Here is a 576,716-nt window from a genome sequence, read left to right on the forward strand (position 1 = left end):
TTTGAGATGCACGCTGACGGGTTCGAGTTTGGCGTTCATCTTAGTTGAGACTAAATATAACTAAATGAGGCACCGGAGTGCAAGACTCAGGGGGGAAATGGAGCACGCTATTTTACGGCAATGCTGAGATGTGAATACAACGCCACATCCTTGCATTTAAATTCAGCAGGGCTGCTAGTGAACTCACGCAGGAGCATGGAGAGAGCGCTTGTGCGCGGGGGAGACAGGAGAGTGCTGTGTTCATGTGAACTGATGGGTGAATCATTACGAAGATAGCACACAAGCTGTTGGCTTTTAACTGGCGATGGTCAGGGCAGAGAGAGAAAGCACTGTGACAAGTGGCTTGTAATTACCACGGCTCGCTGCCCGACTCGGCCCCCAGGAGCTGGGCACCTCTCATGCAGTCTTTCCCCATAAACAAGTGAAACAACAAAAAAAAGCAACAACAACACTAAAACGTCCTTGAGTTTGTCACTTGGGCTGCGAGCGGTCCTCTATCAGGAGCTTCCAGACTCTCGGTCCACTCGATGCCTGAGTGACTAATCGCTTAGTGGACAGGGAACCAGCTAAGCCCAGGGGCAGGGAGGAAAACTACTGCTTTTTTTCCATGTGTGTGGAGGGGAAAACTGCAGGAAAGTGTGGAGCATGAGTGACACAGAGGAGTGGTGGGAGGATGGTGGAGGATGAGTAGGATATGAAAGGAGGGACTGCCAGCAGCATATCAACACCCTTCAGTCTGCACAAAGTGATATCTGCCCATCTAGGTGCTCACATCCTCCATGTTTTTTTCCCCTAACAGTATTCAGGTGCCTTAGTTTTAGAGTGGTAAATTCTTTTAAGGAAAAAAGAGTATGTGCATTCAATAAATCATGCAGGATGAACGCTATGCAGTATTGATGCAGCTGCCTGCAAACGCCACAATTATATAAGCTTGCCTGCATGTATGAATCTGTCTGCGGTGCTTTGTTTACAGCTCTATGTGCATGCGTGGATGTCTCACAGCCCTGCACAGCTGGTGTTTTGAGAGATGAAGAGGAGTCTGCCCCCCCTTTATCTGATATAGGAGATGATTGGAATATTAATGGAGTACGCAGAGCAAAGCACAAGCAATGCCCAGGCTGATTTATTCAGCAATCAGGAGAATGAATGCAAAATAAGACAAACACTGTCAAACATTCACCGTCACGTGGATGTTTTCTTCAGTGTCAAAACATTAGAAGTAAAGGACAAAATGAGAAATCCTACCTATGTTTTTGTTAGAGTGCTACCTTTTTTTTCCTCTTTGGCCTCAACACAAAAAAACGAAAAGTAAATAATGAAACACTGAGGTAAGAAACTGTTTCTCTTCAAAGGCCTCGTTTCATCACCCATTCGTTTATCATTCGCCACCTCTATCATCTCGCGGCGCCTCACGCTCGCTGTACCAGAGCCTCGAGCCCGCCGGCATCAATCAATCCACCCTCCCACACTCCGCTCATCCCTGTGAACCCACCCTGCACGGAAACTCGGGGACGGGAGCGCTGCTGTCATAACGGGCGAGATTAAAATAAAGGGGGTGGGGAATAAAACCTTCAAAGGAAGCGATGCGGACGAGCCGGGCAAATAACGCTCCCGACACAAATGGCAGCTGCATTGACAGTATTTCATTTGTTACCTCGAAACAGCACGGCGTGATGCTGCTGATGACTAAACACACAGCATATTGTTAAAATGTCACCTGCTATTTTTACCCCTGGGTTCACCATGACAGCGATCTCCTCAGCCCCCAGATGCATCGGCACATTTAGGTGGCCACAAATGACAAGAGCCAAAAAAAAACAAACCCCAGAATGTATTCGGGTCAATTTCTCCGGGGATTTTTTGGGGGGGCGAAAATATTTTTCATGCCATGTCAGCCAGTTCCATATTCACAGTCCAGACTTTATCAAGTTAGCATTTGAAGTGTACTTGTCCAATTTCATAGCACCAATCTATGCAGCAATCAGCTCATATTACTTGACAAGTTCAGCTTCGCATTTGACACCAATTAGTGAGCTCTTGTCAGGGATATTTTTAGCAGTGACAGACAGTGACCGCTTTGGAACATTAACAGCTGTGAAATGATCCTGAATGGCAGCATTTAACCATAACGCAGCATTAAGCTGCAGACAGACTGCAGAGCGTTGCTCTTTGAGAGCAAGTGTGTGTATGCAAGTGGTGCAGAGGGAGCCGGCTTCGGAGATGGTAGCCACTGCTCTTTGCTGGAGCCAGGCCAATGTCATTTCACAGCGCTAAGCCTTGTAAGATAAGATGGGGGACATCAGACCCTGACCAGCTCAAATGAATGGGATGTCACTTCTGTTTAGGAGCACGAGCCTTGTCCTCTACACCGGTGAATGCGTGTGTGTGTAGACTCTAAACAGAGAGGACACATCCAATCCCAAGGAAAGGGTTCCACTGTCCCTACCCCGCGTGGTCAGGTGTAATAAGATTTCCCCACCGTGCTGGGAGAAAGAGGCAGGACATCTGCTCAATGATAGTTGATTTTTAATCTGGCCCGGGTAATTGCCCCGAAACGATGGTACTGCCTGAGTCCTGGAGGATTTTCACTGAAGCCTCAGGCAGGTTTGAACAGGTGGGTCTGCTCCTTTGCCTTCAGAAGCTGAACACTTCTAATTTTAATTTTACACAAACAGATATTTGCACATAAAAACAGGTACAACGTGAATCTGGCAGAGGTCTAATTAGTCATGTCGGTGGTGCCAGCGCAATCTCAGACTGGCCACAGATCATCTAAAGGTTACCCTCCTCAGATGAGGTTGAAAGGTTGTTTATTTCAGACTGTGGGCTGGGGGTGTTGCTGTGGCAACCCTTTTCATGGGTCTGGCACCAGCGAGCACCAGGGCGGAGCTTGGCGTCGGCCTGGGAGGCAGCAGGCACACAGGTGCCCCGGTCCGAGCAGCTGCCTCCCCTGTCAGATAAAGAGCGGCTTGTTGTTTTCTCCATTTTCCCCCCAACGTACACATCAATCTCCCTCGCCCTTTTCACTTCTCCGTCTCTTCTCTCTTCTCTTCCCCTTTTTTCTTCTTGGCCTTTGATCAGGGATTGGATTTGCTGGTAGAATGACAGAGGCAGGAAGTGCTCGGAGGCACAGGAGGGGCTGGGGGGGCCCCAGGGCCGGGGCCAGTGCTGTCCACAGTGCTCTCTGTTTCCCAGGCCTGCGTCATTCCTGGCCTGGCCTGGCCTGGCCCTGTAGTCACAGAGCCTGGCTTTCAGCCTTGACTCTCATCACAGTCTATCTGTCAGAGTGGCCCAGTCACAACAGCTCAGGCCCACGGATCACAAAGAAAGGGGGGTAGGGGGGTGGATACTAAGGATAAAGCCAAAAGCACAAGAGCATCATGTATAAATCCACAAATAACAAAGGTAGCTCCTCTGTGTCCCCAGGCTGGATTATGGCCTCTGACCCACCCATTCTGTACAGCGTTTGGCTTTTCAAATACTCGGGTAACTTACAATTTAGCAGCTGCCACCTCAAAAGCAACAATAAAAAGGAGATGCCAAAAAAAAAGTCACAGCACCAGCAATTAAAATCTGTTACTAAAGCTTAGGGCAAAAAATTATCTTGAAATGAGTTCAACTGGAGCCCAGTGCCCTCGGTCCCCTTATCATTTCAGCTGAACTGTGAACAAGAATCTGAAAGTGGGCACATGATCATCACATGTTGCTGTTTTAAGCTATCTAAAGTGCACTGTATGTACAAGCAACAGTGAAAAGGAAAAATATAGTTACAGCATAACTCAAAGTGTGCAGTAGAGTGCTGTTAAAACAGCAAGAGACACTCAAGCTTTTGGTTTATCAGTAAAAAACTTCACCCGTTATGTATTTTACCAAGGATAATAAACTTTCTTATCTGGAGTTAGCATGCCTAGCTTAGCATAAAGACTGTAAACAACGAGCGACTGCTAGCCTGTAGCTCTCTCTAAAGTAAACGTAAAAAATAAAATGCCTACCAGCAAATTTTAAGCTAATGACTCAACGTGTTAGAATTAATTTGGTTAAACAAAAAATGAACTCTGATGTACACCAAGTAGAAAAAAGCCTTTTTCCACACACATGTGATATCTACAGGAACCTTCATTATGTCAGTGCACTGTAAATTGCCCCCCACCCCTTTGCAGCTGTAACAGTGTGTGTGGATGTTTTTTTCACTCATTCATCCAGAAGTGCATTTGCAAGCTCAGACACTGTCATTAGACGCTTGCAATCCCTGCTCTAGTTCATCCCAGAGGTGTTTGATGGGGTTGAGGTCAGGGCTCTGTGCGGACCGCTCAGATTCTTCTACACCAAACTCATCCAACCACGTCTTTATGGATATACTTTCTCTTCCAGAACAGTCATGCTGGAACAGAAAAAAGGCCTTCCCAAAACTGTTCCCACAAAGTTGGAAACATAAAATTGTCCAGAATGTCTCGGTGAGTTGAAGCAATATGATTTCTCTTCACAGGCCAAAGCTGAGAAAAACAATAATTAAGAAGGTGCGGTCAAATACTTTTGTCTATATAGTGTATTTGTCAGTAGAGCTGGGCTGGAGGCTTTTCTCTTTTGTAGTTATTGGTTATAAGTTATGATAACTGCCCTCTGACTGCATGATATCATTATGATGTACCAATTAAACCAATGTACAAGTGACTTAAAGTTGCATTTTTTTCAAATGGCCAGCAGGAAGGACGACTCCCCTGATGGCGAAACGGCATTTGGTCATATGAGAAGACGACCCTCTGCTCCCGTGTCGCTGACCTCAGTAAACACTTTCCTGATGCGTTTATGGGCTCAATTGTGAGGCTAAAGTCTCATTTTAAGTAAAAAACAAACAAACAAAAAAACCCAATATATACAGGTATGCTTTATGGGGCCAAGCTTGCAGCATTCTTTGTTTTTGGGTTGTTGTTTTTTAGTTGGGTCCAAACCTCATTAACACCCAGTTTCAAATATAGAGCAACAAAAGGATGAGGGTTAACTAACACGTGAAACTTCCTGAAAGCCTTCTACCGTCCTCAGCCTTATTCATGCAACACAGTTTTAAGCAACATAATGTGATATAATGTGTGGTTTTGTCCATTTTGCGGGGGGATCATGCGTAAGTGCGTGTGAAAGGCTAGCACCGTGCATCTTCTTGACCTTGTGTACATTACAGTACATGTGCTGGAGCACTTGCTGACAGCAGGGCGGCAGACCTGCACAAACACTGCCGTCCACGAGAGATCTGCCCTCCCTCCACTGTTTACTGTCCGGCTTATCCCGTTTATTTTTTTCAGCTGCAAAACACTACTCTGTGAGCGATCTGTTTAACATGGCCCGCAGCCAGGAAAAAAAAGGAGGAAAAAAAAGTGTTCCCAGTGATTTCAAGAAACCTGCCATAGCGGTCATGGAGGCCATGATGATGACATGTCAGCGCAAGGCTAACACAGCACAGACCCTACAGTCACAACTCAGCACAAACCGTAGCCTTGACAGTTTGCACAAGCTGTACCCGCGTGTGCTTTCATTGATTCAAGTCAATAAGAGATAAGTGGCAGAGCAGAGCTGCTGGATTAGGATGAAACACTTAAATAAATGAGTGACCCGCAGGATTGTAATGTATGACTGCATAGCTGCACTTTGTCTAATTCCAAATTTATTTGAGCCTCACAGATTTTGGCAGGAACAGAGTCTTTTTCTTTTTTTTTCCTTGCCTTCCTCTGAGAGAGGGTAAAGTTCAGTTGATCTCCCTTCAAATCGCTCCAAATATCTTTTGGAGCCACTTCAAAATAAGCACGAAGCATTCCTGCTCCAACATTGTAAAAATCCAAGGCAGCTGTTTTTTGCTTTTAAAGCTTATCTTCCCCATGTAAAGACATCTCAGGGCTCCTAGCAAGCACAATAGCCAGCGGTGGCCAAGTTGAGATAAACAAAAAAAAAGAGAGAGAGAAAAAAAGCCCCATTTTAAACTCACGAAATTATTTCCCTGTCCCCCTGAAAAAATTCTCTCAGACAGAGCGAGGAGTGAACACTTTAGTTTATACAAATGTAACACTATAACTGTGCAGTAATTTCTTTGGCAGCCGCCCGAGCTGGCGTGTTTTTGAGAGTCATCTAGCTGCTGAGGGATTACAAGCTGTTCAAAGGCTCCGAAGGTATGTGGGTTTGGACGGCTGATGTTTTTCCACAGCAGTAAATGGTATTGCAGTTAATTCTGTATTTTGGCACCGATCTGCAGCTGGGAAACAACCTCTCAGTGCCAGAAGCTGTTTATTATTGCAGAGAGCTTTTACCCAAAATGGCCATTCAGCTACTGTGGTGTCCGTGTTGTTCTGACCTGGTTGCATAGTAACCAAGCAAGAACGTGGCAGACTGGAAGATAAACATGAGCATGAGCGCAAGCTCACATATGCGCCCACATATGCACGCAGTGTTGTTTGCACAGTGTACAAACACAGCAGGCCCTATGTATTTAAGAGAGTGTGAAAGTTCACAATAGAAATAAAGGAGGGAGAGTCTGGCTTTATCGTCAGCAAGACACTGATGCAGCACTTTTTCCAGAATAGTCACACATGCATGAATATCCCAAGCTGCACATTAAGTAGTTATCATACTCAACCGTGGTGAAATCCCCCCCCCCACCCCACCCGTCGTTCCCATATTGTATTTGGAGCAGCTGAGATTTGTCTGTATTTTTAGCTGAATCCTTTACGCAGGCTATTTTCCCCCCCACCCCGTGCTAGAACGGAACAAATGTATATCCGGATATAGTTACAAGCCATCATCAGAGCAGGAAAACGACACGGAGAGAAAAATAGCAGGAATTGCATGCGGCAAGCAGAGCAGGCATGGGTTAACAGCGGACTCTGAGCTTTCATTTCCTCTTCTGTTCCATCTGAACAAACAAGGCGGGTGACCTGACAGAGCGCGCAGGGGTGGGGCAGGGTGGGGTGGAGGGGGGGTGGTGGGCGGAGGTTGGGGTGGGGTGAGGGGTAGCGGGTGAGGGGGGGTGCACCGTGACTGGAATATAACCAAAGAGAGAGGAGAAGAAGAAGGGGAGGGAGAGGACAAGCGCACCACGTGACGGTGAAAAGCCTGCAGGCTGCTGTGCTGGGAAAGGCAGAGACATCCCCCCATATTGACGCTGCCGTTTCACCACAACAACAGTTCTGGGAAATGGCCGCCGTCTGTACTGTAGCTGCTATTTACATGGGACTGATTCAGCCCGGCTTATCGCTTTCATCACCAGCTACAGCGGCTGGCTGGTCTGACCTTTCCCTCCTCCCGCTTTTTTTTCTTAATGCCCTCTGTAAAGGTTTATGTTGCATGAATGAAAAATAGAAAAACAGGAAAAAAAATAACAATGAAAATAAGAAAAACAAGACAAATATAAAACAAGTTAGAGTTAGGGATGGTCAGAGATTAGATTGGGGTAGGGGAGGGGGAGGAGGAAGAGGACGGGGGGGTGGAGTGCTCAGTCTGAAACAGAAGCACTGGAGACATGAGTCATGGCAAGCAGTCTCCCAGGGGGCTTGTTGGTGCAGTCTATAAATGGAAATAGCAGAAAAACAGCGGCTTCCCTCGCCCACCCAGGACCAGGTTATGCCTTATTAGAATTTGATGGCTTATGACAGCAGCTGCTTAGTTTAGCCGCAGCTTGAACTTCACTTCTTTTTTCTTTTTTTAAACCAAGAAAAATGTATGTAAATAAACATATACGCATTAAGCTGCTTACTGTCAGAAACATCATCCTGAGATGTGAGAATTTGTTACCGAATTCAGCTCTGAAAAGCTTGTTGTTGTTTTTTCCTTTGCCACAGTAAGTGCAATCTATGTCTGTTAAAATAAGTTGATGAGTGACGTGAACTACTTAACTTGGCTCCTTGGTTTCCCCTTGGCTTACCAGGCTGTGGAGCTGGCCTACATCAAACATCGCAGGATATCTGGGACAACCTCTAAAAATTTTTTAAAAAGGCTGTCTCGTAAAAGTGACCGATGGGGAAGGACAGCCTTAGCAAAGGCTTCTAAATAAAAAACAAAATCATGTGACGTGATGACTATAGTGCTATATTTACATCCAGTTTTCAGCTGCTTTACTTAAACTTCTCTTCTGCTTTAATGCAAACATAACAGATAAGCTAATGAATGCAATACATTAACAACTGAATCAATTCCAACACTATGACTTGTGTCTGTTGGGCCCTCGTAGCTGTATTTTCCTATTCTTTAGATTTATCTTATGACCTTCGGAAACTACCAGTATAAATAACTTACAGATGTATTATATATATATATATATATATATATATATATATATATATATATAGTAAAAGTAGCTTCAGGTTGGACAATAGTATGTCTAGGATAAGTAATCTTACTTAAGTACATCTTGCTGATTTACCTCTATACCTTCCCAGACGCAAGACTACTGATGAAAATTTAAAAATGAGGTATATATGCTCTGCCTTTGTCTCTCCTGGCCACACTACCTGCCAGCATGATGCTATCAGAGGCAGCGTCACGTCATGTCGTTGCTCGTGGCTGCTGGGCTGCCGCCAGTAGCGCCGCACCACCTGCTCCCACCCCTCCCTCTCCTTCCTTCCTACCTCTGGGTGCAATCTGCCCACCTGCTTCCATGGTAAGCAGACACACCCTGCCCTACAGTTCCTCCCTCCTAGCCTGCGGCTAAAGGGGAGCTAGTCTGCACAGGAGCGCAGATGCAAACAGAGCTCCAGCATGCCTGGCCACCATACCAGAGGAGGGAGGGATCACCGTAGCTGTGGGCCTTTTGTTTAGCTTTTAAAAAAGAAAAACTCCCTGCCAGGTCGTGTTTGCTCTTGTTTTGTTTTTTTCTTTTTTCACCTGTCGTCACACTGCTCTCTTTCATCTGCAGGGTTCATCCTCGAGATCATCCCCTCGAGGCAGTGAAGACATTATCTCAGTGGAGTAAAAAGCTAGAGGTAAAGTGACAGAGCTAGTTTTAAGTGCCTCTCTGAAAACACCACAGAAGCCCTTTGGCTGTTTCTGTCTCTGTCTCTTTTTAAAAAAAATTTAAGCACAGCAAAGCTTTCAGATTGGATTAAAATGAACAGAAGGGGTTTGCAAGTGAGGAGTCGTGGCTCCCTGCTGAAGGCTAGCCCCGTGTTTGTTGTTGGCGTTGTTGTTATAGTCATAATATTGTGCGTTTATCTGGAGATGATGCTGACGTTCCCGTGGTGACTGATACTAGACAGCTCTGCTGTTTCATCAGATGCCGGTGTAATCTTTTGGGCAGAAAATGAATAAATGTCTGGAACAATTTGCCAATTCAGTGTGTGGTTGTGTGCTTTTTTTTTTTATCCCATTTTATTTCAGAGCATTTATAAGTGAAAGCATCTTCTCTCATGCATATATTCACATTTGCAATGGTGCTCTATGATTGGCCTTAAAGCTAACATATTACAGGATGTTATTATTAACAGCAAATGGTAATTTCATCTGAGAAACAACAAAACAGCTCCCTTGATTTCCATAAAAGCTTAAACAACAACGATTTCCAATACATGGCCTCATTCTCAATAGAAAGCTTCCACTTCACGGCCTATTTTGTCCTGTCAGACTGCAAACACCCTTGATGCAAAAAAGATCTGTAGTTTGTTTAGTATATGATGCAACCCAACAGCAACTCCGTAATAATACAGCAGAGCAGCAGTAATAATGTGTTTTTAGTTTCAGTTTATAGGCTTTATTTGTTTTTCCTCCAGCTAGATGAGAGCAATGCTGCTTCAGCATGGTGTAAACAGCCCACAGGGGCTCATTCTTAAACATAGTCCTCCTCCATAAACTGATTCCACCGCAGGGCTTTGGCTCTCCGTCCCAGCAGCCCTCTGGCCCACATGACAACAGGCGGCCTGTTTTTCACTGCAACATAGCAACACTGCCCTGAGCTAACGTTGACCCTTGACAGTCAAAACATATTATTGGGCCAGGTGACTGTCGCATTTCACTAAGCAACAGAAAATACTCAGGGGGGGGGGAGGATTCTGTAGGTGTTCACACCGGGTGTTGAACTTCAAAGGTGAGATTTGAATAAACAAGGTGAGCAGACGCCACATATTTGCTTTATTAAACAGCAATTTTCCAAAGAGGAATTGTAAACAAAATAGCTCAGAGTGTGAGCTCAGGGTCATGGGAAGAGCTGGAGAAGCCAGAATCGAGTCTGGAAGTTCAAAGCCGTTGAGGCAGCCTAGGCCTCTACTGTAAGTCTGATTCATCTTTGCAAGGTTAAAGACTCGGGAAGACAAATGCACGGCCCCTCACGGCCGAGCCTTATCCAGCCAATCTCTACCCGCAGGAAGACAGAGTTGTTCTTTTCCATTATCACCACAGGGGCTTGAGTCATTGCAGAAGACTCGTCGCCCGCTGCGGCGCTGCAGCACCAGCATAAGTCTCAAAGAGACAGAAAGAAAGCAGGAGAGATAATTCACCAGCGCGTCCTTACGCCCCCTTCAACAGTCTGTTGTTTGTCCTCAAAGACGATGTGTGTGTGTTTATATGCCCTCATACATATCAATTACTTACAACTTGGACAGTGTCATTCTCAAGGTGCCTGAAAATTAGGTTTCAATGTCAGCTGGGAGCCGCGTTCCTGACAAAAATAAGGGAGCTTTCACCTCCAGGCTGTTGAGCCTCCCTGCCGGGACGCAGCGAGTGAGCCCAAAACCCTCCCACCTAAACAGCAGTGAAATCCAGGCTTACACAAGCAACGTATTCCTCTTGCATCAGCAAATGAGCGTCTTTCGACATAACCGTTGAGCTGTCAGCAACTATGTTGAGAGTTTTAAGGGGAAGTGAAACCTCTGTGTGCCTTGTTGTTGCTAGAGCACATGGAGGATTGGATTCCTGAACACTCGGACAGCAAATATGGCGTCACCCTCTCTCTGAGTCAGAGACACAGTGTGCCCTGGATGAACTTCCTGTTTCAGACTGCCACAGATATAGGGTTTCTCCAGCCCAGCCACACACAGGAAGTGAGTCATACTTATTCACCAGTTGTCTACTGGCTGCAGACTCTTCAAGCCCCAGAGTGACAGGCCGTGGAGGGGACCAAATTAGCTTCTGAAACTTTAATCTCCTACAACTCAATTATTTAATATCTGAGCCACCCACTTCAAAGGAATACCTCGGCTCCCTCCTCTCCAGCTGCCTTGATGGAGGCTTTCAATCCCGTCTCCTGGAGGACTCACCCATTTTATATCTCTACCCTGCGGTTTGAATGACGCTCGGCTGAAATCTTACAGTGCTCCCTGAAATCCGAGATATACTGCGCTAATAAACCACAGTGCATTAAGAGCTGTGGGAGCTGGAGGTGAAATTATAGTATAAAAGTTCACTTCTGTCACTATGTATTTACCCCATTCTAATTTTGGATTACCGGCCAATTGTAAAACAAAATCATTTGCAGCTGCCAAGCGTAATCTCTTCACACTCAAAACAGCAAGAGGAGGAAGCAATTACCGTGATTTGGAATGGAGCACAAATACAAAAGCCTAATGGAAATATGAAAAAAATCTTATGTAATAAATAGGAGATTTAATGCCAGCAGCAGTGAGAAACTTAGAAATACACTGGATGACTGAATTTGTGAGTCAAAGTAAGAGTTTCCGTACAACTAAAAACATTTCCAAAGTGCAAACGAGGTCCCTGCTTATGTTAATATTCATAATGGGGATGAGGTCAGTGAAATGAGTGGGCAGCAAAGGTAAAGATCAAAAATAACCTTGAGACCAGGGTCATAAATTATTTGGAAACTGACCTTGATTTTTGTCTCACGCAGCCACACAACACATTTCCAGACCTGCATAGCTATTGGCTCTGTGGAAAAGTGGATCAGAGAAGTGGAAAGTTAATCCCCAAGACCCTGAGACAAGAAGAGGAGGAGGGGAGAAGGGGGGGGGGCTGGCAACTGCCAAAAAGGCATGGGGGCTTTCTGTCTCTGTGGATTCACATGCAGACACGCATGTCCTGCTGCAGTGACTACGAAAAATAGCCACACAACTGAGATTAAAATGACCACGCTCGGTTGGACGTTTGAAACCCACTTTGTATTTTTATGAAAATATAAAATCTTTATCATGCATAAATGGCGCGCTCAAATAAACTGCCACATGTAGTTTGAATTTTACTTCATAATTTCATGATTTGCATGCTTTCGGCCATGTATCTGATATTCCGTGATCCAGTGGTGGTGGTGTTCCTGTCGCAACATAATAATGTTGGTCCGGGATCAACATTGCAACAACATTGTTGTTGTGATGTCATAGCCTTGCAATGTGGAGGAAAAGGGAAGAAAACTGTCTTTGTTTATATAAAACTGTCTCCTGAAACAAATGGTAAGCATTTCAAGTGTTTTCTTTATCAACTTATGCAATATTACAAATCTATTATTACGTTAGGTTTGCTGTTAGCCAAATTTAGGTCACTCATGTTGGTTGGCTTGTGATAGCTTTTAAGTAACATTAGCTAATTTCTTGGCTAATGCTAATGTAATCGGTTAGTTGTAAAGTTTATCCTGGACCAACATTGTCCTGATGCTGTAGGAACACCAATATTGGGATATTAGATTGTTACAGACTTTTTAAATAACATTACAGTAAAGTTAGTAGAAAGAGAGAACCCACTTACCTCTTGGTCTTTCTCAGATGACGTCATGGATACACTGCTTAACAGTTTTCTGCAATATCGGACTTGATGCAGTACCATTCAATCAATTTCCAGTTTGTGGCGCACTTTTACAGTTTCACGAGAAACCACAGAGTGACTGGTGAGTGTTGGGAGACAAGTCACATGCAACTGAAGCAATCACAAGGAGTTTAGCGCCAACCAGCTCGGGATTACCCCCTTTATTACCCAGTGACCAGTGGTCTCCTGGCCTGTCTGACTGTGGCCTTATGAACTTGTTCCTACATTGTCATTCATCCAAAATGGTGGCCAAAACAAGGTCATGTGGTGACATGTGTGGTTGTTACAGTCATGTGACTGTAAAACTTCAAAAGGCTAACTTTCGCTAGCATCATAGACTGCATGTTCCCTTTTTTTACATTTCCAAAACAGCTGAAAATTAATTTAGTGATAAAGAAGAAAACTAACAACAAAGCCTACCATATGCTCCTTAGCTAACATATTGCTAAGCTTTAAACATTCAGTTAGCAGTTTGAGTTTATTTTTTTGACTAGCTAAGTGCTATCCTTAACCTAATTAACTTTATATACCTACTATGCCATGTTAGCCAGCAAGTTGAAGAAATATTTATCATTTCTCAAATTCTTTGCTATTTGTTGTGTTTGTTATGAAATTGTTTGAATTTTCTTAGTGAAAACACAAACAAACTTGAAGCAAGTAAACAGCTAATAAGTATTTCTTGTCTTGAATATTCATTGAGAACCAGTATGTCAATGCTAATAATTAGCCCAACATAAATCCCATTAAAAAAAAAAGCAATATTTAGACTTTTGTTTTCTATATGCATTTAATAAAGTACTATTTATTGATTGATGAGATTTGACAGGTTATGTTAAGTGGGATTTTTATTTTTTTTTTTTGGTCCCTTGGCAGAATAGCTGTTTCCAGTCTTTACCCTAAGCTAGCTAGCTAACAGGTATTTTGGGGGGGGAAATTGTCTTTGAAAATGCTAAACTATTCTAATGTAAAAGTTGCCTTTTCTGCATAAATATAATATTAAATCTTCATGTGGCAAAAAAAAAAGAAGAAGCTTTTTTTCAGAATAGGCATGAACCTTTTAAAGACTGGATTTTTAAGTCTATTGTCTAGCCTGACTACGCAGCCATCTTTCATAATAGTAAACAGGAACAACCAAGTCTGCCAGCATCGCATCATATCTGGCACCATCCGCCTGGAACAGATGGTTTTTCAGGCAGACTATATTAAATGTACCTAATGAGCCAGAGCACGCATGATCTCATGCTAGCCTACTTCCATTCTTAATCTCCCTATATTGTGTGCATGAGAATGGTCCCGCCAATATCTGTGCACTAATTCAGAGGGTGCGTGCATACAAATGCAGATGTGTCTGTATGGGTGCAGGATGCTAGATATTCTCCACTCTCTTAAAAGCCTTTTCAAAGTGGAATGACTCTATCAGGGGAACAATGAGCCCTGCAATGTGACAAAGGTTCACACTGACACGCTTTCCTAAATTAGGCTGTTCATGCGCAGGAGGGAAGTGAGCCCTGCTCCTATTCTTCTCCTCTTCTCGAGGGTCATTGTGTAGACAGGAAAGGCCACAGAGACATATGACTTGACATGCTCTCTAAAGTAGGTTGAGGGCACTCTAATTGCATATACGGGAAATGCAGAGGGACACTTTTTAAGCCGTGCATCATAGGAGAAATGACTTATAATAATAGTAATAGTAATAGCTAATAGTTTCTTTATTATCATAGGTGACATCATTCCCAAAGGGGTGTAGATGAAGCCCTTAATTACTGATGCACTAATGATTCTTCAGTTATCAACAACACAGTCACCTTAAAGTACACATCTCTCAGAGACTCAACGGATCAATCTCTAACAGCTGGAAAAGCAAACAGCCCCACCTCCACTTCACCTTTCGCCCCCAAACAACCCAGGGACCTTTAGCATGTGAAAATTATGACCTTAACTGATTGGTGTCATCATGAGATAACCGGCATTACATCAAATCCTGTTGCTCTGCACCGTGTGTTCTGCATTCACGCAAACACAGGCCGGTCGCAAAATGTTGCAACACTGTGGCAGGGAGCTCCAGATGTGAGCGGAGAGGCCTTTGAAGGATCACAGCCGGGCCCTTCTTGATTGCAGCGTCTTGCCCTCCCCCCCTCCAAAGCGCAAACTCACACCGCACAAGCCTGCTTCCAGGAAACCAGCTGTTGGACTGGGGAGAAGGGAGGAGGTGATATTCTATATCAGGGCTGTGAATCACAGTTCCATGCTCTGTGTTTTTCCTATGGCGGTTTGGCTGACTGGCTGGCTAAGTGGCTGGCAGGGCGTTTGAGGAGGAATGTGTTGTGGACCGGGGCCCCAGCACTGAGGGACAGACTAGGAGACTAGAACAGGGGGTAGCTGGGTTATTACATGGCCTCGGGGGTGCTTATTTAAACCAAAGTCCTGTCTGGACTATTGGAGTCAAACACTGTTATTGTACTGCAGCTGCATGAGACACAAAGACAGAGAGCTAGAAATACAGAGGAAAAATAAGAGAGAGAGACAGAAAGAGAGAGTTATTACAAGAGGGAGGGGGGCAGAAAGGAAAGAGGAGGCCTGGACAATGTCCTCCATCCTTCGCAGGAAATGGCACAAACAATATGGGAAAAAAAAGAAATGAGAGAGCTCAGCGGAGCAGAAAAGGGAACAGCGCAGGGACAAGCCATAATTAGACACCGGATAACACAGGGCCCAGTGTTGTGTAGAGTTAAAACTGGAACAAGAAGGCTATCTTCAAACTGTAGGTAAATGATGTATGGAAAATTAAACGCTCCACGTTTGAATATACACATTTAGGCGCAGATACTGATCTCGAGTGGAGCATTTATCGTTCAGATGCAGTGCAAAGATCAGCAGCTCGGCACAAATTTTCAAGGAAGCAGATGAATCTGTTTCAGGGAAATTTGCACATCGTGCAAGACCGGGAGCTGCGAGCCTCAGAGGATATCTGATCCAGGAGGGTTCGTGAGAAGTGAGAGGAAAAGTCGAAGAGCCGGGCCTGTGATGTGGAATGGCGGAAATCCTGGTCTGATTGCGCAGCAGCGGTGTTTGCTTGTGCTCAGACAGCTCCTAGGAAAGGAATGTGTGGCCTACATTTTCTCCCCCCTCCCCTCCTTTCACACACACACACACCTCCTCGTCTCCCAACACCAACTCCAGCATACCAAAAAAAATAATAAAGGACGGAAGTATTCAAAGCGCAGTGCTCTGATTTACTGCCATTTTTCAGAAGGTGACAGTGATTCAGAGGATTTTAAAAAAATCCAACAACAATAACACATGACACGGCTTCCTCTGAGGGTTTAAAAGCGCTCTCGTGCTACCATTTAAGTCAGACACAGGAGGCAGGAATGGGTTAAGTCTGGTGCGAAGGAGAGAGAAAGAAGAGTGGAGGTATGGGGAGACAGAAGGGGTAGGGATGGGGTTGGGGGGGTCGGCGCTGCATTCAGATGAAATTAAATAGAGGCTAAAGTGCTGACTCATTGTGTTCAGGCCCTTTATTACCTGCTCCGTCACACAGGCTTTACAGGGTGGACTGCCAGAGTAAAGCAGGCGGGCGGGTGGGCAGACAGCCCTCATTTACAGGAACCCTTCTGGAGGCAATAATGCTGCAGTCACCCAGCCAGCCAGCCAGCCCTGCAGCTCACCTGCACTCTGCAAAAGCACCCTTCAGGGCACTCCCACCCCCTACCCCAACAAAGAACACACACAACCCCCTACCCCTCACATTTTTTATTTATTTTTTGGGCCTGAACAGGAGGAAACCTGCTTGTGCTGCTAATGAGACATCAAGGGAAGTTGGGGACTCTGGGCCTGGTAGGCCGGCCTGTCGTGCTGTTTGTGTGCGAGTAAACAGCATGTGCTCTTGTTCCTCTTGTGACGGAGTATATTTATGGTTTTTTTACCCCAAAGCGCCACACGTTCATACATTCATCTGGCCTATCTAGAAAAACATGTTTCGAACAAGGAAAGTTGGCAGTGAGTGAAACTTGCTCTTGCCCCGAGCGTTCGAGAGGTGTCACGGCGAGGCTTGCGATGCAGCTGGCATTGACGTAGCGAGGTGACAGAGTTGGTAGCAGTGTGAAACCAGAAGTGAAGTGGGTGGGTGTGTGTTTTTGGGGGGGTTGGGACAAGCAGGCAACAATTACTTGTTTTGTGGTCTAAAAGGCCGTAACATTGACGTTTCAATATTAATATATCGCATTCGACTGTCAGCTTGTGTGTGTCTGCGTGCGATGGTTGCAGTCACAGTGGATCCCTGATGTTGATGCTAGACAAACAAACATAATTTGAGTGGTTACCCAATGCGTTTGATGAACGGGCTGCACCCAGCCCGGAGCGCTCGCTGGCTGTGGAAAGCGCTTATTGCTGCTGATCAGACGAAATGGACTCCGGCACTGTGTCAGGCTCCAGTTTGTCTCAAATGGTCTGGGCAATCAGAGCATACAGCCAATAAATGGATGCATTCTCTCTGTCCTGGCGCTGCTTCTCCATCTCCCTCATTACTCTCATTACTCTGCAGCTTGTGGGTTATCTAATGCTCTCCCCATGGCTTATGGTTTGGCTGGGGATTAGACTCATTTTTCCAAGGGCATTTTATAAACAACCCTGTGTGCCTCCCTTTCTCATGGCCTGAGCTGATGTAGCAGCAGAATTTATGACCTCGGAGGCCTTGTGGCCTCACTCCCGTTGCAATACATTATTCAAATTCATTCTCTCTAACACACAGCGCAGAGGGCAATTATTTGAATATCCACAGGAGTGCAGCTGGAGTACCGCAGCTCATCTTCAGCAGCAAAGATGGTGAAATTGCCTCACTCCGGCAGATCAAGGTTGGAGGCAATGAAACACTATAATTTATGACACAGTTTGATATTTCGGTGAAGTCATTGATTCCCTTGTGTCAGACCTTGGCAAGGGCGGCTCCAGAATTCACAGAGTGTAATTCCAGTTCTGCCTCGGTGAGGTTTTCCCCCCCTTCTTTTTAACAGCACTAATTGGACACTTGGCTGGGTGCATATGTTGTAAAACGGATTTTCCCCTGAATCAACAGAAACATCGTGCCACTGCCCCGCAAATTACTCGCGAGGCTTCTTGCACCGAGCTCGCCGAAGAGGAGGTTAGCTCAAAAACAAAATTTGTGTTCGCGGACCGACACCACATATGCATTAAGTTACTGAAGCTGTCCCACTTTCAGCAGTGAACAGATGCAGTGTCCTCATTTCTAAGTGTAGAGAGGCTCCTCTCTGTCACACACCTACGTCATGATGCAAGTGTTGTTCACGCCACAACAACACATGCGTTTGTGTCATTCACAGATTCCTTTACAGTGTCTCACCAAGACAGACTAGATGTCACACTGGATTACGCACACCCCTCTCCTGAATGACTGTACTGTACTCTGAATGCAAGCAAAGTGAAAGGAAGTGCTGCAGCACTTTTCTGTGGAAAAACAGGGCTGGCCTTCCCAAACCTAGTTTCCTCCCAGAGGTTCTGTTGAGAGGCCATACTATAACCCTTTGCCCCCCACAATATTTATTCATCCTTATTCAGCATTTTCTCTTTATATCCATGTGTGAAGGGCGCAAAAAAAGAAAGCTGCAACAATACATGCTATTGCAGAGATATGTCAAAAAGTCTCTAGTTGTGACATTAAAAGCGGCATCCACATTAATTATGGTCCAATCATTTCATGCATATGATCCCAAAAAGGTCTGTTTTGCTCTTACTTATATAGAATTGTGAGTTTTTACATAAAAACTTGTTTCGCCACATTGCAAAAAAAAAAAAAAAACAGTTTTCAGGCTCCTGCATAGTGCCAGCCTTGACATAAATTCAGGGTTGCATCAGCATGGAAAGTTGTTATCAGCTGTTTGTTTATGCCTCTAGTATCCATGGAAAAGTCCAATGTATAGTTCTGCTTTAGCATCCGGTATCTTCTAATGGGGAAATTATTTGGCTCTGTATATTTGCTGATACCAACCTACCAGAAGTGAAGTGAAGCCAGGGAGGAGCTGCCATGAACCAGCTTTCTTTTGCAAAAACAGTTGTGGTTGCAAAAACACTTCCAGTGCTGTAGGATTCTATGGAAAAACAGCCTTTGGCCCTGACCTAAGAAAATACTTTCCTGATGAGCTTATGGACACAGTCACTCCTTTTGGGTTGTACTAAATAAAACTTTAAGTTCATTGTGTAAATTCTGGTCAATCCTATTGTCAACACGGAGAATTATTCTCTTTGGTTTCATCACTACAAGCAGTTGCTTTTAGCTGAAGTAAATAACACCTATTATCTCTTCACCTGTGGGGGGGGGGTATATTAGGGAGCAAGTAAACATTTTGTCTGTAAGGATTTTAGCTAGTTTGACAAAGGCCAAATTGTAATGGCCAAGCCTCATAGATGCACGTGTGATTGAATCCAACAGCCCTGTATCTCAATTTATCGAAAAATCTATGCTGGTTCTGATGTCAAAAAGATGTCAGAATACACAGTTCAGTTTTATGCAATAATAAATAATAATAAAATTAGGCAGGCGGTCTTAATGTTATGCCTGATCCATGTATATATTTGAGCTATTATTTTTGCAAATACACCAGTAAAGCTCAGTAGTTTCCTGAAGTAAAGGAAGGACCTTCTGATCCCATAAAAGTCCAGAAAAGGAATTAATGTTGATAGAAATAAAACTGAGGTGACTCTTGCTTCTTATCTTACCAGTGCAAAGAAATGGTTTCATGAGAAATCTTTTATAACCTCAAGCCCTTACGCAGTATCTAATCTGCATTTGGCCTTTTTCCTTCCTCACCTGTCAGCGGTATCAAAACACATTAGGTTCAAAGGTCAAGTTTAACACAGGAAGTGATATACTGTCTCGCAGTTGAGTCTTTGTTCATTGAGCTCTGACATTCCTTTTCTTTGTTAGCCATGTGTGTGTGTGTGTGTGTGTGTGTGTGTGTGTGTGTGTGTGTGTGTGTGTGTCTTTGTATGAGTTAGGGAAGAGGGATAACGTTTCCAGTAGCACATCTGCCTCAGAAAAGCTCCTGTCGCTGTATCCATTTCCTGTCACTGATACCATGAAAGCAATCGCAGAGATAACAAAAACCTCATTCAAACACTAAAAGAGGGACAAGGACAGGTAAGGACCTGTTCGCTGTCTTTCCCACAAGTGCAGGTTTTTATAGCCCTTTGGGTGTGTCTTTGGTGTTAACTGATGAAAAACCACTGTGATGCAACTGGGGCTTTATCCATGACAGTACACACAGTGGGAGGGTTTAGCTGTGAGCGCCTCCGGCTTCGTAAATAAATCATCCAAAGTCACTGAAGAGAAAAAGCTCCAACAATAAAAGATTTTTCTTCTCCGACGGGTGAGTCACCGTTTAAAGGGAAAAGAGGCCCAGATTCTCGGCTGTCGAGCATTCAGGCATCAATTTCACTAGTGTGAAAAGCCAGCTGACAATGGAGCTAATTGATGAGGATTATCCAGCAGAAAAGGAGGAAGCCTTGTGACGTGACTCATCGTGGCCATCTGTGCGAGTATACTGTATTTTCACAACCCATGCTTTGAGAGCAGAATAACTTCCTCTTTGGCACAAAGCCCCAGCAAACATCATCCTACCCTGACTGGTTCTGCTACTGCCTGGATAATACTTTCACTTGCACCTGTGTTTTAAACCGCCCTCACTGTCTGACTAGCTGTTGCTGAGGGAAGGCAAGTACACCCACTGAGCGCAATATACTGAGGGAAATGTGAGTCATACTGAGCATCAAAACACTTACCACAAAATGCTGAGACCTGAAATCACACATTCACACACACAGACGCACACATACACACTCTGTGAAATTCCCAGTGAGTCGACTGGCTAATGACATTTCTCCATTACCAGCTAATCCAGACACAAAGGCATAAAAGAGGGCTCACAGGAAGCTTCCTTTTTTTTTTAATCATTAGAAAGTGTCTCAGCCTCACTATTAAAACTTCACAACTTTATAATCATTTCAGCGCCGGAGAAGCCAGACATCTTAAATATCAGTGACATATCAGTGGAGAGGGCAGAGCCGTGTGCAGCCTTCCACCAGACGCCCTTAATGAAAGCCGGACTGAATAACGAGTGTGCGGTCAAGATCCGCAGCTGAGCTTTAATCACATCTTTTGCCTCAGCGGCTCGATGTCCTCGTTCTTACATCGTCGGCTTTGTTTTCGTGCATTTTCCCTTTCTTTTTTTTGCCTTCATTCTCTCTCCGGGCTGTACACACGATCCTCATCATGACACGTCACCACAAACTGGTAGTGTCTGTGTCACTGCGGTTAAATCATTTGCCTTGTGAGAGTGATGCATCTCAGTTTCACAAACATAAGGCCACTGGCGCTATTAGATATGCGTCTGAAGGGTGTATGTAGTTGCTGAATGTGCCACAGCTGGCTTTCCTCACAAGGGGAAATTACAGTCTTCAGTAGGTTATTTTCTGAGACAGTCAAAATGAAACTACCCTTTAACATCAAAGTCACCTTACAGGAAGCTCAAATTGAAACACTGGAGGCGGACCTTGTGCGTTTGAGCACATAGACGCGATGGGTATATGCATGTTTGTGTTTATCTGTGTGAATAAGGGAGAGTGATGAAATAAAATGCAGAAAAAGCTGCCCTGGCCTTCCCCGTGCACACGCATATACACCGCCCTTCCCCCCTCAGCTGCTTCCCTTCTGACTCATGGGGGATTACTCGTCTGATCACTTTGATCTGCTTGTCGTTGCCAAAGCTATTTTCTCCATCCAGCCCACAGACAGGCGAGGCACATTCAGGTTAAATGTGCCTACCGACACCCAGACTGCACCTACTAAAACCCATGCTGCACAGCTAACAGGAGGCAGAGCCAATTTCAGTTAGGACTGGCAAGAACGGTATCTGGTTATTGGAGGATGTTGCACAACGCAGATGAATAACAGTTGCTTCTAACCACAAGACAGTTTGCTCCTGACGCAACAGGATCTTACACATGATACGGGCTCCGATATGAAAGGAGGGTCAAGAAGCTGACACACACAGGGCTTAAACTAAAACTAAAACTACAGGTCATGTCGCTGGCGCCACATGATTGCAGTGCATGAGTCCTGAATGCAAAGCAAAGGAGGGAAGTGTTCTGACACTTTGACACTTATCTGTTTGAAGAAGTAGATAAAAGAGTGCAGCAGATAGGGGTGCATGAAGCTCTCTCTCACTTTAACATTTCTCTCAGGCTACTTGTGCAGTCAAGGCACACAAAAAAATTCGATGACACTTTTTTCATGACACATGAATCAACACAAGAGATGTGAAGCATGCCAGCCAGGCCGATGTGGCTGTGAGCCGTTTCTGCTACGCCTCATCTGGTTCACGATGTTCCTGTCACTGCCTGCTTTTGGCGCCAGGTAAACCACTCCAGCCGGGAAAAAAGATGCAGTTACATGATTCAGTTTCTGTGGGAAATGGCTGTCTTTCTCTTTGTCCGTAATATTTTTCTCTGCAACCTCCACCACCACCCGTCCACCCACCCACCCATCCATCCTCCATCTCGGAGACTCGGAGGAGCCGGCGCTATCAGCGGGTGTCATTTCATGAGAGCCATCATCAAAGGCGGCTGCCTGGTTTCCATGGAAACAGCCCACTTCAGGGGAGAAGATCGGAGGAGGCATGTGTTATAATGCTGCGGGTTACCATGGAGACTGGAGCGACAGCTTACATAAGTATTCATTGTGCGTCTGTTGCGCCGAGCCACATTCCTCCATATAATTAATGCTCAGAGTGTTTGCTCGCTGCTGTCAAAAATTACAACAATGTCATTTCAAGTGGCAGGCAGCGGCAGCTCATCGGCCGCCGCCGCCACAGTCAAGGTCAGGCTAATTTCCCCGCCAATTAAGCCCAGCTTGTGCATGGAACAGCTGTCAACTGCCATCTCCAAGGTGACACATCAAATTGTATTTTTTCCCTTCCAAAAAGCCTTTCAACGCTTTGCTCACAGTCCCAAATGCTCACTTTAAAGACCAAAAGCCTCACAGAAGACACCCGCGCTCGTGCAGAAATAGGAAGTGTTCCCCGAAATGTAATGGGGTGGTGGAGGCAAGAAAGCATGGTGTAAAGGTGGACGTCAGTGTGTTTTATCGGTCCTCAGTTATTCTGCCAATAACTAATGGAGCTCTTTTGAAGAGGAAAAACACTGCAGTCAAATTGCCTCGAGTGCCCAGACTCCAAATGAAAGCAGACAAATGACGTCCATTTTATCTGAACTATGCATAATGCATTTTCTCTATCTCTGATTTATGCACTCATCACATCATATATTCCGCCATCTCCTCCGAGCTGCAGCCTTTTAAGTCCTGATTGCAATTAGGTGCTGTATATATGCTTCACTTTCATCTCGGCTGTATGGAGCTAACCAATATTCTGCTGCAGCAGTTGTAACACACCCAACAAAAAAAATTTATTTGCACGGTGAGGGATTGCACCATAAATAAAAATAACTCCATGCCATTACAAGTGAAATGAAGTGAAGCCTACACTGGCCTCATGCAAACTGCAGTGCAGTTCCTTGGTAGTCTGCATGGCATAAAATGAACACTTGTCTATATCGGTTTCATTTTCATTTATCTATTATCATCAGAGCATGCTATATTCAGAAAATAATGATAGTGTGGTAATTGAATCTCACCTTTACCCACTTCCTGTGAGTCACATAACAGTAAACACATGAGCTTGCAAGCATCTGAAGATGCACGAGAACCACATTTGTGTGACCGCATTTTAAAACCCAGCGTAAAAATTTGCAGGATTTTCGTACTTTTCACCCTGTTTGTGCTCGTGATTTGGCCTTGAAGGAGCTGTGCAAACAGGCTCGGGGGTGGGGGAACTAGGATACAGCCTGTTGTAACCAAAACCATGTGCTGTGTGCAGCATACCATGTGGTGCCTTCTCGACATCTTCAGACTGTTGGAAGGCAGGAGGGTGGGGGTTGGGGAGGGGAGCTGGTTAGGAAACCACAACATGACAAATGTTGTACTAATAACGCTGTCACACCGACCAGTGCCAGTTTGGGGAAGACTGTTGGGTAGTCGTTTGACACATGAACGACTATATAAGGAGTTCCTCTTTGTGCATTCTAGTACTTTAACTTGGGCAAGGAGGGCTGCAGCTTGTTACTGTCGCCTCAGTGTCAACAAGACCCATTAACCGTTTGAGAGTTGCAGAAGTGAACTCATGTGACCTGTGATGCGTTTTAAATGCGGAAGATTCCAGGTTACTTGCATTTTCCTGTGCAAATATTTAGTGCAGTAATGAAGCATGTTTTGGCCACACGAATTTGCCCTTAATTAGTCCCATACATCCAGCATTCAGACTTCAGCGTGACATAGTTAAGCACATAGCAGCACGTCTTATAAAAGCAAGGCAATCTGAATAACTACTGCATGCTACTATAATACCAGAGACAGATGGCAGGAGAGGAATGCCGTCTGACTACCGCAACCCGGAGTGTGACAGGGACATGCTCTACTAAGTGAGAAGAATGCGTTGTGACACTCCTCCGGGGCACCTTGTGAACAGCGTGACAGTGGCATGAAAGCGTCAACATGCCAGTTTTCACAGCACACCCCTCTCTCTTTGCAGGACTGCCAAGACTACCGACACTTCAGTTCAACTTCCACACCAAAGGAGAGACTTGCAGCCGACTGATCCCGCTGCTCTACCGTTTTGCCATCAGGAAGTTGATCCGTTTCGCCCAGCTTTGGAACAAAAAAATAAAAAAATATGACTCTGTGCGCAGCAGGATGGTAGATGAGCTCAACCGTTGCCCGAGGCTGCTATTGTCACTGATGGCTGCAAATAGATTTTATATAACTCAATCAACACCACCTTGGCTGCACAGTGAGCTCACTCTCCGCCTTTCATAAACAGCTGTTGCACCGGATCATATTCTGGCGTTACACAAAGACCTCGGCAACGCTGTGACTACCGTACAATGGTATTTTTATGTTGCGCACCAACAAAACAAAGATGACTCTGTTGGGTTTGCCCAAAAGCACAGATACACAGTAACTGGTGTCTTTCCAAGCCCAGCCCTCGGGAGTTTTGTGCTGCTTGTTTTGGCAGACAGAGAGTATTTTGGCAGACAATGACAAACCTCCTCAACTGTAATCAAACCAAAAGAAGCCAACACCCTCTTTCAAGTATCAGTATCTGTGTCCCTTTTTGTCTATCACTGTATGTTTGTCTGTTCTTTACAGTAAGTGCACAAACCAGATCCAGCTTCACCCAGTAATCAGTCCAGCACCGTCTAATTTAAGTAGGGAAACAAAATTACCATTAATGTCTTTACCAAATAGGGAGACTAGTAATTTCCTTGTCTTTACGTCAAGGGAAATGGCTCAAAAAATAGGTTGCATTCTCTCAGGATGAATTATTACCATTCATTCTGATGCCCTGCGGGCAGCTAACGCATCATACGGACCCATATTTCTTGGCAGCGAACATATTAGAGTTTGAACCCCTGTCATGACTACTCTGCAACCTTGCTGATACCCTGTAACCACCTCCAGTCGTAATCAGAATGTCAGACTGGAGGAGGGAGGGTGAATAATTGATGCTGTGTCTTTTGGGTTTGCTCATTTCACCAAGCAAAAAAAAAAGAAGTTTCTTGCCTTCATGGCCTGCAGCAAAACACTTAGCTTGCCTGGCACAGCGTTCAGCTTCTAAAGGGATGATGCATTGCTCAGAGAGCGCTTTTTTTTTTTTTTTTTTGCCAAACCATCACATAAGATTCGACACAGGAAAAACAAACTTGTAGAGGAATAAAACTCCGGATGAACTCCTATAGCGCTGAAAACGAGAGGGAGACATCAAAGCAATTTTTACGACACGCACAAACGCTCATATCCACGAGGCTAAATCATGTCATTAGTGCATGAGATGACATCTTCCTGTAAGTAGAACACATAGTTTAGTAGGTGGAGGTGGCTGTGAGGCTGAAGGGTGTTGGCAGAGTCTTCCACTTCTGCCGTGACAGCCAGACATCAGACAAACAGAGAGCCGACAGAGACTTAGAGCTGAGAATAGCAGAGGTGCCCTTTTGTTTCCGTGCAGCCAGGAAACATTGAACTGTCCTGCAGTCTATCACATCCCACTTTGGGGGGAAAAAAGCAGGATTTGCACACAAACTAACTCTAACAACATTAAAACAGGACCTGAGTCAAGACCATGTTGTCCCTGATAATGGCTGTCTTTCAACTGGTCATTTGCTAAATCCTGGATTCTGTTGTTTGGTGTGCTTTCTGTTCACACGTGGTACCAATACAGTTTCAATTACTGCTACCTATTACACAATTACAGTATGATAAAAAAAAAAACACTGCTGGGTTTGAAAGATAAAACATAACACATTACAGTGAGGTGTAGAAGTCCACCCATAAAAATCAAAGATTTAAACTTCAGGGTAGTCTCCTTGGGCGGCGCTGCATTTCTTTTAGTGCACTTTTTGGAAGTCCTGTGCCATTGTGCCGCGGTAAACAGCACAGTGAAAACGGAGAAATAGAGTTTCTGGTGATCCCAAGAAAGTCTTTGCTAACAACCCACCCAAAGATTTGGCTCCTAACAACTTCGCCCTCTTCATTAAAATGAATATTATCTGCAGGTAATAAAATTCCATAATGAAACATGTATGTCATTTGCATTGCACGTGTTCTTCAAATAAATGCACAGTTAAAATCGGGTTTTAGAAAGGTATCAACTACCTAACAAAAAATACCATGCATACAACTTCAACAAGTACAGTAATCCAAAGCTCAGCAGACCTCCTGACCCTAGTTACTAAGCCAGGATAAGCTATTACAATCGCTGTTTGGGGAGGACTTGAGCAAATTGCCAAATATAAGTGTTTTTCCAGCATTTTACCTCCAGTCTAAAGCTGACATATATCCAGAAAGGATTTGTTTTAGAAATCACTCCCATCTCCACGGCCAATGTGCCAAAGCCACCTGCAATCACAGCTTTTCTCATCTCATGTCAGATGCTAAAGTTAGCTTCTATGGCCTTATCTACAAACAGCACTAAACCCAACTGTCTTTAGCTAGTGTTATCTCCCCGTCTAAGTGATATACAGCACCTGCTGCCTGTCACAGATAGACTTAGCCCACACTAAATCCAGCCAGGATGTCCACATTAACGCAAACACGCCACAAAGTTCACCTGCATTACATGTTTTGGCAGAGAAATCAATGATAAATCTCAGTCTTCATAATGAAAAATGTTCAGGGAAGTACTTATTGCCAAGCAATAATCCCAAGGATGGGTTATTGTATTTTCTCTATTGATCCTTCAGATTTATGCACCCACACTTGGATTTGTTGCCTGTTGCTGTAAAGAAATAAAATGTATCTAGCATAGTGAGAGACACATTTCCACACAAAAAATCCCTCTTTAGTTCTTGGCAGGCTCGATATTAGCTCTTAAAATCAACCATTAATCCAGAGACATCTTGTCACTGTCAATCAGACAGGCGGATCCATGTGTTTGTCTGTGTTTGTCTCACAGTCGCTAGTCAACATAAAAACACAACCTTGGCAACAATTTGTCAGCTTGTCTGGATGGGTCTTAAAATCAGGTCATTATCGCAGCAGGCACAAATCCGCTCTTAGATTGCCTGAGGTAGCGATTCTTACATAAGGCCACCCAACAACTTCCAAAACCATAAACTTATGAGAAACATCCAACAGGTTCAGACTGCATATCGTTCGGGGTGAGCTCTTGCTTGTACTGACCAGTAATCTGAACCTTTTCCATGTCGAGGTTAACAAGTTGCTTCTAAATTGGCAGATGAAGCTCATGAACCCACTGGGTTTCTGATGCAACATGTTAAATAATGAGAATCGGAGTGGTACTGCTTTCTGCAGCCAACAAATAACTGAAGGGAAGTCAGGTTTGAACCCCAGTGGGATTTTTAAAGCTGCAACTTAGCACAGACGGGAAAAAAATTACAAAAGTGATATGTTTTATGGGCTTTCTCTTGATTGGCTGTCACCGAGCTAAGAAAATACTGCTCGGCTGTATCCTCCAGAGTGTCACTGCTCCAGTAGCAACAGGAAATTTATGGCAGTCCAAGCTCTCATAAGGTCTCTGGAAAAAAAAAGAAATAAGATGGAGTCACTGGAAACAGCACACACTGTACTTTATTCTGTAATTCCTCCTTTTACACAACTAGTTACGATTCAGTCAGCTTGGTGTCACAGGACTTGTCATCTGTTTGGAGATGACGCCAGCTGCAAGTTGTTCAAAACACAAACTGAGTCATGAGCCCAAAGCATCCAAAATCAGAGTTTGGTTTTGATCCTTGACAGAGAGTTTCCTTTAAAAAATGTTCTGGCAAAATCAAACATTTTATTTACAGTCAACAAAGGATTTTCACTCTCATTTTCAAAGTGAAAGTTCACCTTTCTGAACCGCTCACCACAACGTATACCATTCATTAAGCGTATTTTTGACTCATCCTCACCAGAGCGCGCCTGCTTTTCTGGAGGGCACTGCATGGTTCAAGACGAGGGTAGGGCGTGTACCTTCGAGTTTATGTGTGTGTGGGTGGCTGGTTTAGTGTCTGAATGAAACAGCATGGGAGAAGAGGGAGAGGAAGAGGGGGGGAATGAATAACGTGTCAGGCTTTTTAGTTGAGAGACTTCTTGTGTTGATGAATAATTGAGCTGTAGTCAGGCAGAGAGCTATTTCATGAGCTCCTCTGTCTCCTAGATAAAATTAGACCCTTCTCTCTGTGTAGACAGTCTCTTTGAACTGCTACTGTCTCAGAGCATCACTCGGCTCTCTCTACAGCCCGCTTGTGCCTTTTTGAGCAATAAGTCTCAGTAGATATGAGGAGTGAGACAAACATGCTCGGTGGACGAGGGGAAATCTGTGTTATACAAGCCAGGAAGCAGAAAAATTGTACTTTACCGGGCTCTGTTGTAGGTGCATTTCGTGTGTGTGTGTGTTAAACGTATTAGAATAAAAGCACTAATATTATTCTTGTGTTGATTTGGGGCCCTAATTTGATATTCAGAGCTCCCCTCTGCAGAAGCTGTAATGAAGTTCTGTCTCTCCTCTGTCTACCTGTCATACCAAGATCCCCCAGGCTTTCCTGTCTTTGCCCGGCCTCTGAATACCCACAGCCCATCTCAATCTGTCACTCCTGTCAGACCCACAACGCCACCAAAGAACCCAGAAAGTAGGACACTGAGAACTCATAGCACACACACACACACACACACACTGAGAGAAATGTTTCATAAATTGTAGTGAAAAATACACATTTTGCGACAGAGGCCTCAGAGTCCGTCAACGTAATATCTGGTGTTATCTGTGGACAGCCAGCTCTAAATGGGGCATTCAGTGACTCTTCAAAGCCCCCGTTTCTGCGGGGCAACTCGGGCTGCATTGTTACTGTTTTAATTAGAACTGCTTCTCGCCTGCTCCCTGAGATCCACCCAGCCTCAACATCAAAGCGCGGCTCTGAATAATGATGTACCCCTCCATGCCTCAGGTACAGCCTGAATCCCCACCACCCCAACCCACCTCTTCTCCTTATATCCCTACACCCCTCCCTCCACACCTCTTTGTACCTCTCTGCTTCCCAATTTACTGCTATTTCTCTGCGTGCTGACATAACACTATTTTGTCATGTTCGGGGCAGCGAGTTGACGGCGGGCTTTCCGTGCGTTCGTGTTCAATGAGGCTATGGTAGTCTGGCGCTTACAGTCTCGAGAGTCAAGTTCTTTCCATCTGTCCTCTACGTACTGGGTTTAAATCTAACTTCGGTTCTTTCTATGTGGAATTTGCATGTTTTCTACAGGTACTCTAACCTCTTCCCACAATCCTCAGCCTATGCAAGTGAGCTTAACAGGAGATTCTAAATTGGCCGAAGCAGTAAATGTGAGTTTGCTTATCTGTCTCCATGTGTAACCCGTAGAGTGACTGATGACCTGATAAAGGTGTAAACCTCCCATCGCTCTAGATCCACCACCCAACCCCTGACCGTGCACTGGATAATCCAAAGAAAATTGATATAGATTTAATTTAGTCACATATCAAATTTTTCTGAACAAAAATCATTACAGTCCTTTATCAAAAGTCCAGAAAGCACAACATACAGTAAATGTATGACCTAATTTTACAGATCACATTTACAGAGAGAGATGAAGTTGATTTCATGGCGGCGGTCCCTTTATATCACAACAGAAGAAGAGAAAAAGGAAGTTTGATGTGTTACTTTCGCTCAGCAAACTAAAAGCATCACAGTTCAGTCTTTGCAATGGAAATGCCAGCTGAACTCAAGGTCAAGCTTTTTGTTTTTTTCCAGCAGCTTTTGACTGTTCGAAATGATCTTCACCTGCATCAGTTACGAGCTGCCTCATCGAACACAGATTAAATTAATGTTGCGTAGCTCAAGATTAGCATTATAAGGGACAAACTCATTTATGGCTGCGTAATGAAATTCATCAGACTGCTAGTGAGGGCATTAACAGGCTCTTTAAATGCTTATTTGTACAAAAGCAATTATTTGTCACTGATTTACAATACATAAGAAGTAGACACACTTAAATGTTGCAAATAAAGAAAGCTACCCTCTTAACAATCAAACAAAGCTATAATAACAAGAGAAAGTAATCCATTGAGAATCTTTCTGCCCATGCTGGGCTCAAGCTTAGCTCTTTCCTTTAAAAACATCACCTCATATAATCCATCCTCTGTCTCATATTGGCTTTCACTGGCGTTCCTCTGTGCTGACTCAGAGCTGCATTCCTCATACACTCCTGTAAATACACACAAGAATGAGGCAACACCAACAAAGTCTCATGAAATATAAAGGTTATGCAATCTCTTGAATCACTGTGCACTCAGCTGATTATTCACTAGGCAAGACACCCATTAAGGCAGATCATATTTTAATGAGTTTAAAACATAGTAGCATCTAGGAATCTAGGAAGCAATGCACAATTATGTAACTCTTAACCTTCTCTTGAATTGCATTGTGTATTGTATTCAAAGCAGGTCACGGATCATCCTCCAGTCAGATGGCGGCTCATTGTGGGGGCTTAATTTAATAATCTGATTTACATAAAACTGGAAGGGGTGTTTAAAATTGCAAGGAAATCTTCACCATGTGTGACTTTTCAAAGTCGTACAATGTTTCGGCTGAAGTATCAAAACTTTGCTAAAGTAAAGGTTATTTTAGCTCATCTATTCCCCTTTCCTGTAAACGGAAACAAAACATTTTCATTATAAATATAAAATCACCAGAACTTCTTTCAGGAGTTTGTCATATAATATTGCAATATTTAGCAATAATGTAACACAACAAATATATACACTCTAGTGTTCTCTAGTACAAAGTTCATGTAATATGACCTTGTGAGAATAGTGCAACTAATTATTTCCTAAATTCACAGCTAGTTGGTGTCATTTTTAAACCAAACATATTTCCAGTATTTCCACTAGTGCTACATGCTAGGCTAATTATAGCTAAACATAATTCTTACAAGTAAAACTGCCTTAATATAGCAAATTTGTCTTAAGAGGCATAAATGAAAGAATAGTTTGACATTTTTAGAAAAGACATTTGAAAAAATAGTTATTCAATAATGAAATAAACAGAACTACTGGTAAACATGGCGCAGTAGCCAGGAGACAGCTAACTCAGCTTAGCATAGCAAATGAAAACAGAAGGTATGGTTAGCTTTCTATGTCCAAAATAGAGATATACTTACAAAAGTCACAAGAAAGTCCCTCACAAGACATGCAGATAGCCCCCACTACAACTTTTTCCATTCCCTATTTGTGAAATGTTGTCAATGACTAAGGATTTTTCTGAATAACTGTTGCTATTCTTAGTCTTGAAGCTAATCTAAACACTTCCTGACCTGCCTCTTTCAATGTATTCTTCAATGCATTAGCCAAATGTTTAACTAATCCTTTAAGAGCAGCAGTGCTAGTTTCAGGCTGTACATGTGATGTACAAACCATGTTTCAGCCCAGAAATGATGTAAATTAAGACTCCCTGCTACAGTAATAAGGTCAACTGAAGAAAAACACATGTTCTTGTATAAATCACATTAGCAAGCATTGCAGAAGGGATTGAAAATACATAATTTTTCCAACCTTTATATTCCACCCCTTCTTTTGTTACAGCAAGCTTAGCACAGTAATCCTACTTTGAGTGTGCTGCATTTGAATTTTTAATCTTAGGTAAAGGCGGCGTGCCGCTTTGCTTGTTAGGACGAGAATAGCAGTGCTACAGCAAAATTACCATGTGGCCTCCGACATCTTCATCAGGCAACAAAGTGCCTATTTTTGTTTGTTGTCTGGATAAAGGCCTGTCAGCTGGCTACAAGGCCGGGATTAATTGCCGTGGTTGAGGTGATGTAGTGTTTTCTTTGGTCATATATTGATGGGGGTTGCTTTGGCCCGTTTAACCTGTGAGGCCTTTAGGGAGTAGAACATTGAGAGCAACCTAAGGCCAAAGTCTGACGCATCTATCATGAGGATTACATCACTTACACCATCAAAGGTCAGTCACATTAGGTGTTCACAGTTTCCTCTGTGAAAGAGTTGCAGCAGTTTAAAGTGTTGCAGTGAGTTAGCTGTAAAATGTCAACATGTTTCTTTGCAATTTAATCATTTTGTGTGGCGTCGGCTTCTCTTCTGCCTCAGTTAATGATGGTACTCAGACAAATAGATGGAGTTTTCTAGAGTAAGTCTTTCTACTGCAGCTTCCCGCTGGGAAAACGACCGTACTGAGAGAACAGTGAACTCACTGTACTCTATTTTTGTGTTATTGGATGAATACATGCATGTTTGTGTTTGTGCGATGGGGCGGGGTGGGAGCAGGGGGGTTGTGTTAGCGTGGGCGAGCCAGTGAAACAAAAATCAATGCTGTAATTGGCGCGCACCTCCTGATGAAGCTATTTGAGAATCGCAGCCCCAGAGGTCACGGAGAGGATGACCCATGACGATGACATCAGAGCCCAGAGCACAACAACAAACGCGGTCTTGTTGCAGCAAAAACAAAGGATGTTTGTTTGCCGGGTCCTTTTTTCTCTTTCAAGATCCATCCTGTGAGTTGAGAATGTGACGACGCAGTACACTGACCTTTGTTTCTCTGGTAACAGACTCTCTCTGTCGGTCTTCAAAGTACTGAAGGGGGCGAGGGGGTGGGGCTCAGAGTAGCCTTTGGTGTTGAGTGCTGATCACATGAGAAGCTGAAATAACAAAGCAGCCTGATCTACACACAGTCATGTGAGTCAGATCTCTAAATACTTGAACTAACACTGATTCCTGATCAAGTAAATAAGCATAAAGGAGAAAATGAGCCTAAGAAATGCATATTAAAATGGATCTATAAATCCTATACAGCCCTACTGTGGAAGTACATTGAAATAGTATCATGACTTTCATTTCCCAGCCTCCTCAATGTCCCAGACACTGAAGATAACAACACCAGTGCAATGAGTCAGCACAGTCATCCATCCTTCTAAGGTTATTGGCAAGCCCCTCTGAGGATAACATGACATGACAGTGGAGCTGCTAAAGTCTTCTGTCTCCTGCCTCTTCACAGAGGTGTACGCAGTTATGAGGGGAACAAGATGCAAATTGCAAATGTTAGACCAAGCATGAAAATGCGAGGGAAAGTGATTTATGGTGCAATCTGTGAGTATCCCTCTTAATTAATATCGTGTCATATTGTCCATGGACGAGGTTTCTCTGATGAAGCACGGAAACGAGAAGACACTGGAAATCCTGGACGGCTTTCAGTAAAGGGGCACCGAGATAAATCAAAGATAGTTTTTGAAGTACGAGCCATAAGGGACGTGTGATTAAGTAAATGACACGGCGTCTTTCTCGCACACGGCAGGCCAAACGTGGCTGTAATATTACTGCCACGTGTGAGATGAATGGAAATGGGAACGTTGTGTCTGTGGAAAAAGATCCACGATAACATTTACAGCCAGCAGAGAGTGTTAATGGCAGTGTGATGGCTGACATTAACATTTCAGGCATGTAACAAGCTGCCGGCATGGAGCAGCCAGAGCAGCTACCTGCGATTCGTGCACATTACCACCAACGTGATAAGCCAAAGTCTGTGTTACAGATTGCTGCACAATTGTGTTATGTGTTTATATACCACCTTGCATTTAATCGTGAAATATTATTACGCTTTATTAATCCTCAGGTTTCTTCCTGTTAAAAGGGGTTTTTTCTTTCCCGCTGTCACCAAGTGCTTGCTCAAAGAGGGTCATCTGATTGTTGGGCATTTCTCTCTATTTATGTAGGGTCTTTACTTTATTATATAAAGTGCCTTGAGGTAACTGCTGTTGTGATTTGGCGCTATATAAATAAAACTGACTTGAAATTGGTTCTCACATATTTGTATACCACTGAAAAATGCAAAGCACGGGATAATAATGAGAACTACTGTAAGGATGTTTTTAATTAAATGAAAGGAGTCTGCACAAGTGTAATAAAATAGCAGCTTCAATACTTACCCGATGAAAGAAATACAAATCACTTTTTTTCTTTAATTAAATTATAATTAAACTTAGCAGTTGTAGTTATTGAATGAATGATAAATGATGCGTCTGGTATTTCTATATCATTTATGTTATGCAACAGGAATGCAATGTTTTTATGTGAGATGACAATAAAGCTCTTACAAAACTCTTGAATATGATAATCGTAACGATTGTGAAAGTAAAATCAGATATCATAGTATAAAATTATGCAAGGTTACATCAGGGTTTCTCTGATTCTGTTGCTCTTTCTATTCTGATGCCATATAGGGAAATATATAACAGATATACTGAATTGTTGGATTTTTCATTACAAATGACATTACTTACATGGGACAAGTTGAATCATTTCATGTAAGTCTCACAGGTAAAAAGTGCTTGATAAAATAATTTAACCTTAATTTCCATTTGGTAGCTGTTTAGAAGCGACCTGGATTTTTGGAGTTCAAACTCCATCTGCTGATGACAATTGTGTTGCTAATGGACAACCAAATGGGCTTTTACATTTGTTTTGGATGTCAGGAGTGAGCTCTGAAACTCTAGATGAAATGTAGTTTGGATCAAACGCTGCATAAAACTTTGATTGTGACAGGCTATCAGCAGCCCCTCCCTTCATGTATGAAAGGCAGCCAGAAATACTGCCAATCATCGGAGATAGAGAGCGCATCCAGTCTTTGTGCTCACGTCTGTGCCCGTCGCTCAGCCTGGTACTGTCAGCAGTTCCGCACACCCCCAAGAATTCCCGCAGCGCCATGTGGCAACGAGGGTCACATTGCATTCTGGGAGAAACTCTCCTATGATCCCCCTCTGGGCACAAACCCCCACCTCTCCGCTAACAATCTTGCCCGGTCTCCTCCAAAAATTCCTCTGCCCCCCCAGGGCACTGCACAGCCCAAAATAACAGGACACATCAGCACTTTCATCTGCACCCCTGAGCAAGCTCAGACACTGCAGCAGCAGCTGTTAGACCACTCGCAGGCACGGATAGTTCTGAAAAGTACTAAGGCACTATAGTTGGCACACCCCTTTCCCCCTCTAGTGATACGAGCACAGACTGAGCCAGACTTGGATAAGAGTGCCAAGCTAGGTGGGGCTGACAGAGTTGTCCTTTAGCCGTCCTTCAGAGAAAGACACTGTAAGATGAACACACTGCATAAACACCAGTTTGCCGCTATGGTATCCTATTAAGGCTAAGTCGGGGTATTAGATGGTAAGGTAATCAGTGACATGTAAGGGCTTATTGTCAAAATTTATACTACGTATGGCCACAAGATACATTCTTAAACTCCTCTGGCCTTCCTAAATTTCCCTGGCTATTTGATGAAAGCCACAATACAGACAGAGCAGAGAGAGTACTGAGATAAAGGAGGATTTCTTCCTGGGATACAAACTATACACTTCAAACAAAGCACAATACAGGCTGTTCCACAGATAAATATATTTATCGCTGTAAAATAAAAAAATAATGGTATCAGCAGAGTAGCAGAAAAAGTTACTTAGATAAAGGTCACAGAGGCCGGTTAGGTTACTGTGTCACTTTGTAGATCAACACAATAAAACACATGACCTCTGTTGAAAGTTGCGACTTTGCAACAGAGAAGCCTGATGTATCTGAAGAGATTGTTTCGCAACACCTGATGGAGGAGTATAGACCTGCCAGTAATAACTCACAGTCAAGCTGTTTGCTGCAGGGTACAAACATCAACCTTATGTGCAAAGGAGGAAACAGAAATATGTACTGTAGTGTAGGAAGGATACAAAAAACTCAGTACTTTGAAGATAAAATGATTTAGATTTTAAAATGTTTATTTTCAAAAGCATTATATTTTGTTGTAAAGGATTTCTTTATTTTTAAAGGAATGTGACACTCTAATTATCCATGAACATTAAGATTAACGTTGAGCTAACCAAGCTGCAAAACATGAAGACATGAAGCTGGCTCTCATAGACAGTATAAAACATTTTTCTGGGTTGGAAAAATAAAGACAGCATCGATCTGCATTCCGGTGGCTACCAGATGGCGATACCTGTGGTTGCTAAAAGACTTCCAATCCCATAGATGTCTTTTGGCTTCTGTCTCTACCTCTGTTAACGCATTCCTGATGGACTTATAGCCTCATTCACTCATTTTGGGTCATATTAAATTAAAAAAGGTTGTGTTTTGTAAAGCTTGTTCATACCATGTTTCAAAATGAAGAATCTGTGATATCAAACCTCAAAAGACAGTCAGCTGTCAATAACAGGAAATTACCCAGTGAGCATGTAGTCTAATATTAAAACCCGCCCTTCTACTTTTGTGACATCAAGATGACAGAAAGGCTCAGCTCAACACTTCAAAACAAGATTTCACAAACCAACAAATTACGTAAAAGTAGGTCACAGTCATTATAGCTAAGTTGTCTTTTTTGATGTGTTATGGCTCCAAGAGGGACTCAGTCCTTATACACTTTTCATAAAGTTAAATAATAGATAGAAATACTTTTTTATACAACCTGCTAATTTAGCACTGACTGGAAAATGTTAATATCTAAACATTTCTTTACCAAAACTATTGCAACTTTGTGTGACTGGCTGCTTTCAATACACGTAGCGTTAGCTGCTAGCTTTTAACTTCACTTTAGCTCTGCTAATTGGCATCAGAGAGCTCGACTCAAATTGACTGTGGTTAACATACAAACCATCGAAGAAGGCTATACTCCAGCGCTGGTGAGTGATGCTCTCTTATTTTATAGGTATGCTACTTAATTAGCAGCTAGCTGTACGTTAGCCAAGCTAGCTAGTCGCTTTTGTCATGTAATGCTAAAATCCAGGTGAAGGTAGCTTCACTTCTCATGTTTTATTCCCAGATGCCACATTTTATTAAAAAAAAAAAACAAAAAAAACTTTCTTTTTTTGAGTTTTTCTAATTTAAGTTAAATTTAATTACAAATCCCATGAACTGTTTCTTCAAGGCACTTTATATACGTTTAATGGTGTGTTGCTAAATAAGTCACAAGCCTGCATTTCCAAGTTCCTAGTTGGAATTTGATTCTGGAACTCCCCCTCAACTCACATTTACCACTCAGAAAGTTGAAGCAAAGTTGAACCAACCCAAACGTAACATTGCAAGATGGCAACACATAACGTAAACAGCAGTAAAACTGTAAACTTTTAATCCCTTGCACTGATCAGGCTCTACCCATGAATGTGTTTTTAAGGGCACAAACTAGTATTATGCTGTACTACTAGTGAAACCAACCAAAACGAATCCTGTTTTTCCTCACATTTTCTGGGACATGCTAACTCAGAAGTGACATCACTCCCAAGTTACAACATCTGAGTTCTGAGGTATCTGGAGCGAAGCAAAAGATTAACCATGAGAAAACCCCAACAGCCATTTGCTGAGACTGGTTGGGGGTAAAGGTTGAATGACCCAAATGAAGTGCTGACACTTTTTAAACCAGACCAGCAAATTTTACTGCAGCAAAGATATTTGGTCCCTGATCACATTTACTTAATAAACACAACTGACCATGTTCAAGGGTGGGAAGCCAGTTAGGGATGATGCCCTTCCAGCAGCTCTTGGTGGTTGGCTAAGTCCATGGGGGTTCATCATAACCCCCCTTTAGTAATGCTCTTCCCTAGCCTGGAGAGTAATACAGCTTCATTGAGCATTTTTGAGCTGGAGTTTAAAAAGAGGAAGAAGAGTGTAAAGTGTAGCAATAAGGTTTTCTATGGACTGTGTGTGCTCTCGCTGTTTCCCTGGCAACGGACATATTGACATGCTGCAGTGCTGCTGCTGGAAGTTGGCGGGCAGCCAGGAAGTACCCTGCCTGCACACAATCTCACATTCAGTTCTTTGCCAGCACTATCACTCCAGCTTCACGCAATTCCCATCTCACTTTTGTTCCCCATGTTGGTGGGTTTCTGAGACCAGCTGAACGCCAGTCTGAAGACTAATGACTTGGGTGGATTGTGCAGCGTGTGTTTGTTGGGTGTTGTTAGGCAGAGAGAGGAAAAAGAAAGACAGCACGATGGGGGGAGGGAGAGCGAGTAAGAGCCAGAGAAAAACATGGAGGTAGGAGGGAGGGGTGAAGTCTGTGCCATGCGGTGCTTGCATGTTAAGATGAATAGAGGGAAAGGAGAGGCTCGTGTTATGTTACAGGAACATAGTAGAGGCTCGGGGGGTTGGGCTCTACATCAACAGATGGATAAACCCGAGAGAAGAATGCGTGCCAAGCGCCAAATGTATCAGCGGCTTGCTGGGGCATGAAAATGTCAGGTGTCAGCGGCGAGCCACGCGGTCGCTGCTATTTATACAATCCACCATGTGCTGAATGTACACATAAGGCCTTGTGAACGAGGATGACGGGGGCTAAGGGTAGGAGTATTGCCATGCAGAGGAGGAGGAGAACTGGATAGATGAGTGGCTGACTCACCTCTTTATCTGCCATGGATACAGACAGCCTGAGAGGAGCCTCTGTGGCCCTATGTGTTCACTTGGGTTGGGCACGGAAATGTCAACACTACAGAGGGTTGCACATATCTAACAACCTCATAGAGGGATAAGGGCTAGCATTATCTCATCACTGCTGGGAAAGCTGTACTTAGATCTGGGGCAAGTGTTGACTGGTCATGTTAGGAACACACAAAACACACACTAGCTACCACATTTCATGCTTTCTTTTTCTGCCGCCGTCTTCGAAGGGCAACAAAATGACACATGCAGCTCGGAAAGGAAATTCGCCACAGCTCCATGCTGACTGAAAGCAATTTAGTGGGTTCTTACTCTCCAATTAATGACCGGCTGGTGAACGAGTAACCCCATCAAAACACATCAGTTGGCATTTTGTTGCACGGCCTTTTTGCAAAGCCCTCGGGCTCTATGTCAACTGCGTCCTTGTCCGGACAAAGCCTCCTAAACCCGGGATTTCATTTCCACATTGTGCCCCGGTGTCCCCTTCATTGTTGATTTTTCCACTATGTGCAAGGCCAGGGCATTTGTACCAGTCTGTTAGGCCCACGTCAAAAGGAAAAGTATCTGCTGTTGATGGCTGGGCCATTCTTGTTATTCATGTCATGCCTGGTGGTTTAGTAGGGCAGGGTGCAGAATTTTCCAGAAGCAGCTGTGTGCTAGTGAAACTGACAGCGTGCCAGCCCGAAAGGGTTTCTATCTCTCTCCTCTCTCTCTCTCTCCAAAAGCCTCCCGCCCCTCCCTTCCCCTCCATCGGCATGCTTGGCTCGACGCCCGGACTTACTCAAACTCACACTCAACCAGAAATATCCGCTCTCTCCCCCCTCCTCCCTCCCTTGAACATATCCCTCTGGCTGAACAGAGAAGCTTCCATCACTGCGGATGACATTGGATCATTTTTCTCCCCCTGCACATTCCAGCCAAAGAGGAGGACAAGGGAGGGGAGCGGCTGCTGTTCCTGCTCTGTGATTATATCATTACAGAGCAGCAGACATGTATACAGTATATCAAGCGCAACCTGTCATTAGCATACTTTATTTCGTGATGGCTAAATACAAGTGCGCTTTTGTTGGATCCAAATAGATGGATGGATCGCCTTTGTGCCCGCACGGCAGAGTTAAATCTGCAAATGCTTTCCTCCGAGCACTCTGAATTTCACTCCATCAACCTTGAGCTATAAAAACCCTTCTGTTATTTACTGTACCATTATCCGCCACCCCCAACCCCAGACACCTGTTGTGACATAGCTCTGCCCGAGCTATCAGATACTCCAAAACGGCTCTGCTTGCGATCTAAATAAACCTGCCCGAGCGACGCAGGTTGTGTAACGCACTCGAAGTCACCGGCTCTAATAATAGACCACACCTGTCAAGCACAGGCCCTGCTTGTTCTCTGTGCTGACCTGACCTCCTCTCGCTCCTTAACGCCAACTCAAACGTTCCGCTGCTGGGAAGATAACCTAAACAGTTCCAGAGAAAATTAGTTCAAACAAACACAGAAAACAATAGGAGCGGAGGGGGAACGAGAGGTGGAGGTGAAATCAAGAGAATAGAGCACTTGATTGGCAAGGGAGACCAAACAAAGGCGATAAAAGCTTTATTCTGCCTCTGTAGAGATTGTGCTATGGCTGCCACTATAAGCCTTGATTGACAACAACATTAGCACTCGGTGAAGAAATGGCTCCCACTCACTGTTATGTAACATAAAAAAAATACAGCGAATTTGTGGACGGGTGTTCGTACGTGTGTGTGTTTGTGTGTGTGGGCATGTACGCATGACGTATTCCCTGATAAAAACAAAAGTGACAGGATATCTAAGAGTGTTGTTCTTATCTTCTGACAACTGTATGCCTTTAAGGAGATGAAAGGCGATGTACAACACACTGAAGATCTCTCAGGAATCCTGGATTTATGCAGCACATAAAAGTTGTCTCAGACATTTTTTGTGTGTGTGTGTGGTGCTTTGTTGTTTGGCAACACGACAGTGAAAGTTTAATTGCGTGTTTGCGGCGGAGGCAGCTGATCTCGTTGCACGCAGACACGGAGTGCTGTGTCCCGGCTTGAACTGGCCATAATTGCCCCCCTCCCTCTCTCGTCCCCTGGCCATAACCCTAGAGAGGAGCAGGCAAGGAGCAGAAAGGGACGGCAGGAAATGAGCAACCCGTAATACATCACCACAGATCTGCTGACACACCCCAGGGACCAAGCGATTCATCAGACCACCAGCCCGCCCTCTCATCAGGACATTCAGATACAGACCAGCAGTGCAAAGAAGGCTGCAATCAGATGGACGGCTAAAGCATTATTTTTTTGCTGCATCATATCACTGCAGTGTTTCCTTTTTTTTGTCTCAACATGAATCATGATTATTAGAAATGATCTGTTTAACCTCTGTACTGTGACCGGGGCACACTCGACTCTCCGTACATAGGCTTGGCATCATTATTCAAGCTTTAAAGGCAGATGGCCCTCAGAAGCCATCGCATCCATGAAATCCAGGCTCTCAGCTGACTAAACAAGCATCTTGGGGGTGCAGAGAGACAGACAGTCACCTGAACACCCCCCCCCCCCCACACACACACACACAGACACGCAAACACAAGCTTGCACACTGTAACCACCACAAGCTGACAGCTCAACCAAAGCCTCATTCACCAAACACACAGGGGAAAAGACAGCACTTTTTTGAGCAACACTCCACCAGACAGTCAATCACTATGATTGCATCTGAGTTTCTGAAAAGGTCTGGCTCCCAGTCCTTCTGTATATATAGTGCATTTTCATGAACTCTAGTTCATTTTGGATCTTTCCCAAAAAAACCTCAAAGCACTGAAAATCCACAGCAGGGCGGCAGGCTGAGGATCCTTCTAGATCAAAGTGGTGCTCGCTGCTCCCGTATTTACTTTTAGCATGGCTCTTATTGCCAGCTAAATCTAACTTTAGTTTGGCATGTCAAAGGCAGCAGCAAGCATCTTACTACCCTGACTGGCACGCACCTCCCAAAGGCCCAAAATACTGTGTCCGGAAGGTAAAGAAGTCGTGGCTTCTATTAAACACGACTGCATTTCTGTCATTATTAAAACTCTGCAGGGGTGTGTTTATGTTACAAATGTCTCCAGTGGAGCAAATTTAGACCTCCTTGTGGCCTATTTTCTCCAGCCATGTTGTTATGTACCAAAAATTCTCGATTGCACGCGATAACAGTCCCCTCACACGCCTCCTGTTTTTCATTTGGCATAGTAGCACCACGCCATCTTATCAGCTGATCCTGAGCCAGAAGCTAGGAGTAGTTGCTCAGCAGAAAGAGGAGGGATTGTGCTGGGCTCGGCTATAATATGAGAGAAAGCCCAAATGCTCTTGGATCAGTCCCATGCTTTGTCCTCATCCCTCATGTTGCCTCTCTCCCTCGTTCATTTTTCATCCTCTCTCCTTTCATCTTTTTCTCCTACGCTTCTCTCCTTCCTCTGCATCCTGCTCACTCTCTTCTTCCACCTCTCTCTCTCTGCTCCACTTATAAGATTTGGCAGCACTCCAAGATCTGAGAAAAACATTGGAGGCATAGCCTCGTTCTGATGTCTGGAAAGAGGGGGAGACTGAGAGAGTGAGAGAGCGCCAGAGTCCTCATTTCCATTTCACAGACTCCATTCACTGCAACACCAGAGCAAAAAGGGAGAATACAGGAATACGGAGAGATTGAGTCAGAGAGAAACGGATGGATGGAAAGATAAGGCAGGAAGCGATCGCAAGGAAGAAAAATGGAAAATTAGGTTCCCAAACCGCAGTGATAAAGCTAATAAAGAAATCTAGAGACAAGCATGAAGCATGAAGTGAGGGAAAGGTGTCCCCATACTATCTCTTAAACAAAAAAACAAACAAAAAAGCTGTGTGTGCCCTCTTAAAGACACTGTTTTTGTGTATGTTCAGTTCCACTGCCATCCAAATACATTTAAACACATGTAATTACAGCAGAGAAAACACTGAACAATTCATGGTGCTCTTGCAGTAAACAAGCCTCATACCAGTTTGAGGGGAAAAACACACATACACACACATTTGGCACTCAGCATTGTAATCATCTTAACTTTGCTGGCCTTCATGGTAAACAGGCCAGTCAGATGTAACACCCCCCCCCCCCCCCCTCGGCCCCTCTCCCCACTCTGCGGACCAAGCCAAGAATCAGAAGGGAAATTTTACACATCCTGCGGATCCTCCTAATTGCTGGTTGAAGCCCCAGCTTCTCCCCCGGTGCTGAGAAGAGAAACCGTCATTACCAGTCTCGCAGGAGCCCGAGCCCAGCACCAAAGGGAAACTTTGATTGATGAAGAGAAAAAGAAGCAGATCTGAGCGTGTCCTCGATACAACATTTGCTGTGACCTTGTTTTCCCTGACAGGTCTAAAATTAACCAAGCGGCTCAGTTATACTGGGAGTGGAGAAATGTAGACCAGATTCTCCTTTTGGCGCGTCCCCGTCTCTGCTTCGCTTTCAGGGGATTACAGCAGCACGAGCACGCCTTTTGATTTATTGTGCTAAACATGGATTCATTAGTGAAACAGCTGGCTACATTGAGTGCTTTAGTGTCTCCCACACAGGCCTTCCCTCCCTCCACCCACCCACTGGACCATATTCAACATTTTTTGATGTAAAATAAATGCCTAAGGATTAGAATTTGTAGTTGTGTTTTTCAATGAACACGCTGTCAGCATTGGCGTCACGCTTGGCTGATGTTTCGAACAAAACGAACGTCAACAAATACGATTATCTTTTTTAAAAACGGTGTCATTTTCTGAGTATTTTTCCATACGTGAAGGAGAAACGCTTATCTGTGCGGTCAAGTGCTAGAATAAACTCATCTAGTGCTGTAAAGACAACAAATATGAACTCTGAGTTTTACTATCGCGCCGACATCTTTGCGTAATGCCCGAGTTAATCATTACCAGGAGAGGCAGCCAAGCAGCACACACTGGCTGCGTCACCTATCTGTTATTGCCTTTCACTTAGCTTGATTAACTGGATTGTGTCGAGTCAATATCGATCAAACAGTCAATGAAGGATTTTATGACCATTGATTGGACCCGCGGCCGCCTGATGAAAGATCGCCGGATTTCAGGGATATTTCAAACACTTGACTGTAGCCCAGCAAAAGCCCCAAGTTGCTATCCGGAAGCAGTGGGAAGAGAAGGAATCGAATTAAACTTTACCCAAGGTTGGACTTGGATTTCACCCGGTCAGGTTTTCTATAAATCATTTGAGGGTAAAAACACATCAAAGTCAGGAGCGTTCGCCTCACAAGCAGGGCTTAGACATTAAAAATCCCTGGAGGTTCGTGTAAGTAAACATAATAAAAACGTGAGTCATTAACCACAAATGGTTCCTGCGTGATCGTACCGAAAGCAGGAGAGATGATTCACTTTTTTTTTTTCTAAAAAAGAAAAGATGTATAATCAGAAAAATTAAAGCCGAACTTCATGCTATCAGCTCTGTGCGGCCCTGATCCTCACATGCAGGCTGTTTACAGAAAAGCTCCCTCCCTGCATATTAACCAACAGCCTGCACCAGAGCATCTGCCGTGCACCGATTTCACCGGTAACCACGCAACACCAGAGTGCTGTGTTATGACAGAGCCACTTCCAGGGACACAGTATCACTGTATTAGATATGGCGCAAGCTATTTCAGTCACCACTGGACAAACAGGTACTGCGTCTGCTGTCATATATCTTTACGAGCACAGAGGAAAGCGAGAGAAGGAGACGTGTTCATTTACGTCTCATTGCATCATCTTTCCAGGTTATAAAAACCTGGCTCTCAACTCTGATATTCTCAGATGTGGCAATTTTAATTTGGTTGGCAGTATAGTGTGATAAGGAACAAGTAGGTCAACGAGTCAACTGATTAACAAAAAAAATTAAATAAAATCTCTGAGAACACCACGTAAGGTGGAATAAGGGCGTGTTGTTGATGAGCACAGTAAAGTGCTGTCCTTTATCAATGTGGGCTGCATTTCTCGTTTTAAAGTCCAACTGATAAGATAGCTTTCCAAAGAACGGGAAAAGGGTGTATAAACAAACAGCTGCCTGGAAAACGCGCACTCATGAAAAACACGTTTCAAGCTTTAAATCATACTGTAAAAGCTGACGCGTGCTCTGAAGTTACCTTTAGAGTTTCCTTTATCCTTTGCAGCCCTTCCAGTCTTCTCGGTTAGGGGACAATAATTATACCTGCTATTCTTAGTCGGCTAAATGGGCGAGTGCAAAGGCTGTGTTTTCATTCAACATCATGAATCAATCAGTTAATCGGGGACACCATGCAGCCTGTTAAAGAAGCGGGTAATCACAGCTTTCAGGTGCCTTCCAAAAATACCATCTTAAACATGTCTGCCAGAGCAAGAAGGTCAGTAAATCCCCGGCTGAATAGCAGATTCATGGGCACCACGGTGAACAGTAAAGCAACAATGTCAGAGCAGTTTGTGGGCCTTTAATTAAGAAGAAGAAGAAAAACAATCTGCTTTTGGATTGTGTGCTCTGTTTGAAAAATCAGGGAGCTAGCAAGAAGCAGATTACGTCTGAAAATAATTACGCAACTGCCTGCTAACACCAAGCCCTCCTTTCTGCTAGATATCATCCTCCATGTCTGGGTCTGTGTGGTCAGCTACTCGGGAGCTCTTTGTCTGAGAGAGAGCAAAAATAGTCTCAGGATTGCTTTTCATCTAGACATACAGTAGCTGCAGTTTGTCACTTAATGGCCCACTGTAAGCTCCTCAATGCTTGTAGAGACCAGTAAGGGCTGCCATTAGCGATACAAGAGTTTGTAGGGGGTTTTGTGCACGTTTGTGTGTGACTCCACTGTCAAAGAAATTGCAGCAGCAGTTGCATTTACATTTGAAGGCATACAGAGCGAGGCTGGCATGTAAGGCAGCGTGGATGTTTACTCCGTTCTCAGCGTGGGGAAGGGTGCTGCATTATGAGTGCATGTTCAGTGTGACACAAAAGGCTAAAACCGAAAGCAAACAGTGTGTTGCTGCAGTGCTAATTGTACCTAACGTATGCTTGGAGTTGGTTTGTGAAGCTGATTTTATTCGTTATCTGGAGTTTGTCATCTGCAGACTAAACCAAAAGTATGTTTTTTAATAAAAAAAATTCTCTCTCCTTACATATATATATATATAGGGAGAGAGAGAGAGATAAGTTATATGTGTAATAAAACAAAAAAAGCCAAACACCTTTGTGACGTCAGACACAATCTGCATACAAGCTTGGAAAATACACGTCACCAGAAAAAAAACCCAAGGGTGGTTATTTTCAGGAAAAGTCCAAATTTGCGGTCACACGGCGTGGTTTGTACTATTGTATCATGTTGACATTCATGCACGTTTTCATTACTGACTCGACAGATTCCAGCTGACTGAACATGACTTGGCACCTAGTTCTGCAATCAGTTAAAGCGATGCACAAAAGTCGAGGACAGTGTGTCTTGTATTTTTTTTCTTTTTTCTTGTTTTTTTCCCAGCCAAGCTTCTCCATGAATCACATAAGACATGTGTGCATAAAGAGAGACAGAAAAAAAAAGGCTCTTCCGTCCTGCAGCTTGAAACAGTAGCCTGCTCATGTTGTGTTGTGTTGTGTTGTGTGCAGCGTAAATCAAGTCTCCTGAGCCGTCACAACAACAAGCCTGCATGTCAGAGCCGAGAGCGCTATCTCGTCATCTGTCCACAGCCCCTTGTGTCACTTATTCACTCAAAATGAAGCAAGCTCAGACAATATGTTCATACAAGATCAGAAATTGTATTTGGCAATTTTTAAACAAGTGCATACAAGTACAGCTAAAAGCATTTTTAGTTTTGCCAAGTGCTCGTAGAGTAGCATTAGTCACATTCTACGTTAAACAGGAACTGCCACCAGACCTAGAAGTACATCAAGAATTTTTTGTTAAACATCAACAAAGAGGAACGTAGTTCATTATAATGAGTACATACCTTTATCTTCAAAAATATAGAAACACAATGTATTCAAAAATCAAAAATTATACAACCATGTTTTACGAAGTATACTCTTCCCTTGGGTCCAATATGTACAAGTCCGTTAGTTTGTTTGAATGGTATGTATGTGATATTTATATATTTATACTCATATTTTTTTGCTTCCCCTCCCCAAAGAAGTGTTCAGACAAAAAAAAAAGAAAAAAATCAAGGGTCCCTCTCCTTTTTTACTTTGACATCTCCTGCAAGGATGGTGGCGATTTCTCCTTGCATGAAAGCCCATGGTACGTTCGAGCCAACCAGGGGGCATTTCTCTCCACTTGGACAGTACACTTCACCCGTGGCGCCTTGCTGCTTTATGCTTTCCCTTGAGCATGGGAAGCAGAACTTGTGAGAGGGCACAGACGGGCACTGAACAAAGTGTGTGTCCTCCAAACGCTCGTGGCACAGCGTGCAGCACAGAGGTATGCTGCTGGGTACAGAGGAGTCCGGAATGCTTTGTGGGGGGTGCACTTGGTCCATGCCTGGCACATGGGGGGTGCCTGCACTCGGCGCCTCTCTCTGCGCCAGCCTCCTCTGATTAATGGAGGACGGCGACAGGGGGCTGCTGCTGTTCCTCCGGGTGGTGGAGTGGACTTGGTTGGCGTCCTTGGGAGAGCTGTTCCCACCTGCGTTGTCTGCAGCCATGATGAGCGCCGCCATGGGGGACTGACCATTCTGAGCTGCCTCCGGTGGGGTGGTGCGGGAGTGAGGGGATATTGTGGAAGGGGGAGAGGCGAAGCTTGGCGGGGGAACTGGAGGCATTTTCAGTCCGTCAGTAGGTGGTGGTAACCACTGCTGTCCCTCTCCGTTGAGCTTGGCAGCTGTCGCCTCTCCCTCCGGTTCAGGTGATGCTTTTCTCTTGTTGCTCCCCCGGGGATGTTTTCCTCTGTCTGGAGGTAGGAAAGGGTTAAACAGAGCAGTTGAGTTGCACAACTCATACAAGGATCAACAATTAGCCTGAAAGGGAGATGTGAATTTTGCCAATTCGTGCTGCACCACAGGCTACAAAACAATAACAAACACAGCAAAGGATTCAAAAAATTTATTTATAGCCCTTATAATATTAGGGCATGGCTTTATAAATACCATTTTTACCATCTTGACACATTCCTGGGCGGAAAATTAATAAATCAGTAATAAAAATTACAATTTTAAAAATGCACAGTATAGATAAAATATTCCTGCCTTTTAATGCTCACCTGACTTGGAAAGAGTGGGGCCGGGCTCATAGACCATAGCTCTTTGTGGCATGGGCACATGGTCCTTCTTGTACCTGGTCTCGAACGTGGTGTGCAGAGCCATCAGGTCCCTCACCGTTTTGCCTTTGCCCATCCAGTCCGGGTCTGCCCTGTTTTTGTGGCTGTCCGAGATCTCCGGCGTGAGACTGTCGGGTCTGTGCTTCTCCTTCAGCTCTCTGTCGTGCTCGGTGCTGGAGACCGAGGCGGGTCTCTTGCCCATGTCGGCGGGACTACCGCCCGCCAGAGTGGAGGAAAGCCCGATCGGGTTCCTGCCGTTGACGGCATGCCCCGGGGTCAAGCCCCCGTTAGGCAAAGGCACTAAATTCGGGGGCACCGTGTTATTCCTGCGCGGGTTGGGGCTCTGGCGGTTCAGCTCTGGTGGCTCGTCAGGCTTAGGAAATCCATTAGGGAGCTGGATGCCGTTTGTCTGCCCTCTAGGCTGATACTCTGGACCCAGCCTGGGCGGGCGGTCGGACAGAGGGTAGCGGTCCAGAGGCTGCGGCGGCCGGGAGCCCGGATCTCCCCCCGCAGCGTGGTTGATCGCCTGGATCTCCTTCCCGGAGAGCTGCGACTTCCCCGGCCCGGGAGACCTGCCCTCCTGAAAACCGTGAGCCCTTTTAAGCTGTCGGGCCGTCTCGATGACAAACTCAATGCGGTCTGCTCCTTCGTAGTTGACACATCCCCTGCAGACGGGCTCGGTAAAATCCCAGATCATGGCCCAAGGCATGCGGGGCAAGTCGCATAAATAACACGACTGCCTCCTGGAAGAAGCAGCGACCGCCGCGGACGACATAGCGCTCGTCGTCGACCCCCCGAAAAGAAACCCAAAATGTTGCCTTCTTCCCCCGCTCTCTCTTGTTTTTTTTCCTTCCTCCCGAACTCCCCCGCAAAAAGAAAGCGAATAAAGAGCAATTTCCGTTAGTCGAACAACAACAAAAAAATGTAATCTCGTCCTCTCTCCGACTTCTAGAGCAACAAGGTTGAAGTTTTAGAGGGAGAAGTTCATGACGGTGTGTACTTTACTACGGCGCTCCTCTATCTATCTCCACTGACTCTCCTCTACTACTGGCTCAATGTAGAAAGTGACGTCACAGCACTAAGCGCCTACATCCACTTCAGTTTCTATTGACTTGATTTCTTCGACAGACCCCTCCACCCCCCCTCCACCACCATCACTACCACCACCACCACCTCTCCCCCCACTTTACTGCAGCCTCTTGTCACTCACCACTTTTCTCTCTCTCTCTCTTTTTTAATATTTTAACTTAATCACCTGAGCTTCTGCCAACAAAAAAGGCACCCAGTTCAGCTTCACCTCCGACTCCGGAATAACCCACGCTACTGTTATTATTATCATCAAACCTGCAAAAAAAATAGGTCCACCGGTACCAGCCTGCACGCTGCTAAAAGAAATATGGCTGTAGGTTAGCAACAGACCGCCAGGGGATAATAAAAAAAAAAAGCGACTTTCAAGCTCCTCCGGTTGCTGCTTTGTCCTAAATTCAGAGCATTATCCGGTTCAGGCTGCAGCTTGTTTTTCTCAATGCACCGCGCCTCGACGCAGTGAGCTGCTGCTACTACTACTGTGCACTGAATGAGGTGGGTCGACCCTGAGAAAAACAGCGATTGTATTCCAATGGCAGATCTTATATTTATACAGAGGATCTCAAAAATGTGTTATTGTAGCACATGGGCACAATTTACAGGCTTATTGGAGCGACTTTACAGCCCGCATTTTCTCTCTTTTATTTGTGCCAGCTCACCAGGGTGAATTCAGGATGTACACTGTTAGCCTTTTAGTTATGATTAGATAATATTTTCCTGGCTTGTTAATGTTTAAAGAAAAGAATGAGAGAGGGAGAGGAGAAGAAGAAGAAAAAAAGGCGCCTCCACCAGCCAGTAACCAGGAAGCTCAGTCATGAGGTGGGGATTTCCAGCCAGTGTGTTGTGAACTTGAATGGATTGGGGTTACAGCATGAATATAGCCTGCTGTAGCTGTGCCCACACACATATATATATATATATATATATATATATATATATATATATATATATATATATATATATATATATATATTAATATTCTTGTGCACGGAGCAGTCCAAATCTGCCACTGCTGAAATGAAATGAAATGGCACTGGAGTGAATTAGCGATTCAGACTCATTTCAAGCGACTTTAGCAGTCAAAGCAGCTCAACAGATATTAGTATGAAAGATTTAACAAGATTAATGACTCCACTCTAGTGTGGCATGTTTTACAGAAAGGCAAAAAGAAAGAAATGTTATTAGAAACAGGTCATGTGGCATAACCTCAGCCAAAATCCCCTGAAGTAAAAGTGGAGAGGCTTTTTGAAGTGGAGGAGTTGTCCCAGTAGTTCATTCCTCCCTCTCATCTGGTCTCATTCCAACTCATTGCAGCTTAGCCTCAGGCTTTGGGTGAGGCAATGCGTCTGAAACCTGCAGACACAAAGCAGGATATGTTTGTGCAAGTCCATGTGACGTTGGAAAAGAGGAAGCAAGATGTTTAGTCACGTACCCTCATCCGCCTCACCCTTCGACAGAACATCAGGCTATTCTGGCTCCCTGCCTGCCACCGTGATCCTGCGCTGTGGCGTTTTCTTCAAAGGATTACCAGAAACAAAACAAGACACGTATGCTCATGTGTTACCGCCAAGTATGTTGCCATATTGTTTTGTTATTCCCGTAAAGCTGCCGCTATGTGAATGGGGACACTTTGCAGTGAAAGAGGATATTTAAAGAAAGTTTAACCCCCCCCCTCCACCCCACCTTCTCTGTTAACACTGCATTGTCCCACTGCTTCCCATCGCCGCTTTCTCTCAAAACTCAGTCCCGTTTTGGATGGACAACACTAGGAAGTGTTGTTCGGCTTTATGACATAGTTAGGAAACGGCTGTTGTGAGGGACAAACTAAACAAATTCTTTCCTTTCTTCAGATTGGTGGGAAAATTGTTGCCTAATGCTTTGATCCTTTGGTTTCCACTCAGTCGATGTTTGTGCAAGCAAATAGCTGCACGGCCAAATAGCTATTATGCAAGACAGAGGCATGCTGTGATTCAATTAAATCCTAAATAACCTGATTCTATAATAAGTAGATCTACTGATTTGAAAAATAAAATGCTGCAGTGTGCTATGAAGCAAAGGCAGAGCTGTACTGAACAGAGGCAGCAAAGGTCTGAGAGGAAGCCAGACATGCACAGATTGTTCTGACTGGCCAATATGAATCGTGTACATACAGTGAAAATCACCACAGTGTCACCTGGGCAGTGGCAGGGTGTATAAAGCTGTATAAAGCAGTTTTGAACTTCTTTTTTTTTTTCAGCAGTATGTAAATTGAGACGTGAGGAGGCTAAATAAAGAGTGCGAGGTAGGTGACGGCCAGGGGAATACCCAGCATGTGACAGCATCGCGGGGCTGGTGAGATGATGATATTTGCGTCTCATCGCTCTCCGAGACTGTTAAATTTTATATTGGAGATCTTTTATTTATGCCAGCGAAACATTACAGATTCTCTGTGAAGTCTTCTGCCTAAGCAGAGCGCAAGCACTGGATTTTTTTTTCCTCTTGTGTCGTCCTCACTGCCAACATTTTATGTTATATAACCTTTTTAGAAGAACTGCTGAGGCGAGCATCAAACAAAACTGTAACATGTTGCACCGACACAAAGGGAGGTTACAACAGGATAGTGCGAGTTAAGCAGCTGTGGTCGTGACCCTGTCTTGAAGATTTAACTGGCAAAAGTATAAAGAGTCAATGTAAGGACTTTAACGTGCAGAGCTCCTGGAGCTTGGAAGAGGAAGAGGTAACCATAGAGATTATCACAGTAGGCTACCCCCAGCTACCATATATATCCTGTTTACGGTGCTATTTTTAGCCACACTTTTGCACAGCAAGGATTAAAGGGCTGATTATTAAAAAAAAAAAAAGGAAAAAGATCTGCAGAGCTCTGAAAGCTAATGAGCATCCATCTGCCGCCTCACCTCCCTTATTAGCGTTAGTTTGAGTATGTTTTGATTTTTTTTTTTTCCGTGCAGATTCGTTCCTCATCGTGTTCGCTTGTGTTTAGAGCGGAGAAGCCGTGTGTGCGGCACATGGCAATTACAAACAAACAAATTATGGGATTTTTAAAGTCAGGTATAAAATGGTGGAATTCAAATAAAATGGAGGGTCGAAAGGGGGGAAAAAATGTGCTGGGCGGCTGGAATCTGGGGGCTGGAGGCTGCAGAGGTGATGTCATTGGGCCGGAGCAAGAAGCGAGTGAAAAACAAGTCTCTCTCTTTATTCTGATCCTCTTTGCAGTCCTAGCAAGGGGAGGGGAGGAGAGGGGAGGGGGGGCTGGCAGTCAGCCAAGGCAAGGGCTGCTGGGAAATGGCAGAGGATGCCAAGCAGGCCCCACCGCCAACATTAGAAGCTCACATCTTTGTTCTCAGAAACCTGGTGTGCTGCCAAAGGCCTCATTTCAGCTCCATGGCATGATTACACTGGATGTAGGCCAACTACTGAGAGCTACTCTCCCTCTCTCGCTCTATCTCTAGCTCTCCCTTTATGCTCCCTCTCTCTCTTTTTCCACTGCCTTCAAAAGCTTTCTGCCAAACATGCAGCAGTTGCCATGGCTGCAGAGAATGGGACATAAAAAAAGTGAGTAATGAGTCAGGCTTGGACCCAGATGTGCCACATGTGTATCCATTTAGAAAAAAAACTCAAGATGGTAACATATCCTCTTAATCTGCCGGGCTTTTTGGGACTCAGACAGCTTGGTTAAAACAAAACACAAAAAAAAAAACCCCACTGTGCTGAGATGGGAAAGTGGAAGAATAAAAAAAAACAACAAAACAAGAAAAAATCCCCACAGAAAAATGTAAATGAACAGCATTGTTTTCACATCCATTTTTTTCAACAGAAGGTAGTTTCAGTGGCCTGCAGTACAGATTCGGTTTGGGCAACCAGGAACAGAAAGAGCTGAACTTTGCTTCTGTAATGCCGCGCTTAAGCGAGCTTGCATGCATGGCTGGCTGACGACATCATTTCCTGTCCAGTGGAAACCCCCAGTGTATTTTCAGTCATAACCAGACGTTAATGTAAACAACCTTTCTCTTATTTTTTGTTTTGTTTTGTTTTGTTTTTGTAGCTAAATCAGCACATGGCGTGACCTCAATGAATCACAATGCAGCTTCAGCCTCTTTTCATTATCTGAGGTTCAATTCAAAAGCCACTATTAGCCGCATTCCTTGCACATGTCAATGCTGTCTTATTTATTGGCCTTAAAAGGCAGTTTCAAACCTGACTCACGGTTGTTATGTTTAGCATACTGAAGTGATCTGCGGAGTCATTTCAGCTCTCTGTGGCTTACTCAGACAAAATGTTAAAAATGTCAACACAGACACATTTATAATTTCCAGAAGGACAACATCGCCCACGGCCACTCCTACAGCAGCAATGCAGTGGTTTCTGTGCACCTGGTTTGTTCTTGACAGATCACCCTGCAAACTCCAAAGACATCACTCTGTAGAGCTCTGTAGTGTGTCTGAGCACATGTGCCTGTGTTAGATGGAAGTATAAATTTGGACACATAGCTTCTTTTTTTTTTAAATAGAGAAGCATGAAGAGTATTTCATGTGTTATGTAACCTCTTTCTCTGAGCATGAGTCAAAATATAACTTTTCCAAAGTAGGCTTATTTATTACTGCAGCTCCTGTCCATTTATTTGCTAGAAATGGACTCTGATGTTCCCGGAGAAAGCAGTTGGCACGGCACAGCTCAGGCTTGCAGATTCTTGCTGTCCTTTCCAGTTATTAGTTCGAAAACACAACTGATTTGTTTCATTCTTTCAACTGAAGTTGTGTAAATCCTTGGCAAATAATCCCTAAAAGAACGTATGCACATGCATATTTATAACTCCTTTATTTAGAAGCTGTTTCAGCGTGTCTATTGGAAGAAGATCAAAGCTGCTCCTTTTCTAGTAACGCTTGCCTTGAAAGCAAATGGATGTATTATCCCTCTGATGTACAGAATACAAATAACACGACTGTGAGAGTCACCAAGAATAGCAATCTGACCTAATTGGAAAACCTCAAGTCTTCTCATTTTGGAGGAAGTTCTTCATAAATAGCATGTGGCTTGTTCAGCTCAGGAAAGCAAGGAAGATCATGGATAATGCGACTGTGGTTTATCATTTACAGATGCCGTGGTTGCATTGGGAAAGTTGTATTTCTTCTTTGGTTACCTCTAAACACGTTCACTTGGAAACAAACCTTTTCCAGTAGTGCCCATAAATCAGCGGAGGTTCCCGTCACAGATTCCACAGATGCTTATCTGCCCTCGCTTTGATTGTCTGGTTTATGGAGGACGTCCCATCATACGCTGTGAGCACAAGTGTCCTTCCTCCCCTTTCCATAAAAGTGCAAGTTGTCACGATGGTGTGGCATTCATTATCCGCCTGTGGTTTCGCAGGCCTGGCCCCTGCGCAGCTGGGGAGCGCTGGTTGTCAAAATCACTCTTCTGCCGCGGTGAAAGATAGAAGGGCAAGAGCTGAGTGCTGTCCCCCTTGTCTGTGTGATAAAGACCCCTTAACCACAGCGGCTGGGCATCTGGGCGCACGGTGTCTCACCTCCCTCATCCACTTCAAAGCCTTGTCTCAGGAAACGGCTCACTGTGAAGAGCTGAAATAGAAAATAGAGTCCTGATGACAAGGACAAGCGTGTGAATGTGTACTGAAGGACAGTTTTTATAGTCTGGGACATTGTAGTCACAAATGTAATTGCATGTTATGATAATACCATAGATAGATAGATAGATAGATAGATAGATAGATAGATAGATAGATAGATAGATAGATAGATAGCTTATTGATCCCAAAAGATAAATTGTTGTGTTACAGGAGCATGATAAAGACTGAAAAGTAGTACAAATGAAAAACAGACAGTGCCACAGATGCCTGGTAAGGGCCGTATACTATGAGCAGAAATCTGTAAACACAACAGTGATTAAAAAAAAGAAAGAAAGAAAAGTAAAAATGAGGTTAGGTAGAAAAAAAACCCAGTATGTGCATATATATGCTCCCAGGAGGCACCTTTTAAGGCTTCCTGCAATTGTTTCACCAACTGCAAGCCGCTTTGTAACCCACCTCCACCAAAATCCTCCTCTTTTTTCTGTAAGCTAACATAATTAATGTAACAGTTGTTGTCACTGACTTTCCTGCTACACACTGTGGAGTCTTTGCTGCACCCCCTGCCTTAGATGGAGACAATTTGTTATTACAAAGGAAAACCCAGATAAATAGATGTTGTCCAGACTTGGCTGTCTGACCTGCTTTGTGCCCTTTTGCCCTAAAAAATAAAGAAGGCTGTTGTTGGCTTTCCTGAGGCAAAATGGGGAAAACTAGTAAGCGTCGCAAAATCTGTAATTCTGAAGACAAACCATCTGAGCAAAAGTGTAATGAATGAGCTTATTTTCAACACCATAGATTTTCTGACTGTTTAAATAAAACTACTTGCACAGCAAATTATATTACTTATATACTCAAAACTAAATTAGTCCTTGCTGTTATTTTTCCCCAGAAAAGTGAAAACTCCAGTGAATAAATTGCTAAAGATACTGGTAGGAATTAAGCCCAACAGTGAAAATGTATTTGAGGCTTTATTGTTATTATTTAAACTGAAACAAAAGTGCTGATGGTCTTGGGAACTTATGATCACATTTCCCAGCATTGTAATTATCTATGACAAACTAGTTTTGCAACACAGCCACTGGCAGACGCTGGCTTACATACAGTCAGTCCTTACTAAGACATAGTGGATGGTTTAGTCACCACAACGAGCTCAGCTGAAGAGGTACAGTAAGAGTGTGGGAAGCACATGGAATGACTGTTAAACTCTTATAGCAACAGTTGAGGTCCCAGAGGAACGCAGGCGGGACAGAGCAGAGCACTGTGGGAAAGTTTGGTGCCCTTGAAGGAGCCTGATAAGGCAAAGGTGATATTAACCCGCATGTTTGTGTTGTGCAAATTCGTAACGACTACAAGCACGCCGCTGATACTGAGCCGTCTTACGCCATGTGTTTGCAAAAACCTGCCTGCCTGTCCAAAGGGCATGTGGAGCTGGGTGTGGTGAATGCAATCTTTGTGATATCAGTGTGTGTGATGTAGGCTAACCCTTGTTTTGAGTGTGTGCGTGGAGGGCGGGCTTGGAGTCGTCCTACAGGTTTGGGCAGAGGCCGTTTTCCGTATAAAAGGTTGTGATTACATCTCCCTGTTTTTCTGTTAAGTGCTGGGATTCTCATTGTGCAGTAGGTGCACAGTGTGCAACCTGATCCTGCTCCATGCAAATGACTTGAAAGCTGTGTCTCTCACCAAACAGGGATAAAGTTCACCCACCCTGCATTGCCACACAATAGGGAGGGGGGAGGAGGAGCCAGACAGCCTTGAAGAGGAAACGCTCTCACACCGACTGACAAGTCTAGCTGCACCCAGGGTTGCCCTGAAGGACAACGCACCAACCACCTCCTCCCCCTCCCTCCTTTCTCCACTTTTATTTTCACATGCGCGTATCTGCTTTGTTCATCGAGAAAACATCTTTGCAGACAGCTCAATTCTGTCTTCCTTCCTGAGGCAGTGTGACGTGCTCCGCTCTCTCGCTTTCTCTCCTCACGATAAAATCGCTCTGATCAGAAATGCCATTGCCTAACAGCAAGGCGAGTAAAGTTCAACCCCCCACCCCTCCCCCATGCAATAAAAAAAAAAGCTTACTAGCGCTCACATGATTCTTGCCAAGTTAACCATTTACAGCCAGGAGGAAGTGAGAGAAAGAGGCTTTTGCTGGGTAAACAGGGTGCTGTGTTTGCTGTCTTGAACTAGTTAACCCAGCTATTCACAGCCTCACCTCTGCGCTCATTAACGCCCAACGTGCAGGAACACGAAACTCGTCATGCCACACGAGTCACTCTGCACCGGCACACAAAGCTTCTTCCAAAAGCCGCAAAACAATGAATGCGGGCGATCAGAGCACAGCGCCTGTTATGAAACCGCTCTGTCACAAGACAAGCGCCTCACAGGAATGCTGTTGTGACACATGTGTGGTGTTGACACAAGGGTTAAATATTTACCCGCTTGCTCACTCACTCACACACTCACACACACGCACACTTTGACTGCCAAAAAAGGGCGGGAGGTTTAACCGCTGCACCACCAGTTTGTATTTATCTTTCCCCTTGGCTGGCTGCGTCCTCCGCCACCTCCCAACAGACGTCAAGTTTATCAAAATCCTCTCTGCTCTCTAAATGCAGCCAGGTGCAGCACAGCGTAATGATTCACCCAGCAGACGCAGCACTCCACAGCAGACTGCCTCGTATGTTTGGAGCTCTGCAGAGGTCACAGGGTGCGCATGTGTGTGTTGGATGTCATGTGGTGCAGCTCTCTGGCTTGGTGCTGGTGCAGAGAGTTCAGCAGGAGTTCAGCACTGATTCATAATTCGTGTGTTTCTGTGCACCAAACGATGGCACAGCGAAGAGGTTTCTCTCTGACAACGCTCAAATGCTGTTCCCCCTGTTTTCACTCAGTTAGTTGTTTTTTTTTTCTTTCTTTTTTTCCCTTTTGCGTCAGCTTTCTCGTGTTTAGACGTGACCACGTGCCAAGCGCGGGGAGCCAGTCGATGCCCTCGGTTTAATGTGTGTTGGCTTTTCTTTGAAAAATCCCTGCTTAACAATTCGAGGAAAGCCGAGCCACCTGGAAATCTCATGACTTCCTGAATCTAATTCCAGGCTGAGCGATCAGACTTGTCTGACTAGCAGCTTTCATTGAGGGGTGTAAACACTGAATGTCAGGCATGTTTCCCAGAGCCAGAGTTGAATCAGGCATTAGTGCTCATGTACTGCCTGTAGTGAACTCAAATGCCCCAGCAAAGCCCTGATTATATTTTCTCCCTGCCTAACAGATTTATTGTACACTGTGAACTCCCAAGAGAAAGCTGCGACTGGCTGGACTCGTGAACAGGTCCTTGCACACTCTTGCAAAAGTCTATTCTTGCTGTCTTCAAATGCAGTCTGCACTTTACTCCAACCATATAATAACAGAGGAGGCTGGCAGTTTTGATAACCGGCAATTGCAGTCTGAAACTGCAGCACTGAGGAAAAACAAGGCAGTAGAAGAAGACAAAGGGCAAAGGTATGACACCACCGAGGGAGAATCCAGGATAAAATCCCCTCTCATATCACGCCGTCCTGTGTTGGCGGACTGTGACCTCATGCGCAGTTAGCATGCAGCCGCCTCGGGCTGCTTTGTTATCTACAAACCAGCACATTCCAGCCCTCAACGGCAACAAAGAAAAAAAAATGTCATCACGTCGCTGTTCCTGCTGCTCTGTGACAAACTCAAGCAAATGTAGTGGAGCACATTTGATAAGGTAAAACTGTGCCGGCCCACGCATGCACAGTTTAAAGCAGAGGGGTTTACATGTATGTAGGTCAGCTGTGGAGTGATTTGAAGCTTTGCATGTGTGCTTACTCAGCAGCCTGCACCCAAGCTCAGCTCGCTTTCAGTCTTTCTTTTTTTTTTTTTTACGCAGACCACAGGGTAGTAAATAGCTACGAGGAGGATCAGAGCCTTCACAGCTGATTGGCTTGATGCTCGCCTGACATAAACAGGAACCCGGTCGTGCAACTCAGAGAGAGGAACGAGCAAAGACGGAAGGACAAGAGACAAGCAGAATGTGGTGGCAAAACAAAGAGGGAATGTGTGGAAGCCTGAGGGATTTAGTTTTGAGTGAGAGAGAGAGAGTGGAAAAAAAAGTAACACGCTATGTGACTCATGGAGGAATTCAAGCCTGAGATTCTCTGCATTGTCAGCAGGCGGTTTGCAGCAATAATGATGATGTGTAAAGTATGGTTTGATTGTGTTGGCAACAGCAGAGAAGGAAACCAAAAAAAAAGATGATACTGTCGCTCTATAAGTGCACCATGTGATTCATGAGGTCATTCTGGGCCTGCAGTATATTTAAATATAGAAGTGTGAATGAGATATGCGAGCAGTGCTGCAAATATGAGACTGCGTGCATTTACACCTTTTTTTTTTCTTTCGAAAGGAATTACACCTCCAGTACTGCACTTTGCATTTTGGAGCACATGTGTGAGTCTTCACCAAAAGTGATTTCAATTAATACCAGCTTGTATTTTTGTCAGGTTGCACAACTTGTGGGTTACGTAAGCGAGCCACACAGTGACTAAAATGATTTCACTTCCTTGTTATTAACCCTTCTGAGCAAGTTCCCTTTCGACATCAGCTCACAATCAAGGAAACTGACATTTGAGGGAATCATCATCAGCTGTTAGTTTCTTGTACTGATAAGAAACAGGAGGTAATAGTAGCTAATGTTGGTGACAGATCACGTTAAGATAGGTTATCTCTGTTGTTTAGCTATTGTGTTCCAGCCTCTGCTGGCTCTGCGTGCAAGGCGCCGGTTTGTTCCACGTCCCTCCGAGGGCTATGACGGAGCAAAAGCACTGAGTGGAAATAATGAGTGACATATCAGCCCTGCTACCCAGAGAGCTTTTAGAAAAACAGCCCTCCTCCCTTCCCTGTCAACCTACTGTCCTCGTGCATGGCTTTTGAAGGTCAGATGAGAAACAGGAGAAAGGACTGCCGCCGCCACCTCCAACTGACTGGTTCAAACAGGCCCCGAGAGCAGAAGGAGGAGGAGGAGGAGGGGTGTGTGTGGTGGTGTTGCGTGAGACGTGAGGCGTGGCCCCTCTGAGCATGCCCAGTGGAGGAGGAATGCTGTGTGATGGCAACACAGCGGGCTCTCCCATCTGCTGATGCACTGTGCACTTCTTGCCCCGGGCCCTTTTCCATCCAGTCTAGTGAGCAGCCAGATCAATTTACTGTGGAATGAACACAAAGTCAGCGGCTGATGCACGCACACACATATTCACACATTCTTAATGTGCGACGCAGAGATCTGCACTGCGCCGCGCTGCACTGCAGCAGGCCGTGAACAGATAAGCACGCACAGGAATTTACTCATGCATACAAAAAGAAAAAAAAATGGTAGGGATCGAGCCGAACGGCTGATATATTATTCAAGAAAAGTCCTCCTGCTTCATTTTCTAACCTTGCTGCACACAACCCCCGAATAACAAGATGTTCTACTACTTTCCTCCTCTCCGAACTCAGGCAGATAGTGCTGACTCATCATCATGGCTGTCATGAGCGTTTTTAAGGATTCGGTGGCACTGACTGACATTGCCATCACCCTGTTTGGCTAAAAATACCAGAACAAGAAGAAGAATTTCTGCAAAGTGCTATCATTGTTCTCCAGACACACACAAACACATGCAAAGTGAGCCCATATGTGTGTGCGCGTTCTTTTCTGTGAATAATTGAGGAGCCCTGCCTAGCGCAGCTGAGCAGCTGCTGACTAAGGCATCCAGGGTGATACGCTTAACTACTGTGACAAAAATGATGTGGCTTGAAAAGTGACGTTTAAGGCGGACTGATGCTGAGGCGTATTGTCAGCCTACTTTACCTGCCCGTGTGCTGCAGAGCAGGCAAACACCAGCGACTCAAGTGCTTCCAAAGTGGAAGCCCGGACGAGAGCTCGATAAATGTTAATTACCTTGGCTGAATGCAAATAGGGCTGTGACTCGGTTCTCTCCACTCACCCTCGTATTGTATGAATAATTGAAACATATTGCGGGGGGGATCTAATGTGTTCTTTTATTTGCAGAGTCACGCCTGTGCTTTCAGATATGCTAATGAGTGTATCCTTAAGTAATTGAGCCGTGCTTTAGAAAATCAGCCCGGGCCTAATGGGGTATTGTCTGGAGGATGATCAAAGGAGCAGCAGAGATGGGGAAGAGATGTTCTGCAATGATCCACAGATGACACTGGTAATGAGCCACTTGTAGAGGTGTGACGGACACTGCGGCCGTTTGAGTCACGAGCACGCCAAAAAAGGCAATCGAAATTCATTTTCAGAGTCGCCTCAAAAGGCGAGACGTCCTTCGGAGCTTCATCCTTCGTCTCCCTCCCCCTCCCCCGTCTCTTTGACCCTCAACCCCAAACCATTAAAGCCCACTCCAGACTAAGCACCGCAGTCTCTTTTCGCCACCCCACCTCTCTCCTCATCTCTGCTTCTTGCTTGAGGGTTTCTAAATTGGGAACATCTGACATGGCCGCCACCTACTCATGTGTCTCTCTGCAGCTCTATCTGACCTTGATCCACCCTCTCCACATGCGAATACTGTACGCACTAATCTTCCTATGATGTTTTATATCTGCCTCACATTCAAAACACAACCAGCGACCACATTTCCACACAAATAATGCCAAGAGCAGACAGACAGCTGCAGTTCAAAGCTTAGCAGCAGCTGTGTTCCATTGTCTAACCGGGAATTCGGTGACATTTGAAGCCAGCGATGGCTGCCTTTAAATGCTTCTATTCTTTCCCTCTCCTCTCTGATTTGCTCCCTCCATCCGTCTCTGCCAGAAACAATTCTCATTCCTGTGATGTTTTGGGGATCGCTGTGGTCTGCCTAGATACCGCAGCAACTCGGATTGTCACATAGTAACCGGGGGAAGAACAGAATATGCTTCTCATTTGCTTCCTGCAGAAGGCAGACAGTCAATCCAACCTCTTCACTGTCAAAAAGGCGACGCAGATATACTTGGCGAGCGGTGTTCTGCACCCCTCCCTCGGTTTTTGCTTTCCCAGTTTGTGTGTAAATGTACGTATCTTTTGAGCCCTTCATTTCCCAGAAAGGAGCCCGGGATTTGTGAGTGCATGAGCTGCCGCGAGCGACATCTCCAGAGAAGGGATGAGTGTTTCCTGCAAACAGTTGGGAGGGGAGGCGAGGGAGGTACTGCTGCGTGCGTGTGTGTGTGTGGGGGGGGGTGGACAGCTCCCATAGAAACACTATCCAGTAACACTTGAAGAAAGTCATTAAGAGGAGGTGTGTGCGTGTGTGTGTTTGTAGGCAAGGAGGCGTCTTTCTGAGAAAAAGCCCATGAGGTTGGGGGATCTGTGATTGACAGTTAACTCTGCTGATTACTGCCCCTTGAGGACAGACTCCTGACAACAGCTGCTGCCGCTGCTTCAAACCTGAACCCTGAACTATTGCTTCAGGTTCAACTTCAAGTTCACCAAATATGTCCAAACCTGAGGTGTCAGCTTAAACGTAGTATCTAAATCCATCTCTTTGTTTCCAGGAACGCTCTGCAGAAACCCGAGACGATTGGAGAGGATTGCACATTGCCCAACAATCCCGCTGAAGTGGCATGTATTTGCAAAGTAACCGAGCCCGTCATCATCACTCTCTCTTTATCCTCCGCCATTGGGTGCGGACGTGAGGAGTAACAGTGACTTCATGGTGAGTTGTGTAAGAGCGTGGGGCGAGGCTTGAAAGCCGAGCCATGTGAGACAAATGAAAGTGCTGATGTGCTGAAAAGAGAGCCAGTGTTTCTGGAGGCATGCAGATACAGAAACCCCCGGCAGAAGTCAGATGTCAGAGAGGACAGATCGAGGGGGGAGGGTCATCTATTCCAATGGAAAGAGAAAGGTCGCAGTGTAAACTGATAAAGGTAGGAGGCAGAGCTTGGGGCTGCTTCCAGGCCAGCTAGTCAGCTGACGCTTGCAGCTGTGTTTGGAACATCAATATGAGCCTTGTTCAGCCTCCCCCCTCCGCAACACCTCCCCTCCTTTCCTCTAAAACTCTTTTCCCTCCCTCCCCTCGCTAGCTCACTCGGCATCCCCTCTCACCACTCGCCCCTCCTCCTCCTCCACTCCCCATCACGCTGTTTCCTTTTTTTCCAGCTCTGATTTATGAAAGTAGGGCATGTGCCCATAACTGCTGCATCAAGGCACATGGCTGAGCCTCCAGAGGCACTGAGGCTCTGTTTACATCAGCCCAGACAACTGCACCGCATTGCACAATCGCCACAGGCGAGCTCTGTTATATAAAGTGCTGGACCACGTTGGCTCCATTGTTTTTGTTGTTCTGGCTTACCCTTTTTTCCACCTGCAATTTCTCCACCGCACAAATCTGCCTTCTGATCTCTAAGCGGCGAACTTAATGAACCCCTCAGCCAAGGACTAAATGTGTCAGTCAACCACACTTCAGCGTCAAATGTGGAAAATTAGTCAAGCATATTTTGATCAGTTGGCCAGGGAGCAGCTCCGGGAACCTGAATAGCTGCTTTGCTTTGCAGAGTTCGTTGTTTTTAGCTGTTTAACTCGCTCTTCCACAGGATTTTGCAGGGCTTGTTTCAGAGGTTTATTGTTGAGAAGTACTGGAGCACAAGGATATTACAACAAAGAGAGCGAGAAATGCTGTGATTTCAGTTGCTAATGTGAGTCTGAGAGCGTGTATGTTTGTTTGGGGAGGACAATTAGTCTCAAATGAAGCACAGAGGCATTTCAGGATCAGTTTCCATGACAACAAATCAGACTGCTCAGCCAGTTTCTTCTTAATGACCATGAAGGGAAGCATTTGAGCCAGAAGCCTGCAACAAATACTGATATGACAGTGGAACTGCATAATCATGCCCTGAGCATGAGGACAGACTCTGAGTCTTTGAGGTCGGATGATTCATGTGTGTGAACGAGCAGGTCAGAGGAGTGGATGGAGAGTAAAAACATACCGTCATCCTTTGCTATTAATCATCTGACACACAGATGGAGTTTAATGGGTGTAACCCGTCTTTGAAACAATTTAATGGAAGTTGAAAAACACGACCGGCTGTTGCTATCACAAACCATTACACATTCATGTAATTTGCTGAAGTGCAGACCACATTTGTGTTGTTGTTGGTGTTCACTAAACCAGTGCTGACCACACTGTATATTGAAAATGGACTTAGCCACAATGATGTCAGCCATTGGTTTGTGAAGTCCCATTTTTAAGCTTTAGTTTGAGTAATCAGCTAAAGCAAACTACTGAATCCATAGATAGTATTGAGGTTTTGCAGTTATGTGACAGCTAACCACGTGAGGTTAACCTGTCTGTCATTTTGGAAGTGTGACAACGTAAAGACTGGTTCGCAAACATCTGGCAACGACCAGTCGCTAATGAAAAATGTGTTTTCCCCCAACCAGTTGGTGAAAACCTCCACGCAACTGCTTTGGATGCTAGGAGATGCCATGATTTGCCCGTAATTTTTTGGAACGTGCTGAAGTGTCTGCAGACACTTGCTAACTACTAGCCAAGCGGTACTGAAAGTGATAAAATTGCAACACAAACCAGAAACAGAGACCAAATGTCTTCAAGGTTGTGCCTTTTGAAACTTGATGATTTCAGCGGTGAGGCACAACTCTTACTTTGAAGAAGATGGATCTTTGTTTCCATTTTTAGCCAAGTTTTAGTACTACTTGGCTACTAGTTAGCGAGTGTTTACAGAAAGGTCGGCATCTTCTATTCAAACTGCAATCTGCTAGCAACAAAAGCAATCATGGCGAGGTTTTTGCTGCACCTAGCAACAACCAGCAACCACTTATGAACTAGTCAGGGAATAGACATTTTTTCCTAGCAACAGCTGTCAAGGGGTGTAGATGCTAATAAGTGCTACATAATAGACACATAAAATGCTAAGATTTACTAGCCTAAATTGAGCACAGCTCTTCTGGACAGTTAGTTAGAGCAGCTAAATACACAGGAAGCTATGTTGTTTGTTAGGTAATTATATAAAAAAGGTCTGGACAGCACCAACACTACAAACACAATGAAATAGTCCAGTTTAGTGACTAAAACTAGCAGCAACGTTCCTAATAATAAAAATCTTTAAGACTTCATTTGAAGTTGTAAGATGCTAAAAAAGTTTTTTAAAAAGGTTGTGTATAGCAGCGGTCCCCAACCTTTTTATGCGCCACGGACCAGTTTATGTCCAACAATATTTTCATGGACCAGCCTTTAAGGTTTTGCGGATAAATACAAGAAAATAAAACCAGTACCGGTACCAAAATAAGAAGATTTATTCATAACACAGGAAAAGACCCTAGGAAGCAGAGTTAACAGTAAAAAAAATAATGCTAAAAACCAATAAAAACCCTGAATACCATAAATTTCACACCCAAGCCTCAACTCTCGTGACCAGTGTTGGTCAAGTTACTTGAAAAAAGTAACTTGACCAACACTTTAAAAACACGATTTACAACTTGAATAGATAATAAAGCGATAGATCTTTCAGCCCAATTCTACTTTTTCTGCATAATCCATCACACAAAATGTAATCAAATGGAAAAGTCTCTTTTTTTTTAACTTGTTTTATCAGTTTTAATCTTTTAACTTTATGTATCAAGTAAAAATTTAATTATATGCAACATTCTCTGACTTGAAGAAATTAGTTTAATATTTAAACCTATTTTCTACACATTCCAGCACATAAAATAAAATATTTTTTGTGTTTACACTCACTCTTTCAAATAGATGCAAGTAAAACACAGCAGAAAATAAATAACATCAAAGACTCAGCGGTCCTGTTGCTCTATTTTCACCTGTAAAGCAGGAGTAGGGTAGGCGGAGGTTTACCCTGGTGCAGGTGTGCCGCAGCGGTCAGTTGAAGAATCCACGAGTTTCTCTGTGAGTTTCCCATTACGTCGTTGCGCACTCGGTGCTTGATTAGGGGTTTTTTTCGCTGTAAAAAGAAGTTTTCTTCCCACGCACAACGGACGCTAATGTTCTTGTAACTTTTTATGGAATCAAACTCAAAGTAAGGTCAGTACTTCCACACTTTAAACGCTGCACGCTCATACTCTCTCCCACAATCGATATATGATCCATTGTTGATCTGCACACAGCTGTTGTCACGAACGTCGCACTCGCTTACGTCACTGTCATGAGACATTCTCGCAAAAAAAATCACGGTTTTAGTAACGCAGCGTTCCTACAGGAAAGTAACAGTAATCTAATTACCGTTTTTGCGATAGTAATCCCTTACTTTACTCGTTACTTTAAAAAGTAATCAGATTACAGTAACGCGTTACAAGTAATGCGTTACTGCCCATCTCTGCTCGTGACCCAGTACCAAACGACTCACAGACCGGTACCGTTAGTGACTCTTTTAGAGAGCCAGCCTTGAATGGCCACTGGAGAAACTGCAGTTTTGGCTCTTGAGTGGGTTCATTTTCCTAAAAGCTGCCATTCAGTGCTGACTCAACAACAGGCCTTGTACTGCAGCTCCGCACCTGAGCCTCCTGGACTACAAAGATGCACAGTCATCACCATTTGTAGCTAAAGGCTTGTGTCGGCCTACCTGGAAGTCATTGGAGGCTGGAGGCCATTTGTATTGTCATATTAGAGGCAGGGTCGCACACAGGATTATAGTAATTACTTCAACTTTACGTACATCAAAGAAATTCTAAAAGTTGCTTTGCTGCTATTTAGCATGGGGCACAACACTTTATGTTGCCAGCGATGAGATGTGCTCAAGTATTAATATTCTCTGGCAGAAAGCCGCAGCGAGAGAGAGCGAGAGCGAGCGAGCGAGAGATGAAAACCATGTTATTTTTCAATCCATAGCACTACACTAAATAAATGCAAAAAGTTTTTTTTAACCCTCAGAGATATTTTTTCCCTTCATGCTTCCAGTCTTTGTTACTCGCTGCTGTCTTTATAGAAGTCCTCGTATCCTCTGCTCTACCTCCACCCTCTTCCCCCACCACCCCTCCCAACGCCCACGCTCCTCTCCTCCGCTCTCATAACTCAGCTGTTACTTGGCAACGTGGTCCCAGCTGGACCCGGCATCAGCCGCGTTGCCACGGCAACACAACGCACACACGCAGACACGGTAAACATGTTGGTTTTTCAAGAAGCCAGAGCTACACGCACAATAAAACCCACATGTGTATTCAGCTCTGGGTGCTACAGCATCCATCAAAGAGGAACGACGCCTCGATTAATCAAAGTGGAGGTGACCGCCAGTGTAATCTCTTATGCACCTGCAACATCTTTACATCTGTTTTTCACGGTAGAAATCGAGGGAAAAAAGGAAAGATCTGGAGTGATGTGATGGATTGCTGATTCTGTGCGGTAATTCCTCTTCGGAGAATCTGGCTGCATTAATTTACTGCTTAATATTTTCTGCTTTCGTCTTCTTTATGAATCGCATCCAGCGTCACCATATATTTAAAGCCAAGACACACTCGCAGCCTGGAGTTTATGGTTCTGGGAAACCAGCTTCTCTCCTCCACGCTCTGGGTAACACTGCATCTGTCGTCATAGCAACCTGATCCATCATCTGCAGGAGGATCAATTGATTCATTATTGAGTGAGGCGCAGCCCCCTTCTCTGCTTCCAGTTCACGTCTACTCACTCTGCCTCCGAGCATCCATTATTGACGTGTAAGCCTGCCCACTCGCTGGGCTGAAGAACAGAGAGCTGTCAAGTCTCCCTCGTAGAAATATAATTCAGAGTCCACATTTTCAACAGCGTGACTGTTGACCGATGTGAAACAGCGCAGGGTCGCGACGTGAGGCAGGTAGCAAAATGCGGTCTGTACAAAATGTTCTCCTGGTTCTGTCACGCAAAACAAAACCAGGTCAGATCACACTTTGCAAAACAGGATAAACTCGGGTAGCTAACCTAAAATCACGCAGAGGTCATTTCCACAGGAGGGCGGGAATTAACAAGTAGTAAAAAAAAGAGGTGGAGGTGAGAGAATTGTAGGGCGTGTGGTGTCTTTGTTGTGCAGACAAGATGAATTAGCATCTGCTGAAGCTTGGAAAAAGAAAAAAAAGAAGAAGAGCTAAATGTAACGTGACACACATACCCTGTTCAAAAATACTGCTTTCTGGAGCAGGGCATTTATAGCTGCAGGGGAAGACATGCTTTGATTCCAGCCTGTCCTCCACTGTGTGGCTGCACACCTAAGTGGAGCCTGGAGGTACTGGGATGGGTGGGGAGCTCTGTTCCTAGGAAGAAAAAGCTGAGGGATGGGAGGGTGGAAATGGAAGACAAATGTATGCTATAGGAAAATCTGTGCTAAATGGATGATGTCAGCTGCGGCACTTTGACATTTTAATGTCATCTCTCAGGGAATTACATCATTAGCTCTCTTTCCTGGCCTGGCTCGGTGCTGGGAAACCTCCTAATGGATGTCAACAAGCCATCCCTCTGGAAGAATGGAGCGGCAGGGGTCGGGAGGGGAGACGGGGGTGTGGATGGTGAGGTGGCGGTGCCGGTGGGAGGGGGCTTTCACTAAGCTTTTCACTAGAGCTACATCCACACTAACATGTTTTCAGGACAGAGGCCTCTCACTGAGCGTCATCTGGACTAAAAGCCTTCCGTGCATTTCTCGCTACAAGATTAACTCAATCCGCGTTACCGTCCTTATCAGACAAAGTGCAATCATCGGCGAGCTCCACTTTCCACCAACCCTTCCAGCTGACCCCGAATGACCCGGCGTGTAAGTGGAGTTGTTTGTTAATTATTTCATGCATTTATAATTAAAGGAGCGCATTGAGCTGGCAGCTGGCAAGACTCCACAACGACTTTGCTCCTTTCAATTTGAAAAGCTGTCAGCTTTGCCTCTGCAGCCACCCAGAGATCAGATGCTGTATCCGGTAATTGATTCATTAATCATCTACAAGTCCATTAAATTCAAATCAAGTCCAGGAATGTGGGCTTTCTGCGTGAAACAAAATAGTAAAGAGCTTATCTGGCTGATGGGCAGCCTCGTTTGTGGAATAATTTATGGGGAGAAGCACCTCAAATGAGATAAGGATATTTCCCCCCAAAAAACAAGCCTTTTATATGTTAATGAAACCAGGTTTGGAAACTAACAAGTTGCTAGGCAGCAATATCAAATCCTCACAGTAGCTGCCAAACAAACAAGAGGGGAAAACGAGGTTTTAGCTAAAATGGGTCAAATGGGGATATTCATGTGCTCTACGTGACATCATGCAAAAATAAATGAACCTTGTTTGCTGGAGAGGAACTAAATCTGAGAATCAGTCAAAAGGTGGAAAAGTAAGTGAACCGTCCAGTCATTTACGTGCCATGTGATGATTTGCAGGGTTGAAAGATGGGAAGGAGCGGTGTGGCTCTGCGGCTCGGGTTCACCAAATAATTCTGAGGCTGACCGGGAAATAAGTCTTATTTCCAGATGGGTGAGAGAGCGAGCTTCGGTGGCACCGTGGGAATGAAATGTTACGTGTCTGTATTCTCCACAGCATCCTCTTGAGGACTTTCATTTGAGAGTCAAAGCCGTCATTATCTCACCGACTATGAGCCTGTAATCTCCCTCCCCAGTCCATTGAGAAAAGAAGATTCGATGTGACAAATCCGAGGCCCCAGATGACAAATAAGTCAGGAATTTGCTGTGATAAGTACCACTCACTTTACGGTGCGGCTCCGTTGACTGGAATTGGGCGGAAATCTGTTTTACTTTGCTTCCCTTTCCCTTGGGTTTAAATGTGAGTTGACTTGAAAGTGTGCCCTAAAAGGACCCACGACTGGGTCCTCTGTGAAAGCTTTCACGCTAAACTAAGTGGCATCCTTTTGGGCTAAAATCAAACTGCAGTTCCCCGAATGGCCACTGGAGCCTTCTTAAAAAAGTGAGTCAATGCCCATAAACTCCCATGTAAACAGCCAACCTGATAAATAACATGGTTTTTCATAATTCATATGTTAATTATTCCATACCTAGCTTGGTAGCATTAGCTGATAACTCCAACCTCTCATCTGAAGGTGGTTATTTCTGGTGCTGGAAAACAATATGACCGCCGCTAAGATGCTAACACCGAGACTTCAAAACAAGGCTTTACAAACCAACGCGTCAACTCGTGTCGACTCTTTTGCATAAACTCTGTGAGCAAAACATTAGGAATTACACCTTTAATGTATGAAGTGCTCCTTTGTTTGATGTATTCAACAAAATGAAACCAGTTGTTTACCTCATGCAAAGTTAATAAGTTGCCGTACCGCCACGTCTAAGCATTGGCCCTTACACACACACGATGCTTACATAAATGACGAAAAAATGTAAACTAGTTGCGCATGCGAAGCATGTCATAAATATAGTGCGCATGAATGAATAATATTAAATGAGTGGGGCAGATAAGCTACCCCCTTATGCGCTTGCCTCAGATTCAGATTTAGCTTTGCGTAGGGAATTGATAAGACACAGAGCTCAAAGCCAAAGTCTTCAAAGACCGCGGTTACACAAGATGCAAGGCGTCAAACCCACTTTGTAGTTCTCGGGTGAACGAGTGGGTTGTATCTGCCGAGCTGCACAGGGTGATACAGCAACAGAGCTGTGTGAGCCCAAGAAAAGATAATAAAATACAAAAGTTACACCAAGGTTACATCGTGTGTAAAGGAGAGCAGAAGTGACTTGTAGTTTTTTTCTTCTTCTTTTGTTATTGTAGTCGGAGTTGCTCTATCATCTTTCAAGGTTGAGGTCCCTTTTATTGTTGCCACCGAACATGGCAGGTGTGAGAGAGATACAGGGGAGAGGGAACGCCGAGGGAGAGTGAGGGAAGAATGAGAAGGAGAGAAATAAAGAGGCGCTGGTAGTGGAACAGAGGGTTTTTTGTAAAATACATTCGATTGTGTTCATGCAAAGACCAACACTGCTCTCATGTACGCCATTTAAGCTGCTATAGCCTCCGGCTTATGCCAAAGTCCAACTAGGGTAAACAGTGGTTTGAGACTGCGGCACGACCAAAAGTAATGCCACTGTGTGCAATGAACTTGCAATCTCTTTGTCTTTGAAATGATAGCTTTGAAGAGAGTTTGCGACTGCGCAGTCGGCTGTCATCTTCAAAGTAACGCTGCCGCATCAAGATGGCGACAAAACGGCAATGAATGGCATCAGTCTGCAATCCATTTGTGACTGAATGGGGTCAAGTTGGCAATTACATGCAACGATTTAATTATGGTTGCCTGCTAACACGGAAAGATAGAGATAGATAGATCTGAAAAAAAAAGCTGAAATTTCTCCACAAATAGGAATGTGGGCAATTGAAGTGCGAAATAACACAGGCCCTCAGCAGCGTTTTTATATATAAATATAACCGGAAAACTGGAAAGACACACATCGCAATGCAGTCACCGTGCAACGTGTGATTTTTCGTAATCACAGGTAGGTTAGCTTAGCTTAGCACACGTTAGACCAAGGTGGAAAACACACAATACTAGAGACAGTCCAGCACACATCCCCCATAATAATGGTTATTCGTCATTTTTACACTTCTTTAAATAAGGTATGATGAGGCTAGCTAGCATGCAGGCTTTAAAAAATAAAAATGTATGTATGTAAACAATCACTCAGTGCCTGCATGAGTAGTTTAAAGCTAATGCCTGTGAAGTTGGTGTTATTTGGACGTAAACATGAATGATAAAAGGTTAGGGGAAAAAAACAGCAACTGCCTGTAAGTCACTTTGCAGGTTTAGCTTATTTTTGGCTCTTGACGTGTTTGTGTATCTATTTTTGAAAAATGACACCACAGCTCAGTGCTCTGCAAAAATGTGTCAGACCATTTAATGCAGTTTCTTGGAAGTGTAAAAGAAAACCTGCAAACTTGTCTGTTTTAACAGTTTAGAGATACTTGTGCATGCTTTGTACAGTTAGGCTGCATGATTCTGTGTTTTCTGTCTTTGTGGCGAGCTTGTAAGCATGAAATGCAAAATGTGTCCCTTGCCTCACCTTTCAAATCTTTTTTTAAATTTTAATTTTAGCATGCGTGCTTTGTAGAAGGTCGGCCGGTGTCATTTTGCAATCGTTGCTCTTAGTGAGAAAGTCCTACCAGCTGTAAGATTACGCCTACATTATTCTTAACTTTGCATCATTAGCGGCAGTCTGCAGCAGCAAACTGTTTGTCTTGCTAAAAGTGAGAAAGCAGAGCGGAAGTAGAGGATTGCCACATTCTTGCGGAGGCCCCATATTCCCCAGAGCACCACCACAGCAACATTGTTGTTGTAGCTCGTACAGTTCCTCCTCTGCTCCCCCCTCCACCTCCACCTCCCCTTCTTCCAACCCCCTTGCTTCCTGTGCAGCAGAATGGCCGCTCAACCCTTCCTTCCCTCCCCCTCCACCCGCTCTGAGCTCGGTCAAGCTCCATCTCCCTCTACCCCGCCGCTCCAAATACATTATTTACACTGTCCTCCCCTCCCTACAGCTCAGCTCCAAAAATCAGGGCAGAGGGAAATAACACCACTGTATAACCCCCCTCCCCCCTCCTTCTCACACACACAAGCTGCACACACCCCACCACCACCACCTCCCCACCTGCTCACTCTTTTCTCACTCTGCGGGATGAAAATACAGTGCGGGCACAGCCACGACAATGGGAAACTCTGTGAGGCCCCGGCCCTCCCATTAATCCCCTCTGACGTGCCTCCCAAGGGCAAGGATTTGCTACAAGTCAATGCAGGAGACTTACAGTATGCAAAACAAGCCTGTCTGACTCTCATGATGTTCAAAGCCTCTGCATTGCACTGCTTGTGAGACAGGAAGGCAGATCACAGGGAGGAGGGGGGGAGAAGAGAAAAAACTGTGCACACAGTCTGCTTAGTTAACCCTTTCTTCACCCTCCAGTTCAGCTTGTGTGTGTGTATGTGCGTCTTTCCCCCCCTTGCAGCTTAACTGCATGCCTAGATTGTGCAGATAACGCCAATGACAGGGTGAGAACTGATGCTGAGTGACACGTTCTTTTGATATTCTCCCCTTTTGTTCCACTTCATCACAAAATTTCAGCCCTCGCGTTATCAGACCAGAAATATGAAAACCGCTCAGTGTAAACAGGAATTCACAGGTCATGTGACGCACTCACTTCTCTCAGGCAACAGCCGCGCTATTGAATTTCAGCCTTATCAGAGATTTAGTGATCGGGAGATAGGTTGGAGGCTGGAGGCAGGGTGGGGGCTGACATTAGCAAAGAGAGAGAGAGGGAGAGAGGCAGTCAGTATGGTTGAGTGGTTGGTAGTGGGGGAGAGAAAAGGGGGGCACCCACACCCTTTGGCTCCCACTCACGGGGAATGTAAACAACAGAGCTCAATAGGCAGGCCTACACATGGAGGACAAAACCTGCCTGGCAGCAGCTAGCAGCGACAGCAGCAGCACAAGTTCAGTTACTAGCAGCAGAGTAATGGAAAAACAGATGACAGCAAGGCATTACCCCACAGAGAAAGAGAAATCTGCCAGGATTTGTAGCCTCCTTTAGATTCACGTGATTGGCTCCACTCTTGCCTCCCCAGCCCACCCTCCTTTTTTTCCTTTCCAACCATCCTCAGACCCTTTGAGATGGAAAAATGGGTCATCTGTGTGGAAGTTAATACTCTGAGCACAGACAGTGCTGCTTTATTTTTAGGACGTGCCTTGGAAATTTTTTTCTCCGTCTTCTTTTCCCCTCGCTGGTGACTGACAAAGAGAAGAAAAAAAGGCGGCGGGTATTTAATATACCGTGTTGGTGCTGCGTGCACAAAGTGAGGGCACTGGGCTTTGTAATAGCTGGGACATTTCTTATCCCCCCCCTCAGCACCACAGCCATGGCTTCAGCAGCAGCAGGACACAGACAGCGGGACTGCGAGCATCATCACGCGGCAGGACTCCGGGCCTCTGCTGACCAAACAGACACCGATCAGCAAGCTACAGGCAGCAAATACCCCCCTCGCTGCTCAGAAGCCAACACTCAGAGGATCTCAAATGCAGACCGGTTCAACCGAGAGTCTACGTGAAGCTGCCATAGCAACCACACACAACCAAGTTATTTCTGGCTGCCTTAAAATCCCAAACACAGCTGCTCCTACATAACCAGACATCTCCACCGGTCAGATAGCACTTGGTACACAGAAGCAGTAATCAGGCTTTGACATTCAAACTCACACACTCCAATAACACACAGCAAAGGTCATTAGCGATGCGGATAATTTGTTGACAGGATTTCCACTAATGAGTTGCAGAGTTCAGATTATTGTACTGATTATAATATTCCCAGTTCAACACTTCCAGCAAATTACAATGGCAGTCAGGCTGCTTTGAGCATTCCCTGTGCCATGATCGTGGGGTTATTTTCTCTACCTGTGGTGGAGCGATGTTTATGTGTCACCGTGCACACATTAGTAAAGCAAAACAACAACAACAAAAGGATTTTTAAAAATCACAGGGTATCTGTGCTGCAGGCACAGACATTGTTATTGCTGTCAACTGGAACTGTTGTGCTCTCAGCTTCTGTCCATTCAGTCGTCCTCAAACTGTGAATCTGTCTGCGGCTCAGTGTAACGCCACAGAGGTGTCCAAATACAGCCTGGAGCAACAGTGCCCCCTACTGCAAAACAACAGGGAGTTTCTTCATTTTTCTTCTTCCCGCTGCCAGCTTCATCAGATACAAAGAGCTGACTCATAACCCATTCATACAGACTGAAAATAGAGCAGCAAGGCAATTAAAAGAATGATGTTATATTAAAAGTATTACAGTGAGCACTCCATTCATTAGATTATTATCCCACTCTTCACTCGGGTGTGGTTTCTGCCCCGAAACTGGATTTGCTGTGTCATCCTTAAATCAAACAGCGTCTGTCCTCGTGTCAGGGCCTGTTTCAATGGGTTTATTTTGTGCTGGTACGCTTTCAGAGAAGGAAGGGCCTATCTGGCATCCTTCAGTGACCCCTGAGCTCCTTCCAGTCTGCAGGGGACAGAGCACGAGGCCAGCAGCAGTGTTTATTTACAGGAGAGGCAGGCCAGTGTTACGCTCCGTGGAGAAGTCTGAACCTGCTTCTAGCCTCGATCTGCCAGCAGCAGACCACAGATTTCAGCTTGACCTCCAACACAGTCTGTTATTTTTCTTCTCCGCCTCCCCGAAGGATAGATTAACAACGAGTCACTTCTTCTGCACGCACACACCTAGCGCCAGTGGACTCTGCAGGCCCCTGACAGGCTTCTCCATTTCCACCAAGTGGCTAAACACCAGGAGTGGTGGAGAAAAGACTGAAGAGTGATCACATGAGTTCATGGAAAATGGAACACTGTCTACCATTTAGTCTGCACTCGACATTTCTGGGCCGCTGTTCATTTTTTCATTCCTAATGTTGAAAAACTATTTTTCCCCCCTACTCTTGTTTCCTGGCAAAACTTGAGGCCTGGGCTGCTCTGGCCAGAGCCCTTAAAAAGAAAGAAAAAAACAGCTGCAGAGAGGGATAAAAATAATTACAGCTCTATTTGTCTTCCAAGAGACACACATCCAAGCAGACCCACTCCCTTCCCCTACAAGCTGCTCCAGTTTTATATTCCTGCACACACAATAAAGACATTGTGGTTCATTGGACTCGTACAAGATGAGGTTTCAGCATTCTGGCTGGAAACAAATACTCTCACGATAGCAATTTAACCCCATTTCAGCAGCATCTGTTTTATTACTAATATCAGCAATTCACAGATCTTTTGTTTTGCACCTACATGGATGGGATAAGTACAATAGGTTGGCTCACTCCCCTCCATGTTCATTAATATTTATTGATACAAACATACTTGTCCCCAATTCCTGCACACCCTTTATTTGAGGGGGAAAGTGAAAGTGCCCTTGCTCCATATTTCAGAACTAAATGCTTCAGGTTTTCCTGTGCATTGCTACTGCCATCTACTGGCAAGTGGACAATCAAAAAGTCAACACATGTTATCATGTTTTATTGTAGTATTACACAGACACAAAAAACAAAAACCCAGGTGAAAGACTGGAATGCTTTTGTTTTGTTTTTTAAAAAGTACATTTTAATTAACCTGCAAAACCATTTATATAAACATTACACCACAAGCAAGTGTTCTGTAGACAGACTCACTTCAGTCCAAGTCACAAACAGAACAAACCGTCTACATACTTAGGTTGCACTTTAAATACAAACAAATGGCTACATAATAACCGATATGTTGGAAAGGAGGAATGCATTTCGATAAATGTAACCTGGCAGACGTTCATCCACCTCAAAGTGCTGTGATGGAGGGAAATTCATCTCAACCGATGGCCAGTGAAGCTCAGAATTCGCAAGCAACTGAACCGTGCAGCAGTGATAGTGTCTAAAACCCCCCTTCCCTCATAGATTTCCATCTCATTCACACACATACGTTCATTCGACGTCATCTTCTGCTAAAGACTGAGTGCCGATGAGTCGCTGAAAGAGAGGAAGAAAATATCTTTCAGAGATTACCCATTACAGAAAGGCAAATCAGTTACACGGGCCGTTAAGTATTTTTGTCTTAGAGGTGAAATAACCGAGAGCTACTGACACACAGCTCTCAGCTTTGGATGATTCTAAGGTTTATTCTTGCACCCTTTCTTGTCCCAGAAATCACAAATGGCAACTGGGGGGTTTTCAAGGATGCTAAACAAAAAAACAAGGAGATGCAGGTAACTCTCACCTGGCTGATGCTGGGTAGTCTGGTGAGCAACATTTGGAAGACTGGAGCAGGCAGCGTCTGCTGAAGCACCTGAAGTAGCTGCTGAGGTTGACCACATACTGCAATGGCATTGGTCAGGTGGTCTACACCTTTGTCAAATTCACCTGGGTTAGGGAAGAAACGGGTTTACAGACCACATAAAAAACAAGCATTAAAAATTTATCAGGGCTTAAAACTTTGTAGAGAGTCACTACACCAGTGTAGCCACAGTTACAGTGATATGAGTGGTGTGCGTCTTGCGCATGCTGCAAGCTTCCATGTGTTTTCTGTGAATGAACATGTGGCTGACCTTGTGCTAGGAGCTCCTCTGCCAGCTGGATTTCCTCCAAGAAGAATTTCTGGACAGCTTCTTCGTCCTTCAAGTTCGGCAGCTTCAAAGTCAAGTTAATAAACAAAAAACAAATGTAAGCTTCAACTAAACAAAATGAGACAAGAATCGATTATTTTCTACATGTCCTACCTTTGTAAGCCCAGTCTTCTCACTGGAAACCTTTTGCTTTCGTCGACCTGTGAGAGAGAAGTGGGTTTTTAAGACCATGCTGCATGTTTAGTTTGCTGTTGTACAACACGGAAAACACGAGGGAATACGTTTGCTAGCTGTTGCTTGTAGCATGCTTTTTCTTCTTCTGCAGCTGAGGGACATAATATTAGAGTAAATGTTACCATAGTCGGAGCTTTGAAGACTACAGAAAATACGCAGTCTCGATTAGTTTCCAGAAGCTTTGAGTGTTTTTCTTAACGTCCTCGCGGTCACATGGAGGCTAACGTGCTACGATGCTAAGTTTACGCCGTTGACCTGCACACTTACGCTCACGTAACTTTTCCTTGAAACGGGGGTCACTCCGCCGCTTCCTGTCAAAGTAAACACAGTATGCGATGAAAAGAGCACCACACACCCCGGCGACCAGCGCGCTCGTCCTGCCGCTCAACATTTCTCAAACTACTTATGAACAGCCACGCTCGCCGCTGACTAGCAGCTAGCACGCTGCTGAGGAAGTGTGCCAGGAAGTACGTAGTGATGACGTAGACGAAGGCGGGAAATGTGACCCAAATTACCCCAAAATATCTGAGTTAGCAACAAACAAGCTCAAACTAAGGAAATAAAACATCCACTAATAACCATAGACTGTATAATATTTTATATACTGCCTGTGATAATTAGCAAAGGCAAATATAAATAACGCACAAAGATTAGTTGCTTTTAACCATCATTAATCTGGTTAATAATCTGTACTTTACCAAAATTAATGTATAATGTAGTTAAATTACCAATAATAATCTGTCGAATAATTTGTTTGGCCACATTTCGCCCCTTAGCACTTTTACCCAGCCATGCTTTAAATTAAAATCAAAATGATGAAGAATAATATTTAAGATATAAATATTATAAATACATAATATAATAATAATATTAATATAAATTGATAAAAAGTTAAAATGCTGCATTTAAAAAAAATAATTATGTACAAACTAACAAAAACAAGTATTTAAATTTATGGTTAAAAATGTAGTCTTTCAGTTCTAAGGTTTTACGTCTTAGATAATAATAAAAAAAAGTTTTTATTTCTTATTTATTTAACAAAAATTAGACCAAGAGGAAAAACTAAGCACACCCCTATAACAGAACCACCTCGGTGTGACCTTATCAGTTTCTCACATCTTTGTGGAGGAATTTCCACTTACTCTTTTTTATGAAGTTGCTTCAGATGGTTGAGGTTTGCCGGCATTGATTTATGCACAAATCTCTTATCATCTCACCGCAGCATTCCACTGCAGCACCTTCATCATTTTGTTTTTTTAAGCTATTCTGTTGTAGATTTGCTTCTGTGTTTGGGATCATTGTCCTGTTGCATGAACAAATTTTGGCCAAGCTTTAGCTGTCGGACAGATGGCCTCACATTTGGCTCTAGAATACTTTGGTATACAGAGGTCTTTGTGGTCGACTAACTGCAACATGCCCACGTCCTGTAGCTGCAAAACAAGCCCTAATCATCACCCCTCCACCAGCCACCATGCTTGACAATTAGTATGAGGGGGTTTGTGCTGATGTGTAGTTTGGTTTATAACAAACATGGTGCTGGGTATTATGGTCTGATGTATCTACTTTGGTCTTGTCTGCTCTGAGGGCATTGTTCCAGAAGTCTTGTGGTTTGTTCAGATGCACATTTTTAAACCAACACTGCTGCCATGTTCTTTTTGGGGAGGAAAGACTTTCTCTGGAGACAAAACACATGATACTTGTCCAGTCTTTTTCTAATTGTGCTGTCATAAACCTCGGGTGAATTTCCTGGGATGCCCACTCTAGTAGTTTTTATCTTTCTCGCTGTAGAGCGATTGGCTTCATATTGTTTGGACGCTGCCTTAAAAGCCTTTCCAAATTGACGGGCAGGTTCCCCAAGATGATTGCTGGTGTCTTTCCTCGTTGCCGTTATGCTAACACACCGCTGAATGCTGCAGACTGGCAAACTGCCAAAACCTCTGCTTTGATAGAAGTGATTACAGTTGCTGGTCATCACTGAATTATATAATAACAGAGACGTGTCTGAGTAAAGTGCTTCAAAGACTTGACTAAAGTTACTTTCCACCACTGATGCAAGAGACACACCGAGTACTTCACAAACTATGGCATTTATTTCAAACAGAGGCTTCTGCTTTGCTTACATTTTTACAATAAATTACACAATGACCATCCTCAGATGAGCCTAATAAATACTATTGAGCATTTTTCAATAAGCTCCGTTACTTTCTGTTGATCTATGACACAGACTTTTTCCTGTATACAAGTTCATACAGTTTTAGCTTTAGGCCATGTACAGGTTGGAAAATAGTTCAGCCGCATCCAAAAACCACCATTCTTCTCTCACAAGCACAAGCTATAGAAAAACAAAAGACACAAAGAAAAACTGGATAAAAACTAAAGCAAACATGAAATTAGATAAAGACTCAAAACTGATGAGAAAGGGAGAACAGAACAACATTAAATGAGCTCAAATAAACAGAACAAGAAAGAGGACAAAAAAACAAAAACGGAACATGCTGCAACCCTCAGTTATTTACACTCAAACTACAGTTAAAACCATAAAACTGTCTGTACAGAAAAGTACATGTTATTAACAGTGCAAGATATTAAATAGCTCGACTCAAAACACTTCTCAATATACAAATTTATAACAAAAGCATACAGTTACATACAAGTGCCGAACAAAATGTAACTTCCGGTTATCATACAGTAGGGGGGTCTATACAAAGGAAACACTGGAGATGTCTTCAGAAATGTATACATGTACGTCACCTTATCATATAAATGCACATTTACAATATCTCTACCTTTATTCTGGTCATAGTACAAGAAACAGAGTCAAACTTTTTTTTTCTTTTCTTTTGGTAGGGATGAGTGTGAGAAGCAGGCATGTCATGCCAATAAAGTATGCGTCATTTCGATGAAGTGAAAATGTACTTAATTAAATAAATTCATGTAGATGGAAACACTGAAAACGTGGAGTTCGGCTTTGATTGTGTGTGTTCTGACTTTTGACTCGATCCGGTTGCAGATATGCAACATCAACATCAGTGAAGCTGATGCAACTGAAGTGGGGGGATTGAAAACAAAATGGAGGATGGAAACATAATGAAAAAAAGCAGATGGGCTTTTAAAAAGGCTGATGAACTGATTTAATGCATCCGTTGCATTCGCCAACCTCCATCATTGCACATTTTAGACTGTTATCTCAACAGTAATCTGTGGATGAGTATTCAGTAGTAGATTTGCAGGTGATCCAACACAGGAGCTCTGCTTTTACAATTACCGTAATAATCCTAATACACTGATAACATCCCGTCGTTACCTGCCAAGACTTAGCCCTTCACTGCCCGCTCACTCGCTCACTCACAGCGTTCTGCAGTCTTTTATATGGGACACGTTGTTCCAGCTAACGCTCTGATCTAAGAGGAGGATCAGGAAAAGAAAGTACTGTCCTTTTCTCAAAGTGCCCCCGCGGAGAACAACAATAAACAAGAAAAAAAAAAAAAAAAGGCACTACAGTATCATTCCTTATGATCCACTGAGGCCATCAGCGGACATACGATGGTGCTGAAACCTTATCCATCACCACCTACTTGATTCAGACCATGTACAGGAGCGATTGCCTGAACATGGGGAGGGCAACCCCATCCACATGAAGGTCCTTTTTATTTTTCTTTGTGTTTTTTTTAATGAAACAGAGAGAAACATAGCAAAGTTACCTTTCCTATGCCCTTAATGCCAATGTGGCAGCGTCTCTCCTCCAGATTTCCAGAAATAACATGGCGAGCGCCATGTTGGGCTACGAGGACAGATGACAGATGGTCTTCACTGGAAATCATCCCTTTGCAATACAACTTTATCAAATGGAAACAATTATTGCTTGCAAAAACAATTATTTTAAATGTTCAATTAAGTAAAGCACAAAAGTCAAATCTGTATATATGTTGGGTTTGGTTTTTTTGGACAAATTTCACCCGCCCCACCCCTACACAATCGTCATAAAAGTGCACTTAAGTGCCATTAGCTTGCCGAGAAAACAGTTGTCAGTAAAAAATAGTGCTTGTTTCTTCTCTTTTGTTTTGTTTTTTCGTGGTTTTTTTTGTCTCTGGTCTGGTTTTTGTGCCCCGTAGTTACAGTATGTGGGTCGACTTTTTCATCCTGTTGAAAGGGAATCGGGGCGCTGACCCCAGGGTGCTGGTTAAGTGCTTCGTGCGGTGTGGCTCCTTGCTGGGTCGTCCTGTCACCTGCACTCCACTGAAACCCCGGAGTTCTGAGATGAGGACGATGAGGATGATACCGGAGGGTCTGCCAGCGTCAGCATGACTGCCGCTGTGAGCGAGCTGGAGGACGGTGAGGAGGAGGAGGATGATGAGGAGGAAGCGGCCACTGTGCCTGCAGAGCAGAAGCAGTGATTGGTTAAGCTGATTAAAAAAAAAAAAAGATGCGACAGTGACTTCCTGTTTTACTCCTCTTGCTTTAATGGTGAACCAAATTTAGTAAATAACATGCTAGTTATTATTCCAGGCAATAAAGAGCTGACTCACTTTCTCGTTCCTTCTTCTTCATGCGTTTTCGTCGTCTGTCGATAGAGGCGACCTCAGACTTGAGGGAGAGGTAGTGATTCCTGATGTCCTGAAGTTTCTCCTGAAGAAACGAGATCCTCTCCAGGCTGGTCATCTTCTCCAGATCAGCTGAGAGGACCCAAAATGAAAGGATAGGTTCACAAGAAGCACTAAAGAGCTGACAAGCATAAACCAAATGGGTTGGATACTCACACATCTGGAAACTCCACTTGTACACCCGCGGCGATCTTCCGTGGTTATCCCGGTGCTGTGCATGGTCTGCATCACCCTGCTTGTGGTATTTATGGCTCGAAGGGGGAGATCGCCCGTGACATTTGGGCGAAGTGGCAGCCTTCAGCTCCGATGGGTTGTTTTTAGAGGCAGTTGATTTGGCAGTGCCCTCAACAACAGACTGGTCCTCGCTGTCACTGCTGTTGGCTGAAGAAAAAGAGGAAAAAGAAAGAAAATGCAGTGAACAGGAAACGCCTCATATCCTCTCCTACCTGGCATCTGTTACATGATGCCTGCAAACAGGTTAATAAATGAAACGGAGACACATGAAAGCAGTGCTGGCGCTGAAAATGAGAACGTTAGCGGGTGTCATCATTTCCACCCACAGCGCTTCTTACCTGTTTTCCTATTCTTTTTGGGAGGCACACCGAGGCTCTTGCGGTTTGGCTTGTGTTTCTTTGTTGCGCCGCCAGTCTGTGATTCTTTCTGCCGCTTCTGACTCGCAGATGCTACAAAAGAAAACAGCGAGAAGATGGTGAGGGAATAGGCGGACTGTGAAATGAGTAGTCAGCCTCTGTTTCTTTAGTATTCCATCCTGAAGAAAAATAATGAGTTGTGTCACTGAAAAATAAACCTGTTAAAATAGATTTTTGCTGCCACTCGTACCTTTGGACTTCTGTTCGCTCTCCTGCTGGCTGCTGTTGCTCAGCTCGAGGCTGCAGCTGCTGCTGCTGTTGCACGAGAGGCTGACGTCGAACACCTTCGAGGGGGAACTCGCCCCTTCGTCCTGCAGCTCTCCTCCTAGACTCTCCACCTCCACTGTGCTGCTATCTGTCTCGCTGCGCCCGCCCGTCACCTCCTCCTGTACTGGCCCTGTGGGAAGAGCGTCCGAAACCGGCTCTGAAGGCAAGGCAGCGGGTATGGATGGGGGCGGGGAGGAAGGCTGCGCTTGACCAGACTCTTCCACGGCGCTGCCTCCTCCTCCCGATGGGGACTCCGGCGTCGTCGGTGGCGTGTTGAGTACAGAGTTGCTCCCGCTGCTCGGGAACTCCCGGAGCTTCTCGGTCTCCATCTGCTCCTGCGAGGTGTCGTCCTCGCCTCTCGCTTCCTGCTCGACGCTCGGCTCTTCCATACATGAGGACACCGGTGGGGGAGGAGAGTTTGCGGCCTCCGTGTCCGAGTCAGAGAATAACTCCTTGAGAGTCTTCTTTGGCCACTGGGCCTGGATGCTGGACCACACGTCTTTTTGTCCTTTTGGGCGAACGGCGGGCCTTTCCTCTACATTCCCAGAAACTTTGGCTCTCTTTTCGGGAATCTCCCAGAAGCCTCCTTGTCGGCTGGTTTTGCTTTTCTCCTTCATTCCGTTGTACTTCTTGGTCGGTGACCCCTTGGTTTTGGGGCGGGTTCGCTCACTTTCCTCAGGCTGAGCCTCGGCCACAGCTGCACCCTCATCATCTGAACTGCTGCTAGATGAGGCCCCCCTCTCCTCTCCAGGAGCGGCTGCTCTCTCCTCCCCTCTCATCGGAGAACCCGCAGGTAGCCAGTCAGCACTCCTGGTGTTCCTGGTCTTAGCTTTGGATTGACCTTTTGGAGTCCTCTCTGCTGCGCTGTCAGCTTTCCTCTTCCTCGTGCTCGCCTCTCCCTCCGACTCTGGTTGGCTTCTGCGCTTTCCGGCATCTGGGCTCTCCACACTGACGGTGTCCTGGGCCTTTCCCGTGACAGGACAGGGTTTGGACCCTTCGGACGGGGCTCCGCCCTCCCAGCGCTCTGGAATTTGCGGTGGCTCTGGTTGGCCTTTTCTGAGACGGCTCCCTGGCTGATCCTCTTCGTTATGCTCTCCCTCCTCAGCTTCATGCTCGCTTTCATCCGTGGACACCTCGGAGGCTGAAGCAAACAGAACAAAGCTATATTAGGTTGTTAAAAAAAACAAAAAACAACACACATCAGAGTGACGCGGTCCTAATCTGCTGCAAGTGTGCATGACCACTACAGGCTAATGAGTGTTGCTACCTTGCAGGCCATTGAGGATAGAAGTAATTTCTATAGCCTTGACTGGAGACTGCTGAGGCCCTTTGTCCTCACCCTCGTCCATCTTGGAAAAGACGTCCTGGCTCAGGCCACACTTGGAGCGCGGGACACGGTTAGCGTTGGACGAAGGGCCGAGGACCTCCCTGTCATCGAGCCTCTCCAAATTGTCTTGCATTTTCTGCCAGAAGTCAACATAAGTCAGTCAGCCTTTCACTTCACGACACCAAACCGGGATTTTAAGACTTAATAAAAGTCACCGGCTCTCCAAAGTCATACCTTTATTTTTTTACGGTGCTTTATTTTTGGTACATTCTTATTGGCGGGTCGCACAATCTTGTCTGCTTTGATCCACTCATCATATCTATAAAAAAAAAAAAAAGAAAAGAAAAAGAAAGAAAGAAGAAAAAAAAAAGGAAAAAAAATCAAGTACAAAGACGAGAAAGAGTTTCATCATTTAGGACTTTGAAGAAGGAGCTGTGAAATATTCTCTCACACCACCCACCACCACACAGACGCTTCTACTGTCTGACCCCGACATATTGCTGTGACACAGTAAGCCTCAACAGCAAGAGAAGAAATCCCATGGTGTTATGTGGAAAAAAAGACACAACCTTTTTACGATGAAGAAAGAAACAAGATAGAACACCGACCACCACACAAATCATATTCAGTAGAATTCACACAATACCGAGGAAGTGGGTCGTATGAGGAGGAGGGGAGGGGGGGATGGAAGAAAAAAGTTTCACAACATCACACACAACAGACACAATGCAGAGAACATCCCACTGTCTTTTATAGAGTGCTAGAGGACCACACAACAACATTGAGACGATGAAATGCCGATTGCACTAGTTAACCTCTGTGTCATGGTACCCTAACACTCTACTCAACACTGCGTTTAACCCTGACCCGCTGGGGAGGGGGGAGAGGGTTGAGAGGTAGAGGTGAGTGTAGCAGCACTTAGGTTGGCCATTCAGTGTTAGCTCACATTCAAATATCACATTGAAGGATTGGAAGTTTTGTTTGATTGTTAAAAGACTTCAAATTGGTTAAAAAAAAGAAATAAATAAAAAAATCAGGCTGTCTGTAGATCTGTTTGAGAGACAGACAGCTGGGGGACAGACAGACAGGGGATTTTGGTCAAAACTGAGAGAGAGGAAGCTGAGGAGTGAATCCGCATCAACCCGATACTCAGTTGTGTTTCTGCCACTAGATGGCCCAGTGCTCTCCATAATCAGAGTGCTGACCATGGCACTGGTTCACACGAAGCAGAATTGTGAGGAAGGGTTACTGCTGCGGGGACACCCACGTAGGCGGTGATCCCATGAGTTAAGAGATGGATTTTTAAAAATTTGTTTTTTTGGTCTGTTTTCTTTTGAATTAGGGTGAAAATAGACGTTTAGGTGATTTCTCCCCAGGTCCTGTCTTACCTGACGTTCCAGCCACAGTAGTGCACCAGGTAGAGCACCTCTCCCCCCTCCACGTCTGCCTCTTTCACAGTGGCCTCGTACGTCTTCAGATTGCGGCCTCGCCCATACCTCACCTGCACCTTCATCCCCGGGGGGTAACACTCAAACTCCTCCCCTTCCTCCCCCTCCTGACTGCTGTCATCCCTGCAAGAAAAACAGTTCAGCACTTCCTGGCCCTAGGCTATAACACCACAAAAACCACCACCCTCACCCATCCACCCCCAACTCGCTGCCTGCTGCTATAACAAGCCTGTTTTCTAGTCTATTTGCTCCACCCTTGCCTTTCCCTGTCCCATTACAACACTACACCTTCACCTGCACAGAAACATAAGCTGCCTTAGCTCTAGTCCAGCTGCATCATTAATAGAAAAGCCAGTCAAAGAACAGTACATGAAGTGTTTCAGCAAAAAAACAAACAAAACACATCATTCTTTATTCTTTCATAGTAAAAATTAATGATAAGAAATCACACTACTGTTATGCTGTCTAACCCCCCCCACACACACACAGGGGATTCTCATTCACCCTCGTACGCACGCTGTAAAGAAACAAAGCAGCCACAAGAAGGAGCTAGAGGGAAACAATCAGGAGATATAGGGGTGGTGCAGGGGTGTCAGTAAGTGTTTTAGGCGCCAGGGGGCCTCGTGGGGTGGGTTAAGCATGGCAAAGCGCAACGGGACAGGCAACGCAGCAACTTAAAGCGAGGCTACAGCACTGAGAGGAAGCACGGCTGCGAGGTCCTAGTCGGCCCGCTGCGACAAACAACATCTACAGCACAGCACGCCTCACAGTCCCTCCCAAACTTAGCTCCTCAGAACGTGCAGACGGGCTTATTTCCAGGAGCCGACTGATTTTTAAAAACATTTCCACCCCTGATTGAAAAATAAATAAAACACACAAATATCACGTAGATTAAGACTCGGCTTGCTCAAAATGAGCACAATTCAACTGCAGTGCTCATCATTATGAGTAAAAGCCAAAAGGTCAACAGTCCAAGTGAACTTTTCAGCAAAGCCGTTGAGAAGGCTTCATCGTAAAAATAAGCACCTGTCCAGCAAGAACTCAACAATAACTCATCGATGTCTCCTACTAATGCATCGCCTTCTCGTTTAAGCTCACAGTAAGCTAGTTTCAGTGGCTACACGCCGTCTGTGCTGATGCTGGAATGAAAACATGACCCTGACACAACACCGGTCTGTTCCAGTTTACAGCCTGTAAACATCAAACAGGTTTGATATGATCAGAAAAGCTCAGATCAGATCAGCCTGCGGCTTGTCCACTGAGTGCATCTGTAAACTCGTAATCTGCAAGGACGTTGATCCCGACAAAGCCGAAGGATCAAGGAGACTTCTGACTGTCATAGAGGTCACAAGTGGTCTTCTATCAGCAGGTATCTGTGGCCACGGTTGGTATAAACTACAGATAACCTCCTCATAACGTGCAGGAATTTTGCAGTCCTTCAGTCAGACACAGAGACTCAGTAAACCAAGAGCCTGTTTTCTAGCTTTCAGCAGTCCAAACAACACAACTGTACATCTGTCACTGTGGACGTTGAACAAACAGGTCTGAGCTGGACAGACGGCGCTAATCACAGGAAGCAACAGGGAAAATGCGACTGCTGAGGCCAAACTGTACAACAATCCATTTACCAACACTCAGAGTTTTCCTCTAAAAGCATCTCAAGCACTGTATATATAAAGATATATACATATCTCACAACTGGAGGGTTAATGCATCTATGACAACATTCACACACATGGAACATTTAAATAAAGCTGAACACTGAAAGCCAAAAAGATGAGAGAAAAGACAGGAAGAGGGTGGCAGAGAGAGAGATCAGGAAAGGGCAGGAATCAAGAAGAGCACAGCCATGTTGTGCACTGAGTGAGAGAGGCTCGGCATGGTCAAACAATCCCAGCGAGCGAGAGACAGCGAGAAAGCACAGCATGACATGCCAGGTGAAAGGTAGCAGTCAGGCTTTGGTGCTCTAAGATGTCTCTGCCAGCCGATGTCGACTAAGCAACAAGGAATAATAATAGCACAAAGGGCAGTGGATAAGAGCTTAGTTAGAGGAGAGAGAGGAGAGCGCGCCTCTCTCTGGTTAGCAGGTAAGAGTATACGGCGTATTAGTACTTTTAAGGTCAGAAGGATCACTGCTCCTCATCTGCTAATGGTGTTCTAGCATCGTGCTGCCACCAAGGAAAGCAAATACCTCGAGTCCTTTTGCATTCTTATTTTGCTTTCACATGGAATAGTTTTACCATGCAGGAGCTCATGTTTGTGCCCTGACCATACGTTTTGTTTTTTAAGCAACTGTGGAGGAGGGAGCATCCCCTTCAGTGAACCTACCCAGAGTTGTCCTTGCTCTCCTGCTCCTCATCGTGCTCCTCCTTCATGTCGTCGGCTCCGAGGCGAGCCGTCGACGAGCCCTCGTCGGCGTCGGCTTTGTGCGGACCGTCCTCTTCTTCGTCATCGCCATCGTTTCCGCCCTCTTTCCCCTCGCTTTTCGATGTTTCGGATTCCGTTTTACTCGGGGTCGAATCAGGTTTCTCGTCCTGTGAGAGAAGGACGCTTTATTATTGTGAAGGTTATAGACTGAGAACCTTCACAGACATGACGCTTTATTATGAGAAACATGGGAGGTGTGCAGAAATTCATCTAAAATAACAGACAGCACTCAGGATAATGCACCTTGCAGATAACGGGCTGTGTGCTACAAGGTTCTCCGTCCACTTGGGCTTTCGGCTCTTCGGCGACTGATGACGTAGGAGCCGTTTTCCCTGCCTCCCCCTCAGGTTTCGCCTCCCCCTTGGTCCCCTGCTTCAAAGGGAGGTCCATTTTGAATGTGATGGCAGTGGAGGTGCAGTATTCCTCAAATCCGTATAAGTACCTGCGTGATGAGACATTCAACACATCCAATAAGATTTTCCAAAGTTTAATCTTACTGCTCCAAAGCGCGCGCACGCCGACACACCTGCGCCGCTCAGAGTTAATCACACAAAGATGAAAAGCAAGTCGATTGGAGGATTTTGCATTTTGAAAGCTTTCGAGCTGTGGAGTGTCTGTACGTACTTGCGGTAAGCACATTTGACGTTGTAGCCAGCAGCTGAGTTGAGCACGGGGATTCCCAAATCCTGATAGACTTGCTTCCAAACAGAACCGCTCTCAATCTGCTCAACGAGGGAGACAAAATTCAGAGAGAGTCGACACCAAACGAAACGAGAGCGACATCAAACTGCTCTCAGGGGCGGGCAGTAGCACTCACATTGTCAAAACCTCCCAGTTTGTGCACCAGCCTGTAGAGCTTGAACAGGTTGAGGTTCCTGTAGCCCAGAACTGGCCGCTTGTTAATGGGAGTCCCTGAAGAGGAGAAGCAGAAGGCATAGGTGGATGTGGTAAGAAAAGCAGCACAACATGTTTGTCTGCTGGAGAAAATTATGATTTTTCTTTTTAATAGGGAAAAAAAAAAGAAGACAAAATTCACAACCCGTCTCACAAATGAAAATAAACCTCAAACATCACACTGGTCCCTGCCCTGCTCTCACCTCTGTCTTCCATGAACTTGTAGAGTTGCTGCAGAAAGTTCTCCCTCTCCTCGGGGAACGGCTCCACCTCCTCCTGCAGACAGGAAACAAGACAGTTTGACATCTCTCTTTTTTTCTTTTTTTTTTAAATCTGGGAGGTTGTAGGATAAGAGGATAAGTGCGCTCTGCTGTCTCTACCTCCTCCTCTTCACCACTCGCATCCTCCTCCTGCTCCTCCTCTTCGTCGTCATCATCCTCTTCGCTGCTGGAACTTTCCTCTTTCACTTCTGTCTTCCAGATGCTGGGCACGACCAGCTGCCTCTGGAACTCCAGGGCTGCGTCCAGCGCTGAAAGAGCGGATTAATCGAACCTCGTAAACACTTCTTGGAGCTGTGCGTGCATCACTGCATGCTCAAAAGACACACTTATACCTTTAAAAATGTGTTCTACACTATATACAACAATAACAATAATACGCCCACATAAAAGCTACAGTATAAAAAAGACCAGGAACTCTGGAAGCATGAAAACCTGCCAGTGTTTGCACAGTGACGCACAGCAGTTGAAGCATCCAGCCACAGTGTCACAGGTGGGTTTTAGCAGTATCTAACCACCTCGGCAGATGCTTGTTTTACGCTTTTGTAACGCGGAAAATATCACAGTTGTGAGTCAACCACCTGTGAATATCAAGACGGGGACAATACAAAGCTGTATGCTAAGTGCAATTACGAGAGTACGAGCTCAGCGGTGGAAAAAAATTTGAATAAAATGAAAAATAATGTAGCACTTTTATAAAAAAAAGTTTAGTGAGGACTTTAAAAATAGACTGCAGAGTGACAGGAGCTCTCCACCGCTGCGTTCTCTCCAGAACATAAACAAAACTTCTCTGGTCTTCCACTCTGCGAGTGTTTTCTGCCAAGTGTGTCAGCGTACAGAGCTGCCCGCAGACGGCTGATAAAAGGTATGCTCTGCTGCGCACCACTTCTGTAGCACCGACTTCAAACTCACCGGGTTTGAGGCTCGCGTCAGCTTTTGGAGGGCAGCTGCTGTCGAACTCACGGACGTCCTTCTGTAGCACCATGTAACTGCAAAAAATAAATAAAAATATAGCAACTCTGATTAGAAAGTGTGGAGTAGAAAAAAAAAAAGTTTTCTTAAAACAACAAAGTCTAAACAGCTCAGAGCTCTACTGTATAGTCTTATTCATTAAAACAACCTTACAGCTGTGCGCCAATCAAAGCCTCCAAAAACCTGAGCGGTCACAGACTACTTTCTTACAGCATCCCTAAAGCGGCTGGGCACAGTCAGCTGCTGGCCATTTGGCAGACACACGGATCAGTGAAGCTTGTAAGCTGAAAGCAGTCAGAGGTTTGGCTGGTGAGCAATGTGAGGCGATTTGCTGTGGTATCTGTAGGCAGCTGAGCAGATCCAATGACTAGATTTGTCATGGAGTGAAATTTTAAAGAAACAAGTGTATAAAAGCTAAACGACCTCACACTGAGAGAACGGCTCGGTTTCCTGGCATTTCCTTAGATAATCACTACAAACACGGCACTGACAACGACACCTGTCTGTAACTCGGAGAAACCACGTGCAGGTTTGTTTAGCTGAGGTTTAAAACCCACTCACGCTCATTACACTGTCTTTTTCTGTTGCAGGTTAAAAAACACAGACAAGTTTGCAAGCTGGCTAAATGGGGAAAAAAAGTGGAAACAGGAAAGACTTGTCAGATCTGGTTACTGTAGTAACAGTGGAAACAGTAAAACCACTTCCTGACAACTCCCGCCTCACCCCTGGATCTGACTTTCCTTTCCCTCAAAATGTTTTCCAAGCCATTGTTTTTTTTTTTTGAAAGACATGTTCAATGGTTATTAGTAACAATATACAACTCTCCTGAGGAAAGCGAACACACTGACCCCGGGTGCTGTGCGGGAGAGGTCACGTGGCCTATGGATGTAAACCTTTTGTTCAAAAAACAAACCACACCAGCCTGATAATAGCTGAGAAGAGCTTGTCAGAAAAGATAAAAAGTGGAATAATAAACAGTGACAAGTGTGTGCAGAAGAATGGAAAGGCACTTGAAAGCAGTAAAAGGGCTAAAGGAAATCACGCAGCACTGCAGCGACCGAGAGGATGCACACTCAGCAATCAAATGTGCTTAAAATGTGTTTTCTTATGTCTCGCTACTACACTCTAAAAATGCTATGCGTAACAATAATGATACACATGTTGGAAATTTTGCTTCATGCATATGAGAGCAAACCGATTGGAGACGGAAACAAACTGAAAAATCTCATTACAATCATATAGATTTTCCTCCTTTCATTTGCTGTTTTTTGCAATCTCACCTGGATGCACAGTAGTGCTTTCAGCGACTTAAATCAAATAGCTGCAGAGCAGAAAGAAAAAGTACTCCAATGCGATTCCACTTGCAAACAAGACAAAAAAACCCACCACCACACAGGTTTTTCACAGGGTGCCCTCGGTCAGAGAGGAAATACTTCACAGCCGTACAACTTCCAGCTGGTCTCCGATTTATCATTCTTTATCTTATCCCTTTCATCAGCTCTACCTTTAGCCGAGTGATAAGACTTCCTGTGCTGCATATTTGTCTTCAGCCGCAGATTAAGGAGGTCACGCCGGCGACTCGCTCAGGATTCCTTTTGAAGCAAGTGTATTTAGTCATTGCGGGAATTCAAACAGACAGGAAAGTAGTCTTTGGAGCGGGCGAACAAGCGCCAGATTAATTTATGCTGAGTGTGGGCTATGTTTCTACCCACATGAAGAAAGGCTGCAGTAACACAACCGCCAGCTGAGCGCACACTCTTGACAGGACTTATTTCTTTCTTTACCACAGACAAAACAATCTGGCTGTGTGGTTCTATGCCGAGGGCAGGCTGCAGGGAAGCTACACTACCTCTCCACACCAGTAACTCACAGCCTCAGGACAAATAAAATAACAATAGGCGATGCTGCTGAGGAAAGCTGTGTGCTTGAGGCCTATATGAGCCTATATTCCTCTAATCAATGGAGATTTGAATTCATTCACCAAACACACGCACAATTACTTAGTCAAGAAATACAAATGTTATCTGACAGAGCCACAATGGCCGTACTTTACATTAGTATTAAATGGTTAGTGTGCAAATTGACTTACAAACAAAAATGAATCAAGAACAACTTATATAAATGATCAAGGGCCAGCGCAAAGCATCTGCACGCCACAGCTTTACTACCTCTTAGCGTTGTAGCCGACGAGCGGCCCAAGTTCCCTCTGTCTCACTTTTCATTGATTGCATCATAAATTATGCTGGATAAGCTACGAATAATGATTAGCGCAGAAGCAGCTTAACACAACAGAATGTAAATGTGGCTTTGGGCGAATTATTAATGACTCACAATTTTCCATCCTTGAATGAGCGCACAAAGACGTTGTCCTTCTTCACGGTCATGTCTTCGTGGCAGTCGGGGGAGATGACCTTGTTGCACAGAAACAAGAGAAAGTCAGAAAAAGGTCACGTGAGGTGGTGCTGAGGCAATAAAAAGAAGAAGAATAGGGGAGGGGTGGGGGTGTATCAGAGAATGACTTAATGACTAAAGTGGTTTCAGCAAAAGGGCACACTGATTGATTACAAAATGTGCTGCCTATGATACAAAATCAAACTAGCAGGAGAGATGAAGAGCGAGAGATGACGAAGGGTGGGCACCCGCCAGCATCATTAGCAGCTGGAGCTGAGGAGGAGGAGGACTAACGTGAGGGCTGCTACTCCTGCCGGGGTCTAACCCAAAAGAAGCAGCGCATTTCCAGCAGGCCTGCGTACACTCGGGCTCACGGGATTGGATGCTTTCACTTCAGGTCCATGACTCACGCCTGCTGTGTGATTTCGAGCTCTGTCACATACGCTCACACGTGCACGCTCGTGTCTTAGAACTTTTACATAACAAGGCCACCCAAAAGAGCCCCTGTCTATCACAGCCGCGCATCATCTGTTGCACGAGACAGCTGCCAGTGTACCTACTCCACCCCTCTGCCATATGGTTGCAGTGTAAACAATGACAGGCTACTGTGCAGTGCACTTCTCTCAACTGTCACAAGGAGGCAGCATGGAGCTCAGTCAGTAGCAAGCCAAGAACAACAAATCCTGGAGGCGGGGCCCCTGCTGACTACACAGTAAAAGGGACAGCTTTCCCCACCCTCTCCTATTCTCCCAGTTCTACTTGTAACACTTACACAAACAAACAAGGCCTGTCACTATTTCATTGTGCGCTAACGGTGACTGAGAGTTACAGCTGGGTGGATGGAAATGGATAGGCAAAGACTGAAGACATCAAACTGATGTCTGTCTGACATTTCGCACACATCATGGAAAACAAGTCGGGCGTTTTTTCTTCTGCAAAATAAGACTCGAGCTCTTTTTCGTCCTTCAAGTCGGAACATGAAGTCTGTCTGGATATGAAATGTTATTACATGCATATTACAGCATTTGATGGAAGGCAAATTCTAACACAATAACATAATCCTGCTGAGTGCTGAGGTTACATAAGCAGGCATTTTGATGAAACTGCATAATGCCGTGACTTCACTGGAAGCCCGGCAGCAGCAGCAGCCCCCGTTCCTCCACAGCGATGCTGCAGAGAGCAGCAAAGGAAGGAAAGCTTATCAGCTCACCAGAGCAGGATACCACGTAGTCTTCTTTTTGTCCCCGGTGGGAACCCCTTCCACGCAGACCACCTTGCCGAACAGGTCTTCATTCTGCCGCTGATCGCTCTCCTCCTCTTCACTGGAGGATGAGGACAACTCCTCCTCTTGACTGTGGGAGGAAGGGAGACTTTGCTCAATGGACTTCGCTACAGAACGGCACAGCGAGCATTCATATATTACACCATTTACACCATTTTACCTTCATTACACGAATTCAAGTATACCACGTGAGAGCTGCTGTTGATTTTAAAAGCCACTTAGCAAAAATGCCAAACATTCCTAAGTAATGAATCTGATTCTGAGTATTTGCTGCTTTTCTCTGTGTTATGCAATATAATATAATAAAGAGGCGCCGTGAAAAGGGAAAAAAGGGGGAGGCAGATGATTTCTGATAACCAAGGCATCATTTAACTGCTCCTCAGATTAAAAACAACACCTCCACCAGTCTCCACCTAACAATCCATCATTGTCTTATCATGTAGCACAGTGAGACATAAGGTTGCCTCTACTGATGAGCTCACTCATTAGGATCGGTGGGTAAAAAGGAGCCGGCTCGCTGTGTGCCGTCTGACAGTCTTCCTGATGCTCGGGCAGAGCCCTGACAGATAGCCTCGTCTCTGAGTGATCATGCAGGAAGCACCGAGAGGCAAACAGACCCTGCTTTTCTCTTTTTATGGCTCACGGGGCTCTGAGCACAGCTCTATGTACATATACACACACGCAGCATTTGGCACCACTCAAGAGCTGTAAATCAGCCAGGCTGCTACTATTACAACAACAACAACAACAACTAAGCTGTGAATCAAAGTCACAAAGAAAACACTAACTCTTCAATGAGGCACAGACTATTATTCATTTAGGGGGAAAAAAAGAAACGTTTTCTCCACTTGTAAAGACTGATGTTGCAGGGATTGCTTTACAGTTGTCGCTGCTTTTAAAGGCAGCAATTTAAATAAACACATTCTGAGATACACTCGCTTTTTCCTGTTGGAGGAGACGATTGATGGCACTCTTACCACCAAACAACACGGGTAACAGCTCTCCTTATGCTCCTTAAAAAACAAAGTAAAATAAGCCTTAAAGCAACCTAAAAATATCATTAATTAACAGCTCGTCTATTTCTTGGCATGGTCAGTGACTCCTTCTCTGTCGTCTGGCAAACTCACAGCTACATAAACTTATTTCCTCTGTTTCCTGTGTTTATGTTAATGCATATTTCTCCTCTCATTTAACTCAGGAGGGCAAATTAGCATGTTTTCCAACAAGTCAAACTATACACCCCCCACCCCCACCCCTTTTTTTAAACAACAACTTAAAAGCAGGCCTTGTGGCTGCTATCTTTACAGAGCAGCCAATCCCTGCAGTTCAAAAGCTGAAACACTATTAGTGCACGCTAAAGAAACAAAAGGTCCGAGGTGCTAATGTGCAGCTGGGACCGCTCCGAGTCAATATTGCATCAATGCTTAGAGTAATATTGACTGCTCTGGGCGCCATTAGCAAGAGAATAAGATTATCTAGCCAAGTGTCCTCTTTATACCAGAGAGGAGCTACGAATATACCCAGCACCAAAAAAAAAAAAAAAAAAAAAAGAAGACCCTCAGCAGTTCTTATTCCCCCGATGAAAACTGTGTCGTCTCCCAGGAGCAGGGACATCAGAGCATAAAACACTCACTGCAACATTAGACTCAAAGCAGGGAAAATTAAATAAATAATTTTTAAAAAAGAGATAACGTTCAGCAGGACTGTGCCACGCTCATTCTGCCTCTCCAGCATGCATGCGCACACACTCAGGGAGCCCGCTATGATTAAGGAGCTGGAGGAGGCGAGCAGGCTCTCTCTCCTTCCAGGCCTCGGGGGCTCTTTATGAGGGGATGGAGATGAGAGTAAATCTTTCATTTCAACTGCTGTCAGCACACTTAGAGCAGGGCGAGCCTGTTTCTGATGGCGGAGGATCGGAACAGAAAATACCTTCCCACTGGCATCACAGGCCTCTGATAAAATGAAGCTAAATATGAGCGCTGCGGGATTGAGCACAGAGACCCGTGGACGATACTCACATCGGGTTTGATCGCCGACCGCGGTTCCCCTTCTTGCCGATGACGGGTGTGCCGAAGTGCTCGGGGTTGGTGAGAGGGAGTCGGTCAAGTGTCTGCGGTGGAGAGAACACAACCAGAAAAAAAGGTTTACCCTCTATTCGCACACTTATAAATGGATTTATACACAAAATGAGCTTCATTTCCCCAGAAAGCAGAGATGAGGCTGTTATGGGACTGAGGGGCAGTGCGATACTTGCCTCGCTCTCCGCAAAGTGACGCGCTCCTTTCAGGCAGAGGGAGGAACGCCTCAGGGTCTTCTCATCGCCGTCATCAAACACTGCGGAGATAAAAGACCAACTATCAGACTGCGAGCCCACCGGTACCCCCGCGCCCACACAAAAACAAACTCAAGCACAGACAGACTCCTGCCTCAGTTACAAAATGCCATCGCGCCTCAGATATACTGCAAACAAATGATGCTTGTCTTTTAAGGCTCATACGTTCTCCAGCAGGCAGCCACGGTTACTTTCAGCTCACAGATTTACTCGAGCTTCAAGGACCCTCTGCTACACAGAGCTGAGTAAACAGCAAAATAAAGACGTGAGGAGAAGCGTCTCAATTTAATTCATATCTCTCTGATATTTTATCCATAAATGAGCAGCCATTTGTAAAATGCGCTCACACGTGAAACAGCACTAAATCTAACATTAAATGTAATAATAATGACCTCAAGGACTCTTAAAACAGTCTCTTGGATCGCAAAGACAAACCCTGGGTTGTTCATTGTTCAAACGTACTTGTAGACAACAATGAGGGGAACACTTGAGGTAACTTCAACAGTGAGTTATGTTTTTGTTTTCCCCACCAGCGAATGAAAAGAATGAAAATGTGCCGAGATGAGTGTTTTCAAGGCGCAGAAAACCCCCACGGGTGCTCTTAAGTGATGAGCAGCTGCCGAGAGACTGGAAAGCTTTGCAGCAAGTCTATATGCTGTGTACTCTGGATTATCCAACAATGTAACTGTGTGCTCTTGACAGACTCGCAATTACAAACTGTGGGCACAAAAAAACAAAAACAAACCCCAACACCAAATCTGTTCAATTAGAAGCTAAAATGTGGGATTTTTGAGGTTCTCACCACCCTGTCATATTTATTTTGAACTTTTTATAGAGCAAATGATTGATATCACACTTCATCCCCCTACATGTAGCATCACCAGCATTTCTCACTTGCTATCTTGTGTTATATTACAGTGATTCCCGTCTTTTTGGCACACAGTGTTCTTCTGGTTGAGCTCCAAAACCCTCAGCATGACACCACTGGACATCCAGATGTGTTCATTTGACTGTATTTGAAATCACTGGTGTTAAGATTAGTTTAAACTTCATGCATTCACACATGGATACTCTAAATTATCCATTGTTTTAGCTAACTATATACTAATTGCTAATAAGACACTTTTGGTTTCCGCTATTTAGCCAAATACACCCACTGGCCACTTCATCATCTGTTAAAGTGCTCATTAATGCTAGTACGTAATAGGGCTGCCACGATTAGTCGACTAGTCACGATTACGTCGACTATCAAAATCGTCGATGACTGATTTAATAGACGCGTCGTTTGAAGCTTTGTAAGATCACAAAAGACGCAGAAGTAGCAGGATTTAAGAGTGTAATAACGGACTGAAACAGAAGATGGCAGCACTGCATGTCCAAGGATGCCAGCTGCCGTTAAACCCCGAAGAAGAAGAAGCTGTGTCCCAGAATTCATAGCGCGGCCCAGCTCAGTTTCCAACAATGGCGACAGCTAGTTAGTTTTAATATTACTCTTATTATTCTTTCTGGGTCACAAAATAAACGTTTAACATATTTTCAGGCGAGAATGTAGCTGTGTAAACCTCAAATATCTGCTCAGTTTATCAAGACATCACATATTTTCAAAAGCGCTCCGACGTTTTCGGAGACGTCTGTTACCCACTAGCTCGATAGCTAGCCCGGGGCAAGGCTCACTAGAGCCCGTGAGAACACCGGACTCCCGGCAAATCGTTTTCAAACCCCCCGCGGTCTTTCGCTACTCAGGTTAAACATATTTAAGTCACTTAGATAACTTCAAAATGTTATTGTTTGGCTTTTTGTAGTATTTTATTTGTTCCTGAGTAAATCGGTTTGGCTGAGATTAAAGTTCAAGTTTTACACAGCTGAATAAATGTCAAGCAGACAGCTGATTATCAGAAGTGTGAGATGCTCGAGAATTTACTCCGGTGTCCTGTTATATTTTAGATAGCAAGGAGTTTATTAAACTTCACCGAAACAATCTGCAAATTTCATTAAAATGTAATAAACTAGCATGTCTTTATTTTTAGTTAGCACATACCTTAAACACTTAAAGCTGTAAAGTAATGATAGTTATATAAGAGCAGATGCTGCTGGTGCAATAAGCTGTACGTTTTACATCCAATGGATGATGATCTGATTAGTCGACTAATCGCAAAAATAATCGGTGACTAGTCGACTATCAAAATAATCGTTTGTGGCAGCCCTAGTACATAATCAGGCAATAACATGACAGCAGCTCGACATGGTCAAGATGACCTGCCGTTCAAACTGAGCATCAGAACGAAAAGGTGACTGGGATTTTCCCATATAACCATCTCTAAGGTTTACAGAGAACGATCTGAAAAAGAGAAAAGATCCCAGGAGGCACAGTTCTCTGGGGGAAAGTGTCTTGTTGATGTCAGAGGTCAGAGGAGAATGGTCAGACTGCTTCAAGCTGATAGCAAGGCAACCAAGGGACATCAAACCCTGAAGCAGATTTGCTACAGCAGCAGAAGACCACACCGGGTGTCACTCCTGCCAACTAAGAACAGGAAACTAAGCCTACAGTTCACACAGGGTCACCAACCAGTGTAAACAACATGAAAGCATGGGGAAATGGAGAATCCCATCATGGATGTGCAGCTGACGCCATCATGTAAATATGGACCAAAATCTCTAAGCGATGTTTCCAAAAACTTGTTGAATTAAGGCAGTTCAGAAAGCAAAAGTAGGTCCAGCCCAGTATTTGTCCTGTGGTTTCTTAGTGTAGTGGTTTACACACTGGCCTAATGGTCCCAGCAGGAGACTCAAATCCCACTGGGGATGCGTCAGGAAGGGCATAAGGTGTAAAATAAATAATTCGTTTTCAAATGAAATATGTGGAGCTACCTGCTGAGGTGAATAAGAGAGCAGCCAAAAGTATCAGCACAGTTAATCTTTCCATGCACACATTCAAAACTGCAGAGGCACCACTGGTTGACGATCCCCTTATTTAATATGTTGACTAAAATTCTCAAAGTTGTAGCAACTTCGCAGTCCAAGAAACACAAATCAGCATGCAGGATTTTCTGTCAGTGCAAACATGTTTTTTAGGAAGAGTGTGAGAGGAAGGAGGCAAGGCAGACAGCTTGTTATTGACTTACCAACTGTATATATACTAGCATCGGTCAGCTTATTGATTGTGGCTTCTTGGTAAACTCCATCCTGATTCTTCACCTCCACAACAGCACCCACCTGTGGGACGGATACACTGCTGTTATTCTGCCAGTCAGTGCACTAATTATTATTATATTGTGGTGATAAATCTAAATGATGTCTTTTCAAGTAATGAGAAGATGATACTGCTGCTACATAAACCCTTAATTTAGTGAAATTAAATTGCAAAGCTAATGCTTTGCTGCCCCGTGCGCTTTTATGCAAAGGGAGGGTGAAGTGTAGCTTAGATACAAACAGGAGTGAAGCTAAAAATAAATAAATAAAATAAAATAAGGAGTCTTAAATTCAGACAGGAGGGATTCATGACTAATACTGAATAATAATAATAATAATAGGTCTCCATCTTTCCTGCCTTACCTTTAGAGGTCCTTTGATGTTTTCATCGTGAACCTCAGCTGTGGTCAGATCTGTTTTAAAGGTCACCTGGGGAAGGTGGGAGGCAACAGTAGAGTAGAATCAGTAACAGCATAAACAAAACAATTACCTAAAGATCTGACCGGATCACACCAATCATCCTCCTTACACAGGCAGCAAGTCTCTCCTAATACTGCAGGACTTTTACACAATGACTGAACCCTCAGTTGATGCCGAACAACTGACCATCCCCCGCTCTCTACATCTGCAACGTCCACCCCCTAAGTGAGCCACGGCAGATCATAATCTGATCACGCTGTGGTAATCTTGTATCTGCATGGCAACCTGGCATTACTGTGAGACAGAAAAGGCCACAAGGCAGGCACACACGCACTTAAGAGCCATCTACTGCCACGTCTTTTCCAGAGAGCATGTGCAAAAGTTTGAAAGCAGCCAGAAGTGCAGGATCTTTTTAGTAGATGTGGGCAGATGGATCCAAATATCAACAGTATCGATACCAACACTAGTATTGGTATCAGATCGATATTAATGTGATAGCATCAATACTTGAAAGTGATCTATTTAACAATGAATAGATCACTATTGATCACTATGGATCACTTTTTTTGGAAATGGAAAAATGGATGAAATGCACACTGCTCTCCCCAATATAAGCTGCCTTTACAGGTTAGGAAGTATCAGGATTGATATTGGCATTGGCAATACTGGCCCTGTGTTTACTTGGTATTGGATCAATACCAAAATTTGCAGAATTGCACAGCGTTACTGTTTATTACCGCAAACCTCCTCCCTGCTTTGTACATCCAAATGCTCATGTGCTTCCTTCTGTTTCCGGAGGGAAATTAAAGCAATTTGTTGAGAGCATATGCACAAAAAAAATTGTAACATAATTATAATGGAAAACTGGCATCACTTTTATTGACTGTGATTCAGTTTAGAATAAGTTGCCGTACAGAGGAGAGAACGGGGGCTAAAAAAAAAAAAAAAAAAAGTTAAGCACCTCATCCCAGAAAACAAGCCTGCGGGTAACAAATTCAGACAATGCTCGAGTCAGTTTCAAATATAACAACAGCAGAAGCAGCAATCAAGGTCTCGCTGTGAATGCACAATCAAGACAATGAATGAAAGAAATGCATACTGTAAGATTGTCAGGTAATAAAATAGGGGGGCAAATAAAAAGCTTCCTCGGGTAGCATTTCATCAGTTATGGAGATAATAACATTCCCGACTGGGGGAATAAAGGAATCCCTTTCTTCTCTGGGGATGGCAAGAAGCTCGACTCCCCCCAGACTTTAGGTAGGGTGACTCCCGCTGTCCGAGGCCTCGGCTTCAATAACGGCAGAGCGCTCTGACGACTTCCTAACTGCGAGCCGTACACACGGCGCAGCCACTTAGGCTTGATAACAAATATTGGAATAAGATATGAAACCATATTTCTGATACAACAGAGCCTCGGCGCAGCAATTTTATGCTGTGAACAGATTTATGAGGAGCCAGTAGTCCTTCATGCTCCGTTTTCTCCCAGCAGGAAACGAGAGCTGTGAGAAGTGACTGCTTTATTCAAGCAAAGGTGGATTCTGTGGCCATAAACAGCTAAAAGGATGTGACACAGTAATAAAGCCCTCCACTGTTCTGATTTTTACATGTTGTTTATTTCAACATTTATTATTTATGCTGAAAAAGATATGTTTCGAGAGTACACACCTTCACCATTTGTGCCTTTATAAATCTGCTTTTCTTCACCTCACATGTTCGCATCTATTTAATCGACTTTCCCTCCATTACAACTGCCTCGAAGTATTGCTTCGTGCCACACAGCAGGAGCACAGATTAACAGGACAATGACATCAATATTTACCTCCAAAAGTCAAACACCTGGCTGTTTAAATAAGGAAAACCCACATAAATATTTAATCTACAGTAACCTAATCTGAAGCCTAGAAATAGTGTCATTTAAAAAAAAAAGGGGGGGGGGGGGGGGGGATAAATAGATAAAAGAGCAATGGTGAAGCTTTCTGGTGCCTTTTTTGCTAAAGCGACATAACCACAAGGATAAAACTGCAGACTTTGTGAGGCACCTCAAATGCACAGAAGTGGAATTTTAATCAGTTTTAGGAAGGTTAGGTTACATCATGAGTGGCATTCACACGACTGAGTTAGTCAGCACTTGTTTGAGCGTGACATTTCTGAAACAGCGCCATCCTAAAGAGGAGTGGGCTTTCTCTCAGTGTGGTCTGCAAGTGCTCAAAGAACCGGGAAATGTGTTTAAGAGAAGGAGCTGGTGTTCATCTGTTCTCCACGAGTACTTCGAAGCTGTTAGTACGTGCAGCTTCATCCATTTACTCTTTAAATGAGTCAGAAGAACCTCACAACGAGATTTCACAATTGCTTCATTTGAGACACTCTTTTGTTTGCATGCATATAAAAATACGACAAAGACTTATATATAAATACTCAGCATTAGTCCTAACTGAACGCGTGTGCTTCGCTTCTGCAGTGATTGATACTAACATGGTGTTAATCGGTGTCTTACGTGTTCTCTAGCGCAGCTCAATCTTAACCACATGTTTGTTTTTTTCCTCCACTAAGCCTTAAAAATCACTCAAAAGACACCGGCGCTGTACGCTGCAAACATCGACTTTGATAAACAAGCAGACAGAGATTAATGAACCAAAGAGCTACGAAGAAATTCATTACAGCGGAATATTCAGACTCACAACAACCACGGAATAATTGCCATGTTTCAACATTTGTGTAACCGAGCTCCACATTCACATCGCAGCTACCCGGGAAAAAACAACAAACCCTACTCTCATCTAATTAGTATGGTAATTAATTTATGAGCTGAGACTGTCCTATTAGATTCATTTCAGCCGGCATCATTTAAACTAAGAACATTGCGTGGTCTACTTTGTCATGGTGTTTGTCCCCCGTCTATGAGACAAAAAGAGGACGTTATTTGATGAGTTCAGCTGGTGTGCTGGAATAGCAGAGCATCTCTGCTCTTTTGTCTCTACAGGGGGAACTACAGTGCACTGACACAGTGAAAAAGCCAGCATCCAGTCTTTGTTCCTCCCACACACTCCAGCAGAATGAGAGACAAGCGATCTGTCTCTATTGTATTATCCAGATGCTCCAGCCCCACTGGGAAATGAGATACCGTATTACGTGTATCATGCAAAACCTTCATCAGGAGGGCTGAAAACCAATGGGGAGGCGGCAATCGCTCCCGTGGCCGTGACAAAGCAGGGAAGCTCCGGGTGAGAGGTGCGCTCGAGGATGCAACGGGTACCGGGTGATCTCGCATCTGCCGCAGCTGGGCGCCTGATCGGCCTCTGACTGATGGCGTAAACCAGGTGGCGGGCCTCCAGCGTGTGAGCAGCACAGCTGGATTTCTGGCAACACTGGAAATAAGAAACTAATCCTGGTTTGACTGTGGCAGACTCTATGATCTAATAGAAGGATCTTTATCCAATTATCCCAGGCTAACCCGGGCTCTGAAGGAACGTTTTGGATAATGTGTCTGTGTCCAAACCAACGGCTCTGGATGCACAATAAAGCAGTGCTGTGTGATCTTGATTGTAGCCGCTTCACACAAAGACAAGAGCACCCCCCCGGCCCGGCTGCTATCCACTTCATACACAACACAGACAGATAATTAAATATTAATGTTGGATCATAAGCACTTTGAAATATGACTTACCTTGGCCTTGACTAGCCTCTTGGCAGTCTTAATCTTGGCTTCGCAGAAAGCCCCTCGGTACTTGGCGCTCACATCCGTCCCTACTGTCAGGTAGGGGGGCTCCTCCAGAGTCTGAAGAAATAAAAAAAAAAATGACACAGAGTTTAAACCCTTTTTAATACAATACAACTTAATGACACAGGTGTAATCACAAAGCTAAAGCAGGAGGACGCACACATACAGGCATAACAGAGTCCAGGGCAACGACGCAAAAAACCCACCCGGCTCAGTGATTCATCCATGGAATACACATACCATCTGCTCTGGGTTTTGGAAAACAAGCCTCTGAGGGAGCAAACAAAAAGGCCACTTCACTACAGCTTTGATGACTACAAAGAAGAAGATATCCGAAACACATAGCACCATCTTGTGTCATCAATGGTTCAACACCCCCCTCCCCAGCTTCCTCCAAAAACAGATTTGCAGAGGGTAGAGTACACAGAGAAAGCAGACCTTCTGTCTATAGATGGGGGCAGATGATGTTTGTGCTTCATACAGTGTGAAGATGAATTTACTGAGGTTGTTTCAGTTAGACTGGAGGAAAAAAGCCCAGCCTAACAGCAGTATATTTAGACATCTTTCTAGAATAAGAACCAAAGTGGGCCACACTTCCTGCTACTCCTGAAAGCAAGGAAAGCAGCTCAAACACATGTAGCACTTCTGCAGTACACTGAAAAAGAAGAAGACCTCTCATCTTGTCTGAATGAAATCAGTGAATGAGCGCCAGATGGAATGGAGATGCTCAAAAAGTAACAAGAACAATCAATTTCAAATGAAGTTATTCACAGCAGGAAGTTGGTTCTGCTCATTACTCATTACCATATAAAACCATTTTCCCTTGCAAATTGTACCTGTTCAATTTCACACGACAAGATGATAACTTGTAAGACTTGGTGAGATGCACACCTCTCCTTTTTTTTTTTTTTTCCTTTTATTGCGACATTTTCATTTTCTACGCTTTAAGAGATTCAAACCACATAATTTGTGGGGGCTGTTCATAACAGTTGTTCATTGTTCCCACGAGGAGAGCAAAGAGTGCACAGGTTGTCATTCCAGCTAAAAACTACACCAGCGGTTAGCTGTACTTGAAGCAGTGAAGAGGAACTAATTGCTAACGCCAGCTGCATGCAGTCCACCATGGCACATACTTGTGTCATGACCGAACCACCTTTTCAGGCCTGATATGCTCCAAAGTCCTAATCCTGTCAGGATGCTTGGTAATTTGTGAGCTTTACAAATCTCAATCCTAATTAGAACCTTAGCTTATTGCAACCTATCGAGCTCAGAAATGCCTAAAAGGACCTGCTTCCATGGAGTGACATGGAAATGGGGAAAAAAAACTAAACTCAGAGGACTTCCGCATTGATGGAGTGCACAGAAGAAGCGAGCACAGCGGCTTTGGGAGAAGCAGCTGCTACTTCAACATTCTGCAGGTGCACGGCGCCTTGTGCTGTTGGCTGCATCTCGCCTTTGAAACGTGTGTGATTTGTTTAAGCAAAAACAAGTGACAGACTGACAACTTCCTGCTACCATATCACACAAACTAGGCAGAACAGTGAAGACATTATAAACACAGAAAACACTCATACTGCTCTAACTATCAGTAATTAGTGGTCAAACATGTAACTGCCTGCACTTTAATGGGTTTTTATTGCTATTAGATGTAGGTCTGCATTAGAATTGCCTGTAGAGCTGTCTTCAGGACATGGTGTTAATTAGTTTGTGCCGTAGAGTTAAAATCCTCCTTCTTCTTCTTTCGGCTGCTGCCTTTAGGGGTCGTCACAGCGGATCATCTGCCCCCATCCCACACTAACCCTCTGCATGTCCTCATTCACTACATCTACTACGTATTTTTCTCGTGCCTGGGAGCTCCATCTTCCACATCTTTTGTCCAAAATATCCACTATCCTCCTCTGCACATTTCCAAAGCATCTCAACCTTGCCTGCCTAACTTTGTCTTCAAACCACTCAAACTGAGTTAAACACTGAAAAGATTATTTTCACTTCAGTTTACAAATGGTTGGATATATGGCCCCCAAAATCCCTCCAGAATTCTCTAACCCAATCTACCATGAGGGGGTAGAAACAGTATATGTGAGCGGTGTCAAACATGCAGCCCGCAGGCCAGTGTGGGCCTGTCACAGGGTCTAATCTGGTCCACTTGTAGTGTAAAATTTACAGTCATAGCTTTAATATCTTAACTTTACTACACAGGCTCGCATTACAAATTATTTCTTGATTTCAGCCTGACAGATATGATTTTTTTTTTTTTTAAAATCCAATACCGATATTTGGAAATTTAAAAATCTGATATTCCAAGTGGATTGTATTTATTTATTTTTCCTTTCAGAAACACAAAACATTAAACAGATTTCCCCGTTTATACTCTTGATTGTCGTGTCTGTGGCGTTCAAACCCCATGTGCTGCCTACAGGAAATCTGCAGGCTGCCCTCTAGTGGACAAACTATGCAACATCAGTACTTGTAACATCGTAGTGTTTCTTCAGTCTCTTTAAAAAAAAAAAAAAAAAAAAAAGATTTACCAACCGCTATAAATGCAGAACGATCAACAAATAGCTAAATAATAAAGCTGATAATATCGGCCTGCCGATAAATCGGTCCTAATAAGACGTGTTGTTGAAACCGCACTTATTCTACTTATTCTAATTCTGAACGTTTACATCTTTACTTGAAAAGAAAGACAGGTTATTATACAATCGTTTCACTCTTGCAGCTCATTTTAGCCATATGTGGCCTATTAGCTAAAGCGAGTCCGCCATCCCTTGTATACCGTATATAAATAGTATGCTAATATGTAACAACAGAAGGTGATATTTCAAATAATCATCAGAAATAATCACTCTCCTGGAAACTTTACAAAAATAACTGAAGCTTGCAGCTTAGCAAATTTGCATCTTTTATGTGAAATGCTGGTAAGCTTTTCTAGTCAAACCAGAACAGGCGGCCTCGTCTCCACACTCTCTGGGATTCTGACAGATGGGATTCGGGGGCAGAGTCCAGCGCCCTCCAGCCTCTCTACCTCTCCGATAAACACCTCATAAGTCTGTAGCAGTCTGGCCTGAGCACCAGCGGCCCTAGCCAACTATGGGTTTACATGACGCAGCAGCCATTTCCACTGTCTCACCAACTCTCTTGTCAGTCACGGCTGTGCCACAAAGCTGTACCACTACAGTCTTCAGACCAGTGTTCAGCCTCCTCTTTCATACTATTACAGGTCTCCTTTTGTCCTCTACGCACTAACCCATTTCCTTTCTTTTTTTTTTTTTTTTTTTTTTTAAAAAGGAGAAGTCATACTAGGAGACTCAGAAAGGGCAGTTTGGGTTATCTCAACAGCTGCGCTAGCCAAATATGCACAACCTAACCAGACAGGGCTAACAACACACTACTGAGGCCTGAATTACATTTGTCATGCTCACATTCCAACACAAACAGAGGAGAGTTTGTTGTTTCCACCGATAATGCCCTGCCGCCCTGCACTGAACCACAACTATGAAAAGAAAACTCCATTCCTCGGATTAGATTGCTATTTGGCCTACAGCTGTCTGGAGAAAAAACACTGACTACTTTTATTTATTTTATTTTCATTGCTTCTGCCAGTGCTGAATGATCTTGTGTTGTTTCCCCCGCTCAGAAGATCAACCAGTCAAGATGACTAAACTCAAAGAAGTGGAATTCCTATGCCTTTGGGATGTGAAACATCCTCTCGTCAACTCATAACAACATCATGCACCTAATGAGAGCGGCTCTTTCCCAAGATTCTGTCATAAAAAAGGGACAAAAAAAAAGGACTGAACAGTATTTATGATAAGCCTTAAGCGCCACTTCAGCCACTACATGCAGAAAGTCAGCATGATGATAGCAGCAGCACTACAATCAAGACCAGCTCTCTGGCTTTTCACCTAGCGCTACTGATGTGGAAAATACTCTCCAGGCACATGTGCTTGATTAAACACATACAAATGTGAGTTGGCATGGGGTGACAAAACGCACCTGCGGCTACCTTTCATAGAAATACGCACCAACTCCTCCAAAAGCTGCGCTCTGGTTTCGAGAGGGAAAATAATGATGTCCAAGTTGTAATTATTAGTATGCTCTACTTGGCTATCAGTCAAACATGCACACCCAGGATAATAGCCTTATGTGTAATCATGCCTTAAAAGCTTTTTTTCCCTCCACAATGAGCCATCTAAAAGAAATACCAGAGGTGAAGGTGCACCACTGTTATTGGTCATAAAGTACTTCTGTCTCCGATAGAGTACGAGTGCTTCACTGATTACTGATCATCCAAAAACCTATTCGACGTTTAAGCTGTTCTGGTCGGAAAAGAAAAGATATCGATACATTAAGACAGAGCTTTGAAATCATCGCCGCTTTAACCAAAAATAAAGCAGACTGGAGTGACACTGACAGCAGCAGAATGAGATCAGTTTCTACTCAATAAAGACTCGGGTCATGAAAAATTTAACCGCCGGCTCCATGGTTGAAAATAAGCTGCTGCTTATGGCGCATTTCTTAGACAGCCTTAGTGACTATAGCATTTTCGTTCTACAACTCAGTAAAAATAAAATAAAATAAAAATCCTGGCAGCTATCAAAAGGTTAAAGCTCCATGGTGGGGAGGTAATGCATACATAGGGCCTCACTTTATAGGGACACTGGTAAGTCTCCAGGGATTTCTTAAAAGCCCACAGACTCTGGACACACGCAGTCTTCTGTATATCACTCTCTACCATTAAAGCCAGTCCAGCCATCCTATTCAAGAATATGCTTCCACTTTCTGTCATATTCTCAAGTTCATTTATGCTGAATTAAAAAAAGTTAGCAACAATGATGTGCTTAGAGGAAAAACTTTGTAATCTAGCTCTATTCTACATGCTGTCATAGATTTCTACAGCCCATCATTGCTTGCATTTCCAGAAAATCTACATCAGGGCAAATAATGAACTTTTTTAAAAAAGAAAACCAACTCCAAATTTGATTCTTCTCATGGAAAAGCAACCCAGAGATACGGAAAGGTGGGTCAGTGTAGCACTATACCAACCACACTGCATACTGTGCAGCACAGACTGAACAGCAGACCTGTGTAGGTACGTTTAGTTCATCAGTGCAGACACTGCAGCAGATGAAAAAGAGGAAGAGGACCCAGGAAGTTTCCTTTCCGCTTCCAACATGGAGAGCGTAAGGTAGCCTATAACAGCAGAAGCATGGTTAATCTTGCTCTCACAAAGCCATGAATGATTTATTTGTTTAAAAAAAAAATAATGCCCAAATACTGCCAGACAATAAAAGGTTATCTAGTATTTAGTTTAATAAGATATTATTCATCTACCAAGGGTGCACCAATGACTCCGTGTCATTTATTCTTCTTGACCACAAATTCAGTCACACAAATTCAAAATACAACAAGACACATCGCATGACAGATTATTTCTGCACCAAAAAAAGACTTTTTCAAAAAAAAAAAAAAAAAAAAAAAAAAAAAAATCAACAACTGTGAAATTCTGGGCTGATATTAATGTTTAAAAAAGCAATTTGGCCAAAATATGATACCAGTGTTTTTGTTATGTAATTCCCTTTTGTGCCAAGACAACAGAGAAATTTAAAAAAATAAAAATAAAAAATTGACAAATAACAATCCTTTTTAAAGTCTTTCAGCTCTTTGTCTCACTGTCTTTGAACATTTAACTAGCCACAAATTGCAACAAAAGAAATAAAGACGATGACAAAAAAAAGTTGCAAATGAAACACTACTACACACAGATATTTGCAATTATTTGAGCTGATTCAACTTGCAGTCGAATATATATATGTGATTAACTTATAATTGACGATGCAATATATTGCATTATCTTATTATGTGTAATCTAATTAAAAAAGATATACGAGTTAAATTTACATTTTTAATGCTACTTTAACTCAAGGAGCATTCTCCTGAACAATCATTGACATACAGGACACTTTCCTGACATGACTTCATTTCCAAGAGTCACATGATTTGTCTCTTGTCTTTCCTGTAGCTAACAAGGCCTTCTCCTCATCATCGCCACCTTTAGGTCAAAGCATCGGGGCTTTTGTCATTTGAATACTTTTTTATTCCCTTTTAGGGTTGACCTGCAACTGTTAACTTAGCTAACGTAACAGCTTACTGTTACCAGTAACCATTCTAAACACATATAAAAATAACAGGTTGTTTTTTAAGGCATGGCCTGAACAATGCAGCTACACTGTGTGGTTGAGCGAACAGAAGAGCAGATACTGTCTGATGAAAATCTCACAGTGATGAGACTAAAAATCATTTAGGTCCCATCCAAAAAGAATTTAAGACAATTCATACCATTTTTAAAGGTCTTGAAAAATATAATAGATAGAGTGTATTGTCAATCAAACAGTTTATAGATGCCCACACTGTCCTCTAAGAAGAAGAGCTCTAATTAGGCACTTTAAGTGAAAACACCTGTGCCGGCTGTGCATGCGTGTGGGCGACACTTTAAGACTTCAAATCCACAACAAATTCAAACTATGAAACAGTAATACTGATTAACCTGGCAAAGATATTGTGAATACTTTCTAATTTACTTACATACTTTTATATATTTAAAACATGACTTATGTAGAGCTGTTCTCATTGAAATACAGTATCAGAATATTAAAAACCACTGTTAATTAGCCGAACTCTGATGATGTGAACCCAGATCAGATTTAAAATTGAAACGACAGGAAGCTGCTTGCTGTTCAGATCTCAGAGTCTCTTTCTTTTTTCCACTTCACACCATCACAGAAACTCACACACTTTGTATTTGTGAGATATAAAAAATTAATAAATAAAGAAACTGTTGCCATTTCCCAGAGTACTGTGAATCAATACTGCGCATGTGTGAAATGTAAAATGACACACATGCTAGTCTGAATGTGGTTTGATTTAGTTTAGGTTTATTTTATTTTAGGCTGTATAGGATGACATAAAACACAAATGTCTCAGTCTATTAAGATTACTGGCACATCTAAAATCTATTATATTTATCCAAGAGAATTACAATGCTTTAATGACTGTAGCATCTCTGAAATATTACAAACAATAGTTTTACACCCATTATACTGTACTGTGGTGCTCACAGGCCAAACAAAGGAACATGCAAGAGGCACGCAGGAAAGAATTAAGCACCCTCCCAGCCTAGCTCACACGTACAATAATCCTGCTGTGAATCACCTCTTTGTCCAAACCAGAGTCGCCACAATTCCAGTGACTGGTGCTTCAGCAGGAGTTGCCTTGGCAATGCCATGGCAGCTCTGAACTAGAAAAAAAATTGCAATCTTAATACTTTTTGTTTACGCACTCACTCCCCCACATTTAGGGCATTCACCATATTCACGCTTCCTGTGCGATCAGCAGCAGTTTAATCTACTTCGAGAATTTCAGTGCTTCTGAATTTAGTTTTTTTTTTTTTAAATATTTAAAAAAAATTAAATAAGTCTTTATCAGACACCCTTTTTCTAATAAAGCATATGGACAGACCCTCGATGATAAAACACTGATCAACAGGTACAATTCAACATCAGATTAACAGACTGGAAAACTTTTCTTCTCAACTAAAACTGTACAGTTTACAGCTCTATGGGTAAACTTATCTACATACTAGCAAAAGTATTCCTAACAAAGTATTAACTGAAAATCTCTCAGCAATGTTGAATGAAAGGTACACTGAAACTGAGTTACAAATCAAGCTAAGTGAGTGTAAATGAAAAAAGTATAATCAGTATAATTGGTTACATTCACAGCTACTTGCGCTATTATTTTTTAAGTGTCGCTACCGAGACCAGGACCCAAGTGAAGTAATATAAACAGTTGAGCGAATGTCACTTAAAGATACAACGTTGAAATTTAAGTACAGCTAAAAATCATGAATGAACAGGCTGACTTTACTTTTACTTTATGCATTTTTTAAACATATAAAAATGTAAGTACTGTATTTTTACAAAGAATGATTATATTGTTTGTATCCAGATCTACGTAATACTAACCAAAAGTGAACCATAGCTTTTAAATGTGATCATGAGGTGTACTTTTCAAAGCACATTAGACAGCCTACTGTACCTGACCTCCTGAGTCCATCTTCTCAAATGCAAAAATAGGAACCAAATGACTGCACTGCATACAGTTTACGGCCACAGAAATAACTAATTTCACTGTAACAGCAAAGTCTGCATACTCACTGCTTTGACACAACAGAGCAACAGACTAGAACTGCAGTTCAAGTTTATAAATGACAGATTTAAAAGGGGATGGTCAAACTTAAAAGCCGAGCTCTCCTGATATTCCTAAAATGTAACTCAAAAACATCTTTCATCAGACCTCCCCTGCCTCATTCTTACACACCCAGCACCTCCAGTTTGCAAGCCATGCTTTTTTTTATTATTGATTTTCCAGTTTTATGACCATGTAATAAAAACACTGACAAAGTTGTTTTGAAAAATATGGAAAACTTCCTCTTTATAAGATCAAACTGTGATGAAAATAAAGTCGGAAAAGTACTTTTCCTGTAGTGTTGTTTTGTCATATAGAATATATAGAAAATCAACGTTTTCACTGTTGTGTGAGTTTAAGCTTTACACATTTACACTCACACGCAATCAAACCCTTTTGTTGTTATTAACAAAAGCGACGAATGTCCTTAATATTACTGACTGTGGTTGAATTTAGAGTGGTCCGCTGCTATTGATACTACATAAAAGCGGAAGCTTAATGTATTCCACTTCTTTTATAACAAATTTATTAAGGATTTAAACAAACATCCAACACTTCTAACTTCTTATAATGGGTCTAATGTTTACAGCATTTCATCTTACACACTGTATTACAGCAGTGTGTGTGTGTGTGTGTGTGCGCGCAGCTGGTGAAGAAAGCCTGCAGACCATGAGCCTAAGTGACATATAACGCTAAGTGAACATAATGAAAAGTTGTCCTACTTACAGAGCAATTTACAGTTTAGGCATTGAGCAGATGCTCATACACACAGCGGTAAAATGAGTGAGCACTCCTCTAGCATCAATAGAGCCACACAAACTCAGAGAGCTGTGAAAACAACAAATGCTACAACATTAAACAGAAAATGTCAGTGTGGGAACATCACTGCTTTCAGCTGACGCGTGGATGTGAACATTTAAGCATAATAATCATCTACTAGAGGCCTACTGCAACCCATGTGGAAACAACAATAACTGCAAAATGGTCACAGTTACTAATAGCACCATGTTTCATGAGTTTTTATATGTTTAGCTTTATTCAAAGAGACGTCGGGGAAATTAAGCAGCAAAAGGCCAACATAACATGCGAGTCAGGCGGTATCTGCTAAAGCCACGTTTTTCCTCAGTGTGCATCTCGGCTTATTGAAGTGCATTTCCAGTATTGGCAATCAAAACTCCTCTCGCCACACAAATAGGTCATTATATAATCGCAGACCACCCAGTAGCTTAAGTTAGCGTTACCACTAGGACAACCAACAGAAAGAGTTTGGATTAGGGCTGCTCGATTATGGCAAAAATGATAATCACGATTATTTTCACTGAAATTGAGATCTCGATTATTTGACGATATTTATTTAACCCTTACGACCTACTATAGAACCAAGTCGGCCAGAGCTTATATTATTTTTTTACATGTTGTAGTGCCATTTGTGGGAGCATTTCAAGTTGCTATACAACTATTATAGCCCATATTTTAATAATATGTATGCATTAAGTCCATAGTAACTACATTAATTGCAAAAAAAGTGCAATAAACTACAAAAAAAATTGAAAATCATTTTTGTTTTTTTTTACATATATTTCTACTTGGAGAAATTTAAGAGGTTTATCCCTCAAAACTTTAAATACAAAAAAGTTGCAAAAAATAGTTTACAACAACAGGAAATTTATTTTGAGTGTCTTCATAGTTTTATTTTGGAGATACAGCAATTTTTATATACTGCAGGAAAAACAAAAAAAACAATCCTATGATGCAAATTTGCAAAGAAAACAGCAGGTGCATCAAAACAAACTATTTCCAGCAGTGCAATTCGAGTTCTAAGCATCACAGAAACTATTCAGAAAAGTCAAACATGACTTATAAAAACACCAGTATAGGCTTTTAAGGCCTACAAGTAAAAAACTACATTTTCCGCGAAAATGACGTCATTTCCGGTTTCGGGCAGGAAATGGCGGACATGCGATAGTTCGCGCTGACGTCTGTTTCACTGTGGGAAGTGTTATGAACAGCTGATCCGATCGGCAAAGCGTGTTTCTGGAATATTATGTTTTTGTTCCTGCAAGCGCTTTTTATGCAATTTTTGCAAAGCTATATGTGGAAGGAAACTGTGACCGAGGACAAGCTGATGTCATAAGATGTAAGTACAACTCCTCCGGTTTCATATGCAAAAAAAAATTATTGCGCTAGCTTACACGGCTCAGGGTTCTTCACGGATTTAAAAATAGTTACACAAAACGGAGCATGCAGCTCTGACCGGCTTTAAAGGGTTGACAATAACAACGTATTGAATAATGACTTTAAAAAATAATATAAAATAGTGTGCAACACCACTGAAGTTTTTTTTAACCTCTCTTTTCAACCAATGCATCTCCTCTCCAAATAACTTCTGCTTAGCTTTCCGAGCTTCCCTCGGGTCCTCTTAATCAGCGGTCTCCAACCTTTTTTGCGCCACGGACCGGTTTATGCCTGACAATATTTTCACGGACCGGCCTTTAAGGTGTGGCAGATAAATGAGGGAGGGGCTAATAATCGGCTCAGTCATTTTTAATGATCGTTGAAAGCCCAGATCGTAATCGTGATTAAAATTCGATTAATTGAGCAGCCCTAGTTTGGATGTAGACAAACATATCAAAGTGGCATCTATCTTTGTATCCCCCTGCTCTTTCTGCTTGCACTTTAATAACTGGATAATTTGGCTGAAGGTGACATGTTTATTAGTGGGTGGCGGTTTAGTCCAATTAACCACAATAAGCATAACAAAGTAGCTAATCATTACCAGAGCTGCTTGTAATGTGGCCACTATCAACTCTCCGATCACAAAGCCTGGCAACTTCTTGTTCTACTTGGTTTATGTTCCTCACACATCACTATTACCTTACATGAGTCAGGAAACAAAAACAAACAAACACAAAAAACTCATGTGCGTTATACTAATTGCTCTGCAGGTTACGAGGCAGCATAATGACTCACGTGGCAACAAATGATAAGTTAGGACACTGCCTGCAGTCATAACTGCAGCTATAACACGAGAATAAATAGCTCAAATCACTGACAGAGACAGCTGTGTTTTTTCAGGCTAAATAAGGCTGAAGAAAACAATGTCATGACCAAGTTTTTCTTAAATCTCATCATGAAGTTCACAAGCCACACCTTTGGTATAAATTTAGAGCCACATACACATACATCACTTCACATCCACGCCCTCTCGTCTTATAATTCAATGCCAACACATAACAAAGCACAACATTAATATTACAATTTTCAATTTGCATTTGCAAAGCAAGCTGAAGACACTAGAAACTCAACATCGGGGACATCAAACAATTGTATTAGTCTGGCCTTTATCCAGGACACTGTGTTTACATTTACATTTAATAGGAAGATCCAACCGTTTAATTCCTCTGGTTAAGTCGTGTTTACATAAGAGCTGAATGAAACTGAGCTGCAGAAGTAGTAGAGCTAATGGGAGCTTCCCCGTGCTGCTGAGCACATGCAAGATAAAAAAAAAATGAATGAACATACCTTCATCTCTCTATGAGTCCTCTAGGTGACCAGTTTAACGGATCCCAAGCTGGAAAAACAAAAAGGTAGGAGAAGCTGTTAGAAATTTCAGAGAGTGCCAACTTATGTCTGCCACAACAAGACACGATTATGTTATGATGACATCACTTCTTCTGCTAGACTGCTGGATGCAATGAAGAAAAAGCTGGGCGGTAGATGCTCACTTTAAACGGCTTGGGAAAAAAACATCGACGACTGCACACGAGACATCTTTCTTTTCTTTACATCCTGCAACACATCTGCTCGAGAAAGAGACAGACAAGGGTGTGTGTATGTGTGTGTACGGGAGCTTTCCAGTCCAATAATATGTGTTGCAAAGTACACCGTGGCAGGCTGATCGCTCATTCGCAGAGCCTTTAAAGCCGTTTATGTAATGCCCAGCGCACACTGTTGTAAGTCAGTCAGTCAGCGCTAGTCAGCCAGACTTGGCTTGTGACTAAGAACGGCGAGCACAAACAAAGTAACTAGTCGCTACTCGAAGCAAAGGCTTCCTCTGTGTGTGTGTCTGTTTGTGTGCACAGATGGATAATATTGTAGCTGTTTAATGGAGTGATGGACAGTATTAACAGCCGCACGGCGCTCGTTTCTCCGAGTACACGGCAGCGTGGTGTGCCTGCTGTCTGCACTGCACTGACTATACCAACGCTACAGCAGAGGATGACGCCATTTCTGTAGCTGACAGTAAGCTAGAAAAGGAGAACAGTTGAGCAGGCAAACACTGGGAAAATCCAGGAAACCGCGGTCGCAAGTCACCTGCCCGTACCACGGCCATTTCTCTCATCGGAGACTGGGATAACGCTGTGTTTTTTGTTACAGGAAAACTGCACCGAGACCATCCATTTTCGTTTTCGCTTCTCTCTCTCCCTCGGTGTCGGTGCACTGCTCTCTGCGGAGAGTGCGCTCGACAGCAATAAATAAATAAATAAATAATATATATATAAATGTAGAGCGAGGGAGCGAGATAATAACACAGTAGCTAGACCCCAAAAACCTTTACACATATGTCATATCACCGCCCTGGTAGTACAAAACACGTCAAGTTGAGCCCCCCCGAAAAAAGAAAAAAAGTGAAGCTCGGCCGTGCAGACCGATTGGAAGTCACTTTCTGAACGGAATGCTCTACTGTGGCATTTCGCTGAGCGTTCACGGAGCAGCGATGAGTGGAGATTTGCTCCCGACAAAGAAACAAGTCGACGAAACGGTTCGCAACAAGGTCAAGCTCGAAGACTTGCAACGCAGTAACATCGCGTTAATCCCCCCCCCCCCCCCCAAGCACCACCACCACCACCAACACCAACAACACACAATTTTATTGTTGTAACACAAGCCAAGGTCGCAGTCCTCCTTTGGTTTAGTTCACGGAGGATACAATGTCATCCGCCCCAGACAATTTGCTAGACCGAGCCGATGCGAGTGAGTGGACTGACCACCACTGCTAGCACCATTCCCAACAACGTTAACACACTCGTACAAGCTTCGAGACTCGGTAGTCTTTTCTCCTGTTCTAAAAGCTGCTACAGTGATTAACTAGAGCGTCGAGCTCATTTAAACCTCTCCACTAGTGATTCACGTCCAAGCAGTTTGTTACTTAACATACGTAACATAATAATAATCACAAAAAAATACTGGTCAAGCACCCACAACACCGAGAATAACAAGTCATCACTAGCAGTAGGTGGGGAAATATGGATAACCTTTGAGCTGATTTTTATCCCCACAACTGATCAAATGGGCGAGTTCCTTGATACACGGTAGCTCCAACCTACATTGGACAAGTCAGTCGTGAGGAGCCAGACGTTACTGGTGGCACAAAAGGAAAGCCTGACAATGCATTTTACCTCCGTTTAACTATATCGTCCGCCCGCTGCTCGACAGATCTCGTCACGCTAATAAGAACTCACCGATTGTTTCGGGTAATATCACTTGTTTTTGTTTAAATGGCTATTCGCGAGCACCGTGGCAGGCGCTACTCGACGACAGCCTCCCCGAGGATTCCTCCGCTCAACAACACAACACTCCGGAGCCTGTCCAGCACACTTGAAACTATTCAGCCACGGAGTAGCATAACCTTTCACTGCGCTCATCCGCCTAATTTGGCTGGCTACGGCTTAACTTTGTTATCGAACTGAACAAGTTTTTTTCCCTTTCTTTTTTTAATCTGCAGGTTTCTACTGCCCTGTCGCCAAATTCATTCATTCCTCTAAACCACCCTCCCTAAACACAACACAGCATTAGTTAACAAGTTAGCTAACGTCAAGGTTGGCTTGATAGCAGCAGGGAAGCAAGCTAGTAAAATGTTCTAAATAGCGACGGCTCTGCCGAACAAAAGCAGGCTTACCTATGCTGTCAAGTTGAAAAACACCTCTGGTTTTCGTCGAAAGTGGATTAGTAATCCATAGGAACATTTATGAGAAAAATACGACAGATTTAAACGTCGTCCGTTGGCCACCGATTGATGTTGGATGCGGATGGGTAAAAGTCGTTTTCGCAGAGCTGCTGTTTGCCTTGTTGAGTAGCTCCTCTAGCCTAGCTCTTTCTGTGATCCTTCCCCTCCTCCTGAGAATGATTGATGGGTATACTAATCCCGCCTTTTCAAAAATAAACCCCTCCAATTGGATGGCAGCGACAAAGAAAACGCCTTAGTAACACATGATTGGTCAACCGTGGAGAAAAAATATCCATGGTAAAGTGTCCGATGTACCCTACTGGGTGGTTGTTGACACAATACCGGAGAATACCAAGACAAAAAATGTTGAAAAACTACAACACCCAGTCTTAGAGTACTGGTGTGTTAGGTATGCATGACAGAGTAGCCCGACAGTCGAAGTAAGGTTTTTCTTGGTAACTTACATGTAAGGGATATTGTACCGGGCAATGTAGAGATATAAATGCAACGGAGATTAATGCGCTGCACCTATCTGACGTTGCCTAGCTACTTCGCGCCTGCTCTGTAACGCAGACGAAACATATATATGTAGCTCATCAACACTAGCTGGAGAAGTGCAAGGCTTGTAGCGTGCTCTACTGTAACGGCGCTAGCTTAGCATAGCACCAGATGAAGTAGCCGACAGCACACCGGTTTAAAATGATATGAAGGTCTGGATATAACAGTTATATTTTGTGCCTTACTCGACCAGCGTGGAAGTGGATGATTTTATCTTGAGAAAGAAAGACATACTGAATGGTGATACACCATTGTGTTAGCCTGCTAACGCTAGCCCAGTAGCAGTGTGGCTAACCGGAATTCAGCACCGGCTAGTTAGCGGACTGAGTCTGCCAAGGTGGGTGGAGTTAAAGTTTCGGTATGTGTTAAGATTCCATGGTAGCATTGTATCTTAAAAGTGGTGTTTTCTGCTCTGCCGAGCATGTTTCATTTCAAATTAATCACTACTGTATGTTCTTAATTTAAAGGGAGCCACCAAGACGCGAAAACATGGTGCAGAAATGTTTCGTAGTTTTTCAGTGTGAGCGTGAAGAAAAATGCAGCTGTACACTGGTTAAAAATGTGGCTGAAAGTGGCGTAAACGAGGCGATGAATTCAGTTAACCTTTCGGTGCATAAAGTTCAAAACGACAAAAAAATACTGCAAAACTAGTGATACATGCAGTTACAATGTACACACATCAAACATCTGATCAAATATAGTTCCATAGTTTTATTTTTGGTCTCTTTATCACAGACTTTTCTGATCTAGTAGTCACAAATCCAAAACAGCCGCACCTTTTTTTTTTTTCTTTTTTTTTTTTTTTAATTAAGCCAATCTTTGGGAGTTTTGAGTGCCTCACGGGTGAAGTAGTTTTAAGTTATCCAGTGGCTCATGTGACAGTTTTGTCACCACTACAAGGGAATTTATAGTTCTGTTGCCCAGTTCTGCGTAAACAGCTCAAAGTGTAACCCATAGTTACACTTTGTTCGTATGAGTAAAATGTGCTATGTGTCTGATTTCAGCTACACTTAAATGGCCTTGAGTCTCACATTCTTCTTGTCATGTCAGCACTCTATTTCCTGTAAAAAGATTCTGTCTTCAGAAAACTTGTTGCCCAATCTGTTATTTAAGAGCTTGGTCGAAGTTTGACGGTGACAAATGACAGATACAAGTAACCTCACTAATAGTATACTTATTTTTACTCTAGTGTTAGGTGTGTCAAATCTTCGTTTTCCAGAGCTCAGTAGTGTCAACATTAATTCCACCATATTACTTTAGGGTCATTCATCGATCAAATTTAACTGTTTTCTGTTGTGATGTGAGGTGATGTGCTTTTAGTTAATGTCTGCATTTAAAATGTTCATTTTTAGCATTTGTTAGATTTAAAACTAAATCTGAAGAGCAACTTTTGGTATTTTCTTCTGGTGAGTAAAATTTTAAAGCAAGAGCAAGTGTTACCAGATCACCCTGGGAGTGAGTTGCTGCCCCAAGTGGAGTAGTTAAAGCATGTAGTACAGGGGTGGGGACCTCCAGGCCTCAAGGGCCAGTGTCCTGCAGGTTTTAGATATCACCCTGGGTCAACACATCTGAATCAAGCGATTAGTTCATTACCAGGCCTCTGGAGAATGTCAAGACATGTTGAGGAGGTAAATTAGCCATTTGAATCAGCTGTGTTGGATCAAGGACACATCTGAAACCCGGAGGACACCTGCCCTTGAGTCCTGGAGATCCCCCACCCCTGATATAGTAGTGAGGGATGAAGGGAGCAGAAGATCATATTTGAGCATCATCTACAGTGTGGTGCTTGTGGTACCAGTTGGTGACAAGAGTCCTGAGCATTAAAGTTAAACTGTCAGTTTAACAGTCTCTGTTCCTGTCCCCAGCTATGGTCATGCAAACAGCTTAAATGAGCTTTTCAGGCAATTCCAGTGTTTTGGGCACTTGACTAGGATTCTTCCTTGACACACCTTAGGTGTAGTGTTTCAGGCAGGTTTCACCAGGAGGACACCCAGAGTAGACCAGGATACACTGGAGAGATTTCTACTAGTTTGATAATGTCTTGGTGTACCCCTGGAAGGGCTGATGCGGATGGCTAGTTATTCCACATTCCAGATATTTTGTAACTTGGATGTCAGAACTTGGGAGTGACGTTACTCTTATAATATTTTTTTTCCCCTTAAAAACCTGCTGCAAAACATTCATGGATGGAGCCATGAATGTCTTAGACTTTACTAGTGTTTATGCTCAGTGCAGACATCTTGGATTGTTAGCTCTGGGATTGTGGGGCTGCGCTGATGTTCCAAGTAGAAAATCCAAGTTGAGGGGGCATTCCAGATTCAAATTTCAACTGGGAACTTGGAAATTCTGACTTATTTACGAATACACTGTGTGTCTCTACTAGAATGCTGCCCCTGTAACCTGGACCAGGAGAAGCAGCAGAAAATGAGTCGACATTTAGAGTATATAAGTCTGTCATTGTACATTAGATGTATTTAACTATTCTGTTTAATGCAAAACGGTTCTAGCACTTAAAAATAAATAAATAAGGCTTTGAAAATAATGAAAACCCTGAAAGAAGATGCAGACATTCACACTTTTAGGACATGACTGGGCTTGAAGGCATAATGTTCATTAATGAATTCAAAATTCACATTCCACACGCTGAGATCTTAAACGCTTAAAAATGGGAAGACTGTCATTTCCATTATACCAAACGCCCTTGAAAAATGCCAAAATACATTTTTTCTTCCCCCCCCCCCCCCCCCCACATGTCAAGCCATAAAAATAACAAATCCAAACAGGAATTTTTTTTGTATATAATAGTTAAAATGGCGTTTTGAATTCATCAGAACTTCAGTGTTCTAAACAAAGTTGCACCCATAGTGGGGTTTTATTTTTTATGGTTTGTTCTTTGTTCTAGTGACATTGTTATGAGGCCAAATGACACAGTGCATGCATTCGCTCAAAAACCAAATTTTTCTTTTAATAAATTGCTTTTTGTGTTCTTTATTTTCCATTATAGCTATATTGTATAAAGTTGAAGCGATGGACCATGGCACGGAGGCTGCTGCTGACCGAATCTTGCTGGAACCATACAAATACTTGTTGCAACTGCCAGGTGAGTCTCTTTGTCTCTCAGTGACCACAGGGGCAGGAAAGAGATAAACAAGCAGCTGTAATGTCTTAAGTTCTTAAGTTAGTGCCTACTCAAATCGACTTGGCATGGTTCTCCATGGTTTTCAGGGTTTTCCATTAGGTCATAGTACCTGGTACCAGGTACTTTTTTAGTACCTACTTGCCCCGGGTTCAAAGCGATCCAAGCAGGTACTAAAATGCCATCAATTGGCTGGTCAGTAGTGTCACTCGATGAGTCATGAGAGCGTCTCATTCGGGAAAATTAAACCGCCATTTTCGAAACTGAGCAACAAGGGAGATGACTACAAAAATCAACGCTGTGATCCCCGAGTCTGACAAAAAGCCACAGACTCGGCAGCAGGTTTATTCATGTGGCGACGTCCACCTTTTTTGTAGCATTCGCATCATATATTAATTACGTCGCGGGACGCTTGGATGCGTTGCTATGATGACAACCATGCACATTATGTAGTACTGGATTGTAATTGAAAACCAGTCGAGTCGTGGTGATCCGTGGCGAGTCGATCCAAGTAGGTACTAATGGAAAAGGGGCTTTACATATAGCTGATGAGTACTTTAGTTACACTGACCTGAGCTGCTTGCTTCCTTTTAGTATTTGTGGAACAGAGCATGAGGACAATATCTTGGATACTGAACATGATAAAAGGCTCCAGTTCAGACACAGTCGGCACAATAAAGATCGGCAGATGTTGGTCTTTTTATAAACACCGTATGATGCTGCAGTACTGGCATATTAGGTGTTAAACTAAAGAATGTCATATTACCATCACACAAGCAGTATTTGTTTCTAGTAATCAGGTTTAAAAACGTGGGGGTTGTCTAATTTATGATAACTGGAATTGTCTCCTGATGTCCTCACTGCAGGAGTAAACATCTGTCAGACAGTCAAGAACTGTGGGTTTCACAGATGATGAGCTCAAAAACACTCAAATGCTAACTGTGAGAGCAAATGATTCTGACTTCTTCGGGAGTCTGATAAGGGAGTGTGTGCGCAAGTCTGTGACTAATAGACGAGATACACAGATATGGGTTTGGATGTTACCATATTTCATATTTTATGAGGGGAAAAGGTTCATTGAGGATTCCAGTCTTCTTAAATTATTGGTGTCTGAGGGGAAACTTTGACAAAAGGATGAGTGTAAAAGAATTATGGTTCTCAAATACATTGGAAAAGGGATTGTCTTATAATCAGTTGAGCATAATCATAAGTTATAGCTTACAGATTTCAGCTTTTAACAAAGTATTTCAAGTAATTTTGGTGTTTGGCGCATTCGCTCTAATGTCTTTGAAATAAAACCACACTAACTTACTGATATTTGCTATTACATCATAATATGTAGTTTTGCAGCAGTATATTGCTTTCTTTTTGTTGAGGGTATTATATTTTTTTTTCTAAGCTCTAAAGTTACATGGTTTTTATTTCAATGTTCACCACAGACTGGCTTGACAATAATTTGAGCATAAACCAATTTGCTGTATTTGTAATCTCTTTGATTCGAGTATGAGGCTGTAATTCACAGAATAATGACTTCTAATATTAATAAAATGGAACAGCTGTAGAAATGAGACAATGAAACCCTGAAATGAGCAAGCTGTGCACATCTCTGTGCATGTTTAACTGTTTTCTTTAGTGTGGATTCTCATTCCTAGCAGCTGTTTTTGAGATTTAATTATTGCTTCAGTTTTGATTGGTCACTTCTCGTCAGTAGAGAAAAGCCTGACCTAACACCAGACGTTAATTTGGATAAATGGGACATGTGCCTGGTATTTGTTAGTAGGGTTGTTTCTCTGCTAGAAGTTGCACCGTTTTCCCTTCCTGGCTCTGTGTTTCACAAATTACATTTTAAATAGAACAAAGGATGGCACCAGGTCTCTATTTTAAGTTGAGGCGATGTTGGTTAATATTGAAAGAACTGCATTTGGAATATACTCGAGCCCTTTTAAGGCATAGTGTCTCAATTGTAAGATAGACTATATCATTATACTCCTAATGGTTTAGACTATGGCTTTGAGCACTCGGTGAAAACTGCTTTACAGCAGAGTTCAATAGGATGAAGGAGGAAAAAATGCCTTAAATGTTGTCTTTGAAGATAAAAATATCTGTTAATCCTGCCTGTGTTTCCAGCTTTTTAGTGTTTTAGTCAGGTAGCAGCTCAGCGGGAGCTGATCAACTAATGGTTTAAATGTTCACCCTCACTTAATCTTCAACTGTGTTTTGTATAAGTGGAGTTAAAAATGTGTTTTATCTGTGTGAGACTGGTGTTTATTTAGCCTCATTTCACACTAAATGCGAAAGCCATTTCTTTGAGAACACTCTGTACCTGCAACTCTCTATAATTAAAGCTTGGGTCCATACATTTTCGTAAAGTGACAAAATTTTTGTGATTTTTGCCCCTGTGCAGCACAACAGTGGATTTTTCACTCCAACAATTAAGATGTGAACAGACTTCATGCTTCAATTCAAAGGGTTTAACAAAAGTATTGAATTAACTGTTTAGGAATTATAGCCATTTTTATACACAGTCCCCAATTTACAGAGGCTCAAAAGTAAATGGCCAAGTCAGTTACAAGCAGTCCGATCTGTTTTCCTTCATTATTTCATGACATATCAGAACTCTTAGTTGGTGGAGTAGTCATTTACTACGACTACTGGGGCCTCCACCAGAGCCCAGCATGTGATAAATGAAGATTATTTTAAATTGGTAATCAAGGAAATTTACTGTAATAGAGTGAAGGAAGGTTTAAATGACCGTAATGGGTCCATTTGGGGGTGGGACAACCCCAAAATTGTCCACATGAAGTCTTTGTGTGAAGTAATACCACTGTAGATGCCACGTCCTTTTAGGATAAAACAATTGATCTTTTTTTTCTTTTCTTTTTTTTTTTTTTTTTTGTTCTGCTCTTTCGGTAGGAAAACAAGTGAGAACAAAACTCGCCCAAGCATTTAACCACTGGCTCAATGTTCCCGAGGACAAACTGCAGGTGAGAAAAATCATCCGTTTTGCTGCCAGAGCTGTCTGGTGTTAATTGTTGCTGACAGATTTAGGAAGGTGAAATGAAACTGTGCTCGTTCAGAACAGGTAGTTTATTTTTGCAATGCGACCATTTTGCATTTTATCAGCAGAGTTGTTCCTAAGTGTAAAGCTTGTGAGAAGAGCTTAGAGCGCACATGATTTATTAAAGGAGATTGTTAATGCAGCTGAGGATTAAGTGGAACGAGATGGTGGGGAAAAAAACGATGCAAAGCTTTTAAAAACTGTTCAGTTTCTCTGCATTTTAAACCCTTGTTTCTCCAGTTTTAATGAATTCCTAAGATTGAATGCATTGTGTTTACCTTTGGTGTGTTATATTTGTTCATGTTGCTGGAGCATTAGAGATGCACACTTGGGTAACACAGTGACTTGCATATACTGTGTATGTCGCCATTGTGATTCAAACACTGGTTTTCAACTCTGCGGTGCAGGTTTTGTCCATGGCTGTGCTAGTTTGTGGTGCCAGAAGTTGCCTTATTTGGACTAGAGTGTAGTGCCAAGTTATCAGCTAAAGCTAGATATTTTGGTTAACAAAATTAATTCATGGTTCAACAGCGACACATCTGCTAAGTATTACAAAGTAACATACTAATAAACTACAGTTACACTCGCCAAGACTGAAGCACAAACATCTGTGATGAACCGTACCACACATGTACAGTCAATCGGCTTAAAACATGCACGCAGAATGAAGAGGTCCAGTTTAATAAGGTAAAGCCTAGTAGACTATGAAGTTGGGCATCTTTAACGAGTGTCTATGGGGATTGGCTCTGTTTTTGAAGCTGGTCTCAAGTGGCCACCACAGGAATTTCCAGTTTTATCACTTCCTCGTTGGCTTCCTTTTTCAGCCTGCTGCTGGTTAAAGGTACACTGTGTAAAATGTCACTGCTAGATGTCGGTGGATTGCAGATTTCATTCAGCTGAACTTTGTTTTCTTACCCCTCCCAATTCAAGTGATGGTGGCTGCTGTAAGACAAACAACTCTGGCCAGCTGTAGTGAGTCAGTTTAGCTCAGCTGTCAATGCCTCCACATCGGTTTATTCTCGAGAAGGCTTTATAACTTTGTAAAAGGAGTTCAATATGAATTGATGAGTCAGTGAAGCTCATTTCTGTCCGATGACAGTGATACTGAAATTAGTTGTTGAGGACTTTTCTTTCTGTAAGTGCTGCCGTTTTTGCTGCTGTTAGCGGTTTTAGTGTGACTGATCTAACATTGTTGAACCTTTATTTTTATTTATAAAGGACAGCCAAGCTTAACATTAACTGGCATAATGTTAGCTTTTAATCAGCTGTGGTTGATTAGCTGGCTCGTTGTCAGCAGTTTGGAGGCTAATTTCCTGATGATATGTAATTGTAACAATATTGGGAATAAATAAGTTTGTTTATGCATGTTTTTTGTGTGTTAGAGCCCTGACTTCAGCTTAGGAGATGGAATTGGGTCGGCAACTGTATTCAAGATGGGAGGGCAACATGGTAGCTTCCAAAAACCAGTGCCCGTCTGTCTTTGTAATGGATTAATTCTAACTTGATAGGAATGCATCTCTGTGTGTTGGCGATGCCGTAATTGTTGCATTACGTAATTGCATACCAATCGATGTGCGCTTAGAAGTAAATTCTCTTTTTTATAAAATAACCTCAAAATGACTGACTGTACCTTTTTTTTTTTTTTTTTTTTTTTTTTTTTTTTTTTTAATGAATTGTCATTTTATACAGTGAGACAAAGAAGTATTTAGTCAGCCACCGATTGTGCAAGTTCCCCCACTTAAAATGATGACAGAGGTCAGTAATTTGCACCAGAGGTACACTTCAACTGTGAGAGACAGAATGTGGAAAAAAAAATCCATGAATCCACATGGTAGGATTTGTAAAGAATTTATTTGTAAATTAGGGTGGAAAATAAGTATTTGGTCACCTCAAACAAGGAAAATCTCTGGCTCTCACAGACCTGTAACATCTTCTGTAAGAAGCTTTTCTGTCCCCCACTCGTTACCTGTATGAATGGCACCTGTTTGAACTCATCATCTGTATAAAAGACACCTGTCCACAGCCTCAAACAGTCAGACTCCAAACGCCGCCATGGCCAAGACCAAAGAGCTTTCGAAGGACACCAGGAAAAGTATTGTAGACCTGCACCAGACTGGGAAGAGTGAATCTACAATAGGCAAGCAGCTTGGTGTGAAAAAATCAACTGTGGGAGCAATCATCAGAAAATGGAAGACATACAAGACCACTGATAATCTCCCTCGATCTGGGGCTCCACGCAAGATCTCATCCCGTGGGGTCAAAATGATCATGAGAACGGTGAGCAAAGATCCCAGAACCACACGGGGGGACCTGGTGAATGACCTGCAGAGAGCTGGGACCAAAGTAACAAAGGTCACCATCAGTAACACACTACAACGGCAGGGAATCAAATCCCGCAGTGCCAGACGTGTTCCGCTGCTGAAGCCAGTGCATGTCCAGGCCCGTCTGAAGTTTGCCAGAGAGCACATGGATGATACAGCAGAGGATTGGGAGAATGTCATGTGGTCAGATGAAACCAAAGTAGAACTTTTTGGTATAAACTCAACTCGTCGTGTTTGGAGGAAGAAGAATACTGAGTTGCATCCCAAGAACACCATACCTACTGTGAAGCATGGGGGTGGAAACATCATGCTATGGGGCTGTTTTTTCTGCCAAGGGGACAGGACGACTGATCCGTGTTAAGGACAGAATGAATGGGGCCATGTATCGTGAGATTTTGAGCCAAAACCTCCTTCCATCAGTGAGAACTTTGAAGATGAAACGAGGCTGGGTCTTCCAACATGACAATGATCCAAAACACACCGCCCGGGCAACAAAGGAGTGGCTCCGTAAGAAGCATTTGAAAGTCCTGGAGTGGCCTAGCCAGTCTCCAGACCTCAACCCCATAGAAAATCTGTGGCGGGAGTTGAAAGTCCGTGTTGCTCGGCGACAGCCCCAAAACATCACTGCTCTCGAGAAGATCTGCATGGAGGAATGAGCCAAAATACCAGCTACTGTGTGTGCAAACCTGGTAAAGACCTATAGTAAACGTTTGACCTCTGTTATTGCCAACAAAGGTTATGTTACAAAGTATTGAGTTGTATTTTTGTTATTGACCAAATACTTATTTTCCACCCTGATTTACGAATAAATTCTTTACAAATCCTACCATGTGGATTCATGGATTTTTTTTTTTCACATTCTGTCTCACAGTTGAAGTGTACCTCTGGTGCAAATTACTGACCTCTGTCATCATTTTAAGTGGGGGAACTTGCACAATCGGTGGCTGACTAAATACTTCTTTGCCCCACTGTAACTGCTAGTGACCTTGTTTACATTACATGTAGCCAGCTGACTGCTTTAAGAGAGGAGTGTGAGGTGTGACAGCTACAAGGCATGATTCCTTATCTCATCTGTACATCTCTAAATTGACGGCCACATTATTACACGTTTAGAGGGCTGATTCAAAAAGACCTCATGTTGCTCTGATGACTGGTCATTGAGCTAGTTAAAGGCACAAGGTTCATTCATCATCCAGCTTTGTGGCTTGAAGCTAAATTTGATGCAACTAACAATACCAAGCTGTGTCAGATCAGGGCATGTTGTATAGACATTTTTTTTATTTTTTTATTTATTTATTTATTTTTTTAAATCTATTTTTATGACACAGATTTCCATCCCCTGAATGCCACAGAAGCTCCCAGTAAACTCCACTAAGGAATGGTCTACATAGAAATGCAGAGGAGAACAAATGAAATATGTCAAACAATCCCTTTTATTGGCTACATTATATAAAGACATTAAATGCAATACAACAGAAAAACAAGATAACTCCATGCCTAGAGGTATGCTAAACACTGCAAAAATGTATGTGGTGATACATGTTTTACTTCCAATAGTACGTGTTTGTGGCTTTACTCACTGAATTCAGTTAGTGTATATTTGTTCATACAAGTTTCACTGCTTACACTCCTTTTTATGAGTTTGTGTGCATGCTGGGCATCACATCACCCTTTCACTAGAAGACTGTGATGAAAATTTTATAATGATTGCAGAACTTCTCAATTGTCTTCTTTTGTTTCATTTTCTCTGAAGCTGGATGGACAAATAAAAGCAAATGTGGATTAACAGCAGTTTCAGTATGATGTGGCAGCTGCTGTTTATATTGGGATATTTCAAGATGAAAAGCATTTAAAACTTGGTTGATCTTTTAAAGAAAGTTATGCTTAGTTGTAGGTTTTTTTTGTTTAGTTTTTTATAAAAGTGGGTAGGCCATAGTCGCTATAGATTACAATTTACTAACATCTGGAATATGTTGTATAAAATAAAGTAGGGCTGGGCCATATCATACCATTCACGGTAATACCGGTATAATGTTGGGCAACGATATGGGTAAAACGCGCATGCGCAGTGCCGTCGTTATTACCGTGTTGTTTGTGTTTTGTTTTTTTGGGGGGGGATACGGCAAAATCGACAGTGCCCCTTATAATCCCATGGGCCTTATGTATGAATTCTGGTTGTGTTTACTGACCTTTATGTCGTACACGGCGCTCGAAAATCTGTCAAATGTTTTAGTACGACTTTGCTAAGCTACGAAGCCGCACTGCTTGATGGATTGTCGGAGCATTACGGCTATCGTAGGCAGGAGCCTCTTGGAGTGATACGTACTGTGCTTCAACATAATATTACCGTAGTGTGTGTGTGTGTGTGTGTGTGTGTGTGTGTGTGTGTATAACCTCTTAAGTTTTGTGGATATTATACATGGTTATGCTGAGGATATGTCGGCCAATTTCCACTGGAAATGCCTTTTGGTTAAACTGTCAGCAAGGAATTTGCATTTGCACTATTACATTTTTATATAACTTTAATGCACATAAAAATAAAAAAAAAAAAAAAAAACAGCTGCTCGTTTAAGTGAAAATACATTGATGGTTTTTTTATTTTTTTGCACTAATAAAGTTGTGGAGTTGAAAAGTATTTGGTGTATTTGGTATTTGAAAAGTATCTAGTGTCAATTATATCGTCAGTTTTATCGTTATCGCAAATTTTCAAATGTCTATTGTGATAAATATTTTTGGTCCTATCGCCTCCCGCTCTAGTGTAAAGCATGTATTAGACAGCATCTGGTGAATGTTTATGTATTTAAGATGTACTGTACTTGCGTTAATCTCCAGTGAAAGGCTACTTCTTTTTCAGCTTCTTGTGCTCTGATCACCTTTGTGAGACGGGGATTAGTGGATTCAAGTCACGGACTGCTTCCAGAGTAAAAACCTACAGTTCCACTCATCCATTAGATTGTTGTAACATGTTCTTGGCTGCCTGATTAGAGTGCTACAGACACATTGAAATACAGACCGCAGGCAGATTGAAATTTCTTGAATTCCTCCCTTTTTCTCTGTTAAATGAATTTCAGATTAGCCATTCTGGATTTATTGGTTTTATTGAGCAGGGCCCTTGCCTTTGTCTCCTTAGGGCGATCAGGCTATTGATCCTATTATACTGATAGCATTAGCATTGTACTGACTCAATACTGTTCTTGTTTGCATTGACAAAGCTACCTAATCTGTGTTTTCTGAATCTGCATGCCTTTCTATGGTGGAAAATGCAGAAGTGCTGAGCCTGTCGGGTCTCATTACAGTTGCTGTTCAACAGGTCTGTTTGTCCTGAATGTTTTATAAACCCCTCACAAATAGAGGAATCTTAGCTCTGCAGTAAAGCCCGGAGGTCTCACACGGTTGTCTCCTGTGTAGTCTCCCGTAGTTTCCAAAGAGGAGTCCGGTCTTATTTTTGATGACCATTTTCAGGCATCTATTTAACAAAAAAGAAGTACACGGATACAGTTTGTGGGGGAAAAGTAATAAAGTTGTCATCAGTGCGGTCATGTCAGCGGTTCCCATGAGACACTGTTTACCTCACTCTTTAATCACATTCTGCAGCTTTTACAGCAGATTGAAATAAACTCGGATTGCAAAAAGAATAACCTAAACAGTTTAGCCTGCAGTGTCATGTTTGATTATTTTCACACTGTATGTAGGTCAAATTTATTAAAGCTGAGAAAACACTTTATGAATCCTTAGTTTTGAGTTTGGTTGAGTCTGCGATGTTGTTGACAGGGTGTATGACGTGCATTCATAAGCAAGCTGTGTGAACATCTACTCGCGTTCTCCTGATAATTCCACTTTAGTGGATACTTCCCTGTTACGGTGCAGCAGTTGGTTTAAATCTACTTCAGATATAACAGCCCTGTCTCTTCCACGCGTCTCCCTCCGTCTCTGTAGAAGCGCCATAAACTCCTGCTGAACCCACAATGCAGATTGAGCGCGCTCCTCGTCATCATTAGTGTACTGCCAAGAAGTCATCGTTGCCGCCGCCATGGAAACAACCATGGCTTCAGATAGATGGAGGCAGTGACAGCAGTACTCTCTCTCGTTCACTTGGCAGTGCATTTTTTATCAAGCCCCATATGTGCTTCTGTACTGCATATGACAGCACAGGTGGTGGAGGCTTGGGGAAATTCCCCGTGTTCATCATTTTCCTTGTGACCTTTAGCTGATGGCTTTCCTTTTGTTTTCTCTGACACTGTTGATGCTATATATTTTTTTTTTATATACAGTCTTTTACTTTAGAAACACATGTTCATGAGTGCTCGCAACCTCAGGCCAAGAGCTTCTCATGTTTTTGTGACAGTGGGACAACGGGAGGAAAAAAAAAAGACTAGGAATCAATGTCAGGTTCTCATGAAATATAATGTGGATAAAAATGTAACTACTGGAATAATGAAGGCATGCTTAAAGTATTTCCGATGCACAGGCTGGCATTTGAACTTGTAATATCTGACGAGGTTATTATTACATGCAGCGGATGACCTGCAGACGATCACATCACAGTAAAAGCTGGACCAGGTTAGATAGTCAGCAGCATCAGTATCATACGTTATAACAGGAAATTTTCAAAACCATGCATTTTGGTAAAATAAGGTTAAAATACCGATACTTCTCTGTTTTGAAAACTGATATGAAGATGTCAAGCTCAGTAAGTTGTGCAGAATAGTGAAGAAAAGTCTTTGCCGTGTATGGGAGTATTTTAGCTTTAATCAAGGTGAATTAGTTTGTACGACTTTGTCTCAAAATGGCTTAAAATGGTAATTCTTTAAACCGCCTCTCTGTTCAGTCCATTAATGTGACGTTATCAGCCAAGACAACAAATGTCAACTGGTTCTTCAGCAATAATCTATGGAAGACGTTAGGTGAGTGTCTATTAACTAATTTGCTATGCATTTAAATGGAAATTTGGACAAACTAGTCTGAGATTTGGAAAGTTTTACTCTTAAAACATGGGCAGCGCTGTGGTTCGCATTGCTACTGGTTTTGTTTGTGTGGGTTCTCGCCAGGTACTCTGGCTTCTTCCCACAATCCACAGGTCCCTGCAACCCTGAATTGGATACGTGGAAAAGAATGGATTGATATTCCCAAACGTTTCTAACCTTTTTTTTTTTTTAAAAACAAAAAACAAAAAAAAGAATCATTTAGGAGATGCGAAACACATCTGAGCCCATAGTGACCGTTACTAATGAGTATGAAATAATATAAATTATTTTATGCCACATGTCTGCTCTGCAGTAGGTTATTATGGATTTATTTATTTAACTAACAGAGCGGTTGTGAAACGGGGGGGGGGGATTTTAGCATGTTGAGGCCTGCTTTGAAACAGTAGCTATAAAGCCTATGCAGGTCGCTTTGACTCAATCCTCAGATCCAGAATACCAGCAAGCCAGCAGCATTGGCAGTGAAAGCAAACAAATCTGTTCACACACTGTTAAATCCTGTTTACCTCTGACTTTTTGTTTTGACTTGGATTCCATAGCTGAGGACTAGTCATTCATGTGTATGTGTTCATGCAAGCACCACTATTGATGTTCAGCAAAAGGGGGATGCGGTGCCAGGGGACAGATGTAGGACATGACCCACATAACAGCTAAAAATACAACATTAAAACTTAATTTTTTTTCTGTGTATAGGGTTCACATTTTCTAACGTCATAACTCTGATCTAGTTATTACCAGAGACACTGGTTGTAGTACAAACCATTTCTACCATCTTCACTTCACGTATTGACCCCAACCAGTTAACCAGCGTTGGTTTAAGCAGCTATTTATGGGCTCACTATTTGTTACCTAGTCCTCACATTTATTGCTACGGTGACTAACATCACTATCGCTGTGTGCCCGGAAGAGGTGTCAGGTTAGAAATGTGGATAACTATTTGTAATAAACCTGTATTACAGGATTTCTCTCACAGTAGTCAGTTATTAGTTCAGAGCTCACTTATCCACATAGTTGAAATTTCTCTGGCTTCACTGCACTGCTTAAAAATGATACGCTTCTGTTTGCTCTTATTAAAACAAGAGCGTGTGAAGGCAAAATATGGGAACTCGGCATAAATACTAACATGATTATTTATTTTTAAATGAATCCCAGATAACAGCTGTGGATTTTTCAACATTGGCAGAATATCTATAAATCCATAAATCATTTGGACACTAAAACACTAAAATGGATGAATGAAGCTATTTTTTTTTTGTGAATGACACAATCCAGTAGGCATGGTGTGAGTGACCAGTGCTGCAGCCTGCTTCAGGTATAAATGTGATCACCTGCTGTAATCTCGCCAAGTGTGACGGTTTTATGGCAGAACATAACTGGCTTGTTGTTTTCATTTACCTCCTGTCATCATGTCAGACTCGGTATGCTTGTTTTTTGTGAATGTGTCTCTGCATTTTTAATAGATCACTGATTATAGCTTTAGCAAACTGAGTTTCTGCGTCACTAACCTCTTGTGACAATCAATATAGACTTGCGGAGTAGTGGCACTCGGGGCTCAAACAGCATTATGCAGTGACAGCCTGACTCATTAAATTCCTTGGAGAATGGAGACACTTAAAAGTCCAAAACCTGAAAATTGTTTGTGCTTGTGTTCGGGTTTGATTGCTGCTGCTGTTATCTGAAGCGCTCTAGCTGAATTTCAAGTTGATTGAGCCATTGTTTCTTTTTTGTTTTTTCCCCTGATGGTGCATTGTAATTTGCAGTGAACCTTTTTAAATACTTCAGAATGTGTTTTGTTTTGTTTTTGTTTTGTTTTTTCCATCTAAATAATACATTTTCATGCATGCATTTATTGTAGCTTTACCCACGTCCCCTGCTTTGTAAGTGGCTCACTGAGGTTTCAGGGTGAGCAAGTGTTTGGGACCCTGCCGAAGGAAAGGTTGTGTTTGGCTGATAAACTGCTCAACTGGCCTAGCCTTGGCCATCTGCCTGACCCACTGAGTCACTCTTTGTGCTCTCAGGCCTCATACAAACAGCTTTCATTACCAGGCCACCCCACTTGTCTTTTAAATCAGCAGGGCACTCGAGCAGGCTGTAAGGCCAGCTCAGGACAGCAGACACCTGATGGCCACTGTGACTGTTGTGAGTCGACGTGGGCCGTTTTTGGGTTAACGGGGTGTGTGTGTGTGTGTGTGTGTGTGGGGCTCGGTTTTCCACTGATAAATGAATACTATTATTTGGCATTGGTTCGTGAAGCACAGCATAAACAGTATGTGGTACATGTGTGCTGCCACATAGTGGTGAAGATCAGGATAGAATATATCTACAGTGCCCTTGACTCACCACAGCAGTGCTCTGGACGTTGAGGCTGGTAGGTCATATTGTATTAAAAAGCTTGTCAGTATACTCATCGTAGTGACTAAGGTTAAGCATTCAGCCTTCCTCATCGTCTCTGTGGAGGAGGTTAAAGTGCACCAAGCCCAGCAGTGACACCTCTAATTGCTCAACCATGCATTTCCTATAACCTCGTCAAAGCTCTGTGTCTCTCCTGACAGCTGCTCCGTCACAGTGTGAGTCTGCTCCGGGCCAGAGTGCATCTTTGCTGAGCTCTTCATGCTCAGACTGACTGCTTAGCTTGTTTCAGCAACAACTGTTTTGTTTACTGATGAAGACTTTGACTTGTGGAGCAGTGCAGACAAGAGTGTAGACATGGCACCCTCTGCTGTATACAAGTTGTAATGCATAATTTACACAGAGCCTCTGACAACCTGTTGGAGTCTGTTTGAGCTGGAGGAGAGACTGTTTGTTTCTTTAAAAATATTTCCTCTGCACTGGACGCTCTCGTAAAGATGAAACATTAACAACTGTACAAGAAGATATTTTACTTCCGGATACATTTTTATATGAATTAACACAAACACACTTGTTCTTATGTCCAGGTGATCATTGAGGTGACTGAGATGCTACACAATGCCAGCCTGCTGATAGATGACATTGAGGATAGCTCCAAGCTGCGTCGAGGCTTCCCTGTGGCACACAGCATCTATGGCGTTCCTTCTGTTATCAACTCGGCCAACTACGTGTACTTCCTGGGGTTGGAGAAGGTGCTGATCCTGGAGCACCCTGAGGCGGTGCGAGTGTTTACCCGTCAGCTTCTTGAGTTGCATCGCGGTCAGGGCCTCGACATCCACTGGAGAGACACCTACACCTGTCCCACCGAGCAGGAGTACCGCAAAATGGTGCTGCAGAAGACAGGAGGGCTGTTCGGCCTCGCTGTAGGCCTGATGCAGCTCTTCTCAGACTGGAAGCAGGACCTGAAACCCCTCTTGGACACACTGGGCCTTTTTTTCCAGATCCGTGACGATTACGCCAACTTGAGTTCCCGCGAGTACAGCGAGAACAAGAGTTTCTGCGAGGACCTGACCGAGGGCAAGTTCTCCTTCCCCACCATTCATGCCATATGGTCACGTCCGGAGAGCACTCAGGTGCAGAACATCCTGAGGCAGCGCACGGAGAACATGGACATCAAACGATACTGCGTGGACTACCTGGAAAAGGTGGGCTCATTTGCTTACACCCGCCAGACTCTGCGGGAACTGGAGATTGAGGCCTACCGGCTCATTAGGGAGTTTGGGGGAAACCCTCAGCTGGAAAGCCTGGTCAAACATCTTAGCCAGATGCATCACGAGGCCGAGGCCACAGCCGAGTCTAGCTGTGAGCCGCCCTCCAGCCAAAACCACTGACCGCATATTTACCTTAAATGCTGCGTGACTCCCATGCACTCCAGCACACAGATCCTTAGCTGATGCACTGATACAGACACGCACATTCCTGCAAACCTCAGTACATACCAGAACATCTCCTTCACACACTATGCTGAGTCTTCATGACTGAATTCAGATAGCAGACCAGTCCCAAATGTTGCCTTTTGGTTTTGTGTTCATGAAGGCATCCTGCAAGAGTTGCTTTATTGTACACATAACTAACTTTTGTATCAAAGTGTAACAGTTCAATCAGCGGAAGACATGAATTGAAATTAACTTCAGGGTTTGTTTGGTTTTTTTTTCCATTTTTTTCTGAAAATGAAAACTACCAAGATGGCAAAAAAAGCTTTTACGCCTTTTGATGTGCACAACAGTGCATAAATGTATTTCTCCCCTCCTTGTAAGCAAATGTAAATTGTTTATCTAAGAGCAAGTCTCTTTTCCCCCCCCCTCTCATGTTTAAAAATAGGATATGGATGTCTTGGGCTTATGTGGTTTGGGGCTCCTTAATCATCAAACCACCAGAGTGCCAAGCTTATAGGAAAGACCTCCACCACTGTACTGTCTCCTTGTTACATAACACACTGGTTTTACATGCAAAGTAGTGTTCCTGTTGCTCATGCTCTCAGTATTTGAATACTGTGTTTGTTTTTGTTTCAACAGGTCTTTACACCTCGAACACTTCATTAGTGTCATACTGGTATTTATTAGGAAACAACTCTGTGCAGTAACACCTTGTTTGTACTTATTTAATAAAAAAGGTTCTTTAAAGATCACCTGTGGAAAGCAGTTTTTGGCATTAGTGCCAGTTTGATCTTTTGAATCTATTACAGTAACTAATCTGAGGACAGATGTGCAAATGACCGAAGCTGTTCATGGAGATTCTTCAGCACTGGAGTAGTGCTAGTAATAAAAATTACAATTGCAAAAATATATTATATAATGAATTGAGTCACTATAACAGCAGGGGTTGTTATAATCTGGATGTATAAATTTAAGTGACTAATTTTAATGAATTGCACTGGTAATTGATAACAATTTTTCTTTTTTTTTCTTTTTTTTTTAAATAAGCTTAATAAATGGAAAGCTGAAGTGAAACTGGAAAGTCTAAGTTATAAAAATGTGTTTTTTAAATTGACATAACATTCATGGATTTTATTTAATTTTAAAAAAAATGAAATACTGATAACATTTTAAAATTTATGTAAGTCACACTTCACAAAGAATCTGTTCTTTTTGAAACTGAAATAGCTTTTTGCCACAAAACACACCTTTAAGATATGTTGTATATATTTACAACATATCTTAAAGTTTTAAATATTTCAGATATTCTGATTCTTTTCATACAATGACATTTCTGCCCTTTAGTGTGACCTAATGTCCTCTGTGTGTGGTTAACCCCCCGAAACAGCTGGGTATTATGTCAGGAGATGCAGTTAATAATTTCCAACAATTTTTAAGGACAAAGTTTTGCTCACATATACAGTAGCAGTCCAACATAAGAAATGAATTACAACTTTTTACAGGTCAACCTGACATGTAGCTACATTTCTCCAGAGCTACACATCAGGTTACGTATGTTTCCCGGTGAAGAAAAAGTTTAATGTTGCTAATTCAATCTGTTTGCTGCTGCTCGCTTGGCCATGTCTCCTTTGTTTTTAAAGGAAAAAAAAGATCTTGGCTCCTGGTGGGAGTAACCTGGTTAAATAAAGGTTAAAGAAATAAAGTTTGAGCTTTTTGACGTGACTTCCTGGCGACAGTCATCAACAATACTCAGACTGTGCTGTTTAAACAATGTTCAGTTGGTACTAAGGGGTCTGAATAGGAAACTGAAAGCGTTCGACCCCTTACATTGATCACGCTATATTTGTCACACAGCAAATTTTAACATTAGACAAAGATAACCTGAGTAAATACTAAATGCAGCTTTCAAATGATAATTTCGGTGATTAAGGGAGAAAAGTTGTCCAAACCTACCAGTGTGTGTCTCTCATTTATCCTGCACACACACAACCACAACACATGGGCCCATCATTACAGAACACAGAGGCATCATTATCTGTAGTGTATGTAATCATAAGCTGTCTCCTGTTACAGCAGATGTGTGTATTTATTTTTCAAGGTTATCGGTGCTTTTACATCTGCATGCTGAACAGTACGGCCTCTGAGATTATTACAGAATTGCCTGCTTTGATTTGAGGAAGCTTGACTGAATACATGCATACAGAGCCTGGCTCCTCTGGATGCGGTTGGTGTTTGGTCTGAAAAAACAAGACAACAAAACCAAACTGGGCGCCGCTCATCTAAATCCTGCGTTAGCTTCTGTTAATACTGTTGTGAGTTTTTCCTGAGCTGCTGAAAGACCGGCAGAGCTGCGGAGGGCGGCTATCTGTCCTCGACAGCTCTGTTCACTCAGTGAAGCCCCAGATCTTGACAGCTGCAATTCAATTAATTACGTGTCCTTTAGATTGAATTGTGGTTTCACTAAAAAAAAAAAAAGAAAAAAAAAAAGCATCTATTAATCAAAATGTCCATTTTTTATAAATCTGTGGGACCGGCACCTCTGCTAATTTGCCTTCCAAGCAGCCGCAAGTGCAGGAAAATGTGATGCAAATGCATTTCTGATTTGATAAATAGTGGAGATGTATGAAGTGGCTTTCGCAGAGCTGACTTAAGTCCATCACAATAATCAAAGCCTCTCACGGTTCTCATTTCTTCTCCCCCTCGCTCTCTCGCGCTCTCTAGGTTGACTAGATTGATTTTCCTCACCCACGGTGTCTGAATTCTGTTTGAGAGCAAAACAGAATAGCTTTTGTGCTCGCTCACTGTCTCCCTCATCCTCTGCAAGCTTTGGATTATTTATCACTGGGCCGTGCTTTACACATCTGTGTTGCTTGGTAGCACTCTGATGGATATTTCATAAATATTCTTGTGACAACAAGAGGAAAAAAAAAATTGAAAACCTTGTTTCTGAAAATGTAAATATCGGGCACCGTGTGTACTCCTTCGCTGCCTTTCTGGTGATTCTGCTGAATTGAATCATACCATTACCTTCTATATTCTTCTTGTTGCTCAACTATGTGGGTAAGTTTTCATGCGATCGCTGGAGGTTTCACCTTGCACACATTTGCACCTCTGAGCTGGCAGAACCACTGCAGTCCTTCACTGAAGCACCTGGCAGGATATTAAAATTTTCCACAGTAGACTCCGAAGAAAACCACCCACATGACCGCTCAGTGGCTTCTGTGACATAAAACAGTCGACATGGTGAACACAGTCATAAAATCCCCTGAAATGACCAAAAATCTACAATGTTCACCCTCCCGAAACTACTACCACTGTGTTCAGCGTTTTTGTTTTGTTTTTGCTTTAACTTCTCACTGTGTGATAAATGTTCACGGCCCAGTGGCTACAGAATAATCAACCATCAGCATTTACCGTAGATTGGTTCTCTGTAAGCCTCTCTTTCATGCAGCTGTGTCTGCCACTTGTAGAAAACTTCCCAGAAAAATGAAGCCTTGATTCTGCAACTACAAGTAGCTTTCCTCAGGTGCCTGAACTAGTGGTTACTAGAAGCTCTGTGATGGAATAAAAAAAAAACAAAAGAAGACGAGAGCCATCCTGGCAGAGGAGGTTAAAAACATGGAAAAGAAACCAAACATTAAACAGCAGTTAACCTCAGACAGGCGTTCATATGATTGTAGAGAGCTGAGACTTGGGAGGATCCAAATGAGATATTCGGTTTAATCAGTAAGTGGGCAAACCTGCTTACTGTTAACAGTAAGCAGGTTTGCCCAAGAGAAAATGATCCAATCTTTGCAAAGCGAGCAGAGGGAGGGAAAAGTTGTCCGTTGACACTTTGAAAAACTGGTCTTTCATTCTCTGAAAAGCCTGAAAAACTATTAAAACTCCTGGCCAATTGTTGGGGACCACCATCGACTGCAAATTTGGTGTGCAGTCAATAGCTCCAGGCTGGGCTGACACAAAAGAAACCACAGTCTCAGACTTCATAGTAATGAAAAGAAAACATGTCATCCTGGTGGCACGCTGATATTTTGGCAATAACCTTTGGACAACAGTGGAAGAATAACCCACACTTGGTTTTGGATTTACAGACACTTCCTGTTAGCAGGGTCAATTTGATGTGGATGCAAAGTTGGGCTTTCTTTGTAGATGTTTTTAAAACCACTTGATTCATGGATTTCATAAAAAGCTTCCTTCATTTTATAATATTCATGTCACCGATCCCAGAACAACATGTTCTCATGCATAATTCTGCCAGCACTCAGTTGCTTGCAAAAAAAAAAACCAAAAAAAAAAAAAAACCTCACTGCGTCTTGATGTCTTATCGGGGATAAAGAGGAGCAACAAAGTGCTCACTTGTTTCCGCATGCAATCACTGTAGCTTATATAAATCTGTCTTCTGAGCTCGACATGGCCATGTGCAGATACGGCGCTGTCTGAAGGGAACAGAGACACCGGGGTCATTTCTGCTTTGATTTGAAGATTACACATAACGACAGATATCCAGTCTTACAAACTGGGGCAAGAGGTGGGGTTTAAAAATAAATGTAGCGTTCATCAGGTAGGTGAAGTCTACAAACATGCTTTTGAGCTACATTACATGACTCGCAGGGAGCAAAAGTCATCCTCTAAAGCGCAGAGTTTCTTTTAGAAATCCATCAAGTGCAATCCTAAACAGAAGGAGAGCCCATTTAATGCTGAACTGAGGGGGAGAAACTATTCACTGAGCTGACATCGTGGCATTTCTTGCACACATGGTGTCACATCAGGTTACATTAAATGACTGAGTGGTTTCCAAGAATCTCATCATCATCATACCAATGAGCTAATTCATGATCCTCTTAAGACAGAATGACTGTCAGTAATGGTTCAGTAATGGCTCTACTAATTATCTCTCACAAACACTATCACAGTAAATCTGCCGCGTTACTGCAGCAGGGGTCAAGTGGGCTTATGAAACTCGCGATTCACTCGGCATTTCCACGGCTTTATCAATGTAATGGATTAGCTGGACGACGCCCTCCACCTGATGTGTCACACACGTCTCACAGCTGCGCTCTGCAAATGTTTGGAAAAAGAAGAGGGAAAAAAAAGGGGGGGGGGGGGGGGGGGGGGGGCAGTCATAACCTCGCCAGGCTGAGACGCTGTAGAAGCCATGGAAATCAGAGAGAGACGTGAGCGCGGTTTCAAATTGGGAATGAAACCGTTGCCCCATTAGGACATAGTTGTGCATCTAATAATATCTCCTCATTCCTGCGAATCAGAGTCGGGCAGAAATGCTGGTTTTGGAATGCCGGGTGTCATGAATAAATGATTTCCCCCTCGTTTTAGTGCACAGAGAGGAGGAAGAGGAGGAGGGGGGGAAGAGAAGAGGAGGCTGATTGACAGAAATGTGTAATGCTTTGCGAGGAAAGTCTAAGAATCTGGAGATGTTTGAATAAGTATGCAGATGCATGGCTCTCAGCACACTGTAAGCTCCTGAGATCTGAGACAGCTGTGCCTCATCTGAATCCAGGCGAGTTCAGTTTAAAACAACAGGTAGGTTTTAATATAGTCTCTAATGTAGGTAAAATCAGACACACTGCTACATGATTCCAAATCTGTCTGCTTAAAGGGTCATTTTGTTATTTTGGATGTGACAAAGTGTAATTAGCTGTACTTGCAGGTTCTCAGTCATCCAGGTCAAGGTGGTCTAAAGAGCTTTAAAAAAAAAAAAAAAAAAATGAGACAAGTGGACTTCTTGAAGTTTGTTTTATCCAACGGGCTCCTTTAACTCCAATAGCAAATGTTGAAGAGTCATGAATATTGAACCCACAGACCCAGTACTGATCATGTGATGTGAGTAATCACACGAGCCAAGGTGTGAAAAACAAAAGGCACAGGTTATTACTGTCACCGGGGATTAATGTTGAAATGAATTGTAATTACTTACCATTTCAAATTCCATATCAACATCTTTTATTTTTGCCTTTTGTTCGTGTCCTCACAGTTTGGAGTAAAATCTTTTTTCATATTAAAACACATTTGCTGATAATGAGATCAACCCAGATACCCACTGCACTCATGGTGTCACCAAATGTAGCATTTAAATGCTAATGTTACACCTCAATATTTCTGCTTTTGCAGGTGATACTCCACAAACTACTGCTGTTGATGACCATGCCCAACCCTTTATGAGCACAGTGCACCCATCTTCTGATGGCTGCTTTCAGCATGGATCACTCCATGTCACAAATATTCTCAGACTGGTTTCAGATGGCGTCCAGAGTAATATGATCTCAATCCAATAGAGCACCTCTGGGATGTGGTGGAACAGGACAGGTGAAGCTGTCAAATATGCAGCAAATGGGTGATTTTATAAAGTCGATATGGACCAACATTTATTAGAATGTTTCCAGAACCTAGCTGGATCTGCCATGAAGAATTAAAGCAATTCTGAAAGCAGGGTGCAGCTTTGTACTCGTAAAGCTGCAGTGATGTGCATGGAGACTGTAGATAATAGAAACATGTATAGCTGAAATAAATTAAAATAGGCAGATACATTAAAAGGAAAATAATCAGCAGTTAGTTTGGCTAAAAGTAATCAATGAAATGGCTGAAAGTAGCAGGTCAAGAGTTGAAATAGCCAAAAATAATGAACTAACATTAAAATTCTGACCTGCTGAAGCATCAGTATCAAGAGTCCAAATATACCCAAAGCAACATAAAAACTTCGGCTGCAAGGAAAAATATTGTAACAATTCTGTAACTGTGTGAAATTGTAGGTATAAACTCAGACTGGCCTGTGTGGGTTTCCTCAGAGGGGAAAAAAAAGAAATCTTTAAATTGCTCAAGCAAAAATTAAGTGTCTGCCAAACCCATCCCGAAAATGAGACTCAGATTTGTAATGTCAACACATTCTCGTATTCACTCTGCACCACGAGAAGATGAGTTTTTGGAAGAGGTGAGACTAACGATGAAAAGGATTTTATAAATACAATTAACTCCAGCGCCCAACTTCCTTCTATTTTCTCTGAGCAGCGCTTGTCACAGTCTAAACGGATGATTGCACTTTCATGGCAAAATATTAATAGAGTGAAAGAAGTCAGTAGTTCAGGGAATTGTACTCTTGTCGTCACTTAGAAAAGATTACATACACGCTTGAGGGCATAGAACAATTCAGAACGTGTGGGGTCTATTAATATCAAACGTATGAATGAATCACAGATTCTGGGTCAGTTAGATGAGCTGAGATCTTTTCGTTCCGCTCGTTTTACTGCTGTGGCACTTTTACACTTTGGCTTCTTTAGCCTTTAAGCGTCCAGCTTTGAGAGTGTATATGTTCACAAGTATTGATCGCTCGGAAAAACAAGGAATTCATAAGTAGTGTTCCCCCTAGACGACATCACTTTGTACCTTCTATCTCTTGCTTAAGCCCAAATAGGAGCTCATCTTCCCTCCAAATATGAGGAAGTTCATAATTACACGTTATTCTGAAAATGAACAGTGGCAAACGTAACGGAAGAAAACACTCAGGAAATACGGCCGAGCTGTTAAATTATTATAATAATAGAAAAGCCTGAGGAGATTTAAAGTGTAATACATAACTGCAATCTGACAGTAAACACGGAACAATTTGTTTCACACGATGACAGATTCTGGTGAGGACAGGACTCGAATAAAAGGATTCAGAGGAGATGAAGAATATCTCTAGAGCTAATAATTTAAACATTTTGCATGAGTATCCCTCCAGCGCTCATCAAAGTTTAGAAAAATTTAATAACTTCTTCCCCTAAAGAATCATCGGCACGGAAAGCAGAAGTGACCTTTTTTTCCCCTCCCGTCAGTGTGTCATTTCCACGCTTCTCCCAGTTCACAATGAAGGGCTTCGATGTGAATCAGCGAGAAAGGCTGATGGGGCGGAAAACGCCGCGCTTATCTATGCTGGAGAGTGGAACAGATGCGGATATGACTTTGTTATCATGCTGCTCAGTGAAAGAGAGGAGGCGAAAGGATACGATGGGAGGGAGGAGGAGGAGGGTGGTTAGGAGAAGAAGAGGAATGCCTGCTCGAATGTCAAGTTAAGTGCAGGAACAGATTTCTTGGCAGGTGGGACGGGCCTAAATAAAACAAACGACTCAAACTGTCCTCCATTAGTAAAACATTCAGCATCATCTTTCATTATTTACCCCAAAAAATAAATTAATTAAAAAAGAAAGAAAAGAAAATATACAGGGAGGAAATCTAATTGTGGGGACTCAGCATCAATCACATGGCTAAACAAACAGATCCCCCTAAAAGAAGCATGTGTCCAAAGAAGCCTTGGTCTTATCGATTACATGAAAACACTGATCAGTTTGGTGCCAACACATCCTCTGCTTCAAAACTCCAGCGCTGTTACTCTCTTAGGAGAAGAATAGGATTCCTGTTCCTTTTTAAGTGGGGAAAAAAAGGACCTGTGTGGTCCGTATCCAGTGTGGACTGAGCACAGCAGCGCCCCCAAGTTTACTGCGTTCATCGTTCCCAAAATAAACAACGAGTGAGCCATTAATCTCTCTCAAGTGTTCTTTATTACCTTTGAGGAGGCTTTCATAAAACCGTGTTAAACGAGTGAGTCTATTCCACAGTCGCTCCGACTGCTTTGTCAAGTTCCCCCAAAAAATCTGTCAATATCACAAGTGTTAACATAGGTACAGTATGACGCCTAACAAATACAGTAAGGCCACATCACTATCTGCACAATAACAATTACAGTACAAACTGTGTGTGTGTCTGTGAGAAAGCCCATCATAAACCTACAAACTGTAAAGAAGATGAAAAGCTTCAGACAATAAATTTACAAAACATAGCAATGCAGAGGAATCATCGTTAAAACGCCATCAAATATCTGCATTAAACCAAAAAAAGGTTCAGCTCTGTCTCCAGAGTACCAACAATTAGAATAAAGTACTCAGTCTCACAGCAATCACCCTGAACATGATGACCTTCACACGCTGGTATTGCACATGGTTCTTGTACCATCCCTGACAGTTACATTAATAAAGCATCTTTTCATCTGCAGTCTTCCCACATTTTGACATTTTCAAATTTAATAACCGACTTCATGATACAAATACCGGCAGGATGCTACAGCTAAAGGTGAGGTCTTTTTTTCTTTAAGCTGCAAATGGTTTATGTTGTTAATATTACGAACCTGCAAAGTTTGACATTATTTTCCCTACAGAGTGTCCCACATTTCCAAATCTAAGTGTTTTTTTAATAATATAATAATCATAATTCTAGTAACTGACAATGGCTCAGTTTAGTGTTTTAAGAAAATAATATTACAGAAAATGACCTGACAGCTAGTGTCGAGTGCATTTTACCCACAGTGTCACGTAGTGAGTGTAGTGTGAACCACATTCAGTGGTCCCAGGGGCATCCACAGGGGTCTCCACAGGCTCTTTTCCTATCCCACAGAACGTGCAGCTCCTTGGCCGTGTGCTGGGGGGACGACAGCATGTCCAGGTAGCACTCCTTCTCGCACAGCCAGCCGGGATCCTGGCAACAGGAAGGGGAATAAAATTTATTTAATTATGAGGCGGACGCTGGGTCACATTTCTCTCGGGTTAAATTGGCAGTATTTTATTTTGATATGCTCCAGGTTACAAACATTAAACCAGTTAACACAATTACGCCTTTAAACTGCGACTCCACTAGCAAAGCTTTTTTGCCGCATGCTCGTAATAAAAATGTTAAGCTGTAAAGCAAACCGCATATTGAATTACTGGTAAGAGAAAAACAATCATAAATGTTCATGCCTCTTTGTTGCACTTTTTTTCTCCACAGAAATCAAATTGTACGTGCTTAGCAGACTAAGAAACTCAAGGGTGAGAGGGGGTTTTATCATTTCAGTTCACATTTTTATTTCACGTTGTGTCTTTTGCTTGCAGAGCCTATTAGTGAGATGCTAAAGTTTGGCTAATGAAGCTCAGAGGACCAATAGTGAGTACAAATGAGTGCAGTTTTCTTTTTGTTTCGCAGTATTTGTTTTTCTCTTTGTCTTACATTGTTTAACAGCTCTAAGTCATATAAAAAAAAACAATGTGTTAATACACAGTATCTTATCAATATTGCTGTAAATTTAAGTATCATTTATATTTACAGCTTGAATTCAGCTGCCATTTATATTCTGAGAAAAATGTACACATTAAACACATTCATATCTGTACCTTTCTAACATTTCTTAATGCCAGACGCTGACCTTTATCAGTCTGACGTTGATAAGGGAAAGTGAAAGCACTGGGCTAAGTTGTATTTTATGCCAGTGTTAGACTGATAATAAAGCAAAACAAATCATTTATGTTTTACTAAAGCTGGCAGTTCATACCATTCAGCTTCTCACCTGATATTTCTGAGGCCCAACAGCTGCCATCCATATCCCCATGCTCACATCTTCTCCCTGCAACGAGACATCCAGGATGGGCTGCTCACGTTATGATCATGAACGTCGGACGCTCTTATTTACCATTCGTACTCTACCTGGTAGGCCTTCAGTTTCTCTGCATTGTTGGCAAGCCACTGGACCAGGTCACGAGAGACCACATAGCCAGAGCCGCAGGCAAATGCCGGGTAGGCTGGACTCGCGTACTCCAGCTCCTGCCACTTCCCAATGCGATCCACTGCCCAGCTCTGCCTGAAACTGGGTCAGGATGGCAGAGACATCATCATCAAATACAGTCTCCATTTCAGGTGACCTATCAGCTTTTTAACCGTGCACAGCGTTCCCGTTTCTTTGCTCCAAAACTCAGCTGACAGCGCACTGAAGTTAAACTGTAAGCACAAGTGGACACAAAGTATACGCTGTCAACAGGACCGGACGCCGAACTGTACTTACTTCCCCCACCAGAAATTGCTGCGTTTGAGACCCTTGTGGTCAATCTTCATTAATACAGAGTCCACGTCGATGTAACAATCATCATCCGTCTTCAGCAGTAGATTAAAGTCAGCGTTTCCCACAGACCTGCCGGAGAGGGAATATGCAGCCTTAATTAAAGCCCACCCTCTGATTTTATACAATATCCCAGAGTGGATTTACTTTCAAATACCAGCGAGCATGAAGGGCAGGAGGTCTGCACATAAGTATAACACTTATCACATCACAGCTTAAGACCACTCTGTGTATTTTGCTTTATCTGATGACTCAGAACTCTACTTCTTGACTGAGCGACTGCAGTCGTGATTTTAACAGTGAGACATTTTGAGGCGTCGGCACACTTTCATTTCAGGTTGCTGATTTCCTCAGAGGGCCCAGGCAATTTGGAGACAGAGAATCGAGTCATTAGCACTTGGCATACCATTTATAGAACTGAAGCAGTTTGGAAGGCACGTTCCTGTAGGTGTCTACCACATCTACGAACACCATGTCGCCATGCCTGAGGCTCTCCTCCTGCAAAGTGGCATCCTCCTCCCTCAGCCTGGAGGCATGGCGCTCCATCCTGGCTGGGCGGCCCCGCAGGAGCTCTGACAGACCATCTCCATCTGACGCAGAGTGAGGAAAACATTCGGGGTAATCAGAGAAAAAGTTGTAATAGTTTTTGTGCAAATATTATATTTATTCAGCCCAAATTTTTTAATAACCTAAGGCGCTTGAGGTATAATAACTTTAATTACCATCGAGTAAAACGATATGAAAAAATGATAACGTTTGGCACAATGGGCCATTAGTTCGGTTCTTCAGAGATGCTGAATGATGGATTTAATTTTGTTTTGCACAGATTTACACCAAATCTGCTCTTATGATTCAAAATGCAAACACATGTAGGTAAAATCAATACTGGAACAGCCGGGTGTTGAGGCTATGAAAATGCTATTTTCTATTTGGAACATATACAAAAAGCCTGCAGCGCGGTGAGCGGCGTTTTTCGAGCTCTTACATCTGGTCTGTTTTTAAAAATGTGGCTTTGATCACACAATTACCATATAAAAAAAGCGCAAAGTTTATTCTGCTGCAGGACTAACCATAGATAGTAAATGTGAAGCCTCCAGCCAAACCAGGAAATCCAAGAGCACTTCTATGAGGCAATATCCCCTCTGCAATCTGCAACTCCAAGAAAAAGAGCAAAAAAAAAAAAGTTTTAAGTTATTGGAAACTTGAAAGAGGAATGAGAGTGCGTTATTCATATATCTCCTTCTAGATACTGTGTGCGAACACATACAGAAGAGATCTTTAGGACGCCTCCTCCATCACTGAGCTGCACGGAGGAGGAGTTGACTGTGGTCAGTGCGGCAGAGTCGAGACTCTCCCAGACGAGCGTCCCCTCAAACCCCTGGAATAAAGACAGATGTTATGGGTGTGCTGTCCAACGCCATCTCATCTAAATGATGTAATTAGCTACCATCAAGGACACTGCAGACTTGGAAACTTTAGAGTGGATTACATTATGCTTCGCTACAATGTTAATGAAAGATTAATTTAACATCCCCTGAACCTAGCCTCTGCTGCAGCGATGTACCGGTGTACTCTTGTACCCCTGACATCACCGTCAGGCGTACGTGCAGACACGGGGACGGCTTTCGCTTGGCGGTGCGTGTTAAAGCCAGGACATCGTGAGCATCAAACACTTTTTTATGCACTGATGTGTTGCTTTTCTGCATCAGTTCAGGTTGGGGATGTTTACTTATGCAAAGGTAAACATCAAATTCAGCGCGAGGTCACCGTTATATAAATATAAGAGGACAAAATGAAGCGAGGCTCTCCAAAATTTGGCTCTCCAAACAGATACTTATTCTATTTAACATCAACCTCAGTCAGTGAGCTCATACACATGAATGCCTTCATGTGTCCTCCTCTGATTTGGGGGGTTAACCTCTTTAAATCTGCATGTGGCACCCATTCACATTAATGATAAATCCCTTCTGTTAAATAAATTTATAAACTCCTGAACTTCCATAAGTCTCGTGTGTTTTTCTCTTTTAGTCTCCTCCACAGTTATCAACCCGAGCAGAGCTAATGAAAACAACCCAAAGATCCCTAGTTTGATTCCAGGAGGAGACACAAATCCCTTTGTGGCTGCATCAAGAAAATCCAGGTTAAAAAATAAATTAAAACAAATCTGTCAAATCAAATATGCAGAGCTACCTGCTGTAGTGACCCGTTGTGAATAAGAGCAGCTGAAAGTAGCTTTCTAGTACTTAAAAAAAATAGAATAAACTAAAACAGCTTCTGCAGACTTATATTCCCGACTGGAGGACTTTTACTCCATTTTTCTTTAGTCGTGGCTACAGCTCAGAGGATCAGCGACAAACTGACCTTCGGCAGGATGAACTGCTCCACTGGTTTGTACCACATCCAGTTCACCAAGGTCCCCGTGCTAATGGAGCTGAAGCGAGCAGTAACCACAGCCTCCTGAAGAGGAAAGTGCAAAAAAAGAAATATTCAAACTTTTTATCCATAAAGAATTCACAAAGATGCCGTCCTCCATACTGAACACAGCCACACACTGCTCTGTCAACAGCAGGAGTCTAAAATGAGCTGAAGTTTGTTCAACAAACAGCAGCAGCACAGAGTCCTCCAGCTGCCCTCGGGCTGCGTTTCTACCGAGCTCCACAGAAACGCAGCATACGCGATGCATTATGCTCACAGGCCAAAGCCGCGTTACCTCCTGGTCCAGCTGGAGAAGCTTCACCGTCACGTTGCTCTGAAGCTCGGCTCGGGTCCCGCTGGGAAACACCCCTAGCCGGGTTATCACCACCGGGTGGAGCACCTTGAAGTCCAGGGCGATGGCAGACACGTCGGAGGGGGCGAGCAGCGAGGGATCAGACACCGTCACAATCTCCATCTCTCCGTCCCGGCCTGCCGCTGGGACACAGAGAGGGCAGCGAGTCACTGCACAAGCACACATGAAATTTATTACAATCCCAACACGCTGACTATCTTTCTTTTTTTTTTTTCTCATAGTGATGAAGGGAAGAGAGAAAGCATTCGGAGAAGGTGGCGGACTCTGGGAAAGCTACACCATCAGCACTTTGAGGAGCGGCTTCTTCAGGACGGCTGTCTTCAAAGCGAGCCCCTGCTTGTGAGCGTGCTCTCTTAATTACAAAAGAGCAGTTTATTACCCGAGAGATCAATGAAAAGATCGAGGCTGTTAAAGCGAAGCTGCAAAGCCCCCCCACCCCGCCCCGCTTTCACTTTATGTGCAGTCTACACAACTTCTACAGCTCCTTCCAAAATAAAGACAATTAGAGGCAAAGAGGAGCAGACGTTTTATCACGGCAAACGCTTTTCACGTTAGCTGAATGGGACTGAGCCGCAGGATTGTGCTACCACTAAGAGACAATAGACAAATCATTTTGATCGATGCTTTATTCCCTGGAAACATGACAAAAATGTGATTATCAAACTATCATACATTTTTATCATTACATTTCTGTCGCTTAGGGTGTTTATGGGCAATTACTTCAATATCAAGCACCAACTATAGGCTGCATTGGGCATGGCTCATTAAATAGATCATAAATCAAACCATTATTTTTATTACTGGCTAGTGGATGAACATTCAGTCTAAAAAAAAGAATAAGTACATAAATAAATAACACACAAAAAAAGAACTCAGTGTGACGTCTTTAAAGTGCTTGTTTTCTGTAATAGTTCAGAATTCAAAGGCAAAGACAAAAATCTTTAATTACATGTCAATCAGTCCATTCATCTCGTGCTGTAGTGTGTTTATATCAGCTCTGAAATCTCAAAACCTTCAAACATCATTAAATATCTCACTATTTCTCCTCGATTCAAAGCGCACACACACACACACACACACAGCCGGCAGCAGGATTACTGCTCTGAGAAGCTAATTAGCATTCACCTTATTGTAGTCCAAAAAATAAATAAATAAATACAAAAAATCCCTGTGATGAACGCGGAGCAAACAAACACATTTCAGCGCCACAATTAATTGTCCACTTAACGCGCGCTTTGACCTGAATCCTGCGTCAGGTACCCCGACTGTGCTTAAAAAGCTGCCACTGCCTCTTTCTCTTCCAATCACACGGAGCATCACGCGCACCCAAAGCCTGCCTGCCATTCTGAAGCAAATCACGTCAACAACCAACAGCCATTAACGCAGTGGAGGGCAAGAGAAAGGGCTGGGGAACAAAAAAAGAAATAAATAAATATATAAGTAACGCATTGCCATGACCCCAAAGGCCACTGTGTGAAAAGCCCATTCTGATGAGCTGTAATTATGTTTCCATGAAGGCAGCTTAACGCCAGTAAAAGTGGAGAAAGCCGGCTCAAGTGGACGGGATCGGCGAAGGCGACAGACGTTAACAATTACTGCCGATGTTCAAAACTGACTGCGAGGGAGTTAAATTATTTCATATAGTGTCTGCTCTGCTCTTGTGCAGCTCTACTTTTCTAAGTGTTAAGCAGTTCTAGTTACCCCACCTCCTCTTCCCTCAGCCCTGCAGCAGCAGTGAGCATTTCTGCTTTGGCCTTAGATATACAAAAGGAAGAGAAAGTTGTCCTTGAGCTGTGGGAACACATGAATAAAAAGGTGTTTCACTCTTTTTCTCAACAGCCATTCTTCTCATTCTCTCGACTCCTCTGCTGTTATCCTGCCTCCGCTCCCCTTTGACGACCGTGCACGCAAGCAACAGATTGCCGAGAGAATTAGAGCTGCAGTCAGATGCCTCTCCCCTCTTTTGCTTTTCTATTTTCCCCCTCTTTTACCTGGCTCGGTGAAGTTCAGGAGGGAGCAGGAGTAAGGATCTTCTCGGTCATCCTCTGGTATAGGACACCCATGTTCCCCCACGATAAACTTCACCCCCACTCTGGATGAGAGAAAACAACAAAAAAATATGTAACAACACCACAAACACTGTGACATATCCCCCCGTTTGTGCAATATTCGGCTACAAGATTTCTAAAGCTTGTCCATCTATCCAACCTGCGTTGCCATGGTTACCGGGGGGTTGCTTAAAGGCCATCACACCTTATCTGTGCTCGGATCGCTCAATGAGAAGGAAATGGACAAAGAGGAAGAATGAAAGTGAACAATATTGGCCGCTGGTCAGGTAAAGATAAAAGGCTTGATGGGGCTGTCAGTTATTTGCTGCCAGCTGCTGCTGGCTTCATCCCCCTCCACTATATGAATTTGACATGGTGAGAAAAAGAAAGGCAAGACAAATCAAAACAAACAGAAAAGCTGTGAAGTTGAAGGTCCAGCCTGCTGACCTGTGCTGGAAGTGGGGGTGGTGTCTGAGGTATCCCAGCCAGGTCTCTCTTATCGCCTGTCGCAGTCCATAATGATGTCTTGCTGACAGCACCCCCACCAAAACTTCATAGAAAGGTAATGGCTCATCTGCATTGGAGACAGACACATTTCACTGAAGATGACCTCACACAATAGCAGAGTACTCAAAATGTAAGGGCAGATGTAACATATGGATAAAAAAAAAAAAAAAAAAGAAATCTAACCAGACCGGTTTTCCTCTCATACTCAGTTTGCGGTGACTTACTGCGATGCACCCCGTGAAGATTAATGTCCTCGTGCATTAAAAGGTAGTTAGTCTACACTGATCTGATGGTGAAGCCGCTTCACACAGCCAGCGTGAGGGCTGATAATGAGTGATAACCCGCTTCAAGCAGCCACGGAGCACAGTAGTTGCACTGTAACACGACGAGAGACTATCCCAGCAACGCCCCGCACTATTCAAATGTTACATTCACCTCTTTTTCCTCCGTAAAACACACATTAGAAAACACTCATTACAGTCACTGCCGTTAACTACCTGTCCACACAAACACACTAACTAGCAAACTACCACACCGGGGCGGTAAAGGCAAAGTTAACCAGCCGCTCGAAAGGAAAAAAAGTTGCGAAGCTGAGGAGGTAAAAGCCCGGGGTAGTGGCTAAAAAAGTACCCGAGTATGTGTTGTTGTCCAGCGGGGCGGAGGAGGGTCGTTGTGCCAACCACAAGTGCACCAGGACGGCGACAGCACAGGGAAGCAGAATGAGCGCTAGCCTCCGCATGGACGGAGCCCTTCATTCAGCCGGAGCAGCCTTCAGCTTTAGCGGCGCGGAGCCTACCTTCCTCGAGCCGCACGGTGCTGCGCGGTGTGAGCTGCTCCGTGTGTGCGCTTCATTTCAGCTCCGCAGCTCTCCGCCGGGCTCTCACCACTGCCTCATGTCTGCCTCCGCTGCTCGATGAGCGAGACCAATGGGAGACGAGGAGCCCTACCGCGGTGCACTCTGGGAGGTGAAGTTCAACCCTGTAGCCAATCGAACGAGCCTTAAACTTGACATAGTAGTTCTCTAGGTTAATAATAAAAATAATAAATCATACAAATGTATGTTCTGGTCCTTTCTCAGCTTAATAAAATTACTTTTATTCTTTTTACATAGCTTCATTATTATCAATATTATTATTTGTAGGATTAATAGTAATAGTATTTAAAAAATATTAAGTATTACATTACTTTTTTAAAACTCTAGCTAGTGAAATAAAACTATAAAGTACATGCATCTAGTACATTTACTTAGCTAGACTAGCATGGAAAAAAAGACGCAAATTAGAGTGACAAATACTGGATATTTAGGGCCAAAAAAAAAAGTTTTTATGTGATACAGTGGTCCAGTTCCCTTTCCTCCATCATACTGTGTACAAAGATAAATGTGTTGACAACAGCAGGCAACACTTTCTAGCATTTAATGTGTCTCCATTAAAAATAAATCAGCCTCGTGCTGTTTTATTTTCCACTCAAATCATATTAAAGTCAAGAGTATGTTAATTTAAGTATGTTCACTAAATATTTTATCCCATGTCCCTAAAACAAATGAAACACTAAAACACTAAAGGTGCGTCCTATCCCATGATTATCACATAAAGACATGTCAGTTTGGTAGGTTTGTTTTCCTTTACTCCACACAGTAAAGTGAGGAAAACACTGTAAGCAAAGACAAAAATTAACATATGAATCATTTCATCCTCTCTAAACCCAGGTGATGTGTTCTAGCATTAAGAGCGCAACTTTATCAAAAGCTGTTCCCCTGTGCTGCACATAAATCATTTAAATGGAATCTTTTGTGCATGGAGACGAACGCTTGAGGAGGATTTCTTTTGACTCGGAGAGCACCAGTGTTTTCCCGGAGGAGGAGGAATGGATCACCCCACTGAAGAAAAAAAACAATCCCTCTACAGTGCTTGTAAACATTTTATTTGTATTGATTTAATGGAATTCCAGCGTTTCACAAATGCCATTTCAGAGACCTTACCGCCCCTCGGAGTGAAAAAATAATGTGACGGGGAAACACTGCAATGTGCTGCATGTCAGTGCTCTGAGCAGAATTCATTGAGAAGCTGCTGCAGAACACCATGCTGTGCCTGTAGATGAATAATCTTATCAGGAATTATTACTATTCTGGTAGACTTTGGGGGCCTCACTGCTCAATTTGGAAAATTGCTCCAGTGCAGATACCCAATATTAGATAACCCACTGCCCCAGGGATAATTACTTTCCTGTGCATTTTATAATTCTTTTTGGACTCGTATTCATAGATCTACTCATTAGGATGATTTAGTTCTCTCCCCGCAACACATTATTCATTTGAAAGGAAAAGGCTATTCATAGCATGTTCAGGGGTTCTTGAAACCCATCCAAACATCCCGCAATGCTGTGGCTTCTCCAGCCCTCGTCTATCAGAGTCTGCTGTTTGTCTCTCACATTTCACTTTTTATTTATATGTGGAGTTCATACTCTATTTATACTATTCCAACTTGTGTTTTTCATCTTTTCCCACTCAGGAATCACTGTACTTTTCCTCCACATCTATAAAGGTTTCTTTTTATCCAGTCAGGTCCCACATGGGAACAATGTGCCTGCAACGATGCAGGGACCTAATTTTAGGGGGTTTTTTTGGGTACACCATTTGTCTTCTCAATAGCGCATATCGTTTCCACAAGCAAAAGGATTTTTCTTAACTTTGATGTAGCCATGAACCAACAACTAAATGTAAGCAATATAACTGCCAAGAGATTTAAGGTGTAGATTGACAGAGATCAAGATTATTCAGATTGTGGAAAAACAAAAGCGTTTCAACTTTAGAAACCAGAAACATATTCATGGAGGAGCCCATCATTCACTGTAAGATGCTGACTGAGAAACTTTGCCTCTCACTGGGGTTTAAATGTGAAATAAATGTAGATAATCCACAGCACAGCTGGTCCCAAGCCTTAAAAAAAAAAAAAAAAAAAAAAAAGAAAGAAAAGAAAAACTATAACACTGACTACTTCTTAATTACATCCTAGCCCTTTGGGATCAACCAGGCGAAGAAAAGAAAAAAAATCAATAAGAGATACCAGTATTCACCTTCTCAGTGTCATTCATCAAAACTGTCAGTGCTGTGCATTAAATCATAACTGCTGTCTCTCATAATATCAACACGCAAGAGTTGATTTCCTTGTTTGTCCAAAAAAAGACCAATTCTGCCTCTGACCCGATCATCAGACCATGAAGTGCAGTGAAAAGTGGCTAAAAATAAAATAACCACTATCAACCAAATTAGGTGGAAAGTTGTAATTTTGGCCTATTCCCCCGGTGAGGATGTAAATGGATGCATGGATGGAGACATGAAGGAGCAACAGCAGACAACGTGAATGCTGATGTCAGCCGCTGATACCTCGAATCATAAAAATCGAGGCCGTTCTTCGTGCAAACTGTGCTGTCACCCAGCACATGTAATGCCCTCCCGCTTTAGATTTGCAGAATAGAAGGCAAACTGGCCAAGGCTGAACTGAATCGTAATCCTTTTCTTTTTTTTTCTTTTTTTTTAAAAAAAAAAAACGCAAGAGTGCATCCAGATGGCCCATGGTTCAGCTCAGCCACAGGAGGTCTCCAATACACACCGAAACACGATGTTCCTCTGCGAGACCCAGAACGATGTGCAGCATGTTGTCGGTGTGATCAGACAGATGCCAGAAAGAGAGAGAAAAATACTGAAGACACAGCACACTGTGGGTTGCCGTTTTCTTTTAATTCATTTGATCCGTCAAAGGATTTTTACAAAGTCTGCTATGTAAATGCTATTTATCCCCCCCCCCCAAAACAATACCATTCATGAATACAGCTGCACGTTGTTGACATATCCGGACTCCAGGGAGATTATTATGTGCAGAGTAGCACCCAGAAAAGTCAATGAACAGGCAATATTTCATATCATAATAGTTCTCTCTGTTATAAATAGAAATAAATCCATGCAATATTCATCTCTAGCCGTCGTATTTCTATTCAGATTTTGGCACCATCCTTGAGATGAGGTCAGCGAGAGTGTCCTGAGGTCAGCTCAGGTTTTCAGATAGGAAATAAAGACGATAATTATCCTGAAGACAATTTGAGTCTGCGTTTGTTACGGTCCAGTATCAGAGACTGATTCCTAATGCAATGGCTATTCAAGTACCAAAAAGGAAGTCCCCACTCACCCTCCCCTTCGATGATAGAAACCTTGACGCAAAAAGCCTGAACCTCCAAATAAAAGAAAGAAAAGAAGAAAAAAGGGACCCTATTATGTAAACGACCCTCAGCGCTGTTTTTAAAAAATACTCACGATAGTATCAATAATTGCATGATTTATAAACGTTCTTTTTCCTCTACGTATCATACAGGCTTAGGAGCACTGCACGTCATGTAGCTGTCAGTGCTGTGCAACAGATATTCGTTAATACTACTGATAACAATATTAATAACGATCAGAACAAGTCATCATAAAAATCAGCAAATGCTATTCAACTACCATGTAAAGGAAATGTTTCGACAGTGTGCTTTTTTTCTTCCAAAAGAGAAAAAACCCAGAACAGAAAAAGAAAAGGCTCTGGGAAGCACAGTGTGAAGATCACACCGCTCCCACAGAAGTTGGCACCGTAACATACTGTACACTCGAAGAGACTGACGGTCCCTCGGAAACAGAGGAGGCTGTCAAAAAGGAGCAGAGAAACATGCAGGCCTCCAGTTTGGTATTAATGTCAAAGGCCTCGCCATTCACTCTAGGACAGGCAAAAAGGAAGAAGAAAAGAAGGAAAAGAATCAGGCTCAGGAAACATGCCCAGAAATTAAGAGAGACTGCTGAAGGGAACAAGATGTCCTGCAAAAAAATAAAATAATGATATTTTATATCTATTCCTGCAGAGAGCTGCAGGATTAACTGATGCCTTTTCAGATTCGAAAGAAAAGAGCAAATCAAACCGAGAAGCAAAGTTAGAATGCATTAGAGTGGGCAGAAGGTGGCAGATTCATAAATAATTCTTGACTTAAGGGTTTGTTTGCACAGTGATAACCCCGAAGAACTCATCTGGCTGTTGAAACATTAGCTCTGCACCTTTCAAAAAAAACAGTCCACTCATTTCTTTGCAGCAGAACGCGACGTGCGGCCGCCTCATTCTTACTGAGAGTGCAGCGGAAATTATTCACTGTGAGATACGGTTTCCGTTTCTGGGCTTTAATCTGAATCAGATTGTGCTAAAGCGAGTGGGTTAATTGTCGATGCTGAAACTGAAACCACTGCTGAGGGAAGTCGTCGAATTTTTAGTGGTGCTTTAAGTGTTGCTACTAATAGTTACATCTGTGCATTGAGAGCCATTTAAAAAAGAAAAGAAAAAAACCACTAACACAAGTCATGATTGAGTTTATACAAAGACCTACACATTTTTATTCAGAAAGAAAAAGGGGAAATAAATGTTTTTTAAAAAAAGTCAAACACTGGGCAAAGTTGTTTCCTGAGGCAAGTTCAAATCTAGCACAGAAAAAGAAAAAAACCAAAACATCTCTCATCTCTTTGAGCACTAAGCAAGGCTGTTTCTCTAATAACAAAGCAATAACAAACCTATTTAACAAGACATTATACGCCCACTGGGTTGCCAGTTTGGTAGCTGACTCCCCCAAAACCTTCAGCCACCAGGGGCAGAGCTGACCAACAACAGAGTGTCCTCGCCTTGGCAAAACTCAGCTCAATGCCTATGGCCAGTAGCTTCAGGTGTGGTGAAGACAGAGAAGCCAGGCAACGCCATGCCTGCACAGCTCTACCAGCAGCTCATCAGAGGATGGTGCAGAAGAACTTCTTCTCCCGGAAGGGGTTCTCGGAGGCGGGCACGGGCACGATGAGGGGGTCCTCGCGTATGTGCGCCTCGCAGTATGCCATCAGGTCTGCGGCAGCTTTGGATACCTGAAATATTTAGAAATTTTTGATCAGACATTTCAGATTTATTCTTTAAACTGTGTGATGATGTTTCAAGGCCGTTTTTTGGGGTGCTACCAGAAACACGCAGTCCTGCATTTCAGATTTTCAATCAATGTTCATGTTGTTAAAGTTGCTTCCAGTGTTCTCTTACTAAAGTTCAGTAGTCATGGCTTCAAAGTTCAAACTCATCCTGGGGCCATAGCTGCATCTCATTTCTGATCTCTGCACTTTAGCTGTCTAAAAAGCAGCATAAAGGACCCCCAGAAAATAGCGAATAACATCGTATTACACAATTTAAACCAGATGATTAGTTTTTCCCCAGAATCAATTAAATGCTGGCTCTCTTTGTATCTTTGTTAAGAGATACGACAAAGATCGGTTGTGAGAAGCTTCCCTAGTTGGTGCTTAAAAGCTAAAGAGGTTGAAACGGTCACTGCAGCTCATGAAATTCATGCAGTCACATGAAATCCAGTGTGAAGGAGCTCAGTGTTCGGAAGTTGCAGGGTAACCCTTCTCTGGGCATGAAGTGAAAAAACAGTCCTGTTATGAAATATCTTGGAAATCAACGACTCCTGAGCTGAAGAGGACTGAGACCTTTCACCTTGCTGTCAGCGCAGAGTGTGGCGACACCATCAGTGCTCAAGTTCAGCTCAAGTACAGGTTTGAGTAACTCGCAGACATCGGACCGTACGCACACATCAAAGTATTCATGGTAAAGTTTTCAAACTAGTGACCCATCAATATTTCAGTAACCGAATTAATTCGTATTGTACAATCAAATTCAGACTATGGGCACCAACTGATGAACTGTGTAAACATTTACCAATATTCCTCTCATCTATCAGTCCCGGGCATCATCGCTTGGAGATGATTTTTTTGGGACTATAATAGTAATGCTGGAGAATTTTTATGTTTTTATTGATTTTTAATGGGAAACACTGGTTTGCTCTTCAGACCCCACTGTGTTTGTGTCTTCTGTCAGACTCCTCTTTCTCATCCCCCACACAGAAACATGTTCCCTTACATAGGAAAATAAAGTTGTGGCAGTATGCAGATAGCACGTTTCATGTTGCCAACAGTAATGCTTCGCACAAACTTTTTTGCGCAGGGTAAAAACATTTTAGTGCAAATATTAGTGGATGAGGCCCAAACGTCTTTTCTTGAGAGCAAGGTGAATAAGCTCACACACCTCTGCAGCTCACCATTTATTCATTCTCAGAGCAGATGTTTCTGAAGTTAAACTCACACCAGATGAGACCTGGGCAAATTGCTGTAAGGCTCTTTCAACTTGCATATTGCCGATGTTCCCGATTTGTCAGCGCCTGTAGCGACTGCACCGATGCCCGTTACCCGAGCCTCAGGAACCAGGGCGAGAAAGCTCGTCGAGGTAACTCACGGGTCTTAAGGTGGGACTTCAACAAGCATAGCACGAAGCATGTGACATCTTCCAAGGCAAATGAAAAGAAAAGAAAAAAAGTCGAACGGTGACCATAAATTTTATAGTACAGTCAGACTGTATGTGAATGCAGGTTTTCAACTGGGAATTGAGTGGGAGGTTACGGGAGGGGAGGCGGCAAATGGAGAGCAGAGGAGCAGCTGCATCAGGGGGCTGGCGAGGGCTCAGGGATCTATGTGGAGGACAGAGCCATCTGATCTCCTGCCTGCCACTTCACCTCACCCACTGCTGCTCTCACAAGAGAATAGCACAGCTTTGGTCCTCAGCATGGATTGTTACATTACCGTTTCGACCATCTTGCAGCCTGAAATGGAGCCGTTTCAACTCAAAATCCCACAAAAAGAGAAGAAATGGCAGAAAACCAGGATGTGTTATTCAGTTTCTTAATTTCAACATCCCTACCAAGCACTTAGCCACAAGGACACCCATATCTATTTAAAAAAAAAAAAAAAAAGAAAAAAAAAATCTATTAAACATGTTCTCTTCCCTCTCTCCCCACAAACAGCCTTTACTGCCTGCTTTGCTTTCACATCAGGCAACCACAACAATTTAACAATACGCTCACAGGTCACACAGTCTGGCAAACACTGAGGTACATCATGCTGTGCCAGTAAATCGGAAAACAAGAATAAAAGTCTGTAGCCATCTCAACAACTCAGTTTTGAGCCAAACGCTAATGTCAGCGAGCCGACTTTAAGCTTTATCGTGTTTACAGTATCAACCATATTTACCATATTAGCATTATGCTGTTTGCTAAATGCCACAAAAACAAACAGTCCAGGCGATATTATCCATTAAATGAAATATTGGCCACATTAAAAAAAAAAAAAAGTGACATTATTAAAAGGTCAGGGATCACCAGTGTCCCCACAAACCATCCTGAAAGGAGCAGTGAAGCCTTTGATTTTGTTCCACATGGTTGGACTGCTGAGAGGAATGGCAGACTCTCTGCCATTCCTCTCGTAATCATAATTCATTCTCACTGGAAAGTTAGCTTTTGCCCAAATTTTTTAAAATCAAGAACAGTTTAGATATACTCACGGCCACTTTATTAGGTACATCTGCTCATTAATGCAAAAATTATTTCTAATCAGCCAAATGCATGATGGTAGCTCGGTGTAGTTTGACACGTCATCATGCTCAAACTGAGCAGAGTGAGGGAGAAAGGTGATTTAAATGATTTTCAAGGTTGAGCATTTCAGAAACTGGTGATTTACTGAGATTGTCACCATTTGGGGTTTACAGAGAATGGTCTAAAGGACAAAATACTGAGTGAGCAGCAGTTCTGAGTGAAAATGCCTTGTTGATGTCAGAGGGGAATAACCAAACTTGATTTGAGATTATAGGAAGGCAACAGGAAGTCAAATCACCACTTGTTGCAACCAAGCTGTGCAGAAGAGCATCTCTGAATGCACAACCCGTCACAACTTTGAGCAGATGGGCTACAGCAGCAGAAGACCACACCGAGGACAACAGAAGACTGGATGTTGTTTGGTCTCATGAGTCGATTTTTGCTGCAACACTCACATGGAAGGGCAGCATATGGTTTAAACACGAGAGCACAGACAAATCCTACCTTGTATCAATGCTTCAGGGGGTGCTGGCAGTGTAATGGTGCAGGGAATATTTTCTTGACACACTTAGTATCAACTGTGTATCATTTAAAGACCCCATCAGATCGTATTTTTACTGAATGTCCATCCTTTTATGACCACGGTGCACCGGTCTCTTGACGACCGCTTACAGTACGGTATTCCTGCACGTGAAAGAGCTCAAATCTGTCTCAGACTGATTTCTTAAACATGACAGTGACTTCACTGTACTCAAATGGCCTCCAGTGTCACCAAACCCGTTTTTGCATGCAACTGAACAGGAGATTGTTAGCAACTGTACTGCATTCATGTCAGCATCGACCAAAACATGAGGAATGTTTAAAGCACCTTCTTGATGCCATTAAAAAGGCAAAACTGTGCTCTAACCCAGTACAAGCAAAGTGTAACTATAGAAGATGGACAGCGAGTGTCTCTCTCATATTCACCGCTTTTGAACTACTTTTAAAAACGACCCCATGAAAGTACGACATCCTGTTCAAACTACAAATGCACAGCGGAGTCATTTTCCCCCACTGGTGCTTTCATTTCCATCGAGCACCTCTTTCAGCAAAATCCAACCCAAAGTTAAGTTTAGTTATAAGCTGTGCAATGCATGAAACTTAAAAAGGAAAGCCAAGCATACTGACACAGCAGTGTTACCACGCATGGCTACCTCTCTGCATCATTCTGTCAGCTTTCTGCTCCAGCCACGGTACTGTCGCCACCTTCTTCCAGCTAATGCGTTTCTATTATTTATGTCTGCACCTACATCATGGATCCCCTTTTGCAGTTCCTCTGTTGCTGATAAAAGCTGTTAAGTCACCTAATACTCAATACACCACACGGTGATATTTCAGAACAGAGGTGTCTGTGCTGAAACTAAAAAAGACTCAACGCCACACTTTAGTTGGCAGAATTGTAACACTGCATTCATGAGAGGATCAATCGTCATCAGTGACTGTACGCTTACAGACCCACCAGTGATCTGAATATTTGGAATAATGTGACTAATGCGTTGATTAACAGAGAACTTTAATTAGCTGAAATAAAAATTAGTCGCTCAGACACAATGTACCCCAAATGGCTACCTAAAAACTAAAAAAAAAAAAAAAAAAAAAAAAAAAAAGACCAAACTCAGGCACTAATTACAGAATCCAAGCTTGCATGAAGTGTGAACACTAACAAAGCAAACAGTTTAATTATTTTCATAATCAAAGTAAATGCAGTCATTTTATTATGCAACTGCAGCCAAATGCTCCTGCTCTGAACAGGAGGCTCACAGGACAGAGTGGTGCTGCTCAGTGTGTGTCGTCAGGCCCAGACTGATTGTAATTACACCGCAGCCCCATGATGGAAGGAGAGTCCTCCTAATTAGCACAGATCACATTCCTTTGGCTGATTGAGCAATTAATGAGAGTGTGGTGATCCCTCAATCAGCAGCACAGAGACCGCTCTTGTCACACTCTCCCTCGTCAGATCCCTTAATTAAATTTAAGGGATCGCCAGGCGTGGCCAAGTCTCCTTTTCCCTCTGCTTTTATATCCATGCACATTCGAGTTCTTTTATGAAGTATTATTTGGATCGCCACATCTGATGCACTATGCGGTTATTAAATACTAGCAGCTGTCTCGCTTTCGTTGAGCAACCGCCGAGAAAATGATACAGATGTGAATCATGCTGCAACTGAAGCTGCTGTTTTGCAGAGCAACAAGATCCCCCCCCCTTAATTTGGAAATTTAAACAAAGCTTAAAATATTATGTTGCCTGAAAATGTCTGAACACCATTACAGCTAAGCTAACGCTTCATATAAAAGGAAAAAAGCAGATGATCCTCAATACTTAACATCAGTGTAACAACACTTGCATGAAAACCAAAGTTAGGAGGATTTGGCTAAAGAAGTTGTTATTAAAACAGTTTCTTTCTATAAAATCCTAGATTGACAGTAAAACTTTAATTCTCATCTTAAGACAAGAGGCTCATATATTGCAATAAACCATTTATAACTCCATGCTGCTGAAATGCGTGTAGAGACGTGGGTCACAAGACAATAATTTATGAATCAAACAATATTTTTTCAGCTGCCTTGCTGTCGTTCTGGCACCATCCTGTGAATCCACTCGAGAACTGGCTGCAGGCCTGAACATAATGTGCAAAAAACAACAAGGAAACTGTCCATTTTTCTGATGCTGGGTTTTCTTTCTGCATAGACAGTCTGATAAGACTGCCATCCAAAACCTTGAAAGTTCTTCTACGCGGTTGCATACGGGGGAGGAAACCTCGTGTTTTGATTCGGGAACACTGATGCTCTACGTCAGAATGGCTACCTACAGTCATGTGAGGGGACACACCTACCTACACTCATGATTCAGTAGCTTTAAAAACCACCTTTGGCAGCAACAAATTGGACTAGCAATCTCTCACACCTTGTGAAGAAATTTTGGACCACTCTCTTTCTAAATTTGTAAAGTTTGAACAAATTTAGAATGGTTTTAGAGCCTAAATCTCCCAAAAAACATTGATTTCTTGGCATTATCCTATAGATGCTGGAGAATTTGGATTTTTATTTTCCTATCCACTGCAGTGAGTTTCCCCCATCTCAGGTTGGCAGATCACGTGCCGTTTTGTCCTTCCTCATTTCCTTCTAGTCTGTTAGTTTTTCCAATCATCTCTGCTTCACTCTAAGGTAAAGACGTCTCCTTACATAGAGTACTGACTAGTCAGTGCGCCATTATTCTTACAAGTTTGCAAACTTAAGTTGTGCTGCATGAAGTCAGACTTGTTCAGTCATTTTCTAAATGTACGCATGAACTTTAACATGCTAACTGATGCCTGCAGAGAGGAAGCTCTTGGCTGTCAGAGCACTGCACCGCCTGACCTTGGGGGTGAAACTGCTGGGACGTCTGCTCCCGGGACAGATTGCGTTAACACACCCGAATGCTCCAGACATGCAAACTGCCAAAACGGCTGCGTTCATAGAGGTGCTCACACCTGCTGATGATCAGTTAATGAAGTGCATTTGATTGTCAGCACCTGGCTGAGCGGCTCTGTGCCTGTGGAAGCAGTACGAGGATACTGCATGGAGTCCTGTTAAAAAACACTTTTCACAGACTCCACAATGATCTCACAAAAAGTAGCCAAAGTGCATCAGATTTATTAATATAATAAAGTTATTGCTATTAACAGGCTTCAAAACCAGAGGAAGAATTGCTCTTTAATAATGGTTTGAACTCAATCTGCTGGTTTGTGTTGAAAAATTAAAAAAAAAAAATTCAACATTTTCAGCAATTTTCCAATGAACATTTGGCATTTTAGAGTTTGTGTTGTCTACAAAAATGCTGCAGTCCCATTGCACACATGCTGTGTTAAAAAAACAAGTAATGGTTTTGCTGTTCGGTACACTTAATATCTTTAAAACGCATGAGGTCTTATTTTGATGAGCTACCTGAAAGAAGCCCAAATTGATACCTAATCTTCTTAAAACTGATTGCAGTTTCGGGCGGATCACTTTACTTTTTAAGACGATGAGGTTTGCTTGTAAGCAGCCTTTGTGCTGTGCTGAGTAGGAATGAAGGTGTTTGGCCGGCTTCCATGCTTAGCTATATTGCTGAGTGAACAGCCTCTGATCTGCAGGGCAATCATTCCCCAAACACACGAGGAGCCTACTGAATGAGATGACATTAAGTTGCACAAGAAGTCATTCATAAAAGAAAATGTTCAGAATTGTCCCAACATGCCAGAAACATGAACAGAAAACAGGAAGTAAACATACCGAGAAAATGATGCCTGGAATGGACGGAAGCACCAAACTGATGTCTAATTGCAGCAACAGCCTCGTGGTGATCGACCACAAAGAGTGCACAGGGAGCAAAAGTCAATATTTAACCAGGTGTTGTTTAATGAGGAAACAATACTGCTTCACAATAATGTGTGTGGTGGAGAAGTAATCCTGCAGCCACACTGACCTAAATTGGTGGAAAGTTACTGTCAGAGCTGGTTAGCAGCCACCAAAGCCCACCTTTCCTACGGGTTCATCCCTCACATTTAACACACTGGTCTGCTTGGAATTCCAAGCTGTGCACAGCAGAGGCGATGATAAGGTGAACCGAGACTTCGTGCAATGCCTGTCAGAAGACATCGGACTAAAGTTTAAAAAAAAAAAAAAAAAAAAAAAAAAAAAAAAAAAGACCCACATGCATTTTATTGGCATGTCACAGTCTGCTGTGGAAGTCAGTGGTGGGAAATGCAACGGTTGTAGTTTGAGGGTTTATGTGACAGGGAACTAGGCCAAATCTGATAATGTTGACTCAAGCGATATCACTAAGGCTCAGAAAAATGTGAGGATGCAGATTGGGGGAGTTAAAAAGAAGTGATCCCACTTAGCGGATCAGACAGCAGTGGTCGGAGACTACAGCACAACCAGAATTATTGTGCAATGAACTTGCAGTCTCTTTGCCTTTGAAATGGCCGCTTCAAAGATGGAGACCTGATTTTGAGAACTCATGTGATCAACTTTGGTCCTCGATTTGGCATTGAAACACCAATAAGGCAGAGTCCATCTGCCATCAGTTTACAGCTTAATGTAATCATGCTGGCTATTCAATCTAATTTAAATAGTACCATATCACAGCTGTCACTTCAAGGTGCTTTTAAGTAGATCCCCTAAAATAATACAGAGAAATCCCAACAGTCAGAGGACCCCTAATGAGCAAGTTCTTGGCGACAGTGAGAAGGAAAAACTCCCTTTTAACAGGAAGAAACCTCGAGCAGAACCAGGCTCAGGGAGGTGCAGCCATCTGCTGTGACCGGCTGGGGGTGAAATTACAATAAGTTTGAAATTCTTCCACATAGTGTGACATAGTTGCTGCAGGAATGCAATTTAACTACAAAATGACAAAGTGGCTTGGCAACTTTGCTTTTCATGTGAGAGAAACAAGAATAGAACCAGTTGGCAACCAGTTGAGTCGAGTCTCCTGCTGCAAGAAGTCATCACAGATGAGTTGAGCCCATCAGTGTAAATCTCAGAGTGATTACGATGTGCTGGAAATCTGACCGCGCTTTTAAATTAGAGGGCAGTTACTTGTAGAACGTCACTAATTTGAGTGATTGCAGTCAGAGCCATAAATCAAGAACTCAAACCTCACTAACAAACACCAAACATCATCAAACGTCAATTACTTGCTAACTAGCTAGCGCTGACGAACGTTCCCTCCCTTCTAATTGCTATAAATTTGTTGTTGATCCCTTCCACTACATAACCAAGATGGTGTTTAAAATGCATTTAACAGGTTAAAATAAAGAGGTAGTTTAGGGTCATTTATTCCCCCCCCCACATATGCAACTGACACCTGCAATCCACAACCATGTCCATGAACGTCAGAGGTACTCCTTCAGAACATCAAGAGGCCCTGCTGATGTCATAGTGACCACAGTTACCTTTTATATACAATCTATAGAAGTGCCCAACATTCCTCATTCAACTTTACACAATCCAGGGACTCAAAATAACAAATATGCAAGTTTGTAATTACACTGAACTGTCACCGAGTCGAGTTGCAAGGTGGGAAAAAGTGCGCCAAGCATCCATCACGAGTCTGGCAAAAATGACGGCACTGCAATACTCAAAACTGTGGCGCGCTTCTCTAAAGAAAAGAAATCCAAGAAAGACGAGGGAAGATAATAGCAGTGATTTACTCCAACTGGACCAGGCCATCTAATAAATGGGTTAAAGCTTTTATAATGGACTGAGACAAAGAGTGCACAATAATAGCGGACTCAGGATTCAACACATGGATGTTATCTTGAATGTTTTATGAGTGCAGAGTTATTACACTGTGCGTCTAAATCAAGAAAACATAATAGGCTGGAGTAACAGAAAGAAAAGTGGACCATGTCACAGGGATGAAGGTTTAAACAGGACTAGTGATACATTGTTTCCACGCCCATGTACAGCAGTGCGTCTTGGTCTCTAAATATACCTAAAGCCTGCCTAAAGAAATTTGTGGAAACACAGTCACACTGGCACCGCCTCCTCATGCTGGTCACATGATACTATGAGGATGTGTCCCATTCTTCAACCAGCATTTGTCATAAGTCAGTATAATTGAACAGCACGCTCAAGTTGATCAAACAAGTATTCAGTGGGGTTGATGTCATTACTGCAGGCATGCCACACCATCCACTCCACTCCCAAATTCTGGATGGAGTCTCTGATTTGCAGGGGCGAGCACAAGCAGAATCTGGACTCATGGTTGAACATAGAATAGAATAGAATAGAATTCAACTTTATTGTCATTGCACATGCACAGGTACAGGGCAACGAAATGCAGTTTGCATCCATCCAGAAGTGCTTTAGTGATATAGATATATTACAATATATATTAGCAATAATATAGATATGTGAGTATATTACAGAAATGGGTCTAACATGGTGTTCCTCCACATGTTCAGGTTCCAGTGCACATATTGGTGACACCAGTGCAAACATGCCTGATGGTGAAGGGCTCGGGACAGGCCGCCACAAAACCGGAGATTGCATGGAGTCTGTTCTACATCATCTGGGTAGAGAGCCGCTGTCGTATCATCCTGCAAATCTGTAGAAGACTGCTAACAGTTCTTAAGCGCCAACTTCACCGCCTTTCTCTGACATCCTCCATTATCGGAATCTTCGTCTTCAATTTGGAGATTGTACTAGAGCTCACTCCAAATAATGCTGCATCTTGGTTCTGCAGCTTGAAGTTGTCCTACAGCGCAAGCACCAAATCAGTCAAACGTGGCATGTTTGGATTAGACACCAACTGACTGCTGCAGCAGGGTCCATTAGCTTGCCAAGTTGGCAAGTTTTTCATGGGCGGAACAAATGCACTTTCCTTACAAGTGGTACCATTTAAGGAAAAATAAACAAGATTTCCAACTGTATAATATTTATTCCCAAGAGGCTTTTTGTTACAACAAAAACAAATTGACCAAAGACAAATTTCCTTACTTTTTGTGCCAGGTTTATTTTGATCTACCTCAATACGTCTGACAGCAAGCCAATTCAACCCCACTGTGGAAATGAGGATTCATTTAAAAATTAAATAAATAACGTTCAAACAGCTGGGCACTGTAGTGTTTACCAACGGTGATTCAAACAGGAGTAATTAGTGCATTAATAAAGGATGCAGATTTAGTGCACGAGTGAGTATTTTAAACACGAGGAAAAGCCAATGCAGTGTGGCTAATTGATGCATTTTTCCCAGTTTTTGGACGACGGCACCATCATCCCGGCCATTTCTTCTTTTAAACAGTGCTACTGTGTGCAAATATGAAGCCATGAGAGCCAAGCGTGATAATGTTGCCAATTGTAAGCCAGCAAAGTTAATTTTGTGCTTTATTCAGACAAAAATGAGCAAAAATGAAATGCTTGCTGAGAACTGTCACTCATCGAGACGCGCCTATTGAACTGCTCCAAAATCCCAGCCGATGTTAGAGGCACACAAAGCTTTCAGTTCCACGATAAGTGGAGGTACGGTTTTTGAGTAATTGCATACTTGGTAACAGAAGCGATGTGAAAATATTTGTTCACGTGCGCAGACAATAACAACAATAAAGCTTTGTACCTTTATCCTATCCATGCAGGCCTCCATCTTCAGTTGCTCCACAGCTTTCCTGGCTTGGGAGATGCTGGCCGTGCTGTTGTTGGCGATGCCGTCCTTCATGGTGCTCCTGTGACGCCAAACAGGTGCAAGGGAGGGGGGGGGGAGAGACTCAGTGAACTTCACATTAAATCAGCACCCCCCTGGCGACAGCTCTACCCTGATGGAGCAGCTACTCTACTACAACCTCACCCCCACCCGTTCCTTTTTACACAGTAAAACTTGGAAGGACCCATTTTGTTTGTCCATTTGTTATCTGAAGAAGCTGCTCTGTGGGCATCAGCTGGACAGCAGTTTGTCATTTTTCAGCCAGCGCTCATGCATGATTGCTTTTCTTCCTTTGTCACGTTATTATTTAGACCAACTGGCTGGGGGGGGGAGGTTAGCAAGGAGTGGAGGGCTGGGAGGGATTAAGACACACACACACACACACCCCCCTAGTATTTTGCTCAAGTGCACTTCAGCAGGAGTTTATGCTGGTACACCTAGAAAAGCAAAGCACCTGCAGCTTCTCCCCAGTTCCTCCCAGGATCTGCAGATCTTTCCACTGCTGGCCTTCCTCCTCTCAACTTTCACCTCAAGAGTACATCAGCTGCAGCTCTGCAGATCAATTCTCGCAATCACTACATCTTACTCCCATTTTAGCCTCCTTGAGCCACCCCCACCCACCCACCACTGAAATGTCCCAGTTTGGCAGCCACGGCAAAAATGTGCCCACAGATGTGTTTTCTAATAATTTGCTTTAAGAAATGAAGCATTTCACTGGAGGTGAGGGGTTGCTGAATCAATCCCCCTTTCTATGATAATATGCATTATTATTATTGCGCATCTATTCTTTGTTAAAAATCACACAAAAAATGTATTTATCTTAAAGCAGACGGTCGAAGACGACAAATTCATCTGCCATCCCTCCAGCCTCCACAGCTCTACGGCCAATTTATAGCTTTTAAATCACACCCTCGTAGGAAGCCATCGGGCCTTCTCCGTTTAGGTTCGCTTTGGATGCATCCATCCTGAGGGTTGCTCGGCTGTATTCGCCCCTGTGCAGTTTTATCCAAATGCAACGATGCTGCTAATTGCTGATGCAGATCTGTGAAAACGCGTGCGACTATTTATTTCTAAGAGGAGATTAATCTGTGGACACACAGCGAGCTGCGGCCCTGGTTAGAGCAGAAAACAGCAAACCATGCATCATGTGGGGGAAAAAAAAAAAGGAGCAGCAATGATTTTTGCACTGATGATAAACATTTTGAAATAAATCCCTGCATTGGTCGGATACGCGCTCATTAATGTAGCCTGCAGCCGCCGACCTACCTGAAATGTGCCAGTGGTTTTCCAATTTGGGAGAATTCCGGGTTGACTCCACCCAACACACACAGACACACACACGCGCGCACACACAAAGATCTGTCAAATATGAAACGATAAGAGGAAATCCCAGCCTCGCTTCGGTCTGGACTGAACCCGAGGAGCCAAAAATCTCGGCGTCTTTAAATGTCGCCTCGGCGGCTCGCTCAGTGCGTATTCCGTGTAGGAAGATGAGCTCCAAGCGGTGAGGTCTTGGTGAGCACCACGGCTGGACTTGGAGAGATGTTACGCAGCAGCAGCAGGGGGGGAAACCTCTGTATGACGATCAGATACAGGCTGTGGGGCGGGGAGCACTCGATCAGTGGACCAGGAGCAGCAGCAGCAGCAGGGAGCCGGGATGAGCTTCAGCTGTCCAGAGTGGCCGTAAACGCACCGACGCTGCCTGTTAGTCAAATTAGGAGCGGCTGATTCTAATTAGCTTGATTGCTGCAAAAGGCAGCGCAGGTCTGCAGGCTTTCCCCGTATCGTTTATTATTTTATTTTCTATCAGCTTTGACATCACCGTGTCCCCCTGATGGCCTCACCCTTAACGACTGCACGCGCTCTTAAGCGTGGCTTGCATCCTGATAACTTTTAAAATTTTAATTTGTTTTTCCTGTTCGTGCTTCCGATCTGATTTGTGCAGTACGACACGAGTTTCTGCTTACTTTATGTCCCTGAACGCAACCCCTCCCCCAACACACGCACACAAAGAAATGGACACAATCAACACGACGATAATATTTCTTCAAATATTTATAGATTTTTATATATTTATAATATGCTTATCACTTGGTTCATTCAAACACGTACACGCATACAAACAAAACTAAACATTAGGAACCTTCAAGATGCCAAAAATGCAAAGGAAAAAAACCGAAAACTAGCAGGAGGGGCCAAAATACAACTTAAGCAACCTAAAACGATGATCTTAAATTATGCATAGCTTTAAGTCATTAACAGAAAAATAATATTTCCTTCCGTCAGAAAATCTGCTGTCACATTTTCTACCTTTTGCATTAAAAAAAACAAACAAAAAAAAATACATACAAACACACATTTGGGTTGAGAGGTTGTGGTTCACATAAAGTTTTTCATACATTTCATAGAGAAAATCAGTAAACAAACACAGTAACATCATGTCCACGTAGGATCAGGAAGAAAAATAAATCAGGTCGAAGCGAAAAGGAATGAGTTAACAAGAAATAATCCCTTTCTCAAGTAAGTGTAAGACATTAGTCGTCACCGGGTGCTGCAGTCACCACAAAAGGGAATAAAAACTAATTGTTTCACAGCTGTCTTAGAAAAAGAAACGAAATGAACCCTGGTTTCTTCCCACATGAAACAAGGTACCAAAAACATGACCTATTGCATGTCTGTGTCTGATATTGCTTTCTGGATTTGATTTATTAGTGGAATTAAATCAAGCTCAGTTTGTGTTAAGGCCACAGATCATTGGCTCTACTTAAACTGAAGTAGCTGAGGGGGAAAAAAAAAAGTGCTTCTGATTCTCGTTTAAGAAACCGTGAAGTGCAGTAACGTAAGTGGGAATGTAAAGAAAGGCTACATGGATCCTGGAGTGGGTTAAGAAAAAGAAACAGCTGCTCGGCCGTTTCCCAGACCGATGTGTGTAGTGTATATGATATCAGCCGACGCGACGCTCTTTACTAAACCCTCCCACACCAACTGCACCCTTTTAGTAATGCTGCACAGGTGCTAAGTAAGTGTGGGAGATCAGTGAGGATCACGGAGCATTCAGGAAATCACTCTCTCCTCCGCCTTCTTCCTCCTCCGACTGAAAGCATCTAACAGTTTGTTAATTGCTTTCTCAAAAAAATAAATAAATCAGCCCTGTAAAGTAGTGAAAAGTGGTTCTTGTGCATTTAAGCGACGGGCAAGAGAGATGAGCCTCCGTGGTGTTTTTAAAGAGCAAATGGGCTGGTTTAACTAAGGGAAGCCTTAAAACAAGGAGCATTGCAGCAAATGTTACATCCACATTCACACAGTCAAGGGCAGCATCGTCCTAGCATGCAAAAGCAGGACAGAACAACAGGCACCCACAAGGTCCCCTCGGTCCGTCAACTGAGGTCAGACACAAAGTAAAGCAGGTCTGTGACTCTAGCGTTCAGATCTGAGTGGAGCAGACAGCGCGGCGGAGGGACGTCTCACTCCCGCAGAGCGGGACCTCTCCTGGCGACAGACGCGAGGAGGGGGCTCCCCTCCCTTGCAGCCACTGCAGCGTCAGCAAGACGCGTTCACTGAGCTGGGGCGGCGATCTGTCAGACCGCACGCTGCAGGAGACGTGAGCGATGTCGAGGTGAAACACGAGGGTCTTCACACTTTGAGTCTGGCTTTGTCCAGACCATAGCAGCTTACCAGGAAACGGCTAAATCAACACCAGCCAACAAAAACACATCAGCAGGAATTAAAGACTCGACAAATGAAACACTCTCAGAAATACATCCTGTATAAAGTGTCTGATGCAGCCTCAGCCAAATACTCAACCATTCCTGCAAGAGTCCATTTTAATGTATTTATAAATATATACTTATCTACATATAATACTATTTTCATAATCATTTCTTGATGCTGGGAGTGGCGGCGGTACAGTTTGCTCTGCTGGGGATGGCTTTATTTAAAAGTCAGGGAGGGTTCAGAGAGTTTGAGGACATGCTGACATGTCCTCCTCTCTGTCAGTGCAGACAAGAGGAGGAGGAGGAGGAGGGGAGGTCCTCTTGCTGAGAAGTGGACAGGCGCAAACATCACACAAACACTCATCCTGCAGCATAGCTGCTCAGGAAGGAGTAGAACATGGGCAGCTTCATGCGCTGCTGGTCCCGTCGACACCACGCCATCACCGTGCCCTCGCTGTTGGCCGTGTAGAGGTGGTGGCCATCACACGAGTACGTCAGGCTGAAGCAGACACGAGAGGAGACTGTTAGATTTAAAATGCTGACGAGCATACAGGCGTGGCATAAAAGTACAAAGAGAACAGCGCGCTGTAAACAAACCTGATGATGGGCTTGCTAGACTTGGGAAATGTGATCTCTCTCACTGGTTTCAAATCCCAGGTGCTCCATAACCTGAAAACATATCAGAGATTAAAAAAAATAAAAAATAAACAGTGCAGGGAGCGGGATGTCAAACTCATTTTACATCGTGGGCCACATGCAAGCCCAGTGGGCCGGACAAGTGAAGCTCCTGTCAATCCAAAGACATTTAACTACACATTTAATTCTTGGGATCTCTTAATATGAGAAAACCAGCAGTGCAGTTTCAACAGGACATCTGGGATTTTCTACATGACAGAAATTCTGCTGCAGTAAAAGAAATCTGTCAGCACGACTCCTTGGGCTTAAATTATAAGAAATAAATGTGTAAAATTACAATGTTCTGGTAGCTCTTTGCTCAGACTGCACTCCAAGTATAAAAGTTTTTGGTAATTCACAGACAATTTCCTATTTTATTCTCCTTTTTTAAAAAACTTCTGAGCTATTGTAAAATAAATAAATTCTATAGCAGAGAGTGAAAAACAGGAACTTTCTGTCATGTAATATTTACTTATTTACAGTTAGATCCATAAATACTTGGACAGGCAACTTTATTCTAATTTTGGTTTGTAACATCACCACAATGATTTTTAAATGAAACAACTCAGATGAAGTTGAAGTGCAGACTTTCAGCTTTAATTCAGCGGGTTGAACAAAAAAATTGCATAAAAATGTGAAGAACTAAAGTATTTTGAACACAATCCCTTCATTTCAGGATCTCAAAAGTAATTGGACAAATTAAATAACTGAAAATACAATGTTCGTTCTTATAACTATATAAACTTCTATGACTATATTTAAAATATGTTTGAGTAAACATGTAAAAAACCAAGCTTGTGTCAGTGTCCATATTTATATGGACCTAACTGTATTAATTACTTTGGTGAGTGGCCATGGAGTGGATCTATATGAGAAGGAAAAGCTGAAGTCGAAAAAGTATTCCCTCCTCCAAAATTTCCAAAGCCGTCTAGTGGAACAGGACACAAACGTAACGGCAAAAGAAAAGTTTTGCCTACCTGACGACGCCATTCTCCAGCCCACCAGCGATGACGTTGACAGACACGCCCTCCGGCTGGTTGGAGAAAGCCAGAGAACAGATGATCTCTCTGCAGTGGACATGCCCAATCAGGTCCCCGTTCACCGTCCACAGGCGAAGGTCGCTGCCTCCTCCCTCTGGAAACAAAAGAAGAGGAGCCATAACTCACACCAAGGACCAGAAGACACTTCAATAACCAGAAGATGAGACGCGATAAACACTCTGGTTATAAAAGAAGACGCCCGCCCCCTCATACCTGAGTCACACACTGTTGCGATGTCCCCTGTGGTCTCGCTGGCAGACACAGCCATCACCGGGCTTTTGTGGCCTGTGAGACTCTGTACATAACAGAGTCTGGAAAACACAGAAGTACTCAGAAACCACACAAACACTGCATAATGCAGTTTCTTCTTCTTTAAAAAAACCAAAACATAAAAACCTTTCACACACACTGACCTGTTCAGGTCCCAGAGGATGCAGGTGCCATCATTGCTCACACTGATGAGGATGCTGTAAGGTTTGCAGACAAACAGGCTGGTGACTTCGCCCGTGTGCCCGTACAGGTGAACCTGAGATTCCACCTCCATCTCTGATGGCTGTGGAGGGAAATACATGTTAGAGACCACACACAGAAGAAATACAGATCTAAATGTATCTGTGACTCTTATATATTGTGTCTTGCTTTTTCCTAAAAATCTCCATTAATTAAAGTCAAATTGCCTCTCGGTAGTTGCTGGAAGTCCAGAAAAATGGCAAATCCACATGTCTACTGGTGGGGACTGACGAGGTCTGAAAGCTTCTCTGATGACTGAACTCTGAGACCTCTAATCCCACTTATGGGCTCGGTGGAAATGTGTTTCAAGGGCAGCTGTGATGTGACTAATGAAGCTGAGCGTTTGAGCATGGTGAGGCTGCCTAAAGAAGAGGACGGGGTGGGGGGGGTGTAATCGGCGGTGGGTGGGCGGTTTGGGTGTTCGTGTGCAGGCGGAAGGTTAGAGGGGGACGTTGCCATGGAAACGCACCGTGGTGCTGGTGAAGCGGTTGCTGTAGGCGGTGATGACTCCACACTTGCTACCCGTAAATAGCTGGCAGCCATCGGGCACCCAGGCGCAGCTGGTCACCTGGAGGAGAGGGAGACGGACGGTTGGATGGAGGAGCGCACACCAAAAGCCAGATAACTCTTATATAACAGGTGGTCAGGATTTGTCGAAGCATAAACTGATGCGTACCTGGTGAAGCTGTGAACACTGAATGAAGTTGATAGGTGGCTCGCTCTGCTTGCTCTTCAGCCTCAATATGTTGTCCGCGTAGCCCCAGCTTAAGATGGCTGACCACTGGATGTCTGTGCTGTGCATGCTCCGCACACCTGCAGAGCAGAGAAGAAAAATTTAATGCGAGTCAGCGGGGCACTTGTACAATACTTTCTGGAATGAGTCTTTGGGCTTCCTACCCTGCTCCTTGCTGTAAATCATCATGAGGCAGAACTTGCTGGAGAGGCCGCAGATGGCTCGCGTCGGCAGAGCCAGCAGGGATCCGAACCTCTCCCCGTGCGGCTGACTGAAACACACCACTGGGTCCGGAGCGGAAGGTGAGCCCACATACTCGCCCCACTTCAGACCTTTGATCCACGGCAGCGGACTCTGGGGAGAGGAAGAGAAAATTGCTAGGTGAGGAGCAGATCATTTCACGGGTGGTGAATTAAGTCATGTCTTGCTCAGCGCACAGCAGGCTGCCAGAGTCACAAACACCACAGAGTTGATTACCGGGCAGACTATTTCCTTGGCTGGTTCTCTGCTTTCTCTGAAGGCCAGCTGGACCAGGAGGCCCATGGCTGCTGGCAGCTCCCCCTCCATGAGTTTGGTGCTTGTCCTGCTGATGTGAGAGGTGTTAAAGAGCTGCCTGGGCGTCTGTCCGTATGTCTTGATCATCGTCTCCAGGGCTCGTCGCTGAACAGGGTCTTCTACAGCCGAAACATCCATGCCAAAATAGGTCTGTAAAGAGTGACATGAAACTGGTGTCTGAGCGACAAAGGTTTATTATTTATTTTTTTACACTAACGTCGAGGAAATGCGAGTCAGCAGCTACGTACAGCTGGGTGGAAGACATTGATGGCCTGGACCGCTGCTTTGCCTTTCTGCTTGAGCCCGAACACCAGATCGATCCACTGACACAGCGTCTGGGAGACCTGATCAGACTCTAGTGCTTGTCGGTGGATGAGGATGAACAGACGTGGGTCGTTGCGAGCCCACGGCGGTAAATTCACATGATTCACCCTCTCGCCATTCTGACGAACCCCGAAATCAAAACCTATCCAGGCAAAGAAAAAAAAAAAAAAAAAAAAGAGGAAATTCTGAGAAGATGAAAGATGAACGCACAAAAGCTAAAAATAGGAAAGGAAAACTAATTACCTTCTCTGTTAACCAGGAATTCTGGGAGGTAGAAAAACTCTGGGATGAGCTCTTTGACGTCAGTCATTGACTCGTAAGAGGACAGACGCCACGTAGTGTTCATTGAGTGAAACGTCCGGTCCGGGATATCAAAGCTCTGGTCTGATTAAGGCCGGAGACAGTCTAATTACAAATTCGACTCACTGATTGAAAACATCTTTCATGACCTTAAACACCACGCTCGCTGAATACATTTACAAATCACATAAAAAGATGCCTCGGAGGATCAGATGAATGCAAAATAAATTAACACCAAAGAAAGAGAAAGAAGCGAGGAAGGGGAAGGGTGAGGAGCTGATCAGAGAAGAGTGTAAAGATGAAGCAGGCTTTCATGAAGCAATAACACAGACACTGCAATCCTATGTTAGATCTGAGAGCACCGTGCCAGATTCAGGCTTCACATAAAAAAAACAAAACATACAGTTTGGTCAGTATAAGTATAGCATCATTCATGCATTAGAGGCCCAAAACAATTAACCATAACCATAAGATTTTCTTCTTGTATTCTGAAGGAGGCTTAATGTTGCGACTTACCCTGATAGGCGAGAAACATCTTTGTGAAAGGAGGCATTCGAACCAGGAAGTGCAGCACAGTGCCGCTGTTGGAGTAGTGGGAGCCGTAGTGGTAAGGCTGGACGGGAGGCATGGGGTCGTCCTCACGGATGCCCTTCTTGTACTCCTCCTCCAGGTACTGCACGAGGAACACGTCAGTGTGCTTTTATTTATGGAATATGCAAAATGCTCGAGTAGCACGTGTTGAAACAGACACGAGGACTTACCCTGTAATTATCCACGTAGCGATCCTCTTTCTCTTTGGACTGGACGGCGATGGGTTTGCTCAAGTTCCTGCGTTAAAATACGAAAGCAAACAATTGTTGAGCGATGACATCATCAGCGACAGAAGCGTTGACTTCAAAGAGACGCCAGTTCCCTTTCAGTTTTTCTCAAAAAATATAACAACAGTTCAATGTTTGTCTGGATTCATAATACTTTAATAGAAAAGCTTTAAACGGGAGGCTTTAAATTAGCTTTTGTGTCAATGTCAACTCGGGAAAAGATTCGTCATCCAGCACGGACCTGTAGATGTTTGGGTCCTGCAGGTCGAGAGTCTCGTTGGTGTAATCTCGCAGGATAAAGGGGAACACCGGGTACTGCATGAGGTCGTTGAAGGAGCGGCCGGCGTGCTTGTTGAGATGCGTGAGGTACTCGAAGTTGGAGATCTGACCCGAGCCCCAAAGCTGCGTGAGCGCCGTGATGTTTCCGTGCTCCAGCAGGTTGGGAAGATCGGAGGTCAGTATGTTGTGGTAGACGTCATCTCGGAACTGAGGCCAGAGCAGAGACACCATGAGGTAGTTTAGAGACTTGACTGAAACATGGTGCTAACTTGCAAATGTAACATGAAAGATGAACTTTAATTTAAAAATATTTAATGGCTAATCCACATAAAACAATTAAATTACTCTTTAGTTTTAGTTTCATTCATTCTAAAGCTTCTCCAGCAAACCGAGCCTCAGATTCTGCAACCACTATGATAGAACATAACGATCTTTACAATTAAAAAGATTAATTTGACTATTAAGAAGCTTATTTTAAATGTAAACGAAATATATTTATTTTTTAAAAAGTACATATATCAGCCATCAATAATTATTAGCCATATATAAGGTTTAGTTGAACATGAATGCTTCAAACCATTAGTGGCTCTGTGAGGCTTATATTATGGTAATGATGTTGAATTACGATGATCTCCTGACTATAATCCCGATCCACCGACATCACATTAGGTCAAGCATGCAAACATTTACACTTTCAAAATTCCATATCCTTCTGAACTTGAAATAAATACAAAGGAGAAATGGAAAACTTTTCTTCCTGCCTTATTGACAGAAAGGTTTTCAGAAGTCTGCAAACATTATCTGTTTGGCTTTCGTGTGCTCAGTAGGTCGGCACGCCCTTTGATTTTTCTGAATTAAAAGCATGAGCAATAAGCCATCTGTCTGACCATATTGTAACTTTCTCTCAGTGTATCACTTTAAGCCACTGCAAAATAACGATATATTTTCACAGCAGAGTGCGATGCTACTGAATCTTATTATCATGGCTTATTGTCAAGATCGATTTCTCGCACGGAGCACTACAGAGCCAGAGGTTTCAAGAGCAGAATACCAAAAAGGCAATTCAACAATTAACTCCCACAGCATTTATTTTTTCTTCTTCTGAAACTGTGATTTTGTCCAATCTTTCTCTTTGACCATCACTATGCTTCTTTGTTTTATCATTTTTAATCACAGTCCATCCTGTGTGGTTACATTTTATACTCAGATGAAACACAGACTGGAATATTTCCTCCTGTAATCTGCTGGGTAGTCTAGTCCAGTCAGCGCTCTGCAATAGTTATGTTGAACAGCTAAAGTAAACAACTTACAAGATCTACTGTTTATTAATCATGAGCATTAACCAAACCTTCCACAACCGATCCGGTGTCTTTTATTTAAAAGCCCCTCTGACTCCACTCACCTTGGAGTTGTCAAAGGCCAACAGCAGCGTCCTGCCGTTGGTGAGGAATATCTCCACAGCGTTGTCTCTTAGCTGCCACCATCGCTTGTGCACCTCCTTGATCTCCTCGTACGTCCAGGAGAAAGAAGGTGCCTCGGTCTCCCCGTGCAGGCTCTGCTCAGACACACAAACGTGTTCGGTGTTGAGTAGCCAGGCGGAAATTATTGCAGAAATTATTGTCATTCCTCTGGCAGGGAACACGCCTGAACGGTGCTCTGGCTTTACCTGGTTGTCATGAGCGTCAGCAGCGTTGTCCTCCACAAAGTACATCCCACACTTTCCTGTGAGACAGCACAGGTGAGAGTGAGATTTGAATGCAAGACAAACAAACGCTTCCTTTACTGAATAAATAGCAAATGCTTGTGTGTGATGGAGGAGCAATACTCCGCGGTGCCTCAGAGAGAGCAGATTATGGAGCTCTGTGTAAACAGTGGCCGGTGTCTTACCCAGAAGAAGCTCCCCTGCTGTTTCTCTGGAAGGGGCAACGCTGATGCAACGTCTGGTGAACCTAAGGACAAAAGAATGATGTTTTTCTTACAACCTGACATGACATGTTCACTTAAAGGGTTACAGGAAGAAAGAAGCAGGATGTTATACCTGATGGATTCACTGGTGGCTTTGTCTTTAACAGTGGAGGAGAAGGAGGAGTGAGTCTTATCCTCAAACAGGAAGGACAGCGGTGGCTTCACAGTTTCTATAAAAAAAAAATAAAAAAAAAAGAAGAAGAAAGAAATATGAGATTTGGGAGACACCAGTGCGACACAAAATTTAGCCAAAGAGCATTTTTCCCCCCACCTTCAGGCTTGCGTCTGTCTTTGAGCAGGTATTTGTTGGGGATGGTGAGGTAGCATCTCTGTAGCCGCCGTCGCTCACGGTTCGGCCCTTCGGTGGGGTCCAGCTGCCAGGAAGTTGGGTAGGATGTGGGATCGTACCAAACCGCACTGGAGGAAAAAAATAAATAAAGAAAAAGAAACTAAAACAGCACACTCAAAACCTTACATCAGTACAAAAGAAAGCTTTGCAGGTCTGAAAGGGAAGTATTTGATTTGTTTTATTCGCACTTTAACCAAAACCAACAAACAAGCAGCCACAGCGAGGATGACATGAGCAGTAATGTAGATCATGAACAACTCCTACCGGTCGTGTGTGAGCTGCTGCACCAGCTCCTGCCAGTGGCGGCTGGCACTCAGGTCGGTCTTGTAGAGGCCCCTGATGTGCTGGATGACTTTCTTTCTCTCCATGCCTTGCCGGAGGGACACAGTCTGAGTGATATCGGCTGCAATCTTGGATATATCCTTTGACTTTCCATCCAGCCTCTGGATAAGACTGCAGAGGAAAATTAAAAAGAGTGAGCGAACAAAATAAAACAAACTAACATATGATTCTTTCTGTTAACAATAGAAAAAAGAAAGAAAAGAATTATACTCACTTCCTCTGAGCATTTGCCATTTTCTTTTCCCATGCCACTTTACTTGTTTTCTCTTCTGCTTCATACTTGAATTTTTCCTGTTGCAGGTAAACAAATTTATCTGAATAATAAGAAAACCTGACAGGCTGTGCTTAGCATTTATCAAAGACAGACTTTTGCTTGCACTAAAGTTAATATATTTCATACAGCTGAAGGGAACAGGTGAATTAGGTCAGACTAAAGCAGCCTGGAAGCTGCTGCCCTTTCCTTTAACAATGACTCTTTGACAATGACCGTGTAGGACGTACCTCTTTTATGGCCTTGAGCAAGTCTTGTTTGTGCGGAGCATTGGGTGGGATGCAGCGATGACCGCAAAGCTTGAGAGAGGTCATGAATACACCCACGGCGCTCTGCTCTTCTTTGGTGAGGTTATCCTTGTGATCGTGCAGCATCTCGTACAGGTACAGCGACAACTTTGGTCCGTGCTGAGAGCGGGCGAGAGAAAAGAAAGTGCGGATTTTAGTTTATTTGTGTCTGAAGTAAGTCACAGACACTGGCTATTGGAGCCGAGCTTTATCTAGCTTTCAGTAAAGTCTGGCAGGGGGATGAACAGGGAAAGACACCAATTTTTGAACTTTTAAAGCTAAAGAGAGTTTTTTTCTGTACCTAATCCACAATTTCTCTCATTATATAGATTAAAATGAACAGAAATATCTCACTTTAGGGTCTAATTCATGGGAGTTAAGATGAGAAATCACATTCACCTCTAGTCCAGGGCTGAGACTCTCCTTGAGGATATCCAAATGTTTGGGATCAAACACAAACTGAAGTGCCTCCTTCCTGTCTGATAGAGGAAGTGCAGGGCTGAGTGTGTGCACCAGCAAACGGCCAATTTGGACCCGAAAAGTGTCCCGACAGGACCACAGGATCCTTCGCCACTGCTGATGCGGGGCTCCGCCACGACCTGTGCTCCCCTACGGATACACAGTAGCAACACTAGGTTAGCCATCAAACGCTACAACGCTCAGAGTAGAGGTTTACAAATAAGAGCTTCTAAAGCATGAAAAAGCTTCAACTGGACTGCTGTCGTACCAGGCTGACTTTGATCCCGTCCATCATGAGCTGGAGGATGTCCTTCTGGAAGCTCTTCTTGCTCGCAGGTGGTAGAGTGAAGGGAGTTGGAGAGTGCGGGACAGAAGCGGAGCCACCATCTTCGTGCGGTTGATCAGCTGGATCTGGTGTGAAAAGCTGTTGGTCTGTGCACTCTGGGATATTCAGCAGATCAAATAAATCTTGACTCACATCTGAAATAAGGAAAACAAACAAACAAAAAAAAACAGAAGCAGGATTAGCGTGCAGTGTTCATAAAGGGTTTAGACCAGATCATTCAAAGAAACACCAGGCTGTGTACCGTGGTAAATGAGTCTGTTGACGGCAAGAACCACAAGCCTCTGCAGCCGCTGGACAAACTCAGTCTCACTGGCACGGATGGGGTTTTCCTGGCTCATCCTCCTCTGCATCATTTGGTTGAGCTCGTCGCTGGCTACAGAGCGCATTCGCATCAGCAGAGAGTCAGTCTGGGCCAGAGAGAACCGGCGCCGACCTACAAGAACAATCTTGATAAGTGCTTAAATGTGGTTATAAAATTGGTAGTCTGGGATAATTAGCCAGTTTTCAGAAAGGATAAGCACACGTGTTTTTGGTAAAGAGAAAATTATTAGGATTCACTAATCAAATAGTCATCTGTGCCGGAATGCTTAACACTGACGAAGTTAAGCATTTGATCTCTCACACACTCACATGCACACAGAGAAGGCACCAGTAACACACTGGGGTACTGGGCAAATTAACCCCCAAGGTGAGGTCCTGGGGACAGGGTGAGTTCACTGCATGAGAGGAAAACATGCCCCTTGACAGGGAGGATGTTTTCCGCTGTGGACCGCAGTCCCAGCTACCTGCGTCACAGTGGAGCATGTACGATGGAGCTCCAGTGGGGGAAGGGAGGGGGGAGTCCTGGGACAGGAAGCTGAATGGAGGGGACAAGGGGATCTGGCCATAGGAGCAGTAGTGCTGCCTGGGGATGCGGGGGATAATGGAGTCTTTGATGGCAATGGAACCTTCAGATCGGGATGAAGAGACGATCAATAAACAGACACATTTCTACCTCCAGCAGCACAGAAGCAGACTGCAGCTTTCTACAGTGCCAGAGCCAGTTTGAGACACTCACCGGCGATGCTCTTGCGTTTCTGATAGATGGCGTGATGCGGAGAGCTTGGAGCGTTAACAGAAGTGCTCAGTTTCTGAGGTTCCTGGTTGGCGGTCGTTTTTATAAACTCAATCGCCGACTGAAGGACACGGAACTGCAAAGCCACAGCCATCTCTGGGAAAAGAAAGATTTGTGTCATGTTAGAGCCAACCTGCTTCTGATGAGTGACTCGAGGTCACGCTCTTCATGCTACAGACAACTGAGTCAGTCTGTCAACTGACAGGTTAGTCAATTTTACAATTAATTACTGCTCTTTGATACTGACAACACTAAAATTAATGGCAACAGGACTTGCAGACAGAGCAGCACAGGTAGCCTCATGCGGCATTTAATGGTGTTGATTACACTAGTGATGAACACACACGCTTCACTAACAAGGACACAGTCATTAAGTTGAAATAAGAAAACTGCAAAGTGCTGTACAATTAAGACTTGGAATAATTATGAGAAGTTGAGAACAACAATACAAAATGTTTTTTTGCACAGAGCCCCATAATGTTAATAATACATCTGAACATAATATCTGAAATGAAAAACAACCAAAAATAAAAAGATACACACTCATAATGCCATTCTAATGCTTCTGTGATCACAGAATGATAATATCAGATCATAAATATAGCGAGGAAATAAGTGCTAATGGGGAAGAGGAGGGAGAGATATTTTTCAGAGAGCAAATAAAAAGGGAAAAATGAGAGAAAACCATTTGGTGGGAAGATGAAAATGGGAGATATTTCTCAAATGAGTTTCCACTCTGCAGATGGAGATAATAAAGTGACAGCCCTATTTGTTTCTGTAGCCAAGCTTGACAGCTTGATATCATCCACGATTGCAGAGCATGGGAGGTGACAAGACTGATGTGTTTTGCATGTGTATCGAAATACGGTTCTCACCTTGTGTGCGACGCATCTTGCTGGTCTGCATGAAACCCAGTAAGGTAATGAGGTCTTCGATGATGCGGAAGTACTGGGACCCAGAGGAGCTGCAGGAGTGAATAGTCACAGCTACAAGCATCTGCTGGATGTCACACACCAGGAGTTTGTAGTCATTCAGGGGAATACTACAGAGGGAGGACAAGGAAAACAAGAAAATATGAAGCACAGGAAGTCAGTCTACCACTCACATGTGCCAGATCAACCAACAATAAGAGGATTAATGATTTAATTCTTGGCTCAAAGGTTCAACACAAACGTGCTATGAACCCGTGGAGATGTCTGAATGAATCATTCCCTGTTCTGGCAGTCGTACCCGTTCTCCATGCCATTGAGGGTAGACAGGGTGTTAAAGAGCACGTAGAGCAGTCCGTGGTCTAGCAGGATGTCTGCCAGCTTGGGGCAGGCATTGATGAGCTGCAGGAGCATACACAGGATGTTGTGCACCAAAGAGTTCTCATACAGAGAGTTCTCAATAAGACCCAACACTGGGATGATACAGCGCTTTCTGAAGGGTGAGAGATTTTCCATTTCCTCCAGGTCCAGACTAAAGAGAAACACGAGAAAGAACAATGTGGCACAACATGAAGAATATGTTTGCATCCAACATTAATCATACGGCAGACAATTCTATACATATTAATGTGCAATCATGCGCCTGTGGTGCAGTGGATGTTATGCACTCACTCTTCCTCCAGGCCCACCGGCCGTCCAAACAGCATCTCCAAGAAGCATTCAAGGAGCCCCTGGCTGCCTTGGTGGATGTATAGTTGGTTGGCCAGCAGTGAGAAACCGTGATTCTTCAGAAACTTCTCCTTTTGCTCCTTAAGAGCTCTGGTGAAATAGGCGTCCAGCAGCTGGGTGGGAGAAGCAGAATAAATTACGCCTGTCAGTACAGAGGAGTACAGCGCCAGTGTTATCCCTCAGCCTCATACAGACATCCGTGGTATTACGACAATCCTCCTGTTTGTTTTATTAACAGCTGTTGCACCCTTTCACCTCTGACGATTGGGTTGTAGCACTGCCCCTATGCTCCACAGGAACCACATGTGTGTTGGCATTTAGGAGGGATATGCACAAAAAAATTTGGATTAATTGTTGGAAAATATAGTGGGCTGAATGCAAGGTTTTTCCAAAGAGCCACTATTTACAAGTAATTTATGATTAACAAAAGAAAATGTGTAGTGAAGTTTCAGTGTGCAAACCTTTTAGCTGCAATAACCACCTAGTTTATAAAATTCTTAAAAATACACAAAAGTAAAACAAAAGGCTATTCAGTGACACATTTGTGATTTGGAGTTTTGATGGGATTTGTAAGCATTAAGGAAAAAAGTAGTGTTCAGCCTGTCCAAGCTGTTCCCAGCTTTCTAAAAGCTCAGTGTGAGGTATCTCGGGGGGAAAAGTGCTTGCTGCAAAGCATAAAATACAAAACTAATGTGTAACTACAGCTTGTTGGAATGGCAATGAGCTCACACATCCTACAGCCCGTAACAGTATTTTGCAGAAGATACTGGGATGAAAATGAACTCCTGGTGCAGAATCAGACCCCCCTCTGCTTTACAGTACATCAGACTCTCTAAGGAGAAACCAACCTTCATGACTCCTTGCTGGATGAGCGGTGATGAGTGATTGACCAGGACGATGAGGGCCTCTGTCTGGATGAGTTTGTCCATCACCTCCTCAAGCATGAGGTCAGGCAACAGCAGCAAGATGCCCCTCAGAAGATCATAGAGCCCACAGCAGATCAGCACCAGGCAATCCTCTGTGCTGGACCTAAGAAACACACCAAGACGAATGTTACTGCACATGAACGGCTACACCAACCAAATAACAAAAAAAAAGTCAAGTACAGACAGAGTGTTGAATTTAATATATGTTACATCCATAAACCGAAATTAGCATCATAGTAGCATTTCAGCATTGCTCGCAACCCACGCTGTGCCTGCACTGACACTCAGTGACAGAAAAATCCCAAAGATCCTTCAATTTAAAAAAACAAAACAACATATAAGCTTAAGTTAGCAGCTGACAAGGAGGAATAAGCTGAATCTATCACGGAAGTACAAATCGTTGTCATAGTTGGCTGGGGATTATTACTCTGAGCACATGCTTTATGAAGATTATGCAAATCCCGACTCTGGTCATTATCAGATGCGAGACGTTTCTGGTGATACATTCAGGGCTAAACCCACATGCACGTGGATTTAGATAAACTGTTGCTCACTGCAGCTTGGCCACAGTTTGTTATGGGCTGCATAAACATAATTACTTATGATAATGAGCGCTTAAAACATCCCGAGTGTTTTTTATTTATTTATTCATTCACAGTATATCAAGCTGCCATGTTAAAGAGAACTACATACCTGTCATTGGACTCAGTCTTGCTGTGAGCCCTCTCATAGCCAGGAGAGTAGGTGTAACTTTCCCAGTCTTCAGGCATGGAGCTCCGGTCAGCAGCTGTGGGCCACCGGCTGATTGTCAGCGAGCCATTTGTAGCTGGGAAGGCCAGACCCAGACTAGCAAGATTGCTGTGGCTCCTCTGGAAGGATGGGATGCCTTTCAGGCTGTCAGGTCGGCGTGGCGCCTCGTCCATGACCCACTCGAACCTGTCCTCGGACTCTGCCACCCCAACGCTCCCGTCTGCCAGGCTGTCGACCTCTGCTGCCTCATCCCGCTCCTCCTCCACACTGATGGATGGTGTGCGCGGGGTTGCTCCCTCGCCCGCGTCTTTGTCCTCACATATCGTCTTGGCAGACTCACAGCTGCTGAGGAGCTGCTCATCACCTCCGCCCTTTTTGAGCGTCTCTGTGCTTCCGAGAGCCTGATGAGTGGCGAGGGACGCCCCGTCACCTTCGGCTGCCTCGTTTGAGCTACTGCGTCCGAGCCGAGGCGTCAGCAGAGGCGAAGAGTACGGAGACGGCCCCAGACTAGGGGCACGTAATGACTGATCATCACCTCCATGATCAAGGGAAGAAGCATGGAGATGGCCTGGAAAACACAAGAGACTCATTGAGTATTTGCAAATGCTTCAATTAAAGGCTGCAGAGCACCTTATCTGTATGCACGCATAGTATACAACACTTAAAGTGCAAATACAAATACTCAGAGACCAGCGGGCTGCGGCGAACAACATAATGCGTCCTTGTTTAAACAGGACTAGGAAATTAAATCTATCCCCTTATAGCTGAGTCGATCACAAAGTATTATAGGAATTACTCATGTGCTTGCTAAAGTTTAACTAAAATAAAATATAAATCAAAAAGAAACACCGTGATTGAAAAATGGGGCTCTTAAAGTAAAACCAGGAATAATAAATGCTCAGTCAAAAGAGGTAAAACGATATGGTAATTAGATATGTTGTATTTATACCACAAAGTATTACAAAGAGAGGCTCTAATAGACTTACATCAAGCTGAGGTTATTTCAAGTCTTTTTAAAAGCTAAAAGCAGAGGAGGATGCGAGGGAGAGTTATAATGACCTAATGCTCATGCATCAGCTTTTTCCCACAAGTAATGATGTTTACATTAAGTTCTTAAAATAAAACTTTTGAGACCAATTCATCACAGAGTGAGGGGGAAAAACCCAACGTAATCAGGCTGATACAGCACTAAACATGTTAAACAAATTTCCTTTGTTAGAGGCACATACTCTCATAAAAGCACTGCTGAGCTTTCGATTTATAATATCATTCAAAGCAACAACCTGAGGTCTGTATTTAATTATCTGCTGTGTTAGGGTACTGGGAGTGCATTAAGGTTGGTGTTTAGTTGGAGCAGCTGTACCGTCATGAGGAGCATCGGCGAAAGCAGTCGGGGAGAGCGACACCACAGAGCTGCTGGCAGACTTTCCTCCGCTGTTGGAGTGTCTTAGGTACATAATGGACTGCACCTTCTCCTGGTACAGCTTCCCATCTGACAGAGAAACATCAAAGGAACATGGCACATTAGCTTAATGGATCTTTGATATGGAGCCGGTGCGCTCAGCTGTAACCGCTTCCTCACCTATATGCAGTGAGAAGTAGAAGGTGGATGGAGTGTGGCAGACGTAGGTGTTGGTAGGTGGGTGCACTGCCATCAGGAAGTTATAGATCAGTTTTAGCAGATCCATGTCCGGAGGAGACCCGAGTACTTCCTGGATGATTTTGATGAATGACAAAGACACCTCCTGCGGGATCGCTGTGAGATGCTCATCCCGATGTTCCTTAAAACAAACACGATATTTAAAATAAAAAGGAAGGAAGAGGGAAGGGAATGTGAAGCAGCTCTGTGGCAGCGACCTACCTGTAATACCTGACAGGTGAGCAGGAAGCGATGCACTACTTCAGCCTTGAGGAACTGACGGATGTTAAAGACCTGATGAGGGTGGTGAACCCTGATGAGGATCTCTAAGGCAGCGAGCAGCGTCTCCCACACTCCGCACTGACACAAACAGTAAATGACACCATATGACGGCTGAGACAGTAAAACAGTTCTGGAAAGAATCATCACGGACTCTTTGATTTTAAAAAATGTCGTCTGCAGCACAAAAACTGCAGGAATAACCACTAACTGATGCTTCCTCCCAAAACATTTGATTCACCAGAAGATAAAACCTTAAAACGCTTCAGAGGCCGCGGGGATTTTGTGGGAGAACTAAAATCAGTGACTATGGCCATTAGAGTTAAAGTATGAATTTCTAAGAAGCTCATCATTTAGCTGATAATGTTTTAAGCTTTCTGTCTGTTCAGGAGTGGATATCAATAACAATAAATAAATGAACAGACCCTGAAAAAACCAGAAACGCTGAGATTCACAAAAGTCAATCAGAAAAAAAGACAACTTTCCTTCTTTTCTTTACAACTGTACCTTCAGGTGTGATGAGAAAATGAATGATTAGATCTTGAACAAACTGCATTAGAAATGCAGCTCATTTGAAGTATCCTCACAGTAATGAATGTGTGATTGCTCATCTTCATCTGCTTAGTTTTTCATGTTTTGTCTGCCTTTGTTAGACACAGTGTCCTTCAAAAAAAAAATCATACATTATTTATTTATGCTCTACTTATTTCCACCGAGGAGAGTGGAGATGATGAGTTGTTATTAAGGAGGAGAGAGGCTTTCTGGATGTTTACATTACAGATATCCTTGCACGAAGGGCGATGGACTTTAACTTGATGTAATGTTACAGTCTCTTTTTGATGTAAATGCTAAATGATAAAAACTGTTCTTAAGAAAATAAATGTGTGCAAATACATGGATGTTGCTTTTGGACGGGATGGACCTGACCAAAACGATGTAATTGAATTAGACGGTGTGCCATAGCTACATTTAACTGTAATGCAGTCTTTACCTCCGCCTTGGCCCAGATCTTCCAATCCAACAGAATGTCTGAGAGAAGCCTTAAATCCTGAACCACGGCCACAGACTCCGCGTCCAAATGGAACTGACCGTCTTCTCCGAGGATGAGGATGGGTCCACTGCAACACCCATCGAGTAAAGTCTAGGAAGAAAAATCGTGACCGTCAGAAACGCAACGACTTCTGTAGAGTTTCTGTGATAATAACTCACAGGGCGCCGTTCACTCTCATCAGAAACACACCTCAACATATTGATAATCTCTAGTTGTGAATCTCAAGCAGGAAGAAAATCAATACATTCTCCATGAAATATTTGGAGTGCTTATCACTCAGTCAACTCAGTCAAAACTAATTCCATTTACTCCACGAGCAGCCCTGTCTGTATCGATCAGAGAATATCATTTGTGACCAGATTCACTGCAGTGGTCATAAATCTTGCAGTCCTTTATGTCTCTGGTACATTTTGTTACTAGAAGACAGAAGCTTGCAGCCTTGCACTCAGTTAAAACATTAAGATGCAGGTTAACAATGTAACTACCCAAGTTTAAGAAAGGTACCAGAATTAGATTTCTTTTACAGCATGAAGTGAAAGGTACAAATGGAAACTATCAACAACTGTAGCACAGCGTGTTCCTTTTATATAGGAATGATCATGGGAATTTAATGCCACTAATCAGTGCAGTTCTATGCTATACAATACAGGATGAGAAAGCCTAAAGTGACAAATGCAATCAGAGTTGCTGTGTTACTCTGCAGGAGCTCAGTGTTTCATCAAGTCAGACACAATCCATTTCAGCCAGAGCCATCACACGGCTCAATTACAGACACAACCAGAGGGTCAAGTAACAGCAGGGTCACCAACACCGGCTCAGAGAGGAACCAGTGTGTCGGGCCAGATCAGATTCATGGCCCCCCAAAAATCAAATAAATAGAGGATATGTTTTACTGTGCAGATCAGCTGAGGCTGCAGGGACAGAAGACAAGAGTTCAAGGTGTGACTCACTTTCAACATGTGATATCCTACGATGCATTTGGGCTTGATGAGGACCTGATGGATCATGGAGTAACCATGGTAACAGTCCATTTCGTGGATGCGGTGTTGGTTAAATTTGGACAGCGACAGCAGCACTTGCAGGGCCAGAGCCTGGGTCTTCTCACAGTCACTGAGCTCCACTGTCTGGACACAACGGTGCCAGAGGAGGCGAAGGGGGAAAAAACAAAACTGAGTGAACATGAGGGCCTGCTGTGGCCACTGAGATCTCACAGAAGCACAAAATAATGTCAAATGCTTTCTTTATGAATGAAACTGAACTAATGGGCACCTCATCAGTTGGCCTGGAATATAATTAATCAAATACAAAAATTCTCCAAAGTCATTCAAGAGCCTTCTTTCTCCTACATACTGCAATCAAATTGCATACATATTATATATAGGCTTTGCCCTTCACATTTAACCCTTTACTTATTTTGGGTCTTTTTAAATAATCATAACTCTGTTACAGTTTGTGTCAGAAAGAAACCCCAACTGGTTTCGGAAAGAAGAGAAGATGAGCTTTATGGAGATATTTGGTGTATAACAGTAGCACAACGCATTCACGAGATACTGCTGTGTGCACACAGACAGAAAAATCAGGTTCTAGATTTTACCATATGTGCCTCACATTACTGTAACTCCTCAACTATTTTGGGCTAGAGAGAAAATTCAAATAGTTCTTGAAAGCTGAGAATTATGTAGTAATTTTAAAGCCAAAATTACAAAATAAGTCCAGGCAGCCTGTATGACACTTGGGTGAGAAAGGGTTAAATCATCCCACCTGTGCAAAGAGGAAGACAAAAGTTCCAGTTCCTCCGATCTTGTGCAGGACACTCTGCAGGCCGTGGGTTTCGGTGGGGAGCAGAGCTCTGAGAGCACTGGACTCCAGGGAAACACTTTGCACCTCTTTGGAGCTGAAGGGCCGCTGGGTAACCACAGTCTTTGCTTGACCTTTCAGTCTGATTACAGGCTCATAAATTGTGTAGACTCTCGGACTGCTGGGGGCGTACACGACCGCCAGGCTCTCCTGTGCAGAAACCAACGCACACAATTATCTTTTTTGGGAAAAAAGTAATATCTTAAGATAAGATAACCTTTATTAAGATAACCTTTATTAAGATAACCTTTATTAGTCCCACACGTGGGAAATTTGTTGATACTTGATTTAGGATATTAGATATAAAGTAATTTAAAAAATAAATAAATAAGGAGCCAAAATGTCCTCAAATAGGGTACAAATGTACACCAGGGCAAGGGTTGTTAGATTTAACAGTAAGTTACAAAAAAAATGGCCAAACATTTATTCTTATCATCTTGGCTTTTCTTTTTTTTTAGCTATTAGCTAAAAATGAGCTATTATCAACAAAGCAATTCCCACTTAATGGGAGAAAAACTATTTTCAGTCTGACTAAAATAACTGCAGCTTAACTATAATAGTTGTTTTTCCCCATTTGGGACAAATTACTTCCTACCATGCAGTATCATTAATGACAGCTAATTGGAACAGCACATAACTCATACACCGTGAAATGAAACAATAAATGAGACATAGGGGGGATTTGCCACGCTAACAGAGCACTTGAATCACCCTGCATAAGTAGAGGGGTCGGCGGCGGGCATTGCAGGAATTGAGTGAGAGATGAACAAACACGGCAACATTTTTTTTTCTGGCTTCATTTCATAATTACACTTTTTGTGACACGGCTGATGTTTTAATGCCTCGTGTTAAAAAAAAAAGAAGAGAAAAAAAGAGACTTACGACCAAAGTTGTTGTGTCTACATCCTTGCTCTTCATTAAAATCTCTCTCACGTGCTCACACTTCAGACCTTCCTGGGTGACAAACTTGGAGAATGTTACACTGGGTTTGCCATACTTGCAGGGCATGATCGAGGTGAGATCTGGTCCACTCGTGTACAGGTAAAAGGCCTCCTCAGATCCTATTCTAGACCCTGAGAAGAGGCATGCAAACATCTATTATTATTTGACTTAGGAAAAGGGAATATCCTCTCTCTTAAGGAATATCTTTGTGTGTTTGTGCAATCCAGAAGCTGTCAAATTGATTTGTGAGAAATCCAAACTAAAGCCTGAATGAACTCAAAGAGTTAATGATTTATATGAGTCCACTAATATGCTGCAAATTAATAACACATGAGCTGATGCAATGCAAGACTCCCGAGGTGTCCTGGTCAACTTTTTTTTTCTTGATACTTTCAGTCCTGCTTTTCAAAGAAGAACCTGCTACACACAATGAATTCCAACCACAGCGGAGAGGCCAAGCTTGTCTAAACACATCAGTTGGGCTCATAGGTCGAGAGCGCCTAGATGCAAGGCTTTCACAGCCAATTAGAGGTAACCAGAGAAGTATTCAGTAAGCCTCCCGAGAGAATGCTGAGAATCCACAGCACGCCACACATCACACCACGCGCAGCCTTCTACAGCTGCATACGCTTTTAAAATACAAATGCATCACAAAGCATTTCTACAGTTTCTACTGCTTTGTAAAATTGAAGGTGATAATCAATGTGCCACCAGAGAGCAGCACTGAGGGCAGTTAAACAATTAAAACGGACTGCAGTGCGCATGTCTAAGTATGATATTACAGACACTATCTTCAGTTCAGTTTAACAGGAGCCCTACCGTTGAAGAGTAGCACAGTGCCCATGTTCCAGCGTGTTCCCATCTCCTCTGAGGATGGCACACAGTGGCCCAACATGCAGAAGGTTTTGTTGCTGTCAGATGATAAACTGGACTTTCTGGGTAGGGTGTAATCCAAAGAAACTTCACACTTCCTACAGAAAATGGCAGTTTGGACTGAATTTTAATTATTTATCAAACCATGCGAGCTAAACGACAGCTTACATTTCAGTCAGTTTTCCTCACCAGATGCCAGACACCCAGACGACCACGCGGCCGTGGACGTTCTTCTTTCCCTCCGGCTGCTGGCTGTAAGTGAGGGCAAGGTGTTGCCACTGGCCCCCGCTGAACAGGCCCTCAGCTGAGTCTGCCTGTGCCAACAGGCCTGCTTTTATCTCATCGTTGGGGTCTATACAAATCCTGAGGAAAAGAAATATATTAGAATGCTTAAAGTCCAAGAAAATCTGAATACTTAAGAAACAGCACTTCATTCTTTTGACACTACTTTGAGACTGCACTCCTTGGAGCTCACCTAAAAGTGAGAGAGCCTGTAGAGAAGTCTGCCCACACTTGAAGCATCAGTGCCTTGGAGCCCATGGATAGAATATGAATGAGTCCTTCCTCTAGCAATCTTGTCCCTGCCTGAGATGACGCATGGTGCAACTCAGCTGCAGGAGGGTTACTTTCTTCTGGAAAACAATAATCAGAGAATGTCAAAAACGATTCGTGTTCATGGGCATCATGCACAAAGGATTCTTAGTAAAGGAGTTCTGCCTCACCCCTGTTTTTGTCCCCGTCCTTCGCTCCCTGCTCGGCCACCCTCAGCCATATAGAGGTACTGAAGCCGCTGGCCATATGGGGCCAGCAGTTCTGTCCAACTAAGGGCAGGTGGAGAGGGGCGATGTGCCAGGGAGAGGTGCGCAGGTGGCTCGGTTGGTACTCAGCTTCTCCCTCCCTACGGCCTGGAGACAGCTTGCTCTTCCAGAGCAAACCAACACTTTTCCCTCCGGCGGCACAGTTCTGTCTGGAGCTGGGGGAAAACACTCCCGGAGTCGAAGCCCCAAGGATTATCGGAAAACTCAGAAAGTGTAGAGGTTCGATGTTCATGTTGGCTTCGACAATTTGTAAGATGCCCTTCAGTAAAATCTCCTGGGAGGTAACAAAGTAAATGTGAAGTTAGGGGAACTGTTTTAAATTTGATGCAAAAAAACACTTAAATCTGGGCTTTTTTGTAACCCTAAACTTAAAGCTGTTTTCAGCTGCTCTCTTATTCACAAGGGGTTGCCACAATGGGTAGCTCCACATATTTGAACGTGCCGATTTTCACAGCGGGTGTCCTGACACACCCAATAAAGAGATATGTCCCCTTTAAAAAAAACAAACCCAAGCCCCCCCCATAAAAGCTAATACACTAAGAAATGTAACTGATTTAACTGTGATCCATAATAAACCTGCAGAATATTGATAAAAACCAGCAAACAAACCATGAAGAATGCAGATGAATACAGCTAAGCACAAAGAGTTGTGTGTTATCCTCACAGATGACAAAATTAACTTGCCTTGAAGGTGTTAAAAATAAATCCTTCCTGTCTGCTCTCATAGACGTCTGAATTCCAATTAAATGCAGACGTGTGTTAATAAGTACTAGTATTACATCTGTTCTGCACACTTTGGTGTTAATTGTATACAGAATGAAGCTACCTAAGGGAGCATTATGTGTTGATACATTTTAAAGCGGCAAGAAGTGAGAAGAGAGGCTGACAGCACGGTGTGTTAAAAATAGATTCTTGTTCCTGCTTTAAAACAAGCAAAAGCATGCAGGCACTGAGAACAAGAAGACATCAGTGTCAGGCATCACGAGTGCAAGCAAACAGCACACTGTTGAGTGACTGATAGGAGATGGCTATTTACAGTAGGTGGGGTCTTCTCCAGGAAGAGGCGACTCAATAGAGCAAGTTCCTCAGCTGTGATCCTCTGGCTCACCATGGCAACCAGCAGCTCCACAAGCACAGTCTGGCAATCTGAATGTAGACCAATGAAGAGCAGATTACATAAAGAGTTATCATCGCATTTTGGCAGGCATCAGAATAATTTCTTACCACAGAAAATAGATGATTTTTCTTAAGCTTTCTCAATAATTGTGAATGTAATCTATGTTGTATTTGATGTTTTAGCCATTAGAAATTGGCTGACAAAATATCCCAAGGACAAAAATCCTCCCCAACACCACAGAGAGCAAACACTTATCTTGTTTTTCCTTTAGATTTTGGACATCATGATATTATAATGTCAAATAAGATCAACTTAAGTTCCAAAGAGGCCCACCGGGTAAGACTGACTAAGAACTACTAAAGGTACCTATGATAAAACATGACACTGAGCCCAGGGGACCCAGCTGAAATGTCAGAAGCAGAAAAAATCTCAGGAAAACAGCAAACTGAGAGGGCTCCCCTCCTCCTGAGACGTCACACATGAAAAATATGTGTTTAGATCAGATAAGACAGAAAAAAAATAAAGCAGGATGAAGAACAAACCTGTGAACGAGTGGTTTGTTTGACTGAGAATGTTGTGAAAGCCAGACAGGATAGTTTTGACTCCTCCCTGTGAAAACAGGAACAAAGCAGTCAGTCATTTTCTTTAGACCACAGCTGAGTAGTAAAGTAAGACAAATACGGGAGGTGGTTAAGTGTAGCACAAAGAGGAAACTGTGGTTGGCGGGACCTGGTCATAGAGGAGAGCAGCATTGTGGCGATTGGCGTGTACTGCACCGAGCAGGCTGTGAAACACATGACTCAGAACCTCCAGGTCTGGGGAGCCAGAGGCAAGTAGCTGCAACTCCATCGTACAGATCTCTGGGAACAGGAGCGCGCCTCGCCCGGGCCCGTCTGCCACCTCTACAAACTCATGCAATGCGGCTGGCTCCACCTTCAAACCTAAGAAACCCAACAGAAGAAGATCAGAGAGACAAACAAGAGATTGGCACGCACTGCCTGCCTTGCTAAAGCACAGGCACAATATGCCACCCTCTGCTCCTTGAACAGCACCATGATTCAAAGGCATTCCCTCTCTTGGGTTCTTGGAGGTAGAGCATAAAAATGAATTTGCCTCAGTTCTGTGCTCAGCTGCAGAGCTGCCTCATGTTTTCAAGGAAAGCAGTCCAGCAGGCTCTCACATGGCTCCTAGAAACTCCTTTTAATTAAAGAAGCTTGGTTGTCTTCCTGTGCACCGCTACACGCTTTGTTACAATCTACCACACACGCATCCAGTCACATATTGCTAGCAGTAAATATAAACTAAAAGCCACGTACCAACTGTCATACCCGTCTGCCTTGATAGTGCATTATACTGATGCTTGTGTCTGTGGTTAAATTTAATTGCAGGAAGTCTACAGTATGCATTTCACGTCACTTTTCGCTATGTTTATGGTCTTTATCCTTTCAATTAACCTCAAACTAATAAACGCAAGGATCTGGAGCAGTGTAAACGCCGCTAAGAGACCAGGAAATGCAGCAGCTACAGGAGCCAATTTGGACAAAACGAGAACAGCTTGAGGAGAGAAATTCTGAAATAAACATTTTTATTATTAAATATTAGAAATAATTTTGAATTGCTGTAATGCTAGATAAAAAAAAATACAGGAAAAAGGATCAAGTTTTAATTGAGTGTGAAAAAAGGAACAGTCATTGGTGCTTGTGCTCAGTTACCTAAGTTGAGCTATGTACCATTGAAAAAGGATTTTCATGGAAATAAGTGGTTTGATTTTACAGAAACACGAGATAAGGCTAATTACCAAATAAATAGCACTGCATTGTGAAGTTGAAGTTGGTTTGCTCAATATGACTCAAGGTTAAAGATTCTGTTTCTCATGACATAAGAGTTTTCCGGGAAGCTAAAATTTCCATCTGATGAAGACTTTAAGTCACAAGATCTAGCTCATGAGGCCAAAAGAATTTAGTTGCCTGCAGTTGTAAAACGTAAAACAATGACTTTATTCTGAGGAGATGAAGCAAAAATAGTGTAATCGGGCCGTGTCTTTAACCTGCAAGCGGTGAAACAGAGCTGACACAAGAGGTTAAACGCATTTTCTGCCTTGTCATATGCATGAATTAAAAACTAGCCACCGTTTATTGCTTCACATCCTCCACAGCACACACCAAAGGAGGATGTTGTTTTTTTTTCTTTATTATAGAAGTAACTGTCTGTATGTGCATTTGCACTGAAAAAAAGAGCATCCAGTGAATGCACAGAACTCCAGAAAGGACTAATCATTCAGCAAAAAGACCGAATAAACAGTTAACAGTGTGAGAAACAAGATTTCCCAAGACTCAAAACAAGCAGGTTTAGAGGTTATAACGGTCCCATGACCTCTCAATCCATCGAGGTTAGTCTGTTGTTGTTATAGCCAATAAAAACAAGATGCAGAGAAGACAAACATCTGAAGTAAAAATGATTTATAGCGTCCAGAAAATAAACTGAAAAATGAATAGGCAGTGAAAAGTAATAAGACTCATATAAGTGTGAACTGCAACCAGCCTCAGTAACAATATCTGAAGTGGTTTGGTATGTGCAGCAGCTATGGATCCTTGAGGAGGAGTAAGTGAGAATAAAAGCATGCGTGTGTGTGTGTGTGTGCGTGCGTGCGTGCGTGCGTGTGGGGTAGTAAGTGTGTACCTACCCTCTTCCTGCTTGGCCATGTCCTCTGGGTTGCTTTCGCTGTCAGCGTCGTAGCCCTCCTCCTCCCCTGGGGGCTTGCCGCCGCAGCTCTGCACCTCGTCCACCTCCTCAGACAGATCGCCCGCTGGGGCCGCCCCCTCCGCCAACACCTGGAGCTTCTGGCAAGAAGAGAGTGAAAGAGCAAGTGAGGCAGAGGAGGAGGTAGGAATGAGAAGAAGAAAAAAAAAAAATCATGAATTTCAATCCCATACACTCCAAGTTCAATGGCTGGTTAACTTTCAAGCACTTAAGATAAGATTGCTTTCGTAAGAGCTTACCCAATGCTGCTTTAAAAAAAAAAAAAAAAAAAAATTCCTTGATCGAGTATTTTTAGGGTAAAATGTAAAAGGCATGACATGGAGTGTCATGCCTGATGCGGCGAATCGACTGCCCTCAAAACGGGGGGAAAAGAAAGTACAAGATTTTTAGTCATAAGACAAATATCAGCTGACCTGCAAGGCGCTCACACAGCCCCAGTTCCTCGACATGAACAGTCATCATATGTGCATGTAGGCAAACACACACACACGTAAACTGACAAACTAAACCATTTCCTGGTTCAAAGAGGCTTTTTGCATCACACACCTCTATTCCTTCGAAACTAATATGAGGCTGCTTTTATATTTAATTGTGGGTGAACATTTTAAAAGACTGGTCTAAATCAGTGGACAAACTTTGCGGTGGAAGACTAATCTCGGTGCTTCAAGCACATACTTGTAATGGTTAAGCGAACATCACAGTCTGCCAGTGCTCACTGAGAAAGAACTAAGCTCTTAGGAAATAGGTAAATCTATTATATAAAAAGCCAAATCCTCCTGTGTTGGAACAGGCTTAGTCAGACAGGCATTTTAAGACTTGAAGAAAACACGTCTAGGGCTGAGAGACATGAGACAGTTACTTTCAGTCATGTAAGTGCGGACGGCTTCTTTTCGTTTGTGTTTGCCTTATTTATGGAATAAATGAAAAAACAGATTCATGTCTCTTGCGAATCTTAAATAACGCTTTACAAGCCTGCACTGATAGTGGCACTGTTAAGGAGGTGAGAGTTTGTAGAGGCCCATCTGTACTGAGCAAATGAGAAACTGTCAACATGTGTGAAGATAACTGATTGAATTAAAAAATGTTTTCAATATGTTAATTAAACTAAGTCTGTCTGAAGAGCTGACAGCAGAGTGTAAAATCCACTAAAACAAAGAAACATCAGCAGCATGCTGGGTTTTAAAATGAGGCTGCATCCGCTGCTGGCTCCACACAAGGGCTACAATTATTTACGTTCACAGTTTCTGTTGTTGTACATCAGGCTGATAACAGCTGCTTAGCAACATAGTGCGAGTGGCCTTACACGGCAGTACTGATGCTTGATAACACTTGGGTGGAAAATGGTTTTCCTCTCATTGTACGCTTGCCTCTTAAATAAACACCACTGCTCATTATATTTTACCACGGTGCTCAAACACACGCTGTAGATGCACAGATACTTCACTCTGCAGACAAAAGAGGCAGCAAAAAGAAACATACAATTTTCACTCGTGTTTGTACTGTATGTTATTGTCCGTCTGACTGGTTAATAGTGGCTGCTGGTGGGAGATGATGAGTTAATAACATGGGGTCACACACAAGAAAATGCAGTTGTTTCTGATCACACAGGCTCTCAACTCTCTCTCCAGTTCTCAGCCCTGCCTGAAACCTTTGAAGGCATTTGCCCTTTTGTTTTGCCCTTCTGCAAAGTTGCTGAAATCAGTAGGAATTATCTCTGGAATTTGTTAAAAGAGTGAGAAAAACAGTAACATAAGAGACAGAGAAGTAAAAAACAGGCAGGAAAGTATGCCTGTTGTTTTTAGAGTCAACAGGACAGATATGAGCAATAAAGGCCTCCAAGATACTAACTGCTCAACAAAAGGTCAATAAATGAACCTATAGCAGCTTTCATTTAGTGCCATAATATAGTCATTTGAAATATTTATTTCATGAGTGACTTTTTAGTAGTGTGAAAACAGGCACATATTGTGCAAGCGAAAACAAATGGTTTTAAAAAGAGATTTAAAAAAAGATTAATTTTAATGAGTAAATGGAATTCAGCCGAACAAATAATGGAGAGACATTTTGCCAAAAGCTTTATAGAGTGATTAGATGTGATCAACAATGACGGCACCTCATGTCTCTTTATACATGAGTGTTTCATGAAAGTGGAGAATATTTATTGTCTCACAGGTTCTCCCAAGGCAGGACTCACCCTCTCTGGCTTCTCCTCAGGGGGATCGGGACAGGATGACACCTCAGCCAAGGCCACTCTCAGGAGAGAGTCAAACAGGGGTATGGCAAGGTCAGAGTTCACCACTCCAGACCGAGAGAGCTGGTCTCTCACTTCTAACAAGGTATCCTCCACTGAATGGAGCTATAATCGAGAGGACATGACAATTTAAGTTAAGCCAAAGTAATTTTTTGCGTATTTGGCCTGTTTAGGGGTTAGTTAATTAAACACATTGCTCAACATACCTGATAAGAAAGCTCAGGCTCTATCCTCTGCAGGGCTGAGTTAGCACTGTGTAGGCAAATAGCCAGCAAAGCCTCAAGGAGACGAATACTTTGAAGTTGCCATTCTTCCTCAAGTTTCTTTGATGGATCTTTGGTCTTTCCTTCAGCTGGACTGGTGCTGCTGGTTTCAGATGCATCATGAGAAGTCTCCTCCAGTCCCAGTGAAGTGGCTGTGGAATCGGGGCTGCCTTTACCTTTGCCGTCTCTCTTCTTCTTTGCTTTTCCATCCTTCGTTTTACAGGAGAGCTTCTGAATGACCATTGCCATAAGGCGCAAACAGACATCCAGTCCACCCAGCCTGAAGAACTGTCTCTGGAACAAAGGGCTGGCCAGGTAGATCCACCGACACACTGACCAAACATCAGCGGCACGTCGTAGCTGCTCTTTAGAGGGCAGGGCTACACTGTCTGGGGACAGATATGGCAGCCGTCCACCCAGAGGTTCACTCGCTGTACTGTCATAACCCGAAGTGTCTTCGGAGTCATTGGCTGAGTCCCGGTCAGAATCTGCCTCCTTGCTGACGCAGAGGAAGGCCACACATAGAAAAAGATTGATAACATGGAGGTGGATCTCTGTTCGGCTGCGCCCCGGTCCACGAGCCTGGCCGCTACGGCTCTTATGTCGTGGATAAGCCTCCTTCAGGCCTTCATAGAACTTGCTGAGACTCTGTGCGCCCTCTCCGATGCCTCTGGACCCCAGTTCCTCAGCCAGGCCTAAGACAGCCTCCCTTTCTTCAGCATCAGCACTCTCCAGCTCCTGAAGCACCCCCTCAGCCTGCTGCTTTCCACTGCCTATTATCAGAGTCTCAAACACCTTCAAAGCTAAAGAGCGTGTCTGGTCCAAGTAGACAAGCTCTGTCACCTGGTTGAGTCCATTACAGCTAATAAAAAGGTCTCTGATCACCCTATAATACAAAAGATGAGAAACTAAGTTAAACAAAAAGGACATTTTAATAAGTTGTTTTTCACATTAAAATGCACTGTGTCATTTATTACCCCCCTCATAAAGAATGGGTATATATATAAACCCAACACCAAAAAAGATGAGAAGCTATGTAAAATGTAAATAAAAACAGAATGCCATGAATTATTATTAATGACAACAGAACATATAAAACATATAAAATATTTGTACTTAGAAAATGTACCAAGTCTTTCTGAAAACTATGGACATCACACCCTCTGGACTAAAGAGGAGAGGGAATATCTGACTTGTTATCAGCGTTCAGTTTAAAAGCCTGTCTGATGGTATGGGGGTGCCTCAGTGCCTATGGTACTGCACATCTGGAAAAGCACCATCACTGCTGAAATGCATATCTTGGTTTTAGAGCAACATATGCTCCTATCCAGACAATGCCTTTTTAGGGAAGGTCTAAACTGCATACTACATCTACTACAACAGCATGGCTCCATAGTAGAAGAATCCAGGTGCTGAGGACATTTCACCAATTGAAAACATTTAGTGTATCATGAAATGGAAAGAGTGACAAAGATCCAGGACTGTTGAGCAGCTAGAATCCTGTATCAGATAAGAATGGGACAACATTTCTCTCCAGCAGCTCATTTCACAGATGTTTATGGACTGTTATTAAAAGAAGAGGAGATGCTACGTGATTGTGAACATGACCCTGTTCCAACTTTTTCAAGCCGTGTCGCTGCCATCAAATTAAAAATAACCTTTTTCTTGAAATTGTATGTTTTCTCAGTTTAAACATCCATTTTCTATCTTCTGCTGCAAATGTAATATGGGCTTATGAAATCTGCACATCATTGCGTTCTGTTATTTGCATTTTCCAGAGCATCCCAACTTTTTTTGGAACTGGAGTTGTACTTCTTATTAGCCAGCAAAATAAACAACATGCTGACAACTCGGGTAGATGTGTAGAGTGCACACAAATACCTCCTACCGCAGCGCTCCCTTATTAAAATAAAAAGCACCGCTCAGTTCAATCAGACAAGTGCTGTAACCAGCCAGTGACAGAAAAAAAACCTCATCACGCAGAAGCCTTCACACGCCAACTCCATTTGTTCTCTTCAGGTTGCAGAAATAATTTTCTCTCCAGCACAACACCTTTACATAAATAAGTCATCATCTACAATAATGCACACGGACACACCTGCTAGTCTTTATTTACTGCGTTTTCTTTGTTCTCCAATGTCTTTTCTGCTTCATGTTTATTCTATTGAGCAACATGAAAGACAAATTCACGACTTGTTATCTTAAGGCAAATCATATATTTACTGGGAAAACACAGCTGACACCTTACCCTTTTAAATTTGTTTACTGGTGATATACACACACTACTGAGGCTGTGATGAATAATAAATGACGCTATCACAGCACAAGGTAAATTATGGTGAAAGAATAAAGCATCACCTCTGAGTGAAATCAACATTTGGTGTGGAAAAACAACTTGAGAGAAGTGCTAACATTACAAACGGACTGAAATCCCACAAAAAAAACAAAAAACAACCACTTTAATCTCAGCATGGAGTTTTCTCTGCAGTGTGCGGTGACACAGATGTTCAGTTAGAGCTTTGAGATGCGAGCGTGAAACACAAAACAAATTTAACAGATTATTAACTTGTTGATTTCTTTTCACCAATTTAAACCCATCTTCTCCAGTCTTCCTCTAAATAAATGTAGCGTTGATTAAATCTGCTTCTTCACAACATTTCCTCCTTTCATTAGTGGCCTGAAACTCCATCAGAATGGCTATTCATTAGTCTGCATATTTAATGCTCACTTCTGAAAAATATGATTCCTGTTACGCAGAAACCGAAACGAGAGCAGGAGATGATGCAGTGGCGGGCAATGCATCAGATGATGTCCAACTTTGAAGAAAAGCTGCTCGTCTTTCAGGTTATCTTTCGATAACTTTTCCTGCATGAGCAGACTGCATAAGAAGGTGATGTAAAAACCACTTAAGTAGAATTGGTTTTGCCCATCCACGTGAAGGATGATCACACAAATATTAAAATTCAGTCCTCATCGATTCAATCGCTCGGTTTGTGAGACCACGAAAGACAGAAAAATCTGACACATGTCGCTCAAACCTTTTCCCGCAGTACTGAAGGCTCTGAAGCTCCAATTTGTGTAACTCATACATGAATGTGCCCCAAATCAAATGATCTGTGGATCCTATTTCGCCTAATTTCCATCTGTCTGTCAATCTAAACAACACAAGTTAATCACCGCTTTGCAGCCAGCTAACTTTGCAGCTATATTTGGAACAAATATGTATATAGCCCAGTAGATGGAGCTGTATAGTCTAACCTAGCGAGAGTGACCATGTGCAAAGATGTGAGGTCTGACCATATGCAACTGCAAATTCAGTACCAATGAAGACTTTTTAATTTGGAGCCTGTCATGGAGAAATGCTGCAGACTTCATGGGGAAATGTGGTCGTTCAATTTCATCCTTGAGACCAGTACAGATTTAACATCTTAGTAAGCCACGCACCAACTATCCTGTGTTCTGTGAGCTGAGGTTATAATAAAACAGACCAATACAACTAGATCTACAACTACATCCATTGTATACCAAACAACTGAATTTGGCACAAAAACCTTAAAGTTGCTGCAGAAAACATAAAAGAGAGTTTTAATTGTAAATGTTATACCCCTTCATTTGGGCTTTGAGGATAAGTGAAAACTTGTTTATATAAACTTATAGATCTACATTTATAGTCTATTAATTAAACTAAAAGTCTCGACACAAGCTGAGAATTTTGATTCATGCTTTTCTGAATCTAAAAGTAAATTGTTGTGCATTTTGTCTCAAAAAAAAATTAACATAATGAAAAAATAGCAGCAGAGTTAAACTGATTAGCTATTGGGCTATTAATGTTTTTTCCTGTTAAAACACATGTGGACTTTTTATCAATAAATATTTTACCAGACACCTCATTGATATGAGTAGTTTATTGTTATGCTCTAAAGAGTTGTAAAATGTAATTCAGAGGATTGGTTAAAAGAGAGAGAAAAAACCAAACCCATCACAGATGTCAGTCAAACCTGCAGAGAGCAGAGAACTCTCTGAATTTTAACAAGGAAATCTATCAGCCTACTGCTGACAAAACATCTCAAAGCATCCAGCCATCTATTTTTTAACACTCCCGATCTTGCTGAGGGTCGCAAGAACATGCAACCAATCACAGCATGTGTAGAGCGGCCGCTGAGATGTAATCTAAGCAGGTCACCTGGGTTAACACATAGGCATAAACCTCTGCACGTCCCATTCTATGGGCGTTTCAGAGTTTACTTAACCTGTATGTCTCTGGATTGTCTCAACATCTCAGAATTCTACAGACAACTGAGAATATCCACACCAAAAACCAAAAATACAGTTTTACACAACTTCACATTTGCCAGCATTTTGATAAAAGCACATGAACAAACATTATCTGCCTCTGCTATGTTATGCTACTGTACTCACGACACTCTTACATAAACTGTCAATAATCCTCTCCATCTCGCTGAGTTCACAAAGCAGTGCTAAATTATTGATTAGCATTAATTAGCAATGACCTGGAGGGATAGATCTAATGACAAAGAAATTCCAAGTAGATTAGGTATCCTCCTTTGAACTGGCGGATTATATTTGCTTTAGGTCATTGTATCAAAAGGACAGGAATCCATTTCATAAGAAAGAAATATGCAATATCTATCGAAATAAACATCTATATCACTTGTCTTTCAGAAGAAATTTATAAAATAAATTGCTAATGCTTCTGAAAATATTCATAACCAAAGAACGTGCTGCTTTTTTTCAGGAGGTTTTGACATCTAACAACACACACACACACACACACACACACACACAGCCAGATGAAGAGGGAAAACTGAGAATTATATTTTAAACTAATTAAACCTGTGAACCAGCTCACCTTGATTTGAGAAGCGATGGTAACGTTTGTAGGTAAACAAGTAGTACCTCCACGGGCAGGCACTGCGTGTGATAGCTGCAGACCTGAGTACAGACAGTAGAAACTCCCAGTTGCTGGGCGTGGTGGGCTAGCTCTACCCCTCTCTGCAGCACAGGGTTGAAGATGTGTGTGTAGAGCTGCCACTGCACTATAGCATTGCCCCTCTGAGTTAGGTGGCACACATGGCCAGCTATCTGCTGACTAAGCTGCCAGTCCTCACCAAACACTAGCTCTTGGTAGGCCTCCAGAGCATTCCACTTCCACAGCATATCCTCAGTGCCCCCTCCACTTGGCAGAATACCCTGGGAGCGGTAACACAGGCTGGTAGAAATAGCTGAAAGTTCCCCGTGCTGCAATGTCTCCTCCAGGCCTGGCAGCTGGCTGCTATCCAGAGTGCAGATGTTACATGAGGCCAGCTTGGCTTTTTCTGAAGGCTGTCCCCCACCAAGCTGGTCTAAGATCAGTCTCCCCAGGACACTAAGAACATGAGACTGGTAACTACGCAGCCCTGGAGCTTTAAAGGCATGGAGTAAAGGTCCTACGACTGAACGGGGGTCCATACAACAGCAGATTCCAACAGCCTGCACCCCAGCCAATACCTGCAACACACCTGGCCCGCTGGGGGACAGGCGCTGTAGGAGCCGCAGGCATTGGTGGGCACAGGCAGCCAAGCAGCAGCAGCGCTCAGGATAACGTACTGCTTCACCCTCCATCTCTCCTCCGCCTTCTCCATCCTCTTCAAAGGGGTTGCGCCTAGCAGCTTGCTTGAAAGCAGAGACGGGCAAACCTGACAAGTCTCTGTGATGATGCAGGAAGTGGGAATATTCACAGCGACGATGGCGCCTTCGGGCACACACAGACTGATGCAGCTGCTCTGACTTTGCCTTCTTTACAGCACTGACAATCTTGAAGACCCCTGCAATGAGGCCTCGTAGCCTCTCTGAGGCTTCACCTCCAACTTTAGAATCTCTGGCTCTGCCAAGTCCCTCCAGTCGAAGCACTGTAGTCTCAAAGAGCTCCAGGCCACGGTGCTGAACAAACTCATGGATGAGCTCTAGAGCCTGACTAAAGAAAAAAGGGTTGGGAGTGGAAGCCTGCAGGCAACCCAGCAGCACTTGCAGTACTCCTTCTAAAAGTTCTGGAAGCAGTAGCGCTCTGTGGCGATAACGAGAGAATGAGAAGTCATCCTGTACTTCCTGTAGAGTCTTCTTGGGCCGAGGAGCAAAAGGGTTACTCTGTCTGTCCAAGCAGCTCCGGATTTTGAGAGTGGCTCGCAGCAGGTCTGTTAGACTACGTCTCAGGCTGTCTGGAAGGCTGTCATTCTGACTCACATCCACAGACATCAGGTGCAAGATGGTTCGTAGTAGCATTCTCTGAACTAGTGCAATTGGCTCCTCTGTCCAGCCTCCAGCAAGCTCCTCTGGTCCTGCTCCTCCTCCACCCCCTGGACCACAACAATCTCCAAATTCAGTAAGGATCTCTGTGAGAGTAGGTACAACGCTGACAGCCAGGCCAGGGTTGTGGTTGATGCTCATGTCAAATTTACACACTTTCTCCAACAAGGAAAGCAACACATGGCAGAGATCAAAAGGCGAGTTTTCCATTCGATTGAATATTGATATTGCAGCTGGGTCTGTTAGGGTTTCGCTGTCAGCCATCTGGGATCCAGGGGCTCTGGGATGTGGGTATGGGGCACTCATGGTTTCTGTGGTGGTGCCGGTGGACGTGAACTGCGAGGCGTCTGATCGATGATGCTGACAGCTTACCTGGATGGTGGAGCCATGTGATCTTCGGCTCCGTGCACTACCTGGGCCAGTTTTGTCTTCAGAGTTGGCTTCTGAATCTGAGGTAGAAACCTGAGACTTGCGAGCATCTTTCACAGAGTATCTCTGCGCTGTCCGCCGGGACCTCCGTGACTTCCAGGTACTGCTGGCAACACGGGATCTCTTCCCAGAGGTCTGCTCATCTGTTGCAGCCTTCAGCCCTGTTCTGAGAGGGATGGCCTTCACCTCCCGGTTCAGGAACACCTCCAGCAGGGACGGCAGGGTGAAATCTGTCAATACATAGAATACATATCTATCATACTTGTTCTAGGTGCATGCAAATCGCAAAAAAGTAAGAAAATCCCACAAAGTGAGAGTATTGTTTTTTTTGTTTTAATATTTAGACAAGCACTTGATCCTGGTGTCTACAGATAAAGGTGACATACTTAAACAAGACCAAAATAAACCTTTTCAACAAAAATACCAATAGATGTGAAATGCTTGTGTGGATAAAATATAGTAACCTTTCAAACTACTATGGCACCCTGTATAACAAAAAAAAAAAAATCTTATACAGGGTTTCCCCAGCAAATCTAAATGGAATGGAATAGAAAGTCTTTTTCTTTTTGACAAAGCCATTCAACACCACCTCATTTTTTTGTTTTTGTACCATTCCTTGGTTGATTTCTTTGAGTCCTTAGAAGCACTATCCTATTAAATGGTCCTACATTGTTTAGACATTCAGACTACAATCTGAGCACTCAGACTGCGCTTTGAGTGCTCAGATTAAGTAGAAAAGTGCCAGTCCTATTACCATTTACAAATAGCTTCACATCATCATCAACAAGTAAGCTTTGATAGTGAAAAATGAAAGTTAAAGCCCTGCCAACAAGCTGCCAAATCCCTGAGGCAGAGGAGCGACCTCAAGCCGTACCATTTTCACCACCATGCTTCACAGTTTGAATGGGGTTATTTTCATCAAAAGCTGTCTTTGGCCTGTGCTCTGCAGCCTATCATTACTGTGACCACACAATATTCCAAAAGGTAAGCTCTTTGCCCATATGTTCACTGGCAAGCTGCAGCTTTAATGTTGTTTTTGGATAGAAAAGACTTTTATTGGCCCTGCACCCATGCAAGTTAAAATTCTTCTATTGCTTTCTGATTGTAAATACATGCACTTTGTCACCGATAGTTGAAAGAGTTACCTGCAGATCCCGAGATAAAATCTGGGAGGGTTCATTGGGCCTTTTTTTATTCATTTCTTTTTGCGCATCAAGTGATCTTGATCTGAACTTGCTGGAGCCAATCATTGTTATGTGTACCATGACTAACATACTTTTAAATCACCCTGACTAACTCGTAGGTATCCCCTCAGGTTTTCTCTTAAAACCTGACTGCGACTGGAGTGATTATACCACAAACTCCCACAGAAAGGAAAATACCCAACCCTAGATCTCACAAACGCTGGATTCCATTTATGTGGATCTGATAGTGTTACATATATACAGGTGTATTTTTTTTGCAAGTGTCTGATATTTATTTACTGATTTAATATAGCCAAATGTTTAATGCAGTCAAGTTGTTACATTTTGGGTTTAAATACACTTGTATTAATTGGTATTGCTTCAAAGAGTACAAAATGTTATCTGTACAAATACCTAAAAGGCAACTTTTTCATAGGACTACCTATAGACATACCTTAGCCAGTATACTTGTAGACGTATACTCAGCAGCTGTAAATGTCACATTTTAGTATTTGACACGTAATGTTAGACACCAGCGGGCAAATATCTATTTTTAAATATCAAAAATATTACTTCCTAAGTGTAATGCTCAGCTGCATCTCAGCAGCCGTACCTTGTTTGCTCAAACTCTCAGTAAGCAAGAATTAATTAAAGTAAAAATGTCTAGGGTGCATGTTAGAAAGGATCGGCAGCCCTGTACTAAATGCCAGTGTCATCTGGAGGTCACAGGACTCTGTAATCACTGCTCTTCTCCTGTTCTGTGGCTGCTTGTGCTTGCAATACTAACATCATTGACAATGTCGTAAATGGTTAAAATTGATTAATCCGTTGTGAAACAAGTACAGTAGAAAGTTTGTGTTGTGCAAGTACAGCCCTGAAATAAAAATAAGTAATTTAATAAGGACATTAGAGACGCAATTTAAAGTCAAAACCAATTTCAGTGTCTTCACATACAGTAGTGTGCAAAACTCTTGAGCTTCCCCCCAATTTTTATCGATTTTGTTTCCAAGGAGACAAAGTTTTGTAAGTGGTCTTGACCAGCAGTTCTCCAGAGTTTATGGGCTTTGTGGGCTGTATTTCAGTCAGTCGTGTTAGGGATCTTTCCAAAATAGATTTAATTATCAATGCAAAAATTATGGTAATGGCTTCATTTTTCAGCTTGAAAATGATCCCAAACACACTGCCAGAGCAGTAAAAGCATAAGCATGGATAGAAAAACACAGCTGAAGACTATTGGTCAAGGACCTCGACATTATTGAAGGAGTGTGGGATTGTCTTAACAGAGAACAGAATAAAAGGCAGCAAACATCCAAAGAAACTGGAGAACTATTCCTGAAGGCTACTTAAAGAAATTACAAAGAAGCTCAACTAAAGCTGTGCAAAAGAATAAAGGTGAAAACTTTTAATGTTCACTTATATATGTTATTTCCATGTGTGTCTGCACATGTTTCCATAAATCCTTGCATTCATTTCCCCATTCGCCAATGAAAATATAAAGAAATGAACAATGGGTAAAGACTCTTGCATATTACTGATAAACCCACCAAACCTGATGCTGGAAGACTGCTTGATAGTCTTGATGCATGCTCAATCATCCAGGTAAGTAAATCCCAGAAAGCTGATTCTGTTCACCTGAACGTAGCACTTTCAGTGGGAGAAACGTTTCGTCATTCATTCAAGTGACTTCTTCAGTCTCTTTTCTCCCATAATCAACTTTTTGGGATTGCTTGATAGTAATAATTTTTTAAGAATAATGTAAACGCTAGAACACGAAACAGTAACTATAATGGTTAGCTAATTTTATACTTATGAATTGGACACATTTAAAGGAAACTTTTTAGGTAATGTTACATTACACGTCATGTGTGGGCACTGACCTGGGGCTTTTTCCTCCTGCACAGGAATCTTCCAGACCAATGGGAGTAAAGACAGCAGCAGAGTGAGCAGTTCCTCGCGACAGGTCAGCTCCTGAGAGGGCAGCAAAGCACACTGAGTTTACCTAGAAAGCCTCTCTTTGCTTTTCCCTGTGGTCACACTCCAATGTCACACCAAGACACACCCACCACACTTGGTTTGCACTACTTTCAACAGTTAGAATGAATAGATTATTGCCAGACACAATAATCTGCCTTGCATCTAAATTTAACAAACTTAAAAAACTTCCTTCAGCTGGAAATAACGCATTTTTTTATTTATTTTTATATGCACTTTTATTGAATTAGTTATTTAATCTCCAATGCAAGTGCGTCGAGGAGCAATGTAGCAGCTACATGACAGACTTACTTCTGAGACCTCGGGGAGCTCATGTCTATCCAGGGGATTCCTCCTCCAGGTGTTAATTAAAAATGATAAACCTACTCTTTCATGTGTGAATTAAACAGCTTTCTGATTTAGCAAAAACATACAGGATGTTTAGTTTATAGCGCACGCTGACTTAGACTGCATTAAAAAAAAAGAAAAAGTGCAATCCATTTCATTCCAGGATCATTTTGAGCATTTCAAAGTATTATATTCAGCTACTACTTTTTACAAATATGCATCTCCATTTATTGCAAAAGGTACATTTTGGATAGTGAAGGGAGAAAATAAGCTGTTCTTTTCTTAACGATTCATAATAGAAGAGTATGAACACAACACCAAACACCTTTGTTGTGGAAATGCCCAAAGGAGAGTAATAATAGCATCCTTGGCAGAGGATGAAGTCCCACTCCTTCTGTGTTTCTAATTGGTGCTTCTCTTAGGTTTTTTCTGGTCCAGGGGTAAGTGAACATTATAGCCACAACTGTTTTCAGTTCTTTTTTGTCTCAAGTGTACTTGTTATTGAAATGTGAATACAGGGTAAGATATTTTGGCCAACGTGCCTATTTGCCTTGGCTCAAAACGTCGGTGCTCCAGCGCAACCTTTGATGGTTCTGTTCTTTAGGACATCTCCAATGGGTGTGTCAACTTTAACTGTTTGCAGACAGAAATGACTCACACCGACATTCAGTAAGTAAATGCAAGTCACATATCCAGTAGTATCTTCACTAGATATTCTGTTAGTATTACTCTGGAATTTTTCAAATACTTTTACTACCATTTATTGACGACTTCTGTAATACATTTTTTTTCTAGCTGTAGTATATGTAGTAATCATTTGAAAGGTAAACCATTAAGGTGAAATCAAAGAGCCGACACAAGCCTGACGCTTAACACATCAACACACAACCTTAATTTAAAAGGGAACAAAAAATAATTTAATAAAACCCTCAAATCAATAGGATGTTACATGGTTGACTACAGGACTCCTGTTCTGCTAATGTAAAGACTAATAACACTTCTACTGTTAAAGAGAATTTTACAGAGTAGATCTGAATCATCTAAACCAACAGAGTGAAGGTGACACAGTCTGGGAGGACATAACAACCGTGTGGAATAAACACTACTCAAAATACATTTTCTCACACACTAGGTCTATGATTTAAAACCTGATTTGTTCGAAAAGTTTAAGTTCTTCATAATGTGTCTCTGAAGGCTTTATTCCACTTGGGATGCTGCTGATGCACACAGCTGCACATGGATGCTTTACACTGAAGGCTTGGACAAAAATAGAAAATTTACTTCAAATTAGCTAAAAGATATGAATAACATGAGGCAGTGGGGACACTGACAAACAGTTCTTTTTTTTCAAGAAAACACTTGATATAGACAGGTCATTTTTCCCGAAATCTTTTTCTCACACAAACTATCAAGGGGAAGTGCTCCAGCAGTCATGTGAAAGCTGCAAAAACCAACCATAAATAAACAAATGAAAAATCTCCTAAACTCTTTCTTGACACAAAAAACACTCACAGACCAAATCAATATATAAGAAACACACAGTGCCCTCCAGTGTGAGCTCCAAGGTGAAGTTGAAGACTGGTACACAAGTGTGTAGGCAGAAAAAACCCTGCACTCTGTCATAGCCTGGTGCCAGTTAACAGAGGAAACAAAAACTGTGTCTAAAAGAGGCACATCCTATTTAACAGGAGCACCACAAAAAAGGCCTCAACTTACCCTCATAGACAGTGGGTAGGAAACTTTGGCCTTCATTTATTTCTATGTACTAATATTGTTCAGACCACATCACAAAGAATTTTTGAGGAATTGTCTTTTATGATCTATTATAAAAATGCACACACACAGTCTAGCTATCTTTGTGAGGACCAAAATCTGCATTCTACTATACTTACCATCACTTGTGAGGACACACAAACGGCTCCTCACAAATTTGATGGTATTTAAAGGCATTTTGAGGCTCAAAATGTGGTTTTAGTGTCAGGGTTACAATTAGGTTATGTTTAGGTTCAGGGTTAGGCATTCATTTTTAATGGTTAGGGTAAGCAGCTAGGGAAAGCATGATGTCAATCAAGGTCCTCACTAAGATAGCTGAATGGGCTTGTGTGTGTGTGTGTGTGTGTGTGTGTGTGTGTGTGTGTGTGTGTGTGTGTGCGCGCGCGCGCGCATTTTTAAGTGCAACTCATATATTCTATAAAGACTTGCATCAATAATTTGCATATAGCAGAAGCAGAAAGACCGTCTCTCAGCAATCATTCATGTCATCAACAGCGTGTGGGCATCGCCAGTTTCCTCTTATGATAAAACCGTCTTGTAAGTTGTGCAAACACCAGAAGCAGATGTATTGTAGGAGCCTAAATTGCCTTTGAACAAACAGAAAATACTGGCTCTGTGGTAGTAAAAGAATTGGCTATAATGCCTGGAAGTCCCCTAATGTGAATAAAGGTTCTAGAAGTATAGAAAAGCAGTCAATTCAATCCAATGTTATTTATATATCACCACATCACAACAGTAGTCACCTCCAGGCACTTAAAAAAAAAAAAAAAGCATAGAGAAAGTTACTGACAACCATCAAACTCCAGGAAACTTTAAAAATATACAGCATGCTCAACTAAATCCCATCTTGTTCACTCTTAAAATGTTATCGCGTCTTATAAATGCATAATGGTCATTAAATATCTCCATTCTCTCATTTCTGTCATGTGCTTTAACTATATTGCATCTCTCTACTGCAAAGTCTATCTGCAGTTTCTCCTTGATCAAGAGATTAGATGCTGCAAGAGGCGTCAAGTGAAGAGAAATTTGAATCTGATACGCTGGTGTTGGCAAAGCTGCATAAATGATAAATGTTTGTGGGTTCTCTGTAACTACAGCACAGAAAGGTTAACTTTTTGGGGAATTAAATACATAATGGATTTTTTTTCTATAATCAAAGTCAGGATGGGTGCACTTGACTTCTCCTTACCTGGTCAATGATCGAGTCCAGGGTGCTGAGCAGCAGGAAGCCTCGTCCCCTGACCAGGTACTCGCCCAGAGCCACCATGTGACTTTCCTCCTCATCTTCCTCCCGTGCCTCCGATCTCTGGGCTACCGCACTGCAGAGCTGATGCACATCAGTCAAGAACTCCCGTGCCAGTGTGTTACTGGCCCCACTCATGTCTGAGCTACAACAGAAGACAAACACATCAAAACACTCATAAATATTTCGGATTGTAGCATTATAATACTGAAAAACTCTGGTTTCCTTCTTCACAAGCATTAGTGGACAAACAGTAAAAATACACCTTGCTATTAGTGTGTTTATAACTTAACTCGCTCAGACGAACGATAGTAAATTTCTCTCAAGTAAAAGAAAACACATGAATCACGTGAATATCTGATTTTAGCAAAAGCACTCACTTACCTCTAAAAAAAAGGACAAAAAACACTCCAAAAACAAACAAACAAATAATCCTTTTGCCATAATATGTTGAGATGGCTGTGAAGCTCTAACTAATGAGACAAAACAAGGATGTAATCACATTAGTTCAGCCTTTGTTTTGTAAAACTGCATTCCCTTTACAATCCACTGGTGACGTCAGATCTACGACACAAAACCATGGGATGAATGAAAAACCGCCAAACCCAACCCCCCTGAAACAGCCAGACTATACAAGGCATTGTATAAATGAGCAAAACAAATCAATGCTCCAATTACGCTCATTATGATCAAACATGAAACTGTTGATTCGTACTGATACCAAATCAAACAGGAAACTGTGCTTATTCTACTAAGAAAGCCATTTAGAGCGGCTCCAGGCTTGTATGTGCATGCCTGCCGCAACCACGTGCACCATAAGCTGTAAACCACACACCTCCTTCAATCACCGTTTCAGAACAATTTCTGTAACGCAGCACAACGCGAATTCAAGACACGGCCTCAGGACTGAGACATGATTAATTCCATCAGACAGATCCAATAACTCAGTGTTCACACTTGGATGTTTACATTTCACCTCTAATCCAAACCTGCGTACAATACAATAATCTACACACAGGAGGGCTTGGTTAATAAAATCTTCAACATGTACTTAATTTAAAAGAACAAAAAAAACACCCATTTCTGACACAAACCTCTGCAACACGCACAGTCCTTCTTATCTTACCAAATGTTACTGGGCCAAATAGTTTCCTTCCAGTCATCTTTTGTGTGCTGAAAGCTTGACTGCAGCTCTGCTGGCTGTATCTGCATACCATCTCACATGACTACTGACTGAATTTTCTGTTCTGCAGCACAAATTCCATTAAATTGGAATTTCAAATGGAAGCTTTCCAGATTCGCAGCAGATCAGCGTATCACATGAAAGCATGTGATGTCACATGGCGATGGGAGTGGCCCTCTGAGCTGATCAGCCTCCAGTGCCCCGTACGAGACCTCAACCATCATTCATTGTAACTGCCTTTGTATCCTCCACTACAACAGCTGAGAGGTTTTCTTTAATGCACACAGAGCCCTGCAGAGGATACGCAGAGAAGGTGCCATAAGGGAAACTTTACACACACACAAAAAAAAAAAAAAGATATTTCTCAAACTTTTTGCTGCTTTCATCTTTACAAATTAACCTTGCACGGTGATGAATTTGAAATGCAAATTTTAATTACATTTTTCCCCAACTATTTCTAATTATACTTTTCCAATCAGTAAACACCATTTCCGTAAGATATTAAGTGTAAAAAAACATGTTTATTTTTTAATTTATTGCAGTTCCAATATTGTTTCTAATTAAGGCCATGAGGTTTACACAATAAATAAATATTAAAAAACAAAAAAATAGCACTGTCGGAAAGAGGAGTGGGCTGCAGATATTCACTGCCGGCTAGACTCAGAAAAAGATAAGGTCACAAGAAGAAAGTAGATGAAGTGAACTGGCTAAAGAAAATAGAAAAGAGAGCGGCACATTTTAGAAAATCCAGCTGCAACACCTGGTTTTGTGAGCCAGGTCTAAAATTTTGCCTTTGTATAGATCTGCCTCTGCTTACAGAAGCTTTCTAACTGTCTCTGAGGACGCTTAACCTTTCCCAAGAAGCCTTCGCTACATTTGAGGTTGCCCACATTGAGCTGCTTTTATTTTCCCTTCCTTTAATTTTCAAACGCTTTCAATAACTTGTAAACACGTTGGGATTTTAACCTGAAATTCTACAGACTTCCAGAAGTCTGATGTAATAAAGCAAATTGTGCTTCACTAATAGGTGGCACCACAACCTGAAAGCATTTTTATCTCATAACTGGCTGCATGAATTTGCATGTAACTTGGCTTGCATAATGCAGTTGCAACAAATCTAAATTTTTATGAATCTCAAATTGAACCTTTGGTACATGACTAAATATATCAGCTCGTTGACTAAATTTGCTGAATTTGCCAAAAATTGTTTCACAGTTACCTAATTCAAGCCACTCAATTTGCCAAACAACCTTTGGATCTCACATTTTTCAAACACGTCTTACTGTAATTAGTAGTGTGTGTACAGCATTTTTCATTTCCCTTAATATTTGATCAAAGTTCAAAGCACAGAATAATTTTTAAAAGAAGTAGATAAATTGGTGTACAGTGTTTCAGAAAAATACTACACCACCACCCAGTGTAAGGTTTACGCCACAGTTCCCCTAAATTAAAGGTACAGTACTGGTAAAACAGTACTGACAATATCATTTTGTTATGTTTCTGGTGGTGTATTACTATTAATTACCGTTTTTAATCCTTGAATTTTCAAATTGACTGTTCAAAACAAAACAAAACAAAACAAAACAAAACAAATTTGGGATGTTTGATAGAGGTGGGAATCACCATACATCCCACGATACGATATTATTGCAATTTTTTTTAAATATTTTGCAATATTCAGATTCTGTACATAAAGGTAAACTTTATCAATATTCATTTTATCTAATATCAAAGTCTCACTCTCAGTCTCTCTCTCATTTCAGTCAGTTTTATTGTTGACAAACTTAAACGGTTTGTATTACAGTCTAGTCCAACTTAACTGAATGCAACCATCTGGTACAATTATAGCTATTCTGAACTATGCAATTTATGAAAACTATGCAGCCCGTTCAGCAACTGAAGAATTTGAAAGTAAATTAAAACAAAATATAATTTTACATTAAATAAAAAAGTTTTAAACTTAATTAAAATAAAACATGTCTTAAATTAAAATAAGTAAACTGTCATGTTTATTGCTGCCAAAAAAAAAAGTTAAACACATTTGGACAGTGAAGGAATGTCAGGATTCTTGCTCAGAAAAAGGATCAACGTGCTCTGAAGTCAGAGCATGTTCCAGTCCACAAAAACTTTTTTGTAACAAAATATCGATTTCTGCTGTCCCTGTATCGATACATTATTAGCAAACAAAATATCACGATACTACACAGTATCGATTTTTCCCCCCACCCCTAATGTTTGATTAAGACACCAAATTACATCTCTGAACAGAACATTTTCTTTTACTGGCTGAATTTTATGCTTGATTAATTTCTGAGAAATACAGTGCCCGACTCAAATTTGGGTATAAAAATGTGAATTTGCTTTATAATTTGCCTAATAAACAATGTAAATTTGAAGCTTTAAACAAGTGTTTGGCAGGTTGCTAAAATATTTCTTTTTTATGACAGTTGGTCTAACAAATTCTTGAAAAAAACTGCATGCACCATTTTCTTCCACTGTTATTAGAGATCAAAAATGCTAACAGCTCAAAATCATCACCATGATCAATGTGACAGCTCTGCAAATACACCATCAGTTTACAGCCACCATGTTTAAGAGAGTTTAGCGATAGCTCAGAAATTTCTTTGTCGTCAATATCTGATCCAATTCACCTGCTTTGTCCTGCTACCACGAGACCTTAAATCGAAATTCAGTACTTCAAAACGATTTCCATGAAAGCTTCCCACTCCAGATGTCAAATTTTAGGTTTAACCCCAGGCCAAAAACTGTGACGTTCTTCACTCAAACCCAGTTATCATTACAGTGGATGCTTTGTTCAGCTTTGTCATTTGAGTCATGCATTGGATAATATTCAAATACAGCTCCCCTCATCTATGAATAAAAACCTCAGTGTCATTGAAAGGATTCCTGTGTGGCATGCACTGTTAACAGACTGTCAGCACTGTTTATCTCCTGCATCTGTAGTTCTGGTTCTACTACAAACAACATGAGATTAGATAATTAATGCAAATTTAATGCAAAAAAAAAAAAAAAAGTGTAATGAATTTAAATCTGTCAATTAAGACTTAAGTGAGTTTTCATGGCTGCTTGTAAACAACAACCGGGACAGTGGACTCCGGGCTTATATGTTTGACACAGATTTACACAGAAAACAACAGAAGTCAGTACATCCAGAGTAGTATTACACACTTCATTACTCTATTGTCCAGTTTTCTGGATTTTTAATGGCACATTAAATCCTCTTCGGTGAGGAGGGTCTAAGCATTGCACAGATTTTTGAACAGATGCCCCGCTATCTTTAAGGCACTGTTTTTTTGTGAGGGTTGTTTTGCGCGATCGTTCTCGTTTGTATTCTCCATAGGCATTCTACTGGATCAGGTAAGATAGTATTTTTATTTTTTATCTTGTTTAGAAGCTCTGTGATTTTATCATTGTGTTCCCTTTTCAGAAGACTAGGAGTCACCTTGTCATCCAGCACCACAGGCATTCGTGGTGTCGTCTCAACAGCACTTAGTGATGTGGCCACTTCACTAACAGGAGTATTCTAGCCTGTCTAAAACATGCTGGACTCCTTCTGACTGAACAAATAATTTTTGGTAATAGTACTGAAGCGCTTCCTGAAATTCAACCTGATTCAATTTAATGTGGACAAAAAAAGCACCACATTTTAATCAGAGTACAGCATGAAGTCAATTAATCTTCTGGGATATTGATCTGATCAGTTCAGTAGTAGACAAGGTTGTTAATCAGTTTCTACTTTGGTGTTAATCAAATTAACAACAGGTGCACTAGAGGGGCAACAGTGAGACAAGCCCCAAAACAGGAATAGTTTTACACGTGGAGGACACGGACATTTTTCACTGTTTTTTCACTAGGTTTGCATTTGGCTAGGGTCAGAGTCACTACTGGTAGCACGAGGGGATACAGGGACCCTACAGAGTTGCACAGGTAGTTCAACTCCTCCAGGAAGGCGGGGACATGCGCCATTGCTAGGAGGTTTCCTGTCTCTCCCAGCACAGTCTCAAGAACATGGAGGAGATTCCAGGAAACAGACAGTTAGTCAAGGAGAGCTGGAAATTGCTGTAAAAGGTCCTTAACTAATCAGCAGGACCGATATCTGCTCCTTTGTTCAAAGAAGAACAAGATGAGCACTGCCAGAGCTACAAATGACTCACTGGGGATGGTCTGAGGGCCTGATGTCCTCTAGAGGGCCCTGTGCTCACTGCCTGTCACCGTGGAGCAGATTAGCATTTGCTGTAGAAAACCAGAATTGGCAGGTCCACCACTGGAGCCCTGTGCTTTTCACAGATGAGAACAGGTGCACGACCAGTTTGGTGGTTACCCAGTCCATATCAATATAGATATCCAGCATGATTTCTTTTTGAGATCTGATGTGTTTTTAAAAGAGCTCCTTTAATTTTTTTTTGAGCAGGGTATACCCATAGAGGGACTCCAAGAGGGACTCAGGGAACTCCAATGCACTCTAGTTTAGTAAATTAGTTTTAATAGAAGTTGAAATGTTTTCATTGACCTAAAGGAGCACCTATATATCTTAGGTTAACCACGCAGCTAGAATACATTCATTTCTTGACCATTATCAATACAGACTGTAACAACACTGTAATCTTGTCTGTCTGATCACTATCTAAGTCACAGAAATCCAGACCATCACCGATACTCCTGTGACATCTCTTTTTCATATTTAGACCGTGAACATTGTCACTGTGATTGGAGGATTAGCGGTACTATGGTCACTAATCTTCCTGTATCATTTCAGAACTTTGTAAAGGCTTACAGTCAAATTTTTCAATTCCTCTCTCAGTTCTAGTTTTGCAACAAAAAAAAAGAAACAACACTTCTACTCACGTTTGCCCAAACAATTTCAAGTAAAAGGAGTTTATTTCAAAATGCAGTCCAAGTGTTTTCCTTGAATTTCTTTTTTAAACTATATGTATACTGGATGTTGCCTCTTCAAATAATCCCGACAAACATGCTTTTTTTTTTTTTTTTTTTTTTAAAGGTTTGGCACAACTCTTTGTTCACATATAAGCATGTAGGCAGTATAGGTATTACTTTAATCTGTGATCATGCTCCTCTAACAATATTACTTATAAACGTGTAAGCGTCTGATGGTTTAAAACAAACCACAGTAACAGCACACAAGTAAAAATCTACAACCTAGTCCAATGTAAGAAGCTGTACAGCATGAGGTCTTGTTTCTACAACATCTGTTAGCCAACTGCTTCATTTTCACATAAAAAAGCTCTGTTAATTAAGCAAATTAGTGTTCAGTAATTGATCTCACGGAGCAAAACATCAAAACGCCTCAAGCTCGTCTTTACACAAGGACATTATTTTTGGTATTTTAACAATGATTTTTCAGCTGAAGGAACATGTGGATTGCAAATGCTAATGCATCCACTTAATTCTAGGCAGACTGCGTGTGTGTGTGTGTGTGTGTGTGAGAGACCGACTTACCCACACTCAACAGAATACAAACAAGAGGTACTCGAGGTTCCTAAAGTCCCACAATTTTCCTCATCAGTATGTAAATCTATGCAGTAAGGTACTCCAAACGCTAATGCACCATGATTACATAATTCCTCAAACCTCTACTATAGAGGCAGGACATAAAAGGATATAAATGTGTCATTTCTGCCGTTCTTTTGCCAAAACAGAGAAAAAGAGGACTAAAATAACTGCACTTCCTGCAAGTTTGCAGGCACTGCATCCAATCTATGACACACTGGTTCCATTGTATTATTGTAGGGCCTTTACGTTAAAATATAAAGCGCCTTGTGGTGACCGCTGTTGTGATTGGGTGCTATATTAATAAAACTGAACTGAATTTAATATATACATTAAGTTGCATGTGGCCTTGTTTATTCTCTTAAATTTGATTGTTTGATTTTGACAACATAGTTTGAGACACAACTATAGTGATTGTGTTATTAGCCTACAATAATGCTAATAAATATGTCTTTATGATTCCACTGTTGCACCAGATTTTCGAAAGCTCATTTCATGCATAGGCTTTATCCCGGCAAAGTGACACAAATGTCTTATAATGAGGTGTTAAGACACTGACAGAGTGATGAGACCTTACCAGAATTTCAGTGCATCTTTGCTGCTGTGCTTGCAGTGGTGCTGCACGTAGTGGAAGAGACAAAGGAAATTCTCCAGACTCTGAAGGCTGACCTGATAACACACAGAGACACACAAATGAGACACAAGAGTAGCAACATAAATTAAACCCAGGTTATTATGTACATGTGCTAAAACAAAGAGGACCTGAAAGCATTTTCTTTTAAAGTGACAGCTACTGTAACATTTTTAGGTTTTACAATCATTCGAAATGGTAGCAGAGTCCATTCAATAGTGATGTAAAAGCCTCCAGTGTCATTATGTGAGCGTATTGCTCCAATATAGATTTTTCAGGTCAGATAAAGTGCTGGGAGCCAGTATATTTTCTCTCTCCTCTCTAACCTCCTACTATAAAAGCACCGATTTAAAACACATTCAAAGAGAAAAATAAGTTACCAAAATTACAAGTCCTGTAGTTATAATATTTCTGATGCCATTTTGATGAAAATAACCACATTTTCTTTTAGCATCTTTCTAATATTCTAATATAATCTTTGCCCCAACTCCATAAACTTATTAGCAAAGTGAAAAATGAACACTTTGAACAAAAAGTCTGCCCTACTGGAGAGCACTATGAAAGTTCACAATTAACAATATTAGCAATAAAAGTAGTAACCTTAAAAGTACTGAGGCATCTATCAGTGTAGGGAAACAAAGACCATATAATGATGAATCTGTTTTGTCACAGTGCAGCGGTCAGAGCCTGACCGCCAAGCACAAATCTGTCATTAGAGCTGGAAGGCAACAGGAACTTTCTTACCGGTAAGACATGCCATCTGACCACTTTTAACTGCATTACTTTTCTAGGATAGTGTGTTAATACCTTGCCAACAGACGGGTGAACCACTAAGCCAGCATACTGCTGTCTCCTATGCTACACAGGAGCTAGCTTTACGCCTCCGCTAATCTGATACCGCTGACTGGATTCATTCGGGCAACACTGATCCCTGACTGATGCAGCTGCCCCGAGTGTCTGGGTCACAAAGCCAAAGAACAGACACCACATACTACATTACACAACAAGATCTACAAGCTTAGGGTGATCCCTACACTGCTTTTTGGAAGGTATGGTTATTAAATGACAATCCCCACAGCTGGTCCATTAAAAATAATATAAAGATGCATTTAAATCCTTCAAATAAAAGATAAATCACATGCATGGAATATATTGATTCAAGTAAATTTTTTAAAGTACATGTCAATATATCCTGTGGAGGTTTGGACCACAACACCTGCAGCAGCAATGTTTTCAAAAGTGGGTCCATATTTGTTTGTATAGTGCATGCACATGGCACAAGCATGAAAGTAAACATTACTGGCAAAAGCTTCCTGTTATTTCATTAAAACACTGAAGAAATTAAATTAAAATTAAATTTTAAGATTTTATGTGGAAGGAAACAGAATCAACATAGACCTGAAGGAAAAACCGCGCATTTTGGAAAGAAAAAGCAGAAAATAAGCACACTTGTTTTTGATTTGTCTTCATTTTTGTCACGAGCCCAGTATTAGCCCTTAAATCCCCCAACCCCATCAAAACAACGATAATTTGAAAAGATCTTTATCTTTGGATAAAAGATTATGTCAAGCACCTTGAACAGATTCATTGCAAAACAGTCTTTTATCATTACACAACTTACAGTACGACATGACAAAACAATAAAGCCAAGTGATGTAAAGCATCACTTTAACAAGTAAACTTGGCGACAGTTAGAGTGAAAGTGTGATTTTCTCACACGCTATGATAGAAACACAACGGGGGGAAAGTTTCACATCGGTTATTCAGGTGCTGAAGTTCTATTACACCTCAGCTTTTGACGCCAAGCATCACGTTTAGCACAAGGACTGAGGCTATTTTCTGGCATCACTGCTCTGCTACCCTACATTTAGGCGAGAAGTCAACTTCCTTCCTGTGTCATAACTGTCAAAAGGAGGTTATTTACTCTGTTAGCTTATGTATGGTATGAAACAGATTTTACACGTGTGTCATATGGTCAAAAGCATGTAGACATTTAAGGCAGGTGTCTTACACTGTGAGGTACCAGATGATGAAGGTGCAAAGTTGACCACACTCACCAGGGTCAGGGAGGGTCAGGGAGGGTGATACTTCAACACCTGAGGCAACAACCCACCTAAGCACTGATGTGATGGGTGGATGGGGGAGGGGTCACTGCACATCAGGGGGCTGGACAACATCATACAGAGCAGACGGGAAAGGGAAGAAAAGAAATGCATGGAGCATGAGAGAGACAGGAAAGGACAAGGGGGGGAAAAACATGAGAGTGGACAAGAGCGTAAAGGTGAAAGAAATAAATGCAGCAACAGATGAGAGCAAAGATAAACAGAGGAGGTGACTGGCAGGAGATCAAAGCTTCAAGCTCGCAAAAACTGTTATTAGTTTGATAAATAAGCCCTGAAGCAATGCTGGAGCTGTGCACGCCGTCTATTAAATTAATCTTCCGAAATGAGGATCTAAAATGACTGTGTTTGTCCTCGTGTTATCTTGTGTACCTGTGTTCTGGTTGTATTCCTCATATGGGAAAGGGAAACTGAATGGTTCGAGATAACATGCAATTTCCCAGCAAAGGTTTGTTTTTTCCTCCGAGGCTCTAATCCAATATTACAATGCACTCAGCACCAAGCAGCCAGCGTGATTTGATAATGGAGAGACTGCCAATAGCGATTAATGCAGCTTAGAAGGGAAATCAGCAGTTCACAAAGCTCACTGAACACATCTCTGTAAACAAAAGGAAAGTTCTGACCTTTCCTCTGCACCGACTTCTTTATTCGCTCATTTGTCATGTAGACGTGGGCAGGCTATCCAGGTCGGTTGACACTTGCCGCTACAGATTTCCATTACTATCGCTTATTTAAGGTGTTACTTTCTGTTTTATAGCTTGCGACAGTAGAATACATTAACATAATTTAACCACAGGTAACTTTGGTTATGTCGACCTTTCCTTTCATCTTCTCTCGTGTACTGCCACTGCACACATGTAAGATTAATTTGCTTAAAGTAACACACATTTAAGTAAAAATAACAGATTCAAATCAGACTTCCCTTCTCTACTACATGGGAGGTATACATGATTCCAGCTGAGACTCTGACTTTCCATAATTGCTTTGATACAGTTGCTGTGACTTGTGTCTTTATCCAATTGGTGATCATGGGAGACCTAGTCATGGGAGTGTGATGGGTGAGTCACCCATGCTTGTACAGACTTTTCCTCTCAAGCTCTGCTTGGATAATTGGGCAGTCTACAACTTGGCAGAGGCGCGGAAAGCGATGTGATCCTGTCCTCATGAGAGAGGACGTGTAGCGTTAGTTATGCAATCTTGTTTTTTTTTTTTTTAGTTTGAGATCTCAGCTGATTTAATTTGACATTTGGGTGATGAGCATCATGAGAAGCCCCTAACGTTACACATTTCCGCTATGAGTCAGAGAGCAGAATCCTTTCACACAAGATCATAAATAACATAATAAAATGCTCCCCCAACCCCGTCCAATGAGACACAGGCAAAATATCAGGTAGCCACAATTTAAAAAAAAAAGGGTAGCATGTTGGTGTTTTTGCTACTCTCAGATCTTCGCTGTCACAAACAGTGACCTTTGTTTGAGCATAGCCACTGTACAGGAAATGAAAATGTGTTACTGTCTGCTTCATTGTTTTCATTACAGGGAAATAGCACGCAAGCTGGTGTTAAGTCAAAATTACAAACCAAGCAACCTGCTCTGGCCTTTCTCTTCCCCTGTGGCCTGAGACACTGTGTTTTTTGAGGAGGAATCTGACTTAATAACAAGCCACCGGGTGGAAAAAGCTGAGGCATAGCAATGGCTGGGATCTGACTCAACCCCAAACCAGAGAGATGAATAATTCATCCATTCAGCCAGTGGTTTGGAACAGCCCCGGAGACCAGAGCGAGCAGGAGTCAGGCTGAAGCTAAAGGGCAGAACAATGAAAGCAGATGTGAAACAAGTGTATGGTCAGTCAGCAAGCCCAACAAAGCAACTTCACTAAAATTGCGATGATAAACAATGCCAACAGCAGCCTGTCAAAGTGTGATGATCACAAGACAGCATGATCAGATCCGGCATGATCTGTAGCACTTGAATTAAAATTCAGTGGTGAATCACTAAACAGTGAAGTATCGGCAAATCACTGAGGATCAAATGATTTATCTACTGTGTTGACAGATGTTAGAAATGAGTTATCCTAAAACTTCTATTGTTTATTCAGCACTGAAGGACAGAAATGGTGCACTGGAAAAAGCATTTTGTTAGAAAAACTTGTTCAACTGCTCATTAAAGTAAATCCTCCAATCACGTCATCAGCTCAGTGAATTCAGGCATGCAGACGTGGTGAAGATGAGCTGCTGGAGATTAAACTGGGCATCAGAATGGGGAAGAAGGGAGATTTCAGTTACTTTGATCACAACATGAGTGTCTGTGCTAGACATGCCCATTTAAATATTTCAGAAACTGCTGAGCTACCGAGATTTTACCACACAACCACAAAAACAGAAAATATCCAGTGAGCAGCAATTCTCTTTGCAAAAAATGCCTCGTTGATTCCCGAAGTCAGAGGAAAACTCCCAAACTGCTTTGAGCTGACAGAAAGGCAACAGCTACTCAAATAACCATTCCTTACAACTGAAGTATGCAGAAGAGCATCTCTTAATGCACAGCACATCAAATCTAGCTGCAGACGGGCTAAAACAGCAGAAGACCACACTGCCATTCCTGTCAGCTAAGAATGGGAAACTGAGGTTATAAAATCCCACAGACTCATCAAAATTTGAAAAACAGTGTCCCAGCTGATGAGTGTCGATTTCTGCTTTTGCATGGTAGTGTTAAAATTTGGCATAAACAGAGCACAAATCCATCCTGTCTTGTATCGACAGCTACATGTGGTCAGTCCATTAGTGTCAACTAGCCATCTTTTAAACACCGCAGTGTTGCTGCTGATCTTTTTCACCACAGTTTACCCATCTTCTGATGGCTGTTTCCAGAAAGATAACGTGCCATGTCACAAAGCTCAAATCACCTGAAACTGGTTTCTTCACAATAGGTTCTCTGAAGTCAAATGGCCTCCATAGTGGAACGGGAGATTTGCATCATGCATGTGCAAACCTACAGCAGCTACGTGATGCCACCACGTTGATATGGACTTAAATCTCAGCAAGTTACACGAAAAATAAAGGTAGTTCTGAAGGTAAAAAGACGTCCAATTCAGTATTAACAAGGCATAACAAATAAAGGGCCTATGAAAAAGTAAAATCAAGTTTTTAGGCGTTTCTCTAAATGTAATATTACTGTTACCGGTCTGTTTTGATGGGCTTGCAAAAAAGCTCTGGAGTGTCCTACTTCCATCAGTGACGCTGAAGATGCGTCTACATCTTGACTGAAGTCCACCTCTGCCTAATAAATTAATTCACTGGACCTCAGTGATCTGATTTATTTGTGGGATAAGTCTAAAACAAGAAAAAAGAAAAGACCTTGAAGTGGTCTCTAAATGCATTACATCTTATTGGTCCACGTGATTCTGACACATTAGGTATGACAGGACAACCTCCGAGAAGCTCCCCCACCACCCGAGGTTGGGAATTACTAACACTGAAAACATAAAGATCGAGAACTCTCCAGCATAAACTTAGTGGTTGTCATTTTTCAGTTACTCACATAAATTTCAAAATCACTAATCTAAATTATGGTAAGAAAGAACTGAACATTCGTTTCTGACTACTATGAAGATGAATGAGATACACCGATAAGAACTTACATTTCACAAATAGATACACACAGTTCAAAAATTACAAACAAATATTCTTTAGTGAATAACCTAGGGTTAAACTAAATATAGCATTGCAGATATATGCCTTTCAATAAGTTATGGCCTAGTTAAATGGCCTAGTATAGACCATTTAGTGTACTTCACCCTAAAATGAAAAGAAAACACTATAATTAATTATTTTTCCATTTTTACTGCTACAATTACATTTCCTGTACTGCTATGAGTTCAATCGTTTGCAAGACAAACAGCACAGCATAAGGTCTCAGTTAATACAATCACAGAAATAACATTGACAGCACAGCCTTTAACCAAAATATTCTAAAAATACGAGGATGGCACAGTTTTTTCCCCTCACTGTTCAGTCCTGACAAGCCAAATAACAAACACTGGGGATGAAAGTAAAGCAGCACTGCCATCTTTACTCTCCTTTTAGTATTCACCACATTTTTGCCTCATGCTTTGCTCGACAAGTTTAATCTTCTTTAGACAAGGATTCAGTGCTTTACCACAGCATGAATGAGATGCACAGAACAGAACTCGGAGAAGTAATAACAAGTGATGTGGGTGGAATGTGTGGCTGTCCTAATTTAAAAAAAAAAAAATTAATAAAAACAATTAAAACAAACATACCATTTTATCAGCTTTAAACAAAAGTATCTGCTGTCACATATTAATTGACACTGCACAGACAGTGTAATTAACACTACAGCCCATAATTTGTAAACTGCCAAAACCATAACTCACAAGATGTGTTCATCCACCGTGTAGGAAAAGACTGGTTATCCACATTTATGCAAAAAAGCTAAAGCCAAGCGGACCTTACATGAATTCAAGACCAACTGGTTCAGTTAATGGAATTTTAAGTAGTTCAGGAGTCATACAGAGCAAGCAAAGAGATCACTTAGCTGAACCCCCTTTGTGCCAAAAAGCAAGAAAAAGAGAAGTGCTACAAACACCTCACTTTGGTGTTTTGAAACATCCTGTTAGCTCATAATGAAACTTAACTATCAACAGGCAACCTGTTTTCTTGCCTGGCTCCTCGCCAGGCAGCCATTCTGCTAAATGGACTCTGCTCATCAAGATTCAGAGAGACTGGACTGAATGAAAAGTATCCTTTCGGATCCTTCGAAATATCCTCTTTGTAGCAGATCACACTAATTCAGTAGCTTTGGCTCCATTAGAATGAATGCATAGAAAAGCTTAATGTCAGTAATCCTGTTATACTGAAGCTATGATACATGCGCACGCCCTTGGTAAATACCACCAATTCAGCACAAGAAGTGGCTGTGGTTATGCCATATTGCTGTCATCTCAATGGTAATATAATGTGCAAACTAGGAGAAACTAAGTGACATGGGGCAAAAAGAGGCAGCAGTATCAATCCAAACATTCTACTCTAACCAGTTTTGATTTTTTTTTTTTAGTAACTGTCTATCTCAGCTGTCATAGGGTTTGAGATGGGGTGCACCCTGGACAGGTCACAGTCCCACTGTGAGGCTAAATCCTACAAAGAAGCAAGACATTTGTTGAGTGCATAACTCTGAGACACTAAAAGCTAACACCCACATTAAGAACGCTCAAGTTACCAGTGATAAGTATGCAAATTTCAGTGGCCACATCTAAGGTCTGACAAAGTCGTCCTTGTGGCATTTAAAATAAATAAATAATATAAATCATAGAGAAATTGTATGTCTTTTGTCTTTGCAGCTTCATAAAAATCTGTGATTACGTGGAGCATAAACAACCTCGCATTGTCTGCTTTCTCAGAAGAGAGTGACGATCGAGCCACAAGAGGAAACAGAAAGAGGAACACATCGGTCAGGGTTAGCCCACCCAGCACTTATGTTAATGACCACGGTGATTGCGCTGTGAACAAATGATGGAAATACAGGGTGTGAAATTAGTCCTGAAACACCTTAAGAAGAAAAGCAGAGAGAGGCATGAATAAAAGATGATAAAAGTGAGGAGCTGCTGCAACACCGGTATATTTCACACCTCTTTTTGTGCTCTCTTATTGATTGCAGCAGGAGAAGCTGTGTTTTCCCTCCCCTCTTCTCTAGAAGGTGTGATCACAGAAATGGATGCAGAGCAGCACAACAGAGCCTTGCTTCTGTCAACGGTTGGACATTTCCCATGATCGCTTTGTTGTGTTTACCTGTAGACTGACTGCCATGAACAGAAGATGTCACTTTGGGTGAAAAGGATGGAAAGTAGACGCTCTTGCATTGACGGGGTTGGCGGAATGAGTTGCATCTGTGTGCTGCAGGCTCAATCAGGAGGGCAAGCTACAGGATCATAACACAGGACAGGACAGCTATGCTCACCTAACCATCTCTCTACACACAGACTTGCATGGCACTTTGATCACTGGGAAGCTGACTGGTGGAGGAGCGCACACAGTTGTCCCATGAGATTCGTCACAAGTGACAAAAGTTACCAGTAATAGAAAGGCTGAGCCTGCCTGGCACACTCCAAGTGTTGCAACAACTGAGAAAAAGCCAGCGCCATTCCTCCTGCTGATATCATAATGCAGACTAATGTGATTAACAAAGCAATGAAGCATTCTACACCAGCAAAGACATGATGACTATGGAGGAAGGAAGTCATTATTTCCAAGAGAGAATAAACCCTCAAGGCTTTCTAAACACTAATTAGCTTTAAAAATGATAGTAGGTCTGTCTTTAAAAGGACAAATCACACATGATTAATCAAAAGTAATGGGGTACATTATGAGTGAGTGTGCCTCTGTGTGCGCGCGAGTGTGTACTCTTAGAGCCGCAGTCTGAACCTAATCCAAGTCTCATGATCTGGATGCCGTTCATTCCCTGACAGAAAGAGGGGGATGAAAGAGCTGCAGAGATCTGACAGTTTTCAGAACTGCTACCACATATGCACAGGATACAATGAGATAGAAAGCAAAGCACCTTTATGCAGCGCCAACAGTGAATAATCTGTGGTTTACACCTGCCTCCACCTCTGTGCAGTGACTTAATGCTGGGCCTACGCAGGCCTCTGGTGTGCACCAGCCAGATTTCTGGCCACTTAAGTGATATCTGGGGACCGCCAAGGTAAACCAGAGGGTTTAAGGTATATGCAAAAACACATCGGAAGTCATTTTCTTTGATAGTCAGTGACTCTTCCCCTTACCCACTTTTCATATGCACATGTATAATTCTGCACAAAATTCATACTGGAGCATTTTGCCTAAACGCGTTAGTGAACACTGACCTCGGCACAGCGAGGGCAAAAATGAGAAGCAAAGTATTTCTGGATAAGATTACCTTATTCATGAGTTTATCTAGGTTAAAAGCGTTCATATAGCACCTGTCACAGAACAAACTCTTGCTATTCAAGCGTAGAAAGCACACTAACTTCGTATCGACTCAGCCCTTTGAATGAAATCCTGGAGAGAACCGGTTTTGCAACTGTATCGTGATTGAAAACAAATAATTTGTCTCTATCAGAATAAACAAGATACATGGCTGTCTTCAGACCTTTTCCCAAGTACAATGACATCATCTTTTTTAAGGACCTGCTCCTGTAAAAAGTAAGCAGCACCACCACCCAAAGAATGATCTCTGACGTTACACTCCTGCCAGAAGCGCCATACCTGGAGATCGGCTCCTTGCAGTCTACAGTCCATATACTTTTCCCACGCATAGCACAGATCCGTCTCCTGTGGACTGGCCATATCGTCCACACTCCCAGATACAACACCAAGTCTGGTTGAGGAAGTTAGGAATCAGAAAGGTCTCCTCTGGGGTTCTTTCTCAATCCTCCAGGTGGCTGGAAGTGCCCCGGGATAACCCGAACGAAGCCCCAAATCTTCTTCGGAGTCTTTCATAGCATATTCACTGCATCGCTCTGCCACTTTTAAACTGGGCTTCTGCTGAAAAATACAAAGTCTGATGGGTTAGCAAAGAAGAATTAGCTGGCAAAGCCGCATTCACTTTTGTCAACAAACGCAGATACACTAACAGTTAAAAAAAAAACCCAACAAAAAACCCGCACCTGAACCATAAACTTCGCCCAAGCGAGTTTGACACGCTAGGGCATTACCAAAACAAAACGGACACTAGCCATACAGACAGCTAGCTTGCTAGGTATCTGACAGAACTGCGTGAAGTCTTTAGGCAGCAACACACATCCCATTTCCGGCGACAAATTGTGTTTTCAAAATAAATGCACCCACATTTATATTGCCGTAAAAGAACATCCATAATCCGAATCGCAAATAAACTGAAAATAAAATATCCAATTTGGATGCTTGCTGTATTCAGTCAGTATTAAACGCTTAAATTACACTCAAATGCAATTTGTATGTTTATATTTAAAATTTCGTTTCAAGTGTGTTATGGAAATATTCAAATGCAGAGACATCTAGGTTTCATACTGAGATAAAAGAAATATATAAATTGCAAGTGGTAACTCTGTAATGTGGCTATTCCCCTCCTCGGAACTGGGCTTTACTTAAAATACATATACTTTACATCGCACGAACGAGTTAGATATATTTTGAAAGTTCATCTCCGTTAGCGTGTTTATAGTTGTGGCTAGCTTGACCGAAAAAGAAACAACCCAGCAGCTTCGGTAACTTTAAAAAAAAATGTCCAAATAAATGCCATATTCTCCGGAGATACGCATTACCGACTGACTTTGAGCGTTTTTTAACGAATAAAGTAGCTATTCCGGAGTTCTTGGCTCTTTAGCTAGCAGCCGTGACGTTAGCGGCTCTGCTGATTGTTGCATCGCACCGTCCTGTGTACGGCAGCTGTCAAAACTGTATCACAGAGCGACCAACACATCTTCAAGAACATCCAAAACAAGCAGGTGCTATGGGTATAGCCACGTATCTCTTACATGTATGATATTTACCTGTAATAAGAAGAATTAATTTTATGACATACCTTCGTTTTCCCCCAAATTAACCCAGCTAAAGCTAGCATCCATCCAGCACTAAAGATAATGGGTCGTTAAGCCCTCAGCTCTGACTGCAAGACAACTCCCTCTACAATACAGCCCATTTAGTTGGCTGCGAAGAACCTCCTAGAATCCAAAGAGAAGTCATAGCAAATGTTTTGTAATAACACCCAAACAGGTACACTAATTTCGCGATTTATTTCCTTGGAAACTATTAATATGATCTAAGACTTAATATGGCTGTGCGTAATGCATAATGCATGTTTAGCCCTTGAAAGCCAAACAGTTAGCTTAAGTTTTCTATGCGCTGATCAGCTTTTTTCCTCAAAGACTTGTCTGAGGGTGCAAATGACCATTTTCTTATTAAGCGCTCACGGTCTGTGGAGTGCCCACTGACTGCTGTTCTGCTCCCAATTGGATAACACGCAAATCATTTTCCAATCAATCAAAGCTTTTAGCCCAGGGAATGGTGGTGCGTTTGGGGAAGCTCTGTAGATGGCAGAACAGACTGGCAAGCTAATTCATTTTTTCCCCTAAAGTGTAATTTTCTTGTTTGTGCATATCAAAGTGAAAAGCCGCCACACTTGAGACGAATTGTCTAAAAATCCCGGCGGTAGGTTATCTTTCTTGCAGATTAGGGTTATTACGAGTATGAAAATGTAGTTGAACTACTTATAAAATTAAACGAATCGACTGAGGTAATTTTTGCGTAATGACGAATGATTGATGTGTTTAGTGAAAAAAAAGAACAAGGATTTGCTGCTTTTATTTATTTTATGGTGACATTACTGTGGGCTTCAGGACACTGAATCCCCCCCCCCCCCCCCCCCCTTATTCATACATTTTAATGGACAGCTGGTAATCAGTGAAGCAAGACAAGCACATCTGTCACAGTTATGAAAAACAGAATTAGCTACTTGGTTCTGGTCACAATCTCCCCTGCTGTTCCTTACCCGTGGCTTGACAGATGGCCAGTAGAGGTAGGCGGACTGAACCAATAGTATCGATTCCAACGCTGGTATTGGTATCAGATCAATAGTAGCACGATAGAATCGATACTTTTTTTCTATCAAACATGCACTTTGAAAAATATCTGAACCTTTTTGATCGTCAGGTCTTTTTTTATTTATAGTAAATAACACACACACACACACACACACACACAACCTCAGATTCAAAATATATGAAAAGCTGAAAGGTGTGTTTGTTGTGTTAAAGTATTGTGGAAAGTAAAAGACCACAGTGATTCCATGATCATTAAAATGTATTCAGAATTTGCAAAGTGATGATGATTTCTCTAATAAATCCTGACACAATGATCTCCCCAACTTAAGCTGTCTTTATAGATTAAAAGTATCAGCATATTTAAAATACTGTCCCAATATTTACTTTGTGTCCGATCAATACCAAATTTTGCAGTCTTGCACAGCACTAATGGCCAGAATTTTTTATTGTTAGACAATGACAGTCACTGATATTTTGGATAGAAAAGGACAGAATTTTATTTTGTTTTCCAGTTATGGTCATAGCATTGTTTTGTGAGATCGAAATGACGATTTGTCTCAGAGTTATATCAAGATATACCCCTAAAGCGTTGATGTGAATGGGACAAGTCACTGGAGAGAGACAGTAACGACTGCTGCGGGTCGAAGCAGGTTTTCAATCAGGTTTCAAGTCTTTATGATAAAAAATATTCCGGGTTTATTGAAAGCCCCCTTAATGCACCACTGACGTACGTGTCTCCCCCCTCCAGCACACAGACTGCGTGGGTGGCAGCTTTTCTTGATCCTTTTTGAGAAAGAAGAAGCATCATCCAAGCAGACGCAAAAAATAAGTCATGTGACAAGAAACACACACACACACACACACACACACACACACACACACACACACACACACACACACACACACACACACACACACACACCTTGTTAAAAATAAGCCTGTTGGAAGAAATGGTGTATAATGGCACCTGTGTATAAGTCATCTGCGATAAAAGTCGCGCAGAAATTGTTTAAGAATAAACATTTATTACATTTTCATACATATAAATCTGCAAGACAAGTTATTTATTCAACCATGGCAGGTACTGTATATCACAAGGCATCCCCTTTTTGAGGTTATACAATGGCGACACCTACCGCAACAGCACCAGATATGAATATTTGTAATTCACTTACCTAACACAAGGTGTCGCTGTAAAGCAACAAACTCGGGAGCCCACGGTGTCAGAAAAATGTTTATTCCCTCACATTTCTGCTCAGCAGCTAGACTCATCCCACCAGCTTCCCCCCTACCCTGTTCCACAATAACACTTCCATGAGAAAAAGCCCAGGTTCAGTGTGCAGTAGTGCATGAGATGACGCCATCTACCGCTCTGATAAAGTTCACATTAGAATTACGCATTCCTTCGAGCTTCATTCTCAGTTTTTGTGGACTCAGGAAAAAGGTCACCATGGTAGTGCTTCTACTTACAGTTCATTGTGATTTTATAAATGGGAAATGTAACACACACAAAAAATGTAGGTAACAATAACAGTGAGCAGTAGAAAAAAAAAGGCACAGTAAGTTCACCTCTGCTTTTCAGAGGCGGTTCTGGTTCTGCAGCAGTTAGAATTTAGTCATGCTGAGGGGCTCCGGATTTAAAACTTGTCCACTCCGGGAGCGCTGGATGTCTCCTTTCAGTACTCTCTCTCGACGCAGCCCACTTGAGCCGCGTTGTCGGGACACTTGCAGGAACGGCCGTTTGGTGTTGCTAAACACAGGTGGGAGCAGCCACCGTTGTTTCCAGAACAGTAGTTTTGTCCTGACAGACGGAGGGGACAAAGGAAACATTTTACAGCAGGCATTGGTGGGAAATAGCCTTTTCACTGCTTGTTATTAATGCACTAAAAACATCCAAAGGAAGCACGCAGCAATCTCCAGATGTTGGAGGCCCCTTTCCCCTGACTCTGCATTCCCTGGCTTTAGCCTTATCTATAAGAGAGGCTGTTGCCTGGTGCCGTTAGTCATTCCTTTGCTTGATAATAAATACAAGCTGGAAGAATTCCCCCAGTTGCTTAAAGATTAAGAACTGTACTCGTGTTTTTTTGTTTGTTTGTTTGTTTTGTTTGCAAAGTGCTCTAAAGGATTCTTTAGAGAGTCTGCAGAGGTCACAACTAGGTCAGCCTGGTCCCAAAAAGGAAAAGGAACGCATAATAAGGTTGGCCTCAAAGGTAGCCCCCAAATATACAAGGGTCAAGCAGTTTCTGCATGCGGCTTTAAAGTGGAGCTGAACATCAGGGTTAGATACCGTGCAAAGATTCGCTTCGAGCATGTGAAGAGGGGGAATTGAAGGGGAATGTGTCATCACAACTTCCTACCTGCAGGACACTGGGCATAGGCTGTGGCGATCCCGTATAACCTGGTCCGCTTCTGAGGCTGGAACTCATCTGACTCCCTGCTGGCATAGCGGTCCACTGCAATCACAGCTTCCCTGTTGCAAACACAGTCAGCACAGGAGTTCAGAAATCCAGGACTATCTGAGCTTGCGCAATCATCCATCCGGCCTCCTTATGTTTCCTACAAAGTCTGTCGAGACTGAGTAAGGCCAAAGAGGGGGATGAGGGTAGGTTTCTTAGCCACAACATGACATAGTTTGTTGTAAACTGTTTAAGTGTGCACCACCCACACAACCTCCTCTCAACCTTTCTGCGGCCCTGGCGAGATCACAGGGAGGCCCTGTGGAGGTCACTCGCAGACGTCTGGGGCTGAGAAATTGCAAGCAGCTGTCACTTTTTAGGACTCCTCCTCACCTCATGTGCACACTAACACACACACATACTCACACATGCACACACACACAAAGCCCTCCCCTTTTTTTTTCTGCAGTCGCTCAGGAATAAATAACTTACAGAGCCGGACACATGTGGAGGAAGCTCCACAATTTCGAGTGTGGGAGCGTCTGAGCCCTGCCACAGAGAATGTAAAGGGGGTTGAGTGTGGGCAGCTTTTTGACCTTTAACCTTCCCTCTCTTTCCTCTGCCTTGACACATTGAATCACAGGTAAAAGTAAAAACCCTGTGTCTTCGGTGCTACAACACCAGTGGGTCTCATTTATAAACAACAAACTCCAGCTGCAAGAAATATTATTATTATTATTATTTTTTTTCACGATTTAAAAAGGCAGAGTTTGAAAAAACATTCTTAAAATAAAAATCAAACCTTTGCCAGTCGGTGTAGTAGATGTTTTTCCCGAAAGCTGTCATTCCAAAAGGATACTGGATCCTCTCCAAAACCGTACTGCGACTACCCCGACCCGGATCCATGCACTCCATTTTATGCGTGCCTGCAGGCGAGAGACTGTAATTAGTGCTGCTTGCACACAGCAGACACCGTTTCACAGATGAGTCATCCGTCTGAAATCTACCTGCGTCTGCCCAGCAAAGCTGTGAGCTGTGAGGGTCGTAAGTCAAGCCGTTTGGCAGGCCTAGATTGTCTCTAACCAGCACCCGTCTGTTGGATCCATCCATGTAAGATGTCTCAATCTTGGGGGCTTTACGGTTCCAGTCAGCCCAGTATAGGTTACTGTTGGAGGACAGGTGAAGAGTGAGTCTGCTGTGATGTTCAGCAACACTGAATATCAATCTGTTTGTGAATGTTACCTGCTCTTTAAAGTAAATGAGCATCGCAGATTTTCACAGAGAGTGCTGTTTAACTCAAACTATGTTCAATAAACAGGCTGTTAAATCGTAACGCACCCGTTGGAAGGGTCAGCGATGATGGCTCGTGGGTTGACGAGGTCGGTGTTTATGAGGACACGTCGGTTAGACCCGTCCAGAGACGCCACCTCGATGTGATCCTTAGCGGAATCCGTCCAGAACATTGTTCGACCCAAGTGGTCGATCGCAATCCCTTCTGGGCTTTCCAAACCTGTTAAAACAGTGCATTTTTTCTGTCTTTTTTTAACCTCCTCTTTCAAAATGTAGGGGAACCAGTAGCGTGAAGAAAACACTACCTGAACTAATGACAGAAGTGGGCACACCCCCATCGATGTTAGCCTTGCTGATGGAGGGAGACGTGATTTCTGTCCAGTACACCATTTTCTCCACACAGTCGTAGGCTACACCAATGATGACCTTCTCCTGTGGAGCCAAGGAGGGTGTGAGCAAACAACAAACCTTTGAAGTGCAGTTTTCGTCACACAACAACGGTCCAGAACGTGGAGCAGATGTGCTTTTTGGATGGTATCGTCGAGACTTTAAATCCAAACAAACTGAGTCACACAGTGAGGAGCTCAAGCAGCTCAAATCAGTGCAACAAGAAAAGCAGACTGCAACTGTAAAGTTGTCTGACTGATGTTAGCAATTAGCTTGAATGTCACCATGTGCCCCCAGTAAAGTGCAAGCTTTGGATGCGAGAAGCAGATGGGAAAAAACCCAGAGCTGAAGAAAGTTTTAGGACAACAGAGCGCAGTTATTTGTGACTGTTTTCTCATATATTATTTAAATTAAGTAAACAATCCTGACAGGAAATTGTGGCTTTAACTTAAAAATAAGAATAAAACTGCTGCAAAAGCCATATAAAAATGTATGAAATAACTCCTCTCTTAAAGATGAACTTACGGGCAGGTGGAGGACGGGCTTGGCATCGTTCTTTTTCATGTTGTAACCCCCCAGAGGAACGTGCTCTATCCTGCCGCTCTGGGCAAACAGCAGGTGTGTTCCTGGGGTCAGGGCGTCCACATCGGGCCGTGGCCGGGGTCCGACGGGCGGCAGCCCAGTATTGTGGTCGATACCTAATTGAGACGCACACAAATCAGTTCATCAAAACTCCCGAAGTGTTTGTGCTTCCATAGTTTTTGTTTAATGCCACTGTGAGTGACACTGTCACCTCTTTCTGTGATTTACTCACACATTGGTCTGCTGCCAGGCCCGGTGCGAGTCCCCGAGATCTCCTGTCCATTTTGGTCCACGCACCAGCAATGTCCCGTGCTTCCATGGCACTGCATGGGCTCATATTGACCGTTGTTATCACACGTGGGGATGTAAGCGCCAATCGGAGGCCGCGGCCCCCGTGGGCCAGACACACCCAGGACGCTCTCTCTGTGAACCTCACATCGTGTTTTTGGCCTCCCTGAAGAAAAATATGAAAAGAAAGACTCGAAAATTAACAAATACAGCCTGCAACAAACTCCCCGAACTTGTTTCTTTTATCTTTTTGGAGTCTTCTAATTTAAATTTCAGCTACACATAAAATTCACATCCTTCACAAGGCATGACAAATTCCTCGCGCTTTCCAGAAGGGAATGAGAAACAGATTCCAGCTGGCACCAATATACTCTGGCGAGGAATTCATTTTCCAAACACCCCCTCCGGCGTAAACGGCTACAAGGCTGTGAATGAAAATGACCCATTTTACGAAACAACATCAAACAAAAAACTATTACTCGGCTGTCTGAACTCCAGTGAAGGACCTCCAAAACAAACATGTAACTACACAGGCTTTATTTTCAACCCCCAGAATGAATGTGCAGCCAAGCCAGCTAACAAATAACCCTCTGTTTAAAGCGGTGCAATTCAGAGAGTTCACCTACCAGGAAGGCACTGGAAACCGTCGCCGCTGTACCCTGGCCTGCACTGGCAGGTAAAGGATCCCTCGGTGTTGTAACACACGGCGTCTGAGTGACACCTGCTTTGCTGACACTCGTCTATGTCTTCAGGCAGATGGATGAGATGATGGCGAGATGGATGGATGGATGGATGGAGGATGAGAGAGCAGAAAAAAATCAAATATGAACATTTTCTGTGTCATTTTATGAGTGGAGATCCATGCAGAAGAGCTTGGGTGAACCTTTGACTTAAACTTTCCTCAAATAGCAGAAAATCAAGCAAAAATGTGGAAAGAATAGAAGGACCCAGACCAGAAAAACCCCTCCAAAAACCCTACACCCAGACCCGGGACCTCTACACATGAAATTCCCATCTGTTTTTAATGTTTCACTCTTCGGTCTCTGTTGGTGTATTATGCAACCAACCTGACCGCCCACAGTCCCGAGCAGATGGTGTAACAATTCAAATAATTCCTAAGGATGCATTTGGTGAATCAAGTGATTTTGGCCACACTGAACGTATTCCTTACTTTCAGCAGATTTTTCTTCATGTCCCTCGTTTTTGACCGGTCACACTTAAAGCTGCTTTGATCTTAAGTGCGCCGGACCAGTGAAATTACATGACAAATGTGTAAAATCATTGCCCAGACTGTCCTGTAGTTATAAAATTCAAAGTTTCATTCAGAAAACAAAGCCCTTTTCTGTGAACTCACTGTAAAAAAACAAAACCATAAATTTCTGTGGTAGATAGTAAAAAAACCCAGGAAATTTCCATCATGTAATTGTGTATCTATAGATGACTTTGCTGTAGTACAAAGCGGGGTGGGGGGAATCTTTATCAATAGGAAAAGGTGTAAAACTTAAACAAATATAAATAAAGTGAAGTTATAGTAAGTAAAGTTAAAACTGTGTTTCTAAAACTCCGGGGTGGAGTTTTTGCTGGGCCGATTCTGGCCCCTGGGCCTTATGTTTCACACCCCTGCTTTAGAAGCTCCTACTATTTAATTTAATTGTTTAATTTTATTTCATAAATGGAAGGAACAGGGAAAACTGCAAATTCTTACATGCAGCCAACAAACTTTAAGCCTTTTTTTGTCAGTAAAATTACCTAAAAACTCATTTAATAATAGAAAACACGTAACACTGCTTATTGCAGGTTGGTGAACTAACATGCAAAAAAGAAAACCCACAAACAAACAAACAATGAAAAAAAATTCTGAGAGCATTATGTTTGTCTGCAGTACCTTGGCAGCTTCTACCGTCTCCTGTGAACCCTTGTAGGCAGGTGCAGACGTAGGACGAGCCTCCGGCGTAGCTGCACTGAGCATGGGGTGAGCAGGTATGGGTGCCTGCCTCACAGTGGTCCACGGGTCGATCAACCTCTGAGGAGAAGCAGAACAAGTTCTGGGAAATGCTATCAGCGTGAGAAAAATAATGTGTTGACTGGTTTTGGATAGAGCCGCTTAAGTTGGGGAGCAGGGTGAAAAATATGGCGTGAAATTAAGACGAATGAATATACTTTAATATTTATTTAACTGAAATTCAAGTTGGATCCTTTTGGGGCATGCCAGAAAATACTTTACAGCCACCGCGCTGAGCAAAACTAATTTGCTGCTGCTGCTACACGTGTTAATAATCACCACAGACTTTTTCATACAATAATGAATTTTATTCCAGGTTATGTTTGCACCTCTACCTCCTTAGAACCAGGTGCGGTTTGCCTGATATGGAATAGCACTTTACAGCACACAAAAGCCACTTACTAATGCAGGTTCTCTGGTCACTACCGAACTGATACCCCTCTTCGCACTCGCAGCGGAAGGTCCCGGGCTGGTTGTTGCAGATAGCGTTAGGGCCGCAGCGTTGAGGATCCTCTCTGCACTCATCGTTGTCTGATAAAAAAAGAAAAAGAAAGAAAAGAGTAGTGATGAGATGCTAAACTGATAACATTTTTTTTTTCGTCTGTCTACTGTCTTTTGCTTATCTAATTCAGAGTCACAGAAGAGGCTGGAGCGTATCCCAGCTGTCATAGGATGAGAGGCGGGGTACATCCTGGACAGATCGCCTCTCTGTCCAAGTGCCTTTTTCCTGTTTTTATGTATGTAAAATCCTGGGAAACTTTACGTGTGACGTTGAGTCGTGTAAACAAAATGACTTGATTTAAATAGTCTTGGACTGGGTCAGAGTTTGAGAAGTCTGGTTTGCCAGATAAGTTTTTCATTATCAAATGTTTTGGGATCAAAGAAAAGAGCCTGATTAGATTTATAATAATACTTTTATGATAGCATCTGTCTGAAATTCTTCCTTCCTCTTCCTGTTTGGTCTCTAATGCAAAAGATTCGGTTGTATAGAGGTTGAAATAGCTCTGTTAACCTGGTCTCTGAGTCGGAAATGCTTTGTTTATCCTATGGGACTCCCCCTGCTAATTGTATGATTGTGCCGTTCCCTAGTCAGGAAGGAAGGCTTTAGAAAATCTGGGTTGATTTTAATGATGAGTTTGAAAGATATGGAAACAGTTAGATTTTTTCCAAAAGCAGAAAATAAACTCTAACTGCTCTTTGTTACACGATTAAATATGCAGTTCTTACCATAACATGCGCGTCCATCGCCGCTGAAACCAGCAGCACATTGGCAAGTGAACGTTGCTCCCTCTCCGACTTTGCAAACAGCATTCGTGTCACATCCGTGTCTTCCGGTTAAGCATGGGTTCTGCTCCGGCTGCCCACCTGAAAAGGAAAGGTGAATTTTATTTCTAAACAGGTTTTGTTTTGGGTTTTTGAAGCAAAACATACCTATTTTTACCATTTAACAATAGCAACAAAAAGCCTGTCTGGCAAAAATAATCTCTCTGTCAGGACGTTGTTCCTGAGGAAGGAAGTGAGCTCAAACCAAAGGCAGGAAAACGAAAAAGTCCTCTCACCATTGATGTCCCCGATCTTGCTGGTCAGGGCGAACCGGATGAGTCGTTGTGCAGGATCGTAAATGGCAAAAATGTGGTCCACGCTTAGCATCTGTGTAGGTTTCATGTCTCTCAAAGTCTCGCTATGATAGCAGCCGTTGAAGGAGATTGTCTCGCGCCACTGATATCTCCTGGTTTCCCTGGATCCATCCGGCAGAGTCACTACGTAGTCCCGAGTGGACGACGAGGTGATCACTGAAAGGCAAGATGGACACGTTAGAAACGCTCACCTTTTTTCACTTCTTTTATGTCTCGCTCAAAATCAGAAAAGGTGGTGAAATATTGTTTCTCTGTTCAAGTCATGTCTCACAGTTGTTGTTGTACTGGTAGATCTCAGAATACGGGTCGAGCTTTATGGTGGAGCCAAGAGGCACCTCGGCCACCCGGCCCTCCAGGTTGGTGCTCACAATCAGGTGGTCGTGCTCATCGATGCCTTTAAACTCTTGCCTGATGTTCAGCTTTTCATTCCCTGGCATAAAGGTCACCTCAGCCTGCCGAGTGAACTCCCCCCCTGTGGAGGCCAGAGAGGAGGATGTTAACTCTAATACTGGCCCGGGATGAACTTTGTCTCGTGGCCTTCTGTTACAGCTGAGGTAATGCGAGTGGAATTCAGGGAGACAGTGCAGAAGACTGCAGCTGTATGCAAGCTGTGTTTGCAGCAGCGCTGACATTTGTTTACAGAAATGTATGCTTCCCACTAGTTTTTTTTGAAACCCTGTAAAAACTACAAGACAAGCTACTGAATATCACATCATGAGATATCTTCATTGCAGCGTTGTTCTCACTCACCAATGATGCTGAAGCCGTTCTTGAAGCTTGGGTGCTCCAGAGCAAACGCCCACCCAATCACACCACTAATTGACACCAGGGGCTCCAGCGAGGGCCCAACAGTCTCCGGAAGGTCACTGATGGCGACGTAGGCTCGACCCTCATTCGCAACAATGTAAGAATGGAGGTCAATGTGGGCGAACTCCACCGGAGAAGGAGACCTGCCCACAAACACTCTTCCGTGTACTTTGCCGTTCACCCTCTGTGGCTTTCCTGCAAAATCCCCCAAAGAAAACAAAACAAAAACACAGCCACCCCACTGAAGTTACTCACAGAGACGTGCAAACCCACTTCCCTTAAAATGAATTTCATCCAAGAACAGCTAAGATTTCTTCTAATGTTTCCACATCAACCAGCTAATAAAAAACGTCATATTGAAACGCTTTTCTGCATGTACCTTCTGCCACACACTGTATCCCGTTGCCATAGAAGCCAGAGATGCAATGGCAGCAGTATCCATTGGCATAGTCCCTGCATTCACCAAACTTGGAGCATTTATTTCTGTTGTTTGCACAGCTGCCAAGGTTGTACGAGAACACTGAAAACATGGGGAACAGTAAGAATACCATGACTGGAACAGCTGATAAGACAAGTACAATAAACATTTATATACGACATGCTCTCACTCTCAAAATACACTGTGATAGACAGCATGGCTCAGGAAGCAGAGCTGCAGACAAGCTTGCTACCATCAGCGAGTGTGGGTGAACGGCTCACTAAAAAGCACTCGTTGGATTAAAACATCATAAACTCACCATCTACATTTATAATTGGATCATCCACCTCCACCACCTCCGGGTTCTGTGGTTGGAACTGAACTGGGTGGACTTCAGTCTGTTCCTGCAGATAAGGAGGGTAGGCTACCACCGGTCTGTCAGGGTACAACGGCCTCCTTGCAGCGCTGGACTCCTCATAAGCGTCAACATCTTCTTGTGGTGGAGCCTCAGTGGGCAGCTCAGGGACCTCACCTGGAGCCACGTTGCTAAAAAAGGGAGAAGTCCCAATCTCGTACACCCATACACCCCTCAGGCCAGAGTTCGTCTCCCTGTGGGGGGAAAAGTTTAGATTCTGGGCAGAAAACATGTCTTCAAGAACCGTCATTGTTACCGTCTGACTTACTCTGCTAAAGCTCTAACGGACTGCTCGTCATCAGTGGTGGTGCGGTAGTATGGTCCCTTGCTGGAACTGAAGAAACCCTGGACTAAACCCTTACTGAAACCAGCATGCATGATTACATTAGTGTCTCCCACAAGCATGGAGGAAAACTTTATCCCATCCCTTGGATAGAGGACAATAGCGTATGAGGTGGTCTCCAGAGATGCAATAACCAGCTGGAAGGTGTTTCTCTGAGAAACAAAACATTATAGACTCTGTCAGTGATCACATCCACTTTAGATTACTTGAATAACTATGTGACACTCACCTTCTTGATGCCGCTGTCTCCTCTGCTCTCAAGTCCATGGGTGGTGACATCAACCCAGGTGACCACCACAGCATGGGTGGGATTGATTTCGTCGTCTTCAGGGAAAGCCCTGTTGATGTGCTCAGCAGCGCGGCGTAGAATATCAGGACTGGAGTCCTCTCGGAAGAAAACTTTCCCCACACCATCGCTCGTGTGCAGGTCTCCTTGCAGAGCTGCAATCATGCCAAATTTTGGGGGCATTTTGCCAAGATACGTCAGCTCGCTTTCTGGCTCTTTTGTGGCGACGAACCCATTGGTATTAATCTGAAACGAAAAGCTAAAATCATTAATCCAGAAGACAGAAACTGAAATGAAATCCCTGCGATGTTGTACACAGTTTTATTCTTGACACAACTTGAACTGTTTCACAGGGGATACAATCTGACCCACTTTGATCTTCATTGCAGTAATGATTTGAGTCAGCAGCTATGTCCCACGACTGTGCTAATAAACAAACAAGATGCTATTTAACGCAGTCTTTACACACTTGCAGTGGGAACACATGCAAGGCTCGTAAAAAAGAAAGAAAAAAGCGCTCGTGTGAAGAAAACATGCCCAGACACACACTGGACATGGGGGCTCCTTCACTTCCTGACCAAAGGAAAAAACAAAAGGTTTCCTGTCCTTGCCCCCGATGAGTAGCCCCAGAGAGCCTAAAGATTGCGCACTAAATGTCATTACAGAAACTTCCTGCCAAAATGGAGGGTAGATCTGGGAAAATGATCAGTGATCCTATTTACAGAGGTGCTGCAGATAGAGAGCTCTAAGGTTAGTGGTTAACATGTAAGTGCTCAGTAAAAAATGGATCATACTCATGAAGGGTGAGAAGAATCATCCCCCCCACCCCAGGGCAGAGACAGTTCAGGGCAGACCGTCTCAGAGATGAAAACAAAACTCTTGAGGGCATCTTGACTGCAGTGCAGAAATATGTTTGTGGTGGGTAATGGAAGGTTAACCTGGAGGCAGTCAGCAGACTAATTGGTGAACACTGCATTCATGTGTTTCATTTAAGCTTCAGGCTCATGTGTTAATCACGTTAATCATTGTCTTTGCACGATCTCCTTAAATGGAGATCTTCCCAGTTCCCAGCCTCCACTGGGTTGAGACTGGACAGGCTACTGTGGAATGAATGGCAAGCTTTACTAAAGAAGAAACTTTCATTTTAAGAGCTTGAATGCTTGGTAGAAACATCTTTATGCATAAAACATCAGCAAAGCTTTGACGAATGCATCTGTTAGTGTAATCACTGCGTCATGGCACAGTTTACTCATGCAGCACTGAAACAGAGATGTAGCACTTTTCTTTGAAACCAGAACTGCGGGAATAAAGGGCTGTTTGTCCGTTCCACACAATGGTGCGGCTTTTAAAAACACTACAGGCCAACAGTTAATATTCTAGCAAATCATACAGTTTTACATGATTTACTGCATTTATTCCAGAAACAAACCACCCAGTGACCACTCTGTAAAGTTCTCTGTCTCGTCACTGGGTGTTTTTAGGATGGATTGCAAAATAAGGTTTGGTATTTGGCAGTAAAATGATAACCTCGAGGGAAACAAAGAAATGCCTGGGCACATGCTTTCGACATGATACAGTCGCATCTGCGATAAGAAATCCAGTATTTACAAATACTCCACAGACAAGGAAAAAGTCATACGCTGCTGGAACTCCGTTTTCCAACTTCCAGGAACTGTTTAAATTCACTCCATTTCTGGCTAACGCGCAATTGCGCACGAACTACGGACGTTTGATGACCAGTAAAGCCAACGCAAGTGCATTAATGTTAATAATAATAATAATCATCAAAAGGTTAAGAATTAACTTACAAAGATGCTGAGGAAAGTGCCATCATAAAACAACACCGGTTTGCTCAGATCCAGTCGGTACGTCTGATCATTCCCTGGCTCCAGTAACTGGTCTCTTGCGCTCGGACCAAAAGGAAAAAGCTCGTCTCGACTTATGCTCTGTACCGAGACCACAAATCCGAGAAAACTCAGACAAGCAATCCAGCCTTGCTCCTTCCAACCCATGGTCCGTCTTTCAGAGGGAGCTAAGCAGTCCTGCGTTAAAGGCGCGAGTGATACATCAAACCCAGTAGTTGTAGAAAGAGTTGTGGGCGGTCACTAACTCATAGAGGAGTTTCAGTGAGAGGTAGCCCAAGCTTTGCTTTCATTAATGTTCCTGAAACAAATGGTATGGTGCTGTTGTTGTTGTTTTCTTTTTATAATGGCATGCACTTTGACTGAGTCAAATTAAACTCTGAGAAGAGCTAAGGTCATTTGCAGATCCTTTATTTAAAATTCTTGAAACGGATTACTGCAGTGTTGCCAATACAGTAGAAAATAGACAGCTATGTGCAGATTATAAGTGGTTTTAATAGAAGGGCCACTGTCTCTGGAGGGACAACACTGAAGCTGTATTTGCAGGTTTGGACACAGGCCAGCAGGCCATCAGAGCATGGACCAGTAACCGGCAACAGAGCCCCATGCCCGGTTTGACTGAAACATTATGTAAAGGACAATATCACAAAGCACTGTACCATACACTAATCATTTGAGGCATGTGCTGAGGCTATCAGACTCATCTCCAGTTGGGATAATGAGAGGTATGCCAGTACAGTAATATGCTTCAACTTGGAGCTGTTTTTGAGATGCTTAGTGAACCGTCCAACTCTTCGGTCCACAGTGCTCTGACAGTTGGTATTCACGGTCCCCCACAAAGGGTTTTTGCAAATGTTTACCATCACTCCAAAATGCAGACTCACCCACTGCTGTAGCTCTTAAAGTATCTTCAATGACAAATTACCTCCAAGACCTAGAATGATTTCCAAAGTATCTGATATGTTTAGACAATGTTTCTGTGGTTTTCTCATAAATACCACCAGGAGGAGATTTCTTTAAACAAGACAGTGATTTATGAAGCTGCCTAATGTTGTGATAAAACACCCAACATTAACTTCTTTTTCAAACCTGCTGAGACTGTGTAAATGAAATATTTCTTCTGTTCCTCTGAGCTGCAAAATAGTTGCATATTTAATCATCTGGGAATTTACCCAGCTGTATTTATTTATTTAGAAAGAGATCTTGACCCCCCCAATGTTCAGCACAAAGTTAGGCCGATGATCAAGCATTAGTAATAACTGGCAATGAGTCTTTTCGAGTATGAACGGCCTGTTTAAGGTCACGTCAAAGCATCTCAATCTGATGTAAGTCCAGACTTTGACTAGGCCACTCAAAAACCTCCCCCTTTTTTAAAATCCAGTCGAAGGTGGACTTGTTGATTTATGAACTCTGAACTTAACTGACACAAGTGAGATCTGCAGTTCTTTAGATGTTGTTCTCTGTGCTTTTGTAACCTCCTGAATGGATCATTAAAGGGTTATTGGAATAATTTTGATAGGCTGGCCTTTCCTGGGAATGTTCAAGATGTCGTTCCAAGGTTTTTCCATTTGTAGATAATGGCTCCTACCGTGCTTCACTGAAGTCCCAAAACCTTAGAAATTATACTTCCAAAGAGATCTCAGATGTTGAGATCTCTTAGTCTACTTCAGTCTGACGGACAGGGTCCGTCACACACACACACACACACACGCACACACACACATGAAATGTTTAAAAGATGAAATGTTTGATGATCTGAAACATTTAAGTGTAACAAATATGCAAAAAAAGAAGAAATCAGGAAGAGAGCACATACTTTTTCACAGCACCGAACATGCTGTGGTTCCAAAATCAGCAAGACAGTATCCCCCAATGTCTTTCTGTTTTTCTACAGCTAAAAGGCGCCACCTCGTGGTCACTTTGTGGGATTTCCATTTGTGGTTTCTAAATGCCTACCCCACAGATTCACATGACTTCAAAATTAATCTGCATACACCATATTTAAATAACAGAGTGCACTTGTATTTCCTTAACACAGATTTAGATTGTTATATATGGGCTGCAGAGAATGTTATTCATAACAGCACATTGTTTGTAGGAAATAAAATGGATCTCTCTGCGTTTGAATGTTGAGACACAATGGACCCTTGTTGGGATATTTACATCAGAGCTGGTGATGCCATTAGCTCTGACTCGTTACTGTCTGAGCGAGTCTGCTTTCTCTTACCAAGTTGCCTAGGAACCAGCAGGCTGGTGTTTGATGTGTCTATAACAGGATGCTGTGGCCTGATAATCAGACTGAAGTGCTATTTCATTATCACTCCAATACTGTTACAGATGAAACCAGAGATGCAGGCAATATGAAGGGCTGCAGGCAGGCTGAAGTAATTCTGAGTGAACAAAGAAACCGATATATACCATGTACAAGGAGGTTTTATGCTATCTGCATAGACTGACAGTACACAGCCACAACAGTGAAACCACTGACTGGTCAGTTTACTGCAATGTTCTGCTGGGAAATGCCTTGAGTCCTGGCATTCATGTGGATGTTACTTTGACACTTACCACCCACCTAAACTTTGGAATGGACTAAGACATCCATCCACACCTCCCACTCCATGTCAGAGCAATGGTATCCCCCAACAGCAGAACAGTTCATCCCAGCACTCTGTACAAACTGCACTGACCTGGCCTAATTAAGACATGCCGTAATTAAGCCTCTTGTCGAATTATACATCTTTGAAGTAAAAATCTATGCATTTATGTTCACATTTACACAGGCCAAACACAAAATCACATATCTCTGATATTGGAGAGTACCAACCTGTGGTTTCACAGCCAAGGCGGAGGTACTGTAGCTGACAGCATCCTGTTTGGTGTCTGGCTGGCACTGTCCCCGTGTGCTAAAAGATTAATGGATCACAGTGACCTCCATCCTTGACATTCTTCGTGTTCACATGCCCTGGTCTTGTGAAACCAAAACCTTGCTGCTAGGATATTTACCATAACAAACAAACGTCCCTTAGATTTCTGTGCACATTGGATAAATAACCGATTGGGTCATAAACTGAATTATGTGACTTGCGGTTGGAATTACAGGGGAATGTTACATTTGATTTCATTTTCATTTTAAAACACAAAAAGTGTTTTATTTGTGACCAGGTGGACTATTCAATGTATGAAAACTATATGAGGTCTTCTGAAACTCAGGATGTAGTTTAAAATGTGGCAGAAAATAATCCTGATGATGTTATGAAAGCCATGGGACTTACTTTTTTAAATGGAAAAGCTACATCGCAAGATGTATCTGTGAAGTTCTAAAAATGTGGGTGTTTTCCAGGCAGGAAAGGTCAAATGAAGAACCGATCTGCTTCATCAAAGCTGTAGGATTCAGTATTTTTGGATCATGACTCATAACAGGAACTAAAAGTCAGGAAACGATCGCCTCTGTAGGATTAGTTCAAACATTTGTTGACCATTTAAAAGTTTGTCTTTCGCCAAGGTTGGCTGTTTCTTTATGATAATTTAACTGTATAAACAGTGTCTTTATACCATAAAGTCAACCTATCATACTTTTTTCTTATTTTGTGTCATCAACATACTCTTACAGTGCTGCATATTCATATTAAACATGGAAAAAGTCTACAATAATGACATCAGTGTCTTCTCAGAGAGTCAAAACCTCAGGTTTCAACTGCTCAGACAGACTTTTCTTCTCTGGGATCTAGATCATGTTCAGTATTACACCCTTTATTTAAACAGGATGTCCCCCTTTGATCAAGAAAGAATGTACATAGAAATAGAAAGACACATTATACATAGTTGAGGAAAAGTATGCATGAGAATGATTTCAGATTCATAAATAGATCATTTTGAAATGTTCCGGTAACATCAGAAAATGTAGCTCCATGTTTATTTATTTCTGTATTTGTTGGAGCTCATTCCAGTTACAGGCAGTAAGGTTTCTAAATCCAGTTTTTTGAAGTTCAGTGTGAATAAGAGGCAAAGCTAATGTTAGAAAGTCCTGTGACCTGACGCATTAAAGTGATGTCCTGAAAGAGGCAAACACCTCTGACTGTGAGCACAGCACCGGCGGTTCAAACCGAAAAAAAAAATCATTACTTTATTGACCTCATTCAATTCTTGTGTCCTTTTTGTAAATTCAGTTTTTGCCCTGTTTTACGATTGGCTTGTCAGTCATCTGTAAGGACCTTTGGACTGCAATAATCTATTAAATATACAAATACATTCTGATTAACTGTAATTTGAAATGAGATAACCTCGAAAGTCTGAGGTTCTGTCTTGTAAAGAGGACAAGTGCCAGACGCTAAATAAAAATAACATTTTCCTCCTTTTTGTATGCAAATGTATCTCATTAAGAATAATTAATTCATTAATTACCGTATAATAAGTCTTTAAACTTCATAAAAATTTTAAACCGTAATGTTGATCTGGGATTTACACGTTCTCGTTCAAAACATGAGGTTATTACAGTAAGTAAAACTAGATGCGAATAAAATAAATAAATAAATCGAGTAAAAAGCTTCAGTTTTAATATTTGTTAATTTGGTTAAATTTATTATCAGAACTTACCTGTTGAGGCTTTGGCGGACATGTTCATTACATTGTTTCAGTATAATACCTTTCCAGATTTTCCTGAATCTTAACCCCGACACATTCTCTCCATACATTAACAGGAATTCAATAAAGGAAACAACTAATACTGAAACTAATAAAAACCGAAGTAAAAATATTTTTTACTAAACTGAAACTAAAAAATTATAAAACGTCAAAAACTAGTTACTTTCCACTCTGGAAAGGAACTGAAACTAAACTGAGTAAAAAATAAATACATTTCAAAAAGTCAAAATGAAAGAAAAATAAAAACTGATTAAGGATCCTGACTTTTGTCATTAAACTGTGTGAACCGGGAGGGCAGCTCCCCCTGCGTGATTAATTATACTCTTTATTTCACTCATCTTGATGAACTGAAGGTAAACACATGTAAACTCTCCCGGGATCTGCGCTGCGGTGGGAAACCCCTCCGCGGGGTTAAAGGTACGGCGACGTGCGTCAGCTGATGCGTCGCGTCGCGTAAACGAGTGAGCAGAACGGAGCGGATGGGGGCGCTGGAGGAGGCTGGTCCTCTCTCGGAGCTCCTGCTTGCAACTCTGAGCGGCTTCCTGCTCTCTCTCCTGACAAACGGCTCTTTCTCATCGCTGATCATGTGCTTCGCTCTCCGGATCGGCTGCAGGAAGTTGGACTTGCTGCGTTTCTTCCCTCCTCGCTCGTCTTGACAGCCTTGTTTTCTCCTCCCCCTTTCTCCCTTTCTCCTGTTTTCCCTCTGGCTTCCATCTCTCTCTTCAGCCGGCCGTGAGAGAGAGACAAGAGCCGACAAGCTGGCTCTGTGAAGCCGCAGGAGCTGGCGGTGATCACCCCCCCTCCTTCTCACCCCGGACACAGAGAGCAGGTCATGGAGGCTCTGGCGGAGGAGAAGGGGCTCTGGGCGTCGGACGACTCGCAGCCCCTGCCTACTTTGAGCCCGGCCGTGCCACCCTACGTCACTTTGGGCCTGACGGTGGTCTACACCGTCTTTTACTCTCTCCTCTTCATCTTCATCTACATCCAGCTCTGGCTGGTCCTGCGGTACCGACACAAGCGCTTCAGCTACCAGACCGTGTTCCTGTTTCTGTGCCTGCTGTGGTCGGCGCTGCGCACCGTGCTTTTCTCCTTCTACTTCAAGAACTTTGTCACGGCCAACACTCTGGGACCCTTTCCCTTCTGGCTGCTCTATTGCTTCCCCGTTTGCCTGCAGTTCTTCACGCTCTGCCTCATGAACCTGTACTTTGCGCAGGTGAGTTGCTCAGATGTTATTTTTCTTTTTCGTGTGCCAGCACAGTGTTTGATTAATGAGGGAAGTCTATGTCTGGGCTAAAACAAATTGTGTCACACCCCAGCTGGTTTATAAACCAGTTAGTCCAACATCCAACTTGCAGTGTGATAATGAACTAGCAAACAAACTAAATGTGGGGCAAAGAGTAGATTTGAGTGGGATAATGTGGAAATGCTGAGAGCTGCTTTAAAACACTGATGTATGTGATTGTTCTGTGTATTCTACTGTCATGGATGGGAGGACGGGGAGAAAGGTGGACCACCTGGTCACTCTAGGTATAGCCTCCAGCCAGTCAAGGCAGATCGCTGCCCCTCTGTGAGCCTGATTCTGTTGGAGGTTTCTTCCTGTTAAAAGGGAGTTCTTCCTGTTAAAAGGGAGTTCTTCCTTCCCACTGTCGCCAGGTGCTTGCTCACAGAAGGTCATCTGATTGTTGGGGTTGTCATAGTACTATTGTTGGGACTTTACCTTCCACTCTAAAGCACCTTGAGGAGACTGTTGTTGTGATTTGGTGCTATATAAATAAAATTCATTTGCATTGAACCAGTTGGCCAGTTTAAACACATTTCGATAATATGGTAAATGACCTGTATTTGTATAGCGCTTTACTAGTCCTTAAGGACCCCAAAGCGCTTTACACATCCAGTCATCCACCCATCACACACAGGTGATGGCAAGCTACATTGTAGCCTCAGCCACCCTGGGGCGCACTGACAGAGGCGAGGCTGCCGGACACTGGCGCCACCGGTCCCTCTGACCACCCCTTTCAACGGGTGAAGTGTCTTGCCCAAGGACACAACGACCGAGACTGTCCAAGCTGGGCCTTGAACCGGCAACCTTCCGATTACAAGGCGAACTCCCAACTCTTGAGCCACAATTGCCCCCTATGGACCTAATATAGGTCCATAAACCTCATGTCATAATTTTCTTATGCCCACCCACTATGGCTGGATGGATGGCTCTATTTATTTTTTAATTTTTCAGGATTTTGAATTTTAGAGAGGCATTGTCAGGATACAGGCCATGACCCCGGGCTTGACATGCCACTGTAACAGTGATTCATATAGGAAGTAAGTCGTCCACTGAATATTACCTGTTGCTCTCAGTGCAACAGACTCCCATTCACATCAGGTGCAAAAGTGGGATGCAGTGAATCATTCCTTCTAACTGCTTACATAATCTAGATACTAAATAATAGCTCCTCTGGCCTCTGCCTGAAGCCTATTTTTAGCGTAAATCCTATTGCGCTTGATGTGAGTCACAGTTGCGAACGAGAAGCGAGGCTCAAAGCTTCTGAGGCCCTGCGCTGTGTGACCATTGCATATCCGAAGTTCAGCTCTAAATCGTTTTACAGCCTGGAGGTTCCTGTTTAATCAGAGTGTCTTGTGCGTTTCGGAGAGCAAGAACAGAGAAGTGAAAGCAGTCTGACACAAGGCCATTGCTCATTTGAATGAAACTGTTTGTTTCCTTTTCACAGGTTATTTTTAAGGCAAAGTCCAAATATGCACCGGAGCTTTTGAAGTACAGGTAAGACCAGCTGGTGGACTTAAATAAAATAAAGAGTCTTCTTCTTTTTAATAGTAATTTTTGGGGTTAATAAATCTTTGCCTGTTTTTGTTTCGTCACCACCAGGCTGCCACTGTATCTCACCTTCCTGTTCATCAGCCTGGTGTTTTTAGTTGTCAATCTGGTGTGCGCCCTGCTGGTGAGGATGTCCTCTGCAGAAGCCCACACCATCGTGCTGGTGAGGGTCGCGATCAACGACACGCTCTTCGTCCTGTGCGCCATCTCGCTGGCCTTGTGTCTTTACAAGATCGCCAAGATGTCGCTGGCCAACATTTACCTGGAGTCCAAGGTGAGATGTCCTGCAACTCAAAGTCAGGCAGGATTGGTGCGGTGTAGACTTCCTGAACACTGCCACTTACGACTGATTTAACAGCCGGTGCGTCACTAGCATCAAAAGGTATTGTGCACCCTTGTATGAAGAGTCACTTCTGCACATAATTTGTGCTTGCCACGTAGAGATAGTTCCCTAGCAACTGGGCGTCGTTCAAATTGTGCTGCGGTGCATACGAAAGCTTAAGGTTCGATACAGTGTGGACATGCTTCTTGTGTCCCAATCACACCTTAATTAAAGATACAGAAATTTCTCCTGTGCATGAAGGAGGTCTGTTTTCCAAGTTTTGAGCATGCTGATGCAAAAAACCCAGCAGCACAGTTTCATGAAACTTAGTGGAGTGGTGAGGCGTGGAAAGGGGAAGCACATAATATTTTTAGTGATGATCTAGAGCACTTTCTTTAAGCCATTTCTTGACGTCTCACCAGTTTGTCTTATTTTCAGCCTAACATGAATTCACGAGTCATTCTGTTTTGTTTTGTTTTTTTTAAACTGAAGGGGACATCAGTGTGCCAGGTGACGATTATAGGAGCCATCGTCATCCTTCTGTACGCATCCAGGGCCTGCTACAATCTGGTGGTGTTGGCGCTCTCAAACAAGAGTATTAACTCCTTTGACTATGACTGGTACAACGTTTCAGACCAGGTGAATCACTGGGGGAGGGGGTCACGATGGTTCATGTTAACAGTTTGAGTGCCTTTGTCCGAAAATGTCATTTGGTTTCCTGTCTAACTGGATAAACCGGATAAGAGGAATGATTGCTCTCTATAGTAAATCGATACCTCACAAAGAGACTGTAGGAAGTGTGGAAACAAGGGGAAGCAGCTATGCTAGCTCAGACCGGCCCATCTAAAGCTTACTTTTTTGTTTCTTTGCTCTGCTGCAAATATGTAACAAAAAGTGGGTTTTAGTGCAAGTTCTAGAGAAATCAGTCTGTTATCTCTTAAAAGCCAATTAGCTGTGTTTGACTGTTCAGACTAGCTGGTCAGAATTTAGTAAGACTTGCATGTGTCCCCTTTTTGCTCTCATGTTATTCTAAAATGCATGCGTCAATTTTTTTTCTTTCAGGCAGACCTACAGTCGACTCTGGGCGACACCGGCTACATCGTCTTCGGAGTGATCTTGTTCGTGTGGGAGCTGCTCCCCACATCTCTTGTCGTTTTCTTCTTCAGAGTTCGACAGCCTAAACTGGACAGGGTGAGCCAGCAGTTACCTTAAACCAGTCAGGGACCCTCCTTGAGATCACAGGTTTACAACACAGGTTTATAAGGAGGACAGTTACCTTTGAGTGTTTGCGCTGATGCCTTCTGTTTGTCTTGTACCGCAGAGCGGCACTGGGCTTCCTGGTCACGTCTTCTCCTCTAGGGCCTATTTCTTTGACAACCCCCGGCGTTACGACAGTGACGATGACCTAGCATGGAGCATAATGCCCCAAAACATCCAAGCCAGGTAAGCGGTGCCACAACCTGTTCCCTGGAAACTGCTGCACAGGAAAAAAATGTTCATGAGATGCTTCAAGTGTTTTGATTTTTGACTTTCTAGTCTCGCCGCCGACAGTTATGAGTGGGGGAGCCAAAGCGGCGGCATCGGCGCCTACATCGGCGATGACAGTTACAACTTCACTCCTCCAGAGGAGCTCAGCCACTACTGACAGGAGGCCATGATGACTTCCTCGGACCTGTGGCTTTGATTTTTTTTTTTTTTTTTTAATTGTAAAGTTTTGCACACTGACTGACCGACCAAGGCACACTGGGATCAAAGTGCCCTTCAGACTTCAAACATCCAATTTTCTATTTTGTCTAAAGAACTAATAGACTTTTGTTGCCAGTATGTATACAGACCCAGTAAAGGGACGTGATTTTGCACACTCTTTGTACAAAGCCTGATCTGCTTGTAAAGGTTTATATTGAATATTACTTAATATATCCTGATCTCTGTAATATGTCCTGTATTTCTGTTTTATGTAACATCTATGAACAAGTTTCATTTTTTCCATACAGATTTGTTTATATAGAGAAGATATTCATTTAGTTCATATTAAAAAAACAAAAGAAAAATACTATACAAATGAAGTTTAGTTTTAATATCACACCAGAATAGTTTCTATGTGGATCACGTACAGCTTTGGCAGCTACAGATTCTCATCTTTTTGTACAAAAAATGTGCGGAGACTGTGTGGAGACTTCTGTAGCACCTGGAGTCATCTATGACATTAACATATGAGGAGTATGTCTTTTCCTTTTAGGAATCTCTAGTAATTCTCAGTACATAAATGTCAGTGCCTTGAGCTAGATAAGCACAAGAAACTAACGGTAAAGATACTTAACTTCAGTCTTGCTAGAAAGCAGAAAGAGATGGCTTTCCTCTCCAGCTTCTATTAATGAAACACTCAAAGGAGAACTCACAAGGGTTTGTGGTCACTTAGGAACAGAAAATCAAAAAAACAAGATTAGGTGCTGATGACTAAACTCTCTTTAGGGAGTGATCCATTTTCTTTGAACACCTGACAACGAGGACTTGTCCTCTCTGCTATTGGAAGCGTGGGGGGTCATCTTCAAAGATCTGAAGCCTTCTCCAAAGACTAAAGAAGAGTGAATAGAAACTGTGTCTGGCAGGTGATTTAAAAGAACCTCAACATTGTGTCAAATTGTTCTACAGTAAATGAGATTTCAGCGCAGTATCTGCAGATGACTAGAAAAAACTGGATAGCTGAGATAACCACATTGATGAAAACCAAATAGAGCTTGCTAGAAGAATAACCTCATTTCACCCATGACAAGATAATGCAGCAGATGTTACAGTTTGTGGTTGCTTCACTGCCTCTGAAATTTGGCAGCGTGCAGTTGTGGGTTTCACAATGGAAAAAAAGCCAGTTACTACTATTCAAATTTAATCTATCTGTACTTAATGCGATGGAGCGTTTTAATTTCTGTCCTTTTAAACTGCAACTCCAATATCACAAATTTTAGCTGTGTCACCTTTACTCATGGCAAATCTTCAAACCCTACATAACACAAATAGGTTTAGGTGAACCCATGACGACTGTTACATAATGATCATGCTCAGTGACTAATAACAGCTTCTGCAGCCCTGACACATTTTCCCATTGAGCTGTGATGAAAAGGAGAGCACTTCTGAGCACAGACACGTCAGCTCTTCTCTAGAACGTAACTGCGTAAAATAACTAAAAACCAAAAAGAGCACAAAGACAGCATATCAATTGTTGAAACTGAGAAATTTTTATTTTTATTTCCAAAAATAGATGCTCATTTCAATTTGAAGCCAGCAACGCATCTACGGACAAAAAACCTCCAAACAAACAAACAAAAAAAGATGCAGTACAGCAAGTTTCCTGCAGGGAGCAGCACAGATCTTTGTACTGTATATGGTGCAACCAGGACTGCACATAAAAACCAAGTCCTTGTCAAGGATACTGTCTAAGCATGTGTCTTGCAAACTTGATGTTGAGTCCGATAATTCATGTTAAGCCTGAATAATGTGAGGAAAAACTGCATAAGACTGTTTGACATCGGAAGATGACGATTTGCAATAAAACCAAATCTGAAAAGTGCTTTTAGCAACACAGTTCATGCCTTTTTTTAAAAAAATTTTTTTTTTTTTTGGGGGGGGGGGGGAGCTTGCACCTTGCTTAGAGAGTTCAAATACTGCTTAGTCCAGACATACTGGATTAAAACAAATTAAACACGCTTTAAAAATATTTGCTCATGCAGCGTGTGGAAGGTTGGTATGCGTAAATAAACTGACTCAGAAATCACATTTCAGGTAGCCTTAAGATGCATTTCTGCGCATATTCACATTGCGACGCTGAAAATACAAATGTTCAGTCAGCGTGAGTTCATGTATCCTCCATTAGCATCTACTGCGCTGCAGAAGAACTTAAACTAAGACGTTCTGTCGGGAATCTGAATTTTAGATCATTTCTGAAATGACTGCAAACATAAGCACATACAGTAGCTTATTATAACAGCTGATTCATTGTGAAAAGCATAACACATGACAAATTTGCAGAACACTGTACCTTTAAGAAATAAACAGCAAAAAAAAGAAAAAAAAAGATGAAGACTTGCTCTGAGCTTAATACCTGTTCAAAGCAAATGGCTGAAAATGTCAGTTGTAACATAAGCTTCCTTCACCAGAGGTGAAACAAAATAGAGCAAAAACAACATACTATCCCTTTCAGTACAATGTTATGACATTCAAGTTCTGCTGGGTCGCAGAGGTTGGCTGAAAATGAACAGAAATCACCAGATTTTTGTCTGTTTTTCTCTCTCCGTAAGCACAGATCTTCCACCCACTCATACTAAAGTCTGCTGTATGGCAGTTAAAACACACACTCGCACGCTCACTATAGGCCACATTCTTAGGACAGAGCACTTAATGGCTGTTTGCAGGGGAACTGTGCATCCCACTAGCTGGGATCTGACGATTTGTTGAGATCAACTTTTACTCCTTTATCCCCCGCACCTGCACGCAAGGGAAACAAACACACAAGAGATGACGTAAGACATCACAAAGGGGTTGATACCCAGAAGCAAAGACTGTGCAGTTGATACGCTAAATCCTACCTGTTAAGTACTTTTCTTTAGCTCTGGCTCGCTCGTCTGCGTCAAAATACCACACAGTGATGGCATACCTGTGAAGATGGAACGGGAGCAGTGAACCTCCCGTAAAAGAGAACGAGACTGTCTGAGCATGTGCAGCGGACACACTTAGACACTGACCTTGTGGCGTAAGCGGGCTGAACCTCGTGAGGGTTCCGTCTGTCCGACCAGAACAAAAGCAGACGGTCAAATTTTGGCTCTATGTCGGCAAACTGGGCCTTTCCCTCTGGGAAGATTCGAAGAAGGCCTCCATGTTCCTGGAAGAGCAGAACACGAATAAACAACCCCATTATGTATACAAATCAGGACAAAGAAATAGCAGGAAGGTAAAGCGAGACCGTAGGAAGCAAACATATGTGAAGCTTCTGCAGTGATCACATCTCTGGTCTTAATCTTCATTGCTGACAGGTAACTATTCAGAGACAGGAGGCCCCCACAATAAACACATGTACTACTCATAAAACAGACACTTAAAAGCTTCTTAAGTTATCAACGTGGAACGATAGTGTCGAAGGAAAAGGGCTGTCCAACTCCAAGGGCAAGGAGGAAAGCTCAGGATAGGAAGCAGCAGCGGGGGACGGCTTTCCTGTGGAGGGATAGGAAGAATAACCCACAGGAAAACTGCTGTGGCTGGATAAAGGAGCTGGGGAGTGAAAAAGCAGATTGCTGCAAGCGTGCCGCTTAAACTCTCACACAGCTGATATGATAGCCCTCTCTTCACACGCAAACTGGCACAGTATAAAGGCTCACACCCTAATGTAATGCTATTCCCATGTACAGTGAATGAGGGGGAATGCCAATGGTGTGACCAAACTAAATAAAGCACAATAGCGACAAAGAAGATGAGAGAAATGGTTTTTCCCTGCAATTTGAGTCAACGAGCTCAGGGACCACTCATTTTAACAGCAGTTTAACTCCATGTATGTGATTTTAATTTAATTCTATTTATACAGCGCCAAACCACAGCAACAGTTGCTTCAACGCACTTTATATTCTAAGGTAAAGACCCTACAATAATGGAGAGAAAACCACAACAATCCGTCAACGCCCATGACACCCTAATTGGCGAAAGTGGGAAGGAAAATCTCCAGTTTAACAGGAAGTACTTTCAGAACCAGGCTCAGGGAGGGGCAGCCACCTGGCCTGAGCATTATTATGCAGGCCTGCAGATGAGGTTGTATGGATTAACCCATCCAGGATTACCCTTTGCCTAAAGGGCACGACCTCCTGACCCACATGGAGCTGAACTGAACATGCTGAATGCAGCAAAGGCTAGCATGGCTATAGACTCTTAGGCTATCCTCAAATACAGAATCAGGGCTGGAGTCCATCCTGTAGTTCAGCCAGTCAGTAAAGTCATGTAAGTAGAAAAAAAGCCCAAGACATGATTGGAATTAATATTCAATAGTTAGCTGTGCTCTGGATCACCAGTGCAACTCTTTATTATTGATTACAGCTAATTACATCAACAGATTGCCACAAACTATTGTCCTTATGCTCAATAGTTAAGGCCAACAGTTAAAACTCCAAATATACTAATATATATATATATATATATATATATATATATAGTTATTAGGGGTGCAACGATACTCGTATCGATATTGAACCGTTCGATACAGTGCTTTCGGTTCGGTAGGCATATGTATCGAACAATACAAAATTTGTAATTTATTTTATCAACTTTCCTTCTGACGATGCTGTCTGTGTTGAACGCTCAGTGAATCTGCGTTCGACTACTCCGCCTAGGCTGCACTGTCGAGCGCAGATCCACTGAGCGCTCAACACAGACAGCATAGTCAGAAGGAAGAGCGCAGGGCAAGCTAGCGAGACAGAAGTTAAGCTCTCCTTGCAACATGGCAAATTGAACCTCCCCCACTCTCATTCAGATCTGGCGTTTGGAACTATTTTGGTTTTCATGTGACGTATGACCCTGAAGGTAAGCGCGTCATGGACTAAAGTAAAACAGTATGTTGGATGTGCCACGCAATGCTCAATTACATGGGTGGGAACTAGTATGTTAATGCAGTTAGCTCATTAACGTGTTGGCCGTCTAGCCCCACGCACGGGGCGATCAGGGGTAGCTCGTTAACGGAGATTTGCCGTGTTGTGGCGTTAACGTCATTTCAACGAGATTAACGTTGACAGCACTAGTGGGAACACAACGAATATGACTGCACGTTTACACCGACATCATCCTAGTGCAAAGACAAGTGGAAGCAGACAAAAACAACAAGCATGCATGCTACAAACTTTACCCGAGTCATTTAGACAGCCGTTAGCACATGATTCTCCTTATGGGGACCTGATATGTTTAATATTGTGGCGAGCTCAGACAAGGTGGAGACGGAGGTGTCGTTTGGTCTTGCTTCCCGTGAGCTAGCCAAGGAGCACAGCCGTTTATTGACATCTGCAGAAGAACACTGCCGCTAGCTAACTGCTCAGCGCGGCAACCGCACAGCAACAGCAACAACAACACACAGGGCGCCCTCTGACCCTGGAAGGACACACCGTCGCAGCGAGAGGGCGTCACCCGTCACTATGGCAACATAAACAAAACATAACTGTACAAACAGAACCCCGAACAGCCCTGACCCGCTACATAGCCCCCCACCTAAGGGGTCAGTCGTCGCCGACAACCCCATTACCCCACACAAAGTCGTGCAAATGTCCAGGTGCCTTCTTTTGGCGCACCGGCCGGTCACGACCGGCGGGGGAAAAGTCACTCGGGTCAGAACATGGAGTGCCACCATCATCCCACTTCTGACACCAATTTGGCGAGCTCAGACAACGAGGAGACGGAGGTGTCGTTTGGTCTTGCTTCCCGTGAGCTAGCCAGGGAGCACAGCCGTTTATTGACATCTGCAGAAGAACACTGCCACTAGCTAACTGCTCAGCGCGGCAACCGCACAGCAACAACAACAACAGCACACAGGGCGCCCTCTGACCCCGGAAGGACACACCGTCGCAGCGAGAGGGCGTCACCCGTCACTATGGCAACATAAACAAAACATAACTGTACAAACAGAACCCTGAACAGCGCTGACCCGCTACAATATGCTGCTGAGAATATAGCCCAGAAGAAGCGTATAGTATAGCTTTTATTTTGGAAAGAGCCATTTCTCTGTAATAAACTCTCTTTTCCAAAGATGAGTGATTCCTCAATCAGATACAGGGCTTGCAAAATCGCCTGCCCGACGTCCCGGGGCTAGCGATCTTTCCAGTCGGGCTACCAAAATCTATCTCTGCCCTGCCCGTCGGGCTATTGTAGGAAGGAAAAATATATGTCAATGCTTTTGCATTCTTTCGGAAATGTAGCTGGGTAATTATGTCATTGGCATCGACGAGCCACTGTCAATATGTGACATATTGAAATCGCGTTTGAATTTGCGCTTGTTTTTTGCTTTCACTTTGCAATCGCGCGAACTGTGTATAGAGAGCGACAGCACTAATTGGTGAGTGATGATAATTTGCGCACCAATTCCTCTGACAGCGTCTTATCAATTGTTAGCTTACTATGCAAACATGACAAGTGAAATCTCCCGCAGCAAGCTTAAACATGTGAGAGGTTGATCGCGCAGAGAATCGCTGACCGTTATGTGTGTGTGTGTGTGTGTGTGTGTGTGTGTGTGTGTGTGTGTGTGTGTGTGTGTGTGTGTGTGTGTATGTATGTATGTATGTATGTATGTATGTATGTATGTGTGTGTGTGTGTGTGTGTGTGTAAAAGCAGCAGGATATATATTTTAGTTCTGCTGAGCCAAATAAGACAGGTCAGGGTGAAGAAGTGACAGCCAAAGAAAAGCTTACCACAAAATGGAAAAGTTATGACAAATCAGACTATAAGGCAAAAAGAAAGTGCAGCTTTATGGTTTCATGGACAAAAGAATTTCTGTGGCTGCAATATGACGAGCTATATAACCGGGGCTGCACATAAGTGGTCCGCAGGTGCGCATTCGCTGTCAAAATAAAAAAAAAAACGCGCACAAGATATGAAGTTGCAACGCGTGTTTGCATACATAAGATTTTCTGGAGGAGGACAGACATTTGTTTAGAACTCTTAAAGATGTCGAAGAAGCAAGCTCCTTTAAGCAATTACTTTGGTGTTCCTCCACCTCCAAACAAATGTCAGAAGGAGTCCGAACCACAAAAGAAGCGCATATTCTCGGAAAAGTGGTTGCAGGAGGTGAGCTGGCTTCAAACAAATGATGAACGCACAGAGATGTGGTGCAGAATGTGCCGTGAAAATCCCACTCTAGCGGACAAAAACAGCGCTTTTTATATGGACGCAAACGCGCGTTGCAACTTCTTATCTGGTGCGCGTCTTTTATTTTGACAACGAATGCGCAAATGCGGACCACTTATGTGCACCCGTGTAAATAACATAATGTTCTGCCGGGTGTGTTCTCCTTATGGGGACCTGATATGTTTAATATGCTGCTGAGAATATAGCCCAGAAGAAGCGTATAGTATAGCTTTTATTTTGGAAAGAGCCATTTCTCTGTAATAAACTCTCTTTTCCAAAGATGAGTGATTTCTCGATCAGATAGATTTATTTTGTTGTTTCAACAACATTAAATTTAAAAACTGTACTTTTGAGTTAAAATATATATTTATAATTTTAATAAATGACAAATTAAAAAAAGCATAAACATTTTTTTGTATCGAAAAAATATCGAACCGTAACACTAAAGTATCGAACCGAACCGTGAATTTTGTGTATCGTTGCACCCCTAATAAATATATTTTATATACACACACACACACACACACACACACACACACATGCAGCTTGAGTCACACACTGGGGTGGACTGTACAGATTGCTTTAACAGACGGCTGAGCTTTAAATTATTTCAAAGTCAGCGATCACATTACCAGAATTTTCTCAGTATTAATAGTCTGTTAACTTTCTTCATAAAAGGAAGCGTCCCATCAATGACAGAGTTATGAAATTACTAATACTGAGATTGCTGATGAGACACTTTTTTTTTTTGAGTAGGTGCTGGAAACTGTGGTAGGGACGTGATGTTTTTACACCCTGTCCAAGTTAAACAAATAAAATCTCACCAAACCTGACAGCACCTTGCACTGATACCAGTATGAATGTTTATCATTTAAAATAACATTTACTGTAAATCAGGGCTCATAACTTTAGCTTTAGTACTGGTGATGGTGGCGGTGATTACTGCAACATGCTCACAGGAATGATAGGAGTGGCGACTACAAGCGTGGGTGTTAACGCACGCAGGACCGGTCTTCGCCACTCACCCACTGTAGGCTGGAGGAAGATAAAATCCCCTGGAACCCTGAGTAAAATAATTATACTAGAAAAAGCATGTATGGATACTTCATACTAATTTACAGCATATTAACTTTTAAAAATAGCAGCTAGTCTTGCAAAATATAAATACTTCATACAGCTGCGATACAACTGCATGGGAGGTGGGAGTTTTACTAATGTGGAAGAATTTCACCAAAAGTATCACAACATTGAAAAATATGCCTTTAGTAATGGCAGAATTGCAAATTGCTCATTGCTGACTGGAAAACAAACCCCAGCACTGTAGCCAGACTGACACCACCAATGATCACATGACTCTTCATATCTTTAAAAATAAAACGGTGACCATTTTGAACATCACATCTTTCTCACAGCTGTATCATTAAAGTCTGTCTAGGTCAGGATTTATCACAGAAACTGCAAATGCCACCCAACAATCTTGTCACAATCTCAGACTACTGTACTCATCTCTATACTTGTCCTACTAGATAAACTGACACAGCACAGGTTTTTAACATAATAATTCAAGTTCCCCATGTTTTTATGTCTGAGATGATTCTTTCCTGTATGTAGCCATGGAGTTCCACAGGGTTCTGTGTTAGGGATAGATACTTTCTACCTTAAACGTGCTTCCTTAGGGAATGTTACAAAGAAACAGTGCATAAATCTCTATTTCCATGCAGATGAGACTCAAACACACAACCAGAACACACACATCAGTTGGTTAAACTACAAAAACATCTGAAGGCACAACGAATTCGATGACCTGTAATTTTCTTTTTCTAAAGCCAACTAAGTATATTGGCCAAAAACCTCAGGGAAACACAGTCTTAACATGTGTATTCAGTGATGTTACCTTGGCCTTCATTGCTACTACCAGAAATCTCGGGAGTCATTTTGGACAAGAATATGTTCTTTGTCTCATACGTAACAGTCTCGACGACTGTGCAGCATTGTCAACAAAACGGAACATCCTGTCACAAGACAGTGAAAAAAACCTGTTGGTGCATTGTTACTTCCTAATTGAACTTTTATATTTTCATGTTTTTAGGATGTCTGCATGCCTCTCTCTCTGAAAAGCCTTTAATTCACCTTCCCATAAAAAACACAGTACTGAGAGCAACCAGAACAAAAAGAACACATTTTCTCATAAAAGCTTCCCTTAATAAGCTCCCTTTAAATCGAGAAACGGTATTAAAACTCTTCTCAGTGCATACAAAACTGCATCGTATTTTTAAGGCCTCGCATTTTCACATTATTCCAATAGAGTACACAACTGTCAGAGTGCAGACTTGTGGTTCAGAGAGTTTCCAAAAATAAAACTGGAGGCAGAACCTTTAGCCATCACGTTCCTCTACTGTGGAACCAGCCGAGCTCGTCTATATTTTAAAGATTAGGCCCCTTTACTTTCCATTTTAACAAATCTTACAACACATGAATTTAACCTTATTATTGTTCGTAAGGCTCCTTGTTTCTCAGTGATCATATTTTGTCGTTTTGCTTTCCTCTCAACTCACCTTGGCAGACACTAAAATGCTGAGGTTTCTGAAAGGCAGCTTTTCCTTTCCCTACAGTCGCAAAGTACTTTAGCTTGATGTTTAAAGTGACTCCAAAAGGAGGGAAAAATATATGGGTTGTAGGTTAAACCTTTAAGCATACTTTGCACTTCGTATATGCAGTAAAGCGGCTGAGTCATTTCCTTTCTCTTACATTTGCTTGCCTGTGTGGTAAATGAGTGTATAATATTAAATCAACATTTTATTTACTGCATTGCAGATAGATGGACACCTACATGTTAAAGTCTCAAAGTGATTTTATACAGAAGGCGTGGCGGCTGAAGAGACATAAATTTGGGGGGTAAATAACTGGAACAACTGAACCTGAACATTCCAAAGCCATGTCACTCTCTCATAGTGAGGCCCCGGTATCCAGGCAACCACATTCTATAAGCCTACTAATAGCCAATCAGAGGCCAGATTGTAATTATTCACATGTCCAACAGGAATCTAGCACATGGCTTGCTGTAACAACTAAAGCATGCGCATAAAAAAAGCAGCACAACCTACCTCATGACTGATACACGCATTAACAGGAAAAGATTTACTATATAGATAAGAAAACAGGCAATTCTGCGGAGGAAGTGCTCAGAGAACAGATAATACAATGTAAATGGTGCAAGTCAGATTCAGGAGACTGCTGCTTTGAATAAGGTGTAGTGACATCTAAACAAAAAAAAAAAAAAAAAGAAGTACCTAATGTTATCACAAGTCAAAGTAAATCATCCTGACCATCACAGAAACCGCATTAATGCAGATGAACAACAGCAACATGCTAAAACAACCAGGAATCCCTTTGAGGGTCTGAGGGTTGTATGTGGAGACCTGTGATGAATAAGGCAGCAGCTGAAAGCAGTACATAAGTGACCAGCAAAAGAGTCGATCACAGTATCAGTATTTGCAATTAAATGTAAAAGTACTGTTAACTCGGCTGTGTATTTTGTCTCCTCTCACCTCACTGCTCGCTCAGTGATAGACGTTTAGAAAAAAATCACAGCAAGAACACAGACGCATGCATGACCTGGTTTCTGCCGCAAACTCGCATCTCAAAGCAGCACAGAGTTTCCTGTAATTATGTCATTTTCATATACAGGTCTGGAGGTCAACTATGTAAGGAAGTGTGGACGTCAGCCTCTTGTTTACTCATGTGACTTGTAATGCTAGCAGATATAGCCGCACATCCGGTATACCAGTCCTAATTTCATGCATAATATGATCTTTTCAAATATCGCTATATCGGTGAAGAGACAACGCTCAACACTGTTTTCCCCAGAGATTATACATATTATATTATATGCATTTTAGAGCATATTGGGAGGGGAACTGTATGATCTCTGCACCCTCTTTATAACAAAAAAACAAAACAAAAAACAAACAAAAGAAAAACTATATTAGATTGACAAATAATAATTCACGATTATTTTATTAACAGGTGTTTTATATGACAATGGATTAACAATTAACACCACAATCATTTAAAAAGTAAGCCAAAATGTGGCAATACAGTGAACTGAAACATTTACTATATGTAAAAATTGGACACAGCTTCCAGGTCTGAACAAGTACAGCCAATGACAAGTGCCTTGCACAAAGACTTTCAGTTGTAGGAAAATGATTGCTTTGCTCTTCGACCTCAATAAACACTTTGTGAATGACCTTATGAGGTCAGTCGCTAGTTTCAGGTCACAGTGACAGCAAGATGCAGTTCAATTAGTAACTTATGTTCCTCACTACAGTCAGAATGAAAGATAAAGCGGGGAATGCAGTGTCCCTTGATTTCACTGTCAGACCCGCCATTTATTCCTGACTAGGGATGGGTACCGGTGTCCGGTGCCATGATGGCACCGGTTCTGACATAAACGGTAGTAACCAGACCGAAAAGCAGCGCACATTTCGGTGCTTTATTTCGGTGCTTTTTTCCCCTGAGCTGTGATACACTTCTAGCCAATCATTTTACGTTTCCGAGGATAGTAGGCGGGCCCAGGTACGTACGTTCTTTTAGAGCAGAGCTACAGATTAAAAATGCCCAAGGCGAAGCGGTCAAAAGTCTGGCTGTACTTCACAGCAAAAGATGCAAACTCAGCAGCTTGCAACAAGTGCTTTAAGCTGATACTGTGATACTGTCAAAGGAGGTAACCGATGAAACACCTGGCGACGCATAGCGTTTTTTTTAAAAGCCCAGAAATGCGCTGTATTTGATAGCTTGCTGCGAGACCTCACACAGAGCACATCTACTGCGGGTGGGTTGCCTGTTATGCAACATCCCCCAAAAACACGAAGAATAGAGTCCTGGCTCCTAGCCCTGCCAGTGTAGCAGAAATGATGAGGATGATGATGCAGCAGCAGCCGTTCTTCTCTGCGTGAGTAGCTTAATGTTGTTCGTGTGTAATTTACGTTGAGTAGGCTAACCACGTTATTACATTAATGCATGTAAGGTGAACTAGCAAACACCTTCATAGCTACATGCGGCTGTCTTCTTGTTTGATGGCAGATACTCCCTTCACCCTGGCCAAAAAGGCTAAAATGACCAAAGAAAAAGTGGAAAACAGGTAAACATGAGAGGTTTAGGACAAAGTTTGTGTTTTTTCCATTGTTTAAGCACTGCTTCCAGCCAAGAGTGATACCATATATGCCCCATAGCTGCAGAATAGGCTAACATTGATATCTTTTTACAAAAAACAGCTGAACATGAGGTTTTTGGACCAATTTTGTGTTCTCCATTCTTTAAGCACCGGTTTGAGCACCGTTTGAGCACCGGCACCGTTTCAAAAGTACCGATTTGGCACCGGTATCGGATAAAACCTAAACGATACCCATCCCTATTCCTGACTGTTTGAAAAAGTAGTGAAAATGCTGTTTGAGGCTTCAACCCAGGACTTCGCTATGCAACAGGTTATGGTATGGTGGATAGGACCATCTTTTATATACAGTCTATGTTGAAAACTGCCTCTAGAGCCCTTTTCAAATGTATATTTTTTTTAAAGATAGCCCAAGAGTAGATTATTTTTTTATTTAATCATTTAAAGAAAAAACCCTCTATGTTTATTTAGTTTTTATTATGACAGTAAAACGCTTTTTATTCTGCACAATCCTGACAGATAAACAACTTACTGTGAAAATATATAAAAGGCCTGCTTCTGTAAAAAGACTAAAAAACACTGCGATACAAATACAGGTCATACTGCCCCAGCACTGGTGTCATGTCACCGTCTCCTCAAAGAAACATGAAAGTGATCCACTTTACAGTTGCTGCCTTCTGTTATGGAAACTTGGAACCTGTCTAGAAGGTATGCTCCTCAACTGCTTATCTAAGGACAAATACGTCAAACTCTTGAAGCACATTGCAGTTAAATGCATATTGCCAAGAGGATCTACTTACACTTGCATGCACAACTTTAGGCTTTACTGAAACATCTGGGAGGAAAAATGATCCAGTTAAATGAATAAAAAATGCCTTGTGATGGCAAAGGTCATAGAAGAACAGCTAGACTGGGTCGAACTGACAGAACGAGTAACTCAAATAACCACCCATTACGTCACACATCTGTTACATCACACTGAACACGCAACACGTCAGCCTTAAAGCAGATGAGCTCCAGCAGCAGATTCATGGAGGGGGTGTAATGGTGTGGGAGGCAGTTTCATGTCACACCCTTTTGTTCCCTTTAATACCAGCTGAGCTTCATTTAAATGTCATGACCTACCTGAATATTTTTTGACCATGCCCTTCACTCTGTGACCAGTGTACCCATCTCCTGATGTTGATGTCATATTGGGCTGGGCCATATCATACTATTCACGGTAATACCGGTATAATGGGCAACGATAAGAAAACGAAATATCGCGATAGAATATGGGTAAAACGCACATGCGCAGTGCCTTTGTTTTCATACGCACATGGCGGAAAAAGCATGGCGACGACGCAGAATGAGAAGGACGAAAGCGGATCGTTGAATGAAACGGATGAACCAGAATTGGTTTGTAAAAATGCTGCAACTTCAGTGATGTGGAACTGGTTTAGCTTTCGTCCGTCAGACACACAACAAAGCACTATTTTTGGTAGAGCATGCTAGCGGGCCGTCGTTATTACCATGTTTTTTGGAAAATACGGCACACTTAAAATCAATCCTTTGATTTTTCTGAAAATCGACAGTGCCCCTTATAATCCCGTGGGCCTTATGTATGAATTCTGGTTGTGTTTACTGACCTTTATGTGGTACACGGCGTTAGCAAATCAGTCAAATGTTTTAGTACGACTTTGCTAAGCTACGAACCCGCACCGCTTGATGGATTGTCGGAGCATTACGGCTATTGTAGGCAGGAGCCTCGCGGAGTGATACGTACTGCGCTTCAACATAATATTACCGTACTGTGTGTGTATAACCTCTTTTTAAGTTTTGTGGATATTATACATGGTTATGCTGAGGATATGTTGGCCAATTTCCACTGGAAATGCCTTTTGGTTAAACTGTCAGCAAGGAATTTGCATTTGCACTGTTAAATTTTTATATAACTTTAATGCACATAAAAAAACACCTGCTTGTTTAAGTGAAAATACATTGATGGTTTTTTGTTTGCACTAATAAAGTTGTGGAGTTGAAAATAATTTGTCTAGTGTCAATTATATCGTCAGTTATATCGTTATCACAAATTTTCAAATGTATATCGTGATAAATATTTTTGGTCATATCGCCCTGCTCTAATGTCATATATATTATATAATCTCAGACTGGTTTCTTGTAAGTAACACTGAATTCCCTGTCCCCAAATGGCCTCTACAGTCAGCAACTGAACAGAGCAGCTTTGATATGTGGTGGATGAGGAGGATCAAACCATGAAAGAGCTCTCCGCAAATCTGCAGTAAGTACATGACGTTATCTTGTTGATATGCACAAAAATCTCAAGACAACATTTCTAAGACCTTCAATGAAATAGGCAATTGTAAAGGTGAAAGGCAGTTCAACTTACTAGCAGGACATCTAAAAATAAAGTTAGGATAATACTGAATTCCTGTGGATATATTTTAAGTACTGTATGACACAAAGTTCAATTAATTTGACCACTATATGAAAATTCCTGTAATAAAACAACAACAACAAAGAAACATGGAAGGTAGTATGGGGTGTTTTTCCTTCTCTGCATTTTAATGGGAAATATGAAAAAGGGAGAGTGGCCACACAGCATTTACCTACACGTAACCACTATCATGAACTCTGTACGGGTGTGGTGTATGGAATAAAGCAGGGTGGAGGGTGACAACAGTGCCACACACACACACACACACACACACACCACAACTGCACTGACTGGTCAAATGCTTGTGGCAGGAAGTCAGAAGTTATGAAGACCTGACACACAAACACATGACAGATGACTTTGTTTTGATGATTATTTTACAAATAATTTCAAATAGAGCCCGACCAATACAGGAGTCATTGAAATTAAAACAAAAAATATCATGTAAAATAACTCAAAACGATGGGGTTGCTTTCTTAAAATCAACCTTCCAGTATTGCTCAAACTCGTTAAAGATCTGCGGCAGACCAATAACGGCCGGGTATCGGTAGGGCTCTAATTTCAAATCACTCTTGAATCAAATGGTGATAACAAGAAGGTCCTCCACACATCACTACCATACCTTGGCATTCCAATCTCTATTAAGGTAATATATGCATGTGACACACCGTCCATCGCCGTTAGGGTTATCCACATGGCGCACATATCCTGTCCCGTTTCCGGGGTAACATGCCACCATTGCCTGAAGAGAGGAACATGAAAAAAAAACCCTGATTAGTAAAAACAGATATGCAGTGACAACAGCAGAAATGTAGGCATTCAGTCTCTACAGCTCATGTGTCAAACAAAAGCTGTACTGCAAGGACAAGAAAGAAGGGAGGAACGGGAGCAAAGGAGCTCGAACTGCATTTGCTGGCTCGTGATGTGGAAGTAGCAGAAAGCCTCGCCGCAGTCTGACTGTAGCACTGCCTCACCTGCACCAGGACTGACACAAGGAACAAGCTGCCTAAAACACAGCTGCCTCGTTATAAACTTTAAACTGGCAAGGAAAATAAACCGGAGATATCATGCTGCAACTTCCCCTCGTCTCTTCCTGCTCTACTAAGACTTGCATGATCTGCTTGGGTGTTGGCAGTGAACCTCCACGAGCTCTTGTAAACTTCTCGGTGTAAACATCGAGGGAGCACGCCCGCTCCTTCGAATGCCCTTCAGGAATAAGACGCACACAAGCGGTGATTTGCACACCACCCCGAGGACTGTGATACAGAAAAATGTGTTTTCTTTAACAGTAGAGATTTCTCAGACATCTCAGAGCTTTTGCACTGGAAATTACAGCTGACACTTGAACACCAAACAGCGTGTGTTTTCTTTTCAGATGAGTGGTGAACGTGCACACAGGGTGGAATAAGCCCTCATGCCAAGCAGTGTCTAAGCAGTGATATGACAGACAAAGGCAAGTTCATCCACATTCTTTCAAGAACTTGCATCAACATAAACCATAGCAACATTATTATAAACACTCAGTGTAGACTAAACTTCTTCCTCAGGGTTTCTACCCTGTAAAATATTATAGAGCATCTATGCTAGCACATTTAGAAGTTAAAGCTACCCTTTCAACAAAGAAAAGACTGAAGGTGCTGGGATTCAAAATGAACATCCGGGAGTTGAACAGGTACATTTACTTCTGTACATGCACAAATTTCATGATTATTTCACTGCACCACAGAAAAATTGTAAATCTTTGCGTGCAAAGCCTTTTAACGCCATAGTGAGAGCATTAAAATAAAATGACATCAGACCCACGTCGGCATCTTCTTACTCTACATGTCTGATCACAGTTACTTGCGTCAGTCCACATTGTGTTCACATGTTTTGTGTGATGCAGGTTACCGCTGGAATGCACATTATCAGGGCCTTTAAAGCTGAAAAACAACCAAAAATCTGACATAAAGACGGGGGAGGTAGCTCTGGCTGCATGAATTTTATCTTTTTTTTTTTTTGTAAATATAAATGGGGTGGGTTTAACAAGAACAGTTGCTGGGTTGGGGGATGGGGGGGTACGAACTGACAAAGCGCTTCCTGTAAGTAAGTCGCAATCCAGTATGCTTTCTTTCTTTGTGTGAGTCTGTGTGTGGCAGAGAAAGAGGTAGAGGGGCACAGACAGAGAAAGCATAGGGGTGGGGCTGGAGAAGAAGACAAGAGTGAACTGAGTGAACTTTGACTCTTGGCCTCCCTCCAGAGGCAGCAGTATTTTAATGGTTGTGCTACGTGCAGATCGTGAGGAGGGCTGGCTGATCCTCGGCAATGTCACCCCTCCCACCCTCAACTGCTGGGCTTGCGCTGCAAGGCTGGAGATGGGTAAACAGCGGCTGCTAGGGAAAGCATGTTTGTGTGGAATGAGATGTGTGTGTGTGTGTATGTGTGAGGTTAGGGGAAGCGTGTGTGTGTTTGTGCGTCTGCTGAGCCGAGGTGCAAGAGCCTAGGCGCTCTGCAAAACTCCCGACGCGGCATTTTAGCTTTCAATTCCCTCAAATAGACAGCTGTAGAAACGTTCTAATGCTTCATCAGATCCAGGAAAGCTTGACATCAGCACATGCTATATAACAAATGCAAGAGCGGTTTGTGATTATTCTTGTTACAAAAAAACCATGACATGCATAACAGCTAAACCTATATGAATTGCTGGTCTATACAAAAACAAAAATCCTAAGAGAATAGGATGTTTTAGCTAAAACATTTACAAAAATGCAAAATACAGACAGCCTCGGAGTGTTAGAATCTGTATTAAAATAATAACAACTATATAAATAATACTAATAATAATAATAATAATAATAATAATAGTTGGGAAGGGAAAAAAAAAATCATATTTCCCACAATAAAAAAAACATGTCCTACTAAACTCAGGTAGCCCATAATTCCATTCCCTTTGTCTAACAGAGTTACTGCTGATATAGTGGGGACAGGAGTAAATGTTTTCAAATGAAAGCTATTTTTAACACACTTGTTTCCTCACTCTCTTCACCCCTAACCTCTATACCTATTTGAGCTTCCCTTCCTTTAGCCACTTATTCTTCCGCATTCCTCCGCGGCCCTCATTAGGAGGCTGACCTTACTCTTGGTGTTGTTTGTTTACATTCCACAGGCATGGCTTCTGAAGCCGATGGGCATTCACAGGCAGAGAGCGAGAGGAGGTCACAGAAGAAAGCTCAGAGGCTGTCACTGAGGCCACAGGAAAGGAAGGCTTCATTTCACAGATGGATATTAAAAGAGCATGAAAATAATTGACATTACAAACACGCACAACCTGCAACCAGTACCAAACCATGCACTTCCTTGATTGAAAAAAACAAAACAAAAAACAGCAGTCAATTAAATAAATGGGTCTTTGATAATGGCCGAGGACATAAACAAATAAAGCCTGGTACTCAAACACTGCTGCTGCAGCACATGCTTTCAAATGTTGCATAATAAAAGCTAATAGTTGAAGGGTTACTTATCTGGTACTTTTAGACTGGAAACTAGCATTATGAATTTTTCCAGACTACTCTGTGTGTGTGTGTGTGTGTGTGTGTGTGTGTGTGTGTGTGTGTGTGTGTGTGTGTGTGTGTGTGTGTGTGTGTGTGTGTGTGTGTGTATATTTATTAGGGGTGCAACGATACACAAAATTCACGGTTCGGTTCGATACTTTGGTGTCACGGTTTGATATTTTTTCGATACAAAAAAAAAAATAAATGTTCATGCCTTTTTAATTTGTCATTTATTAAATTTTCACGGCACATTCTGCACCACATCTCTGTGCGTTCATCATTTGTTTGAAGCCAGCTCACCTCCTGCAACCACTTTTCCGAGAATACGTGCTTCTTTTGTGGTTCGGACTCCTTCTGACATTTCTTTGGAGGTGGAGGAACATCACAGTAATTGCTTAAAGGAGCTTGCTTCTTCGACATCTTTAAGAGTTCTAAACAAATGTCTGTCCTCCTCCAGAAAATCTTATGTATGCAAACACGCGTTGCAACTTCTTATCTTGTGCCCGTTTTTTATTTTAACAGCGAATGCGCACCTGCGGACCACTTATGTGCACCCCTGGTTATTTCGCTTGTCATATTGCAGCCACAGAAATTCTTTTGTCCATGAAACCATAAAGCTGCACTTTCTTTTTGCCTTATAGTCTGATTTGTCATAACTTTTCCGTTTTGTGGTAAGCTTTTCTTTGGCTGTCACTTCTTCACCCTGACCTGTCTTATTTGGCTCAGCAGAACTAAAATATTGTGGCGAGCTCAGACAAGGAGGAGACGAAAGTATCGTTTGGTCTTGCTTCCCGTGAGCTAGCCAGGGAGCACAGCCGTTTATTGACATCTGCAGAAGAACACTGCCGCTAGCTAACTGCTCAGCGCGGCAACAGCACAGCAACAACAACAACAACACCACACAGGGCGCCCTCTGACCCCGGAAGGACACACCGTCACAGCGAGAGGGCGTCACCCGTCACTATGGCAACATAAACAAAACATAACTGTACAAACAGAACCCCGAACAGCCCTGACCCGCTACATAGCCCCCACCTAAGGGGTCAGTCATCCCCGACGACCCCATTACCCCACACAAAGTCCTGCAAATGTCCAGGTGCCTTCTTTTGGCGCACCGGCCGATCACGACCGGCGGGGTAAAGTCACTCGGGTCAGAACATGGGGTGCCACCATCATCCCACTTCTGACACCAATGTGGCGAGCTCAGACAAGGAGGAGACGGAGGTGTCGTTTGGATTTGCTTCCCGTGAGCTAGCCAGGGAGCACAGCCGTTTATTGACATCTGCAGAAGAACACTGCCGCTAGCTAACTGCTCAGCGCGGCAACCGCACAGCAACAACAACAACAACAACACCACACAGGGCGCCCTCTGACCCCGGAAGGACACACCGTCGCAGCGAGAGGGCGTCACCCGTCACTATGGCAACATAAACAAAACATAACTGTACAAACAGAACCCCGAACAGCCCTGACCCGCTACAATATATATCCTGCTGCTTTTACACACGCACTCACATAACGGTCAGCGATTCTCTGCGCGATCAACCTCTCACATGTTTAAGCTTGCTGCGGGAGATTTCACTTGTCATGTTTGCATAGTAAGCTAACGATTGATAAGACGCTGTCAGAGGAATTGGTGCGCAAATTATCATCACTCACCAATCAGTGCTGTCGCTCTCTATACACAGTTCGCTCGATTGCAAAGTGAAAGCAAAAAACAAGCGCAAATTCAAACGCGATTTCAATATGTCACATATTGACAGTGGCTCGTCGATGCCAATGACATAATTACCCAGCTACATTTCCGAAAGAATGCAAAAGCATTGACATATATTTTTCCTTCCTACGATAGCCCGACGGGCAGGGAAGAGATAGATTTTGGTAGCCCGACTGGAAAAATTGCTAGCCCCGGGACGTCGGGCAGGCGATTTTGCAAGCCCTGTATCTGATTGAGGAATCACTCATCTTTGGAAAAGAGAGTTTATTACAGAGAAATGTCTCTTTCCAAAATAAAAGCTATACTATACGCTTCTTCTGGGCTATATTCTCGGCAGCATATTAAACATATCAGGTCCCCATAAGGAGAATCATGTGCTAACGGCTGTCTAAATGACTCGGGTAAAGTTTGTAGCATGCGTGCTTGTTGTTTTTGTCTGCTTCCACTTGTCTTTGCACTAGGATGATGTCGGCGTAAATGTGCAGTCATATTTGTTGTGTTCCCACTAGTGCTGTCAGCGTAAATCTCGTTGAAATGACGTTAACGCCACAACACGGCAAATCTCCATTAACGAGCTACCGCGGATCGCCCGTGCATGGGGCTGGACGGCCAACACGTTAACGAGCTAACTGCGCTAACACACTAGCTCCTACCCATGTAATTGAGCATTGCGTGGCACATCCAACATACTGTTTTACTTTAGTCCATGACGCGCTTACCTTCAGGGTCATACGTCACATGAAAACCAAAATAGTTCCAAACGGCAGATCTGAATGAGGGTGGGGGAGGTTCAATTTGCCATGTTGCAAGGAGAGCTTAACTTCTGTCTCGCTAGCTTGCCCTGCGCTCAGTGAATCTGCGTTCGACTACTCCGCCTAGGCTGCACTGTCGAGCGCAGATCCACTGAGCGCTCAACACAGACAGCATCGTCAGAAGGAAAGTTGATAAAATAAATTAAAAATTTATTTTGTATTGTTCAATACATATGCATACCGAACCGAAAGCACTGTATCGAACGGTTCAATATCGATGCGAGTATTGTTGCACCCCTAAAATAAATATATATATATATATATATATATATATGATTAACGTTTCAGTGGGAAATGAGAGAATAAACCCAAGTTGTTTTTTGTAGCTCGAACATTAACTAAGCTATGGTACCTTAAACATTGTCGGGTAAAAGAAATGCTAATGCAAACATTTAAAGGGCTCCTATATAGAAAGAAGGAAATAACTAAGAAATTCAGCAGAATGGCATACATTTACCAGAACATGTCCTCAAACTAAAAACTGATTACAGCTTTAAACATAAAGGACAGTTGCTTAAAACAGACCTGTGAAACAAATGCATCTACACATGACATTAGGGAACTTTCACCCTGTGTCGACACATAACTCAGGATGTGAGCCTTGAACTGGGGTGGAGAAAAATGGAAAAGCTGCAAGGAGTCCGCTCACTTCACATAAGAGATGCTTATCCAAACATGAGTACAAACAGTTGGGATGGAGACCTTGTAGCACAGAGGAGTGTGGGAACCACGGCAGTTTGGGTTTTGGCCCAGGATAGCTCACTGCTTTATCTGTCCGAGAGTGGTGCTGCCTCAGAGGAAATCCTTGTTTAAAGTAATGGCCCAGTTTACTCTTTTCTTCTTTATGGCAGGCTGTGAACAATTGAGGGACGTATGCAGCAGCAACACTACCCTTTAACCTCCACTTGTTGCGGTGGAAACACAAACGCACTCTCTGGTACTGTTACGCAAATATTCTGAGAGGAATTGTTTAAACTTGAAAGCGCTGTATATCTCAGCACACTCTCCCGCTGACGAACTAAAGATAAATGCATATGCTGATCTCTGTGAGCTGCTTTAAGTTTCACCCGGAGTAAACTCAGGTCTGGGATCCAGTGACAGACCAAAACTGCCCTGCAGTCAGTCAGTCTGTGTCTATTCATATTAGTGGAATTAACTGAGTTATAAAACCAACAGGGGGAAAAAAGGATAACTTTTCTTTATTACTATTCATTTTTGCTATAAAGCTCTCGCTTTTTCTTGTGTCATAAATCGAGCCCACCCTTTCCCTTTAAATCTCAAGCTCACTCACTGTTTAGTGCAGCTCCAGCCACGAGGACTAAAAGAGAGCCTTCGGTCAACAAGATTTATCTAGAGAAAGTAAAACTGTCAGCTTCAGCGCCTTGTTGTTCACCCATGGTTGCTGTGAGTGTCTCCTAAAGGGCCCAGTGTACCCACCATGTTGATCGCTTCGTGCACCGCTGTTAACGGCTTTTAAAGCCACGTCTATTTATGCTTGCCGTTAAGGCGCAGACAGCCGCTGCTGTCTTCTCCTCAACGAAAGGCGTTTCCACTCAGACAATACTATCACATCAGAGCTGATATAATAAAACATGTGCACTCAGTGACCCTCTAATCTTCTGTATCAAAATATCCTTAAAATGGTGATAAAAACTGACATGATTGAACACTTGAGTCTTCAACCCAGCTGTGGCAGCAAAACGCGACAGGTTACAAAAATCGAGAGGTGCACGACCGGCTTATTAAGGAAATCCCCCAGAAAAAAGATTTAATCTCAATAACTTGATGTTTAAGTTAATAATTCTATTAAATAATCACAATTGCAATATTGACTAAAATCATTATGATTTTTCACAGAGTTCAAGAGCCTTGACTCATATTCAATGAAAACCAACTAGGGCTGTGCGATATGACCAAAATCTCATATCCCGATATTAAGACATCTATCGTCCGATAACGATATAAATCACAAAAATGTAACATTTTCTGTAAATTCTGTGAATCTTAGGCAGCTCGACTTGTTTCCAGCTGGGCATCGTGTAGCTGGAGTCGAGTGTTTTAACCGCTGCCTGAAACGATACATTTTTAGACATAAGTTGTAACGCCCGCCGTTTTCTTTGTGAGTGTTTATTACACGGCGTGCTGCAGGGAAAAGCCTGTTCTAACGTTTGAGTCTAAGGTTTATTTTTTAGCACATGACGGCTCTTTTTTGCTTCTCATCCGTAAATAATCTGCATCTTTCACGTGATTCAGTTTATTTTGAAAAGTCTCAACAGGATCTTGAGCTTTATTGTGAAAGGTTTATGTGGAACAAACGGACACGCGGTGGTTTTACCGTCGTTGTTGCTAACGACAACGCATAAAAACAAACGCTTGTCTGTCTGTAGTGTGGTTATATAAAATATAAGAGAAAGAGAGAACTTTAACTAATTGACATAGCCACTACAGTGACCATCAAAACGATGAAAAAAATATTGCCGTAAACAGTCTATTTTGCGACACCACGAAACAAACGATTGCGTAAAATGAAACGATAGACGTTTTTATATCGTCATCCGATATATATCATTATATCGAACAGCCCAAAAACCAACAGAGCAGATATTTGTATCTGACCTCTGATGGCTCCACCCACTCCATCAACTGTGTGAGAGCCATGTGAACTCATTCTGAAACTGGGTGATGCAGCATGTTGATATGTTACAGTTGAACATGTCAAGATATGAGTTAAGAAATTGGCTTTCTAAGTAAAAGACAAAGTGAAATCTATTAAACATGACTTAAATAACAGCCGAAGCCTTCATTTACTGTTGCAAAGAGGCAATTATAATTATTAAAGTATCTAATTTGCAAAAATATGTTCATCAGTGGATGGATGTTCATGTTTGATATGGCACTGACATTATGCCAGATGCCCTTCCTGAACGCAACCATCCTGTTTATCCGGGCTTGGAATACATTAGCTTGTGATCCCCTGAGACTGTCTTTTTCTATTTAAAAGAAAAAAATTCTAATTATGCTTTCATTTGTTTTTTTTTTTAAAACCACCATTACTATCACTCTCCACCCACCATAAATCCTTCCTGTCTTCAAGCCCACGGTTGCAAGTAGTAAAAAACAAAGAGCTCTTTCTCAGGGCTCCACCTGGATCATGGCCAGGTGTTGCTCTTAGACAGCTGTGATAGGAAACAGAAGGATGGATGTGCGCTTTAAGCTTTAATAAAATGTATATTTTAACAGCTTCATTTTAACCGATGAGCACTTATTCAAGAAAATGACACTGTAACAAATGCTGGATTAAATTAGATGCATTCATCCCTCTCTCTGGTATGTCACACTGATTTAGAAATCACTCTACACGGCTTAGACCACATTATGGTTTTAATTAAAAGAATGGTATCATGAGCATTTGAAGAAATCCACAGATGGATTACAGGCTTTGAGAGGGGATACGTGACCATGATGGGTGAGCCTGAGCGCTGAATAATTCCTAGACTATTTCTGGTCAACAGTGAGATGGTTAAACAATAAGCAGGATAAAACCAGGCATGAAATGTGCTGCACTTAAGTCAAGCTGGTACTGTAGGCGGACGGAATGAGCAGCTCGTGGAGCCTATAGCATAACGTATAGCTGTCCCCAGCGCTCAGAGGACCACTGTCACATGACTTCCTCTTGTCTACTCGCTCTGTAGAGCTTTAAGATTTAGGTCAAGGGTCAACTTCCTTCTGAAAGCACATGTCCACACGTTGCTCTGTGACAGAACAAATGACAAAAGCAAATAACTGCCAACAACGTCAAAACACTGTTATCAAACTCTGTTGATAGGGAAGGGGTCTGTCCAGTTCTGTCCTGTTTAAGTTGAACAGCTTTGAAATGAATGAATTGACAAGATGATTTCATAGCATGAGGAAAAGATTTTGAAAAAACAACGGAAAATCGCAATACCGCATACCGTATTACATGCTCACAGTCTACGTCAGTAACAGCTTTTCAATTAAACTTCCTTAAAGTCGTCCTTTTCTTGACAATTTACAAATGTATTCTTGATGAATCAATTAGTGCCCAAAGACATTATAAAAAGCAAGAACAACATCTTTAAATGTTTATCTTTAATCTAACAGTCTATTACCAAACTTCAATGCATTTACAGACAACTAAGACTAACAAAACCTGCAAATGCACACATTTAAATTATATCTATGGGATGTCTCTGGTTTGTATTCCTTGCTGAAACAACTTTTAAAATTATCGCATACGGAAGCACTAAAAGAAAGAAAGCCCAGAAAACTGTTTGTTTGTTGTTGTCTCTAGGTCTTGCCTACACTTATGTTACAGGGGGATGTTTTTTTTCCACAGCTGACCCGTTGTTTTTCACAATAAAGAGTCATGTTTGAGACAGTAATGCAGCTGGAATCCATATATGTGCAGCCTTGCAGCGCCCTATGACATGAAAAAAAGGACCAAAAAAACAAACAAATCAGGAGCAACATCTCCCTTGTGTGTATTGGGCTGCATTATATTTGAAAACTTAAGCTGCTGTGGGACCTCATTACAGTATGTACAGTGTTTAAATTCAGTACTGAGTCATATTTCAGCATGCTTAACACGGCTATCATGTTTCATGTGATCGGCATAACTTTAATAATGTCAACTTTGAAAAGTAGCAGTAAGGGTGTTTATAATGGAGCCTTAGCTTAGCTGGCTATTCTTTTATCATGTAAGACAGACTAACAGTAGCGTGAAATAAGTCAGTAACAGGACAATTATGTTGCTGCTACAAGCTTCTTTAGGTTTCCGGATGTTTAAATGGTATCAGAGAGCATTCAACATGCTGGATCTGCAAAGAAACAAACGTGTCCCGCTGCCTGCAACTGCCTGCAACTTCCCACAGTGTTATCAAGTGAACGGGGGAAATGGAAACAATGGCATTTAATAACTATTTCGGCAAAATCTTTTTCCTCTGTCTCTCCCAATGCGAATTGTGCTTACATTGTGTCATATCCCTTTGAGCCATTGATACTTGCAGCATTTCCATTTGTGCAAGTCATGCTGATATTTGCTGGTCACAGTCCAGCCGTGTGTTTGCCAAGGCAACTAGGGCAGTAGGCGAGGAAGTCAAGTTCTCAGTAGAGTGTGAGTGAGTGGCCAGCTGCATGGATCAACAGCACAACCTGAAATAATGTGCTTTCTCCAAAACATTTAGGCCTACTAAGAAACAGCCAAGGGTGAGAGAGGAGGGGGGACCGACTGGACAGGAGAAGCAACCTAAAAATAACAGCATACGGCAACTAGAGCTGTGCCAGCACATAAAAACAAGTACCTGGAGCGAGTAAAGGCCACAGACTTCAATCGAATGTGGGCTGTTTCACCACTAGATCCTTTAAATGTCAAGGGCTGTTATAACACAACATGATGTAACAAATGTAGATCAGGGACAACTCTTAGTGTATCATTTTTAAGCGCTAATTCCAGTTCTGGTATAGTCTGTTATTTCCCTCTAAAAAGATGTGACAAATACATCTCAAGGTCAAAGACCAAAGAAGTCCTCAAAACTGCTTAAAGCTTGTCAGAAGGTTGGAGCTTTGTTTTTATATGCAAAAGAGTAAAAAGATAAAAATAAGTTTACAGATCAGGATATCAAATAATGAAATTATTGTAAAACTCAAAGAGCTATGAAAGGCTGTCTTCTGACATTTAATTGTTAAATTTTATTTATTTTGCCATGTATAAGTCAAACTTATCTCAAAATTTAAACTTAGTAACTCAAACTTTTTAGATGAAAAACTGAAATTTCAAGTTACTAAGATGAAATGTATAAATATAATCTGAATTTTAAACTTTTTTATTTATTTTTCTGTTTTAAATGTTTAACTGGATGGAAAAATTATTTAATTTAAGTGGCATAAAGAAAAAGACCATTAGATCCAATTAGAGCAGGGCAATATGGCCAAAAATATTTATCACGATATATATTTGAAAATTTGCGAAAACGATATAACAGACGATATAGTTAATGCCAGACAAAATACAACTCCACAACTTTACTAGCACAACAAAACCCATCCATTTATTTTCACTTAAACAAGCAGCTGTTTTTTTATGTGCATTAAAGCTATATAAAAATTTAACAGTGCAAATGCAAATTCCCTGCTGACAGTTTAACCAAAAGGCATTTCCAGTAGAAATGGAATATAATATCCACTAAAGTTAAAAAGAGGTGCTTTGCAACATTAAACTGCAGTGTGCCAAATAAAAAAGTCAAATACGTATTTTTCGGACCATAAGGTGCACGGGATTATAAGGCACATTAAGCGAAACAAAGCAGTCAGATAAATCAAACTTTATTCAACTCATTCTTCTTGCTTCCTCCACTTCTGTACCATTCATTCATTAATGCTGTATTCTATCACAGCTGCTCTATTCCCATGTTGTTGCAGTATATTAATGACTAACCTCCTATTGTGGATGGATTATCTCAGTTGTTCTCCTGACTGAAGTTTGGTCCGTTTACAGCATCCTGCCATGAGATTGCATTTGTCTCTAACTATCAGGAACCTTCATGTTACCTTTTATTGAGTGGAAAAAAGTTAGCGTTCATCCTCCAGCTTCACTGTTTATGTTATGCTAACATAGCTGTGTCGCTAGCGATCACATCATTATATACCAGCTAGCCCAACTTCAGTAACCCTACAAACGTCACTGCTGTTTGGTTTTCTGTCTTCATTTATGTTGGAGGTGATAGCAGAGCTGTACGTTTTAATTTGTTCAGAAATCTCTCAGTCAGAACATGCTATATCATGCTTAGGTAACTAGCGAGCTAACCTCCGCTAACTTCTAACTCCGTTAAATGCAATAAATTCTGTTTTCATGGATGGCTGGATGTTAAACTTAATTGTTACACCTGGTAAAGCATCAATGCTGTTCGTTTTATTAAAGATGAAAGAATTTAGACAGTTTTTAACTCTCAGTGTTGACTTTGGGACCTGTAGCGGACGGAGTTTTGGACCCAGATCACTCCCAGATTTACGAGCACCTTAGTCCGACAAATACGGCCCGCTTGCATGTTCTACAAAAAAAGTGCTTTGGTGGGTATCTGACGGACAAACACCAAACCAGTTCCACATCACTGAAGTGGCACCATTTTTACAAACCAATTCTGGTTCATCCGTTTCACTCAACGATCCGCTTTCCCCCTTCTCATTCTCCGTTGCCGCCATGCTTTTTTGGCCATGTGCGTATGAAAACAAAGGCACTGCGCATGCACGTTTTACCCATATTCTATCGCAATTGACTATGTGCACGCTAGCATATGCTACTTCCGGTGCGGAAACTCCTGTGGGGAGCTTTGTTTCCGGTGTCCTATTCACGCCCTGTTTACGGTCCAAAACAAGTTTAGCAAATGAATGAATCAAGCGGCGATTTACATTTCTATAGATGTCTTGGGCATTTACCCAATATATCTGTAAATGATGTTCATCGACTTGTCGATATTTTCCCCCTGCGCCTCAGGGCAAAAGAGAAAAGGGATTCAAATGTTATATTTCTCAGCTGTCCCTCGTTTATCGCGGGTGTTATGTTCTAAAAATAACTAGCGATAGGTGAAATCAAGTAGCCAATTTTATTTTTTGACGGTGCAAAACGTTTGGTGGACATCGTGGACATACAGTACTGCACTTCAGAGTCACACTGCTAGCGATCGATGCAGCGATTCTGTACTGTACAGGAGAGACGTCACGGAGGAGATCGTCTGCAGCGATCAGGACGCAGGACACAATGTGACGTAAAAAAAAACAAAAAACGTGCAAACTTGCACTAAAAAAAATCTGCGAAACAGCGAGGTGAAAGGTGAACCGCGTTATTAGCGAGGGACCACAGTAATTTTGAAGGTAAGTCACAACATACCCTTCGTAAATACTAATGTATAGAAACCCTTACCAGCAATCATTCATTTTTTGTGTGGCTTTTTTCACGGTTTGTTAACATGCTGTGTAGGTGTGTACTTGACTAGCTGATATCGACATAATGGGGGAAACATCTGGTTTGACTATTCGTCACCTGCAGTTTGAATGCTGAACATTTGCCTGTTTAAATCATAAGACCAGTCACTATACAGAGATGTGCTTCTGAATGTGGACGATGTGTCTTCTGCATGCAGTGAGGCAGTTCTGCTTGTGTTGAGTGATGTAAACAACTGATCGATCTAAACTCTTTAAACGTCAAAATTGATCATTAGATTTTTTATGACACAACAGTGGTGAGTGTTCCCACCTTCTGCTCTTTGTAACTTAACGCGATCTTTCCGTTTTCGAGTTTTGGACATGATTTTGGAGGATATCTTCGCGGTAGCGATTGACCGCAAAGTAAAGCTACCGGAAATGTACAACCCCACATCCGGTCTCAAACCATGAAGTTAGCATTTTCTCGTGCACAGGGTCTATTTTATTTTCTTATCGTTGCCTTACATTGTACCAGTATTACCGTGAACGGTGTAATATGGCTCAACCATAGATGCAATAACTGTTAATAAAACCTTAAATCTTTTGTAACCATTTTTTTCCCCCCAATGCACCAGATTTTAATAACACTTCTGTAAGAAATCTGACCTTTTTAAAGGCCATAATGTTTACTTATTATTAAACTATTCTAAAAATGTGCTGATTCCAATATATGGTGTTTGTTAACTCTGCAGTTAAATCATGTTTAATCTACACACGATTTGGACAAAGCAATACAAAAAAAAAAAAAAAACCCCTACATTTTCCCAAATGACCAGAAAGTTTATGTTATATCATATTTATATTTTAGTAAAAAAATACCTACTGGTTTAGTGCGCAATGCTTTGAACCAGTTTCAAAGTGTTAGTGATTTATCTGGAGAAAGTAAAGCTGTGAGCTTAAGCTCTTCGTTATTCACTTCACGGCTGCTGCGCAGGTCTCCTAAAGTGTACGAGCCCACTGCCGCACAGCCTCCACCAGCAGCAGCAAGCTTCCTGTGGTGTAGGTAGAAAACCCTAACCCTTGTGAAAAAGACTTTGTGGTCAAAAATACCTGTCAGTTTAGCCATAAACCTAGGTCACGTATCCCACTCACCTCTTATTCACTGATTTATTTTTTCTTTTCATTTTGAATTCAATTTAAAAACTAAAGAAATCGCTCTGAAAAACTGATTTAATCTCAAACAGCTTGATGTTAGGTTAATAAATAATTATATTAAACAATTATAATATTAACTAAAATCATTTTAAAAAAAAAATGTTTCACAGTCCAGCAGCTTTTATTTATTCTCAGCAGATATTTGTGATGGCTCCATCCACTCCATCAACTGTGTGAGAGGTGTGTGACTACAAAGTTGATTTATTTCTCTAATATTATAATAAAAGGCCCGTTGCTTTAGTGTGTTTAGGTTCTAGCCAGATTCAAAGTGATGTTGCTAAACTTCTAGTTAATAGTGACTATAGCCTTCAAAGAATTTCACTCAGGAGAGGAGGAGGAAGAGGAGAAAGCCTGAAAGCACCTCATCCTCTCCTGAGGCAGTCTCATGCTATAAGGCCATGGTGACCAGATCTGTCAAGAGTCGCAGGTCACACGCAACCATCGTTATCCACTAGACAGCACTAACAGTTAGGAAAAAACAAACCAGGTGCCGGGAGAGCTTCTGAACTCTAGCTGCTCAGCCTGAAAAAACGAGGACATCCGACAATTAAAAACAAGTTCTTAGAAAACACATTTTAGTGGAACAGAAGCTACCCACAGCTTCCTTTCGCCCCTGTAACACGCAGGTTTTCTTCTCAGTATAGGAATGCTGCCTAACCAAATATGTTGTGTGACACTGAACTTATCACCACAACCTGTCACCACTAAAGCTGCCACATGGTTGCAGCTTCTTCACATCACTCACATTTTACCAAAAATAAAAGCTAAAGTACAAACATATGAATACAATATATACATTCTGATAAGCTGGACTGCCTCCATTGTTTGTGCATGTGGCAGCATGTGTTAACTGTGTTAGTCGTGTCACTGGTCAGAATGACCGTCCTGAAACTAATGCAGTCTGTTAGAGCATATAGCTCTGCTATTCACTGCTTACTAAGGTGCTTTCAGCGAAATCGGATCTTTAATTTGGAAACTCTGCTTTCTATATCTGATGCTTTCCCCATCACCTTTATTTTAAATAGAGCACCATACATAATTACACACCTACGAAACACATCTAAAAACCAATAGTCATTCAAAATATGAACAATACACACTTAATGGAGGGAGTGCAGCCTGTAGAGGTGAGGACTGGACTTGAGCAGTAATCTATGGATAATATGGATTTAGGAATATATTCTGTAGGCATCAGAAAGCTAAACTATTTACACATCTGAACTAGGATCAATATACTTTTTAAAAAAAAAATCATTTTAGGCTAGAATAAACAGTCCAGCATGGCATATGCTTGCAGCTGCTTGCTAGAACAATGTGCCTCGTGCTTTGCTTTCATTAGATTTCAGCTGGATTTCATTTGATTCAAAGATGCTGCAGACACATGATCTATCCAAATTTAATCTTTCTTATTGGTTGAGGTATTGCGTTTATTTAGAGCAATGATTTGAGGGTGTCTTTCTATTGCCATGGCGACCGAACACGTGCGCTGTCTGTGCACACTCTTCGTGCGTCCAAAACAAAACCATTAACATGTGAGCAGCACCAGCAATCACCTTTCTGACTCAGAGCAAAGCCAGAAGAGGACTCACCGGCCTCTTACCCGCAAAGTCGAATCTAATTAGCAAACAAGGTTGATCTGTTACACCTAATAGCGCTTTAACGACAAAAGTGGGAGAAAAAAAGCTTCTGCAGAATGATGCACCCCTGTTAAAAACCTGCGGTACTTTTGATTTCATCCCCACGCAGAGTATTGCTGCTTCCCTGACCTTGTAGTGTGTGTGGCAGGTGTCACACCAGCAAGCCTCTGGCTCCTGGAGGATGAATGCAGTAGATGCGCAGTATGCGCGTGTGCTTCGTACTTACCTTTGTTCTTCCATTTATCGCATAGTTTCCCAGTTTGCCATTACAATGTCTAATCAGGTCGTCCATGCGATTCATTAGATATTGTATCTTCTCGCAGCGGGGCTCCTTGCCATCGATCCACGTGATTTTATCCCCTCGGATGTCTTTAGTGGAGTCGCTCTTTTGACTCACCAGTTGACCGTCTGTGAACTTGCCAGTTTCGTACAGGGCCTTGACATTTTCAAGAATGTCCAGCCCGATCTCTGCTCCTACAAAGCCGTCCACCACACAGATGCCGTGCTTATTCATGCACGGCACTATGCACTCCATGGCAAGTTTCTGCGGGGATAAGCTGCTCTGTCCGTTAGGTGTGGCGGTGCTGTCGGACATATCATGTCCAGCTCTCACCTCAATTCTCAGTGCTTTTGTGTTTGCAATGTCTGCTTGCTCGGAGCTTTGCTCTTCTCGACATTTCTCAGGCGCCTCGTCGTCCCCGGGCGGCGGTGCCTGCTCGGGCTTCTGTGCGGGCGGCTGCGGCTTGTCCGCCTCCTTACAAATGAGCTTGTGTTTCTTCCAGTCCTGCTTCTGGTGCTCCTTGCTGCAGTAAAAGGAGCTGCGGCATCTACCGCACTTAAGAAGGTTATCAAACCTCCCGCAAAGTTCACAGTACTGTCGGTCTCGGTCCAGCTCGCTCTGCGGCTTCTCCATGTTTTGAGGATACAGGAGGCGTACTGCTCCTTTAATACCGATCCTTCACGCGCCCTGCTAATCGACAACTTTGGAAACGACCCGCCGCCGACGCCACGCTGATACCCAGAGGAACCAAACATTCAAAACCCTGCCATTTTATCGCACTCATGTCCTTTTCTTCCTCGTGTGTCAGCGGAATAACACGACAACGTGCGCCCATGGACCAGCTTTTAGGGGTGGGTCGAGGTCTTTGGGAGGCATTTTTGCAAGCTAGCTCTCCTTCCCGGGGTAATGGATGTCGCCGCTCAGAGTGTGCTCAGCCAGCCCAGCTCGAGGACCGGCCCGCTCTGACGTCAGCACAAAGGCACCGCCTCTCTCGTGCTGCTTTCAGGTGCGGTCGGACAGACAGTTGGCGGTGTAAAAGTGGCGTGTTTGCGACACGTGGAAGTTCATGTTCAAGTCTTGTCGGGGGTATAAAGGGAGCATGCGCCTCTGGTCAGTCGGTAAAAAGTGATGTACATATGTTACCCTAACTGTTTCAATTATGCAATATATTCATGTTCTCTAACAGTGCAGAAAATTAGCTCCACCAACCATGCAGTAATAAGTATGAACAAAATGTGCAACAGACTGAAAGGACATAAATGCATGATTATACTTCTATACTTTGAGTAACCAATCCAGTATAATAGGTTATAAATCCAATGTTGCTTTCTTTCTGACTTTCACCATTAGTGTAACACTGCAATGCAGTGTAATGGCAAATTAAAGGTAGCGCTGTCATTTAAATTTGACACAAACCGCTTACAGATTTGTGGAAAGGACAAGCAAAAGAGATATAGCCATATGGCAAGTGTTGCTTCAAGCATCACTGACTCGTTTTGTGCGCATTTCCTATCGAAGCAATAGTATCGTATAGCCTAAATTATAAAGTAAGAAACCAGATATTCTGATGAGTATTTGTCTACCTGCGTGTGGTTGTGCTGTTGTAATTATTCTATATTAAGCAAAAGAAACATCTAAAAACCTGTGGCGTGCCGAAAAGTGATTTCTGGTATTTGCCCCCCCAAAATAATAAAAATAAAAACATAATTGGAGGTATTTACATTGCTGCAAACGACTAATAATCTGCTAAACATACCACTTATGAATGATAGCAAATCGTTTTGAGCCCTGTCACCTTGTGATGTTAGTGAAACAGAAGCTACCCACTTGCAAGTCAAATGTGTCGTTAAAATTAAAATGTCAAGAACTAACATCACACTTCTATAAAGATATTTTAATTGGCCAAAAGGGACTGGATTATAATCATGATGTTGATGCAATAAGACGGAGTCATAAAGATTTTTTGCAGAACAAGTCGTTTCTTTGTTTTATATATAACCTATTTATGAGAAAAAAGACATAATAAAAACAGAAGAATCGGAAACCAGTTTTTGGCACAAATCAGTTTGTAGGAGCTTGAAGGGAGCACCTGAAGGCATCTCCAGTCAGCAGCACTGTGTTGTGCTCTCATTCCTGGCTCGCATAGGTGAAATTCCTTTCGCACAAACAAAAAGTTAAAGAGCTTGCTGCTGTTATGATAGACAGATAAGTTGGGTGGCGTGCAGTTTATGAAACTTAGGATTATGACAGACCGGTGACTTAAATCACTTACTGGAAGCCATATTGGATAACATTTTAAATTTTATTGAGCATGGAGGTACTCATATAAATATTTTATGACAAACACCTGTCATTCATTCATCACAACGGTAAGTTAAATTGTTTTGTTTTTTTCATCTGGGTCCTGGTCTTGTTTTATCCACAAATATAATATACACAAAACAATCATCCAGAATGACACACCAAAGAGATGTAAGATGCTGGTAAAGGGACCAAATGTCAATACAAAGATGTAAAATTACTAAAATGAGACACAAAGTACACTTAAAGAGATACAAAGTTAAAACAATGACACATAGAAAATACCCCAATTGTCACTCAAAATTAGATAGTAAACCCAAACGTGATGATATGTACATTTATTCCAAGAGAGTGGTTGTAAAAAGATGAAAGGTGTTACTACAAAAAGGGGAAAAAACTACAAAAAAATGACAATGACATAAAAACAAGAAGAAAAAAAATATGATGCACAAAACAACTTCTCGGAGATGTTAAATGACCACAGGGAGACGCCCAATTTTAAATTGAGACCTAAAAATAATCATGAAAAGTGAATGAAAACAAACGTATGCAGTAAGCATCACACAACAGTGGCCAATATTCAAAAAGATGCACAGATGGTTAACAGAAAGCAATCGCAAATCACATCTGCAGGACTTTCAGTAAAGACATTTCACTCTGTGGAAGAAGTCAAGGTGGAACGTTTTGTTGAAAAGACGAGTAATTCGCCAAAGGTTGGCTTAGATATTCGATGGAATATCTAAGACACTGGTTATTTTAGGGTGGTAGTCTGGAGAATTTCTACGTTTGAATTTTGACTGGAAAGAGAAATTGTCTGGACTGCACAAGTTCTGTGTGGCACATCTTTCTTTTTGGTTTGGTATTGGAATATCTAATTAGTATACATGGTATCTTCAAGAACTTACTTAATAGTTATAACGTCATAAAAGCGATTATTATGTAATTATTATAAATATAGCTGTTATATGTTTGTATTGTTGTTATTGAAATTGTGTTATTATTATAAATGCAATTGTTATATATTTACGCCAAATTTCTAAAATCAGATTCTAATTATTTGAAAATTAGTAATAAGGAAAACATTGTAATAAAACTAACTCCTGATGCTGACATTTAACTACGTATCCCATGATGCATCTCTTTGAATTTCCTGCTACGCGTGTAAACAGCGCAAAAGCCCCGCGATGGACTGAGGTCCGCACCAACGCCTGTTATTAAAACCAAGGAAACACCGTTTTATTCGCGTTAAAATATTTGTAGTCTCTACTAATTTTGTTTTCCATCGCTCAGAGAAGATATTTTTTTCGGATTAAAGCGGAACTATTTTGTTTTTTGATCGTAATAGTACTCAGCCTTTACGTTTGACTGGTACTGGCGTTAGTTAGTGGCTAAAACTCTCGAAATACACCCCTTAAAACTGTGCACTACAACACCGAAGCTATGAATAAACGAGAAGGTAAGTCCATCATTTCAAAATAACAAGTTTAGTTTTATGAGTTTTGTAATTACCCAGCGAGCCTAAAATAACAGTAGGACTAATACATGATAACGTTTTAACCTACTCTGCCTAAGTCAGGTTAACGAAATCATTTCGGTCGTAACAGACGTAAACAGTGCTAATCCTGTGTTCCCTTAAAATGCCTAAAGCACATACTAGTGCGAATCACGAGTCACCCTACGATAGGATTTTATCATAATACTTCATTGACGATACAATATTATTATCTTTTTTTAACCTTTTGCATTAAGCTAAGTATCGCATTTGTCTTTTTTCAACTGCAAAGTATGCACAATTTTAAATAAAGTTATCTCACTTTCAATATTTTTTTGCTGCAAAAAATGAGATTCTAATGCGTGCCAACACTGTCACTAAAACCTGCAATAAATGTTTCTATCAGTCTCCGATTGAATGGGGGTCAGGTTGGCAATTACACGCAATCTGTACACCCACGCACTCAAGCTCTTAGCAGCCATTTGGTCACTACAAGTTGCCATTGGCTGCTGAATGGGAAAAATCTCACCATGCAGCCACTGTCGGCATTTGGTGGTTTAATGTAATCAGATTACGTTGGATCAACGTAGTATACTTACATTGACTTATGTCACTTTACATATTGAAGTATGTAAAGTGAAATTTGTTTTAATTCATTCTACACAAGTTAAAAACTTCAGGAAAACACAATGAAATCTTGTTGTTTGAACAACTACTTTGTTAATCAGGGCAATTACTGCTTGTCTTGCTTAATGAACCAATATGGGATTGATGATTTCATAGAAACAAACAACCATTTGCACTTAGATTCATGGGTAATTTAGAATAGCCAATTAACCTAACTCTAATTACATACTGCAAACCAGACAGATTGTGGATTTGAACCCAGGCCCTTCTTGCTGTGAGACAACAGCACTCACCATCACACCACCAAGCTGTCAATCCAGGCTAGGAAAGAAAACTAGGAAAGCTATGATTACAAGGTTTGATGCAGACTTTTCTGTACGTTTTTGTCCTTGACAGGTTAAACCACAATAAATAGCGATAGCGTACACGTGGTGTGGGTGCAGTTGTCTGCCTCTTAAAACTCCAACGATTTTCCTGCAGTTTGGCATCTAATGTGATCTTGTGAATTTCGTGAGTCCAGGCAACTAACCACTCTTACTAGATTGTATGTCATGATCATGTCATCTCAACAAGAACAAATTAAGTTGTTGAATTTCATGCAGATGCTACATGATTTAATTACGTTCACCATAGAAACATGAAATAATTTAGTTCCAATTACAAGTTTGAATCTTGTACATATAACAACCACCCAATTTCATTTTTTTGAGTGTATTTTATTTGTGTGACTGAGAGGCAGATAGAGGCAGTTATTATTTAAAGACTGTGACATCATCTCTACTGTCAGGTGAGGGTTGTTCACGGAGAAATGCAGATGCAGCGCAGGAGCACGAAATGAGTGCCAACCCCTCCTCGTCTGTCATGGCTGCCTTCAAAGGTAACAGCATCCTCAGTATTCTCACTGCACTTTGCACCCAAATGGTTTTAATGTTGTATTGCCTGCACTGAAACATTTCTCTGTGTATTTCAAGTTTTCCAACAGGAGCTCGACACCAAACACGACAAATATGAGCGTCTTGTTAAGATTAGTCGCGACGTCACAATTGAAAGCAAGAGAACCATATTTCTTCTGCACAGAGTGACCACGTAGGTGTTCTTAACAATAATATGCACCGTATAGATTAGTACAGTTAGGTCTATAAGTTTTTGGGATAACTACTTTTGCCTCTGTGCACCAGCACAGTGGATTTTTAAAACAACGATCATGATGTGATTAAAGGTCAGACTTTCAGCTTTAATTCAAGGGGTTTAACAAAAATATTGCATTAATTGTGTAGGAGTTACAGCCACTTTTATACACAGTTTCCCATTCTCAAAAGGCCCAGTAATTGTACTGACTGAGGCAGTTTCAGGTGAGGCCTCTTCCTAGGTTATTTCATGATAAATACAGCAGGCATGATATCTGAAGTTCATTCAACATGTTGAAATTAGGATTTTATAGTTTTCCACTTTAATTTTAAACACCAAAGCAAAAAGAGATCATTAGGCATCATTAGGCTAAAAAAGAAAACAAAATAAACCTGTCAGAGATAAAGCCAGATAAACAATCTGATATATTATTAAAGACAAAACATACTAACTAGCCCACAAAAGACAACTAAAGTGGATGATTATCGACAGTCACCCTTCTGCTGTGGCCATTTCTGATGAGCCACAAATAAATGACATGCACAGCAGCCAATGTCAAAAGAGAAACATTCAGGAAAACTATTGCTCAGGACCAGTTTAAAAAATGACAAGTGTGGCTCATTTGAAGCAAAATATGAGGAAGTGAGGGGTGGCTCAGGACAGAAGTATCTGTAGTTACTCACATTTTCTGCAAAACTTTGGTTAAACCCCTTGAATTAACCCTGAAAGTCTTCAATCACATATTGATTGTTTTGTTTAGTCTTCTGTGTTAGTATACAGAGGCAAAATTACAAAAAATGTATCATTGTTCTAAACCCTTTTGACATAACTGTATATCAGTTTTTTCAGTGGGGCCTGCTTCTGATTGTAGTTGCTGTCTGGACACTACAGAGTGTCTTTTTTATATCATTGATGTAAACAGCAGCTTTGAAAATAACCTACCTATCATTTACATTGTCTCTATTCAGTACAGATATAGTTTCGAGAGGGATGTAATGTGTGAATATATGCTTTGGAATAATATGGAAATATCTTGACAAAACATATAATTCAATGTCAATCAAGATCTCAGAACAGCGTCAGCTAAAAATGTAATAGGACTTTAATGAGCCTCACAGGGGGAAAATCATCTTAAAATGGCAAATGATCTTTAAAAGTGATAAGTAAAAACAATAAATACATTGGCATTAGTTGTAGTGGGCATGCAACAAAGTAAGTCTAAAACAAAAATAAATATTTATATGTTTTTTGTACCTTTTAACATTTTTTTTCTGTGTGTAAAGTGTACCAGATGCAGAGGATGTCCTGAACGAGGCAGACATAAAGCTGGATGGAGTCAGGCAGAAGATTGGGCAGATTGCTGAGGAGTTGAAAGGAGAGGATATTTATCAGTTTCACAGAGCCTTCACACCAGGTGAGTGGTCATTTACCTCTTTTCGTTTATATATAAAGCACATATTTATTCTGAAAGAAACTGAATTCTTTGAAAGTGGTGTTTTTTCACTCTAAAATGGTTAATCGGCTGTTTAAATTCTCCTGCCACACCCAAGTGGATTTATTAGATTACGGTCCCATGGGATACAAGGCACGTGGCCCTTTGTGTGTGACTCAGTTAGATCATATCTGATGTAGATTCCACTAGAGGTGTTTGCAAAAATGATAGCTCACATTCGTTGAATCTCCTTCTTATTATTAAGCAGTAAGTATTTTGCTGTTTTAATCTTTATGAAGTACATTAAGGGTTCTAATAAATATACCTTTAATATAATAATAGTGTGGAAGGCCCTAAAAGGTCATTCAAAGCCATTGAGTATAGTCAATAGAAAGTTAGCACAACTAGCTTGCATTGTATAATGCAGCTCTGATAGAAAGTCTACTTCTGATTGGTTCACTCAGCTGCCTTAGAGTGACGATAGTGTCACTCACCCAAAATAAGAAGTAGACAAAGAAATGTCGAAATCTAGAGTTAAGGTGAGATATGAAACTACATTTTTTTTTTCTTTATCTGTTGATGTAATTAATCATTTCTTTTTTATGATTTGTACTTAAATGATTTTCTTTTATCTTCAATAGACATATTGTAAAGTCAGTGATAGTGTTAAAGCATGACCTTGATGCAGGCCTGGATGTGATGGTCACGCTTTCTGATAAAGTTGTTTTCAAACTAGCATAAGCACCACTTTTTGTTACTGTAGCCATAATGTCTGCAGCGAAGGAGAAAAACATGACTGGCAGCGAGTGGGAGCTGTTATCTAGCAGCTGGGGAAGTCATTTTTAGATTGCGGTCACACAGGAATCACTGCTGCATCCTTCGCGACGTGACCAATGGCAGTTCCCACCAATTAGCCCTTTTATTTTTTTCCCCATTTTCATCGTCTTTATTAGATTGAGGCTGGGCTCGATGCACGGGCCCTCCAGATAATCTTGGCTGGAGGAGAAGTCTCCAGGCATGTGTAATGGGTCTGTTTTTTTTATATAATGACCATCAAAGATATTGTGGGCTAAATCTGACCATAATTGCCACTGATAACAGAGCAGCGTGGCACTTGGGTACGCTTTTTTTTTGTTGTTGTTATTTTTTTTACCCTGCTAGCTGCTATGAGTCAGTGCAAACGTACATTAACATGTGGAACTTTTCACGTGGCTCACCTGCAATTCAGTGAACCGCTCTGTGGTCAAACATTAGCTCAGTCCAAAAATCCTCAGTACATGAATGTGCGCCAAACCGCAACGGTACTGTTTGCGCATTACTTAAGATCTGATCCTGCCAAGCTATATTCGCACCCTCGCCTCTCAACTTTTCCTACCACCATGCCAGTAAAATCTCTCAAATTTCCACTTTTTTAGCTCTTAGTCACTGTTTAGACACGATGTTCTGTAAGGTTTCTGCGAGCCTCGTTGACCAAAGGTAACTTCTGCTTCAGTAAAGACATAAACAACTCCTGACAGTAAATGCAGGAACTGGGCTCTGCCTGCCTGCCTCAAAGCCTTATTTAAACTGCCCCGGACTGTGGTGTTCCCTCTGTGAAAGTGGATCCACTGGCAGTGTTTAGCTGGTAAGCAGTTTTTTTTTTTTTGGTTTTTTTTTTTAAAAAGAGTCGAAAACAGTTGCCAAATAAACACTGGGTGGACCGAAGCCTAAAATAGAGTATTTTTCAAAAGCCTTTAGCCACTTCTCATTTCTTTATACTTTGCTTGGAAAAATTGAGTTAGGTGCTTTTTTTTAATTTACGAATGATTCATATGTCAGCATTAAGTGGTTTAACAATCAAAAAACATTCCTCTGAAAATGATCAGGTCCAAGCACTGGACTGAAAATCAGAATCAGAATACTTTATTAATCCCTAAGGAAATTATGTTATGTATATAAGTGAAAAAGTAGCCAATGGCTACTCCAGGCTTCCAAAGGTCTTTTAAGGTTTTAAAGACCTTTGGAAGCCTGGAGAAAAACAATTTAAAGAAATGAAAAGTGGCTAAAGAAAGACTCTTTCACAGTACTATAAAATTATGTACTCCAAGTAAACAAGTTTCAGTTTAATAGTTTTTGTTTGTAACTATTAATAGTTAATCCTCCACTTAAAGTTGCGACTACACTTACAAACCACTCAGTTTCACTTAAACTGTTAATCCACAATTTTAAGTAACAATGTTTCAATGCTAACTATGCTGTTAGCAAAAAAAAAGAAAAAATGTTTTCAATCCAAATTTATTCATAAAAACAACAAAGATGACCAACATGTTGTACATGAAACAAAGGGTTAAAGAATTAACACTACACACACACACACACACACACACACACACACACACACACACACACACACACACAAAAGCGCATTCAAGGAATTACAAAAAATACAAGCAATAATATAGCAGCCTAAATACCCAAGCTCTCGCTCCGGGTTGTTTTGTTTTTTACCACTGGATACTTTGTTGTAACTGTTAACAGTTTATTATGATTAGATAAGAATTTCTTTTTCTTTTTCAAATTTCTTTTGATAATAAATTGGTAATTCATGTCATTTAATTATTTCCAATTATTTCTCTTTTTCCTTAAGATGCTATTTTATGTTGCTTTTGCAATACTTGGTTAACTTTTAACTTTTCTGCTCCAGCTTGTTCAGGTCAGTCCAGTTAATCAAATGCAAATTGTTGACATAATGTTTCCATGTAACCCATACAACTTTGAGAATTAATGCTGCGATATGGTTCTGATACGTCTTTTGTTTAAAGACACAAATGTTTAACTATGTTGGTAAGTAGAGTTATTAGGTAATTATCAAATTGAAGTTCTGAGTATCAGATTTTGCTGTTGTCTCAGCAGGTGAAATTTTCAGCTACTAAGAAACTAATAGAAAAAAAATCAATGATTTTTCTATAATTATTCATAATAAACAAAATGTTAAATGAAGTCATTAAGACATAATATAGATGATCATCGATATATTTAATGCATTTATTTTACAAAACCAAATAACGAAGTAGCTGCGATTGACAGTTTTCATATTTTCCGTGCACATTAGTGTTGTGTAGTCGTTCGGCCCACTGCCTGTACACGCTGGTGTGACTGGACTGAAATCATAATCAGAGTGGTGAAAGCTATTCAGAGTACAGTCAAGATAAAGTATTCTTGCTGGCTCCGTGCAGCGCATTGCGGTCAGTGCGGAGAGATAGCAGGCTCTTTGAAGTTCAACTGCCGCTCCAAAAGTAAACTTCAGACACAAAGTCTTCCGTCCTGTGATTATTGGATTGTTGTTTACCCAGGGGCAGAAAACAAATGAGGGGTCATCTTAGCCCACCAAACAAAAACAGCCACTGTTGTTCTATCAAAAGATAGAGACAGGAAACAGGTTTTATTTGAATCATTATCTCCATCTGTGATCTGTACTGTGCAGATTTCATGTTGATGCTGCACGCTCTGCTTGCTACGCTTATTTGATACATGGTCATTTTAGTGAATTGCAAACAAATGCCCCAGCCACTGTCACATTCAGTTTTAGCAAGCACAGTGAAATGATCAAGTGAATATGCCATTGTTTTACTCTGATCCATTTTAATGTACTTTAATTCATCAGGGATTCAGGAATATGTGGAAGCCGTCTCTTTCCTGCACTACATCCGCCATCGCTGCCTCATCAGCTTGGAAGAGATCAACGCCAGGCTGGTGTTCATGAACACAGAGAAGGCAGATCCTAAGGTAAAATCACAGAGGACTGACTGAACATTAACAATTTATGAAGTATTTTTTAAGCCCCAAAAAGTCCTTAAAAGAACTATGTGACATTCTGGAAAATATATTTTGTCGCTTTCTTGGTATCAAACTCTGTTTGGCTCAGAGAGTGTATATAAAAATAAAACTTAGATGTAGCCACTGTAAGGTCACCGTTCGATTTGAGACTCCAAATATAGAAACTTCACCATTAATGTTTTAATGGTTTTATTTTTGGATTGTTTTTTCTTTTCTAAAGCAAGATGTGACTGTTTATTTTTTTCAGTTGTAGGGTGTCTGTTGATCCACACAATATGACTTAAATCTCTTTAATTTGCATTAAAGGCATTGCATATAAAATGTTCAAATTCAGAAAATGCACATAAATAAATAAGATAATTTTGAAATTGGTGCCAGCAGCATGTCTCAGTGTCACAATTACCAGTGTGTAGCATCCCTGTTTCTTTTAACAGCTGTTTATAAACATCTGGGAACTGAGGGGATCAGCTGAACCTTTGGGAGAGGAATGGTGTCCCATTCTTGTCTGATATGGGTTCTATCTGCTCAATAGTCTTGGGTCTTTTCTCTGTTATTTTTCATTTTATGATGTTCCAGATGTTTTCAGCTGGTGAAAGATTCCAACTTCAGGAAGATCACTGCAGGAGTAAGGCTCTTCTAACCGTCTATTGAAGCCACACTGTTGTACTTGTAATACAACTGTAATTGTATTGCTGGAATATGCACGGCCTTCCCTGAAAAAGACATTGATGGGTGCCCAATGCATCCCTGTACCATCACAGATGCAGGTTTTTAAACTGAGCGTTGATAACAAGCTGAATAGTTTCTCTCTGCTCTGATTTCCCAAAAGAATTTCAAATAATAGTGTTCCTCCAGATGTTTCTTTTTAGTACACTTACTTTTTCATCCTTTTTCCCCTCCTTGTCTCAACTTTTTGAAATTTTTGCTGCCATCGAATTCAAAATGAGCTTCCCAGATTAAACATTTAGTTTTCTGTCTTCTACTATGAATGTAATATGGGGTTAAGAGATTTGCAGGTCATTGCATTCTGTTTTTGTTGACATTTTATATAAAGGCCCAACTTTTTAGAATGTATTCTTTCCTGTCCTGTTTTCCAATTCAGGGCTCAGCTGAAGCGATGCCGGTGAACGCTCAGGTCTTGACCTTTCAGGTGACGTCGTCCGACTACCTGCTGGGCGTGGCCGACCTAACAGGGGAGCTGATGCGGATGTGCATCAGCAGCGTCGGCAATGGCGACATTGACACACCCTTCCAGCTAAGCCAGTTCCTGCGGCAGATCCACGATGGTTTCTCCTACATTGGGAACACGGGCCCGTACGAGGTGTCCAAGAAGCTGCACACGCTGCGGCAGAGCCTGGGCAAAGTAGAAGACGCGTGCTACACCCTACGCGTCCGTGGCTCGGAGATCCCCAAACACATGCTGGCAGACGTGTTCTCCAGTCGGACCACACTCATCGACCCCGAGGAAGGAGTGGTTTAATCCCGCACTGCTTCAACGACGCTCTTCTCTGTGGTCTCATTGTCTGGTTTAGTTTAGCTCCATTTGATGTTTGTGTGCATTTTTAATGGGATTTCACTGATGTTTCTAGTGTTTTATGACATGCTTGTTCATTTTTTATTATTACAATAACAACAGTGTTACAATAGACAATGGATTCTCTTTTGTTCGATAAAGATCTGATGACTTCAGTTGTTTTGCATGAATAAAGGTTCTGTGCCAAATATGCCATACTCCCTGAGACTTTAAGCGGCTTTGAAAATATGTGTTCATTTTATTTTCTCTCTCTCTCGCTGCCCTTCCCTCTCTCTATCACACACAGATAATCTAAGGTAGTCCCACTGGCTGTCTGCACTCTTCATTCAGTGTGGAGGAGGAACATGTGACCTTTGCACATTGCACACCCCTATTCTCCAGCAGACACACACACACACATACTCACAAACAACCCCTTGTCTCCTTCTTCTACCCTCTTTAAACACTCCGTCCCAGTGCAGTGACGTACACTTAAAGTGAGATTTGGAATGAGAGGAGGAATATTCCTGGTAGAGAACTGATATCATGCTTCACCTCATGGTGTTTGTTATTGTACGGTGACAAATGAAAATAATGATAGCATAGTCTGTTGTTGAAAATAGATGCCTTTATTCACGATAGGGCCAAAACAATTCTATTGCCAGATTTCACCTCAGAGAAAATGTTATTTTATGATTCACATTAGTCACCTTTAGGTCTGTATACATATCACATTTTGATCACACATACATTAGAAAAAACAAGACTATGACAAATTTTATTTTGTACAAAAAATGTAGGCTATTTGTAATTAAGTAATTGTTTTGTATTGATATGAACTAGATCATTTTGATATTGTATAAGTTTGTCCCTTTTTATGACTCTGTAAGAGAGAGTCCAAATAATTTAGGTCTGCCATCTGCTGGGCAATTTCAGAACGGTGTATACAAACAGATACATGTGCAGAAAAAATAAAGTTTTGGCCTCCTTTTACACTCCAAAGAAAAGCAATTTGTTTACGAAGGAGATGATCAGCCAACCGCGGTTAAAGAGGGGGTTAAGGGTGGCACTGGAAATTATAGCAGGAGATGATAAGGTGGTCTAACTCCCCATTTTCCTGTAGAAATAAACGTCCTCATCTGCTTCACTGTGAATATATAACTCTAAATATAAATAATACTACATGCAGTGACTGTTTGACTGCATGGGTATATTGCATGAACCTCAGTCCACTACTTACTATTCCTAACTGCTTTACTTTGTAAAACTATAACTATACCATATCACAGTGGTTCCATTACCAAACCATTAAATCTTGTGCTTAAGTGCAGCCATTATATTATTACTGGGTAACTACATCTCCTAATTTGTGCAACAGGAGACGTAGTTATCTCCTGTGTAGTTATTACATAGGAGGCCTGTGCACATTATAATCAGTGTAACGCACTGAATTTTTTTTAATTCAGTGCGTTACACTGAATTAAAAGTGTAACGCACTTTACTTTAGCTAATTTACTTTAGCGCCCCATTTATATAAATGAATAAATAAATCCTGGAACAACCCTAATCCAGAGATTTGCTGTAACTCTACTGTCTGGAAAATGGCAGACCAAAACCACTCTTAACACCTTTGTCAGTGAGAGCTATAAAACTTACAATGATTTAGACCTTTGGCTTGGAAATGACTCTCGTGGCCATGCTTAAAAAGTTCCTGGTTCCATACACAGGAGAAAGTCAAAAAACTGGCATGGACCTTTTTTTTATTAGGAGAAAAGAATGCTATTAAATCCACATTCAGACTATTTAAATGTGATACTATATATTTGTGTATACAGTGACATAAACATGATGGATCAAATGAATATTTTGTGAATACGACTAAATCAGGAAACACGTAGTCAGCCTATGGTTGTGGTTATGTATGAAATCAAAGTTGAAATGAAAACGTGTATTTCTCAAGGTTTGATGTAAAAGTGAAAACGTGTACACATACTTTTGGGAAATGTAAAGAAAAAAGTTATTTCTTAACTTTCTATAGCGGATAAACTAATATATCTGTGTGAAGTCTGACATCTGCTGGTCAAAGTCAGCAACACAGCTACAGCACTGTGAAAAATGCATGCGATGGATGCATTGAATGCATAGCTGATGAAGGGAAAGAGCAAGCTAAACCTAACAGAGCAGGAGCTAATGTGTTATTAGTCAACAGCTACGTGTTTATCCTTTGATTAATTCATCTTTTATCCTTGCAGTCACTCTTTTCCTGATTGCTTAATTATTTCATAAAAGCCCTCATATATCAACACATAAGACAGATGTGATTACATCATTCTTATACATTTCATCTGCTCCCTTATAGACACCGTGTGAAATTTTAGCATCTTCTTTCTGGGTTTTTCGCATAATATGGTGTTTCTTATGTCTTAAAACTTATGGCACAGAGGTAAGCCAAAAACTAAAACTTGACAACTAAGTCAAACTAGCCAGCCTGTGGGGCAGTGCGCTGATGTCAAAAACGCATCTCTAATGCAAACCTAATGCGCCTCTAATCTTTAACAAAGAGCAGGTGATGGCACTCTGCATGCCAGGCAACGTGTTTCATCCCTGCTCTTACCCTAGCTATGTGTAAGTACGTCCTGCATTCTGTCTGTTGAACAGAGCTTTTTGTCTCTGAGTATTGTTCACGAGCCAGGCGAGCTGAATGAAAGGAGCACTGGGATGAGTGGTGTGTGAAGGGGTGGATGAAAAGACTCTGCGCCATGTGAGGTCTAGGGTTTGGTGCTACTCGCTGATTCCCTGAGTGCCGAAAGAAAGAGACACATTAAGATGTGTAAGGGAGTACAGACCTGCTACACTGTGATTTAAATGACTGAATCACACGCATCCTGTGTGTATACATTTGAACTTCATGGTATTTGTGACTTAATAGTAGAGATATGGTATTTTCCCCCATAAATTTCCTCCACAAGCTTCAGTGACACTAAAATACAGCACATATAAACATAAACAACTGCGTTGTTTAATCCGGTTCCGTGTCCGCTGCTACTTCCACAGTGTGCCCGCTGTGGATATGAGGCGGTCTGAAGGAGTCTGGAGTCAAATTCCTGAACACGTAGGAGCTCCAACGCGACGCATGACGCAAGGGCGCAGCGACTAACGGATTACTGATCAACTGATCGATGTGTCGACTAACAGACAGATTTTCCTGGGCTACGTACTTCTGCCACTGCACACCACCCACCGCTGGATGTGTTTTCCATACTTTCCCCACAAGGAACAGCACGACGTGAAGTCTTTCTCCAGACCGTCAGTTCAGGCGCGGCGGGACCCACTTGTTTCCAACAGGGGGAGAAATGTAAGAATCTGATGTACCATAAATGTTTGTGTCAAGAAATTTTCATCAGGGACAAAACAGCGCGCTGGGAAGCAGTTTTCACCCGTCACTCACTGTGTGCAGGGAAAATATAGCAGCCCGGGTTCACTTTTCCATAACGGAAATGAGATCAGTCCCTTTGCCTGGCTTCACTTCTTCTAAAACATGGTCGATGTAACTCTATGCAGGCTTGTGCCACCGGGGTCTGACTTTCTTTGACTTTTCAACACAAACAGCCTTTTTTAATGGAAAAATGTTCGCTGGACTGATGGGACTGGAATGCCACGGCAACTCTCTGCTTCACCGCCGCGAAACCATTCAAGGTAAAACAAGATTTTTAACTATCCGCTGATGTTCTCACACCGACCCTGGTCTTTTACAGGATATGTATACACCCCCAGGAACTTCATACAACTTTAATACACCGAAATTGGATAAAATAGTAATATTAGGATGTACTAAGCCGGCAGTTTTTAGGGAGGGATAATCATCAGATGATTAAACAAAAGCAGTGAAGACTCATAGCCTGTTTTATAATGCATTGCCTGGAATGTGTATGAAAGTTCACAGTTCCCTGGATCATAAAGGTTTAAAGTCTCCCTACCAGTCATTCTCTAGGAGTGATGATGAGTTGGAAATGATTAAATACTTAAATAATATGTTCCCCACCTCTTTAGACAAAGTAGAGAAGCATTTTCCTGCCTTTTGTCTCTATTTGGGTCTTTTTAACATGTTTTATACAAATAAAATGAGCTTGACTAATAAATAGAAATGTGATCCAAGTCTGTTCACGCAGGATGCCGGTAATCAGACCTCCATTAGACCCATTTATCAGACTGTTATGATCTCGCCACATGCAACAGGGTAACTACTGCAGTTAAAAGGCTGCTAGATGTGGTAAACCTTAGATAAAAATCTATTTCCCAAAGTGCTTCCGAAACAGCTTCTGCTGTGAGTAGATTTTTCCCTGGTCTCTGTTGTGTGACATTTTTGAATTAATCTAATCTACCAGAAATATCAAAATGCCTATTAAAGAGTATGTGCAGTGTGTAAATGAATCTCTATAACACAGACTCAACTGATCCTCATGTGATTACAGTCTGACAAGAGCATAGCAGAGATGCAATCCTTGGAATATCCCCACCCTTTAACCTACCGTGCAAAATGGTAAAAAAGATTTAGGACCAAAGATAGGAACTGGCATTGGAGCATACTGTATTGTTGGGTTTTCATCCACTTATGTAGTCATTTCTTTAGTAAGATGAATAGATATCACTGCTAACTTTCACTTCCCCTTTTTGTGACGCTCTCTTTGGTCACAAGTGGCGAGGTTTTGCACATCTGCCGAGCAGTGCTGCTTCTCAGGAGGTTGCTGACATGCAGATCCGCTTGTGTGTGTTGTGTCTGTGTGTGTGTCAGAGGGTGCTGAGCTTGTTCCTCAAATGTTTGTGTTTTTATGAGAGCCCCTGCATTCCTCTCTGTCTTTGGCTCAAGCACTTTCAGTGCCCAATTGGATGCAGTGTTTAACCTAAGGGTGCTGAGGAGGGCCTCTTTAATCTCCAAAGGTAAATAATCTCGCCTCTTCTGGCTGACATGCTTCTTTTTCTCAGGCTCTCTCTACAGTTTCTTCAGCACTGATAACATGCAACAGTGAGAATGCTGTTGCAGAGAGACTGTTTTATCTTTGGTGTTGAACCACTCAACGTCACTGCTTGCTTGTTTGTATATTCTGCCTGAATTCCCGGTGAACTATTTTAGCCCAAAGCCCGACAGGAAGTAGAAAATACCTCTGAGGGGCTTCAGCCAAAAAATAGATGCCCCTCTGACATACACACAAGCCAGCAGACACAAAACAATGGGCCCTGAGGCATTTCCTTCCCCTTAAACCAGGAAGAGCTCTCTTTGTGTAATCGAAGTATGGCGAGGATACAGTAACACCATCATGTCCCTCTTCTTTCGACTCTTAGTTGTTGTAGAGGGCTTAGTATAACATCTAGCCACACCAGATGGTAGACAGTGTGCGGTTGTAGCTGTAACCTACAGATGGTGTTGGGTTTCTTACATCAGTTATGGACCAGTGGCCACATCTGCAAGGACCCTCTAATGGACCTGTGTGTAACCCAAGCTCTAAGTGACACTGCACACACACAAAAACACTGTGGCTACAATGGGAGCATCCGTGTGTTACTTTCACTTGAAATACTGCTCTCACTGGTGTCTATTTGAGTCTCTTACAGTCTCATGGGATAGTTTAGGAGTGGCATCGTAGGAGGTTACTGGGTGTTGGGAAGTGGGCTGTGGTTTGCTCATCGGTCATGCTTTCTTCAATGCCCCGCATTCCTGTCTTGATAATTGTGCTCCCACTGCAAAAAACACATTATTTGTAGAGGTTTACAGTTGCGTAAGATGTTGTTTTTATGTGTTTGTTTGCGTTTTCTACTTTTGGATTTGTTTTTATCGTAGTTAAAGCGTTTAACAGGCTTTTACACTGACAATAGTACAACTGATCCCAGTGTTTTCAGCACTGTCAGTGTGCCTCTGTGTGACTTCAGTGTTCGTGAGTGGGAGGAGAAAGCGAGAGCCAGAAGTGAAAGAAGGAGCAGCGCAGCTGTACACAAAGGGGCTGTTGATCCCCAGCATTTGAGCGCGCCTCCTCGTCTGAATCCTAAACATGATATGTATTAATCACGTGGCCCTGCAGCAGGTGTCTAACTCCCGCCACAATCTGGCCTTTATCATTACGCTCCACTTTCAGACCAAACGCTGTTTGCATGCATGTTTGTATCACTTCTTGTTACTAAGATTGGCAGTGTCTGTGCTTCACAAGCTATTTCGGTTATGCCCCCTTTACAAAAAACATGGGTTTTGTAATAACTGAAAAGCTTTGAGACAAGCTATGAGTGCAGTGCAAGTGGGTTTGATAAAGCGAGGGTAATCAGTATTGTTCTAAACAATCCTTCAGTTTATTGCTTTGGCTGGAAGACTCACAGGTTATAGCACCCACTCAGAAATAGATCTCAGTTAAACTTTATCGGCCTTACTGCTTTAAGAAAAAGAGAGAAGCTGAGTGGTTATAAAAACAATAGCATCATCAGTGCTGGTTTGTTAGTGGACCGACATGAATCAGACCTTGCCTGTGTGCCCTTTGCCCTATATTTCAGTGAAATAGACCGATTTAAGGCTCCAGATCCAGGCGTGAACCCCCTGCTATGTTTTGAGAACCTTTCCTCTGAAGAATTTTGCTATTTGCAAAAATAAACAAATGCAAATCTAACCTCAGAATATATTGTTCATGCATCTGGTATCCCACAGAGAGGCATGTCTTAACTTATAAATGACTGTGCAGCTTTGGTATTTCCCAACAGCTGGAGCAGAACCCTGGGAAATGTCACACATCTGCCCAACGTTTAAAAAAAAAAAAAAAAATTCAGTCCATTAGGCACTATCTTTAAAAACAAGGTCATTTTGCTGGATCACAGCTGCTTCGGGTACTTGTGTAATTAGTACACGTAGCATTACATCTTCCTGCTCTAGCCATTGATTACATGGTTAATCCTACCAGTTCTATGAGGTCATGCGTTATCTTCCTCATGGCCATGTTGTCAAGCTTAATGGTTAATCTCTGCATCGACAGGTGGCAGAGCATCAGGGACAGCTGGCAGCTCCAGCCGTAAGAGGCTCCACCGAAGACCAGGGTACATGAGAGGAGAGCAGTGCAGACTGCAGAGCGCCACTCAGGAAGAGGAGGAGGACGTCGGGACAACCACTTTTATTACCAATGGAAAATCAGGACGTGACGCTGACATAGCTGATGCAACTAATGCTCAAAGGCCAAGTCCAGCTCCTGCAGACAGTGTGTCTTTAATAAATCATCAACAGCCTGATAAACACACGTGTAGCTCCTGGAAGACTCAGAGCTTTGTCTGCTCTGTTACCCACCCTCCTTCCCCTGTGGACTGCAATTCTAAGAGTACATCCAGCCATCTGGGCCAGTCCTCACTGCCCCACAATGAACTCAGGTTAAGTTCGAGCCTGGACACTCATTCAGAGCCAGAGGACTCTTTTAACTCCAGCTTCAGTTTCATCCAACAGTCACTTACCTCCAGCCAGAAAACAACCACCACACCCACACGAGAGCAAGAACTAAGTTCATCAACAAAAGCATCTGACCTGCCTCAAACAAAACGCGAAACCTTACCTGTCGAGCACAATTTCTCTAAGCAGTCGTCTCCCGCTCAAACACTACCTGGAGGAAAGTTTTGGCGAGAATGCCTGTTTGCCACCCACGTAGAAAGATCCCACGTGCCTGACTGTGAGGCCCAGTCTATTGATATAGAGGCCACCTCCTCACTCTCCCTGGACTCGGACAGTACCTCTGCCTCCTCTGTCACCTCAGGCTACGAGAGCGCTACACCTGCCTTGGAGCAAGGCTGGGATAACCTGCTGAAGAAGTACGAGGGCGTGCTGCAAGACTGCCTCCAAAACAACCGCACTCACACCAAGGTGGGCAAGACAGACTCATGAAATTCACATATCAGTCATTCAAATTAATCTCCCAACAAGGTCTAGAGCAGCGACGTCAAACTCATCTAACACTATGGGCCACATACAGCCCACTTTGATTTTAAGTGTGGCGAACTAGTGAAACTCCACTTTCTGTTTAGTAAAGTTTAACTAAACAATTTTCCCAGCAACATCTTAATATAAGAAGAAATTTCAACAGTATGTCTGTTCTATATGTAAAATATGTAAAATAACAGAAACAGTTCTGGCACCCCTCACTTTCCTATATTTATAATAATGTTCTTTTATTTCTATAGTAGAAATTTCTATGATGGACATAGTCGATACAGGAAATACAGGAACTTCTCTGTCATCGAATTGTTTTTCTGTTATTTTTGACTATTTGGTGTAGTATAGATTGCAATGGGGGGTGGTGTTCGTCAATGGAAAAAGCTGTATATCCTAGGAAAATACAGTTAAAAGTTCAAAATCTATTCACTCCTTCACATTTTCCAAATTCTTCCAGTGGGCCAGATTGGAGTTTTTGCCGGGCCTTAGGTTTGACACCTTGGTCTACAGTCAAGATGAGACTAAACTACAGAGAGATGAATACTATATTAAATCAGGAAACCCGTATTTGCTTTCCTTAGTAGTTCCAGCTCATACCTTGTTGGTAGATATGAAGCTACAGCTGCTGGCTGTAGCTTCATGTTGAAAAGGGAACGAGTTAGCCTTGTTTTGTTAACAAAATTCACCCAAGAGTTGAGTAACTCTGAAACTCACTAATCATCTGTTTATCCTATACTAAGTATCAGAACTAAGTTGCACTTTAAGACCTGGTCATGTATCGTGTTTGTTTGTTTACACTTGTTTTAGACGTTCAAGCTAACCAGCTAGCTTTTTCTAATAGCAGAACATTGTACTTACAGACTCATCAGAGTGATGCTGTATTGATGCTTTCTTGTTTTATTAAGAAAGACAAAAGCAAGCAGGTTTAGATTTTTCTGAAAGAGAAAACTAAGTATTCAACTCACCTACTTAACCAAACTTTTGGTTAACACTTTGTAATACTGCACGTGAGTAAGGACATAATTCCCCTGAAATTAAATGAAATTTAAATATAGTTTATTTGAAAATACAAAATAATTAAATTTACAAGGAAATACTTAAAGATAGGTACACTAGAATAAGGGAATAACTGCAGGTATTTTATAGAAAAGAAGACAAATTATTCTGTAATTAATATTAAGTACTACCTAAGTACTTTTAATTAGTGTATAATTCATGCATTTTGCAAGAAATTAGAAATAATTGCCTTGTGAGTATTTTACAGAAAAGCAAACAATTTTTTTTTTTATCTTACATTCTAAGCTTGAAAGTGATAAAAATGACCCCATATTTCATCTGATAAAAACATTTTTCAGTATTTGCTTTAGTGTTTTACATCTGATAGAATCTTTCAGGTCCTCCTCAAAAAAAGTAAAACGGTGAAGTACTGTAGTCAAGTTATTGTTAACGCCCTTTCCTCAGCTTGCTGACACAGTATCACTTTGACCTGGCAGTCATTGCACCCACCTTTTTTCTGCATATATTGACTAAACAGTCAATATATGCAGAAAAAGGCGATGAACTCTGGAGTTACTGTTGTGTAACCTGTTCTGTCTTTTTGCTGTCTCTCAGATTGAATCCATGATGTTGAAGCTGCAGAGGCTCCAGCAGAAAGCAATTCTGGACGACGATTATGACGCAGGTAAACCAGTTTAGCCATTTCGGTTAAGGTTACAAAATAACGGCTTTATGAATGATTTGATAAGATTCTATTTATCTTTTTACTATTTGTTTTTAAAAAGTAAAGTTTAATATCCCTAAACACAATAACTTAAAGTTAGAGAAAAGAGCACAGTTCAAAGTGAAAATATTCTGACTCAGTGACCAGAAAGCCACAGGAGCTTAACACGTGCTGTCCTTCTAACTCATGAGTGTGCTTGCACTCACATGTTTGGATCATTTATCACTTTGATGTCAGCTTCTTTATTAAATTTCTTGCTAATTTGCTGTTCACCATACTGAGATGACCTGTGTGAAAGAACATGTGAGAGATGAGGCACAGAGCTTTATTTTTAACTATCCTATAATGGTAAAACTAGGAAATCTTCAATTTATGTGGCTTAAAACAGAAAGTAGCGCAGTTATTATGTCGACTCAAATCAAAATAAAGGGTATTTACAGAGAAATAAGGGAAGCTTTTACAGAAAAGTTTACAGGAAGGGGTTCCCCGTGATTATTGCAACGAAACAACAAAGCCTCAAACCTAACAAATATCATTTGTACTTGTACCTGACCTAGATATTGTAAAAAAAAAATATAAACAATCAAACCAAAAACTGCATTTTAACCCATTTCTTTTGTTTTGTGATAGAACAAATACATACGATACATCTGCTTCTGTGGTTAACACATTTGCATTACACACAGAAGATCCCTGGTTTGATATCAGGAGACAGAAATCACTGGGAGGGTTTTGTCAGGAAAGGCATCCAGCCTAAAAACCCACCATATTAAAACCATGTGTGTCTATCTGCACGTGGTGACCCCTGTGAATAAGGGAGCAGCTTAAAAACAGGTTTAAATACACATGTTTCTGTATCCTGTAGATCTGTTCGAACGTGCTTATTATTTGGGTCAGTGTTGTATGCCTTGGCTGGTGTTCTCCTCGTCTATTCATTCTCTGACTTATACGTTTAGTTTTCTGTTTTTCCACTTACACAGTGTTGGATTAAATAGCTGATGAGATTGGTTCTGTAAATTCTGTCTGTGTATGTCGTGCTTGCCATCTTTTAATTTAGCTATGAACCCGCCAGACTGGGATAATTCTAGTTTTAGGGTCATATGTGTTTACAGAGCCAAGAAATGCAGATTTTTATTCAGGATTCATAAATACAGCAAGGTCAGAAATGTGCTCCCTTTAAATGACTTCTAGTAAAGGGCTAGAACACAACACCACTTGCTGATAACTGGACTCCTCTAGCTGATGTTTTCTGCATGTTATTCAACATGTGTGTATGTGTGTTCACAGCTGAGCGCTTTGGGAAAAAGTTAGAGGAGCTGTCTAAAGAACGAAGCACTCTGAAGCTGGGTTTACCCTCCCAACAGCCCAGCGTGGCGTTGCTCCTGGAGAGGCTCCGACAGGCGGTGGACAGCGCCCTCCAGAGGGCAGACTGCAGTCAGTACAGGTCAGTGCTGGTTTGATCATGTTAACTGAAACACTATATTTAAAACGTTAACTGCATACAATATATAAGGGGAATATATGAATGTGGTTACACTGAAAATTACTTTTCCTGTTTTGTTTAGGACCTCGTTTTATATTGTGTGTCACTTAAACAAAAACAGATCTACTTTTATAGCAATAAACTCCCTTTGTTCAGGACATAATAGGGTTTATTTGAGTTCATAAGCGCATTCTCTCTCTTTTGTTGCAATATTGTAGCACAGATCAAAGAGGGGGAGCTCTCCAAAATAGCTCTTGTGACAGGAAGGAAATCAGGTGGGGCCTCTTCAGAGAGTATCCCGAACAAATATAAGCAAAAGGATTTTAGGTCACCTCTGATAAACAGCAGATTTTCCACTGTCACAGAGTTATTTGATGAGAATCTGTGGGAAAAAGTGATTACACACAACCATACTGTATATTACCCATCTGCAGCTCTCTTTAGCTTTGACTTACAGAGATTAAAAGCAACATTAAATGTGGATTAACCTCCTGAAAATGTTAATCAAAGCTGTTAAAAATGATGTCATTTTGTGGCAGGGAGTGTGCAGAGCCTGTTGCAGGGGAGCAATCCGACTCATCACAGGGTCCACTGCAACGAAGAGAACGTCTGATACGAGAGAGACGGCTTGTCGAGGTAAATTCGGCTCACGTCGTTCCGCTTTGTACGTCAGGCTGGTCTGAGTTACTGCTCCTCTGAGAATTTAATAAAACAGCTTCTTTCCTTGCTCACAAAAGTGAATGAAATTTGTAAAATATGCATAGCTGTCAGCAGTATTTACACTGACAGTGAATGAGTGTGAACAAGATTAATTAATCTCACTGCTACTTTAATATCAAACAAACTATTGATTAACAATTCTGAAAAAAGCTAATAACTCACCAGTCAAGTTTCCTTCAGTTTCAGATTAGGTGTTTGAATTTTTCATTCAATCTGCTGGCTTAAAAAACTGAAGTACTACTTCACTGTTGCTGATTACCTTCATAGAAACTATGTTATTTCTAACATACATGTAAAATGAATGAAATGAACATTGCTCCACCTCTGCAGGAGGAGATCGCAGAGCTGCAGCAGAGACTGGTGGAGCTGAAGGACCGTAGCCGGTGTCTGGAGCAGCAGATCCAGCAGGAAGAGCAACAGGTGGAGGCTGAGGAGCTGGAGGCCTCCGTGCTGAGGAGCTGCAGCACGGCTCAGCTTCGCGACATGAGCCGAACCCTCCAGGACCTCGTCGCTTCTGAAAATCGCACACAAATCTCAGTCTCTCGTCCTCCCTCCATGCTCAGGTCAGCGCCATATATGTCATGATTTGCTTGCTTTAATGTCACATTTGTGACATGAAAGGCTGTGTTTGCATGAGCCAAAAAAATGCAAAAATAGAGAACTAAACAGTTGTGTCTTTTTGAGCATAGTTAATAATAATGCTTTCATCTTGTTTGAGTGGTTGCATGAAATAATTAAAAATTTAGAGCCTCCTTTAGCCTCCTTTACAAAGCTGCAGGTAATGAATGAATGAAACATGCTGTTCCCAGGAACAGAAATTTACAAATGAGGATAAAATTATTATTATTTATTATATATGCGCAATGACATGCTTTAACTCTGTATTCCTCAAAGCTTACAAAAAACAAGAGTTATCCTCCAATTTACACACAGTATATAAATCTTCTCTGCCTCTAAAAAAGCACTGAGAAAGACCGGAACGAGAACTAGTCAGAGATGAGTCTAAAGAGCCCAGAACAACTGCCACGCTGAAATGTGCTAAGAACAACCTGGGGAAAGATTGTTCATACTGGAAGTGCATCATTTGGTGAGATGAGATGAAACTAGAGCTCTTTGGTCACAGACAGAAGGGAGAGGCGTATAACCCAAACAGCACCGTCCCCACAGTGAAGCACAGTGGTGGGAGTGTTATGATGTGGGGATGATTCAACGTTTCTGGAACTGGTAATGTCCTCAAAAACACTTCACTAGTAATTCTGTCCTCATCTGTATTTAGGGAAAAACTTCAAACGAGGGAATCAAAGCCTTCACTGCAGATCTTTGGATGTATTAAAGGCGTTTTGCTCTCCAGGATCTGCTTCTGCTAGCGAGCAGAATAGTTAAGAAAATGTGCAAATGTATGTGAAAAATGGAAATTGAGGTCTTGAGCATTGAGAAAACATTTTCACACCTTTTGAATTTTGCACGTCGGTATTACAGTTTCTCCTGTCGGTCGTTGGACTCTGTTTGATTGCTCGAGCCGGATCTAACACCTAAACTGTGAAAAGTGTCCGCTGATTGGGCCTTTACATGCATAACCTTTACTCAGAACTAGTTTGAAGGTAACATAATTTGTGTTGTTGTGTTAATTTGATGTATTTCTACTTACATATTTATATACAATAGAGGAATCGGCACAGCGTATGTCGGGAATGAGGAAAACAAGCCCTGAAGCTGACAAATTGCCAAACATCACAGCATCCTCCATGACAGCCATTTGTTTATCCACTTTATGATGGTTTCCTCCTCTGACAGCAGGAGGACTGGAGTTTTAAACATAATTCTTTACTGTAAATGTAGAAGAAGTATTTTTGTTACCTGACGCCAGCTTAATAGACAGGTAACGTTTATCCAGTGCAGTCAAAAGGTTTTGTATTCTTTCATTTTTCATAAAAACTCCAGGAGGTGCATCTCCTTATTTAATCTTACTCAAAATGTGCAGTAGAAGCCAGATTTGTATAAGATTGATTACTTTGATAAAAATATGAAAATATCAATTAATTTGGGCAAAATTAGCCACAGTAATGATAATTTAACCTTGTGCAAGATCTTGGTGTGGTTACTATGCATAAAGCATTTGTTTAGTACAAGCCTGTCAGATGTGCTCACTTCTTATGCAGTGGTCAGTATTTGTATTTGTGCAATACCTGGAACGGCCAGGTGGGGCTGCTATAGAGCTGCAAATGCTGGTGACCATGCAACAGTCTGTCCATAGGGTTTTTTTCTCTTTCCTCATGTTACATACATTTAATTAGCCCATTTTGAAGTTGATGTGTCAGTGGCGATCTGCTGTTTCTAAGTCATCGCCTCTCAGCTTCATCCATCCTTAGACAAAGTGGCACTTTGAATAAATCTTTCAGCAGAATTGTCAAAATCACACCATCACGTTTCAACCAAATCAACACCTCCAGTAACAGCACAGAAGACACCTAGCCTTGCATTTACATGAATCATTACCCTTTTTATCAGCTTACAGGCAAAATTGCTCACTTTGTTCGGTGATCGACAGGTCTGCCCGTGCAGCACTGGATGCCTATTGTTCCTGGAGAGGTTCAGCTCATGTATTTCAGGTCTTTATAAACAAAAGCCACTGACAAATGGATGTAATGTAAAGCAGTTTGCAGCCCTTTAGGAGTAACTTGTTTCTTAGATTCAGAGAGGACAGCTACTTTCTTATCCCACGTGGCTTCAGTCTTCTTCTCTCACACCTGCTTGAACCTGCTTTGAATTTTAATGGCTTTTTTCTTAGATGCTAACGATCACTTTGCATCATATCCTCTGAAGTTAATAGCTTGCAAGGGAACACTGTGGAAAGCCTCTCCGTCTTGCCACTCGTTAGAAAGACATGTAAATTGTACTTATCGCCTTCTTGGCGGTGTGACCCACCACCATTGGCATAATTTGATATCTGGCTTATTCTCACCCCGGCTGAAACGCATTTATTCTCGTTGCTGATTGAAATTGCGACCTCAGATTGGATATTCAGCTGCACATCTGTGGGTGGCTTGCCACGGGTCACGGTGATGATTGTGTTGCAGTCGCCCCTTTTCCAAACAACACAGGATATTTCTGTCTCGTATCAGGTTTTTTTCAACACGAATACTGAATTAAAGAAATCCACTCGGCGCTATAAGACTGATGTTCAGAGACAACATTTAACTCTGACTCACTCTGAGCATCCGCTTGAATAACATGGAGTGGACATAATGATTTTTGTGAGACAATTGGGACTGTCTCAAGGTGACTGTACTGTGCATAATGGATTTTATGCTCATTTTTCTCCATCTTGTAATTGATTTAGATCTGTCACCAAGTAGTGTGACCTTAATGGGTTGTCCTGTTTTCCCTTATTGTCTGAAATATTGGGCTAGAGTTGAATCCAACAGGCCAGTTAAAGAAAACACAAATATTGAGCCATATTTTATAATGGAAGGTGTTTTTCAGGTTCAGTCTTCTCTTTATTTTGATGTAAATGGTAAATGGCCTGTATTTATATAGCGCTTTACTAGTCCCTAAGGACCCCAAAGCGCTTTACATATCCAGTCATCCACCCATTCACGCACACATTCACACACTGGTGATGGCAAGCTACATTGTGGCCACAGCCACCCTGGGGCGCACTGACAGAGGCGAGGCTGCCGGACACTGGCGCCACCGGGCCCTCTGACCACCACCAGTAGGCAACGGGTGAAGTGTCTCGCCCAAGGACACAACGACCGAGACTGTCCAAGCCGGGGCTCGAACAGATGTAGTTTATTTCAGGTCAGTATTCCAAAAAGGGGCACACTCGCTCACAGCGTTTCTCTTTCTTACGCTAAAGTAAGCCACCCAGATGCAGGCTCATAGCTTCACTGGTTACAGCATTTGATTCCAAATGCAAAATTTAAAGCTCGTGTCCTCACAATGCAGGTCTCTTATGCTCGTGTTTGCACACAGTATCAGCTTATATGTATTTTTTTACAACCTAAGATGAACAGTGTGCAAAGAACTTACTCTGTATGGAGATACCCGCAAGTCTTTTATCTTCTGTATGCCAAGATGTTTAAGAAGCTAAGAGAGGTAAGAAAGTCTTAAGCTAACCCACATGAACTTGAAAATTGGTGGTGATGATATGGCCTGAGCTCTTAGGAAGACATTCTTGTAATTTCTTTAAGTAGTCTTCAATATAGTTCTCCAAGCTTCTTTAAGGACTACTTTGGATGTTGGCTGCCTTTTTGTTTTGTTTTTTGTAAAGATGATCCCACAACTCTTCGTTAATGTTGAGGTCTGGGCTACAGGGAGGCCAATCCATGACTGATAGTGTTCCACTGTGTGTTTCTCTATCTAGGTATGTTTTTATTGCACTGGTGGTGCGTTTGGGATGATTGTCCTGCTGAAAAATGAAGCTGTTGCCAATCAGACGCTTTCCAGATTACATGGCCAATCAAAATCTGATGGTACTTTCCTGCGTTTATAATTCCATTCCCATCACCACTGGCTGAAATGTGGCCATACACCATGACGGAGCCTCCACTGTGTTTTACAGCTGGCTTTAGACACTCACTGTTGTACTTCTCTCCTCACCTCTTTCGTATATGCTGATGAAGACCTTTTGCCAATGAAACTTTCTTCTTTAACTATCTAGATCGACAGTTATATGTTTGCCACATCTTGCTTTCTCTTTAACTTGTCAAGGTTTTTAAGGACACTGCACACTATGTCTGCACACTAAGTTTTTGGCTAAAAGTTCTTTGTAAGTCACCTTGTTGGTGCAACTATTCAACTAAACAAATGTGAACAAATGATGCGTTTTCATGACAGGCTGCTATGTTATCATATGTGTAGAGTACAACACTGGTTCAGACCTTAAATTAGATTTATTTTTTGTCCGTGAATGATTCATAAGTCAGTTTTAAGTGGCTTAACAAATAAAAAGCTGTTCCTCTGAGAGTGGTCAGGTAAAAGGACTGGATAAAATGATAAAAAATATGGCCAATGTCTAAAGAAAGACCTTGAAAGACCTTTAGAAAGCCAGGAGAACGATTCCTCAAGAGCACGTTAAAAGACTGCAATCTAGATAATTAGCTGCAAAATATAAAGAAATGTCTCACTTTTGTGCATGGCTGAACTGGTCGTTGAATATTTGCTCCCATCCACTGGACAAACACTCTCAAGACTGTCCTTTAAAAAGTTATCCAAGGTTCAGTTTGATAGTTGTTAGTTTGCAAACCGTTAAGCGATTAGCTGCCAGATGAGTAGAAGCTAAAAAAAAAATACAAAAATCTAGATTGGAACAGGAGATATCATATTGATAACTCCTGATTTCATCCCCAAAATGGAAAAAATTACCTTTAGTCCTGCACTGTGACATTTATGTTTTTATTTTGCAGACTCCAGGAGCAGGAGCAGGCATTAAATCTGTCCATTAAGGAAGCCACTGCTAAGGTAAGCCACTGTTCCGCTGACTTGATTTATTCTATATCATCTCATTCTCTTCTCAGCATGTCGACGATGACTGAATGTGTGTGAATATCTAATAATAAGCAGTAAGTCAAAATACACATTATGTGTCTTGTGCGAGCTTTGGTGTTTTTAATATATGTACTAAATGTCAGTGTCTGTATTCATGAGCTTGTTTCTCTTTGACAAGGCAGTAAACTCTCCAGTTTTTTTTGTTTTTTTGCAAGAGTCACAGGAGTTGTCATTTTGAATAAATCCTCCCTAAATTCTAAATCATCTGTAAAATTATTACAACACCTGATGATGAAAAAGCTGTCCGATTTGCTTAAATGCCCACTTTTAAAATCAACTAAATGAGTAAAACATGGCTAACGTAGTGATTTGAAGCCCGTGTCCGTTGTTTGTGTGTATACCTGGGTTTGCATGCTGCTGTGTAACTAGAATTCACTCATGCTTATCAAGGGTTTGCTTTTCCTTTGTGCTTCCTGCACAAAGGAGGCACAAAGCTGCACACGGTGTAATCAGAAGACCATAAGAAGCAAAAACTTGATTTGGATGTAGCAGCGGTTCCTGTTAATGTTGAGATTTTGCACCACTTCTGTGCTGCTACTGCATTTAGATCTCTCTTGCACATATGCATCAGTACAGACGCTAAATGTGCTGTGAGAGCGGTCAGTGTCTGTCTCAAACTGACCTGAATTTTTCATGTCAAAGATGATCACTGGTGATGAGAACTGAGTCAAATAGTCTCGGGTATGACTTTCAACATGGAGTTCATGTTGTTCAACTGTAAAATCCTGAGGCATCTGCAAGAGTACATGTAGAGCAAACAACGTCAGCTTTAGTGTGTTTCAGTGTACCACACTGGGTTCTAAAAACTCTAATCCCCACATCTGTTTACCTGCAACGTCTCTCCTCTTCCCCAAAAAGCAATTCATCATTTGGGGCTGCTTGGCAGTGCGTGTTGTCAGATTGACACTTTTAGGGTGAGATCCAAACCATGAGCTCATCTATACCTTGCTAGTACTGGATGATGTTGGACATCCATTAGCCTTTATTCTTTGTAGCATAGATTCAACAAGCTGCTGGAAACATTTCTCTGAGATTTTGGTCCATATCGACATGACGGCATCACACAGTTGCTGCAGATTTGTCGGCTGCACATCCACGATGTGATTCTCATGTTCCGCCACAACCCAGAAGTGCCCTACTGGATTGAGCTCTGGTGACTGTGGAGGGCATTGAGTACAGAGAACTCACTGCCATGTCCATGAAACCAGTTTAAGATGATGTGATCTTTGTCACATATGTTATTCCGCTAGAAGCAACCATTAGAAGATGGACACACTGGTTATAAAAAGGTGAGCGTAGTCAGCAACAGTACATGCTCAGTTGGTAATAAGGGGACCAATCTGTGCTAACAAAATATCCTCCATATTATTACACTTCACAACATCGCTTTCCTGTTCTTAGCTGACCATTTCGTTCACCCAGTGTGGTCTTCTGCTGTTTTTGCCCATATGCTTCAAGGTGAATGTGTTGTGTTCAGAGAGGCTCTTCTGTATACCTTTCTTTGTGATGAGTGGTTATCTAAGCTATTGTTGTCATCCTCTGTACTTTGGCATATTCATTCAGACATATGCTGCTTACTAGTTATTTTCTTTTTTTCAGATATTTTTATCCAGAAACTAGATGCATGGAATAAGGAGAGAGAAGTTAGCTTACAGAGTTAGCTCTGTAAAGCTACTGTCACTGAGTCTTTCAGAAAGCCATCATCAAATCACTGATTGATGTTGCCGCTGCACCTGAAAGAAATGTCGTGGGTTTCTACCCAGATATACATTTACCATCATCACAAAGTGCCCATTGTTAAGCTAAAATGAGAAGTTTGGTTCCAAGATGATATATTCACCAAGTGGAAAATTGCTCACCTGCTGTGACAAAATGATTGCTGACATGAAAGTAACTTTCGCTTTCTCCGCTGACTTTTTTGAAATTGACAAATAGCCTGATGTTTTGAAATTAAATCAGCGATGTCAGAATTTCTACAGTTTGAAAAAGCACTCAAAAAATATTTTCACTTCATGTAATGCATGAAATAAAATTATACAAGCCTGTTTGGAAAAAAAAAAATCCGCTTTCTACATTTCTGTGCGGAGAAAACTCTCCGGGGATGTTCTGCCTCGGAAATAACAGTCTATTTGACTGCCTTTTCAAAGTGTTGCACATAACTGTGTCAGATTTAAGGAAAACATGCGTCAGAAAATCTGGATCCAAATCTCTTTGAGCAGTGAAAATAAAGAAAAACAGTTCCTAAAAAGAAGGAAGCGGATTGTGGGGATTGTAGCTGTGGTTCAAAGTGTATACAATGGAAATAACAGAGGTTTAAAGGACAGGGTGAGGGCAGATGAGGGCCAGACGGGCTGATGGAGACCATCAGCTCCTTTGTGAATACTCAGGGCTGAGGTGCCGCATCCCCATCAGGCTGTGACATTCAGGGGCCTTTTCCTCTCTGACTTTCTAATGATATCTTTTATGAGGATTTCACATTTTCCAGTCTGTCCATGTGAAAGGAGAAGCACTCTCTTTCTTTCTAAAGGTTATAGACAAAGGTAACACATCGGCGTTGATGCTCTGCTGTGTATTCAAAGCAGAGCGAACACAGAAGGACGGAAATGAATTTGTAAGGTCTTGTAAGAATGAGTGTCAAAAAGAAAATGAAAGTGGAATTGGAAATGAGCTTTGCCTCCTGTGGGATCCATGTGTCTGCGAAGGTTTTGTTAGTTACCGCCCTCCCCCCCTGCTCTCTCCTCTGCATGTTCCTCTCTTTCTTTTCCTCAGGTGGTCATGAGTCAGAGACTGGGCAGCAGCCTAAGGAGGAAAGTCAGTGAGACTGAAACACAGCTTTTGGCACTACATGAAGCCAAACTGGCAGCCATCTCAGGTAACTTTCCACTCAACCACACCCCACTACATCCCTGCTGCATTACCCTTTTTTTTTTATTTACCCCATTTACTTGGCTCACCCACCATTAGCCTCACTTAATTACGCTATTAATGATCAAGAAGCTCGTTAATGGACGTTGTAAGCATAATGTGCTCCTGTGGTGCACCGGTGCAGGTAATGACTTCAGCAGTGCTAAGGAACTAAAAGCAGAGATGAAGGCGGTGTACCTGGAGCGGGACCGACTTGAGGCTCTGGCCAAGAGGCTGCACAGCCTCAGCTCAGGGAGCAGCCAGGAGCTCGCCAGGATGAAGGAGCAGCGGCACCAACTCAGACAGGAGCTGGAGCAGAGAGAGGCCCAGCATGGTGAGTGGCAGAGGCTACCCAGTATGACTGACAACATCAAACCCTTGTCTTTACTATTGTTTAATTAATATATAAATATACAACACTATTACTTTATTCATTTTTTTTTCTACAAGGAGCAAGACTTTATCACAATTTTTAAAAAGTGGTCTCGAGCAATAGTTCTGCAGGTTTTTCTTTGGGCATTGGCTGCTTTTTCATTAATTTTCAGTCCAGTCCTTGTACCTGATCACTTAACACTGAAATACAAATCACTGAAGCATAAAAACTGTGCCTAACGGTGCAAAGGATTGTTGTGCCTACACATAACAAACAACTTAGCACGAGAACACAGTTTGAAGGGCATAAAATAGTATTTCTGCACTAACAAGGTGATTCCCAAGAAGCCGTTAGCTGGAATCTTAGCATATTTCAGTATGCTGCTGGATAAAAGAAAGAATTAGGCCTAAAAACTGTGTACAGTAGATGAACAGGATCTGAACACGTTATGTCCTTAGAAAAAGACCTGACACAGGACCTGTGAGAAACATCTGGCCCTTCAATTTATCCAGCTGCTGAAGCCTCATCAGAAATGGTCTCCATGAAAGGGTGGCTGTCAAGAGGAGGGAAACAGTCCAGCCAAACATTGACTTTCAGGCTTGTTAGAACTGTACAGAGTCTGTTTTGGGCTTATATTCTGTATTTCCATGTGTAGATTTCAATAAACTGCTGCATCTTTTGCCCATTATGGTATTACTTAAAAACCTATGTAGATATATGAATTTATATAATTTGTTGAGAAGATAAATCTCACACAGGTGAATATTAACATACAGTTAGATTAATAAAATGTTCCTACTAGCTCCAGTAAGGCTCTACATGAAGCATAGCTTCTTGTTTATTTTGTACCAAATTGAAATGTAAAAAATTACCATTCGGTTTAATGGGGGATTAAATCTGAAGTAGGGGCTAGATAGAAACCACTTTGGTTCCACACATAAAATTCCAGTTAATTTTATTTGCATATGCAGGATTCTGTGGCTCATAGTTGCAGCTTTTACAACAAAAAGTGTCCTGGTTAAATCATTAGCACAAAAGAGTAAGAACTGTGCTAAATAAGCAACAGGTTTTTGGAGAAAAGCTCCAGAGTACACACTTATGACCATAAAATCTATATCGCAATTTTAGTTTTAGAATTCCTGAGGCGTGATTAACCACAAAACATCCAGTCAGTGAGCTCAGGAGTCACTTTCATGCTTCTTAAGAGGAAAAACCTTCGGTGTTAATAAAACCAAGAGCGCTGCTTGCTTAAATGAATCCTTTCCTCCAGCCCTCTATCAGAAACAAAAATGAATAAAACTGGTCGAAGGAACATATCGATATGTTTGTATTATAATTATGAAGCTAGTGTGAGCAGTATTTTTTTTAATACACAAAACTAACATATTGCTTTTCAAGTTGACATCATATTGTCATTCATTCAGATTATGTTTCTGGCCTTCAGCTAGCACAGCTGCCTGCCCTTAGGTGCTCGGCAGGTTGTGTACACTTTGCCTTCTATGAACAGCTGTCTGCTGCATCTGGAAACAAGCCTGATTCGAGCAGCAAGAGTGAACGAAACCTGTACAATAAGACAAAAATCTGAAAAACTGTGAAAAAGCTCAAGAAACAAAAAGTCAGCTTAAGGGATGTTTGTGTAATAATTCTCTTTGGGATATTACATGTACACATTTGTTCCATTGTTAACATACAAACAGTTATTATAGTAGCTTAGAATAAACATTTTAAAGAATGAATATGAATAAGTGCAGCATTACCTGAAACAGCGCTGTTCTTTTTTTTCCCTGCCCACTGAGGCGTGAAAGCGTTTGTTGTGTACTTGAAAGGCGCCTCTCTTTTTCTTTGAATACACTTTTTAAATATCAGTTCAAAATGTGAATCATGAGAGCTCTTTGAAAGACGAGTCGCCTCTTGATGTTGCTCCACACTGTGAGAGGACATCAATGAACAATGACTTTTTCTCCCAAATGAAGCAAAAGTGATCTGCTGTCAGCGGGGGAATCGGCTTCAAACGAGTTACCAGCAAGGATTGGCAGTCGCGAAGAGGCGAGGTGGCGAGGGTGGTGCGAGGGAATTGAGCTTTAATTGTGTAAAGTTAGCTGGTTACCTTCGAGCCAGTGTGCGCAGACATGATGCATCAGCGTTCACACTCTCTCCAACTCGATTAAGATCTTAAGGAACGGGGGCTTGTCTTTTTAAATTTTTTGAATTCTTTTTTTGTAGGGTTCAGTCTTTAGATTGATTTGGCGTGTGGGCATTTGGTAGAGATCTAAATGGATTTTGACGGCACCACCTGCAGTGGTACTCTCTCTAGTCCATCAGTCACAGGGAGATTTCTAAAAAAGGTCACTTCCCTCACTGAGACACGCAGACGGGAGGATGAGGGGAGGGCGGGAGAGGGGGGGTGGTGGTAAAGTGATGGGGCTAGAGCAGGAAGTGAAGCGGCATCAGACTGAAGCTAATGCTACAACCTCCCATCTACCATATGCTGTTACCCAGATCATAAAGATTTGTGGCTGGAGCTTCACATTTAATGCTATTGTCCTGTCCTGAATGCACCCTTTCCTGTCACTAGGGGGCACCCTTTTATTTTTGTACTCCATTGTTCAGGCTCAGTTGCATGAAGTTTTTAGGGGGTTGTATAGTAATGCATAGACTTGCTATTTTAGTACATCCAGTCTATAATTGTATATCATTATAGGAGAAAGCAGCTCTTTTCATTTCAAAGTGATTATGTTTCATCGACCTCCACTGGATTCTTGTTGTGGAAGCACACCCAAGAACACCTCGGTCTGCTTGACAGCCAGGGATAACACTGATCTCTTCCATGACAAGCATCACCACGTTCACCTCAGCAGCCTAAACGCAGCGTGCGTGTGTGCCTCATCTTGAATAATGTAGCTCTGCAGGCTGGGAAACCAGTGGTACGAAACTGCGGCGGCTAAACAAAGGATTTGGAGTCAGGTGGTAACACGTCACAGAGAAGACGGCAAGTTAATGATTGGTTGCGCGGCGTGCTCAAACGCTCAAGTGGGCGCACACAATATGGCAGCAGTCGCAATTTCAAAATGTGTTGCTGACACCAAGCAAGGGGCTCATTAAACTGTCATCCTATTTGGTAATAAGGGGCTGGCACACACTTGCTGGAAACTGATAGCCCACCAACAGCACATTACCATTTCTTTAGCTGGAGGGGATTAGAAATTACTGTCTAAGTCAAAGCCAAGATGGCCATCCTTTTAGGTTTCCGAGGCATTTCTAGCACGCGCGCTTGTGGTATTAGTGTCATCCCGTACAAAGAAAACAGCATGTCCATTGTCATCGCGTGAGCTCCGAGGCAATGAATAGTCCTGCTGATGCCATGTAAAGATAGAAATTCATCAACAAGCTGAAGCCACACAGCTTCAGCTTGTTGAGTGCTTGCGGTGTGGGGGCTTTTTGGCCTGGGAGCCATTATGTCCCTAATTGCCATTGGCACGTTTGCTGATGAATACCACAGCCATTATGGCCAGAGGTTTGATTCCCCGCTGAGAGTATAATTTTGTCCCCAAGAGAGATCTCGAGCGACGCTAAATTTACAAATAAATAATTGAAGAGCTGAATAAGATGCGTAAATGACCCCCAGTAGTGAGGACTTTCATATGGGGAAAGCTGCATCAGACTGTGCTCCTCTTCATTTAGCCAAGTAGTGTGGTAATGCCTGTTCACTGCCATTGTTACAATGCCAGCAGTTCTCTTGTTTTCTGCTTCACGCGGCTCAACTGGAACCCATTTAATTACTGTACCAGCTATTGTTTCTCCATACAGCTCCTGTTGCTCGTGCCGTAGTTTAAAGCCAGTCAGTTCGAACCCAACTCTGCGGTGCTAGTCGGATTTAAGTGCACATCAATACAAGTCACTCTGTGTTATTAGACAAATGCAATTTTCTCTTACAGTAAAGGCGAGGACACATATGATTTATTCATAGCTCTGGCTCTTTTAGGGTGCTTCTGTTGAGAACATGATGGAATGTGTGACAGCTCTTCTCTGAAGAGCATCTGAGTGATTGAGAGCGGCACGGTGGTTAAGTGGACCTGGGGGGGGGAGGATGTTTTCTGGTCTTTGTCTCTGAAGTTTCAGCAATATTGAGTATTTTTTTCTTCCTGTCATTCCATTATGAATTTATCATTGAAAGAATTACTGCAAAAACACAATTGACTGAGGTACCACTCCAATCAGGCTCCGTCAATCAATCAATCAGGTCTTTTCCTCAATTACATACCGCTGAAACAAATGTTTTATATCCCTACTGTGCCTTCCTTCTCTTCTACGTGCACTGCAAACACGGTAAAGCTCAAAAAATGTTTGCAGCTGTTTGGTTTGGGATGTAATGCCAGGTTGTCAGTCCACCACACTGGCTCATACTGAAAGCAGCCGACTTTCCATCTTGTGGAATTACTTGGTATTTCTGTAATATTGTATATTTAATTTCCCCTAAAACGACTGGAGTTTCTAAGTATATTTATCTCATGAGCCACAAATTTGCAGCTAAACAAAAACACCAGAGTAAGATGATATATTGCTCGCATATACAAGTGGGAGATAATGGGGGGGAAGATGCATTTTAGTGAAAATGTACTAACCCGGAGTTCCAAGAGGAAACCCGGGGAATAATAGGATGCATGTTTAATGGGGCGGGATTGTTGAGCTGGTGAAGCGTTGAGAGTGCTCTGCACTTTTTTGGGAGACTTCCTCATTGCCGAGGAATGTTGCTTCTTAGATTCAGTTGTCAAAAACAAAAAATATATTTGCAGCTTGCTTCAGCAGAAATATAGTTTAGAGCCTCTTCTAAACAGTTTCTATTTACTGACATACAATGATAGTGAGCATTTCTTAAGATTTCAGCTGAGCAGTTTAGCACCCATCACTTAAAAAAGACCAAAACACAACCCAACTACAGTTTTGCACACAGCCAATTACTTGTCAAGTGATTCTTTTTGTTGTGCATTCAAGCACAACCCAACAATATGCTCCGCTATGCCAGCTGCAATCTGTGCATGCTACAGCTAGAGCATCATGGGTGATTGAGCGTCTGTCCTATATCAGGCTGTCCCTCCGTCAGCTCTGCTGCTGTTAGGTTCAGGTATATATGGTGGGAGTGGCTCCATATGCCTATGTTTGTGTTTTACCTGCAGTGCTGTCACACTCAGACAGACCTAGCCAAGCTTAAACACATTCATCACAGTCAGTGCCTTCAGCTCAATTACAGACACACAGTTTTGTCTTCTGCCTTATTATTGCACAGGCTTTTATAACAAGCATGACACCGGTGCTCTGTTAGCGCAGAGCCGCCTCTAATTTGTTTGACAACAAGAAGGCCTCACAGACGTTTGGGTGCTTTTGTTGTTAAGGCGCTGAAGAAATGACCGCATTATTCACTTAGAGTTGGAGAGCTCTTTGAATGCTCGTGATGCAGGAGGCACTGAAACACCTTGCCTATATTAACTTTTTTCTGTAAAACCCATAACTGTGATTGAGTTTTGAAATTTTAAGTTCTGTCTATTATTGAATATTCTCTGCTTGACTTTTGGTTTCACCATGTTTCTATTCTTAGCTTTTCTTAGTTTTATTTTCATCATATTTTGTAGCCTAGTTATTGTTAATATTTATGGACATGGTTTATAGGTGACTCCTGGAGTTTCAGTTTTTCCTCTCTGGATAAGTCTCCATCTCTGTTTGGTGATGTCCTGTTTTACTTTGTTCATCTCTTATTCGTGTGCATTGTATTTAGTTTTATCCTGTTTCATTAGTCACTGACTAATTTCAGCTGTGTCTTGTCACCCTGGCGTTTCCGATCTTCCTGATTTCCGTGTGTCTATTTAAAGCCTCAGTTTGTTTTAGTTCTCTGTTGTGTCATGCTGTTGGACGATCTGATATCCTCCTGTTGGTGTTGTTCCCTCGTCAGCATAAATAATGTTGTTCCAGGTTCAACATTACAAGTGACCAATCACCTTCTCCTGATGTCATCCGCGACCTCGAAAAAAACAAACACCTTCAAAAAATCTACTTCACTTGCGAGAAGAGAAACCGCCTCTGTAAGGACAATATGTATAATGCTTACCATTTATTAAAGAAAAGTATCCTGAAATGCAAAGAATTCAAGTTCCTGGATCGGCGGACAGAAGCGGTTTCTCTTCTCACAAGTGAAGTAGGTTTTTTTAAGGCGGTATTTTTCAAAGGCACAAAAGGGGGACGTTACAACAATGTGATTGGTCACTTGCAATGTTGAACCTGGAACAACGTTTATTATGATGATGTAGGAACAACACCGACACGAGGATATCAGATCATCCCATGCGGACTTCCTCTTGTGTTTTCTGGTCTGCGTGTCTGTTTGTTTTACCAGGCCTTGGATTATGTGCTCCACCTAAATAAAAAGTATTTTTTGTGTTTCCTGAGCTCATTCTGCTCTTTGGGTCCCTTATCAGGACACACTGACAGAAACTTTGTAAACTCTGCTACAGTTGTGACATCCTGCTTCATAGGTTTGTCTGTCACATCAGAGTTTGTAACCATCAGACTCGTCTTTTTCTGTCTTAGAGTGTTAGAGCTATTTAGCTGAAGCAATTTAGCTTCGATTAGTCTAACAAATTCTGATTCATATATAAAGCAAATGACATTGTCGCAGCACCCAGTAACCCATTCTCCACATCCTTCAATGGTGTCTCAGTTCTGCTTGTGTTATGAATGAATGGCCTTTTCGATTTTGGCCGGGGTCCTTGACAGCAATCAGTGATGTTTAATGCCTGCTGAGATCACTAGTGTGAAGGGAGTCTGAGCTCATGAATTTCCGATGTGGGCTCTGTGAACGCCTTTGTGAAGTTCCTTCAACACCAAATATGCCACGGCACGCATCAGGGAGTAACAGAGCGACTGTCTTCTTTATGGGCTTTTTAGTGCCGATTTTATTCGCATTGCCTGCCCATGACAGCAGCCTCCCGCAGTCTTACAGGAAGTGGTAATATCACCCAGTGCTCTGGTTCCACTCTGCGCAGGAGGAGGCTCTGCCGCTTGATTTCTCGTCCCATTCTATAAAGAAAAGATTATTTTTATCTGTCACGCCTGAAAAACCGCCGTAGTTTTACCACTGGTTGGCATGGCGACAGGACGGCGCACTCTCCTCTGTGTATAGCATGGCAAGAAATATTAAGTAAACAGTTAATGCACTTGTGTGTCAATCTCCCACCTTCATCTGTTTCTATCCGTCTTGCTGTTGTTCAAGCTGTAGCTCAGTTTGGCAACTTGCTCTCTGCCAGCTAAAGTCAGGCTTAATGCCCTCCATGTATTATTCAGTGGCTATCTGCTTGCAAGCTGCTTAACAGAGCCAGCGTGAATGGAAGTTGATAGGGGAAGCTCTATCAGGTAGGATAAGATCTCACGTGGCAATTAGAGGGTTGGTAAGTGAGCTGTCTGGTCCACATACAGCAGATATGTGATAGCTTCTCCAGCGGCCTCTGATTGCACAGATTTGGCCACTTTGACTGAAACGAGTAACATCCCTTCCTGTGACTCCCACATTCAAGCCCCCATAAATAACCCAACTAGCTCCATCTCAGCTCTTCCTTCAAGTACAGACAGGAGTGTGTGTGTGTGCGTGTGTGTGTGTGCAAGAGTGTGGAAAGTGTTTGTCACGCTACTGTCGCTGACATTTTCCTTTTCTTCCTGCTGTGCCTGGCCCCGAGAATATGTCACCCCCAAGCTGATGCTGTCTATTAACCACCATCAAGACAATGATGCAAATTGTATTTCAATCCGCAGACTTTGTCTCTGTGTGAGCAGCCTAAGCGGCATCACAAAACATAACAGTTTCCCAACTGTTTTTGGCTTTCCTAGTTCTTCATTAAAGTTTGTATTTTAAGTAGGAGTATGCACTCATGTAAAATATAATCGTACTCACTTTAAAAAAATTGTTTTTTACCAAATGTTAGATGAAAGTTTTACACCATCTGTTCTGTATTCAGTATTTTACTATTTTTCTAGACAATAGCTTCCACTTAGAGTAGCCTCATTATTATTGTCTTGCAGTGTCTGTGATCCTTTGACTCCAAGGTGGGAACCAGTGCTCCCTGGTTCCAATGGATTGTTGAGAATGTACAAATGTATAGGAATAGCTATGTTTTACTGAGGAAGAGTAGGAAGGTTTGGATTGTATGTTATAACTTGGGTCTATCTGTCTATAGATAAATATAGATAGCATCTATGTTTCCTATTCCTATTGTGCTCAAGGATTGGAAGCTCCTATGGGCAGGGCATATTCTCATGTTTCATACATGAGCTCATTAACGCAGCTCAGTCCTCCTCTCCATCCTGACTACTGCTCAACCAGCCTCCTCAGGCACAACTCACTGCTGGCAGAAGGGCACAGGAAGCAACATAAGCAATCCATCCAACTTCATGCCCCACAGAAAATCTGGCAAGATATAAAGAACTATGCCATGATAAAATCCCCTTTTATCCTTGGGCCATCTACAGTTTTATCCCCTCTGAGAGCAGAGGCAGTGATCTCTCCTCATTTGTGTGTTTGTGTTAAGAGAAAGCCAGCTGCTCCTCTAAAGTGAAGTGTACTGTTGCAGTTTCTCTGCACAATGCCGTCACCAAGTGATGACAACTAACTTTTCTAACACGTATATCATAGCTATTGATGCGTCAGTGTTAACAGTATTAGAGGTAACGTGCTGTCGTTCTCTTTGTTCTTTTTTTCTCACTCAGAAAGCCGCCTGAAAGAGAACACCAGCAAGTATATTGAACTACTGGAGGACCGATTGCACAGGTAAGGCTTTTCTGTGCTCTCTGCTTCTTTTTAATACAGACGCGAAGACTCGGTGTTCCTCAGACTAATAAACAAGGAGACGTATATAAAGCAGCAGCCTCCAAGGAATTTCCTCTCACTCCTGCTGTCCTCTAACCAGAGCAACGTCTCCTCAGTGCATCACATCACCTACCACATCATGCTCTCACACCTTTTTTCATACGCCGTTGTCTCCTAGAGCCCCTTCTCACATTGCAGTCTGTCTCTCACCTACACAATTTGTCTTCCTCTTCCCACCTTCTCACATACCTTTTGTACCTTTTTTTTAGGCTTCGCCATCAACTCATCTCCCACCTTTCCGCTCTTCTTGTGTGTAAACCATTTTAGACAAAACAATATCTTTCTTCTGACTGGTTCATTGTTTCCGTCTGCGAACTCAGAGGTTCTAAATCGCAAAGGACAAGTCGTGTTACGGGTTGCCACCCATCTTACCTGACTTAAGGAGTGAGCTGAGGAGGTGAGAGTGTGGATCCTGGTAGGCATTTGAGTCCATACAGCTGCTTGTGCTTCTTTTATAGTTCAATCACCAGATGGATAGACTCTTTGGCAGACAAACAGCGACTGGCTCCTATTCTACAGGTTGTTGGAGCAATTTTTGTTTTACAGATGGATAAATATAGCCGGTAATGATTTTGTGCACCACATATGAGCTGTTCTTTCCACTCAGTCTATTCTAGCTGTGTTCAGAAGAGAAAAGGTTAGGTGGTATGGGTTTACTTTGAGCTTGCAAAAGCCTTTATTATCACAGACCCTGTTTGTCTACTTGACCTTTGTCTCTGTTTGTGGTGTGTGTAGGGGGGCACAGCTTTGTGTGTTGCATCCTTGGAGAGGCAGGGTCACCTCTTTGGATGAGAGCCAGGACTCAGTGACATACTGCAGGGCTCTTGCTTGTTGAAGGATGCACAGACTGGGGGTCTGAATGGTCAAGGAGCAACATGGTTGCGATCTCAGCGCCCAGCAGGGAATCGTGCCTCAGGACCATCGCTGTCAATAGGGCAGATGGCTGCTTTGTGTTTTGTTTGTATGATGGCAACACTTCTGAGTTTCTAGCAGAGGCATTTGTCAGAGTATTTTAGAGAATGGGATGAATCGCTGCCTAAATATAAAGGACAAAAGAAGGCAAAACGTTTGTTGAGGGCTAGGCGCATAGATAGATAGACACACGCACACAACAGATGACAAGCAGCCTACGTAGGATACTATCAAACACAGAAACTGCATAATGAAAGTGTGACACGTTAAAAATATCATCTAAAAACAAGAACTAAATTTAAGACTGAGCATAAAAATGCCAGATGTTACAATACAACTCAGTGGTATCACCAGTGGAGACCTTCTCTGTCTGTCACCGACAGGCCTTCTGTTAGGAAAGTCTCCGAGCTTAACCTGAGATAACCCTGATGAAACTGACAAGGTTATATATTAAAGTTCTTCAGTGGGCTACAGAAAATGTTATAACAATATAAAACCTTTTCCACAGGCTGAGTGCTGCTCCTCACAGCAACTAAATGATTCTTCACACGTGTGCCCCATTAAACAGCTATAAAAACATCTATAAAATGTTTAAGTCTAAAATCTCCTTTTAATTTTCTTTTACGCAAACCATCTGAGATTACAAATCCTGAAAGCTTGGTACTGCTCCCCGAGGAAACCATCATTAACTACTATTACCAGTAAAACTGGTTTGCAGTGGAGCTGCTATATACTGTGTTCCTGTTTGAGATACTTTGCTACGAGGGCAGATGATTACATACTGTAAATCACAAGTATTTCCCCCACAGACTCTGCAAAGGGAGGATGTAGACACTATGACCTCAGACACTGATCAGTGAATTGCTTCGAAGCCTCATGTTTGGTGTTATTTTTCATAAGCGAGGGGTGAATCCGACTGAGACACAGAGGATGCTGCTCGGTTGTATGAAAGTGAATTGTACATCACAAGAAGTACAAGTTGCCCTACTTGGACTTTTCCCCCAAAGACTTCTTTACTATTGAAGAGTCACCCCCTTCCTGCCATTAGAAAGAGTGCAGATCTGAGACACTTGTGCATGCATCCTTACATCCCTCTTCCTAACTACTTATTTAACTCCATGACTTCCACACTGGCTTCAATTTTCAGAGCCGGGTCAATGATATAGTCACATCACTCTGAAAAAAGAGAATTTCCATTCAAGGACACCTTCTTGGGTGACTGTAAACTAATTTTCTCGGCCATCACATTCTATATTAAATGATTGGCTCTTCAGCCTTAGATCGGCCTCCATGACCAGAGGCGGTCTAGATAAATTCACAAATATAGCTCTGATTTATGGCGTACACCAGTCCCTTCCACCAGCTCCCGCTTGGCACAGTGACACATATTTGCCTTGATTGAATGTGGTTTTCCCCACATGTGCATACACCACTAACCCACGCACGCACACACACACACACACACACACACAGATGCACACATGCACTCATCATCCACTGTAAATGTTATCAGTCAGCTCTAATGTACATTACCATTGATAGAGTACCGTGGTGATGAGAAGTGAGGAGAGGAGGAGGGGAGAAGGGTGGAGAGAGGCAGATTAGTGTGCTGAGATGTCTGGTCTCCGTGGAGACGGATGGTGTTGAAAAAACCAATTATCTTTTCCTTGCTAAAGACTAGAACAGGATGTTAGAACAGCACAGATGCTGTAAGTGTGTCATCAGAATAAAAAACATTTTATTCAGATTAGCAGCACCACACAGTTGTTTAATACATTTATGCAGATGTTTCATTAGGAAATGCTTCTCGTTTTTGTCCCTCATTTATATATTCATTCTCCTGTAGAGATTTGAGCGGCATATATCATACGCGACGGATACTGGCACAGAAGCCATTAAATGCTGAGATGTATAGTTAAATTGAAGATGCTCTATGAAAATCTAAATGAGAAAAAACTGGGATAAAATGTGCTCCTCTCTTACTTTTAATATACAAATTCTTGAATCCACATTTTTTTTAAAAGTGTTTGGAACACTTAAGCTGGATTTGCCCATCTGGCTCCTGTAAAAACCTCCTCTAGTCATCCACCAAACAAACCCCTCCCAGTCCTCCATCTATCACACCTCTATCGCTATATTATTAACACCTCTCCACAGCTGGTGTTATTTGTGAGGCTAATGTTAAGGCGAAACATTATCACATCTCCTTTCCTTTCTATTGTGTGAAGTCTTATTTTATAGCTTTTATGTTTCCTCAAAAAACAAAAATGCATCAATGATTATATTTCCTTTCTCTCACTTTTCTAAAACAACCAAAAAAAGGTGTTCATTTTACCCAGAATATGATTTTTATGTAACAATGAACTATGACTCAAAATCTGAGAAAATATTTTATGCTCTGAACCTGATAACCATAGACTGTATATAAAAGATGGTCTCCGCCACTCCAACTCACATGTTTTGGACTCCCTTTTTTAAAAGTCAAATTGATCATTTTGACTTAAGTCATGTTAATATTTTCAGAGGGAGAAGTGACTGTATTTTTACAAGAGGGTGAAGTTATAACTTACCAGCTAAAGCACCTAACTTAGTTAGCGTGCTGAATTCATAGACCACATGGGTGCATCGCCCAGACACTGCAAAGGGTTGTAGCCCATTTATGGAAGATTTGCAGTACATACACTGCCTATGGTACCAACAATACTAAAAAAATAAGTCCTCTTGGTATTAAAGGTATTGTAAATGTCAGTTCTGGTGACATCTCTATAGTTAATAAAGCACAACAAACCGTGTTAATTGTCAATATTCGATTTTTAAGTCGGATGAGGATATTTGGCAATTTAAAAATATACTGTATAGCAGGGCTCTAGACTAACTTTTTGCCATGGTTGCACTGGTGCGCCTAAAAATAAAATTTAGGCGTACCAGCACAAAATTTAGACGTACCCAAATTTTTTAACCGCAGTTTTACATGTTCACGTTTTTTTGATTTGTAAATATTGATTTGTAAATGATTAACTAACAACCTTTCAACACAAAGCTCTTTATTTGTAGCAAAGTTCTACAAGAAAGATTACTTAAAAATGCTTGTGCTTAAAGTGCTTCACTGAGCTGAAATTTCAACATTAAACAAATTTAAAACATCTCGAGATATATTAAATTAAAAAAAAAAAAATCTAAATTAAAAAGTTCCTCAAAGTGTCAAAGGCTTCACACTGAACATTTCAATATCCGAACAACTTGATATCTTATGGATTGTCCTCCATTGCAGTCACATCACCTCAGATGGCCAGCTCCTGTAATTTGGCCTTCTTGATCTTTCGCCTTGAGTGAACCAGCTTGCCACACTCTCTCTAGCATCAAAATCTTCCAGACTTGGCCCCTCCACACTGATTCTTATCAGGTCATCCACTATCTCTGAATGAAGGGATGCTCTTGTGTCTGATTTAATTCTCTTCTGTGCAGAGAACCCTCTTTCACATACCGCAGCTGAGACAAGTAGGACCAGCATAATGTGTACAAGATGCAGGATGTTCTGAGAGAAAAATACATTCAAGAGATTTGTTGAACCAATTTGTGTTAGATAGCAAAACTCACACAATCTTAGGAAAGACCATTAACCAAAACTGACCTTGTACTCTGAGCGGTACGGCTCTCTGGTCAACATGAGCTCCCAAAGGCTGAGGTAGGTCTTGTCTTTGAACATCCTGGTAATTAACAGCTTCAAACTTACAAACTCTTCTTTTGCAAGCTCTGCGTTTACACCGCGTTTACTTCATACACTTCTGACCTGGGCTACTCACCCTTCTCTATCTGCCCGCACTTTCAAATAGGGATGGGTCGTTCGCGAACGAAATGGGTCTTAGAGCCGGCTCTTTGACGTGAGCGACGCGAGCCGGCTCCTTATCGCGAGCCGTCACGTGGGTTTTTTTTTTTCTTTCTCTCAGCCTCTCTCTCGCACTTTTTTTCCGCTTCACTCTGCACGCGAGCCTTGTGCTTTATGCTGGGCAGAGGGGGGAGGGGCCTTTGACATTAGAAAGGTATAGTAATTATCCACAACTATTTTTGGTTGCAGATGATAAAGGATTCAGAAAGTTTATTCATGCGGGCCCATATGACAGAGAATATGCATGTTCTTTTTGTTTTCATATTATAATTTATATTTAATTGTGTTGTGGTTTGCAGTGTTTTGTGTTGTTTTCACTTTAAATTTGTAAAAGGAAAAAGCTGAAAATTTAAATAGTTAAAAGTTGAAATGTGAATAGTTGATTTTTGTATTATATGATTTATTTATTACATTTTATGTGGAGTGAATAAATAAAAGTATATTTACGGTGGCCCCTAGAGACAAAGCACGTACAAACTTCAAATCACGTACGAACTCTGAAGCATGTACAAACTCCAAAACACGTAAAAACACGTACGAACTCCAAAACACGTAAAAAATCCAAAACACGTAAAAACACGTACAAACTCCGAAGCACATAAAAACTCAAAACACGTACAAAAGACAACAGAAGTGCTCCAGGATGCTGGGCGCAGTGTTGAGCTTTTGTTATCTTGTGGCTACACAAGCCAGCAAGTACAAACGACCGGATTTGGTGTGTGGTAGTAACAGGTAAATGAACTTTTTTTTAAATTATTTGAATATATATGAGTGCCTGTGTATAAATACACAAACAGTACACACATGCTTTCAATTGTGTAATTTAAGTGATCTAGTAGCTCTGCTTTGGAAGTTCAGTTCATGCTAGAAATGTGTTTTGGAGTTTGTACTTGTTTTGTCTCTAGGGGCCACCGCATATATTTATATATAAACATATATAAATAAAACCACTTTTTTTTTACATTAGTAATTCCTTTTGTGCATAATTTTATATTATTGTTAATAATAAATTAATTAAAGCAACAAAACAACCTGAAGAGCCGGTTCGGAGCCGAAAGAGCCGGCTCTTTTTAGTGAGCCGAACCGAAAGAGCCGGATCTCTAAAAAGAGCCGGAAATCCCATCACTACTTTCAAACGTAAACATAAGTAGGCCTGCAGGAATATCTGGACCACGGCCAATCACAGAGGTTCCCGCCTCTGAGTATCTCTGATTGGTTTAGAACACGACATGGGCATAATGTGTGTCTGTTGTTGAACACACGGAGACTTTCAGGGTTGCTGAAACTTTTTTTTTTTTTTTCCGAGAAAATACTTGGTTGCACCGGTGCGACCAAGTATTTTTTATTAGTCGCACCATGGAGAAATTTGGTCGCATTTGCGACCAAATTGGTTGCACTCTAGAGCCCTGCAGACTGTATAGTATACTGGCTTACATATCCTTCAAACATTTGACAGATAAATAGATTTCTTCAACATTTGTTAGTTGTTATATGTAGTCATTTATGATTTCTTACTAAGATTATATGACACTGCAGTTTAAAAATAATCCTGTTTTATTGTCACAGCAGGTTGTGTAGCGTACACTGGACTCCGATTAGCTGGCTCTTGTGTTTGTGCCGTTCCAAACATTTGTGTTGGGTGAATCATACAACGCCCTCTGGTGGACAAACTATGTAATGTCAACACTCATAACATAATTCAAATGCGTTCCTCCGGTCTCTTCTTTACTTGTTAAATTTTCATTTACCGTCCATTATAAATTTGCTGATACTGATAGACTGGCCAATTACTAATGTCAGTTAGTAGTGCACTAAAAATGACCTACTCCTCAAACAACACTCATAAAGAATATGGTGAAGGAGGTGTTGTTTTTTATGTTATGTTTCTGTACTTAATTCTTTATTTTCTTCAGGTCTGTTTATGCTTTTCCAGTTTGTATGCTAACTGTTGGCTTTCTTAGCCAGGACACTTTTGTAAAAGAGATTTTTAAATCTCTTAAAGTCCAACTTTACTGGTTAAATGAAAGATAAATAAAAGACAAAACAAAAAAAAGGATTTAAAAAAAAATGGTCAAAAGGTCCAGTTCAGTGACTTGCATTGGCTGAGGTAGCACCTAGTAGACAGCTACCAGTTACAGTTCACTGCTTTGGTAGTCAAAGCATGTAATATAATTCATAACATTAAGTTTTAATATTATTTAACGTTGAGTTAAATTCACAAAACCTATAGGGACAAAACAAAATAAAACTTGTTTTTTTTCCTGGCTGTAAATGAGGTTATTTCTGCTGTGAAGTTGGACATTTTAACACGGGAGTCAAGGGGATTGACTTGCTTTTGGAGCCAGCATCGAGTGGCCATTTCAGGATATGCAGCTTTTGGCACTTGGTTGTTGGCTTCACTTTTCAGCCCTGGGAAGTTTTTGAATGATGGTCAGACTGGATGTGAACCCATAATGTGCCTCTTCTCTCTTGAGACGTCTAACTGAACCCGCTGGTACCTGCAGGACCCGGTCACTGCCCCATCGTTTAAAAGTTCCAGCAGATTTATAACCCTTCCTCAGCAGCAGTCTGGATTGAATGCCTTGAGGGGAAACAGGAGTCCTGCCAGTCAGTAGTCCCACAGGGAAGCGAAGATACTATAGAAAGAGAGTGTGCCTGTCTGTTTCTCCTCCTTATTACTGGGCCATCAGCAGCACAGCACGCCCACACCCTGCCGCTGTCAGATGGCAGTCGGAGCGGCTGCCACCAATTAACCCCGTGGGCGACGAGTTCATACCAGCGGGCACCAGGACGCCACCATCACAGGGATGCTTAGGCGCTAACATGTTGTCTGAATTTTCAGCAGACAGAGCCCTAATGCCAGCGCCAGTTGTTTGTAATGAATTGTGGTTGACACTGAAGAGAAGCCGCTTTGATCGATGAGGCCAGCTTTGACGTTTTTAGAAGAATTTATGATTTTTATCCCCACAGAGAGTGATTTATGGGCATGTAAGTTAACACATGTGTGCTCACCCATATCTGTGTGTTGCATGTGTTCCTCTCCACTTCGGAAGAGACAAATAACAATGGCACGGCTCATTGGGTGCATCCCCACCGTAGCAGAATTCAGAGGCAGCGAATTGGTGATGGCGGGGTGGGGGTGGAGGTGGGGGACTGGGCTGAGCAATTTTTCTATTGTCTGTCTGCCAAATGAAGGTTAGAGAACGACTGAGAGGCGTGCGTTGGCAGGGTACAGAGGTTGGCAGCCCTTTCAGGCAGGAGATGGGCTGGAAAACAAGTGGCATTCAATTTTGGGGATTTTTTTTGGGGGGGGTGATTCAACCCTGAGAGAGAGAAGAATGAACAGAGGGAGAGATTAAACAATGTCATCTGGGTGCATTTTGCCTTTGAGTTTGTTTATATATCACGGAGAATGAGCCACTGTGCACTTTTCAGGTGAAAATACTATTTTATAAGGGTTTGCATGTGAGTTCAGCAAATGACATTGCTGTATTTTCTACCATTGTGAGTCAATCATTTTGAGTTTATGTCTGTGACAGAGTATTTCCTCCTAGGTTGGAATGTGGCATGTGAAGACAGACAGAGGACATTTCTTCCTTTAAGAGATTTGATAAGTCTCCTATAAAGCCATCATCGTCTTCCCTGCATCCTGTCAGCTTTAGTTTGATTTTTCTACATGACATGGATTCACAAAAACAAAGTTGGTGTTAGTTAGTATGGAAACTGTTGCCTTTTGTGTTTGGTCTAAAAGCCCTAAAATCTATTAAAGGCTTCGTGTCTGACAAGCTCGGAGATCACGGTCATTTGTGAATGTTTAGTTATCTAAAGGTTGCTGAAAGGAGAAGGTCAATAAACAAGAAGATTTTAAAGGTCAGAAGGCCTCAAATGTGACTCAGTGAAGGAGCATTTTATTTAAAGGAAATGGAAAATGGTTTCTGAAAATAAAAAGATCAATGCTTCAATCCTCACAGAGGCAGCGTCTCTCAATCAAGGAATCTCTGTATGTGTGTCTGGTTTTCTTGATAAAAAGTGTATTTGATTGTTTTGATGTAGTGTATGAGGTAATCTGGATGAAGTGTGGTGTCATTTTGGGCATTTTCCCCAAGTTTATATATATATATATATAGAAACCTCTGCTTGTCGTGACATTTACCTTTGCTTGTTTTGTGTGATCAGCTTAACCTAAATAATGGAACAATGAGATAAAAGTCAGTAACGGTGTAACTCATTTTTAAGTATATACGATCCATTTTTACCTGCTTTAATTAGTTTCTGCTGGGATCTGAGATCCTGCAAAGGTCGGGGAAAAAGGAGTGAAGAAGGCTGACTGATCATAACTCAATAGGTAGATAAAACAATCTCCTTGCCCTCCCAGTGAACTCGTACTCAGTGACCCCAGGAGAAACGAACGCATCCACACCCTCTTTTGAGTAAAGGGCATCCTTTCAGGAGGAATATCGCTCTTGTTACATTTTGTGAATGGAATTTTATTCTTTGAATGATTCACTTCTCATCTGTCACTCAGAGGTTTATGTGCTTTATTTGAAGAGATGCTGCTGTACCTGTATAATAGGAATGTCAAACTTACTGGACAATGTGGGCCAAATACAGCCCAGTATGACCTTAAGTACGCCAGACCAGTGACATGCCCCCTTTCTGTCAGTGTAAAGAAGTTTAACTGCACACTTAATCCCTGAGATATGTTAGTATTAGAAAAAAGCAGTGCAATTTCAAAAGTACATATCAGTATTGCTGCATAACAAAGAGATGCTGCTCTTTTAAATGAAAGAAATCTGTTTTCTTTTTACTTTTTGGGGCATAAATTGTAAGAAATAAATGTGTAAAATTGTAAAAACAAGAAGTTTCTGTAGTGCTGAAAAAAAGGTCCTTATCAGTAGAAAAAGCCATAAAACCTTTAAAAAAGTTAAAGGGACAAGTCCAAAATTTATGAGTGTTTGCAGGGTGGCTTTTAGCCCCTGGGCCTTATGTTTGACACATGCCTCTGCGGTGACGCGAGTGATGTGCATCAATGTATTATTTTGACATTCTTTTACAGCACACTACATTTTATTTAATAGCTTAACATATAAGATTGTATTTATATGTTGTAGTACATTTTTAAAATTTCACATCACTGAATAACATAAAAGAACATACCTGATGTTAGTTTTCCTTCAGCATGCAGACAGCTCCAGATAGCTCTGCTGCTAAAGCCTGTTCTGACCACTTGGACTTTTATGATTTAAATACTGATCTCAAACTTGCACTGAGAGCAAACATCAAGTTCTCTATCAGAATGCATAACATACTTGTCTCCTTCCCTTGCTAGTTATGGGTCTCCCAGCTTGGAGCGAATCTGGGAAGCCGACCTGGAAGCATGTCACCTTTTCCTGCGAGGTCTCCAGTTGCGGACTCCCAGCTGCAGTGGAGCAGACATCGAAGACCTCCCCACTGCAACAGTTTATCCTCCATCCCAGCCAGGCACCAAAGAGGAAGAGGACTGTGCCATGCTGACTGCTTTAGGAGGGCGATGGTGTCCTGAGGCCAACTTACAGAACTCAGAGTTCACTAAGGTAACAGTAAATTGTCTTGTGAAGAGCACACTATGTATAATTCATCTAAACACCTCCGTATAAATGCTGGAATGCTTGACAAAGGCTGGGATTTAGTCTCTTGAATACGAAGGCTTCCCAAGTGACACTTTCAAGCGCTGAGGTCTTACATATTTTCTGCACATAACCCATATTTGCCACTGAAAGGTCAAATGAGAACAGCGTGCTTTCAGAAATACTTGCTGTTCTTTACTGTGCTGTGAAATGTAACCTCAAAAAAAAAAATCTTTCTGCTCTGTCAGCCTTAGCGCTTGGCTGGAGAGGACAGCTTCAGTTTGTGCATGGAGCCATTGTGAGAGTCTGAGATTCTGCCGACTGCAGTGAGATGAGCAGCAGTCAGTTAGCGCGTTTGCTCGAAGGTATTTCTAAACGAGGAAAATGTGGGCGTGAGGGGGGCAACCGTTTGGAAATACTTTGACTTCCTGATTAAATGCTTTAGTGGGCATGCATGCGTATGTATGTGCGCGTGCACATGTGTGAGTGTGAATTCTCTGTGGCGGTCTGTCCCACAGTGAGCTGAGGTCCACTGCCTCAGGGCCGAGTCCGACTCATTCTCTCCTCTTCTCACACTTTCCTCCACCCACGGAGTCTGACTAGTGTGAGATAGGAACAAAGCCAACAGATCCAGCACTGTGTGTGTGTGTGTGTGTGTGTATATATATGTGTATATATATATATATGTGTATATATATATATATATATGTGTATATATATATATATTAAAAACACAGAACATTTTCCAGATATGTTTCATTATACTTTCCTACTTTGGCTCACAGATTGTTGTTTATCATAATGTTTGCTCTACATTTTCCCCATTAGTATGGATTTACTGGATTGTGCTTCCAAGCACAAACGTTCGTTCTTTTTGGATCTAATATACAGGAAGCTATAGGGTTTCATTGCCATGTTTAATTCTGCCGCTGTTGCAACCTGTTCAGCTTCTCTCACAGACCTGTCCTTAGCATGCATAAACACACAGTTTTCATTAATGTCTTCTTCTTTCCTGCCTTTCCTTGACCGCATATGATAAACTGCATGAATCTATTTTCTGCTCCCCCTTTTGTCTTTCTTTGCTTTTCTTTCTCCTCCTAAAGCCTGGAACCTCCTAACATTTTACCAAGAACTAAAAGGTGAGACAGCCAGCCATTTCTCTCTTTTGTCCTCTTCCTGTGAGCTGTGTTTTCTGTGTAATCCCTCCGCCTGAAACCCAGTGTAGCAAAATACACCCTGTAATATTTATGTTGGGTATGACTTTATCTTTGAATTTCTTTGCAACAATTACAATAAAAAGCGTTTTGGCATGTAAAAACGTTTAATCTTTATATGAAGACTTTTAAGAATAACCTTCCTGTTGTCGCTTATAGAAATAGAAGAGGCACATTCAGTGGGTACTGTTTTCGTTCGGCAGCAAACATTATTTTAGCTTGGTAGATATGAGTGTTTTCATCTCAAAGCAACAAACAATAAAAGAGGAGCTTGAAGCTGGTTAATCTTTACAATCTGCACCTCGAAAACTGTGTGAGGCAGATTGTACGCTGCTGTGAGATGTGATTAGAGATAGCAGTGGCAATCCAGTTTATATGAGTTGTTTAAAACTGCAGCATTTGAAACCAATCAGATACTGTGTGAAGAGTTATGGATGGGTCAGTTGTGTTTGCCTCAGAGTAAAGTAAAAAGGCTCTTTTGAATTTAGAATAATAATTAAAACTTTGCTGATTATTTGTTTTCACTCTGCTTTTTAAAACCACAAACAATATGTTAGCCTCCAATAGGTAGAGTAATTACTTTTCCTTAGTGAAGAATGTACAATTACATACTTTGAATGCTAACAAAAAAACCCTGCAATACAAACGAGTCTGTTAATCTATTTTCTTGTTGTCAGTTTTGCTGATGAGTAATTACAGCCTCCTTGCATTATGATGATGCTGCACACATACAGTACACAGCCGACATAATTGTATTTTTAATAATTCATGAGCAGGCTTACGACTGTGTGGCCTCAACAAATGTTCCCATTTTTGTTGCAGAAGCTGGAGGAGTTTTTGTTCTGCATGGAGGATAGTCACCCAGAGGTGCGTGATGCTAACACTATCACTGTGTGGTTCAATGTTATCAGTACAATGCTAACATTATCAACAACATGACCCCTGTCACCTGTTTTACCATCTACGTGAGAGGCACCATGTCTTTTTTGCAACATGTTTTTTATGACTGTTACTTATGAGGGATAAGTAACAGTCAATTTTGAGTTTATTTAATAGAAAAAAAAGGATATTCTATTCATATGTACAGATCGCTTAATTCTGCTGCTGGCAAACGAATGCATCCTCATGAACATTGAATTAATCTGTTAAAAATGCAGAAGGGCAGGTTTTGTGGTATCTACCATGTTGTCCTGCTATCTTGAATACAATTTATGCATGTGGCCACGGACTGGCATTTGTGTGCAGAGGAGGCAGGTTTTAAATTACGTCCAAGCCTTCAAACTCCAGATATGAAGGATCATCCTTATTGTCAGCCAGCTAATGTTAGGGTTGAAATTGCACTTCTCTTTTGGTAAACAGTTTGGTTACATTGTCACATTGTATAACAGGTTATTTGCCATTCCAAGTCCAGGAATGTTAGATCCACTTAAAAAAAAATATCACTAACCTTGGCTAACAGCAGCTAACAGAGGCTAACAGCAGCTAACAGAGGCTAACAGCAGCAAAAACAACAGCGCTTGCTGACACAAAAGTACATCATGTCTTCAAAAACCCACTTCATTGTTGCTGTTGTTGGACAGAAGTGAGCTTTGCTGACTCATCGATTCCTTTTCACAAAGCTTTACAGCTTCCTTAAGTAGATGTGGACGTTTCTCATCCAACACTGGCAGCTGAGGTAAACAGTAGGCAGAAAGCCTACTGAGCAAAAACTGTGGTTTGGAGTCATTTTTCTGTGAGATCAACAGTGTCCATAGATTTTCAGGTGACTCTTGGTAAAAACATAAAATTTAGGAAAGTATTAAACTGAAAAATATCTTTTTTTTAAAAACATTTTTTATTTTCCGATTTGCTGGCAAATGTTGATATTGTTTAAATATTTTACAATAGTGTGTACAAAACAGTCTAGATTTAAGGTTAATCTCTGGGCTGAATATAACATGTTTGTCCTACAGTGGCCACCATAGTTAGGATTACGCGCTTTAATTGGGAACGGTAAGAAAACCGAATTAACTTATTTGGAATCTGCATCTTAGTGACATCTAGTGGTGAGATTTTACACACTGTAACTTTATGTTTGAATTTACACAAGGTCACACAGCCACACAGTGGCTCAGTAAACGGTGGCACTTGCAGGAATTCAAACCAGTAAATGACGCATGTCATGTTTAACAGGTTCTCAATGCTACAACCTGCAGTACCAGTGATAACATTTCACCCAAAGCTTCTATCAAACATTGGCTCAGTTACCTTCTAAAATCTATTTTAAGAGATAGCATCAATTTACATGAAATTTTAACTGTGGCGCTGTAGAAGTGAGAAGCCTTCCTCTTTTCTAACTTTATATGACATTACATGTAGTTATTAAAAAGCCAGATACCCTAAAATAGGTAATTACAATAAAGTACAGCGACATTACAGTGATACATCACTGAGTCAGATGATGTGATAGCTGTTTAATGGCATCTTTCCAGTGATGGTGTTGTGATAGCATCGGGAGGAGCTCGATTCTCTGCCTCGCGCAGAGCGTCTGACCTCTTTCTCCTTTCCATAATGACTTTAAGTAAATGATTTCCACTTAGCTGCTGCCCTGCTGCCACAATGGAGATTGATTGGTGTGTGTGAGTTTGTGTGGTCATGTGTGTTGCTACTGTTTTCTTCTAACCTCTACTAATTGTTCTTTTATCCTTTCAAGGTCCTTGCATATGTCTCGTTACACTCACCCATAGTTCTGAACGACAGTAGACGCATCATTAAACTGGAATGTTGAATGGTTTCTGTTGAGATTTGTTTGACTGCTTTGCAACAGGTTCCTATATCATACCTCGTATTACAGGAGCTACTGTATACTAATGGTTGTTTTATAATGTTTAACACTGCATTGCTTTTCCACCTCTGAAATGAAATGTATCACTTTGTAGGCACAAATGAAGAAGCACACATACTGTTGGATGTCAGTCAAGCTACAGGTTTAGAAGATCATTGCCAAACAAACATCACAAAGAAAAAACATAGCTTGATGGGTTTTTTTCCCCCAAACTGAACAATTGTGGAGAATCCTGCAGTGTAGGACAGAAGTGCTCAAAAACTGAAGCTGTATTCAAATTCCACTTCACATTTGAATAGCGACAAAATTAAGTATACTCAATCCTGCGCACTATAAAAGGGCTGATTTTTGTAGTTCTTTGTTGATGGCAGCTATTGTCCCACAATGAAAAGCAAAATCATTAAGGTCAGGTAGAAATGACAGTGACAGCTCTAGAAAGATGAGGGGAAAAGGAAAGAAAAGATTTTTCTTTGTTTTGGCAAAGCTTATTTGAGTGACATCCCCAAAGTTACCGTCAGCTTGGTGTTAAACATTACACACATTTTAAACTTTGCTTTTAGGAAAAAGTAAAATAGAGCCCAAGTTTCTACTGCCACATTCAAAGTCACTTGAAACACCTCTCTACCCCATTCTGATCCTCGATTTGAACTTCAACGTAAACTGCAAAATAAGGAAATGATTTACAGCTTTTTATAATTTCTTTATGGTTTGGATTTTGGGACAGCTGTGTGCATTTATGGCACGTCTGGGAAGCATTTGAACATATGATGCATGCCGACTTTTTGGGGCTCAACCTACATACTGCCTTGAGAATATGTAATAAAATAACTGCAGTACTGAATTCTCTTATTACTGCACATACTTGTATACAATGTTCCTTTGCAGACGTATTTGCTGGTAAGGATTAGTGTTGAAACCTAAGAAGCAACCTTTTACATTACAAGGGAGCTGCAACTTGAATATACCAGAAATTGATCATTGTTAAGAAAAGTAACTTAGAAAGTACTTCAAGTATGAGCTAATAGCTTTCCTTCAGCAGCAGTGTCGTGGATGTGCGTAACTTGCAGGCTGCTGTTCACTGAGAGACACATATTTTTTTGGCATTTTACTGTGATGATGTCCTTGAATGCTTCACCTCCAAATTTGAAATAAGATTTCTGTAACTTCCACTGCAGACAGCTGGCTACCAAAAGGTAGGAGAGAAATAGAACCTGTGTGAATGCAGGGACCAAAAGACAAGACAATACACTAAAGGTTCTTATACGAAATTTGTTTGATGTATTTTTGATGTGTTTTCCAGTACATAAAAAAGTACTTAACGCATTAACGAGGCTAAAATCTTGATTTACGTTTGATCTGCTGTTTACAATATGCTGCAAATACTTTTACCTCCTGCTGAACTTGTTTGGCATGAACCGCCGTATTACTGGCCTTTCATTTATATTCATTTAGTTTTTATTTATTATTATTTATTTTAATAAAAAAGTCAGGCACTCCAAGTTTCTTATTTAAAATAAATTAGCCACTGTATTTTTTAAGCAAATACTGCCTTGAGTGCTATGCCAGTGCAATAATATTGCTTTGTATTGTCCGCCTGGTGCAAAGTGGGTAGAACAGCACCCATGGGAGCATGCACAATTACCTGCTGCCTCTCACTCATTATTGCTTAAATAATCATACAACTGCATACATGAGTTTGAATATTGAATTCCTAAATAATTTCCTCAACACCACGCTCCCCCAGTCTGCTTTGTTTACTTTGGTTTAATAACATTAGCGCTAATGTACAACAGAAATCAACACGCCAATACACGCAAGCCTGCGATTCTATTATGCAAATTGACATGTCGGTGAAATCTGTCGCCTTGTTTGTCAAAGGCAGAGATAGCGAAGAAAGCTGTTTTGATCACCACCTGGAGCAACATTACAATTTGTGATTTTTTTATTTTTTTTTTTAAAGATTTTGTTTTTGTTTTAATGGTTTTTAAACAACCTGTCAGGCGTGTCTTTTAAAGAGTGTCATTCTGCACGGGGAGCTTTTGTTTTCTGTCCTGTGGTTGTATTGACTTTACAAAAGCTGACTGAAGGCTGGAAAGTAAAGAATCAATTAGCTACACAAACCCAGGGCCCTTATCTGCTGGAGAAGCCCCTAGCCTGGATAAACAAACAGCTCACTGAATCTGTTGAGGGGAAAAGATCCAGGACGAGGTGAAGTGAAGCCAGAGGAGAGACTTGTGACAGTGATCGTTTGTTCATTCAAAGTTCCTCAAGCGCTAAAATATCTTTTCTCTGAATGCTGTTTCCTGTGGGCCTCTCTGCATTGAAAAAAATCTCGCTTAATTCCTTAATTGTGTCAGGATGTCTCGCACATATTGCCGCCCCCAACACTTGCTGTTGTGGTACGTTTCTTTTCTGGTGTTACATCATCCAGAGTGGGAGAGCTATTCCAGGGCAGAGACCAGAGACGCGACTTTTCAGTGATTGTTCTGACACCTCTGAGCTGCAGGGAGTTGATTTTTTTTTCTTTTTCTTTTAACCTGCAGCTATGAGTCAGATTAGACTCTTTGTGTTGTTTAAGGAGAACACTGAGTCTGTGTGCGTGTGTGTGTGTGTGTGTGTCTGTTTGCTTGAAGTGAGTGTGCGTGTACTCTTGGGTGTGCGTTTGTGTTCTCTATGCTTGATAAGAGAGAAGAAACTAGGACACGATGTCTGCAAAGGGGGCTGTTCTAATTATGGCCAGCGTTGCTCCCCGAATGCTCTGCCCTACTGCACTCTGAACTTCCACCAACCTGACATCCCTGCCATTCTTCAAAATGCACCCAGCCTTGTAGCATCATGTAATATGCAGATATCTCTTAATGTTGTAAACACTGCCCCTCTAGGTGTGTGTTTGCGAATAAACGCTTTTTGTTGCACATTAACTGAGACTTGCAAGTGGTTAAAATGGCAAAAAACCGTTAGCTGCTATAATAAAAAAAAATCTGTTAATAAACAGAGTCATCTGAATGAAGAGCATACTGTAGTTGGTAAATATAAATATATAAACATGTCAGTGTGTGAGCCTGCAAACAGTTCATCTAACCCAGGGCAACATGAAGCACGATGATAACTTTGAGGTTTATTGTTTGTCGCAGTTTTAATGCTGCATTATACACATGCAAACACGGTTTGTCATTTTTATCAGGCAAGAAGGGGCTAATAAAAAAACTGCCCAGTTGCATTATGGGAGCTGTAGCCAATGTTTTTGTAGCTTGGTGCATGTTACTTTCTAGGAGACAGAAATCTTCTGTGAATTTCCCAACTCTTTGCTTTTCTTTGGTTGAACTACATCAGATTAGCACAAGCGGTCATTTACTTTTAGTTAAACTTGTTTTTTGATCATTGTCAGTATCAGAGGCTTATATTTGAACAACTTCCCTTGTTGACCCTTCCTGTCTTCTCTTACCCAGGATGGGTGCAGCGACACTGGGGCTACCGAACTGACGGAGCGCTGTGAGCAGATCAGTAACAGGCTGATGTCCTTGGAAGATGAACTGCAGATGGCCATACTGAATCGGGATCAGGCCCTCACCCATATCCTTTAAATTAACTGTAAATATACATCATGCTACAGTCACAGTGGGGAAAACAGTGGCTGGAGCCTGTGGCACAAACATAATCATTGCTGCTGTGGGTGTTGAACTTCCAGTGTCTTTGAAATGGTTGTTTGGAAAAGGTCCAGGTCTCTTACAACTTATAGTCAGTTGCTGTCTACAGAGCAACATTGGTGCATCAAGTTGTGGATAAAATGGCAATGAGACAGAGTCAGTGTGCTATTAGTTTGCAACTGAATGGGGTCAAGTTGGCACTTACAGTCTGTTTCTGATAATAGGGCAATTAATTGTGAAAGATCAGTGCAATTCACAAATCTGTTGCCAACATTAATTACTACATTTAGAGTCCAGCCAGAGTCTCACAGATATGAAACAGAAAATTGCAGCACAAATAGTGACATAGTTGCTCCAGGACAGCAATATAATTGCAAATTACATGGGTGCTGGCTAGCCCTGCTTTTATATAAGAATATTTGAGTTGAGTCCGGTTTTGTAAATTAGTTGCACTCATTGATTTAGAGCAGCGGTCCCCAACCCCCGGGAACGGACCGGTACCGATCCGTGACTCGTGACCGCTAGTTTAGAGTGGCTCAGATTGATTGTGACATGCTGACTAAGTTCCTCTGTTAGATTGACATTATTTGTAAACCTTTACCAATCAGTCTGAGAGTGATTGCAGTCAGCCTGATTTGAACCACCAAGTTTTCCTAGTTGCAATGAGTTCGCTGTCCTATATTACTCTTGCATGACTGACCCGATAATTCACACCTTGGGGTCAGTTATGTGTGTCTGTCCATTTATCTGAAACACCTAGTTTTCCTCAAGACCTTCCAACTCTCCAAAGTACACATTCAAACTACCTTGCTTAACTGCTGACTGACTGATGTTTGCGTTTTGTGACGTTACCATTCAACGAAAAAGGGGGAAAAAAGGAAGAAAAAATCAGCCTGTCTAATCTGACATTATTTGTCCATTCAGCTTCAAATGTAAGCTGGGTGCACAGGATTTTTCTCGACAGGTTGGAAGTGCCAGCTGGAAAATGAAACGGTAAATGTCCATGCGAGGTTATTAGAGGGCCGCTGATGCGGGCTGCCAGTCACCATGGGCTGAGATTAAAGCCGGTCGACAGGGGCAGTGCCGCAGCAGATAGAAGAATGTCACTGTAATGACTCCCCGTCATATCTTAACGTCTATTCTCCAAGCTGACCCTCCCTCTCTTCACCCGTCCTCACTGCCCCTCCCTTTCTCCATTTGCCCACTTCCACTTGCTGGATGTGGTTTGCAGGAAATTACAATATCCATGATAATGACTCAAATCAAACTGTTGAAGCTGATTACAGGTCACAATACATCATTTTCTGCGCTAATTAGAAGGCTGATTGGAAATAGATTAGTGTATTTTTCTCGCTCCACTTTTCCCCTCTGCATGGTGGGCGTATTAAGACAGAATCAAAAGGTAATATTTCAACATTGGCGTGGTGAAAATTTGCCACCTTTACCTGCTGTTGCTTAGTTTCTGTCACGTCCAATTTTTCTGTGCTGGACAGTATTTAATTTGGCGATCTCTAGAACCAGTGTGTTCTGCAGTGCCCCCCTCCCCGGCTCTTTTTGTTGATCTGTGGTTAGTCTGCTTTTATATCTTTGTAGAGCGTCCCCCACTGTACTGTCAGGGGCCAGCACAGACCCCGTTTGCATGATTTCAATGCAGCCTGGCAGTCGGAGATAGACAGAGACCGGCACACCTCTTTCCACCTCTCTGCTCTCATGTCCTTATGTGTCACTTATTTCTGATATTTGAAGTCACTGCACTCGTGCAGAACTGCAGTGGACACTTGAGGACAGTATTGTCGGTTTGCAAGGAAAATTGAACAGAAACTGAACTAGCGATGCTGGGACTGTTGCCATAGTGACAGTACGATCAAACCGGCAGTGTCTAAGGGTCTTAATTGAGTCCCTGCTCTCAATAACAGGAGGTGTATGGACAACCGCGGAGACTGGGATTGAAGAAAATGAAGACGAGGGTGGGCAAAATCCTGTCGGTGTTTGTGGTTAGTTTTAAGGGGTTTTAAGATCATTCTGAGCAGTTTCTTCCCATTTGGACTAGGCCGCCCTAAAAGTCTTGTCGAACCCTCTGCAGTATTCATGAAAAGCTCTTTAATAGCTGTTTAATTATGAATGAGGACAATCTGTGTCCATTCAGACAGCAAAACGAGCCATCAGGCCCCATCTGCCATCAAAGCCATCCCTTTGATTTGCCACTTAAGCTGGACACTCACACGATTAATTTGAGTTTCTAAGCAGGTTAAACAATCCCCCTCCTGTTGACAGCCTCTATCCCGTTTCATTGATGGTTTATGAATAATTTAGCTGGGCAGTCTGTTTGCTTGGGTCCCCACATTGCCACCCAGCCTCACGGTTGAGACGAGCTCATGAATAGCGAATAATTGGATGGGGTTAAATTGAGTATGACTCGATGATCTGTCCCGATAATCCGCTCGTGGGCCAAAATCGGAGATTGATGACTTCATCACGTTATGGCTGTCCGCTGCTATCGCCATTAACCGTCAGGGGGCACACATCAGGGCACATGTGACATATTTGTCTGTTGGCATGCGTTTTATTTACATGTTAATGTGTGTGTGTGTGTCTGCAGCAGCATTCTTCCTTAACTCCCTTTGCACAGTCTTTAGAGAAGGAGGTTCAGGAAGTAAAATCCACTTTACAAACCATGCTTGCACAGCTCAAGGTGGAAGAAGAGGACGAGGAGGAAGTGAATGAGTTGGATGACCTCATGAAAAATGGGATTGAGGAAGAAGAAGAGGAGGAGGAGGAGGAAGAGGACCAGTACTTCAGTGACAGCTGGGACATTTGAAATAGATGTTTGCAGTGTTTTATGAGCACTTAAACACAGAATGGCTACCTGATAGGTTGACCTCGGCTTTTGCAGTAGAAGTGACCCCATATCCATTTACTGTAAAGCCTCACTCGAAACACTCGACAAGCAGCCGCCGTGGTACTGCTGAAAGTTTCCATCAGATCAGGTCTGTGTAACTTTTCACCTGCTTCAAAATGAAGAAACGTGATATAAATACAACACACGAGACACTTTCTCCCTTAAAAAGAGTGCCTTTGACGACTAGTTCACATTGAGATGTTTCTTTTTAACCGTTTTCAGATACAGTTTTTTAAGAAGGTCAAATTTATTTTTCACTTTTTAAGCATTTAAATGTCACCATTTTTGTTACAGTCCCGTTTTATAAGCAAGATTTAAAGTCTGTGTAACCCATGGCTGCAAATGAAGGTTTGGTTTGAGTTTTGACCAGACACCAAGCGGACAATCGGAAAACGTTAAAATTTGTTTTCACTGCTAACAGTTTTGCACATAAAATAACATAAAATGTATGCCTATTAATTGTTATTATTATTGTTGTTGTTATTATTATTATTTTGGTCTGCCAGCCACTTTTGTGTATGTTCTGAACGACTGGACTTGTAACTGCGTCCATGAAGTAACTCGTTTGTGGTGCTACAAAAATGTGAGCTAACTTGAACACTTTATTATCTGTGGGTGGAAAATGCAATATTTAGATTTTTCCGTTGTTTTCAAACGACATTGCGTACTTTAGGTTTTTAACATTTTTGTGACATTAAGGACAAATTACATCTACGTAGGAATTATTGAGAGATAAAACATCGGTGGGCACATAAAAGGATTAGAAACTGCTGTTTTTGTTGTTTTTTCCCCCTCTGTTTGCCACTGGTTGTGTTTTTTTTATTCATATTTGTGCTTTCACCTATTATTGAGTTCTGTTTTGTTTTTTTAAATTTACTAAGCAGCTGTACCTTATTTTATATTTATTCCTTCCAGTTTCTCACTAATTACAGCATGTACCGTTCAGTCTAATGTTGCCTCCTGCTGTTTTCTACTTGCATTGAGTTACAGCCTCTTTATGGATTGTTTTTTTTCCCCCGCTCATAGAAAATTTGCTGGCACGCTGCCAGGCAAGTGAGGGCAGCGGTGACAGGCAGAAGATATCAATACGGTAATAAAGGTCCTAGTGAGGTCTTTGGGGGATACATGGGTTTCTGTTGTTATCTCACCTCAGCAGCAGCGGTGGCTAATTGGTAGGCAGCCTCACGGAGGGCATGTTGAGGGAAAAATGGGATGGGAACGGCACTTTTTTTTCTGATTCTGTGTTTTTTGGAGCGGGGGCTGTTGGGGGATTCTGCCGTGCCACGCTCTGGGCTGTAAACACAGCTGAGCGTTCAGGGGTTTTTCTGCAGAAGCACAATGGGCCGTTCTCACATTACTGCCAGTTTGCCAAACCACTTGCCAAGCTAGAAATCTCCACATCTATCAGCTTCAGACAGAGCCCAGTACACACACACACACACATGCACACCTTCCTGCCAAACACCCCAACCTCATAATTGAATCTATGCTTGCATCATACTGTGCCCCACGTGGCAGCTCTGCTCATAAAATGGTCACAGAGAAAAACCCAGATGGTTTGAAGCAGGCAGGGTGAGATGTTTCTCAATGTAAAATGAAGCATCACGCAGCGCTGGATCCCTTTCTTACAGTTCGGTTGCTAGGATATTGTACCATACCTCGTTATTATAATATATTATTAAAATCGTTCCACCTTTTTCCTGCACAGTCCAGTCAGATCCATCCCTCTTAGTTTCATTCCTTCTCAAGCTTTATAGTTTCTTTCGCGAGTTTAGTCATGCATGGAGAAGTCTGCATAACTGCAGTGTGACAAGAAGACAAATGGGTGGCAATTAAGATTACACCGTGGTAATAAGATGGGAATAATGGGGCTAAATAAGCCATGAGAATGAGTTAATAACAGAGTAATACCAGGAAATTACTAAAGTACTGGAGCAGCACTATAGTGATCACCTTTGCCTCACAGGAAGAAGGTCCTAGGTTCGAATCCAGCCTTTGGCTGAGCCATGCCGTGTGATACTCTGGTTTAGATTCATTCGTTATTCTAAATTGACAGAAGATGGACGCATAAATTGATGGATAATAAAGATATAAAAAATTGGTGCTATTGGAGTGAATTTGACAACATAAATCTAAGTTTAATATTACCAGCTATCTACTTTGATATTCCCAAGCTTATTACTTTGGTAAGTACATAATATTTTATATATTACCTTTCTAATATCAAACTCTTACCACACTCTTTTAATATTATTTCCATGTACTGCCACCAAAAAATTCATTAGCATGTGAAAATGACATGCAAATGCAGCTGATATTCCATCCCTTGTTTGAATATTTCACTGATTTTATGAAGAATGTTCCATGCCCAAAAATAAATGAATGAATGATTTTAGGAATGTGTTTGTATCAGGGGATTTGGGTTCTGGGTTCTGGATTTGTTTACTAGATTCCCTGCTGAATTGTTAAGTTGTCTGACAGGTACAGGTACAAACTCTCTGAACCATGGGAGAATCAGAGATCGTGCTGATTTTTCTTTCCTCTCTCGCGCCGCTTCAGTTGGCGTCACAGACACCACTAATGAATTCAAACCGAGGTTTTCGGTGTGTTCGCGTCTTTCATATCCTACGCGATCTCGGCATCCTCCTCTGAAACTGACACCGGTGTTCTGTGTGAGCGACTGCGTGTCAGTTCTGGTCACTGAGCCAGTGAATGTAGCTCTACCGAGAGGCCGCGCGGACATGGACCCAGAACTCAGCTCTGTCTGCAAATGGCCCTTTATTTCAGTCTTTCCAGTCGTTTGAGGAGCTCATTGAAATTCACCCTGCACTTCACTCAACTGTTGAATAAATTCAAATGAGCAATTTAACATGAAGAAAATTTCCTGTGGAATTAATAAGCATTTTAAATCAGTTAATTGCAAGTCCTCCCAACTCAAAATCTGCATATTTCTCTCTTAAACCAGTGAAAAAAGATGGGAACAAATGAAAAGCTGAGCAGCAACTACAGAAAATAGCCTGCCTTATTCTCTTTCCTGTGGTCTGGTGTGGATGCAGAAAATCACACTTAATTATAAACACTTTCCCACAGGGAGCTGCAATCGCCCCAGAAACAGACTGCTTCCCATCACTTACAGTACTGGACAAATATACCCAGAGACACGCATAGTTTCTTCTGCATTTTGATGTATCACATATACATTCATATGAAGGGGCACAGAAGTCTGGGAGAACATGAGTGGGTGTCCAACAAGTGCAGAACGCAATAAAACTGCACTCATATAAACAAGAGAAAGGCACCAAATGCAACATCTTGTATGAAAAGACAATCTTCAGTGATCCAAGCGTGGTATAATTGATATCCTTAATACACATGTGAGTTTGACCTATGGGACTGGTGAATGTTGCATGATGATATTATTATGGCGACAAGAATCCAATGAAGAGTTTATTGCACAGCTGTGACAACAATCAGCTCCGGCAGACCCCATTCCAGCTAACTTAATTTCCAGTGAAAACCAAACAGTCTAAGCTGTTTTCAATAAGCAGTAACACACAGGTAGCATAAAGAATGATAGCAACGGATTAAAAAAACAAAACTCTAATTACAGGAAAGAAATTGAGGTCACGACCACATTTTTGAGGGTGGTTTAACAACCTGAGGAAACTGCATGTTGTGTCCTAAAAGCATACATATGGGGAGTGTTATATTACGGGAAGATTTGCGTATTTTTAGACTCATAATTTAAGGATTCAGACACCCACTCGCAGCTGTAAAGATTTACTTTATGTTTCTGCACAGCAGAGCTTTAACCTAAATCCCAATTTGAGCAACTTTACAGTGAGAGTGCAAACATACATGTTTTTACCTGGAACACAGATGAGAGCACTGAATGACAATAGTTGAAGGTCATCCAGTGTTCAAATATCTGAACCGTGAAACAGAACAACTGACGCTTATCAGTCAGCTCCCAGTCATGCAAGTGGTATCCCTTGGAGTAATTTGACCTCACGGTGATGCTCCAGTAGTGTCAAATTTCACTGTGAAGAAGATCAAAATGTCCATGTTGGGAGATGGACGGCATAACCTTCAACCTCTTAGTCAGAGAGCCCTATTTCAATTTATTTTCATTGGTAGCACTTTATAATACAGCATATAAAAAAGTGTGTAATTATCCTGTAATTAATGGAATTTCACTCTATTTTATTTGTAATTAAATTTACCTACAAATGTCTGTGAAGGTTCTCAGTCATCCAGGTCATTGTAGTTTAAGAAGCTTGGAAAGAAAAGCGTCTGGACTTCTTTAAGTTGCTTGAAGCCGTTTCGCCTCTCATCTGAGAAGCTTCTTCAGTTCTAGAGTCAAATGGGTCATAAACGCATGGCACAACGTAGAAGAGCCACCTCCACGGGACAAGACTCGGCTGTTCATCTGCATCTAAAGGACAAAGGTCACTAGGACGCCAATGCCAATGTTCACATTTTGGACAGAGAGGACAGATGGTTTGAAAGAGGAGTGAAAGAAGCCATTTATGTCCACTGTGAGCGACCATCTTTGAATAGAGGCGGTGGCTTACAACACCAACTGTCTGCCATCTATAATCCAGTTTTAAAATCCCTTCCCAGACGCCTTGACACCCACTTACATCCTGGGCCATCTGACCTCAGGAAATCATATGATACGGTGGGGCCAGGTTTCACAATGAGCTCACCTGAAACCCTGGCTGATTGTGACCTACACCCGCTTTCACACCTTTTTTGTGTTCAGTTTTGGGCTTTTATATAAATAAAAAAAACAATTATTCTATCGGTGTTTCTTCATTCGTGTTATTTTTGGTGGTTTTCTCACGGTCACTTCAGAAGTGTTCGCTGATGATTGAACAGTGTTTGTGAAAGGAAAAAAATCATCTATAATGCACCAACAATTTACAGCTTGAAGACTTTGGACAGAACTGAAGAAGCTTCTCGGATGAGAGGTGAAACATCTTCAAGAAACTTAAAGAAGTCCAGACGTTTTTCTTTGCAAGCTCCTTAGACTACGATGATCTGGATGACTGAGAACCTTCACAGACTATAATGATTTCAATATTCTTGTAGGAAAGCGAGACCAGTCTTTATATGCAATGAAAGAGGACTATTGACTAGTGTAGCACCCACGATACACACATATAATACATAATAAATGTATAACAAGACAAGGTTAAGGCAGCAGTGCTTACAACATTAAATTAAAAGTTGAAACGTTACTCCTTCAGTGCATCTACCAATAAGGATTTGTAGGTAAATATAATTACACTACAATTTCATATAAAATACCATTAAAATTCCATTTAATTCTCGGGGAATTACATCCTTAGTTGTGGACTGTCTCAAAAAATGCTACCACTGACTTTTTATGGGTTACTTTTGGTGAACATTTTTCCATCGCATGATTAAACGCATGTTAAAAAGCAAACTCCCTTCTGCAACAAGCTGCTTGGACACATCCTTGGCTATAGCAGTTACACATGGTATCATAGCATCTGGTTCACATTTTAAAGGACTGCTACCGAATTCTTTTGGAGTAACCTGCATGTTAAAAAAAATTACCAGTGCAGCCTATGGGTTTTGATCAAAACCGTGAGAAGAGGTTTTAAAATAAGCGTGCTGAAGCAGCCCACAGGAAGAGTAGAGTGTGTGTTGTGGGGGACTTGAACTCGTGACCTCAATATATGTAAAATTCATGCTGGAGCTCAGCATATAATTAGTGAAACCACACTGGCAGGAGGAGAGAGAGAGAGCGAGGGAGCGAGAGAGAGTGGCGTGAAAAGCAATAAAGGTCTCAGAGCCAAAAATCAGAGTGAAGATTTCGTGCTGAATGCACCATTAGGCCGCCAGATTCCCTCAACTATGTAACATTCTTTACGCTATATAAACGAAACACGCTCCCTTCTTTTAAATTTATCACAATGTACCTCGAAGCAATGTGTAAAAATATTTTCAGATGGATTTTGGTGAACAGAATGATGTCACATACTATGAATCTAATCCCAGATTGAAGTATAGCACTGCTCTAAAATGGTTTTCTCTCAGGCAATCGCTTTAAAAGCTTAAGCTTGCTTCTCTGCCCAAAAACCATCAAGGTAATAAGATCAAAGTCAGAACCGACTCTGACTATATTGGATCTATTTCCGAAGATTTACCGCATCCACATGCTGCTGTGGAACATCACCGCTGAATCCAAAACAATACTTTGCTTTGATTTGAACAAAGATATGTTCGTGCTGCTAAACATATATTGTGCTATGATGTGTGGCATCATGAGGGGCTGCAGAGCCATTTTTAGGAAACACCGTGAATAGGAGAAGCAGCAGCAGACTGATTATTACTTTGATTTCTGCAGAGGAAAAACATGTTTTTTGTTCATTCCTCTTGGGAGAGCTCCTTCATTTAGATCTATGAAGAAACACTTCCTCTATGAAACCCAACCTCCAGCTCACCTTGAACATCCCAAGGGGACAGCACTGCCACTGGAAAGCTGAAATATCACGCTAGCTCTGCCATCCTTCCCACTTAGTCTCAAAAACAGGCAGGTACCACACCAAGGGGAGACGGGATCGATAGATGTGATGGATGGAGCTGACTGCCTATAAGAGAGGGGCTGGAGGACCGACGGGAGGGGAGAGAAGTAATGAGAGCTCCTATGAGTGATGGGGTGGGGTGGGGGTTTGCCGTGTGAGGCGGGGTAGGTGGCCCTCGTTCCTTTCGCTCGAGCTGCCAGTTCGGCCTAATGAGACTTAGAGGGGCTCGTGTCCTGGGGAGGGAGCTGAGGAGGTCAGATGCTGGTTCTCAGCAGCTGCCTGTCTGTCTGTCTAGACAAACCCACAGAGAACGATGAGCATACGATATAGTTTAGTGTTTGAAGTTTACTACTTTAGTATTGTTCTGAATCCCAGGCTCACAAAACTGTGCAAAGGTCTCCAGTCACTCCTCATTTTTGTATTATGCTGGTATTTTGGAAATAGGTATTGAAACATCTGCAAACAAACTGAGTTATTGCAATTCTAATGAGCTTGAAAGCCAATGTTTGGTATGACCAGCTTTATTCTTTAACATAGCCTGAACTCTCTTTAATGTAATTTCTTTAATTAATATATAGGAATACTTCCCCAGGCTTGTTGGAGGACATTAAAAGCTCTTCTTTGGATGTTGGCTGCCTTTTGTTCTGTTCTGTGTCAGGATGATCCCACAGTGCTTCAATAATGTTGAGGTCTGGACTCTGGGGAGGCCGTTCCATGACTGATAGTGTTCCACTGTGTGTTTTTCAATCCAGGTATGCTCTTACTGCATTAGTAGTGTGTTTGAGATCATTTTCATGCTGAAAAACGAGGCTTCAGGGAGCAGTAGGGCAAAGGGCAAAATGCATCTTTTGTGTCACTGCTGGATTATTTTCCCTGTTTCTTAAGGACACGACTTTCAGAGAATGTTCATCTGCTGTAAATAGCATTTTAGGCCTTAGATTTCTTCTTTTGTTCTCCACCTGCCTGCCCAGTTTCCTCACTTGTTTAAGGAAACACTGCACACCATGCTGAGACATGCCTGGTTTTTGGCAAATAGCTCTTTAGGAAGCAACTTGGCGTTGCAAAAATTCTATTTTAAGCCTGCCAAACTGTTATTTGTGATAGTTTCTGTAGATTCAACTAAATAAATCTGAATAGATTATGGGTTGTATGACAGGCTGGTAGCAAAGGTACAATTTAAAATTGATTCTCTGCTGAGTTGTTTCTTATGTGCAGACATAAATGTAATTCATTCTTCAGGTTAGGTGCATTTTTTATGTTTGAATGATTCTGAAAGATTTTGCACATTTTTTTTCTGAACTTCAATTAAATTTGCTTTGGCTGGTTTTCATTCACTCTCAGATCTCTAATCAGCACTGCTGCCAACTATTTTCAGTTTCACTGACAAAAAGCTCCCTTGCCTTAAACTCAAAATAGAGTGGTTGAATATTTAGCAGCTAAATAGCAAGATATTTTGCAGAAGCTAGTAGATGCCCAAGCAGAGCTGGAATCTGAGCAAACATTGGATTTACATTAGTCTGATGGATACAAAGAGGATTCAAAATGAATGCGATTGCTCTTTATGTATAAATAACCCTGATATTAAGCATCTGTATGCCTATAATAATTAAGTGACCCAGGTTGCAGACTCTGGTAGGGACACATTTTCAGGGTGGACAATTTCTCACTCTGCAGTATAATTTGCTTCTTCAGTATTGGGCACTCACTGCTCTGTGGAGATCTGTGGAAAATATTACGCACTCTAACTGTAAAAATAAAATTTTTGCTTATTTTAGAAAATAAAGTGCCATTTTTCACTTTGTAATCAAATATTTAACTCCATCGTTATGTATGGCATAGAGTGGACACAGGCAGACAGGAATAACAAAAACTGTACATGAACAGAAAAGCAAAGCTCAAGAAGGCTATCCAGAAAGCATAAAGATCCACAGGGAGGACCACAGGACCACAAACAGGATAGCAGAACATGAAGGGAAAATGACACAGGAATGTTTAAAGTCATTAACAACAGGTGGAACCTCCTCTAACATTCAAAGTAAAACAAAAAGAAACCAATAGAGACTAACACACACAAAACTGACATTAAACAAGGGAACACAGAGGGACCAAGGTGCTCAGATAAGGTACAATCATGGAAACAAGAGAAAAGAAGGCACAAGGAGACTACTGCTAAAACTACTGATAACAGAGCTGAGCCAGAACACAAGATAACAAAACTAAAACCCATCACTCGAATGAACAAAGTAAACACAGACACCAAAGAATCAATAAAACCAGAACAAAGACTCGTATTATCCCGGAATAAAGAAATCTAAAGATCAAACACAAAGAAATCACCACTTCTGGAACAAATATGAGCATCAAAGATGAACCAGGACTCAAGTGTATTCACTAAGACCCCAAACTGAATAACAGCAAACCTTAGTAACAAATCTTGGGGCCGTGACAGTTGGACCGATATTTTAAAGACCAACGCTGGACCATACATCACAACTGGGGAATTATGATGTTTCTATATAAACAGATTACCACACTGGCACTGGTTTGACTTCTAACTCGGTTTATTTTTCCAGCGTTTGGATTCCACATGAAAGAGGTCACTGTGTCACTGATCTGACGCTGTAGTATTAAATGTCTTGATATAAACACTACAGACAAAATAAATAAGCTGGATAAATGTATGTTATAAATCTGTTAGTACTGCATTTGTGTTTCCAGTTTGCCTGATAAACACATCACACAAGATCGTGGATATCCATTACAATACGGCCACTCTGTGCCCCCATTCACGCCACGCATGTGCAGACGCACGCATACACACGCGCACGCGCGCGGGTGCAATGTATTTGACAAGAGCCTAACACACTATTTATAGCAATTTTGCCTTAAGATGTGAAACGTTTTAGTAAATGTGTCAGGCGCTATATAGGTCCCCTTAAATTTCCTCATCCTTTACAGTGCTACCACGCTAACACAACAAACAGCCGATGAAGAGTAGCCCAAGGACATTAGTGCCATTTGGAATTGAAAATGGAAGCAGGATGAAAAAGAGAAGAAGAAATAGAAAATGACAGAGGGAAAAAAAGCAGATAGCGCTGACTGAGAGTGTTCCTGTAGGGTAAAGGATGTATATCTATAAAGGATGCTGGCTGTAACACCCATCTGGGAATAGATGTCTGCTAGAATATGCAGCAGCTTTCTTCACCAGCACCTCAAAGCATTTCCAAAATGTTTTTCTGTTTCACAGAAACTCCTGCACTTTGATTTGCTGTTAATCACATTGTTCCATTAAATGTTTGGAATTACAGCTACCTGCATCTGCATGACGATCAGCCGGCCGTGAATTATCTAAACGAAATGGAAGTGGCAGATAAGCAGCCTCACAGCTACAGGAGAAAAGATAAACTTAAATAGAAAAATCATTATTTATCAGAGAGCTCGGGAGTGCGTTAAGCCGGCGTATTGTGGCACAACAGCGAGAAAAGCACGTGCAAGTAAACGTGAATACTCAAGGATTGTTGTGATCTTCCAGAGCAGCGTTCTTTTTTTTGCAAAAACAACCTCGAATTAGAATTTATATGCATCACGTAATAAATAAAAGGCTTCATGCAGTTCAATGCAATGGAAACAGGTACCTGTTTAACAGGTGGTCATATGGAGTGAGGCTTTTGCAGCAGCCTGGGTTCAATTCCACCCTGAGGCTGTTTACTGCACGTGTTATCTCTGTCCAGCTTTCCTGTCTTCTCTCTACAGTCCTAACATTAAAAAAATGGCTACAAGCCTGAAAAATACATCTTAAATGATATTTGCAACCCAACTGAGTTTAATTTGATTTTTCTTTTGTCTTACAGTGGTCCTTTTACAGATTTTCATATGACTTTCACAGGATAATACCTGCAGGGCACCCAAATACAAAAACACTGCCTGCAAACATCATCTATTGAATTTATGACAGGTGCTGCCTTTTCAGTCAACAGAGAAAGCAGAGATATCAGATTAAAATGGACCTCAACAATGTAGATTAGCACCAACATGAAAAGCTATGTCAAATACCGTAATGCATATCCTAAATCATCTTAATCTGAACTAACCCCAATTTAACCTGCCATAAAGCAGGCTATATCATAAGCTGGTTGCATATCTCGCCTTTATGTGAACCCATATGTGCTTGCTGTATCTGCCTTTCAACCCATCTGTCTCTTGCTAATTCAGGTTTTAGTGTTCATAAAAACATAGTCTTTTTTTTATATATAGAATCAAATTATGTTGCTTTATGATACTAACAATATACTTTATTTAATCTGTCTTTCAGCAGTGTTCAAGGTTGGGTGACCATCTGTAAGTGAACTATTTAAAAACAACAACAACAACAAAACAACACAACATGAGTAAGCAAGATAGTATTTTTTTTACTTCTCTGTATTTGTACCTGGACTTAATAAACAGTAGCAGCTAGATACCGAAAGGTTGGATAGAGGTAATTCAATTTTCTTTGTCCTTTTAAAACCCCACAATAGAAAAACCATTTCTCATTTTAGCAGTAGTTCACCGATTGTACAAAATAAGGATTTAAGCAACTCACTGTGGTGGAAAACTAATGTAGTGGCCTCAGTCTGACCGAATATTTGCAGCAGCATAAAAAACAAAAACCTGCATTTTGTCCTCATATTTTAGCTGACCTTGTCCTTGTCTGAAACATATTATATAATATTAGGAATTAAGGCCTCAGCAGTTTCAAGTGCAAAAGGAGAAAACGTGCAAACACGTAGGAGCACTTGGAGCCTCTGAGGTTTATTAATATACAGCTATATGTCAGATTAATAACATTCAGCTAGCAGAGAGATGGTGGAGGGAGTGGCCTTGTTCCGTTCTGCAGCAGCTCTATTGCAGTGCCACGAGGTCACTTTGTGCTCCCCTCCCGGGAGTTTTCCAAAGGCAGGCATTCCTCCCGCAGTGTAGAAAATGAACTTGAGGAGCCCTTTGGAAGCACCCTGGGGCCTCTGTCTCCGTCTAACCCTGAGGTCACGGTTATGGTGGAGGCGGCTTCAACTCTGTCTGCAACATAGGCATCTCATTTATTCCCCATTTCTAATCTCGCAGTTAATTTTTCAGAAAATCTTCTGTTTGTCTGTCTTCCACTAGGCTCCATTTATTACAAAGTGAGAGAAGGAAAAGCTTATTAATAGAAAAAGTATTAAAAAAAACTATTTCAAGGGAGCACTGACACACGCAGTTCATTATTCCAGCAGTATCTAATTAATTTTGCTTCCAATAGAGGTTGTATCTGATTCAGGAATTATCTGGAATGAGAAACATGGTCAAACTGCAACTTCTGCTTTGTTTTTCCCATTTGTTTTCGTGGCAAATGTGCAAATATTCCATAGAAATCATGCGAACCCATCAGCATTAACAAGCTGTCAGCTCTGCTGAACATCTTGCTATTGGTGATAAGGGAAATCCAGGAAAAGAGCAGGAACAGTCACCCTGGGAGTCTTAGCCATACTGCTTCCTCTTTGTTTTTGTTGCCATGGCACTGGTTCATCCATTCCCCTCATTTCTCCCTGGCATTTCACAGTCTGGATACTGCTACTATTACTCTGTAAGAGCCCCCCTCTGTACGTCCCCATGCTGCTTCCAACTCACCAAAATGCCCCATCAGCACCACCATGCCATCTGCAGGTTTAAGCCTCAGAGCAAACCCTCTGGGTTTATCTGTCACGGCGCGCGCTGCAGGACAGGTGAGGTGGTGAGGTGAAAAATAACCTTCTGCCCAGTTGCACTGCAGAGCCAGGAAGAGACCACCCCACCCCCCACGAGCAAAGAAAATGAATTGGAAAAGAGAGGCGCATCATTCTTCTTCTTTTTGATGGGTGCTCTCATTTCAGCGGCTGTCTGGGTGTAGTGTTTGTGACAAAACAATCAGGGGAACTATAATAACCCATTGTGTGCAGGCTCCATGGTTAGGTCAACAATAAGACTATTTGATGTCTGATATGGATGTTGTGCTTAGTGAGGAAATAACACTGACAATACGTCTTTCAGGGCTTGATTTTTCTCTGTCTCTGTTGATACATAAATGCATAAAAAAGACTGAAAAGAGATCATTACATTTAGGATTTTGGCAGCACCTGTAAGGCACGTTTCTGATGAGAAAATGGCTTGCTTCTGAAAGGTGTCCCGTTACTGCCACCGCATCTGCCAAAAATAGTCTTACGTCTCCTTCCATCCATCAGTGCTGTGGTTGACTGCCTCGCTATAAGCAATTACCGCTCCAATTGGACTTAATGACACTGAGAGGGAGGCGGATCTGCAGCTTGGGGAGCAGCTATGTGCTATTTATAAATCTTTTGAACAGGCACCTGAAGCTGCTCAATCAGAGCTGTAGAGCTCCAGATTGAGTACCATAAGCCTGTTTTGGGAGTCAGTGATTTGCTCCACTGTTTCTCTACCACACCGTGACCTATTTCTGTAGCTGGTGTAGCCTGGACATTAAAAAAAACAAAGAAGCATGAAAACACTGTCATCGTTTTTATCTGCAGCATCATTCTGACCCAAACAGCTCGGGAAGGTGAGAGAGCGGTTTACCCACGGCTCATTGTGAGCCATACTCTAAATTCACCGCCTTTGAGTTTAGCTGCAGTCGGCTAATTATTCTCCTGTTAAGGATATGCTCAGTGTTGGTGCCATCCATCTTTGTCCAGCATGGCTGCACATGACAGCTTCAGCATGACTATCCACACACTGATTGATATCTCCATTGGCACTCCCACTCAGGGATAATGAAAATGAATGACGGCAAGGTGCAGAGCGTCTCGCAGACTCTCTCCATGCTACATTAAGTACGACCGGCAGAGTTTTTGCCAGAAGCAAAACTCTGCTTTCTTTCCATGTACATGTCCCATTGGATACAGTTTGGCAGCTCCACTACCTTTAACATGACCACACTTGACATGACCACTAAAATACAAGCGACACTGGCACTCGTATTTTAGTGTAAGCACTTTGTGGGGGTTGTTGCCACGAATCTGCCAGCTGGGGTCCAAACTGTCTGCCAGCTGTGGTTCAAACAATGCTTTTCTTTCTTTCTTTGTTCTTTCTTATTTCATGGGATTTTATTGTTGAAATGTGGGGCTGTAAGGTGATCTGATACAATAACATACACAGTATACTGAATGCTGGAAAAGAAATCAAGTGAATTAATACTCTGCCATTTAAAGCAGTATCCCAGTTGTTTTGATTGATAAATCTCTCTGGTGGCTCCCAGTCCGACCCCTCAGCCTACTAGTACAGGAAATGCATCTATTATAAATGTGAAAATCCTACGTGATTTTCAGAACTTAACCTCTGACTTTATGTCAAGATCGTCAGATTTTAAACTTTTTAGCAGCTGCACCCATGGGATGAATTTTAAAATCATATGTTGCCTCATTCTTGAGTCATTCACAAACTCACGCATCATGAAAATGCACCTGACTACACCCCAAAAAGTGCTCACAAATATCTTGAGAAATGCAAAAAAGAACCCAAGGCAATGACTCAACATCCAAAACTCACTAGATCCAATCCAACATCCCCGCTTTTCAACCGCCAGGACTCAAATAAACTATTATAATTGTCTCAGATATCAGAGGACACCGCCTGAGGTCCCATGTCTACACCCTAAGCAGTAAGAGCAGTTTTGGACAGATTTTAATGTTGCTGATTGATGTTTATGTCACATGGCTGCCGATGACCCTTGGATCTGTAGTGAGAGTAGGGGGTGGGTAGAAGAGAGCCTAGAGAGGAGTGGACAATGGACAGTGCTGGCATGGTGAAGATGGGTGAAGACAAATGTCAGAATGACAGACGGATAGCAGCAAGGATTACAATATGGTGGTGAACCAACTATGATGTATGGATTGGAGACGGGCCCTCACAAAAAGATAGGAGGCTAAGCTAAAGATGCTAAGAGTTTTCTGGGAGTGATTATAAGAGACGGGGATTATAAATGTGTGTATCAGAGGGACAGCTGAGGTCGAGCACTGTGGAGAGGAAAGGCTGTAATGGTTTGGACATGTGCAGAGGAGGGCGAGTGGATATATTAGACAAAGGATGTGGAGGATGGATGAAAAAGAGGATGACTACATGGAAGATTAATGCTGGTAGTGAAGAAAGACATGCAGAGGGCTGGTGTGGCAAAAGACGACACTGGGGATAGGGTGATTTGGAGGCAGATTATTATTATGCAGTGGTGACCCCTAAAGGGAGCAGCCGAAAAAAGCTGAAGAAGCTTAACACCGACACCAAAATCTTCTCAGCAGGGTGCTACTTGTTTTTCTCAGTTCCAGTTCACATATTTCTCTCCTCCCTGTCAAGTAACATTGTATTTCACGCACACAGTTTATCAGAAATGCAACCTGGTCACACCACCCCGTAACTTTAACTCCAGTGTATTTTATTCAGTCACATTGACAGAGCAGCATGGCTAACATGAAGTGGAGCACCTGTTCTCTGAAATACCAGAGTGATGACACTGTGGCATTTAGCCAGAAAGATGAGCACAGCTCTGGAAGGCGTCGTACGGTGAGTCTCGCTGGCTGCCACCCCAGCCATCAGGAGAAACATTATCTGATTGGCCATAAAGACGCTGATTTGAGTGAAAAGGAAACAAGTGACAGTTTACAAATGTCATGCTGGTCCTGTCACACTTGTAAAAGATAATATTACAGAGGTCCAAGAACACCCAACTGCCACAGTTGGAAGATAATGGAAGGTGACTTTTACAAATGTGAAGAGGTGGCCTTTTCGCAGTGAATTTCATCAAGTGGGGCCATGGGTATGTTTATTGGTCAGCCTGCTAGTGCATGCCAAATGGAATTTTTTCTTATCTGGAGGCCAAATGGCTCTGCCAGTAATCAATCCAGGTATCTGTAAGCATGATATTTATTACATTATGATTTTCTTTGTATGCCAAAAAGGGATGCACAGGGTTCTGTTTCTGGACAGACTCAAATTAAGCTCCACATTTAAGAGGTGTATTAAACAGTGATGTTTTTAAAACTACAAACAACATCCTGTGTTCCAGAACACAGAAAGTTTTATTTATGAATCTACTTTAAGTGGTCAGGAAAACAACGTTTGAAATATGCTGTTGTGGCTGACCTAGATTGCACTGTGAGACATCACACCAGTGGACAGTGGATTTTCAACTTGAATGACCAAAGACAAGCTGCTGCAAAATTCACACTTTCAGGCCAGGATGCTGCAGATTTCCCATGATGCACTGAGCATTTCTCTCCCACAGTTTGCGTTTTGTCCAGGGAAACACAGGGCTTAAATACACCAGGGAGTAACGAGGGAATGGAAAACAGGAAGGAAGCACAGCTGGGGCTAATCTGACGTAACGAGACAAAGGAAGCAAAGTAGAATACACTGACATAGGATAAGGACTATCAAAGTAAAACAGGAAACACAAGAGACATATGCAAAGATGTGGACTTGACAGTGAGACATGACTCATGGGAAGGAGTAGACATAACACGCAACAAAGGGGAGGCACATTAACAAAACCTGAAGACTAGAAATCAGGAGATGCCAAAGAACTTAGGGAGCTAGAAGTATAGAAACAGAAGAGACTAGTAATAATAAATTATGACAAAATCAAAGATCAATAATAATTCAAAACACAAAGCACTGGGTCACCGACGCAGGACCGTGACAATTCTTTAAAACTGAATTGAAATTAGTGAAACGAGTAGTTAATTGTGTTGCCCAGCAACTACCCTTTTCCTAAAGATTTCTATTCCAATACATAGCGCTTAATTCAAATTCTTTTCAGATTTGTTGACCATTAGATACTTCCTGATATGTTCCTTAAGCAATTCAGTCAAAATTATGTGCTGTGTATTGTTAAGCGTATTGAAATTAATTACATTAACACAAACTGTAATCAAAAGGTGCCTCTAACAGGACCAGTTCTGCATTCAGCCTCACGCTGCTTCTGTGTTTCACGCTCAGAGTAAAGCAGCTAATGCACTGACCCTTTAACCTGTGTTCCTGCAGACTATTGAGAGAGAGAGAAAGTCTGATGCCCCCGGATAGAACAAACCTCCACACGGCCCAGAAAAAAAAGAAGCCTATTCATTCAGTGGAGGGACATGACTACACATAAGAGGGCTTACTTTTCTCTAGCTGAGTGAATCATTTATTAAATTCTCCTCTGGGAGTTGGTCATCCTGGTCAGCGTGCAGCCTAAATTTCACTGTTTTAAAAAAATAAAATTAGCTTTAACTTAGAAAGTGAGATTACACAACACATGGTGCAACGATCTGATAAAAGGAAAATGTGAGTAGGCAGTTCATTTGATTGACATGAATGCTTGGTGTGTTCTTTCCACCTCATCTCAGGCTGTTCTGCTCAGATGCATTAGTCCTGAGGCAGGAGCTGTACTCCCTGTGACCTGTTAGCACTGCAGAAGGTCAATACCACTGCTATCAACAGCAAAGCTTATGAGTTGTTGCTGTTGCATCCTCCCTAGGGTAGGTAGACATGAAGAAAGCAGGCTGTATGATATATAGGTTATCCTAGATCTGCTGACAACTTTGTATATTTCTCCCATGATACAGTATATTGTGTATCTATATCCTTTGGGTGAGGTAGTAATTTTTTTTTATAATAGTGAGCTATACTGTGGGGATTTGAAAGTTCCACATACAAAAAAAATGTCAAGCCCCCTAAGTCAAAATAATATGAGTACTCACACCCTTAGTTTTAACTGCTGAAGTACATTATAAGCCATGAAATTCATGCTCATAACAGCGACTAACAGACATTTTCATGTTACATTTTTTAAATGAGTGACAGACTAAATGATCCAGCAAATCCCATGTCTTTTTCAGACAGGCAGAACATGTCAGCAGATGGTCTCTTTATGTTCATGCTCTCCATGACTTCTTTTCTGCTCAGTGGTATCCATCCAGACCAAAGTTAGCCTGATTCAAGCATCAGGAAGTAAATGTGCTTCATTCACATTCATCAGTGACGAGAAAAGTCTGGAGGCAAAGTCAGTTGGGTGCCAATTTTTTTCCGGTCAAGAAGTTGATTTTCTTTTTCAGTTCACCAACTGGAAGCTTTTTGCCATAAAAAAAAGACAACTTGTTCTTTTTCGTCTTTTTTTTGCTACAGTTTAAATTCACTTTGCAAAAGCCCAGTTTGAAGATCAGGTTCAAGGTTCAAGGTTCTTTATTCGTCACATGCATAGTTATACAAGTATAACACACAGTGAAATGTAACCTGACACGCTCCTCGACATGTGCAAAAATGGGGGGGGGGTAGAGGAGGAACATTATATATATATAGTATATACATTAATGAGAATAGACATCTGACTATTTTACAGAATAGACAATATAAACATATTTAAAATTAAAGGAATTTGAAATGTACATTGTGCTTGGGTTTAGAGTGTCTGGAAGAGAGTCCTGTCTCAGTCAATTATAGATGATGTGAGAAGGCGGGTGTGTGTGTGATATATCTAGTGATAATTGATCAAATGGCACTCAAACGAATGCAATGATGCGAAAGATCACGTCACATATTACTGCAAACCTGTTATTTACAAGTTAGTGACTTTCCTTGAACATCCAGTACACACTGACACCGACACATCAGCGTACCCTCAAACATATAAACAAGTGATCAAGCGGCCAAATGTGACAGGAAGAAAAGGTCGGGCTACGCTTGAAATAAATCAACAACCACGTGTAAACGCCACTGGATGAATGTAACTTCGTACATTTACTCACATACTGCACTGCACTCACGTTTGTGTTACTTTATTTCATATACTTTAATTACATTTTGAGTTCACATATGTGAAAATATGTTTTGTTAGACTGTCAACTATGTATAGACAATGGGAGGTTTTTTCCTTCCAGATTTCAGGATTTGTTGCTTCCTTGTAATTGTAAATGTTAATTAATCCCAGTATCTTAGTATCCCAGTAAATTATGAAACAAGCAGTGTGAAGGTGTCGCTTTGGGCTCTGGGTAATTGTGATGGACATTTCTCTTTATAAACTAAACAATTTATCAGTTAATTGAGAAAATAATTAGAAAATTAGTCCATTAGTTGCAGCTCTATATAAATGAACAAATAATTATGACGCCAAGTCAGAACTACAACAGTAAAATGCCACTAACACATGAATTTACAAGTAATTTTAATCTTATAACACCACGGGATGATAGCCTCAGGGGCTGATTAGAATTAGTATACTGTTGATATGTTTGGTAATATTTTCAGTGCATCACTTCTACTCTTCATGGGGAAATAATCCTAATTGCAAATAAAGTTGGGATGATGAGTAAAAAGTAAATTGTATATTTATATAAATAAAACCATTTTTAAATTGTTAATATGTTGATATTTGTGAATCAAATTTCAATATAATACAATATATTAAAATTTTAATATAATAAATTTTAGAGTGGACACTTTAGTTATCACTGAGGGGAAAGGCTCAGTCACGTTGACCAGAATTTTCTATAGTAAGTTAAAGAAATATATCCAGCAAAGTAGATACCCAGAGAAACATGCACAGCATTGTTTCGGTCTCTTAGCCGCACAAAGGCAGTCCTTTTTACTTAAAGCAATTTAAAGCAAAAATCACACTGGAGCTCTCTGGAGCTGTGCTGTGCACACAGCAACAGGACACTGAATCCCGGTTCGACCAGAATAGGAAAACTAATAAAGTAAATCAGCTCCTTGGCTGACAGCTGGTGATATACAAGCAGACTTAAAGCTTAGAAAGCTAAAATTAGTGAATAAGATCTAAAAATCTAACCTACATTAGCTGACATTTTTAATGCTATTTAGAGAACAAATAACTAATGCCTTTGTGCCACAGCAACAACCTTGCATTATTAGAACACAATTCTGTGTATTTTTTAACAACATTAACAATAACATTCGAAGACAATTTTACTTTTAGGGGTGCTTGAACACCCCTAAAAGGGTCTAAACTTGGCAATGTGGAAACGGTCAGAAACTGAGGAATCTCAGGGGGCTGTGTAAGCCTAAGGCCCAGAAGAAGGAGAGTGATGAAGAGCTCAGTGGAGCCCAGTTTCTCTGTGAGAAGATCCTGCAGTACCTCACTTTGGAAGAAGCCCTTGACCACAGACGCCCACGCAGGATGCAGTGCTGCTGCCACAAAGCAAAGGGCAAGGAGCCTAAGAGTTTTCTTATCAATTATGAACATCATCTTATATAATGTTCTTTATCACTAAGTCCTTATTTTTATTCTAATATAATACTTTTCCAATAGTTTCCTTGGATTAAAGTTCAAAGGTCTCGATTGCATCACCCAGGAAGAGAAGACAAGGCCAACTTAGTATAGAACATCCATTCTTTTTAGTTCTGTTTGTTTTTTATGCAAAAATTTTGCACAGAATTACACACATCCATCACCTAAGATACAGATACCAGTGTTAAAGGATACTCTGGGAGGGGAAGAAGGGAACCCCTGCAGATGCATAAGTCTCTACAGCCCAGCTGAACAACCGGGACTTGAACAGGGGTTTTCCAGGATCCCAGGGTGGAAGGCAACAAGCTATCCTCTATTCTCCTGATTGGCCGTGTATGCCTAACGCACAGGGCCACCGGATGTTGAGCCACCTCCCACTCCAAGCCCTCAATGGGAGCGGACTGTAGCTCAACCGACTGGTATCGCAGATGTTACAGCCAATAAGAAAGCAGTTTTGAGGGACAGACATTTTTGATCTGTCTCCTCCAGTGGCCCAAAGGGAGGGCGCTGATGGCCTGCAAGTTGTTTGTTGATGGGTAACCCTCAGGAACCGTGAGCTCAAACCGGCGTCGGCCTTGCTAAGAGCTGAGCGACCAAGATGATTGCTGGTCAGTTGCTGCCACCATGCCATTTAGGGTCACAGGAGCATCATAGGAGCAAGGACTGCGTCCATGCACCGTGTGAAGGTCTGGGGAGCGAGAGAGATGCCAAAGGGTACAACTCGAAACTTGAAGACCTTCCCCTCGAACCCGAATCTCAGAAACCACCAGTCCTGCTGCCAGATAGGGATCTGAAAGTATGTGTCCTTCATTTCAATGGTGGCAAACTAATCCCCTTCATTGATGGCTTGCCTTACCCATTAAAATTTTGCATCTCAGGGGCCAAAGACAACAGCTGGTGCCCATGAGGTCCAAAATCGGATGGAGCCCTCCGTCCCGCTTGGGAACCAAAAAATAGCGACAGAAGAACCCAGCTCGGCGGTCCCCAGCATCAACCTCCTGTATAGTACCTTTCCCCAGGTGGGCCGCTAGTTCTTCCCACAATATGAGGGCCTGCTGGGGTTGCTCACTGACGTAAGGTTGCTGTAAAAAGGCAGTGTAATGGCATGCAATTTGTTGGGGGTGCAAAGATAAATAAGCAAACGAGAAATTTAAGCAAAACAAATATCACTTAGAAGCCCTTCGTTTTTCTTATGGATGTGCAGAAGCTTACACTGAATTTCTTGGTCTTTTCTTGAAGCTTGCACTGCTGGTCTTTTTATTTAGCTTTATGCTCTTCTTTGTCTTTTTGCAGTTCTGTATTCCTTTGGAGAGCTTCATTAAACATCACTTGAAGCCCTTCATTTCACTTCAAACTCTTCACTCTTCATAGGCTAGGGATGTCAAACATAGGGGACCTTATGTTCGACATCCTTGGCCTATGATGTTGGCAGTTTGCACATCAGGAAAGGCAATATCCATCCTAAAAGGTATATACAGGTTTTAGAGGAACAAATGCTCCAATCCATGTCTTTTTCACTAATTTACTAGAGTGGTATGCACATGTAAAACATATGACCTCAAGCCAAAGTGTAAGGGCCAAACCTCCTACACATTTTCTCCCTTACACATGCCTGTCAGTTTTGCAGCATCACAATTGGAGCTGGCAAAGTAAACACTGTTTGACAACCTGACAAGCACTTCATCTGTAGCACCCTGATAGCTTAGGACTGTCGGCAGGAAGAGCAGGTATATTGTGGGCTTTGGAGCATCATTGCAGAATAGGCTTGCATTTTCTGCTTAAACCCATCTGTGTGTTTCAGCTCTGTCAGCCAAGAGACAACAGATCACAGCTGGTTCAGTCATTTAAGTCTATATCTTCCTACTGTGGATATCACTAAAGTAAACAACATTAAGACCACTAGAGAAATAAGCTAGAGATCTTGTGACGCTGTGTTTACACTAGAAGTGTGCCTACATAATTTAGCATCTGCAGTATGTGCTTACAAGTGTGAATAAGCTACAAGATGACCATGGCTCCGCTCCACTAGAGAGCAAGGGAAACAGTAGAAATATACAAGGAAAGCATAAAGGGAGAGGATCTGAAAGGAAGCAGGTGTGTGTGTGTGGGGGGGGGGGGGGGGAGCAGTTAAAAGGGAAAAAAATGGCTGACAGAGTTTATTTAGTCTCTTTGTGCTCTGTCAGGGCTTTTCTTACTGCAGTAGGTACCCGTCTGATTTTAAGGTTTTGGGGACAGTCTTGCTTGTGGCTAATGGGATGGTGATGGAGAAAAAGCAGATGGAGGATTAAAGCTGGCCTAATTGCCTCTGCCCTCCTCACACACGCCCCATCTGCTGAAAGGGGATCCTTGAGGCTTAGTCTTCCTCAGCGAAAGCCAGTGCTCTCCAGCGCTGCCATTGTCTGGATATGACTGATGTGCCCACCGCTGACCTTTTTCCTCTTCCAGATCCAGCCCGTTTGCTGTTTCCAAACCGCAGACTTTCTCAGAGAGGCAGAGTCATTTGTTGCGATATCATAAGCACAAGAGCAATTCAGTACAAATCCTATGCTCGCTCATGCAGCATAACAAGATATATTTTTGTTACATTACTTTTGCTGTAGCCCAGTAAAACGTGTTATTAAAAGATGATTTGTAGAATTTTGCATTTTCCTCTATGTTCTTATGTTCACTGGCTTCCTGGAAAGCTGACTTGCAGACATTGAGACCAACATCACCACAGCTTTGCTATAACTGTCACACCACATCATCATATTAGCTCACGTTTGCTTAAACTGTACAGTTTTTCATCTCGGCTCAAGTCACATGCCTTGTACGGTTTAGAACAGTTTTCTGTCTGACAAATAAATGAGAATTATCATACCACTTTTTTAGTTTCATTGTGTTAGGTATGGAGCTAAATCTGGAAGGGAGTTAGGTAGTTTAGCATTACAGTTAGGGGCAGTGGGGAGGGGGGCTGCTACACTGGTTTACTGGAAGGTAAAGCCCACAGCACTGAGCTTCCCTCCTGCCTGAGCGCTCTCCTGGTTTTCCCACCCTTTCTCTGTTTGTGCTTGTGTGCGCTCATGTAAGTTAACACTATGATCAAAAAACCCTTTGAGAAACATATGGTGTTCCAATTTTGCTACAGATACCTCCTGCTCTTGTTCCCGTATGGTGATCTGCCTCGGGGTTTAAAAATGGCACCGTTATTGTCGTGTGGAATCGCTGAAGGCGCCTGATTTAGAGGTGATTAGTGGTTCTGGGAGGGAAAGGGGGTTTGCATGGTGTTTCCCCTGTGGACATAGAGGTTTCATGGGGAAAATAGCCTCGAGGGAGGATTTGGAGCCACTTTTTGTGCAGTTTTAGATAAAGGCCACTGCAGCCAGGCATAACAGACCAATTGTGTGGGCCCCAAAGCATCACGACTAACAAAATCTAAACACAAAGATGGTTTTAAAAGATTTATTGTACTGAATTAAAAAGCTGCTGATCACTGTACTGTTGCTTCAGAGTGGACAGGAGATTTCCCGGTGGGCACAGAGGGCTTGTGATCTCATAGACTGATGCACAATGGACCATTTCACTAAAGGCCAAACCATAAAGAAGCACTCGGGTGTGTATGATGACAGACAAGGAGGGGAGAGGAGGAGTAAGAGAGCTGAAAGAATCCCTCTGCGACCCACTTGCAGTCCTGGACTCCTCCTGCTGCAGCATTTTCCAGTGATACAGCACTTTGACAAAACTGTATAAAAACAGCTAGACACAGACTGACCTACATACAAGAACCGTTACCAACCAAGTAAACACTATTATTCTCCACAAGGATGGATTTTAATCAAGCCTTCCAATGCTAATGAGATCTGGTCCCTGGTACACTGATTACATTTAAGTGCTATGAATGACAGAAGTGAATGCCCATTGGAAGAACCTATGAATAAAGTGGCTTTGTGGGAGCCACGTGCGATACTGATGGGCTCATTTGAAGCCCAGGGGCTCAAAACAATTTGTCCATCAGCTTCATACAGAGGAACACTAATGGGGACAACGTGGGCTACAAGACAAGTGGGTCACCATCTATTCGTAAATCTATCTCAAGTTTGTGTGAGAAGTCCTTTCTAAGTTCTTTTTAGACCCATTTGAGAAGGATATAGACTATATGCAATTCCTAAGTTAAAAGTACATATTGTAGCTATTCATATAAAATGTATTCAAATGACGTGTTAGCCGTTTGTAAATGTAGATATGGTCGTATCTGATGTAATATATGCAAACAAGGAGATGTATCCATGCATATGTAGGTTAGCAGTATTCATGCAGTTTAGAATAAATTGGAAACACCAGTTACGGTGACCTACTGGTACTATTTTGGAATTCAGGGTAACGTTATTCACAGGTTGTGTTATTGGCGTATGTTGTACTATTTCTGTTCAAACTGCATTAAATGACATTTCATTAGGTTTTGGGTCAGCTGCGTTAATCTTTTTCTCTAATTAGCGCTTTTACTTATCACTGGTGCGACGCATATTTAAGCAAATTAACGACAAGGGAAACATAATTTAGATGTCATTTGCATGTCTGCTCAAAATAATTCTGTCAACTACCTGAATTGTACAATACTTAAAATAACTCATGCACTATGTAAAATTACTTAAATGCTTCCTAAATGTTATTATAGCATACTGATTTCTTTGCGTCCTAATTTCTTACCTCCTTATCTTAGTGTACCCACCTTTAAGTAGTTGTAAGTAAATATAATTACATCGTAATTTCAAATAAAAGATGTATATATTCCATGTAATTACAGAGGAATTAAACCCATCATAGGCTGCCTTATAAAGTGTTACCAATAAATGTAGTAGCACTTCTTGAAATGTTCTTTCCTCTGTACTTGACAGCTTTAGTAACACATTACTTTACAAAGATTTCACACAAAACTTTTAAACATGAATGTGATATTTCTGAAATTCATACAAAAACAACTGAATCAGCGACTTGACTAATTATTGAGTCAGTTTATGGAAACTGGCAACACTTTGAATAATCCGTTAGCGCACGTTTGATAGCAGCTGTCACCATTTTTAGAGTTTTCTCAAACTATAAAGCAAAACAGCATATTGATAACACGATTCAATTTCAAAATAAAATTGTAGTCTGATACAAAATGATTCTCTAACACAGCTTTTACGTTTATACATGAGAAATAATAATGAAATTGTATCATATACAGCCTTGTAAAAAACGACTTTTCCCAGGACTCTATGTAGTCTTGTGAAAAACTAACTGAACCTCATAATTCAGCAGCTTGTTAAACCACATTTAGATTCAGTTTATAAGTGCCAATTCAAAACAACAGTCGCCTCAAGGCACTTTACATTGTGAGGTTTTCAATCCAGGACTTTTACACATAATTTTAGTATCCTTTAAGTCAAGGACGTAAACGCTCTGTGTGGTGCAACCCATTAAATGTAGTGCTGTGTAAATCTTCATGTAACAATCACTTGTTATTATAACAATAAACAAATGGCTCCTATACTTTACTAGCTATGTGGGCATATAATTGAGCCACAAGGGTGCATGCAGACTGAGCTTTTTGGACAAATATGGCCCCTAAGAGGGTTATTTGTTGGTTACATGCAGCCTGGACATGAATTGCCACAGCCTGGTGTGTCATTTTCCCCCTAAACCCCACCTCATGACATTTGGACAGCAAATTAAGCCGACATCTGGGTTGCCAAAATGACAGGGGGTTGTGGTTGCCGAGTGCCAGTCCCTCATTTACCTGTGGGGCACCTGTAGACTTATTAGCTGAAAAAAAGCGTGCACAACACAGTGCTGTGATTACTGCTAGAAACCCATTTGATCTCTCTGCTCATACGTCTATTGGTAATTCCACCTCATGTGCTGTGCCACCATTGACAGTAGGCATCATCAGAAAGAACACTGCTGGACTTGGATCAGTTTTGACAAACTGACACCAGGCTGCTAATCTCTGCGTGTCGGCAGCATCAAAGGAGGGCGTCCAAGGTTATTCTCACAGAGCTGTGCTTGACATGGGCTAAAGGCTATGCGGCTTATCTGAAGTGCTCTTCACGGTGGCACGCTGTGTTCAGAAAGCGAGATGAAAGGGATTTGTCAATCTTAAGTGTCACTTTTGTCCCCCGAGGATCAACGTCACACAGTTAACAAAACATATTATACATCATGTTCACTGCAGACGCACGGCACAAAGAGATTTTTGATGGTCAACAGCAAAACAGCTTAATCCTTCTTAATGAAATGAGGTTGATAAAATGATGAATATAAACGCTATAATGTAATGGACAGATCAATACCCGCAGGTCTACCCACTAACATTAGATTTTCCCTGTGGATTCGAGAAACAAGAAAGACAAAAGATAGCAGGTAGCACTGTTAAAGGTAGACATAAGTGATAGCCAAAATACTTTGCAGTATTATTCCCCTTGAGACATGCTGTGAGCTGTCAGTTTCCCACCACTAACAGTTTCCATATAATAATTAACACCTAAAATAGATATGGTACAATGACAGGGCTGTGAGCTTTCTAATGATGGTGATGTAGCAGTAACACAAATAGCACTGATCCTGTGAGCTCTGAGGACAGAGGAAGGGAGTATTATCACCGCACGGCAACCCACTCACTGCAAGCTTTGGGTGCAGAGTAGAGCTGTGCTGGGCATCAGACCAGAAGGGGTCACTCTGCCACCATCACTGTACTCTTACTGTTTGTTCTGACCTCTATCCGTACAGTGAGTAAGCTTGAACTTATTTATATGATTCAGTAGAGCTGGGCTCAGTATACATTTTTTGTGGTTGTGCTCTCCTTAGCAAGCGTTTCAATCTGTTGACAGATAGTAAAGGAGTTTTTATTAAAATGACAGCTGGAGATGAAAAAAATTCAAACATCTGTCCATGTGTTGCGCGCTGTCGTTCTATATTAACACGGGTGTCAGCAGCAAAACTGGAACGCTATGTTTTTCCAAAACTTTGTGATAAGGGTTTCTTCCGTGTCTTCTTCTGATGCCTCTCTCTCTCTCTCACACACACACACACACACACACACACACACACATTGTCTCTCCAGCACAAAAGCCCTCGCTCACTGATATTCCAATCATTTCTCTTCCGATTGCTCTGCACTTGGCTGCACCTGCTCCAGCGTCCTCTCTCCTTTTTTTCCTACCTGGGGGGAAGGTGAGTGGTGAAGCTCGGGCAGAGAGGAGGGCTCTGATTTGTATTAATTTGAGGCCGATCTCTGGGGACAGACCAAGAGCAGAAGAGAGAGAAAAAAAGGGAGAGAGAGCAAATGTGTGCCTCCTCAATCCCCAACCCCCCCCTCCCCACTTTTACCATCACAACCACTGGAGCTATACAGAAACAGGAACCATCCAATCAATCCAAGTCTCCCCAAAGGCTTGTCCAATCAGCCCAAGACTTGACACAGGAATTAATCACTTCACCATCTCCAACAATTGAAGGTACCAAGCCGTGTACGGAAGCTTCAAAGGAAAGACATGTGGAGAGGCACACACAGGCGCAAAAGTCCTCTTCATCCCTCACTCTCAACCCCACACACTTCCTCACTTTACACACAACATCACAACGTCTCCACCACTGTGGATATAAAAATCCCATTCATCACAATGCAGTCCTATTTTCTGCATCTCCGGTCTGGTTTTCTGTCAGTCTTGATAAAACTGTGGTCAGCAAAGTAGGTTTGGGATGACGGCAACATCGCTGCAGAGTCCACCGGAGAAGAAACACAAGTTTAATAACATGTTATTAAAGATCAGCAGGCTTATTGAGCGAACAGCAAACAGTTGACCACATTTACTCTACAAGTTCTCACAGGGTTCAAATTAAGGGAATCTCTAGTTCATGCTCAGATTGGAAAAGCAGCTTCCAACAACCATGCCAGCAGTTCTGCGAGGCTCGTTTCCACTGTAGCATCAAAGGCCACTGCACGGTCAGGGGCCGGTGCTGGCTTCCTCCCTTGTCATAAATGCTTAGCTGTGCTTTATACTTGTTAAAAAATCTATGTTTGGATAAGTTTGAGCATCCTGTAGCTTCTAAGCAATCTGGAACATTTGATGTGTCGTTGCAGAATGCTTCAAGCTTCACACTGTATATTCCGGGGGGGGGGGGGGGTTATTCCAAAGATGTTATATAGGGTGAACAATCGTCCTCTTTTCTCCAGATATGTCCACTTTTCACGTTCTGTCCGGGGCGTCTGGGGGGATTTTTGAGATTGATGAAAATGTCCAGGTTTTTCTATGGGCCTACAATACTATGGGCCATATGTGTGATGTCACCCCCGAGGTGCTGCTTTGTTCTGGTTGTTCTGCGCTCACAGACTGCACAAGTGCAGCTTTTCAGACGAACTGCAAAAGAAATTTCCCTCGTACCTTCCCGGTACTGGTAATTTTTCTTATACAGATAGGGCCTTATTTCTGTACCATTGTTTAATTCCAGAGTTATTTTTTTGCACTTGTTAACTTATCTAGCCTATATGACATTTTTAATTTAACCATTCACTAACCGCACAGAGAAGGCATCGTTTGAGTATGTTAAAAATTTTCTTGAAGCAAACAGTATTATTAAAGTTCTTTGTGACTGGGGCAAGTGTCCTTTTTTTAGAAATCAAAATATGGTTACCCTACATTATAGGTTATGCAAAGTGTTAAAGACACAGTTAGCAGGGCTTCACTGGAGGTGCAATTATCTTTACATCTAAGTGCAGCGGATCATAACATGCAAGTAATGGGAATGTGGAAAAAACCTGTAATATATAGCATTTTATTATGTTAGCATGCTAGCGTCGCTAATACTAAACACGGCTGCCACAGTTAGATGAAAAGTATATGAATCAATGAAGTTAATACAACATCATCAAGACATTTCTCTACTAAACAGCCTAACTGTGGCTTAAGAGAACAAGTGTTTAATGTATTTATCCACTGTGTGTACATACCCACACAAAGTCATCAGTGACCATTCCATACATTATTGCAATACCATGTGTTGCTCTGTTAAGGAGTGAGGGTAATTGTGCCTGGGAACAGCTCAAAGGGTAATTGTGCGTGGTGTGCAGGGTGTCTGCAGACGGCCCCACAGGCACCAGAAGGGGTTTAAGGGGTTTGGGAAGGGGATGACTGATCAGCGCTTTGAGACCGCATCTGAGCTCCTCTTCATCACCAGCACACCCCACAGGCATTTAACAGTCAGAGAGTTAGGATGTTGACCTGCCCCAAATCTTTCTGAAGCTCTTTCGTTCGTGGTTAGGAAAAAGCCTCCAGTGGGATCTCAACTCATTTATCTAACCGTCGTCAATCTCCCGTAACAGCAGCAGCACCCGTTCAGTGCTGATGCAGAGCAGGTGTGAAGCTGTTTGCTCTTAACATAACTCAGTTAGTGAGGGCAGCTTGCTTGATGACATCAGCTTTGGACTCAGATGAAAGCCTGATGAGGCTCGGCAGCTAAATCTGTCCTTGTGAGGGATTAGTCTTTTGACAGGAGGACTCAGTTACACCGTCTCAGCATCAACACGGAGATGGATGCACGTGGAGGTGTCTGTGTGCATAATCCAGTGGTATGCTGGTGCTGATGCCCCCCCACCACCAACATGTGTGCATAAGTCTGTGACCTGCATTCAGTTTACCTTGACTTTGTAATGTTTGTGCCCTTTGCTCCCACAGCCTGATTGACAGTCTGATTATATCTGCCATCTTTGCGTGGGTGGACAGCAGGCACTTTGATGTGAGCGCATGTGAAATAAGTGGCCTTCTCAAAAAATGGGTTTAGGAAAAGTGCATTTCCAGAGATATTTCAAGGTAGATCATGTGATTATCCTTTTGTGGCTTTGTGCTTGAAAATATGTCACTATATTTTTCTTCTGTCTATAAATTGTGTATTACATTTTGGAATTGTCAGCAGAAAGTGGTGTATGTGTATGTGTTGACCAACATTGTTTTTTTGTGTTAGTTTTTTTTCTTTTTGTCAAATAAAATAGGCAAATATAGTTCAACATATAGGATAGAAAAACAGGAAATACAGAATGAGATTTTGGTGATAGTATGCTGATGAGTTTCTGGTATTAATTATTTACACTAAATGGAGACAAGTATAGGACCACACCTTTCAATCTTTCACTGTAGGTGTTTTCAGTCCCATTGCCACGGGCATGCAAGACAAAACAGTGTGCCTTTACAAAGATTCGTTAAAACAAATGGGTCAGTTATTGACATCAGCACATAAGTTGTGATCCAGGAGCTTCAGTGGCATGGGTTTCCATGGCTGAGCAGCTCATCTAGATGTAATGTCTAAGAATTTGTGTAATTTAACTGTTGTGTAATTAGTGTATCTTCAGATTTTCTTCAATACAACATTATGTTTATTATGGTCTTGTTCTATCACAAAGAGATCAGGACCATAATGCACATATGTAAGTATACCTTTGAACTTTACTTTTTAACATCTGCATGTACCTTCACTGGACCCTGAACCAGCTGCCTTTCATGGTTCCCCTTGGCCTGGAGGTTGTTCCCTTTTTTCTCTTCTCTGCAGTATTTAAGAACTGACTGGTGCCAAGATTCCTCGTCAGATCGTTGTTGCCTACGGTGGTAATCAGGCCCTCTGCTGTAGAACCAGTTTTCCTTGTGTGCATTCAGTCTGTGATCTTGTTCTCTTGTCTGTTTCCCGTAAACATGTCTGGAGAATGACGGCTGAAGACAGATTCCCCTGTTTCTCCCAACCCGGAAGATTTCAAGTATCTCTCTGCCACGCTCACCTGACTGACATAACTCAGACCAGTCGAGTTCTGTGTGGAGAATTGTTTTGCTCACTTGCTTGCCCACTGTCCACCACACCTTTCTTCCCACTCTCTCACCCTCTGAACTGCAGACCACCTGGGTCTACTCCCTCCCCATCTTCTGTGAAAGAAAGCAAAGAACTGAAATCTAAAACAAACACTCACCTGAACCTCTATTAACTCCTGGCCTCCTCTCCAACAGAAAAACCCTAACCTATTCCAGCTGAGCAGCACTTACCTGAATCAGTTATTCCTGCCTCTAATTCATTCTTTTGTATGTCCTCTCTTTATTTTTCCCAAAAAGATCTTTTTTAACAGCTGCTACCTTCTGAGTCCTGCTTTTGAGTCATTCCTGTTTATTATGACACTTACCTAAGTGGGTGGACTGGACTTTGATATGTGTGTTATATATTCTATTTTATCTAGGGATTGAGAGTAACGAAGTTTCTATTCTCTGTATGTCCTGTACATGTGGCAGAATTGACAATAAAGTTGACTTTGACTTTGACTTTGACTTTGATATTTGTGGCAGTATCAGTGAAATCTCTGTGCTAATGTGGTTTCTCTCTGCTTCTTAGCAGTTGGCGGCTGAAGTTGGCTGAAATGCTCTTTCTCTGAAGAACTCGCCTGTGATTCTGAGCTGGTCTGCTCCTGCGGAAAGTGGAGTTGTGTTCTCAATTACCTGAGACTCATCTCCCAGTCCACCTTCCACCACTTCCACGGCGCCTCCGGCGCCTTCTCTGGAAAAAGTCAGAATCAAAATCAAACTCGTAACACATATTCCTTCAGTGCAACTCCGGCAACAAAAACTAATCTACTTTTCCTCTCTGGCAGAAGACCGTTCCCACTCAGTGAACTGATAATCACCTGTGATTCCCCCTGCTGCAGATACCTCTCCATTAACTCGAGCTTCTGCACAATAAACCTTTCAAAACTGCAGGCTGTTCCTGGTCCACTGAAAGACTTACTATTATTGCTTATGACAATGAAGGGCTGAGTTCAACAATATCGGTCCTTAGCTATTTAAAAAATATAAAATGTTCATTCCACTCTTTAAAAGGGTCCAAGAGTCGTTCTAAAAAATGCAGCTTTGTTGAAATGCAGCAGCTGAGTCATAACATAAACGGCAGATGCTTAAATGTTCTGGTCTTGAGCAACTAGAGTCTCCTGGGGAGTTTAATAGGATGTAAAACTCATGAAAGAATAAAGTTACGTTGAAACCAAGCACACCATTGTTTTTCTTGTGACATTACCAATAAGTTTGATGTGTCACATGGCCCTCTTCCTATTGAAAAAACAAAAGTTGTATCCAAGATGGCCGACTTCTAAATGGCCACCATGGCCACCACCCATCTTGAGGAGTTTGCCCCCTCACATATACTAATGTGCCACAAACAAGACTTTAATATCACCAACCACTCCCATTTTATTACGGTGTATCCATATAAATGGCCCACCCTGTATACATAGAACTATATTTTAAACCTGCTTCTCAATTACTTATTTAGAATTTGTAAAAATGGACCAACAATTATGTTATTTCCAGCTGTAAGAGCTGCTCGACCTTTGTTTTAAAAAGAGAAATATTTTCAGACAAATAATATGACATGTTACCATTAAGGGATTTCAAAATAAACAGAAAGCATCTTACCTTCAACAAAATACAATGATAAGTGGAATAACTATAATAACTTTGAGTATAAGGGTGTAAGAGTGGAAGCAGAGGCATTTCTGTAGATAACATCACCGTAAATCAAGATAGACAGGAAGACAGCCTTTATTATCCACTTCCTACAGAGCACAGGGAAATTAGCTCAGTTTCTGTGCAAATTGAATCCCTTATAGTTGCTGCAGCTTGCTGGATGTGTCAAAATAGAGTTTACTGTTTGTTTGTTTTTTAACCAACCAAATTCCAAAATGTTCCTCCAGTCTTCATCCAGTCCGAGAGGTAATATGCAAGCTTTTGTCCCCAATGTGTTATCAGACCCTGGTGATGACGAATTGCGGAGCCTACTTATGAGTAACACCTGACAGATAAATAACTTTTTCTTTCAGAATAAAAACGGTATGTTTCTCAGAGGTTTCAGTTATTGCTCTACAAATTAGATTGTAAGATCACTGGACAATATATGTCACAGTCTGGCTGAAGCAGACTGTGTGATGGGAGGAAGAGGACGCAAATGCAGACACTTGGGATGAGACTATAATTTAACAAAAGGTGAGCTATTTATTTGTGGCTGGGGAAAAGGTACAAAACAAAAGGCAGATGCACACTGAGGCAAAACTAACTAGAACTAAACTGGGAGAACTAAATGCTAAATACAATAGACAAAGAACAAAACCTTGAACATGATTACAAACCGGGAAACATGGAGGCATGGACACATGATGAGAACTCAACAGACAACCTGATACTGAGCAAAGGAAGACAGAGGACATCAATACACAGAAGGGTAATGAGGAAAGTGGAAACACATGGGAAACACAGCTGACACGAACGAACACCAAAAGTACACTGAACATGGAAACATAAGATTGTTAAAATAAAATAGGATAAAGAGATAAAGACTGTGACAACACAAATTTGACAATATGACATGAAAAATGCAGACGTGAAACAGACTGGGGAGACACACAGGGAGAGGAACAAGGAAACAGATAAGGGGAACGAGGCACAGACAACTAAAAGTCATACATAGAGGATAAGAGACTTACACAGGAAACAGAAAAGGACACAAGGGAACATGGATGAAACTTTAACTAAACAAAACCCAACTAAGACATACTAATAATAACACTAGATACTAAAATGCTGAGTCACAGACCCAACCTTCTTATAATTATCATCCCATACACTGAGAATAACTTCTGAAAGGGAATTTTTCATGTAAGCAAACAATAGCAGCACTTAATTTATTCTAAATTTAAATTTAAAGCTCCCTAAAAAAGCCAAACCAGAGAAACATATACAGCCAATCATACCTGTGCAAAACAACCGACTGGAGGTAATAGGAAGAAAAGTGGCAAGTCCTAAAAAGTTACAAGCTGAAATTACAAGCATTTGAGCTTGCAATTTGCTGCAAAAAAGGGGTTAGGTACACAGTGCTTCATAACACTTGTAATAATTTTTACCATTTTAATTTAACTGCATCAGTGCTGCAGATGCTCACAGCGAGGACTTGCAGATAACTTGCTGATCTATAACATTTTTCAGGGTCAGCGTCTGAAGTCCTTTACACACTGAACACGCTGTGAAAACACAACATGAAGTTCCAAACTCTTCAGATCCAAACTTGTCTTATAATATAAATATACACCGACGTGTCCTCAATAAACGCACTGTCCGAATCAAGCGATGATGACGAAAATAAGATTCTGGTTCCAATTCCTACAAGCAAGCAGATAGAATTTCATGGTTTGATCCAGGAGTTGCAGCTGTATCACATCTGCTTTCATACACATTTCAGTATGTCAGTGGGGCAGTTTGAACTCTTGTTGGTAGAGTTGAGACCAAATCTGAGGAGGCAGAGTAATTATTTCACAGAGAGCAAAGTCTAAATGTGTGTCAGAGGTAAAATAGTATTAGTTTACTACTGGAATATTCGGTACCAGAGCTACACAGCCAAATGCTCAATCTGATTGGTCAGATCTGTTTTTTTGGTTGGTGTGTTAGTGTGTGTTTTAGCATTTAGCTTTAATCAGAGAATATCAGGCCTCTTTTGGATGACACTACTTTCACCTTACTTATAATGACTTAATGATGAGTGTGCCATAAAATAAATCAGGCAAATACAGCTAACTGTTTTCCACTGCTGTTCCACTTTTAACACTTTTTCTTGTCAACACAGTGGCAGGCTGTCTTGCTCGAGCTCCATGAAGTGAGCAAGTCCAATGGCTAAGATCAAATCTGACAAGGAATCACAAGATTACATGGTGCTAAAAAACACACATTAGCCCCGAGCCCGTTATGTAACCGCTGACCCACTGACCATTCAAAAACAAGCCTTAGAGCTAAATGTGCATTTCAGTGTCAGTGCCCCGAAAACGCAATGGCACGCCAACAGTGAAGAATCTGTCGAATCTGGGGAAAAGCAATGTCAGAAACGTGCACACACACACAGAGACACACAGGGGCACACAAACAGGGTGATAACAGTTTATAACTCTCATGCACCGATGAAATGTCCTGCAGCCTTCAGCTCTGAAACAGATGTCACACCTGGGCAAAAAGACAGATGTAAACAGCTCCACACAGCTGTTATGTGCCATATGCTATAAGTGTTGTTGCAGCCTTGTATTAAGTGCCTCTTTTAAATCTCCAATTAATGAAAATTCAAATTAAATAATGAAATGAAATTGACAATTTTAAATTAACTGCATCAAGATAATTTTGAAAACATTAATAAATAAATAAAAGAAGTTGCAATTACCAGCAGACAGAAGTTTATTCACCTCCACGCAGCTACATGATTCAGGAGACATCCATTTGTTCGTGTTTAGTGACCTGTTGTGCTGATAAGTTGGGACCTTCCTGACCTAAATAGGAAGTGACATAAAGGTGAGTGCATCATACCTGTGGGCCCCGGCTGCCATTTGTGACTTTGCAGCGGACAAAACAAAAAACAACAGAAGAATGAAAGTTTGCAAAAAAGAAAAACAATTGGGGTTTAAACTTATAAGATTCTGAGTCCTCATCCATGTGGGGATTTCTGACCTTCGATGTATGGAAAAACATGCTGGCATGGTTGCATTTTGATGATAAGCACTCAGAGGACCCCTGGAAAAATGCCATCCATCTAGGAATGTACCATCAAAGACAGAGCATGCTACCTCGAGTGCTTTTTACAACTCTCCAAACAAATCGCCCTGTTCTCCCTCTCTCCATTATTCTTTCCTTGCTGTTTTGTCTTTCTTTGCTCGTTCGAGAACACACAACGCCCGGGGTCATTGTGTTTGTGCAGACATCAGCTGATTTTCTGCTTTGCCTCGGGCACATTGAGGAGTCAGGAGAGAAGACGACAAAGAGAAAGAAACAGTGAGAAGGAGAGAGAGAGAGCAAAGTCATCCTCCTAAAACTCTAAACTGGCTCAGAGCATGAATGCTTGCTTCTATCTGCTGCCCTTGAATGTCTGCTCACCCACCCCTTCTCTGCTCTGCCATCTCTCTCTCGGGCTCTTTGTGGGTTTTGCCTGTAGAGGAGAAGTGCCTGTGATGCCTGATCACAACATGACACTGCAGAACATCCGACTGCTCTTTCCAACTGTCTTCATGAGTTACGGTCTTTCTGCCAGCCTCATACAGTTGGGCTGGTGGTGCAGACTCAATAATTCAGCAACAGGGGTGGGTGGACTCTTTCTCTGGCTTCTTGCCTGCCATTTTTAACCTCATTATATCAGTTTAAGTACACGATTAAGTCAAATCGTGTCTCTAAAGACATGAGTGTGAAAAGTGTTACATGAGAAGATTATTGCAATTCTCTTGACTTCATGGGTATACCAAGCGGTAGCCTCCGGGACTGACAACGGGAAGTGCCAAAAACTACAGTTACTAAAAAGGTCACTCGAGGCTGGCTGCAAACGCGAGTCAGCCCCCAAGACTTTGAAGTTAAATGCCCATCGTTACAGCAGAAATTAACATGCTTACGGCGCGGTACAAAAAAAGCTTTCAGCTTATATTTCATTTCTTCAGCTGTAAAGGGAGTGGATTTTGTTAGGAGTTAACAATTTGTAATATTAAGGGAATGGCTGCTTTGAGTAATATTAGAGATAGCCTACTACCTGTTTGCTAGATGGCATATCTGGCCCTTTCAACTGTGTTTGAGGAGTTGGTGCTTTTATTTGGTACCCAATTATCTGACAAATAGTAAAGTTAATGTAATAATGCCTCACTTAGCACCCTCTGTGCTCTGGTTTTGTGCAAACGAATTCAGTTTTTATCTGCAATTTACTAATTAGTAAGTATTATGTATTAGCATTCCAACCTTCTGTCCAAAAACGGGTTCCTCTTGTTCTGCTGGTCAAGTCAGCCAGCTGACGTTAAAACTGAGCATCAGAGTAAAGAATAAAGGTGATTTAAGTGACTGTGAAGGTTGAGGGTTGAGGTTGGAGTGAGTATTTCAGAAACTGCTTATCTACTTCAGTCTCTTCTTGGGAATAACCTGAAAAAGACAAAACATCCAGTTCTCTGGGTAATATTTTCTTGCTGATGCCAGAGGTCAGAGGAGACTGGTCAGACTGCTTCAAGACGATTGGAAGATATCAGCTACTCAAATAACCACTAACTAGTCACAACCAAGGTATGAAGAAGAGCATCTCTGAACTGTTTTCTTGTGACTTCTCTTCATGACCACAGTGTACTCATCTTCTTATTGCTGCTTCCAGCAGGAGATTGCAACAAGGCACAAAGCTCAAATCATCTCACGGGCTCATATCTTGAGCATGACAATGATCATCTCCACCGTCACCAGTGGTGGAACGGGAGATTCATGTCTTGGCTAAAGAAGAAAGTGAGCAGGAATATTTCCAGCAGCTTACTGAATCTGTGCTACTAAGAATTAAGGTAATTCTGATCACCCATACCATAAAGTTATGGAAAATACCTTTAAGCCAGGATAAAATGTATCAGTATGATTTCATGCAAAGAGAGAGCACTACAGATGCAATGTTTGCTTTGAGAGTAGGGCTGCTACGATTAGTCGTCTAGTCACGATTACGTCGGCTATCAAAATCGTCGACGACTGATTTAATAGTCGATGCGTCGTTTGAAGCTTTGTAAGATCACAAAAGACGCAGGAATAAGTAGTAGGATTTAAGAGTGTAATAACGGACTGAAACAGAAGATGGCAGCACTGCATGTCCAAGGATGCCAGCTGCAGTGTTGCCAATTTAGCAACTTAGCGACTTTTTTTCTAAAAAAAAAGTCGCTAAAAAATGACGTGAAAGCGCGTATTGCTTTTACTCTCAACAAGCAGCGGGTGCTGTAACGCAGTCAGTTCTTCTTTTACTCTTTTACTCTTATGCTGTTTTGTGGATCACAAGGTTTAAAACTACTTATAAACACACACACACACAAAGTAACTCCACCAGAGTGCCTGTTTCGGGTCACTTTTGCCGGTCCAAGCCCAGGTAAAGGAGCAGGGTTGGAATTGTGACATTAAAAAAAACAATAATTGCTAAAAGAAATTTAATTTGTAGTTCTAAAAAAACTCTAAATGCATTTAGGACGTTTTTTACTCACTTTATGTCTCTTCCACGATGTTATTTCTCTCTCCAACAACATAGGTTACAATTAGATTAGCATGACCAATTATGCAAATTAGGCGATGACGTCATTTAGCGACTTCTAGCGACTTTTACTGAGGAGTTGGCAACACTGACCAGCTGCCGTTAAACCCAGAAGAAGAAGAAGCTGTGTCCCAGAATTCATAGCGCGGCCCAGCTCAGTTTCCAACAATGGCGGCAGCTAGTTAGTTCTGGGTCACAAAATAAACATAGTTTAACATATTTTCAGGCGAGAATGTAGCTGTGTAAACCTCAAATATCTGCTCAGTTTATCAAGACATCACATATTTGCAAAAGCGCTCCGACGTTTTCGGAGACGTCTGTTACCCACTAGCTCGATAGTTAGCCGGGGGCAAGGCTCACTAGAGCCCGTGAGAACACCAGACTCCCGTCAAATTGTTTTCAAACCCACCACCGTCTTTCGCTACTCAGGTTAAACATGATATATAAGTCACTTAGATAACTTAAAAATGTTATTGTTTGGCTTTTTTCAGTGTTTTATTTGTTCCTGAGTAAATCGGTTTGGCTGAGATTAAAGTTAAAGTTTTCACACAGCTGAATAAACGTCAAGCAGACAACTGATTATCAGAAGTGTGAGATGCTCGAGAATATACTCCGGTGTCCCGTTGTATTTTAGATAGCAAGGAGCAGACGCCTGAGTTTAATAAAGTCCACCGAAACAATCTGCAAATTTCATTTAAATTCAATAAACTATCATCTTGTCTTTTATTTTTAGTTAGCACCTTAAACACTTCAAGCTGTAAGCTAATGATATAAAAGCAGATGCATGCTGGTGCAATAAGCTGTACGTTTTACGTCCAATGGATGCATGATCTGATTAGTCGACTAATCGCAAAAATAATCGGTGACTAGTCGACTATCAAAATAATCGTTTGTGGCAGCCCTATTTGAGAGTGTTAATGAAACATGGAGGATGTCCGAAGGAGGTGGACTATGATGTTCACAGATGACATAGTTAGAGCCTACAGAGGTGGAGGTATGCACAGGAGAAAAGAGTCTCCAGCAGAAGTTAGCAGGAGCAAGAGTGAACAAGAGAGGCATAAGTGAAGATGCAATGAGTAGATGAACTGATGGTGGATGATGGAGTTTAAATACCTTGGGTTAATCATCTGAGACACGAAGAAGAGAGTGCAGGCAGGGTGGAGATGAGTGTCAGGGGTGATTCGTGATAGAAGGATAGCAGCAAGAGTTAAGGGGAAGGTTCATAAGATGATACAAGAATCGAAGAAATTTGCGATTTGTAGAGAAAGTTAAAGAGGCGAGGCTGAGATGGTCTGGACATGTGAAGAGGAGGATTATTGGAAATACTCTGAATTGATCTCCACTGAGGTGGAGATCACTGATCAGTGGAGATCAATTCAGTGAAGGAGGACATGCAGAGGAGAATGATAAGGATGGGATGAGAGGGGGGCAGATGATCCCCTATGGAGAGCATTCAAAGAAGAAGAGGAAGAAAAAGTTATTTCTTCCAAGAAGACTTTAAATTTGCCTGTAAATCATTTTATTAACTTTATTTTATCTTAGTAAACTCTAGTGACAAGCACAACACAGCAATGCACTGATAATAGACACCCCCCCCCCACCCTTCTGCCTTGATGTTAGAGGTCTGAGCTGAGAGAGAGAGCGAGAGCGTTTCCCACTTGAAATCAGATCAGTTACACTGTAATGAAGGCTAATTCTCTTACCTTCACCATGGTTAAAATGTACCAAAGCTCCCATGAGAAACCTCTAGCAAAAGGATAGCAAGATATAGCCTAATGTTAATCAGCCAACCAAAATTAAATCAGGATTATAGAAAGCTGTATAGCTTACACAGTAATATTTAACTGAAGTATTTGGAGAAGTGCCCAGATATGAGCAATCATGTCTACACCCACTGCTCAGAAGTGACATTAAGCCCACAGAAGAATTTGCTAATAGGGCTGCGTGGAAGAGCTCCGACTCAGTGAAAAGCAGCTGGCAAAGACCAAGAAGTCAAGACAACTCATGTAACCGTGACCACATTTAATCAGCAGCAGGCTCTTACACAAAGACAATAAGCAGTTCATTAGAGTCACTGCTGAGCTGGTGGTTTGAAAAGCAAAACAGTCACACACCCAGGCAACACAAAGTCAACACAAAGGCACTCCTGTTTGTCGGTGCTGTGCACATGCTTTGACAGCTTTTTATTCTATGTGCCACAGATAGCAGTAAACCGTCTAAAATTTGTGGGATTTGTCTGCTGAATTCTGAATGGTTGCATTAAAGTCTTTGTTGCTGATGACCCTTCACCTTTCCTTTCCTAGCTCCACTTTGGGAAAACTCAAAAAGGCCCGAGGAGCTTTGGAGCCTTTGCTGCAGCTTTTGGAATTTTCAGTATGTGCAGCCTGTCTATGTACAGTATGCATGTGTGTGCGTTATGTGTGCCAGGCTGTATTGATTTGTATGGTGCTGCTAGCCAGACGTGCCTCCCCGAACGGACAGAAGACAAAGGAACGAGACAGAATGGCCACTCATACTGTACAGCCTGGCTGCTGGGCACATTTCACGCCTCCGTCACCATGGAAACCCAGCACTGGTTCAGCCTGGAGGGCGACAACAAACCTCACAGTGGAGGAGCGAGTTCGTTTGCACCCTGGCAGAAGGGTAGGTAGACAAAAAGAGCCCCTTTCCCTTCTGATATTACAACAAAAAAAAGCAGGAGAAAAAAGCCTCCCACAGTATTTCTGCAGCTGACAGCTCTCTCTCACATGGAAGCAGTGTGAAGGTCCAACTAAAACAAGCATGAATAGTCAGGATCAGAAGATTATTTGGCTCTCTGTGTGTTTGCTTTTAATGAGAGATGCCATTCACACCTTTCAATTGCTATTCATTTCTGCTATCGCTCACATCTCCTCTGCACAATGTGCTGTCTTTGTGCACTGAATTAGACCTATTGTATGTGCAAACTTTCAGCTGCCCGTATCGTGATCCCTCATCACTTTGCCTTTATGCATGCAGAGAAATTTATTTCAGCTCTTTTATTGCAGCACAAGCACGCATTACCATTACCTGCCCTTCTTTTACACAACCAAATGGAATAAATGATTATTTAGCAGCGCCATAAATGTGTTAACACACTGCTGACACATGGACAAACGCGAGCTCTTGATTGGAAACACTTTTCCAGCAACCAAAACAACTCGGAACGTTTTCGGTTCCCATTCAGATATCTTAATGTCGCTTCTTAAATTTTGACAATATTGAATTTATCTTTTTTAACCTGTACACGGTGCCAGCATTTAAAGCCAGAGCCACGTTGCTGTTTAGAATAGTAGTTTAGTGGGGAAGCTGCTCGAGAACTTGTTTTTGTGAGATGCCCGTGCAGGGCAGGCACCCAGGTCTGCTGTAGCGCCAGATGGTGGTTCATTAGTTCTTGTGTGTTGTGTGTTTGGTGTGAAGCGTAGGAGGAGCAGGGCGGATGTTTGTTCCCGTCAACAGCCAGACTTAAAGTCTGGCTTTATCCCTATATAATTCTTCCCATTCCTCAGAGTGCCAGAGCGTCTGGCAAGCAAAGTGTTACTAGAGTGAAGTGTGATGGGAGGACACGTCGCTTTCCATTTTGTGCTTTCTGCACATCACATAACAGGGAATGTAGGTGCTAAATTTAGCACTATATGTGTTTAAGTCTTTATATGCAAAGAGGGAGGAGAAATTCCAATTTAATGCATCTACTACAGACTACAACTTCAGCATACACACCCGATCAGTTATATTTCAATATACAGTAGCTAATATTCAAATCTACAAAACAGAAAGCTACAGACCAACATTAACAACATTGTTGTTCATTGCTATATGTTGCAGGGGCGCTTCCAGGATTTCTTTTTAATGTGGTGGCACACGAGAGAGACGGGGAAACCAGTTGGGGCACATGGGAAATTAAAAAAAAACTAGCAAATTATTATAGCTGCAATAGTTATAATGACTTTAATTGTGGAAAGACCTCTTACCTTCACAAATGTGCATTAAGAGATCTGGCTGCCCCAGAACAATATGGCGACCATACCAAAGCACACAATTCAGCAACGAGTTACAACCGAGCAGTATATGCTGCACATACACTTTGATATAAGGCTACTTGTGCAAAATACAGGAGTTAGGGAATCGTATGTAGCAGCATGAGATCAAGTGGTGCAAGCAGTGCTTTGGTGTCTTTTCCTGCACATCTCAATTTTTGCAACCTTGCACATTTGGCCTTTGCGAGTACAAATGGATGCAGCTATTGTGATGGCATCACTGTGACCGTGCAAAGCAACAAATACAGCAGGTTTGACATAAACAACATTTCACATTCACACCTATGGCCAGTTTAGACTCAAAAGTTAACCCAACTCCAAACACAGGAAGAACACGCAAACTCACAAAGGCCCCAGGCAACAGGTGAACTCAAACCCTGGACCTTTTTGTTGTGAGGCAACACTAGTAACCACTGTTCCACCGCTCAGCGACACAAAGCTCTACTTACTGTGATGCACTGAGGAAGACGGAAATGTTTGCTGCAAGCAAGGGAAACCAGAGGCTTTTCAGTGACTGGTTTCAGTAACTGTGATTTATTCATCAGAAAATGCGTGCGTGTGTGTGTGTGTGTGTGTGTGTGTGTGTGTGTGTGTGTGTGTGTGTGTGTGTGTGTGTGTGTGTGTGTGTGTGTGTGTTGAAACAGCAATAACAAGGGACAGCACAACCAACAGCATAAGCAGAAGCAGTCTGATGAAGCACAGTTCTGATTTTCAGACTTTAAAAAAAGCAGTGAGTCACGGTTTTAACTGCAAACACACGGGAATTGTTGCAGCATGAGATTCTGAGTCTGTTGAGGTTAAAGCTCTCACATGTGGAACTATTTTCCTCACATCAGTTCTCTGAAAGCTTGTGTGGAAATGCAAGGCAATGAACACGACTATTATGAACAACGGCGTGCCCCCGAAGATTAAGAGAAAGAACAGGGTCCTCTGATTTCAGCTGCAGAAGAAGGTGAAATAAGATACAACATATCCTGGCCCTTTAAAGTTGTTTTCCCTGATTCAACAAGTGAACACGGAAAGCATGACTGCCTACAGCAATGCCCCCGACGGGAAAATGTTTACAAAAACGTGGGAATAAATTGTGGTGACAGAGTGTTCCTGGAAGCTGAATCCTAACCAGATCCACCTTTGCTGAGAGAAGCTGGCATAAAAATGAAGCAAATCACAGAGTCGGTCACTACAGGAGGAGGGATTTTTTTCATCTGTTCCCTAAAGGGGGTAAAACCAAATTGAAAGGACCCATGAGATTCATGTTTGGGCTGCTTATTCACTGCCTGTATTTACAGAGAATACTAATGGGTAGATTGCTGATGACATGATGAGTAATTCACACATTTCTGGCTGTCAGCCCAAGTGAATCACTTCACATTCAGCAAAAGTTCCCCAAAGTGGATAAAATATCCAAATTCAAAAATAAAATAAAATTTAAAAAAACACAACTTACATATAACCATCAATCCACAGTTAAGGCATTGGTGTGCCAGTGAACTTTAATAGTACTAATAATATAATTTTGGCTTCTTGCCACACTGGCCTGCCATGTATCAGGCGTTACCCTCGGTAACTAAACTCTGCATTGTGGGTGGTGCGATAGAAACCCGATCTCGCTCCTTGCAGATGTTGCTGTTGTTTGAGTTCTTCCAGCTGCTGGCAGACACACAAGCTGCCACACGGCTCTGCGCTTGCACTTAATGTCATTCTTTCTCTTCTACCGCTGCCTATTTGCATTGTCACATGGTGTGCAGATAGCGGCTGATGATTAGAGACTGCATGAGAAAGGGCACAATTACAGTAACCACGAGCTGGAGAAAAGCAGGTGATAAAAGAAAAAAAAAAAACAACTCCATTTGAGAGTGCCCAATATTCTGGTGCAGATTTCTATGGCGAGGTACCTTTTTGCAGAGAAGTGGAAGGGAGGCAGATTTGTACCTTTTTTTTATAAGCTGAGAATTAGAGGGGGAAAAAAGAGGAACAAAAAAACCTGTGTCTCCATCCCAACTCCTCTCAGTCCCATTCTTCTCTGATCCTTGCATCATCTGAAAAGGCTCCCTGCTTCAAATCTTTGTATAAAAGGTTTGACTAACAGCCAGTAAACTTCAAAGGCTCAGGTTTTGTGATTTTGTTTCTGTACCTAGTGGGAAAAAAAGGACTAGCAGAGTTGCTACCAGCCAATTCAGCTGATTATCAGGGATTTTTCAGTCTTTTTTTTTTTTTGCTTTGTCTCGATAACATGTGCTATATTTAGATACAGTTAGATACAATTGTGCTGTTTGTGCTAATGTAGTCAAAGAACCCCTGATTTTAAGCTGGGTCAGACCATCAGCGATGTGTCCTGGGGTCATCGTGTCTTTTGAACATCATACCAGTCAAACCAGCTGCAGTTAAGACTCAGGCTTCTGGCCCAGAAGCTGCTACCCACAAATCCGCCCTCTTAATCCACAGTCACCTTGAGGCATTCTCTTAGTATTCTGTGTAATTCTGGATGGGTCTCTTCTGTCAGTTGCAGCATAGCCTCTGCAGAAAAACTCCCCTAACTCTTTAAGTGACCTCTACCAGCTCCAGACTCTCGCAGTACAAAATTAGATTTGCTGAAATGTCTCCGCGCTGTCTCCTCTGGGTCATGCAACCATATGTGTTCACCAGGTGTGCTCGGGTATGCCACCTTTCCATAGGGTGTCGATTTAGCAATTCTTGAACGAGGAAATCTACCAGTCGGTTTGCTGTAGTGGTGAAGATGATACTTACATGCTGAGAAATGCTGATCCTGAACCAGCTGAGTCATCAGAATCCTGCTCTTTTACACTCCACATACCTTCTACAGAACAGGACCCAAATACTGTTGCAAAGCAAGCCAAAGACCTTGGGGCAAAGCTAGTACAGGTTGCAGGTTGTTTAGGCTTGTGTCTGTTTCTGAGCTGGAGCAAACATTTCGTCATAAAATCGTGCGGCCTACTTTCTTCAGGAATAGCTCCCTTAGAATGCTTTTAGCTGACTGACGTATCACTGACTTGGGTGGACCCAAATCTTGGCACGATTATGCTCCAGGTCCATTGAGAAGCACGGATACCTGCAGGTTACACAACAACCCATCTTAAAGACATCAACGCACTTTATCTAAAAGCAGAAATGTCAGCTTGATAGTGGTTCAGGTTAAATAAAAACACACCTTGAAACACTGCATGGAAATCATAACTGCACTAGCATAAATCTACACAACATTCACATTGTATAAATCAGCATAATCCGTATTTATGGAAACAGTCCAAGACAGAGAAGCTGAATATAGGTGGGTGTTAAATGCATTTACTGTACAACTAAATAACTGAGAGAGAAGCGAGGATGTGTCGGACCTCAGGGACCCGACAGGCTGAAAGCTGACTGGCTCGTCTTTGACGTATAGATCACCAGAGCTTTGCACTTTTGTTATTACACGCATAAATTACAGCGGCAGTATGATGAGCACTTGTCAGGTGTTATGTGGCGCAGGGGAACAAAGACAAATATGTTGTGAGTAAGTAAATAAATAACAGACAACAGCACTTTTGAGAATTGGAGCGGTGTGAGTTTGTTTACCGGAGATTAAAGGTCATTCATCTTGAGATTGCTTTGTTATGCAAATGCATTCAAGCTTCTTTTTTTTTCTTCTTCATGTTGCATATAATTGACTGAAAAAGCAATCAATACAAAATAATGACCCGTCTGAGGGCGGGCTTAATATCCTATTGACAGACGTGTGTGTTAAGGTGGAGAATACTTTGCACGAGTTGTCTTGTTGTGCAAATTAGTGGCTTGATGTTAAATAAGTGACGTCACATCTCAATCTTTAATTCATATTTTTACTTTATAAAGTCTGTGCAACACCTCTGCTGTTTGGTAGTTTTAAAGGATGGATGAGGAGATGCTCAGCAGCAGAACAGGCTCATGTAACATAAGTTTGTACTTTAAAATGTTTTGATTAGACACCTAAAGGATAAGTCTAAGACTGCGTGCTTTATTAATAGAAAATTCAGCTGAGTAATCCAAGTCAAACTGATCCCTCATTACAAAGGAGTCTGATAGTGGAGCTTTGTACCCGCATCACAAACTGAGCTGTCACCGAGAGAGGAAGAGGAACATTAATTTGTACTTATTGAACCGGTTAATGAACTATTCAGGAAAAGACCAATATTCTGTGTTTGCTTCATCGCTCCTGGTGAACATAAAGTCCTGCTATTAGGCAGACTAATTAAAATTACAAATCAGAAATCCTCCAGTTTTATATTTTAGCTTAGCAGATGAGCATTTATTGCATTTGTTGACAAGCTGAATAAAGATGCATAAATGTCACCATCTGGCATTTGAAGCAGAAGAATAATCCCCGATCAGCTTTACTGTGAGAATGTCAGAGGAAATTAAAGTAAGACATAAGATGAGAAGGTTGATATAAATACTAATCCAAGAACTTTTTATGTAATGAAGTTGTGAGAGCAGAGGTCTGGAAGCCTGGCTTTATGGATGGCAGTGTCTCTTCATCCTGTGTTGTTACTGTTTCACCCTGACATGACAAAATATCTGCAAAACTAGTGTTTAGCGCATATTAGAAAATTGGAATATTCCACTTGCTATCAGCATCTTTTCCACATTACTTTCTTTACACAATCCAAACTATAGACGTGGTTGTCAAAAGAGCTTGCAAAGAAAAGCGTCTGGACTTCTTTAAGTTACTTGAAGACGTTTCACCTCTCATCCGAGAAGCTTCTTCAGTTCTAAGGTCAAATGGTGGGGAGTCCCAGATTTTTATAGATGTGGTTATTAAACAAGTTCACATGGAGGTAAGGTGGGGAAAAAAATGTGTGCACAAAAGCACACCTCAACAAGAGAAGCCTCCCCCAGCAGGATTTGTAACGTATCAGAAGCTGCTCGGGAGCACCTTGAGGACACTTGGATTCTCCTTGGATTGTTAAGCCCCAGGTCCCAATCAACAGGCTGGAAATCCCATTCCACGGCCATCAAGATCAAAGGATCTGCAGCTTATTTAAAGTCAAAAACAAATGACTTCAAACTATGAATGTTTGTAAACTGAAACAGGCTCTCAACAGCCCCATGCATGCAGATAATGACAGGTCTGCCGTAATTAGCCGCACATGGACCCAGCGTGCACTTTATTTTACAGAGTGATGAGACCGTGCCAAAATGCACTCTGGCATCACTCTCTCCTGAACTCGCTGCGCTGAAAAGCTGAAATACATTTTGTGTTTGACCTTCACCGTGTCCGCATCTCCTCCTTTCACACCGAGGATCGATTGCTTCTCCAGTTAAGCTTTTACTGCTGATGATGGGTCAGTGGGGGTTGTTTGTTATTCAGCGCTATACGCCCCCACTCTTAACACCTACCATTCACCCTCCAGACATCAATATTCCCATGACCCTTTATAACAACCCTTCTAACTCGGCCGCACAGGCCCAGGTGCACTAATGCAACTTTGCATGATCAATATCTAAGATTTTTTTTTTTTTTTAAAGGAAAAAAGTCAGCCTAGAGATCTGGTCCTGAACTTCTCCCAGCCGCTCACCAACCTACCCCACGCCTTCAATACCTGCTCACAGTCGGGGGCTGTTTGCGATTGAAGCAGCCGATTGAGAATCGATAGCAGAGCTCACTGTTGCTTCAAGACTGAAGAGGACAGCGGACAAGGACAAATGAAGATAATTTAGGAGCGCTGTCTTATCTGTTTGCTCCTGTCTCTTTATCTAATTTGGCAGTGAAACAGCACATGCAGCGAACACAAGGCAAGGGCCTTCCCTTTTTTTATTTTTCGCACATTCAAGCACGAGAGGTTTGCTCAGGTTGTGCCGCTCCCCCGTCTGTGTCATCCAAGATTTCAAGCTATTCTAACAGAATTGACTTTTTGTAGATTTTCTCTGACTTCTATTTATCCTTTCTCATTCCTATAGCAGGCAAACGGGCAGATGAGAAGCTTCTAAGATGTTCCCCTTCACTAGGTTCAGCTAAGAGGGTGGTCACCTTTGACTTGACTGACAGATAGTGAGGCCCCATGGGGACCTGGGGGAGGCAGACTGGGGGGAGAGCAAGATGACTGCCCGCTGGTTTGGAGGAGCTTTCCTTTTTACTCCCCTCACTTCTCCTTTCTTTTGTGTTGTGTGAGATGCAGCTCCCTGGTGAGTGAGAGGGAATTTCAAAGCGCCCGTGGAGGAGAGATGAGCTTCACAGATAAGCAGTCCAGGTGAGAGAGAGCTAATCCTGTTGTTACGCCTCGCAGGCACACAACACAAGTGAGATTTGGTAACTGTTTGGCAAGACCAACGGCGAACCTTTGTCAGTTTTTCCCCTCTCTTTCACCATCCGCAGCGCTTCAGACCCGAGTGGTGGTCGATACTGTGTACAAAACTTGCGGTTATAACTGGGAAAAAATTGACTTTAAAATGTTGAGCCGAGAATTACACAAGCATTATGAATAATGCAGCAAGAGGAATTGTGATATTTCTGAACTATTCCACACAATGCTGGAGGAGATTTAAAAAAAAAAAAACTTAAATCCACCAGAAACATAAAATCCAATCAATGTTTTCTTAAAGAAGCTGATAGCTAAAGCTGATATTTGATATTCTGCAGGCAGTTACTCCACACTGACCTACGCTCGCAGTCGATAAAGCCCCACTCCCCCCCTCGCTCCCTGCACTCTGCCAGCTGTGCTCTGGGCATACTGAACCTTATTCTGGGTAACATGATCACCACCAGGGTGGCACTCACAGCAAGGGAGCATCTGCTGTGGGAATGTGGAAGCAGGACAACTGTGTCCCAGTCACATGTTATTATGTGTGATGAGCAGCAAGACCGTGTAGCGCATGACCGCCACTGCTGAATGGCAGAGGAACGCCAGCATTTCTTCCTTTAACTGCTGACACAGTCACATTTTGAGAAATCAATGTGGTTTGCATGACTGCTTGTCAGCATATTTTTCAAGGCTAATGAAATTCCAACATGTCACTGCATCACAGGACTAGTCCTGCGCATGGATTGCCACAGCTTGTTTTCACTCTGCTGCCGATCCGGCCTCTGTCCACCAACATCGCTCGACGCCAAAGTCATTTGGCACCTCTCCTTAGTTGTTGGTCAAAGTCCACAAAAAGCCCCGGACTCCTCCTCTATCTGAAACGGGCAACACTTTAGCTTTGTGCCAGTGTGAGCTCCCATCTGCTGTCCTGGCATTGCACGCGCACGTGTAGATTAACTACCTCATCTCGCTGCATGCTGATCCCGGCCAAACCCGGAGCTCGCCCAAAACACGCCCATATGACCATCCAGGTATCTCTGGTGTGGCGTGGCCCGACGGAGGTGAGAGGTCAGACAGAGATCAAGAGCCTCCCAGGAGAGTCACAATAGAGTGTGTTGTAATCTAAGCTCCGGGTTCATTCATAAAGCCTTCAGACTTACATGGCTTGCCTTTTTAAACACACTTTTATTGCTTTGTAACCTGAGACACAAACTTCAAACACACTAGCAACAACTAGCTCCAGTTCCTTCACAGGTAAATGCAGTTAGAGAGGTGAAAGAAATGTATCCAGCCAAAAATCTGGCCTGAACAACTCTACCCACAATTCAGTGCAGCAGCATACCCCCCAATCCCCTGGAGGACATGATGTATTGGGCCACACTCCAGCAGCTGGGCTGGAGGTTTATGCAGGAAGTCGCAAACAAATTTAATTGTTTTGGGGTTTTTTTTGCTCAGCACCCAAAAAGGCTTATGATTAATTATTCAGCGAGTCTTTCAGCGTCCCTGCAGTGAAAGCAACATCTGTCATTTATTTAAAGCACACCAACTCACTGGGAATCAAGTCACAAACACATTATGGTTTCATGTTTCCATTGGAGAGTCTTAGCGCACCTGCTGTTTACAAAATAGAGCATGAAAAAGTCTCATAGTAAAGGTTGTCATCCTTGGGTTTTTTAGCTTGCAGGAGCTTAACGAACGTACCGCAACAAATTAGCTCTTTGTCTCTTGTTCAAACCTGGAGAACAGGTTTTTGTGACTGAGTCTACATGCAGTAGCCTCTTCCCACTAGGTGCACAAAAGATTTTTTTCTTATCTAGGGTCTGTTAGTTTAAATGTTTTAATCATTGCTTATGACAAATTTTAAGAACTTCAGTTAAAAATATCTGACTCTCAGGACTTTTGTTCCTTGTTATTCTGGCTCTAACAAATGCGGTTCAGTTAAATATTGAGATGACCCTGTAAGAGTACATGATGTAATTATATAAAGAGTGTAAGGTCATACTCAGATACCCCTTTATGTTGTGTATAGGAACCCACATTTTTTACAGTTTTAGGACTAAGGGTCCCTGATACCACTATAAACAGAAACAGAACGCAGTGATTTACAGATCCAATCTCTAAATACTGTCTTTTTTTAAATTGAAAATTGCACAAATACAACAGGTCAAATGTTAAAACTGGGAGCTTCTTTTTAAATTTATTCTTTTTAATAAAAGTATTTTGAAAAAGCTGGACCAGGGCCCCTACTTCAGGAACCAGGTTCACCAAGATGAGCTTAAAATATAAACTGAGTTGATTAACTCAAAGATCTGAACAGTTTCCTGTTCCTAAAAGGGCGATTGGAGTTAGTCCAATCAGCTGCTGAATACACTCACCTTGAGTTAAGAGTGTACATGAGTAGAGAAAGAAAGCCATCATCAATGGGGCCTGATACCATGATTCACCATGGCAACAGGTTCAAAAAATAAATACATACCTTAAATACCTGAATTTTAATCCAGTGGGCTGTGGACTATGTGGCCACTCTCATGTCATCATAGATCAAATAACAGTTTAAAATAATTAAGCATTTAATATCAAACAGTCTTTAAAACAAGAGTATCCCAAAGCAAGGCTATGTTAGGATGTGCAGCTAGAAAGGAAAAAGAAGCTAAAATAAACACAAGTTATCGTAGCCACTGGTAACCTCCAGGTTGCCTCTTTAGGTCCCTGTGCAGGTGCCGGATTCTTGTCTCTCAGCAACGAGCATTTGTGTGTGCAACAAACAAACATAAACATAAATAAAAACCCAACCCAACTAGAGCTTATGAATGGGTAATGGCACAGTTATGAACTAATATTCAGGAGGTAATTTGTTCTAATCCCTTTGCAGCAGCTGCATGACGACTGCTGAAGAACAGCTACTGCAGGGATGAAGATGGCTCTCACACACAGAGGCAGACTCACTCCACACCCCCGAAAACGGTCCAACTTATTTGTGCGTCAGCTATAAACATTTTATTCAATTTCTTTCAGCCATTTAGAAAAGAATCAAGTAAGGGGGAAACAGAAGTGACTGTAATCTCTCTCTCTTTCCCCCCTTTTGGTCAACAATGCCAAATTACAAAAATCAGTAATGATCAGTCGTTATATTAAATGTGTTCAACCAAGTGAATTAAGAGAGAATTAAGATACAAAGCACAAAAGCTGCTACAATGGGTAAACTGGATTTAACATAGTGACTCATCTACACAAAAGGAGGTACGTACATCTAGCTGCACTTTTTAAAATTGTTGTCGTCGTTTTTTAAGCAACTGGTTAAATTATGCAAGTTACTTGTGGGGTTCATCAGTGCATGGGAAACAACTGAACAATCTGAGAATAAATGTTCTTTACATAAATATGTATGCTTATAGATAAATAATAATAGTAATCACAGGATTTCATCATCTACAAGAAATGATAACATGAAACGATTAAGAGAAACCTGAGAATTTCTGACACCGAGCACAATAGCCAATAGTGAATGGCCATGATGATGAGACCCAATTGTTAAGTAGAATTTTGTGCACTGACTCAGGAATATTTCACTGTTGGATCTGTTGTAAAGAACAATACAAATACAAAACATGATCCAGCAGTCAGACCAGAGCAGTCAGTGGTGTCGACCTGTCAGCCACCTCAAACATTTGGCCCATTAAGAAAGAAAAAAAGTACATCAAATAAGAAGAAAAAAGAAACACCCTGAGCTGCTGAACCCCTTTTTCCAAGCAAGAAATACAGAAACATTTTACTTTTCAACATACAAAATGTGTCTCTTCAGTTCCTAAACTCTTACTTAGTGTTGCTGAAAAAGGTGATGCAACACAACCATTATTACTTACATGCAGCATACATGTAAATAATGATTTTCATGATCTGAACATAGATCCACATAGAGAGCTTCGTACATAATTTAATACTATACTAAGTGTGTGTTAACACTATGACAGTCTGGGAGTCAAATTCATCCCAAGGACCATGCTATGCTCAAAGAAACTAAAAACCCAAGAGCTACATCTCAGACGCTACAGGCCTCAGTTAGCATGTTAAATCTTAAAGTTCATGACACTTTTTTTTTTTTTTTTTTAAATGACTGAACAAGTACAGCTCGTTTTGAAGGTTTTTCCAAGAGAAAGCTTCTCCTAACTAAAAAGGACTTGACAACACAGTTTAGGTTTGTAAAAGTGCATCTGAATAAGTTACCAGCTTTCTGGAAAAATGACCTTTGGACAGACGAGACCAAACTAGAGATGTCGGCACAGCACCACGTTTGGGAAAAACCAAACGCAGCAAATCAGTAAAAACACCTCATACCAACTGTCAAGCATGGTGGTAGAAAGATGATGATTTGGACTCACTTTGCAGCTACAGGACTGATGCACATTACGATCATTGAGTCGACCACAAACTCCTCTGTATACCAAATTATTCTACACAATCATCCCAAGCACACCACTAAAGGTTCATGAGAGCGGCTAAACAAAAAGAAAAAAAAATCAAGGTGTTGCACGGCCTAGTCGAAGTCCAACCAGAGTCTGACTGAAAAGCTGTGGTGGGACTTTAAGAGAGCTGTGCATACATGACTGCCTGTAAACCTCAGTGAACTGAAGCGACTTCCATCAGTCATACAGGCGAGCATACAGAATGAGCACTTCACGCTGTTGTAGAAGCACCTTTGGCAGCAAACTACTGAGTCATGCAGTGTGCTTAGCTTTTCACAGGACTGCAGAGAGTCGTGTGAAAACTTTCTTTGACTGTAAATAGGTGGCATGCATCTTCTCATCTAACCCCTGGCAAGAGGCTGAAAAAGTTTCTCTTATTTCCTGAAACCATTTCTTTGAAACAAACTTCAAACAGCAGTAGCAGTGAACCAGACTGAAAAAACTCAAATCGCTGCTTTGGTACCGAGGCTGGGAGAAGAAAGACTGACGAAGCACAAAAGACTTATTTTTACAACTACATTTATTTAAAAAAAACAAAAACAAACAAAAAAAGCGCCCAATGTCTCACCAGGGATGAGACAGTTCATGGAGAGAGACAGTTTTTAAAAGCATACAAACCAGCAAACTGTTAATCTAGCAGCATCCAAATGTTGGAATCTCCAAAATCATCATTTATATATTTAAATATATAGTTTTGTTGTTGTTTTTCTTTTTTTTTTTGCCCCGGCAAGCTACACACTTTACAACATACACAGAGCTTCATCTCTCCTTAGTGGAGAAAAAACAAAAAACAAAACAAAACAAATACCTTTAATAAAATAAACAACTTTAGGTTAAATAAGCTTAAATAATAGTGTTAAATACAAGACACTTCTGTGGCAGGTATGTACAGAAAATAAACACATTTGGCATTGTAAGTGTGGTTCACTGGCGCTTGCTCTAATGCTCTAGAAACCACTGCATAAGAACACATTTTCCTGTGATAAACTACACACACACACACACACACACTCACATAACCTCTCTCTCTCTGACACACACACATTTTTTTTTTTTTCTATCAGTGAGCCACAGACAAGGCGTGTGTTTACAAAAAGGACTAAAAGCAAAGAGAAACAATCCACCGACAACCAAGAGTTTTAGGCACAGTCTCTTCCTCGTTTCATAAATACACGTCAAATACAACTGCGACTCGACAGGAACTCTTCACGCTTGTGGTAACTTCTTTTAAAAAACAAAAAATTTAAATAAAAAAAAACAAAACAAAACAAAACACAGTTTTGTAACTACCACTTTGTTATTGCTAGGACATTGTGACAGTGAAGGGAAACTAGTGACAAATGTGCGTAGGGAAAAGCACCTTTAAAACATCAAAATTACTGCCATGTGACCCTACATTACAACACAGAGGAAAGGAAAATGTGGAATTCATCAGAAACAAAACAAAAACAAAGAAACAAAAAGTCTGAAAAACAGCAAACCTTAAAACTTTTGCGACTTTGGAAACCAGAAAGCAGGAGAAGAAAGAAAAAAAAGATCTCAGTTGAGCTACATTCATTTCCCCCCCTCCCCGCCGTACGTTTCAAGAGCGCCACATGTGGATTCCTCTTGGTGCAAGCAGACAGTAAGTACCACTTCATTATGTCCAGTACATTCCTCCCCTCCTCCCCCTCGCCTCGCCCCTCTATACTTTCCTGTGTCCGTGACGGCCGGCACAGAAACAGCTGTGTGACAGTGTGTGCAGTATGATACAGTACGGCTGAGTATACAGTACAGTAGACCGATGCGACATACGTAGGTAGGTAGATTATATGTTCACTACAGTAAATGAGCTTTACATTCCTCTACTGTAAGAAGATCCCGTGGACAGGCGGGGCCCTGGGTCGTCTTTCTTGATTCCTCTTTAGTGCTGGAGATGGAGGTGGGGGTGGTGTTTCCCCAAGAGCCTCGTTCACCAGTTAAATCAGACACGACCCTGCGCTTCAGACAGAGGACGATCCCAAAAGTAAAAGTCCAGATCGGGGTTTCAGGTTTCTCACCCAGGACTGCACGATAGTCTCCTAAACATGGGGTTGTTTGAAAGCGTCTTGATTACTCTTGGGGGCTGGTAATGGTTTGTTTTATAGTTTGTTTGCCTGTGGATCATCTGGGAGTCTTAAGTAGGAGTAGAGTGGGTGCCCGTGAGGAATAAAGGCCATCATGCTTTCTCTCTCCCTCCCTCGCTCTGTGTCTTAGGGTTTCTTGTCGATGGTGTGAAAGAACCACTCTGTGAACTTCCTGAGCTGCGCCGCTGCGGTCTGGCTCTCCTCCTGCAGTCGCATGTTGTCCTGTCTCAGGTGCTGCACCTCTTCCTGTAGCATCGCCTTATCCTCTTTCTCCTGAAAACAGGGCACACACACACACACACACGTGAACACACGCAATCAACGCGAAACACATGAGGCAAAAAATAAATGGATACAAAAGAGGCTGATAAAAGCCCCGCTATTACAAGAACATCCGTCTTTCGTCAGCATGGTGTAAATGGGAGGCATTAACATGGCAAAGCAGCCCTTCCTCTGTTCTGATAAAAGCGCATTTCCTCTCTCCATTTTAAGCACATTAGTGTAGGTGGGGAAACGTTGGGCTGGGACACAATAAGAAAAGGAAGCGGGATATTGAATTAAGTGGATGAGTTTGTATTACACAGACCTCGGGGCACGCATTACTCAGTGTCTGTTCATCTGAGCTGTGGGACACCGACATGTGTCGTTTGCTAATGTGCGAAAGGAGCGCACCAAGGTGACAAAAACATAATCGACAAAAGGATGACGCGGACTCACCTTTCTGAGGTCGTGCTGCAGCTGCCTCAGGATCACCTCTAACTGGTTGACTTTGCCAGTGAGCGTGGAGGGGGAGCTGTTTGCGGGGTAACACAGAAGAGGACGGTGCCAAGAGTCATTTATTTACACGAAATGAAACAATAATGACAGTTTAGCTAACAGTCAATATTCACTTAGTTCTTGTGTGTGTGTCAGTGAAGCTTACTCTGCTCCCAGCGCCGCTCCTTCCGCCTCCACCACCCGTCTGGTCAGCTCTCTCGAGATCTGCAGAGCCTCGACCCGCTGCATGTCAGTCATGGTGCAGAAGGACGCCACGCGCTGGTCTGGGAAAAGAACAGGTGAAGTAGTGGGTCATGATCTGCCTTTGACATCAAAAACAGGAAATCTGTTAAACTAAAACAGAACAGATAAACACACTCGCACACGCATTCCCGAGTGGATGGGACGATTCATTCATGGCTTGTATGAATGGATGGCTCTGGATTAGTGCACTTGCAAAAGCAGTCCTGCCTTGCTGAGAGATCTATAACCGGACAGCAGGGAACAAGGTAGTAAACAGAGCATTTCTAGACTACTACAGATAAAGTCAGTCCCTGGGGTGTTGCTCCAGTGCCCTCACCCCTCCAAGTTTCCTCTGACAGCTGTTTGGCTCATAATGGGCTGGATCCCAGGGAGCTGTAAGACACCAGCCATGCTTGTTTTACCATATCAGGCCCTTAAGCTTTGTCAAAGCTCCATGGAAAACCCAAACTTGGCATGTTACCCTTGGGGCCTACTCAGTTTTAAGGCCTAATGCTTGTTTCTTTAGAAACCTGTCTTTCTCAAGCCCTTATCTGAGGCTAAAGATGGGGGGGGGGGGGGGGGGGGGGTGTGTTCTGCATATTCATAGAAAAAGATTAAGGAAACCCTTCCATTAATTTAGCCCCCAAGTGAAAGCTAATCCACTCGAAGACAAAAGCTGGCCGAGCCCGAAGTTGGTTTTTCAGATGAGTCAGGGACGGGAGAGCAAGTCTTCATTTGCATATGAATGAACATCTTCCTTCATATTCGATGGCTGCATCAGAAAGATTAAAGACTTCTAGGAAAAGCGGAGACAAGTGCAGAAAAGCAGCTTGCCGTTTTTGCGTGACCCGGGGTTCATACTTACTGGACAGAAAGACAGATTACAGAGAAGAGAATCTATGCTGCACACTGCATGCGAAAGCATTCAGCGACTGCACCAACATGCTTTGTTGTTCAAATCTACAAAAAAAAAAAAAAAAAAAAAAAAAAAAAGAAGCCTATTTTCACTTCCATCTGCTGCTTCTTGCAAAAGTCAAAGAGAGCACAGTAGTTTTTATTTTTTCAGTTTTTTTTTTTTTTATATAGTGCTAGCCAATCCAAACTGTCTTTTTGCATCATAAAAATGAGCCGTCTCTCAGGATCCACATGACTAAGGGTTATGAATGCCGTGAATGCTTTACATCTAAGCCAGCCTCTTTCCCCACTGGCTCTAAACAAAGCTGGTTAAACATACATGACACAATGGCAGCCCCGAGCCACTTTCTGCTCGGCAACAAGGCCCCTGGTTTACACAGCGTTTTTTCTGGGCCAGCGCGGCTGCCGTGACAACTGCCTTGCCGCTGCCACTCAGACTCTGCATCAACTCTGCTGATTCGTCTCTCGTTAAATGACAAGACTGCGGGCCGTGCGGCAAGAAATGCATCAAAGGAGAATCTCCACAAAAGACTTCGTTAATTATGACAAACAAATGATTACATGCTATGTTGCCTGCTCACTGGTCCAGGGTCAAGGTGGAAAAAAAGAAAAAAAAAATACTCATGGCATGTGCGCAGGTCTGTGATAAATGGGAAATACACCGGCATGAGACTGGTCCAAAAAAGGTATTTAAATTAGAAAAGAGATTATGATGCAAATGAGTGGTTTAAATGTACGATTGAGGGGGGGGAAATAATCAGCTTTAAGTTTTTGACAGGAAGACAACCTATAAGTCTACATGAAAGCTTCATATCTAAATTTCTCGTCCCAGAGCTGAATACCAACAAACCCCCCGAAATGGAAAAGTCTGTTTCTTTCAGAAGATCACATTCGGACCTGGTGGTCAAGAGGGGAGCATAAATCATCCCAAACTTAACAAACGAAACCTTAACCATAACAGAAAAGCAGCAACACTCTGAAAACCCGAATGATGACTTGCTGGCCTTATGGTGGGAAGATTAGCTCCATGTCAGTGCTGAGAAATGATGGCTTTGTTCTTAATAGGAAATTGCAAAGGGGCCTGGGGTAGAGGTGCAAAAAGCAGGAGGATTCCCAAAAGTAAGCTCCGGAAGCACTTAGGAGCAACTAGAAGAAAACACATAGCTCACACAAATCTGCACATTCAAGCAAGCGGGCACTTGCAGATTACAAAACACACAGTCACACACGCTAAGCAGCCAGGAGGAGGGGGTGGGGAGTAGAAGTGGATTACACAAGGTGCCAGCAGCTTCATCCAGGCTGGTTACCTTCGAAGGCTCGTGCTGCATCAACCAGGTGAGACCAGTCCAGCCCAGAGGCAGTGTCAGGGAGGGGCATGAGGCCCGGGTCGCTGAACTTGGACCTGTCCGCCAAGGAGCCGTCAGAGAACCAAAACTCATCTGCAGAGACAGGCAGGCACGCCGATCAGTGTCTAGGCCTGGCCTGAGTTTAGGGCTAATCGTTGAGTCACCCATCAGTTTGCATCAGACAAAAGGGGTTAGGGGAAAGGAATGGGGAGGGGGACGTGAGGGGGGGGGGGAAGCCAGAGAGACAATTTGAAGCGGGATGGCTTTTGTCTAGCCTAACTCCTGCCAAACGCCTAATCTATATTCGCTCATCTGGCGAAATCCTCCAGCAGGTTGGGAACCTTTTGAAAAGCCAAGTTCTGGATTTGTGTAACAGCATGATAGGCAAGAGTCACATTAAAACCACCTTCTCTGTGTGGCACTCGCGAGTCGCTGTCTGAGGGGCGATAAACGACTTGTCTAAGTGAATGTCTTCATGTTTCAATCAATAACTCCTTTCCCTCCCCTCTGTCCCTCCTGCCCCCCCAGCCCTGAAAGACAGAGAATGCAATAAACAAGCTCCCACTCTGCAGAGAGGCATTTAGAAAAGCATGAGTGGAGAAGCAGAGAAGAGACACAGAGAGCTTGAGGTGACGCTGACACTCTCCTTTCAATTTACCCAGCGTCTTGGAGCTTGAGTAATTCACTGTTTACCAAATTGGGGCTGCTTCAGTACGGGAAAGGGAGAGCCTGTGCTCTCAACTACCCTTCAAAACAATCAGGAATCCATCAGACTGACAGGCAGAAGAGGCCGAAGAGAAAAAAAACATCTTTCCAAAAGCCATTTTCTATCTAAGGACAGCAGCGGGAGATGGAAAAGGGATGGTACGAAAATGAGACAGGAGGGACAGAGAGGGGTGGCTGGCAGGGACTGATGAGTGAATGAAACATTATGTATGACAGACATTGTGACATTCCTCATGGAAAAATAGGCATGTTCATGTCAGAGATCCTAAAGCAGCAGGCAGGACATATCACACCTCTCATCGCTAATACATATTCAGTGGATGCTGGGAGACAGTGGAGCAGGGAATATTAGCCAGCAGTGACAGGTGTCTGCTTAATGCAGACGGAGCGGCAGGTCCCTTGCAAGTAGTGAGCAGCCTCACCCATTTCCAATTAGATGACTATATTGAGGAGTGCTGCTGGAGTGTGTACCAGTTGTGCTTATGATATCAGCAAGGACTCAAGTGGCTCTTTGAACGAGTCTCGATATCCTGGCTCTTATCTGGTGCCAGAGAAGAGGATTGATAATCCAGCAGCGTCACTTGAGAAAAGTGTGTATTAGCCTTCCTGTCTTCTGTTTGTGTGTTTTTTCACCGAGCCGGCCCGTCGAGCGTTTCGTTGCCTGTACTTACTCCGCAGGTTGGACGCGCCCTGGTTGTGGATCATGCGAGGTGGCAGCGTGCTGTGGTAAGGTGGGGTGGTGCTGAATAGGATGTCGTTAGGCATGGCTTGGTCCAGCATGGAGCTGTGCGAGCTGGCGTACGACGAGCCTTTCCGGTTACTGGACACGCTCTCGTCGGACAGCGTTCGGTACAGCGAGCGTCTGGGGGACAAGCTGTCCACTGCTGATACCTGAGAAGATCAGAACAATTTGTCAAGCATTACTCATAACAAAGAAAACAATCCTAGATGCACATTCCCCATGCTCTGCCTTTCCTCGGCACAGGAGGCATACACGATTGGGTGACTGGGTGGGCTAAACGGGGAACATCCGGGGGAGAGGTGGCAGGAATCATTTACAGTCTATGCGTTCAGGAAAATGCAGTTGGATTGAGCACAGCTGGAGAACGTCTGGAAGACGGGGAATAACAGGGCTGGAGGAGGTGGTGACAGAAGCCACTGCACTGTGGCAACAAGTAGTCGCTGAGTTTAATGCTAAAGCAGAGTGCAGGTTTCACAAAGCGAGACGGAAAGGAAAAAAACATGAGGAGGCAGCCGAGAAGTCTTTAAGATGGTGAGGAGGATACAGACAACTGGGTGAACTAACCACAGTGTCGTATACATGTGTGAGACTGACATCTGGACAATTACAAGGATAATGGTGGGTAATTTAACTTAAACAAAAAAGCAAGTGTAAAACAATATTCTGTCTTGTGTTCGTCTGCACATCTGAAGTTTGCCTGCCTTCCAGTATTTTGGTATAATAGTGCAATTAGAGAGCTCATATAGCAGAGACAAGCAGGGGCCAAATCAGAACGATGCATGCTGTGATCAAAGAGAGCATGAGGTCAGAATAAACAATTATAAAAGCTGTTAGGGCTTGAAAAGTAGCATCACCCTGAGGGGATGTCTTTTGGAGAGAGAATTACATGGGATATCACTGCAAAGACACCATTGTGTTACAGCTGGCCACAGTTTTGACAGAGCATCTCCTCTTTAAACCCAGAAAACCACAAAGCCAGATCCCATCCGTTATGTTGCTGTTCAGCTAACATAAATGCAGCAGCAGTGACATCAAAAGTAGCCACAAATGATATGCGGAGCATTTGGCCAGATGGGTAAACGTCTCCCCTTGCTTCCCAGCTGTAACCTACACTAGACTAGTAAACCCGCAAAGCCAACACCCAGCCATCTCCATTTCAAAGACAAATCCCACGGTGAGAATTTAACAAACATCTTGTCTGTCTTTAAAGTGAGAAATATATACAGGAATTCAAAGCAATGCACATCTACTGCCTCTAAAGACCACCTCAGAGGCTTTAGAGCTTGACAAGGTTGTCTCTTATTGCAAGTTTTCCCACCCAACTTTACAAGCTTAGACTCCCAAGGCTCTCGCTCATCAAAACAACTTTAAAACAGGATTTGCTGATCCTATATAAAGCATAAGAGCGCAGATTTGGAGCACCCATAAATGGAGTCACGGCAAATGAAAGCAATTCCAATTGGGCTTAATGTTTTTCTTTATAAAGCAATCTATTTAGTACATCAAAACAAGCTCTCTGAACACATCCTGGCACTGGTTAACTGTACCTGCTGTGCACATTTGGAGAAAATACTGTATTAATAAAACCTGCAAGATTATTGACTATTATAGTATGCCTAAATCCAACTCAGCTGGCAACAGTCTCAGCCTGCTTTGGGGCTGTACGGGCTTTGAATTCTTTTGTAGAGCAGCAACACTCTTATCAGTCAAAGCAGCAGTGGCACATCCACCTAGATTTTCCTGATTTTCCCGACCTTTTTTTTTTTTTTCCTTCGCTGCCCGCACCAAACAAAGACCCAATGACGTGCCACTCGGGAGGATGTGTTGGACAACCACCTTTTCAGATCGTTCTTCTTTCTTTCCCACAGGAGGTTCAAAAGAGGAACACTGTGGGCAAATAAGCTGTGAACGGCCTTTCCTTTACGTCAGCCACACAATGGTCTGCCTGTCCATAGAAGGTCGTCCCAGCGGACACTGTGGCTGGCAAGGAAAATCTGTCTGCACCTGCTCAGCCACACAAAGAAAGGCCACGGGCGAGTACCGGAAATGACACATGCGTTAACCTTTACTATAGAATCTGTTTCATTAACTGACAAATCATCAGTTCAGACTGTTTTATATAAGAATTAGAAATAAACCAACCGTGTTTCCAGCACCATATAATTACTGTGATTTGATGACTTTATGTGCCAGCTGATGACTGAAAACACAGTGAAGCTGCTCCCAGAAAAGAACAGTATGTGTTTATTGGGAACATATGTGTATATGCTTTGGAGTGCCTGGCCCCGTGCCCTCCCAGATTGTTGCTCCGCGCACTACATTATCACACCGAATCTGACAGGAGAGTGTGACAACAGAGGTCCTGTTGCTCGGTGAATCTGACAATCAGTGCACCTTGGTACTGGCTACTTTCTTTATTCGTGGGAAGCAAAGTTACATCAATATTATGTGTATCCAAACAAGCTCAACACGCATGCTTTCATTTGAGACAGGTGCTGACGCTGCCTAGTTGTCTTGCAAGCGCCAGATTTTGTAAACCATAAGCTCGATGGTTGGAGGCAAGACAAACGAATCAGTGGACTGCTGCTTCGTGTTAGGGACGAGGCCTGTCTGTGACAGAGGACATGCCCGTCTTCTCCGGGGAACTGAAGTGCATTTGTATTAGAATTGAGCAGCGTCCAAGAATAACCCATTTGTACATCTCCAGAGTCCCTTCCTGGTAGATAATGGATGGGGGGGATGGTGCAGGGAACTCGAGATGCAATTAATAGAGACTGCAGGACCCAGAAACATCAAACATCGATGTGCTCTCTGGAACTTCCTGCCTTTAATCCATGACATCCCGACTGAGTAAACTCAGCCCCTTGTTAGAAATTAAATTAACCAAACACTGTGCCAGTCAGTGGTGACTGAAAGGGTCCTGTGTCCAGAGAGAGAGTGAGAGGGAGGAATCCTATCAGCAGTGCCAGCATATGTTTGTCCTGCTTTCACTGGATTCCCAGCAAGAGATTTTCAGGTCTGGTTCTGCACTGGATTTATTCAAAAGGAGGAAGTCTGAGGTTTTTGTAGATACATCGTGTCAGTATAATAACAGAATTGTGAAGTGACATTTATTTGCATATTACACAGGACATCATAATAATGATAAATTAGAGGTTAGGGTTTCATTAATGCCCTCACCTTGCGACTCCTGTCTTCTCCTGGTGGGCTGTCGGGCAGCATCATTTTAACGTATTCCTCTTTCGAGAGTCTCTGCAGAGATTTTCCATCCCGCTCAGTGGCCTGGAGCCGGCATGCGGCCTCTTGTGCGTACAACTGCCTGTAGATGACACAGAGGGCAAAGAAGAGCATGGCTCATCACTAGGGTCACACAAAATACATCCCAAGGGGGGCAGCCTTGGAGCCATCACAGCTTGGGTTCAGAGGTAATCCCAGCTACTTAGAGAACAGGGACAGGGATCCGTCTTATCATGCCAACATCAGGCGCTTCCCTGCTCCATGCTAGTCAGGTGAATGCAGGATAACGGGGATGGAAAAGGACCAAGGGAGGGAACTTATTTCCAAATCTTACCCTGTTCCACATCACTGTGCCAAAACCATGATTACACAGGCTGCAAATAAAATCCAGCCAAGCACTGTGAGAGGTAGAAGGGAAAACAAGGGTTTGGGACAGAAATGACTTCCAGAAACAAGTGGAAAGCACCAACTAAAGGAGTGTTCACAACAACAACAACAGAGGGAGACATGAGAGCTGTTAGACAGGGCTGGAGAAGGACCCACAAGAGGTGACATGTTTTGTTAGCAGTGTGGTTGTCAGCAGGGTTTTGTCTGAGAACATTTAAATGATTCTGAGGGTGTGGAGAGTTTACGGGAGAGGTTACAGGGCACGGAAGATGTGCTCGACCAGGCTGGTGAAGTCATGTGGCTGTGAGACCTCTGCTTTAAGTGAGCAGCCTGAGCTTGACACACTGAGTGCTGTTGGCAGGCTGTTAGGTGGCCGCAGGGAGATTCGCTAGATGGTTAGACGATGGGACAGCCTAGTTATGACGGCTACCTCCAGACACTGTTGCTGAGAGCCGCACTGTATTAAGCTTTTGGCAACACGGAGAACAGTTCCTAAATATATGTAACGTGTTTGCTCTATTCTGTTTGGCAGAAAAATAAGTGCAGTTAACTGAATTTTGTACACTCGTTGTTTGATGCCAAAAACTGCAGCAAAAAGTCCTCTGTTTTCCCACTCTACCTTGACCTGTCCATTTTCGCCTAAAGTAATTGAGCCATAATTATGAGAAAACTGGAACAACATTAAAGCCCTCATCTTTGGAGTTAAATATTACTCTGCTGTGCACTGGCATCTGTTAAATGCCTACAGTGTATAATTAACTTCTCAAGGGGCAGTGAAAAAGAAAGAATGTACGTTTTCATCCACCTGTTTTTAATACAAAGTCTGAGAGCTTGTGAAAAAGATGATAAAATTATTTTAGACTTAGTCCAGTTAGAAACAGCAGAGAGATCCAAAAGAGAAGGAAGTATAAGTGTTGATAGTTGTTTGATGCTTAATATTGTGATGCCTTCTTTCGTTTCTCCTATCATGGACAAGCCATAGATGCAGTGGTGCACAAGATTCTTTGTTTTTCTTTTGGGCTAAAGACTCTTAACAGTGGAGAAAAATTTTAAGGACCCCACACATAATGTAACCAGCCATCCAACCATTCAATTCATTGTCTGTCATGCCAATGTGAGGTTGTCATGGGGTACACAGGGTACACAACCTGGGCAGGGCGCTAGTCTGTCGCGCCGCTAACAGAGAGAATGACAATTTTTACACCTACAGCTATTTAAGAGTTTGCTCTGGATTTGAACGCAGGGCCTCATTCTTGATGTGAGGTGACGCTGCTAACCGCCACACCACCATGCCTTCCAGTATCTGGACTGACTCAAATATTTCTCCACGCTCATAAGTTAGCTGGCTAATATGCCGAGCTAAAATGTAGCAGAAATGGTTCACAGCACTCATAGAGAAGCAAATAGTTTAATCGCAGATAGAAAAGTGTTTCTATTGGCCTTCAGATAATGTGAGGTGGAGTCATAGCTATAATATGCATGTATAAAGCTGGGAATACTCTGTCCCAGACGAAACATAACCAAAGGGAAGCAATTGTGATGATAGCTTTGGTTGTGGTTATTAAAATTAAACTTCTAATAGAGATTTAAGCAGAGAGACTGAGAAGATATTAGATGGACAGTACACAGCAGTATGAATCTGTAGTGGAAATGTCACAGTCACTCATGCACAGCTGGTTGCTGTCCACTTTGAGCATGGTCCACAAGGCAGAACCAGCACTTGACACCGGAGGAGTGGGGGTACAAAGAGGGCGGGGCAGTGTGCGGGGTAAGCAGGCGGTGTCAGATCAGGACCACAGGGTTCACTCTTAACTGTGTACCTTGAACGCTCAGACAGCATTGTGAGAAGGAAGGTTAACAAGCTTTCCGCTCCTCTGAAACAAGAAGCAGAAGCAAGAAAGAAAGAAAGAAAGAGCCCACGGTTAGAAGCACTGTTACACATCCAGCCTTACACACAGCGTTAGAACAAATGAGAAAACTTTTTAGAATTGGGGGGAAAGAGAAACTTCATTATGTTAGGACAATATCTGTGAGTAATATTAGGCCATTTATCACGAGGCGCTGTTATGTAAGATGAAATAAAACGGTAGGAATATATAAACAAACAATGGGGTGGGTAACTGAATTACGGAGCTTTTTCATAAGTCGGCAGAAGATGACTTCAGTGCATGCGATCAATCACACAACCGTAAGTAGCAAATTTCACAGCCTAAATGAAATTACTTGGGAGCTGGAGCACGGGGTTCCTTCCAGGGCAAAATCTCACACTCTCTCTTGCAAAACACGCCCCGCTCGCAAACATCCTCCAAATCAGTGCACACAGACAGACACACACACAGCTACACTCACACCGTAAAAGCTGTTTCGCTTTCACCATCAATGGCTCTCTGTTCTCTACAGCAAAACCATTTAATCACCCGACAGATACAGTCAGTCATCACTGCTCACACAGACTGAGGATTGCATACATTCCTCTTCTGTGCGATACAGGCTATTCTGCAGATGGGGGTCCTCAGACTATATGTGCGACAGCATGCGTGTTCCTGTGTGTGTCTTGATGCTTGGCTCCCAGCAGAGATGGTCAAGCCTGGCGATCCACAGGGACGCGGCTTCACGGGAGCGATCAATAACCGTAAGTGACATGTGCCAAGTGTATTATGTCCGCAGCTTCACTGAGCTTATTTATTTTGTGGCTGTCTGCTTCAATCAAGGCCACTCTGTGTAGGCTGATCGTGGGGTTGGGTTTGAGGTGGAGATGCAGCAGTAAGACGGAGAAAAATGTGCTGACACGAGCACGATTAAAGGGTGTTTTATTTAAATGTGCCTACTAGCTAGTGATAAAATCGCTGTGAAGCACGTGAGCTGAAACCTCTTTGTTTTTGTAGTTTTTTTGCACATTTGCTGATGTTCTCACACATGCTCTTCTTGCTTTCACCCTCACATACACTCACCCACACTCTGAAATGTTGGGAGGTTCCTCAGTGCTGTGGGCGGCATCATCATCATCATCATCAGTCGCCTTCGCGCCCACTGTGAATTTGCAACTGGACTGTGTGCGTGCCTGTCCACAAGCCTCTGAGCCGGGCCCAAGCCCGGACCCCTGTACCAGCTCTGGCCCTGAGCTGCTGGTCTGGGGGATGGTGTACACCTTGGAGGAGTCAGCAGACATACAGTATCTGGCACCACGGGCCAGGGGACTGCCAGAGTGGTGTGAGCCACTGATCAAACAGCAGAAAGAAAAAAAGAAACAGAAAACAAAAAAAAAAGGCATAACATAACTCAAAAGTGACCACAAAATGAATGAATTTAAAAACAGAGAAACAAAAAGAGGCAAAATCATAACAAAAACATAAACAAGCATTAGCAATAGAAATGGTGCTAGCAACATGTCAGACGTAAAGAAACGACCTATTAGGATGACTTCTTTAAACGGAAAATGGTTTACGAATGGTCTCCATGCTGCCGGGGTCGCTACGCTTTTCCTTATTCTCTGTCATTTGTATCCTGTTACAAGGGTGAACACATGTAGGCTCAAACTGTCTGTTTCTGTGGGGCAACAGAGAAAGGAAGGAAGACTTTGGCTTTTACAGAGGGAGGAGTTCAAACAGCTCAGACAGAGGATCAATTTAATAGGCACTAAGGCCCGATATAAGATAAGTACTGATTATGAATATTTTGAATCATGTGAATCACGCAAAGATACTTGCGTAGTTTCCTAAGAAATATGGAGCTGTTCATGAGGGCAATAAGCCCCCTTTTAATCTAAAAACATCAAATTGCCCTTAAACCTACACTGGAAGAGGATTCGGCTGCAGTTTGTCATGTGAATATTCCCCCTGAACTTTGTCCTTTCAGTATTTAGTCAAATATCAACTGACAAAACACATTAAAGGGTCAGTGCACTCAAATCACATGGAGGCATTTTCTGCTTATTTACAATGCTGTGCCTTAGGCTGATTTACAGGCTTACTTACGAGCAAACACAAAATAAAATAACTGCATGCCACGAGGAAAATACTATTATTTTTGTTAACTGGGGAAGGTGACCCTTGAAGTTATGATCAAAAGGTCAAATACACACAGCTGTACAGCATTCATCTCGACTGAATGGTGTTTTTATATCACTTTACTTTATGCGATTCCTCAAATGTGTAAATGCTTTGCCTCTATCCAAATAATAAGCAAGATGATAAAGGATGGCGATGTCACACTCTGCAGTGATGTGAAAATGAGCCATGCATCAGGTAATGAACGCTGCCTTGCTTTGCTTTCTTTGCTCCTTTATCTTCCATTGGCCTTTCACATTTAAGCACTCCCCCTCTCCATACACAGTCTCACATCTGCTACAGCGTCCTTCATTATTTCCATAATTAATATGAAAGTGGATAGTTTGTGTGTGTGTCTGTTTTTTTTTGTTTTTGCCTAATTAGGATTCATCTATTAGCTGCAGAGATGGATCTCAGATTTAGGTCCATAAAAGACGTTAGGGTTTTGCTACTCAAACATTCTTCTAAAACACCCTAAAGACATGAGAGCTCGCTTTGGCTGGAGGCACAACACACTGCTTTTCCATATTCATGCCCATCTGTGCCACACCCTGCAAATGTGCTCCTGCTGCTTCACTGTTTGCTCAGATGACACTCGGGTGTCAAAGACCATTACATAAAAGGTGGGAAGCATCAGAGCAGTCAAGGTGATGGCATGGGCTCTTTTCTCATTTCTGAGTGATATCCTGGCACGGTTACTTCTTTATACCCCCAAACAGGTCAATGATCTCAACAGACTGGGGGACCATAATCCTATATGACATCAACAAATGGTCACCCGTGCTGCTTCATACAGACAGACTGAGTGGCTTCAGGGCCGACCTTCAATGACACCATTTCTCTTTCCCAGATGGTCCCAGGTCAGGTAAGGAGGACTTAAAGGATAGTGTGATGAGCCTCCTGATGTTGCCTCGGCCTGACAGCAACACCAACCAGGAGCTTTCAGCACAACTGGATGATCCAGACTGTGTGTCAGCAGAGAGGGGGCACGGCTGGGTGAAAAGGTCAGCTAACAGCCAGAAACCTTCCTTTTGTGCACGTGTTTGTCTCTGCATGTGTTCAACAGATACTGGGCCTGAAAACATCTACGTGGTGGAATATAGTGGATTTTGCCGAGAGCCATTTAAAAAAAAAAAAGGGGGGTGTTTGAAAGTTCACAAAGGCAAATCAATACCCCAAAAGATGGAACTAAGCCACACCAGGAAAAACTATTTGACCACAGCAAAGAAAAACAGAGTGCTGTAATTGACTGTAAACTTTTTACCCCTTGAAAGCCTACTAGGAGCTTCTGGACTGAGAGGTTTTAGGTCATATTTCAGGCCTGCTTATAGAACAAAATGACTGTTTGCATCAGGAGTTACTGAGGGTAGTCTCTGCTTATGTAGCTACTATTGGGAAAACCCAGAAACTACTCTAATGGTCATAAAATCACATCTTTATTGGTATACACGGCGGTGTGAAAAGGTCATCAAATGTCGTCTTTATGGGGGAAAGCGTTAAAGCCTCCTAGGAAGGTGTTCATGCTCCAGAACAACTTCAGCGCTGCGGAGCATGAATCCTCGAAGTCTATCAGACGCTCTGTGTTTTTCATGATGGATTTAGAAAGCACATTTTAAGACAAGCATCCAAAAATCTCACTTAAGTGCTAAATTTGTTTGAGATCTAATAACAGTTAAGGCAAGGTTCAGCGCTGCATACTCAACAACTTCCATTTAAAGTTTAATTTGTAACTCACTCAGCCAAAGTCAATTGTTTTGTACAAACGAGGACAAAAATGCTGTACCTGGAGTGGGACGAGATCTCGCTCAGGTCCCCGATACTGCCCTCTGTCACATGGCTAGACAAAATGGCAGAAGCATAGCCCTGCGGTAGGTACATTTTCCCATGATCCTCTTCCGACGCTCCATCCTCGTGGTGCTCCGACACCCACGGGTGTCCCTGCTCCCCGACTCTTCCCTGCAGCAACACTCGGGCCCCGGGGGCCACGCAGGGATTAGTGTCTATGCCGCTGTCAGTGGATGCGCCTTTGATGTACGTGAGGCCGAGCATCTCGGGGTCCATCAGGTCCCCAGAGCCAAAGTGCTTATCGTCACTGTTGCTGGAGGCGTTGCTTGAAAGAGTGTTGCTACTTGAGTGGCTTGAGTTTTTATCACCCGCCTGGCACAGAGAGAGAGAGGGAGAGAGCGAGAGGGGTGAAGGAGAAAGAAACACAGTAAATCAAACGAGGTCAAACAGCAGCTGCAAATAATTCTTACGGATGCTTTAACATTCTTGCCCTACCAGGCAAGGAGGGGGTTTACCCATCAGGCTTCCTCACACGGTCATGTGTCCCTGACTGAGGCAACAGCTTGTTTTCTTGAGGCCCATTACACTGTCAAGTAGTTGACAGTAATATGTAGGCAGGAATAAAAGCAGACTATGCTGAATGTCACATACTTTGCGTGCAAACTCTGAAATTGTGATGCTTATTTGAGGTCTCCAGATGATCATAAGCTTTGTTTTTTGTTTTTTTTAAGCTCTTTTATCCCTCAAGCTCAAATACATTTAAGGTCACACCAACTTATTCCAATGTGCATCATCAGTTTCAAACCATGGGGATCAACATCTATGCCTTATTTTAGAACGTAAGCCATGAATTGCAAAGGTTTGTTCTGCGATGTCACCTTTACTATGATTTACTGCTAAATTATTGGTGCGGTTTTAGTCACAGCATAGAAAAAACAGTTGAAAAAGCAGGCTCAGTACATTAGAGATGTACAGTGCCAAGAAAATGGTTTAATTTTTTATCCACTTCCAACAGTGGTGGAAAACACCAAAACATGTTGTTTAGGTGCATTAGCCGGCCTCCAGCATCTGAGGAGAAAGAAAAAAGGAAGGCAGTGCTGGGCAAAATAACCATAAATCAGAGGGAGTGGGGAGAATATAGAGAAAGGAGAAACGAGGGGCTAAAACACTTAATATATTCAACCTTCAAGGAAAAGGTGTCCTAGAAACGCATGAAACAACCTGAAACAGTGATGAGATGAGATTTCCTTTAGCATGCTGATGAAGGGAAAGTGATAACTGCAAAGAGCATCTAGAGGGGACAACATGAACATCTGCCCCAATTGAACTGATTGCAGCAAAGCCCATAAACAAGGGCAATCTGAGCTCAGCCTGAAACAGTTGTGGGATATAGCAGGTCTTACACAGACTCTGTAATGCCAGCACAGCACACTTCAAGGCTGAATCAGACCAAGTTTTCAAATACGAAGACCTTCCCAAAAGTCGCAAATAGACTTCCAAACGTTATTAAAGTCACCTGGTCGGCTTCAATAAAGTGAAAGTGGATCAGACATTTACCCTGGACAGCTTGTTGGGCGAGTCCTTTCCTCCTTCTCTTTGCTTCAGAGGGTTCAGGATCTTGGTGGAGGGGATGTGCCATTTGGCCTCTGTGGAGCCAGAAGTTACTGTTACTATAGAAGCAGATGGCATGATTCACAGACTGTATGTAAAAGATGGCAGCAAGATATGTGGACAACAGTTTGTGAGATTTGCTTTGGTTTCAGGATTGTTACACTCTTGCTATACAGACATGCATGTTAACAATGACTACTTCAGACTAACCTGCAGACCTAGTCCTCTCCAGGGTGGGCTCTCTCTCTCTGTGGATCTCTCCATCCCCTCCCTGGATGTCCCCTACCCGCTCATGCAGGATAGGGGAGGGACACCTGATGGGGGGAGAAAAAAAGAAAAAGGAGAAAAAGAGGGCAGGAGGGGGAAAATGGGCCATAAATTCGTTTTTCTATAGAGTGTGCTCTCTATTCAATTAAGAGAAAGGCTTCAATAGATTCACCACAGATGTACAGCAATTAGCTCAACATCATTTAAGGTCAAAACACTTGAGCTCATAATAGAATGAAGAAGCTGCCAGACAACGCTGACAAAAGACCTTTTTTCATTGGACTCAGCTTGCCGGGTGCTTTTTACCTCTTGACAAAAGAGTAAGAGCAGCAATTTTTTTCCAATGCGCGTCTTAGTTAAACCTTTTAGAGCTAATAAAGTTTATAGCAGATGAACAGAGGCCGCATTGTCTCCTGATCTCCGACAAAGCCCGGCAGATCGGTCGACATGTCTGCCGTTCTGCATCGGGGCAGCTCTGACAGGGCGCAGTGGTCCTCGGGTGTTCAATGCACATCTGAGGCCTCTGACAGAAAAGGCAGCAGTGGGGAGCTAAGCCTCTTGTCATGGTCTGTAACCACTTACAGACAGACGTCGGTCTCTCATGGATTCTGCTCATGTACAAGAATCAGCCTGACAGATGTTACGCCTGCGCAGTCTACAGTCTGGGCTGCTCCGTGACATCGTTATATAATTGACGAAATGATAAAGAGCAACATGTTGAAAAGAACATTGTAAAAAAACAAATTGAGTAAAATAAGTGAACTGGAAAATTTGATGACAAGAAAGAATTTGTTGTGGCAATAATTAAGTTGACAGATGATACAAAGCCAAATACTCTGACTCTGAATAATTTCTCTCTTTTGATTATTCATTAAACCCTTTAAATTAAATCGTTCTCCAAAATCGCCACGTCAGTCAGTCAGTCAGATTCCTTAAAAATGATTTCCAATTACATTTAAGTGCCACCCATTCTTTAATTTACTGAATAGCATGAGAAGTACGTGCCCAAAGTAAGAAAAACACTTCACTTAGGTGGGATTTTCAACAGCCTTTAACCGCATGCTTCAAATTAAAAAGTGCCCATTTACATTCGAGGTAGCTTTTCTGTTCGTCTTTGAAAGACATCTTGAAAGTAAAGCTTTGAGATGACTTCACGGAAACTATAATAATGCATGTTAAATAAAACTCATCTTCCATCTTCTCTCCATTATGCTCTGGATGTGGTATTAGACCATGACAGGCGTAATTTTATTGTTTTGTTAGATTACTTCCTAGAAGAAAAAAAAAAAAAGCATGACGACTGGCCAAAAGTGCACTGATGATTTGGTCATTTCATGTGGAAAAATTGCTGTCATTTCGCAAAATTGCAAGTTCTCAGAAATAGTGCTGGGACTGATTGGAGCTGCATTCATTACTGTAAAACCGCATAATCCTGGAGGGACTACTTAAAGGTTATTTCCAAAAAACTAAAAAAAATTCACACTGCTGTGTTCCTGTACCCATCATATCCAGGCTGCTGGGACCATGTGCTGCTGCCACAGGGCCCTGGATCACTGGAGGACGACTGGTTGCTGGGGGAACTGCGGTAGTGCTGGTCTCCCTTGTTACATGAGGTGACCTGGGGATTCTCCATATCCTGCACAGTTCTGCAGAAAAAAAGAGGGACAACAGACAGAAGTGGTTAAAAATGATTACAGATAGCCCATAATATATATACAGTTGTAGTTCTGACTAATACCAACAGCTTATTTGTTTATAAAGTGCAGATAATATCCTAAAATTGCACTTTAGAACAATAAAAAGTCCACAATGTATAGGGACACAAATAAAGGAGGGCATTATCAAATGATTGTTAAATGATCATCATCAAATCATCATTTGGAAGGACTGTGAATCTTAAGGGCATCATTAAAGGCTTTCAAAAAAAAGAAAAGTCAATGTGAGAAAATGTTAGAGGAGGCAAAGGTGTCTCATTTTCAAAGGCAGAGAAAGAGGTTAGTTATGGCATTAACCTCATTCAGCAATCCAGATGTTGATTCTCTGTGCGATTCCTCATGCTTAGCTTATTACTGAAGTTTAGTGCTTTCACCTAGTTTGATCACAGCCTCTGAGCTAATACCTTGAGATAAGATGCTTTGCTTACTTTCGTCTAGCCAGGAAAAACTTGTGGACGATGGAGTGAAAAATACACACTGTATGTGACTTATGTCTGCTGCCTTCCCTTTAACCAGCACGCCAAATGAGGTAAGATGAGCGGACGGAAATAAGACTGCAATAACACAGGCAGTATGGCTTTCACATTAAAGCGTAAGCCAAGTCTTGTCGGTTAGCCTATACTCCTTATATCTGCTTCTTTTGTCCTTATACATTAGTTTGGAACCAGGTCTGAAATGACTAAATCTTTATTAAATGCAAAGCCAAGAGAGACTGTCACCTGGATCAGGTATTCAAAGATTGGAAATTTGCAGATAAGCGACTGAAAATGATCCGGTAGAGCTCGGATTCAAAAATGCAAGTATAAACATTCACAAGGCGACTCAAATTAAACATCAACACTTTCTGCTTCCTCATTCGGTTTCCTTTTTTCCCCCTCCACAGGGAAATAAACTGTCAGTATCTCAGTTGTGCCACACATCATCAAACACTCTGGCCAGATCGCTATGTTTTCTCTCCGGTTGTGTTAGTCAAGTGTCCAGCCAAGTCCAGGCACTTCAATTTGAGACAGAAGCGGCTGCTTTTCGTTCTCCTTTTTTCTTCTTCTCCTCATGTTAAGGGAAAAAAAAGTTTTGAGGGGAGAGAGATCAGAGGGTTGGTCTCATTTGGCTGTGAAGCACTCGTCATATTTTATGGTTGCAAGTCTAAATCCAGCTATACGTGTGATGAAATGGCGCTTTATCTGAGCTATAAAGATTCTCGCGCGGCCTTGCGAGACAAATGGGTCCATGCCCCCTCAAAGCCTCGTGAGATGAGTAATTTAGTGAGACCACCTGTCGGGCTCCATTTTTGTTCATTTAAATTTAACAGGAAGGTTAGTGGTTCGGTTTTTGTTCAGACCTCAGAGTGTGTGGATTTAAAAAAAAGGTGCTTTTTAAAAATAAAATTAGTTGAGCAGCACAAACAAATGTCCGGCTAACTCATGCTGATTTATTCCTACAGATCCTGCGACTTTATGACACAGTCTCGTCTTCCTCCCTTCCCCTCCTCCTTCTCTACTCCCACTCCCTCTGGGGCGCTTCATATCGCGGTCTAGGGAAGAGCACTCTCTTTGTTTCTGCAGTAATTGGATGAGATGAGCGGAGCTGTGTCAGTGTCCCCATCACCTCCTCCTCAGCAGGGTGCAGGAAAAGGGAGGGAGTGGGGGAGTTGGAGAGTGAGAGAAAGGAGGAGGGGAGTGAGAACGGAGAGCTCCGACTGCTAGGGACTCGAGGGAGAGAAGGCGGCCATTATCCCAGTATAGTCAAAACAGGCAATACTGGACGGGCGGGTGGGTGGCGGGGAGTCGGTGTGACACACTGGAAAGGTTATCGTGACTGTAGGGGTTTCATTAGAGTGAACAAATCACTGCTTTACATGGCTCAATGGAGATGTCCAAAAGAGACAGAGCCGAGGACGGGAACAAAGTCTGAGCGCAGCCTTATCATCCAAAGGGAGATGAAAGCGGAGCCGTGAATTCATTTAACTAAAATGCGCCATTTATATGTATGCAAATAACCGAGCACAATAACAGCTCCTCAAAGTGTAACTGCAGCTCTTTTCTAAATAAGAAAGGCTGAGAGTTCAAAGATTTCATCTGAAAGGACGCCGTCTTTACACTGTCGTGTTTGATGACGAGCCTCCGTTTCTGAAAAACCTTGAGCAGAAAGTTTGTGTGTCAAAAAAGACAAATTAAAAAATGTCTCACAGGATCATTTCTTTTCTTAATTTGTTTAGTTAATGTTTTTTTTCCTTTGCCTTTTTGCACCACTGTGACATTATGTAAATTTGTCCTGGCATGTGTGCAATGCTTACACATGAAATATATGATAAAGCCATCAGTGGATAACCACATTCATAAAGACCGAGTGGAGAAGCTATTTTCTTTCAGCGCGGGTAACATTTAAGCTCCTTTATTTGTATGTGACTCAATATTAAGCAGTGAACAGTGTATTCTGTCATTGTGCTTTTGTAATGCAGCCTCTCTACCGTACAGTTATTCGATCGCCCATATTCAAGCGTTGCTTTCAACCCTTAATAAGTGCCATATTGGGCATAGGCAAACAACAGAAGAAAGCTAAAGTGGAGAATAGTGAGCACCTGGAACCATCTGGCAACTTCCTGTCAAAGGAGGTGCTTCGCGGGATAGCTGCCTGGTGCTGCTGGAGGATCTGCTGACACTGCAAGCGGTCGGGGCCCTGAGTGGGCGAGCCTCGGGATAGCGCTCCGGCAGCCGTGGGCACCCGATGCCAGGTGGTATTTCTCCTGAAGGGCGTCTTGTACTCGCACGGCGTACCCTCGCTGTCCACCTTGTACTCCACCATAGGTATGCGGTAGAGCTCGGAGCAGCCCCTGAGAGGAGAGGGGCGAGAGGGAACCAAGGGTCAAAGTTCATCAATGAACAGAAAATGACAGGAGATGACGTTTTAAGTTATGCGAATGATTAATTAGCAGGATTGAACCTATTAATTTGACCTATAACCTCACATCACAATATGTTAAATATTTTAATATTTTTCAGCCATGAAACTGAAAATTTCATAATAATCTGTGAAAACCAGGGTGAAGTGTTCTCACGTTGCCTCTCCAGGACCCTGCTGAAGCACACAAATACTTTTATTTACCCTGAGCCAGATCTTTAGACTTATATAGTGTTTATTTCTGCACTATTGACAACAACAGACCCACGAACATGTTCACACACATTTGCAAGGGTAAGCGGAGCACTAACATCACTTAAAATAGTTTCCCACCATTTCCGAAGCTAAAAATCTGAGCTCGCCCCTCGGCCAGTAATGGGTATTCCCTGAATTGCTACACACTGGTAGCTTTTCGGTGCACAGTCTCCATCCACTTACTGCTAACATCAGTGAAGATCTCTGGGATGGACAAGGCCTGTGATGCCATTTCATGCAACATTAATCACCGAGGCAGCGGCTTGGTGCGTATGTTTGGAAAGAAGGGGAGGGATGGGGGTTAACCGGGTGGTGGGTCAGGGTTAAAAAGTGTGAGCACTCTGCTCACTCTCCAAAGGCATTTCAAGCATGACCCTAATGATTACACTTGCCAACCCCCCCCCCCTTTAAAGTCCATTTTCCAGCATCCACTGGGGAGTGGAAAGCTCTGTATACTTTTGCTGTGGTCATAAATGTATACATAGAAGGGTTTGAGGAGGGTGCACTGAAGGAAGGAGGGGGGAGTAGTAATCCTTCTCAGAAGGACCCTTTCATCAGTCTGGGCCATAGGTGGCTGGGCTGTTTACACCAGACTTCCCACTGGAGCTGCGGGTGTTATAAGATATAACTAGAAGATCATCCTTTGCTTCTTCCTCTGTGTCCTCTCACATCTGGTTGATGTCACCGCCAGCTGGCCTCATTCATGATGAAGAACTACATCCTGCACATCTTACAGTGTACATACTTAATTGTTTTTACAATATGCATGCTGCATGCATCACTGGTTTGGTATATAGGACAGTGAGAGTATTGAGCGATAGTACAGCACAAGTGAAGCTGTTGTATGCGTAAAAAAAGCTTAGAGATGAGAACATTACCTCTTTACACTCAATTTGCCAGCCGAGGTCTTTCAATTATTGTTCCAGACACAAAAAAAGACACAAAAAAAGACTGCTGGTCAATTGTTTTTCAACATGGTTGGCACTAGCTTGATTAACTGTGTGTGTATGTCTGTGTGAGTGACAGAGAGAGAGCGCATGTGTGTGGTCATAATAGGTTGCCACACATCATTACTCTACAAAGAAAAGAGCTATCCCCAGCTAACAGCTTGTCAACAGTGAAGGTCTCAGCTTTATTCTCTTGCTGTGCTTTTTGCTCCAGAATGACCAAGAAGTGACAAAGTGATTTGCCCATATGATCCAAATAATCTCCATCAGCAGTACAACTGCAGACTTAATGGGAACAGCCTTCATATTCATGTATAAGGAATGTGCCTCTTGTATAAAGGCGACCCGAGACTGAGTGTATAAATCATAAGGAAACGGCAGGAAACAGGTGTTTGGTCAACAGTTAGAAAACTTTAGCTGGAAGCTGGTGTTGCAGGAGAAGCTGTCGGACATGTCCAGCCAGGCATGAGCAGAGGAGGAAGCGAGTGACTGGTGAGAAAAATAATAACCGTCTTTTTCCTCCGATTCCACAAAGAACTGCTGCGCCTCTCTCCCAGTTTAATGTGAGTGGCTATAAATTATGCCACAATGGCCTACATAAGCTTAGAGAAAACTACACAACTGGAGACAATGCACAACTAAAAATAAAGCTCCAGGGAGAGGGGGGGAGTACTTTGACAACAAAATCTACAAAACTTGATGCAACTTTACTAAAATACCATCACAGGTCATTAAAAATGTAATTTAAAAAAAACTGTGCTAAGCTTTGTTAGTGGGTGATTGGTGGAGAACATTCAGCTCCTTCAGCCATTCGGCTCTTAACGAATCACAATAGATCAGTGTGACAACAGGACCTTAGACCTCAGTCAGAGAGCTGTCAGTCCAATGACAGGGCCAGCAAGTGAGGGGGACATGCTAATCCATTCCCACAGTCAGAGTCCTTGTCACGGCAAAGAGTCACAGAGGTCGTGACCTCCACCAGTGCTGTGCAGACTGTTGTCAAAGGGTTCATTAAACGAGGTGTGCTGAAGACTTAAAGATGAAAAAAAATAGACTGATCTTTGCAGAACCCCCCAACCCCCCCGCCCCAGCTCCTATGAAGAATGCAAGGGGATTAAGTAGGACAATTTGTGATGCAGTTTCTAGTTTCTTTGGGTTTAGTGGTGCTCCATCTTGGATGGGTGCTGGCATGGGAAGTGAGAAATCCAGCTTTACTTCAGTCCATATGAAAATCCACAATGACAAGTCTGAATGCACTACAAAGGAAAGGTCACAAGTGGCCATCTGAATGTCATCGTCAACACTGTGACACAGGCTGAAGACACCATTTCAAAAGTAAATCTTTGCAATTAAAACCTAAAACGACAATATGATATTAAAAAAGAGAAACAAAAAGCCGGGACTCAGCCGGAATAAATGTCAGGGGAAAAAAATCCTTACTGGCCACGTAGCAGTTGATGTTCTGCTTCTATTTGTATGTCTTGTAATGAACATACATTTTAGTCCATATTGTACTGATCCTTCTGTTTATCCTTACATCTCTGATGACCGCATACCAAAACATACAATCTCTGCCATGTTCTGTACATCGCATTCCTGTTTCAAAGAGCTAATCTTTTTCATCTTTTTCTCATTAGTTTTGATCCAAAGCTAACATGCTGAACTTGTTTAAGGCTTTTCAGAGTGATGATGGAAAAGCCTCTGGTACTGTGCTGAGCTATAACCACATCCTGCCCCCCAGTGTAAATAAATACAGTACTAGGTAAGGCTAATATTAGAGACATCTCACAGCTTCAGGCAGAGCAGGGTAAATCCATTTAGGGCATAAACAGCTTTAGGAGGTTTGCCACAAAACAATGCTACACTGTATAAATGATTCCTTGTTGCACTTGTTGCAATCTAATGTGACATAATCTTAGCAACAAGATGACAACATCACTCCTCGCCGAATCACAAAAATAGGAAGCCTAAACAATATTGGAGCGATTTAAAAAGAATAAAGAGGAAGCTCCTTCCAGCCACCGCATGTACTTATGAAAACATTTTTCCTTGTCATGGTAGCAGCGTGGAGCCAGGGTACATTGTTTGAAGGTCATGAGACTCTTGTCCATTGTTGCTAGATTAGTCCTCATCTCTCTGGCCACGGGGGACTGACTGGGGCCTTCGGGCCCCCTGCTGAATTCCTTTCCTTTGAGATAATGCCAGAGAAACTGGAGCACTTATTGTTGACTGCAACACTTTAGCAACTCCAAGACGCAGCAGCGAAAAGTGTTGAGGGCCCTCGAGATTCTTCACCTGACCTCTCACCTCTTGATTTGTTGGGAGTCTTGGGAGAATATTCAGAGGAGCTTAGATGGAGGCGTTTGGTTCTCATGGGGGCGGCGTTGAGGAACTGTGTTTCAGTTGGGACGGGGAAGGCTCAGCAGCACTGACCAGTTTGCCGTTCTGCTGCTACTAATGCTCACTAATTTGCCAGATGCCTCTATTAGCAAATGCGATATATGGGTCACACTCTGTTCGTAACACGTCACAACACATATTATACACATTTAGTATGACGTAATCACTGCACAAGCTTCTGTTCATTTATGTTTATTTCTAACCCCATTTCTTATTGGCTGTCCAGGCTCCCATTAAACAGTCACTTCAGTGGTTTCAGCTAAACCAAGCCAGAAGTCTTCACCTGGCACAGATGCCACACCAAAAGCTCTCTCTATCTCCATCCTGTAAATACTGCTCTGATAAGCTGGACACATTTGTGGAGACAAAACCAGTTTCGGAGGATGTTCCGTTTTATCTGCTTCTTCCGTCCCCGGACCGCGACGATGATTGCATCGTCGTGTATCATCACAGATCGTGGCGAGAGGCTTAGACGCCGGTTCTGCCAGAGAGGCTGCTCTGTCGGCTTCACAGACAACACACGTTAGCTCGCCATCTGGGGGAGCAAAAATGTTGCTCCTCTGTTGCCAGACCAGAAAGCAAAAGTTAACTACTATGCATGCTTTATATTTTGATGCACACATACACACAGCTGTTTAATCATATATTCATTCAGAACATTAAGCAAGGCTTGTCATTATCATTATTTACCAAAACACTCACCCATCAGGGATTTATCAAGATATTCACCAATCGCCACTTTACTTCATGTGTTTAGAAAGCACACAAATACAGTCAAAGAATGAAAATACACAGTGGTTCATTAACTGCTGTTATCTATGTGTTATTACCTTTAACGATTAGCTGGTATATTAGCATTACCTGTAACAACGCAAACAGAAAAATGGGTTTGTATTGAAATATTCTTTCTGCACATTGTCAAGCCATTCTGTCGTGGCTGTCTGTGACAAAGTGGAACCAGCATTTTCCTGGTACATAAATCTGTCAGCCTGAAGCCGAAGAAAAACAAAGATGTCGAAAATGTGAGTGTGAAGGAGTGACGGATACGATTTCACAGGGCTGTCTGTCTCGCACAGACAAAACAAGCAGATGTGCTTTCAGAACAAGCATTTTACACAGACCTTCGTCTCTTCCCATCACGCACACACAAAGGAAAAAAAAAAAATCATTTGAAACACGCTCCCTCATTTATTTCAAGGGCGGTGGACTCTCTACGTGGGAGTGTGTCCCTAAAAAAGGCACACACTCCCATCCTAATTGCAGAACAGAACGTTGAGCGAGGTTAGAGAAAAGCCATCTACAAATGTGAGCTGTCAAACAAAGGCAGCGAGAGTTGAGCCATTAATCAAAAGCCTCTTCTCATTATCATTAGTGGGAAATGCTGACTGTCCGTGTCTGCGGCTCCGCAGGCCTGCTGAAGATTTCTCTCGCAACAAAGAAAGACTATCTCCAGAGAAATCAGTGGAGGACGACATCATCTCCGGTGCAACACAAACAGTATGTAAGCATTTCTTTATGCTAATCGCCTCAAACACGAGAGCAAATGTCAAGCTAATTTACACCACCTGCCAGGAAAAAAGAAGTAAACCAAACTACTTTTCTGTTATGGCTTCATTAATTTTGGGGGGAGCACCTGCTTCTGTCTCGCTAACCACAGGACAACAGGAAACAACAACAGGAAATCTGCATTTGATTTTAAGTCATTTTGGCTTAATTGCTGTAACAAAAGTGTTTGCACCGAGGTGAAAATGAGACGACCAAAGAGTGAGGGTTTACCTTCGGGGAGTGCCATCTTCATAAGGTTGAATTATAACCACTTTGACGGTGACTGAGGTGCGCAGCAGGTCAATCATCTGCTCGTGAGTGAGGGTAGCAACGGCCACCTTGCAGATCTCCACCAGTCGGCTGCCCTGTCTCAGTCCTGCCTTCCAGGCGAAACCAAAGGGCTCCACGTCGGCTACGATGCCCTCGAAATTGACGTGGAAGCCGAGCTGGCCGAGGCCATTCCGGCGAAGTGTCATCTCCGTGGTTTCGCACCCTCTGGTGGCGATCTGGAAGCAGAATGAAAACGGCCGTTTTTATAATCTACGATAAAAGGCAGGTGAATTTGTATTTCACGGCACACATCCTGAGCTTTAAAAACCGAAGGACTTAATAGATACTTTAGCTGGAAACAGAATGCAATACACATGACAGTGAGGAGATGAGACCGAGAGAAAAATGAATGATCTTAATATTCTTTAATAAGAGCCTTCAAAGCTAACAGAGTATATTCCAACAGCGAATGGTTTGCATCATTTGTAAGATATGTGTGGGTTTTATTACACATGCATGCACAAGAAAAATACTATCAAAGCCTCCAAAGCAGAAGCAGAAGTCCTTAGGCAGCAAGCCTCCAGCATGTTTGTTTGGCTAATTCAAAGAACCTTTCAAACTTGAAGTTAATAAGAGGCTACATCGCACGGTTAACGGTCTTGCCAAAGAGCCGCACACAAATACACACCTGTCTCTGTGGACAGTAACTACAGTAGCTCTTTTCTTCATGCTGCACGGGGAACGCAGATCTAATTGGCCCCTGAGACACTGACATGTCCACAGAGCCGAGTCTATTAGGTAAAGTCAGTGTCAAGGGAGAAGTTTGGAGCGTAATATTTATATACAAATACATAATCTGCATCAACTGGCAGTTAATTAAAGCACTTTTCCCCCCCACACCCAGCATGAAAAGATGACTCACTTCACCCTCTCTCGCCATTGTGCAGACTGCTGCCAGAGACGTGACACTTTCCCTAAGGATTCTTGGTGGACAGTCTCTGCTTGTCCAGTTGCGCTCTTGGATGAAAATGAAAGTTGGGTCTTGTCCAATTATGTGCTTACATGCAAATTAAGCTGCTCGCTTTGCTCAGTGGCGGCTTGGCATCATCCTTCGCTTTAATGCAACTCCGGTTCAGTAAAAGTTCAGGCAACCTACTTGCTTCAATGGTTTTATTTCAGCACAACACAAACACAGCAAAGTAAGTGGAGTAGTGGAGCACCTATTTGCACACTGATGACATAAAATGACTGACTACATTATAGCTACACTGCGAGCATACATTAGGACTACACGGTTTATGACAACGAATGGGGAATAAAACCTCACGCTACATCCAACGAGCTTTAATCACCCATTGGATTAGTCTCGGTTCAGTTGTGGGTGACTGCCTCCATTTGCTTCAGAGTGGCAACTAGCTTCAGGGACACATTAACACAGACTATGGATTGTCAACACTCCACACCAGATTCTCACGTCGGCAGAACCCCATTATGAACCATCATGCAATAACTGTCCTCTTAATAGGATACAACTGTAAAATTTCAGCAAAGGAGCCCATCCAGTAATTATATACAAACACAGTCCCTGCTTTATGTGCTAATAAATAAGAAGCCAAAGATACTTCGGGTTCAAAATCTAGAGAAAAGACGCCAAAAAACTTAGCAATCATTTCACATTTCCAAAAAGAACTGGAAATATGAAACATAAAAGTTCTCCGGGGTAAAGTCTGGACTAAATGGTTTGTGTATGAAGGCTTCTGCGTTTGGGACCATGAATCAAACAGCCCTTTTTCAGAAATCCATTAGGCCTAAATAATAGCTTTCTAAATGCTTTCATTAGAGCCCTTTATTCAGTCCAACCACCAAATTAATCTGCTCAGGTTCTCCTACGAGCTGCTCAGATTCATAACGCTTGAATCTAAGAGTGCATCCATCATCTCACAGGAGGTATTTGTGGCCTATGAAGATACTTGGATGAGAAAAGGGACATAAAGTCAACATGTGTGCACGTCCTGCTGGCCAAACCAATAACAGACTAATAACCGGCCATAAAAACTACAATAAACATTATCAGCCTCAAATCTGTTGTAACTACTGTTGCCAAACACTGTTACTGGCACTGTTCCTCAGTGATAGGTCTGACAGTCGAACACTGCTCTGACACTGATGGCACCGTCTGCAGAAGCATGTTTCTTAGACATGACAAAACCTTGTCATTCTACTGGAAGTGCGGACTGGTAAATCTGTGGCCGCTTTATACTTCAGGAATCGGCATCAACGTCATGTAGCTTCTTGTGTGATTCTGAATATTTTAGCTTAACGGAGCTCAGCAGCACTGTGGGACTGCAGGAGGTTATCAAAGCTTTTACTTGTCTGTAACAACATGTATGACCTCAAAATGGTGCTAATGAGCACTAATTAAGAAGCTCTTTTATTGATCAACATGCTGCTTCTCTCTGTTATGTGCCAGTAAAATTGCTTGTTGCTTTTTGGATTGTTGTTTGAATAAAGAAATAATCATAAAGGCTACCATGGCATTTTACTACTGACAGCATAAATGATAAGGAATCAGAAAATTGTTTACAAATACAATTACAAGTGTTTAAAATGTCATCATATATCAAATAGAAAAGCAATATAATTACAAGGTTTGGAGTTAGGAGAATGATTAAAAGCTTATAACTAATTTAATACATATTTAATCTAGATAAACACAATGTAGTATTATAAAACTATTCCAAATTATTTAGTTCCAAAACATGCAAAACAAAACCCAACCAGACAAAAGAAAGTGGCGTATGTGGCACCCGAGCAAAGAGAACATGCATCGTAAAAACTGAACATGCGGCCAACCAGCTCCGCAACCCGGAGAGCAGGACGCTATCACAAAGCTTTTAGTTGTGCTCTCACACTGGGCTCCTCTGTGTGTTACAGTTGGCAATCTGTTCACATTACATCACAGGTCGGGCAGCCTGTAAATCCCACCAATGAAATTTGATTCGAGTCAACCTCTGGGACATTTGGGAAAATGCAGACACCTTTGGGAACAAGTATGCCTGATCAGCTCATACCCAAATAAATGTGCCTACAGCTTGCTGCTCCATTGCCCTGTATCACAACACAAACAGCGATCCGTACTAACTTTATAATACTTTATAAAACTGGGCTGTGAAATATTAATCAGGAATTCCTTGGAGAAGTGGACAGAAAATGTGAGGGGAAATTAGCATAGCGAATGAGGAAGTGATGTCCTTTGGCTAATCACGAATGCTAATATATCCCGCTCTGTCCTTCCTTAAGATGAGTGTGTGTAGACGCTGAATGACATCCGTGTCCTTTAAAGAGTAATTATGGGAAAGACTTCTTCAGGTTCTGGTGTGACTTTTTTTTTTTTTGGTAAGGATATGCAGAATCTTTGTGCTCAGGTGCACATTTATTCATTCTCATTCAGAAGCTCTTCTGAGAGTCTCAGTTCATTGCAAGAGGTGATAATAAAAATTATCCGAGCCTCCTTTAATCCTCAGAAGAATCTGATCCTCATTCAGGTTTTTAGCAGGAAATTGGTTGTTACTTGTTGGCTGAACAACTGATTCGCTGGCTAGGGTCTGCTGCAAATTTCAAGACTGCTGATGCAACTGCCAAAAAGGGACTGTGCAGGATAAGTGCCGGAAAGCACACAGCCAGGCATGAAAAAGGTCAGGCACAGCTCAGGTTTGGATTTTGGGATTCAACCACGATGTTATTTAAGGAAAACAAAGAGCTGATTAGAGCTTCACTTAACAAATCATGGAAACTAGAATAGGAAAAGCAAGACCCTGCAGGTACACAGGAAGCAGAAACAAGGTGTCTGAGGACAGCATCTGGGCTGTGTAGCCAGGTGTACACCATTTTCAAAATTTCAAGACACCTGGACCCACATAGCCCAAACAGTAACACAATGTATCTGCAGCTCTGTGCAGATGACTAAGCTAGAATTACAAAATAGGGATGCGAGGACTGGGACTAAGTGGGGAGCTCTCAATAGGAGTAAAGTAGTAGTATGAGGCCACGTGTCCTCTATTCTTAGTCTGCCAGACCCCCAAAAAATAAAACAAATTGCCTCCGTTTCCAGCCTTCCCCTTCAAAACTGGGTTGGTGTCCTGCTAGAAAGAGTCTCCCTGTAAACCTGCACCCAGACAGTCCCCAATTCAAGAACGCCCAAAAATCACATTTTCACTAATCTTTCGATCCATTAAATGAACTGTCTGCGGTACTGAGCCGCTTCGGCTTTATTTATTTAGTCAGTTTTTGTGAAAATTGCGTGATATGTCATAGTGGTTTATCCTGATCAAGAGCAGGACATCTGCAACTGTGTGACCCGAACGGTCGCCTGTGCACCTCTGCCGAGTCTGTGATGAGCCAAAGAAAGCTTTCAACAGGAGGTCTGTAATCCTCTCTGAACTCTGATGGCTCTGCTTTACAGTTTCACATTCCTGTTTATGCACAATCAGAAAAAAAAAAAAGAAAAAAAAAAAAAGAGGGAGTCGCCTGAAAAGCAAGTGAGGTTTGGGTTAATTTAGTGAGATATTTTCACTGCATGTGTGTGAGGGAGTGGAGGCCAAAAAAAAGGGGCCATTAAATCTCTGTTGCTCTGCAACACATGAGAATTGACGGCACAAATAAAGGTTAAATGAGCAACAGTTTTGCTGACCTAACCGTGAAAACAGAATTAAAAGGTTTGTGGTCAAGCATTAAAGCTGCAACTGCAACATTTGCTGAATGCACCGTTTCACCGCAGAGCCCACAAGTATCCAAAGTACAACGCTCCACTGCCACATTAAAAGTAAACTTTCCTTCACATGCACTTCACTTTTTAGACACGTGGATTAACCACAGTCGCCCAAATAATGTATTTTGCAGGCAACAACATGCAGGTGAAAGTGCGGTAGCATGCACGGGGGCGGGGAAGAGGCCCTGGTTGTGTTTTATGTGCATAGTTTAGAACATGTTTAGAAAATGTGAACCTGTCTCTATTTCTAGTAAAACCCAATAAGTGCCATATCATCATTATTTTTGGTGCTGCTGATGCTTGGCTTTTATTTTTTAAATCTTACTGTAATTTTTTATGTTTATGCATTAGCACCAACAGCTGCACCTTTCCGCGGAGCTATTAAAACTGTGTTACGCACTAGTAGTAGACAGCGTAATTGTTTTTACTGTAATGTGCTCATTATTTCACAAATAAACTGGATGTCAAATTTATACAAAAACCCCTCAATTAAACAGACAGGGCAAACACAGAATGAATTACTAGCTCTGTGAGGGGGGTGTGGTGTTGGAAACTGATTCATCTGATGTCTTTTGTTCTCTCAAATCTCTACATATGGTATGATTAGAAAGTGACACCGAAGACGAGGTGCTACAAAAAGGATCATCCCACTGGCCTTCTGTGGTCTAATCCAGCAGTTATTGAGAGCTTTGGGATGACAGAGATTATTCCAATGCAGACACGAAGAGATTTACCTCTAGTCTCTGCACCATCTCCCGGATGTCTTCTCCGCAGTTGTCGTGAGCAGACAGCATGACACACTCGCCCCGTTCATAGAAAATCTTAATGCTCATAATCCCTGAGGTCCACCCGATGACGTCGCGGCACGAACAGTTGAAGATCACATTTTTTGATTCCTCCTCAATGAGCACAATGAACTCATTGGATATACCAAGCAAGCAGTCAAAGTCCAGCGACTGGCCAAAGTCCCGGGCACGGACGCTCCAGGTGATCGCTCCCACGCTGAACAGATGCGCGTCCTTCCTGGGTTTCACCTTCTCCTTCTTCTTGCCTCCGAGGCTGATGAAGCTGAATTTGACAGCTGAGTCGATAGTGGCCGTGCTGACGAAGTTCTCGGCTAGGTCCTTCAGGTACTCCTGCCGCGTACGAGTCGCCATGGCCCGAAACTTCTCCGACTTGTGTGCTGCGTTCTCCCCGTTGATGACCTTGGCAAGCAGGAAGTCCCTGAAAACCGCAGACTTTGGAAAAGTTACAGACTTGGGAATAGGGGGGCCAAATGGAGGCACGTCTTTAGATCTGGACACAGCCACACTGGAAAAAAATAAAATGCGGGAGTGACAGTTAAGAAAAAGAGGAGCGTAGATATTGAAATGAATGAATAATGAGCAGGCGCTGAAATTATATGTCTTTTGGTAAAATTATTTCTGCTGAGACTAATCTTTCTCCCTTCAACAAATGCTATGTTATTAGCAAGAGTCGTCTTGACTTCAGAAACTCTTGAGTCGTAATTCATAAGTCATAATTTCAAGGTGTCTCTGAAGATAATAACTGTATCATCACTGAACAGATGAAAAGAGCCCTGTGATTCTGGCACATTACTATGAAGTCATAAGAGAAACCACAGAAATCACTGAGCAAGCTATTATTATTATCCTTTTAAATTAAGTGCTCTTAAAAGTTCACGCAGAAGAGCCACTTGACACAAAGACATCTATGAAAAACACATCAGAAGATCAACACGTTCGCCTAAACTGTCTCGAGCACACCATTTCGCTTCTTATCCCGTGGTGTAGCACTCTAATATTTAGTGGTTTGACTCAATGCCACCAAACTCAGATGTTTTTCTACTTTCTTCTACTCTGCACGCTTTTCTTTACCAACCAGAGTAAAAAACGGTTTTGGGAGTGCCTTGCAGGCGTGATGCATGCTTGTTCCATTTACCTGTAGCAGACGTTATCAGTGCACGGGTTGTGGACTTTGACAATGACAAACACATGTTGGAAATGAGAGCGGATGTTTTTTGGAGTGAAAGGAAGGGCCCCGGGCTCCTGAAACACTATGGTGACAATGTCATTGCCAATGTGCCTCTTCCTTAGCAACTGCAAGAGAAAAAGGAGAAATTGAAATTAAATTAGATAAAAGATGAACACAGTCAGGTTAGTTTAAGAGTACAGAAGTTTGGAAAACACATTATCGCTTTAAGATTTCAATTAGAATGAGAGCATGCGAGTGTTTTTCTGAACAAAGGCCAGCCGTGTGTCAGTTGCAGTGACTCAACAGTCACACAAAAACTTCTTTCTCAACTTAGCAAACATTTGCTAACATTAACCATGATAAGCCACCGATCAATACCAGACAAACTAAGGTGTAGCACCAAGTGCTCATATGTACTGGACCTTTTATTACTTCCCAGCAAACCTTAAAGTATCATGCCTATAGCCAAGAAAAACAAAGAATTTTGGGTGGCAAAAACGTCCTCATTAATGGACAGAATGGACATCTCTTATAAACCAGGAAATGATACAAAAGCATTTTTTTTAATGCAACAAGATTTGATTGACAGCTCTGATAACAGCCATAAACCACATGTCACAGGACTTAAAACAAAACCAAAAAAACCAACAAAAACAAAACCCCCAAAAAACATGCCAGTTATGTAAAAGTTCCTTATTTAATTAACCCTATGTTGCCTGAACCAAGGTGGTTATATTAACTAAAACTTGAGGTATTGACAGACGTGTTTATTAGGGGTGCAACGATACTCGTATCGATATTGAACCGTTCGATACAGTGCTTTCGGTTCGGTACACATATGTATCGAACAATACAAAATTTGTAATTTATTTTATCAACTTTCCTTCTGACGATGCTGTCTGTGTTGAGCGCTCAGTGAATCTGCGTTCGACTACTCCGCCTAGGCTGCACTGTCGAGCGCAGATCCACTGAGCGCTCAACACAGACAGCATCGTCAGAAGGAAGAGCGCAGGGCAAGCTAGAGAGACAGAAGTTAAGCTCTCCTTGCAACATGGCAAATTGAACCTCCCCCACCCTCATTCAGATCTGGCGTTTGGAATTATTTTGGTTTTCATGTGACGTATGACCCTGAAGGTAAGCGAGTCATGGACTAAAGTAAAACAGTATGTTGGATGTGCCACGCAATGCTCAATTACATGGGTTAAGGTGTTGGCCGTCTAGCCCCACGCACGGAGATTTGCCGTGTTGTGGCGTTAACGTCATTTCAACGAGATTAACGCTGACAGCACTAGTGGGAACACAACAAATATGACTGCACATTTACGCCGACATCATCCTAGTGCAAAGACAAGTGGAAGCAGACAAAAACAACAAGCATGCATGCTACAAACTTTACCCGAGTCATTTAGACAGCCGTTAGCACATGATTCTCCTTATGGGGACCTGATATGTTTAATATTGTGGCGAGCTCAGACAAGGTGAAGACGGAGGTGTCGTTTGGTCTTGCTTCCCGTGAGCTAGTCAGGGAGCACAGCCGTTTATTGACATCTGCAGAAGAACACTGCCGCTAGCCAACTGCTCAGCGCAGCAACCGCACAGCAACAACAACAACATCACACAGGGCGCCCTCTGACCCCGGAAGGACACATCGTCGCAGCGAGAGGGCGTCACCCGTCACTATGGCAACATAAACAAAACATAACTGTACAAACAGAACCCCGAACACCCCTGACCCGCTACATAGCCCCCAACTAAGGGGTCAGTCGTCCCCGACGACCCCATTACCCCACACAAAGTCCTGCAAATGTCCAGGTGCCTTCTTTTGGCGCACCGGCCGGTCACGACCGGCGGGGGAAAAAAAAAATCACTCGGGTCAGAACATGGGGTGCCACCATCATCCCACTTCTGACACCAATGTGGCGAGCTCAGACAACGAGGAGACGGAGGTGTCGTTTGGTCTTGCTTCCCGTGAGCTAGCCAGGGAGCACAGCCGTTTATTGACATCTGCAGAAGAACACTGCCGCTAGCTAACTGCTCAGCGCGGCAACAGCACAGCAACAATAACAACAACAACACACAGAGCGCCCTCTGACCCCGGAAGGACACACCGTCGCAGCGAGAGGGCGTCACCCGTCACTATGGCAACATAAACAAAACATAACTGTACAAACAGAACCCCGAACAGCCCTGACCCGCTACATAGCCCCCACCTAAGGGGTCAGTCGTCCCCGACGACCACATTACCCCACACAAAGTCCTGCAAATGTCCAGGTGCCTTCTTTTGGCGCACCGGCCGGTCACGACCGGCGGGGGGAAAGTCACTCGGGTCAGAACATGGGGTGCCACCATCATCCCACTTCTGACACCAATGTGGCGAGCTCAGACAAGGAGGAGACGGAGGTGTCGTTTGGTATTGCTTCCCGTGAGCTAGCCAGGGAGCACAGCCGTTTATCCGGTTGTTCAGTCTGACGTCACTAGCCGTGTCTGGGTCTAAACTCCGCTGCAGGTCCATATATCAATCGATCACTGTGGCATTACTGAGAGTTGAAAAACTGTCTAAAGTCTTTCATCTTTAATAAAATGATCAGCGTTCTGCTCTACCAGGTGTAACAATTGAGTTTAACATCCAGGCATCCATGAAAACGGAATTTATGACATTTAACGGAGTTAGAAGTTAGCAGGGAGTTAGCTCGCTAGCTTCTATCTAAATACAATATAGCATGTCCTGACTGCGGGGTTTTGGAAACAAATTAAAACATACAGCTTTCTTATCACTTCCAGCATAAATGAAGACAGAAAACTAAACAGCAGTGACGTTTGTAGGGTTACTGAAGTTTGGCTAGCTGGTATATAATGATGTGCTACGTGACCGCTAGCGACACAGCTATGTTAGCATAATATAAACAAGCTAACTTTTTTTCCACTGATAAAAGTTAACGTGAGTTTTCTCGGTGGTCAGAAACAAATGTAATCGCATGGCAGGATGCTGTAAAAGGACCAAACTTCAGCCAGGAGAACAACTGAGATAATTCATCCACAATACAAAGTTAGTCATTCATATACTGCTGCATGGGCTGGGCTGTAGTTACATCCTAAGGTTTTAAAAACTGAGCTTAAATAAATGATTAGCGGTAATAAAAGCCGAGGGAGGTCAACAGGGATCACTGACTGTTTTAGGAGCTTTTTGAGATCAAATAGAAGAAAATACAAAACATTAAACATGTTAACAACACAAAAGCCATATTAAACGCAGACTACTTCAGACCCGGAAGTAGGATTCGTCGCGTCATCACTGAACAACCGGATTGACATCTGTAGAAGAACACTGCCGCTAGCTAACTGCTCAGCGCGGCAACCGCACAGCAACAACAACAACACACAGTGTGCCCTCTGACCCCGGAAGGACACACCGTCGAAGCGAGAGGGCGTCACCCGTCACTATGGCAACATAAACAAAACATAACTGTACAAACAGAACCCCGAACAGCCCTGACCCGCTACAATATGCTGCTGAGAATATAGCCCAGAAGAAGCGTATAGTATAGCTTTTATTTTGGAAAGAGCCATTTCTCTGTAATAAACTCTCTTTTCCAAAGATGAGTGATTCCTCAATCAGATACAGGGCTTGCAAAATCGCTAGCCCGACGTCCCGGGGCTAGCGATTTTTCCAGTCGGGCTACCAAAATCTATCTCTGCCCTGCCCGTTGGGCTATTGTAGGAAGGAAAAATATATGTCAATGCTTTTGCATTCTTTCGGAAATGTAGCTGGGTAATTATGTCATTGGCATCGATGAGCCACTGTCAATATGTGACATATTGAAATCCCGTTTGAATTTGCGCTTGTTTTTTGCTTTCACTTTGCAATCGCGCGAACTGTGTATAGAGAGCGACAGCACTGATTGGTGAGTGATGATAATTTGCGCACCAATTCCTCTGACAGCGTCTTATCAATCGTTAGCTTACTATGCAAACATGACAAGTGAAATCTCCCGCAGCAAGCTTAAACATATGAGAGGTTGATCGCGCAGGGAATCGCTGACCGTTATATGTGTGTGTGTGTGTGTGTGTGTGTGTGTGTGTGTGTGTGTGTGTGTGTGTGTGTGTGTGTGTGTGTGTGTGTGTGTGTGTGTGTGTGTGTAAGTGTAAAAGCAGCAGGATATATATTTTAGTTCTGCTGAGCCAAATAAGACAGGTCAGGGTGAAGAAGTGACAGCCAAAGAAAAGCTTACCACAAAATGCAAAAGTTATGACAAATCAGACTATAAGGCAAAAAGAAAGTGCAGCTTTATGGTTTCATGGACAAACGAATTTCTGTGGCTGCAATATGACGAGCTATATAACCGGGGCTGCACAGAAGTGGTTCGTAGGTGCGCATTGCTGTCAAAATAATAAAAAAAAAAAAAAAAACGCGCACAAGATATGAAGTTCCAACGCGTGTTTGCATACATAATATTTTCAGGAGGAGGACAGACATTTGTTTAGAACTCTTAAAGATGTCGAAGAAGCTCCTTTAAGCAATTTGGTGTTCCTCCACCTCCAAAGAAATGTGAGAAGGAGTCTGAACCACAAAAGAAGCGCGTATTCTTGGAAAAGTGGTTGCAGGAGGTGAGCTGGCTTCAAACAAATGATGAACGCACAGAGATGTGGTGCGGAATGTGCCGTGAAAATCCCACTCTAGCGGACAAAAACAGTGCTTTTTATATGGACGCAAACGCGCGTTGCAACTTCTTATCTGGTGCGCGTCTTTTATTTTGACAGCGAATGCGCACATGCGGACCACTTATGTGCACCCGTGTAAATAACATAATGTTCTGCCGGGTGTGTTGTTGGTTTTCTCTCGATTTCTGAGTCGACAAGCGCCTTTGTTACTGGTACCAGTCATTTTAAGAAAGGCCCCCATTAGAACCCATGAGAAATGCAAGAAATGCATTATTGCTCATCTGCAATATCTTTCCCAGAACAAACACCAATTGCAAATAACATACTAAAAATAAACCTGAAAAATCTGTTCAGAACAGCGTACTATGTTGCAAAGAGTGAACTAGCCACTGGCAAAATTTAGCAGTCTTTGCAAACTTCAAAAAGCAAATGGCCTAGATCTTGGTTCCACTTGTCTCTTACCCGTGACTTCAGTGGAAATTTCAAATTCAGGATCTGACACAGGCTGATTCATGTCCTACACAGTTCTTACAAGTTCATAGAAATTTCTGTTCAATTAGAACCAAGTATTTGAGTTGATGATTGTAATTTTTATACAATGTTGTAATTTGTTTTTCAACAATTTTTTGATTAATGTTTTGTTTCCTTTACAATATTATACTTTAATGTATAATATTGTAAAGGAAACAAAACATCAATCAAAAAGTTGCTCTCTTTTTTATTCGGGCTACTTAAATTTATTTTGGGCTACCAAAAACTGAAGAGTCCCTGCCCGAAGGGCTACCAGGGATTTTGAAATTTTGAGAGCCCTGAGATATATTTATTTTTTTAATTACTTTTGTTTCAGCAACATTAAATTTAAAAACTGTACTTTTGAGTTAAAATATATATTTATAATTTTAATAAATGGCAAATTAAAAAGGCATGAACATTTTTTTGTATCAAAAAAATATCGAACCGTGACACCAAAGTATCGAACCGAACCGTGAATTTTGTGTATCGTTGCACCCCTAGTGTTTATGGATATCTGGATTTTTATAACACTACGAATCACTGCTTTCAAAATGTTTTTATTATACAGCCTGATTTCCCCAAATCTTGCCTGTGACTTATGCTCTTGGTACAATAATAATGAAGAAAAAAAGCCTAAAACTAACACTGAAACAAAAAAGAAAAGAAAAGAAAAAAGGCTAAACTAAACATTTTCAAACAACAAAAACTAAACTGAAATAAGAAAATCCACTTGAACTTGAAAACAAAAGGTCAAAATGAAATAATAATAATAATAATTAAAATAATTAGAAAATACAAAACTATAGTAACTGTAGTCTAGTCATTAAATAATTGCCGGAAAATTCAAATTTTTTTGAAATTGGAATGTTTATTGAACTTTTTGACAAATTTAAAGAAAACAAATTAGGTTTTGCTACATCCAGCATTTTTATTTATTAATTGTTTAAAAAAAATGTGCAATTTGTTCAGGCTTTTCGAACAATGCTCATGTATCAAATATGATACACTTGGCATTAGAGGGATAAATTCCTGTCTCATTGATTGGGCCTCTGCACAATCTTGTGGCGTGTACGTCACGTTCTCAGAAGGACATGGTGTGGTAATTGAGAAAATGAGGTTGTCACCGTTTATGTTTCCTTCCCACAGGCCTTTCCTTTGGAAACAATTTTTCAATCATAGACTCATGGGTTGCAACAAGCTTTGATACAACTGATGGGACAAAACCTGTTTAGCATCATTTTCCTGGATTAACATTTGAGCATCTTTATTACACTGAATGCAGGGACGGGGGGCATCAGTTCATCCCCTGCACGAAAAAAAAAAAAAATCAATCCTTTGAGTAAGCTCTCACATTTTGCCCTTCTCCTCGACAGAATCACTGTTCCTGGTTTGGATACAGAAACTTTACTGGACAAAGGGATTTTTGGGTGGTAGAGATATCAACTAACTCGATTTAGGATTTGTGTGTGAAGGGCACATGTCCACTCAAACCCAATTTATACTGCTTGTATTGTTGGCCTGTGCAGGTCATTAACCCCCATTCTCTGGTTGGTGTGAGCCTGTCAGTCAGGGTCGGTGAGAGCCCGAAACAAGCAGGATTAGAGGGTGCAGGGGTGATTTGGAAATGATGAAGGGATGAACAGGTCAAGCTCTGCTTGGCCCTGCTGGAATATTACCACCAGGGATTAAATCAAACAGTCCCACTTTATGAAATACAATTGGATGAAAGGTAAAGAGAAAAAAAACACCACCAATCATATGTTTCTACGCTCACTTGTTAGATGTTTCTGATGTTTTAGACTGTACATCCAGCCTCCATCAAGGTATTCTAATCTCTACAGGGTGGTGCCCACAGGTTGTATTATGGACTCAAAAAGTACAACCATGTGATCAGCATAGAGATTAATACAGTGAATGTCTGTAATCTTATCTTTAGAGGGCCATCGTTCAACAGTCCACTGCTACATCCACCTAATTCCACTTGTTAGCACGGACAGACAGAGGTCCATCTAATACCGCGTCTGCTTCAGCCCCTGGGGAAGCACTGATTAAAGTCCTACTATGGGGTACCGTCGCTATGGCAATGCTCGTGCTTTCAACTGATAGGTCATTACCGTGGCGAAATGAGTCTCTGGGGAAGATTGGCAGTAGTCAGGATAGGTGATATCCTAAAAGGAACTTGCTCAGGGATTTATTAAAGCTATTAGACATCAACTGAGTACACAGAAGGGCAAGCATGGTGGTGTGCTGCAGAAGATAGAGCCTGAAGGGTACAGTTTACTCACCTGCTGCCGGTTGTTGGGTGTGTAGGGGAGCATGGTGGACACGTGAAACATCAGCTCGTAGTCTTTATAGGTAGTGTAAAGAGAGTGCGTGCCTGTGGAGTCCGCTATAAGAGAAGACAGGGAGGTCAGGGTCTCAGGCCAGATTGCAAAATGTAACCGAGTTAGCTGATCTGATGATATCATAGAACAAAAATTAAGATTGAAGATGCACTACAGTCCCTGTAAACACATACAGCGGAGCATCTGCACTCAGCAGGACTGGAAATGTGTGGGTTAGCATTTGTGGATGTTTAGCTTGGCGAGTGTGTTGTGCATTTTATCTTACTCTTGTTATCCAGCTGAGCTCTGTACTTGGTGAAGCCTTTGAGGCGCACCCTCTGACCAAGCAGATCCAAGAACTCATCCAGCGCTGGGCCGGCACTCTCGTTGTTGTACATCTCTTCCTCTGTGCTCTGGCCAGCCTTGCAGTAGAGTACTCCCACCTTGTGCTGGAAGCTTAGCTGGAATGAAGAAAATAGACATAGACACTCAGTGAGTACCATTTCCTGTTGCTGATCGGTATCACGCACACCACACTCATACATACTGTATATTAAGCACTCAAAGCATGCAAGTGCCCACTTTCCATCATGTCACAGCTAATGTGAAGGCCTTCATAACCCTTCTTGGGGGGGAGAGAGAGCTGAAATCCCCTTTTGTGAAGCTAGGCTATGAACTCTCAGGAGCACTGTGCAGAGTATAAATCAACCTGAGCTATTAGCTGCTACTTAAGAGCAGCTGTGGGGTGACAAGGGAGTGGATTACAGACATACAGCAGAACAGTTTCGGTTTATGAAAGAAAACGGCATAATCTGCCAACAACAGTATTTCAATACTTTCTAATGGACCTCTTCCTTAGGAGATACTTTTGTAGCTGTGAAATACTAGGAAGATTGTTTAACAAATGTGTCTACATACAGATATACAGACGTCTTGTTTATTGAGAAGACCATCTAAAGGCATAGAAAAGGGAGCCAAATCTCTCAAGTTTCCACCACAAGCGTTGCTGTAATTCAGAAATGTCTGATATGAACTCATCTCCTCAAGAGACAGGAAGAAATAAAACATCTGGAGTGATTCTCTTGTGAGATTAGTGTGAGAGCATCTCTCCACTACATGAGTTCTAAGGCTTACACCCTCCCAATGATGGCAGAAGATGGAAAGAAAAAAAAAAGGGTCAAGGGTGGAAACAAATAGATGAGGAGGCAGCCCCTTGCGTTTGGCACCTGTTGCCCTTTATTCACAGCTTCACCTTCATCTTGACCCAGAGTCAATGTGTCGGTACGGCGGGAAGAAAGGGTTTCTCTGAATGTGGATGCTGACAAATGGTCTATATACTGAAACAAATTGGAATTGTCTTTTTCCTCCGTTACAGGTTATGATTTCCCGGTGTACTCCTGACACTGTTGTCATGGTGACTTCCTCCCATCAGGCAGTCTGTTCTGCACTAAAGCTCCTGCGGTTACCAAAAGCTATTATACCATCAAGCCCCGTGGAAATGGCATGATGTGCAATGATGTGGCCTTCTGTCTTTTATCCTGTGTGATATGGACTCGCTTGACCTCCAGCTCCTCTTAACAGCCTAACCGATAGGGAGGGTAATCACATTAACCTTTGGGGCGAATTTGAAAAGTGCAAGCACACAGGACATATAGCAAAGATACAGATGAGTAGTGCTCCTTCGGTGAAGCTTGTTGCATCACCGTCTGTGATGGCTCTTTTTGGAGTGGCATTAGCTTCTGTTAAGGTGGAGCTGTATCCCATTTAACAGATCTTGCCAAAGATCTTAGCAAAGAAAGCATCTCCAATTTTTCTCCATCTGTCCAGAGCTGCAGGGCGTTGAAAACTGAACTCCTGCTCATTCATTTAAACAAAAGCTGAAACTAAAATAAGAACGCACAAACAACAAAAGACACATAATGAGTGGAGAAAGAAATTGGGACAGTGTTTCCCCCGGAGAGCTCTGAGCGGCTCCTGAGGGATGGCGTGGTGTGACATATGTCTGCGCTGCAGTGTCCTGATGCAGCAAAAAACAAAATGTGGCTACTTAAACCTGGCTACAATCACCACGCACCACTACACAAACATCTGCTGGGGTTATTGCATTAAAGTGTCACTACAGAAACTTCTCCAACTTTCAATGTAAGGCCAGGGGATTTTAAAAAATGCAGTGTTTGTAATTGCAAAATTTCCTGCACTTATTCTTTGTTTATGCTATGAATGCGATCACTGCAGGGAGATTAGCTTTCTAGGTTAGGGAGAATATCATCTGTCAAACATAACTTAGAGGAAAAGGTCAGTAACTGTTCTCTGACCTCCTCAACGTTGTCATTACTGTCATGACACACTTATATTTTCCTCTCACTTTCAAATTTATGAGTATTACCAGTGCTTGTAAATTCACAACTTTCATTTTCTAACTGACACAGATAATAATAAACTAAAGAATTTTAATTTTCCAGATTTGAGTCTTTAGATTGAAACAGCAGATACGCATTGAAAAATCAATGGCTTACAAAAAAACCAAAACCTAATTTGTAAATTTCTTACGCAAGATCGCATCTCTAAATCTCATTAGCTGCCAACTCCTTTTCCACAGTCCATCTGCGCACAGTCAATTCACTGTGATCTACAATGAGATCTAAAATACATTCACATATGCTCTCTTCTCTTCTTACGTCCTAGGCTGTTACGGCGCAGTCTACAAGGCCGCATTCAGGGATATTCTTTTTGCAGATGCAGGAGACCCTCTCTGACTCTGTTCACAGCAAGAGGAAGCATTTAACAAAGAGACTAACATCTAACATCTAACATCTCCAAAGAAATGCGCGCGCGCACACAAATCCTCAAAAAATATGCACTTTAGGGGGGAAAAAAAAAGTCAGGCAGATCATCAGGCTGCAGTTCTTCCTGTCCCGTATCAGCTTCCTCACATAAACACATTAGAGGGGCGGTCAAAGTCCAGCTTGGTTAAAAAGCAGATTAAGGAGTGCCTGACATATTGAACATTTGCCCGGCAAGAATAACATTAATGATTATAACAGGAGTGTGCAAAAATACTGACATCCAAATATAAAACTGGCTTCCACTGGGCTTTTGGTTTGAGGTCTGCGCAGAGGAGTGCCAACTGGAAGAGCTTCAAGCCCCACTTAGCCTGGGCTCTCCTCCTCTGAAGGCAGTTTCTTGAGATTATTTTATTGCTTTTTTTGCCTCCCATGTGTCAGTTTCATCATCTATCAAACTCTTTATCTGCAGACATGGGGAGTCGCATGGCAGGTGAACAAACCCCTGTAACATCTGGTGGGAAGAACTTCCTCAAAGCACTTATTTACAAAGTTACTTTGACATAATTGGACACATAGAGCCTGCCACCGTGAGTGCATTTAACTTGCTTTAGAGAGGACACTTCATTGCTCTTGTTTATGTGTGTAACGAAATCCTAACACAGAAGAGGGTCTTGGCTGACACTTTCTATTATAAGAACCTTTCCCCTGTCAATTGGAAGGATGGGCGCACGCTAACGAATGTAATTAAACTAATAAGCAGACAATTCTCTGATGGTGAAACAAGTATCACCCCTGGCTAATCCTTCCACTCTCCATTCCATCTTTTTTTCCCCCAGTTTCATTACATGAGAAATTAAAGGCCTTCCGATCACGCAATGAATCTGTGACAGCTGTGAATATAGAGAGCCCATATCACTATTAGCAATTTTATTCAAACAGAGATAATGCAAGATGACACCCTCCACCGTCTGAGCAGCATACCAAATCTCCTGCTGTCAGGCAAAGTAGGCTGTCAAAAGTAAGTTACTCTAACTTGTGTGCAAGTGTCCTATCAGCACAACAAGTGTGCCAAAAACAGATGGTGCTGGCTGCAGAGAGTACAGGACTTCTATTGATTCTATTTAAGCGTGATATTGTCTGCACCTCGGCCCAGGAGTCTGTGTTATCTATCTATAACAAGCAGCCCGTATATAGGACAAAGATTCCTGCTATTTGAAGTTAATCCCTCCCAGTTTCCTTCTATAGCTGAGGTAAATGTCACAAATAGAGACACATACGCCTGAAATATGGAGCGTGATGTGCTAATGCAGTCAAAACAATCTTTCGTTTCTGATATGTGGCTGCGGTGGCTTTAAAATTAAACAGCTGGAAAATCTCTGGACAGACGAGGCTTTCTTCCCTCCTCAGAGAAAGATTTCACATACAGAGACGCACGTTTGTTAACCTGCTGTATCTTGTTAGCGTAATCTGTCTAGGTTTTGTGAAGAGGTTGTGTGATTCACTATTGTTTGTCCAGATGCAGTGACCTCCTGGAGTGCTGGTTGGCAGCCTCACAGTTATGACTCCACAGTGAGTCACTTCGTCTCGACAAGTAGTAGTCCTGCATGTAATGCATCACCCCGTAAAACTACAAATGGTAGTATTTACGCAATTTTTTTTTTTTTTTTTGGGAGGGGGGGGGGTTGTCTTAAAAAAGGAAGAACCATATGTATACATATCTTAAAATGCAAGGCACCAAGTATTAATCATCAAGGCACTGAACCTCAGATTACCCCGTTAAATCATCAGCAGCAGCAAAAATCTGTGGTAGCACTCAAAACACGGTTCAAGAGGACATCTCAATGTATTATTCACCCCTTGCTCATCCAGCTTGAGGAGCTGTTCCGGGACTTTGGGAGAGTTCATGGCCAGCCTCAGACACTGGATATTCAGCTCAGGGATGACGTATTCAAGTACTTCTTTGAGCGGCAGCCCGCGGGCCGTCCCGTGTCTCGCCGTGGATGGAATGGCATCCTCCAGGATGGCACCACGGAGGGTGGTCAGCTGGCAGGAAAGACAGATGGTGAGGATTTGTCCAGTAAAGTTAACAGTCATATAAACTCCTACTTGTACAGTGTGATAGGGTTGGGTCAGGTATGCTTCCATATGCTGACTGGTGTTAAGGGTAATGACTACATTATGACTCTGGACAGCATTAAGGAACTCAAATTCTAAATAATTGAGACAGGCTAACTGAATACTAGATGTTTGTGTGCCAGTAAACACTTTCAAAACAACAACATCCAAATTTCCATTTGCACAGCCTGTTAACATGTCAGCAGTCAACTGCGGTCCAATAAAAAGGCTTTCCGAAAAGTAGACTTATATAGCAGAGGAAGGAAGAGAGAGCGATGTGGGGCAGGTCGCGCAGAGAGAGAGCAATGAGGCTAAATGACAGGAGTACATGCAAATAGATGCTCCAGCGGTCGAGGAGTTAAAACATTGCCTGCGTGCCACTTGCAGGGCTACCATGACCCAGATACATTGTTTTATCGTGGGAGTGGTGCTTTAAACCGAGAAGGGCACTGGATATCAGTGACATTTTCCTGCCTGACGCATCTGTTGCACCTGAATTATTCAGTGAATGAGACAAGCCAGCATCAATCAAGACGATACGGTCCCACCAGGGACACCAGGACTCTGCCTCTCCGTTTTTTAGGATTAATCAGGTTGTGTGTTCATCGGGGTGTGTGAAAGTGAGCGAAGGCGGGCAACTACACACCTCTGATACACTGTATCAGTATTTGCATTAATGGCCAACTGAGTCACAACTGGCACCGAATCACTGGACACATTAGTGCAGATTTAAGAGGGCAGAGAAGTTTCCTGTTGTTTTCGGGGGTACTGAAGCATTCCTGGACTCTTGTACTGCTTGACTGAGCCGCAGGCCGAGTGACCTTAACGTGTCTCACTGAATGTGATATGAGAAATATGAAAAATCCATGTTCGCGCTAGTAAACAATTCTTCAATAAATTGACAGGTCATGAAGGTTCTCCAATCATGCATCCATAATGTAAGCAGTGAGCGAAAAGTGCACATCAGTGTATTATCGTTACCTGACTGGTTCTAAAGGTGACCCGATAGTTGTACTGCATCCCTTCCTTATCCCTTCCATCGTCTAGCTTCTCCCTGCGGATGCTGACTGCCACGGGTCCAAGATGGTCATCTACACCGAAATAATTCTGATGCTCTGGAGGGAGAGAAAAAGATATAAAATTAAATGAGAGTTATGCATGTTATCAGACATTATGTTAGCTGGTGAAAGAAAGAAAGCTTAAATATAAATAAAGTAATAATAAATTACAGATTTTTAATAAAACACGTAATCAAATTACTGCTGTGGTTTCAGTAGATTATCTGTTTACCTATATACACTCACAGACGAGCTGATTAGTTACATCTGTTCAACAAAGATCTCATCAGCCAGTCACATAGCAGTAACTCAATGCATTTAGATATGTATACACGGCAAAGACGACCTGCTGAAGTTGAAACTAAGCACCACGATGAGGTAAAAGGTGATTAAAGTGACTTTGAATGTGGCATTATCAGAGCTGGGATGTGTATTTGTCAAATTATCAATCTACTGGGATTTTTTCATGGCCATCTCAAGTGTTTACAGAGAAAGGTCTGAAAAGGAGGGGGGGGAAACATCGAGCAAGCAGCAGTTTCTGGGTGAAAAAGCCTTCCTGATGGAAGAGGTCGGAGGAGAATGTTCAGAGCTGACAGGAAGGCAACAATAACTCAAACAACCACTTCTTACAACCAAGCAATGCAGCAGAGCTTCTTTGAACGTACAGCACATTAAACCTTGAAGATGGGCTACAGCAGCAGAACACACCGAGGGCCACTCCAGTCAACATAAAACTGAAGCTACAGCCTGTTACTCCATCCTGCATTATCTCAAGTGGTTCAGGCTGGGGGTATGTGGTTATTTTCTTGCCATATTTTGGACTCCTTAGTACCAACTGAGCATCATTTAAATGCCACCTGAGTGTGTTGCTGATCATGTCCATCCCTTTATGCCCTACAGCGTATTCACCTTCTGATGGCTGCTTCCTTTAGGATAATGGATCATGTCACAAAGCTCAAATCATCGTAAACTAGTTTCTTGAACATGACTGAGTTCATTCAAATGGTCTTTACAGTCACCAGATTTCAATCCAGTAGAGCAAGAGCAGAGTTCACATCATGGATCTCCAGCTACTGTGTGATGCTGTTGTGTCCCTGAGCCTGAGTCTGCCAGCAGTCTCTTTCTGATAAAAAGGGATTTTTTCTTCCCCAGCATCACCAAGTACTTGCTTATATAGAGTCATTGGCCATTGCTTTGTAATAAAGCACTGATAAGACTGCTGCTGCAATTCGGCACTAAATAAATAAAACCCACATGCTCCACATGGCATTGAGTTTTGCACAATGCAGACACACGCAGACTGAAGCACAGACATGACATAATGTCTTAATATAAGTCTGCATCAATACATTTATGACCTTAATAATACATCAGGTCATTTCAAAAGAAATTTAATTCAGTTTTCTATTCTGAAGTGAAGTGCATGCATGACGCATAACATCCATAACTGAATGAAGCAGACGCTCAGGACGCCCACAGAACATGCAAACGTTTTTTTTTTCTCTTGTTGTTGTTCTGTCATTTTAAATTAATGGACTGTTCTGCCCCATAAGTCACGTTCCCACAGCTACTACTACGACTACTACTACTGCAGCAGCAACCCTTGACTTTGTTCTCATGCTAGAAATGAATGATGCAGAAGTCGAGCTTTGCACTTTATAAATGGCATGTACTCGTATGCTTATTAGATAGATGACCACGCGGGTAAGAATGGTGTTAGAAAAACACTGCACCAACATTCAAATCCTGGTAGAGATTGGATCACATGACTGGGGGGGGGAAATCACTGCGAAGATGTTGGTGTTGGTCTATACATCCATCAGTTATATCAACAATCATGGCATGAAAACTAGTAAATCTAGTAAATCTGGTGTAATCCCAGAAAAACATTTATTGAGTGCACACTCAAAATTTCATGTTTCGATCTACTTTGCTCAAAAACCCAAGGCAAGATTTTCAGGAAATTTCCAGGGGATTTTCATGGCTTTGGGTAAATCTGATGTTTCCAGTAACCTCCTCACCCCTCCAGTGTGCTGAAAATATCAAAATGTGACGGGCAGATTCTCATTACTTTTCTTTGCCCCCTTTATGCCCCCTGAAGGATGAATACTTTTTTCATTTATGGACAGTCTGTGGTTGTTTCCCCTTTGACACCCTGAGGTCTAGACATTAATTTTCAGAGTAAATTAATAATAATAATGATGGGCAGAATGCCAGCTCTACTGCCTATAGTATCGCTCCAAAGGAGTCGAGTCTTTTGGCCACATTTCTTATACGGTCGTTAATTCTTTCCATCAGTTATTGTGCTGATTTAATGAAAAATTCACTACATGACAAGGATTACTAGCTGGGCTTTAGTCTTTTCAGCTCTAAGCACCATAAGAACCAGTACTAATTTCTTTGTTGACACACAATGCATGCGTGCGTACATGTGCATGTGTGTGTGTGCGCATGAATGTGTGTAGGCACACATATAAGAGGGCCTTGAGCAAACACTCCCTTAATCCAGGCTAAAGCTGAGGAGAAAGACCTGGATTCAACAGCTAAAAGAAAAACCTCAGCAGGGTCCACAAAGCAGTGACATTCACAGAGAGATTTCTGCAGAAGTTTTCGATATTACATCCACGCCATGGAGTGCAAGCTGTGTTAAATAGCGTGGTTCTTGTCACTGTAGCATAAACAGTGGAGCAAAATGCACATCGGCATTAATAATAAATTATCCTTATGGAGGGAAAGTAGGGTTAACTGTCTGACGAATGCTTGTCAGGGACAGAGTTCTGCAGGGAAATGTAAGGCATACGGTCAAATGGTGGTGGTGGGGGGGCTGTGTAGCAACGGAGGTCTCAAGGCATCCAAATACCAGGAGCACAGTGAGTCAGACAGTGCTGACTTTAGAGGGAAGCTTTTTGTCAACACATTTCTTTAGCATGTCAGCGGTGCCCATCACATGGTGCTGACATTTTGCCAAAGGTTGCAAATTGGATGACTTTGATTTTTCATGTCAAATAATGCCCCCTTCTCGTTTTGCTGTTAATCCACACCACAGAAACACCTTAAATAAATCTTTGAAAGTCCAACACTGTGAGCCCCTTCTTCTGTACATTTAGTGCTCCAAGCTTAATTTCAAGCCTTGCATGTCAGTAAGAGATGGTTTACATTGCCCTCTGCACATCTCAGTGTCAACCCAAACACCTAATGTGACCATGACCTGTACATAGTGAAGGTTGACCCATTTTGTGTGAAGGAAGCATTGTGTCCATTAGGGGAAAAACCACTCCGGTTGCCAAGGGAAGCAGGGCTTTAGGCAATCAATTGGATCAATGTTCAGTCCAGGTTGATGAAAGCCTGCTGAGAAATAGTGACATGTAGTCATGTTTGTGTGAGTGTGTCTTTGCTGTGAAGCGCAGGTGATGACAGACCTGTCTAGTCAATAAAACACCTTATTTTAAAAAAAGGAAAAAGGCAGTGGCTATATTTCCATACTGTGAAAGAGGCATCCTACCCTAAAGACTAAGGTCTTCATGAAAATGCCCTGTTATACACAGGCCTGCATTGCTGTGAATGCAGGCTAAATAAATGCACAACCCAAATCCAGAACCCAGCTTTGATGTGAGTATTAGCAGGGCATTTGGGCAATTATCAACATGTCTCTCAGAGACAGATTTTTATTCAGAGTGTCTTTTTGAAGAGGTTAAGGCATCTCAGAGTGTGAAAGGTGAAGCAGCTGTTTTCTATGGTGGGGGCAGGCTTAAGACGGGGTAACTCTATCTGCTGAGACCAGCGAGCACAGATTGCACAGAGAAGTGGGAAAAACAGATATGTATAATGCGGCGATGGGTCGGGGTCAGCACGTCTCGTAGGTGTTTTAATGAGGAGAACTGGGACCTTGGCGTAGCTCTGCTGACCCTAAAGTTTCATATGAGGAGACCTCGTACTCTTAGTCCCTGCAGGGAACAGCTGCAGTACACCCTCTCACTCACCTCTCTCTTTTTCACATGACTAATCGCAGTTTCTCCGCAGGGTTCGGAGTAATATCAGAGGGAGGACATGACCGCTCCTCTGCTGAGGAAGTGAAACACACGCCCTCGCACCCAACACAAGCCTGCTATTGTTCTGGACTTTATTTCATGTGCTTGTACAAAAAACAACTGGGACGTTGAGATATTTGACCCTGTGAGATGAGGCTGTTCCATCTGGGAACTAGCTTCCCCACAGGTGACTGAAGAAGTCTTACTTTATAAAAATGTAGCTGGCCTGGAAAGTTTAATAGTCCTCAACAGTGAGTCACACAAATCCTGCTGCATCATCACTTTTAACTATCTGTAAAAACAGAAATTAGCTCCTTACCTCTCCCGTAGAAGAATTTGTGGTAGTAGTATGCTCCAAGGTCAATGTGCTCGATGATGTAGCGTTTGACCTTTTCCCTGTGGATTGGCTGGTTTTCTCGAGGCACCTCCAGCACAGAAACTCCTGCGTTGGTGCAGTGTGAACTTAAGGACGACTCGAAAGAGCAGCTCTCTGACAAACCGCTGTAGTTGACACTGTTGGCTCTGGAGAGGGAGATCTTCCTCTCGCTCTCGCCACCAATCTCATTGCGAAAGTGCGGGCAACTCAGCACCAAGCTGTTGCTCTTCCCGTCCCCCTCGTCTGCATCCAGGTTCTCCTTTGGGTTCAAGTCCTCTCTGCTGCCCAGTGGAGACTCAAACATGGGGGTATTGGCACTGTTGCATCCTGCTGCTCCACCATCGGCTCCTGCTCCAGGTCCAGCACCGCCTCCAACTACGGACACTCCACCAGCTCCGGCTCCAGCTGAGGCGGCTGAGGCACCGGTAGTAGTGTTTTTCCTCTGGCTCAGGTTAGCTCTGCTCGCCACTGCCTCGCTGATGTTAAAAAGCACACTCTGCACATCGTAGTGGGCGAAGCATTTTTGGAAGCTGAGCGGTCGCCGGTCGTCCTCGATTGAGAGCCGCAGTGCGTCACTTTCACTCTTTATGGGCCGAAGTTTCCTGAACAGTGATGTTTCTGACGACTCCGATTTAAGACGTCTCATGAAGGACTTCTCCCGTTCCCGGCTGTAGAGTAGGGAGCTGTCAATGTAGTCATAGCCTGGAATGTGGACTATCTCACCCCTTGCAATTTGTGCTGCTGTCTGCAAGCTGGGGGACAGCGAGGCATCACAGCGCAGCAACTCGGGGAAACCCAGAGGGGGTATACTGCGGTGGTCCAGGGTTTCAACTCGGTAGCCCTTAAGCATGGTGAAGAAGCCATCCCCAGTCAAGCCCTGGCGGTCGATGGAGGATGTGCTGCCGTACTCGCGGTGCAGCGAGGCTCCAGTGTTTGGGTTGACGGCATTCTGGTCCATTACGTCTTCAGAGTCGATGTCACTTATGGTAACGTCACTGTTGCTCCGCTGACGGATAGGGTGCAGACCCTTCAGTGGAGAGTGGCAGAGAAAGTCACTCAGCGTGTATTTGTCAGTGTAGTCCACCTCCTAGACAGACTGCTTCACCTTGGTCTAGTATTTCCACAGTGTGTTCCTGCTGGCCGTTCTGAAACACGGGTATCACACTCTGATAGTTAGGCGAAGGCCGCCCGTCCCATCCGTCTTTTCTTGGCGGCCATTCTGTGACCCTGGCCCTGACACCCATTTTAGGCATTGCCGGAGTACCATTTGTTTTGCCTGCACCATCAGGTTTCCCCTGCATGCTGGAGGCTGGAGGTCCCATGCTATCGCTCAAGGCTTTGAGCTTCCTGCTGAATAGCTCCTCTGACTGCATGACTCTGGAGTATTCTTCTGGGCCTCCCACAATTCCCACAAGGTTAGATTTGTTAGCTGTCACAGGGCTCAAAATACTCATATCCTGCTGGCAGATTCCTTGAAGAGCAGACTTCCAGGACCCTCCTTCATCATGCGACTTGCTCACTGGTGAGCCAAGGAGCAGCCTTTTTCCTGAGTCAACGAAGCAGCCGTCATAACTCACAGAGGACGGGTGGCATGACAATTGGCAAACAGCATTTGGGCGTCAAGGACGAGTGAGTGGGGCGCGCCGTAGCACAGCAGAGCGGAGCCTTCTCTCACAGCGTGTCGCCAATGAATAACGACAGCTGGAGGTGGTAGATCTATAGCACAGAAACACAGAAGAAAGAAAAAATATTTAGCGCACTGCGAGCAGGTTGAAAGGCTTTGAAAAGACATTTTCATTTAAAACAAGTATTTTATTTCTCAGCAGGACTCCAAAATATGGCACAATCAGCTAAGCTAAAAAGAGAAACTGCTGACCCAAATTGTCTGTACCTAGTTATCTTTGTAATAAACTCTCACCACGGGCTACGCTGGGATCTTTCAGGTTTGGAACTACGCCGAGCTTATCGCAGAGTACGAGTAATTTGCATCTTTGGGAGTAGAGAGTGCCATTATAGGTTTATAACTAGATAGATGTATATCATGGATGGTGCTTCTAGCCTATATCTAACAGATGGCGGTGAAGCAAATTACAGCAACAAGAGGCAGATGTTGAACTAAACGTTCGCATGTACCAGTATCTGATCCAACGGCTTGCAGCATCATCAAGCCGGCAAATTATACAGGAGGGATAGTTGGAGAACTGATGCATATTCAACACCAGCTCCACTTTGCCTTTTTATCTGATCTGGTTAGTAGGAAAATTAACAAGGACTTGATGAGGTAAACTGGCTGTGACAAAAGAAAACAAACGAAAAAACAGAGTAGAACTGTAAGACTAATATATATATATTATATATATAATATATATATATATATATATATATATAGTCTACTGCAGCACTGACACAACTTCAGAGGGTAAAGTTTGGCCTATGCTAATTCTGTTAGGGAAGAAAAAGCTCATATCAGATTCAGCAGACTGAACATTCAAGGACGGAGAGAAGGAGAGTGAAGCCACTGGGTATTTCAGATGTTAAAAATACACAAACACGTGGCTTCCACTTAATCTGTAAATAATGCTGCAGAACATCGACTATCAGACTTTTAAAAGCAGGTACGGGTTGGGACAAAGTAATAAAGATACTCATGAAACTCCAAGAAGAAACAAGCAAGTTTCTCTCATCAATCTCATCCCATGCTACGTGTTGTGTTGTAGCTCCAGAGGAGGGGGCAGGTGACGGAGGTGTTATACTGGATTCATCTCTTTACTGACACCGACTTCTGCATTGTTGATCACACTACACTACAGTAGAAACTGCAAGGCTTTCTACACTGACCCAAATGCGTTTTTCTTGTTCTTTGGGGCCAGTGCTGTGCTTCATTTCTTCTGGTACTGCAATCATGTGAAAACCCCTTGAGTTATCAAGTAAAACCCTTGCCATCAAAGAGAACATGGACCAAATCCCCAGTATTCGCTTCAGCGAAGATGGGAAGCTCCGTTAAAGCGTCTTTCTTTGAAAGGTTTCATTGTGAACATGATAAATGATGGTATATGGGCCCAAGGTCCTAGTCTTTCTCTCAGTTCCATCCGCTTGGCCTTTAATATGATCGCTACAGCTTCCAGACAACTGTTTACATTTCTCTGTCATTTACTGCTAAGGAGGGGGGCTAAACTATTTTAGGAAGAAAATGTGGGCCACATCAAGATTAGCTGCAAGCCAGACTAGACCAAATACACTTGGGACGAGTTGGAAACATTTTAATAATAAAGTATTCACTTCTGCCTGGGCCGAATACAGGTTAATGCATGCATGACCTAAATGTGTAGGAACAGGCTGGTAATGACGACTTCTCAGTTACAACAACAGCCAAACTATGTGCAGCCCTCCCTCTCCCACCGGGGGCTTGGGTTGTTATGAGAACGGCTTTATTAACAGGAGCAGGAAAATGCATGTCGTGTCACTATATTTAACAAGGGGCTTAAAGATGAAGGCAGGAAATTGTGTTGCGTCATGCATAATGTAGTGAAGAGAACTGCTGTGGGAAATATGTTTGTCCGTTACAAATGGCAAATGATGAATAATGAAGTATGTGTCTGACTGCCGTGTGGTGAACAATAACAAAGCCACTTATTTTTAATCACAGACAACGCCCGTCTTCAAAGAGCCAAAGCTGCAGATCTTGTAGCAAATATGACTTTATTATTTCTACAATAAATCCTGAGCTATAATTAGGAAGTCTCCCATACACAAAGACATTGTAGATCAAGGTGCATAGCAGTACTTCCATGTGATCCTGCAGGAATTTTTCTGTAGGCCAACACGGAAGTTTGCATCACCCTGGTTTCCTTGACAAACAGCCAATGGGATTTCTTAATAGGCTTTTATGGATTACTGCAGGGAAAAAGCGACTCATGGGTAATAAAAAGTTTGTGATACTGGCATTTTGTTCAGCAACATAATCTCCAATTAATGCAACTTTTATGATTTTTTGAAACATAAATGCAATTGCCAGAAGTAAAATGCTAATGCTATCTTATAAATGAACTACATCACAATTTAATGACTTCATCTTCCCCATCACTGAGCCTCCAAAGCTGCTGAATGTCTCAGGCAATTTTCTGCAGTCTCGTTAGCAAACAAACATCTCAGAGACGTAAAAAGCTTTTCTTGCATATTTTATGTTTTAGAACAAAATGTGATGGTGTCAAAGGCATTTCTTAACCACATCCCTTTTTCCCCCCCTTCAGGCATTTAACTAAACACACATTCAAAAGGCTTACCAATGTCAAGTGCAAAATAGCAAGTCATTTCTGAGTTTAAGAGTCATTCCTGTATATTCCTCTTGCACTCAGCATCATGCGCTTTGCTGTCATGCTGCTCAGCACGTAAACCCTCACTTCCTGAGAGCGGTGTTGTCAGTTTGAGACATTATAATAACCCCCAAACCTCATTTAAGGGAAAGTAGGTAACAATGAATATACGCTAAAAAGGATATTACATCTAGCAAACTAAAACCTTATTTTTACACTTTAACTGGGGGTTATTAAATGTCCTTGGGCACTCTCCACCACCAAGGGTTATGCATACGACTACCACATTTCCCTTTCACTTATATTTTTTCTTATTTGGCGTCGTCTGCTTGCATACTGCAATATTCTGCTGGAAATGAATAATGAAATGCGCGTCTGCCTGCAGTGTAGTGACAATAACAAAGCCTGGAAAAGGTATGCGTTGCACATACCACTGTTACTGTTGCTCGTAGTTAGGTTTCACTCCTACATCACACTCTGTGTACTGACTAGCATGTTAGCATGCAATCTTGGATGCAGCCTACATGCGTAGATCTAGAGCAGTCTGTTTAAAGGCTAACTTTATCCCTAAAGTCTTTGTGAATTGTAAGCCAATACTTAAGAGATATCCACTGCTTTGCAACACTAAACATCCATTATCTCAAGACAACATGGGAGATATCCCCTAGCCAAAACAAACATGGAACCTCAGGGGAAGAAAATATTAAGTAGCTATTCCCATATTTCTATTCCTGCAGCAAGACGGCCATTTTAGATTTTTCCTGGTCAACCAAAATTAATACCAAGTCTCCTTTAAAGGCATGCCAGGGAGCAGTCTCCTGACCGACACCCAGACGTCGACTGAACACCGTTTTTTCCACACTCGCAATTAGAGCGAGTGACAGCAAAATGTGCCACCTGCACAAACAGCTTTATCAGTGGTGACACTCCAATAGACGCTTTTAACGGATGACTGAGGACAGGAGGAACAAAGAAACTGACATACTGTAATGTCAGTGCATGACAACAAAACAGCATGACTGACTTCTCACTGTAGTCTGAGAGAGAAACGGACAGAAATCCTGTCAACACAGACAGAGCAAAGAACAATCAAAGCCTGACGTTTATTAGCGCTGTTTGCAGCATCGCGTCTGCACTTGAACAACTAAAAATGTTGAGGGGCTAAAAATAACTTATAACACTTAAAGGAAAAAAAAATCTATTCTGAGTTTTTGTCTTTCAAGCCAGTCTCTTGAAACAGCAGATTAGCCTATTTAAGTTCATAAAGTCCAGCCTCTCCTTGTTTGTGTTGCTGTCCTGGGGTCAAGCCAGGGTGAGCTGCCCTGGACAGGATAACCCAGTGAACATGGTGGTCTGTGTTTCTCTTTACTTTCTTCTATTAGCCAATTTCCCTTTGACAGTGATTAACGACCCGCACCATGTCTCGACCCCCACCTTCCTCCACCAAGTGAGAGTGCCACAGGCGACTTGGTCAGCAGAATCCGTGCTTCTGTGTGACCTGTTGGGAGAGTGTGTGTTTTCTGTCCTCTTTCTCTCCTTTCTTTTGTTTTGGTCTCCACAAGTGAAACAGCAGATGGAAAGGGGTGAGAGGTCTGCTTTCGCTAAGTGGAGTAATGCATCGCCATTATGGGCGTTTAAGACAAAAGGCCTGGTGAACAGGAGGAAGGAATGGCGAAGGCGAGATGGGAGAGAGGCCTAATTACAGTAATGAACTCATTTTCTGTCTGATGTTGGAGAGTCTGTCTTTCATCTTGGTTCATCCAGAGAGGAGTGGCCCAGCGGTTCTGACAGGTCTTAAAATAATCCTCTGACACTGTGTCCTGATTAAAGGCCCGCCAGATATTAATACGCTGTCAGAAAAGTGAACGTGTTCTGTCCACCACTCTGAGATTAATACTCTTCTTTTGCTAATAGGCCATTTCACCCGAGTGACTGACTTCTGCAGTCACTTGTGCAGAACTGCCACTGCGAGCACGGAGAGGAAGGCTCCCCGAGCAAAAGCATGAAGTGTGCTTTTGTTGGGTTTTGGTTCCAATTCTGCAAATGTTTATAGTTACACATTTATCTAATGGACTAGTAAGGGCACGCTGAGTGAAACCCTGAGCTACTTGAGCTAGTAATGAGAAAACCGGAATTTTGCAAATGGTATTTATGGAAAAAGAGTCACAGTGCCAGGATGTTTGACAAAAACAGCACTGCTCACATCAACGCTGAAGCACTTTGATGCCAGTCGCAAACACTTTCTGAGCGCAACATTATTAAGACTAATCCACTCAGCACTGACAGCACTTCAGGAAATTAGGAACATAGTGTGCACGTGAAAAAAGCAGAACCGTGTCATTAGCCCTTAAAAAAAAAAAAAAAAAAGTTCTTGAGAGGAATACTGCATCTTCGCTTACCCGATTTGTTGGCATCAACGCTCATTTCAGGTAGCAATTGATTCCTGAGTAGCTAAACATGCCACATAATAGCACGCTGTTAGGCCTGGAGTTATCTTTGAAAATATCATGTGCTGCTTAACCTTGAGACGCTCTGCTCGCACGGGTTGAGTAAATCGAGTGTTGCAATTGCTGAAAAGTCACCAAGAAGTCACAATCATTTCAGCAAAATATCAAGATTTGCATGTGTTTGAAGATCACAGGCACAATTTACCTTCAGGTTTTGCCCAGAAAAGACATTTGGCATGATATGTAACAACACCTTCAACTGAGATAATAACCGTCAAAGCAGGAATCGAATTTTCACATTCCTATAAAATGTGGAATCCTCCTGTGTCCAGCCTACTGCACCTCAGGTCAAAGTCAGACGTGTTTACTTAGTCCCGACCAACCTGCCTGGCCACTCTTGCGCCTTTGGGGTGAATGCAGGCCTGTAATTATGGCCAATTATCTTTAATAAAGCCTTGTGTAATTGAGCCACATTAATGCTCCTCTGTTCTCTGCAATCAGGAAGTTGTAGCTGGCCTCGTCCCCAAGATGCCTCAACCTCAGGAGCCGAGGCCAAGCTGCGATGCAGTCACCCTCTCCTCTCCTCCTGCAGCCAAATTAGGGTGCAATGTAGACTAGAGGCCAAGATGATTACATCAATTTTCCAACTCATGGACTTCATCATAAAACGGGTGAGGCAGTGTTGTGATGTGAATGAAATTTACAAGTCCTTCTCAATGAATTTAAAACCTTTTTTTTTTTTTTTTTTTAACCTGCCTTCTGCCATTTTACACTGACATGCTGCAGACAGTCAGACATTAGGATGTGTCTCACTGTGTTCATCATTAACAAGGAGGAAGGGGGGATAAAATCCAAGCGGAAAGCAAACAAACCTGAAGGGACGTTTCACACGCTTCACTGCCCTCAGTTTGATTCCTCAATAAACTTAAAATAAAAACAATAAAATCGCGTTCCATATCACTCCGCACTCAAATGCGATCAAATCAGCGCTGCATACTGTGTTGGCACTTTTCCCTCCAAGGAGTTGATTTAAAACAACGTGGGAGCTCTGATTTCAATCTTCCATTGTCAGCAGCTGCTTGCAACCTTGTGCTGAGAATGGGAGGGGGGGCATGTGCTGGTTTTAGATATTAAATTCATCAGACTCGCAGCAAGAGAAGGTTGGGGCAGAGATATCTGCAACCAGACACGGACATCTCCAATCTGATGGAGGAGAAAAAGGGGGGGTGTAAAAACAAAAAAAACTTGTATTCCAGCTTCACTGGAGCGATTCTTCACCTTAACTGGGTTGTTACAAAAAGAAGAATGAGAGGTTAAGCAGAGAAGGAAAAAAAATAGAATGGGAGTTTTGCCAAAACCAAGCTCAAAGAGATCGGTGCAATTAAAACCACAGAACCAATTAATTGGGCAATGTTATCCTTGAGAGTTCATTACTGGGGCCTGGGAAACCAGGCATGGCACCTTCCCCAAGGCCCTCCGTAACCAAAAGGACACTTGTAAAGAGGTGTTAAGACTGTGTGTATGCGTGTGCGTTACTGATCACATGAACTAAAGCTATGAAAGTATGGACCAAAGAACACGAAATGCACCATTCAACTTCTTCCTTTTTCATCTGCTGCTCCCACAATTCAACCACACAACAGGGAATAATCTCCCACCAGCTCACACTCATATTAAGACTGATGCTAAAGCCCTGCCATTAATGGCCGAAGCCACTCCTTCCTCAACGCGGCGATAGAGCAGTGTATCTGAGCCGGTAAGAACCCAATCATCAAACTCCACCTTCTCTTATTGTGCTTAGACCACCTACCGAACACCGTGATGTGCCAATATTGCCTGCAGGGAGTAATGCTGAGATTTTAATGGCCAGTGTGAATGGAGGGTCACACCCTCAGTGGGCGGTAGGGAAGCTAGTAAAATGAGTCCCAGCCAGCTGCCTTATCAAGCCTAACATGATGAAACTACAGACTATATCAAGCCTTCTTATCCTTTAAAATATTCACATGGTTTGGAAAACACATAAAACAAAATTTAACAATATTAAAAAAAAAAAAACAACAACTCATAAATATTTAGGTTAAGTAGGGTTACGCAAGAAGTAAGCTACGGAATTAAAAATATTACTTCAGCAGGGACCAATTTCACAGTGTTGTCCATCAGCGAGGATAGAGGGATGTGACTGTCACTTACCAAACAGACGGTCAAAATCATCCTCCATTTACCCACTACTTCCCCTCCATCCTTTTTTCCTCATAAGTCACTGTCACTCAAGGCTCTGGTATACTTGGAAATCAAATTTGGCATGTCTTCAAAGGCTCTGGGTGTGTAACTGGGGGTCTGCAGAATTTGCAAGTCACACAGAATGAAGGCCAGAAATCCTGACAGTTGTGCTTAAAATGAACACCCACACACACAGGCACACACACACACACACACACACACACAGAACTGGATGTGGTTCTGCATTACAACAACAATAAGCAAATGAGGAGAGGGCATGTTTGTTCTCTTAACCAAACAAAGAGATTACGCTTTTCTAACAACACATCAAGAGAAGAAGAGCTGCTGAATGCCAGCTTCCCCTTGAATGACATGCCAAAATGAGTGAGCCTATTCAAAAAAAAAAAAAAAAACCTCTCTTTAGCATTTAACACTTAAAAAAGGTAATACTTCAAGAATGCAAATAAGTGAACTTGGGGTAACTTATTTCATTATATGAAATGGAGACAGCTTAGGGTCCTTCTGGTTTTAATTTGGATCATGAGTCATTGGTAATTGCAGGTCAACTCAGTGACTAAATAAACAATAGGTTGCATGGTCCACAAAGTACATGCACAACAAAGACCACATCTTTAAGAAGAAGGGAAAAAACCCCACACACAGAGCGGAGACCGTTAACTAGCTAGAATTGCTGTGGACAAGATTTTGCAAACATCTCAGCAAGTTCTGACTTGTAGCGATCAAAGCCAAACGCTGGGCAGTTTATTTGTCGCAAACCTGTCCTGTAGACTGTGAGAACATTTGTCTATGAGTGTACCATCAGCACCAACATCTTTTAGTACTAATCTGCCATCTCATTTTTCTGTCATATTCCCCATATGTGTACTGTGCACAGCCTCCGACACTGTAAAAGCTCAAACAAAAACAAATTAAGAACTTCAGTCAAAGGGTCATTGTAAGTTTGTTAACCCTCTCAAGGCAGGCGTTGCAGATTTGCAACAGTTAAAAACTAACAACCTGATTACCCCACATACATATTTTATGAGTTTTTTTTTTTTTTTACTCAGAAGTACCACTGCAGGACTTGGTTGTGCATTAGCAACAAAAAGTTTAATTTGAGCCTGAGAGGGTTAAATTTAACGTCACTATTCATATTTAGTCATGCATCTAGAGTAGCAGCACTTGCGGTACTAATTTAAAAAAAAAAAAAAAAAAAAAAAAAAAAACCCACAATCCCAGATGTTTTATTGCAGGGTTGGATTTCAACTCATAACCTTCTGTTTGATAAGCAAAGATGATGTACTGCCATGTGATGTGCTAACAACCGCTGTATCCACTTCAAGATACATCTCAAAAGTACTGTATTACTTTACCCATTGGGTCGCTGTGAAAAAGAATGTTCCACTTACTTTCTTGTTACATATTTAGACATGTTTCCATTTCCTTTAATGCACTATTATCAGCTAGGCACTGGCATATATACACAGTTGGTACACTGTGTCACCCCAAGCTTTCTGGAACCAACAGTTGCTGTTGTTTCTATGGAAAATACACAACCTGCTATACCAGATTTTCTCAACTTGACATTTACAGTTGATTTCACCAGTGTTTTCAAACACAGAAGTTGTCTTAACAGGCCAGCTATACTAATAATGTCAGAGTGCTACTCTCTTTGGCAAGTGTCATTTTTTAAATATGCGCCAGAAAGAATGACACCATCCATGAAGTGATTTTCTGAAGGACAGTCCCTGGACTCCTATTTTTCTGTGATCTAGCTCCACATTTAGACTGAATTCAGTCCAAGATTGTTGACTCACTTGGTAACTAAACTTTTTGTAGAGGAAACCTGATATTTACCCTTTTAGGTCATATCAGCTTAGAAGAAATACATCTAAAACACACATACACACAAAAACATTCATTTTGAATTTGGACTTTTTACAGTGCAAACCATCTACAGAAACAAGGGCATCACCGCTGAAAAGTCTGACACAATCCAATATGCCTGGCACTGCCCATAATTACACAACCACACAAACACATGCAGTGACCTCATGAGAGAGTGATGATTGGCATGACAGCAGCAGCGGAGATTAAAGACATAAAATGTTACAAAAGAGTGGAGCCTGAGTTCATATGGGTGTGTGCTTGTGGAGAGAGAGGCTCTGAAGCGAAGCAACTTCCACAGGAGCATGAGAGACAATTAGAGGTTTGTTTTCTTTTTTATATCTCAGCGCATCCAGACCTTAGTTGAACCAACAGAAGACGAACAAGTAGGAAAGATTTAAAAGAAGAAGAAAAAAAGGAGGTCAGACAGCACAGAGTAAACTATACTCTCACCCACTCACCCTTCACCCAGCCTGACAATGCACTGTGGGAAATGCCCACATTTACTAATGCCCAGTCAGTGCCGCAGGTGCACAGGTTTTAGGAGTAAAGAAGCTATTGGAAAGGGGAAAAAAAGACCAGAAAGCGCCCACCAAAGTATCTGCAGGAATCTAACCTCTGGCATAAGTGCAGCTTCAAAAGAAGTCTCTTTATGCTCTGTCTGCATTTTGATCTATATAAAACTCAAGTAAAAATCCTTTCACCTGTTTCCCTTCTGGATCAAGTGGACTAGATGGGAAGCTTTTCAAAGAGGAAGTTGCTTCATACCAGAATCAGACTTTTATACTTCCACAGCATCCTAAAATTGAACGGCTTTCCACAGACACAAGATGGAAAACGGCTGGAATACAAGTGGCAGTAGAGACATTTTCCGAGCTGAGCCGAATCTGATAATCTGCTTCTGTGGCTGCAGCTCTAACCCGAGGTGACGGTCCTCCAGCAGTTACCGAGCCACACCTCATCTGTCAACAGCTATGCTCTCACATGTACAATTAAACAAAAGATAGCTGTTTGCTTCGCTGTGGAGTTTGCGGTTTGGGCCGGTGGTTATTTGTAGCCTTAGTCTTATCAGGGAGGCGGCTTACATGAACATGAACACGCAGTCCGTTTTCCTACACCAGCGCGCCCTGAAGCCTGCTCTGCTTTGTGCTGGCTGTAGCTCCATCTGGAATGTGCTGGCTACAGCCGAGTCTGAGGCTCAGGGGTCAACCACGATGTGACTCTATTTCACTTGGTTGAGGGAACAGTGAGTATTTACCTTACAGAAACTACAAAAAAAAAAAAAAGAAAAAAAAAGGGAATTCTTTTCATTTCCTGCACACTTTCAAATCCCGTAATATCTACCATATGCTCCACTATAGACAAAGAAAAAGGCTCCGCCAGAGCAAAGTGGCCTAAATAATTGTGAGTCTGTAGAGTGAACGTTGGCTAAGGGGTAAATACAAAGACAACACAATTACAGCTGACATAAATGGAGTCTTAACACTTTGGAATTACCAGCATTTGACTCTTACAGTGTAGCCTGATTTTCATCTCAGTCACAATTCAAGATAAAAATAGCGACACTAACAACACCCAAGCTTTTTAATGTCAGCACGTCAAGTAACCGCTTACAACCTGGCTGGAAATTTTTTAATAAGTCTTCTCTAAGGAGATGACAAAGAATCAAGAGCTAAAAAGTTTTGGTAGTTACAAATTTGGCTTTCTCTCTTACTCGTGGTTAAAAACCAAACACCTGTAACTCAGTTTAAAAGAAATGAAGCTGAGGGGAGGTTGGGTGATGAACAATACAAAGACATCGAGAGTAAAAGTAAATCAAGACGTGAATGGTTTAAATAATTAAAAAAAAAAAAAAAAAAAGGCTCAATAGAGAGTTTGCAGAAATATACAATGCAAGAGTCAAAAAAACAAAAACAAACCATGACTGCGCATTGATTTCTTTCATATAAACATGGCTTCAAAGTCACTGTCTGCATTGCAAAGTTATAAAGCATGTTTTAAACTGATGTACGTTAAGAGCCTCTAAAACAATCACTTAGTGTTTTTATATGCTGTAGGCTCATTAAACATCAAAACACATCCTCTTAAAGCACTTCAAAAGCTCTGAAGCTTGGTTGCAACTAAGCTGACAGTTCAACCCTCAAGTAATTTGTCATATTTCCAGTGCAAGTATAAAATACCCCATATGAATTTGCTGCATGGCTTTAAATTCCACTGCCAAGTACTGCATTACTGATGACAGCCATTGATAAAATTACCACTGCAGCACTAGAATGATGACCTTTACATGCCAAGATTAACATAATTACTAACAGCAATCCATCAAGGGGTAGCTTAAGCGCATCACATCGACAAGGTGTGGAGCTGAGCTATGCGTCAAAGCTATGTTCTGGAAAAGAGCCCCAGTTGCTTGGACTAAAGCTCATATAGAAGGAGCACAATAATCACGGTGCTGGCTATAAGCAGTGCAGGAGAGGCAAGCCTCCTCTTGGTTCTGCTTGAAAATGGGAGTCTCCTACCCAGTCGCTCTGCCAGCTGGCCGTCTGCCCAGCGCCTGCCGGGCAGCACACTGCCATTGTCCTTTAGTTGTTTCAGGGTGATCTGAGAATTAAAATAGACAGGACAACAGATTCTCCCTGTTTATTCGCATGGAAACAAAGAACAAGAACTGCAGGAAAGTGACAGAAAGCTCACAATGCACCAATTAAAAGATTAAAGCAATGTTGCAAACTTGGCTACGGACAAAGACAAAGAGTCCCCCGTTCTCTCCTCTGTTACAATACTAAAGAATACTGACTAATATGACTAATGGAATGCAGTGTTATTGGAAATCTGACTAGCAGCACATTCACAAAGCACTTATTTAAAGGTCATTCAAAATTATCAGCGTCACAGTCACACTCCTAACACGCATGCAAAGTTTTAGATGTCACTTCCTGAATCCATTAGGTCTCACAGACCGAAGCTCCTGAATGTTCCCAACAGAAGGAGACCGTGTTTGTTCTTGGCTGCTCTGGTGGAGCCCCACGAACAGAGACCTCTGTGCTGTGGCCCTTCTCCAAAAGGGACCATCTGTCCCCCGCAAACTGGGCCTAACCACAGCGGCCCTCTCTGCTATGGGGCGACAGAAAGGGACATGCAGGGTTGATGTGGCCCAGCAAGTCTCCAGAATAAACCACCACCTATTTCCATCAGCACACATCATCCCCCCCCACCCCGCCACTTCCCAGCAGCCTGCTGCTTTCTCAGCTACAGCCATACCAATGGCAGCCTGTTCAGAAAAGTACACTCTCTCTGGGAGAGGAGAAGAAAAACGGTGAGAGGAGAACTCTCAGTTTGCAAAAGGAAAGTGTTCAGCTCGAAAGCTCTCAGAAGATCTGTGCTTCTGCTGTCAGGTCAGGCAGAGTCCACGCTGTCACATTATCACCGGCGAGAGAGGGGAAGTAGGTGTTTGACGCGGTTAAGACAGAGTCAACACACTGACGCAAACACATTCACACGCATCAGCTGGGCAGCAGCACTTATGCAGCCTGACAGCAGGGCGACCTCAGCACGCGTCGCCGCCATAGACTGTCTTTCCCTCCTTGTACTCAGTGCAGCAGCTTTTTATTTCCTTTTCAAAGTTTCTTCCTCACCGTCAGCCCGGTGCTGCTGACAGAATTTTGGTGTAAGAGAGATAATTTGGACTTCAGGGCAGCAGCTGCAATCTTTGCTGCTGACACAAACCCATGCTCAGTCAATCAGTGGATGTGAAGGGAAGACAGGAGCAAGCACGGATATACAGATGAATCACTCAGTCACCTCACAAGAACTGTCTGAAACACAGAAAGGCCGTACTCCACTTTTTATGAAGCTGATGCTGCACATAAATGCGGCTCAAACAAAAGTTCATGTTAACTAACGTGCATTATTTAGCCTTTACACCCTTTTCCTGTGTGAGGCCATTAAATGAAAAAGCAACAGTAGATAAATAGTTGCCATGCTTACCTGATTAATAGAGTCCTTTTTCATCAGAGCCATAAATTCTAAGAACAGAGACCTGTGAGCTACTGTGGTAATGAGCTCACTGTGGAGATGCTATCCAAGTGCATTAAATCCATCAGCCACTTGTTGAGCACAAGCCACCCAAAAGCACACAAAGAAAGAGAGGAACCCGACACACTCCACGGCAGAAAGCCTCAAAAAATAAACTGCAGCACCTTCCTTTTGCTCCTTTACTAACAGCTAGCTTGGAAAGAAAAATGGAGAAAGGTATAAAGAAGAGAAGGAGAGAGTAAAATCAGGACAAGTCTGGCAGCTATTTGGAGTCAATTTAGTGAAATGCATACAGCTGCCCCTTAATGCACACAGCCCTCCCCCCTGTGACAAAGCCACCAAAAGCTGAATGAGGCTGCAGCATTAGCATATGTAAGGGAAAGTAGGTGGCTGTGTTGGCTAAGAGTTGGGGTGGGGAGCAATGCTGAGTGTTTGTGTTGGTGGTTGGGGGCAGGGAATGGACCGTGACATTCAGAGCTTCTCGGGCTGACAGGAAGGGCAAGAATGGAGGGGAAAAAAGAAGAAAAGAGAAATTGGGGGGGTTAGCTATTGTTCCCAGGAAAAGATCCCCAGATCAAGCCTGTGACCTTCCAAGTTCCTCATGATGGCTGACATTTGGAGTGATGGGAGATGCAGGAATCCACTTATCCATTCTCTCTTATGAACTACAGCTTGGTACAAAGGTCTGTCTGGCAGACAGAGCTAGCAGCAACCACGACCACCTTAAACACAGAGATAAGCGGAGAAAGGCCCAGGAGGAGGCATGGTTTTTTTCTTTTTTTCCCCAAAAATGATAATCCCTCTATCCACATGCCATATGCTAAGCACTGCTTACTTTTTCCCATCAGCAGCAGAGACTGCAGCAACCAGACACGAGGGGAGGCAGGGAGGGGTGAGGTTATGATGGTCTTCAGAGCAAGAAAGGAAGAGAAATGTATGAAAACAGAACTCTGCAGGACACCCCTCTCTGGTGTTTTGAAGCAAACAGCTGTGGTTTTAAGGTTTACACACTCTCCCGTGCACAAACACACACACACCAACCAACAAAGATTAACTTATGTGCTGCTTCATATAATCTCATAAAAGTTGCACAGTGAACACTACAGATGATCACTTCTCTGTGCCTGCCAAGTTGGTAGTCCATTAAAAAAAAAAAAAAAAAGTTGCATATGGCACTGTAATTTTCACTTTCGACATTAGGCTGCCATTAAGTGTTTGTTGATGAGAGTCACCCGTGGTCAGCTTGCTGTGTCAAGGCTCTAATATGGATTTAGTGAAGGAGGCTGGTTGGAAATCTGTAAAGGAGTGGCTGAAATATGGGTGTGGAGAGCAATAACTGTGACCTACACCACTGAGGACAGTACTGCTGCAGAAGAGTGGCTTAAAAACTGAACTTGTGCCTTTTTAGCAACTACAACCGACTATTTGTAAATATGTTTATGTAACTGAAACTATTATTTCTCAAAAAGCCAGCCTTCCTGAGACACAGGAAGGCTAAATAAAGAGCATATAATGTTACATAATTAAGCTTCAGGGGATTTAATTGAAAGGACCCAAACACAGTGACAACTCTAGCCACTTCCTGATAACGGCTTTGCTCAGTTTCTGGTTGGAGGTAGGAACGTGTTAATAGCAGGAAATGACAGACTTTAATCAAGTTGAATGAATGGCAGCGGGTACACGTCTTTGTGCCACAGTCTTCCTTTGATCCAGCCTCTGCAGGCAGGTTCTCAGCTTTGATTTGAGTTGAGGGGAAGGAAAGAGTTTTATTTGAAGAGTGGGAAGCCCACAGGAGGTAACACTTAAGAGTTCTTGTCACTGCATCCCAGCAAACAGACAAACTATTCATCAGCCTACACACATGTGCAAGCAGGGCCTGTGGAGAAACGCACAATCCCACAAACGCTGCTCGTTTGCACACTAACGGACGCGTTTGATGGGTAATTTACATAGTGAAGGTAGTCATTACACAAGCGGATACGCATGCAGAACAGCATACATTCACAAAACACTAAAATAACATCTTTTCTAAGCTCATGTTTCAAACACTCCACAAAGAATTTGGACTCATTTAAGGAAATATACTGAAAATTGGGGTCTAAGCTAGTGGCCATCTGGTCCATTCTGAATGAGCTGAAATAATGTAGTTTTAGTGGCAGAAGAGACACTTTTTTTTCATCAATAAAGGTGCAATATATTTTATTCAAACACTAATTCCTGTAGAAAATTGCAATCTGGTCAAAACTGTTGATTTCCTGAGTTAATCTCATAAACTTTTTCAACTCTTTATGTAGATTTAAAGACAAGCGAAGCATTCTTCCACTTGTAGCTAATAACTTAATATATTGCACACCTAATGAAGTTTTAAAGGAAATAATTTTGCTAGCTTTTTCTCCAGAGAAGCTAAGAAAAAAAAAAAAAGTTTTCCAGGTGTTACCACAGTGGTTGGAGCTGCACATTTGATTTGAAACAAAACATCCGATTTATTAGGGCGAACACTTGGAACACACCAGCTTGTGTATCCCTGAGACTGGGCTTGTGTTTCCTTCTGGTCTCAGACAGGGCATCTACACCATGTACGCCACTTTACATAAAAGAAAGTGAATAAAAGCCAACTAAAAAATAAAATAAAATTTAAATAAAATAAAACAGCCCAGACTATATCATACCTATGGTAGAGCAAGGGTAGGATTTGTTTTGTTAAGCTAGGCGTGGTTAAAAATAAACAAAAAAAGTTGGGCTAAATAAAGCTGTCTATACAGCAGCAGCACTACCAACTTAATATCAACCCTTTTCATCATATTGATGTCAAAAGCTTTGGAGCGTTCATAAAACGACTCGATGGATAAAAATACTAATTCGACACTGAGATTCTTTGTGCCTTTTGATTCTCAGCAACCTTGAGTGTGACTCGTGTCATTCCACAGCCAACTTGCAGCTTTCCTCAGCATGGCCGTGAGGAACCCATTGAGCCTTGCTATATAATTACAGTAAACAAGTTAACAAAGGGGTTTGCCTGATTGCTTCCACCAGGGAACATTTAATAATCCATAGAGAATCAAAGGTACCTGTATCTGCTGAGATTGAGCCTCTTTTCATGAGCGTGTGACGATAGCCAGGCATGTGATACACTTGCTTCTCAGTATTTTTAGTTTGGCTGATAACAGCAGGCTGTGGGAGCACAAGTTTCTCTTTTAGTTATGTACAGAGGGTACTGTAAGGAAAATGGCCAGTTCCCCCTGCTGAGAGGAAGGCAGGAATAGCAGCTGGCAGGCAACAGGCAGGCACATCATCTCTTGAATGTCACTACTCCCCTACCATCTCCCCGCCTCCTCTCCTTTCCCTCTCTCCACCTTCTCTTAGTTTATTCTGTATCTGTTGTCCAAATTCACCAAAGAGCCAGAGGCTGTGCTGCCGCCTCCACCATCCATAACACTCCATCTATACAACAGGGGAAGACAGCGAAAGAGAAGGGGGTAGTGGGCACATGAGGTGAGCGGGTGGAGAGTAAACAGCAGCTCTGCATCCCTCTATGTTGTTGCTAGGCAACTTTTTCTGCACATGACAGCCTTGAGTGACAGCAGACCTCCCTTCTGAACAAAGATGGAAACTTGAGGGAGGGAAAGGAGAAAGGAGGAGAGAGGGGCACAGAGATCAGCGGTGAGTCAGAGAATTCAGGGAAACACGCATTATTGCTTCAGGCAGTTTGAGGCAAAACAAACACAAATGAAACACAAAGAGAAAATCAATAGTCTATAAAAAGAGGGGAACCAAAACGATGCCAGATGTGCAAGAGAATATCAATGTAGCTGTGATGGTTTCAAAGCTCTCAAACAGTTGTAAGATGATTAACAGAAGAGGTAAATAAAAAATACACTAAAACACTTTTTTTTTTTTTTTCAAAACTAGACAACTTTGCCATTTGGATGTCTAAATGATTGAAATACATCGCTAGATGGTCAATACTATAAGCTGTATATAAAATATGGACGCAGTTGCCATGGCGTCATCTCTGGTTTGTGAAGACCCAATTTGAAGCATCGAATTTCACCTTATGGCTTTAACCACATTTAAACAAGACAGTGGAGTGCTAGCACTTATTGCGTGCTAGTTGTGGTTATTAGCTTGTAGCTTGTAGAATGCATCTTGTTAGCCAAGCTAGCTAGCTTGGTTAAAAGAGGAAAACTAGAACTTCACTTACACACACACAGACTTCTTTTGTCTGCTAGTATGATCAGCCACACAGCCATCCATCTTCTTGTCAGATAACTTGATTCAAATGCTCCAAACAACAAGACAAAGGTCCAGTTCAGGGACTCAAATTAGCCTAGCAGACAGCTAGCTGTGCAACCCCCCCGTTCCTTTGACTCCCCCGTCACTCAAAATGGCCACAGCTTTAATAATCAACATTAAAATATGCCTTTTAGACTTTTTAAAAGGATGAGTCAGACAACAACACACCCCTCTACATGTTGTCATGAGGAGGGAAATGCTCAGTTCAGCTGTAAATTGAGTGGTCGAGTGGTTGTTCAGGGAACTTTTGTTTTCAGCCTCTTAGACAGTCCTTATAGCCCAATACATGGGAGACAACAAATAATGCTTCATTTAAAATCTGAGCACCACATTTCCCAAATCATTTGCTTTGCAACCGTATCTCTGTTTATACCAGATGAAGAAGACTTCATTCCCTGCTGCTATAATCACACTGCTGAGCAAACCCATAGATTAATTTTTGAACAGTACAACATTGCCACTGGCTTGCTGAACATATCTTATCTGAGCAAGTTGTTTTCATTTTTTGCATACAGTATATCATTACCAATAAACATATGACTGGGATCTCCTGAGGCGAGCACCCATCCTAACTTTAGTTTGGTTAAAAAAAAAAAAAAAAAAAAATTGGCCAACACCAGTGGTTCAGGTTCAGTGCATTTTGTGTGCAGCACAGATGACGTCCTTCATCCATAAGGGACATAATAAGGGTTTGTGACGAGTGCAGTGGTTAAAATTAGCAGGTGAATGATAATCACTGGCCAGAGAGCTGCTTTTCATTGGAAGTTTGGCAGGGGAAAGAGTGCAGATGCCAAATCAGAGGTGCTGCGCTACGGACGTGTGCAGAGGCATTAAAGTAGCAAAGGAAAGCTGACACTGGCAACTTTGCCCTGTTAACGATATGGTTTCCAGTGTTTTTAGAGGACCGCAGAAGATGCCAGATGCCTGCTTCACAGCTGGCTAGAGAAGTTGGGTGTACGCTACAAACAAAACAACTGGTACAGCAAAAGCTAAGTGATCATATGAATCCAGCTGCTGGAAATGTCGTAGGTGCTGAAAATGAAAGTCTACTACCAACGAGATTGGAAGGAAAGAAACATGTAAGATAATCTAACTACAACACTAAGAAATAAAAGATTAACTTTTTTTTTTTATAAAAGTGAAGTCTGTGGCCATCTGGAGCATATGTTCCAGCAGAACAACTTCCTTCTGTAATTAATGAAGTTATCCAAAGGGAACAGGCTGATTAAGTGAGAACTCTGCTTATTCTCAACAGGCAGTGTTTCCAGGGCTCAGAGAGAAATGGCTCTGATAGAATTCCTGAGGACGAGGCGGCCCTAGTTTGTCATGCAGCTGGCATCTCTTTTATGGAGTCGCTTTCAAAGCTTTTCCCCCTACAAGTGGCACCAAAAACATCTGTTCCCAGGACAGCCACCCACATGAGAGTTTGCCCTGCGCTAGCAGGATGGCCTGTAGATGCAGGCAACAACCGACATGCAAATCTACATGTAAAGCCCCAGACAGCAACATTGCGACAGTTAAGACAATAATATGCAAAGAGTCACAAAGGGGAAGGGAAAGATAAAGAGACAGGACAAATAAGAATGGGCAGAGTGGGCATGGGAAATAATGACTGTATCAAAAAGTAAAAAATAACTTGAAAAAGCAAGAATGAAAGAAGGCAGAGAGACCCTTAATAACAAAAGATGATAGGTAATAGTGAAAGAGGAGCACAATAGCTTGTAATTCAGAGGCAGTGTCTCCTGGCTGTGTAGTGGTACTTCAAATCTCAGGCAGAAGACCAATTTGACCTCCATCCTGTTCAAAGCAGTCCTGTTAGTGGAGGGGCCTGGTAATGTCTGATGAAGCAGCAGTAGCACAGCTATATTAAGGCTGCAAAGACCAGGGTGTACGAGGTGCACTCTGCGAGTGCTCGGAGCTGTGTAAAACACTCGGTATCATTAAAGGCAGTGTGTTTAGGTACTGTCCACAGCCCTGTAAAGAGACTGCAAGTGGGGGGAGGATGGATAGAAGGAGGAGATGGGAAATGGTCCGAGTTATTTCCATTCCCTCAGCCCGTTTATGGAAACATTATGGGAGCAAGGTTCAGTTCTCACGGAGGAGGAAAAGAGTTGGAGAGTGAGCGGGTAAGAGCGAGAGACATGAGAAAAGTGAAGGAGTGAGTGAAAGCGAGGGAAAGGAGGAGGGACTGTAGAAATGCTGCTTTTAACCATTTTCTCTGGAAAAGACCTCGCTCTGTGTGTGTCCTGCATTGTGCAGTTCTCCCTCTGGCAAAGGCCACAAAAGCCTCCATTTATCTCTCCTGAGCATCTAGCCTTATTGAGAAAAGGCCCTGAAAGGCAGGCAGCCATCACATGTGCCAGGGTGACATGGCTTTTCCCTTGTTAACACTTTAGTCTTGCACCCAGAGTGCACCCAACACAATTTCCACCAGAGTGAGAGATTACTCCTGCCGACAAACGGGGGAGGAAGAAAAGAAGTAGTACATCTGTTCTATATATTTGCATTTCTTTGGTTGAGATCACAATGCACCACTTGACTCTGTGGAAAGCGAACATTCCCAGTCAGGCATGAGAAACCCACCCTATCAATGAGGCCTTTTTCCACCCTTTGGTTTCTTTAACCGGGTAACGGCACATCACAAGGAGCAGCTCGCACAAAACACAATCTGTCAACTCGGAGGCAGACGGGGCCAGTTTATTCGCGATTCGCTCTCATCGCTTTCTATTTACTCACGAGTTCTCGGGAGCAAGAAAGGAGAGCAAGAGCAATTTTAGGACATTGCAATGTGTGCTATTCAGCAATCTCCAGCTCTAATTGCAGAGGGAGAGGAATTTTGTACATCTCCAGCATTGAGGCACAACAGCTGCAGCTGGCATGGCATGTGGTGGGTGTGTTTAAGGGAGGTGTGGTGGCTACAAGTGTGTCAAAAAAAAAAAAAAAACTCCAGAAAAAAGCCACCCACACGCTCACACCTTTGCATAAATTTGCAAAAATGCATCTTGGTCGCATCATGCCTCTGCACTTTTTGTTTTTAATACTGTGCACACCTTACCATACTCGAGGGGAATTACTTTGCTCTAAATCTGTTACGCTCTTTTCTGCTGCCCATCAGCACCACGCTTGATCTCACTGATTTAGACAGGAGTCAGCTGCCGTAAACAATTACTGCCTAGATGTCGTATACTTTAACTAACCAGTGAAACCAGCAGGTCAGATCCACGCATGTCTGACTTTTATAAAATGTCATCACTTCATCATCTTATCCTATTAGACATGTGAGAGCGCTTTTGTCACAATCAGTAAATGAACTCTTGACTTATGGGCAAAAATTTTTTTTTATTTTAAAACAGCAAAGAATCACGAAATCCCCTCAGGCTTTATTGTGTTCTCAAGAAAGGATGTGCATGAGGTCACAGACACCTTGATCTTTCACCAAACCTAATCAGTCCTTCCTTTAGTCTGAGTGATGAAAAACGCACTCCAGCGCATATCTACATATCGTTTTTGCAAGCCATCATCAACCTCTACTAATTGTCTGAATTTATATGTTCACATATATCTTATAAAACTTTAAAAACAAAAAGTGTGGAGAGGAGGTTGGGAAATTATTGCTTTTGCTTTATTCGGCTTCCACACAGTCTGCTTTTTTTTTGTTTTTTTTGTTGAATGGTAAATGAAGAAAAGTGTCCAAGGAGATGAAAACAGATGAATTAATTCCTCCTACCAGGAGCCAGGTTTACTGATAGGACCTGACGTGTGGGTCCTTGGTGATTGAGTGACCTTTGAGCTTCAGAACAGATTGAGACCAACGATCTGATGAAGTGCCCTTATGAAGGAAGGGAGGGAGTGAACAGAGAGTGGAAATAAAATTCCAACAGTCATAAGGAGTACGATTCTACCCCACACCGCAGCTTCTCTTCCGCTAGTGAATGCACGTCTTTTGACATCAATATTTATGCAATTTCGGATTGACATACACAGAGCCGGAGCTAGAGTCTTTAATGTACTTGACCTCAGTCGTGCAGAGATCAGTCACAAGATGAAGATTGCGCACAGGAAGGTGACTGTCCTTAATCACAGCACTGGACAGACTTTACTATTCCTCACTTCTTATCTCTAAACTGCAGCAGGCTCCCAAGAATGTCACCAAGATGGCAGCATTTGGAGATATCACCAGGCGCTGGCATCAGTATAAGTTACACCGACTCAGTGGAACAGAGGAAAGCCTTGCTTTTATTTTGGTAGATTGCTGGACTATTTCCAGCAAGGGCTGATAAGATGAATGACTCCCACAAGCTGTTCCTACACACCAAATCTGCCTGGTTAATAAGAGATACACATACTTTAGCACTTTGTTGGAGTCTGTTGGGTAACGTTTGCATCTGACCTTGAAATATTTGATTTTTTAGCATTACTATCATCCCTGAGAAACCACAGACACTAACACCATTCGGTTCAATATTAAATCAATAATAAGCACAGCCCACAATGAGACTCCTGGGGCAAAATCCTATCATGCTTCTTTTCAGCACTGATAGCCCTATTCCCACAGAATTTGTACAACCGGGGGAGCTCATTTGATTTTGAAATGACAAACCCCACGTCTATATTTCGTGCACCACATTCATACGGGATAGTGGTGTTTATGTTTTACTGGAATTAACAGACATTACCCATTGGATATGATGTCAGAATAAATGTTGAGCATACTGAAGAAAGACAGCTAAATGTTCCTTACCGCATGCTGCCTCACATCCATTTCATCATCCTTTGAGATTTCGCTCTTCTAATGGATTTGAGCAGGCTCTTTCTGCGAATGGGTCTCCATGCTGTGTAACAACCTGAGCCCCGTGAATGTGAATGTGCACTCAAAAAGCCAGTGCAGCCTTTAAAAGATGGAAACAGGCCGAAGAAAGATGCTGAGAACGAACACACACACACACACACACACACACACACACACACACACACACACACACACGGCAAAAAGAGAGAAAGCAATAATAAAAAGGTGCTGATTTGCACCACTGACATTATTACATTGTTTGGATGTGGTTGGTAGCAGAGCAGGGGATTTTTACTTTAAAATTATGGATGTGGCCGATTCACATGGGATTAAGGTCACAGAAGACCCTCACAGTTATTACAAAGAGGCTATTACACAGTTATTACACTAGCCTGATAGTATGGAACCTTTGTCATTTTGAAATGATTACTCTGTCATCTCTGATCTTGCTCCCATGTGTATAATTTATAATGGAAAAAATCCACACATATAACCTAACCTGTACTGTGAAAGAATGTGCACAATATATTTGTCTTTGTATATATATATATATATATATATATATATATATATATATATATATATATATATATATATATATATATATATATATATATATATATATATATATATATATATCTCTATCTATCTATCTATCTCCTGTGCAAATGAATATCTTGTTGTTATTGTTTTTTTTGTTCCCTTTGGTCCTTCATTCAGTCTCTTTCCCAAACAACAACTGTGGAGTTTCCAGTGAAAATTTGAAGCCTATACAAAGAAAGAGCAAGCTCATAAGAATGCATAAGAAGAGCAGACAATTTTCACACATAATCCTTGGTGAATGAGGCCTTACTGTACACCACCTTGCCATGGGCACGTTGTCTATTCTGCAGGACAACAGCAAATATATAACAAACAAGTCAGCATTGACTAAACAAGAAAACGTCTCTGTGTGAGGAAAGGGAAAAGCAAGACCTCTCCTCAGGGAACCCCGGGCTCAGACCGCCTTTCAGTGGAAATTAAGCAAAATGACAGGAAATAATTAACTGACACTAATTTCTCTCGTTATGGACCCCCAGGATATGTCAAATGTCATCACCTGAGAGATCTGCGTGTGTGACCTGATGACTAGCCGTGTAGCTAGCTTAGCTTTCTGTGAGGATATTGAAGCAAATGCACTACAAACTATCCATCAAAGGTTGGCAGCTTCCTCTGACCTCTGTCCTTTGGTATTTGTGTTTTCTTCCCAAACACAGATCATCTTGAGACAGATGAGAACAATGTAATTATACAGCTGCTCCTGTGGTCAGATATACATCACCTGGCTGTGCATCTAGCATTTGTGTGTTCATTGGTTCGTTGTGTTTTGGCTCGAGCTCATGCAGCTTAGCGCTGAACTGCCTGTGGCCCTACAGTCCTGTTTACATTTCAGAGAGCTTCCAAAGGCTTCCAGTAAACATGGCCTGGGGAAGGTAAGCACTGAATGAACACACAGCTGTGGAGCTATGTAAGAATTACAAATACACAAATCTCCTGTCGGGGTCCTAGCATAGTGTCTGGGACACTGTTTGTCCTGATTGTGTTATGTAATCTTATTTTCCTCTTCTTTTAAAGGCAGTAAACCCATATAAAGACTAGCACTCAGTGCTTTCCCTCTAGCTCTGCATTCTGCATCTTGCCACCCCCTGTGGCTAACCTCCAAACATCCACAGCAGCTTTCAATACACTCCGCTGCAGAGGAGGAGGGGGCAGTTGATCTCCTTCACAGTGACAAACAGTGCGATTACAGAAGAAAGAAAAAGGAAAAAAGAAAATCAGGCCACTGTCACTCAAGATCATTATCCTCTATCAATAATCTCTACAAATCCCATAGAAGCAGGGCTAGACAAAGAAATAAATAGGAAGGGGAAAAAAAGAGATGGAATATAATGTTCTAGCATATTAGATCTGCTTGGCTGGGCCGGTGCTCCTTAAACACATCATACCGCTGCTGCCCCAAGAACAAGGAAAGGCCAAGCTGACTGTTCAGCTTCTTTCCGCTTTAGCCTTCCCATCTACTTTGTGTAAAAGGTTTCCCTGTATTATCTCAGGCGTGTCTAAAATATTCAGACTATACCAACTTACAAGAATAGGCCAAAAGTAACATCACGTACAGCCATTTCTGTGCTGTAAATGACTTTCTTTAAATAAAAAATAAAATAAAAAATAAAAAAAGCTTCACAGTAATGTCCCAGTTTAATCACGCATGAATGAGAAAGTATCTAAACTGAACTCCAAGAAACCAAATATTTATATTTAAAGGATTTTGAAGACACTATGATGTTTATGTGCACCAAATGGAGCTTGGAAGAACAGCTCTGACCTCTTCGAGCCAACACTTAAGATTTTAATAGCTTTCCGCTTGAGTCGAAAGAAATTACACAATCACAATAACGCATTGCATCACACCACTTCAAAATTCGCAGTGACAATAAAAGTACAAATGGCCACATTTGTTTTAGTTTTGGTGATTCCCAGGGTAGCTAAACTCATTATCATCTGATTTATGGAGCAGTGGAAGCACAAACAAGAATAACATCCTCCTCCCAATATGTCTCATCAGTACTTTTAAAAACACAATGACAGGCTACAGACCATGACTAGACTTTCTAATTTGTCTCATGTCATTGATCTGGGAACATGAAAGGAACCGGCTATAAAAGGAAAAAAAGAAAAAAAGCAACACTCTCTCACAATTGACAAAGGGCTGTTTAGGAGAAAGTTCCTTCCTTTTGAAAAAGGCTGATACACAACAGAAATCCTGCACATACCACTCTGCAAACAAGGCACAACAGGGCAACACACAGCAAAACAAAATAATCCCATCATATAGCGCAAAGGAGTTAAAATTCTGCATCGCTGTCTAGACATACATTTTATATTTCTAATATTAAAACTTGAGCCTCTTGTTACCGCTTAAGCTCTACAGTGCGATATTCATTGAAGCCATCCTCCTACCAATGTAGATTATAATGATTTTTGTCATAACCTTGTGCTCAACAACAGTGTAGAAGCACTGCAGTGTGCTCACGAGGTTAAGTGAAGGATACTGGCCCCAGCAGCAATGCCTCAGTGATTCTCACTCTCACACACACACACACACACACACACACACACACACACACACACACACACACACACACACACACACACACACACACACACACACACACACACACACACTAAAGCCCGAGCACTTTATGGCACATCTGTCACGGATCTGCTCCATTTCAGTTGTTAATTACAATCATCCTCTATCAGAAACCAGTCGTGCACTTTTAACGCTTAAAATGCCTTAGCTTATCCCAGGTCGATCTGACAGTCAAGGACACTGATGCATGCACGGGAGGGGCTTTGTGTCACTTTGGCCCACATTTTAAGACTACAGGAGCAGTTTTCTGTACTTTCAAGGAATACCATGATGACTATTATATACATTTGTATCAGGGAAAACACAATATCTTGAGTAATATGGGAAAACAACAGGGAAACGCTGATTCTGGATCTCTGGGCTGATACAATAGGTGTGCGTGCATGCAAGACAGAGAGATCAGATTCCAAGTGGACAGCACTAAATACAAAATCATATGCATCTTTCCTACAGTTGGAATAAGCCTTACTTGCATATCACTGCAGTTGATTGGTCTCTGCCAATCAAATTTGACTGATGATAGGTGGAAGAAGCAACTGTTTACGGGGGCCTTTGACTTTCTATTAGAAGTAGTCAAATGACACATGACAGACACAGGTGAAAAAACTACAACCAATTTGTGATCCAATCAAATTAGACACACATTTAATCAAACAGAGTAAAAGCAACATTCCTAACAAGTAACCGGTTCCACTTCCTGTGTGTGACACATGTGATATACTGAGGTTCCAATAAACAGACAAAGATAGAAAAGTGTACAGAAATGACATCCTGTCTGGACTCTGTCTGCATCATCCTCACCCAGTCATGTCCATTTACTTAAACAGGGCTATTCTTTTCCACTACGGTAGGGAGGAGGTATGCACAGGGGCACCAAATCCTCCTTATCTCCCAAAGGGGGCTGGCTGCAACAACAGAGGTCAGCTGTCCCGATTGTGCGGGCCTGTCGGGGGAAACACAGACTGACTTAACCTATGGGTCACTGCCGGTCTTGGCTCCCATCAAGTCAGTGACTAGCCAGGACTTATCCTCTCCATTGCAGACCAGCGACAAAACATTTAGACAAAGCACATAAATAACTTTCACTGGCATTTCTCCAGCCTTTATGGTACAAACACAGTGAGTGTGAGCATAGCTCATTGGGGCAGGAAGAAGCATTCGCCCACATGCTTCTCAGCTGCAAATCTATAATGTACGGGACTTTTTTAATTTTAGTTTTTAAAAAGTCAATGTTAAATATGAGTCTGGTGAAACAACAACCCTCACAACTCTAACAAACCACCATACTGACTGTATGGATAAACCTGTGATTTGAGGTGAGGGAATGGCTAATAAGTATGGCAATGATATTCCTTCTATATTATATTATTAAGTCTTTTATTTAAACAGGCAGTCTCACCGAGACCAAGAAGCCCCATATTTCACAATTCTGTCTGGCATGTGGACAATTAACAATTTTCTTTCAGACAAAGCATAGTTGTACAGTCTGCTGTCTGTAAACCACTGCCATGTAGTCAACATCACATCTGTCTGTCATGCAAACAGGATACAGCCTGGTTTTGAAAATTATGTGGGGGTCATGTTAAATGGTAAGGTCAACGCTGGTTAAGCTGGTCTTCATGACAAGCAACAGTAATGTGTTAAGCATATAAAATGCAACATGCCATTCCTTAGTCACTGTCTGACTTAGAGCCAAGGAGCTTCAAAACATCGTATAGCATCCTTCACTCCTGCTGACGCTATCAGATGCCAAAGTAAGGTCAACAAAGATTAACAAAGGATACATGTCCCAGACACCAAGGCTATTACCATGTTCCCAGGATACAAACCGCAAGCCATAACATCTCAATTGTCCATCTTGCATAAGGAGTGGAAATATGGAACTAGGAAGGCCTGTTCTCACAGTGATTTCCTGAGATGAATACTGGCACAAACCACACAAACCAGTGACTAAGCAAGAAAATTAGCACCTTAATACTATTACAATGATTGCACATTAAGAAACCATACTGTGCACAGTGCAGACAAAATTGATGAATAACCCAATAGGAAAATCACCATGCTGATCAGCAGCGAGAACAAGATATCTCAATACTCCTCTGAGAACCATGTGGAAGGTTTATTGTTTACCAGATAAATGAGGGGTACTGATGATAGTTCTGGTGCTTTTACCCGATCATCAGCGATACAAATTTCATAATCCCAAATTAAAAAGGAAGCTTTTGTCTACTCTGGGCACATTATGAACAGTGCTTAGTGAATCACCCACATCCATCACAAACAGACGCCAAGTGGAGCAAAGACTAAATTCACAAAAAACGACAACAACATTATCCTAATGACTTCATCTATGCTGTCCTGACAGCGGTGAGTTGACTTAAATCCTTCCATAAATCCAGACCGCAATCAAAACAAAGGCTGGCAAAAAAGGTGGAGAGAAAGACTGGCTCTCACAACATGAGCAGGCAGCATGTGATCCCCTGTCTGCTGGTTGGTTGGTTTTGAAGCAACAGGATTTGGTTGGGGAGACCCATTGTGACTCCTAGCTAGCCAGCTAGCCAGCCAGCCAGTCAGCTGGCACGCACCAGACGAGGTTTCTGATCCTCATCACATGAAAGGGGTGTGGGACTGGTTGGAAATGGTTGCAAGAGAATCCTTCAATGGCGGGAAATGCATCATCATTATTAAAAAAAACAAAACCCTGGCTTAAAACCGAGACCTTTAGCAGTTTTGTTTCACTTCTGCTGTTTTCCAAATTATGACTTGTCAGCATGCTGGTAGGAAACCACCGTGGGAACAGAAACAACAGAAAGAAAAGAAACATCCCAAGCAAGCAACTGATGTGAGAAGACTGATATCCGCCAACACTGTTAAATAATCAATGTGTTACAGTAACATCTTCACAGACAATTTCTGTGACACAACCCAAGGATAATGGCTGTAATTCTAGTTAGGCGACTCCAGGCCCAGTAGCCCGGAAGACATCCTAAACAGCTCTGCAATGATAACAACTGGATATGGCCCACGGGCATGTCACAGGAAGCCGTTTCTCTGCCAGACCTGACAGGTGCCTTATTGTTCAGCTGCGCACATAACTTTATTTTGAAAGACATATCTATCTGGCTCAATTACCCATTGTCTGGTTAGTCATGCAGAAGGCGCTGTTAGAAATAGATGAGCACATATTTCTTCTTTGGGGCCCTCTCAGCAACCTATTGATGGCAGAACACAACAGATCCCTATTCAAATTAAGATTGAAGGAGTTACCACGGCACTATCATTATTGTGGCTGCTGAGCAAGTCTTGCTCCAGGAGTGTGCCAATGACAGGGGGTGAGATGGGGTACCCAGGACCCTTAATCTCATCTACATTATCTTTAATCTTTTATCATCTGGGGAAAAAAAACCTACATTTGCTTCTACAACGTAACTTTCAAATGTAAAACTCAGCAGCCAGAAATTAACAAAAGACATTAATCCAACCTAGAGAGGTAGCCTAATAGAAATATGTGCATGATGATAGCGAGAATGAGAAGATAAAAGGGATTAGGGTTCCATTATGTACAAAGAATAATAACAATTGACTATTATGCACAATATTGCTTAATATTCCACACATCAGTACAGACATCTTTGCACCCGTTCAGGTTGCTTCCCTAACATGCAGACCTATGACAGCTGCAGTTAAGCCAAGCATTTTTAGTGTTAAAAGGAAAGAAAAAAAAAGTTAAACATTAAAGCGGGCCATGAACATACCATCTTAAAACACTTCTCTGCCTACTTAGTTCGGCAAATCCCCTGGAAAACTAATCTTTCCCAGACTCAAAACCCTGTGAAAAATAATGGTGCCTTATTGATTTTAAGCGCTCCGGGAGCAGAGAACTATGTATGCTTGATGTGGTCAGATGTAAGCTGCAAAGACAAAAGGAAACGCATGCAGAGGACTGTAAATTAAGCAACAGAAACTCAGGATTTACACTCCTAGCACCTAGTCGTATCTGTAGCCTTCCATCAGCAGAGAATTGGGCCTATTTATTTTCCTTTATTGGGGATTTAGTTACCGTGGAGGCTCAACTTCCTGCAGGAAGGATACGGTGCTTAAGGACAAACAACACTGGACTTACTTTCCCAGTGGAGTATACAGTGCAGTGTATGTTGAATAGGTCACAGAAGCGGCCAGCAACCAAACAAGATTGTATATGCTGTGTAGAAGCTGGCTGCCAGATATTATTTATGAAGAAACCAAACAACCGGGACTGTTGGAGGGGGAAACTGTCTTTTGTCTGCTCATAATAACAACCTGCTGCAAAGTAAAACCACAAAAAGGACACAAAACACAACAGCAAATTGTTTACATAAAAAAAAAAAAAAAAAAAACATATCCCACTCAGGTTCTCGGAGGAAAATATTAAATATGGTTGGTGAGAGCATATGGGCTGGTAAGCAAGTGAAGGCTTTATTACACACGGCCAGTTGGACAAAGCTGCCTTTATCGCCCCCCACCGTCTTAATGGAAGCACGCCACTCAAAACAGATTCATTCAAAAATACTCCAGTCCACTGTGCCCCCACGTCCCCCATCACCACTACCACAAGTAAACGTTATCAAACACACAGTTCCTTCAAAATCACACCGAAATAAGAAGCTTGCACTCTGTCTCCAAGAATGTTAAAATAAAGATGTTTTACACTGAAACGCCTTTATTTGTAAAGCTTGCAATGTCCTGAGTAAACAAACAGGAATCCAGTTAAACTGACCAGCAGCATAAGTCATAAGGAACAGAGACAAATATAGGTTATATATATAAATAAAGTCCACTCCTGAAACATCATAACCTCCACCCCTCGCTCGGACTGCACCACCATCGGTGCTTGAAATCAACTTTATCCTTTGTGTTCACCATTACCATCGACGTGCCAGCTGAGTTTGTACGCCTCTGCCACTCTGCCCGTGTGCAGCGCTCCCCGCTTCTAGTTCCCCAGCTTCACTTTTTTACTTTGTTGCTACCTTCAGAGGTAGAACGAAAAAGGGCGTGCAAGCCTTACCTTCAAATCCGAGCCGGTGTCCTGTCCCGGCTGTTAACGGCGTTAGTTATCCGTAAAAGGTAAAACCAGCTGAAGCTGCCGTAGTCGCTCTCACATCTCCCTCTTTCAGTCTCCGGCAGACTGAAGTAGCACGGACCATAGCGATACCCATCCAGCACCTTTCTGCGTGATGACGACACGCAGCGAGGCTCCGCCCACCGCTACTCCGCTCCCCTGTGATGACCTATACATATAGGTTTGTAGGTTAATATTGAAGGAAGACTACCAGATAAACCCTAACCCCCCACACGAACCTAAAGGCGTCTAATGAAACTGTCCTGCAAACTAAGTCTGGTGGCCTTGTTGCTATTTGCCACGAGTCTATTTTAGGGTATAAGTCCAATAAGCCCCACAGTGGCACCATCTGGTGAACTGCAGGAAAGTTACTCCCTCGAACTACCTGAATATCGCTTTTCTTTCCGTGTCTATCGGTTTTTGTGCTTTCTATGCTTCTCGATTTAAACTTGTGAACAAGCGCTCCAAATTTAAGTAATAGCTATTTTATTAAAAAATAAATAAAACGCGCAAAAAAACCACCTCCCCCGAAATTGTCGACTGGCTAATTAATTAAGTCCGTATGTAGAGAAACATCATTTCCCACAAATCTCGCGCTCTGACGTAAAACCCTTGCGACGGCTGTTTCCATGGAAGCCGATGGAAGCTAAAAGCGCTTGTTAGCGGATTATCTGACGTCTTGATAGTTAGCCCTTTGGTTCTCTGTGGCCAAACAGCTTTCGGGATGTCGGGACAACTAAACAGCGATAATCCAGAGACTCTGTTTTCATTGGAGCTTTTAGTGGAATACATTCGAGTAGAGAAAAATTGTAAAATCCTTAACGAGTTGGCTCTGGGAGTCACACTCCTGAACTTTCCGACGCTGCTAATTTATCAGTCACAGCAGCAACAGCAACATATCAGCGGGAGCAGTAACAACCCCGGGCACAATGAAAAGGAGAAACCTGGAATGTTCGCCTTTAACAGAGGAAAGTGTTGTTTCTTCAAAATGGACTTAAACTCACTGCACGTACAGCTGTCCAACACCCCGCTGTATGGTATGGTGCTGGATGTTACAGAGGAGAGTCCCAAGTTAGTCGGCTCCTGTATGATATCACTGGCTAAAGCGATGGACAGAATCAGGCAGGATGTGACTGAACGGGGGGTTTCTAGTCCCTCCTATCACATAGAAAAGGGGCTTGTTGTCTCTATATGCAACCTCGCGGGGGAGAAAGTCGGAGCAATGTCCCTGAGTTATAAACTGTTATGTCTAGGAGCGAGTCTGCTGCCACACATCACAGAGAGGGAGAGAGTGCCTGGAGGGCAGCAGGCACAAGAACATGTCAAGGAGACAAACAAGTCTACATCGCAGCCTCCTGACTCTGGAAATGTCTGCTCACCAACCCCACAGTGTAGCGGAAAAGCCCAAAGCAAAGGGGAGGTAAATGCAGAAGTTTTGTTAAGTAAAGATAGAAAGGAGGAGGAAGACGATGACGTGTTTGATGGTACTGAACACAGACCACAAGACGAAGCTGAAAATGATTCTGAGGAGGATTTAACTGTATTCTGTCCCCCACATCTTTACTATTCTGCAGAGGAAAAAGGAGTAAATGAACAAGGTGATTACAAATCATGGACTCTGGATTCAGAAGCTCCTGTTTTTGAAGATTCATGTTCAGAGGAAGAAGTGGATGAAAAGGAAGTGGAAAGTCCAGGTTCTCCAACGATGCATTCAGAAGTGAGACACGATGCGAAAATAAGAAACCAAGAAACAAGCACAATGCCTCCAAATGTCCTCGGGGAAGCCTTACAGCGGATGCCTTTGCTAAACGCTCTGCTTGTTGAACTGTCACAGCTAAACAGCAACCAGCCCTTGACTGTTCACCCCAGTCTCGCTTGGATATACAGGCCTGCTTCTGCAGAGCTTTCAGCTAAAAACACACAACAGAAGGCACAAACCAAATCCCTGAAGAAAACCAAACAGGAAACTTTTCCTCATCTGAGACGCTTTCATTCCTCCAAAAATGTTTCCACACATATAGTTAGACCTGATTCTGTAAAACTAAAGGACAAAAAAGAAAATATGTTGCTTGAGAATAAAAGCTCATGTAAATCACCCAGGAAGAAGCTTGTGTGTGGAACAACTAAAACGTTTAATCTAAGGCTGAAGCAGATTTCTCCTCTCAGAGTAAACCGTCGTGAATGTGAGGAGTTAAAACAGAATAAAACACAAGTAAACGAAAAGACTGGGTTAGGTCATAAAACCATTAAGTCTGGAAAAAGGAAGTTGGTAATAAAGAGGAGCTCTGATTTTAATGAAAATATTGAGACGGTGATGCAGAGCATCAGCCGGGATTCTGCGCTACAGGAAAAAGTCACACTAAAACAGAAAAAACAGCATGTGAAAGTCGAGGGTAAACAATGCAGAGGCTCTCCGACAACTTCAGAAAAGGCTCTTCTTTCTGAAAGACTCTCGAAATGTATTCACATCCCCAGCGTGGATACTGACAGTGTTCCCCAAAGCAAAGACAAGAGCGAGCATCACAGCGAATCAGATCAATCACAGTCTGAATCTGACAGGCGCGGAGATAAAATTGAATCTTCAAGAAGCCGCAGACGCAGCAGCTCAAAGTCTTCATTTTCAGACTCCAGCTGGGATGGAAATGAGGAAGCAGACTATGTTGATGACTTTAACAGTCTCGAGCCCAGTGATGCCTACTCTCCTGACCCTTTGAGCAGCCCCGAGCCCTCCAGAGCAAAGACTCCAAAGTCTCCAGTTCGCTTTTGGAACTCTGATTCGGAATCCGACAGCGTCCAGAGAAGATCAGTCCCCCTTCCTGTGCCCATCAAAGCCCCCAGCTCTCCAAAGCATACTCTGAGGGGTACACACATCATCCGACCTCGTACCCAGACCTCTGCCCTCAGCTGTTCCTCTGATGAGTGTGACAGAGACAGGTCAGCCTCCCTGCAAAGTAGAAAGCAGATGTCAGCGAGTGGCAGAGTGGAAATGACTTCCTGCACTGAGAGTTTGATGTCATCGAGAGGTCAGACGAGCGCGTTAGCCAACCACAGCATCCCCATTCGAGGATTGTCTGCAGACTCTGTGTCCTCCGTTGAACCCCAGGAGGTAGAGGAACTGGAGGATGAACTGGGATCTCTGGATTTCAGGAAAGAGTATCAGCATATCTCTAAGCTAGTGGCCAGCAAACTCCCTGGATACACTATGTAAAGGGGAAAAAAGCATATAAATATACCCTATGTACCCTACCCTACCCATCAAGAATTGTAGTATTGTATGTAGCAAAGAAATCACCTTGTATATTTAATTCCTTTTCATAATGTCTGCAAATGCTCTTGAATAAAGACGTTTTTGGAAATTTTGTAGTCATTTTTTATCTTAATCACTCAGTTAATACTGGAGCTACTAGATAATTGCATTAAGCTTTGGGCCATGAGTCTTTAGATAACATATAAGAGGATGAAAAATCTCTATAAGCGTGCCATTTATGCAAATCATTTAGCATAAAAGCGCCAAATCAGCAGATTTAGTCACAAGCTGAAAATCTCCAGGTCCTGTAGCAGCTCCTGATTTCAGGGCATTTCCTTTAAATTCCACCTGCTACTTTCCATTTACCCCCTCACATCATTTGACAAGGAAAACAAAGACTGTATGGAAATAATATTTATATGTATACAGATAAATAAATTATCAGGCATGATACAACCTTATACCACTTTCAATAATGTCTTTTAAATTACTATCTGTTTAAATTTCTTTGTTCATACGTATTTAACTATTATTTTTCTTTGTATGTGTCATCCTATTTAGAAGTTGGTTTATTTCAATATTTTCTTTCTACATTTCATTATGTGTTTCTGTTTTTGTGTTCAGAGGGCAGGCTGTCAAAGTGTGTTGTGAAGTCAAATTTTTAAATATTAATCCATTGTTGTCAGATCCACAATTGAAATGGCTGTCCTAACATATCTGAAGATAATCACAAACACACGAATGCATACTTAAACTAATAACTTTGCAATGGATAAAACTGAAAAATTGGAACGTTATCAATAGGGGAATGAATACAAAGGCAAAGAAATGCAACACAAGTTCAAACAAATAGTAATCTATATCACATTTTAGACTTAAATACACGTTTTACTTAAATTATGTTTTTGATGGATTTCAAGCAATATTATTTATATAAGATTTGGGCAGTCTTGGCATTTCACAAGGCATCTTGCATAAAAGAGTTAACCAGCTGCACCTTAATAATTTGGAAAATGTTAGTTTTATTCAACCGTATACTTCACTAACTTTTACTTGGAAATGTTGGACTTGTTGATCCACTACATTTGTTTGACCTCTTCAATTTATTGTTCTTTCACATTAAATTGTTAAACTCTATATTAAAGTTGTATAAAACCCAAGTTTTATTTTTTAAAGAAAAATAAGTTGTTTTTGGCAAACATTTTCTTTTATAAATGTACCCATTTAACTTGTCTTTTATAGATGATTTGGTTTAAAAAAAAAAATCATGTAAAAAATCGTTAAATGTGCAGTCCTAAGTTTTACCTCTTACTGCGCATGCGTCAACTCTGTGTCCGGAAGAGCTGCAGGAACACGTTGGACGGTGGAAACCACAATGTTCAAGCACGTATTTCTGACAGGACCTCCAGGTAACAGTCAGCAGTGAGTGCACCCAGCGCTGCTGAAGCTAAAGTCGCTGTAAATCTAAAGCGGTCAGTCAGCTGTTTTAAGTCCCAGCGAAGAAAAAGTCAGTCTTAACGTTGATTTGAATGAAGGTTAGCTTATTCCAGTTACTCTTATTCGGGTAACAAACCCAATTAACGTTTCAGCCTTTTTTGTTTAGTTTAGTTTGTGTTTATTATTCTCAGTATTATTATAACGATGGAGTGACGCCATATTTTGATGATTTACATGAATATATTATGCTACCTAATCGTCTGAGAGCTGTAAGGATTAAATACATTGATTTACCATAGTAATACTTAAGGCAGGATCCCTCAGCTTGAAACGGTGATATTTCAGTTGTTTGACAGTTTGTCTGTTTTGCCTTCAGGTGTGGGGAAAACCACCCTGGTCCAGAAAGCCTGCGAGGCTTTAGTGTCATCAGGAGTGGGAGCTGAAGGCTTTTACACGGAGGAGGTCAGGGAAGGGGGCCGGAGAGTCGGCTTTGATGTGGTCACCCTGACAGGAGCGAGGGGCCACCTGTCCAGAATCAGGTAGCGGTGTTGTCATGCAGTCTCACTCAAACTGCCTGCTCTCTTTTTCTCACTTTGTTTTGACTCACGTCTTTTTTAACTTGCAGAGACAGTAGAGACAGCCAGCCTCACGGCAGGCGGGAGTACACAGTTGGCCAGTATGTGGTCGACTTGCCTTCATTTGAAAATCTGGCTCTCCCCCTCTTCAGAAATGTAAGTAAGCAGCACATGGGCTTTTTTTAAAGCCACCCTCATCAGTAGATCACAGCAAGCGAAAGACTCCCTTCTCCCCTCCACTTTGATTTTTTTTTCTGAAAACTGATGGAATAATTGGAAGCTTGCAAACACGTAAATTCCACAGTGACATTTTTAGTGTTCGTGGTGCCGTCTGGCTGTCACTGACCGTGATTAATCCGGCATGTAAAGTGAACCTGGAGTGACGCCTACACATGCGCTGTAAAGAAAGATGTCTGTGCCTCGGCAGCGCGTGGTTCACTTTCATCTCACTCTCTCTGTAATCACAGCAGATCTGCAGTGTAGCATCACCCAAAACGCTTTCGGTGTCAGTCATACGTGAAATATTAAAACGGCGAGCGTCTGCCTGTAAAAAATGTTTCCCTTAACTAACCAAACTAAGCATCCAAAATAGTCTTTAGTGCTTAAATGAATAGATATCTCCTCAGATGGATTGTGCTTGATTTTAAGCAACTAGGAAATTTCTCTTTTCTTTTTTCTGGTGTTTTACAGACCAAAGGATTTGCTGACATTATAATTAAAGATCAATTGATGACAAAGTAATCGTTAGCTTGAGCCCCACTACTCCATGTAATGTCTGCATCGTTCATCTCCAGATTGGTTCGGCGGATGGAAGCAGCAGCAGCAGCAGGAAGGTGTTTGTCATCGATGAGATTGGGAAAATGGAGCTCTTCAGCCAGTCTTTCATCAGGGCAGTGAGACAGACCTTAGATAGCTCTTCCTGCACCATCCTGGGCACCATCCCCATCCCTAAAGGTAAACCCCTGGGGCTGGTTGAAGAGGTGCGGAACAGGAGGGACGTCAAGGTGTTCACTGTGAGTATAAATAATCCTAGTATGCTTCCCCTGCTATTTTAAAACAGATTTTGATAGCTATAGGATTCTGCTTAGACTGCATCCACTTGGCCTTAGGAAGCAGTCTGTTCACTAACATACAGGGGCCATGCCCTGCATTATCCCTCCTCTACGGCAGGATTAACTCTAAATCATGCGTGACTGATTTAACAACAAAGGGAGGGCTCAAATGTCAAAATAATTCATCACGGAAGACTCAGTTATGGATTTTGTCATGCAAACTACTCACTGTACTCCCTCTCAGGCTGGGGGAGTTATTACATGAGGCAGAATGAACTTAAAGACATACCATTGGTAATTTTACTTGTATTACAGCAGGTCAGATTAGGCATTGGACATTATATTCTATATTTATTTCATATTAATCTTTGTATTTAATGCATGCCTGTATATTCTGCTCACACAGGCTACAAACACTTTCTAAATTCTTTGTTTACTTGTTTCTTTTTCCCATTTAGGTGTCTAAGGAGAACAGAAATGCTATTCTACAAGACATCTTAGAGACACTGCAGGAATGTTTAAAGTCGAAAGCCTAATATTGAGCTTCGTATGGAGCCACTAAAAAGGAAAAAACCCTGCAGCTCGCGTGTGGCTCTTTGCTGACTACAAGTTTTCTAAGTGTCAGCACTGGAACAGTTCAAACAGCCAGAGACGATTAAAAGGATCTACCCACGCTTTGCAACTGGGGTTGCGACCTGAGCTTAGAGGCATCCCTGGCTGCTGGGGGAGTTGGTGTGTCGCATGCATTTATTTATGTACACAATTAATTTTTTTCCCCCTTTCTCATACAGCCTCAGACTTGTGTGCATGCTGAATAATTGATTGTGAGATGGAAGACAGCGGGGAAATAGTTCAGTTTCTGGGTGAATACGTCAAAGCCTCAAAAACAGGTCTTTATTGTTTAACTGATTTATAGAGACATCAGAAGGCATTTTTCTTCTGTTAGTATAAAATATCATTTTATTTTCCCCACAAAGTCAGGTGGTGCTGCCGTTTTTAATAAAGGGGCGAACGAAGCCGTGCCCCTGTTGACTCATTTAGCTCTTTGCTATGCGAGCCTCCGTTTGTCTCATCAACCTGAGGCTGTTCTCATTGAAAGTCGATCAATATTTAACGATGCAGCCCATCCTTTCATGGTTTATTCATCGTCTAATGTGAACAGAAAATAATTTAAAAATAAACAGTTTGTTTTTCTCGGGTATTTATTGTTCACTTTCTTTACTGGCAAGTGTTTTCGTGTTCTCCGGCGCAAATAAATATGTTGCACTTTGCGTGGATTCCACACTCGGTCATGCGATATTCATCAATATCAGTGCGTAGTCAGATTAAAGTGAAGGATAAACAGCATCAGTGGATTTAAGGTTTTTGAGATGTTGGCGTGCTTTCACAAAAAAGCTTCAAAGTGGTTTATGAAGGCTTGCAAAGGTAAAATGCATATTTTGATTACAAGTAAACAGATATTAAAAAAATTTGGTGAGCTGTGCCAGTAGCTATGAGTGAGGTGAAGTAGCTCAAGTACATTCAAAGTTCCCGAGTTTGCTGATCGTTTGCATCAGCTCGCTGCAAGTGGAATCTCTCCCTCTCTCTGCGTGAGCTCCACAGTCTGGCAGTCGCATAAAGGTTTTTAATAGAAACCCTCTGGCAAAGCTGTTTGTCTCAAAACCAAAGCATCTTTGGGTCGTTTCAAAGTGAAAATACTTTTTTCCCCCCCCCTTTAAAAAAATAAATAAATAAAAACAACGCTTGTATAACTGATGTAACCTGTCAGGCTGGCTGCAGAAAGAGCTGCCAGCTGTGATGTGCGTCAGACACGCTGCTGCGCCAGCATCTGTTTTGTGGGCTCTGCTGACGTACGGCTGGATCCGCTGGCACCAGCAGCAGTCGCTGAAACGGCTTCAAAGTCAACATTTCACTGGTCGCATCTTTCAGCAAACATGGCAACATGATGTTGCTGTAGCTGCTGCAGAGTGGACGGTGCGGTTCAGGGCAGGGCAAGGCAAAGCATAGCGTAGCGCCGAGGGAGGCGGCTCTCCTGACTGGAAGGTGATTGTCAGCACCCTGCAGCAAGACAGCAGATGGATTATGTAACAGTAGCCAAGGCCTTGCCAGTTGTACCAAATCAAGGGTGTGTGTGGATGCATTCGATGCGTTATGATGTAATTAGCAACCATGCTGTCCAAACTGTCATGTTGTGGGCATATCATTGACAGAAGTGATTCCCAGCCGGGGGCACTTGCTGGCAGGGAAAGCACAGAAAGACTGTGGGTTACTTTAACAAAGCTCAGCTGTAACACCTGAACACCATGTGCTGAGAGTACAAGAGCATGAATACAGAGCTAAAAATGGATAAGCAGTGCAAACAATGAAGTGAATGCAAGGCACAGTAGTGATAACTCGGTTAAAGCAGCGAATAAAGGGTAAAATAGATAGTTTGGTAAGGTTGGTGGTTTAAAATAATGATGGAATGGTTGAAAGAGCTGAAAGTACTCGACAATAAAGAACGCAAATCACCCAATAACAGGATCAATATGTTCTGTGTGAATGTAACTCCAATGTATGACTATGTCTAAGGGTAAAAATGTGTCAAAATACACACACACAAACCAACTATGTTTTGTTCCCAGTCTTATGGTAATGTTATGATATATGGTTATTGTGGTTTTCTGTAAACACCATGATTTTGTTCATATACAACCACTGTGCAACTGGAACAATAGACATATTGCCAGGGGGCTTGAAGGTACTGTATTAATGTGTACTGTGAGGATTGTTCCATCAAAGGCAATATACAGGGTGGGCCATTTATATGGATACACGGTAATAACATGGGAATGGTTGGTGATATTAAAGTCCTGTTTGTGGCACATTAGTATATATGAGGGGGCAAACTCCTCAAGATGGGTGGTCATTTAGAAGTCGGCCATCTTGGATACAACTTTTGTTTTTTCAATAGGAAGAGGGCCATGTGACACATTAAACTTATTGGTAATGTCACAAGAAAAACAATGGTGTGCTTGGTTTCAACGTAACTTTATTCTTTCATGAGTTATTTACAAGTTTCTGACCACTTATAAAATGTGTTCAATGTGCTGCCCATTGTGTTGGATTGTCAATGCAACCCTCTTCTCCCACTCTTCACACACTGATAGTAACACCGCAGGAGAAATGCCAGCACAGGCGTCCAGTATCTGTAGTTTCAGGTGCTGCACATCTTGTATCTTCACACCATAGACAATTGCCTTCAGATGACCCCAAAGATAAAAGTCTAAGGGGGTCAGATCGGGAGACCTTGGGGGTCATTCAACTGGCCCACGACGACCAATCTACTTTCCAGGAAACTGTTCATCTAGGAATGCTCGGACCTGGCACCCATAATGTGGCGGTGCACCATCTTGCTGGAAAAACTCAGGGAACGTGCCAGCTTCAGTGCATAAAGAGGGAAACACATCATCATGTAGCAATTTCAAATATCCAGTGGCCTTGAGGTTTCCACTGACGAAGAATGGACCCACTATCGTTGTACCCCATATACCACACCAAACCATCACTTTTGTTGTTCCAACAGTCTTGGAGGGATCCATCCAATGTGGGTTAGTGTCAGACCAATAGCGGTGGTTTTGTTTGTTAACTTCACCATTCACAATAAAGTTTGCCTCATCACTGAACAGAATCTTCTGCATGAACTGAGGGTCCTGTTCCAATTTTTGTTTTGCCCATTCTGCAAATTCTGTGCACCGATCTGGGTCATCCTCGTTGAGATGCTGCAGTAGCTGGAGTTTGTAAGGGTGCCGTTTGTGAATAGCTAATATCCGCCGAAGGGATGTTCGACTGATGCCACTCTCCAGTGACATGCGGCGAGTGCTACGCTGTGGGCTCTTGCTGAATGAAGCTAGGACAGCCACTGATGTTTCTTCATTAGTCACAGTTTTCTTGCGTCCACATTTTGGCAAATCCAACACTGAACCAGTTTCACGAAACTTAGCAAGCAGTTTGCTAACTGTAGCATGGGAGATGGGTGGTCTCGTAGGGTGTCTTGCATTGAAATCTGCTGCAATGATCCGGTTACTGCGTTCACCAGATATCAAAACAATTTCGATCCACTCCTCACGTGTTAACCTCTTCGACATGTCAATGGCTGTGAACAAAGAGAAACTTGTAAATAACTCATGAAAGAATAAAGTTATGTTGAAACAAAGCACACCATTGTTTTTCTTGTGACATTACCAATAAGTGTGATGTGTCACATGGCCCTCTTCCTATTGAAAAAACAAAAGTTGTATCCAAGATGGCCGACTTCTAAATGGCCACCATGGTCACCACCCATCTTGAGGAGTTTGCCCCCTCACATATACTAATGTGCCACAAACAGGACTTTAATATCACCAACCATTCCCATGTTATTACGGTGTATCCATATAAATGGCCCACCCTGTAGAACAATTTGAATGAATATGAAGTGAACTAATCCATAATCCATATCGCAGAGATGCATTCTCACCATATCTCTGTGACAGATGTCTGTGTGACACCCTCCACCCTTTATCCAGCACATGGAGGGCACAGAAATGCAAAGAGCTTACAAACAATCCAGGACAAAAGGGAGCTTTCTGGTTGGAGGGAAGGGTTGGGGCTGTGTGAGTGAGAGTGGGGGAGCTGGGGGCTTAGATGAGGAAATTTCTCCCCACTTATTGCACTATGTGGCACCAGCCCAGGAGGCACATTGACAGCTGTAGAGGCGGGGGGTGTATGATGTATTGTCCGAGAAGCCCTTGGCCAAAAGGCCAAGCACTACTGATAAGAATCTAACATATTGTTCAAAGACCATGTGGGAGATAAACAACAAGTCCAACTTTCTCCCAAAAAAAGAAAACAAAAAACAGATCTCAAATTCACTATTTATTTCCCAAGATGACTATGATTTATTGTAAGATGTGAGGCTAAAGCTTCTTAACATCTGTGATGTCAGATTTCTCTGTGCCAAAGCCTGCACATGGTAAGTACTTAGCAATACTCCCCTTAAATCAAGGTCATTTGTCAGTGTAGCCTGGGTATGTGAGCTTTAATATTTTTCACTGGGTTTTTTTGCCACTAGGTTTCACCTGGCCCCCCCAGAGTATTACAACCAGACTTTGCAATTTCAGATATATTCCCAGAAAGCTATCTGAGCTTTAATTCACCTTGCAGAAAGCCTTCTGGCAGCGTGCTCATTAACAAGCCAAATATTCACATAGCAACGGCCAAACAGGCTCCACAAATATCTGTGCCATGCAGTTCACTCAGTCGGTTGTTTACCCAAATAAACCTGAAAGGCTCTGTGCACAGATAGCAGAAGTGGACTTCTTTAAAATTAGTTTCTACTTCTGCCACGAGTGAGGAGCCTTAGGTGCTATAACTCAGCTGCATGGGGATTATCATTAGACTGATTAGAGATTTGTGTAAAAATCCACACACACTAACTACTGAAACTACTTTACTACTACTGCTACTGTTCTATCCATCTCCACAGCCTTGTATTGTGGCAGGATGGATAATACCAAAAAGCTATCGTGTCTGTGTATAATGCCTTAAACCCAGCAGTAATCCAAGTCACAATGGGTAATCCAAGTCCACTGTCCCCACACCACATAGTGGTAAAAAAAAATCCTGAGTCAGTCCACACCTCACCTCACTGTGCTAATAAGTATGGCAAAAGTCTGCGGATCCTGACAGGTGGGCAGTTAATGTCAGAAAGGATCCAAAGCCAGTGGAAATTACACTGTTTGATCCGGGCTCCTAACCATTATTCCACCCTGCTGCCCACCGCAGATAGCTCCTAAACCATTCTTCCCATTACCTCACCTTCATGGGCTCCCCGGGGCTGCTGGAGGCAGACAGTGTTGGATTTCAAAGCCTGTGCCTGAGCTGCCAGCATACCTTTCCTGCAAAAGCTCACTTTACAGAATGAAAGACAAATATAAAAGAAAACATGAAATAATGGCATAAATAAATCCTTCCACGATCTCAGAAATGCACATTTTCCCCCTTTACTATTCATACAATGGGTTGCACAGCTGTATATTTATTTCAATGTAACAGTTCTGTGTTGTTCAAGAGAAACCACTAACCTATTTCCTGTGGGAATGTGTCATGTGTGAGGAGTCATACATCCTGTAAGAGGAACATGGCCAGTTTTGCATCAGCAGGCTTCACCTTGGGCTGGATATATCTTGTGGTCAATATCTAGTGGTTAGATAGAGGAAACGTATCAAACAAAGAGCGGAGGTGCATGCGTGTGAGTTGGTGTCCATTGCTCCGCTACATGATCCTAAACTCAAAGCCTCCAGAAGCATCACTGTGTCTTCAGAGGAGGGTTAAAATAGCCCCTAGGAGCTGTGGAGGAAGGAGCAGGAGCTGTCAGTGGATGATACGTAAGGTCAGAGGGCAAAGAGGACACAATGATCTGGGTTATGGTGAGCCATTGATTGGCTGGTACTGCTCCCCTCAGGGCCGCTGAGCTGATGTGTCCGTCATTCCAAAACTTTACAAAAGAGAAAAAATATATATAGAGAGAGTAAAACCCTCAAACGTTTCTACTCAGTGTACATCAAGAAAATAGCTGCCATATGTACATGCAGCAGCTTTATGCCATATCAAGAATGTCACTGTGGATCATTAACTCCTCCACCGCAGAGTGCTCTAATGACATATAGATTATCGCAGCGTTACATAAACTGAACAAATATATGGAGAGCTTTGCAGGATATTGAACGGGTCGAGTCAAGAGGTATTCATCTCTACAGCGTGTGGATAATGATTCACAGATTGTCGACCTGCTGTGATTAATGCCTCTGTTGGGTGCTTCTGACAAATTTACACCACAAATGCAAAACTGTTCAAACTTTTTTCCATTGCACACGCTACTGTAGCTGCTCTGTGCATGTGTGTATGTATAGGTATGTGCCAAGGCCACAGTGTGACTTTTGGCAGCATGGTCTGACTTAAAAGTTCACAACTGTTTTGTTTTGGGGGGGTTTAAAGTCAGTGATAGTGTTACTCAACACAAATTTTATTTAGTGGTTGCAGGGTAAAATGATATAGTTTAATGTGTATGTGCAGGCCTAATGGTACAATCATAGTATGTTATGAAGGTCTGCATGTAACTAGTGCATGTTGAAAGTTATCAAGGACAGAGACTTCAAGCTCAGCTCAGCTAATGTTTCCACAGCTTAAACTGCTCCCAAAAACAGTTCAGCCATGGTAGTCTCTTCCACTTGAATTAACAGTTCAGCAATTTTTAGCCTTTGCATGAAGTGTGAGGACTTTCAAATTTGAAATTAAAATTTCAGACGCAGCATTTGCACCTCAGCTGATATGAGCTGCTCTTATAGATCAAACACAGCCCATGCTCATACTTATGTAGGTCCTATAGGTCATCACACATGGAAATAATTAGCATTTTAAGATATTTTTTGACTTTGCAGTTTTCAGTGTATTTTCATGCGCACTCTGTGTTCAAAGCCATCTGTTTGAGGCATCTTTTAGGGAATCAGTAGATATTTTGTAATGCTAAACAGTGTTGCAAATGCTTTATGCATGACTAATTATGCAGCCATGTCTGCAGAGTTCCTGGATCTGGTGCTTCTGAATGATGTCAGGTTTACATATGCAAAAATAAGACTAATGATCTGAGGATAATTTTAGCCTAGCTTGGCCTTTAATCTCTCTATTCATCTAATCCCTTTTCTCTTCAAAGCCTCCCGAGATGACAACAAAGCTCCAGCAACAGAAATTTTCAGCAAAACTGTCTTAGAAATGATTTCTTTTAATCACAACCACAGCAAGTTTTTTTTTATGTTTTATTATTAATAGTCTCTGCTACATTAGTATCTGTATCAAACAAGCTCGGCAGTATCAAACTGCTGATCTGTGGTTAAGTAAATTATTTTGGTGCACCACACACACACAAACTCATACACACACGCGCACACACATGAAACATGTGAAACAGAGGAGCTGTAAAGATGTAATAGTACAACGAGCATCGTGAGTTGAGGATATGGTGAATACTTGGTCATAACCAGGTCAAGATGATACCACTGGGATTCTAAACAGACCGTCTGCTGAGCAGGTGGGTTTCTATACAAAGATTACCAAAAAAAAGAGAAATACTACTCAAACAAAAAGAAGGAATACAGATTTAAATCTGCAACTACACAGTGCACACATACACTTTTCTTCTTTTTGCTTGAACAAGAAAAGCGAAAAAGAATATAAACACTCATAAAAATGATTTATTATAAGGACTTTCAAGCCAGCTAAGTGATTTCTATAAAATCCGTCAAAAATAAAACTGTGGTATGTCTTTTAATCATAAATATGGTCAGTAGTAACTGTTTTTAATATGTGCACTGCACATTCGAAACTATTTTTTCAATCTCTATAAATCATCATCGATAAACTCAGAGGTCCCTTTTCCCAAAGAACTTTTTGAAGACAGACTTGTTGCGTGGCCGCGGCAGGCTCACGTAGCTCCTCAGAGCTGCGTCCTGATATTTGTCCTGCTCCCACCCAGCCAAAGCCAGCAGTGGAGGCTCAGAGCTTCTGCTTGCTGATGCGCTGTCTGTTGACTTGTCTCCCACCACCAGAGTCACACAGTAGTTGGAGCCTGTTTCCAGGCCTTTGCCTCCAGGGGTGCGCAACATGGGTTTGATCTCTTGGTAAGTTGCTGCAAAAAACACCAAACAGAAAACATTAGAAGACAAAAAGAAATAACACAGATATTATAGATTATAAATGCTAAAATGTATTTTACTAGTTGCATACTAACATGAAGTAAAGGAGTGGGAGCGACGCTTGCTACTTAGCCAGTCCTGACCGCTGCATAAAGGGGAGTGGGGAGAGGAAGAGGCGTTGTCTTTGAAGCCTCCAGAGAGTCTGTGAGTCATCATCTGCTTTAAGCTGCCTTTATCAACATCTAGGAAGGGCCAGAGAGAACATTAAAAGTAGGACTAAAGTGACAGAGGAGAGGAGCGAGGAAAAGCAAAACCCTTTATTGTATTAACACCAGTCTTAGTTATGTTGTTTTAATATGCAAGTAGACAATACTTTAGCTCCCCCTAGTGGTACCAACTGTACCTGCAACAACCATTCACTAGTTCTTTGGTTATCCAAAGCCGTGAAATTAAATCTTTTATACTACATTAGCTGATAAAATCATTGCACTTAAAATAAATCAAATGTAAATTGTACGTAAAACAATAACTAACAGAGTGCATCCTCTAACCACCAGCCCAGTGGGACTAATCAGAAGCCGGCGGTGGAGAATGGTGTCTATTTTATTCTGTATTGCCGTGTGCGAAAGTGGGGCAGAGGTATTTGTTAAACTGGTCCCAGATAAATGCAGCTTTTGTCTGCACAGCAGAGGCTCTCACCGCAGCAGCCCGCATCTGACGATGAGATTAAATGTTCATCCAAACGCTTGAAGTGACTCTGTGTCATGTGATTTAACTCTCTGGTGAGGACAACAATTTCTTTGGTCTGGGTGGTACCCGGTGGGTTGTGCCTGGGAAACAGTTGGGTGACATCATGTTGAGCGGAACAGTGGCAACCGTCTGGATCATGACATCCAAAACAGAAGGGGGGCTTTCTGTGGACAAAAGAATTGCAAGCTATTATTTTACAGAAATTAATATCAAAGATTTTGTGGAATTCAAATTATATGAAAGCATCTTACAAGGAACTGGGGAGATCTTCATTAAAAGGGACACCTAATATTGAAGACCTACACACTGTCTGACCTTTAAAAACACACACAAATGAATTAGAATAATAATACTGAACATTAATTCAGTGTGAGCTGTGAAATAACTAGTTTACCTGTGCTTGCTTGTATCTTCATCATCCATTTCTTCATCATAAAGCGTGAAGATGCATTAAGCAGATATTCAGACCCATCACGGAGCCTAAAGATCAGAAAACACGATTTTTACCGTTCCAGCTGCTGGAAAGGCATCGCTGCCTTTAAATCAGTATATTTCTATTAAACAGCAGCTGCTACAATCTGACCTTAATCGAAAGCAGTTGGGTTTTTTGGTGTATTCTGGGAAAGGTAAACACTCTGCTCCCATGAGGTTCAGTGGCAGGCCACATGCAGAACTCTGCAGCACAACACAGTGTAATCATCAGTGACCACATTCTATTTACTTCAAATTATTAATCCTCACTTTTCTCTTGGGCTCCTTTTGTCGTGATTTCTTGGCTTACCCTCAGAGTCTCCTTTCTATCCTGGTAGAAGCACAAGGTGTGTCTATATAGGACAGCGTGGTAGGAGTTCCAACCTCTGGAGGGTGCCTGTGAAAATAAGATAAGAGTGTGTAGTGCTGACTGCACGCTTTACATTTGCTGACTGTGCTGGCTTAAACATTTCTTACTTTCTTCCCTCCCAGCTGCAGCTTGTGCTTCCTCTCAAGCATCCCCTCCATAGACTGCAGCTCAGGTTTTCCACTCTGAAGGGAAGTGAATTAATAAAAAAAAAAAAATCAATGAAAAAAGAAAACTCATAGAAGAGCCCAGATTTCCAGTTGGCTAAGAGCTACACAGACTAACACTCACTGAGGTGAAACAGTGCCACCCTGAGGCCACATGCTCCTCAGGTTTCTCCAAGTCCTCTTGGCTCTGTGAGGCTTTCCTTTGCTGACAGATCCCATCCAAACCCATATGAACTGACAGGAGACTCACTGACGGGTCCTGTTCAGGGTGAGAAGATATAACTTTTTAATGTAGCTATACTGCCTTGAATACCTACAATGCAACTGGGGTGAGAGCAGTATACATGCACACAGTAACTACACATAATGTGCAAGCCATATTGACATACGAAAGTATATAAAGTATATGCCATGTTTCTACTACATCTACTACCATAAAATCTACTATCCTGCCTAGCACTAAGTCTCTAGAACTGCATATACTTCTGCTTTGATTTACTTTGGCTTTGAATTCATTTGTCTTTGTCTTTTCTTTTACATAATGAAAAAGTAATTAAATCTATTCCGTTAAAAACTGTTGACACACTTGTCTGTCTGACCACCCACCACAATGTGTGAGAAAAAATTCTTTTTGTAATTTCAGTATAATCTCAGTCATGTGGGATCATCACACCCTGACCTCACCTTCAAGCAACCTGTGTGCTCGTCTGCCTCCGCCCCCACCTTTGCCTTCTCTACCTCCTCGTCCTCCTCCTCATCCTCTTTGTACTGATAAATGTATCTCTGATTGTCCCCTACATCAGGTAGCTTCACTGGATCCGAAGCAGTCTCGTTCACTGTCACTGAAGTTTTGCTGGCTGGCTCCCTGTTAGGAAAAGCTGCCCAGGACCTTCTGTCTCCTATAGACAGTGGAGGAAGGTGATCTTTGGGACTCTGGCCCTTTTCATAACCCAGCAGGTTCTGAATGTGGGTGGGCAGTTTGAATTCAGCCACAAGAAGGTTGGGTGCCGAGGCAGTGACGAGGTTTCTGTAGAGCACAGTCGGGGTTGTATCTGAAGGTGTCTCTTTGGCTTTGTCTAAAGGTAAGGACTCTTCCTCATTGGGCTGGTACATGATGTCTGAGCAAATGCTCTGCCTGTAGTTAGTAGTCTGGTTCCAGATGTCCTCTAGCTCTTCCTCCTCTTCCTCAAACTGCTGGTGATCAAGGTGGACAGGCTCTGTTTCTATCACTGCTGAGCGTGAAGGTGGACCTGTTGAATCATTTTCTCTTATTTTAGTGCACTCTGTACCTCCCACTTCAAGAGATATAAGCTTCCTCACCACCCCTTTAGGCTGCATGCTATCAGAACGTGGAGCATCATCTTTGCAAAGCTTGAGACTGCTGGAGGTGGAGATGCCAGAGTCCACAGAGTCCTGTCGAACACTCTTTGTTGACTTCAGATTGACTCTCATGAAGGAAGCTTGGCTTGACTGAAGTCCAGGACTCTCTTCATGAAAACTGTGGGGTCTTGCACATTTGTGGTACTGGTGTCCATTTAAGTCTCTAATGAGTGTATGAACACTAAGGCACTCGTGTTTATGTATAGCTGTAGTGGAGGTGGAGGCTTGGTTCACATAAATATGCAACTGTGAAGGCTGGACAGTCCCATCCTTCTCAGCTGTGCTGGTTTTAATCTCTGACAATGTTTTGTCCCACTCCTGTTTTTCCTCCTCACAAAGAGCCACCTGGGTTTTAGATAAATCATTACATTGTACAGTCTGATCCTCATCTTCCTCCACAGAAGGAGAAGGTGGAGGTTGTAAACCGCTGTCCACACCAGGAAGATGTTTCCCAAGAGATGTAGATAGCTGTGTCTCAGCAAAGCTGCTTTCAGCTGAAGTGTCATGCGTGACAGTGGGAGTGGGTCTAGTCTGTCTGAAAGAGCTCAGGAATGTTTGTTTGTGTGAGTGAGGGTCTGGATCAGTCCCGGCTACTTTTTTTGATTCTGGAGGGGCAATAGTAATGATGTCCTGAATGCTGGGAATGAGAGTCATATCTTTAGGTAGATCAAAACTCAATACAGAACCCAAGGAGAGGAACCTGCAGTGGCTTTTCACCTGACCTGCTGTGGGTGTAGTGGTGGGTCCTGCTGAAACAGCATATGGAGTAATGCTGTATTCCCCTGAACACTCTGTATCAATGTCCTTCAGCAAAGGATTCTTCATATAGGCAATGGCTTCTACTCCATCCCCATTCTTCTTCTTCCTTCGACGTTCCTTCAGTGGCCATGTATGTGTGTCGTATGTGATTGTCTCAGAGGTACAATGAGGCATCCCATCTGTTTGCTCCTCAACTCCCATGATTTTCTGGATAGTGTGTCTACGCGTGTCTCTCTTCCTCTTCCGCTTCTTGCCCATTCTCTTGATGCTGCTGAAGATGGAGCTGCCTCCGTTCCCTGTCGTGTTGTGGAAAGTTACGTTGGTTCCCTGAAGTGCAGGTGCTGAGGAGGATGGCAAAGAGGAGGATGGCAAGAAAGTCGGGGAGGCTGAGGCTGTGGAGCGGCTTTTTTGGCGGGGCAAGGTGATGCTCTCATACACAGGGGCCGCAGCCAGGTTGTTATCCTTGACATGCAAGTAGGTACTTACCTATTAAAAAGAGAAAAAAGTATATTAGGTATGTGTGGAAGCTCTTATATTAGTGAGATTACTGTACTAAAAATGGTTAACCATAGACTCATGCGTGCTGCAGGCTGAAGCCTTGCAGCCCTCTGTGAGAACAAGAGCTGTTTTATGTGTTACAGATGGACGATGACATGAGAGCAAAATTGACTAAGACAATGATCGCACACATCCAAGAATACAACAGATTCAGGAATGCATGAATCTGACACAACAATGTAAATGTATTAAAAAATTATCGAAGACAAAAACATTAGATGTAAGGACAAAGAACATGAACATTATTGCAACTGCACACTTACAGGACTTAATCAGAATCATATGTGGCTTCACATGCCGTCATACGCAGCTGTAATGTCTTGACCTTTCAACTCTGTGACTAATCTCTTGTTTCTGTGGAAACCCCAGACTATAAATCATGGTGTGCAGTCTGGGGGCTTTTCTTCGAAGTTCAGCAACAGTTCTCTGTCTAATGACTGAACCTCTGCTGGCACTTGAGAGAGCACTCATGCTGCGAGTCATTTTGGAGCATGATTTTCATATGAAGAGAGGATGAGGTCACTGCTTTCAAACAACTTTAGCACAGCCGCGCAGTCAAACACGACCAGGTTTATATCAGGCTTGTAGTGAAATGACAGCAAAGAAGAGAGAGCTTCTGTCAACGTTCACTGTAGGTAGAAGACTGATTGTGCTCTTCTTACTCATCACCCTCATTCTGTCTCTGTCAGCAAATCTTTTCAGTTTTAAATCCTGGCTCATTTAACAAGTTGTGGCCCAAAGAAGTTTAACAGTAAGAAAAAGCTCAGGTTTTATTGTGTGATTTTCTGGTAGGAACTTAACAATTCATCTGAGTTTATACAAGATGAGCTGAAAAGGCACGATGACTGCTGACAGATTACTGCAAAGACAGACTTGCCAAAATACACAGATTTGTTTTCAGTGCATCAAGATTACTGAGATCATTCCTCTTGCTTTTAAGGCTGGAATGCATGATGGAGAGCAAAACTGCTTTAAATATGGTAGTGAATACTGCAAAGATAACAGTTTATTTTTGGTGTAAATTCCCAAGAAATGTAAATCAACTGAAAAACTTTTTATACACAGATTTTGTACAACTTGTGGTTTGGGGTGTATTGTTATAAATCTATTGCAAGCATTAAAGTAAATTATAAAAGTTACGTAAATACAATATTTTTTTCCTGAAAACAGAACATTATTGTTCACCTATTGAATGTCAGGTAGATCACTTTATTCATTACGTTTATATTTTTACAAATGGATTGTAAAAGTAGCACCTTTCTTTTCACATCCCATTAAAAATCATAACAGAAAGGACTACATTAAAAACAGAATTTATTTGGTTTTAGATTTTCATTTACGACTCTAGTTAAGTGGGGAAACTCTGAGTTTTAATAGTAAAACAGTTTGTTTTCTTTTCTCACTTTTCTCATGTTAACTATAAATTTTCCAGCCACAGCGACTTTGGAGATGGTGTCAGTATGAATATGATAGCACCTCGGCCTGACTTATTTCCCGTTACTCTTATGTCTCACTTACAGCGAAGGAAACAAGCCAGGGAAGCTGCAGACTGGCTGTGTCTTGTAACAGATTAGTAGAGCATGCTGCCTTAAGAAAAGAGCTACACACGGCATGCAGTCCCAGTACACTTCGAGATGCAGCATGCAATGCCAGTTCACACCGCGCAGTTTACCTCATTTGCACTCTGCCGATAAATCTTTCTCTTTCGCTTTAAACTACCCAAAGTATTTTCCAAAAGCCCCTGGCAGCGCCTCCAAAAGTTTTTATAGGCAGAAGATTGAGGCACAGTGGGCTGAGGGAGAAAACGGGGAAAAAGGAAGATGTGAAGGCCAAAGGAGAGAGGGGAATGAACAGCAAGACAGTCAAGAAGGGAGATCCCATGCAGTGTGGTTTCAGGGAATGCGTGTTACTGCATTAACCTTCAGGAACAGTAACAAATATCATCTGTTTCAGTGCTTCTGGGAGAGAAGTGAATGTGGGCATTAATAGTGACGCCCCATATTACTGTGTAGCTGCTTATAGTGTGAAATGATGAGTGCGTCTCTCACCCTGTGGACAGGCTCAGAGGTCTCCTCCACTACCTCTTTTGTCCCAGCAGGCAGGTCAAGTACCTGAACCTGGCTGTCCCCTGTGTTACCAAAGCTAAGGATGAGGTTGACTGTTCCCCCTACAGGAGGGCTGCTGCCCTCTTTAAGCACCAGCACGTTGGCTTTAGGAGGATCATCCTGGGGTCCAATGCTGTTCATGATCTCATACCCATCTTCTGATGGCTCCTCTTTATGTTTCTCAGCATGACTGGGCACCAAACACAATGGCTGGCTATTTCTTGCCTTTGTTGTGTCTTCAGTAGAGGTGATAACTGGGGATTGATGAGAATGGAAGGGCTCTGGCTCAGGAGCTGAATTCTATGTATCATGGAAAGAGAACATAAAAACACAATGGTTTAGAAACACTTTGAACTACAAATATTTGTCATTTTATATTACAATTTCCACTTGTCAAAAACATACATGCACTGGTGCTATATTGTTCTCCCCAGCCTTCATTCACTCATTCTGTCTCTACAGTAAGTGTCCCTCTGCTCATTTACCTCTGTTGATGGCGGGCCCATTGTCGCCTCAAAGTAAATGTTGTCCTGTGAAGGCTCCTGTCTGCTCTTCTTGTGGAGCCACTGTTGCTTTTGAGCCCTCCAGTGTACCAAGATCCACCCGAGCATACTCCTCAGTTCCTCCATACGCTCTCTTACCTGTAAGACATTAGAGTTCGTAAAGTAGAACCAAATAAAAACAAAAATATATTCAAAGAAAGTCACGTGTGAAACCCTGCTCACCATTTGTGTGAGGTGGTGCTCCTTGTCTAAAAGATTTTTGCCTGTGGCGGCCAGCTCATCAAACTCCTCAAACTTTTGCTCAATTTGCATATCCAGCTCTGCAACCAGTGATGTCTGCCCGTCTTTCCCAAAATGCAAGGTGGTATCTGAGAAAATGCATGACCTGGTGTCTTCTGTCCATGAGCTATTCAGAGATCAGGTTGGGGTGGGAGGTAGTGGAGGAGACAAGCAACAGGGCTGTGAGAAAAACCATACATTCACAAAGCATGAGAATGACCAGGCTCTCCCTGATAGGACAGACATTCATTGCCCTGTCACACTCAGCCCAAGAAACTTGCTCTGACCTTCTCAGCACATCTTAAATTATACACTTCCCCAGGGACCTGTGCTTGACAATGAGAACATCCTGTTCTTTCCTTGATAGATGTTGTAAGGGGCAGATGTTCTCACAAAAGTTGATTACGAAATAACTTGAGGCCCAGAAAAGGGTCACAACATCCTCACGCCCTGCTTACATCATGGCGAGGTAGCTCCTGAAGAAGTCCTGGAGCTGCGCAAACTCTTTCAGACGTGATTTGTTCTCTGTCACGCTCTTTCCCAGCTCGTTCCAGGCCTGCAGTGTAGCCTGAATTTTTGCATCTAGTACGTGCACTCTCTCTGGGCACAGATCCTTCAGTCGAGAAGCCTGGTCCTGCAACTCCTTTACCTCCTCCCTGATGATTTCGTAGTCAGTCTGTGGAGAATCACAGTAAGAATCTATCATCTCCCATCAAATCCACTCACTCAAACAGCCTGTACCAATTGTATCTCTGACTATGACCTCATCTCCATGGCTTAATGCATATTATTCAGTTAGAGGCCCATATGGTCTACATATGGGCTGCCACGCTATAGCTAGCTTGCAATCGGAATTTTTTTGTCCTCCTTTTGACGAGGCAGTAATTAATAGTGTTGAGGGTTCTCTGGGACCACTACTTCATAACGTTTCTCAGCTACAGTAAGCCACAAGAACACTGAGTTGTAGATGCTTGTCTGCTGACGGCACAGTTATTTCAGTTTGGGAGATTAGGTCATTTCTGCTTTTCAAAGGTATCAAGTACAGACAGCTGTGTGTGCGTGTGATAAACATAACACTGCCCAGAAAATGACTCACACAGAACTTTACCATCCCCAACTTCACATCTCCAACCCTGTGAACCGTGGACACTCATACACACCCTACCAGATTTGCTCATAAACACACACATACACTTTGAGAGCTAACACAACAGTGACTCATGCAAGCACAAATAAATATCCCACGGGAATAACAAACTTTTGCTTGCTCTATGTAGCTTGCTCATGGCACAAAGGAGAAAAGGCAGGCTTTTTTTGTTGTTGTTGTGAAAAAATATGTCACAACAGGAAACAGACTGTGGAACAATGGTGTTGGAGGTGACTATAAGACAGTCGGGGTTGGGGGGACTTCCCTTTTTTTAAATACACAGGGCAAACTGTCCATAATCCAACATCAGTGTAATGGAATACTGGACTGCATTACCAGAAATGAATCATTTCAGATGTTTACAGCATAATCACAGCATGTGCCGGCATCTTTCTCTCACCTCCAGGTGGTCCTGCTCCTCCCGCAGAGCCTCTAGGCCACAGCGATCTGGCTCACACTGGATGGCCATGTCTGTCTCCTTCTCCAGGATGTCCAGGCTCAGATCCTTGCTGAAGCACACGCACTCCTCCACACGCACTGCCAGGCTGGCATGCTGGCGATGCACCAAGTCATCATGAGTACTCATAGGATGTTATTAAGTCATTATACTTCAGTGTACATTATTTGTTTTCCAATGAGAGCCACATTGCAAATTAGTTTAAAATGGTGTCATGGATTCCCCTCCAGCCATCTGCGTATGTGCTTTTTTAAAATGTGTACTCTTTTTTTTTTTTTTTTTCTTAAACCAAGAGTAAATTGAAATAACACAAAAAAACACATGTGAGGGGGAGTGGTGGCCTGTCTTGGGCCTATTAATGTGCACAGCTACAGGAAAAAGGAAACCAGATGCAACTCTATTAGAGATGGAGGACTTTAAAACCCATTCAGCACCTTCTAATATTGTTATATGTTAATACTACATCAAACAGTAAATCTGAGCCACTGCAGCACTCGTGTACATGCATTTTCTGAACAGACTATATGTAATCAGTGTGTGTGATATATATATATATCTAAAATCTCCTCTTCTTACCTTGCTCATCAGCTCCTGGATAGCCTGGTCGTGGCTTTGTGACCGACCTCTTTCTCTCACTGTGTCATTCAGCATCTCTACAGCCTCTCGTAGCTCTTCCACGGGGTCTCCCATGGTTTCTAACAGAGGCTCACCACTGCCGCTGTTCTGAAGTGTCAGCAAAGTAGGAGCTGGGGAATTTTCACTGTGGAGAGGCTGTTAGGTACAAAAAGAGTTACTATTCATTTGCCAAGTTCAACTGAATTAAAATGGTAGTAATGTGAATGAGAAAAAGTAGTAGTGCATTGCAATACTGCCACTCCTGAATTTATAATTTAATCTAAAAATTCTTATACTATATTATTTTGATTAATTCATAGAACACTGTCAACAGTTTTGATAAGGACTGCTTTTAGTTTAAAGCTGTTGTAGAGTTCATAAAATGGATTTATATTGTGTTTGCAGTGTGGCTGTAACTCAGGTGGTGGAGCAGGTCACATACTAATGGGAAGGTTGGTGGTTTGATCCCCGTCTGCTCCAGTCTGTTGCTCTCCAATAAATCCCTCAGAGTTTGAATGTGTATGAATGTTAGATAAAAGCACCTACATAGAAAGAGCTTAGAAAAAAGTGCTTGTGCGAATGAGTGAATGAGGGAATTTGTGTAAAGTGCTTTGAGTGCTCAGATAGAGTAGAAAAGTATACTTAAGAACCAGCGTACTTACCATTTAAACTACAGATTTTCAGGTAGAATGCAAAATTTGACAACAAACTAAAGCTACCTGTAATGCTAAAACTGGCTACACATGCACAACAATATATTTTTTTATTGAAACTTTTTACAAGCTTATCCTTTAAATGCCACTATTGAAAAATTTACCTACCTGCCCTAATCTGTACTGACTGCCACTGAGATCCTGGCTTTCCTCCAGCTCCACACGTTCCAGGAACTCAGTCAGCATGCGCGTGTCCTGCAGCTCAGAGCTCTGCTGGGTCAGGGCACTCTGGACACGGTGGTACCTGGGAAACACAAACACCAGCAGGGATGTTATAACCAAAAGTTACACCTAAATGGTAAACCACATCCACATATACAACCTTGCATCCTTCAGCAGAACCACATTACAGAGACCGCAAGCATCTTACTAGGTGACTCGTACCGTGCTAGAGCACTGCTTATGTTATCATATATCATGTGTCACATAAACATATCCTGTACTTTAGTGCACTGAGGTACCTCCACTGTGCAGAGTTTATATAGGAAATGGTAAAGGGATCTTTTTGAAAGGGTATTTTTCCAGAATAAATGACCCTTACATTGCTTGTGTGCACTGTTAAATAATGACATCATAACAAGTGTCTTTCAGCTGCTTAGCGAGAGCCTCCTGCATCAACAGGACCTCAGACTACACAAGTGGCCATCCCTGCCCCATCTAACACCCCCACCCTGGAAACACTTAAACTGAGACCTTTCCACATCTGTATTTTCTTTGGTCAGCTTGGTGTTCTTTACAGAGTCTGAACTTCTGTTTATAGACACAGGTATGTTGGGTAAACCAGCCAGCATCATAAGTTTTAGTGAGAGTCCATGGCAACAACCTGTCTTTCAAGGGCCAACCAAAAAGAGAGGCGTCATCTTGCAAACACGGAATGGGTGACTCTGACACACACTGACAAGCTGTGGGTGAAGTGCATGTCAAAACTCTGGGGTAGACCTCACTAAGTGCTGCATGAATCACAAATGAATAAACTTTGGCCGTGAAATGATGAGCACATGGAGAGATATTTTTGCCAACTTAGAGAAAAAATCTATGGATATATTTATATATATATTTGTGGTTTATGGGGTGAAACTGTTTGTCTTAAATAAGAACTGGGGAGCTTTATGAACAAACTCTTCCATGTTGGATTACAAACATGGCAAGCCCAAACCTGTGACCTCTTGGAAACACTGACTTCCTTTATTTCCTGACCACAGTGATGAGAAAAACCACCAGAGTCTCATTGCTCAGATCCATAACATGAACTTTCCATGATGACAAATATCAAAGGGCTACCCTTGACCTATCTTTCTAACATACTTTTTCTCCACCTCCTCCATGCGTGCCGGTAGCCCTCGTGTACGTGGGTGGCTGTGACTATGAAGGCGGTCCACCTCCTGCCTCAGAGCACTGAGTTCCAGGCTACGGGATGCCACCTCTTTCTCCAGCAAACGGCTTTCCCTCTCAGCCATGCTCATTGTTTCAGGGTCACCAGCTAAGACAGATTCCTTCATGGAAAGCTCCACAGACTCCAGCCAGGCCTCCAAGCTGCCAAGGGCCTGGAGCACTTTCACAACCTGTACAGAACAGACATGGAGAGGTTGGGGGAGTGCAATTTATGTCTCATGTTATAGAAGTTTTCCTGCTTTAATTTCAAGGTGATTTAATGCACAGTTTAAACTACCAAAGGCACTGTTCAAAGACAACAATAATACGTGGAAGTAGTTGCTAAGACTTACATGACTCATGGTTTCCAACTAGGTCATCAATCTGGATTTGCAGCCTCTTTCCAAGTCATAATCAAATTATATCTGAGCACATTTTATATTCCTTGGATTAGCCTTCATAAAATGTTGTGACTACATCTCAACAACTCAGCCAATTAAGGTGATAAAGTAAACAAGTTTCTAACCATGAGTGCATGCATACAGCTCAGGATCTGGCTGAACAGAAAGCTTTTAGTAGGGATAAAAAGGATCCAGGATAATTTGTCACAATCATAAATTTCAACAGAGAAGAGAGAACTATTTTCTTTTCTTTAAAAAAAAAAAAAAAAGAATGTTACCCTAAAACCCAGCTCTTCTGAGGCCTGGAGAAAGACAGCATTCCTTTGGTGTCTCTTCCTCAGTTCTTCCCACAGGACTTCCAGCTGGCCAAGGAACTCCTCGATCTTTGTGCTTCCCGGGTGCTGTGCCCGGACCAGCCCGTGGCCCTCCTAAGGAAGGTTCATTAAAGTGATGAGAGAAAATTATGAATAAGAAATGAAGTGGATTTTATATTGTAACTATAGACTAATCTAAAGCTTTGGGTAAGTAAAGTTGTCTCAGACGTGATGTCAGCTCATTGATTAATAAACCAGACCTGCCAAGAAACCCAAGTTGCAAAATGTGGGGAGATTTTTTTAAAGGAATTCATTCAGTGCTTTATTTCAAGAGAAACTGTGAATGTGACAGTGTGCTTCAGTTTACCTTTTTGACCACCTCTATCCTGGCTCGGTTGTTAAGGATTTCCTGCTCAACGGTTTGCTGACACCTCTTTGCTGCTTCCAGCCCCTCAAAACTGGCTATTGAACACACCTGTGTAGCCATGGACACGTTGTCTTTGAGCCATGACAAAGTCTGAGATGGAAAAAAAGCAAAGAGAGTAATGAGGAACAGTTTACACATATGATTTAGCTGCTGAGGCTACAGGAAACCACATAAACAACTTCTAAGTGATAGATATGAATTAATGCAAAAATACATGGCCATATTGCGGAGTACAAATGCTATGCTGACAATTAATAGCAATCACTTCTGATGTTGAAGGCACAGTCCTTGCTGCCAGCTAACCTGTTTTTGTACTTATATTTGTATGTGTGGAGCATGGAAACAGTTTTGCAAATTGATTTCTATTGTCGGGAGAATAGTGGGTGTGACTGGCAGGGGAAGTAGTCACCTTGTCAGCAGACACAGTGAACCTCTGAAGCTGTATGTGAAGCTGTGGGTGGCCTGGAGAGGGGGTGGCAATCTTGGGTTCTGTTCTGGGCTTCCTGCTGCAAAGAAAACATAGACTCCAATTATGACTTACATAAAGACCTTTCATTATGTAAGATGGCGAGAGAAGCCAGGCAGAAACGTCACCTTTCCCCCTTCAATTGATTTCCGACGATAGCATCATCAATGCAGACAGGGCTGTCTCTCATTGGTAAAGAGGTGTGGTTCACTGATTGCTGCTCCTGGCTTTGGCAGCTCTGTGTTCGTCTACCACTCCCACCGTCAGCAGTACTCTGTGGACAAAGGAGTAAATGTCTGTAGGAAAATCCAAAAGATCAGCAACATGGTGTGTGAGTAATGCTTGGCCTTTGCTGAATTAATGCTGACAGGATGATTAAACGTCTCAGAAAAGAGGATTTCATGCTGTGAACAGTCACTAGACAATGAGGCGTTGCTGTAGCTCAGTACTAATGTGAATGTTACAATGTGGCTGGACGCTGGACAACATGGACAGCTGCCCGGAGTTTCTCCTGTAAATGACACAAAACATACTCACAAAGGTTCGCTATTTTTAGTGAAACAGCCCAGACCAGTCTCAGAGTAGAAGCTATTTCTGTTTGACAGCATCAAACTTTTTCAATACTAAAGATGGCAAGAAAGGTTTAAAAATGTGAAATTACAAAATGAATGAGCACAACGTTACTAACATATGTTAAACCACTCTGATCATAAAAAGAGCCATTGTAGATAGAAATATAACCCTCAAACTCCCATGCCCCTGCTCCCATTTAAAGCAGCAGTGTTGTTTCAGCTTTAGACAGTGATTTCCATGGTCATCCACCCCGACTCTGTTGAGAACTCTGGAGTTTTTAGAAAGGTCAATGCCACAGCGATCAACCTTGTCTATGGGCAGAAATATATTAAAGACGTCAACAGCCACTAAGCTACTTTTACAACCATATGAGTATTTTAAAGGTTGGCCAAAGGGCTCTACTGAAGAGTTTCCAATGAGAGCCACAAGTATCTGGACTGCTACATTGGACTATCCTGAGTGCAGGTCTTTTACCTTCTTCATCCTGCTGCGAGCAGCTGTGTACTACAACAACATATTTTCTTTTAAACTGATGTTTTCATAATTATGTATATGTATGTATACAAATATTTAATTCAAGTGTTTTAGGCTGTTTTTTATTGCTTTATTCGGTAATTACTTCTTGATGTTGGTGCTGTTTCTAACTATACAGTGCTATACATGTAAGTTTTTGATTGCTTCTCTTAACTAAACCAGATGATATATACTGAATATGAAATTATAAAGTTATGGAAGCACTTAGCAATGTGCCATAGCAATTATACAAAAAAATACAAAAAATCCATTTATAACAGTGTTTTATGGAGGGCCCTTAATTTAATCATATTAGTTTCTGACTGGGCTTATAGAAAAAGTGAGGCAGGGAGCAAAGAAAAGTGTCGCCTCCAAAATTATGCAAAGTGCAGTAAATTGTAGGGGTCTAACATCATTTACCAACATGCCAGTCATTTTATAGGCCAGGCTGAGTTTCATAGAGGCAAATTATAGGCCCATTTATGTGCTAAAGCAGTAGAGCTAAAAACCTCGTGTCAAAGAATTTATAATCATTGCTAAGGTCTCCTCTGCAGACAGGCATTTGCTTCTGTCTTTCATTTTTGCAGGGCACTCCACTGTAAACATGTCGTGTCGTTTCACTTTGGCAGAATATCAGCTACAGAAAAAATAGCCGTTTAACAATTTGGTATGTCATATTTAATGGTATTCTGTGCTTTACCGTCTTATCCAATCATTTACCATTACAGCATACTGTTCACTCTTCCTTCCTATCCCTTTTCTGCTGATCTCCTCTAACCCTGTGTGTCTTTCTGTAGTGTGCTATGATGTCAGCCAAGAACTATCACTTAGCAGCAGACCCATCTGGTCTCCAGCAGTAGCATCTGGCTACAATTAGCCAGAGAAACAGACGATAGCCATGTTTACCTTCAGAAACAAGAGGCTATATACGGCTAACACAGACATGGATGCATATATTGAAGCACGTACAGACACTAAAACCTTTACAGCTAATTGACTGAATTATTGCAACAGAGAGAATAAATACAGTGTGTATGTGCACATGAACACATATGCAAATGTGCTGACAATGCTGTCTACCAGCAAATGTGCAAATAATTCACAGTCACTATTAACCTAAAGATCCATGTAACTGCGTCATTGCACCCTTAAAAGTAATGGGCTCAATTCCATACACTAGGGTGCTGTGAAACTATGTGACAAATTACTTTTACTGTTTTAACAGGTACCTGTGCTTGTGCTTAGCACTGCGTTTGGCCTTTAAGGCTCCAAGCTTTTGCATGGAGTGTCTTTTTAACCCTTCCATAAAACAGTGACAAGTAAAGCTCCCATAGTCAGTGTACCCAGGCAACTACTAACTCCTAGTGCAATAAAGACCATTCTAACCATTCACTCAAGGTCGTCCTGCATGCCATGGCAACAAGATCAGTGTTTGTAGAGCAACAACTGAGTCAGGTTTGCTGCCCTGATGGGCTCCTGTCACAGATGGTGAGATGCGAGAAAACATGAGTAGAGAAATTTACTGAAATAGTAACATGAGAAGAATGGAAAGAATGAAGTTTGCTTTCTCAAGCATCTGTACTTTCTGGCTTGACAAAGTTAGGACATGGGCCCAGCAGGGATCAGAAGTGCTCAAGGTCAGCGATACAAGAACAGCTTTGCTCTAGGCTAAACTCAAACAGCCACTGTAATCAAAGAAATGTAATGCGCTAAGTTTAAAGACTAAATATTCACATAATTACTGGTTTTAACCACACTTACATTTCTGGATAATCAGACTTTCTGTCAGGTTTATGGGCAGTGCGGTAACTATAGGAGGACCCGCGAGTTCAATAAAGTTCCTGTAGGCCTCAAAGACAAGGAATGTCAAGTCCAAGGAATAAACATACTCTCTAGAATATTCACCCTGGACTGAACTATGGACCCTCTGTTAATATAGTATTAATTCAATGACTGTACTTTTGTTAGAATGGTTGAAAGCCAAGATATTTTTCTACCATGAAGTGAAATTTTGGAGGGAAAGGCTTATTTGCTCTGGCGCACTGTTCAACCATGTTGTGCAGTCAGGGCTTGACATTTTTCATGGAAACTTATGTAATTCTTGTGCCAGCACAAATAACACCTCTAAAAGCTCTTCCTGTGTCTCCTACAGGGCAATATTTGCAACATTTGAAGACTGGGGTTCTTGTTAGATGATACAGAAGGTGATTGGCAAAAAAATAGAAAACACAGTTACATATTGCTTTTTTCTCTATAGCACTGATTTAAGCACAAAATTGGTATTTTTGCAAACCATCTTATCACGGAATTCTCCAAAACTGGGACATCCGATGATATAATTAAGTAGAGGGAAGATGGAAAACAGTATTTTGGGTGCCAAGAGTAGAAGCCACTGCTTTACAGCACATCTGTCAAATTCTATTTTGGAAAACTGTGCTTTAGCTGTATATCAGGCAGTTTCCAAACCAAAGGACGAAGTGCGTCACTTTCTGAGGCCACAGATTTTGTAGGACTGAATGGGGCTGGTGTCATCTTTTGCCAGCACTGATGGAGTTGTTCTCTCCTACTTGGGAACCACAATGTGGTTTCTCCAGTATTACAGTGAAATACAAAAGCTACTTACAGCACAGCCTTTCAGATGATTCTTCTCCTCCTTCACCTCCTTTCCCATGATACAATTTGCCTCCATTCCCATGTTGCACTGGGGTTCTTGGGCCAGTGTCAGGAGGTCAGAATCTTCCCTGGTGAAAGTGGAGCCAGAGAGAGAGAGCGTGGTCTTGTCACTCCTGCAGGGTGAGCAGACCAGGAGGTTACTGTAGTACTGACAGCAGGGCTTCAGAGGCCAGCGATTCTTTCCAATTATGGCTCTGAAGTTTCATGCCAGTGTTTGTGTTGTTTGATTAAAATAGTCTTGAAAAGCAGCTGATAAGAGACGGCATGATGTAATATTTGGATCTAAAGATAGGCTACTAACATGAGAAAGTTTTTGCACATGGATGTCAGAAGCTCTGACTCGCACAATTTACAAATTTTGCAATATTATGATTATAAGCATTATTATTATGATTATTTCACCAAACGGAGTAATCCATCTGTTTAACCTAATGGCCTTCTGATACAAAAATTGGGAACTTGAAACAAAATAACAATGATTTTGGTTGTAGTCATTAATTTGATACAGCTTCTAGCACCCTAATCAGTCTAAGGATGCAAAAGTCTGGATAGTTAATAAAAAGAAAAAAAAGTCTGGCTACATAGTGCTTGTAGTTACAGTAACAATAAATGTATTTTACACATTCTATAAAAAAATAACTAAATATGCTTGCAAAGAAGTTCTACTCAGATTTAGCAGACTGTTTCAGATGACATCAGGATTTTAATAGTAAGAGGTGAACAAACCACGTTTTCAACTTGCAGTTTTGCCAATACATTATTCATGTTGTACACCTCTCCAAATTCCAAATCAGCACAGAAAACTTCATATTCTAAACTGAGAGGTAAATGGTAAATGATAATCTGTGTGCTAACTGGTCAACAGACACGGCAGACTTTTTCTTTGCTTGTAATTTTTCACAGATTTAAACCAAAATTAGACACGGATAATCAGAATGAAGAGAAAACTCATCAGGCAGAGCTCATTTTCATTTGGAAAACTGTTTGGTTCTCCCAGTGCATACGTCTGACGTCAGTAACAGTACGGTAATGACAGAAAAAACAAAGTTCTAACTCACTGGGTAGTTGTAAAGGACCAATTATTGAGTGAAATGGTCCACATATTTAAGGCCACCAAAGTTGTTAGGGTATCCTTGGCCTGTTGGCGTACCTGAAAAGCTTCTGAAGAAGTGCCCAGCAATCCTTCACCTCACTCTGCTTCCGTGTGACACTGGCAGCCAGGGTGGGACGGAGATTCGACAGCTGGGATACACTCACATCAAGCATCTACCACACACAGGCCTGCAGGTTAGGTAGAGAAGGCTTCTGCAACACACTTTCAAGATCTGACAAAGCAGTGCTGCTTTAAGTGAAAAGACACAGCTTACCATGATCTGACTGGCGATCTCACGCATTTCTCTATCTCCAAAGCTGTCCACGTCTTTCAATACAGACATGTTTTTCCTCTAAAAGAAGGGACACTGTGAGTGGAAGAGCCTCTCAGATCTAATATATGATAATATAATTAGGTTTTCAGGAAGTTTTACCATGCTGTTTATAGCAAATAATATATTATCAGCCTGCTGGTAAAATGAGGACACTTCCAGGGCCAGATGAAGATTTTCATGGTAGTTTTTCAGATGCGACTGCATCTTCAGCCACCTACACAAACAGCAGACAGCAGCATAGAGAAACTCAGTCTTCAATTAATCTTTAGATTGGAGGTGTTTCATGCAATTTTTCAGTCAAATGTAAGTGACAAACATTTTATTGATGTGTTTCCTCCTGCTGGATATGTTTTTGCTATCTGTCTTCCCTTGTTTCTCCAGTTTCAGTGCCAAGTTGTTGATTTCCTCATGGAGATTTCTGTGTAGCTGCTCATCCTGCAGGGGAACAGGAGAACACAATCCAACTATGACCTCAGCTGTCTTTACCATACACTGATGGAGACAAATTACAGGCAGCCATAGATAAATTACTGGAAAACCTCTACAAAACTGTAAAGGAAGCTATTAACATATGGAAATGCATATATTTTTACCACAGGAATGTTGTTTATAACACTTTTATCAGTGTTCGGGTAATTATTAGTAGTAGCTCACCTGTTTCAGATCTAAAATTCTTCTAGTCAACTGCATTTTGTCAACATTTTCCCCCAGGACATTCACCAGACACTGTTCCTCTTCCTGCTGGCACACATAAAAGTCAGTGTTTATAGCCCCCATTTGTTAGGAACCCAACCATTATTTTTTTTCAGAGGCACCAGGATTAAACCACATTGCCTCTGCTACCAAGCAAGATGCTAAACAGAAATAGCCTTCAGCATGCAGTGAGGAACTTTGAACTTGATACTAAGGGACAGAGGAAAGGATGAGTGGAACGTAATGGAGAATACATCTCCTAGGGTGGATGTTTTATAGACTTCATAACCAGCATCCTCCATTACAATCCCACAGGTCCATTATCAATCATCAGTTCCCTTGTGCCAGACACGGACATGAACAGAGAGATAAACCTAGGCCTAAAATGAATTAGATGATTGCTTTTTGATAATGACAGGCAGATGTTTTACACCGGTGAACATACACAAACCAGAGATGTCTTCAGGATACTGAGCTAATTTCCTGTATTGGAAAGTGCTGTTTTTGTGACTAATATCTTGACAAATGTTGATTGGAGCTGCCTGTAGACTCAGATTTGCCTCTGGGCCAACTGTTTTGGCATAATTGTTGAAGTTGGAGAGCATTATTAACTGCTGTTTTTTAATATGTGGATTGCCTGCTTTGATAAATACGAAGGGGAAAGAGAAATGTAGGGAGATTACAAAGGTGATGTGAACAGGATAAGAAAAATGAAACATGTTCAGGAATTAACAGCGAAATACAAAACATTGCAAAAAAAACCCCAGAAAACGTAAATTACATTTTACCCTGTTGGTGTTGAATTTAAGAAAATAAGACATATTGAAGGAAATACCTGCATCGTAAAGACAACCAATATTACAAAATACTTTGAGTTTACCCAGTAACCCACAAAGGTTGGCTCCTTCCTCCTGAATTGAAAATTTTAGTTGTACGTAGTATAAAAGTAGAGAAAGACTGATATGTTCCTTACCTTCTCTTTAATCCATGCCTCCAGCTTGTCCACCTTTTTGTTGAATTCCTGCAGGTTCTTGGCTCCTCCTAGGGCCCTCATCTGATTTGCAGCCATCTGTTTGAGGGTCTGCCACTGGTCCCTGAGCTGACTGAGCTGCTTCTTTACCAAATCAGATGTGGGATTCAGTTTACAGATCAGCTGCTCACCCATCTTTTAAAACACACAGAAACACAAAGACATTGTTCATTTGAATTGTCACCCAGAGCAGAGGCAACACATCTGTCATTCATGTTTTGGATATACTCCTGAAAACTCTCAGAGTTCTGCTTCTGCCCTTGCCGGCCTGTCTGACTGCCGAGCAATGTTAATTATGACCAATGCACAATTTCCAAACATTTCTCCTGTGGGAGAAAGTATAAACTGGCTTGACAGAGTCGCCTGGAATACTGAGGTTTCCTCTTTTCTCTTGCCTGGAAGTGCCTACCATTATGTTATGTGTTATATGATTTGACAGGCTCTTTTAACACCAAATGCAGTGATTAATGGTTACATTCAGATGCCCATTATGTGTTAAAAAGTTAAAATAAACATTTAATTTTGGACATAGGGTGCTCAGATGTGCTTGTTTTGGTAACTCTGTGATATTTCAGTTAGTGTCCAGTCTCATCTTGAATAACTTTCCCACCTGGTTGAGTTGAATCAGGGTGTTCTCAAAGTCTTTAAGATCTCTCTGAAGCATTTGTGAGGCGTCTTCCCAATCCTCCAGGGGGCAGCACTGAATATTACATCCGTCCTTCAAATCCTGTAGCTTGCCTTTGATCCACGCCTCAGCCTACATCCAAATTACAAACACAGGCAAAAATGTCTCAGTCATGCTTCACATTGTTATTCACTAATATGTTTGCTGACCTGAATCTGAGAGTGTGTGAGACTGCTTTACACACTTCATGCTGGTTTAGGGAGCATATATTCAGTGCTGTTTGGCCAAATTTTCACAACAATTTGGTGATTTTTGTGACAGTGACAAAGTACAGACATGACAAAAACTGATTTTGGACCCATAAAAGTGACGCAATGCTTCCTTGTACATGTGAAAATCAATGGTGAAGACTGATTTGTACATTTGGACCAACAGTATATTCTATTTTTTTCTTTTGCAGCGAGTCATTTCACACCTTAAGCTCATCTAGAGCTTGGATTGTGAGATATCATCTGCATGAAAGTACACTAGACAAAAGCAGTCATCATTTTACATATCTAGCAAAGACCGAATTTTTTCCCCCGTCTTATTGTAATACAGCATACAGCACATCAAGCACATCAAGACCAGCTCTTTGTTCTCCAGTGTCATGTTATACAGAGCAGAAGTTTCTCTTGGCAAGGGCCTCGACTCCATTGCATAAGGCTTTGTCTTGCAGAGCAGCCTTTTCTGGCAGCCTTCTGTATGGAGTGAGAAGGCCAAACCAGGTGGCCAAAATCAGAAAGCGTTGGAAAGTACGTGTTTGTTTTCTGCAAAGAACACAGCATGGAAGTCAGTGGCCCGCCTAAGTTACAAAAACTAATAAATCAGCTCAGGTTCTTCTACTTGTCAGACTGATCCGGACTTTTCTTTTTTTCACAGCGCTGCTTTTGTGTACGTCAACTGACAGTTACACACACAAATAAGTCATCATACCTTGACATTACATCAGAGCATTATTTCCCAAGGAATTCGGTGCAACTGACATTGAATAATAAACTCTGTAGCAACTCCACTTTAAAATCAATGAAACATCAAGACCGCACATGACACATCCACCAAACAGCTTTTTGCTCTAGATTAAAATATGATGTCACTGCTCCCCAGAGGAGCAAGTCATTAACTTTACAAGGCCCCCAGGGTAACGGGCGTATTTCTGGTTTCAACAGAAGGAAAAGAGCTTGACAAAACAGGCCTGCCCCTATCTTCTCACACTGGCTCCCATGGCATTATAATGACCTCATACAGGAAGTCTATGATTCCCTTGTTTCTTCCTGTCCACTCTGCACAACAATGGTCTGTTCAAATCATACAGTTGGGCCTTAGTCTAGCCACAAAGAATTGAACGACTGCAGTTTAAAAAAAATATGGCCACATAAAGAAACATTGCAGTTAATACATAACAAATTTTAAAATAAATATAAAAAGTTGAAAGAAATCTGATTTTGGAATTTATAGAGAAAACAAGGACAGTTGATTGACAGTTATAAAATATCTATTAACGGGCCACATTTTTTACCTCTTTTGTAATGCAACTTGGCCCAGAGAACATTGTGGGGGTTGAAGTTTCTCTATTTCTCTATCTTGGAAATGAAATGGTGAAAGGCAAGATATGTTGCAGAGCAGCCTGGGAGACAGATGGCTCTACACAAAGTCCTGCTGCGCCATGTTGTGACCCGCTCCGATCCCCTAGCTCGAACCATCGGGGGCCATTAAAAGTCTCTCCCTGGAAGGCTCACTTCCACTTTGACAGAAATGTAATACTATAATAATACATTTTCATCAGCAATAGCAGTCAACCAAATCGCTGTGAAACAGGCAGGTCCCCAGGTACCTAAACTTCCACTTTTATAAAGCCAATTGTCAAAAACCGTGAACATACAAAAGCGTCCTCCACTGTGTCCAATGGGTCTAGTAAGCTTGTTAATGTGCTACAAAGCTTTTAACACATACATACATCATACTCAAATGTAATTCTTTTTTTTTTCCTCGCCTATCACTTGGATGGTTGCTCGACAGAGGTCTGATGGCAAAGCCAACTGCTGGACAAAAATGTCCCTCAGCCGAACTCGCTGAAAAATGTCCTTGTGTGTGCTGGGGTAAACGCAGCAGTGAGATAACACAACCAGTTGTGCTGCTTGGCTGAGTCTCTCTGAGCAATAGGCGTGAAGGGATGGAGCCAAACAATGATCTCATCCCCAAATAATTGCTTGTGGCGGTTTCCCCTCCCTCTCTTCCCTCAGCCGAACACAGCTCATACAGTTCTTAGGGACAAAATAAGAATCAGTACATATTTTGTTCTCCTCTGAGGGTCATACAACAGGCAATTTCCTTTCTGATTTTAACTGAACAGCATAACATGTTTCTTTTGGGATCAGCCCACTGTAGCTTGTGGTCTTTGTAGCATTTATAGATTAAAAGAGATTCTGATTAATTAACTGTAAAATAAGAGGCTGCAAATTTACGAGAAGCTCCATAGAAAAAGTATCTCTTCAAATCTTTCCTTATTTATTAGACATTAGAAAAAGACGGAGAGCAGGAAAATAAAGCTTGTATGTCAAAGAGTGAAAAACAAATGATAAACCCACTGAAATACCACGAGGAGCTACTGATGCTAATACGCTGGTATGCCTTCCTCGTGTTACCTGCAGTACTTCCTTGCTGAAGAGTGAGTTACGCTGAGTGAAGCAGTCACTTGGGGGTGTAACAGCTGCCGACCCTTCAATCGGTGTGCGTGGATGGCTTTCTTTCCTCTGAGGCTCATCCTCCTGTGGTTCAGGTACTGATATCTGTGTGAGCATGCAACACAGAGAAAGTGTTGAAAACACAAGAGCAGTTTGTCTCCAACGTAAACCTTTTTTTTTTTTAAACAGATAAAACCATACACCAGATGATGATTGCTTCTGACAAACCTTTAAGAAAGAGGCACAGCTCTCCAGCAAGATCACTTCACAATCAGAGGATGTCTAAGTGTCCGCTTACGTTGATTATACCTATGTTCGCCATCCAGGCACATTAGAAACACATGGCAGACTGGCCCCAAGGTCTCTCTTAACAAAAACCTACTGTCAGCACCACGTAGGATGAAATGAACACGACTGGCACAAGTTCACTAATGGACAAGCATTCCTGCTGGTCCCCAATCAGGAAACATCTGGGCACAAGAGGGAAGCAGGAACAGGCAGATCCTCCAATGTTTTTCAGGCTTATGTGTAAACATGTCATCTTTAAAGAGCCTTGACAGATCACGTTCGCTCATTATTACCTGCACAGGTACAGGCACCAAAGCCACTTTATCTCTTGTAATAAGAACATTTTGACAACGTGGATGAATAATACATGAGCAGAGTAAACTCAAAGTATTGTTGTGGTAACAAAATAGGAAATTATGTGAAAAATTACTCCTTGTTTTGTTCTTGAAGGGGAATTAAGGCCATGGCAGTCTGTGTATTATTACAACCAGCCTCCACAAGTACTTCAGCTAGCCTTTTCTTTTGTTAACATCTACTCCTGACTTCATGTTTTCCAGTGGGCCCTGCCTCTGCAAGCTCTGCTGTTAACACAGCACTTCATCCGCAAGACGCAATGACTTCAGCTTGGAACCGGCCAAATCCAGCAGCCCACTAGCTTTACACAACATCCTACAAATATACTTTTAGTGTTTATTTGTTCTGTATAACGTGTCTTAAACACACGACAGCAAAATCAAGAGGAAACAACGAGTATTCTGGGTAGCATTCAACCAAAACACACTGTCCCTATAACTGGTTTTCCACCCCTGTGTCACTTCGCTTTAAATTTATAATATAAAAGCAGCTAGCTATAAAGAAACCCCCAACAAGGGCTAGCTTTCCTTTAGTCTAAATAAAACACTAAAGACAGCTGCTCACAGTAGCACAGTAAGTAATAACAAAATATTTTAGCCTCAAAATTCCACTTCTTTTACCACTTCTTTTACTCTAAAACATGTCTTTTAAATAATCCTAACTATTTGACATTAATTTAGTAGTTAGCTTGCATCTTACCTGTTGTAGGGATTTCTCTCTGTTCGCTTTCGGTCTGGTTTGTCCCTGCATGGGCTGAAATTCATCGCTGCTCTCTTTTTTGAGTAAAACCTAAAATATTAGGATAAAATATGCAACCGGGAGGGACGAGAAATGTCAATAATGAATGAAAAAAAAAGAAAGAAAGCTAGACAAAAATGAACGCTGGTAATTAACGTTTTACACGATGTGAAAGCGCACGTGCTTGTGACTAATTCCAACAGGCCTTTTCGGTTGGAGCTAGTAAAACAAATATATCTTCGATTAACAGCCATTTCTTTAATAACTTTCTGTTTTTAAAAGATCATGTTTAGATCATTTCCATATTCTACTGGAAATGTTATAATTAAAGCAGAACAGTGTTGGAAAACTGGCCTCTTCAAGTTTAAGGTTAATTATTTTGAAACTCTTTAAAATAGCCAATTTATCAAATATCCTTTATGTAACTAAAGGTATGCTACACATATATTTGACAAAAAATATTTATCTATATTTAGACTTTTTTTTTTTTTTTACCTTAACAACTGTTTTAATGCACTGCCATATTTTTTGAGTCATAGTTTTTCTTTATTGTTAGAATTCTATGTGTGCATGCAGTCTTGTACCTTAAATTGAGAAGTGGGCTTATTCTCACAGCTCACACCCACTATCCTTGGCAGATGTACTTCTGATGTGCTGCTGATGTTGTTGTTGTTATTGTTGTTTTCAGATGTGCACCGTGTAATTGCAGGCTCTGCTGTCATCTTGTTCTCTGGCCTGTCTTTGTTCCCAGAGATTGTGATCTTCTTTATTGATCTGGAGACAGCAGAGGCAGAGGCAACATTCTGGTTCAGCTGGTCCTCCGCTGCCATCCGGTCTTGGTTGTGTTTCACGGGGGCTACCTGCTTGACAATCGGCGAGACGAGACAGGGTCCATGTGCACACACCTGTGATCCACTGAGGTAGAGCGAGTTCAGATTGTGCTGCAGCACACAGTTATCCAGAGTCTCGCCAGGCAGATAACTCTGTGTAAAATCCTGACATTTTGCCACAGCAGGAGCTGACAGCCTTGTCCCAATGGTAAAGGGCTGCACCTTCCTCACAATGCTCTCAGACATGACTAGTGTCCCAATAAGAAAAACAAAACAAAACAAAATTGCTTAGGTCCAAATGAGCTCTGAAAAAAAAGTCTGTTTCATCCCTTTGTGCGCTCTCCTGACTAAACAGTTGTCCAGTCTCAGTTCAGCAGTCAAGTGGAGGGTGGAACCGAAAGTGGAGAGAGGGAGAGAGAGAGCTCAATTCTCCACCTTCTTGTGCATGTTGAGAATGCACAGCACACAGCCCAGGATGGCTTCCTTGGACTCCTGGGATCGAACACGGTCCCAGATGTGGCGCAGTGCTGTTCCAAGGTGCGTAGCTCCTGTTGAGAGGATTCTCCTGAGATATTGTGCCACTGAGCCTACCAGTCTGCTACTGAGGAGCCTGATAACCAGGGACCGCAGCAAGATGAAAACTGCTGGCATGCTGCCTGACTGTGCTGCACTAAAGTCTTGGAAAAAAAAAAAAGAAAGCTCAGAAAAGGAGGGGGAAGAAGGAGGGTTGGTTAAGAGAAGGGATGAAGTCACCACCTCTTCTCTCTCGCTTTCTTTCTGTCAGGAGCAACAGGGGGGGCTGTAAAGCCTGGCTGTCAAAACTTCCCCTCTGAACCCTAACAGAAAATCTAGCAAGATAAGAGACCCAGAGTAATGGAGTCAGAGGGAGAGACCTCTGTTGGACCTTTTCAATCACAGCTTATCCTCTATGAGGTAATATCCTCGGCTGAGTCACACTCACACACACCCACACTGCCTCTCCCTTACCTCCACTTTGAAGTGCAGAAGAACTCATTCAGCTGTAAGGCATTGGGATCTGTCCCAACACAAGAATTACAAGACAAAAAAAAGTCTTAAAAATAAGAAGGATCACTTTCAGAGACTCAACTTTATGCTGTCTGTCCAGGAGCGAGAATGATTCCCTCAGGTCTAAGTTGAGCCTCCTCTTTCTCCATCAGAGGGGAGCAGTTGCCACACGGGTTACAGCTGAATGAAACAGACCAAATCTGTCGCTCTGCTCCTTAAACCTCAGAGCTGCTGACATAACAAGTGTGTAAAGGAGGAGGGGTGCATACGGAAGTCAAGCAGATGATGGCCCCCACCACTCCTTGATGGTGGCAAAAGGTTCAGCAGAACAAATGTTGGGATGACTGATTGGAATGCCAGGACTGGCGTGCTTATGTCAGGGTTGGTGGGGGGGAGAGCAGACAGCAGAGAAAACATTTGCAGAGGAGCAGAGGGGAGAAAATGCTTTCACTGCTGAAAGCTTTTCCCTTACAAGGAACTCTCGCTCTTCTGCTGCCCACTGACTTGACCCCTGCACCTGGTCCAGTGACTCTCCAGGGCGGTTCAGCTCCTTATAACAAAACTCAGGCAGTGTTATGAAACTGATGTTACTGCATGCTTCATTTACAGCACAGCGCTTGTGGAGTCAGTGTTCTCTAATATTTGACCCATGCGGTGGTATTATGTAACGTTTAGAAATAGAAACATAAAAAGAAAAAAAGCCAAACATTATTGCACATGCTGTGAAGTCTCCAGTGTTACTGAGTTTGTCTGAGAAGGGTCAAAACAGCCAGCAGTGGGACAGCGTTCACTCAGCGGGGCTCCGTATGACAAATGTATCCCCAGAGTCGTCATGGTTAATAATGCTTTTAAAAGAGCTCTAGTTTCATGATGAAGTCATCTAAGGCAGAGTTTTTAATGTGTTGCAGCTTGAAATCAGAGATAAATTCTGCACAGGCTGAATGGGTGGAGTTCAAGGGGGTTTGGCTAACTTTAAAATGACATTTCTTCATATTGCCGTGTGAGCGGCTCTTAAAGTCTGCAATTTATGTGCGCAGTGGTTAAACCGTGTGACTGTGAACCCGGCAAATGATAAAAATGTGATGTGTGTTCACTTAGAAGTTGCAGTCATTAACAAAATTAAGTGATTCTTTTCAATTTAAGACTATTTTATATACAATTTAAGACTATTTTATTTCATCATGCTCACAGCTGTCTAAAGTCAAATGATTTACTCCAGTAAGGCCTCAGTCACACAGACATAGAGACAGTCAGGGGGATCAGGCAACCACTGGTCGCTAGGGAAAAAAATGTGTGTTTTGTGACGAGCTGGTGAGTGGTTGCTGCTGGTTATTGGTTACTGCAAGGTGACGTCAGTCACAAAGAGGGTGCTGTACCACAAACCTCCGGTGATTGCTTTGGTCACTTGTAGTCTGCTGCAGTGGCCCGTAGATTGCATTGAACTCGCCTGCAAACACTCATCATTTGCTCTCTAAGCTGTAGCGAAATTTGAAAAAGCGCAGAACAAACTGGCAACGGAGAACGTTTGTCTTCAAAGTAAAAGCTGCACCTTTTGTGAACAACTAAGAGTGCGAGGGGGCTGCTCAGGTTTCTATAGTGTGATCCAGGCAAACAATTAGCATTAAAATGTACATGTTTTATATTTTATGAGTGAGATCATTTCACTAGAGATTCCTTAAAAATTCTTTCTTTTGACCTTTAAAAATTTTTTGTCTATCTTTTGCCTCTTTTCCACTTAGACTATAAACATTTATAAAGGACAGAGAGTTGTTTGCTCAGAGAGTTACCATCTGATTAGATTTGAACCAGGTGTCCCACCTCTGCCAACCGAGTCAGATTAGGCTACTGTAACACCTTCCTTATGTTGTTTACCCTGGAAGTGCTCCCTCGCTCACCACAGCCTGCATTCGCGTCTTGTGTGTAACATTTAAGCGCTCTCACCGCATCCATTACAAATATTTTATATGTCAGCCTTGATGTGATTGCCCTTTCTATGTCTTTGTGCACACCTTTGAGGATGGATATTAAAAGACAAGCTGGTTCTGGCCTGATGGCTGATATCATTGCCTCCCAAGACGATAATAAAAACCTGATGTTTTCTCACCACAGGCCCTGGTTAGTGATTGCCCTTGTTAGATATCTTCCATTTAGTTAGAGTCAGTAAATACAACTCAGAGGACTTGTTCAAGGGGTGATGTCACCGAGTCTGTCCGCATGAAAGGAGGTTGATAGCTGCGGCGGAGGAGAGAATATACATGGGGGCAAGAGGGGGGGTCTGTACTTTTCCACTTGGTGTATGTCATCACAAAGGCATGATTGGCCTCCTGGTCAAGTTTCAGTGCAGATAAGACTGAGTTTTTGCTCTAAATCCAAAAAAAGATTAGGTTTTAGAAATTGTTGCTATGAAAGGAATAGAAAAATTAGGTGCTATGTCAGCCCTGCTTGGCCAAAACTGGACTTAAGATTACATAAAAAGTAACCTTTAGAGAAGCCCAATTTTAATCAAAAGCCACATGTTAAGTGATCAGAACCACCAAAGTTTTAGTTATGTCTAAACTGTGATGATAGTGTTTGTAAAGTTTTAAACCAACACAGTCATGTTTAAACCGGTTCACTTTTTTGTTTAAATGGAATTAAAACAACAGACTACAAAGAGGGTGGTTTGTCTGAATGACAGTGAAATAAAATCAAAATGGCAGGGAGACAGTTCCAGTGAAACGGTGAACTCCTATTTCTGCTAATGCTTATCACTGTCAATTCATTTGTACTTCACACACAGCTTTGAAGCTACATCTCGTCAGTGACCTGGCTCGTCTCAGTTGGGTCGCCTGCGGGATTTTTGTACATCATCTGCTGAGTGAAAGTGAAATGATTTGTGCTTCAAAGGAACAATGCAGCATCTGCAGTTTATGGACAGTGCGTAATATAAACACATTATAGAAGACACATTTTCAGCATTTACTACATGGCGCCCACATGGGATTTACCCACCCCAGATCTCTTGGAGTGGGTTGCAATGTAGTTTTTAATTTCAATTAAGTCTTCTTGAAAACATAAAAGCTGCAGGCTGGAAAGCCAAAAGCTGAAGTTCCAAACCCTTTAGTCATCGATTTAATAATGAAATGATTGTGAAAACCACTCTTGAGGCTCACCTGAGGCAATATCTGACCTGGTGAGACTGCATGCTTATCATCTGACGCTCCCGCACACCTGTGGTACTTCATGCCAGGAGTCCTGTTTCTCACTTTTTTGAACATGTCCACGCTTATCACAGATATAAAAAGGCTAAGCAAATTAAAGTGTTGGATGACATCACTTGCAATAAAGGGCCAAGTTTGTCACAGTATAAGGAGGCGCAAGCAAAACAATGAAACTTAACTGTCTGCCGTGACGCATATCGGGAGCATTTTAAGCTGAAGCAGCAATCTTCCATGCACATATGTAACCTGTCATATTTATAATATTTAAACACCAGCTTTGGCAGCACTGTAGTATTGAGTGAAAAAAAAATGTATATGTCTATTAGTAAGTGCAGTTTGTAAAACTATACAGGCAGGAGTCAGACCTGGTTTTAAAATAAGAGAGTCTCCTAACATCTTAACATAACAATTGAGCATGACATTCGAAAAATACATCAGGCAAAGGAGCTGGGGATGTTTTATAGCTGGGGAGGTTTGTAGTTAAGTTTGTTCCCAACAAAAAGCTTTGTTCACCTAATCAATCAAACGATTTGAAAGGAAGTTTTCAGATGATCAGCTGCATCCCATTAGTGTTTGTGTTTAAACTTCTGATTTGTGTTTTAACTCAAAATAGACTTGCATTCATGGACTCATTAGCTGTCACGACATAGTGTTCACTGGAAATCTGGCTGGATTAGAACATTTCTGGATATAAATGAAAAGATTGAAGTTTTACCCAACATGCCTCTGTGATGGCCGATCCATCTCCCTGGTTTTGGCGCATTGTTATTAGTAAAGTCAAAGGGAAAACAGGTTTGTACCTGTTAGTATTATTAGAGTTAGCATGCTAGCATGCACGTGTTAGCTTATAGCAATGTAATTTTAGCCTTTGAATCAAATCTAATAATCTACGAAGATCATCTGAACATTTCCATGTTTTAGTGTAAGTGTAGGGTTCAATAACCTTTACTGTCAATTATAATAATAGTTACACATCTTATTAAATACAAATTAGCCCTTCAACATAACTAATAAAAATAATTAAGGTATACATGTAAATAATTAAAATCTTTGACTAGTCTGCAGTGGCCTATTAACAATGATTGTATGACACTTTCACATTGCATTTTCAGTACAATACCACTATGACTTTATTGTATTTATAAAATTAGAGAATTGAAATGATGATTTGTTTAGCCTATTATTTTTTTTTAATCTTTATTACCAACAAATTTGAACAATTGTAATTTTCCTAACTGTTCAGGAAAATTAACCAAATTAACAGTAGGCAGCTTTGATCATAAATTTTGTATTTATTTATTTTTTTTAATTATTTATTTGATTAGCATTCAAATATCTCAGTGAATACAGAATAAAGATCTACCACAAAGCAAGAAAGCACAAGACAAGGCTAATTAAAAGGTATTGGCTGAAGCACATGCTTATTATGCCAAACCTTTTAACAAAAGATCTTTAGCATGCAGAAATGCATTATCTGTGCCATTTTATATTAAACTAAATCATAAAATTTCAGGGTATTCAAATTAATAAACAAAATGTTAGTTGGCTCTATATAGTTTGATTGATTTATACTTCTTATAGCTCTTTTTTGTAACAATAAGTCATATATGGAAGCAACAGAGAGCAATAAATACAATACAAAGCTGCCTAATAGCTTTTAAAATAGTAAAAGTTAAAAGAAGAAATAAGAAAAAGGTAGTGCTACTTTCTAGTGACACTGCTAATATGAGATATTGCTAGTGCTGTTGTTCATGGGTATTGCCACCTGATGCAAAGTGTAGCTAATTCGCTTCAGTAAATCTTGCTACTTCCCAGGGTGAAAGTATTACTATTCAGTACCTGCAATAGCTACAGTACAGTATTGCTACTGCAGGGAACCTAACAAGCAGTGTCTGCACTTTAATCCAGGACTTTGAGGGAACGTAAACATAGTAGTTAACAGGCTTATGTGAGAAGAAGAAGCTGGCTATTTAGAGAACTGTGGTTATATCGATAACATTAAGCTCCAATGAAAATTTTAGCTGAAAAAATATTAACAATTTTTAAATGTAAATAGAGAATAAAAAGCAATGATAAATATGAATATGTAAAAAAAAAACCACTACTGTTAATTTCCATATTTATATTCACATAGTCTTTTTTAATCAAAGCCACAGACGCTGGGTAAATGGCAGCACCGTGTCCCAGCAGTTCTCACTGTTTCCTCATAGCAAGGACTGCTTTGTGTGGAATTTGCAGTCTGCTTGTGCCTGTGCACAAAAACATGCTAGGTTAATGTTGCCTATATCAACCTGGACAAGCTTGCAAAGAGGATTTTTAATCTCAGTGGTTTCACTTCCTGTTTAAAAATAATAATAAGGAACCTCGTGTGGCTGCAGGGCTGCAGGTTCAAGACTCCCCCAGGACAAGAAGATGGACACACTGTATCAGACAGACTGCACCTTCAGGTAGCAGTCATACTGAAAGCTGGGATCAGGTCCCATTATGTGACATCATCAGTTGACTAGGCATCTGTGCTCCAACAGCAGGAAGCAATTTTCCCATATCAAAGGTTGAATAACAGGAAAAAAGCTGTAGCTTATTTTTGCCCTCTCCGAAAGTATCAATCACCTTGAGAGGGACGCTTAATATCTGACCCCTGATGTCATTTCAGTGCCAAGCTGGGTGCCTTTAAGCTTTTATTTTGAAGCTCAGTTGACTTGGCGGTGTGATTTATTAATCAAATGCAAGAACTTTAATCATGTGATGCAGCTTGCTTAGAGTATACTGATAACATGTGTACTTGACATCTGAATAGGCAACTGTTGCTAAGTGGACAGGTTTGTTAAAGTCTGTCAGCACAGAGGGAGTAAATAAGGAGACATCAGCCTTTATACTGACATTTTGGAATAAATGTTTATACATACAATCATTCAGTGGATCTGTAATCATCATGCACATTTAAAAAAAGTAAAACAGCAGAAAAAAAGTAAATTTAATCCAAGTGTTTTAGGAAAACTGTGAAATATAGACAGGGAAAAGAAGATATTGAATTATCCTATGAATCCCTGTTGCAGATTAGTTTAATGCTTCAGTAAGGGTAATTATTTTTGTCAGTTTTTTTATTGGATCCATACATCAATAAACACACAGACAACTTGGAAAATGTCTCATTTGTTTTTTAATCTTCTTGAAAACTAGTTTGGGCAACACTCATTCAGTCTTACTTTGAAAACGTCATTACACTTCACCTCAGGAGTCTGGGTTTAACATAGGAAAGCCAAATGTGATCCCCCACTCCTGCTTTGACAAACAAGGTGGCCTTGAGGCCTTCACATAACAAGCTGGACCTACCTCAAAGTTCTGCGTTATTGTTTGCCTCACTCATGTCACCTCCTGTTAGAGGAATGAATGAGCTCATTGCTGACACCAGTCTAAGTTATGCATGACTTGTTGATGATAAAAAATCAACTGACATATGAACAAAGCACCGCATTGTGGTATACTTTGACAAATAAAGCAGAGTGACAAGACATGGGTTGTGGGTTCCCAGATTGTACAGACAATTTACAATACATAAAAAGACAAAAAGGATTTTAACCAACCGTTATAAAATTCTGAAAATTCAGTCACAATTAGTAAGCCACGGCAAAACGTTTGTGTGGACACGATAACACGAGAACCCAGATTATGAGCCTCTTTTGGCATATTTGTTGCATGGATGTTAAGACTCACACATATTTTTATATTATTCTAGGTCATCTGTCCCTTAAAGAAACAGTAAATGACTAAGTTTCAAAAGACCGCAGCGCCAAACTATTTTTAAGCATCAAATGAGGATGATGGGAGGTTCAAGTGTTTAAGTGTCTTCAGATATGGTGTGGGAGAACCACTGGGGCCTGTCACTGACTGACTCAGAGATCCCCAGGACATCCAAGGAAAGTAGCAGTCACTGCCTTATCCGGCCCTTACCCATGGATGATAACAACAAGTGGGTTTTAAGCAGGTGCTGTGCAGTCTTCAAAACAACTGTACCAACTGTATGAGAAGAAGAGGGGTGAGGTTAGGGCAAAAATAGAAAGTGAGCCACATAATTGAAGCGGTTCAAGTGAAAATATGCCTTGCAGACAGTTGCCTGTCTCTGCTGTTGCAGTCAATCTGAAAACTCTGTGGAACGATAATTATTTTATCCTACTCCTAAAAGCACAAATAACACAGGACAAAAAACTCAAAAGAAGATAAAACTGCTGTGGAAGAACATGAGAGTGTAAGAAATTACGTGTACTTTCATATCTGCTTTATTTTGTGCAGTTGCATTGCATCCAGGAAAACTTCTGTCTTTAATTGTTGGGATTTTTTGTTGTTGTTTTTTTTAATTTGGGAGGTGAGAAGACCACAGACAAACTTCTCACTATTCTATCCAACAGCATCACTCAGACCAACCTTGAAAGAGATAAAGAAGCTAGAGAAAACCTTCAGAAAATGTGCAGACTGTGGGCATATGCTGTCAAAGAAAAAAAAGATTACAATCAGCATTCTGTATTAAGCGATCTTCTTCCCATAGAGAGGATCTGAGGTGAAGTACAGAATGGTCAGATCGGTTTGATCCTACTCTTCCCCCATCTTGGCTGCTGCCAAAGCATTTTTGCGTTTTTTATGACCAGTGTGGAAATGATAATACGCTATTAAATCACTCATCTGTTTAGGATTTTAAGCTTTGTCCAATAACCCGCCTCCCTGCACCGCCACATGACTTTCCTTATAAAATACAGCTTGTTACTTAATTGGTAATTGGAAACACAGCCTAACTAATAAATGCTGCTACAAAGTACTAATTTTTCTCTTAATTCAGAGCAATTCAAATGAACCATAAGCGAGAAAATTACCTAAGGCGCATACCAATCGTCTTCTTTAGAGACTCACAGAGAGGAGCTCTGTTCATTTAATAACCCCGAAATTAAAGGAAAATGTATGATTCAGTCATCTGGCCACAGAGTTAGATCATGCTCTATGACATCATTCTGGACTGCTCAATACTGCTTACCTAATCGAGCTACGGCGGAAGTCAAATCCGTACGTTAAACATCCGGAGATCCTGCCTGCACTCTGTAGCAAAGCACTGATAGCTTGCGGATGCATAGGATTGGACATTTTGGGACAATGCTCAAACAACACTATGACTGTAAGAATGTTCCTTAACTTAGACCCATGCAGCGAAAACACGTAGTGGAAACTATGAAAGAAGATCAGGAGCAGGTCCGTAATAATGTAAAACATATTAACATTTTCTGGCAAGACCCATGCACTAATTTAACACAAAAGTGAGGCAGAAAGGAGTAATGTTACAAAAGTATATTAAATTAGTGTTTGTTTTTCAGGTCAACATTATATTAAAAAAACCCTTCTTCCCCCTTTCCTTTTATATAAATTGGTTTATTTTGCATGGAGCTGGTTTTACTGTTCATAATAACAGCACACTTAGAAGTTTTATACCCCATGGTAAAGAAAAAGGTTAACCGAATGAGCTGCTTCTACGCAAAAGCTGTATTTTTCTCGGCCACAAAAAGCATTGCAAAGCTCTTCCATCACCGGGCCTGCCCAAGAATAGCGAACAACAGTTGGGTTTTAGCAGTTGTTGTTGATTTGCGGAGCTATGCTGCAGTTGGGCAACTTCTGTTCCCTATGTCAAAGCAGACATGCACACACACATGTGCTGGCTATAAAGTTTGTAAAGGACGCCACTAAGCAAATGTGTCAAAGAATGGCTCAGCAGTGCAGATGGGTGACGCAATCTGTGCAAATGCTGACAGGTGGGATGGCAGGCTGGGATTTTTTCTTCTTTTTTTTAGGCACGGCAGACTGGGTGTAGCTGCAAGAAACACTTTCACTAGGGTGGGCTCTCTGTTCACTTAAAAAAAAAACAGACTATGTCTAGAACACACACAAAAACTAATAGTATTCCTCCGTAGTATACAGGCGTATTGTTTTCCACAATATACAGTATGAAGGTTGACTGAAGAAGTAGAAAAATAAAACAGTTACCTTACATGTGCTGCAGACATGTCATCATTTCAAAAAACAGCCAAGTTGAAATTCCTGGGGCTGCTTCCAGACCATAACATCATCTAGCTGTAAATGTGTAATGTCAGTCAGAGCATAATAAAGAACTGCCGAGTAGACAGCTTTCAGGATCACCAGATCAGACTGTCAGATTTCATTTTAAAGTTTTCAGTTGCATGTAACAGGTCAAGATAAAGGGGAAAAAAACAGTATGAAATATGCTTTAATGTCAGCTGACAAAATTACAGCAGCAACAAAGTTTCAGATATCTCTCTAATCACCTATCAGAGCTCCAAGGGGCAGCCATGACCAGCTGTCTTTGGACAGCCGCAGGCACAATCTCACCATTGTGCGTGACGTGCAGCTGGCGCGGGGCTGGAATGCCTACACACAGTGAATCAATCAGAGCCCCTCCTGAGTGGACTCGGACCTGGGCAGTGATGCGGTCAGATCCGTAGCAGCTGTAATATGGATCCTCAGTGCCATAATCCTTTTATGAGACTCCTTTCATATCAGTCTGAACATTTGAAACCAAGCTGATCACACTTAACCCACCCCTGTAATTCTATACCTTTGAACATTTAGGCAGGATAATAAAATTGCATAGTGTGTCATAGTCACAGTGTGGACGTGTGAAACAGGCCGTTTTGTGGGTTTCAGTAAAATTCGCTAGTATATATGATAGGCTGAACATACCAAAATAGCAAGTTAATTGCTCACATTTACCCCCGGCCCCATCACCTGGCCCTCAGTTACAGTAGGAATTAAGTCAGCCATGCCCATATGAACCTCAGATGAAAGCTATTTTGTTCTCTAACCCAGGCAAGCTGCCCAGGAGCACATTCTTATTTATCGACAGCATTGACTTGGATGCAGTGCTTGCAAGCTGCAACATGAAGGGCTTTTCTCTATATCAAACATAAATAGATATGCAAGAACTCACCGATTTGACCACATTATTATATTGGGATAAGCTGAGGTTGTTAGCCTTATTTTGTGGTTAAGTACACTGGTTTAGTGCCAGGCAAGCTGGGTTTCAGCCTTTGTTTATATGCGACTACTATGCTGACAGTGTAACACTGAGATTTCCTGGGATGCTCCATACAAAATGCTCATGCTCTGCCAGGCCTTATGAATGGCTGTCACACAAACAGTATCAAATTATTATTATCAGATTAAATTTGCTGCCCAAGAGCTTCTCAACCAGACCCAATGAATAAGCTGGTCACAATATATGACCAAATACTGGGGTAGGAACGGTACACTAGGGTATGACAGGGATTCACTGTCTTTTGGGCAGGAGGCTGTGTGATGGGTATCTGTTAACCTTGCAATTCAACAGTGCCATCTACTGCTCTAGTCACGCTACTGTGCATGTCACATAAATACTCACAACAGTATCAAACACAATGGCGTTTCGTCACCTTGCTAGTTCATTTTCAGTTGCAGTGTTATATTTGTTTAAAACAGCAATTCCACATCATTTGTATTTATGACACCTAAATTATGAGCTAAGAGCATTTAAACAAAAATCATTCAGAATTTGTAAATTGTTCAATTACAAGGATTTCTAGAAGCCTTTTTATGAAAGGACAGATACTTGCTTAAAAGTTAAAAACAGTCTGTGACATAAATTTACAGTACTTTAGAAAGGTCTTAACACACCTCATTTCTTTATATATTGCTAGGAAAATGGGAACTAGATGCAGTATTTATTGAAATATGTATAAGCATGCCGGGCTGTGAAAAAGTATTTGACCCATTCCTGGCGTCCTTTTTTTAAAATAGTACTTACATATTTGTGGCATGATGCGGTGCTTGTTGTGATTAACTTTGTCAGACAGGTTCTATTTAACGATTGCTAATCAGGCCTGGGTGTGGCTAGTGAACCTATTCATTTCAGTTCAGTTTTATTTATATAATAATTGAATCACAACAGCAATCTGTAAGACCTCATAAGACCTTACAATGCTACAACCCCAAGAATCAAACGATCCCCTATGAGCAAGCACTTGGTGACAGTGGGAAGAAAAACCCCCTTTTAACAGGAAGAAACCTTCAGCAGAGTCATGTGGTTCAGGGATGGGCAGCTATCTGCCACAACCAGTTGGAGCAGAAGACAGGACAAAGGACACACTGTAGAAGAGCTTTCGGTCTGGCTCTTCTTTTGTCTACCATTTTCAATTCCCTCAAATTTTTAAGGACACACTGCATTTGTTTCTTAAATTAAGTTATATGTAGCAAACTGCAATGGTTCATCCCTTGAGGCTTCTTGGAAGTAAAATGTAAAGAACTGAGGGTTGTTTAGCATATTAGGAAAGTACTTCTTGATAAAGAGAGATATGAAAATGTTTTTGAACCAAAAATCAAACTTGTTTGGACACAGTAATACAAGCTGCAAAACATAGTGTCAAGAAGGTCTTGATTGTTTTGCTATTAGTATGTTCAAATGTAAGTATGACTTTAAAGGAAGTTTTATCACTTCTGACAGCGAACTTGCCAATAGCAGGTTGAGTTTTGCTCTTCTGTTTTTCTGTTTCTTGTTTAAATTATTCCTCCGGCCTCCCTCTGTTGCACTGGGAGAATGGCCAAGATTTGATTGTTGGACCATCAGACTGAAAAAGACAAACAGTGAGTTATTAGACAATACACATATCCATTGCTGTTAACGGGTATAGTAGATGGATACACATGAAGAAAAATCCAGTAACTGTTTTACTGTTCAAATAGGAAGACTGCATTTGCTGAATATATTTTATATTTCCGCACTCATGTAAATTTTTGAATGGAGTGTGTCAAACAGATATCCAACAGATAGTTTATCTTGACGAGAGAGCCTTTAAGTAGTGACTGCAATGAACCCTAAAAAAGAAAAATCAGCTTTCCTGGATGACATTGTGATTGCAATCTTGGTATATTTTCATTTGCATGTTAAAAATTTTCATTGTTATAGTAACTGGTGACATTATTATGTGATCACACCACGTGGATGACAAAAACGTTAAGCTTCTGGGTCACCTAACAGGTTAATCCGGCCATTCTGCAAAACATCACAGTTACATTAAGACACTCAACTCTAACTTCTCTCTGTGCTATGCAAAAACGGTGTCGAAAAATGCAGCCGCTGACCTATTTTGCACTTAGCACGGCAGTTAGTAAATCCATCTGTTTTTAAAGCAGAAAGACTCACGTGCGTGTTTTCCCCAAGTATAAAACAGCCGACAGGGGGTGCTCGCGGTAACTTCTCATTCCATCACGCTTGGTAGGGGCTCTCGGGGGATAGCCCTGCCTGGCTGCCTGTCAACCACAACCGGCTCGAAGGTAGCAAAATTGAACATATATGAATGTTATTCTGTTTCACTTGACTAACTCGTAACTTTGCCAAAGCTGGGAGTGAATGTCTTTGTGTTACAAGTTGTCTGTCGTTTGTTTAGAGTTTACGTTAGCTTGCTAACAGCTAAATAGTTAGCTTCGACTGTTTAGCTTTAGCCTAGCCTCTCAAAGCCTAGCACCTTGGCTGTCAAACAGCTGTTTGCAGTAGCACCATATTCGTTACTGTGGTGGTGATGTTGAGAGATAAGCGACCGCGGCGGCTAGCCAGTGCGCCTCAAAAGGTTGTTGTTATGCCTGTTAACGTTAGCTAAAGAGCAAAGCTAGCTAGTGTGTGAGGCGTCCACTGGGTGTTATAACTGTTACAGCTCAATGTCACCAGCTTTAGATTAGCTTCATCTGTCAACAGTTTGTGCTTCGGTCAGTCGAGATCTGTGCAGAAGTATGCACCCATTTACAAACGAGTCTTATTTACTTGATAGCCGCTGTGCACTTTGAAGCACCGTTGTTAGTCATCTGATGTCAACAGTGCACTGTTCAATAGGACAGGGGGATAGAAGGTGCTTTCTACTCAGCTCGGCTCTTGCAAAAATGTTCATGTTGTCTAATTGTATAACAAATTATTCGAGATGAGTATTAAGTATGTATAAAGGAAACTGTGTGCATTTATACTGCTAACTTTGAATAACCTGGGAAAGGTTAAACGGTTTAACTGTATTTGCATGTTGGGGTGTCAATTTACCCATAGTGCACATAGTGCAATCATCGAAAATATTGGCTCCAGTTAAGGTTCACATGCCTGGTGACTAGATTTGTGCTTCTGTTGCTCCTCATAGATATGTGGGCTTGAAATAGGTCTATGTTAAATGGTGCTCTAGGGGTGTTTTATTTTTAACGGTAAACAAAGGTTGGAGGTCAGTGGTAAAGTGTGTCACAGGGACAGAATAAGCAAGGGGAGAGGCAGAGTTACTTGTGTTTAACAAGTAGCGTTTTATGTCACTTAAATTTCACTGTTCAGAGCTGAAAATGTCGCTTTGGAAATGTTTAATTTCCCATTGAGCTAAGAGCTGCAGGTGTACTTCAGTTTTGTCAATCGTTATGGATAAAATAGGCAAATTATGGTTGTATTTGTTTTTAAGAAAAAAAACAATAGAAACACTCACAAATATTAAATTGGCAGGATTTCAATACTGTGTATAGATTGAGCAATCTCCTTGAGTAGTGTGGCAGTGTTTTGTGTTCCTATAGTACTGCCTAAAGGAGGCACATGTTTACTCTGACTTTAAACTCATTGTAGTGCAGTGGGTGGGTACAAAGTGAAGAGTGAATAGAAAGGGGTGGTAAGTGTAGGTCTAATCACCTCTTAAAATACCCTGCAAGCATAGATACAGAGGCTTGTACCTGTCAGCAACAGCAGAGCTGAGGTTAGCCCAAGGGAACAACAGTTACCCTTTGTTGTCCTTGATTGCCCCCTCACAACTTACCCTGTTGTTCTCTTTAGCAGAGTGCTGCTACTACCCTTGTTGTGGTCACAGGTTTTAATGGCCTTGGTTTGATGGGAGCATCAGAGTGATGGTCTAAGCGCTCACAGTCACAGAAGTGGGGAATGTTGCGCTGGACTGTGCACCTAGAAGGAGGGCCACGGAGAGTCAACCATGCTGCTGTGGCAGTGGGTCACAAGGTGTACTCCTTTGGAGGCTACTGCTCCGGGGAGGACTATGAGACACTTCGTCAGATTGATGTGCACGTCTTCAACACAGGTATGTGGTAAGTGTGTGTGTGTAGAGATCAATTGTTTCATTTGTAAAAGTGTTTAAGTTAAAAAAAAAAAAAAAAAAAAAAAAAGAATTAAAGGATATTCTGGAAAAAGACTATATTGATGTTTATGTAAAATTGATTCATGCACTTTTTTTTTTGTATCTTAAATGGGTGGGAAAAAAATCTATTTGACAGGCAGGACAGCACTTCTTCCCCCCCCCCCCCAGTGTATTGAGAAAGGTTAAGAAACTGTTGTAATTTGTTGAATGTGAATGTGCACAACTTTACTGAAAACTCACTCAGGTTGGCAGTTAAACCCCAGCTTTTCATAGCGGTTTGCAACAATTTTTTTTTTTCCAGTTGTTGTTTTTCAGTTGCTATCAGACAAGCACAGCTGTTTTCTTTAAATGGGTTAAGAGAAACACCCTTAACTCATTTTGCATGGTTTTTCCCCATTGTGTGGTCAGCCACCTGCTTTAGGGTTTTACGACTTCCCAAAGTAGATAGAGCCTACCTGCTATTGGTGTATCATGAAAAGATCTGTGGAACTAATGCTTTGAGTGTAATGGAAATGGGACCTCTTTAACTACAGTTTCCTGTCATCTTGCTTTGTCCTCCTTCCCCCATTGACCCATTTACTGCAAAGACTGAGTCTAATTTTTTTTCTTTTCTTGATGGTACTTTTTATTATTAAAGTGATGTGAACTGTACGGAAAGCTCACTGTGAGAGAGTTGTAGGCACGTTAACAAATTTTACATTTTTAGTTCTCAGAGCAAGAAAGATATGGTAATAAAATAAATTACTGACTACCAACCTAATATCCATTTAAAAAAAAAAAAAAAAAAATAAAAAAAATATATATATATACGCGCGCGCGAATAACTGAATTTGTAGAACTTCCTTTGTAACACAGTAAGTATCAAGTAAAATTTGTCAGGCAGCATTGTTTTTGTGTGTTTGTTTTTAATTGAATTTTAAAAAAATGTTCTTTCATTAAGTTTTTATATTTTATTTATTTTTTAATAAAGGAAAATGTTTACTTTTTGTGTTTTTTAGTGTCATTGCGCTGGATGAAGCTGCCTCCAGTGAGGATTACAGGACTTGAACGTCCCCGTGAAGTGCCATATATGCGTTATGGCCACACAGCTGTGCTGCTGGATGATACTATCTACCTCTGGGGCGGGCGTAACGACACAGAGGGGGCCTGCAATGTGCTCTATGCTTTTGATGTCAGTAAGTAGACCCTCGTCTAACTCGTGCTGCTGAGAGTTTCAGGGTGTATTTCCTTTGAGATGAACCTGTTTGAAGTTAAAATTGTGACAACAAAAAGTAGAGGAACTGTTTTATATTAAGAAAGCTGTAGCACCTGCATGCGTGTGATAGTTTTCCATTGCATGTAACGCAAGTGCTCTGATCTCAATATTGAACAACTGCGACTGCTTCACAGATACTCACAGATGGTACACACCCAGGACTTCAGGGACTGTTCCAGGGGCGAGGGACGGCCACTCTGCCTGTGTCCTGGGAAAGGCAATGTATATATTTGGAGGATATGAGCAGCTGGTGAGTTTGATTTTTGATTTATTTTTGCTTACACAAACTTTCTCTGTGAACATTAAAAATGAATCTTTTTTTGTTTATTTATTTTAGGCTGACTGTTTCTCCAATGACATCCACAAACTGGATACCACTACCATGGTTTGGTCACTAATTAATGCCAGAGTGAGTTAAAAGTCACTAGCTGTTGCTTTTCAACCGTTGCTGGTTATTCCTTGACAGTTTTTCTGTATTGAGCATTAAAAATAATTCTCCTAACAAACAAACAGGAAACCCTCTCATAAAAAACAAAGATGACACAGCTGAACATCAGCAACATAAGTTCCCTGTGGGTATATTGGCATGTTATAAAAGCAGCGCAGTGTGGAATTTCAAAGCAGCTTCCTGCTAGGAAAGTTCAAAAAGCCTCACACTGGATTATATACAGTCTCCTTTTAGCAAATACTATTTGTGTTTATGCAGTCAACATGCTCATGTGATTAAACGCTTGTAAAGTATATTTTAGTCATCATATGACAGAGTTACTGTGGAGGAAGTCAATCCATTCAGTTTTAGTTACAGCCATGTTGTCAGTAAGGAGATTGGACTGTGGTGCTTACAGATTTAGCGGTGCATGTGACTGAATAATACTTAGGATTGCATTCCTCTTTAGGAAAATGAAAACTTCTGTGCTGTTACTCACTTGCTTTTTTCCCCTTTGAACTTTGGGATCATTTAGTGTTTGTATTTTTACATTTGCATGTGTAAAACTCACTTTTCAGTATTGGTTCTGGTATTCTTTCAACTATGTTAACGATTTACAAAGCCCCCCTGTCTGCATAAAGTTCATGGTTAGACATTGGCAGCACATTCCTGAAAGGAAGGCTTGTGAAAGATTTTGGCATGACTACAGGGCAGTGACATGTAAAGTGAGTCGAGGTTTGCCTCTGTTAGAGTTGGTTGCAGTATGTGAGAGCAGGTCCTGTTTCAGTCATATTTCTGGTAAAGTTCATATATCTTGATTATGATTCTGTGTCTTGCTCCCATTACATTGTTTACACTATCCCAATGACTGGGCTGACTGGACACCACTATCCCTTTGAAAAGGGATGGTGGTGCCTGGGGGAGGTTTGGGATTCACTGTGGTTTTGTAGTTGGAAAACTGATCCACTAGATGGCAGTGTTTACCTGAAATTGCTGTTTGTTTGTTTTTTTTTCCTGGGCGAAATGCCTGAGATGGTTGATCATTTATATGGAACGAATGAGCTTCAACACTGTCCCTTATATTGAACGTAAGAGTTGTTTCTGACATGTAATGGTTTTGTTTTGAATATTAGGATTTTTTTTTTTCTTATCCCAGGGAATAAGATCTGGAATATTTTAGGAAGATGAATTCCATACCAAGGCTTATGATCAACATAACTTGATGAAATTTTAGATTTAACTCATTCACTGCCAGCCATTTTCAAATCAGGTAACTCCCCACTGCCAGGGTTTTTCAATTGACGTCTATAGACGTCAATGGCAGTGAATGAGTTAATAAAGACAGTAAATTAAGTTTTACCAAAAATGTTCTCAATAGCTATAACTTCAGTGTCTGAGTAGACTGCTCTGCTCTCTCTTCACTAAAACTTTGAGTGTGGAAGAGTGTAACAGTAACATCGTGTGTTGTCTTTGCTCTGCAGGGAACTCCAGCACGCTGGAGAGACTTCCACTCGGCTACCATCATTGGGACAAAAATGTTCGTGTTTGGAGGAAGAGCAGATCGTCTTGGTCCCTTCCACTCCAACAATGAGGTCTACTGCAACAAGATCAGAGTATTTGACACAGAGACTAACTGCTGGCTGACCACCCCTTCAACACAGCCACTACCAGAGGGACGCAGAAGTCATTCAGCCTGTAAGGCACAAAATACACACATAAAATCGACTGTGTTATTAGACCAGTATCTGATTAAGTTCTTTTAATTTGAGTTCTGTTTGTTCCAATATATTTACAGGCTAGGTGCTAATCTTTTATATGCATCTAGGTGTTGGATTAGTGTTGTGAGAACAGTGTTGTCAAATATAATCTGCCAACGTTATTCGATTAAACAAATCAAGGTACTTTATCTGGGTCAAGTGGTTCCTTATAGTATACTTCAAATATCATTAATCTGGACTTTTTATTTATTTTTGAAGTTTCCTACAATGGAGAGCTGTACATATTTGGAGGATACAATTCTCATATGGAACGACACTTCAACGACCTTTGGAAATTCAATCCAGGTAAGTCTATATTTACATCATTTAGATTTGGAAAACCTGTCCTGTTGCTGTAGAGCACTGCCACTAGAGGGTTTAATTCCTGGTAGCTTTATTTTTTTAAAGAGTTCTTTAAATTCCACCCTGACTATTTACCTCAATACAAGAAGTGCAGGACTAGCTTGTGTTGACCTACTTTTCTCATTTCTTCATGCATAAATAACCGGTCCTCCTCCGCTGCATAATTGACATTTGCGTAATGGTGATTGGCTGCTTCCTTTTTCACCACAAAGTTGCTTTCTGTGTTTCATGTTTTGCAACACAGATGCTGGAATGACAGCCCATTCAGTTGCTGATGAATGTTACCTGATTGCATTTCAAATTGGTTTAGGAGGTTTTCTGGAAGAAAGCCTCAGGCTCTTGTTACATGCTAAACATAGTCATTGATGAAGCAACACACCTGTGGTAAACTCGTTGTGTCCTAAATGGTGTTAGATAGCACTATATTATCTGATACTATCTTTGTGTCAGGAAATAAATGACAAAGGTAATACCAGGCACTAGCTAAAAGTCCATTGTTTTAATTAATTTATGTTTAATTGTCTCCCAACTGCCATTTCTAGTTGTAACTAGAGAAAACCATTGTGACAGCAGTTGCACATGGTGTTGAATCATATTAAAAGTAGATCATTAATGTAGCGATGTGTTGGGAAACATTGGCAGGGAATTTGGACAAGGACAGCCATAGCTGTTTTCTAAACTCTTCTCTAGTTTATTTGAGGATTTGGTCTTTTTTGTAGTGGATATGATCTTATGTGCCTGTGCTATTTAAAGCTGATTTCTTCAGTTGCCATCTAAATGTGCTCTGCAGTTCGCTAGGTGGCAGCACTTTAATTTTAGTCATAATTATCTAAGGGTCTGAATGGCCTGTTGCTATAGAGATGCAGTGATGCTGTTTGGGTCTGAGACAGTTCATCCTTATATGGAACAAGTGAGTGAGCTTCAACATCGTCGCTTACGTTGCATGCACTTCATAGAGGATTTGTTTCTATTTTTGAAATGTAAGATTTTGTGTTGAAGGTTAACCCCCCCTGTCTCTTTTTATTTTTATTTCTTTATAAATATTCCTTTATCTTAGAGCCTTGTGGTTTAATATTTTTAGGAAGCTGAATAAACAGCAGGCATAGTGAGAAACTCTTCTAGTTTAGCTGGTATAATGTAACCTCTTGTAGTTTAGATTTATTGTGCTGCAGATACATTTCCAAAGAAATCTGTCATTGTATCTATGCCCATTCTTTTTATCTATTCTTGTTTTTTATATAAAATATAACTTTTAATATAATCAAATTTTTGCCTTGTGTGTACACACTAGAAAACTTCACATGGAAGAAAGTTGAACCTAAAGGGAAAGGCCCGTGCCCTCGGCGGCGTCAGTGCTGTTGTATGGTTGGAGATCGAATCATCCTCTTTGGAGGAACCAGGTGAGGCACAAAATATTAGTACTTGACCTAGATTTGAACTTCAAACATTTATTTTTCAATTAAATTGTCATCATTTGTCAATCATTTGTATATTTACATCTCTGCCAAACATTTTGTGTGTGCTGTACTCATTAACTCATTCCCTAATTCAGAAAGAAATGCATGTTATCAAAGTTTGCCCAGACGTTCATGTAATGACACAATGTAATAGACACATGCATGTCAGAGTCAATATGATGGAAACTTTGTATCGATGTTAAGATTTTGAACATTTACAAAAAATCCCCCCCCAAAAAACATAATCCGTTTACCTGGGTTCACCTGATAAACTCTTTGAGTTCACAAAAAGACAAAAATCTGGTCCGGTAGCCTAGCATCTGAGAAATCCTTAATAATGATGTTTACACCATCTGCGCTGGTGAAGGTTTCCAGGCAATTGGAGTCTAAAAAAAAAAAAAATACATGTCTTACCTCTACTTCTCAGGTTCATTTTAGAAAATGTACCAAAGGACATGAAATTAAGCATGGATGGACTTCAGTCGCTCAAATTTTAGTTGTTCTTTCAGGAAAAATCACAATGGCTCCTCATTGCACTAAAGATGACTGCTTAAGTGTTCTTTTGTGTCCTTGCCTTCACAGCTCTCATAAAAAACACTAAATATGGGCTTTTTGCACTCAGTTTTTTCAGTGATTGTCTTGAAGGGGTGGCAACTTTTTGTGCATCTGACCATTTCAGGACAGACGACAGTCTTCTCTTTTCAATATGCCAAACACAGTCTGGATCCTGTAGACTGCTGTCTACAGTAGTGATAACCAGGGGCTTCGTAGCTGGTTAGGTGCCGCTGAGGTGGTGACGTTCTTGTGATAGGCCAGTAGCCGCTGGAGTAATGAGGTAGCTTACAGCATCGTTCAGGGTAGTGCATGTCCTGGGGTACTGTTATCAACAAGACCCTGTTATCAGGAGAACTCCACTGGGATAACCTGATGGTGGGGATCACAAGGCTGTGGATAAGGCTACTTTCAGACCCTCTACGTCTACGTGCCCTGTAGTTTTTGAGCCACTGACTGTTGCTGGATGTGTTTTGTAAAGCTTCACTTGCTACCACATTGTGCTGTCCATCACACCCCAAAACGCGTACGTGTGACACACATTTCAAATAATATGCAAAAGCATAATACAGAAGAGTTGTCTCTCTAAATTTGTAATCATTAGCTATTCATGTAGTACTGAGAAGCTTATAATGAAAATGACAAGCTCGGAAGGAGTCTTAATTTTTGAAGGTTATCCTTTGTTTAGGTACTCACTGGGATTAGTCCAGAATGGAGTCATGATTTCCTGTTCTGAGCAGATAGGGCTGGAAAAGGGAGTGTCACTGAGCTGATGAAGGGAGCAGAGGAAGAAATCAAACACTACATAATATCTCTGACATCCTGTTTAAAAGCCCAAGGGCACAGAGGTTAACATATTCATGAATCTATCTTTAGAGGAAAAACTGCTTTGTCTATTATGTGCTTGGTAGTTGCTGTGTTCAAAGTCTGGAGAGGGGTTTTCTGTTACTGTAAAAATTGGAGCATGATCCTCACAGGCTCCAAGTAAGTTGGCCACACAGGTTCTCTTGGCCAGCATTGCTCATTATTTTGTTTTTGTTATTTTAGAGCACACTTAAGCTTCTTACACGCAGGAACTCCCATAAGCATTTGCACACAAACACCATCCAAGCAGACCTAAATTCTTTTTCGTCTTTTGACTAATAAAGTTGTAATTTTAAGATTTGAACAGTGTTTAGGCTTTGTCTTGACTTGCATTGATAAAGACTAGCCTGATCCAGTTTCATTAACTAATTACGTTTGAACAGTCCATTTAAAACCAGCACCTCTTGTGTTTATTTTTGCACGGCCTAACAACATGAGGGCTGTTAACAGGGCTAGAAAGTTATTAGTGTCTGTCTCAATGCAGTTGACGAATGCTTGCACAGGCTGCCATGAATTATTTGCTGGACACCTTGCTTGTGTTTGTTGTGGGGCTCCTCATTTCAGTAGATCTTCTGAGGAAATTGTGTTGAAATTTATAGTCCAAATGTTGTTTTCCTGAGTTGGTTGTCCTTTCAGACTGATCTTAAACAGAACCCCTCTGATATTTATTCCCAGTTTATTTTACCTGCAGGAATTTGTTCAGAATAATTTATCACTTTAGTGAAGGACTGTTAAACCATTAGTTCAAGCATGACTGCTCTGCTTTCCAAAGGGTTGTGCTTCAGTCGTCTTGCAATATGCTAAAATGCATTTGTAAAATAAAATGTAGGAACAGCTGAATGAGACACACTGCTGTTAGCAGAACATGAAATTCCAAGTATAAGTAAGATTTGCAGCCAACAAGCCTGGTTTACTCTAATTTGGTGCTGTTAAATTTGGATTCAGATAATCCTTTTTAAGTGGAAGATACCTCTATTTTAATACATGCTTTCACTTTAAAGGTAAATGAGCAGACTGTGTGTGTGAAAGACTGGCTGGGCATTAGTGGCAATGTGTTGAGTACCACTTGCGTCAGTGTAAACAGGACTGCTGAGCTGCAGAAAGGCGCGAAAGTCTGCCCCATCTCTGATTTATGACCTTAGGGAGCATTCTTTCTCACAGAGTGCAATTTGATATACCCCCAGTACCTCTGCTACACTCATTTACTGAGTCTTGCTCACTGCCCCACGAAGGACGACCCGTGCATGACCAACTCCACCTGTACCGACCTTCACCTATGCATACAAGCAATGAACAGTTAAACCATGTAAATTGTTTTCTTCTTTATTTCTTGCTTTTTTCTTTTTCTTTTTCTTTTTTTTTTTTTTTTCGTTCCCCGAGGAATGAAGCGCAGCTCAAGTTGAGTTGCGTATGAAGGCAGAGCCACACAGTGCTCATGTTGTCATTGTTGGCTCTCTTCTCACTGTGTGTTTAATTTCTTACGACAAACCCAGGTTGAGCTAAATCAGGAAGCATTTCAAGCCTGGGAACAGGGCATCCTATGAGGGGCAGGAAGTGAACAAGGACATGACAGCTTGGCATGCTGGGAGCAGACAGCTCGGAATCTATGAAGGGAAATCTGGCACAGGCCTCTGAACTACTTGGACCTGATGTGCATTCATTCCAACAATGCTTTTAGGGAATGTATTTTTACCATGACGGCATTCATTCATCTTTGAATGATGACAGACTTAAATTATCTGTGTGTTTAAATGTTAATCTGTGATTGAAGGCTTTTTGTAATTGCTTGATCCTTGTTGTCCTTTGCGCCTTTTTTTTTAGTCCTTCAGCACCTTTTTGTGTATACTGCTGATAATTAGTTTTTTCAAAAGCAGGTATAGTTTTCATACACCTAGGATGATATTACTGTGCATAAGTAAGAGCAGGTAATACATCTGACTCTTACATATTTCAGAGATTACAGAAACCTACTTATAATCTGTATTTACATTTACAAATCAAATACATGATGATAAATATAGTGTGAGTGCAACTCAAATGGTTAATAAAAAAATAATACCGGTGTCAAGATGATATCTAATAAGATGAAAGTGAGGTGTATGTTTTTCTTCAAAAATAACTCCTTCATTAAATGAACTCTTTTGTTGATTAAGGAGAATCATGCAACTCCTGTCTTGAAACTGCTGGTCGTGTCTCCACAATTGGGTGATATTGAGCAACCTGGGATATTTTACGGCCTTCAAAATCTAATTTTTCCATTAATTTACTTATTTGCATCTGAATGTCAATGCTTAGATATTCTACTGACTTATGTATTTGGACACTTGGTGCCTTTTCTGGTGGTGTTTGCATTTGTCTGGATGTCTTCACATGACTTAGTGAGTCACAGCTCTTGTTGGGCTTACGTCAGCATGGTACACACACTCTGCTGTGCCAACCTTAACACATTTGTTCCATTTTGGAAATATGCAGAGTCACTTAGTACATTTAGTAAAGATGGAAAGCATGCTGACGCCATTTCTAACATTAGATGGAAAAAACAAACAGTTTTAATATTTCTGGCTTCTGTCGAGTCATTGCACTGGATGAGTGGGTTGAAAGCTCTAAATATAAGACTCTGGGTTTGAATTACTTGATTCTAAAACTCAAACAGATCGGAGTCGTCTGATCTCCACTGAGAGTGAATTGCTGCTTTACGTAATTAGCAAGCGGGAGACCACATAGCAGGTAATCTTGCTGGTAGCCAAAACATTCCAGCTCCAAACCTCTAGTTTAAGCTACCAAAATCTCACTGGGATATTTAATCTGTGTGGAATTTAACAGCTCATTATAAAACTGCAATTTGGTGAGCCAGAGAAGTTCTGCAAAGTCCAGGGGTTTTTGTTTAGTAGTCCAGGAAGGTCAGAAGCCTGGTGCCTCTATATCTCGGACACGGCTGAATTGCGCCTTTATCAATAGCTGAAGTGGCAGCTGTTACAATAGACCATCTGGTTAAAACGTGACTTGTTATCACCCTGGAACCTGCCTGTCTAAATGTTAGACTCAACACAGCATGGGTCTGAGAAATGATAGTCCTCTCTTGCCGGGTATTGTACCAAAACTAAAAAAAAAACTCTGCTTGAAACTTTAATATTTTTAGCTTCATTAGGCTTGCTACAATGCCAACTTAATATCTTAGATCTGCCACAGTGGAAATCGACTCTATAGATGCATGCCTGTCAGCACAACAGATTTTGATACCACACATGTTGTCTTTTGGCCTTTGGTGTCAAAGGGTACCCTGCAGAAGTTTCCTTTATTATTTGTCTGTGTGTTTAGTATTCCTGAGATAAAACCTGTCAAACAGCGAAGGTGACCCCATCAGGATATGGGGCATACTGCGCGTGGCAGGACAAGACCTTGGGGGAGCTCAGCTACACTGTGATTTACTCTTCAAAGACAAGCTCATGATAGTATTTCATCTGCATCTTAACCCTCCTTAACCTGCTAACGGTCTGTATACATTATGGTGGCGTAGGGGTTGAGTGTTGCACAGCAGCTCAAATAAACAGCCTTACACAGATGATGCATTGTGATGCTGTTGTCCATGTCAGTAGACATTTCTAAATAGTAGTATTTTTGAGTTAGTGCTGTCATTACAACTAAAACACCTCTGTGCTTTTTGGATTAGTAGAATAACGCAAGACTAGCCGATTTCACGCATACACAACATCCCTTAAATTTAGACATTAGAAGACGAGCTTGCACGTATGTCTGCATCTGAAATTTAAATGCTCTGTGTAAGTCTCTGCAGCCTAGTACAATGTCTGTTTGACAACACTGATTTACACTCATGTGAGAGTGGTGCTGGGAGGAGGCCAGGGAATTCACTCGACAAGTGTTACTTGCCTCCTGCACACACTACTCGGGCAGGTCTGAAGCAGGGTATCTCCTGCCATGTGCTACATGTGAGGGGAAAAGACAACTCTGGACTGTGATCCTCCTTACATTGTCTGGAGTTTGTGCTGAAGCTGTTTAAGTAGTAAATTACAAGAAAAGCCCACCAGTCAACTTGTGTAACAGGATAATGTCTGATGTTTTAATCAGCAAGTCGTGTTTTAAACAGTGCTGCTTTACATTAAAATTGATATTTCTGGAAAATGATGGAGTACTCTTATAGCAGTACTATAAGAACTAATTGCTCAAGCAGTGCACTGATGGAAAGTTAACCAGTGAGCTAATACATGTTATAATGATCTATGAGAACTGTGTTTATTAGTATGTAAATGGCAGTGTATCAAAATCAACCAAATAACCTATTTTTTCAAAATGAATCTGGCAGTTAAACATTTGACAAACCCTTTGAGAACCAGTTATGTTGAGAGCTGTGAGAAATGTTTTTTTTAAATCACCCTAATTTTTCTAGGTAGCTAGGTTGATAAGAACCTGTCCTGGGACCAAGGGACCAAATTACTAACCACTCTGACTTTGCAGTGCCTTTAAGTATTATCACTAAGTGCAATTATATTTTATCTAGAGAGACTGAAATTTGAGTTGCATGCTTCATTAGGGGTTGGCATCTCTTCTTTCTAATCTAAAGTCAGTTATTTGTCTCACTGGGAGCCAGCTACAGGTTGTATCTCACCCTCTGCATGGGGTATAGGTCTGGGCAGCTCTGTCTTAATCCACTGTCCAGCCACTGCCCAGGAGGGGGCACAGATAGCTGGGTAAGACGAGTTTAGACAGCAGAGATTAAGCCAAAAGCATTGAATAGAAATCTATTGAGCAGTGATAACAAAGACCATTACAAACTCTTGCTGGAATCTTAACAATCTTTTAAATTCCTATTGGATAATGTCTATATAGATTGTTTCATTATATTTTAAATGCTTTTGCTTTTTACCTTGGGTAAGGTTAATAGACATGACCAAGCACTGCCTATACTCTTAATGTATTGAATTTTAATAATTTTTAGCTTGTACTGTTGTCTGAATGACAGTAACAGTTAAAGCTTCTTTTTTTTTTTTTTTTTTTTTTTTTTTTTTTTTTTTTTTAAACAAATATAACCCACCAGTTAGGACCTGGGTTGCCCATCATATCAGAAGTAATTTTAAAATGTTGAAAGCGCATCACAAACTGTTCTCGCTGCTTTCATGTGTTTTCAGTCAAGGTGTTTCAGCAATAATGTGTAAGTCTGGCTCTCCTGATAAAGTCCTCTACAGGAAGTTGTAGTGCATGATGAGTTCCTGTGAGTTAGATGGTTCTGATGGACCAAAGTTCAATAGGAAGTGGAGAAAGGAAAGGGATGCAGATCATATCATTCCCAAGAATGAGGATATGCCCAATGAAGCCACTTAAAACATGCTTACGACAGGTCAGGTTCCAGGTATATTGTTGACTCTATTTGTTTTGAGATAGCAGAGGTGTCATGAATAGAATTTCTATCTGATCCAAATCTTCTCTTCGCCACTTCGTTTTCAGTGTTGGTTCTGAAAGTAAGTTGCAAAAATTGTGGGCAATTAACTTCTTCGACACTTTGAAATAGTCCTCGGCTCTTTGGTGTCTCTTCATTAGTTTTAGGACTGTAGCTCAACTCTTTGTTCTACACTTTTGAAACCTTGGTGTGTAAGATAATGAAGTGGAGCAGGTAGTGCCTTGCTAGAGAGGACCGGCAATTAGGTGATTAGACGCCCTCATTGAGTGTTGTTTGAAATAGCACTCAGTGTTGTTTTAGTGGGGGGGTGGCATCACTCAGGCCTCATTCAGACTGGGAACCACTATGCTGTAGGGGGAGGAGCACTTTCACACATAGTGATACTTTGCTGATCAAGTAACAAAGTGGCCCATCAAACACCAGGATGCCACATAAAGTCACACACTGTGACTTTCCCGTTTCCGAATAGTGCGTCAGACAGCCATTATTGCCGCTGCCTCCATAGTCTGCTTCAGCCCTTTCTCTTTGTTGTGACCCATAAAGTATTACCATTCCCTAATTTTCTGCTGAATTTCACACCCTGACTTGCATTATCCACGACCATCCAAAGAAGCCATATCCCAGTGGATGCAATCTTCATCTCTGTGGTTGCTCGTGTTAAAACATTCCCTTATCTGTACTCTTTCACGCGTCAGCATCCAAGGCCGATACCCTCCCTACGGGTTTACACAGTAGTTCACAGCTACTGCGGGGTGCTCTTTAGATAGAGATGTTGCTTTTCATTACTTCTGTTGTGTAGCCAGGTTGCTGATATTTGTCCATTCCACACATGTGGTATCTAAAACTCCCAAGTAGCTGAATATTTCTATATCATACTGTTTCTTACATTAAACAAATGCTGTTAGCTGGCTTAACTTGAGAATGATGCACTTAAAAAAACAGGAAACTGTTGACTGAATACGGCAATGCCACCCAACAGCATGGTGTTTTTTTTTTTTTTGTTTTTTTGTTTTTTTAGGATGTTTGGGGGGGAAGAAAAGAAAAGAAAAAACAAACAGCTGTAAGACTGATTTAATGAGTCATATCAAAGCCATTTGTTTGGTTAAAATTAATCATCAATACTAATTATCACATGAGGGACGTTTGTGCTAATTTAATTCCGGTGGTAGTTTTAAAGTTTCAGGTAACTCACATGTGTGTCATACATTAAAGAGTGAGTGTTTCTCACCACTATTGAAATGTACCCTTTCAATCACCACAGTAATGTTAGAGCTTGGGTGAGTATTCTGATAAAGGCTCCCACTTTAAGCCCGGGTGGGTCACCTCCTGGGGGGCGGGGGGCGTAATGACTTCCCCAGCTGGCCCCCTGGGACGACGGAGCTCGTGCTCTGCATCTCTCCTGGCTGCTTTAAGCCACCGCCGTGTTTGTTTAGGGAAGATTAGCAACGTAAAACCCTTACAACATCCTGAACACGGAGCGAAAGGAAGATGCGATGGAGAAGACAGCAGGAAAGGGTGAGAGAGATTGATGGGTGGTGGCGAGACGGTGCATTGAGATCAGCAAGAGGATGGTTCAGGGCAAGAATGAAAGATGAAGAGTGATGAAAATCGTAAATGCAAAAAAACTGCAACAAATCTGTTGCCAACAATTTTATTTTATTTTTTTCTTCCTGTGGTAATGTCTGGGTTGGTTGGACACATGCCAATCACTAGCTGGTCCAAAAAGCATCTTGATTTTACTCTTAAAACTTGGCTTCTGCATTTTACACTTTCTCCTTAATGGTTCCATAGAACGCAAACGGCTTGGTGAATTTAAATGTAAAGTGTCGTTTTATCTTCTAGATGAGTTTTATTGTTACATTATGAATATAAAGCAGTCGTGTGCAGCGTGCATTTGGAAAGCTATATGTACTACCTTGCTATATGTGCGAATAAATCTGAACTGACAGGCTACATTACCTAGAAAAGGTAATTAAAAGAATGGTTTAACAGGTATATAGTTTGGGCTTGTTCAGCTGTGGTGCACCAGGTGTCACAGGTGTATGTGCTTAACTGTGGCAGGAAACAGATGTGCAGTGATATCTATGGCTGCTCAGGTCTGGGAGACTATCAGCATTGGCCAGTCTGTCTTACAAGACTGCTCCACTTCCTGTGGACCTAAATCATGCAACGCATGATAAGGAGAGCTGTGTGATAGCTCTTATTTAGGACAGTCTGTGGCTCCCTGATTATGGTCCCAACTGATTCATGTAATAAGATAAATAACTGAGTCCAATGCTGGAATTCTATGGTGTGTGTGTCTCATTAAGTAGTTGAGTAATGCTTACGGTCTTTGTAAGCTGTGTGAATTGTGCTCATGAAAACAGGAAGTTTATAGAATCGCTCTAACCCTGTTACTTTTCTCTTTACAGCCCCTGTCCAGAGCAAGGAATGGGAGATGAATTTAACCTCATGGATCATTCAGACCTGTATATCTTAGACTTCAGTAAGTACTCTTGTCTTTATTTGTATCTCTCTTAGGATTCTGTGTTGTTGCAGATAATGCACCCCCCAAGCAATTTTTGACTCAATGACATAAAGAAAACATTAGGATGATCTCAAAGGAGTCACCAGAATCGATGAACTGTGTTATAATCTGAACCTGCACCTTCATGGTTTAGATGTCATATCTATTTTACTGCTTTAGTTCAGTCCTGCTGCTTTAATAGTGAATTATCTCACAAAATCCACTGTACTGCTTCTCAACAAAGGAGTTGGCAGCAACTGGCTGGTAAAGTGCAGGTTCTGCAGCTAAAAAGACAGTAGGTGGTCTCCACTAACTGTTACAAGAGTTAAATTTACAAGCCTGGCTGCACGCTTCCAGAGTCTTTACCATTATGAGTACTTGCTGAGCTAAGGGTTTGTGAATTTTATTAATTTACTTAAACAAAAATCCTACAAACATATATTTTGACTTTTTTTTATATTATACATATCAAAGCAGCTCAACAAAATAAAAGTTAAAAAAAAGGCAGATGTTGTAATTAAGACTGTTTTACCTGTTCAACTGATATTCATCCATTTATTTCAGCTAATTATAGATTAAACCAAAATACGGTTTGTCATATGTGAACAAGATATGATGAAGAGTTAAGGACATAAAATCCCGGGTTTTCTCTCATTACCCACTCTCGTGTGTACAGGGACATCTCTGCCAGACAGCTGTTCGGATTGATTTGTGATGCGTTAATTAAGTACAACATTAATTAGAGCCCTACGGTTTTTGCCAGTTGAAGCTGCTGCAGTTAACATCTTTTCTGGCATAAACTTTGCCATATGGCCAAAAACTCAAATTCAGACTTGAGTACAAACAGAAGCCAATGCTGGTCAATAACTGTTGTGAATTGTACAGGAAATGTTTGTCAGGCAGCCCACAGATAACTTAAAAGGGAATTATATCGACTTTTCTGTTAAGATGTCAGAAAAGCAAGCTAAACAAATGATTGTTTTTAAAATAAGATTTGGGATGGGTTTTTTTTCCCCTTCTCTGTAATAAATTATGAAATGACTGCTTTATTTCTGACCAGACCTAGTATGCTTGGCCTTGGCTCTGCACGGTGCTGTCAAATGCGGCACTTCCGTCTCTTGGACTACCAAATATGGCAATATCCTGCCTGCACTGGGGTAGCCTGTAATGCTGTCAGGTCACAGTTAGGGTTTGTGTAGGTGGGCTTACACAGGGACCTTATGGGACTGGCAGTACCCAATGACAACCCCCGTGGCCTACGCTTCCTCGTGCCAGTCACGTGTGCCTTCACACTGTTTATCACTGAACATATGGTGGAACAGCCTTTGCCGATGATAGTAAATGAGAGGGAGTTTGCACGTATTATTAGAAATCTGGCTTTTAATAAGATGATTTGTGTACTGATGTGACTTCCACACTCGCGTCATCATGTCCTGCTTGTTCTCATACGTGAACACTTGCTTTATTTTTTTTTTATTTTTTCCAGCTATTGATTATTTTTGCACCCTTCCATCTACAGATTCTTTAGATCTGACCTGCCTGGCTCAACTTTGAATTCCCACAGCTGAAATTGATATTAATAGCTTGAGTATGATTAGTGCCACTGATCATCCTATGACTCACTGCACTCTCTTTTCAGGCCCTAATTTGAAGACTTTATGCAAAATAGCTGTCATTCAGTACAGTCTGGAGCAGTCGGGACTCCCACATGATATCAGGTCAGATGAGCATCCTCCTCTCAAACATTAGCACTGTTTTGTCATAGAGCTGACATATTGTTGTTCGTGCTGTTTTTATTATGCCAGTCATTGTTGCCACTACTCAGTCTCTCTCTAATTAGGTTGTTTTTCAAAAGAGGCAAATTATGATTCATTATCCTTCATTTAACTAGTGGCAAGTTTTACTCTGGCTTTTGTCTGACTTGGCTTAGGTCCTCGCATGTAGAAATCATAATTATAGATCTAAATGCATAAAGGTTCGGGTACAGAAGTCAGACAGCCAGGAACCATTTGTATAGTGCTGCTTTCAGTTGCTTCATTGTCTGTGATCACATGTACAGCTTGTATAAGATCCTTCCCTGTGATGTAGAGGAAAGGCCAAAATACAAATGCAGTACATGGTGTGCAGAGAGTACCTATTCAGCCTTTAAAGAACTGAAATTAACAATAAAGTGGACTACAAAAAGTAATTTCACTACTTTGTCCTTGGAAATTAAATATAACAAAATCTTAATGCTAAACCTTTATATCTTTGAGATGATTAACAGTCATTAAACAACTTCAGGTGTGGTTACAAAGTAGCAACATAAACTAATCAAGTGAAAAGTTGGCTTTGACTTAAATTACTTCTTGTCCACCTGAAAGGTTTTGAAATGGTTTAGGATTGCTTAAAATTAATTAATTAAAAAAAAAAAAGAAGAAGCTTAGACAGTTGTGCTTGATTATTTTAAAAAAAATAATAATAATAATCTGACCGTCAAACAAGCTTCTGTGCCAGTTCAGCCAGCCAGCATCCCAGTCACCTATCAGTCTAGTGATGACTCAAGGTGAAATGATTGGCAATGTCCATAATCCTCACTGTGTAGAAAGAGCTTTCAAAGGTTTCTTATGAAAGACCCTAAATGGTTTAATTTAAATGAATAAAGCTTATGAGCCTTTGAGAAAATGTAGCGTCTGCTGAAAGCTTATTTTTGGTTCCCCCCTCCCACCGTATGCACCCTGTTTGACTTGGTGATATATAGGAACGTCATAGTTACACCACACTGCTCATGGAGATCATGACAGGATGAAATGCTATCGCAGTTCTTCTAGTTGAATATCCTGCACAGGAGTTGGCACACAAGTGTGTAAAAAGTCTTTTCTTTTTTTCCCCCTCAGCATTTTGAATTAATAACGCATAATTTTCCCGTCTTGCTGACTGATATCAAATTGTTTTGACACATGACTAGCAAGAGACTCAATTTTGACAGCACCACTTTGATTTGTTGTGAGGTTGTAATGGCAGGTTTGGGAAGTCTTGATAGCTGCATTTAAGCCCATGTTTAATGCATATAAAGGTAAGATGCATTAAAATAGACTAGCTGTCAGAAAATGTGTATATATAAATTGCAGAAAAGCAATTTAAAGTACATTACTGTTCCCCTAAAACCTTAATTCATAGATTCAGGCAAGCTAATGGAGATCATTAGGAAAGGTGTTTGTCTAAAATTGAGGACTTCCACTAAGGGGATTTTTGTTACACGTGGACCCCCTGGAACCTGATACTAATTACTCCTCTTAGCCTCTCATTTCTCTTGCACCGTCACTGCCACCTTGCATGTTCCCCACTTTGGTGTTTGCAGTTGTGTTTCTAACCTTTTAGAGGGTTTTCAGTTGGGGTCACAAGACTTTGGTTAACTCCTTTTGCCCCTCAGTGGCATCTCTAGGTCCTGTGCCAATCTCCCCTCTTAAACACACACGTGCACAACAAAAAAACGAACAAAGCCGTTTGATAGGGAGTGAGTGTGAAACCAGACCCAGTGATAACAATCTGGAGCTCAACCTCTGACCTGTCATCAGGTCAGCACTAGACCCTGTTGTCAGCTCCTGCTCCTGATGCTCATGTTACAGCGGGGGCCACGATGTAGCCCCTCACGTGGGTAAGGTGGGGTCAGGGGTCCAAATATAAACTACTTGATTTAAAATATAAAAGGATTCTGCAAATATAAAATTGTAGACAGCTTAGCATAAGGCTCAAACCTGCCCATTTCAGTTATTTTAATAACTGAACTATAAAATTGTGAGCTAAAGAAGCTTAAAAGCAAAAAATTAAATCCAGCATGAACATCATGCCTATTCATATTTGGCACTAATAACTTTGAGTTTTGCACTGGTGCACTTTAAAATCAAATTAATTGTTTGCTGGTGATTACTAAAGCTTTTTTGTTTGGTTTTTTTTGTTTTCTTTAACGTCAGGTGGGAACTGGCAGCCATGACAACCAACAGCAACATCAGTAGGCCCATCTTCTCCTCCCATGGCTGAAGAAGCTTAAAAGTGAAGCAGAACCCAGACTCTGTTTCAGGACACTGGGCTTTTATCTTTCTAAATCGAGGACGGTTTTTGTATAGTCTGGATCCGATTTATTTTACACATTCTACAAGTGGAAACTTTTACTGACCAAAACATCCCGTGTGAGACTCCCTTGGACACCATCGGCTTTGCCCTGTCTGGGGATATTTTAGCCCTTAAGATGGAAATCGTTGATGCCTGTTCACCTTTTTTCTCTTCTTTCTAGCCTCTCTAGAAATTCAATCAGCCTATGATAATCATAGACTTCTAATGTTAAGCACAGGAAGAGACAAGAACTTCAGCCAAAGGTTTTGAGAGCTAACCTCTTTGAGGATTGTCATCCAGATGTCACACTCATACAAATGTGAACCTTCTGTTTCAAATGCAAATGGTTATTTCACTTGAGCGTTCCCTTACTTAGCCATGTGCAACTATCATGTTCATGGGCAGATAGAGCTGGTGCATGTTGAATGAAAGGAGAAGATTCTTTACCACAATATTGGAATATGATCATTACAAAATAAGCTGGTTTTCAATGTTTTGCCATTTCCCTTCATTGTAATTCTGTCAGTACCCTACTTAAGTGGCTACAAGGTGATTTGCAAGGCAGCCAATGAAAATGTCTGCCTTGTAGAGTGGAGTGCTTCCATCTCCCTGAACTGCATGCATCATTGGGCCTTTAAGATTTCCCATACACTGAATCACTAAAGGAGGTGTTTTGCAGGGAGGTATTTGTGTTCTTCCAAGAAATGCTGTAGTTTTACTAAAGGGTTCACCTGCCACCCCCCCTTTAATATGCTTTACAGTGCCAAACGTGGAAGGGAATCTTGATGCAAAGTGTGAGTGTGCGTGTAAGCTAGTGGTCCTCGCCCACCTCATTTAGTTTACCTGTTGTTGAGGAGATAATCTGATATGCATAGTGTAGTTTCTTTTTAGAGACAATCCCATAGTTTAACGATGTGACCCTCTTATGTGCATAATGACAGGCAAAATTGCAGATGTTTTAAATGCACAATGGCTGTTGACAGATTACATGCCACACTGCTTGAAAATGACTTGGAAATTCTCAAATTGGACATTTATTTAGGTTGTGGGTTTTTACATTTTATCTGACTTTTCAAAACTTGATTGGTGATGGGCTTTTATTTAAAACAAAATAAATAATCACAGCTTCACCCACATTAGTGAATGAACAAGGCGGTTTAATTTTTTAATATATATTGTCAACAAATTCCCTATAAAGACCAAAACAAGCTGTGTGTCTGTGCAAAGCCTTTGTTTCCACTGCATGCTCAGTAAACCCACATGGCTCTGATGGTTCTGTCACTGATACAGATAAAATTTGTAGGTTGGGTGATTTTTATTTTATTTATTTTTTTGACAACAGTAGTGTCTCAGACAATCTTTGATTAAAATTTAATACATATTTTTGGTTTTGGCCTTTGTTGACAACATCAGACTTAATGAGCATAAAGTCATAGGTGATAAAGGGTTAAGTTATTTTAACCATGGTTTTACTTTAATCTGGTCCTGGGAAGGAAATGCATGAGCTAAGGTGGGATTGGAAGCTGTGTAGCCACACACTCGTGAGGATGTTTTAAGTGCCGGTCCTTGGGACCAAGTGTTCTGTTGCTTTCAGTCTCTGATTAGCTGGTCGACATTTAAAAAACCAGCAGGGCTCTGGGTCCCAAATATTAGCGTTTAATAACCTACATCCTAAATATTTACAACTGTGTCATATAAAGCAGTGTTTTTAAAAAACAAAACCCCCCAATCTTAAACATTTAAGTAGCTGGATAAGTGCACTATAGCCATGGGACGTTTGACCTGACAGAGAGGAGATATGTTGATGCTGCGTTTGCCTAAACAGACTTCAAAGTTTGGGGCATTTGGTTGCCCTAACCCCTTTACAGACCTGTGGTGCCACTGAGACTCTGTCACTCTTAGCCCCTGCACACGCATGCATATTGACACACTCTTGATATTCCTCAGATATTTCTTTCATTTGTTTTGTGTAAAGTTTACGGGTGACATTTTTAGTAAGGACCTAAAATTAATTGCACCATAGTAGGATTAAAAAAAAAAAAAAGTACCTGCATAACTTTCCTAGATAATAGCCACTCTCTTTCCTCCACATAATGAAGTGTCCTGCTCCACCACCCAAATATTTTTGCGTCACATGTTTAATTGGTTAGCGTCATTTTACTTTGAGTTGGATTTACAAATGAGTGATAAGCTTCTCGTGGTTACGCTTGCTTTACCATCTTTTGTGTCGCGGACAGAACCATGATAAAGAGATTGTATGCAGAAAATGTTTTCATACCAGTAAGTATATCTTGAAAAGTTGTTTAATTTAAAAGCAACATGGTTTTAAAAACAGAACAAAATCTGGAGTGTGTTTGGATTCCTTTTACGACTGTGTGGGCTCCTGTTGCTGATTTGTTTTTATATATAATTTTTTTTTTTTTTTTTTTTTTAAGTGGGTCTCTGTATCTGGCAAAGTTGGTCAGGACTTCCTGTGCAATATGCTTTATAACTGTGTCAATAAATCTGAGACAGTCAAAGTGGTTACTCTTTGTATCCATTGATTTCTAAAAGTGTCCAGAGTTGTTGTCATTCATATACTGCTCTGTGGCAAAGGTGTACTGTACACCCTTTTAATTCTAAGGTTTTACCCATCAGGACCCAACAAACCATTTGGTTCTTAGCAGGTCTTAAAATTGAGTAAATGCAACCTCCGATGAACAACAAGACATGACGCATTATCCTCCGTTCACCAAAAACTAAGCCAAAATGCTCCTCCACCACCGCGCTTGACACATGATAAGGTGTTTATGCTGATATGCTGTGTTTGGTGTTGGCCAAAACATTAGTTTCTGAGCATTGCCCGATCTGACCTTGGGGTAAATTTGCTAAGGTGTCCATTTCTTGGCAACTGAATGTTTTTCATTTGTGAAAACATTCACACTGATGTGCTGCTTTAATGCTGCAGACCAGCAAGCTCACAAAACATTTGCTTTTATTGAGGTGCTCACACTTCAGCGGCACCTGGCTGCTACATACTGTCTTAATTAAGGCTCCTGTTGATTTTTGAACTTTGACTTTAGCAGGTTTTAGTTACATATGTTGCATCTGCGTTTTTAAATGTCGTCCCTCATACAAATATTAGACTTAAGAGATGGTGACTTTCTTTTTCACATCACTGCACATATTGTGTCATAGGACTATAATAACGTGCCCTTTATGCTTAAACTTTGTTACATCTCAAGGCCAGTATTTGGCATGTGGCAAGCTGCATGATGCAAACGTGTTCTAAGGCCCTCACCACCTTTGTTAACCCAAGACAGTGATTTTTGGGGGCCTGTTTCAGGCAGAGTGGACAATTTTGTCTTTTGAGATCACAGGATGAAGTGAATTTAAATTTACTGTTGAAAGAAAACAATCTTTTATGTTTCTGACCACTTCTCTGCACCAACAGTCCTTTGTCGAAGGAATGGATGTGATCACTAAATAATGAGCATTTCCACTCACTGGAAGGCAAAGCCATGTGTGTCCAGGTTCCACCTCTTTGCTCTACAGACTGATAACTCCCCTTTGAGCTACTGTATATGGTACTTAATAGTTAGCAGGACTTTGAAGCCTCCACTTCTATATTTTCTGTTTCCTGCTTAAAAACCATCCACATCTACCCCAGCCAGCCTGTCTGAGACCCCTCACCGTCTACTCGACTGGGTTACCGCCTAACCCGCTCCCCCCGCACCAGTCTGCAGACTAATGGATTGTGTGTGTGGTTGCTTTTTTGGTTTCCATAAAATGAGCATCTTGCACTGAACCTCAGCACCAAGCTCTGCCCCTGCTACCAGTGGTGTCCTGGCAGTTTGGTCCTGTCTGTCACCAGCCCCCTGCTATAAAGCCAGTGTTATCTTCAGTGTTAAGTGCACGCCACAGACGGAGGGTCAGCTTAAAGTGAGGCAGCAGAGACACCCTGTCCCGCCTGGTCCCACCGCACACAGGAAGCAGTGCTTCGCTGGGTCCCCTTTGTCTGGCCCTGGAGCCTGCTTCGAGCTGTGACGCAGGCGCTAATGCAAGGAGACACTCAGCCAAATTACGCTCTAATTTCCCCTCAGGACTCAGACGGTCCCACTGGCCCTTGAGAATTGGACTGAGGATTTGTTCAGAGTGATTTGTTTTGTCTTGTCCCTCCCATATCAATGTCCCGTTCGCTCACTCAAGTTCTAGTTCTCTGGTAAAAGGCGACTAAATTGGGGATTTGAGAATAGAGGGATTCAAGGAGCATGAGTCCTTAGAGGATAGGAGGCATAGCTGTTTAAATACACCCAAAGAGAAACAAAAGTAGTAATTTCACTAATGAACACGAATAAACGTGCAAACTAATCTGCAGTTTCGTATGCAGGCATCACTTGCCATCACTCTCGTCTTTGAGTGTGAGAATTTGGTAGACTTCTAAGTTTCTAGTATGCTTTAGTCATGTTTTGTGATGCCCGTAATCTACTCAGCTGCTTAAAGAACTAATTTTGTGTGAGCCGCTCAGACTCAGTGCGTCATATTTGTAGACCTGTAGCTTAGTTCCCTTCCAGCAGGGGTTTAATTGAGTGACTAATATGCACGCAGTCAAAGCCCTTTGAAGGCTGCCATAACTCACTTCCTCACAAGTCTGTTCACAGATTAAACAATGATGCACCAAACTGGTTTTCTGCTTCAGGTTTGAATGGCTTGTGACTTTGTGCAAAAGTCTTAAGCCAGTCCCCATTTAGGCTGCGGTTGGAAAAATGGGAAATGGGTGCAACGATTTGAGATGCGGAGACACAAAAATACTGTATATGATGCGCACACACACAGTCTGTATAATTTTAACAAGTCAATATTTAGTATGATCACCTTTGTTCTTCAACACAAGCAAGATTTCTTTGGATGTTGGCTGCCTTTTGTTCTGTTCTCTGTCAAGATGATGCCACAGTGCTTCAATAATGTTCAGGTCCGGGCTCTGGGGCGGCCAATCCACGGCTGACTATGCTTAATTTTGTTTTTTATCCAGGTGAGCTTTCACTGTGTTGGCAGTGTATTTGTGTTGTGTTGCATTGTGTTGCATGTTGGATCAAAATCTGACTACTTTTCTGCGTTTATAATTCCATCAAATTTGCCAAGATCTTCAACACCACTGGCTGAAATGCAGCTCAGAGCCTGCAGTGTGTTTTATAGATGGCTGGAGACGCTCACTGTTGTACCGTTCTCCTGTGCTCCATACATACTGATGATCATTTGAAGCGAAACAAATCAAATTTGGATTCATCACTGCATAAGACTCATCAACACTCATTTTCAGTCCAGTTCTTGTGTAATTTGGCATACCTCAACTTTTTCTCCCTGCTTCCCTTCCTCAAGAACGGCTTCATGACGGCCACACTTCCACTGAGACCATTTCTGATGAGGCTTCAGTGAACAGTAGACGGATCAACTAAAGGGCATCTCTCAGGCCTTTTTTTGGATTCTCTCAATTTCTTAAAGACATGACTTTCAGAAACCGTGCATCTGCTGTAGATAGTCCTCCATTTCCCTAGTTTCCTTTTTTTTTTTTTTTTTTTTTTTTTTTTTAGGACAGCACATTATGTCATGAGGTGCCACATTTTTGATTAATACCTTTTTGTTTTTGAGAATCACCTTGTTTGTGGACAAATGTATTTTTTTTTTTTGTTAACTTAGGTATTTTTTTTTAAAAAAAATTCAATGAAATGAGAACAACATTTTTGTGACAGTAATACAAATATTAAATTCTTAAGTGTTTCTTTTTATATTTCAGTGACTCATACCTCAGTGTTAATCGGCTGAATAAATAAATAAAGAAAACGAAAATGTTCAGACACAAGGACTGGACTGAAAATGAGTGAGAAAACCCACGATACAAACCGTGGACAACATTTCTAAAGTCTGAAGAATTATTAAGGATGACTTGATATATAAATAAATAATAGTTACAAGACAGTCTGATTCCTTGAAAGCAAAAAAATAAAGAAATAAAAGTTAACCAAAGACTTTTTTTATACTCTAAAGCAGCACAGAAAACCATCAAATGCGGAATTTCTACTCCACTGCATTTCACAACAAATGCTGGAGTGATCTTGTAAAATCCAGCAGACTCAACCGCTGGTTCTTAATCTTTCTGTCCTGTGAGCGCCATCTGTAGTCGGTTCTCCTTTTAACCCTACAAAGCCCGAACCATGAAAGTTCCCAGAAAAAAGATTTTTTTAAACGTATTTATTTTACTGGAGCCTTTATTAAACCGTGTGACAAAAGTAAAAATGAATAAAATGAATAAAAATAAATTACATATAAATGTACACGACTCATTTTTGCGACAGTCGGTGTTTTTGTGCACTTATGGGGGACAAAAATCACGTTATACGGTTAACAGGTCTGAGTTCCTGCAACACAGAAAATAGATCAACACTAAATAATAATAGCCAACAATTTACAAAAAGGTAAAAGTATTTTACAGTGTGGTGTGATGTTCTGAATTTCAAAGCTGTTCCAAGATGGATTATCAATTTTTCCCCTTCAAAAAAACAACAACAAAAACAACAAAAAAGGACTACTTTGTCCGGGTGCCAGGGGACGTCCTGATTGGCCAGAGAATCGCAGTTTTCTTAAAATACCACAGTGTCTGCACATATAAGAGGAAAGTTTCAAACATTTTTTTTGATGATTGCACTTTAATTCATCACCGCTCATTCTGCGTCCTGTCTGACGGGTTATTTTTAGGGCTCTTTTCACCAAATATAACCCGCCTCGGTCGTTTGTCATCGCGTCACAACAGGTAACATTATCCCATTTAGCCTTTTCCTCTTCCTCACTGGCTGGGTCGGAGGAGAGGTGTGGGGTTTGGGGCTATAAAAGGAGGGACGGTCACAAGTGCCTGACACTCATCTTCGGTCTGCTGAGGTAAGAGATGAAGACGCCTTTTCTTTTCACCTCACAGGGGGCTGCTTTAAATACTCACGATAAAACTTCTTTAAAACTTAAGAAAAAAGAACATTTTATTGCCTTTTTAAAAAAGCACGAGCAATGTCTGATCGTTTGCAACCAATGCTTATTTGTTAGGTGGAAACAACGGCGACAAAAATGACTATTTGGTGCAACTTGTGTAAATGTCACGTCAGTACTCCTTGCACTTCCCACCATCTGCCCGCGGATCACCGGAGCCCAGTCTACAGGAGGTTCAGGTCAGTGATAACTCTTCTTTCCCCTCCTCTCTGCTCCACGTCCTCTAGTGGCTGAATCAGCGCACGGCTGCTGGGAAAATTTGGAATCAGCTGTGCGTTATAGTGCATGCACGACGGGGAGCACTTAATCCCCTCCCATGTCTACAGCCTAGTAGCTTATTATTTGTGATACATACTAATCCAGCCTTGCACATGATGCCGCCAAAATTATGCTGAATCAAAGAAAACTCTTTCAAAGTGATTCTTTTAATATACACATATATATATAGGAAATATGGTTCTGAATAGAACATAATAATGGAAATTCATAGTGTGTCCATTTGAAAGGTTATAACACATAAGCTAAGTCCAGATAACTGCCCTAAAAAGTCCAGTTGTGGATCTCTGATTAACTCACTGGGATACATTGTGATATAATTCTCCTTTTGTGGCACTTTCTGAGAGCTTGTGACGTGGGGCACCCCACTCAGAGGACACCCACTTTATAAGGCAATGAAGAGAGCATCAGAAGCCCAGCCTTCCCTGTGTGACGCCCACGCTGAAGCCTTGGCAGCTATAAAAACCCCAGGCTCTCCGTAGATGGGTCCAGACAAATACTGATCACGCAAAGTCTATCGAGAGCCCTCATTTCTGTTGGAGACGCACAACAGCCTCTCATATCAGCAGTTTCCATAGGAACCCCTGATATTCAAAGTCAGCTTTGGCTTGTGGGGAAGAGATATCAGACAGGGTGAACTGTGGAAAAAAGAGGCAGGATCAGTTCAGAAAACTCTCTGTTAGGTTTTTGTTTTTTTACTCTACACTTGCCACTTAGACATCCTTTTTTTTTTTTTTTTTGAAATGCGAGTGTGGAAATAGACAAAAGTTTGGGCTCACTGGATTTACTACTTTAGTTTTCAGTCCAGCCTTCTGACCTCAGTGACCATGGTCTCTCACAGATCCACCAAAGGGGCATCCAAAGCTCGACGGGACCACATCAATCATGAGATCAAGAACATGCGTGCTCTGCTGCCCATCACCCTGGAGGACCAGGAGCGACTCTCGTACCTTCACTCCATGGCCGTCATCTGCACCTACATCAAAAAGTCTGTTCTCTTCCAGGGTAAGTTTTCATACTGCAGTCATCCTTTAATGCCTTTGAACTTTTAATCTGCATTCAGCCTGCATCGCTGTCAAACAAAATGGGACTGAGCATGAAGGCCTCTAGGGACCATATCAAAAAGTAACAGATGTGATAACCCGCAGAGATGCATGCTGTATAAGCAAGGCTGAACTCACTCTTTCCTCTCTAAGGGCTCCCAGCTGGAGAGCGATCACACTGCTCTCTGCCACATGAGGTCTTTCTTCAAGCCTTGCACGGCTTCATCCTCGTCTCCACCGCACAGGGCAGGCTGGTGTATGTGTCAGAAAATGTAGCCGAGTATCTCGGGGTTTCCATGGTGAGCCTTTTTGTTAGCTACATTGTGTTTTCAGGTGTAATGTTGCAGCACTTTTAGTTTCTGAATCTTTGGGAGCTAATGGGAAATTGTGTAACTTTCCCAGGTAGACGTGCTGCAGGGAGACACGATATATGATATGGTGGAACACTCTGATGTCGACATTGTTAAATCAAACCTGGACCTTGAAAACAACTCAATGTCAGGTAAGAAAGATTTGGAATTCAGTTTAAAATGATATGTATGGCATTTGAAACGATTATAGTGTTATCACATGCTGGTTGCTGGTACTGTCACAGATATTTCTACTGTGAGGGAAAAAAAGTAAGCCGGTTTCCTTGGAAATTCAACTTGGTTTGATGCAAATCCAGTGAGGACACTAAAGAGGTTTCAGATCTGCAGAAAATGCCAAATTTGTGAAATGTGCTACTGATGCAAAATCCCCCAAATGCCCCACAAAGCCCTTATTTTAAGCCATTTTATTCATAGTGAGTTTTAAAACTTGCCCAACCTCTTTTTTACAAACATGAAAGACTAAACTGTTACGTTTTCTTTCCTCAGAGCGGAGCTTTATATGTTGCATGAAAACCTCCAAGACCTTTAAGTTGCAACATGGCTGCTGTTCCTCTATACTGGTCAGAGGAAGCTTCCAGTTCTTCCCTCAACCCTATGCATGCTCCCCTACCACTACAACCAGCGAGCCACTGTTCGTGGCTCTCTGCACCCCAACAGTGAACTGCCTGAGGAGCACCGACTCTCACTTCTGTCACAGCTTCAACAGCACACATGGACTGGATATGAGCTTTATGAAGCTGTCAGATAGGTACAATTGCACAACTTCTTCTGTGAGCAGGAATAATGAACGTTTTCCTGTTTATTGACATTTTGATTTTCCTTTTTAGCGTTTCTCCTTTGTTGGGGTATTCAGCAGAGGAAATGATTGGTCGATCATGGTACAGCCTCGTCCATCCTGAAGATCTGTCGCTGAGTGCAGATTCTCACAGAAGTTTGAGTAAGTGAACAACAGCCTTTAAGACAAAGAGACAGCTAAATGTTAGGATTTCAGTATTCACTGGTGCATTAAATAGCTGTTGTCATCTATTCACAGCACACTGAGCACTTTAGCTTTCAGTTGTTGAATGATATGAAATAGTAAATATTAAGACTGTTTAGCATCATTCTCTTTGAATGCAGTTCTTTAGTTCAGCACGTTACATATTTATTCTGGTTTTGTTGTGTGCGATACGTTTGAGGTTTTGTGTGCACGGTTATAACCATGAACATTTCCTCCAGTGCACTCAGATGACGGCTTCCAGGTGGAAATGGTGCTGAGACTCCAGCGCATGGATCTGTCGTGGTGCTGGATCTATAGTCGAGCCACCAAAGTCTCTGGGGAATGCCAGACCATCAGCTGCACCAACTTCATCATCAGGTATTATGACATCCTCTGGAAAAACTGAGCACATGTTTCAGTGTTTTCCCAGTAAAGACGCTGACTTGTTGCACGTTGTGTTACTGCAGTGAAACTGAGGCCAGATTTCTTCAGAAGAAAATCAGCAGCATGGCCTTCAAACCAGCATTTCTGCCAAATTCCTACCACTGTGCTCAACACCCTCAAAGCTCCAACAATAAAAGGCAGAGGACACCCAACAGCCAGAGTGAGGAGCCTGGTGCCAGAGATACGAGGGAGTCTGAGCACGACACAGACTGTGTGGTGAGCGGCTCTTCCCCGAGCTCACCTGCCCTTCTGGGTGATAGCCCTGCTGTCCTCATCCCTCCATACAGCCCCGCCTCCTCCAGCTCCTCTCTGCAGCAGGAGGAGCTCAGCCATGACATTCTGATGGATGTGCATGTATGCACAGATCAGTGGCTGTGCTCCCCTGAGGCCTCTCCCTCCCATTATTCCTACCCAGAGACTGGGCTCACCTGTCACCATTCACCCTCAGACTCCCTCCCTGCAGCCACTCAAACCTTTGACCAGCCATCCTTTGGCACGCTCAGTGGCCACACTCCACCCACCTCATCATCGCCATCCTGTGATTTCAGAGATTATACATCTGATGCTCGCTTAGTTCCAGACTGTCTCTCTGTGTCCGACATGTGTGAGAGCCCAGCGGACTGTGCTCTGCATCCAGATGATTTCGGCCTTCTGTTGCAGCCACAAGAGGGCAGCGTTGTCCAACTGCATCATGATGCTCCTGACTTATCCACACATACCAGTGTTTTTAATCCCAGCCAGTCTCCCACATCCCTAGAGCCTAACCAGTATAGCGCAAGTGAGCAGGTGGAGATCAGTATTCTGGCCCAGCAGATCTCCTCGCTGGCCAGCAGGTTTGACCGGCATCACACTGTGAATCCCTATCAGCATGTGGTCCAAACTACAGCCACCAACACGATGCCCTCAGCCTGTGACTGGCCCCCTAATTCTCCTCCCCCCTCAGTTCGTCTTCCCAATCCTGCGCTGGTTCTTGATGTTGCCATGTTTGACAGCTTCATGAAAGATCTGAACATGTTCACAAGAAAAGGCAGCACATTGAGCGATACCAACTACCAGCAGGGCTTAGTGTGCAGCAGGAACGGGCACCATCCCCATCAGGAGCAGCAGGAGCACATTGGCTTCATTGCAGAGGAGCTGCTGGCTGCAGAGCACTTCACCGTGGGCAGCATCGCCATAGATCCCATCAGTATGCAGCTGGGACGCCATGATCAAACCACTGGGTTGCTTCAACATCATCTCTACTAAACAGTCCACCCTAATGAGATGGCACATGACAGTTGTCTGGTACAGATGGTGCTGAGACTCCAGTTCGTGGATCTGTCATGGTGCCGGATCTATAGTGGAGACAAAGAGTGAGTGACAGATCAGCTGCCTTGCATGGCTTCACCCTCATCACCAGCACACAGGGCACGCTGGTCTGTGCTTGAGAAAGTGTAGCTGAATATCTCGGGCTTTCCACGGTGAGCCCTTTTGTGAATTACATTGTCATTTTCAGGTGTAATGTTGCAGCAGTGATGGATTTTGAATCTGTTAGAACTAACACCAACTATGTCACTTTCGCAGGTGTATGTACTGCAAGGAGACACGTGATGACATGGTGGGATGTTCCGATACTGAGATTGTTAAATCAAACCTGGACATCGAAAGCAACATATTATCAGGTAACCAAAATTTCAAATGATGTGCGGCATTTAAAATGACTGTATAAAACGATCCCCCTCTTTTTGCTGTAATATTACTGACATTGCTGCTCTAGGTGGAAAAAATGAGCCAGTTTCCCCTGAAATCTGTTTATGAAATCCATTACTGATGCAGCATTGTGCTACAAAGCCCTTATTTTAAGTGAATTTCTTCCATTTAATTCATAGTTAGTTTTAAAACTCGGCAAAACTAGTCTTAAATATTTTAACAAACATGAAAGACTAAACTGACGTGTTTTCTTTCCTCAGAGCGGAGTTTTATATGTTGCATGAAATCCTCCAAGACCTTTAAGTTGCAACATGGCAGCTGCTCCTCTACACTGGTCAGAGTTGAGGGAAGATCTGGAAGCTTCCTCTGTGTGTCCTCCCTTACCACCACCACCACCACTGAGCCAATGTTTGTCACTGTCTGCACCCCAGCAGTGAACTACCTGAGGAGCACGGACTCTCATGGACTGGATATGAGCTTTATGAAGCTGTCAGATAGGTACAATTGCACAACTTCTTCTGTGAGCAGGAATAATGAACGTTTTCCTGTTTATTGACATTTTGATTTTCCTTTTTAGCGTTTCTCCTTTGTTGGGGTATTCAGCAGAGGAAATGATTGGTCGATCATGGTACAGCCTCGTCCATCCTGAAGATCTGTCGCTGAGTGCAGATTCTCACAGAAGTTTGAGTAAGTGAACAACAGCCTTTAAGACAAAGAGACAGCTAAATGTTAGGATTTCAGTATTCACTGGCGCATTAAATACCTGTTGTCATCTATTCACAGCACACTGAGCACTTTAGCTTTCAGTTGTTGAATGATATGAAATAGTAAATATTAAGACTGTTTAGCATCATTCTCTTTGAATGCAGTTCTTTAGTTCAGCACGTTACATATTTATTTTAGCGTGTGCGATACGTTTGAGGTTTTGTGTGCACGGTTATAACCATGAACATTTCCTCCAGTGCACTCAGATGACGGCTTCCAGGTGGAAATGGTGCTGAGACTCCAGCGCATGGATCTGTCGTGGTGCTGGATCTATAGTCGAGCCACCAAAGTCTCTGGGGAATGCCAGACCATCAGCTGCACCAACTTCATCATCAGGTATTATGACCTCCTCTGGAAAAACTGTGCACATGTTTCAGTGTTTTCCCAGTAAAGACGCTGACTTGTTGCACGTTGTGTTACTGCAGTGAAACTGAGGCCAGATTACTTCAGAAGAAAATCAGCAGCATGGCCTTCAAACCAGCATTTCTACCAAATTCCTACCACTGTGCTCAACACCCTCAAAGCTCCAACAATAAAAGGCAGAGGACACCCAACAGCCAGAGTGAGGAGCCTGGTGCCAGAGATACGAGGGAGTCTGAGCACGACACAGACTGTGTGGTGAGCGGCTCTTCCCCGAGCTCACCTGCCCTTCTGGGTGATAGCCCTGCTGTCCTCATCCCTCCATACAGCCCCGCCTCCTCCAGCTCCTCTCTGCAGCAGGAAGAGTTCAGTCGTGACATTCTGATGGATGTGCATGTATGCACAGATCAGTGGCTGTGCACCCCTGAGGCCTCTCCCTCCCATTATTCCTACCCAGACACAGAGCTCCCTGCAGCCACTCAAACCTTTGGCATGCTCAGTGGCCACTCTCCATTTATCTCCTAATCTCCGACTAATTATTTCAGAGCGTGTACATTCTCAATTCTGATGCTCGCCTTGTTCCAGACTGCTCATTTGTATCCGACACGTGTGAGAGCCCAGCGGACAATTTCGACCTTCAGGTTAAGCCACAAGGAAGCAGCGTTGACCAACTGCATCGTGACCCATACGTACCAGTCTCTTTAATCCCAACCAGTATCTCACATCCATAAAGCCTGACAGCAGAGAAACCAGTATTCTGGCTTAGCAGTATGGCTTAGTGTGCAGGATGTATGGGCCCCATCCCTATCAGGAGCAGCAAGAGCACACTGGCTTCATTGCAGAGGAGCTGCTGGCTGCAGAGCACTTCACCGTGCAGCATCACCATAGATCCCATCAGTATGCAGCTGGGATGCCATGATCAAACCACTGGGTTGCATCAACTCAATTCACCAGCTATATGCAAAGCAGCATTCAGCAAGGTACTTGCTACTATACAATCCACCTATTTATTGATTTGCTGCTTTGGTATGTAAGCTTTAGAGATATTTAATTAATGTCTAATTTTATTTTCTGTCTTTCTTTAGGTGGAGCTTGCTGAAGAAAACCCGTCTTGAAATAAGTCTGAGACTTAACTGGACGACCACTTGTATGACATATTGTCATAAACCTCCATTGGATTTAAAGAAGAGTGTGAGTAAAGACAACTAAAGGACATCTTCTCAGATGTTATTTTCATATGCAACACTTTCCCATCCTGAAAAGCTTAGTTAAAGCTCATGTAGACATTCTTTTATTTTTCCTTTCTACAATTTTGTCAGCTGGGTTTTATGTTACACTGATGTCTTAATTTGAGAAAAAGTACTTTTTAAGAATCTGACAGCATTTACACTGACATAGATCCGTTTATCTTCTAATATTGTGACAACATTTTAAAAATGAGCACCTAGTGCCATTGTCACTGCAAATATCAGCAGTTTCCATAGGAACCCTTGATATTCAAAGTCATCACCTTCCCACAAGCTAACGCTATAAGGCAGGCTGAGCCATGAAAAAGAGGCTGCATGAGTTCAGGCCAATTACTCTTTGTTCTTGCAATTAGATTTTCATTTAAAAAAAAAAAAAGCGCACTACACTTGGCAGTTACACATCAGAATGATCTTTAAATGCAAGTGTGGAAATAGACAAAAGTTTGGGCTCACCGGATTTACTACTTTAGTTTTCAGTCCAGCCTTCTGACCTCAGTGACCATGGTCTCTCACAGATCCACCAAAGGGGCATCCAAAGCTCAACGGGACCACATCAATCATGAGATCAAGAACATGCGTGCTCTGCTGCCCATCACCCTGGAGGACCAGGAGCGACTCTCGTACCTTCACTCCATGGCCATCATCTGCACCTACATCAGGAAGTCTGTCCGGGGTAAGTTTTCATACTGCAGTCATCCTTTAATGCCTTTGAACTTTTAATCTGCATTCAGCCTGCATCGCTGTCAAACAAAATGGGACTAAATCTTCAGTACCCTTGAGACCAAATCAAAAAGTAACAGATGTGATAACCCGCAGAGATGCATGCTGTATAAGCAAGGCTGAACTCACTCTTTCCTCTCTAAGGGCTCCCAGCTGGAGAGCGATCACACTGCTCTCTGCCACATGAGGTCTTTCTTCAAGCCTTGCACGGCTTCATCCTCGTCTCCACCGCACAGGGCAGGCTGGTGTATGTGTCAGAAAATGTAGCAGAGTATCTCGGGGTTTCCATGGTGAGCCTTTTTGTTACCTATTTGGCATTTTCAGGTGTAATGTTGCAGCACTTTTAGTTTCTGAATCTTTGGGAGCTAATGGGAAATATTGTCTTTTTCCCCAGCTAGATGCACTGCAGGGAGATGCAGTATAAGACATGGACTCCAGTGCATGGATCTGTCATGGTGCTGGATCTATAGTTGAGCCATATGGAGAGTGCCAGCCCATTAGCTGGAGCAGGAGGAGGTCAGCCAT

General features: G+C 42.2%; 19 protein-coding genes, 2 long non-coding RNA genes and 1 other non-coding gene across 42 annotated transcripts in view; 9 read left to right on the plus strand and 13 right to left on the minus strand.

The window, feature by feature from the left end:
- Nucleotides 1-19,451: 19,451 nt before the first annotated feature.
- On the minus strand, nt 19,452-33,594 carry LOC120735194. Its single transcript, XR_005696203.1, has 3 exons — nt 31,514-33,594; nt 30,477-30,559; nt 19,452-27,878 (listed from the first exon to the last, which is right to left on the minus strand). It is a non-coding gene; the product is annotated as an uncharacterized LOC120735194 (long non-coding RNA).
- Nucleotides 33,595-46,524: 12,930 nt separating this feature from the next.
- On the minus strand, nt 46,525-49,146 carry irf2bp2a (interferon regulatory factor 2 binding protein 2a). Its single transcript, XM_040034383.1, has 2 exons — nt 47,980-49,146; nt 46,525-47,670 (listed from the first exon to the last, which is right to left on the minus strand). The coding sequence occupies exons 1-2, from the start codon at nt 48,809-48,811 to the stop codon at nt 46,946-46,948; spliced, it is 1,557 nt and encodes a 518-aa protein (XP_039890317.1). The 5' UTR covers nt 48,812-49,146; the 3' UTR covers nt 46,525-46,945.
- A 26,476-nt stretch (nt 49,147-75,622) lies between these two features.
- tomm20a (translocase of outer mitochondrial membrane 20) lies at nt 75,623-77,424 on the minus strand. Its single transcript, XM_040034390.1, has 5 exons — nt 77,214-77,424; nt 76,866-76,912; nt 76,695-76,776; nt 76,367-76,509; nt 75,623-76,119 (listed from the first exon to the last, which is right to left on the minus strand). The coding sequence occupies exons 1-5, from the start codon at nt 77,335-77,337 to the stop codon at nt 76,075-76,077; spliced, it is 441 nt and encodes a 146-aa protein (XP_039890324.1). The 5' UTR covers nt 77,338-77,424; the 3' UTR covers nt 75,623-76,074.
- Nucleotides 76,196-76,332, minus strand: LOC120735292. The gene has a single exon (XR_005696213.1). It is a non-coding gene; the product is annotated as a small nucleolar RNA SNORA14 (small nucleolar RNA).
- Nucleotides 77,425-79,014: 1,590 nt separating the features above from the next.
- On the minus strand, nt 79,015-117,457 carry arid4b (AT-rich interaction domain 4B). Of its 4 annotated transcripts, none has more exons than XM_040034379.1 (24): nt 117,289-117,457; nt 114,912-114,960; nt 103,089-103,199; nt 99,368-99,433; nt 98,938-99,028; nt 95,738-95,817; nt 95,502-95,593; nt 93,412-93,553; nt 92,142-92,221; nt 89,751-89,827; nt 88,941-89,089; nt 88,764-88,836; nt 88,484-88,578; nt 88,291-88,388; nt 87,910-88,108; nt 87,568-87,773; nt 85,180-85,362; nt 84,026-84,110; nt 83,732-83,927; nt 82,388-83,605; nt 82,120-82,230; nt 81,704-81,928; nt 81,473-81,619; nt 79,015-81,320 (listed from the first exon to the last, which is right to left on the minus strand). In XM_040034379.1, the coding sequence occupies exons 2-24, from the start codon at nt 114,915-114,917 to the stop codon at nt 81,169-81,171; spliced, it is 3,882 nt and encodes a 1,293-aa protein (XP_039890313.1). In that variant the 5' UTR covers nt 114,918-114,960; nt 117,289-117,457; the 3' UTR covers nt 79,015-81,168. The 4 variants fall into 4 exon arrangements, with proteins under 4 accessions (XP_039890313.1, XP_039890315.1, XP_039890314.1 ...); XM_040034381.1 differs by lacking the exon at nt 117,289-117,457 and adding an exon at nt 116,852-117,268; XM_040034380.1 differs by lacking the exon at nt 117,289-117,457 and adding an exon at nt 115,115-116,194.
- Nucleotides 117,458-117,810: 353 nt separating this feature from the next.
- Nucleotides 117,811-135,928, plus strand: ggps1 (geranylgeranyl diphosphate synthase 1). Of its 2 annotated transcripts, XM_040034388.1 has the most exons (4): nt 117,811-118,231; nt 120,899-120,994; nt 123,944-124,014; nt 134,328-135,928. In XM_040034388.1, the coding sequence occupies exons 2-4, from the start codon at nt 120,922-120,924 to the stop codon at nt 135,129-135,131; spliced, it is 948 nt and encodes a 315-aa protein (XP_039890322.1). In that variant the 5' UTR covers nt 117,811-118,231; nt 120,899-120,921; the 3' UTR covers nt 135,132-135,928. The 2 variants fall into 2 exon arrangements, with proteins under 2 accessions (XP_039890322.1, XP_039890323.1); XM_040034389.1 differs by lacking the exon at nt 123,944-124,014.
- A 7,778-nt stretch (nt 135,929-143,706) lies between these two features.
- Nucleotides 143,707-152,371, minus strand: b3galnt2 (beta-1,3-N-acetylgalactosaminyltransferase 2). 2 transcript variants are annotated; one of them, XM_040034384.1, is made up of 12 exons: nt 152,059-152,371; nt 151,369-151,495; nt 150,865-150,965; nt 148,796-149,022; nt 148,447-148,542; nt 147,353-147,463; nt 147,156-147,234; nt 146,492-146,675; nt 146,032-146,157; nt 145,677-145,836; nt 145,540-145,596; nt 143,707-144,695 (listed from the first exon to the last, which is right to left on the minus strand). In XM_040034384.1, exons 1-12 carry the CDS (start codon nt 152,165-152,167, stop codon nt 144,558-144,560), a joined length of 1,515 nt encoding a protein of 504 aa, XP_039890318.1. In that variant the 5' UTR covers nt 152,168-152,371; the 3' UTR covers nt 143,707-144,557. The 2 variants fall into 2 exon arrangements, with proteins under 2 accessions (XP_039890318.1, XP_039890319.1); XM_040034385.1 differs by having other exon boundaries at nt 148,796-148,995; nt 152,059-152,369.
- Nucleotides 152,372-155,146: 2,775 nt separating this feature from the next.
- LOC120735199 (guanine nucleotide-binding protein G(I)/G(S)/G(O) subunit gamma-4) lies at nt 155,147-169,807 on the minus strand. The gene is made up of 3 exons (XM_040034396.1): nt 169,361-169,807; nt 168,011-168,116; nt 155,147-157,348 (listed from the first exon to the last, which is right to left on the minus strand). The coding sequence occupies exons 2-3, from the start codon at nt 168,107-168,109 to the stop codon at nt 157,220-157,222; spliced, it is 228 nt and encodes a 75-aa protein (XP_039890330.1). The 5' UTR covers nt 168,110-168,116; nt 169,361-169,807; the 3' UTR covers nt 155,147-157,219.
- LOC120735200 lies at nt 158,438-166,665 on the minus strand. The gene is made up of 2 exons (XR_005696204.1): nt 164,182-166,665; nt 158,438-164,074 (listed from the first exon to the last, which is right to left on the minus strand). It is a non-coding gene; the product is annotated as an uncharacterized LOC120735200 (long non-coding RNA).
- A 324-nt stretch (nt 169,808-170,131) lies between the features above and the next one.
- Nucleotides 170,132-231,022, minus strand: lyst (lysosomal trafficking regulator). The gene is made up of 54 exons (XM_040034391.1): nt 230,633-231,022; nt 229,336-229,611; nt 219,899-219,990; nt 212,556-212,754; nt 209,152-209,242; nt 204,229-206,320; nt 199,302-200,244; nt 199,039-199,200; nt 196,768-196,924; nt 194,814-195,025; nt 194,627-194,693; nt 194,004-194,113; nt 192,872-193,241; nt 192,625-192,781; nt 192,339-192,512; nt 192,096-192,247; nt 191,217-191,407; nt 190,239-190,484; nt 189,428-189,601; nt 188,418-188,567; nt 187,370-187,507; nt 187,091-187,289; nt 186,872-187,000; nt 185,452-186,076; nt 184,681-184,861; nt 183,776-183,945; nt 183,405-183,635; nt 183,050-183,216; nt 182,118-182,270; nt 181,302-181,493; nt 180,983-181,194; nt 180,655-180,864; nt 180,199-180,375; nt 179,912-179,988; nt 179,620-179,808; nt 179,278-179,423; nt 179,080-179,176; nt 178,929-178,990; nt 178,708-178,763; nt 178,444-178,596; nt 177,004-177,248; nt 176,706-176,772; nt 176,461-176,617; nt 175,888-176,028; nt 175,569-175,786; nt 175,243-175,470; nt 174,930-175,119; nt 174,709-174,845; nt 174,502-174,600; nt 173,936-174,075; nt 173,736-173,833; nt 173,460-173,616; nt 172,405-172,476; nt 170,132-172,306 (listed from the first exon to the last, which is right to left on the minus strand). The coding sequence occupies exons 2-54, from the start codon at nt 229,414-229,416 to the stop codon at nt 172,168-172,170; spliced, it is 11,472 nt and encodes a 3,823-aa protein (XP_039890325.1). The 5' UTR covers nt 229,417-229,611; nt 230,633-231,022; the 3' UTR covers nt 170,132-172,167.
- Nucleotides 231,023-232,658: 1,636 nt separating this feature from the next.
- Nucleotides 232,659-244,587, minus strand: nid1a (nidogen 1a). The gene is made up of 20 exons (XM_040034392.1): nt 244,310-244,587; nt 242,445-242,747; nt 242,141-242,367; nt 241,777-242,066; nt 241,419-241,559; nt 240,983-241,234; nt 240,504-240,704; nt 240,155-240,388; nt 239,823-239,960; nt 238,998-239,126; nt 238,479-238,616; nt 237,220-237,339; nt 236,538-236,759; nt 236,249-236,421; nt 235,642-235,768; nt 235,385-235,556; nt 235,054-235,211; nt 234,849-234,972; nt 234,008-234,120; nt 232,659-233,451 (listed from the first exon to the last, which is right to left on the minus strand). The coding sequence occupies exons 1-20, from the start codon at nt 244,511-244,513 to the stop codon at nt 233,327-233,329; spliced, it is 3,591 nt and encodes a 1,196-aa protein (XP_039890326.1). The 5' UTR covers nt 244,514-244,587; the 3' UTR covers nt 232,659-233,326.
- Nucleotides 244,588-249,458: 4,871 nt separating this feature from the next.
- Nucleotides 249,459-255,005, plus strand: gpr137ba (G protein-coupled receptor 137Ba). Its single transcript, XM_040034393.1, has 7 exons — nt 249,459-250,217; nt 251,731-251,780; nt 251,886-252,108; nt 252,649-252,795; nt 253,219-253,347; nt 253,478-253,599; nt 253,693-255,005. Exons 1-7 carry the CDS (start codon nt 249,837-249,839, stop codon nt 253,799-253,801), a joined length of 1,161 nt encoding a protein of 386 aa, XP_039890327.1. The 5' UTR covers nt 249,459-249,836; the 3' UTR covers nt 253,802-255,005.
- A 748-nt stretch (nt 255,006-255,753) lies between these two features.
- egln1a (egl-9 family hypoxia-inducible factor 1a) lies at nt 255,754-286,721 on the minus strand. Of its 2 annotated transcripts, XM_040034394.1 has the most exons (5): nt 285,702-286,719; nt 269,249-269,368; nt 256,893-257,029; nt 256,737-256,804; nt 255,754-256,635 (listed from the first exon to the last, which is right to left on the minus strand). In XM_040034394.1, the coding sequence occupies exons 1-5, from the start codon at nt 286,386-286,388 to the stop codon at nt 256,580-256,582; spliced, it is 1,068 nt and encodes a 355-aa protein (XP_039890328.1). In that variant the 5' UTR covers nt 286,389-286,719; the 3' UTR covers nt 255,754-256,579. The 2 variants fall into 2 exon arrangements, with proteins under 2 accessions (XP_039890328.1, XP_039890329.1); XM_040034395.1 differs by lacking the exon at nt 269,249-269,368 and having other exon boundaries at nt 285,702-286,721.
- Nucleotides 286,722-289,219: 2,498 nt separating this feature from the next.
- On the plus strand, nt 289,220-298,302 carry tsnax (translin-associated factor X). The gene is made up of 6 exons (XM_040034400.1): nt 289,220-289,512; nt 290,963-291,052; nt 291,147-291,261; nt 292,587-292,717; nt 296,379-296,500; nt 297,654-298,302. The coding sequence occupies exons 1-6, from the start codon at nt 289,497-289,499 to the stop codon at nt 298,029-298,031; spliced, it is 852 nt and encodes a 283-aa protein (XP_039890334.1). The 5' UTR covers nt 289,220-289,496; the 3' UTR covers nt 298,032-298,302.
- Nucleotides 298,303-301,093: 2,791 nt separating this feature from the next.
- disc1 (DISC1 scaffold protein) lies at nt 301,094-351,050 on the plus strand. Of its 3 annotated transcripts, XM_040034399.1 has the most exons (15): nt 301,094-301,419; nt 301,626-301,760; nt 305,072-305,940; nt 307,621-307,690; nt 309,017-309,173; nt 309,752-309,848; nt 310,263-310,495; nt 315,341-315,395; nt 318,252-318,354; nt 318,532-318,720; nt 327,508-327,568; nt 337,795-338,038; nt 340,108-340,152; nt 345,559-345,682; nt 348,384-351,050. In XM_040034399.1, exons 2-15 carry the CDS (start codon nt 301,691-301,693, stop codon nt 348,572-348,574), a joined length of 2,508 nt encoding a protein of 835 aa, XP_039890333.1. In that variant the 5' UTR covers nt 301,094-301,419; nt 301,626-301,690; the 3' UTR covers nt 348,575-351,050. The 3 variants fall into 3 exon arrangements, with proteins under 3 accessions (XP_039890333.1, XP_039890332.1, XP_039890331.1); XM_040034398.1 differs by having other exon boundaries at nt 301,094-301,760; XM_040034397.1 differs by lacking the exons at nt 301,094-301,419; nt 301,626-301,760 and adding an exon at nt 301,773-303,002.
- A 50,829-nt stretch (nt 351,051-401,879) lies between these two features.
- On the minus strand, nt 401,880-478,696 carry LOC120735203 (signal-induced proliferation-associated 1-like protein 2). 4 transcript variants are annotated; one of them, XM_040034404.1, is made up of 23 exons: nt 469,029-478,696; nt 455,299-455,890; nt 454,118-455,261; nt 449,694-449,827; nt 448,452-448,640; nt 444,098-444,272; nt 443,773-443,876; nt 436,283-436,440; nt 435,076-435,652; nt 429,535-429,809; nt 423,837-424,088; nt 421,043-421,189; nt 419,487-419,590; nt 419,223-419,311; nt 417,664-418,037; nt 414,786-415,052; nt 413,655-413,708; nt 411,391-411,529; nt 408,140-408,359; nt 406,704-406,835; nt 404,405-404,522; nt 404,200-404,275; nt 401,880-403,755 (listed from the first exon to the last, which is right to left on the minus strand). In XM_040034404.1, exons 2-23 carry the CDS (start codon nt 455,626-455,628, stop codon nt 403,609-403,611), a joined length of 5,205 nt encoding a protein of 1,734 aa, XP_039890338.1. In that variant the 5' UTR covers nt 455,629-455,890; nt 469,029-478,696; the 3' UTR covers nt 401,880-403,608. The 4 variants fall into 4 exon arrangements, with proteins under 4 accessions (XP_039890338.1, XP_039890335.1, XP_039890336.1 ...); XM_040034401.1 differs by lacking the exons at nt 413,655-413,708; nt 455,299-455,890; nt 469,029-478,696 and having other exon boundaries at nt 454,118-455,130; XM_040034402.1 differs by lacking the exons at nt 406,704-406,835; nt 455,299-455,890; nt 469,029-478,696 and having other exon boundaries at nt 454,118-455,130.
- Nucleotides 478,697-486,627: 7,931 nt separating this feature from the next.
- On the plus strand, nt 486,628-489,802 carry map10 (microtubule associated protein 10). Its single transcript, XM_040034405.1, has one exon. The coding sequence runs from the start codon at nt 487,171-487,173 to the stop codon at nt 489,652-489,654; it is 2,484 nt and encodes an 827-aa protein (XP_039890339.1). The 5' UTR covers nt 486,628-487,170; the 3' UTR covers nt 489,655-489,802.
- Nucleotides 489,803-490,994: 1,192 nt separating this feature from the next.
- ntpcr (nucleoside-triphosphatase, cancer-related) lies at nt 490,995-494,657 on the plus strand. Its single transcript, XM_040034589.1, has 5 exons — nt 490,995-491,102; nt 491,507-491,669; nt 491,756-491,861; nt 492,500-492,718; nt 493,216-494,657. Exons 1-5 carry the CDS (start codon nt 491,069-491,071, stop codon nt 493,291-493,293), a joined length of 600 nt encoding a protein of 199 aa, XP_039890523.1. The 5' UTR covers nt 490,995-491,068; the 3' UTR covers nt 493,294-494,657.
- A 5,881-nt stretch (nt 494,658-500,538) lies between these two features.
- Nucleotides 500,539-527,611, minus strand: LOC120735206. 6 transcript variants are annotated; one of them, XM_040034409.1, is made up of 34 exons: nt 526,940-527,611; nt 526,317-526,406; nt 524,937-525,080; nt 522,238-522,384; nt 521,571-521,762; nt 520,559-520,645; nt 520,221-520,339; nt 520,004-520,118; nt 519,845-519,922; nt 519,628-519,743; nt 518,428-518,545; nt 514,847-514,992; nt 514,662-514,758; nt 514,193-514,342; nt 513,790-513,939; nt 513,045-513,301; nt 511,848-511,983; nt 510,988-511,182; nt 510,355-510,507; nt 509,266-509,483; nt 508,751-508,934; nt 508,511-508,666; nt 507,969-508,325; nt 507,593-507,712; nt 503,908-505,848; nt 503,348-503,482; nt 503,167-503,241; nt 503,000-503,086; nt 502,802-502,893; nt 502,613-502,698; nt 502,470-502,533; nt 502,168-502,382; nt 501,564-501,710; nt 500,539-501,461 (listed from the first exon to the last, which is right to left on the minus strand). In XM_040034409.1, exons 1-34 carry the CDS (start codon nt 527,429-527,431, stop codon nt 501,196-501,198), a joined length of 7,125 nt encoding a protein of 2,374 aa, XP_039890343.1. In that variant the 5' UTR covers nt 527,432-527,611; the 3' UTR covers nt 500,539-501,195. The 6 variants fall into 6 exon arrangements, with proteins under 6 accessions (XP_039890343.1, XP_039890341.1, XP_039890342.1 ...); XM_040034407.1 differs by having other exon boundaries at nt 518,428-518,590; nt 520,559-520,642; nt 526,940-527,610; XM_040034408.1 differs by having other exon boundaries at nt 514,662-514,755; nt 518,428-518,590; nt 526,940-527,610.
- Nucleotides 527,612-540,525: 12,914 nt separating this feature from the next.
- Nucleotides 540,526-563,322, plus strand: klhdc3 (kelch domain containing 3). 5 transcript variants are annotated; one of them, XM_040034416.1, is made up of 11 exons: nt 540,529-540,771; nt 542,282-542,547; nt 543,596-543,772; nt 543,987-544,102; nt 544,190-544,261; nt 545,761-545,974; nt 546,256-546,342; nt 547,691-547,799; nt 557,097-557,170; nt 558,831-558,909; nt 561,145-563,322. In XM_040034416.1, exons 2-11 carry the CDS (start codon nt 542,436-542,438, stop codon nt 561,209-561,211), a joined length of 1,107 nt encoding a protein of 368 aa, XP_039890350.1. In that variant the 5' UTR covers nt 540,529-540,771; nt 542,282-542,435; the 3' UTR covers nt 561,212-563,322. The 5 variants fall into 5 exon arrangements, with proteins under 5 accessions (XP_039890351.1, XP_039890350.1, XP_039890352.1 ...); XM_040034414.1 differs by having other exon boundaries at nt 540,533-540,771; nt 542,282-542,540; XM_040034415.1 differs by having other exon boundaries at nt 540,533-540,771; nt 542,285-542,540.
- Nucleotides 563,323-567,273: 3,951 nt separating this feature from the next.
- npas4l (neuronal PAS domain protein 4 like) lies at nt 567,274-573,475 on the plus strand. Its single transcript, XM_040034413.1, has 10 exons — nt 567,274-568,476; nt 569,415-569,578; nt 569,770-569,915; nt 570,019-570,118; nt 570,474-570,735; nt 570,815-570,924; nt 571,206-571,344; nt 571,434-572,870; nt 572,974-573,071; nt 573,360-573,475. The coding sequence occupies exons 1-8, from the start codon at nt 568,376-568,378 to the stop codon at nt 572,653-572,655; spliced, it is 2,244 nt and encodes a 747-aa protein (XP_039890347.1). The 5' UTR covers nt 567,274-568,375; the 3' UTR covers nt 572,656-572,870; nt 572,974-573,071; nt 573,360-573,475.
- Nucleotides 573,476-575,891: 2,416 nt separating this feature from the next.
- The window catches only part of LOC120735209 (neuronal PAS domain-containing protein 4-like), a 2,255-nt gene continuing 1,430 nt past the window's right edge, over nt 575,892-576,716 (plus strand). The window contains exons 1-3 of the mRNA XM_040034419.1: nt 575,892-576,144; nt 576,336-576,481; nt 576,586-576,716. The exon at nt 576,586-576,716 is cut by the window's right edge and continues 1,430 nt beyond it. Of these exons, the coding sequence (XP_039890353.1) occupies nt 575,973-576,144; nt 576,336-576,481; nt 576,586-576,615 (348 nt within the window). The 5' untranslated portion in view covers nt 575,892-575,972 and the 3' untranslated portion in view covers nt 576,616-576,716. The remainder of the gene's footprint in view (nt 576,145-576,335; nt 576,482-576,585) is intronic.

The sequence above is a fragment of the Simochromis diagramma genome, unplaced genomic scaffold (genome assembly GCF_900408965.1).
Source record: "Simochromis diagramma unplaced genomic scaffold, fSimDia1.1 OVJJ01000481.1, whole genome shotgun sequence".
Taxonomy (NCBI): Eukaryota; Metazoa; Chordata; class Actinopteri; order Cichliformes; family Cichlidae; genus Simochromis; species Simochromis diagramma.

Excerpts from the sequence above, each read along its gene's own strand:
- irf2bp2a (XM_040034383.1), bottom strand. The coding sequence starts at position 48,811 with ATGTCGTCCGCGGCGGTCGCTGCTTCTTCCAGGAGGCAGTCGTGTTAT. Across the intron at positions 47,671-47,979 it reads CCCCACTCTTTCCAAGTCAG|ACAGAGGAAAACATCCCCGG; the intron begins GTGAGCATTAAA and ends TCCTACCTCCAG.
- tomm20a (XM_040034390.1), bottom strand. The coding sequence starts at position 77,337 with ATGTTGAGCGGCAGGACGAGCGCGCTGGTCGCCGGGGTGTGTGGTGCT. Across the intron at positions 76,777-76,865 it reads AGAAGACTGGGCTTACAAAG|CTGCCGAACTTGAAGGACGA; the intron begins GTAGGACATGTA and ends TTGACTTTGAAG. Across the intron at positions 76,120-76,366 it reads GACTACCCAGCATCAGCCAG|CGACTCATCGGCACTCAGTC; the intron begins GTGAGAGTTACC and ends CCTCTCTTTCAG.
- arid4b (XM_040034379.1), bottom strand. Across the intron at positions 89,828-92,141 it reads TCATTCAAGGATGGAAAATT|TTACATGGTGCTACAGAAGG; the intron begins GTGAGTCATTAA and ends TATTTTTTGCAG. Across the intron at positions 89,090-89,750 it reads TGACGCGAGCCTCAAACCCG|CGCTGGACGCAGCCCTGGAG; the intron begins GTGAGTTTGAAG and ends CCGCTCTTTCAG.
- ggps1 (XM_040034388.1), top strand. The coding sequence starts at position 120,922 with ATGGACCATGGCACGGAGGCTGCTGCTGACCGAATCTTGCTGGAACCA. Across the intron at positions 120,995-123,943 it reads ATACTTGTTGCAACTGCCAG|GAAAACAAGTGAGAACAAAA; the intron begins GTGAGTCTCTTT and ends CTCTTTCGGTAG. Across the intron at positions 124,015-134,327 it reads TTCCCGAGGACAAACTGCAG|GTGATCATTGAGGTGACTGA; the intron begins GTGAGAAAAATC and ends TCTTATGTCCAG.
- b3galnt2 (XM_040034384.1), bottom strand. The coding sequence starts at position 152,167 with ATGCGGAGGCTAGCGCTCATTCTGCTTCCCTGTGCTGTCGCCGTCCTG. Across the intron at positions 151,496-152,058 it reads GGACAACAACACATACTCGG|ATGAGCCATTACCTTTCTAT; the intron begins GTACTTTTTTAG and ends TCTCCAATGCAG. Across the intron at positions 145,837-146,031 it reads AGCAATTTCTGGTGGGGGAA|TTTCAGGCAGAGCTGGGCAG; the intron begins GTAAGTACAGTT and ends ATCCTGACCCAG.
- LOC120735199 (XM_040034396.1), bottom strand. The coding sequence starts at position 168,109 with ATGAAGGACGGCATCGCCAACAACAGCACGGCCAGCATCTCCCAAGCC. Across the intron at positions 157,349-168,010 it reads CCTGCATGGATAGGATAAAG|GTATCCAAAGCTGCCGCAGA; the intron begins GTACAAAGCTTT and ends TAAATATTTCAG.
- lyst (XM_040034391.1), bottom strand. The coding sequence starts at position 229,416 with ATGGCCAGTCCACAGGAGACGGATCTGTGCTATGCGTGGGAAAAGTAT. Across the intron at positions 199,201-199,301 it reads AGCCTGAGCTTTCTTATCAG|CTCCATTCAGTGGAGGATAC; the intron begins GTATGTTGAGCA and ends TCTCGATTATAG. Across the intron at positions 179,989-180,198 it reads TGCTCAAGGCCATAAAAGAG|GAAAAATTCAAGTATGAAGC; the intron begins GTACGTCCTACA and ends TACCTGCAACAG.
- nid1a (XM_040034392.1), bottom strand. The coding sequence starts at position 244,513 with ATGGGTTGGAAGGAGCAAGGCTGGATTGCTTGTCTGAGTTTTCTCGGA. Across the intron at positions 237,340-238,478 it reads AGACGGTAGAAGCTGCCAAG|ACATAGACGAGTGTCAGCAA; the intron begins GTACTGCAGACA and ends ATCTGCCTGAAG. Across the intron at positions 234,121-234,848 it reads TACTACACCGACTGGCAAAG|GGAAGCTGTGATTGCAGTGG; the intron begins GTTTGATTTTTA and ends TGTTTGCAACAG.
- gpr137ba (XM_040034393.1), top strand. The coding sequence starts at position 249,837 with ATGGAGGCTCTGGCGGAGGAGAAGGGGCTCTGGGCGTCGGACGACTCG. Across the intron at positions 251,781-251,885 it reads CCGGAGCTTTTGAAGTACAG|GCTGCCACTGTATCTCACCT; the intron begins GTAAGACCAGCT and ends CGTCACCACCAG. Across the intron at positions 253,348-253,477 it reads GACAGCCTAAACTGGACAGG|AGCGGCACTGGGCTTCCTGG; the intron begins GTGAGCCAGCAG and ends CTTGTACCGCAG.
- egln1a (XM_040034394.1), bottom strand. The coding sequence starts at position 286,388 with ATGGAGAAGCCGCAGAGCGAGCTGGACCGAGACCGACAGTACTGTGAA. Across the intron at positions 269,369-285,701 it reads CGATAAATGGAAGAACAAAG|GCAATGGTGGCATGTTACCC; the intron begins GTAAGTACGAAG and ends TCCTCTCTTCAG. Across the intron at positions 257,030-269,248 it reads ATAGAGATTGGAATGCCAAG|GAACATGGAGGCCTTCTTCG; the intron begins GTATGGTAGTGA and ends CTGCTCTTCCAG.
- tsnax (XM_040034400.1), top strand. Across the intron at positions 291,053-291,146 it reads TGTCATGGCTGCCTTCAAAG|TTTTCCAACAGGAGCTCGAC; the intron begins GTAACAGCATCC and ends GTGTATTTCAAG. Across the intron at positions 296,501-297,653 it reads CAGAGAAGGCAGATCCTAAG|GGCTCAGCTGAAGCGATGCC; the intron begins GTAAAATCACAG and ends TTTCCAATTCAG.
- disc1 (XM_040034397.1), top strand. The coding sequence starts at position 302,894 with ATGAGAGCCCCTGCATTCCTCTCTGTCTTTGGCTCAAGCACTTTCAGT. Across the intron at positions 309,849-310,262 it reads GAGAGAGACGGCTTGTCGAG|GAGGAGATCGCAGAGCTGCA; the intron begins GTAAATTCGGCT and ends CCACCTCTGCAG. Across the intron at positions 318,721-327,507 it reads GCAGAGAGAGGCCCAGCATG|AAAGCCGCCTGAAAGAGAAC; the intron begins GTGAGTGGCAGA and ends TTTCTCACTCAG.
- LOC120735203 (XM_040034404.1), bottom strand. The coding sequence starts at position 455,628 with ATGAGTATTTTGAGCCCTGTGACAGCTAACAAATCTAACCTTGTGGGA. Across the intron at positions 429,810-435,075 it reads AGATGGTGCAGAGACTAGAG|ATCGCCACCAGAGGGTGCGA; the intron begins GTAAATCTCTTC and ends TTCTGCTTCCAG. Across the intron at positions 404,523-406,703 it reads TGCAGCACGAGCCTTCGAAG|ACCAGCGCGTGGCGTCCTTC; the intron begins GTAACCAGCCTG and ends TTCTTTTCCCAG.
- map10 (XM_040034405.1), top strand. The coding sequence starts at position 487,171 with ATGTCGGGACAACTAAACAGCGATAATCCAGAGACTCTGTTTTCATTG.
- ntpcr (XM_040034589.1), top strand. The coding sequence starts at position 491,069 with ATGTTCAAGCACGTATTTCTGACAGGACCTCCAG. Across the intron at positions 491,103-491,506 it reads ATTTCTGACAGGACCTCCAG|GTGTGGGGAAAACCACCCTG; the intron begins GTAACAGTCAGC and ends TTTTGCCTTCAG. Across the intron at positions 491,862-492,499 it reads CTCTCCCCCTCTTCAGAAAT|ATTGGTTCGGCGGATGGAAG; the intron begins GTAAGTAAGCAG and ends GTTCATCTCCAG.
- LOC120735206 (XM_040034406.1), bottom strand. The coding sequence starts at position 527,431 with ATGTCTGAGAGCATTGTGAGGAAGGTGCAGCCCTTTACCATTGGGACA. Across the intron at positions 513,940-514,192 it reads GGATAGAGGTGGTCAAAAAG|GAGGGCCACGGGCTGGTCCG; the intron begins GTAAACTGAAGC and ends AACCTTCCTTAG. Across the intron at positions 508,326-508,510 it reads TGGGCCCGCCATCAACAGAG|AATTCAGCTCCTGAGCCAGA; the intron begins GTAAATGAGCAG and ends CATGATACATAG.
- klhdc3 (XM_040034414.1), top strand. The coding sequence starts at position 542,387 with ATGTTGCGCTGGACTGTGCACCTAGAAGGAGGGCCACGGAGAGTCAAC. Across the intron at positions 543,773-543,986 it reads GCTCTATGCTTTTGATGTCA|ATACTCACAGATGGTACACA; the intron begins GTAAGTAGACCC and ends ACTGCTTCACAG. Across the intron at positions 558,910-561,144 it reads GGACTCCCACATGATATCAG|GTGGGAACTGGCAGCCATGA; the intron begins GTCAGATGAGCA and ends CTTTAACGTCAG.
- npas4l (XM_040034413.1), top strand. The coding sequence starts at position 568,376 with ATGACTATTTGGTGCAACTTGTGTAAATGTCACGTCAGTACTCCTTGC. Across the intron at positions 570,736-570,814 it reads TTTATGAAGCTGTCAGATAG|CGTTTCTCCTTTGTTGGGGT; the intron begins GTACAATTGCAC and ends TTTCCTTTTTAG. Across the intron at positions 571,345-571,433 it reads TGCACCAACTTCATCATCAG|TGAAACTGAGGCCAGATTTC; the intron begins GTATTATGACAT and ends GTGTTACTGCAG.